The 442,891-nt window shown below is 42.5% G+C and overlaps 3 protein-coding genes and 1 long non-coding RNA gene across 9 annotated transcripts; 1 reads left to right on the top strand and 3 right to left on the bottom strand.

The window, feature by feature from the left end:
- Window positions 1-44,970: 44,970 nt before the first annotated feature.
- On the bottom strand, window positions 44,971-47,362 carry LOC137320537 (uncharacterized). 2 transcript variants are annotated; one of them, XR_010962579.1, is made up of 3 exons: window positions 47,256-47,362; window positions 45,972-46,089; window positions 44,971-45,558 (listed from the first exon to the last, which is right to left on the bottom strand). It is a non-coding gene; the product is annotated as an uncharacterized lncRNA (long non-coding RNA). The 2 variants fall into 2 exon arrangements; XR_010962580.1 differs by lacking the exon at window positions 47,256-47,362 and adding an exon at window positions 46,585-46,740.
- Window positions 47,363-79,229: 31,867 nt separating this feature from the next.
- Window positions 79,230-81,238, bottom strand: LOC137320536 (growth arrest and DNA damage-inducible protein GADD45 gamma-like). The gene is made up of 4 exons (XM_067982221.1): window positions 81,010-81,238; window positions 80,427-80,528; window positions 80,081-80,294; window positions 79,230-79,904 (listed from the first exon to the last, which is right to left on the bottom strand). The coding sequence occupies exons 1-4, from the start codon at window positions 81,063-81,065 to the stop codon at window positions 79,791-79,793; spliced, it is 486 nt and encodes a 161-aa protein (XP_067838322.1). The 5' UTR covers window positions 81,066-81,238; the 3' UTR covers window positions 79,230-79,790.
- A 63,098-nt stretch (window positions 81,239-144,336) lies between these two features.
- On the top strand, window positions 144,337-328,977 carry sema4d (sema domain, immunoglobulin domain (Ig), transmembrane domain (TM) and short cytoplasmic domain, (semaphorin) 4D). Of its 3 annotated transcripts, XM_067983231.1 has the most exons (18): window positions 144,337-144,630; window positions 236,172-236,512; window positions 263,959-264,104; window positions 266,497-266,559; window positions 266,848-266,946; window positions 267,041-267,134; window positions 268,110-268,211; window positions 271,070-271,218; window positions 273,287-273,462; window positions 275,098-275,254; window positions 275,929-276,151; window positions 278,423-278,535; window positions 284,657-284,829; window positions 286,901-286,953; window positions 291,807-292,130; window positions 314,769-314,972; window positions 326,320-326,417; window positions 328,049-328,977. In XM_067983231.1, exons 2-18 carry the CDS (start codon window positions 236,407-236,409, stop codon window positions 328,076-328,078), a joined length of 2,310 nt encoding a protein of 769 aa, XP_067839332.1. In that variant the 5' UTR covers window positions 144,337-144,630; window positions 236,172-236,406; the 3' UTR covers window positions 328,079-328,977. The 3 variants fall into 3 exon arrangements, with proteins under 3 accessions (XP_067839332.1, XP_067839330.1, XP_067839331.1); XM_067983229.1 differs by lacking the exons at window positions 314,769-314,972; window positions 326,320-326,417; window positions 328,049-328,977 and having other exon boundaries at window positions 291,807-294,927; XM_067983230.1 differs by lacking the exons at window positions 144,337-144,630; window positions 314,769-314,972; window positions 326,320-326,417; window positions 328,049-328,977 and adding an exon at window positions 233,259-233,279 and having other exon boundaries at window positions 291,807-294,927.
- An 18,261-nt stretch (window positions 328,978-347,238) lies between these two features.
- LOC137321061 (selenocysteine insertion sequence-binding protein 2-like) lies at window positions 347,239-421,161 on the bottom strand. Of its 3 annotated transcripts, none has more exons than XM_067983226.1 (18): window positions 420,875-421,161; window positions 413,450-413,592; window positions 409,372-409,666; window positions 407,959-408,079; window positions 407,169-407,401; window positions 403,844-403,928; window positions 402,999-403,144; window positions 402,750-402,890; window positions 389,815-389,913; window positions 382,685-382,840; window positions 379,773-379,905; window positions 379,408-379,580; window positions 373,273-373,435; window positions 370,591-370,744; window positions 363,560-363,780; window positions 353,578-353,732; window positions 349,145-349,367; window positions 347,239-347,518 (listed from the first exon to the last, which is right to left on the bottom strand). In XM_067983226.1, the coding sequence occupies exons 1-18, from the start codon at window positions 420,902-420,904 to the stop codon at window positions 347,346-347,348; spliced, it is 2,844 nt and encodes a 947-aa protein (XP_067839327.1). In that variant the 5' UTR covers window positions 420,905-421,161; the 3' UTR covers window positions 347,239-347,345. The 3 variants fall into 3 exon arrangements, with proteins under 3 accessions (XP_067839327.1, XP_067839328.1, XP_067839329.1); XM_067983227.1 differs by having other exon boundaries at window positions 349,169-349,367; window positions 420,875-421,160; XM_067983228.1 differs by lacking the exons at window positions 413,450-413,592; window positions 420,875-421,161 and adding an exon at window positions 411,806-411,902.
- Between the last annotated feature and the right edge of the window lie 21,730 nt (window positions 421,162-442,891).

Genomic DNA, 442,891 nt, shown 5'->3' with positions numbered 1-442,891 from the left:
GAGAGTGTTGTCCTATGGGGAGATTGAGTAGAATACGTTATTACTCTCTGGAGTTTAGAAGAATGAGAGGTGATCTCATTGGAACATACTAGATTCTGAGGGGGCTTGACAGGGTAGATGCTGAGAGGTTGTTTCCCATGGCTGGAGAGTCTAAAACTAGGGGACGTAGTCTCAGGATATGGGGTTGGCCATTTAAGACTGAGATGAGGAGGAATTTCTTCACCTAGAGGGTTGTGAATCTTTGGAATTCTCTACCCCAGAGGGCTGTGGATGCTGAGTCATTGAATATGTTCAAGGCTGAGATTAATAGATTTTTGGACTCTGGGAATCGAGGGATAGGGGGATAGGGCGGAAAGTGGAGTTGAGGTTGAAGATCCGCCATGATCTTATTGAATGGCGGAGGAGGCTCGAGGGGTTGTATGGCCTACACCTGCTCTTATTTCTTATGTTCTTATCTTATGTTCTTATGATGCAGTGTTTGATGACCAATGTTCTGACTTCCGTTGCAGCAGATGTCATCAAAGGTCTGTATGCTTCAGCTAATGCTCAGACGGCTGCTGTGGCAGCTCAGACTGCTGCTTTGGAAGTGCAGACTGCTGATATCATGGCTTTGTGTACCACCGTGGTACGGGGCTTCCAGGGCATCACAGCACTCCAGCAATCCATTTTCCAGCTGATCACCAGGATTTCTGAGGCACTGCCCTGGGAGAGTGGCAGTGACGCCATGGCAGTCGAACCTGCTGTCCTCTCTCTGGATGACAGCATTCCTGTTGCCATTCCGCCAGTGCCCTTGCTGTTGCCTGTCAGCCAGCCAGGCCAGACTGCTGCAGCCCAGCTGAGAAGGTGCAGTCTGAAGCTGGGCCCTCCCAGCCCAGAGCTGCTCGAGGTCGTCCTCCAAGGCATTCTGCACGCTCCTCAATTAAAGGTCAGCAAACTTTCACCATCCATGCTCCAGCCGCTGGGGATGCACCTCATAGGAGCAGTAGGAAAGGCAAAGGCACACGAACAACAGGCATTGAGGGAATGCACAAGGGTGAATAGTCTAATGTTTGATAATACAGTTAATGTGTTATGTTATAAATTTGGATTTGAAGTCGCAGTTGGTGGTGGTTTTTATTTGTGCGATGAGCTGCGGGAGGAGGCAATGTGTAATCAAATGGAGGGCGATAAGATGGTCATGCGGGAGAGGACAGGTGGGGAGTATAGGACTGTTGTTGATATGGGAGGTGTCGTTGAGGTTAGTGATATCGCTCACAAATAAGGCGAGCTCGGAGAGCCCTGGCGGATAGGGTGTGTGCACCTTGTTGCCTCCCTGCATCTTCCTCCACTTCCTCCTCCATCTCCTCCTCCTCAGCCTCTGCCTCCTGCTCCTCCTCTTCCTCCTCTGCCTCTTCCTCCAACTTTTCCTCCTCTGCCTCTAGCTCAGGGACTTGGTGGATAGGCAGTGGCAAGGGCTGTTCCCTCATAAGGGCGAGGTTGTGTAGCATGCAGCATACCACGACAAACCTTGACATCTGCTCAGCGGAGTACTGCAGAGCTCCACCAGAACAGACCAGGCAGCGGAAGTGCTGCTTTAGGAGGCCTACAGTGTGCTTAACAACGTCCCGCATGGCTCGTTGTAGGCCTGCTCTGCACGTGTGCGTGTGTGCCTGACTGGGGTCATGAGTCACCTCATGAGGGGATCACCCTTGTCGCCCAGTAGCCAGCCTTTGACTTGCCGAGCCGGTGCAAAGATAGTTGGGTCATTGGACTGCTGCATAATGAGGGTGTCGTGACTGCTGCCAGGATAACGGGCATTGACCTGCATGATCCACAGTGTGTGGTCACACACCAGCTGCACATTGAGAGAGTGGAACCCCGAGTTGAGATGTAGAGCGCGCAAGGCAATATGCATGCAGTCAATGGCACTCTGCGCCCTGGGGAAGCCTGCAACGCGAGCAAACCCTCGTGCTCGCTCATTCTGCTTCTCTCTGTCAAGTGGGAATGTTATGAATCTGTTGCACATCTTGGACAGTGCCTCAATGTCCTCCCTTATGCAGCAGTGCACTGCAAACTGCCAGATGTTGCACATATCGCCAGAAGAGGCCTGAAAGGATCCAGAGCTGTAAAAGTTCAGCGCCACGGTTACTTTGACAGCCACAGGCAATGCTGTCCTTGCCCCACTCTGAGGCTGCAGTTGTGGCTGCAGCAGTTGACATACCTCTGCCACGACCTCTTTGGTGAACTGCAGCCATCGGATGCACTGGCCTTCACTCAGGTACAAGTATTGTTCCCTGTAGGCCTTCATGGGATATGACCTCCTGCTCACCGCCCTGCGCCTCCTCCTTCTCCTCCTCCTCCCTCTCCTCGCAGTTTGACCTGCTCTGCGTGGCCTCTCTGCATGCTCCCAGTCGTGTTCTATGCCCAGCGGGAGCCCTAGCAGACCACCCATGGTTGCCAGGAATCTTATTCAGCACATTGTTGTAAGTGACACCGAAAGTAATGCATGACCTGCCTAACCACTCCTTATAAAATATAGCAACTCTATCCAATATAGGAAGCTTCGACAAACACGTACAAATGTACCAGCAGCCAGAACCAGTAATCCAGCCACTAACCTGCAACACCTGCATGATCCCTTTAAATAGCGCTGTCCCATGTCCCAACTGTCCCTGAATTTCCTGGATTATGATTGAATTCTCAGAAACGTGTTGCATCCTAAATGAGTTCAGGCTGACTTTAGTGAAAAATGCTCGACAATCCTAGCACATTGAACATGTTTGGATGAAACATTTTGCATAGCAACAGGCGGAAGGATGGCTTTGGCAGCATGCCCCTGAAAATAGGGCTTGAAAGTTGGACTGTGTGCGTATGCAGTTATCTTACAGACTTTAAGCACAGAAGTGTCTTTATTTATGCACTTTTATGCAAAGATATCTGTGTGGCGTCAAAATTGTTTGGCTGCCCTCAGAGTGGATGTTAGCTATCATAAGTGAATTGCCATTGTCCGTACACTTGTGCAACACACAGGAAAAAATTGTGTGGTAATAGTAAAGAATGTCCTTACATCATGTTAGGAGAACTTTCAGTTAAATAAAAGATGCAGTACTTTTTTTTCCTTCCAGTAAATGCAAAACTATGATCGAAACATTTGATTAAAATAATGATACCAGTAAAAAGGGAGATTGTTTGGAGAAATAAAATAAACCAATAGCATTATTGCAACTACCTTGGGTGATACTTGAGATTACATTGATGCTTGGAACACTACTCTAATGAAAACCAGTTCTCCAAACACATGGAACAAAACAATCTGGAGTGACTTATCAATTCTTTTTTATCAACAGTTACTTTTTGTTATTGATACAGCCTGTCGAGCTGGTGCACAGAATGACCCCACTGTTACTTCAAACTATCCTTGATGCCACCAGAGTTTTATAACCAGAAAAGAGATCAAAGCCTCTTTTTGGAAATGAAAGCTCGCAATGGAAGATTCCACTCTCGTAGATTGAATGAGTTGCTGTTTTTCTGAAACGAAACAAAATGCAGTAGACTCTTCCTTTTACAATGCTTGTTTCCTCTTTCATATAATTCGTCTTCCACTAATATCATAGCTGTAATTTCTGCTGGTGAACCACAAGGTTTAAACCACACAGCAGTGATGACTGTGAGAAATTGCAGGTACACTATGGTTAGTCTGCTGACCAAATGAGCTACAAGTAATCGTAGGGCATTTCCCACAGCATCGTGAGCTTTTCTTCGAACAGAGGAGCTTCTGACCATAACATTACCAGTGTTGAGGTTCATTATTTCAATAATGTATTACATATTTGATAGAGTACAAATTAAGTCTAGGAATCTGTATTCATTTTTAAGTAGCCTGTTTAGGCTATAAATCAAAACCATCAAAAAAAAATAATTGAACACAATCCCTTTTGATAAATGAGATGAAAATAGAAAATTATGAAAATATACAATAGGTCGGTCAGCATCTGTAAAAAGAAAAGACAGGTCAACATTTTATGTGTAGATTCTTCATCAGAACTGACCTTTCATAAGTTCTCCGCCAAATATCTACACTTAAAACTTTAGCCTGTCTATTCTCCTCAAAGATGCTGATGGACTGGCTGTGATTTTCCAGCATTTTCTGCTTTTATTTCAGATTCTTATTTTCAGTTTCTTTTGATAAATAATCATCTGTTGCTATTTTTCCTCCTCCTTCATTTTTCTTCCCGCTCCATGTTTTGCTCCAATGTTCTCCCCACCCCTCCTGTTCTGAAGAACTCTTGTTCAGGTACAGCTGCATGGGTGCTAGCAGCCCTCCAATAACTGACACCTAAGTGATCATTCCTTGTCTGGACAGTAATTATTGGTGGAATATTCGACTGTGAGGCCTCACAGTCAACCGTGATCTTACCTGCACCAGAGTTTTAGGAAGGACGAAATAGTAAAATTATTGCATCTTTATCAACTAAAATAAAATTAGAATTAAACTTTTATAAATACTGAAACTCCATAAGCTGCAAGTTTCCTCTCTCAAGTCTTAGTCGGTACCTGGCATTATGTGGCAGCCGGTATGGGTGAGGTGAAGCATACTGGCCTCCATGAGAGCATTTATGAGCACCACCAGTGTAAGCCAGGCCATGCTAGCAATCCGGACACCCCAAGACAATAGAGTTGATGTGATAGGTGAGAAGGAATAGATGTGGCATGAAAGTGGTAACCATTTATGATGCCAACCCAATTGTTGCTTGAAGCTAGGTCTAGTTCAGAGTACAGAGTTTACATTGGCAGGTAGAGGCAAAACTATAGTAGATTTAAAGACTAACCAAACTTCAAAATGCCATAAATAGGATTTTATATCAATTCACTCTTACCATCAGAGGCAATGAAGTCTTGGATTGCAAAGTTTTTGTGGGTGCAGTGCCTTTCCCCTATGGCTGTGAAAGGTGAGTACAAGCCAATGATCCCAGAATCACTTTGCTCAAAGACAAAATGACTGTACCCCAATGGCAAGTTATATATTTTCACCAGAGGTTACACAATCTTCAGCAGTGTTCAGGCAGACCTTTGTGTCCCAGTGTCAGCAGAAACAGCATTTTTTATCTTACAGCATTGCCATTGAAGTCAGGACTGTTGTCAGTGGCAATCCTATAAGGGAAGTGCAGCATTATACTCTGACCTACCTATGCTCCTTTATAGAAACCAAATTAACACTTCATTTGATATCCATTTCCCACTATAAATGGCATTATTTCTAAACCTTATGTTAGTTGGAAGCCCCAGATGTAATGCTTGAAGCTTGCGTCCCCTTTCATAGCAACGCCAGCATTGATCCAAAAATTTTGGAAAGAAGGGCACATGCAAGATTTTGAAAAATTCCCCTTCCCACCTCAACGGACAAATAATTAGGGAAAATACAGGAAATACAAACAATAACATATTACCAGTACAGTGGGTAATTGGGATGGCTTTTGTGAGTCAGGCTTGCAACAACCATCATTTTTGCCATCACTTTGGCCCCTCTAAAGCCACCCCTCAAGTAAGGCAGGATGGTTTAATTAGCAGGTGAGGAAAATCCCAATAATTAGAGCATACACCATCAACAATTCTCCCTGGGTCCTCCTTCCCAAAAGTAACCCAAACACATGAAAAAGGAAAAAAATCCCAGTAGGTAAGTACAGGACAGCTCTAACATGTGTCAAAATATCATTAACTATTTTGGGGCTGAAAATCTGAGGCCCATCTAGTGCACTCCTGCATTAGCTCCTGCTGAAATTCCCATGAAAGTCCAGGGCACAGACATACTTGCACAGGAGTTTCCACAGGGCCTTGTAAGGGGAAGAGCCTCGGCCTGCCCCAAACAAGACCAGCGGAATAGGAGGAGTGTGTCCAGGAAGCGAGGACTCCCAGTCATCAGTTCCTATGTTGCTGGCATGACAGAGAATGGGAAAGTTGGCACACCAAGTGAGACCAAGTGAAAATGGCAGAATTAGGGCCCAACTGGAGGTCCAGGCCTGGATCATGTCTTGGACTCCAGAAGAAAGAAGATATATTTGCTTGACAGTTTGGTCCTTTTACAACCTATCGTCATGTTTATGGGTATTCAAACTAAGCTAATGAGAAATCCAAATAGGTACAGTTTCTGTTTGCCCAATACGGAGTGCACTCTCTCCCTATAGGAACATAATTCACTTTCTTAAGTCCGGAGAGCTTAGGTGCAGGTTGGGAAGGCAAGTGTGCTCAGGATTCCAGCTGGCATTTAACCAACTAACACCAGGCAGCATACCAATGCAGAGCACTGACGAGTTTCATACTCTTGCCCAGCCAGATCTACACTACCCATTAAGACATTTAGTTTTCAGGATTATATGGAACTAAGTGAAAAGAATTCGAGCCTCCAGTGACAGGTTTACTCCTCCAGATCCATTAATGAGTATGGCTGTCTGGTCAATCATGAACGGTGTCCAAGAGTACTGGGAACTTGCCTGGCTCAGGTATCAGATTACTAAATCTGCGACAGGGGGTTGACTTTCATCCCCAGGTATGTCATGTTAGAGTCATCTCAAGCCCAAACATTGCATTCTGGGGCATTATGTTGGCTTCAGCTTTGAACTGAAGCAAACACGATATTATTACAGCACTAGACCACTACCTTGAATGGGCCTTGGTGAAGTAACACAGTCAGATCTACCAGCACTTTTACACTATGTTTATGTCATTACAACCATATATCTGAAACAAATATTTTCATATAACACAGACATAGTTTGTATATAGTGGGCCCCAGCATTAGGGTTGCCTTTTTATAATTCCACTTGGTTAATTTGAATATAGTAGGACAGTTCTACTTTAATTAAATCCTGTTTTTGATTAGTAAATACAAAAATGGCCTAACACAAAGTGTCCTGACCCACAGTACTGTACTCAGAAAATCAAATTTCCACTAGATTTTACAATAATTTAGGCAATCACAGCTTACCAGAACCATATTAACCACCACCTTATTTATTTGAAAACCTAAGCAACTAAAGCAGAGGGAAAGTTACAAATAAATCAGAGGGGAAGAGTTAATGTCAAGTTCGTTGCCACCCCAAGGCTACCAGCATTGCAGCATCTCACTGCTGCAGACAGCGTCTTTGGAGTTTGAATTTAGATAAAAGAGTAGAACTTCAAAAGACTTAGGTATGATAAAGGGAAAGTTGTTAGGATTTGAGTCTTCATCATATTATAGTTTGAACATACAGCCTTTATAAACACTTAAAGGGAGCACCACATGATTAATATCCAAAAGTTACTTTGTTGTTCGCTTTGATAATAATTATGTTTAAATTTTCAAACAAAATGGCAATACCTTAACAACACTTTTAACATTTTATTTGAAATCAAGTTGACAAAATGTCCCCCTCCACCCACCCCACTGTGTAATTGGAAAAACCCAGCCGTTAAGATTAAAGATGCTGACTCAAGTGCTGCGCTCCTCAGAGGAAACCCTCCTCTGGTGAGATTAATGTCATTAAGGGGCAAATCAATCGTGTATGTAAATAAGAGGAGAGTGACAAGACTGAGCTTCAGAAATGTTTCAGATGTTAAGAATTCCAGAAGAAAATAAAAACAAAGTAAAAAACAGATAGATTTAGAAACTGACTGTGGCCTACTCACTTTCTAGAAACTGTAATCACTATCAAAACAGTCCAATGCAGTTTAAAGCAACATATTTTTAGTCCAGTTTAAAATCTATTTTTGCTCTCTTTCTATTTCCGGTTGGTTTACAGCAGTTTCTCTGTATAGACTGAGATCACACTAAAGCCAATTTAAGTTGCAATCCATAATAGTAGCTCAGAGCTTTCCAGATCAGACGTACAGGAAATGGCACTGATCTGCTCTCTGTCAATTATCTAATTGAATGGCAGAACAGGCTCCAGGGGCTGAATGGCCTACTCATGTTCCTACATTCAAAGGTTTGTATATGGAAATCAGCCAGATTGCAATGCTAGAGGTACATGTTTGCGCCTTGCTTAAAGAAGTTATTACACGTTTCGCTGGAAGATATTTTGTTAATGATTTATTATGGAACAACTTGATGCAGTAAATTTATCATGCCTAAAGGAACAATGATGAGAATGCAGGACCAATACATACTGAGAATCCACAAGCTCAGACAAAAGAAGCAACACCCTAAATGGATTAACAAACAAATGAAAAGTGAAATAAAGGGAAGAAATGATCTCTAACAAATCCTGCAGGGAGAAAAGGGATGGAATTCATTGGGATTAATATAGGATCATGCAGAAACACATCAAAAGGATGATTAGAGGGGTAAAGTGGGACCTAGAAAAAAAAGCACAGCAGCAGGGGCCAAACATATTAGTAAAAAAAATCTTTTAGTACAACAAAGTCAGATAAGAGGTGAGAATCATAAAAGATGTAAAGAGACTTGAAACTGAGGATGAGCACAAAATAGTAAATACTCTAAATGATCACTTTCTCCAAATATTGGAAGACATGAGCAGCATGCCCTCTCTAAACAAAGGTATGCCAAGTAAAATGAATGACCATCATAAACTAGGCTAGAAGTCCTAGGCAGGCTAAAAGAACTCAAAACAAGTCCCCAGGAATAGTGTATATTTATCCCAGACGCTGAAAGGGATAAGGGAGACTGACCATTTATTGGGAGTTGCTATTGACTGCTTTTCAGATCCTGCAGGCAACCTGGAGAATGAGCAGGAGCTAAACCCTGGCCGACTTCCCACCCCGTCCAACCACACCAAAGCCAACTGACTGAGATCAGCCAAATAAATAGAGGCCAGATGTGGTACTGCTCCATACCTGATCTATATGGCACAGTACTACACCTAGCAGTGCATTAGCCTACTAGGCCATCAAGGGGGCTTATGATATGCGGATTGAAGTTTTTTTTGACAACATCAACCTACTCAGTGATGAATGGGCAACTCTGAAATAGAGTCCTGATGGAAAGCTAATAAGCAGAGAAGTAGATATTTGTTACTGCTCCTTATGAATGGATATGTCCAGATTGTTCACTGGTGACTGCATCAATTAATGATGTAGTTGCCATACAATACTGCACTCAACAGGAGCCCTGATTTCAACAACAGCTCAATAGAATGGGGATACTGCTTCCAGAGATATCAGAACCTACCTGAAGTGCACCCATAGAGGCAGTGGCACCATGACAGCAATATAAATACTGCCTGCAATATGGCAAGGTGCTGCTGGTTTTAGCTGTGGGTAGGGTGTCTGCGCAACTGCCTAATATACTCCAGGGATTTTCCAATCTCTGATTTGTATGGACCATCTAGCCATCAGGGAATCCTGACTTTCAAATGAGAGGAAGGAAAAAAAGGGGAAAATGATTGGGAAAAAAAGAACTAGAGGTTAAAAAGGTAGCTAAGCATGCCATTTATTTTTCTGTATTACACAAAGAGGTATGTGGTAATATCAAACTGTGTTAAATTAATGGTATCATATATTCAATAACATACAACATTTGAAGAATAAGGAAGATGTTGAGGTTGGCAATCTTTCTTTTTAATGATCGAAATAGCAATATTTTACATCTATTTATTTATGCCGGCCAAGTTTAGAAAAGTTTTAGTGGATTGGAAAGTTATATTTAAAGAAACACACTCTTCATATTGGGGGCAGAACAGACCCAGTAACATATCATTGTGCCCTGCTGATGTCACAAACAAAAAACATGGTGACACCATCATGTCACTTTCAGTGCACACTTCCTATCCACAGATGTTGTTTCCTGGGATGCTTTTCATGGCAACGTTTAAAATAGGAAATTATATTTATGATGAAAAACCACCTGTAAGTATTTTATAATGGGAAAACTGCGTGTAAACAGTTGCCTGTTAGGTTTTTTGATGAACCAATTGAATCACTCAAAAAGCTTTTCGAAAATAATTCTGACTGCCACTTTTTTCCTCAGTGACCAAAATTTATAATGTTCAAAGTAATCTTTTAACAAGATATAAAGGTTACATATCTCACAATAATATAATCAAATGCACCCATTAAATTGTCCTTCGAGTCTTTCAATACCTTCATTAAAATTTTTATTTCAAGGTCTCATCCTGTATCAAAAACCTGAGCTTCACCTGAATATTTTTATTTCATAACACTTGAAGAGAGGGTTTAACCACATCTGTGCTTTCTGAGCATGTAGAGTTTGCAGAATTTCCCAGCATGTGATCTGTGCATCAATTGGAGTTGAAGGGTGTGTCCCCTCATCCTATGAGGATCTGAGACTTACTTTGTTTTTCTCAAAAGACTTTGAAAAAAACTAAAGACTGAATTCTCAAAGTTTGATTTCAGGCAAGTAATTTAACAAATGCTGTTTTTATTTTGAACTGTTCAGACAGACAAACAATCTGTGATTAGCATCACATGTGATTGTGATTTCTCTGTTGACAGTTAGAAAAGAAAACAAAGAATTCTCCGAGATCTGAGACCGCCCTTCACAATTTTTCCAGATCCAAGGGGCCTTCTCCCAGTGTTTCTAGATCCCGGGGACTTGTCCGTTGTTGCCAGAGCCTCCCTCTCCAGTATTCCCAGAACCCCATTCCCAGTGCTCCTCGACCCTAGAACCCCTTCAAAGTATTTCTTGATCCTCAGACCCCATCACAATACTGCCAGACACTAGGCCTATTTCCCATTGATTCCAGACCCCAGTAATATCCCCAATGCCAATAAATTAAAGTGTCTAATAATATGAATTGGGAGGGGGAAGGTGGGGTGGAATTGAGTTGATTGTGCATGTTGGGAAGGGACAACCTTGATAGACCACTGATCATTTCCTGTCCATTTTCATATGTTTCTTATAACATCCCTGTTCCAACTCAGCATGAGCAACATCACCGGAGATCTGCTAGTGCGATATTAAGACTTGTGCATATAATGTCACACTTACTTAATGAAGCACTTTCCCCATTACACTTTGTTGATAACATTCCTATTGTTATAAGACAATGTGTCCTCCAATTCACTGTCTTCTGTGCCACAGGAGATCTGCCCTCGTCACATATTTGCCAAATATCATTCAATAAAGGCAACACCACTTCAAAAAGACACGTGGATCCAATTTTAATAAATAAGAGTTGCATAATGTGCTGAGATTGGGCATGCATTAAAAATTGCTATTTGATTCTTCCAGCACTGCATGTACATACATGCCATATTAATCAGCACACTAGATGTAAATTATAATATAATGCAGCAATCAACACAAACAACAACCGAAACCACCACATCTGTGAACTATGAACAGTTTATGTTAATAATTTGTAAAGAGGAGCTGTAGAAAAATTTTGAGAATTAAAAGTTAATTCTCTCCCCTCCCTCTGCCTTTAATATTTAAGGAGTGTTGAGGAAAGACAGGAAGTTGGAAATGAAATTTGACAATGACTCAAATTCTTTGGGAATGGCGTCACAGTCAGTAATTGCACATAGTGAGCATTCCTGGGTGATTAACACGTTATTTCCAAGGGCACTGCATTTAGTCCAAAATGATGGTATGGCAAGTAAATTTTTCTCATTAATACATTTAACAAGCATAATAGGGAGCCATGACTTGACCTTAGAGTACAATCTGTGGAAATAATCAATCATAGTAGACAGTAATAGAGGTAGCACAATTGAGCTAGGGTGGAGACAATTCAGATAGAGTTTCTACTAATCACTAACCAGTGACTCAAAAGCAAAATACTGCAGATGCTGGAAATCTGAAATAAAAACAGAAAGTACTGGAAATGTTCAGCAAGCCAGGCAGCATCTGTGGAGAAAGAAACAGAGCTAATGGCCCCGATATTACCAGGGAGGCTGGTTGGTAGCGGGGGGTCGACTGGGCACGTGGGTAACCCGCCCAGTAAAATCGGTGGGTTCCCCACGCGATCGCGAGTAAATTGAAGCCACTTACCTTGGCTTCCAGGTTTCCCGTTGGAAACCTGCGCAGTGGGCAGACTGAGCACCCGCATCACAGGCTGTCAGCTGGAGGAGCCCTATTTAGAGGGGCAGTCCTCCAATGCTGCTCCCGCAGCAAACAGCCAAAATTACAGCATGGAGCAGCCCAGGGGAAAGGCTGCTCCCAGGTTTAATGATGCCTCGCTCCAGGTCTTACTGGATGGGGTGAGGAGGAGGAGGGAGATCTTCTACCCGGCGGACAGGAGGAAGTGGCCACCAAGAAGGCCTGGCTCGAGGTGGCAAAGGAGGTCACCAGCAGCAGCAACATATCCCGCACCTGGATCCAGTGCAGGAAGCGCTTCAATGACCTAACTAGGTGAGCCGAAGTGAGCACACTTACTCATTCTCCTACACTCCGTCTGCCACATCACCGCCCCCACCCCACATCTCCTTCTGCACTGCCAACACTACTCTGTCACATCACCCCTCACACCCACTCAAACCTCATCCTCAACTTACCTGCACTTAGTCACCTCCCCAGTACACATCCCACCACTACCACTCAACCCAATCCTCATACAATCTCATGGCTCTGTCTCATACTCACTCTCTGATGCATCTCTTTCACGGTCACCCTCACCCAACCTGCCACTAGCTGTGTTGCAGCCACAGCTGAGTTGTAGAAAGCGTAAGCCAAAGGTTTTGTGAGCACAAATGGGAGGCACAAGGGTGTTTGACGCTTTATCATGTTTTTTATTTATGTTTGTTTTGTTTTCCATTCACAATAAATCTTATTATTATCACCACTACTGCCACATCTTGACCATTCTTGACTGGCTTGTGCAATAACTCCCTTTCATGAGGTTCATCATGAACACCCACATTTGATGCCACCCATTGGGTCACTCTACAGTGGGTGTAGGTGTAGTTGCACGACTATTTTGTGCGGGGTGGGGGCCGTTGGTGTGGCTACTGCTCTGTCCAGGTGGTGAGGACTGGACTCGTCACACAGTCTGATTTTAGGAGAACCGTTCACATATCAGTGACTCCCTGGCCTCACGAGCAGCCAGGTGAGCCACTGTTCTGCCCATGGGTTGCTCCTCCTCCTCGGCCTCCTCTTCATCGGCCTCCTCCTCCTCTGCCTCCTCCTCCTCCTCCGCCTCCTCCTCCTCCTCAATATGGGTGGCAGATGTGGATGGGGCCTCCTCCAGCAGCACCCCTCTCTGTTGTGCCATGTCATGCAGGACACAACAGACGACTATAATGTATCCCACTCTGAGTGGCGCGTATTGAAGCGCTCCCCCAGAATGATCACAGCACCTGAAGCGCATCTTGAGCAGCCCTATAGCCTGCTCAATTGTAGACCTGGTAGCGATGTGGCTGTCATTATATCGACGCTGTTGCTCGGCGATGGGGTTCCTCAGAGGTGTCATGAGCCACGTGTGCAGGGGTATCCCTTGTCCCCGAGGAGCCAGCCTTTGCAGGTGTTGGGTGAGTGGAAGAGGGATGGGATGTTGGATTCCCGGAGGATGAAGGAATCGTGGCAGCTGCCGGGGTATCTGGCACACACGTGAAGGAATCTCTTGCGGTGGTCACAGATGAGCTGAGTGTTGATGTAGTGATACCCCTCCCTGTTGATGAACAGTCCTGGCTCATGTGGAGGTGCTCGTATTGCTATATGGGTGCAATCGATTACGCCCTGCACCCGTGGGAAACCAGCCACAGCGTGGAATCCCACTGCCCTCTCCATCTGGCTGCGGTCATCCATGGGGAAGTTGATATAGTGCGAGGCCCTGCAAAACAAGCCATCGGTGACCTGCCTTATGCACTTGTGTGCAGACGACTGAGAGACCCCGGCGATGTCCCCGGTGGCACCCTGGAAGGATCCGGAGGCGAAGAAGTTGAGGGCAGTGGTGACTTTGATTGCAACAGGTAAGAAGATGCTGCTCGGGCCAGCCTGGAGCAGCTCAGCATGAAGGAGGCTGCAGATGTCTGCGACTACCTGCCGACTGAGTCTGTGCACTGCTCCTCAGAGAGGTCCAGGAAGCTGAGCCTCGGCCTGTAGACCCTGTGGCGAGGGCAGTGCCTCCTGCGACGTCGCTCTCTCTGTTGTTGCCCTCCGTGCTGTTGTGCAGGTGCCTGTGGCGCAGCACGGTGTTGTGGAGCTCGACGTGGCAGAGGTGGATGGCGTGCCTGGCGAGGCTGGTGATGTTGCTCGTCCTCGGATGAAGTGATGAATGCAGCCATGGCACCCCCCCAACCCCCCCATCCTGACAGTGTGAGTTTGATGGGGTCCGCAAGGTAGGTAAATGTGTTTGCACAGCAGAGTTTAGGGTATAAATTAATAATTTTGAGTGTAAAGACAAAGGCGTTGCAGCCAAAACTTTGTCTGAAGTGACAGAGTGCCCTGCTGCAATAAATGAGGTTCTCCCCCCACCTGTCAAATAAACCTTGGCATCTCCCACTGGCTGCTGGCTGAAACATGTCTGCTCCAACAGGGAGTGTTTCCCACAGCACAGGAAACATGCTGAGAATACTTGAAAATTCCACCCCTGCCAAAATCTCCTGTCAATGGGGTCTGTCAAGGACCTCAACTAGGTAAGTAAGTATCTAAATTGTCATCCTGCCGGCTTTAATTGCCGGTGGGAGTCCCGCATGCGGGGGCTGCGCGCGCACCTGAACGTGTAACTGGGAAACCTGGAAGTGGGCGGGTTGGAGCCGGGCTCCAGACCCACTCCGGGATTCCCTGATTTTACGAGCCTCCCCGCCCCCAACGCACCCGCTCGGCCATCCTAAAATCGACCCCAATGTTTCAGGTCGATGACCTTTCATCAGAACTGGAAGAAGTTGAAGATTAAACTGTTTTTAAGTAAGTCCAGAACCAGGGAAAGGGTGGGGGGGAGTGGGGGGAGGAGGAAGGGGACGGGAGGAAAGAACAAAAGGGAAGGTCTGTGATAGGGTGGAGGGCAGGATTGATTAAATGACGAAAGGGACGATGGAGCAAGGCAAGGAGGGTGGTAATGGGACAAGTAAAGAAATAAAAGATGGGTCTAGAGGCGCTGTAAATGACAACATCAGAACCATTACCAGCACCTGCTGTCCAAAAAAATGGGAGCAGTGGTTATGGTCTGAAGTTATTGAAATCAATGTTGAGTTCAGAAGGTTATAAAGTGCCTAATCGAAAGATGAGGTGCTGTTCCTCGAGCTTCCGTTGAGCTTCATTGGAACAGTGTAGGAGGCAGAGGACAGAGAGGTCAGAGTGGGAGTGGGACGGAGAATTTAAATGGCAAGTGCGACCGGAAGATCAGGCTCACGCTTGTGGACTGAGCGGAGGAGTTCAGCAAAGAGATCAACCAATCAGTGACTCCTGCTAAAAAATGCATTGAGGGAAGATTGGGCTAAATTTTAAGTCCTCAAAGTCAAATAATCTGCCAACAATAAAGAATGGCCAATTGGGCACGGTATCAGAGAGCTTCCAGCACCTATGAAGTTGTACCCCAAATGAAGCACTGTCTTTGGGAGAGGAGAGGAGAGGAGAGGAGAAATGGGGACAGGAAAATGTCCCTGGGCTGTTGCATCACCCAGCTGAAGCATTTATAAAACGCTAAGTTAGAAGCCCCTACTGTTCCCAATAGGGATAACGTTCTTCTTACATCACCCACATCTCCCCTTTCCCTCACAACGGACGTTTAGATTTAGAGGCAGATGTCAGTGCTCAGTGATGACATCATCATGGCTTTGCATTTCCACTTTACTGTTTTCTCCTCTGGTGAAGGGAAAGTGTGGAATGAGATCGTGGGGGCAATTTTTAATTTCCAACCAAAGCAGACGCGAAGTTGGCAGAGCGCCACTCGTCCACCATATGGACACGCACTCCGCTGATTTGTACCTGAAAATTGCAGAGTCTTACAATCCAACTTGCATATTGAAGCAGCCTCCCGTCGGAAGCAGGCAGGCATGGTGCTTGCCCATTTACAGGCCCACCTGAAGCTTGCACCAGGCTGCGCCATGGCCTCAATGGGGCAGCTGAGGTGCCTCCCCAATTTTCAACTGGCGGCCGCCCATTTTTCAGGCTAGAAACAGGTGGCCGGAAGTTAAAAATTGCCCCGAGCAACTCCAGTAATGGTTCGATTATGTAAATGTCGAGGACAGTAAAAAAAAACAAAGTGAAGCAAATAATCTTCCGACTCAAAGAATTACACATATACGTCTTGATGTAGGTCTTTAATGGTGTTATTTTATGATTTCCCTCATTTGCACATGAACTCAGTGAGCCTGGCTCACTTCTTTGCAGAAGAAGCATGCAGCAATCTTTTCTTTATGGATCTGTTATGTCTGTGAATAAAGCTGTCTCAAATGTCTTGCACTGAGGCAGCTGTTGCTGGGCCTAGTGAGCCTTTTCAGAGCCACGCTGTTGCCTTTTGAGTTTCATTTCAACTGCTTTTAAGCCTTTTGTGTGGTGTTAAACTTCAGCTCCCCTCCTGACCTCTCTGCTTCAGTGAAGCTCCTTTTGTCAAAGACTGCAGACATGCTCCACCCCGCTCGAGCATTGTCTCGCACGTGCCCATATCTACCTAATCTTTTAATTTCACCCCAGGACAAGGCAGCTGTTTGTGATACACGCGATCCACAGCTGTCAGGAATCGCCTGCTGCCCACCAGCTCCTCCAAGACAATGCTGAAAGGGCTTTGCAGGAGCACTTTTTTTCTGCAACAGTTGACAACACGTGCACTGAAATGCTGCCTTTACAAAAATCCCCCAGAGATCCCACTTCGTGGGATGATTGAAAACAGCAAGCAGAACGAAACTTCAACATCAAAAAGGAGTCATTGAAAGATTCTGTTTTAATTACTTAAACCCCAGATTTCTTTTTATTACAAATGTTTATTGTACGGAAGATTAAAGAAAAGTTTCTTTTTGAGTATTTATATTTACTTAAAAGAAACAGACATTGTTCCTTGCAGGACTTTTAGGAACTTGATTCTTGGGTTTCAATTTTTTGCTGTTACAAAAATAAACCTGAAAAATAACCTTGTGTTTTTGCATGTGTTCAGACAGCGCATTACAGGAGGAAGGTACAAATTTACATTCTAGGTACAAAGGTTTGTCTGCTAGGAGTGCATGTGGAGAATTCAGGAGTAGAAGTCAGTTAGCATCACAGCATTTTCCGTCCATTAAAATTATCTATTTCGCTCCACATCAGTGCAAATTTGTAAAATTTACCTTTATAAGTTTGGAAGCATTCTAGCGCAATTCTATTTTTCAAAGCCAATTATTTTTGAAAAGGTTTCTTTTTATAAAACATAAACATAAACATAGAAAATGCTTCAAATGCACAACATCTGAGAGAGAAAAGATGGGTTAATGTTTAGTTTGGAACTCCGATAAAGGGTCCATAGCCAGATACGAATCCATCTTTTCTCCTTCTGATTCTAACTTAACCTGCTGTGCGTTTTCAGCATTTCCGGGGGGTTTTGTAATCAGACCTCCTTTTTCTCTTTTCAATTTTCAGAATAATAAATTTGCTGCACTCCAGCTCTGTGCTGTATGTTTACATAGGTAACGTTAGCTTTGTGTCGTTAAAGGCTATTTAATGTAAAGGTTTGATTTATTAATCATAGCTGTCTGTCAAAGTCTTTGCAGGCTTGCTGAAGGCAAACACCAGAACTGAGATCGTTTTTTTCTGCTTCTTGTTGTGCTTTTAGCGCATGCCTCCGATTATGTCATGTGGGGTTTTGCTTAGTTTTCCTCACCTGGGCAGTAATTTGTAGAGATCTGAAGGAACATTATCCCCTATGCAGCATATGGTTAGTATACACCTGCCCTGTGCCTTGCACCTGCCATGTGGCGAGTTTCATCCTGTCAGCTCTAGTGTTTCAGGCCAGAGGGCAGAAACATTTCTGATTATTTCTGCATTAGGCTGTGGCCACGTGCCTGGGCTGAGGGGAGAGACGCCGGCATTTGCATGTGAATGTCCTCTTAGTAGGCAAATATGTGGCAGGTAATGTGCTTACATGGCAGAGCACTGTGGGGGGGGAGGGGCCACATCTTGGCCTTTCTTGGCAAGTAAGCAGGACTGGAACATTTCTGAACGAATTGAGCTATCTTTGTTTGCGTGGGGGTGCCTGAGGCTCCTGCTCCACCCGACCTCCTTTCCATCTGTCACTGTATCTGGACATTTTTGCCGCTTGATTTGCAGAGCCTTGAAAAGGCTGCATGAGCTAAGCCATGTGCACACCCTGCAGACTGGAAGCGTGCAGAATAAAATATTGTGCCTCAGCACTTAAAGCCCCTGCTAATCTGAACAGCTGATGGCTGGAAGGCTGCACGTCCCCTTATCAATCAGTGCATTCCTCCTAACCCACTCCATTACTAATTCAGATCCTCTCTAATTTTATACAGAGATTAGGGCTCCCTCCCCATCCTAGCCTATTCTAATTCCGACGGCAACAGGCAGTGCCATTGTAAGGCCATTAGCAGCAGACAATAGGGAGCTGAAAGGGAGCTCTGGAGTGAATGGAAGAATGAAAGTCAGCTTGTGCCAGAGCTACTGGCCCGTCTGATTATACTAGACGGCAGATGGAGTGTGCCCCTGTTGCTGGGTAAACCAGCTTTTTTTTTAAACTGGGTGCAGAAAAGAGACTGCGCTTCTGAAAGTATGGCTGTGACAATGAAAGTACCACACATGTTGCTGTGGAGGTACCATGGAGGCAGCTCTGATATTTCTGCGGCATCCCTCATCTCATTGTTATTATTTTGTCAATTTCAGGTCCGTTTCAGCAATTCGATATATATTTTTTTAAAACAGACAAATCTCTGTGGGGCATAAGAAATATTTGTGAACAGGAAAATTAGATTATTTCACTGAAACACATTATAATAAGAACTTTGGGAAAATAATTTTAAGAATTCTAATTAATTTATAGTCATAGTATTTCAAAAAGATCCACAACATGGGATAATGCCCCTTTAAACAGGTCTGCTAGTAGTAATAACTCAGACCTTTGATATAAATAAAAAATGAACAAAAAAGTATTTATCATAGACATAGATTACATTCTCTGTTAATACTGCGTAAGTATATTGGTATCTTTTTGTGATGGCCATTTTATTTCAATAAATGCCCTTATTTTTAGAATGCCATGTTTTAATGAAGAATAAATCATCAGGCAGCCCTCTTCTAGTAGTAAACTGACAAACTAATCATTGATCTCGTTACAGTCTGTGGGACATTGCTGGTGCAAAATGGTTGCCACGGTTTTTTTAAACAAGTCAATGTACTCCAAAAGTAGTTCATTGTGTGGAGCACCTTGAGACGTTTCAACGATGAGATAAGATGATGGAAGCATTTCTAATTTAAAAAAAATAAATTTTGATGAAGAATTACACCCAAAACATTGACATTTCTATCTCTTATCAGATGCTGCTAAGCAACTGTGCATTTCTGGCATTTTCTGTTTTTACTTTGGATTTCTGGACTTTTACGCTTTTTTTTCAGACCCTCTTCTTCTCTCGGTAAACATGCAGCCAAATGAAGGCGCCAGTTATGTCCTAGTTATAAGAACCCTCACCAGATTAATGGTTACAGCATTTGCTGGAAAAGAAAGTTAAATAATGTTACATTTAAAGACCATAAAATGCAAACTAACATAGTACAAAATGTAAAAGAACAAAATGCAAAAAATGCCATTAATGAGCTGTTAATGGTCTTTTAGTGTGGTACACAGTGTATTGATAGAATTATGAAGTGGAATTGCAATCACATCTTTTGGGTTATGTGGTAAAAGCTAACAGTCTTACTGCTGACAAGACCAATGAACGTTCCTGTTGTGTCCTAAAGTGACCCCTTGAAGCCGTTCTGTTGTAGCTTGGGACCATCTTCAGGCCGGCTTGGCAGACTGACAAGAGTGAAAGCCTCCTTTAATAAAGCTGATATATGACAGATAACATGCTGACAAGGCAGAGCACTTGTGAACCCTGGTCCGCACTGCAGCTGCAACGTGTTCCTGCAGAGGGGGTGGGGAGGGGGGTGGTGGCACCAAGAAGACATGATAAACACAACTGCACGAGATCTCTGAGCTGCACAATCCCAGCTGTTACTGTGGTGTAGAGGTATCACTGCGTTCAACTTGGTCCTGTTGTGTACTTTCAAGCAAAGTCCAGATTAATTACAAAAGGACAGTTTGAATCAGTGATGAAGCTAGGGTAATGCCCTGGGGCAGGGGGGTGAAGGTACCTAAAGACCATTTAACCTCAATGGATTAATGCAGAAGTACTCAATTTTTTAATTTTAATTCATTCTCGGGATATGGGTGTCGCAGGCGAGGCCAGCATTTATTGCCTACCCCTAGTTGCCCTTGAGAAGGTGGTGGTGAGCCGCCTTCTTGAATCGTTGCAGTCCGTGTGGTGCAGGCACTCCCAAAGTGTTGTTTTGACAGGATTAGCTTGACAGGAGAGCCACTTACCAAAAATATTAGTGGCCCTGGGCTCTGCGGTTCCCAAATAAATACAAGTGAGTTGAAATTGTGCTATTTAATATTAGCATTAATGTGTTAAACTATTTGACATCAAAGATCCACAAGTGGGGCATCTTAGCGTAAGTGCTGAGATGTGTCCTCCCCAGACCTCTAGCACTGACCCTGCCAAAGCTTGTAAGGTCGGGGGAGGTCTCTTCATTTGCTTACCGTTAATGGGTGAAATATTTAGGGTGTCCGCCTTTGCAGCAGTGCTGGAAAATCCAGTTTAGAAATTTTTTTAAAAATTTGGGACCCCAATCATCATGGGTCCAGGCTACGGTCCTGGCCTGGGCTCCCCAAGTGGTGCCCATGTTCACCCCTTGGTCGGTACACTCAATACCTGCACCAACCATGTGCCATTCAGAGTCCCCGACTCCTTACAGCAATGACCTTGTAACTAGGACCTCGTTTCCAGCCATCTGGCATCCTCCTGCTGAAATTACAGTGGGAATATGTCGGAATGGCCCAGATTTTTAGCTTCTTTGTTATTAACAGTGCATAGCACAATTTCAAATGTCGAAGCCAAGCAACAGTGATGGTTTACAGGTACCAGGAGACTGAAAGGCACAAATGAAGTAATTTTGTTTTAATTAGTTACCAGTCCATTCGGAACTACAATTTACATGAAAGGGAAAGGTTGTTCACAAAGGAAAGAATGCTCTTTCCCACCATTTCACAACTGCTCGACTCCCCTCATGCCCCCCCCCACCTCCCCCCCAGTCCCCACCCCCACCCCACCTTCCTCAGGCTTCTCCAACCTGCCAGCTTAAAGAGACACTCTTCTTTCTCCAATTAACCACTCATCACCACAACTGACTCTGTCCTGAATTGTTGCTTTGCTCAGAGATCCGTCACTGCTTCAAGATGTGAGCACAAATTCATGATCATGCAAATCTAACACAAAATCAGAAATTCATGTCTGCAGCTTGTAGCAGTGCATGGAAGGGTTGGGAGCAGCAGTGGGTTGCAAATTGGGTAGCAGAGAATGATGTCTTTCACAGGGGAGTCCCAGATTACCGTAGATTCCCTCAATAAGTATGAGCGTGATTTAATGGCAGGCACATGGTTTGATTTAATGGCTGCCCAGCCTAGATGCAGACTGCAATCTGTCACTTGAGTATCCCAGGATTACTGGATACATTTAGGGTACAAAATAGTGTATTCCATACATTATGCTTGTTGTGTAAAACAAGCACATTTTGAGTTCATTCATTCTGACACTATGGGCTTGATTTTCGCAACCCCGAGGGTGTGCGTTCGTGGCGGGGGGGCTGCGAAAATCGGGTATTCCCAGGGCGGGTCTGGAGCCCGGCTCCAACCCGCCCACTTCCGGGTTCCCCAGTGACGTGCTGACATGCAAGCGCAGCCCCCACATGTGGGACTCCCGCCGGCAATTAAAGCCGGCGGGGTGCCACTTAAAGTACTCATTAAGGTATTTCAGATCGTTTACAGACCTGATTAACATAACATTTTAGGAGGGGTGGGATTTTGCAATCAACTGAGACTGTTTCCCATACTGGGGGAAACACTCCCAGTTGAAATGGACGTGTTGCAGCCATCAGCCTGTGGCAGCTGCAAAGGTCCATTTGACAGGTGGTGGGGGAGACCCCCACTCATTGCAGGAGGCCACTCTGTCACTTTGGACAAAGTTTGGCCCCCACCACCCTCCTCCTAACAACAAAATTCACCAACTTGCACACTTACCCCGGTGTCCAGACACATGTAACTACCTTGCAGACCTCCTTAAATGTACATCTTCCAGATGGGGGCCGCCGTAGCTGCAGTCATGACCTCCTCGGAGGGCGAACAGCATCACCAGCCTCGCCGGCCACGCCGTCCACCTCTGACACGTGGAGCCCCACAACACAGTGCTGTGACACATCCACCTGCACAGCAGGAGGGAGGGCAACGGCAGAAAGAGATGCGTCGCAGAAGGCATTACCCTCGCCACAGGGTCCACAGACCGAGGCTCAGCTTCCTGGACCTCTCTGAGCAGCAGTGCACATGGAGGCTCAGAGTCACTCGACATGTAGTCGTGGACATCTGCAGCCTCCTTCGTGCCAAGCTGCTCCCGGCTGGCCCGAGCACCATCTTCTTACCTGTCGCTGTCAAAGTCACCACTGCCCTCAACAACTTCTCCTCCACATCCTTCCAGGGTACCACCGGGGACATCGCCGACGTCTCTCAGTCGTCTGCACAAAAGAGCCCTGTTAAGGACCCCCTTGGAATGAGTGACCATAACATGGTTACATTCCATGTCCAATTAGAGGGTGAGAGAGTTGGTTCTCAAACAAGCGTACTGAGCTTGAATAAAGGAGACTATGATGGTATGAGAGCGGAATTGATCAAAGTGGACAGGGAAAATAGATTAAAGGGTAAGACGGTACATGAGCAGTGGTGTTCATTTAAGGAGTTATTTTACAACTTTCAAAAAAAATTATTCCACTGAAGAAAAAAGGGTGTAAAAGAAATGACAGCCATCCATGGCTAAGTAAAGAAATTAAGGATAGTATCTGACTAAAAACAAGGACATATATGGTAGCCAAACTTAGTGGGAGGATAGAAGATTGGGAAGTCTTCAAAAGACAGCAAAAAGTAACTAAAGGATTGATTAAGAAAGGGAAGATAGATTATGAAAATAAATTAGCAAAAAATATAAAAACAGATAGCAAGAGATTCTATAGTTATATAAAAAGAAAAAGGGTGGCTAAGGCAAACGTAGGTCCCTTAGAGGATGAGACTGGGAAATTAATGGTGGGAAACATGGAGATGGCAAAAATGCTGAACAAATATTTTGTTTCAGTCTTTACGGTAGAGGACACTAAGAACATCCCAACACTGGACAAACAGGGGGCTCTAGGGGGGGGAGGAGCTAAATACGATTAAAATCACTAAGGAATTGGTACTTAGTAAATTAATGGGACTCAAGGCGGATAAATCCCCTGGACCTGATGGCTTACATCCTAGGGTCTTGAGGGAAGTGGCAGTGGGGATTGTGGATGCTTTGGTAATAATTTTCCAAAATTCTCTGGACTCGGCAAAGGTCCCGGCAGATTGGAAAACTGCTAATGTAACACCCTTATTTAAAAAGGGTAGTAGGCAGAAAGCTGGAAATTATAGACCAGTTAGCCTAACATCTGTGGTGGGTAAAATTTTGGAGTCTATTATTAAGGAGACAGTAGCAGAACATTTGGATAAACATAATTTAATAGGACAAAGTCAGCATGGCTTTACGAAGGGGAAGTCATGTCTGACAAATTTGCTTGAGTTCTTTGAGGACATAACGTACAGGGTGGATAAAGGGGAACCAGTGGACGTAGTGTATTTGGACTTCCAGAAGGCATTCGACAAGGTGCCACATAAAAGATTATTGCTCAAGATAAAGAATCACTGGATTGGAGGTAATATTCTGGCATGGTGGAGGATTGGTTATCTAACAGGAAGCAGAGAGTTGGGATAAATTGTTCATTCTCAGACTGTCAACCAGTAGCCAGTAGTGTTCCGCAGGGGTCGGTGCTGGGTCCCCAACTCTTTACAATCTATATTAATGATTTGGAGGAGGGGACCGAGTGTAGCATATCAAAGTTTGCAGATGATACAAAGATGGGAGGGAAAGTAGAGAGTGAGGAGGACATAAAAAACCTACAAGGGGATATAGACAGGCTGGGTGAGTGGGCGGAGATTTGGCAGATGCAATACAATATTGGAAAATGTGAGGTTATGCACTTTGGCAGGAAAAATCAGAGAGCAAGTTATTATCTTGATGGCAAGAGACTGGAAAGTACTGCAGTACAAAGGGATCTGGGGGTCCTAGTGCAAGAAAATCAAAAAGTTAGTATGCAGGTGCAGCAGGTGATCAAGAAGGCCAACGGAATGTTGGTGTTTATTGCTATGGGGATAGAATATAAAAACAGGGAGGTATTGCTGCAGTTATATAAGGTATTGGTGAGACCGCACCTGGAATACTGCATACAGTTTTGGTCTCCATACTTAAGAAAAGACATACTTGCTCTCGAGGCAGTACAAAGAAGGTTCACTCGGTTAATCCCGGGGATGAGGGGGCGGACATATGAGGAGAGGTTGAGTAGATTGGGACTCTACTCATTGGAGTTCAGAAGAATGAGAGGCGATCTTATTGAAACATATAAGATTGTGAAGGGGCTTGATCGGGTGGATGCGGTAAGGATGTTCCCAAGGATGGGTGAAACTAGAACTAGGGGGCATAATCTTAGAATAAGGGGCTGCTCCTTCAAAACTGAGATGAGGGGAAACTTTTTCACTCAGAGGGTAGTAGGTCTGTGGAATTTGCTGCCCCAGGAAGCTGTGGAAGCTACATCATTAAATAAATTTAAAACAGAAATAGACAGTTTCCAAGAAGTAAAGGGAATTAGGGGTTATGGGGAGCGGGCAGGAAATTGGACATGAATTTAGATTTGAGGTTAGGATCAGATCAGCCATGATCTTATTAAATGGCGGAGCAGGCTCGAAGGGCCGATTGGCCTACTCCTGCTCCTATTTCTTATGTTCTTATGTTCTTAAATACACCTACACCCACTCTGCAGTGACACAATGGGTGGCATCAGTGGTGGGTCTTCATTGTGATCCTCAGGAAAGGGCATTATAGCAAAAACCAGACAAGATTCACAAAGACGTGATAGTAGTGGTGCCAATATAATATGTAATGTGAGTTGCTCAGAAATTAAATATAGGTAAACACCATGACAAACCCTCAAACGCCCTTGTGTATCTCCTTCACGCTCACGACATGTTTGCCTTACGCTGTCTACTGCACATATGTGATGCATGCCCTGTGGCTGCAGCACAGGTAGTGGCAGGTTGAGTGAGTCTGACAGTGAAAGAGATGCATGAGAGGGGTAGTATGAGATAGAGCCATGAGATTGTATGAGGATTGGGTTGAGTGGTAGTGGCGGGATGAGTACTGGCGAGGTGAGTAAGTGCAGGTAAGATGAGGATGAGGTTTGAGTGGGTGTGAGGGGTGATGTGACAGAGTAGTGTTGGCAGTGCAGAAGGAGATGTGGGGTGGGGGCGGTGATGTGGCAGACGGAGTGTAGAGGAATGAGGAAGTGTATTCACTTTGGCTGACCTACTTAGGTGATTGAAGCGCCTCCTGCACTGTATGCAGGTGGGCGATACGTTGGTGGTGCTGGTGACCTCCTCTGCCACCTCGAGCCAGGCCTTCTTGGTGGCAGAGGCAGGCCGCATCCTCCCGCCCGCCAGGGGGAAGATCTCTGTTCCCCCCCACCCCCTCACCCCATCCAATAATACCTGGAGTGAGGCATCATTAAACCTGGGAGCAGCCTTTCCCCCTGGGCTGCTCCATGCTGTAATTTTTCCTATTTCCTGCAGCATCAGTCAGTGGAGGACTGCCCCTTTAAATAGGGCTCCTCCAGCTGACAGTCTATGCTGCGCATGCGCAGTCCACCCGCTGTGCAGCTTTACAGTGCGAAACCCGGAAGCACAGGTAAGTGGATCCAATTAGCTTGTGATTCCGTGCGGAGCACCCCCGTGTTACCCACCCGCCCAGTCGACCCCCTGCCGCGAACCTGCCGCCCTCCTAATATCGGGCCCTATATCACAGTTTGTCTTAATTACATTGTAAAATGCTACAAGAATACTGCCATGTTCAAAGAGTCAGCTTCCTTGTACTGGAGAGAGCAGGAAAAATATATAGCATTCTCTTCTTAGAATTCTGTTAACTGTTATTTGTTTTAGTTATTTGTCTCCTCTAGGAGATTAAATAAATTAGTGAGAGTCCATTATAATGAAGGTTGTCCAGGGTCCAGTGGGAGGAATGGCCTTAATAGGCTGAACGGTCTTTTCTTATTCCACACTCATACATGTCTGATAGATACTTCTTTAGCATCTTCTTGCTGATCACCTCCCAAATATCTTTCTATCCCTACCTTCTTGCTCATTTTCAATCAATTACTAAACACTTTAAGAATCATAGAAATTTTTGGCACAGAAGGAGGCCATTCAGCCCACTGTGTCTGTGCCGGCCAAAAAAGAGCTATTCAGACTAATCCCACTTTCCAGCGCTTGGTCCATAGCCTTGTACGTTACAGCACTTCAAGTGCATATCCAAGTACTTTTTAAATGTGTTGAGGGTTTCTGCCTCCGCCACCCTTTCAGGCACTGAAATCCAGACCCCCACCACCCTCTGGGTGAAAAAATTTCTCCTCAACTCCCCTCTAATCCTTCTACCAATTACTTTAAATTTACGCCCCCTGGTTATTGACCTCTCTGCTAAGGGAAATAGGTCCTTCCTATCCACTCTATCTAGACCCCTCATAATTTTATACACCTCAATTAAATCTCCCCTCAAGTCTCCTCTGTCCCAAGGAAAACAACCCCAGCCTATCCAATCTTTCCTCATAGCTAAAATTCTCCAGTCCTGGCAACATCCTCGTAAATCTCCTCTGTACCCTCTCTAGTGCAATCACATCTTTCCTGTAATGTGCGAGCAGAACTGTACACAGTACTCAAGCTGTGGCCTAACAAGTGTTTTATACAGTTCTAACCTCCCTGCTCTTAGATTCTATGCCTCATCTAATAAAGGAAAGTATCCCGTATGCCTTCTTAACCACCTTATCTACCAGTCCTGCTACCTTCAGGATCTGTGGACATGTACTTCAAGGTCCCTCTGTTCCTCTACACCTCTCAGTATCCTACCAATTATTGTGTATTCCCTTGCCTTGTTTGGCCTCCCCAAACGCATTACCTCACACTTCACTGGATTGAATTCCATTTGCCACTTTTCTGCCCACCTGACCAGTTCATTGACATCTTCCTGAATTCCTTCTCACTATCAACCACAGGGCCAATTTTTGTATCATTTGTAAACTTCTTAATCATGCCCCCTATATTTAAGTCTAAGTCATTGACAAATACCACAAAAAGCAAGGGACATAGCACTGAGCCCTGTGGAACTCCACTGGAAACAGCCTGCCAGTCACAAAAACACCCGTCGACTATTACCCTTTTCTTACTGCCACTGAGTCAATTTTGGATCCAACTTGCCACTTTTCCTTATACCCCATGGGCTTTTACTTTCCTGACCAGTCTGCCGTGTGGGACCTTTCAAACGCCTTTCAAAGTCCATGTAGACTACATCGAATATGCTACCCTCATCGACCCTCCTTGATACCGCCTCAAAAAATTCAATCAAGTTAGTCAGACACAACCTTCCCTTAACAAATCCATGCTGACTGTCGTTGATTAATCCATGCCTTTCTAAATGATGATTAATGCTGTCCCCCAAAATTGTTTCCAATAATTTTCCCACCACCGAAGTTAGGCTGACTGGCCTGTAATTACTCGGTCGATTCCTTTCCCTCTTTTTAAACAATGGTACAATGTTTGCTACCCTCCAGTCCTCTGGCTCCATGCCTGTAGCCAGAGAGGATTTGAAAATGATGGTCAGAGCCTCTGCTATTTCCTCACTTGCTTCTCTGAACGGCCTGGGATACATTACATCCAGACCTAGAGATTTATCTACTTTCAAAGATGATAATCTCCTAATACTTCCTCCCTCACTATGTTTATCCCATCCAATATTTCACACTCCTCCTCCTTAACTACAATCTCTACATCATCCCCCTCTTTTGTGAAGACAGACGCAAAGTATTCATTCAGATCCATACCCACATCTTCCGCCTCCACACACAGGTTACCTTTTTGGTCTCTAATAGACCCTACTCTTTCTTAAGTTATTCTCTTGCACTTTACATATTTATAAAACATTGATTTTCCTTTATTTTATTTGCTAGTATTTTTTCATGCCCTCTCGATGCTGTCCTAATTTCCTTTTTAATTTCACCCCTGCACTTTCTATACTCCTCTAGGCTTTCTGCAGTATTGAGCTCTCGGTATCTGACATAAGCTTCCCTTTTTTGCCTTATCCTACCATGTATGCTCCTTGACATGCAGGGAGCTCTAGATTTGGGAGTCCCACCCTTTCTCTTTGTGGGAACATATTTGCTCTGAACCCTCACTATCTCCTCCTTGAATGCCTCCCACTGCTCTGACACTAATTTACCTTCAAGTAGTTGTCTCCAGTCCACTTCTGCCAAATCACATCTCAGCTTAGTAAATTTTGCCTTTCCCCAATTGAAAACTTTTACTCCTGATCAATTTTTGTCCTTTTCCCTAACTATGCTAAATCTAACTGAATTATGATCACTACCACCAAAATGCTCTCCCACTGATACCTGCCCGGCTTCATTCACTAAAACTAAATCCAGAACTGCCTGCCCTCTCGTTGGGCTTGCTACGTATCGGCTAAAAAAGTTCTCCTGAATGTGTTTTAAGAATTCTGTGCCCTCTATACCTTTTACACTAATTCTATCCCATTTAATATTAGGATATTTGAAATCCCCTTCTATTACTGCCCTATTGTTAAATAATACATTATTGTATTTGCATTAAATTTCACTATTTTAATGAAGGGTTGGGTTAATCTTTCCGTTCCTAATATCACAACAGTGTAATTTTAACGTTCTTTCTAAAAAAAAACAAAATAACAATTGTTGCAATTGGCTGGGATTGGGGCTGCCCATCCAAGATGAGCAGAGTAGATTTGCAGCATGAAATGCCCCTTTAATTGCAAATCTGCACTGCTGTGGCTCTGCCTGTTCTGGGGAGGGAACCAAGAGGCACAGTGAGTCACACTGCCATGAGCTTTTCACTGAGGCGTACATCACAGAGGGCTTTAGCAAAATAATATACATAAATGAGGAAGGGAAAGGGAAGGAGATGCAATGAAAGGGAGAAAAAAGGTTTAACTGAAGAACAGAAAAGATGCAGAAACCAGGAGAAATGGAAATTAAAAAAAAGTGAGATCAAATATAAAAAAGAGATCGCGAAATTAAAGAATTCAATTATCATCAGTCCAACATTGTCCTGGGGTGTCAGGCCAAGCAAAGGAAAATGCAAATTTGAAAAAGTTGGCACATCTACTGAATTTGTTGTGTTTAGACACAAGCATTGACTATTGTTACTCTCTTTCCCTTTCAACTCCTTTGTAAATGTAGCAACAGCTAGAGACTTGTGAAAAAAACAACTGGTAGAAAAATAGAATGTTAAGGAACAAAGTGATTCCACCTGTAGCCTTTTCTTCAGTTCATGTAGCAGTAGGGCTGGACCATCTGTTCTAGCCAAACTAAACATGTTATGCTGAAATGTCAGACTTTAATCACAATACTACCATTAGCAAGTAAAGATTAGGGCCTGTTTTTCGGGCGCTATCCGGCCTACTAATCTCCCAATATTGTGGACATAAAGCACACGCACATTTCCAGCTGGAAGTATGCCACCCGCCATATTGGTAAAGGTGCATGTCGGCAACTTTTAAAGCCCAGAATAATTCATTCAAATTAGGGTCCTGCACATCTTGCAAGACATGTTCTCCAATGCCCCAGAGCTTCACTCGTCATATGCTGAACTCACACAGCACAATGCGTGCTAACCAGCAGGAAGGTCCCCTCACTAGCGATATTTAAAGGGATCATGCAATACCTACAGGTTAGTTGCTGGTTTATCATTTCAGGCTGCTGCTTGACTTCTGGATGTTTTTTGGTGTGTTTTATCACTCGAACATTCACTTTGTGTAAATGCTGAAAGATTTTGATGATCTTGCACTGTTGTTGGCTGCTTCAGAAATAGTTTGGCTGCAGACATAGGTAGTCCCATAGGGCTGGTGGACAAGGGGGAGCAGCAAGGAAAACACCACAGAGCAGGAGCAGATGCCAAAAGAGGGAGGAGGAGGGCGCTGCACAGGAAGCCTTATCCACAGGGAGCACTTATTCTACATTAACTTTACTCAGGAACAATGGTTTAGTATTTGCTGGAGCGTGCCCTGTTAGTTAGACTTTTTCCCTCACCCTTCAGCTCGAAAAATTTTGTACCGCAAATTGCTGGAAGTGCAAGCTGATAACGGCATGGCGAAGTCAACAGGGCATCTGGGACCCTTGGTAAATGACGGGACCAACAGTCTATCTCCTTAACCAATGAGATTTAAGGATTGAGGAAAAAACAGAGGAACGATGGAGAAGGAAGTAGAGTGAATTAGAGTCAAATCAGGTACAGAAAGAGAAATAAAGAGTGGGAAAGAAAGATTGGATTAAGAGAGAGAGAAAAAAAGAGACAGAAAAGAAAAGTAAGAAAATTTTTTATTTTAAAACTCTCTTAACAACAATTTACTACCTGTAGGGACGAGACTCCACAGTTTCAATTGTTCCCTTTCTGGGCCAAAGAGTTTGAATGGTATAGCAGGAACATAAATCTCATCATTAAAAAGATCCTTACGCTGTTAAGTACTAGCCCTACCGTTCTGCGGCGAGTTTAATTGGCAACTAATGTGCAAATGCAATAATTTCTTGAAACTCACAGGGAAGTTGAGAGCGAGCTATCATTTTCACGAGGCTAATGGCAGAGCGGTGCAAATCGTCCAGCAACACATGGCGATTCGCAATTCACGGGGTATCTCTTCCTCACTACAAGTTGCTAGATGATTTACACTTTAATAACGGCGAGCGCCATTTTACTCGCTGTTATTTTGGTAGCAAATTCTGGCCCAATATCTCAGGCACTTTCGCTTCACCAAGGAGGCTGTCACCGAGCTATGTCACTTGTTGCAGCCACAACACGAGCTTCAAACCGGGGCATGGACAATGCTGCCTGTGGCTATTGAGGTCACGGTGGCCCTTAATGTTTATACCATGGGCTCCTTTCAGGTTACAACTGGCGACATCAGCAACATTTCACAATTTGCAGTACATTCTGTATCAGGAGGTCACCAAGACTTTCTGCACCACGAGGAACACTTACATCTCCTTCCCTATGGATAGAGCGAAGCAGGATGAGATACCATGAGGTTTTCCCCGCATGATGGGCTTCCCCAGGGAGCAAGGTGCCATAGACTGCACACACATTGCCTTGCATGCTCCCTACCACCAACCTGGCATCTTTATCGATCGAAAGGGATTCCACTCCCTCAACATACAGCTGGTTTGCAACCACAGGCAGTGCATCATGCAGGTCTGTGCCCGCTATCCTGGCAGCAGTCATGACTCTTTCATCCTGCACCAGTCCTCTGTGCTGCCTTTACGCCAACCAGGCTGATAAAGGGATTTGATGGGGTAGATACAGAGAAACTATTTCCTCTGGTGGGGCAGCCCAGAACCAGAGGGCTGAATCTTAAAATTAGAGCTAGTCCATTTAGACGTGAAATAAGGAAGCATTTTTTCACGCAAAGGAGAGTGGAAATCTGGAGATTCCTCTCCCATAAGGCTGTGAATACTGGGTCAATTAAAATTTTCAAGACTGAGATCGATAGAATTTTGTTAGGTAAGAGTATCATAGGATATGGGAAAAGGCAGGTAAATAGTGTTGAAGTACACATCAGCCATGATCTAATTGAATGGTAGAATTCAGCTCGAAGGTCTAAATGATGTACTTCTGTTCCTATGTTCCTGATACTACAGAGATCCTTACAACATGTCCAGATCTTGTAGGATAGGCTGCTCCTCAAGTTAGGTAACAAACTGCATCAATAGTTCAAAAGCTATTGTAACATGAAGTTCAAATCCAGTTCATTAATCTTTATTTTTGAATTCTTAGGTAAGTGTCAAAAGATGGATTGTTTCTCCAACTATGTTTTACCACATACTGATATTACATTTCACACACCACGTGGGCATGTTTCCGCATGTTTCCGCTTGTTTCCGTTAGTTTTGCATCCAGACTCCAGCACGATCCAGGTGGAATCGGCCGAACCTGCGCAAAAGATCGGGGAATTTCAAACATAGGTGAGTTACACCCAAAACCACTCATGTTCGTGTTTTCCGCGATCTTTTACACTGGTTCAAGATTCAATCCGGACGAATCAGGCCCCGCCCACAAAACTGGACACACCCCCAGGTCAAAATTGCGAGATTCCACCAATTGCGCTGGTTCAGGAAAGCTCTTCAAATTGGGCTCATTTTCTGAGGCGCACAGGCACTAGTAGGAATATTTTTAAAGTTATTTCATATCAAAAAATATTTAATTTATTAAGAAACTGACTAGTGTACACCAATGAAACTAGTAAATGGTTCAGTATGGTTTTTTTTAAGTCATTGTCAGTGATTTTAAATCAGGTTACTCACATGGGGAGAACTAGACACCCTTATTAAAAATGCTTTTTTTTGGTGATAAACCCATTTTCAGCTGTATTAGTAAAACTGCACTGGGTTGGCACTCTTAAATACATCAAAGAATACATTTTAATGGAAAGAAAAAAAAATAAACAACTATGTTTTATTGCGCTGGTTCATGGAAAATTTTACATTTGTGATTATGCAAATAAATTGTAGTGGAAACTTGAAGCATATCCTAACCAGTGCAATTTCAAGTGCATTTTGGGTGCAAATTCCCGATTGCACCCAAAGCAGAAACTCTACCTCCACGTTTATTAAAAGTGCAAAATATGTCTGCTCAGTTTTCACTTGCTGAACACAATAATCACATTGCTGTAAGCATCACGTAGCAGCTTTGTGGTTGGACCCATCCAGTCAATAAATACAAATTGTCTAATCTCCATTAAGAGAGCAGACAGCCGAGCTGCTCCCTGGTCTCTGCGAAAGTCAATATTGAACCAGGAAGTGTGTGAGGCCGTCATGCCTTTTATTTTCCCTCCCCCCTCTTTGTGCAGAATTGTTTAACCTGCACTTGCACCCTACTCCTGAACTTACAGTGTGGTGAATCACACCTGTAAACCCGAGTTCTACACCTCTGCTGCAGTATGTTGTACACTCACACTATAGCTCTGCACTGCCCCTACTTCCTATTACATATTTGTAGTTTGTTTTGAACTTTAATATAGAAGACATGCTGAGTGTGTAATGCGCAGCATAATATAGGTTAGGTGAAAAGTAATACAACTTATACACTCCTCATCGCTTATAATGTGATTTGCCCGCTATAAGAAGTGTACAGTAAAACTGCCACGCGATGTATACAAAAAGCAAAATTGTCTCCAGGTCTCTATCTCTGGATCACTGTGACTCTCCCTATTGGTCCGGAGTCCCCTGCGGACTTGATTCGCCGCTGCAACACATTGGACTAATTCAGTAAACGTTGCATGTCTTTGTTATAGAGCCAATCAGTTCAAAAGCATTAAAAAGGGCTAATGACAACTTGTGAACATTAAGATGACAAAGCATCCACCTCCCATTTGCCCAAAATAGCTGGCGCACTTAATGTGTTATCAGCAACGCCTTTGTAATTGACTTCAGTGGAAATGGCAAATGGTTAGCGCCATTTGTCCGATATGGGCGGCTGCCTGTGATAAGCGTGGACGGTAATGACATATGACATTACAGATGACATTACCTGACAGATAAATAAACTAGTCAGAATACTTTACAAAATTCATATGGAATAAATACAGAATTCAACAGGCGACGCTAATTTTTTATTGTTTTGTGACCTGCAATAAATAGCTTGCCTATTCGTCCTTGGTTATGGAATGATGGAGTCTCCTGTCGAATTGGTGGATGAGTCTCAGCTGTTATGGGCACGCTGGGAGATGAGCCTGATCCTGGACGCACATATACAGCCACATATATCGTATTGATGAGGCAGATAGATGAGTTAACTTGTGAACAGGCGCTTGGCAGCTAGATCTCGCAACCTCAAATTCATTCAAACCAACTCGGCAGACATGCTGCCATTGTGGTCCATCAGTGGCTGTGTTTACCCAGGTGTTAGGGTTAGTTTGATGTCCAGGTTGTGCGACAACTAAGAAACCTGCACACAGACTGGATTATAGCGAGAGAGGCTCCGTGCAGTAGCCGGTCCCAATCTCTCATCCGTCCACATCATTGTCCACTGGTCAGGAGCACCTCAACGAGAGAATGAGCAGGCAGGGATACAGCAAGTTGTGAGCAGCCAGGATGCAAGTCTACGGACTGAACCCATTTATAGCCAAAATGACCAATGCCTAAGGCCAGGGCTTCGCTACAGCACTAGGCAGATGACAGGTGATAGTCCTGCAACACCGCTGTAGTCAAGGTCATTGGTCCTCGATTTCCATCACCGCATCATCGATGGCAGTGCCTTCGGTTGTCTAGGCCAGAAGTCTCGAAATTCCCTCCCTAAACCTCTTCACCTCACTACCTCCCTCTCCTGCTTTAAAATCTGCCTATTTGACCAAACTTTTGATCACATGTCCTAATATCTCTTTATGTGGCTCGGTGTCAAAGTTTTGTTTGATAACGCTCCTGTGAAGTACGTTGGCATGTTTTATTACGTTAAAAGCGCTGTATAAATGTAAGTTGTTGCTGTCGTTGGCCCATTTATTGGCTGGAACCCACCTGGATTGATTGCACATGAAGTCAAACTCCCGAGGTCAAGTTTACTCCAGGACCGAGAAGTGGTGGCAGGATCTGATTACTCTTCATGTGATGGGGGCAGGGGCCTCCCTGCCCCGGAGATGCAGGTTTACCCTCCTGCTACTCCAAACTAGGTTTATGGGGGGGGGGGGCTATATTCATGCATAAAAAGTCATGGATGGCCTTGGTTATGCAGTGCTGTTTAAAAGCAAGTATTATGTACAGTTTACAGATCCAAGCTGACTAGCATGTTTGGAAAGCGACCTGATTACATTCCATGCATGATTGACGTTGTTATGATTATGAACTATAAACAGCACTGTGTTTTTATCTCTCTCTAAAACCCTGAAGTATCACAAACATGAAATAATTTGTACACAAACAAGCGTTAGCACCAGCAACAGATCAGATAACCGTGGCACATGTTTCACTTTACCTCATCTAGTTTTACATTAACTACTTTCAGAGAAAGGGGAGGGGGCAGAGGTGGGGAGGGGGCTGTTTTTGCACTTTGAATTGGCTGTTTACCTCAGCAGTGTTGTTATGCTCCATGTACGGATCACCCAGAATATGTCAACACCTTACAGCAAATGTTCCATCACTGGGAGAAAACATGCTTTCTTTAGTGAACGTCCTCGTGAATAATTTTAATCTTGCTCCAGACCTAGTTGGCACTGGCTCAGTTCAAGCCATTGCCAAAGGTTTGGTGCACACAGCTACTGAATCTAATTATGTAATAGTTTGCTGTCAGTAATCACACCACTACTGAATTACAGAAAGCAGATCTCTCTAAGCCTAAAGAAAACAAATCTCCTGGCAGATTACAGACATAAAATGCAATCAAAACAAAAATTAAAAAGCAAAAATCAATATTTTAGTACTTCACTACCAAAAGACATTGACTTTGAGAAAGAAATATCCTCTGGGAATAAAGAAACTAACAGCTTGAGGTCCATGGCTTGAGTTGATCCAATCTGCAGCCAGTTGATTGAGTCAAATCCTGAAGTGAGAAGCTTGTACCCTCCTGCAACTCAGTGCAAGATTAAAAAGATTCAGTGGGAGGTTTTTTCAATATGTTTTAATTGGTATGGGGGAAGGGAGATTAATCCAAATCTAATGTGAACAAGACTAGCTCAGTCTGATCAAACTTTTCCGGTTGGGCAGTTCCAACACAAGACATGCTACTGGATTTTGCAGCCAGTGGAATCGTTGAAGCTGGTGCAGAAGGGGCGAGGGTCAGAGGTGGTTTGCTGCATCTGCCCTTACCCACGCAGACCTGTGTACAGACCTTGGCACTCCTACCTGGGATTGTCCAAAAAAAACCTGGCTTTGCAGATTCTGTTTCACCAGAAAGGCAGTGACTAAGTTGACCTGCAGACAACAGCAAAGGCCTTGTAGGTGACTGCAGCACTGAATCTTTCAAACTACCTCAGCAGGCACATGCAATGTCAGCCAATCCTCAGCACGCATGCATCAAATAGGTCACTGATGCTTTGTTCACCATGGAAAATACTTTCATTACTTTTCCAGGAAAAAGCAGCATCAAAATCAGCTAGATAATTGTTCACTTACATTCCAAATGGACAGCCTACCCACGTTTAAGCACAGCATGCTGTATTGCAGCCATGTCAGTGCGCCCTGTGCTCCATGAAATGTGGTAAGGGAAAAACACCATGCACGTAGCCAACACAAAATTCCGATTCTGCATCACTAGGAAGTGTGACCAGTTATCCTACCCGAAAAATCCAGGCAAGACAGCAAGGCAACCTCAACCTTATTCTCGCCAGGTGTTGACATGAAGTTAACAACATAAAATAGCGGATGTAGGAGGAGCATTTGTGTTTGACATCATCTTCCGAACCTGCAAACTCCACCACCTAGAAGGATAAGGGCAGCAGATGCATGGGAACACCATCACCTCCAAATTGCCCTCCAAGTCAAACCCCATCCTGACTTGGACATATATTGCCGTTGCTTCATCATCGCTGGGTCAAAATCCTGGAATTCCCTACCAAACAGCACTGTGGGAGAACCTTCACCACACGGACTGCAGTGGTTCAAAAAGACGGCTCATCACCACCTTCTCAGGACAACTAGGGATGGGCAATAAATGCTGGCAATGCCAGCAATGCCCACATCCCAACAATGAATTAAAAAAAGCCTGGTCATTGACTATATGTATACAGATTTAGACTTTGCCAACAATATATCAGCCTTGGCTGAAACTGTGAACACCCTCACCAAAGCCCTACAAATCTTTGACCAAGAGGCATCTAGCCTTGGACTTCAGGTCAGCTGGAAGAAGACAAAAGTGCAATCGATAGGACGCGATACCATTCCAGCTACACTCATAATACATGGTGACCCATCCAAGACAGTGGGATCAGTGACACAATTCACTCAGTCAGGTAGCAGATTTCTTCCAATGGGGACTGTTTTCCTGACTGCTGTAGATGCATTGCACTTGTGAGCTCTGCAATGAACTCTCTATCCTATATATGGAGATCAAACGTTAGTTGCAATCTCAAAATACAGCTCTACAATGCAGTAGTAATATCCATATTTAAATATGGATCAGAAGCATGGATTCTCACCAAAGCAAAAAATAAACAAATCAATGGATTTGATTCTAGATCTCTTCGCAAACGACTAAAGGTTAAGCTTCAGAACAAAATCTCAAATGAGACTGCTGCAGCCTGTCGAATCAACCATTGCTGTCCCGGTTGGTTGCTCGTTACCAACGCCTCTGGTATGGACACCTCAAAGGTCACCCTGAGTCTGACCCTGCCAAAGCATTCACCACCACATCAAGTGAGAGTATGGAGTTTGTGGTGGGGAATGTAGACAATGGGCATGATTTTGACCTGGAGCAGGTTGGTAATTTTTTGGGTGGGAAACCTGGAAGTGAAGTGAGTGCGTCAGAATCTGCACTCGCAACTCAATTTGAGGCAATTAGTTTAGCTTCTGGGTTCCCGTACGACAGCCAGCCAGATTGATAGGCTGGCTGCCTGTCGGGTGGCAAGGCTGGGGATTGGAGAGGAGAGAGGGAGGGAGAGATCCTGGGCCATGGAGGACATTGGGAGGGACAGTGGAGAAGAGGCCAGGAGGCGATCAGGTCAGCAGAAGTGTCGGAGGTCGGGAGGATAGCAGAAGAGTCGGAGGTTGGGAGGGCAACAGAAGAGTCAGAGGTCGGGAAGAGTCAGAGGTCGAGAGGACAGCAGAAGAGTCGGAGATCGGGAGGAGTCGGAGATCAGAAGTCAGCAGAAGAGTCGGAGGTCGAGAGGACAGTAGAAGAGTCAGAGGTCAGGAGGGCAACAGAATAGTCGGAGATCAGGAGGAGTCAGAAATCGGAGATCAGCAGAAGAGTCAGAGGTCAGGAGGGGGGTTGGATATTGTGAGGTGGGGGGATCGGCCGATCGCAGGGGTACGATTGCTGAAGGTAAACTTGTTGCACCTTGAGGAAACACTCCTGCTCCTCCTGGCCCACAAGCAACAACAACAACAACTAGCATTTATGTACTTGATCAGGCACTTTCCAACATTCTGGACTGAACTTTGACTTCAATAACTTCAGATCATAACCACTGCTCCCATTTTTCGGACAGCAGGTGCTGGTAATGGTTCTGCTGTTGCCATTTACAGCTCCTCTAATCCCATCTTTTATTTCTTTACTTGTCCCATTACCACCCTCCTTGCCTTGCACCATCATCCCTTTTGTCATTTAATCACTCCTGCCCTCCACCCTATCACAGACCTTCCCTTTTGTTCTTTCCTTCCCCCCCACCTTCCCCTAGCTCTGTAGTTGCTTAAAAACTGTTTAACCTTCAACTTTTTCCAGTTCTGAAGAAGGGTAATTGACCTGAAACATTAACTCTGTTTCTTTCTCCACAGATGTTGCCTGACTTGCTGAGTATTTCCACCATCTTCTGTTTTTATTTCAGATTTCCAGCATCCACAGTATTTTGCTTTTGCATTTATATAGCACCTTTAATGTAGTAAAACGTGCAAGGCCCTCACCGGAGCGATTTTCAATCAAAATTTGACACCGAGCTACATAAGGAGATATTACAACAGGTGACCAAAAGGTTGTTCAAAGAGGTAGATTTTAAAGAGCTTTTTAATAGAGGAGAGAGAGGTAGAGAGGCGGATAGGTTTACGGAAGGAATTCCAGAGCTTAGGGCCTAGGCAGCTGAAGCCGCCAATGGTAGAGCGTTTAAAATTGGGGATGCGCAAGAGACAAGAATTGGAGGAGCGCAGAGATCTCGGAGGGTTGTAGGGCTGGAGGAGGTTACAGACATAGGGAAAGGAGAGGCCATGGAGGGAGTAGAAAACAAGGATGAGAATTTTTAAATCGAGGCGTTCCCGGTCCGGGAGCCAATGAAGGTCAGCGAGCACAGGGGTGATGGGTAAATGGGACTTGGTGCAAGTTAGGATACGGGCAGCAGAGTTTTGGATGAGCTCAAATTTATAGAGGGTGGAGGCCAGCCAGGAGAACATTGGAATAGTCAAATCTAGAGGTAACAAAGGCATGGATGAGGGTTTCAGCAGCAAATGAGCTGAGGCAGGGGCAGAGACGGGCAATGTTACAAAGGTGGAAGTAGGCAGTCTTGATGATGGAGCAGATATGTGGTCAGAAGCTCAGCTCAGGGCCAAATAGGGCGCCAAGTTTGCAAACGGTCTGGTTCAGCCTCAGGCAGTAGCCAGGGAGAGAGATGGAGTTGGTGGCTAGGGAACGCAGTTTGTGGCAGGGACCGAACACAATGGCTTCAGTCTTCCCAATATTTAGTTGGAGGAAATCTCTGCTCATTCAGTACTGGATGTCGGACAAGCAGTGTGACAAACGAGAGACAATGGAATGGTTGAGCGAGGTGGTTGTGAGGTAGAGCTGGGTGTCGTCAGCATACATGAAGAACCTTTTCGGATGTTTTCGGATGATGTCACTGAGGGGCAGCATGCAGATGAGAAATAGGAGGAGGCCAAGGAATGATCCTTGGTGGACTCCAGAGGCAACGGTGTGGGAGTGGGAAAAAAAAGGTGATTGTCTAGTTACGACTGGATAGCTGAGAATGGAACCAGGCGAGCACAGTCCCACCCAGCTGGAAGACAGAGGAGAGGCGTTGGAGGAGGATGGTGTGGTCAACCATGTCAAAGGCTGCAGACTGGTCGAGAAGGATGAGGAGGGATAGTTTACCATCATCACAGTTACAATAGGATGTCATTTGTGACTTTGATAAGGGCTGTTTCAGTACAGTGGCAAGGACAGAAACCTGATTTGAGGGATTCAGACATAGAGTTGCGGGAAAGATGGGTACAGATTTGGGAGGCGACAACATGTTCAAGGACTTGGAGAGTAAAGGGAGGTTGGAGATGGGACGATAGTTTGCAAGGACAGAGGGGTCAAGGGTCGGTTTTTTTTAGGATGTGTTGATGACATCAAATTTGAAGGGGAGGGGGACAGTACCTGAGGAGAGGGAACCGTTAACAATATCAGCTAACATGGGGGCCAGGAAGGGAAGTTGGGTGGTCAGCAGTTTGGAGGGAATAGGGTCGAGGGAGCAGGAGGTGGGTCTCATGGTCAAGATGAGCTCAGAGAGGGCATGAGGGGAGATAGGAGAAAAACTAGAGGAAGATGCAAGTTCAGGGCTGGGGCAGGGGGGAACCATAGGGGAAGTTTCGCTTAGTGGGCTAGGGGAAGAGAAGGAAGCGGCAGAGGCAGTTGAATGTATGGTCTCAATCTTAGTGACAAAGAAGTCCATGAGACCATAAGACCATAAGAGATAGGAGCAGGAGTAGGTCATTTTGCCCTTCGAGCCTGCTCCGCCATTTAACGAGATCATGGCTGATCTGATTTTTTTCCTCAACTCCACTTTCCCGCCTTTTCCCCATATCCTTTGACTCCCTTGCTGATCAAAACTTTGTCTAACTCAGCCTTGAATGTATTCAATGACTCAGCCTCCTAGGCTTTTTGGGGTAAAGAATTCCAAAGATTCACGACCCTCTGGGAGAAGAAATTCCTCCTCATTTCCATCTTAAACAGGCGACCTCTTATTCTGAGACTATGCCCCCTAGTTTTAGATTCCCCCATGAGGGGTAACGTCCTCTCAGCATCTAACCTATCGAGTCCCCTCAGAATCTTATATGTTTCAATAAGATCCCCTCTCATTCTTCTAAACTCCAATGAGTATAGACCCAACCTTTTCAATCTTTCCTCATAAGACAACCCTTCCATACCCAGAATCAACCTAGTGAACCTTCTCTGAACTGCCTCCAATGCAAGTATATCCTTCCTTAAATAAGGGCACCAGAACTGTACGCAGTACTCCAGGTGTGGTTTCACCTGCACCCTGTACAGTTGTAGCATAACTTCCCTGCTTTTATACTCCATTCCCCTAGAAATAAAGGCCAATATTCCGTTTGCCTTCCTGATTACCTGCTGCACCTGTATGTTGACTTTTTGTGTTTCATGTACGAGGACACCCAGATCCCTCTGTACCGCAGCATTTTGTAGTATTTCTCCATTCAAATAATATTTTGCTTTTTTATTTTTCATCCCAAAATGGATGACTTCACATTTTCCCACATTATATTCCATCTGCCAAATATTTGCCCATTCGCTTAACCTGTCAATATCTCTTTCCAGACACTTTGTGTCCTCCTCGCAACTTGGTTTTCCACCTATCTTTGTATCATCAGCAAATTTGGCCACAAGCCACTCTGTTCCTTCATCCAAGTCATTGATATATATTGTAAATAGTTGAGGCCCCAGCACTGATCCCTGTGGCACTTCGCACTTGTTGTTGGAGGTGAGGACGGAGGAGGCAGGGGAGAGGGGTTTAAGAAGATGGTTTGTAGTGGAGAAGAGAAGCCGGGGGTTATCTTTGCATTCCAGGATGATCCTGGAATAGTGAGCAGTTTTAGCAGAAGAAAGCAGGACCCTGCATGCAAGACAAACAGTGCAACAAAGGCACTTACTTCATGGATCCAGCCCTTGTTGCCTCTTTTTCACTGGCGAGATTCAGAAGCCATGGGAAACCCATGCAGGAGAAGATTAATTCATTTCTGTATAAGAATCAATTAAAAAGTACCTACCTGAAGTATCTCAATGATCTTAATTGATGTGTTGAGTACCCTCCTGCCGGTAGTAATTGGGGACACCACTTCGGGGATTTTGCTGCGCATGCACATTCAAATACACCCGCGTTAAATCTGGAAGTGGGCGCGTTGGAGCCGGGTTGCGGTCGCGCAACAAAAAACTATAATTTTCAGTACCCACCCACCCCCAACCCACCCATTCTTGGAGGTTAAAATTACCCCTAATGTCTTTGGCCTTCCAAATGTTTAACTGGAGGAAGTTATGGTTTATCTAAGAATATTGAACAATGGATATTGAACAAGAAGTCTGAAAACAGAGAGGCAGCAGACAGAAGTGGTGGAAAGGTGGAGCAGGGTGTCGTTGGTATGTACGTGGAAGCTGACCCTGTGTCTGCAGATGATGCTGCCAAGGGCCAGCTTGTAAATGAGCCCTTGGCAGGATCCTTAAGCTAGGAAAGCATCTCAGTGGGATGAGCGGGGTCCGCCCTGTAAACTATCTCAGTGAGGGGAGGGGGGACCACCCTGTAAACTGACTCAGTGGGATGAGCGGGGACCACCCTGTAAACTATCTCAGTGGGGGGAGGGGGGACCACCCTGTAAACTGACTCAGTGGGGGGAGGGGCACCACCCTGTAAACTATCTCAGTGGGGGGACCACCCTGTAAACTGACTCAGTGTGGGGAGGGGGACCACCCTGTAAACTATCTCAGTGGGGGGAGGGGGACCACCCTGTAAACTATCTCAGTGGGGGGAGGGGGACCACCCTGTAAACTATCTCAGTGGGGGGAGGGGGACCACCCTGTAAACTATCTCAGTGGGGGGAGGGGGACCACCCTGTAAACTATCTCAGTGGGGGGAGGGGGCACCACCCTGTAAACTGACTGAGTTGGGGGGAGGGGGGACCACCCTGTAAACTATCTCAGTGGGGGGAGGGGGCACCACCCTGTAAACTGACTCAGTGGGGGGGAGGGGGGACCACCCTGTAAACTATCTCAGTGGGGGGGAGGGGGGACCACCCTGTAAACTAACTCAGTGGGGACAGGGCGGACCACCCTGTAAACTGACTCAGTGGGGGGGAGGGCAGACCACCCTGTAAACTGACTCAGTGGGGACAGGGCAGACCACCCTGTAAACTGACTCAGTGGGGTTAGGGCGGACCACCCTGTAAACTGACTCAGTGGGGTTAGGGCGGACCACCCTGTAAACTGACTCAGTGGGGTTAGGGCGGACCACCCTGTAAACTGACTCAGTGGGGTTAGGGCGGACCACCCTGTAAACTGACTCAGTGGGGTTAGGGCGGACCACCCTGTAAACTGACTCAGTGGGGTTAGGGCGGACCACCCTGTAAACTGACTCAGTGGGGACAGGGCGGACCACCCTGTAAACTGACTCAGTGGGGACAGGGCGGACCACCCTGTAAACTGACTCAGTGGGGACAGGGCGGACCACCCTGTAAACTGACTCAGTGGGGACAGGGCGGACCACCTTGTAAACTGACTCAGTGGGGACAGGGCGGACCACCCTGTAAACTGACTCAGTGGGGACAGGGCGGACCACCCTGTAAACTGACTCAGTGGGGACAGGGCGGACCACCCTGTAAACTGACTCAGTGGGGACAGGGCGGACCACCTTGTAAACTGACTCAGTGGGGACAGGGCGGACCACCCTGTAAACTGACTCAGTTAGGGGAGGGCAGACCATCCTGTAAACTATCTCGGTAGGGAAGGAGGAGTGAGCACCCAGAATACTATCTCAGTGGGGGAGGAATGGAGGGAAATGGCTTCAAAAATATTCTCAACGGCAATAGGAAAGCAACTCTTGTATACAGTCTTTTGTGCTGGCACACTGAATTGTCGGGAAAATTCGGGATCTGATTTCTGCATTTGTGCTAGAACTATACTAAATCATACACACGTTGGGGGATATTTAGACTTTGTGCAACAGTGTAAAACTATTGACTTCAATGGAAATAAAAATCGTGAGAGATCTAAAACAGGCTACCAACTCGCTATCACCCATTTTACATTATCGCAAGAAGTCCAAATTACCCCCTCATTGCTAGAAGCTGGAGCCTTAGCTCCTGTAATTGCCTGAATCATTAAAATGCGGAGAGGCAGTCTTGTGGAATCACTAATATTCGCACTATCAGAGCGGACAGAAAACCACATGATCTTCAGGGGAAGAATGCAGCCCTCTATTAACAGCACGAACATCCGGATAGGGAATTTTCCTCTGCCGAGTGTGTCATTGGAATTCAAAACTTTTTTATTTCTGGCACACTTCGGAGCAAGTTCCCTGGAGACAAAGGGAGTGCTGCAACATGTAGGCAAATGGAAGAAACATCCCTGCTTTGCATTTCTGGAAATAATTAAGCTGAGATAGAAAAATATTGCTATTTAATCAGAAACTACCTTTGCCTATATAAAGTAGCCCTAATTTAACTCATTGCTTGGCTGCTGTTGTTCAGTTACTTATTATAGAGTCATTGTGTTCTTTTGTTAGTAATAGGGTTGAAATGGCAGAGAATGTTGTAATAAGGCAGCACATGTTCACATTTGGTTATTGTATTAAAGCCAAAATTATCTGTCATTGGTTCTAGTAACTAATAGGAATGATGTAGAGTGACTTGCTGCTGTTGTTGGCTCTTACTCGGTGTTTTCCATGTGATAGCCCATGTCATGTGCTTCTGCCAGTAAACAAAGGAGGTCAAAATCAGTTCATCATGCTGTTTGCCAGAATAAACAAAATGTAATAAGAAATACCACTTTCAAAAGAAGCCAAATGGAGCCAATTAACTATTTCTGAACCATTCAGCAAGGGGTCATCCAGCATTGTTCTTGTTTCTCACTTAAAAAAACAAAAATTGCTTGGTGCTCCCCTGATGATTCAGTGAGTGTGGTAAAGAATCAAAAGATGAGGAAGGAACCCAGTTTAATCTCTGGTTTCTGCTGAGTTACCTGATCTCAGTTAGGATGAAGTTATAAATGTAAGGACTTGCACAACACCAGGTTATAGTCCAACACTTTTATTTTAAATCACAAGCTTTCGGAGCTTTCCTCCTTCGTCTGGTGAGTGAAGGGTTCTAAAAACGCATAGCATATATAGTCAGAGAACAATGCCTGATGATTACAGATAATCTTTCCAACTGCCCCCTATCACACCTCGGCTGGGAGACGATCACAGCAATCAAAGGTGTCGTTGGTGTTCAGACAGGTTAGCCACGGAAAACATTACATCCCAGTATACTGAATACACAATGGGTCAGATCACAAAGACAGAGAGAGAAAGAAACCTGAAAGGCAGAGAGAGAGAGAGAATGTCCAGTTGTATTAAAAACAGATAATTTTTTTTCGCTGGTGGGGTTACATGTAGCGTGACATGAACCCAAGATCCCGGTTGAGGCCGTCCTCATGGGTGCGGAACTTGGCTATCAATTTCTGCTTGACGATTTTGCGTTGTCGTGTGTCTCGAAGGCCGCCTTGGAGAACGCTTACCCGAAGATCGGAAGCTGAATGTCCTTGACTACTGAAGTGTTCCCCGACTGGGAGGGAACCCTCCTGTCTGGCGATTGTTGCGTGGTGTCCGTTCATCCGTTGTCACAGTGTCTGCATGGTCTCGCCGATATACCATGCTCCGGGGCATCCTTTCCTGCAACGTATGAGGTACACAACGTTGGCCTTGATGTTCTCCAGTAGGGGTGAAAGTATCAGCCATGGTTCCCACTCCTGGTCACTATCCAGTGACCCCTGCTGTGTGTGGATAATGGACAAGACCAGGCTGTGACGCACCCCTCCCCACCCCTCCCCCTCCATAACACGTCTGAATGCCTGCTGATGCTCACTATCCAGGCTGACACATGAAGAATGACAGTTTAGGCCAGGTGTTGAAACTCCTGGTGAATGTAGAACTGTATCCTAGTAAAAGTCACCACTCATGAAGGGCAGAAAATCAGGGAAAATAAATTATCTTAGATAATACATTTCTGTTTACGTTTTACAGAAAGCCTATAATAAAAATATTAAGAATTAATTCTGCTCTTTCTCAGTTACCCTTATACTCACATTGATCCTTATATGTTCTTCGCTTGAAAGCAAGCTGGCCTTCTCCAGCTCCAAGAATGAAATATTATTTGAAACAAGGTGACTTTATGCGAGGGTGGTCTCCACTGGCGATGGGGGTCTGAAAATGAGATAAGTTATTAGGGATATAAATATTGTGGAAAATGATTTTTGTTCATACCTTGTTTGTGGAATTGCCAACAGTGCTTTATAGCTTTCAGTCACCACTGTTCAAACAATTTTCTAGTTTTATTTTATTTTCCAATTTTTTTGCTCCACTTTTCACTTCTCTCCTGAAGATGGTTATTCATAAAAGGAAGGCAGGGGGAAACTTCGCCAAGCCAGATCTAGTCTGTATCAGTGTCCACACACATTGACTTTCCATTCAGGTGTACAGGATATCAATCAGGAACAAAAAAAGGGCTGACTTTTGCTCTCCTTAGCCCCTAAACAGAGAGCTCAGTTGTAACACTCCGCCACTGTCCCAGTTGAAATAAGCTAACTCAGCACCGACCAGCCTTCCTGGTCTGTATGGTTGAGTGACATGCCATTCAATAGATTTACTAAAATTACTCATCAGGGAAACAAGCTGGAACAAAGTTTACTGTGCATTTACCAATCTCCAAGCCACATGTCTGCTGGTAGTTGCTCAACCTCCAATCTGGGGCTTTCTATCTCTGCCTCATCAGAAGACAGTTTACTTCTGTCTTTCTGTTGGCCCTTCCCTCTACCATGCTATCTCTTCCACCTCGCCCCCCACCATCCACCATCACTTTCCATTTCCTAGAGTGAGCTATGTGAACAGCATGTTGTCTGAATGCAAACTGAGGTCTTACTGACCTTTGATAGACCACTGTGTTATTTTAGGAAATCATCACACCGTCACGTAAAAAGCGTCACTAGGAAATATTGCAGTTTTACAAATAAAGGGGAACAGCTTTGACATTTAGAGTAATGGTATAAGCAAATGGTATTAGCAAAAAGCTTGTGAATGATGAATCGCTAAAAACAAAATCTGGTGACACAAGGATTATAATTCACAAGTGCAGGTGCCAATCATAAGTTCTGTGGCCCACACAACTCCTGACACATTTCATCTATGTATAGTCTTTTTAAAAAATTGTTTTACTGACTTCCCAGTTCTGGCCTTGTGTTGACTTACTCCGTTTCTTGGAACTATACGCCCAGTTCATTCAGTACAGAAAGTGCTTTGGCTTTGAGCTATGCCAGAAAAATAATCAGGACATATGAAAGCAAACAGATGTAAAATGGTAAATGGAAGGGTACCTTCTTTGCCATTTCAGCAGAATGAAAGATAATGTTATACGCCACAAACAAATAAAGCCACTCTGAAAGGAAGCTTTCTTAACAAGGAAGTGGAGATTGTTTTCTGTGCACCTGCAGACAAGAAGGCAAGTAGCAGTAATAGTTCCACTGAAAAGCATAGGCTACACATAGACTAATTAATCTAGTGAGATAAAGCATTCCCTATTTGCATCTCTAATAATAGAGGTGCTTTGGGAAAATATTGTGCTTTAAATGCAAAGGCCACTCATACAAACACATGCTAAATTTGCACAAAAATATTGGCAGCACTGTTATTGAGGCAGAAGCTAGGAGTCACATTACAAGTTCGACTGTAATTGGGTCACCCCAGCTGTGATCATGTCAACTACATTTTTAAGCCCGATGCAGCCCCTGATAATTGTTACGCTTGAAAGAGAGACCCCAGAAGGGATGTATTGTGCATGTTATATTAAATCCACATTTTCCTTTAGATATCAGTTGAACTGTTTCTTTATTATTCGCCAGCTAGTTAAACTAGGTTAACTCCATGTGTAAAATTATTGTCACTAACTTAGTGAGGATTTTTCTCATTTTAATGTAGTCTCCAGCAGATTCTGTGCTGGAATAGGGGGCAGCGAATGATAATACGTGACTGCTTTAATCAGTTTGGGGCCCCTACTCCAGAAAAGATGACCAACAGATAAATCAATCTCTATACTTCATTCATTTAACGTTATCTCGTGTCTTGTTTATGTTGCAGCTGGCCATTCGGAATTTCTCCTGCCTGGTGGTGAAACCTCCCTGTTTGTTCTACAGGCAGAAAACGATAATACGAAAATAAAATATCCACCACAGCCAGCTTTCATCTCCGTGAAGCAATTAAAATGGTTTTCACAGGAGATAGCATTCCTCTTGGAAATTCCATTTGAAAATCGGAACTAAAAAAAGAAAGCTAACAGTATGTACATGTAAAAGTTACTTTTTAGTTCCATTTTTGAATTCAAAATAGTTTTTGCCATCGTCTTGTATAATGGGAAGTAACTGCTATTAGCTATGTTATTTCACTACCACAAGTTCATATACAAAGCCCTTCCTGCGATGTTTATGCCACTGGGAATTCCAACCCGTACAAAATTCAGAATGAGTAAAAACCCATGATAAAAGAAAACTGAATCACCCAAATTTTCTCCCCTCCACTTTTAAGAGCACTGATTTATGCTGCTGTATGGTTCCACAAGCACAGTTAGCCCTCCAGTATCTTGCTCAAGTGCCCTTTCTTCAGATGGGAGCTGGGCAGTAAGTGTTGTCAGGCTGTTTGACTGCAGGGGCATCACAACAGACCTCAATCTTGTCCTCAGCCAATATCCACACATCTGCATTTTCCAGGATGAGATCATTTGATAGTGATCAGGAGCAGGAACTCTAATTTTTTTTTGCTCTCTTTAGCCCAAGCAGCTGAGGACAATTGCACTGCTCCACTGCTGAACCAATAGAGATCTGCTATAATAAAAACAGAAAATGCTGGAAATACTAAGCAAGTCAGGCAGCATCTATGGAGAAAGAAACAGAGTTAACATTTCAGGTCGACGACCTTTCGTCAGAGATCTGCTATGTCAGCATCTACCAGTGATCAATTCTGGGATTTTCCTGCTTGATTTGATTCATTTCCACCCTGGGCAAGACATTTACCAACTGAGCCATTGGAGAAGCCTACTCTCATTTTTTTCCATTGATTTGGCTTGCCTTCACCACTATAAACTAGATCTTTGAATATAGAACAATATTAAGGATTGGTCTTTGTTAGTTAACTAACTCAACTGTCTAAAATGCATCCTCTATCTGCTAACAGTTGATAATCTTTTGGTCTGGCAAGCACAGGCTAATCCTCTTAAGAGAATCACCTTGATGTGTGTCAAGTTGACTCCAGTAACCATTACGCAGACAAGTGACCTTTAGTCATATACAATGCAGCCTATTGAGTCTCCTTATCCCTTGTTATATAGCACTCACTGAATTACATGGACGTAAGCTGTATCATGCAAGTTAAACAACAGCTGCACATAGGTTTATTTCTGTTTTTTTCCTTTCCACTCCTCTCCTAGAGAGGGGTTGACTGCTGGATGAGATACAGCTCCACAATGCTGAGTACCCCCCGGTAACAGGAATGAAACTCACTGTCCGCTTTAAATCAGCATACACAGTTCAGATTGTTTGTACTTTACAATAGAGGCTGGATTCTGGCTGATCCAACTTCAAAACATCATTGTAAGTAGAGCTGCAATTAACCAGTGATGGTATGGTAGATTGAGTGGAAACAGTGCTGTGAAACTGGTTTGGATGCTCCCTTAATGGCTCAGTGAGTAACTGCACTACATCACTAAAACAGGTTGTCTGGCCATCATCTCCTTGCTGTTTGTGGGATCTTGCTGTGCGCAAATTGGCTGCCACGTTTCCTACCTTACAACAGTGACTACACTTCAAAAAAGTACTTCATTGGCTGTGAAGCGCTTTGGGACTTCCTGAGGTCATGAAAGGCGCTATATAAATGCAAGTTCTTTCTTTCTTTGATGCACCAGGTCATATAACCCAAGAAGGTCCTAAATTAATTTCCCAGTCTGCGCTAAATTTGCTGGGACGGTAAAAGGGCTCCTACATCTGGCCAACCATCCCTGGGTTGGGGAGAAGGGAGGTAAAACCAGCCAGGGTTACTTCTCCGAATCCCTTTCCGGTGATTCCTGTTGGGAAGTATACCTGCGTGGGTATCTGGTGTGAACTGAATTGCGTTCAGTGAGTAAGTGCAGCTGTGATACTGTTCATAGTTGATTAGCTATTAACTGCTGCTGGAAGACCATCAACTCAGTGAAGGAGGTCCTTTGGTCCGCCTGAAACCTGCTGGTCTTCCAGCTGAAGGAGCTGTCCACAGCCGAGTGTTGCCAACTGGTACACTCCAAAGTACAGGAGTACGTGCTGCGGGATGCACTCAAGCGAGGTGTGGCCTATACAAAGGCTCTATGGGGAAAGGCCACTGCGTAAGGCCATCCTGCCTTTGTATTGTACAGAATGTATTAGAAGATATGTACTGTGTTTTGAATTGTAATGATGGGATCATAGTATGTACGAGCCATATTGTTTTGAACTGTAATTGCTTATTTACATTGAACTGTGTGTATCCTTAAATTTTATAAATGAAGTATATTTTGAAATTAAAAAAACTGCTCATAGTTGATTAGCTGGATAGTATTCACCGACTAGCTCACGGGTATCCAAACATTTGTCTTAGTGGAATGTTTAGATGCAGATAAAGATGTATGCTAAATATAAACTCTAACTAACCACCTCAGCTGAATTAAAAATTTGTTTTGTGTAATTGAATACACATAAAAGCAGCTCCCAAAGTTACAGAATTAAATTAAAAGTCAGTGTTGTGTAATTAAATACACATAACGCCACTCCCCAGATCAAGTTACAAACTATCTGTATGAATATCTCTGCCTCCTTTCACTTATAATTTATATTGTTTAAATTTGGATTTTCTTCTGTATTAGAGCCAGTTTTGGGGTGGAAAGTGGTGTTGGATTCAACATGCTGGATGTCCTCCTCCAGTGGCCTAGCTTTCCTTGGCATTGTGTGATGTCTTCTCCTTCAGAAGAAACGCATTGTGTTAAATGTATGTTGTAGTGTCCAGATCCTGCAGTTGTAATCAGTCAGGATTCATTTGATGGAAGGTAATAAGGGTTAATGTAAGAGATTAAGGACTTAGCTTGTGAGACTTTAGTGTGCTAGGATGCATTGCACGAACTGAGACACTTAACATGAATGCTGCCAAGTTTCTTTGCTCCTGGGACAAAGAACATGGTGCCATGGAATACCTTAAAGGGCAATGCCTGACTATTGTTCTAGTGAATACCTATGTATTTCTCTATGATTCAGTTATGTGTCCTGCTATTCACCTGAAAACACTTTGAAATTAAAAAAAATTCTTACCTTTGCTGACCTAGTGGGGTCATTAAACATCTTCCAACATTGCAAGGGGGTCCTTGGGTGTTCTGGAGGCTCCTCTCACATCCACCCCCTTCCATGTGGCTGTGCTGCTGCATATTTTTTAAAATTCATTCATGGGATGTAGGCATCGCTGGCAAGGCCAGCATTTATTGCCCATCCCTAATTGCCCTTGAGATGGTGGTGGTGAGCCGCCTTCTTGAACCGCTGCAGTCCGTGTGGTGAAGGTTCTCCCACAGTGCTGTTAGGAAGGGATGGTGTGTGACTTGGAGGGGAGCATGCAGGTGGTGTTGTTCCTATGTACCTGCTGCCCTTGTCCTTCTAGGTGGTAGAGGTCACTGGTTTGGGAGGTGCTGTCGAAGAAGCCTTGGCGAGTTGCTGCAGTGCATCCTGTGGATGGTATACACTGCAGCCACAGTGCGCCATTGGTGAAGTGAATGAATGTTTAGGGTGGTGGATGGAGTGCCAATCAAGCGGGCTGCTTTGTCCTGGATGGTGTCGAGTTTCTTGAGTGTTGTTGGAGCTGCACTCATCCAGGCAAGTGGAGAGTATTCCATCATACTCCTGACTTGTGCCTTGTAGATGGTGGAAAGGCTTTGGGGAGTCAGGAGGTGAGTCACTCGCCGCAGAATACCCAGCCTCTGACCTGCCCTTGTAGCTACAGTATTTATGTGGCTGGTCCAGTTAAGTTTCTGGTCAATGGTGACCCCCAGGATGTTGATGGTGGGGGATTCGGCAATGGTAATGCCGTTAAATGTCATGGGGAGGTGGTTAGACTCTCTCTTGTTGGAGATGGTCATTGCCTGGCACTTGTCTGGTGCAAATGTTACTTGCCACTTATCAGCCCAAGCCTGAATGTTGTCCAGGTCTTGCTGCATGTGGGCACGGACTGCTTCATTATCTGAGGGGTTACGAATGGAACTGAACACTATGCAATCATCAGCGAACATCTCCATTTCTGACCTTATGATGGAGGGAAGGTCATTGATGAAGCAGCTGAAGATGGTTGGGCCTAGGACACTGCCCTGAGGAACTCCTGCAGCAATGTCCTGGGGCTGAGATGATTGGCCTCCAACTTCTGGCTTCTTCCCTGGTACTCCAACTATTGTATTCCTCCTGTCTAATTTAGTTCATGAGCACTTCCACAGCAGCCTCTGAAAAGTTTTTCCTTCTTTAGCACCAGCCATTTCAGTCCCTCTTGCTGTTCATTCCTTCAGCTGCATGGAACCCATTAAATACTGAAGTTGCGCCCTTTCTCCGTCTACTTCCTTAACTTTCTGGACTATGAGAGGTAAGGAGGTGAATAAGTACTGTATGAGTGGTAGAGGGTGTGTATTGGCAAGAGTGCCTGGACTTACTTTAGCTTCCCTTGTGAGGTCATTGAACCTCTTCCTGTGCTTTGTGGCAGTTCTTCAGGTGATGCCTCTGCCACCTAACCTCTAGACAGCCTGTACTACTCTATTGTGGGACTTCCTGTTATCAGTGCCCAACAATCTTGCTCTTCTGGTCTTGACTTTTGCCAAAGGACCTTCAGGGATGTATCATAGAATCTGGGACCCCTTCTCGCTATTGATACCCCTGAGTCTACTACAGCTTCAGCCTTTCTTGCAGAAAAGTGATGCAGCCCTTTAACTGGCTGCAGCCTTTTAAATAGTATTTCCCTCCATCCCAGCAGTGATAAACCTATCGGGAGTGGTATTACTGCTCAAAACCCGCCTGCATAGCAAATGAAGAAATTGCAGCAGAACCTCGTGGGTGGATAATTCCACTCTGCTGCTCACCCGCCAATGTGAGGGAAATCCAGACCATTGTCTTTTGAAGAAGGGGTGGTAAGGGACTATTAGGAAAAGAAAACAAGCTTTAAAAAAAACAAAAATAGTTGTCTAAGCTAGACTGATTCTCCTTGACCGCCCTGTCTCCTTTGACACCATTGACCACTCCATTCTTCTCCAACTGAAGTGTATTTCCATGGCATTGCTATCTCCTGATCCCACTCACATCTGATGCAACAAAGACATGACATTACCTCCAATGCTTTCTCCTCCAAACCTGCTCAAGCACCTCCAATGTCCCCCAGGAACAGCCCTCTTCATCATTTATACACTACCCTTCTGCGATATCATCTGGAAGCATAAGGTTAGCTTCCACACATGCGTCAATGACACCCAGCTTTACCTCTCGGTCTGCTCCATGGATCACAAAACTGTTGCTACATTTTCCAACTGTCTGTCCAACATTAAGACCCGAGCTTAATATTGGCAAACAAAAGCAATCCTCTTTAGCTCCTACCTCTGGTGTTGCCTCCATCAAGCCATGCTAAATCATTGACTGGTAGTGTATGTTTCATCTACATGTACTGAGTTCCTAATCTTGGCCAAGTGCCAAGTGAAAGCCAAGCCCTCCTGTACAGGGTTTGAAGGAAAAATTGAAGGATGGATAACTGTGGGCTGCTCATGTGTATCTTCCATTGGATTGTTCCAGAGCAGCTTCAGCTAAAGCCTGAAAATAGTCATCTGACTACCTTCATGGTCAAGGAAGAATTTGTGGTACGAATAGAGCCTAAAAGAGTAGGAAGTAAACAGGAGAAACAGTATTTTTAAAAAGTTACCAAGCTTTGACTTTCCAACTAGCTGCTCCTGATTTCCATGGAGATGACTAATCATTGCTGAGTCTACTGGTAAAATTGTATTTAATCCACCAAGACACAAACTGACAATACATGTGGTAAATCAATCTTTATTAGCATTCCTTGCCCCTATCAAAAAGTGCAGTAATTATTGTAGTAACAAAGAACACTGTTGTGAAATCATTTAAAACTGCATTGTTTATTTATTACCAATATGAATTCTGGATTTTACAATGTATGTGCAAGAATAAAGAAACCTTAGTCTTTCCCTAATGCCCACATTTGGCTGTACCAGGGCCCTGCCACAAGGCTTCTACATCCTGTTTACAAATACTTTATATAGTTTAAGGGTTTTATTTTCCAAAAGTATGACTTGTTTTTAATTTTAGTAGACAAATTGTTTGATAGATTCAAACAAAAAATTGGATGCCATTTAATATTATTGAAGGTTGTATTTTTAGCTATTTTAGGTTCTAAACCTCCTCGTAAAGTTTATTTTCTGGCAACTATTTTTGTGCTTATTATTGGCTCTACATAGCAAAAACAAACTTCAGATTGCCCCTGATGACTCAATGCGACTATAAATATTGCAGATTCAATCCTTGGTCTGTGATTGAGTTAGTTGTTCACAGACAGAGTTAGGAGTACTACAATTGTCCTCAGTGCCCCAATGCGCCTGAATTTCTGCGCCTTGGAATCCACACAAAACCAATTAATTTAATCACCCAAGTGCTTTCTAAAGGAACAGCAGCTAATGCACACAAACTGATCACATCACTCAATTTATTATTTTAAACTAGTGTCATCTGCTATCTTGATTTATATATAGCCTTATACATAACGTTTGTAATGTAATAAATGAATAAAAAATGAAATACTTCTTAAAATAGGACTCCACAAAGTCGGTGATTGTTTGCTAAAAATGCCTCCAAAACTTTTCCCCACACAGGCCTCTGGGACTTAAAATAGGGCTGCAATATTCAGCTTCCCTGGAAAAGGCTCAATCAAGTAGCAGACTCCCAGAAAGCACCACTAACACTAGTTGCATATCACTCTGATGGAATGCAACTCCCAAAATTCAGCTTCAACCTGCTGTCTTTTATGGAAGCTCATAATGGTCAGGGAAGGCAGAGTTTAAAAACAGGGGCTTAGAAATTGGGCCATGTAACTCCATTTTTCAGGCACTGCACAGCCCACTAAGTCCCCAAAATGGCGGACAAGAAGCGTGCGCACAATTCCTGTCAGTGTGCCACCCGTCATATTGGTTAAGGACAAACAAGAGGCGTCCTTTACACACACCTGAAGCAAGTATTAGCACCTTTGCATATGCAAATAAGGAGCCTAAAGCCTGCTTGAGGTCCCCGCTCCAACATTGGTTGGCCCTGAGGCAGCAAGCACCATCAGTGCTGCACTCAGGGAAACCAGCCCTAGGGATCGCCTGCTGCAACAAAGGTAAGTAACTTACCTATATGTGGAGCCAAGTGGAGCAGGTGTGCTCCTCCTGACTCCACATTAAAGGACCCCCCCCCCCCCATCCCCATGATTGCCGACAGTCCCATCCCCACCACACCCCTCCCGGCCCCGAGGCCCCCGATTTCCCACCCCTCCCGGCCCCGAGATCCCCACCCCATGATCTACCATCCCTCCCGGCCCCGAGATCCCCTGATTGCCCACCCCTCCTGGCCCCAAGACCCCCAACCCCCAATCTCCCACCCCTCCCGATCCCGCAATTCCCCATTTCCCACTCCCGACTCCACATTAAATGATTCTCCCAATCACGAACCCCACATACCACCCCCCCCCCATCCCCAAGATCCCTGACCCCCCCTTCTCCCACCCTCCCAGCCCCAAGAGGCCAAACCCCCAATCTCCCACCACCCCACCACCGGCTCTCGTGACTCCCGATCTACTGGCCCTGGCAACATCAGGCCCTGTGATTCCAGGCTCCCGGCCCAATCCCCAGCCCAATATCAGGGGCGCCTCAGACCTCACCATTCTGGGACAGGGTATTTACCCTGCACTCCCCGATCACCCAAGAATGGCCACTCCCGAATTTCCAGCCCAAGAAGTGATAGTATTCACTGTGAATGGCTAGTCTTGCTAACAATTATTAAAAGAAATCTGGTACTTTGAAGACATATCCCTGATTGAACAAACAGAATTTTTTGATTGCAAAATTTGCTCAGAACATCTGCCATCACATTTTTCTGTATCCATGAGCTATTAAACAGATAAGCAGTAAAATAATGTGGAATGGCAGGCAGTGTTTCGCTTCCTAACAAGCATTGGCTAGGCTATTAACATAGGCCCTGCTTGGTAGGTGTTTTGGAACATTTTGGACAGTAGATGTAATGGAGGTTGTGTGACTGCTCTGATTAAACTACAATAATATTTACCTGAGTTTTAAACTTAACACTTATCTGAAGGGAAATTGTGACAATCTCTTCAAGTCTAGTAATTTTAATTTTAAAATTCAGTTCCTTATTTAATGGTCCCTGTTATGCTTGCTCCACAGCTCATAACTGCAGTCTTGACCTTAGAGGAACTTGTGATTAGGGACACTAGATAAACTTCTGTGAGCAATCCTACAGAAGATTAGCTAGTGTCCCTAATCACAAGTTCATATCTTACTGAGCACAAATTCCGTAAGAAGAAAAAAGTAAAATTTTCCACTTAAGGAATGTATTTAAATTTCAGGAACAAAATGTATTTTTTTAAATCTTCAATCACTTCTTGCAATGTTGTACTGGAAAATTATAATCTACATAAAGCTATACTCAATTTCTGTTACCAGGTAACACATGATAAAATAAAATCATTCGGCCAAACTCAGTGCACATGGTTCCTTAATTGCATGCCCAGGAGGTGATGAGCAGTAGAATTGTTCCAATCTGAAATAATCCGGCAGTGCTGCCAGCTGAGGATAGTTATACATCTTCCACCTTCCATAAACTTAAGCTCATTTAAAACTCTGCTGCCCGTATTCTAACTCACACCAAGTCCCGTTCACCAATCAACCCTGTGCTCACTGACCTACATTGGTTCCCGGACTTGCAATAGTTTGAATTTAAAATTCTCATCCTTGTATTCGAATCCCTCCATGGTCTCACCCCTCCCTATCTCTGTAACCTCCTCCAGCCGTACAACACTCCGAGATCTCTGCAGTTCTCCAACTCTGGCCTTTTATGCATCCCCCACTTCCTTTGCCCCAACATTGGCGGCCGTGTCTTCATCTGTCTAGGTCCTAAGAGCTCTGGAAATCCCTTCCTAAACCTCTGCCTCTCCAGCTCTCTCTCCTCCTTTAAGACGCTCCTTTAAACAAAATCTTGGACCAAGCTTTTGATCACTCGTCCTAATATCTCCTTCTTTGGCTCGTGTCAAATTTTGCCTGTGAAGCCCCTTGGGATGTTTTACTATGTTAAAGGCGCTATATAAATGCAAGTTGTTTTTAATTCAGCGTGAAATCAGTTGTTACTCAGTAATGTAGCATCCTGCATCACATGCCATCTTACCCTGTGGCAGTTGATAAAAAATACTCTACAGATTGGACCATTATTGGCCTAACATATTCTGCCATTATACCGATTGTATTATTTAAGGATGGATGTTCCACCCTGCCATTACTTATTGAATTGCAATACCTGTCATACAGTGCTGTCTGTTGGGGACCAGACAAACCGATGAATGGGAGACATGACACACCATGAAGTAAAAGCTTGAGTGGGACTGTGTGATTCATTTAAAATCACTCCAGATATTGAGGTAGTTGCTGTCTGGCCAAGTGGCACCATGGAAACTCTTTGCAAGTAATGTCAGTTGTGAGTAGGTTAATTGAGATGTGGCTACCTTCATTTTAACATTAGTCCTCCGAATCTGAAGACTCTGTTTCCTTGTCCTTTTGCTCTGTTCCTCCTGGGTGCAATCAGGAAATTGCACCCAAAATGCACCCGAAATTGGGCTGGTTAGGTTACAGTTCAAGTTTCAACTAAAATTCATTTGCATAATCACAAACATAAAATCTTCAATGAACCATAACAACATGCTGCTACTGTTATCATTACTACTACAACAATTACATTTATATAGTATCTTAATGTAGATAAGCAAAGTGCTTCAGAGAGGTGTAATCAGATAAAAATGGATGTCATGCCACGGAGGGCTTGGTCAAAGAGATGGGTTTTAAGCAGAGTCTTAAAAGATTTGAGTGATGTGGAGTGGGTTTGGAAAGAGACTTCTCGAGAGTGGACCAAGACGGATAGGATATGGCAGCAGAGTTTTGGATGAGCTGAAGTTTACGGAGGTTAGAGAATGGGAGACCAGCCAGTTGAACATTAGAGTCTTCAGGGGAACATTGGAGTAATCTACTTTGTTGTACACATAATCCTGAACCAGAAGTTTAGCAGACACTTTGCTGTTATTCTATATATATATTGTTGTTATTCTGTATATCAAGGGCTTTCTAAACTCTTGCCTTGTTCCAAATAGTGGGCAGACAATTGGTTTCCACCTCTTGGAACAACATTTGAAAGCTGGAATAATATTTAATTTTCTGCTCACCACTAATCCAAAGCAGAGCAAAACAGATCTTAAATAAAAAAAACTGCGGGGCAAACTGCTGAAAACAAAGGAAGGAACTATTTTTAATTGTAGAAATAATGATCCGTGTTACTGTGCATGGTAAACAAACAATAGAGTCTTTTGGAGTAAAAAGTGCAAGGCAACAATGGAACAAACTATGTAATAGGTAAAGACCACAAATTAAACTAGTTGATCCAAGAAATTAAAAACCCAAGAGAAAACACCTATAAATGTAAATATATGTTGCAAAACCTGATATCACACCCATTGTTTTCATTTTATAAGTGTTCCCATAAACTTCAGGATGATGTCAGGGACATTATGCTAAGCATTTAGGTGCATTTTTGGGGATGGATTAGTCGTCGCCTGATACCTCAGTGGGTAAATGCATCGTTGATGTGCCATTGAGTCATACAGAAGGCCCCAGTTTTAATCCACAGACTGTGCTGAGTTAACTGATCTCAGTCAGGACAGAAGTGAGAGCATAACAATTGGATGCAGCATCATTGGATTATGGAGGGAAAAATTAACCATGATTCCCATTCTTGATCACTGTCCAGTGACGTTGCTGAAAGTGCCCGTTACTGGATGTTCAGTGAGGACAGGTTTAGGTTTGTTTGTTGTCATGTTTCTGGATTTTTTTGACCATTTTTCCAAGAAATGGAGTTGGAAAAAGAGTTCTTTTTAATTCTATTTTCTTTTAAAAACAATGTATACGCTCACAAGTTTAAAAAAACAAAGCACCAAGATAAAAGATGCTAATAATAAAAGTGGCCATGAAACTACCGGATTGTCGTAAAAACCCAATTGGTTCACTAATGTCCTTTAGGGAAGGAAACCTGTCATCCTTACCTGGTCTGGCCTATATGTGACTCCAGACCCACAGCAATATAGGCTCTGCAGTCCTGCCATATCCAGTCATGAATGGTGGTGGACAATTAAACAACTAATGGGAGGAGGAGGCTCTGTAAACATCCCATCCTCAATGATGGCAGAGTCCAGCACGCGAGTGCAAAAGACAAGGCTGAAGCGTTTGCAACCATCTTCAGCCAGAAGTGCCGAGGAGATGATCCATCTCGGCCTCCTCCCGATATCCCCACCATCACAGAAGCCAGTCTTTAGCCAATTCGATTCACTTCACGTGATATCAAGAAACGGCTGAGTGCACTGGATACAGCAAAGGCTATGGGCCCCGACAACATCCCGGTTGTAGTGCTGAAGACTTGTGCTCAAGAACTAGCTGCGCCTCTAGCCAAACTGTTCCAGTACAGCTACAACACTGGCATCTACCCGACAATGTGGAAAATTGCCCAGGTATGTCCTGTCCACAAAAAGCAGGACAAATCCAATCCGGCCAATTACCGCCCCATAAGTCTACTCTCAATCATCAGCAAAGTGATGGAAGGTGTCGCCGACAGTGCTATCAAGCGGCACTTACTCACCAATAACCTGCTCACCGATGCTCAGTTTGGGTTCCGCCAGGACCACTCAGCTCCAGACCTCATTACAGCCTTGGTCCAAACATGGACAAAAGAGTTGAATTTCAGAGGTGAGGTGAGAGTAACTGCCCTTGACATCAAGGCAGCATTTGACCGAGTGTGGCACCAAGGAACCCTAGTAAAATTGAAGTCAATGGGAATCAGGGGGAAATCTCTCCAGTGGCTGGAGTCATACCTAGCACAAAGGAAGATGGTAGTGGTTGTTGGAGGCCAATCATCTCAGCCCCAGGACATTGCTGCAGGAGTTCATCAGGGCAGTGTCTAGGCCCAACCATCTTCAGCTGCTTCATCAATGACCTTCCCTCCATCATAAGGTCAGAAATGGGGTTGTTCGCTAATGATTGCACAGTGTTCAGTTCCATTCGCAACCCCTCAGAAAATGAAGCTGTCCGTGCCCGCATGCAGCAAAACCTGGACAACATCCAGGCTTCGGCTGATAAGTGGCAAGTAACATTTGCGGCAGACGAGTGCCAGGCAATGACCATCTCCAACAAGAGAGAATCTAACCACCTCCCCTTGACATTCAACGGCGTTAACATCGCTGAATCCCCCACCATCAACATCCTGGGGGGGTCACCATTGACCAGAAACTTAACTGGACCAGCCACATAAATACTGTGGCTACAAGAGCAGGTCAGAGGCTGGGTATTCTGCGGCGAGTGACTCACCTCCTGACTCCCCAAAGCCTTTCCACCATCTAAAAGGCACAAGTCAGGAGTGTGATGGAATACTCTCCACTTGCCTGGATGAGTGCAGCTCCAACAACACTCAAGAAACTCGACACCATCCAGGACAAAGCAGCCCGCTTGATTGGCACCCCATCCACCGCCCTAAACTCACTTCACCACCGGCGCACTGTGGCTGCAGTGTGTACCATCCACAGGATACACAGCAGCAACTCGCCAAGGCTTCTTCAACAGCACCTCCCAAACCCACGACCTCTACCACCTAGAAGAACAAGGGCAGCAGGCACATGGGAACAACACCACCTGCACGTTTCCCTCCAAGTCACACACCATCCCGACTTGGAAATATATCGCCATTCCTTCATCGTCGCTGGGTCAAAATCCTGGAACTCCCTACCGTACAGCACTGTGGGAGAACCTTCACCACACGGACTGCAGCGGTTGAAGAAGGCGGCTCACCACCACCTTCTCAAGGGCAATTAGGGTTGGGCAATAAATGCTGGCCTCGCCAGAGATGCCCACATTCCATGAATGAATTTTTTTAAAATTCTCTCCCAGGAACTAAATAATAAGCAATTCATTAGTTTTTCTGGGTATTCAGAAAGATACTTCTCACTGTTGTGTTGGAAGACCCTTTGATCCCTATCAATCTTTGAGAGTGACAGGCTTTTTGACACAGAGTGAGAGGCTTTTAAAAACAGGACATAGACACTAAAGAAGGCAGTCAGGCTTTTGGAAACAGGATGCTGCACAGGTAGGCAGGTTGCAAAAGGCTGCGAAAGACAGGGAACTGCTCTGGGCCGTAGGACAGGATGCAAACTAAGGGGGGATTACACAGGTTTGAGGACTGTGAAACCTCTCTTTGACTCCATGGTGCATTGGTGGGAAGCGATCAAGGCCAACATCAAGAGATTCTTCATCCTCAAAGGTGTTCAGAAGGCGAGAGAGAGACAGAGGGAATTGTCCCAGCTCCAGAAAAGCATGCAGGATCTGCTCCAGCTGTTGTCGATGGGGGTCGATGTCGGGGAGGAACTCAGAGAGGTGAAGGGCCAGCAAGCCTCGATCTTCACTTCAGAGGCCTCAAAGATCATCTTCTAGTCCAGAAACCATTCGGTGGAGCAGGACGAGAAGTGCTCACACTTCTTCTTCCAGAAGCTGCACAGAGACCTCTGTGATGAGCAACCTGAAGGAGGAAGACGGCTCGGTGACATCGTCACAGGCCTACATACTGATGATCAGCAAGTCCTTTTATGCAGGCTGTACAACGTGAAGTCCACAGACAGCACAGTCTCCCAGTCCTTCCTGTCCTCTATCACGGAGGCCTTAGAGGACAGCGAGTGGGAGTGCATGGATCAGCCGCTGACTTTGGACAAGCTGACAAAGGCCATCCGGTCCTTCGAGAAGAGCAGAACTCCCGGAAGCGTTGGCTTACCAGTTGAGTTGTACTCGGCTCTGTAGGACTGGATAGGCTCAGACCTGCTGGAAGTGAACAAGGGTACGCTTTTGGCAGGCAGCATGTCAGAGTCCATGAGGAAAGGTATCATCACCCAAATCTACAAGCAGACAGGGGAGAGGGAAGAAATCAGAAATTGGTGACCCATTTCCTTGCTAAATGTCGACTACAAGATTCTGTCTAAGGTCATCACCAACAGGCTCAAGTCTGCTCTGGAGCTGGTGATCCACCCCGATCAGACCTGTACTGTACCTAGCAGGAAGATCTCTGATAGCCTTGCGCTGCTTAGGGATATGATCACCTTCGTGCAAGACAGAGGGGTGAACACTTGCCCCATCAGCTTGAACCAGGAGAAGGCCTTTGACAGAATATCCCACACATACACGATGGACGTGCTCTCCAAAATGGGGTTTGGGGAGGGAATCTGCGATTGGATTCAACTGCTGTACACGGACATCCGTAGAGCAGGGAGGTGACAATCCTAGGCAGTGAAGGCTGTCAGGTTAAGGCCTCCCTGTACATGAACGACGTCACCGTCTTCTGCTCCGGCCAGCGGTCGGTCCACAGACTAGTGGGAATCTGTGACCAGTTCGAGCTGGCCTCGGGGGCCAGAGTGAACCGTAGTAAGATCGAGGCCATGTTCTTTGGCAGGTGGGACACCCGATCCTTTGTCCCCTTCACTGTCAGGTCCGACTACCTGAAGGTGCTGGGGATCTGGTTCAGGAGGCAGGCCTGCACCAAGAACTGGGAGGAGCGGGTCGCCAAGGCCAAACAGAAGCATGGTATGTGGGGTGGGGGGGTGCGAGGGGGTGCGCTCCCTCTTCACAGCCAGCAGGAACCTGGTGATAAGGAGTGAGGTGTTCGCAGTGTTGCTCTACGTGGCCAACTTCTGGCTCATTCCCTGCCACTCCGCCGTCACGGTCACCCGAGCTATCTTCCACTTTGTCTGGAGGTCCAAGGTAGAACGCATTCACAGGGACACCATGTACAAGCCCCCAGACAAAGGGGGGAAGGGCGTCTCCAATGCCGCCCTGATCCTGAAGGCCACCTTTGTTTGTGGCTGCATTAGGATGTGTGTAGAGCCCCGGTATGCAAACGGCAAGTGTCACCACATGCTGATTTTCTATCTGTCCACCACACTGAGAAGACTGGGTCTGGTCACACTGGCCGAACAAACGCAGGACATCCGGTCCAAGGTGGAGAAGCTGCTGACGAGGAACCCCTTCAACCATTAGGCCATCAGATGGTGGTCGACACGGAACGTTCTGGGGGTCCTGTAGGGAAAGGAGATGGTGGATCTGATCGGCTAGTTCCCCGACCAGACAGTCGATGCCATTTGGCAGAAAGTCTCGTCGCCAGAACTGACCAACAGGCACCAGGATGTAGCCTGGATGGTGTTGCGAGGGGCCCTTCCATTGCAGTCTTTCCAATGCCCACGGAATCTCAGCGCCACCGCGAGCTGCCACCAAGGACGCACACCAAGACAGATATCAACTGCTGCTGGAAGACCATCAACTTGAAGGAGGCTCTTTGGTCTGCCCAAAATCTGCTGGTCTTGCAGCTGAAGCAGTTGTCTACGACCGAGTGCTGCCGACTGGCAGTGTGGGATGCAGTGAAGCAAGGTCCAGTGTACGCAACAGCTCTAAAGGGAAAGGCCACCGTGTAAGGCCATCCCACTTTGGATTGTACAGAATGTATTAGAAGATATGTACTGTGTTTTGAATTGTAATAATGGGATCAGAGTGTGGACAATCATATTGTATTGTTTTGAATTGTGATTGCGTATTTTCATTGAACTGCGTGTACCCTAAATTTTATGAAATAAAGTATATTTTGAAATAAAAAATATTATGCTTAAGTTAAATAAGACAATCTAATGGAGTGCGCATTCTTTATTTTCTATCAATGTGCAAATATAGGTTGTACTAATTTAACTAAGCATCTCAGATCATACCCACTGCTCTGTACATTTAATCTTACTGCGGAACAAAGCAAATGATTCAAACCAAACTTCACCATATCCAGTGTTAATTTGGTTCACCTTCGAAGAGATTGAAAAAACATATGTGCAAAAGATATGAGTATCTGATGCCGATCACAGGTGAATACTATTGTAACGTCCCCTGGTTATGCTATCATACAAGCAGATAAAGGGCAGTGTGGGTCAACTCCCATATAAATAAGACGATCAGACCACTTAAAGGAGTGACTGACATCACTGAACTCAAGAAAGTACCTATGGCAGAGCTGAATTTGTGACAGCTGTGATGACCACATTGAAAAATGTTGCCGGCACTCACTCATTATGCTCACACATGGATGGTAGGTGATACCCTATGAATGCAGTAGCTTAGCTGTGCTTTCTTTCATGCTATGCTGAATTTCCTTGTTATCTCAACTGCCTTTTTATTGTACTACTTGTATCAGCATCGGATCAGAACTCTTAGTAAATCTACACAAATGAACAATATGCCCTTTTTAACTATTAACTGAGTACTGAGTTGTTTTGTTTCTGCCATAGAGTCGAAGGCTTTCCCTGGGATGAGTTTGGTGATGATTTTATACTTTCTTCAAATGTACATATGAGATTGCATTGTAGGATACATGTGACTAGGATTCATGCAGGGTTACTTGGTCCCTATGTAATAACCTCTGATATTTGTCGTGTGATATTCCATGTCTCCCTAATATACCTTTGTTGTCATTGTTGTATTTTTTTATTGGTTTCTCATTTTGAAAATTATAAATAAAAATGACAAAAAAAATCTTCTTAAAGCATTTGACATAACTTTGCTCATGGAATGCTGTATGAATACTACTTTAATTATACTAGCATAATTCTTACCATACCCCACCCCCCATTGTACAGTTGGAATGAAGTATGACTCACACTACTATATTTGGACTTATCTTTTGAGTAAAGAAGCGTTGAAGAAACCACAACTATTTATTTTCATGTCTACACACATTGTTATATCCACGACAGAACTAGAACTGATAGTTCATTCAATTACTTGTGTTCTTAACAGAATGCTAATAGCTCCCCCCCACTCAACAATGAATGGAATGACTTTTGCCAGACATTACTACTATTGACATGCTGTTCATCACAGGTCTCATCAACAATGACCCTCCCTATATAAAGATGAAAGAGATTAACTATTACAATTGAAGTTTCTGTCAAACTAGTCTGCCCTCAATCAGTAGAACAGAAAATGTTGCATTAGGTGTCCCTTGTGTAACTGATTATGCATTCAATCCCACTCAGTGAAAATTCTTCCCAAAACCAATTCATATTGTGTGCTGGATAAAAAAAAATAATTAAATGAGATCAGTCAAATGCATAGCCATATCATAAAGAAAGAAAAGACTTGCCTTTCACAACCTCAGGATGTCCCAAAGCGCTTCACATCTAATAATGTACTTTTGAATTGTAGTCACTGTTGTAGGTAAGGCTAGTCATGGACATGTTTATCTCCATTATGACCTATGAAATATAATAAACAAGATTCTACTCTATTATTTGAAGAAAACTAATTGTTTGAAAGTGTGTAGGGTTGGCAGCAAGTTATAAAATATTTGAATTGCATAGAGATCCAAAGCAAAAAGTAATACAATATCTGTCAGAATTGAAATATTTCCGACATAACTTCCTTTATAATGAAGGACAAGTTTTGCTTAGCCACTTTCCACAGACCTTAGAATGAACTCTAAATGAACTGTCACAGTAATAGAACAAGAGAAGCCTTCTCACTTTCATATTGTTTAATGTCACAAAGCATTTATTATCACACAGAGTAGCTTGCAGCGAAGTGGTGTTCACAGAAAGTTGAATCTTCCACTGAGATAAAGGAAGGTACCAAAGGGGTCAGTATGGGGGTCATCTAAACATTTTTCTGTTCATTTCTATATGATCCAACCCATTTAATTTCTTCCACTACCACACTAGAATCATAGAATCATAGAATCATAGAAGTTACAACATGGAAACAGGCCCTTCGGCCCAACATGTCCATGTCGCCCAGTTTATACCACTAAGCTAGTCCCAATTTCCTGCACTTGGCCCATATCCCTCTATACCCATCTTACCCATGTAACTGTCCAAATGCTTTTTAAAAGACAAAATTGTACCCGCCTCTACTACTGCCTCTGGCAGCTCGTTCCAGACACTCACCACCCTTTGAGTGAAAAAATTGCCCCTCTGGACCCTTTTGTATCTCTCCCCTCTCACCTTAAATCTATGCCCCCTCGTTATAGACTCCCCTACCTTTGGGAAAAGATTTTGACTATCGACCTTATCTATGCCCCTCATTATTTTATAGACTTCTATAAGATCACCCCTTAACCTCCTACTCTCCAGGGAAAAAAGTCCCAGTCTGTCTAACCTCTCCCTGTAAGTCAAACCATCAAGTCCCGGTAGCATCCTAGTAAATCTTTTCTGCACTCTTTCTAGTTTAATAATATCCTTTCTATAATAGGGTGACCAGAACTGTACACAGTACTCCAAGTGTGGCCTCACCAATGCCCTGTACAACTTCAACAAGACATCCCAACTCCTGCATTCAATGTTCTGACCAATGAAACCAAGCATGCCGAATGCCTTCTTCACCACCCTATCCACCTGTGACTCCACTATTAAGCAGTGATCAGTGTTTCTAAGATTTCTTTGCACTGCCTTCAGAAAAATTACACCTGGTCCAAGAAATGGTTTCATACTGACTTTTAGTCAACGTTAGCTGCAGGCGGAACAGCCTTGCACTCACTTACCTGTTGAAAGTTATGCAGGCTCAAGTTCTATTTTCTTCTATAAAACAAAAGCAAAATACTGTGGATGCTGGTAATCTGAAATAAAAACAGAAAATGCTGGAAACACTCAGCAGGTCAGGCAGCATCTGAGCAGATAGAAACAGAGTTAATGACGTATTAACCCTCCCATGATGAGCGAGAGAGGGTCGGGAGGAAGGGGGGTTTAAAAATGAATGTATAGGACACGACGCGTTGGCGTACGCCGCCATTTTTACAGCGGCGGATATCAGGGCGCCTAAGTCTCCCGCCATGGAGAGGCAGGACGCTTATTAACATATTTAAATCATGCTCCTACAGTGCCATTGGGAGCCCAATTTGAAGTTAACTGCTACTGCACGGGTTTCCAGGGGTCGGGAAACTCGGCAGTGAAACGGAGGCAGTAGCTGCAGGCTCCCCAATGTAAGTGGCTCACTTAGTACTCCTTGTTTTTTTTTATTCGTTCATGGGATGTGGGCATCGCTGGCGAGGCCGGCATTTATTGCCCATCCCTAATTGCCCTTGAGAAGGTGGTGGTGAGCTGCCTTCTTGAACCGCTGCAGTCCGTGTGGTGACGGTTCTCCCACAGTGCTGTTCGGAAGGGAGTTCCGGGATTTTGACCCAGCGACGATGAAGGAACAGCGATATATTTCCAAGTCGGGATGGTGTGTGACTTGGAGGGAAACGTGCAGGTGGTGTTGTTCCCATGTGCCTGCTGCTCTTGTCCTTCTAGGTGGTAGAGGTCGTGGGTTTGGGAGGTGCTGTCGAAGAAACCTTGGTGAGTTGCTGCAGTGCATCCTGTGGATGGTACACACTGCAGCCACAGTGCGCCAGTGGTGAAGGGAGTGAATGTTTAGGGTGGTCGATGGGGTGCCAATCAAGCAGGCTGCTTTGTCCTGGATAGTGTCGAGCTTCTTGAGTGTTGTTGGAGCTGCACTCATCCAGGCAAGTGGAGAGTATTCCATCACACTCCTTTGGGGAGTCAGGAGGTGAGTGACTCGCTGCAGAATACCCGGCCTCTGACCTGCTCTTGTAGCCACAGTATTTAAGTGGCTGGTCCAGTTAAGTTTCGGGTCAACTTCCCAACCTCCTTTCTTCTTCCAACCTCCTGTTCTTCATTGCCCCAATTCCCTCACCTTAAAACCTTCTGCTGCAGTTCCCTCGGCTCCCCTGGACCTGCTCCCTACTTCAAACCTTTCTGCAAATGCTCCTCTCCCCCAGGCCTACTGGCCCCTATCAACCTCTCAACCCCCACCCCACTAAAACTTCTGCCAACAATTGTCCTACCCCAGGCCTGCTGTCACCCCTTAACCACCCCCCCCCCAAAAAAAATCATCTGCCTGTGCTTTCCCTCTCACCTTCCTGGACCTGTTGGCTCCATTTTATCTCTCTTTGGGCTTCATCTGGCGATTCTGCCTCCCGCCCACACTTTACTCCGCTGCCTCCTCTTTACCAGTTTCCCAGTACTGAACTGTGGGCCCTCCACTTCCCCTGCCTCAACTGTAAGACTCAGTGAATACATTATACAGTTTTACAATAACTGCTCAATACTGGGAAATCTGCAAAGAGGAGCCAGCAAGCAGAGGAAGGCAGAGGTGTCACAATTTAGTCCCAGGAAACAGGTGAAAAGGAACCAGTAAATCACAGGGTGTGAGTTGGAGGGAAGAGAAGGATCACAGTTCAGTGCCAGGTAAACTAACGAAGATCAGCAAGGGCCTGAGGAAGGCAACAACGGGAGCAGAGGATCTGAGGGTAGCAGGAAGGACAGCAGGAGAGGGTGAGAACCAGGCAAGAGAGGAGTGGCCTATGGAGAGGTCTGGAAACCCAGAGCAACAGGATGGGGAGAAGCAGAGGACAAGCCAAAACAAGGGAAGCAGCAAACAGCGGGATAGCAGGCCCAAGGATGTCGGGAAAAGAGAGGAGCAGAGGCCAGGAGAGAAAAGGTTAAATAGACTTAGAATAAAACTTTAAAATAGCTTAAGCTTACCTACAGGGAATCAGTCAAGAGAAGAAACAAAAAGCAAACAAATTTTAAATAAAAATTATTTGCAGCAGCAACGGACTTGGGAGATGGACCTTGAAAGATAAATATAATGGTAAGTATACCTACCTTACAGTTTATTATAGGTTAAAAATAATAACTAGATGTTACACTCAAATGTGACATCTAAATGTAGCATAAATCACAGGAAATAAGTGTGACAAACAGGAAGTGCATGTTAAACACATGACTGTTTATATGTTAACTAGTCAATATCCCATGACATTGCACACAGGGAATGAAGACCAAGTATAAACTTCAGAGGAGGTGGAATTAGAGGGCGGGGGATAATTGGAGACAATATTCAGTCCCCATTTTAAAGTCATACATTTAGTTCTTATATTGTCATTATAAATTCCTATGTCCACATTTATAATGAAAATTGCCTGCATAAACTTGGCATGCTGTAATCACACCCTCCCACCTGTGGCGGTGCAGAAACACAGGTGACCTCTTCTTTGTGGTCTCATGAAATATTGTGCTACCCAATGGGCCTCCTTGGTGAACTTCCTCATCACAGTCTGTTGGCCTTCCCACACTTTTTTCATCATAGCTGATTAGTGGTTGTGAACATGCAGCAACTATTTATTAAAATCCAACACCTCAATCTCTCCTGTCCAGGGATGATGAGCTGTCTGATTTGAGGTGGGAGGAATGTTTGAGACAAAATGCCAGAAGTTCCAGAGTTGGAGTGATTGATAGGGAACTGCCTGCAGAGCTGCCTTTTCTTTCCTGGTCAGCATATGGGCCTGCCACAGGGCCAAAGAATGATGGACAGTGCTTCGGTAAAGCCCTAGAGATGCCATTCTTCTCGCCTGTAGCCAAAGGAAAATGTATACTAGTATTTATGAATTCATAGATGGAAGTGAAAACAAACTACAGGCAGACAGAAATAAAACAATCACAATTATAAAGAACAATTACCAATTGCAAATCTTTACTATCAATCGATCAATGGCACACCAAGTGCAGATTAAACATTTACATCTTTTATGTATTGTAGCATTTTGGCTAATTTTACATACACAAAAATAATATTTTATATAGAAATTTGTGATGACCTTTTATTTTCTGTTCAATGTTATTTAAGAACATTATTAAGAATTTCAAAAATTGAAGACCAATTGGAAAATGGATGTAACTTCATCAGGCTACCTCCTCTAATGTACAATATTCCCCTCTTCAACATAATGTCTTTTGTATTGTGTGAAACTTAACTCTAGGAAAAGGAGGAATGTGAATGCATATTAACTTGAGTGCTATTAAATATTGTTTAGGTCCTGAACAATTTGGGAATACATTTATATAGAAACATTTTGTTTTTAATTTTGTGTAAAATGCCCACTTTAAACCTTTACAAACTGAATCTCTGTCTTGGACTGGTGCCGCTTATCACCTGCAATTACAGATAATGTAAACTGCTCTGTTTCACTTTCTCACGTGTGTGCATTGACAAGTGATTTGTGCTCAAACTGTTGCCTTCCTTTATTGGAAATGCTTCACTCTACTTCTTGGAACTCTCAAGTCTACCCTCATATATAATAAAAAATATTTGACTGCTACGGCAGCAGAAACAAAAAGGCAGCGTATAAGGTAGCAATATAGCAGAGGTACTCAAACAGTGGAATTAAAAGTGCAGTGAACAAGGAAGAGGTGCATACCACATATACACATATCCATACACACATGCAGGAGAGACAAGGAAGAATTAAGGGTAATTGATAGCTTTTTAAAAGCACAGTTAATGCACAAGAAACTCGACCAGTCTACTGAGATGATAGGATCTAGTGCCATGAGTGTGAGAAGAAAATATGTCATACCTTTGAGATTGCAAGTTAAACACATAAATATATACATGATCATTAAACTATTGTTTAATTGTAGTAGGCTGAAGTTAAAATGTGAATAGGACAATAACTAGTAAAGGCCTAATTATGAACAATCCTATGTTCCCAGCTGTATTTTTAAGTATTTTGCAGTCCATGGCAATTGGTTAAACTGGAGAAAGGCCAACTTGGTCAAATTTGTTTTGCAAGTATAGTTCAGCCCCAGAAGGTTATTGATCTTCAATAAGGCAGGTAACCTATTCGCTGGGTTCTGTCTCCAGGCATTGGGGAATTGTACGCAAATCAGGTACAAGTCGACTCACCTTTTTGCTCTTTCCTCCATTCCTGTAAAGAACTGTCTTGTCCGTACTTGACACTTTTTTTTATCTCCCTTCTGACCCAATTGCCTAGCCAAGATCATGAATGTGTTCAGTGAGGAATCATAGACACAAGCCCAACATCTCACTGCTCTGTAACGTTTGGTACACTAACATGCTATGCTGCCAAGGTGCCCAGAAAGCTGTTTGCTGAAATGAAAATGCTTTACAGATGACAGATATTGTCTGACCAAAGTAAACATTATCAGAATGAGACTTCAGTGGTTCATTGATTGTTTGTGGATATAATACTGCCATTCACTGGTTAATTATTCTTAAAGTCCATAGATTGTAGCAGACTGGATCTACATATTTGACAGTACTAGCTATTGTAACTTATAATGACAAAGCTGTTTGGATCCTTGAACCAATGCATCATTTATAAACTTTGAAGACAAAAAAAAAGGTTAATGTCAATACACATTTAATAAATACATGTGACACTATAAGGAAGACGTATTTGGTTGCCAATTTAGGAAAACACTGTTCTGCTCATTACTGGCGTAATTCCTCCATAATATGCAAAGGCTTGTGTGTGCTCAGAACAATGGAGTCACAGTCTTTTCTTATCCCAACGTGTGGCTGCATTGACTGACACAGAGAAAAGTCTTTTAAATTACTGATTCAAGTATTTTATGTAAGGCTGTTGATAACATTTTAACAATGTTTAATTCATTTTTTATTTCAATAAACAAAGAATGATTTTGTGGACTTAAAACACTGAACAAAACTGGCAATGAATCATATACAAATTAAGCTGAAATATTAAATGTTGTAAAGGCGAACTATCATCATGAAAAAGTGTTTGGCAAACTTTTTTGTTTAAGGAGGGAGAAGAACTCTGTCAATTTCATCTTATTGACATATTGCACACAATTGAATTGTGTTTCAATCCATTTTATGCCACTGTATCATGTGACCTCAAACGAATGAAACTGTGCATTCTACATGAAGACTGTGTCTATTTAAAGCCAACAGCATTTCATAGCAGTGAATTTGCATGCTGCATTCTTTATAACTTATGTAATATTACTATTCCAACAAGATTTTTTGAAAAGCTTGCAGTTATTTGAAATGACTGGACTATGCACATATAATCATACCAAAATACCTTTAATCTCTAACTATATTTATAGTGTGGTTTGCACTTAACATTTCTGTACCAGTAATAAAAGGCTTTGATCATCTCAGTAAGCATGTCCAATGCAACAAAAATCAAAAAAAGGGAAATGACTACATAAAAAGAAAGCACAAGTTCCTCTTTTATTGTGCACAAATTCTGTAGGAAGAAAAATATGAGGTTTTCCATTTATTACCCAAAAGGAACTTAATTAAATCTCAGGAACCATGTGTGTTTCCTTCAGTCACTTCAGTAATACAGTACTAGAAAATCATAACCCACTTGATGTCCTATTCACTCTCTGCTAAAAAGGTGACACATGGCAAAACAAAGTGTACCCTATGCCAGACTTACTATGTACCTCAGTACACATAGTTCCTGATCTATATGCCCTGGAGGTGCTGAGTAGGACATAGTTTTGTTCTGACAGTGCTATCAATTTAGGCATTAAATTTAAGCCAGTTAAAAACTGAATTGCTGTGTCTGAGTTTCCTTGTTTTCTTATAAGTACGGTTTGTTTTAACACATAGAGTGACCTGATGTTCAAAGAACATTCAGTACTTTATGCCATGATCAGCCATGATCTCATTGAATGGTGGAACAGACTCGAAGGGCTAAATGGCCTATTCCTGTTCCTTTGTTCCCATGACCCTATAAAAGCAAACAGAGATGTCAGCTGCAGCATATATAATTTGCTAATTATTGCAGTTCTGTGACGATATGGTGCCAACAAATTTAATTAATTAATCATTTTCTAATTATTACCTGTGTCTTTACAAGAAAAATATGTAAGTCAGACATCTACGTGGTCCAATGCCAAAGCATGGTAGGATGCAGGTTTACATCTGCAACTTTCATCTTAAATTTCCCCATCTCACCAGGGCATTGCTGGCGATGCAAGCATTATTACCTCATGTGGAGAGAAGGATGATCAGAGGACAAGTCAATTTGCAGTTCTCATGGACACTTAAGAGTGACATTGGCAAAGATTTGGCAGGAGGTTACTTGTTACCTTGTCAGTCAAAAAATGAAGTGCAAGGACTTAAGAGAAAAATGTTGGTGGTGACAGAGAGGTTCTAAAGTTAATAAAAATGGAAACTTTTAGTTTTAGACACACTTTTATTGGTTGTGCTCATAGAGTATTTGCGGCTATGTACTTTCTATACCTTAAGTAATGAACCTGTAAAATTGCCAATATAAATATATATAACCTTCAAAAATGGATATGCAACCATTAATAAATCTTATTAGAAAAGACTTGAGTCATGTTATTTTACCGCCAATTTAAGTTACGCCCTTATTGTACTACAAGGCAGGGCACAGTGCTAGTTCGTGGCAAGGGCTTGGTACTCACAGGTTTACAAGATTGTGCTGAATGCATGCATGCATGTACGGGGAGCGGGCAGGAAATTGGACATGAATTTAGATTTGAGGTTAGGATCAGATCAGCCATGATCTTATTGAATGGCGGAGCAGGCTCGAGGGGCCGATTGGCCTACTCCTGCTCCTATTTCTTATGTTCTTATGTAATATGTGAAACAGAAACCTATAGTATGATACTTAAGTATTACAAAATTTAAAATGAGTTGGATATGGGTTGAAAATGGTTAAGTAGATGGTCCTTCCAACTGGAAAAGTGTTCCACCACTACAAGACAATCTCTTGGTGACCATCTATTTGGAAGCGCTCCAGCGAGTTTGAGATAACAGGCTGGATCTTGCTGGAGTGGGGCATCTTGTTTGACCTTTTCCTGCACCCTTCAGCTCAAAATTTTTTTTTGAGCCTTTATTTGCTGGAAGTGCGAGTTTATCACAGCGCGGTGAGGGCAACGGGGCATCTGGGAACTTAGTGAACAGTGAGACCAACTGTATATCTCCTTAACCAATGAGATTTAAGGATTGAGAAAGAACCAGAGAAATGACGGAGAAGAAGGGTGAATTAGAGTCAAATCAGGTACAAAAAGAGAAATAAAGAGAAGGAAAGAAAGATTGGATTAACAGAGAGAGAATAAAGAGACAGAAAGGAAAAGTAAGAAAAAATTTAAATATTTGACATTTTTTAAATTTCTAAGAACAATTTACCACCTGAAAGAATGTGATGCCACAGTTTAAATTGTTCAATTTCTGGGCCAAAGAGGTTGATTGGCATTGTATTAACGATTATCACATCATTAAAAAAGTACTTACATATTAATTACTAGACTTAACTTTCTGTGGCGAGTTTAAGGGTAATTAATGTGCAAATCCAGCAAGTTCTTAAAAATAATGGAGAAGCTAAGGGCGAGATGCCGTTTGTTTGAAGCAAGCGGTGGAGTGGCGTAAATCAACCTGCAAGTTCTGGAAATTCGCAACTCACAGCATATCTCTTAATCCCCTGAGCTTGCTGGCCGATTTGCACATTAATAATGGTGTGCGTTGTTAACAAACCATTATTTTTACAGCAAGATCCGGCCCAATATTAGGAATCCTATCTTATATTGGTGGAAGCAATTGTAACAAAAATGGTGGTGTGAAAGTGCTCCCAAGAGAGCAGATAACAAGTCCATACAACATGGACTAGCATCACCATCCCTTGCTTTTCTTCACATCCGTTCAAAGATGAGTGACCCTGTTGTGAAATGCACTGTAAAATGAACCACAGGCAAATAATGACCCCGATTTTAACCCAACCCATCTGGTAGGAATGGAGTGAGTTGTGTTAAAATCGCAAAAATCAACTTACCGCCCTGTTTCTGCTGGAAACCCGGCGACTGTCATGTTTACTGTGGAGCTGACTCAGGTCCCAAACACACCATGGGTTCCTCATGAATAAATTCAAATAGGGGTTCAAACACATAATTTGCACCCTGCTGCAACTTTAACTGAGCAGGTCAGAAGTCCCGCCCAGCGCAAACCCACTAAGCAAATTGTATTGGCATTGGCTTCACAAACTGATTGAAATGACTGCAAGCTGCATTTAAAGGAGCAATCACCTGCAGGTCATTAGGATCTGTGTGCCATTGTGAGTGGTGCATTTCCAAGCCAGTTCTCAGCTTCCAGTTTTCCTCTTTCTGATTTTTTTTCCCACCTTACCAACCAGCATTAAGCACTCTGCTTATTATACCTCACTCCTTTGGATGGACAAACAGTCGGAGGAAGAGGAGCAGCAGTGGCAGCAGCCTTAAGAACCAGGACAAGAGCAGCAGCCGGGCCTGTTAGAAGACAGCAAGGGTGCTGAGGGGGGCTGCTCGTAGAAGGACTTACCCAGCCCACAGGTCTATAAGTCAAGAGTTACTTTCTTGGATATATTTGAGGAGCAATGCAGGAGGAGGATGCGCTTCACCAACAACAACAACAAAAACTTGCATTTATATAGCGTTTTTAACGTAGTAAAAAGTCCCAAGATGCTTCATGTGAGCGATTATCAAGCAAAATTTGACACTGACCCAAAGAAAGAGATATTAGGTCAGGTGACCAAAAGCTTGGTCAAAGAGGTAGGTTTTAAGGACCATCTTAAAGGAGATAGAGGTAGAGAGGCAGAAGAGTTTAATGAGGGAATTCCAGAGCTTAGGACCTAGGCAGCTGAAGCACGGCCGCCATCAATGGAGTGAAGAAAATCGGGTATGTGGAAGAGGCCAGAATTGGAGGAGCAGACAGATCTTGGAGAGTGTAGGGCTAGAGGTTACAGAGATAGGGAGGAGCAAGGCCATGGAGGGATTTGAAAACAAGGATGAGAATTTTATAATCGAGGCGTTGCCGGTCTGGGAGTCAATGTAGGTCAGTGAGCACAGGGGTGATGGGTGAACGGGACTCGCTTCGAGTTAGGATACGGGCAGCAGAGTTTTGGATGAGCTCAAGTTTACAGAGGGTGCAAAGTGGGGGGCCGGCCAGGAAAGCAATAGAATAATCGAGTCTAGAGATAACAAAGGGATGGATGAGGTTTTCAGCAGCAGATGAGCTGAGGCAGCGGCAGAGACAGTTGATGTTACGGAGGTGGAAGCCAGGCAGGAGTGCAGAAGCTCACCTGTTCAGGGCTAAGGGCAGAGAGGCAAGAAGCTTCTCCTGAAGCTTCATATCTCCAATTGATGGAACCACCATTCAACAGGGCATGGTGTATGTCTGTACTGTAGTCAGGAGGATAGTGGCTATGCACTCACGTTTCCTAGTGAATTGTGCTGCTCACTATGACACTCATGGTGAGCTCCTGGTAACAAAGGCTCAAACCCACGGTGATCAGTTGTACAAAGAAAAAATTGGTGACGATTTTTTTTTGGTGGGGGAATGGAAGATAAGTGGCGTTTATTTGGAATCAAGGTGGCTTGCAAGTTAATATGCCTAGCAATAAATAGGTGAGTATATGTTCTAATATCTCACTTCCAGGTAACACCTTGTTGCAAATCATCTAATAGAAACTAAAAATACAACTAAGTATTTAAAATCATTCATGGGTACAAGGAAAAGAACCACAGTATAGTTCTTACAAAAACAGCCAAATCCAAAGTAGCATTTCTGAGATTATCCCAATCAAGTCAACCCTTTATGGCCGACTCGGTAATCTGATACCTGAGACAGGCAAATTCACAGTACTTCAGGGCACTGTTGATAACTGATCGACTCATCGATCGACAGTTCCGACGGGCCACAGCGAAAAATCGCTTAGACCTCCTCAGAAGACTAACACGGGACGCAACCAACAGAGTACCCTTCGTCGTCCAGTACTTCCCCGGAGCGGAGAAACTACGTCATGTTCTCCGCAGCCTTCAACATGTCATCAATGATGACGAACACCTCGCTATGGCCATCCCCACACCTCCACTACTCGCCTTTAAACAGCCACCCAACCTCAAACAAACCATCGTTCGCAGCAAATTACCCAGCCTTCAGGAGAACAGCGTCCACGACACCACACAACCCTGCCACGGTAACCTCTGCAAGACATGCCAGATCATCGACACAGATACCACCATCACACGAGAGGACACCACCCACCAGGTGCACGGTTCATACTCCTGTGACTCGGCCAACGTTGTCTACCTCATACGTTGCAGGAAAGGATGCCCCAGAGCATGGTACATTGGCGAGACCATGCAGACGCTGCGACAACGGATGAACGGACACCGCGCAACAATCGCCAAACAGGAGGGTTCTCTCCCTGTCGGGGAACACTTCAGCAGTCATGGACATTCAGCCACCGACCTTCGGGTAAACATACTCCAAGGCGGCCTTCGAGACACACAACGCAAAATCGTCGAGCAGAAATTAATAGCCAAGTTCCGCACCCATGAGGACGGCCTCAACCGGGATCTTGGGTTCATGTCACACTACACGTAACCCCACCAGCGAACAAATGTTATCTGTTTTTAATATAACGGGTCATTGACTGTCTTCGTTCTGTCTCTCTCTTTTTTTTTCCTTTTTTTTCCCTTTTTTTTTGGGAGGTTGTATATTCAGTGGCCTTTTAGATGACACCTTTCTGTCTGCTCACTGTGATTGCCTTGGCAACGGGCAGTAATCACCAGGCTTTGTTATGTGATCTTAAAATGCGAAGGATTCGAAATTGTCACTTCCACACCGCCTGAGGAAGGGGAAAGCCCCGGAAAGCTTGTGGGATTAAAAATAAAATCATTGGACTATAACTTGGTGTTGTAAAATTGTTTACAATTGTTAACCCCAGTCCATCACCGGCATCTCCACATCATGATAACTGATCGAACAGCACAGCTCATTAATGGAATTTAGAGGGCTAGAATAGTCATGGTCATGGATTCTTCCTACACAGCTCCAGATAACCCTATAAGCCAATGCCCTGGTATCGTAGCCCTGGCTGGACAAGCAGCAGAAAACTCATTAATGATTTGCTGGTTAAATAACAGAATCCCTGCATCTCTAAGCCTTGGCTCTGACAGCCTGCATTCAAACACTCTAGACGGGGTAAGAAGGTTGTGCTCCTACCAGGAGTGTATTGAGCACACAAAAACTTCTATGTGGATTTCTCAGTAGTTAATAGATTCTTAGAATATGGTAATGATATCCCAAATGTGTTGACACCCAGCAAGTCCGTCCATACAGGACTCCTAACCGACAGCTAAAGATGCAAGAATACAACACCAACTCTTAACAGGACCAATAGACTCTGGGGAATACTTAGTGTACAATCAGGATCTTGGACACTGGTTTTAGAGTTAACGAAATGTAAATGTTAAAGCAGATCAACTTTAAGAGTCTTTGTTCTACATAATCTAATTAGATATACTATATATACACCCTCCCCAGTGGATCAGGATATGCTAGTGACTGATTTTGTATTGCTATTTAGCACATTCCAACCATTAGAATTACTATAATAAAGGTTTACATAATAAAAGGGTTAGCCATGGTTCAGTGGTAGCACATCCACCTCTGAGGCTGTTTGGGGAAGCTTGCTGTGCGCAAATTGGCTGCTGCGTTTCCTACATTACAACAGCGACTGCACTTTAAAAATGTACTTAATTGGCTGTAAAGCCCTTTGGGATGTCATGTGGTCATCAAAAATGCTGTATAAATGAAAGTCTTTCTATCTTTACACATTGAACCAATCCCTGGTTTTAAGCTCACTTGGCTTTTTAAAAAAAATTAGGCTTGATTTAAAAAAAAATTAATGTCTCTTTAGAAGTGTGTAGGATTGTCTTTGGAAATGGTACTTAAATTGCCTCATTCACCACCTCACTAGCATTTCCCAGTAGTTCTTTTCAACTTATTTTAATTATCAATACAAAGTACAGACTAGGGAGATTACTGCTTGAAAGTTTCCCAAGGTAGGATTTCCCCTTGCCCTACTTAGTTATGCAAGCAGTTGCAACCTACTTTTTGAACCAATTCCTGTGACAGCTAGATTAAGCGGGTGAAAGTTTCACTGACTGCTCTGTTGATATTTAACTGACACACACCCAACAAGTACTTGTATCAATGGTTGTAGTCAGGCAGTGGCAGTTGGATTTCTATTGTCAAGCATAAATCACAGACAAATATATACTCATTTATGTGCTTTATTTCAGCATTTTATTCTTCTGCTTTACATGAAATATGAACCAAGTATCCAGTTTCTTAAAAACATATGTCTATTAAAAATCTTTTACAGTTGTGTAGAGCTGTTTGAAGTCCATTGTGGAAGTCAAATACAAAATTAGGCTGTTCCACAACTAAACACAGTTAAGTTCATAGAATCAGATAAGAGTCCCACAGCCTCTATGCAGGTCTTGATCCATCATTTAATCTCCTCCAGTTACAGAAACAGGGCTCTGTGGCATGTGCAGGGTTGCACAGTATACTTCTCTTGCTCACTCTCCTCACTACTCCAGGTCCAAGATGTTGTGCAATGCAGTCCATTTATCCAACCTTTTGCAATCATCGGTCCTGGCTATCGGTCCTCGCTGTGTCCCCGATTCACCATCATACGGTACTGGTCACATGTCCATGTGACTTGACCAATACACCAGTCTAATCCACAGATCCAGGAAGCCAACACTTTTCCTTAGACAAGGTGACTTCAAAATAGAACATTTCCAGCAACCATTAAGTCTATGCAACAACTTCAGCGCTCTGGAAAGGAGATGTTGGGAACCCATTGATTGGTGCAGCGGCTCTCTTCGCAGAAGACACCAAGTTTTTCTAAAGCTGGATCTTTCCAAGAGTCTTGGCTTGGATTCTAGATGTGAAAAAAAAATGCAATAAAAGTCAGGTACATAGTCACATTGCCAAGTCACACGCTGTACTTATAGGTTAAACAAATCTGCTTCAATCATAATCAGTTATAGTTTCCAACATAAAAACCACCTTTAAAGTGGCAGTTACTGCTGCTAATTACCTAAAAGGCACACTCACCGTGACGAGGATGCAATGCATGTCTCTGGGCTCCTCGTTGTCGGCCGCATTGCCGACGATCTCGGCCAGTCTCTGGAAGTCGTTCACTCTCACGATGTTGATGTCATTGTCGCAGCAAAATGCCTGAATTAAAGTGAAGTGGATTTGCAGAGCAATGTCACCTTCATCCTCCTCGTCAGTGGCCAAGAGGCACAGCACCACACTGTCCGGGTCACTGCAAAAAGGTAATAGAAAAACACGGTCATCAAACCAGCTCAATCACAAATCGGATGAATCGGGTTAATAACGGATGGAGAGACGGATCTTCGAGCGGTGCATTTGGAAGAGTGGCTTGTGCGAAACTTACACATTCATGACTTTTGCAGACTCATAGACTCCAACGGTCAGACAGTGCTGCCTTTGCGCGGAGATCAGCAGTTCCTCCAGGGCTTTGCCAGCAGCTTGCATCCTGAAAAAGGAGGAAAAGAAAAAATATATTTAAATTTTTTTTTAAAAAGAGTCGAGTCAATGAACAAATCTTTTTACACCAAGGCACAAGCTTCAGTGACAGACGCGATTTATTCGGTGTAGCACAGCTGCCCCGCGCTCTCCCTCCACCTCCAGCGGGGCTCACCTGTTCCTGAGGTGGAGCAGTGTTTTTTTTATTATATATTTTGCTGCGAACCCAAGGATCGGGTTTTGTTTTGGTCTTTTTTTTAAACGGACCCAGTGTCCGCCACTGCCCGGCTCTCGCGCAGTAACCGACACCATCACTCGAGACGGCAGGTTCCAACCACCAGACCGCTGACAGCGTGCAAACAAATCCCCACCACCGCTCAACGTCCACTCACCGAACCACCGATCCAGCTTCCAAAAAAAAAACCCATTTCGAATATATATATATATATATATTAATATAAATATATATCCTATGTGGATGCAATCCGTACCTTTCGGTGCTTTCCACTTGGTTCTCCTCAATGCCGTTTAATTCCTCAAGGGTCATATTTATCCGCGGCTGTAAGAAATAGTCGTAGTTGAAGGTACAAGCAGCGTCCTGTGGATGCACGCAGGGTTGTTTTTTTTTGTTTGCACTGATTATATCGCCTCGTCCTCATTAAATCCTCGCACCGTTTTGCACCACTCGCCAGCGCGCTCTGCCCCTGCGCTCGGCGCCGCTCCCTTTATAGCGCGCGACTGTTTGGGTTCTATTGTGGAAGGCGGCGGCGCGGCTCGGCCCCGTCTGATTGGTGGACGGGGGAGGCTCATTAATTATGCAGGGACGGTTCCCCACGTGGGGCGGGGCTCCGATCTCCGGCTCTGTCTCCAAAGTCTTTTGTTATTGTTGCAGTGCCTGGTAAAGGGCAGGAAGGCTGCTTGTTGATATTTTTAAAAAAAATAATATATCATTAATTAAGCTAAGAAGATAAACAAGAAAGTGAGGAGAAAAATGGGGTAAAAAGGCTGCATTACAGCAACTTTTTTTTCATATGCAATTGCAGATTCTAAACTTCATACATTGTAAAACCAACGTTTATTCGTTTTAATTTTTAATGAATATATTGTATAATTGGCAGCTAATTATTTCTACTTAATTTGCCGATCTTCATCGATATTACAACATAATGACATTTGTTGTCATTACAGCAGATAGCAAAAAAACCCTCTGCTATTTAATAGTAAACTTTTCTTTTGTCTCAGGCAGACACTCCACGGCACACGCTGCTCATTACCATATCTATAGGGAGCACAATAGGAGTTTGAGCAGTTTTTGGCGTGTGGCAACATTAAGAGCCCGGTCAGATGAACCTTTTCTTCCTTGAAACATTGCTACAGCTGCCACTTTAGTGGGAGTTGTGTGTGGGTGGGGGTTGAGATGATATCTGTGCATTTCAGCTTGCTCTGATGAGGATGCATAGCTCCAATATTTATTATCCAGTGCAAGATTGTCGAACACAAATTAACTGCAAGTTATTCTGAACTGTACAAAAAGCCGAAAGCTTAGTAGCAGTTCTCAAATCCTTAAGTGCTGCGCTTAATCAGCAGTGCTGAACCCGTTTATTAAATTATACCGCATCTTCTATACTTAGCAAATATATGGTTTAAAAAAACAAAAAGAACTCTGGTCAGCCGTTAGCTATATTTTATGCTTAAGTCTTCTTGGATGAAAGGAAAGGAAAGCAATGTACAGTGTTGATATTGCTGCTGTATTTAATGCTGATCCAGAAAAAGTTTTCGTGAAAATCAGGTCCTTTATAAAAGTAAGTACATTATAAATTACCATTTGCAGTAGCCTTTTTATGTGAAATCGCCGTAGAAAGTACTTGCAATACGTTATTTTGAAAAATTCCCTCTGTGTTGGGAGAGGAGGAGTTCAGGTTTGATTGGGTAAAGTTTAGAAAACTCTTCGAGCATAATTTTGTGTGTCAAGGATCCATCTAGTGGCTGCAGATGACACATTACAGGCCATATTTCCCTCTGCTAATTTAATTTTTTCTCGTCAATTTTCTCCCCTTCCTGCAAAATAAATATATGTACACAAACCATAATGCAATACTAATAAAAAGCTTTAATGGACTATTCCTACATGTTTAAGTCTGCTCTGAGGATTACTGATCATTAGACAGCAGAATGAAGTGTAAGATTTTGCAGTAACACCCAACAACAACTTGCATTAATATAGCGCCTTTAAAGTAGTAAAGCTTCCCCAGGCGCTTTACAGGAGCGCTATCAAACAAAATTTGACATTGAGCCACATAAGCAGATATTAGGACAGGTGGCCAAAAGCTTGGCCGAAGAGGCAGGTTTTAAGGAGCACCTTAAAGGAGGATAGAGAGGCAGAGAGGTTTAGGGAGGGAATTCCAGAGATAAGGACCTAGGCAGCTGTAGGCACCGTTGCCAATGGTGGAGCGATTAAAATCGGTGATATGCAAGATGCCAGAATTGGAGGAGCCCAGAGATCTTGGAGGGTTGTGGGGCTGGAGGAGGTCACAGAGATAGGGAGGGGCAAAGCCATGGAGGGATTTGAAAACAAAGATGAGAATTTTAAAATCAAGGCAAGAAATGATTAGAACAATGTTCATTACTGATATAGTATGAGGTGGTACATTTTAGTAGGAAGAATAAATATTTTTTTTTAAAATCAAACCGAAACAAGAGTCAAATAATAATTTTATTATACTGATCGATGATGCACTCCAGTCCCTGCGGTGCCCACTGGCCGCGGAAAGGAGGCCACATACTGCTTGGATAACGAGTCTAAATGGAACAGGGATCTCGGGGTACAAATACACAAATCACTAAAAGTAGCGACGCAGGTTAACAAGGCCATAAAAAAAACAAATCAGCCACTAAGATTCATTTCTAGAATGATAGAATTGAAAAGCAAAGAAGTTATGTTAAATTTGTATCGAAGCTTGGTTAGACCACACTTGGAGTAATGTGCACAGTTCTGGTCTCCATATTATAGAAAGGATATAGAAGCATTGGAGAGGGTGCAAAAAGATTCACCAGAACTGAGAGGATATCCTTATTGGGAAAGGCTGAACAGGCTCGGGCTCTTTTCTCTAGAAAAGAGAAGGCTGAGGGGTGACCTGATAAAGGTCTTTAAGATAATGATAGGGTTTGATAGGGGAGTCCAAAACTAGAGGTCAGAAATACAAAATAGTTGCTAATAAATCCAATAGGGAATTCAGGAGAAACTTCTGAAGAGTGGTTAGAATGCGGAACGCACTACCACAAGGAGTAGTTGTGGAAACTAGCATTGATGCATTTAAGGGGAAGCTAGTTAGCACATGAGGGAGAAAGGAATAGAAGGGTACCCTGATAGGGTTAGATGAAGTAGGAAGGGAGGTGGCTCGTGTGGAGCATAAATGCCAGCATAGACCAGTTGGGCCAAACGGCCTATTTCTGTGCTATAGTCTCGATGTAACTCAATGAATGTCTTCTGGTACACAGCATGGGTGCAGCAGCCAGTAACAAATATTTCTCAGTACAGCAGTAAGCAACAACAACCCAGGAGCACAGACGTCATAGGATGTACAGAACAACCCAAGGCAGCAGATTTATCCAAACAAAGTCTGTTACGTGGGGATGACAGAGGAGCACTCTATGGAGCCAAAGTTCAATAGGGAAGTTGTGTCTAGAATGTGCTATTTGGTTCCCTTGCTGGGACAGTCAATCATCCACACTGCACTACCAGTGGCTGCAAAGGTTACCACTGTCCACAACTTTTAGGGAGTGCACATGATGCTTTAATTTTGAGGTAATCAAGTGTTACACAGCTCTTTGAAGTAGGGGGATGGATGGATGGCTTACTCCTCGGCGATTTGAGTAACAAATAGTGCAACCATGGCTGATGACATCTCTGCACAACCATCATAGCCCAGCAGAGAATGGATACAATGAGGTACATGGGCAAATCCAGGCTCTCCTTGAGCAGATATGTGGGGTACTAAGGTAACATTTAAGCTGCATGCACTGTTCGGGGGTGGGGGGGACCTTAAAATATGCTTCAGTGAAGGTCTATAAAATCATAGCAGTATGTTCCACACTGCACAATATTACTGTGGACAGCGGCCTCACAATGGACTTTAATGCAAGCCATGAAGACCAGTCAGACAATGTGCACAAAGGCCACCAGGAGCAGACCACCCACTGTAGCCAAAGACACAACTATGTTAGGCTCTCATTGCATTGTTCTTCCAGTGAGATCTGCAATTGGCAACTATTGCTTTCTATTGAATATATTTACAATCATGCAACTGTCAGGTGATTTACTTGTTCAGTTTTGCAAAGAATTCCATATGTCCTGTTAGGTTTACCTCTGAACAACTGATGCTTTCTTTTCTGCACAAGAAAAGAATGACAGGCTGCAAAATTTATTAAAAATGAATTAATTTTGTTCAATGTTTGAGTAGATGCAGTATATTCAATGCATTTTTTGGGTGCGTTTTCACCTTGTTACTCATGAAATTCTGTGAGGGCCTCGTGTTTGTGTTTTATTCGTAAATGCTCCTTCTAACAGGGAGGTAGTCGCTGCAGTGGGTGGCTACTTATCCAACTGGCAAGCTGCATGGGATAGAGAAGTCTCATTACCTGCATATGTGACGAAACTGATGCCTGCATGCTGGGACAGCAGTAGGCTCGTTGCCTTCAAAGGCTGAGTCAGCAGTCACTTGTTCAGAGTTATGTGGTGGCACAGAACTGCCACTGACAAGAATGTCAATCAGCTGTTCCACAGATGCCATTCCTAGAGATCATCATCTCATCATGTCCACTGAATTGTCTTAGCATAGACACTGGGATCTACAAGTTCTCTGCTTGTAACCATTTTCAAAACAAGTTGAAGTTGCACATCACTGCTTTTTGGATTTAGATGCAAAACTATCTAAAGCAGCAGCAAGAGCACTCATGAGAAATACAGCTACTGTGTCTATGATATACATTACTGAGGTTTCCCTTGGTCAATGTCAGACTGGAGTGTAGGCATCATTTGTCCAAACTAACTATACCACCTTCCACTGCTGTGTATATGGAGGCAAGTGACTGCCCACTATGGAGTATGTATCACCTATTGGAAAGCATGCCTCTTAAGCTCTGTATCACAGGACAACTCAGGAGCAAGAGGCAGCATGATGATCCTTTACCTTATACTTGTTAGCTTCAGCAACCCCCATCAATGCTACCACTTGACCACCAGTACTCTGTGCTTTCTCAGCCATATAGATATTTAATTGGTGTGAAGTATCTGTATTGGTGCAGCTGCTTAATGGAAATGTAAACAATTTTACAACACCAAGTTATAGTCCAGCAATTATATTTTAAATTCACAAGCTTTCGGAGGCTTCCTCCTTCCTCAGGTAAATGTTTCCTGAGGAAGGAGGAAGCCTCCGAAAGCTTGTGAATTTAAAATAAAATTGCTGGACTATAACTTGGTGTTGTAAAATTGTTTACAATTGTCAACCCCAGTCCATCACCGGCATCTCCACATAATGGAAATGTGACTGTGATCTCTTCAGATGCATCATGTACACCAAATATTTTGGGTACTGCATTGTCATTAGATGCATATATGCAGTTGTGCATACTTAGTGTGTATGACACATTGACATGGGTTAATGCCTCTTTTAAAATAGTAGAGACAGGAATTTGATATGAACATATTGAATATTTGTACAATGACATCACCGATAGTCATTTTCAGGCTCATAGGGTTAAATTGTACAAACTAGTTCATTAACAAATGGCTTTAGCCACTATGGCTTTCTTTCATGTCCGTACATGTCCTGTGCTACTATTTTACAGTAATAATCTTGTCTTTGTGCACTTTTTCAAATTGTACAACTGTTTCTTAGAACCAAGAGGAAACCATAGCCCTGTACTATCCAATGTTTGAAAAATCAACATATACAATATCTATCCCATATAGATGCTGTGCCCCTCAGTGGGCATATTTCAAAACATGCGGTTTTCAACATTGTGCAGCTATTTCCAACACATGACAAAATAACTTGAAAAAATCTTTAGTCTTTTGGTATTTACTTTGAAATTTTCCTCCAAAAGGACTCAAGACAAATTTGAATTAGAACCTGAAGATAATTTACAATCAACATAGTTGGCAATACTGTAAATCTGTTAAAAATACTTTTAAGTTCATTATTATTTAAGTTGTTGCATTGAAAGTGACCAAAGATCACAAATATCAAGATGCATTTCACATTATTTTTGATTTTCTTTTCTAAATAATGACTTTTCCCCCTGTTTTCTCTTCATTTCTACCTTGCCAGAAGCCGTCATCAGTTGAGTACGGCTCCAGGACATTCGTAATCCTCCAGTAATTCTATCAAGTAGCCATTTTAAAAATATATCTCTGTTTAACTTTAGCAAGGCCATATTTATTGCCCATCCTTAGTTGCCTTGAGAAGATGGTGGTGGTGGTGGGCCTTCCCCTGCAACTGATGCAGTCCTTGTGGCAATGGTGCACCAGCAATGGTATTAGGTAGGGAATTGTAGGATATTGACCCGGTGACAATGAAGGAACGGCGATAACATCATATTCAATTCAGGATGGTGTGATGGTTGATGATGTTCCCACAACATTGTTGCTCTTGTCCTTCTTGGTGGTAGAGGTCATAGGGGAGGGAGGTGCTGTCAAAGTAACCTTGGTTATTTGCTGCAGTGCATCCTGTATATCATACACCCTACAGCCACAGTGTGCTGGAGGTGGGGTGAGGGATGGATATTGAGTCCAATGGCAGGTACACTGATCATGCAAACTACTCTATCCTGGTTGGTCTTGTGCTTTGAGTGTTGTTATGGCTTAACCCAGCTAGGTGAGTGGCGAGCATTCCCGCAGACTGCTGACTTCACATGCAAACTTGAACAGTGAGTTTTGGCAGGTATTCAACTATGGCAACCCATCACAGCTGAGTCTGGTCTTGATTTCATTCATTCATTGTTCACACAGGGCACTTTCCACAATCACTGAATAATGATCAGGGATGGGGACTCTGGTTGTTTTTTTCCCCTCCCTAGCCCAGGAACACTGAAGCCAATTGTAGCATTGCAGTGGAGATCAACTAACTCAACACAGGCCAATGATCAAACCCAGCCCCTACCTGATCAATGTATTATGCCATTCAATTGAAAGTTTCATGGAATCATAAATTTTGAAGTTTAACCATCAAAAATGAATGACCCATTCCATTACCCTCATTATAAGGCTGTTTTAGAACAAGAGCAAACTGTTTTTTTTTCTAGTTTTATGGTTCTATGGTATATCGCTGCAATGATGCACATGAATCCATCACATTGGAACATGATACATTCTGAGGCAATTTTTGAAGTTTTACAGCTGGCTAGAATGATCAACTCTAGTTTTGGTGAAAGAGGGACAGAACTGAAATAGTTCCCGGTTCTTGACACCAGCAATCAGTATAACATGCACACATTTGGTCCAACAGGAAACATGATTGCTGTGACAGGGTGATTTTTATCCCTTAATATGGAACACATCAGCACAACAGGCCACCCATCTATAATAGCCTGGATAAGAACTGTTGAAACTCAGTGATAGAAGGTAGCTGAGATGGAATGTGAGCTGAGGCTGGGATTCAGTCTTGAGCCGCCTGAGTGGGAGTCTAACATTCTAGTGTTAGACTGAAAGCATAATGTAATGCTTTATATAGGTAACAACTACTTTATCACTAGATAAGCAGGAGTACACATCTAAAACATCCCAACATTGCTGTACTGTTTTTGAAACCCGGAAATGTTTCTTTACTTTTGAGTTGTTTTGAATATGCACTGGTATGCATCGTTAATAATGTGGCATTTGCTATCCTTGAACACTGTGTGTTTCTTCTCAATTGAACAGAATTAGATAAGAACATCCTTTCCTACAATGTTATCTTCTCCAACAGATTTCATGTAGAAATCACATGATCCTGAAATACAACAAATCTTGCAAGGAGTGCCCAATGGAAAAACCACCAACAGTCAAGGTATTATGTATGAATCAATCAGCCTAACTGTTCATAATAATGTATAGAGAAACCAGATAACCGACCCCACAATTAAGTTGTTGGTCTTGTTGCAGATCCAAACACAAATGCCCTACAGAATGAAAACAGGAACATAGATTAAATGAGCTAAATTATAGCTTATAAGGGCTGATGTTATCATTCTCAAGTTGTCTCATCTGCCCTTGAAAAGGTTCTTTATATATGGAGCACATCAGACTACCTGCAGAGACCCTTGCAATGACAAAAAAATTCCTTTACAAAACTTGCGGTGAAGTGTAGAACTGGAAACAGACTGAAAAAGAATGAAATGATTTATCAGTCAGTAATATACAAGGTAAACAATATTTTGCTCTATTTTGCTAGGTTAGTAGAAATTAGTATTGCCACCTGTCACATGATGCCTTATATAACCTCAGTTCCTGTGTCGCTGTCTTGTTTATTGCATTTAACACTAACAGTATGGAGCCTCTGCCCTGCTTAGTGCCCCTGCCGTGCAACAGTACAATTTTTTTTAAAAGGACGTCACTTAAAAAAAAGTTAGACTATTTAATTGTAAAGAATAACAACAATCTGGCCTTGAGTTTTAATCTTGGGAGTGAGTTTTTACAGATATTCATAGTCTGTGTTTTCTGATGAACCATTTGCTAAATTCCTTCCTCAGCCAATTATCCTATTTATTATAGTTATATTGATTTTTCAGGTTTATATGCAGTTCCCCAAAATAAATTAGTACAGACATCAAAATTAATCATCCACCCAAAAACATACAGAGAGGCTTTATTTGCGACAAAACTACTTACACAGAAGATACTACATGTGGTTCAATTAGCTGACTAATGACTATTCATTATATTTTGTGGAGATCAGACTGTCCCACAAATAAAGAGTACTGCAGCAACCATCTCACCACTGGGACTATAAAACAAAGCTGTCAAACTCCAGAGGGCCTACTTCTAGTGATAGCCACCAGGTTGTGACCTGTCCCACTGCCTGATAAGAGGTATGTAGGTAGAAAGGGAGAGTCATATACTCATCCAGGATAATAGTGTTCAGTTTGTAATGTCACATTGGTAGTGTGGTTGTAAGGATGTAGTAAGAATATTTATGTGTTCCCTCCTATGTTCCTATGTTCCTAATTCAGTATATGTCATATGAATTTGAGTATGCAATTTAGAGACACTTTATCAAAAATTAGTCTGCAAGTGTATAAATTAGGCAAACTGTTTGAGGCAGACTTCCTTAACAGCAGAATGAAGATAGAATTCTGTAAGCAGAGGCTAAACTACCCTACACTGCTGTATATAATCAAAAAGCAAAAAAACTACATGCTGGAAATTTGAAACAAAAAGAGAAATTGCTGAAAATACTCAGCAGGTCAGGCAGCTTCTGAGGAGACAACAGATAAGTTAATGGAGGGTAGGAGTGATTAAATGACAGAAGGGATGATGGTGCAAAGCAAAGAGGATGGTAATGGGACAAATAAAGAAACAAAACCGTGACCCTAAGCTTTTGGTTGCTTGCCATTTTAATTCTCCATCCCACTCTGACCGCTCTGTCCTTGGCCTCCTACACTGTTCCAATGAAGCCCAACAGAAGCTTGAGGAACAGTACTTCATCTTTCAATTCGGCACTTTACAACCTTCTGGACTCAACATTGAGTTTCAATAACGTCAGATCATAACCACTGCTCCCATTTTCCGGACAGCAGGTGCTGGTAATGGTTCTGCTGTTGCTACTTACAGCCCATCTAGATCCCTCTTTTGTTTCTTTACTTATGTAGGAGGGAGGGATTTAGATTCCTGGGACATTGGGACTAGTTCTGGGGAAGGTGGGATCTGTACAAGCGGGATGGGTTACACCCGTACAGGACCGGGACCAATGTCCTCGCTGGGGTGTTTGCTAGTGCTGTTGGGGAAGGTTTAAACTAGAATGGCAGGGGGATGGGAACCTGAGCAGGGAGACAGAGGAAGGGGAAACAAGGATAGAAACAAATGACAGAAAGGGAAGAAGCAATAGTGGAAGGCAGAGAAAACAAGGGCGAGAAACAAATAGGGCCATAGTGCAAAATAATACTAAGATGACTAGCAATCTTAAAAGACAAGTCTAAAGGCATTGTGTCTTAATGCGCGGAGCATTCACAATAAGGTAGATGAATTAACAGCGCAGATAGATATTAACGGGTATGATTTAGTTGCGATTACGGAGACATGGCTGCAGGGTGACCAAGGATGGGAACTGAACATCCAGGGGTATTCAATATTTAGGAAGGACAGGCAAAAAGGGAAAGGAGGTGAGGTAGCATTGTTAGTAAAGGAGGAAATCAATGCAATAGTGAGGAAGGATATTGGCTCGGAAAATCAAAATGTGGAATCTGTATGGGTGGAGCTAAGAAACACCAAGGGGCAGAAAACGTTGGTAGGGGTTGTCTATAGGCCCCCAAACAGTAGTGGAGATGTAGGGGAGGGCATTAAAAAGGAAATTAGAGACGCATGCAAGAAGGGTACAATAATAATCATGGGTGACTTTAATTTACATATAGATTGGTCAAACCAAATTAGCAATAATACTGTGGGAGATGAATTCCTGGAATGTGTACGTGATGGATTTCTAGACCAATATGTTGAGACCAACTAGAGAACAGGCAATCCCAGACTGGGTATTGTGCAATGAGAAAGGATTAATTAACAATCTTGTTGTGCGGGGTCCCTTAGGGAAGAGCGACCATAACATGATAGAATTCCTCATTAAGATGGAGAGTGAAATAGTTGAATCCGAAACTAGGGTCTTGAATCTAAATAAAAGAAATTACGAAAGTATGAGTTGTGAGTTGGCTAGAATAGATTGGGTAACTTTACTAAAAGGGATGACGGTGGATAGGCAATGGCTAATATTTAAAGAACATGTGCAGGAATTACAACAATTATTCATTCCTGTCTGGCGCAAAAATATAACTGGAAAGGTGGCTCAACCGTGGCTTACAAAAGAAATTATGAATAGTATTAGATCCAAAGAGGAGACATATAAAATTGCCAGAAAAGGCGGCTAGCCTGAGCATTGGGAGCAGTTTAGAATTCAGCAAAGGAGAACAAAGAGATTGATTAAGAGGGGAAAAATAGAGTATGAGAGTAAACTAGCAGGGAACATAAAAACTGACTGTAAAAGCTTCTATAAATATGTCAAGAGAAAAAGATTAGTGAAGACAAATGTAGGTCCCTTACAGTCAGAAATGGGGAAAATGATAATGGGGAACAAAGAAATGGCAGAACAAATAAACACATGCTTTGGTTCTGTCTTCACAAAGGAGGACACAAATAACCTCCCAGAAATGTTAGTGAACCAAGGGTCTAGTGAGAGGGAAGAACTGAAGGAAATCAGTATTAGTAAAAAAAATAGTGATAGGGAAATTAATGGGGCTAAAGGCTGACAAATCCCCAGGGCCTGAAAAAAATTGCCCAGGTATGTCCTGTCCACAAAAAGCAGGACAAATCCAAACCGGCCAATTACCGCCCCATCAGTCTACTCTCAATCATCAGCAAAGTGATGAAAGGTGTCATCGATAGTGCTATCAAGTGGCACTTACTCATCAATAACCTGCTCACCGATGTTCAGTTTGGGTTCCGCCAGGACCACTCGGCTCCAGACCTCATTACAGCCTTGGTCCAAACATGGACAAAAGAGCTGAATTCCAGAGGTGAGGTGAGAGTGACTGCCCTTGACATCAAGGCAGCATTTGACCGAGTGTGGCACCAAGGAGCCCTAGAAAAATTGAAGTCAATGGGAATCAGGGGGAAAACTGTCCAGTGGCTGGAGTCAGACCTAGCACAAAGGAAGATGGTAGTGGTTGTTGGAGGCCAATCATCTCAGCCCCAGGACATTGCTGCAGGAGTTCCTCAAGGCAGTGTCCTAGGTCCAACCATCTTCAGCTGCTTCATCAATGACCTTCCCTCCATCATAAGGTCAGAAATGGGGATGTTCGCTGATGATTGCTCAGTGTTCAGTTCCATTCGCAACCCCTCAAATAATGAAGCAGTCCGAGCCCACATGCAGCAAGACCTGGACAACATCCAGGCTTGGGCTGATAAGTGGCAAGTAACATTCGCGGCAGACAAGTGCCAGGCAATGACCATCTCCAAAAAAAGAGAGTCTAACCACCTCCCCTTGACATTCAATGGCATTACCATCGCCGAATCCCCCACCATCAACATCCTGGGGGGGTCACCATTGACCAGAAACTTAACTGGACCAGCCACATAAATACTGTGGCTACAAGAGCAGGTCAGAGGCTGGGTATTCTGCGGCGAGTGACCCACCTCCTGACTCCCCAAAGCCTTTCCACCATCTACAAGGCACAAGTCAGGTGTGTGATGGAATACTCTCCACTTGCCTGGATGAGTGCAGCTCCAACAACACTCAAGAAGCTCGTCAACATCTAGGACAAAGCAGCCCGCTTGATTGGCACCCCATCCACCACTCTAAACATTCACTCCCTTCACCACCGGCGCACCGTGGCTGCAGTGTGTACCATTCACAGGATGCACTGCAGCAACTCACCAAGGCTTCTTCGACAGCACCTCCCAAACCCCGCGACCTCTACCACCTGGAAGGACAAGAGCAGCAGGTACATGGGAACAACACCACCTGCACGTTCCCCTCCAAGTCACACACCATCCCGACTTGGAAATATATCGCCGTTCCTTCATCGTCTTTGGGTCAAAATCCTGGAACTCCCTTCCTAACAGCACTGTGGGAGAACCTTCACCACACAGACTGCAGCGGTTCAAGAAGGCGGCTCACCACCACCTTCTCAAGGGCAATTAGGGATGGGCAATAAATACCGGCCTCGCCAGTGACGCCCACATCCCATGAACGAATTAAAAGAAAATCCAAGAGTACTAAAGGAAGTGGCCCTGGAAATAGTGGGGAAAATGCTAGAGTCTATTATAAAGGATGTGATAACAGAACACTTGGAAGGCATTAACGGGATTGGACAAAGTCAGCATGGGTTTATGAAAGGGACATCATGTTTAACAAATCGACTGGAGTTTTTTGAGGAGGTAACTAGTAGAATAGATAGGGGAGAACCAGTGGATGTGGTGTACTTGGATTTTCAGAAAGCTTTTGATAAGGTCCCACATAAGAGGTTAGTGTGCAAAATTAAAGCACATGGGATTTGTGGGGAATATACTGGCATGGATGAGAATTGGTTGACAGGAAACAGAGAGTAGGAATAAACGAGTCTTTTTCCGGGTGGCAGGCAGTGACTAGTTGGTTACCGCAGGGATCAGTGCTTGGGCCCCAGCTATTCACAATATATATCAATGATTTGGACGAGGGAACTAAATGTAATATTTCCAAGTTTGCAGACGTCACAAAGCTGGGTTGGAATGTAAGATGTGAGGAGGATGCAAAAAGGCTCCAATGTGATTTAGACCAGTTGGGTGAGTGGGCAAGAACATGGTAGATGCAGCATAACATGGATAAATGTGAGGTTATCCACTTTGGTTGTAAAAACAGAAAGACAGATTATTATCTGAATGGTGATAGATTGGGAAAAGGAGAGGTGCAACGTGACTTGGGTGTCCTTGTACACCAGTTGCTGAAAGCGAGCATTCAGGTGCAGCAAGCAGTTAGGAAGGCGAATGGTATGTTGGCGTTCATTGCAAGAGGATTTGAGTACAGGAACAGGGATGTCTTACTGCAGTTGTACAGGGCCTTGGTGAAACCACATCTGGAGTATTGTGTGCAGTTTTGGTCTCCTTATCTGAGGAAGGATGTCCTCGCCATGGAGGGAGTGCAACGAAGATTCACCAGACTGATTCCTGGGATGGCAGGACTGACGTATGAGGAGAGATTGGGTCGACTAGGCCTATATTCACTAGAGTTTAGAAGAATGAGAGGTGATCTCATCGAAGCATATAAAATTCTAACAGGACTAGACAGACTAGATGCAGGGAGGATGTTCCCGATGGATGGGGAATCCAGAACCAGGGGTCACAGTCTCAGGATACGGGGTAGGCCATTTAGAACCGAGGTGAGGAGAAATTTCTTCACTCAGAGGGTGGTGAACCTGTGGAATTCTCTACCACACAAGGCAGTGGAGGCCAAGTCATTAAATATATTCAAGAAGGAGATAGATATATTTCTTAATGCTAAAGGGATCAAGGGATATGGGGAGAAAACGGGAACAGGTTACTGAGTTAGACGATCAGCCATGATCATTTTGAATAGCGGAGCAGGCCCGAAGGGCCGAATGGCCTACCCTTGCTCCTATTTTCCATGATTCTATGATCCCTTTTGTCATTTAATCACTCCTGCCCTCCACCCTCTCTGTCCTCTGCCTCTTACACTGTTCCAATGAAGCTCAACGGAAGCTCGAGGAACAGCACCTCATCTTTTGATTCGGCACTTTACAACTTTCTGGACTCAACATCGAGTTTCAATAACTTCAGATCTTTTGTTCTTTCCTCCTCCCCCTTTCCCTGGCTCTGTACTTGCTTAAAAAATGTTAAATCTTTAACTTGTTCCGGTTCTGACAAAAGGTCATCGACCTGAAACATTGGGCTCGATTTCAGCACCCGCGATCAGGTGCCTTCCTGGCGGGGGGGCTACGAAAATCGGAGATTCCCGGGGTGGGTCGGGAGCCCAGCTCCAACCCGCCCCATTTCCAGGTTCCCCACTGACCTCATTACAGCCTTGGTCCAAACATGGACAAAAGAGCTGAATTCCAGAGGTGAGGTGAGAGTGACTGCCCTTGACATCAAGGCAGCATTTGACAGAGTGTGGCACCAAGGAGCCCCAGTAAAATTGAAATCAATGGGAATCAGGGGGAAAACTCTCCAGTGGCCCCCGCATGTGGGACTCCCGCCGGCAATTAAAGCCAGCAGGGTGCCACTTAAGATATTTATTTAGGTATTTCAGGTCATTTAGAGACCTGATTAAAATGATATTTTAGGAGGGTTGGGATTTTGCAAACAACTGGGACTGTTTCCCGTACTGGGGGAAACACTCCCAGTTCAAATGAACGTGTTGCAGCCATCAGCCTGTGGCAGCTGCAAAGGTCCATTTGACAGATGAGGGGGGTGGGGAGACCCTCACTCATTGCAGGAGGCCACTCTGTCACTTTGGACAAAGTTTGGCCTCCACCACCCTCCTCCTAACAATAAAACTCACCAACTTGCACACTTACCCCGAGGTCCAGATACATGTACCTACCTTGCGGACCCCCTCAGATGTATATCTTCCGGATGGGGGCCGCCGTAGCTGTAGTCATGACCTCCTCGGAGGGAGAACAGCATCACCAGCCTCGCCGGCCACGCCATCCACCTCTGACATGTGGAGCTCCACAACACAGTGCTGTGACACATCCACCTGCACAGCAAGAGGGAGGGCAACCGCAGAGAGAGATGCGTCGCAGAAGGCACTACCCTCGCCACAGGGTCCACAGACCGAGGCTCAGCTTCCTGGACCTCTCTGAGCAGCAGTGCACACGGAGGCTCAGAGTCACTCGACATGTAGTCGTGGACATCTGCAGCCTCCTTCATGCCGAGCTGCTCCCGGCTGGCCCGAGCACCATCTTCTTACCTGTCGCTGTCAAAGTCACCACTGCCCTCAACAACTTCTCCTCCGCATCCTTCCAGGGTGCAACCGGGGACATCGCCGACGTCTCTCAGCCGTCTGCACAAAAGAGCTCTGCAATACACCTACACCCACTCTGCAGTGACACAATGGGTGGCATCAGTTGTGGGTCTTCAGGAAAGGGCATTATTGCACAAACCAGACAAGATTCGCAAAGACGTGGCAGTAGTGGTGACAATTTAATATGTAATGTGAGTTGATCAGAAATTAAATATAAGTAAAAACCATGACAAACCCTCAAACACCCTTGTGCATCACCTTCATGCTCACGACACGTTTGCCTTACGCTTCCTACTGCACATATGTGATGCATGCCCTGTGGCTGCAGCACAGGTAGTGGCAGGTTGAGTGAGGCTGACTGTGAAAGAGATGCACGAGAGGGTGAGTATGAGATAGAGCCATGAGATTGTATGAGGATTGGGTTGAGTGGTAGTGGCGGGATGAGTACTGGCGAGGTGAGTAAGTGCAGGTAAGATGAGGATGAGGTTTGAGTGGGTGTGAGGAGTGACGTGATAGAGTAGTGTTGGCAGTGCAGAAGGAGATGTGGGGTGGGGACGGTGATGTGGCAGATGGAGTGTAGGGGAATGAGTAAGTGTATTCACTTCGGCTGACCTACTTAGGTGATTGAAGCGCCTCCTGCACTGTATGCAGGTGGGCGATATGTTGGTGGTGCTGGTGACCTCCTCTGCCACCTCGAGCCAGGCCTTCTTGGTGGCAGAGGCTGGCCGCTTCCTCCCGCCCACCGAGGGAAAGATCTCTGTCCTCCCCCTCCTCCTCACCCCATCCAATAAGAGCTGGAGTGAGGCATCATTAACATGGGAGCAGCATCATTAACCTGGGCTGCTCCATGTTGTAATTTTTCCTATTTCTTGCAGCATCAGTCAGTGGAGGACTGTCCCTTTAAATAGAGCTCCTCCAGCTGACAGACCTTACTGCGCATGCGCAGTCCACCCGCTGCACAGCTCAGCAGCGGGGAACCCGGAACAAGAGGTAAGTGGATCCAATCAGCCTGCGATTGCGCGCGGGGCAGACTGATTTCACCGGGTGCATTACCCACGCGCCCAATCGACCCGCCGCCGCGAACCCACCGCCCTGGTAATATCGGGCCCATTAACTCTGTTTCTTTCTCCACTGCCTGACCTGCTGAGTATTTCCAACATTTTCTGTTTTTATTTCTGATTTCCAGCATCCGCAGTATTTTGCTTTTGTTTTAATGGTGGTAATTATTTGGGGTGGAAGATGACACCAAATAAAAACATTTCTTTGCCAATTCTTAGCAAGGGTTAATACAGGTTACTCCATCTCAGTGCCTTTAACCTTTGCATCAGCATCCACTAAAGATGTCCTTTGTAGGACTGTGTACTAAATAAAATGCAAACTCAAATAACCTAAACTAGTTTGGCTTGAATTCATTGTCACAATTAGGTAGATTTTCCTCCCCCTCTGGGCCCCCCTGTGCGTGGGAGAGGAAAAAAAAACCCAAAAGAAAATCTATGGCCAATTCAGGAAAAACTCCAACAAATTCCTCTCCGACTCCCTCAGCCAGTCAGGCAAGCTCCAAGAGACCACGGTGCCCACAACTCCATAACTACAACTAACTAGCAACTATACCCTGCAAAATCAGAAATGTCTTCTCTCAGGAACTTGTTACATTCCCATTTAAAGGATAGCAGCAAATGCATATTAATCATATGTTTCAGCAGCTTGTTCTGCAAGCAATAACTCTCTGCAAAATGTAATGTTTCAAAGCATTTTATATGCATGACTTCCAGTCATACCATCCCTATCCATCTCAGATATCCTAACTGGCCAGAGTCCTACCCCTTCATCATTTTAAAAACCTCAATCGTATCCCCTTCCAAGCCATGTTTCTCCAAAGTAAATAACCCTAACTCTTAGAACCTATCCTTATAATTAAGAGCTTTGAGGTTAGCTTCACTCTGCACTTTTTCCAAAGCCTCAATATCCTTCACTCTATGCGGGGACCAAAACTAAGCAGAGTACTCCAGTGTGGATACATAAGAGCTTTTTATAACTTAAATATAGTGCTCTTCATGCTGTTCTCAGTGCTTATAGGAATATAACCTGAAACCTTATTTGCTTTTCTATAGCTATGTCACACTGCTTGTGCAGAAATTATACCAGTGTGACTTGTCCTTTACAAATTCATGCTCACTGTCCCTGATCAGCCTATGCCTTTCTGAGTGTTCATTAAGTTCAACCTGTATTATGAACTCTACACAGGTCATTTTCTGACTGTGCTCCTCGAGGGCAGCCTTGCCTGCCCGGGCACATGTGTCATATATTAGGGCAGGCACTGATCATGACTTTTCAACCATTACTTTAAACTATGGTTGTTTGCAGTGAAGTACAACAACTTGCCAAAATCCTGTTTCCACTCAGGGCGATAATTCAGAAAAAAATGGAATGAGCTAATAGAAAATTAAGTTAATAAATGAATGTGTTACCTCCATCAATAGGCTCCATCTGCTGGATACATATGTAATTACATGTTATAATCTTAAACATATTCACATACATGCCTCGAAACTACCCGGGACCAGTCACTATATTGTCAGTGGTAAAACAATACTTAAAAATACCACTCATTTTTACTGTGGTATCAGCCACAGATAGCATCTGTTTACCTGCTTTTTTTTTATTCGTTCACGGGATGTGGGCGTTGCTGGCGAGGCCAGCATTTATTTCCCATCCCTAATTGCCCTCGAGAAGGTGGTGGTGAGCCGCCTCCTTGAACCGCTGCAGTCCGTGTGGTGACGGTTCTCCCACAGTGCTGTTAGGAAGGGAGTTCCAGGATTTCGACCCAGCGACAATGAAGGAACGGCGATATATTTCCAAGTCGGGATGGTGTGTGACTTGGAGGGGAACGTGCAGGTGCTGTTGTTCCCATGTGCCTGCTGCTCTTGTCCTTCTAGGTGGTAGAGGTTGCGGGTTTGGGAGGTGCTGTTGAAGAAGCCTTGGCGAGTTGCTGCAGTGCATCCTGTGGATGGTACACACTGCAGCCACAGTGCGCCGGTGGTGAAGGGAGTGAATGTTTAGTGTGGTGGATGGGGTGCCAATCAAGCAGGCTGCTTTAACTTGGATGGTGTCGAGCTTCTTGAGTGTTGTTGGAGCTGCACTCATCCAAGCAAGTGGAGAGTATTCCATCACACTCCTGACTTGTGCTTTGTAGATGGTGGAAAGGCTTTGGGGAGTCAGGAGGTGAGTCACTCGCCGCAGAATACCCAGCCTCTGACCTGCTCTCATAGCCACAGTATTTATATGGCTGGTCCAGTTAAGTTTCTGGTCAATGGTGACCCCCCAGGATGTTGATGGTGGGGGATTCGGTGATGGTAATGCCGTTGAATGTCAGGGGGAGGTGATTAGACTCTCTCTTGTTGGAGATGGTCATTGCCTGGCACTTATCTGGCACGAATGTTACTTGCCACTTATGAGCCCAAGCCTGGATGTTGTCCAGGTCTTGCTGCATGCGGGCTCGGACTGCTTCATTATTTGAGGGGTTGCGAATGGAACTGAACACTGTGCAGTCATCAGCGAACATCCCCATTTCTGACCTTATGATGGAGGGAAGGTCATTGATGAAGCAGCTGAAGATGGTTGGGCCTAGGACACTGCCCTGAGGAACTCCTGCAGCAATGTCCTGGGGCTGAGATGATTGGCCTCCAACAACCACTACCATCTTCCTTTGTGCTAGGTATGACTCCAGCCACTGGAGAGTTTTCCCCCTGATTCCCATTGACTTCAATTTTACTAGGGCTCCTTGGTGCCACACTCGGTCAAATGCTGCCTTGATGTCAAGGGCAGTCACTCTCACCTCATCTCTGGAATTCAGCTCTTTTGTCCATGTTTGGACCAAGGCTGTAATGAGGTCTGGAGCCGAGTGGTCCTGGCGGAACCCAAACTGAGCATCGGTGAGCAGGTTATTGGTGAGTAAGTGCCGCTTGATAGCACTGTCGATGACACCTTCCATCACTTTGCTGATGATTGAGAGTAGGCTGATGGGGCGGTAATTGGCCGGATTGGATTTGTCCTGCTTTTTGTGGACAGGACATACCTGGGCAATTTTCCACATTGTCGGGTAGATGCCAGTGTTGTAGCTGTACTGGAACAGCTTGGCTAGAGGCGCAGCTAGTTCTGGAGCACAAGACTTCAGCACTACAGCTGGGATGTTGTCGGGGCCCATAGCCTTTGCTGTATCCAGTGCACTCAGCCGTTTCTTGATATCACGTGGAGTGAATCGAATTGGCCGAAGACTGGCTTCTGTGATGGTGGGGATATCGGGAGGAGGCCAAGATGGATCATCCACTCGGCACTTCTGGCTGAAGGTGGTTGCAAACGCTCCAGCCTTGTCTTTTGCACTCACGTGCTGGACTCCGCCATCATTGAGGATGGGGATGTTTGCAGAGCCTCTTCCTCCCGTTAGTTGTTTAATTGTCCACCACCATTCACGACTGGATGTGGCAGGACTGCAGAGCTTTGATCTGATCCGTTGGTTGTGGAATCGCTTAGCTCTGTCTATAGCATGTTGCTTCCGCTGTTTAGCATGCATGTAGTCCTGAGTTGTAGCTTCACCAGGTTGGCACCTCATTTTTAGGTACACCTGGTGCTGCTCCTGGCATGCTCTTCTACACTCCTCATTGAACTAGGGTTGATCCCCTGGCTTGTTGGTAATGGTAGAGTGAGGAATATGCCGGGCCATGAGGTTACAGATTGTGGTGGAATACAATTCTGCTGCTGCTGATGGCCCACAGCGCCTCATGGATGCCCAGTTTTGAGCTGCTAGATCTGTTCTGAATCTATCCCATTTAGCACGGTGGTAGTGCCACACAACACGTTGGATGGTGTCCTCAGTGCGAAGACGGGACTTCATCTCCACGAGGACTGTGCAGTGGTCACTCCTACCAATACTGTCATGGACAGATGCATTTGCGACAGGTAGATTGGTGAGGACGAGGTCAAGTAAGTTTTTCCCTCATGTTGGTTCGCTCACCACCTGCCGCAGGCCCAGTCTAGCAGCTATGTCCTTCAGGACAGGAAACTAAATGTGGGATGAGAAATTGATGTCAGTCATAGCTCAGTTGGTAGCACTCTTGCACAAAATCTAGGCTGACACTCCAGTGCAGTACTGAGGGAGTACATGCACTGTGGGAGGTGCTGTCTTTCATATGAGAAGTCCTGAGGTCGTGAAAGGTGCTACACAGAAGTAAACATTTTGTTACAAAGCACATGTATGGTGCCATTTTTATGAAGGAAAAGGAGCATCAAAAGCATGGGGGAGAGAATTTCCGCATGGTCCTCCTGATCTCCCATCATAACTTAAGTGGAAGATCAGAGGAAACCCTGTTTCTCCAGAGGTTCTGCCGATCCTACACCAAAGTTACAGCGGTAGATTCTGAGAGCTGCTGTGGAAACTCCAGATGCTGAAGACCAAATTGGGCCAAATTCAGGGTATATTTTTCACTGCTTAGACCCTGGGCTCAATCATAGAATCATAGAAAATAGGAGCAAGAGTAGGCCATTCGGCCCTTCGGGCCTGCTCCGCCATTCAAAATGATCATGGCTGATCGTCTAACTCAGTACCCTGTTCACACTTTTTCCCCAGATTCCTTGATCCCTTTAGCATTAAGAAATATATCTATCTCCTTCTTGAATACATCGAATGACTTGGCCTCCACTGCCTTCTGTGGTAGAGAATTCCACAGGTTCACCACCCTCTGAGTGAAGAAATTTCTCCTCGTCTTGGTTCTAAATGGCATACCCCGTATCCTGAGACTGTGACCCCTCGTTATGGATTCCCCATCCATTGGGAACATCCTCCCTGCCATCCCAGGAATCAGTCTGGTAAACCTTTGTTGCACTCTCTCCATGGCGAGGACATCCTTCCTCAGATAAGGAGACCAAAACTGCATACAATACTCCCCTTTTCCCAATCTATCACCAATCAGATAATAATCTGTCTTTCTGTTTTTACAACCAAAGTGGATAACCTCACATTTATCTACGTTATACTGCATCTGCCATGTTCTTGCCCACTCACCCAACTTGTCTAAATCACATTGGAGCCTCTTTGCATCCCCCTCACAGCTCACATTCCACCCCAGCTTTGTGTCATCTGCAAACTTGGAAATGTTACGTTCAGTTCCCTCATCCAAATCATTGATATATATTGTGAATATTTGGGGCCAAGCACTGATCCCTGCGGTACCCCACTAGTCACTGCCTGCCACCCGGAAAAAGACTCGTTTATTCCTACTCTCTGCTTCCTGTCTGTCAACCAATTCTCAATCCATGCCAGTATATTCCCCCCAAACCCATGTGCTTTAATTTTGCACACTAACCTCTTGTGTGGGACCTTATCAAAAGCCTTCTGAAAATCCAAGTACACCACATCCACTGGTTCTCCCCGAGCTATTCTACTAGTTACCTCCTCAAAAAACTCCAGTCGATTTGTTAAGCATGATTTCCCTTTCATAAACCCATGCTGACTTTGTCCAATCCCGTTAATGCCTTCCAAGTGTTCTTTTATCACATCCTTTATAATAGACTCTAGCATTTTCCCCACTACTGATGTTAGGCTAACTGGTCTGTAATTCCCTGTTTTTTCTCTCCCTCCTTTTTTAAATAGTGGAGTTACATTTGCCACTCTCCAATCTGTAGGAACTGCTCCAGAGTCTATAGAATTTTGGAAGATGACCACCATTGCATCCACTATTTCCAGGGCCACTTCCTTTAGTACTTTGGGATGTAGACTATCAGGCCCTGGGGATTTGTTAGCCTTTAGCCCCATTAATTTCCCTAGCACTAGTTTTTTACTAATACTGATTTCCTTCAGTTCCTCCCTCTCACTAGACCCTTGGTTCCCTAACATTTCCGGGAGGTTATTTGTGTCCTTCTTTGTGAAGATAGAACCAAAGTATGTGTTTAATTGTTCAGCCATTTCTTTGTTCCCCATTATAATTTCCCCCATTTCTGACTGTAAGGGACCTACATTTGTCTTCACTAATCTTTTCCTCTTGACATATTTATAGAAGCCTTTACTGTCAGTTTTTATGTTTCCTGCTAGTTTACTCTCATAGTCTATTTTTCCCCTCTTAATCAATCTCTTTGTTCTCCTTTGCTGAATTCAAAGCAGACATGAAAGGGGTAGGGAATCCTTGATGCCAGGTCTCACCCCTTATGCATTGACTGGAAATTACCTGGGAATCCCAAGGAGGGCAGAAGTGGAGCACTTGCTCTTGCAGCAGGCACAAGCGTGAAAATGGGTATGCAACTGAGACAGGAGGGAGGTAGCGGCGCGTCCCACCTCATTTTCCTGTCTCAATGCCGGGTGATCAGTCATTAGGAACTGTGCCCAGAAGAAATAGGCCTTGTGCCCAGCTCTGCGCAAATGGAAGGAGCTTCGAGAGGCCATAGTGGTTGAATTTCTGCCTGCTACAGGCACAAGCCCCTGCCAAGGGCGAGCCTGCCCTTGGGGTACATTGGGCCAATTCAATACAGGTGGGTTCAGGTCAGATCAGGTGCCCACACATCTATTGTGCTCGCCTGACATTTGCCACACACAGGGGGGCCCATAAAGGGAGGAAAATTCACTTAATTGTGACAATGAATCCAAGCCAAACTAGTTTAGGTTACTTGAGGTTGCATTTTATTTAGTACACAGTCCTACAGTGTGCATCATTACTGGATGCTGATGCAAAGGTTAAAGGCACTGAGATGGAGTAACCTGTAATAACCCTTGCTAAGAATTGGCAAAGAAATGTTTTTATTTGGTGTCAGCTGTGGCTCAGTTGGTAGCACTCTTGGTGCTGAATCAGAAGGTTGTGGGTTTAAGTCCCACTCCAGAGGCTTGAGCACAAAATCTAAGCTGACACTTTGGTGCAGTACTGAGGGAGTGCTGCCCTGGCAGATGGTGCTGACTTTCAGATGAGTCATTAAACCAAGGCCCTGTCTGCCCTCTCACAGTGGATATAAAAGATCCTATGGCACTATTTTGAAGAAGAGCAGGGGAGTTCTCCGTGGTTTCCTGGCCAATATTTATCCCTCAACCAATATCACGAAAAAAAGTGTCACTAAAAATCTGGTCATTATCACATTACTGTTTATGGGACCTTGCTGTGTATAAATTGGCTGTCGTGTTTCCTACATTACAACAGTGACGACACTTTAAACATACATAACTGGCTGTGAAGTAGTTTTGGACATCCTGAAATCATGAAAGGCGCTGTATAAATGCAAGTCTTTCTTTATCATCTTGGAAAAACTGGCACTAAACAGATACTTGTAAAGTCTAAAACAGCAGCAGATGTGTTTATGTATGGTTATTTGCCTCGTTAAATAGGTTGGGGGAATCCTACCTCTGCAGATATTGTACATGGCCTGTTAGAAGGAGCAGTCTCAGTAGGCTGAATGTTTTTATCACATTCACTGGGACTGAATTAGAGAAAAATACCATGAGTACATATTTTAAAAGTTTGTTACTGTTCATCGATCACTGAAGTAAAATCAACAATATGGAATGAATGCTTCAGTGACATTGATTTAAGGCCCCTGTATATATAAATGTTTATTTATGGTTCAATAACCAGTTCTAGATTTTGCCCACGAACCTATCCAGTTCCTGTATCAGTCAGCAGAGGGCATCCTTAGCTTTTAGTTTAGCTGAACAAGTTCTTCATGTTTGACAGTTACTGTGGCTGCCAGAGCCATTTTTCTGGAATACCCAACAACAATAGCAGTCTTTTATCTCTATCCCCATATGTTCTCAGCTCTGTCTGATTTGAGGGATTGTCGGTATTCATTGGCAACAAGACAGAGTAATAAAAGAGTAAAAGAAAGATTGTCACAGTGAGATATTACACTATCCTTTCACAAAATAAAAACATAAAATGTTGGAAGCACTCAGCAGGTCAGGCAGCATTTGTGGAGAGAGAAATGTAGGTTAACGTTTCAGGTTGATGACCTTTCGTCACATTCTGTTGGGGTCAAAATCTTGACATATATGCCAACCTAGAAAATTAACAAAAGCTTCAAGAGCAGACAAGTATAAGCTATAAACACGTGAAATCAAGTAGCCACACTGAAAGTGCAATGAGACACGAGCTTGTTGTAACTTAAGCTTCAAGATATGCCTAATTTATCCTTCACTTATATTGCAGGAGAAAAAAAAAACAAAATGCGTGATAGTGTGGTTTGCAGCACTGGTGGATTCAGACATTTTGCAAGTGCGATGTGAGTGCCGAAGGTGTGAGACCAAGGCCCCACAATTCCTGACAGGCCGCTGTAACTCCAGATGTGCAGCAGGATGGGACTTCCACCTGCCGACTGGCCGCAAAACTGACCCCGTCCAATATCCTGGGGTCAGCAGATTTACATCATTTGAGTGGACACAACTGAGGCATCTATCCCTTGGGGAGGAGGAATCTTGGAGCAGCACCTTGCTGATCTGCTGGGGAGGGCCGGGCTGTTGCTGCCGAAGAGTAAAGAAGGTTTAAAAAAAAGTAATATCCCAGTAGCCACTCTTGGCATTTTCAAAGAACTTTCTGATGGTCATAGAGCTTGCAATAAATTCAAAAATCCCATCAATGTTGGAGAAACCACCATTGTAGGCTCCAGGATTTAGTCCTGGCATGTGCTACATGCTTGCTTCATGCATCAGGGAGAACTGAAGCAGAACTGGTGGGATTTAGGATACCTGACATCATGCCACCAGTCCTTATTTCTTGCAGAATTTTGGAGGCCCAAAATGGGCGGACACTCAGCGAATCTGACCCTGCTCCATAGTTCTCAACCCTGCCCAGATGGGGTGATTTGTGCGCTGGAAACTGATAGGAATTGCAGGGGGGATTTATTTTTTAAGTAGGCCATGAGGAGAGCTTCTCCCTTTCCCCCAGAAAATTTTGATTGTTGACACTTTATTTAGTGCATTTACCAACATTTTTGTTTTCTGTAATTCTGCCTTTCAAGCCAAAAGTAAGTTCTCCTGAAAAGGTTGCAGATATTTTAAATCTGAACATAAAGTAGTTGTAAGGACTTCAATTCCAACTTTACAGAGCCCTGTTCTTTTTGTTGTGAGTTTAATCATAGGTACACCATATTGATTTGTTAACTGAAATCTTTTTACAACACACACCTAAAATAAACCCAAAAGAGTTAAGGTATCAGACAGAAAGGGGGTAATTTTGACTTTGGGTGATAGTGTACAATGGGCAATATCGATTCAGCCGCCCGTTATACATCTCTCTCCATTTTCATTTCCATTGATTTCAATAGAGATCGCCCATTTTACACTATCACTCAAAGTCAAAATTATCTTCAATGAGAGAGAGAATCATCAGCATTCCTTTACCATTTTAGACCATAGTATAGCCTCCAACCTGCTGATTTACTCAGACATATTCTCCAGTGGGAACTCAAACAATTGCCCAGTGATTGGAAGTAATCAGGATAGATGGAGGACCTAGCATTCACTTCATTATATATTTTTTTATTTCAGAAGGTAGATCATCTTACACAGTCAAAATAAACTGAAGATTAGTGATTGCCAACATCACCAGGAGCTTTGCTTAAAATGTTGGCAAAATTAAACGTGTTTTACTAGTGGGATTTTAAAAATCCTAGTCTTTTCTGATTGCTTTTTTTACAATTCCAACTATTGATCGAGATTAACTTTCCAGTATAAGAACATAAGAACATAAGAAATAGGAGCAGGAGTAGGCCAATCGGCCCATCGAGCCTGCTCCGCCATTCAATAAGATCATGGCTGATCTGATCCCAACCACAAATCTAAAGAACACAAGAAGTAGGAGCAGGACCCGGCCACTCAGCCGCTGGGCCTTCTCCGCCACCCACAGGGCATTGACCGATCCGAGCTCAGCTTCATGTCCAATTTCCTGCCCGCTCCCCATAACCCCTAATTCCCTTTACTTCTAGGAAACTGTCTATTTCTGTTTTAAATTTATCTAATGATGTAGCTTCCACAGCTTCCTGGGGCAGCAAATTCCACAGACCTACCACCCTCTGAGTGAAGAAGTTTCTCCTCATCTCAGTTTTGAAGGAGCACCCCCATATTCTAAGATTATGCCCCCTAGTTCTAGTTTCACCCATCTTTGGGAACATCCTTACTGCATCCACCCAATCAAGCCCCTTCACAATCTTATATGTTTCAATAAGATCGCCTCTCATTCTTCTGAACTCCAATGAGTAGAGTCCCAATCTACTCAACCTCTCCTCGTATGTCCACCCCCTCATCCCTGGGATTAACCGAGTGAACCTTCTTTGTACTGCCTCGAGAGCAAGTATGTCTTTTCTTAAGTGTGGACACCAAAACTGTATGCAGTATTCCAGGTGCGGTCTCACCAATACCTTATATAACTGCAGCAATACCTCCCTGTTTTTATATTCTATCCCCCTAGCAATAAAAGCCAACATTCCGTTGGCCTTCTTGATCACCTGCTGCACCTGCAAACTAACTTTTTGATTTTCTTGCACTAGGACCCCCAGATCCCTTTGTACTGCAGTACTTTCCAGTTTCTCGCCATTAAGATAATAATAAGGGGGCCAATTGTGTAAAGGACCTTTAGAATCATAGAATCTTACAGCACAGAAGGAGGCCATTCAGCCCATCGTGCCTGTGCCGGCTCTTTGAAAGAGCTGTCCAATTTAGTCCTACACCCCAGCTTTTTCCGCGTCACCCTGCAAATTAGTCATCCTCAGGTACATGTCCAATTGCCTTTAGGCATGCATTTTTTTAAATGACACATGAGGAGTTGTCTTCTCAGGATCTGAATCAGCATCAAGGCAACAACTTGTATTTATATATACCTTTAGCATATAAACGTCCCAAGACCCTTCAGAGATAGGGGCAAGGAAAATGGACACTAAGCCAGAAAGAGATATTTGGGATTCGGCATCATTGCGCCCATTTTTCAGGCGTGAAACTGGGCACAACAATGACAAATTTAGCTATGCAACGACCCATGCCAGATTTGCATGTGCGCCGGGGCCTTTGTTAAATTTGTCCTGAGATTTTTTTGGACTGCCCTGATGCAGCATTGATTTAAATATTAAAATCAACCGTTTGCTAAATTCATGCGTGAAAGCATCTGATTCGCTGGATCTTAGCCTTGACCAGAAAGTCATTGCTTTAACAGTCGGGAAGCATGCTGCAAAAGCACTATTTAAAGGGAAACTCACCACCATTAAGGTAAGTCTCTGTTTCGATTTGAAAGGTTACTGGAGAGTGTTTTGCTGATTTTTGGCGCTTTTTTTGGCTACTGTTTCACTGAGCTAAACTCAAGAGAGTGATTTTTGGGAGGTCCTGCACTCTGTCAAAGGGTTGCCTTCTCAACATTGTTAGAACATGGGTATTCTGTTTGGCCTGCCTTTGGGGCTGCAACATGAGGGGCAGGGGCTGCAGTGGCAACAGCAACAACAGCAAGGAAGGCAGCAGAGGGCAACACAGGCTGCTAGAAGAGCATGAAAGAGGGAAAGGCGGAGGAGGCCTTACACCTGATTTCCTACCTCTACCTCACAGAGGAGCAGTGCGTCAGACGGCTCCAGTTCTCCAAGAAGGCAGTGACTGAGCTCTAACTTGATTGAGTTTTTTGATGAGGTAATAGAGAGGGTTGATGAGGGCAATATGGTTGATGTGTATATGGACTTTCAAAAGGCATTTGATAAAGTGCCACATAATAGGCTTGTCAGCAAAATTGAAGCCCATGGAATAAAAGGGGCAGTGGCAACATGGATACAGAATTGGCCAAGTGACAGGAAACAGAGAGTGGTAGCAAACAATTGTTTGTCGAACTGGAGGAAGGCATACAGCGGTGTTCCCCACCACTGCTTTTTTTGATATATATTAATGACTGGGACTTGGGTGTACAGGACACAATTTCAAAATTTGCAGATGACACAAAACTTGGAAGTGTAGTAAACTGAAAGGAGAATAGTAATAGACATAGACAGGCTGGTGGAATGGGCGGACACATGGCAGATGAAATTTAATGCACAGAAGTGCGAAGTGATACATTTTGTCAGGAAGAATGAGGAGAGGCAATATAAACTAAATGGTACAATTCTAAAGGGGGTGCAGGAACAGAGAGACCTGGGGGCAAATGTGCACAAATCTTTGAAGGTGGCAGGGAAGGTTGAGAAAGCGGTTAAAAAAGCATTCGGGATCCGGGTTTTATAAATAGAGGCATAGAGTACAAAAGCAAGAAAGCTATGTTGAACCTTTATAAAACTCTGGTTCAGCCACAGCTGGAGTATTGTGTCCAGTTCTGGGCACCGCACTTTAGGAAAGATGTGAAGGCCTTAGAGAGGGTGCAGAAAAGATTTACTAGAATGGTTCCAAGGATGAGGGACTTCAGTTATGTGGATAGACTGGAGAAGCTGGGGTTGTTCTCCTTAGAGCAGAGAAGCTAAGAGGAGATGTGATAAGAAGTGTTCAAATCATGAAGGGTTTAGATAAAGAGAAATTGTTCCTATTGGCAGAAGGGTCGAGAACCAGAGGTCACAGATTTAAGGTGATTGGCAAAAGAACCAAAGGTGACATGAGGAAAAGCTTTTTTACGCAGCGAGTGGTTATAATCTGTAATGCGCTGCTTGAAAGGGTGGTGAAAGCAGATTCAATCGTGACATTCAAAAAGTAATTGGATAAATACTTGAAGGGAAAAAATTTGCAGGGCTATGGGGATAGAGCGGGTGAATGGGACTAACTGGATTGCTCTTACAAAGAGTCGGCACGGGCGTGATGGGCCAAAAGGCCTCCTTCTGTGCTGTAACCATTCTATGATTCTATGCTCAACCAAGAATTGCAGCCCAGCACCAGGGCATCCACTGCACTGCCTGTGGCTTTGAAGGTCACTGTGGCCCTGAACTTTTATGCATCAGGCTCCTTCCAACATCCAACGGGTGATATCAGTAACACTGCATGCTGCAATCAAGGAAGTAACAGATGCACTGTTTGCTAGATGCCAGGAATTCCTCACCTTCCCAATAGATGCTGCTAAGCAGAAGGAGAGAGCTGGATTTCATCAAGTACAGGGGGTCACCAACTGCACCCAGGTGGCCCTGCATGGCCCTGCATGCAAGACCAAGAAACTACGCCATGTTCTCCGCAGCCTTCAACATGTCATCAATGACGACGAACACCTCGCTATGGCCATCCCCACACCTCCACTACTCGCCTTTAAACAGCCACCCAACCTCAAACAGACCATCGTTCGCAGCAAATTACCTAGCTTTCAAGAGAACAGCGTCCACGACACCACACAACCCTGCCGCGGTAACCTCTGCAAGACATGCCAGATCATCGACACAGATACCACCATCACACGAGAGGACACCACCCACCAGGTGCATGGTTCATACTCCTGTGACTCGGCCAACGTTGTCTACCTCATACGTTGCAGGAAAGGATGCCCCAGAGCATGGTACATTGGCGAGACCATGCAGACACTGCGACAACGGATGAACGGACACCGCGCAACAATCGCCAAACAGGAGGGTTCCCTCCCAGTCGGGGAACACTTCAGCAGTCAAGGACATTCAGCCACCGACCTTCGGGTAAGCGTACTCCAAGGCGGCCTTCGAGACACAGGACAACGCAAAATCGTCGAGCAGAAATTGATTGCCAAGTTCCGCACCCATGAGGACAGCCTCAACCAGGATCTTGGGTTCATGTCACGCTACACGTTACCCCACCAGCGAACAAATGTTATCTGTTTTTAATATAACGGGTCAGTTGCTGTCTTTTCTATGTTTCTACCTCTCTATCTCTGTTTTTTTTTGTTTGTTGTTTTTTTTGGTGATTTGTATATTCTGAGACCTGGCAGGTAACACCTGTCTGTCTGCACACTGATTGCCTTGGCAACGGGCAGTTGAAAAAACTGTCTGTACTCACCAAGCATTGTTCTGTGAATTATAAATGCGACTTCATTTCGAGGATTTCATTTCCACATCGTTCACCTGAGGAAGGAGGTAGCCTCCGAAAGCTTGTGAATTTAAAATAAAATTGCTGGACTATAACTTGGTGTTGTAAAATTGTTTACAATCTACTACAATAAGAAGGGATTCCATTCCTTAAACCTGTAACTCATCTGCAACCATAGGCATCAAATTATGCAGGTCTGTGCCCTGTATTCTGGTAATAGTCATGATGCCTTCATCCTGTGCCAGTCCTCATATCCCCTCTCTTCCACCCAGACCATTGGGTTATAGGCTGGCTGCTTGGGGACAAGGGCTATCCCCTGATCACCTGGCTCATGCACAGCATGCATACAATGAGAGTCACGCCAGAGCCAGAGCTCAATGGAAATAAGAAGAGATGTAAAATGGGCTGCCAATAAGCTATTACCCGTTATTACACTATCGTACAAAGTCAAAATTATCCCCAACCTGTGGAAATGAAGCTGAGGATGCCTAACTTAAAGTGGAATTCTTACAGTTAGCAGACAAAGAAAACTTCTACTAACCATGTGCTAAACTGCTATCCCATCCATTCCCAAATTTTCAGCATATTGCCATCTTTTAAATCATATATAATATTAGTAACTTGGAGCTTGAACATAACATTAAGATGATATTAGATTTATGCATTTGCTAGTTTGCTTTACACTCATTAATGAGGTCACCAAGCTGTGATTTGACAGTCTGGTGTTTAGTTATTCCTTGTACTCTGCTCTTTGAAAGAGCCGGCAATCGGGTGTTAATTGATTACAGCACAGTGTGGTGTTAAAGCTTTACTATAATGTGCAATGTTAATTACTAGAAGAGATAGAGAGAGGTGAGAAAGGCTTGAGGAGGGGGAAGGGGAAGCAGATGGGGACAGGGGAGGGGAAGGGGAGTGGGAAAGGAGGGAGAGGAGGAGAAGGGGAGGGGCAGAGACAGAACATAGAGTGAGGGACATGAGAGGAGCGAGGAGAGGAGAGGGATGGAAGGGGTAGGGACAGGAGAGAAGAAGGTGCAAGAAGAGATGGAGTGAGTGGGGAGAGAGGAAGAGGGAGGAGAGAGAAAGAAAGTGGAGGGAGGTGAAGGAGAAGAGAGGGGGAAGGGAGTGGGACAGAGGGAGGGATAAGGGAGGAAAGGAACAGGATAACAGAGGAGGGGGAGGGAGAGAGGAAGGGGGTGAGGGACACAGAAAGGGAAGAGGAGGAGGGTAAAGAGACATGGGGAGTTTGCCTCAGCGGAGGCCCTGAGTGCAAATTTTGGCTCAGGGACATGGGGCCTGGTTTTCCTGCCTCAGTGGGGTGGGGGAGGACCGATTTCTATCTCAGTTGGATTGGGTGCGGACCTGCAGGGGTGGTGAGGTTGGATCTTTGTCTCAGTGGGGGGACAGTATCAGCTTCAGCGGGGGGCTACATTTTTGCTTCAACGGGGGTGGGCTCATCAGATCGCTGGTTCAGTTTCAGACTTCTATTTCAGTCTTGCAATCTTTTTGTTGTTTGAGGGTAGCAATGATGTCTGTGACGCTATACCTCAAGGTTCTCCCAATCTGGTCCACCCAGCATGTTGATATTGAACAAGAAAGCCTCTTGTAGATTGGAGCCCCAAGCTTCTAGAACAGCAATATGAAAGTATATGAGAAATACTCCCACTGTGGGCTCCAGTGCAGTTGCCAATGAAATTACTACATGCTCCATGGTACACTGATATGCAGAGCTGACTGTATAGAGATGGCAGTATAGAGTGGACTTCTGTGGACTCAAACAGACCTTGTAGGATGTTTTGGACAGACTGAAATGACTGGTATGCATTAGCCTGCTGAAAAAAAAGCAACCTGCTTTTATTATCAGGCTCCATGAGGTCCAAATCTTTCCAGTCTACAGTTGTGGAAGGACTAGAGCTGTCCCCCAGCCAACCGTTTCTTGCACTTCTATTGCCACCATCACTTGCTCCTCCTCACTCATGCACAGTGTTTCACCTGATACTACCTCCTCGAATTTACTATCTAAATTTTCCTCGGTGAATGTGCCTGTGACAGTTCAGGAAAATGAAGCGTTGGCTTTTTCTGGGCCAGTTTGATGCCTACCTAAATAGAAAAGGAACATAAGTTTCAATGTTACCTGCAAAATACCTTTTCAAACAGTGCTTGCATGGCAATATACTGATTGTGATGGTGTGTGTGTGTAAGCTGTGAGTGAGCAGGGATAAAGACATAATGAGAAGGATATTACTAGCTCTCAACTTCGCGGAAGCTTCTGGCTTAACCCTATGCCAATAATACGGACACTTGCTATATAGAAAGCTTTAAAAGATATAAATAATAGATAGATAGTTGTTCTGAGTTTCACTTTAAATTTGCCAATGATTACAGCTTTAAAATGCATTTGTCTGTGCAACGAGATGCCTAACATCTGTGGTGGGTAAAATTTTGGAGTCTATTATTAAGGAGACAGTAGCAGAACATTTGGATAAACATAATTTAATAGGACAAAGTCAGCATGGCTTTACGAAGGGGAAGTCATGTCTGACAAATTTGCTTGAGTTCTTTGAGGACATAACGTACAGGGTGGATAAAGGGGAACCAGTGGACATAGTGTATTTAGACTTCCAGAAGGCATTCGACAAGGTGCCACATAAAAGATTATTGCTCAAGATAAAGAATCACTGGATTGGGGGTAATATTCTGGCATGGTGGAGGATTGGTTATCTAACAGGAAGCAGAGAGTTGGGATAAATGGTTCATTCTCGGACTGTCAACCAGTAGCCAGTGGTGTTCCGCAGGGGTCGGTGCTGGGTCCCCAACTCTTTACAATCTATATTAATGACTTGGAGGAGGGGACCGAGTGTAACATATCAAAGTTTGCAGATGATACAAAGATGGGAGGGAAAGTGGAGAGTGAGGAGGACATAAAAAACCTACAGGGGGATATAGACAGGCTGGGTGAGTGGGCGGAGATTTGGCAGATGCAATACAATATTGGAAAATGTGAGGTTATGCACTTTGGCAGGAAAAATCAGAGAGCAAGTTATTATCTTAATGGCGAGAAACTGGAAAGTACTGCAGTACAAAGGGATCTGGGGGTGAAGTGCAAGAAAATCAAAAAGTTAGTATGCAGGTGCAGCAGGTGATCAAGAAGGCCAACGGAATGTTGGCTTTTATTGCTAGGGGGATAGAATATAAAAACAGGGAGGTATTGCTGCAGTTATATAAGGTATTGGTGAGATCGCACCTGGAATACTGCATACAGTTTTGGTCTCCATACTTAAGAAAAGACATACTTGCTCTCGAGGCAGTACAAAGAAGGTTCACTCGGTTAATCCCGGGGATGAGGGGGCGGACATATGAGGAGAGGTTGAGTAGATTGGGACTCTACTCATTGGAGTTCAGAAGAATGAGAGGCGATCTTATTGAAACATATAAGATTGTGAAGGGGCTTGATCGGGTGGATGCGGTAAGGATGTTCCCAAGGATGGGTGAAACTAGAACTAGGGGGCATAATCTTAGAATAAGGGGCTGCTCTTTCAAAACTGAGATGAGGAGAAACTTCTTCACTCAGAGGGTAGTAGGTCTGTGGAATTTGCTGCCCCAGGAAGCTGTGGAAGCTACATCATTAAATAAATTTAAAACAGAAATAGACAGTTTCCTAGAAGTAAAGGGAATTAGGGGTTACGGGGAGCGGGCAGGAAATTGGACATGATTTTAGATTTGAGGTTAGGATCAGATCAGCCATGATCTTATTGAATGGCGGAGCAGGCTCGAGGGGCCGATTGGCCTACTCCTGCTCCTATTTCTTATGTTCTTATGTCTTATGAATACTTTCTGTGCAATACTCTATCAATTAATGTACTAATATTTTGACATTCAGGCAAAATCATTTTTGGATGTCTAGATGAAGATCAGAAATACAGGCATGACAACAAATTAAGTAAAAAGAGTTAAATGCACAGGGTTTAATAAGTTTTTAAAGAGAAACTGACCCCAACTATTACAAGAATCAAGCAGCAGGCGCTGTACGCTTATAGCCTGGTTTCTTTACATCTACATCTTTATATTTAACATCTACGTCTTTATATTTGAACATAACCACTCAAGGTATCAAATTTAGGTCTGATGGAAAACCTGTGAAAGCACACAGATAACAGTATGTACAACAGCACATTCAATGCTGGTGCAGTTATTGTTGATCATATGTAGATAAACGATTTTGTTGTGACAAATATAGAGACTTTCCTGTTAATTGCTCAGTATTTTCCTCTCACAATTTAAAGATCATTGAGAAGCTACAGTACCAGGAGCTGTAAAAATATTCAGTGTACATAAGTTGAATTTCAAATGCAAAAACTACAAGAAGATATTTATCGGAAAATGTTACATATTAATATTTCCTCTGTCAAAGTACATATTAGTGATCATTTAATAATAATTCACAATATTTATCCTTTCATTTCTGGGAGCAGGCTTGTCCCTAGCCCAGACAGATTGGATGCAGGTTTCCTCCCTGTGGATTGTTCTACATGAAAAGTACATGGGCATTCACACCCATTTCTTTATGAGTATATGACCAGGGTACAGAATTACCCATGATTTGGCATTGTATTGGCCATCTCATTCACAGATGTTACATGTCATGAGAAATGGACACATTTGCAGCAAAACACATTGTTAGGGAACAGTAGAGGAAGTTGTACTTTTCATAGGCTTGCGCTGTATGTGAACTTAAAGTGCTTGATGTTGACATTGGGTCCCAAAATGGAAAATATTTTATGCCCCTCACAAAGATGCACACAAAATTTAATCGAAAACTGTTTTAAAAGTTTTCCCTCTCAATTTTCTCCCCCCCACCCCCCCCACCCCACCACTTTCCTTGTAGATTGCGATAACTCATTTTAGGCCATGTTTCCATAGACACCATAGAATCATAGAAATTTACGGCACAGAAGGAGGCCATTCAGCCCATCGTTTCTGTGCCGCCAAAAAAGAGCTATCCCGTCTAATCCCATTTCCAGCGTTTGGTTCGTAGCCTTGTAGATTAAGGCACTTCAAGTGCATATCCAAGTACTTTTTAAATGCGATGAGGGTTTCCGTCTCTACCACCCTTTCAGATAGTGAGTTCCAGACCCCCACCACCCTCTGGGTGAAAACATTTCTCCTCAACTCCCCTCTAATCCTTCTACCAATTACTTTATAAATCTATGCCCCCTGGTTATTGACCTCTCTGCTAAGGGATATGGGTCCTTCCTATCCACTTTATCTAGGCCTCTCATAATTTTATACACCTCAATTAAATCTCCTCTCAGCCTCCTCTATTCCAAAGAAAACAACCACAGCCTATCCAATCTTTTCTCATAGCTAAAATTCTCCCGTCCTGGCAACATCCATGTAAATCTCCCCTGTACCCTCTCTAGTGCAATCACATCTTTCCTGTAATGTGATGACCAGAACTGTACGCAGTACTCCAGCTGTGGCTTAACTATTGTTTTATACAGTTCTAGCATAACCTCCCTGCTCTTATATTCTATGCCTCAGCTAATAATGGAAAGTATCCAGTATACCTTCTTAACTACCTTATCTACCTGTCCTGCTACCTTCAGGGATCTGTGGACATGCACTCCAAAGTTCCTCTGTTCCTCTACATCTCTCATTATCCTACCATTTATTGTGTACTCCCTTGCCTTGTTTGCCCTCCCCAAATGCATTATCTCACACTTCTCCGGATTGAATTCCATTTGCCACTTTTCTGCCCACCTGACCAGTCCATTGATATCTTTCTTCAGGCTACAGCTTTCCTCCTCACTATCAACCACACGGCCAATTTTTGTGTCATCTGCAAACTTCTTAATCATGCCCCCGACATTTAAGTCTAAATCATTGATAGATACCACAAAAAGCAAGGGACCTAGCACTGAGCCCTGTGGAACCCCACTGGAAACGGCCTTCCAGTCATAAAAACACCCGTCGACCATTACCCTTTGCTTCCTGCCACTGAGCCAATTTTGGATCCAACTTGCCACTTTCCCTTGGATCCCATGGGCATTTACATTCCTGACCAGTCTGCCACGTGGAACCTTGTTAAGAGCCTTGCTAAAATCCATGTAGACTACGTCAAATGCGTTACCCTCATCGACCCTCCTTGTTACCGCCTCAAAAAATTCAATCAAGTTAGTCAGACATGACCTTCCCTTAACAAATCCATGCTGACTGTCCTTGATTAATCCGTGCCTTTCTAAATGACGATTAGTACTGTCACTCAGAATTTTTTCCAATAATTTGCCTACCACCGAGGTTAGGCTGACTGGCCTGTAATTACTCAGCCTATCCCTTTCTCTCTTTTTAAACAACGGTACAACGTTAGCAGTCCTCCAGTCCTCCGGCACCATGCCTGTAGCCAGAGAGGATTGGAAAATGATGGTCAGAGCCTCTGCTATTTCCTCCAGTGTTTCTCTTAACAGCCGGGGATACATTTCATCCGGGCCTGACGATTTATCTACTTTCAAAGATGCTAAACCCCTTAATATTTGCTCTCTCATTATGTTTATCCCATCCAATATTTCACACTCCTCATCCTTAACTACAATCTCTGCATCGTCCCCCTCTTTTGTGAAGACAGACGCAAAGTATTCATTAAGAACCATACCCACATCTTCCGCCTCCATACACAGGTTACCTTTTTGGTCTCTAATAGGCCCTACTCTTTCCTTAGTTATCCTCTTGCTCTTTATGTATTTATAAAACATCTTTGGCTTTTCCTTGATTTTATTTGCCAGTATTTTTTCATGCCCTCTCTTTGCTTTCCTAATTTCCTTTTTAATTTCACCCCTGCACTTTCTATACTCCTCTAGGCATTCTGCAGTATTGAGCTCTCGGTATCTGACATAAGCTTCCCTTTTTTCCATATCCTACCATGTATGCTCCTTGACATCCAGGAAGCTCTAGATTTGGGAGTCCCACCCTTTTTCTTTGTGGGAACATATTTGCTCTGAACCCTCACTATCTCCCCTTGAATGCTTCCCACTGCTCTGACACTAATTTACTTTCAAGTAGTTGACTCCAGTCCACTTTTGCTAAATCATATCTCAGCTTAGTAAAATTGGCCTTTCCCTAACTATGCTAAATATAACTGAATTATGATCACTACCATCAAAATGCTCTCCCACTGATACCCCTTCCACCTGCTCAGCTTCATTCCCTAAAACTAAGTCCAGAACTGCCCGCCCTCTTGTTGGGCTTGCTACGTACCGGCTTAAAAAGGTTCTCCTGAATGCATTTTAAGAATTCTGCGCCCTCTATGCCCTTTAACTGATTCTTTCCTAGTTAATATTAGGGTAGTTGAAATCCCCTACTATTGCTCCCCTATTGTTTTTGCACTTCTCAGAAATTTGCCTAAATATTTGCTCTTCTATCTCCCTCTGACTGGGGGTCTATAGTACAATCCCAGCAGTGTGATTGCCCCTTTTTTGTTCTTTAGCTCAACCCACATGCCCTCATTTGATGATCCTTCTAACATATCATCCCTCCTCACAGCTGTAGTTGTTTCTCCAGCCACGCATTCATCTGCACTATCCTTCTATTTCTGTACTAACTAACGCGTGGCACCAGCAATAATCTGGCGGTTACTACCTTTGAGGTCCTGCTTATTAATCTCTTTCCTAGCTCCCTAAAATCTGCCTGCAGGACCTCATCCCTCTTTCTACCTATATCATTGGTACTGATATGGACCACGACCTCTGGCTATTCACCCTCCCCCCTCAGAATGTTCTGCAGCCGCTCAGTGATAACCTTGACCCTGGTATCAGGGAGCCAACATACCATTCTGGAATCACCAGTAGCCTTCCAGTACCACCAGAGGCCATTCCAGATAGTGGCCTAGACTTCCCTCCTCTGTTGTACCCATTTTTTGGCAGTACTGAGGTGGGTGGTGGCTTAAAATCAGGTGGAGATGAATACGTCCGCATCCCCGCCCAACTCTGCCAATTGCTGCTAAAGCTGAGATGGGCAACATGAAGTGCATGCCCAAGTATGGGTAGCTGAAGGCAAATGATAGTCAAAAAGCTCAGTGATATCAGACGTCCTATTTTCCAAATTTTTTGCCTTTGCACTGCCCAACACTAAGAATGCCAGTACAAAACCAGGCTCCAGAGTTGCTAGAAGTAAATTTAAAGGGCTGCAACGGGTGCTGGCAAAAGTGCTGTAAAGACTTCATTTGTGGACTGTTCTTTTTTTTCTCTTTCTCCTAACCACTGCTGCTTGAAGATGGAAATTGCTGCCTAATGGTGCAGGGCTGCCATTCAACACAGAGCACTATGGGATTTCCTTTGGGAATATCCTTTTGTTTGTTACTTGAAGGATTAAGACAAGGATGATGATGAGGAAGAGAAACACGGGTAGGCACTAACAAAGAGTAAAGGTGAATAATTGCAAAATGTCAGATTATCAAATATATTTCTGATGAGGTGATTAGTTTGCTGGCGAGATCACCCACTTCTGCAGCTAGATTGTGCGTGTTTAGTGGGGGAGGAAGTACACCACAGGAGCAAACCACAGGTGCAAAGCTATACTTTTCTCCCAGATTGCTAGCAGCAATGCCCAGGAGATTCATCTTTCCTTCCTGGAGACAACTGGACGATGCGGGAGGGTTAGCAACCCTAATTCTTGAATATAATTGTAATAAACGTATCCTATGTTTTGAGCGGAAAGTGGTTCGATAGTGTTGCTTTGTTGCAGCATTTGATCAGTAGCTGGCACTTGGTGCATTAACATGAATACAGAGGTAGTGAGGTTAATGCTATGTTTCAATTATAATCTACAAAAAGAACAAAATAAATGAAGAATTCATATCACCGTATGTATGAAATTGAAGAGGACCCTATATTCTGGTGATTGGAACATATTTAAATTAACTAAATTATTTCTATTGCTTTTATTTTGTAGCCCAGAATTTGTAATAGTACGCAAGTGAGAATTTCCTCTCTGATTTGACACTGAGGGGGGGATGGAAACTGCACTCACATGAATAAGAGAAACAGAATCTTACCAAAGCACAACTTTAAAACTATGCACTGTCTGCATCCATAGATAGCTTGTTTTTTTCTCAAAGTAAAATTAACATTAAAATTTTAAATTATCATGTGAATTGGGGCTATGCTGGTTTGAAACAGCTGTACAAAGTTTGAATAAAAAATCTCAGTGATGCTTAGTGCTCATCTTAGGACAGCTCACCAGCAGAAACAACCAATTAGTTGGTGGGTGGTGCTCAGCATATCATAATTCATTAATTGCTTGAAGGGACAGTGGTCTCTCATTCTGCAGATTGGTCAAGGGGAGTATACAACACTACATTATTACATCACACTGACAAACAAGATCACATGATAGTTTCACGTGAGGGGGACCATTTGGGTCAACCCTGCTCATCTATCCAGAAAAGAATCAATGGTCCCTTCTGACTAGCCCCCTCCCCCGAACACAGCATCCAAACATTTAACTGATTCCAACTAGTGTCATTTTATCCAATATTGGTCAGGTTCAAAACATTACCACCTGCCAATCATAAACAGTCTGTTATCAATTACCAAATTTAACGGCAAAAGCGAATTTGGATCAGAGGTTATTTACTTGCAGCAAGATTTTGAACTCTTTCAAACAGAATAAAATGTATGCTAATACTTTCTGGATGACGGGTGTTTTTGTGACTGGTGGGTTGTTTCCAGTGGGGTTCCACAGGGCTCAATACCAGGTCCCTTGCTTTTTGTGGTATATATTAATGATTTGGACTTAAATGTAGGGGGCATGATTAAGAAGTTTGCAGATGATACAAAAATTAGCCCTGTGGTTGATAGTGAGGAGGAAAGCTGTAGACTGCAGGAAGATATCAATGGACTGGTCAGGTGGGCAGAAAAGTGGCAAATGGAATTCAATCTGGAGAAGTGTGAGGTAATGCATTTGGGGAGGCCAAACAAGGCAAGGGAATACACAATAAATGGGAGGGTACTGAAAGGTGTAGAGGAAGTGAGGGACCTTGAAGTACATGTCCACAGATCCCTGAAGGTAGCAGGACAGGTAGATAAGGTGGTTAAGAAGGCATATGGATTACTTTCCTTTATTAGCCGAGGCATAGAATGTAAGAGCAGGGAGGTTATGCTGGAACTGTATGAAACACTGGTTAGGCCACAGCTGGAGTACTGCGTACAGTTCTGGTCACATTACAGGGATGATGTAATTACACTAGAGAGGGTACAGAAGAGATTTACAAGGATGTTGCCAGAATGGGAGAATTTTAGCTATAAGAAAAGATTGGTTAGGCTGGGGTTGTTTTCTTTGGAACAGAGGAGGCCGAGAGGAGATTTAATTGAGGTGTACAAAATTATGAGGGGCCTAAATAGAGTGGATAGGAAGGACCTACTTCCCTTAGCAGAGAGATCAATAACCAGGGGGCATAGACTTAAAGTGATTGGTAGAAGGATTAGAGGGGAGCTGAGGAAAATCTTTTTCACCCAGAGGGTGGTAGAGGTCTGGAACTCACTGCCTGAAAGGGTGGTAGAGGCAGAAACCCTCAACTCATTTAAAAAGTACCTGGATGTGCACCTGAAGTGCTGTGACCTACAAGGCTACAGACCAAGTGCTGGAAAGTGGAATTAGGCTGGGTGTCTCATTTTTGACTGGCGCGGACATGATGGGCTGAATGGCCTCCTTTTCAGTGACTTTCCATACATTAAATATATGCACACATCATGCTGAGTGATTTTTTAGTGAAATTGAATTTCTGTGTCATCAATTCATCCTTTTCATTAAACATTTTATTAATCTCTGGTTGTTTTTGCATACTGAATACTATAGCAAGAAGAACCATCATAAACTCCCATGTATAACACAAATTTTGTATGACTCGTGAACCTGGAGTCATTGACTTATAAGTTGATCTCCAGCCAGCCAGTATAAGGTTACAAGAATGTTTTTTTTTATTCATTCATGGGATGTGGGCGTCGCTGGCAAGGCCAGCATTTATTGCCCATCCCTAGTTGCTCTTGAGAAGGTGGTGATGAGCCATTTTCTTGATCCGCTGCAGTCCGTGTGGTGAAGGTTCTCCCACAGTGCTGTTAGGTAGGGAGTTCCAGGATTTTGACCCAGCAACGATGAAGGAATGGTGGTATATTTCCAAGTGGGATGGTATGTGACTTGGAGGTGAACGTGCAGGTGGTGTTGTTCCCATGTGCCTGCTGCCCTTGTCCTTCTAGGTGGTAGAGGTCGCGGGTTTGGGAGGTGCTGTCGAAGAAGCTTTGGCGAGTTGCTGCAGTGCATCCTGTGGATGGTACACACTGCAGCCACAGTGGGCCGGTGGTGAAGGGAGTGAATGTTTATGGTGGTGGATGGGGTGCCATCAAGCAGGCTGCTTTGTCCTGGATGATGTCGAGCTTCTTGAATGTTGTTGGAACTGCACTCATCCAGGCAAGTGGAGAGTATTCCATCACACTCCTGACTTGTGCCTTGTGGATGGTGGAAAGGCTTTGGGGAGTCAGGAGGTGAGTCACTCCCACACAATACCCAGCCTCTGACCTGCTCTTGTAGCCACAGTATTTACGTAGCTAGTCCAGTTAAGTTTCTGGTCAATGGTGACCCCCCCAGATGTTGATGGTGGGGGATTTGGCGATGGTAATGCCGTTGAATGTCAAGGGGAGGTGGTTAGACTCTCTCTTGTTGGAGATGGTAATTGCCTGGCACTTGTCTGGCGCGAATGTTACTTGCCACTTATCAGCCCAAGCCTGGATGTTGTCCAGGTCTTGCTGCGTGCGGGCACGGACTGCTTCATTATCAGAGGGGTTGCGAATGGAACTGAACACTGTGTAATCATCAGCGAACATTCCTATTGCTGACTGGAGCAGCCATTATCGCTAGATCAAAAAAATCCAGATGTAGCCTTCTGTTTGCATCTAACATCAGCAATTGTTTGATTCACATCAGTTTCAGCAACAGGCACCAACGGAGCTTCGTTCAACATTTTTTTGGTCTTATTTGATGGTGCCTACAGTCCTATGCTGGACTGCGTATAAGATTACATATTCCAGTCCTGGCAAAGTGAACTGCTCACTCCAAATATGGCAAGTCGTACCTTGCTTTAGTTTGTTGGGTCATTCAACCTATCAAATATATGTGAACTCCCAACGTCATTTTTGTCTGCAGCAGGAAGTTCACCAAAGGGGTGGAAGGTACAGAAAATTGCACAAAACTGCAACCATTAAAAGACTGCTGGAAAATGTAAAGAGATGCACCCACTTAAGGTGGATATGGGGGCACTATTTTAGTTACCCTTTAAAAAAGGTTGTAAGTGTTTAAAATGTATATTTCAGTCTTTCCTAATGCTGTTTGAGGCATAACAATTGGCGAGCAATATCCAATGGCTAGCAAAAGAATTGTGAATGCATAAATTGGAGTCTGTGGGCAAATGTTGGAGCAGCACCACATTCGACTTCTTATTTAATGGGTGATGAAGTCGAGGTACTGCTGCATGAAATGGATTTGAGGAAGTTACCCTGTTTGGCATTCCAAGGCACCCCACCCTCCCCCACAAGATTTTCCAACAACGTTCACCTGAGGAAGGAGGAAGCCTCTGAAAGCTTGTGAATTTAAAATAAAATTGCTGGACTATAACTTGGTGTTGTAAAATTGTTTACAATTGTCAACCCCAGTCCATCACCGGCATCTCCACATCACAAGATGGCAGTACACCATGCCTGGCAGGAGGTGATGGTCAAGTTTAATACTATGTAAATACCTGCAGGATCTGGGAACAGATGCAAAAGATGGTGTACTTTAAGGAATGCGACAAGGTAAGACTACTGAATAGTATGACGTGACAGGTAGATGATCCAAAATTGTATACTAAAAACTGTTGCCTATCAACCTGTTCCACATTAACTGACTGCCCAATCATAGCATCTCATACATACCCATATTTCAGCAGGGCTCATATTCAAGGTGCAACTTACAATTGAAAGCCCTGGCACACTGAGATCTTCTGAGGTTTTCATTGTTCAAATTATTGTACAGTCACTACTGACATCCAGGATGGGCTGTAGATTGGGCATTGTTATTTGTATGATTTATATCAATTAGTGTTAATTGTATTCAGGTGATAGGTATAAAATGGGCCTTTCTATACTTGTTTATAGGAGAGCTTAGCTAGGGTGTGTGTAAGGGGAATCTCTGTGAATAAAGCTTTGGAAACAACTGTAGACCAGGCTCTAGTATTCTATCTTTCATCACATGGCTATCTAATTTTAACAGGCATATGTTTGTCATTATGTATACATTCTCAATTTATAACATCAAGAGTACCCTTTGCACAAGAAGACAAGGAAACATAGAAAATAGGTGCAGGAGTAGGCCATTTAGCCCTTCGAGCCTGCTCCGCCATTCAATATGATCATGGCTGATCCTCTATCTCAATACCATATTCCTGCTCTCTCCCCATACCCTTTGATGCCTTTTGTGTCTAGAAATCTATCTAGCTCCTTCTTAAATATGTTCAGTTATAGAAACAGACCCAAACTGGAGAAAGGCTCAGAAATCACAAGTGTTTGACTCCCTTGGTGGACCCAATCCTGCACATTCTTGCTTATAAGACCAGGGAAGGTGAAGCCATACGTTTCCCCCAACCTCAGGGCCAGTACCATCCAGCTCTTATGACTTGTCCCCTTTCATATTCACTGTCACACAGGCAAGGCAGAACACAAACATTTCACATAGTATACTGCAAGGCAAGCTCTGTTTGAAGGTATTTCTTGCAAGTAGCATTCTAATATTTGTCCCTTTTCTGTCATTGTGGGCCCGGAAGAACAGCCTGCTAGCACTGCCAGTGGCCCAGAATGAGACAGCACTACACAGTAACCTGCGTCCCTCTCATCAACATTTGCTGGTGAACTCACATGCAGTTGGGAAATTTCAGGAAGTAGCACAGGGTGAGTCACAGTGCCCCGGTGTGGAGAAGCAAAAACCTGCAAATTCCTTTAAGTACCACATTGTTGCCAATGACCTCTTGTATGTTCTCAAATACAGCAGTGCAGTGAAATTGGAGGACCATGTCATGGCCTTCTTACTCGTCACTGGGAAAGGAGACATAGGTGTTGGTGATGCTGACCAAAAGGAACAGGAGAAGGCCATTCAGCCCCTTGAGCCTGTTCTGCCATTCAATTAGATCATGGTTGATCTGTATCTTAACTCCATCTACTCGCTTTGGTGCCATGACCCTTAATTCCCTTGCCTAACAAAAATCTACCAATCTCAGTTTTGAAATTTTCAATTGACCTAGTCTCAACAGCATTTTGGGGGAGAAAGTTCCAGATTTCCACTACCCTTTGTGTGAAGAAGTGCTTCCTGACATCACCCCTGAACAGCCTAGCTCTAATTTTAAGGTTATGGCCCCTTGTTCTGGTTTCCCCCACCAGAGGAAATAGTTTCTTTGTATCTACCCTATCGAATCCTTTCATCATTTTAAATAGCTCGATTAGCTCACCCCTTAATCTTCTATACTCGAGGGAATACAAGCCTAGTCTGTGTAACCTGTCCTCATAATGTAACATTTTTAGCCCCGGTATCATTCTGATGAATCTGCGCTGCCCCCCCTCCTAGTTCAATATATCCTTCCTGAAGTGCGGTGCCCAGAACTAAATGCAGTTCTCTAAATGAGGTCTAACCAGAGCTCTATATAAATGTAACATAACTTCCACCCCTTTGTATTTCAGCCCCCTTGAGATAAAAAGCCAACATTCCATTAGCCTTTTAAATTATTCTTTTGTACCTGTCTGCCAGCTTTTAGTGATTTCTGTACTTGGACCCCTAAATCTCTCTGCTTCTCCTCCACAGTTCCTAGCTTCTCACCATTTAGAAAATACTCTGAGTTTTCTTTCTTAGTTGCAAAGTGGGTGACCTCACATTTCCCCACATTGAGTTCCATCTGCTACAGTTTTGCCCATTCACTTAAGGAGTAGCCCAAAGTAAGAAAGAAAGACTTGCATTTACATAGTGACCTCAGGATGCCCCAAAGCACTTTACAACCAATGAAGTACTTTTGAAGTGCAGTCACTGTTGTACTTTAGGAAACGCGGCAGCCAATTTGCGCACAGGAAGGTCCTACAAACAGCAATGTGATAATGACCAGATCATTCATTTTAGTGATGTTGGTTGAGGGATAAATATTGGAGAACCCCCCTACTCTTCTTTGAAATAGTGCTCCCAACCTTCTGACCCAGAGGCGAGAATGCTATCAATTGAGGCATGAATGGCACCCTAATATTAGAGCTTACAAATCAATGGGGTTGATATTAATGCAGAGGCGGGATCTGAGCGAGGTGGGGAGGGGGGCGATAGCGGACACGAAACATGGAAGATCGTGGAATGCATGGAAATGTCCAATTTCAACATGGATGCTTCATTATAATTTTACTTTCAGGTTTCGTGTCTCCAATGCACATGAGCAGACGTGATGCAGACCCGCATGACACAATTTCACCTCGGCTAATTAAAGGGCTAATGCACAATTGGAATTTGGAGGAGTTGGATGAATTACATGAGAGAAATATAACTTGAAATGGAGTCAGGAAGGACAAAGGCTGTGCCCCGCTTTAATGAGGCATCCCTTGACGTTATGCTGGGTGCAGAAAGGGTGTGAAAGGAGGTTCTATTCGCCAGTAATAGGGGGAAGAAACCTGCTACTGTAATGAAGAAGGCGTGGCTGGAGGTGGTTGAAGAGGTGAGCAGCAGGAGTGCTGTGCTCAGGACGTGGATTCAGTGCAGGAAGCGTTTTAATGACCTAACCAGGTCAGGAAAGGTGAGAACAGTTGCAAATTCACCTGCATCCTGTAGTGCATCCCCCTCTTACTCAAGGGTTCTCTGTCACATCATTCCTTACACCCACTTAAGTTTCAGCAGCCCCTATCATTCCATTTCTATGCACTTCCTCACCTCCTCCTCCCTCCATCCACCACTACCACTCACCCCAATCCTTATGCAATGTGATACCACTTCAGTCAGCTCACCCGATTCTCAGCACACATCCTCAAATGCATGCCAGTGCCACTCATGATGCATGTGCCTGATAGTCACCCTCACCGAATGCACTGCATCCATTGGATGCACACATGCCTTACAGCCACTCATAGGTCTGTGGGCCCCCTTACAGGAGAAAAGAGCACAAAATACAAGGGAGAGGGAGAGGACTGGAAGTGGTCCACCACAGATTGTGGAATTGACAACTGCAAGAGGGCCTGGAAATAAACGAGTTGTCAGTGGCCCTGAGCAGCAGAGATGGCGAGACTTGGACTTCACTGCTTCAGGGTGACAGGATTAAATCTCTCCAACCTTCATCTCATACAAGACTAAGTCATGTTGACTTGATTTCAGCACCGAATAAAATACGATGACCTTAATCACCTAGAAGGACAAGGGCAGCAGGCACATGGGACCAACACCACCAGCACGTTCCCCTCTAAGTCACACACCATCCCAACTTGGAAATATATCACCGTTCCTTCATTGTCGCTGGGTCAAAATCCTGGAACTCCCTACCTAACAGCACTGTGGGAGAACCTTCACCACACGGACTGCAGTGGTTCAAGAAGGCAGCTCACCACCACCTTCTCAAGGGCAATTAGGGATGGGCAATAAAAATGCCGGCCTCGCCAGCGACGCCCACATCCCATGAACGAATAAAAAAAAGTCATGTGAATTTCAACATTTTTACTTTCCTATGACTAAATCATATTCATCTCTTCTCTCCTCTCCTCCTGGTCCATCACACGAAGAACAGCAGCCCCTGCCCTTTGCAGACGATATTTCATCAGAGGAGCTGATTCCTTCTGAGGGTGCACTGTCACAGGAAGATGCAAACCAGGCACCAGCGCAGATACGAGCACTTCGGTGGGTCCTGGTAGACAGTTAGGTGGGATGTCACTTGGTGAATCACAGTTCATAAGTGAGCATGAGCAAAGAGTGATGGCAGGGACAAGTGTAGAGAGTTTGTGTTGGAAGGTGCACTCCTCTCCACTCTCTGCTCAGCTGGACAGAGATGCTGAACCCCGGGGACCATCAATGATAGAGGGTCTGCAGCAAATATGCAAGTACTGGCAGTCCTGCCGGGCACACTTTCCACAATAGCAGAGAGGAGGAGGAGTCCAGCTCAAACATTTGTGAATTGATGTCGCAGGCAATTGTGAGGATGTCTTCCATGAAAAAAGTGCCCTCCTCTGTGGAACTTGAACCGCAGTACTCAAATCAATCCCTGCAGGCCCTGACGACGGCCGTGCAAACTGTGAATGCCAACATTTCTGCCGCCTTAAACAGGATGACAGATACCTTAGCCGTGGCCTTACAAGGCATCACTGATCTGCACCAAACTGTTCTCCCACAGAGAGGTAGGAGTGATGTGCCACTGGCCCATGAGAGGAATGATGACGAAAGGGGACTTGGAAATGGGAACTCCACTCAAAGCACTTCCACATCTCACCTGTTGCCCCCCCTTCATCCAGTACCCGACATGCTGTCACCTCTCCCGCTGGCCCAGTCGGCCCCTGCACAGGTGCAGGTGGAGCAGTCTTTGGTGGAGACCTCATGGGCTCCAACACCCAGAGGTCATCGGCTGCCACCGTCTCAAAAGTCAGAGCAGGGATCTGAGCAACTGGTCACTACCTCTGCTGAAGCCACAGGGGATACACCACATAGGAGCAGTAGTGGAAGAAAAAGCAAAGCTTTGTAGTTCACCGAATGTATGTACATGGGCGTTTATGAAAATGTTGTGATGGTAAGTTTCATTTATTTATTCACTTAAAATTTATTACTTTGCACCACTTTCCTGTGTTCACCATTCTTGCCTGCCAAGTGGCAACTCGAGTTTTCAGTTGCTCGGTGATGAATGTGAGGTTATGAATTGACAGGGGCCAATTGCTGCATGTACAGTGGGTGGATAGTTGGTTACAGGACTGCTTTGTGTCAGTGGTGGGGGGGGGGGGGGGGGAAGGGGCAGTGGATGTAATAGTTACTTTGGTCCAGTCTGAGTGACTAACTGAACCTTCCAGCTATTAGGGCATCCCTGGCATCCCGAGCAGCAACATGAGCAGCTGGTCTGGCATTGGGTGCCCCATCTTCATCTTCCTCCTCTTCCTCCTGCTCATGCTCCTCCTCCTCTGAATTGAAATCATCATCAGATGATGAGTGCTGAGCGACTTGTTTCTCCTCCACCTCTAGTCCTCGCTGTTATGCAATGTTGTGAGGAATGCAGCACACCACAATTAGCCTAGAGACCCTCACTGGCGAGTACTGAAGGACGCATCCAGACCAGTCCAGGCACGTGAAGCGCATCTTGAGCATGCCAATGGTTTGCTCGATGACACACCTGATTGTCATATGGCTGTCATTGTAGCGCTTTTGGTGTTCATTGGTGGGGTACCTTAGAGGTGTCATCAGCCAGGTTATAAGATGGTATCCTTTGTCCCTAGCAGCCACACCTTGAGGCTGGTTCCAGGTATGAACAGGTCAGGGATGTTGGACTGCCGCAGTATAAAAGCATCGTGGCAGCTCCCGGGGAATCTGGCGCAGACTTGCATGAATCTTTTCTTGTAATTACACACCAGCTGAACATTGATGGAATTAAATCCCTTGCTGTTGATGAATGCTCCTGGTTGATCTCGAGGTGCTCGGATTGCTGCGTGTGTGCAATCGACGGCACCCTGTGCCTGTGGGGAGCCAGCCAGAGACGCTAATCCAAGTGCCCGCTCATTCTGGCTATTTACATCACAGGAGAAGTTTACATATCTCCCAGCCCATTGCAAACAATCCATCTGTCACCTGCCATATGCATTTATGTGCAGCCGACTGTGAAACCCTCGATATGTCTTCGGTAGCACTCTGAAAGGAACCAGAGGCAAAAAAATTGCCTGGTAATGCATGGTAATGCATGGTTACCAGGTCCAGTGGGGAGCAGCTCTTCTTCTAGCAGGCCACTGACCACCTGACGTGACAATCTCAGCCTTCAGAAGCACTGCTCTTCCGAGAGGTGAAGGAAACTGAGCCTCTGTCTGTACACCCTGTTAGGTGGGTCGTGCCTCCTGCGAACTCAACCTTCTGTTGCTCCCCTCTCTGGTGTCCAACTGCAGCTCCCCCCACAACATGTCCTTGCTGTTATGGATGCTGATTGTCTTCTTCATCTGAAGTTCAATCAAAGCAGCCATGGCACCACCCATCCTAATGTTCTCTGTGTCAACACCTCCAAACTGCACAAATACGTCTCTCACATCAAGTACTCTCACTAAACCATTTCCCAGGGGGAACTGAAAAAGCAGCTGTGAGCACAAATCCTTTATTCATTTTGGGACTCCTGACCTTTAAACCATCCCCGTGAAACTCAATCTCGCCTTCATTTCACTGACAAGTTTTCCGAACCTAGGGAAACCTGTGCAGGAGGCATTCATTTCAAATCGCTGCCAAAATCTCATGAAAGGAACCTCATGTAAATATTATAATTACAGACCCCCTCTCCAGAGTGGGTTACTTGGATGCCCCGATATCTGCTGTGGTTAAAATGGAAACAGGCACGTGCGCGGTGGATTAAGGTCGGGTTTTGCAAATTTGACGATTTAACCACCCCCCCCCCCCCCCCCCCCACAACCCTCTCCTGCCCGTCGTGGGGGGGGTTAATATCGACCCCATTGTGTTAGTTGTACATAAGCTATAGATGGTACATATGAGCAGTCATTAAAGATGCAGTGCAATCTTTGTGAAGTCTCAGAGAAAATACGTCAAGACTACTCCCTTAAAAATAGGTGCGGTTCACAGTTTGTGAGCTTTTTGGTTATTGACCATCCAGCCAGACATTACCGGTTACCCAACCAGACACTAAAGTCTTGTTCATTTGACTTCACAGCTGATAAATTGCACGTATACTTTAACACCTTGGTCTGTTATGACCTCATTCCTCTGCAAAGAAGGCTGTACTAACATAATTTATTTAGCATATTATATCGTTCTGGAAAAAAAAGTAATGGTTCGATATTTCAGAGTTTCTCACAACATTTTTATCAACTGACGTGCCAGATTATTTGATTCACCAAGGTATCGCTTTGTTTACCAATTGCTTGCATCATTTAATTTTCTCTATATTTTCTAAAACCTTATGCTTCTTGTGGAAACTAATTTGTTATAGCAGCTGAAAGCACAGCGCCCTCTCATGGTAACAATCTGCTTGTGATGATGAAGAGCAATGATCCACTCAGATTGCTCTATTGAAATAAGATGCAGCTTTTACCATTAAACTAGATCCTTGTTAAAGAAACACTCCACCAGAAGTCTCAATAATGACCTTATTTTAGAATTTTGGTAAAAACTATCTGAATAATACCTCTGCTCCTAGAAAGAAAAAACATGCATTTATACAGCACCTTTCACAACCTCAGGACATCCCAAAGTGCTTTACCGAACTCCCCTGCTCTTCTTCAAATAATGCTATGGGATCTTTTACATCCACCTGAGAGGCAGACAGGGCCTCAGTTTAACATTTCATTTGAAAAACAGCACCTCTGACAGTGCAGCACTCCCTCTCTACTGCAGTGGAATGTCAGCCTAGATTTTGTACTCAAGTCTCTGAAGTAGGACTATGAACCCACAACCTTCTGAGTAAGAGGCAAGAGTGCTATCCACTGAGTCATGCAAACGGAGAGCATCTTACAAATATATTTTATACTAGCAGATCTCCTGTGGCATTACTTACAGTAGGTCAGAGGATTAGGGGTGGAATTAGGGCTGGGCAACCTGTGCAACTGCACGTGGTCCTAAAGTCAGTCAGGGACTCCGAGCGGATTGAGTGATAAGTCTGTCCAGTAAAATGTAGGGGCCCCCACATTTGCGCACCACCCCCACAAGACAAACGATGCCCCTGCAGAAGATATGCTCCATTATAAGGACCAGACCATCATATTGTTTTACATACAAAGTAGTATTGTGCTGCTAATGGAGAGCAGTGTTCAACTGGTCTGTTCTTTTAAAGTTGCAAGTTAATATTGTTGTAAATAGTATATCTTGAGGTCAATTGCAGGCTAATTGCTCTCAAGTACCAGAAATTCTATTGCTTGTTTCTCTGTTGGCAATTTTAATCTAACCCGCCCCTCAGGAAATTGACAGGATCGGGTGAAGTCAATGGAGAGTAATATTGGGCAGGGTGTAAAACCGGCATTTCACCTGAACATGTGGGTTAGGTTAAAATTACCCCTTCTCTCTTTTCCTATTTGTTTATGTGTGACACACAGAAGTTGCATGTGTGACAAAATGTTACACCTGAAGAGTGATGGATGTGTTATATATACTAGCTGATCCTCCGTGACATTCTTTTCATTTTGCCATGGGTAATCTGGGGCCCGGAATATGGTTGTGATGTTTAGCTTATAAGATGGAGCAGAACTCAATGCATATTAGTCAAATCTGCTGATGATACCAAACTAGGAGGGCCAGTGTAACAAGAGGAGGCAGCATAGAACTCACTGAATGGGTTAGGCAGAAAATAACAGATGAAATTTAATGCAGACAACTGTAAAGTACTGCACATAGGAAGGTAAAATGGTTGCCATAAGTACTCTATGAATGGTGTTGAAATAGCTACGGAAGAAGTTGAAAGAGACCTAGAAGTTTTAGTTGACTTGATGCTAAACATGTTCATCCAATGTGAAGCAGCAATCAACATAGCTGACAGGATGTTGAACTATATAGCCAAAACAGTAAACTCTACAGTTCTCTGGTCAGACTGCACCTTGAGGACTATGTCCTGTTCTGGTTATCGAGAAACAAGGAAGACATTTAAACGATAGAGGCAGTGCAGAGAAGAGCGACAAGGTTGATCCCCAGTGTTAGGGGTCTGCGTTATGACTGGAGAAACTTGGGGCTGGATTCTCCTCCCTGAAATCAGACATCTCAAACGAATCTAATACACAAGAAACGCAATGTTGTTAATTACTTCATTTGATACTACAGCGAATAAACCTAATCAACATCCTAGATAACTTGGGGGTAATTTTGGTCCAATGCATCAGTCACCTGTTTGATACATGTGTGGACAGCATGTTAGCTGTCACAGCAATGCTAACTCAATGAGCCAGAGGCAGAAAATATGAGGATGGTGGTGACCTTAATTGCTACTGGCAGTGCCATGCCTATGTTGTAAGTTGGCCACAGATGTCCTTGTAGCTTATGGCAAAGCTCCTCAAATGGCTCCCTCCTGACCCAAAGCCCACAGAGGCAGTAGACCTCAGTCATTGGGAACTCAAAAACCAAGATGTCCCCACTGCATTTCAGCGACCAAATTGTACCTGTTACTCCAGGGTGGGCTAAATCAGTACTCTATAAAACTCACTATTAATCGCTGGAACTTATGTTCTTTTCTTATGGCTATATACTTAAATATTATGTTGGCCTTCTTTACTGCTGTTGCCCAATGCATTGGTAGTTTAAACTAGATATTTATCTGTACCTCCCAATTCTGATCCTTTTTCTTTGTTGTGTCCTGAAGTTTACTACTGTTCATCTTATATGACCACTGATTATTCTTCTTCCCTAGTCTCATCACGATGCATTTGTCCACATTAAACATCTGCCAGTTGTCAGCCCAATGCATCTCTGTATTCACAGCCCATTTGACCCATTTGTTTTAGAGCATTAAAGTCACCTTATCTTAATAATCTATTTGTTTGTCTTCTCACTGGCCTTAGAAACAGTTGAATTAGTAGCACAAAAAATCGATCTTGCCACAGCTATGGGGCTGTTCCTTAGTGAGCTCCTGTATGTTTTTAAATTTGCCTAGTTTTGATGGTAAACAATTTGTTCAACAGCACTTTTTTCCATCAGCAGTCCTGAGACAGTTGTGCTGCATTTCTGTGTAAACTACACATACAGTGATGTATCTAAACTCTCATCATCTGTGCAATATCTGATTCTATATTAATCAAAGAAAAATGGCTAGCAGTAGGGGTTGACATTTAACATGGATAGGTACCACAAGTAAAAAATATTCAACAAAAAAGTCTCAGTGGTTCTGTTTTTTTTTAATGGGTACAAGTCCTGATCTCAGCTACATTATCAGGAGAAGTTTCAAATGGAGGGAAGTCAAATCAGTGACCGACTCATCTGATTACTCTTACGTATTCTAGTAGTCTCTTAAGGGAGGTTCAGTAGCAAGATGTTTGCCAGCCCTTTTCAGCTGTGAATGATGCATGGTAATCTAAAAGATGGGGTAGAAAATACATTAAAAAGGGAATAATAAAAAATAAAATTTGTATGAAGAATAGATCTGTGCAATGTGCTACACTTACTATGGATTACCATTCATGCAGCTTGCTTGAATGGTCTTGTGCCTGAAATAAATCTTTTGCGTGCTCCCAGAGACAAATTCCTTTTTGATCGGATATAAAACAGTGCATTTCACATGCATGGAATTAAGTGGAATAAAGTGCACCATAAGATGTCCACAAGAGTAAGGGTTAATTATAGAGGCAATACTTTATTACACATCAGAATAACCATTTACAGCTTATGCAACGTGGATGAAGAACTAAGAGTATGGAAGCATAACTCTTACCTGTTTCAATAGCCCTTGTGATCATAGTGTAATGAAATAACATGAAATCAACATGCAGAGAAATCATATCCTTGAAGTACTTCATAATATGAAAAAAAATAATGAGCATGAGTTGAGTCAGGACCTGTAAAAAAAAACTGTGTATTTCAGTATCCAACTGAGAACATTCCAATGTTATTTAAGAAGTTAATTGCAGGACACAGAACGCCTATTAGGATATGTTTGTAATACAGTTTGTGTTTACATTGGTCTATATCTTATTGTTGCACTCTACTAAGTGCACAAATTAGTGAACTTTATGGCCAAAGACATAACCCCTATATAGCATCATATGCTTCAGCAGGAAAATATCATGTACGTAGGTCAGATAACAATTGGGGTTCGAGAACACACATTCTACTAACCAATACCTTTTTTTGCTCCCCTCCCAAAGGCGCAGACTCATTCCGGGTTACAGTTTTATAGCCACCATCTGGTACTTTGCCCAAGTGAACATTATTCCCACGTGAGTCCACACAGTGAGTGTTGACAAACTATTTGACCATGGAGTATATCACTAATGAGTTTGATCCTATCCCCCACTCAATGTCCAACATTTGCATTTTCCAACAGGAAAACTGATCAGGATACCTTATTTATTTTTTGCCTCAAGCTCAATGATGTTGAAGCCAACTGTGGCATCTGCCATTGCCTTGGCTGAGAACGGCTAACCTAGCTCAAATCAAGGATCAAACCTGTGACCTTTCTCATTGTATGGCTCAGTATCACAGTGAACAGTGCATTTACCCATTGACACATTGCAGGAACAACTCGATCAATTTATCTAGTTTGTAAATAGAAATGCACAACAATGTGATTGACACAATGATGTCATTCCATTACTAACTGTGCCTGCTCTACAATTGTGACATCTGCCAACTTAAACGTAAAAAAACAAACATGAAAATGTGACAGCAAAAACAACTTAAGCTGTACAGCAAACATTCTGTGACAGTCAATATGGTGGCTCTCAGTGCAATTCTTTTCTGAGCAGACTGTTCCAGGAGCTGGGGTTGCCTGAAAATTCCATAAAAAGTCATGACAATGCGTGTTTAAAGTTAAATGTAAGGAATCTTACAACACCAGGTTATAGTCCAACAGTTTTATTTGAAAATCACAAGCTTTCGGAGCTTACCTCCTTCGTCAGGTGAGTGAGTGAAGGGTTCTAAAATCGCATACCATATATTAGGCTGGGAGACGATCACAGCAATCAAAGGTGTCGTTGGTGTTCAGACAGGTTAGCCACGGAAAACATTACATCCCAGTATACTGAATACACAATGGGTCAGATTACAAAGCCAGAGAGAGAAAGAGACCCGAAAGGCAGAGAGAGAGAGAGAGAGAATGTCCAGTTGTATTCAAAACAGATAACTTTTTTTTCCCGCTGGTGGGGTTACGTGTAGCGTGACATGAACCCAAGATCCCGGTTGAGGCCGTCCTCATGGGTGCGGAACTTGGCTATCAATTTCTGCTCGACGTTCTCCAAGGCGGCCTTCGAGACACACGACAACGCAAAATCGTCGAGCAGAAATTGATAGCCAAGTTCCGCACCCATGAGGACGGCCTCAACCGGGATCTTGGGTTCATGTCACGCTACACGTAACCCCACCAGCGGGAAAAAAAAGTTATCTGTTTTGAATACAACTGGACATTCTCTCTCTCTCTCTCTCAATGCCTTTCGGGTCTCTTTCTCTCTCTGGCTTTGAAATCTGACCCGTTGTGTATTCAGTATACTGGGATGTAATGTTTTCCGTGGCTAACCTGTCTGAACACCAACGACATCTTTGATTGCTGTGATCGTCTCCCAGCCTAATATATGCTATGCGATTTTAGAACCCTTCACTCACTCACCTGACGAAGGAGGTAAGCTCCGAAAGCTTGTGATTTTCAAATAAAACTGTTGGACTATAACCTGGTGTTGTAAGATTCCTTACATTTGTCCACCCCAGTCCATCACCGGCATCTCCACATCATGTTTAAAGTTATATAGCACTATTTAATAAATGCTTTTTTTTATTCATTCATGGGATGTGGGCGCCGCTGGCAAGGCCAGCATTTATTGCCCATCCCTAATTGGCCTTGAGAAGGTGGTGGTGAGCTGCCTTCTTGAACCGCTGCAGTCTGTATGGTGAAGGTTCTCCCACGGTGCTGTTAGGTAGGGAGTTCCAGGATTTTGACCCAGCGACAATGAAGGAACGGCGATATATTTCCAAGTCAGGATGGTGTGTGACTTGGAGGGAAACGTGCAGGTGGTGTTGTTCCCATGCGCCTGCTGCCCTTGACCTTCTAGGTGGGAGAGGTCACGGATTTGGGAGGTGCTGTCAAAGAAGCCTTGGCGAGTTGCTGCAGTGCATCCTGTGGATGGTACACACTGCAGCCACGGTGCGTCGGTGGTGAAGGGAGTAAATGTTTAGGCTGGTGAATGGGGTGCCAATCAAGCGGGCTGCTTTGTCCTGGATGGTGTCGAGCTTCTTGAGTGTTGTTGGAGCAGCACTCATCCAGGCAAGTGGAGAGTATTCCATCAGACTCCTGACTTGTGCCTTGTAGATGGTGGAAAGGCTTTGGGGAGTCAGGAGGTGAGTCACTCGCCGCAGAATACCCAGCCTCTGACCTGCTTTCGTAGCCACAGTATTTATGTGGCTGGTCCAGTTAAGTTTCTGGTCAATGGTGACCCCCAGGATGTTGATGGTGGGGGATTCGGCGATGGTAATGCGATTGAATGTCAAGGGGAGGTCGTTGGACTCTCTCTTGTTGGAGATGGTCATTGCCTGGCACTTATCTGGTGCGAATGTTACTTACCACTTATGAGCCCAAGCCTGATGTTGTCCAGGTCTTGCTGCATGCGGGCACGGACTGCTTCATTATCTGAGGGGCTGTGAATGGGACTGAACACTGTGCAATCATCAGCGAACATCCCCATTTCTGACCTTATGATGGAGGGAAGATCATTGATGAAGCAGCTGAAGATGTTTGGGTCTAGGACACTGCCCTGAGGAACTCCTGCAGCAATATCCTGGGGCTGAGGTGATTGGCCTCCAACAACCACTACCATCTTCCTTTGTGCTAGGTATGACTCCAGCCACTGGAGAGTTTTCCCCCTGATTCCCATTGACTTCAATTTTACTTGGGCTCCTTGGTGCCACACTCGGTCAAATGCTGCCTTGATGTCAAGGGCAGTCACTCTCACCTCATCTCTGGGATTCAGCTCTTTTGTCCATGTTTGGACCAAGGCTGTAATGAGGTCTGGAGCTGAGTGGTCCTGGCGGAACCCAAACTGAGCATCGATGAGCAGGTTATTGGTGAGTAAGTGCCACTTGATAGCACTGTCGATGACACCTTCCATCACTTCCATGTATAACAGCAATATCAGTTTAAGAACATAAGAACATAAGAAATATGAGCAGGAGTTGGCCATACGGCCCCTCGAGCCTGCTCCGCCATTCAATCAGATTATGGTTGATCTTCGACCTCAACTCCACTTTCCCGCCTGATCCCCATTTCCCTTTATTCCCCTAGAGTCCAAAAATCTATCCATCTCAGCCTTGAATATATTCAATGACTCAGCATCCATAGCCCTCCGGGGTAGAGAATTCCAAAGATTCACAACCCTCTGCCTGAAGAAATTCCTCCTCATCAGTCTTGAATGGCCGACCCCTTATCCTGAGACTATGCCCCCTAGTTCTAGACTCTCTAGCCAGGGGAAACAATCTCTCAGCATCTACCTGTCAAGCCCCCTCATGATCTTCTATATTTCAATGAGATCATCTCTCATTCTTCTAAACTCCAGAGAGTATAGACCCACTCTACTCAACCTCTCTTCACAGGACAACACTCTCATCCCAGGAATTAATCTAGTGAACCTTCATTGCACTGCCTCCAAGGCAAGTATATCCTTCCTTAGATAAGGAGATCAAAACTGTATGCAGAAATCCAGGTGAGGTCCCACTAAAGCCCTGTACAACTGTAGTAAGACTTCCTTACTCTTGTACTCCAGCCCCCTTGCAATAAAGGCCAACATGCCATTTGCTTTCCTAATTGCCTGCTCTACCTGCATACTAATGTTTTGTGTTTCTTGTTTGAGGACACCTAAGTCTCTCTGAACACCAACATTTAATAACTTCTCACCATTTCAAAATATTCTGTTTTTCTATTCTTCTTATCAAAGTGAATAACCTCACATTTCCCCACATTATACTCCATCTGCCACCTTCTTGCCCACTCACTTAATCCGTCTATATCCCTTTGCAGACTCTTTGTGTCCTCCTCACAGCTTGCTTTTCCACCTAGCTTTGTATTGTCAGCAAACTTGGATACATTACACTCAGTCCATTCATCTAAGTCATTAATATAGATTGTAAATGGCTGAGGCCCAAGCACCGATCCTTGCGGCACCCGACTAGTTACAGCCTGCCAACCTGAGAATGACCCATTTATCCCTACTCTCTGTTTTCTGTCCTTTAACCAATCCTCTATCCATGTTAATATATTACCTCCAATCCCATGAGCCCTTATCTTATGTAACAACCTTTTATGTGGCACCTTATTGAATGCCTTTTGAAAATCCAGATATACTACATCCACTGGTTCCCCTTTATCTACCCTGCTACTTACATCCTCAAAAACTCTAATAAATTTGTCAAACTGTTTAATACAGTACCAATATATTCACTGGCATGAATGTTTTTCTACGTTCAAGGTGTCATCCTCTCACTTCTGTGTCAGAAATTTGTGGGTTCAAGTCCCGCTCCAGAGACTTGAGCACAAAATCTAGGCTGACTCTCCAGTGCAGTACTGAGGGAGTGCTCACTGTCGGAGGTGCTGTCTCTTGAAAGAGGCGTTAAACCGAAGCCCCGTCTGCCTTCTCAAATGAATATAAAAGATCCCAGGGTACTATTTGAAGAAGAGCAGGGGAGTCCTGGCCAAAAATTTTCCCTCAACCAACATCACTAAAAAAAAGAGTATCTAGTCAATATCTCTTTGCTGTTTGTGGGATCTTGCTATGCACAATTTGGTTGCCGAGTTTCCTACATTACAACAGTGACTGCACTTCAAAAGTACTTAATTGACTGCAAAGCACTTTGGGACATCCTGAGTTCATGAAAGACACTATATAAATGCAAGTCCTTTCTTTCTTTACTATTGAGAGGTTAGAAGTTGCATGATGTCTTCATCAACCTCTTGGCTGCTTTCAACAATGTTGATCACTCTATTGTCCCCACCCCCTCCTTCTCATTCCACCTCTGTACTCCTATCTGCCCCCATACAGTCAGTCATGACATTTGTTCCAACAATTTCTCCTCCTATGCCTACATGATCATCTCTAGTTTGCCTCAAATAATTTGGTCCTCATATTCAACATCTACCTGTGACTCCTCTGTAACATTCTCCACAAGCACAGGTTGGGGTCAGTTTTCACATATACGTTGATGACACCACTGCTGATGACTCCAGGGCTATTGCAGTACTATTTGACTGAAGCCATCTTGTTCAGTTCTCAGCAACATCTATATAAATCTAGCTCTATCTCCATCAACCAACCTTAGCTTCCTGCTCAGGTTGAACCAGATGCTGTACAACTTTGGCATTGTATCTGGCCTTCCATTGAGTTTTAAACACATCCAGTCCATCATCAAGGGGATCCTCTTCCACCTTCAGAACATTGCCTGCTTATGCCCCAATCTCACATCCTCTTCCGTTGAAGCCTTCATACACCCCTTCATCACTTTGAGGATGGATTTCTCTAATGCTGTCCTCCCCTTCAACCCAACCTCCAATCTTCACAAACTTCAGATAATCCAGATCGGCCGCCCAAGTCCTCTTTCACATACCCAATGTTCTTATTTTTGCCAACTTCCACTGCCCCATGAAATTAATTTCAAGATCCTTATTCTCATTGTCAAATCCTTCCACCTGAGCTGAGAAATATTTTTCAGTTATATTTCTCAGATTGCATCCTTTGACTTTGGACTTATGCTTGTTTCCACTCTCTCTGTTTCACCATTGGAGTCTAAGCTTCGGCCACAGTGGCCTGCCTTCTGGAGTTCTCTTCTGAAGTAGCTTTGCTTTACCACCTCTCCCTCTCACTCTCTCTCTAAGAAGCCTCCTAAAAACCTAACTTTTTAACTGTGCTTTTGGTTCCCTCCCGCTAACCAAATTCCTTCTCTGTGTCCTTTTCTCCCCTGTTCTGAGACCTTCTTCTAATGCATAGCTTTTCAAGTTGGGTTCCACAGACTCTAGGGAGTTTGCAAGAGTATCCCAGGGGTCCTCAAAATCATCAGATTTCTACCATCTGAGGCCGTGACCACTGTGAGCAATGCCTCAAGAATTCTGTATTGTATATTTTTTCTGTATTTCTTGTCCCACTAGTAGATTGTTTCTTTGCTGCATATTAATGAAAACATTTTCTGCAATAACAGGAGACAGGAGATCTCCAGGAGTGTGTCAATATTTGCAGAGGGACCCAGAGAATGTGTCAATATCTGCAGGGGGCCATCCACACAGAAAAGTTTGAAAATCATTGTTCAAGGTGAAAAACACTATAAAACTATAAGTTGGTTTTATACTGGGAGTCCATAGCATGTGTTGAGGTGCTGAAGTGGTTGGTTATTCACTTGATTTGCAATTCATGCAAACCACTTGAACCTGCCTGAGTTATGTGAATTAGATCAGTGTTGATCAGCTTGCAAGGTGGAACAGTGAAAGGAAAACCTTCTGTTGCTTAAAGTCAGCATTAGGGGCCAGAAGTATGTGTGGAGATCAGCAATGGTGATTCCCAAACAATTTGCTTTCCCCAAAAAATTTCTGGTCAGAAAGGTACACCAGTTCCATGGGAAATACATTAAAATGAGTGTCCAACATTTTGGGAAGTATAAAAATGATGCAAACTTCCTTAAAAGTTGCATTCCCTAGTGTGAATGTTTGAACAGTTTAATTTTGAACGAAAATTTTATTTTTTATTTGTTTGCCCTCCGAAAAACCTTGTTAGAGACTGGTGTCTCTAACTTCTGCTTGTATTTCAGGTTCCTGCTAACCACTATGGTCTAGGTCTTGTTGTGTTTCTGCCTTTTTTATAAGAAAAATATACTATTTCCCTTACTTCGTGTAATAGCCTTAAATACATTCAATTTGTTCATTTTATTTTTGAGTATGGTTTCCCAATTAATTTTCCTCAAGGCTCTCCTCATCAGTTCAAATCGGCTCTTTTCAAAGTCTGGTACCACCAGATCATTGTTTCTGGCTTTAGTTTTGCAAACAGTATCAAATTTAAAAATACAATAGTCTCTAAATCTCATCAAAGTTAATCTTCAATAGGCTCTGGTATGAGCTGCTTTCTTAGATAACTTATAAAACCCTTGAGTTTTTCTTCATTCTTTTGAACCACTAAAAAGTTGTGAGCTCTCAGTAATGGTGTTACACATATTGGCTCCTCGCTTGATTAATGATAATAAGATGGAAGACGGAATTCTGAATGTGGCCTATCTAAATCCAAATCAGCAGTCGCAAAGTTAGCTGCAGGTGCTTCCCCTCTGGTCCACACCCAGATCACATAATTTACATAGAATTTACAGCACAGAAACAGGCCATTTGACCCAACTGGTTTATGCCGGAGTTTATGCACCACTCGAGCCCCCCTCCCACTCTACTTCATCTAACTCTAACATAGCATATCCTTCCATTCCTTTCTCCATCATCTAGCTTCTCCTTAAATGCATCTATGCTATTGACCTCAACTACTCCATGTGGTAGTAAGTTCCACATTCTAACCACTCTTTGGGTGAAGAAGTTTTTCCTAAATTCCTAATTGGATTTATTAGTAACTATCTTATATTTACAATCCCTAATTTTGGACTCCCCCATAAGTGAAAATATCTTCCCTACTTCTATCCTATCAAAGCCCTTCATAATTTTAAAGACCTCTATCAGGTCCCTCTTCAGCCTTCTCTTTTCTAGAGAAAAGAGCCCCAGCATTTTCAGTCTTACATTCAAACTTTAACCAAGTACATTAATAAAGGTCAGATGGAAATATTAGCATAGTCCTAGAAACTTTTAATTTTAGTTTTAACTTTATTTTACTTATAGTCTTGGCAAGAAATTTAGTTGTAGTTTTAGCCTACACTTTTGCTCCCAAATCTCAGTTTTTAAAAAAAGTTTTGCTCTTGGAAAAAATTGTTTCTACATTTTCATTCTATTCTTTTCAGCGAGGTGACAAAAATGTTGAAAAATAATAAAGGATATTTCAATAGCAACTAATATTTTGTTCTGCAGTTTCAATTTCCAACATCTGGTCCAAGAATTGTGAACCACTGTCATTGTTTTAAGACAAAAATTATTTTAACTTTAGTTATAGTCTCATTTCATTATTTGAATTTTATTTTAAAATTTCGTTAGAAATGTAATTCTATTTTTAATTTAGTTGATAAAAGTACTATTTTCCTTGTGTAAGGATGGAGTTATACTGTCACTTGTCTGTTGCTGTGAAGCAGAAGTGAGAGAACGCTGGAGTCAGATCCTGATTTGATTCTGGAGTGCAGTCACCTCACACCGCTTAGTCTTGACACCACGTGGAATATAATAGTGTGGTTTTAGGCTGAGTTTAAAAGGTGTTTGGGGCTGTTTCCTGTGCTTTTAGAATATTTAAAATTTATAAGGGCTGGGAGGAGAGCTCCACGCATGTGTGCAGTAGTGAAGGTGCAGCGCTCTCCCAGGTTACTATAATCCTGCATTTGAGACCATGGGCAGCTTGCAGTATAAATACAGTATTACTAATTTAAAAACTGCTCATTCAAGCTACTGGCCTCAGACTGGCAGTGCACTAATAACAGCAGCCGTAGTCAATTAAAACAATACCACTACTGGCCATCTCAGGTATGCTTGAGGCTTTCTGCGACCGGTGGGCACTGCAGAGACTGGAGTGCATAGTTAATCTGGGCAATAACATTTTGATTTGACTCTATTGATTTGTAAAAAAAAACCCGCATTCACATGGAGATGGGGCCTGGTTTTAATAAACCAATAAAAGTGACACTGGGTAAATAAAAAAACTCACTCACTGGGATTTTGGCCACTCGGATGTTTCGTTTGTTGGGAAAAAAACTGGCCATCTCAGAGCAGTATTGGCAAGGGATTATGAAAAATGCCCATGTTCAGACTATTCTCCTTATTGCAGAAAAAGGAACTGCATGATGTTTAAATGTGTGAAAATAATTTTACTTTTAAAAGACACAAAACTGAAAACAGTTCTGATACTTCCATGGTGATAGTTTACTACTGTTGTATAATTGTGAATGTTCATCTCAAATTAAAAATATTTTTAAAAATCTTTTTTGCATGGAAAAGGAAAATATAGAATAAACTTCACCACTTCCACAATTGCACTTCAACAGCAACATAACCAGAATCAAAAAGGGGTTACGCTTAAGAGGGAGGCCAAAATGATCAGCCATAGTGGTGAATCCAGCTGTGACATGTCTCAAATAACTGAAACTTTATCCCTCATTTTGGCTTCACCAACAGGATCGCACAGATCAAGAAGTAAATCGCCTAAAACAAACATTGTAATAAAATAGTCAGTGGGATTTGCAGTTCGCAGAGGATGCATACGGGAGATTGTGGTGGAATTCATGCCGATGGCTCTCTTTTGCTCGGTTTGACACAGTGTTGCAGACGGGAGGTGGCTGGTTGCTAGTTGCTGCTTCGCCTGTGGCGGCCATACTGCGGGGAGGCGCTTGTGGAGAAGTTGACTTGTTGCAGAGGGAGAGCTGCAGCACGCGCAGGAATAGCTACACATTTCCTCGACACTTTTCCGGTAAGTCCTACATCACCGGCCGGTTTTATTTTCGTAGAAATGTATTTGCGGAGACGGGCGCTGCAAGATGCAACGAAATGTTTCAATCCGCAGCGATTCTGCTGGTCTCTCGCCCCCTTTTTAAAGATGTATTTTTATATTTCCTTTTAAAAATGTGTTCGTTTGTCTGCAGCCGACTTGGAAGTACTTTTCACCGAGTTACGGCGGACCTCTTTTAGGCTATAATTTCACTCGTTTCCCAGTGAAAGCTGCAGGCTGGTTCTCTCTGTGCAATGCAGAGATTACTGAAACCACAGTTGCCTGTTTTTCCTTTCCGTTCGTGAGCTCTTCGCGCGCAAAGGAGCAAACCTTTAAAAAGAAAGTTAAATAGTTGATGGGCTGTGTGGTGGTTCAGACCATATTTTTTGTGTATCGTTGGGAGATCACTTTGAATTGCACGGTCAGTGGATTTTTAGGCAAACAAACAATTGGTCAAACATTTACTTGTCCTACTGTCTGTCGCTCCAGTTTTTAGTTTCTACGCCTGGTCCATGAGATGAAAAATGAGTATAAAAAGCTTTTCTCAACTGAGTTTTTAACGTTACATTCTGGCACTGCTTCTCGTTCACCGTCCTCTCATTGAAACCTCTTCAAAATAGGGGGAGGAAGGGGAAAGAGTTGGAATCTTTGGAGTTGAAGAGTTAATTATATTCATTTGCTTTTAAAGTGTATTAATCTGCATGTGTGGAAATAATTACCCCTAATTGAAACACTTTTTGTACGGAAGAAATTAGGATCTTTGCATAGGAATTTACTGTCCACAAGATCACAACTTTTCACCTTCACAGGCTGGGGAGGGGAACAGATATTTTTGTGATTTTTAGTTTGAGTTTGTGTTGCTGTTACTGTATGAGTAAAGTAAGACAAAGGGCAGTGCAAATCATGAATTTGAAGATTAAAACATAAACAAAATCTGGTAATGTTTTAGTTTGCCCAGTGGTGTAGCATGTCAGCAATGTAAGTCATGGAGTTTTGTGCGCTGAGGCTAGGTGCTTTCCTCAAAATGTAAATCAATCCACATTGTTCTTGCCATGACTGCTAATAGGCAGCTTGAATGCCACACCGACAAAGGCCTAGGAGCAGGTCACTTGCCTGCCTTCTCGGTCAGAGTGTTGTATTGGTTTGGTGTGGGTTGGGGAGGGGGCTTAAAGGAAAGAATGTAAAGGGAGAGAAAAGAGTTAACAGAATGAGGAGGTGACCTACTTTAAAAGCCCTGTTTTGTGTCTACCCATTTGGTACATAAGTAACAAAACTAAAATAAAAACAAAATGCTGGAGAAGCTCAGCAAGTCAGGCAGCATCTGTGGAGAAGAAAACAGAGTTAACGTTTCAAGTCAAAGACCTTTGGTCAGAACTGGAAGATGTTAAAAGAGTTAAAGATTTTGAGCAAGTACAGAGCCAGGGGAAGGGGGGAGGGGAGGGAAGAACAAAATGGAAGGTCTGTGATAGGGTAGAGGGCACTAGTGATTAAATGACAAAAGGGATGATGGTGCAAGGCAAGGAAGGTGGTAATGGGACAGGTTAAGAAATAAAAGGTTGATCAGGAGTAGCTGTAAATGGCAGCAACAGAATCAGCACCAGCACTAGTTGACTGAAAAAATGGGAGCAGTGGTTATGATCTGAAGTTATTGAAATCAGTGTTGAGTCCGGAAGGTTGTAAGTGCCTAAACGAAAGATGAGGTGCTGTTCCTCGAGCTTATGTTGAACTTCATTGGAACATTGTAAGACGCCGAGGTCAGAGTAGGAGTGGGAAGGGGAATTAAAATGGCAAGTGACCAGCAGGTCAGGGTCACGCTTGCGGACAGAGCGGAGGTGTTTAGCAAAGCGATCACCCAGTCTGCGTTTGGTCCCTCCATTGTAGAGGGGATCGAATTGTGTGCAGCGGATACAGTATACTAAATTGAAAGAACCGCTGTTTCACCTGGAAGGAGTGTTTGGGGCCCTGGATGGTGGGAAGGGAGGAGGTGAAGGGCAGGTGTTGCATCTCCTGCGCTTGCACGGGATGGTGCCGTGGGGAGGAGAGCGGTTGTTGGGGGTGATGGAAGAGTGGACCAGGGTGCTGCGGGGGGAGCGGTCCCTTCGGAATGCTGAAAGGGGAGAGGTGGGGAAGATGTGTTTGGTGGTGGGATTGCGACAAAAGTAGGTAGGTATCAGCAGTGTACAAATAGTGGATCAAGGTCCAAGTCCAGAGTGTCACTGTTTTAAATCCACTGCCTTCCAAAGGTATGAACAGGATCTGAAAGATATGAACTTTTGATAAATTTGATTTCTCATTTTGCATTTACTTCACAGATTTAAATGCTAGAAAATGTTATGAATCATTTCTAAATGTATACATCTATTGTTTGGTGGGTATTACATTGACTCTCAGACACTTTAAAGATGTATTTGGAATGTTGTGATTGCCAGAAAGGTTTTTAACCTCTTAAACTCGTGACCCCACCAAAATGTAATAGTGATTTCGATAAGTTTCATCTGATCTCAAATGATGTGATCCTGTCAATTCCCACTATAAAGTGAAAGATTTACTTAAATTTGCTGAATTATGTAAAACATATATTTAAGTATAAGGTCCATAATATTCTGTAACGATAAACTTTAAGATGCAGTGTTTGCCACTATTACCCTGCATAGGCTAGATTTACTTTGAAATCAGCCATGCATATATTTTTTATTACATACATTCATTGAGCTATTTCTTAGCTTGACATCGATAAAATCTTGTGTACCTTGTTTACTAATTTTTAGTGGGAAAGGATAAATAAATGGGAGGCAGAGCAGTGCCATGCCATAGACTGTGCCTTTGGGTGGGACATGTCTTTGCATCCATTCCCTAGACAAATGAGTTTTTGATCTCAGCTATGCCTTGCAGGGGAGATGTTGACTGAATGTTTATTAACAGGCAGTGAAAATAACTGACTGCTCTTGGTCATTCCACTGCTGTAGAGTAAGTGAGTGCTTTGGGCTGGGGGTATGGCAAGGGAAGATGGGCAGTTTTAAATAAAGCAAAAAAAAAATTTGAAAGGAAAAAAATTTGAATCAACTCATAGTCTTTATATTTGCAATATTTACTTGATTTTCACTGCAAACATGAAACAAATGATTATAATGTGATTCACTGCCTGAAAACCCCTTTGGAAATAATCTCATCAGGTTTGCATTGGTGCGGGTATTTGTGCATAATATTTTGCATATTTTATTTCTCTCAGACTATACCACATCTTGAATTGTGCTTTGTTTATTAACTGTGAAGACAGTCATTTTTGAATACATATCAGACTTTCGGGCTAAAATAAAATCTAGACTATCAATATATCAACTGCAACTTATCCAAAACTCCGCCGTCCATAACCGCACCAAATCTTGCTTGCCTATCACCCCATCCTTGCTGACCTACATCCCTGTCCCCCAGAAGCTCAAATTTAAAATTCTTATCCATATATTTAAATCTCCATGGTCCCACCCTCCCTATTTTTGTATTCTCCTCCAGTCCTGCAGTGTTCCCCCCCCCAAACCTCTTCTGGCTCTGGCCTTTTACGTATACTCTGCCTCTTTCTCCTTGATGTGGAGATGCCGGTGATGGACGGGAGTGGACAAATGTAAGGAATCTTACAACACCAGGTTATAGTCCAACAGTTTTATTTGAAAAAAATATTTTTTCAAATAAAACTGTTGGACTATAACCTGGTGTTGTAAGATTCCTTACATCTTTCTCCTTGGGCTGTACTTTCAGCTGCCTGGATCCCACTTTTTGGAATTCCCTCGCTAACCCCCTCTGCCCCTCCACCTCCCTTCCTCCTTTAAGATCCTCCTTAATACTGCCTCTTTGACCAAGCTATTGGTCACCCCATCTAATCTTTCCTTCTTTGGTGTAGTATCTGTTTTCCTTATACCTCTGTGAAGCACCATCGGACATTATTCTGCATTAGCGGTGCTTTATAAATGCAAGTTGTTGTTATGGTGTTAGTATTATTGGTTACACCAGTGTATAGGTTACACCTGTGACTTTTATATTGAGCCATCTGGAAGAATGTCAGTTCACTTAAGTATTTTAATTAAAAGCCGGTATGATGGTATGCCTAACGCACTGGATTTCATCATACTTGACATAGTTTGATCATGTTGCTTTATGTCACTGGCCACTGAATTTTGGAAGTAGCAGCAGTTCACAGCATGACCCTTAGTACAGTTCATGGTTGGTAGTCCAAAAATACGATCCCATGTTTACTGTGCCTATACCCAATGCAGAACTCAAACCTCAGAATCCAGTTTCTTAGGTACAGGTCAACAGTACGTTAATGTTGCATCACCCCACCCCTATGTGTCCTAGTTGCTTAGAAATGAGCACTTGGCCTTGCATTTACAAAGCACGGATATACTGAGCTGTTTGTCAAGTGAAGTGTTGGAGACGAACAGTTGTATTAGTAAATTGGAATGTAGGAGGTTCACGTGGTACTTTTTCAGTCGGGAGCTGAATCCTTACTGGATTGTAGTATAAATAGATGTGTTAATCAATGAAACTTCTCCAGTACACTTTTGTTTACTTGTAAGGTTGAAATTTGACTCAGTGGGCCATCTTAGAACTTTATTTTGAGCAGAATCTGCTATAACACAGTGAGTGGTTAAGCAGCATTTTAAATACTGACATTATAAAGAGAAGAATTCTACTAATTTTGTATTTTATATAATCTCAGCCATGATTGCAATAATTGCACTCAAGTTGGCCTCAACACCCTGGACTAGGGAGAAAAAGATCAGCCAGGTTATCTGATGTTGATTGCTATCCAGTGACCTCAGTTGGAAAGTATGTGTGTGTAGGCAGTAGGTGAAAGGAGAGTTAGGCTTGTTCATGATGCCCACCAAGATCAAATAGCCTACTGATGGTGCCACAGCTTACATATGAAAAATGACCACTTGGGTGAGGTATTGAAGGGTGTCCAACACCAACATATTTAAGTTCCTCCTTTGAAAAAGGGAGACAATTGTATGGACACACTGCAAAAAAAAAGAATTTTAGAAACTTTTTATAAATCACCTTTTTTTGAAAAAACTTTTCAAGGTTAGAGAATTGCTTTTTGTGAGTCAGTGCCTGTAGATACATCAGTAAATGTGTACGTGTGTAACGTGTACAGTAAACCGAGTGCTACTTACCTATTTTCTGCCACCACTGTAGTTTTTAAAATTATAAAACCAAGGCGAGGGGCTATGGCCATAGTGCAGGACACCAACAAATTTGAAAAGAAAAGAGATGATGTAATTCAGGAAATAGTGATTAGGAAATTCCAAACTTGGGTTTTAATGACCTGAAGGGCACTGCCTTCATGGATCAGCTGATTAAAGCATTGAGTAGCTGAAGTGTACAGACCAGGACAGTCCCAGGTCTATTCTATGTCGAGTGAGCTGATATCAGTCAGAATAGTGGCAGGAGCCTTGTAATTGGCGTAGGTTGTAGGCACTGATTGTGTGTGATCTGATGTAAGGTGATGAATGTGAAGGGGCATCATCAACAAAAAACTGGATAAGAACTTGAGAAATAGGAGCAGGAGTAGGCCACACCATTCTATCAGATCATGGCTGATATTTGATCTCAACTCCACTTTATTGCCTGATCCCCATGTCCCTTGATTCCCCTAGAGTCCAGAAATCTGTCCATCTCAGCCTTGAATATATTCAACGACTTGGCATCCACAGCCCTCCGGGGTAGAGAATTCCAAAGATTCACAACCCTCTGAGTGAAGAAATTCCTCCTCATCTCAGTCTTAAATGGCTGACCCCTTATCCTGCGACTGTGCTCCTTAGTTCTAGATTCTCCAGCCATGGGTAACAACAAGAGATTGCTAAGAGGAGGCCACGTACTTCCTTACCTAAGGATAAGCTTGGATGCTGAGTAAAGGAGGTTCTTGATGTGGAGAAGGAAGAGAGTGACAGTGCATTCACACAGTATCTCTAGCACTGGTTCGATACGGAAGATGGTATGTAAACAGGGTCAATGGTAGATTGAATCAATCTAGATTAGATTAAGAGTTTTTTTAATTCAATCTCAGGATATGGGCATCGCTGGCAAGGCTGGCATTTATTGCCCATCCCTAGTTGCCCTTGAGAAGGTGGTGGTGAGCCTTCTTGCACTGCTGCAATTACGTGGTGATGATGCTCCCACAATGCTGTTAGGTAGGGAGTTCCAGGATTTTGACCCAGCGAAGGAACGGCGATATATGTCCAAGTTGGATGGTGAATGACTTGGAAGTGATGCTGTTCCCGTGAACTTGCTGCCCTTGTCCTTCTAGGTGGTGGAGGTCGTGGGTTTGGGAGGTGCTGCCAAAGAAGAGTGTAATTTGTTGCAGGATATTTTGCAAGAGGTAGTTATGAAACAGTGATCAACAGAGCCCAACAGAAAGGAAACAGATACAGTACAAAAGTTGGGATTGGTGGTGAGTAAAATGTCTTGAGATTTGTTGAATTACCAGATTGATCAGGGAGACCAACTGATTAGATTTTTGAAGACATTCAGGATAGCAAAAGATTTTGGATTAATGTCCTGATCAGTAGAATGGTCAAAAGCATAATGCAGCAGCATCACAGTACCAAAAAGACACATGTAAAATGTCATAGAACTTGGAATATTTGTTACCGTTTGGTCCTGGACTTGTATCCTTAGCAAGCAGTTTTCCTATTGTTGTGGACTAGTAGGATTTAGGTTGGATGGCTCCCAATCTGTCAGGATTTTCTCTTTCCCAGGTGAAGTAGTACCTGGCCTTCTCCTAGCAGACTCTTAGCCATCTCTTTATGGCTAGTTCAGAGCAGCATTGGTAGAGCCTTGGGAGCAGACTTTTATTTTATTCGTTCATGGGATGTGGGCTTCGCTGGCGAGGCCAGCATTTATTGCCCATCCCTAATTGCCTTTGAGAAGGTGGTGATGAGCCGCCTTCTCGAACCGCTGCAGTCCGTTTGGTGAAGGAAGGGAGTTCCAGGATTTTGACCCAGCAACGATGAAGGAACGGCGATATATTTCCAAGTCGGGATGGTGTGTGACTTGGAGGGGAACGTGCAGGTGGTGTTGTTCCCATGTACCTGCTGCTCTTGTCCTTCTAGGTGGTAGAGGTCACAGGTTTGGGAGGTGCTGTCGAAGAAGCCTTGGCGAATTGCTGCAGTGCATTGTATGGAAGGTACACACTGCAGCCACTGTGCGCCGGTGGTGGATGGGGTGCCAATCAAGTGGGCTGCGTTGTCCTGGATGGTGTTGAGCTTCTTCAGTGTTGTTAGAGCTGCACTCATCCAGACAAACTGAGATTTTACATGCTGAAATAAAATTAATAATTTTGTGGATGTGTATTTTTCAAAAGGCAATTAAAAAGGACCCCCCCCCCCCCCAATAGCTTAGTGGGTAATTGCATTACCCAGTGTGGTACTGAGCCATTCGGAGGTTCAATTCCCTGTATGTGCTGAGTTAGCTGATCTCAGCCAGAGCAGTAGTAAGGGTGCTACACTTGCCATAGTGTTCAAGTTAGGGAAGAGGGGGGGCGGAATTCATGATTGCTGCTTAGTGACTTCTGGAAAGTGTGCCTATATTGGTGTTGCCTTGGAAAGGAAGATTAGGTAGGTCAGTACTTTGCTCGTGCACCAGCCCTGCAGCTAAGTGTTTACATTCTTGGAGTGAGTCCTGGAATAATGGAGGGATATACCAAAAGGGAACCCTTTAACAACTGAAATCCCAACAGTGTCCTTGTAGAGAGGGTAAATAGAGCAGTAGGGAAGAATTCAAACTACCAAGGCAGGGGGTAGAAGGGAAAGTCTAGGCTTGGGACTAGAGAGGCTGAGCAGGATGAATAAAGTTGTTGGAATAAAAAAAGTGAAAAACATTACCATCGTAGAAAGGGAATAAGAGAATTTGAGGTAGTCAGAGATAAAAATGCTATTGTAGAAAAGGCAAGGGATACCGAAAAGGCAAGGGATACCAAAAAGTTGAATGAGAAAAGTGGGAAAAAGAATAAAGGTCAACATTCCAAAAGAATCTGAGTCAGAGTTGAGAGGCATGTATGTTGGTAGTCCAAAAAGGAAAGAAGCGTTACTTGATATAATTCTTGGACATGAAGTGGGGCAAATAACTCGAAAGTAGGAGAACAATTAGGAAACAGTGACCGCAACTGCACAGTTTGGTTCACTGAATACAGAAGAATAATGAAGAATCGGAGATAAGGGTGCTGGTCTGGAAAAGGGCCAAGTGCAGTGGGTTAAGCAGGGATCTGGCCCAAACTTACAAGAAAAGTTAGTAAACAGGACAACTGACAAGTGAGGAATCTTCAAATAGGAGGTGGATAGATAATATCTATAATAGATATATTCCTATAGATCAGTCGGGCCGAATGACCTGTTTCTGTGCTGTAAATTCTAAGTAAGATGAAATAAGCTAGCAGATAGTATAAAAAAGATTAGTAGGGGCTTTTATAGAGTATTTAAAATAAGAGAATAATTAGATTAAAATATGATCACTCAAAAGTGATGGGGGGAATCTAGTTGTGTAGGATGAAGTTATGATGGAGATATTAAATAAATATCGTGCTAGTTTTTACAAATGATGGTGGAAGTGAGAATGTAGGTACTGAGGATATGGAACAATTGTTAGGGATAACGGTAGAAAATAAATTGGTTCTGAAAAAATTTAGCATAATGCAGGCTGATGTGTCATAAGTCCCTGATGGCATTTACCCTAGACTATTGATGTACGTCATAGAGGAGACAGGAGAGAATCTGGCCACAATTTTTCAACCCTCCTTATATTTGCAAATTGTGCCATCTCCTTAAGAATGGAGAGATATGTAAACCAGATATTTATAGACCAATTTGCGTAAGTTAGTTGTGAGTAAACTCTTAGAATCCATAATTCACAGGGACATGGTAATATATAGGACCAGAAAGACCATCGTGGTCCATCTGGCTGATGCCCACTGTCTAAGAAAAAACATCCCATGAAACATTTCATACCCCTCCTTTCAAATTTCTGTTGAATACTCTGATACATTCGGCCCCCACTGCCTCCCTTGGTAGTCAATTACATACATTCTTCGCCCTCTGTGTAAAGTTGTTGAATCTAACCTGTCTTTTTGTTCTCTCTATCCTAAGTTTGAGGATATAGCCTCATCTTGTGGGATCTGTGACTATATTAAACATATTGACATTTATCCTGTCTTTCTTGTATACTTCAGTAACATCATCCTGAGCTTTCTCTTCAACAACAACAGCATTTATATAGCGCTTTTAAGGTAGTAAAATGTCCCAAGGCGCTTCACAGGAGCGTTTTCAAACAAAATTTGACACTGAGCCACATGTGGAAATATTAGGACAGGTGACCAAAAGCTTGGTCAAAGAGGTAGGTTTTAAAGAGCATCTCAAAGGAGGAGAGAGAGGTAGAGGGGCAGAGAGGTTTAGGGAGGGAATTCCATAGCTTAGGGCCTAGGCAGTTGAAGGCATGGCCGCCAATGGTTGAGCGATTAAAATTAGGGATGTGCAAGAGGCAAGAATTGGAGGAGCGCAGAAATCTCGGAGGGCTGTAGGGCTGGAGGAGGTTACAGAGATGGGGAGGGGTGAGGCCATGGAGGGATTTGAAAACAAGGGTAAGAATTTTAAAAATCGAGGCGTTCATGGACCGGTAGCCAGTGTAAGTCAACGAGCACTGGGGTGGTGAGAGAACAGAACTTGGTGTGAGTTAGGATACGGACAGTAGAGTTTTGGATGAGCTCAAGTTTATGGAGGGTGGAAGATGGGAGGCCAGCCAGGAGAGCATTGGAATAGTCGAGTCCAGAGGTAACATGGGCATGGATGAGGGTTGCAGCAGCAGATGAGCTGAGGCAGGGCCGGAGACGGGTGACATTACGGAGGTGGAAGTAGACGGTCCTGGAGATGGAGCGGATGTGTAGCTGGATGCTCATCTCGGGGTCATATAGGACGCCAAGGTTGCGAACGGTCTGGTTCAGCAGACAGTGGCCTGGGAGAGGGATGGAGTCGGTGGCTAGGAAACGGCGTTTGTGGCGGGGACCAAAGACAATGGCTTCGGTCTTCCCAATATTTAGTTGGAGGAAATTTTTGCTCGGACAAGCAATGTGACAAATGAGAGACAGTGGAGGGGTTGAGAGAGGTGGTGGTGAAGTAGAGCTGGGTGTCGTCAGCGTACATGTTGAATCTGACGTCGTGTTTTCAGATGATGTCGCTGAGTGGCAGCATGTAGATGAGAAATAGGAGGTGCCCAAGGATAGATCCTTGGGGGACTCCAGAGATAACGGAGCGGGAAGAGAAGCCATTGCAGGTGATTCTCTGGCTAAGACTGGATAGATAAGAATGGAACTAGGCGAGTGCAGTCCTGTCCAACTGGACAACGGAGGTGAGGCGTTGGCGGAGAATGGTGTGGTCAACCGTGTCAAAGGTTGCAGACAGGTTGAAAAGGATTAGGAGGGATAGTTTACCATGGTCACAGTCACATAGGATGTCATATGTGACTTTGATACGGGCGATTTCAGTACTGTGAGGGGCGGAAACATGGGATTCAAACGTGGAGTTGCAGGAAAGATGGGCATGGATTTGGGAGACGACAAGACGGTCAAGGACTTAGGAGAGGAAAGGGAGTTTGGAGATGGGGTGGTAGTTTGCAAGGACAGAGGGGTCAAGGGTGGGTTTTTTGTGGGGTGGGGTTATGACAGAAGATTTGAAGGGGAGGGAGACAGTACCCAAGCGGGAACCATTAACAATATCAACTAACGCAGGGGCCAGGAAGGGAAGTTGGATGGTCAGCAGTTTAGTGGGAATAGGCTTGAGGGAGCAGGAGGTGGGTGTCATGGTCAAAGTGAGCTTGAAGAGGGCATGAGGGGAGATAGGAGAGAAACTAGAGAAAGATGCGCGTTCAGGGCTAGGGCAGGGGGGAACCATAGGGGAAGTTTGGCTTGGTGGGCTGGGGAAGGGAGGGAAGCGGCAGAGGGAACTGAACGGATGGTCTCAATCTTAGTGACAAAGAAGTCCATGAGCTCCTCGCACTTTTCGTTGGAGGAGAGGGTGGAGAGGAGAGGGGTTTAAGAAGACGGTTTTTAGTGAAGAGAAGCCGGGAGTTACCTTGTGCTCCAGGATGATCCGGGAACAATGAGCGGTTTTGGCAGAGGAGAGCAGGACCCGATAGTGCTTTATGTGATCCAGTATAGACAATCCCAGCTTATATAGTCTCTCCTCATAACTCAAGTGCCTAATTCTAGCCATCACTTTAGTCGTACTTTGCTGTATTCTCTTCAATGCCTGAATGTCTTTCTAATAATGCGACCAGAATTGTACACGATACGTCAGGTATGGCTGGACCTGTGCTCTGTACAAACTTAGAACCTTATTGAAAATTGTACTGTACAGCCCAAGATCCTGTTTGCTCTCGTAACTGCTGCCGCACAATGTGGCTTCGGCAATTTGTCCACCAGTAACCCCAGATCCCTTTCGTGTATCGTGTCCTCTAGAATAATTCAATTTAGCTTATATTGCCACTGTTTTATTATCCTTTCCTAATCTTATAATGTTGCACTTGTCCGCATTAAATGGCACCTGCCACTCATCAGCCCAGCTGCTCAATCTAGCCAGGTCCTTTTGTATTTGATCAGCCTGTTCTCTGTTGTTTGCAGTCTGTCCCAAATTGTTATCGTCTGCAAATTTGCTAGAGTTTTGCTTCTGTACCCACTTCCAAGTAATTTATATACATTGTAAACAGCAGCATCATTAATTCCTGACACGTCCCATTGGTTACCTCCATGCTGATCCAACTCCACGTATAATCGCCCTTTGCTTCTTCTGCTTCAGCCAATTTTCAGTCCCTTTCAGAAGCACTTCACTTATGCTGCCTTTCATATGGAGCAATCTCCTATGTGGCACTGTATCAAAATTCAAGATCAAATTAGTTATCAATTAGAAATGCATGGGATAATTAAGCAAGGTCAGCATGGATTTGTTCAAGGCAATTTATATCTGACAAATTTAGTGGAGGTGGTGCTTCTCTGGGGTCAATACTCAGTCTGTTTTAATTCGCTATATATATATATATGGAAGATTTGGGCTTGGTCATGGGGAGCATAATATTGAAATTTACTGACAGTACTGCTTGGCAAACAGTGCAGACTGTGAAAGACTTCAGGAAACATAGGTTAGCAAAATGGGTAGACAGGTGGCAGATACAATTTAATGCAGAGAAGTGTGAGGTTATGTATTTTGGGAGGAAAAATGAGGAATGAAAGTCTATACACCATGGAAATACATACTGATGGGTTTGGATGAACAGAGACCTAGGGGCTCAAGTACATAATTCCTTGAACGTGTGAGAGCAGGTAGATAAAGCCATAAAAAGACCAATGGTATTTGGGATTGAATAAATAGGGATGTGGAGTACAGTGGTTAGACTACAGCTAAACTTATTGCATGCAGTTTTAAAAGGACAATAAAGTCATAGCATAGATTTACCAGGATGAAACCAAGATTGAGAAACTGTAGTTATGAAGAGACTTGAAATACTGGGACTATTTCTGCTGGAGTAGAGAGGGCTACGCGGTTTAATAGAAGTTTTAAAAAGTTTTGATAAGGTTAACAGAGAAAGGAAAGTCCTGTGTTTGTGGAGTCAGTGATGAAGGAGCATCAATTTAGAATTGGCACTGTGCAGTATTGGGCTCCACACTACGGGAAGAATATTGATGCTTTAGATAGGCTACATTGCAGATTCACCAGAATGCTGCCTGATATTAGGAAATACAAATATGAAGAAAGCCTTGAAAAATTGAGTCTTTTTTCATTAGAACAATGCAGATTACAGGTGCTATAGTAGAAGTGTTTAAAATTATGAAGGGATGGGACAAGGTGGATAGATGCATACTGTATCCAGTAGTTGAGGGGTCAAGAATGTATGGCCATAGATACAAGATTAAATGTAAGAGATTTAGAATAAAGGGCAGGAGAAACTTCACAGAGTTGTGAGGCTGTGAAATTCACTTCCAGGTCCAGTAGTTGAGGCAGAAACTATGTCAGTGTTCAAGATTAGATTGGATAGGTGGTTGAAGGAAAAGGGGTTGAAGAGATATGGGAACAGGGTGGGTAAATGTGATTTAGAACTATTTGCTTGTGTGGAGGCTAAACGCTGACATGGACTGGCTGGGTCGAATGGCCTGTTTCCATGTTCTAACTTCTAACCTCTCTCATTATAGAAATAGATAGAAGAAATTTCCTTATGCAGGGACTTACAAGAACATGGAATGCTTTACCATAGGGATAATTGAGGTGTAAGTCATTGCATCTTTTGAGGGGAAAATTGGTGTATTTTAAGCAGAGGAAGAGTTATGGGGAGAGAACGAAGCAGTGAGATTAGTTTTGGATTGCTCTAGCAATGAGTGGCTTAGACACAATGGGTTAAATGGCCTCCTTTTATGCGGTAGAATTCTGTGGTTCTATGGGTAAGGCCATGATTGGGCTTAGGTGCGATTCTGCTTCATGTTTGAAAAGCCAACCGACATTGTGTCAAGGCTCACGTGAATGATGGTCACTTGGCTCCGTTATGTGAAGGCCACCAGTGTCTATGGAACTACATTCTAGCATGAATCAGCATATTTAGCGGAGGAAGGAGAAAATGGAGTGAAAATTGGAAAATGCAGAGAATAATCAATTGAGGTATTGGAGATATCTGCTATATTTTACGCATTTGTACACAATGTATTGTGGAATGCGGGACTTCAGTTGCATGGAGAGACCAGAAAAGCTAAGGTTGTTCTCCTTGGAGCAGAGAAGTTTAAGGGGAGATTTAATAGAGGTGTTCAAAATCATGAACGGTTTTGATAGAGTAAATAAGGAGAAACTGTTTCCAGTGGTAGAAGGGTCAGTAACCAGAGGACACAGATTTAAGATAATTGGCAAAAGAACAGAGGCAAGATGAGGAGAAATTCTTTTATGCAGTGAGTTATTGTGATCTGCAATGCACTGCCTGAAAGGGTGGTGGAAGCAGATTCAATAATAACTTTCAAAAGGGAATTGGATAAATACTACAGGGAAAATGTGCAGGGGAATGGGATTAATTGGATGGCTCGTTCAAAGAATCAGCACAGGCACGATGGGCTGAATGGCATCCTTCTGTGCTGTATGATTTTGTTTAGTGTTTATAGCTTGAGTCCAAAATGGGCCAATGATGCAACATGTTTAGAAACAGAATAAATAAGACCAGGACAAAATCAGTGAAAAAGAAAATGATTATTTGGTCAAACTTTGTTGTAACAACCTCTAATTTTATAACAAATGGAATAGATCTCTGCGAAATTTAGAGCCAGAGCTCCAACTTTGATTAAATGAGCTCCTGATAAGAATTACCTTACTGGGCACCAGAAGATTGTAACAACAAGGTACTATATCCTGTGTTTTTTGTTTCACGTCTGTGGCTGAGAGCAGAGTAAACAAAGTACGTACTGTTGCAGTTTGAGAGGAAATTCAGCTGGCAACCTGACCCAGTTGAAGAGTTGAGATGTATTAATGATTGGCAAGAAGCCTCATCTGAAAATGAGATTGGTGCAGTATTTCCTCTCCGCTCACTGGCATGTAGTAATACAGTTTCTTTATAAGTTTCATGTATTCTTTCAGATGTAATAAACAACACATTGCCTTGACAGAATGTCAGTTCACTATGCAAATCTGGTATTGTGGATGAGGGAGGAACTTAAAAGTTTGCTTATGTGCAAGTTACCAAGCATGTGAAGGTTTTGTAGTTGAAAGGTGAGCTAATCATTTACTCAACTTATCTAGCGAACCAATAGGATACTGCAGTGTAATTCCAGGGTTCCTCAAGTAAACATTTGTGAAACTTAGAATTTAATTAATGGAAGGAAAGGCAGATAGGGCCTTTTTTAAAAAAAAACTGGCTATCCACAATTATCTATTTTAGTAAGTAGGGCGTTGTACTACTAGAAAAACTCATTCAAATCCTGCTGTTTGTAGTCATTCAGGACAGACGTGGTTGCTTGTATGGAAAGGCATAAAACTTCAATTTTTAAAATTCATTCATGAGATGTGGGCGTCGCTGGCAAGGCCAGCATTTAATGCCCATCCTCCTAATTGCCCTTGAGAAGTTGGTGGTGAGCCGCCTTCTTGAACCACTGCAGTCCGTGTGGTGACGGTTCTCCAACAGTGCTGTTAGGTGGGAGTTCCAGGAATTTGACCCAGCGACGATGAAGGAACGGTGATATATTTCCAAGTCGGGATGGTGTGTGACTTGGAGGGGAACGTGCAGGTGATGTTGTTCCTATGTGCCTGCTGCCCTTGTCCTTCTAGGTAGTAGAGGTCGCGGGTTTGAGAGGTGCTGTCGAAGAAGTCTTGGCGAGTTGCTGCAGTGCATCCTGTAGATGGTACACACTGCAGCCACAGTGCTTCGGTGGTTGAGGGAGTGAATGTTTAGGGTGGTGGATGGGATGCCAATCAAACGGACTGCTTTGTCCTGGATGGTGTCGAGCTTCTTGAGTGTTGTTGGAGCTGCACTCATCCAGGCAAGTGGAGAGTATTCCATCACACTCCTGACTTGTGCCTTGTAGATGGTGGAAAGGCTTTGGGGAGTCAGGTGAGTCACTCGCCACTGAATACCCAGCCTCTGACCTGCTCTTGTAGTCACAGTATTTATGTGGCTGGTCCAGTTAAGTTTCTGGTCAATGATGACCCCCAGGATGTTGATGGTGGGGGATTCAGCGATGGTAATGCTGTTGAATGTCAAGGGGAGCTGGTTAGACTCTTGTTGGAGATGGTCATTGCCTGGCCTGAATGTTAGTTGCCACTTATCAGCCCAAGCCTGCATGTTGTCCAGGTCTTCCTGCATGCGGGCATGGACTGCTTCATTATCTGAGGGGTTGCGAATGGAACTGAACAAACATCCCTTTATGACCGTATGAAGGAGGGAAGGTCATTGATGAAGCAGCTGAAGGTGGTTGGGTCAAGGACACTGCCCTGAGGAGCTCCTGCAGCATTGTCCTGGGGCTGAGATGATTGGCCTCCAACAACCACTACCACCTTCCTTTGTGCTAGGTATGACACCAGCCACTGAAGAGTTTTCCCCCTGATTCCCACTGACTTCAGTTTTACTAGGGCTTCTTGGTGCCACACTCGATCAAATGCTGCCTTGATATCAAGGGCAATCACTCTCACCTCACCTCTGGAATTCAGCTCTTTTATCCATGTTTGGACCAAGGCTGTAATGAGGTTTGGAGCTGAGTGGTCCTGGCGGAACCCACACTGCATCGGTGAGCAGGTTATTGGTGACGACACCTTCCATCACTTTGATGATTGAAAGGAGACTGATGGAGCGGTAATTGGCTGGATTGGCGTTGTCCTGCTTTTTGTGTACAGGACATACCTGGGCAATTTTACACATTGCCGGGTAGATGCCAGTGTTGTAGCTGTACTGGAACAGCTTGGCTAGAGGCGCAGCTAGTTCTGGGGCACAAGCCTTCAGCACTACAGCTGGGATGTTGTCAGAGCCCATAGCCTTTGTTGTATCCAGTGCACTCAGCTGTTTCTTGATATCACGTGGAGTGAATGGAGTTGGCTGAAGACTGGCTTCTGTGATGGTGGGGATATCGGGAGGAGGCCGAGATGGATCATCCACTCGGCACTTCTGGCTGAAGGTGGTTGCAAACCCTTCAACTTGTCTTTTGCAATCATGTGCTGGATTCTGACATCATTGAGGATGGGGATCTTCACGGCGCCTCCTCCACCCGTTAGTTATTTAATTGTCCACCAACTTTCACGACTGGATGTGGCAGGACTGCAGAGCTTTGATCTGATCCGTTGGTTGTGGAATCGCTTAGCTCTGTCTATAGCATGTTGCTTGCGCTGTTTAGCATGCGTGTAATCCTGTGTTGTAGCTTCACCAGGTTGGCACCTCATTTTTAGGTGCTCCTGGTCATGCTCTTCTGCACTCCTCATTGAACCAGGGTTGGTCCCCTGGCTTGTTGGTAATGGTAGAGTGAGGAATATGTTGGGCCATGAGGTTACAGATTGTGCTGGAATACAATTCTGCTGCTTCTGATGGCCCACAGCGCCTCATGAATGCCCAGTTTTGAGCTGCTAGATCTGTTCTGAATCTATCCCATTTAGCACGGTGGTAGTGCCACACAACACGTTGGATGGTGTTCTCAGTTCGAAGACGGGACTTCGTCTCCACGAGGACTGTGTGGTGGTCACTCCTACCAATGCTGTCATGAACAGATGCATCTGCGACAGATAGATTGGTGAGGATGAGGTCAAGTAGGTATTTCCCTCGTGTTTGTTCGCTCACCATTTGCCGCAGGCCCGATCTGGTAGCTATGTCCTTCAGGACTCGGCCAGCTCGGTCAGTTGTGGTGCCATCGAGCCACTCTTGGTGATGGACATTGAAGTCCCCCATCCAGAGTACATTCTGTGCCCTTGCTACCCTCAGTGCTTCCTCCAAGTGGTGCTCAACATGGAGGATGACTGATTCATCAGCTGAGGGAGTGCAGTAGGTGGTAATCAGCAGGAGGTTTCCTTGCCGATATTTGACCTGATGCCATGAGATTAGCTCTGCAAATACTGAATCTCCCTCTATTCATTCAACTTTTGTGGGTCTTTTAACTTGCTTTTTTTTCTGCAATTTTTCAGTAACTCTTCTAAACAGCACTTTGTTCATATAGTACCATGTAACAACAGTGTTATGCTGCTGCTGACATTTAATTGGGTTCTGATGTGCAGTCAAATGTATCCTTTTTCTTTTTAGTCGTCTTTACTTGAATATGGGCATTCACTTTCAGTCTCAGACAACATTTTATAGCTAGCTATCTTTCCAACAAAGTCTGGGTTGGACATGACCAAAGAGCTGGGCATGCTGGTTGATTTTTATTAATGTAATATTTTGCACCATATAAATTACTATTTTTTCTAACTCTAGTTTTTGTAAGTTGCTAACAGGGCACTTCTTTCTTTATAAATACAAAATACTTAAAATTTCTGTGGGTTATATCAGGTTATACACATATTAAATGAGAAAGTAATTTCACATTACAAAAATTGAGTTTTTATTGAAATCATTAATGTGTCTATATTGTAAAGCAAATTGGGTATGCTTTGTGGCTTGAAATCGCCACTGTAGCCTAGTTTAGTTGTTAACACTCTGTGAATTGGACAAGTTTTCTGTAGAACTTTTAGTGTATTGCCTTCGAGGTATTCAGGAGAATTCCCCACAAAGCAAAGCGCGTCTTGTGGGAACTTTGTGGAGACCCATTAAATGTTTTTGAATAGAGGCCACATTCTACTTAAGAATTTGTGCAGCTATATAGAGTCAGGTGATTTAAATTTTTGTTCCGAATGTTTCTTGTTCAACAGCAAATCTTGCTCCTGGCCAGGACAGTGAAAAATGTCAAGCTTGACTACAGCATAGTGATTAAGAAGAATGTTGTCCTTGTTCTGTGCAAGAAGGGACTGTACTGATGGTGCCTGGAAAATTTGTTTCACACATCAAATCATTGGCACTAATAGTCCCTGGAAAACATTGAAGTACTGAATGGTGTCAAAATACAAATAACATTTTAAAACGATTCATTTGTTTTATTTTATCTTCTTTTCCTTTCCTACAGTCTCCCTGCACCAAGCACTTCCCTCAGCTGTGAAGATGTGGAGCTGAAGACATGCTCCTAGGCCTCTGTCAGTGGTGTGCTCCAGGTGACAGGGCCTGGATTTTCAGCCCTTTCCTCTTTGGGAACATGTGACCTTTGTTTGTGACTCCCACAACAGCATGGTTGAGGTTAAGACTTGCTGTATGAGGAATTGGGATTGTGTTGGTGCTCTACTATATTGTGACATTATCCTTTGAGGATTGTAGAAATCTGATCTCCGTCTCGAATTTTTCCATGTAATGTTGCAAAGCATAAATACTCTGTAATTTGCTTGAGTATCTGATTTATTTTCATGAAATTCTATTGAAGCATTAAAACACATTTTTGCACCCCAAAATTTGGGTGAATGTTATGTTCATCAAAGAAGAGGATATTGAGAAATGAAACATTTGTCTACTTTTGGCATCTAGCATTACCAACGAACACAATCTTGTTTAACACAAAATAAGTGCAGGGTAAAACTCACCCCAGTCTGCCAACAATGTGCTTTATCCCTAACCTCAAAAAGCACATTCCAAGATACTGCTGCAACATTTCCCACACAACTTTGTGGCCTTTAAGAAATACAGCCAATTTGTGCTGAATTTGGGACAATTTTGTGCTGTGGGCTTGCATCCAATAAGAACTGGGCTGAGGCCATCCAAGCTCATTTCACATACAGTTGATAGGGAGTGTAGCTTTGTATCCCACCATTCTTAGCTTAATTCAAGCCTAGATTCAGAAAGCATTTTTAACATTTTCTTTTGTCATGTGGGGGGCAAAAGAAGAAAATGGTGAGAAGTAAAACAAAGGAGAAACCTCATCCTAATATTGAATTGAACATCCTGAGTTGGGTGCGATGGTATCCACACTTTTTTATTAATGCTGTCGCCATTATGTGAAAAATGACTCTACAATACTGCAGCTGCTGGGTTTGGCTGTTGCAACTCCTGTGACAGAATAAAGTTGTCATATTTCACATTGTGTTTAGGGAAAGAAATAAATTTGATTGGATTTTATTGAAAGGAGAACAAATAAATATAAAATTCATAATCTAATGCATCCCATTTCAAAGTAATTCATGGATATGAACTTGTTTTTGCAATGGGGTGATTATTTAGGTCTCTGTTATGATGTGATATGTGTGTAATAACAATATTTGCAGTAATTATATAATGTAGACCATGACAAGCGCTTTCACCTTGTCCAGAACAGTGGAACCAGAGGGGACAGCCTGCGCTCGAAGGGGGTAAATTCAAAACTAATCTGCGGAATCATTATTTCAGTGAGTGGGTTGTCACTTTATGGAACAGGCTCCCTAGGGAGACAGTGGAAGCGGTTAGTCGTGATTCATTCAAATACAAATTAGGTAGATTTAGTTCAGAAAAAAATATTATGGGTTACAGCATATGAGTAATTTGAGAAATGAGAGGAACAGGTGACTTTGGACCTATGGTTCCCAAAGCTTTCCACTATTGGGGTTTTCCTTGCGTCATGTCTGGGTCTGTTGTCGACTAATTTATTGAGATTGATTGCTATGATTAGTCAACAACTCCATTATCATTGTATCTTGCAACTACCAAGATGGTAGAAGGCGAACTGTATGGACTGTGGTCTTTTTTTCGTCTAGCTGTTCCTATGGTGACACCAAGACAAACCTCTAGTGGGAAGAGAGTTTTAACACATGTTAAGGTGTCAGGTGGTGGAATACGCAATGCCTACACCTGTTGCACTATGTTCAAATCTAGTCCAGACAGGTGATAAATGTTTGCATTGTTGGCTGTAAGGGAATTGTGTTTTGGCAGTCTCTATATAGTTCCTAATGGCAAAGGCCCATAGCACCAATGCGGCTTTATTTCAGCACCAATTTGACTATTTTACTTGGGCAGCAGTTTGGCTGGTGTGGTGAATGAAAAATGTCACACTGGTGCAGTAGGGAGATGCTCTTCTGCGGTATAATGTTGGGCCAGAGTAGATAGAGCTTAGAATGTTTGATGCTGAGACTGGGTGACTGAAATAGAAATTACTCCATTCCAAGTACGTACTAACATCCTTTACCTTGAGCACAAAGTATGCCAGAGAAAGGATGTATTAAAAAAAACTCAACATGTTATATAAATAGCAACCATTGATTTGTTTTTTTTCCATTATTAACTAAATAACACAGTATGCTACAACATTATTTCTCAGCATGTTCAGTCCTTTTTTTCTGTATTAACCAGTTAGAAGCTTTAGTTTTCATATTGTTCATTGGGATACAATATTGATTTCTGACTGCCTTCCAGAGATGCAGAAGATCTAGTATCTTGTTAATATATTAATGTCTGTTACCGATAGGCAGCTAAATGTAGTTTAGTGGAGTAGTTCACAAGATAGATACAGATGAGGAAGGCGATTCTGCCCATCATAGCTCATACATCCAGAAAAACCTATAGTTTTTCTCTTCTCCTCACCCTATCAAACTATCCAGCTGTTTCTGCAGCCGCTTGTATAATCTTCAGCTGCTGGCTCTGGTAGGGTGCGTTTACCTTATCTGGTGGCTGCATCTGGTCAAACCTGCTGAATTGTTCAAAACATTACTAAGAAGACTTATTTTGTACTAGGCTAGACCAGTATTAATGGGGCTAGACAATGTGCTGCTGCAGCGGTAGCTTTGTGTTTTTGTTGTGATGTCATGATATGTGTATTGACATGGTGCAACATCATGATGTCAGTATTCTGCATGCGTACATTGGCCAAAGCCTTGTAGCTAGCCTGTGCGTGCACTTCCCTTTGTGCCCGTTCATAAGAGATCGGTAGCATAATTTAAAAGCAAAATTGGGAAAATGGTACTCCTCGAGAACCAGTTTGTAATGTAAAAGGCCCTTTAAATAAGTTCAGGATTTTCATCTCTGCTACCTTAACTTGAAGTCCAGTTCACGTCTTGATCACTGAAGAAAATCTTCCTCACATCAGTCCCAAATCTGCCTTTCAGTAATCTGGATCTGTACCCCTTCCCCTAGTCCTAACATTGTTTAGATTGAAGTAGTGAACCAGATTTACAATTTCTATACCATTTGCTATCTTATTAACCTCTGTAAGGTCATTTCAAGGCTGAAAAGCCCAAGTTTCTTCAGTCCTTACTCATTATTTAGTTCTCTGGTGCCTGAGATCAGTCTTATGGTTCTTCTCTGCATGCCTTTAGGGTTGAATGTCTCTGTGTATCAGTGATAAGATTTGGATACAGTACTCAAGGTGAAGTCCAACCAGAACATGTTACAATTTTAAGCTACTTCCTTTGGCTTTTACTCTGCTATTTTGGGTTGTATAGTTCAGCTTTTTATTTGCTTTGCTGATTGCTGCTTCACAGTGACTCACACTGAGCATCGATTCTATTAAAACCCCATGACCCCTTTCAATTCAACTGTAGAGAATTCAGCGCCATTCATGGAATTCTTATGACCCACATTATTATGTTCATATAGATATTTTATTAAATCACTTTAAGGTTCTCAGGTTACCTTAGATTCCGTTGCCCCATTTAGTTTGGCGTTGTCTGCTAATTTGACCAGTTTCGATTGGGCTCCTTAATCGTATTTGTTGGGATCGCAACACTGATCCCTCAAGAACTCCACACAGTTATTTTTTCCACCTCCCCTCCCACTGATGCAAGTCCTAATTATCATCCATTTCTTCATACCTTTCAGCCAATTCCTAATTCATTCCTTGTTTTACTTGAATTAAGCTTCGGCTTTCACGTGGAACTTCTGGAAGTCAAGGCACACCACCTTATAGGGCTTTTCATACTCACTTCGTCAAAGAAAAAGTGAAGGAGGTTGTTTAAGCAGTACCTTCCCCTTCTGAATCCACATTGACTGTTGTTTACTAGGTTATCAGACAAGTAATCCTCAAATTTACTTTTGATAATTGATTTCTTTACTGTACATGGTATTGATGTGAGACTAATGGTTCTGTCGTTGCCTGAGTCTGTTTTGTGACCTTTTGAAAAAGGGCACTATGTTGGTCTACTTCAAATCTATTGGGACTTCTCCATGGTTTATTGACTTCCTTATGACAGGATATCATATTTTCCACAAAGTGTACAGATCGGACAAGACAATGCTGAAACTGATATCCAGTGCTAATAAGATATATTACAGGTAATTATCAATTTGCATCTAATCTATATGATTATATAGGGATTATAGGTGCAAACTAATCTATAAACATAAAGGCTTGCTAGAGCATGTAAACTTGATGTTTTCTAACCTGTTGATATTTCTGTTTGACCCAATGGATGTTGAAAACAGAGAATTAATTGTCTTGCTTTTGAGCTCTATCTATTGAGTAGAATTTGTAAGAAAATGCTGTTCGTGTATTTGGGAAGCTTGCAAGCGATACTGGAATTTTTTTTCTAGTTGGTCAGTAGTGTGGTTTGTGGGGCCTGATGCACAGGCAATTGGTAAGGAGATGCACATGGAAATAGAAAATGCAATAAAGCGGTGCTGGTCTTCATACTTTGCTGCATTTTATTTGACACACTTCAGCTGGCTTTAATTATGAGATCCCAGAATAGCTTTGTTTTGTTAAGCAGCAATCTTTTGTGTGTGTTCCTTGTAGCTTGCATGCAAATTTAATTTCAGAATATGTAATGTACAGTAATTAAGACCCCTGCAAGTTGTTTTGTATTCCTGTGCGAGCACCAGTTAAGATTAGCTGAATTGAGAATTCAATTTGTTTTGATAACTTGAAAGCCCCATTATGCAATAAATTTAAAAATAGTCAGAAGGGTAGGCAGAGTCGTCTTGTCGTTTCCCATTGGAAACTAAGCTTTTCTATAAATGGACTGGGAGAGAAAGCTGGACAGGATGTTCTGAGTTCAACCATCAGCTTCACCTATCAGACCACAAATTTTAAATAACTTTCACAGAAAATAAAAGTGAGAGCTTATCTATATATCGTTGGGCATGATATGCCGGCGGTGGGTTGGGGGGGGGGGGGCGGTGAAACCCAGAAGGGAAGTAGGCGAGTCGCGAACCAATACCTCTCTTGGGTTTCACGCACGGCAGAGAGGACCTACACATCGGAGACTGGGGGGTGGGGGGAGGAGACGTCATCGGTGACTGGGGGGTGGGGGGAGGAGACGTCATCGGTGACTGGGGGGTGGGGGGAGGAGACGTCATTGGAGACTGGGGTGGGGGGAGGAGACTTCATCGGAGACTCGGGGGTGGAGGGAGGAGACGTCATTGGAGACTGGGGTGGGGGGAGGAGACTTCATCGGAGACTCGGGGGTGGAGGGAGGAGACGTCATTGGAGATTGGGGTGGGGGGAGGAGACGTCATTGGAGATTGGGGTGGGGGGAGGAGACGTCATTGGAGATTGGGGTGGAGGGAGGAGACGTCATTGGAGATTGGGGTGGGGGGAGGAGACGTCCAGGCAGCATCGGTTTTAAGATATGTTAACTTTTTTTTACAATGGAAAATGTCATTTTATTTAATTTATTTAGTGTATTTTTCACTGATCTGGCCCTTCCCACCTGCTTTCATCAGGCGTGAATCGGAAGTGATGGGAAAGCCGCTCAGGAACAGTTAAAATCATTTTAAACGTCCAATATATAAAGTATCTTAAGCACCTCAATGTGGTACATTCCCCCTTTAATTATCGGCCCGCTGGATTTAAGTGGGGGTGGGACTTCCTGGTGACTGCTGTGTGCATGCACGCAGATTTGCCTGAGTCTAATGCAAAAATGGGCGGGTTCTAGCCGGGATGTCTGCCTGCTCCCAAAAGCATTGATTTTTGTCTGCTCCTCTCCGTCCCCAACCCACCCGATCTTGGGGGCTAAATTGAGCCCGTTATCTCTGACATTAACTCTTAAAGCAACTCAACTTATGGCAAAATTCCAAAGAAGACCACCCCTATTTCATAATACTGATGCATTAAGAGGTGTTGTTTCATATTGAGTGTTAATAGTAGGCACTATTGTAAATTTAAAGGGAAACATTCCTTTGGGATGGCAGAATTACTTGTAATACAAAGTGCCTTATTTATGACCAGGAAAAAAATAATTGAAATTGTTTCCCTCTATAGAGGGCAAAGTTCCTGCTACCACTATAAATATAGCCTCTGCATGGAGGGAGTTGAGGGGTGATCATTAACTCTATACACATTTAGGGGGAAGCTTATGCATACATGAGGGATATGGGGGCAGGGCAGGTAGAGGTAATTAGAGTGGGAGGGTGCTTGTGCAGTATAAACACAGACACAGACCAGTTGAGCTGAATGGCCTATTTCTGTGCTAATTCTATATATGTAATTCTCTGATTTCTCTCCCCCACCCCCCCCCCCCCCCCCGGCCTTAGACCGTCTCCATTTTATTATTTTGACTTTTTGTAGGTGTTATTAGTTGTGGAAGAGGCTTGGGAGCTGGTTATTTATCCAGTTGGATGGGGAACGGTGTGGGATAGTAAAAGATGTTGGGGGGAAAAAGGAAGAAGAACAACAACAACAGCTTGCATTTATATAGCGCCTTTAATGTAGTAAAATGTCCCAAGGCGCTTCACAGGAGCATTATCAAACAAAATGTGACATCGAGCCACATAAGGAGATATTAGGACACGTGATGAAAAGCATGGTCAAAGAGATGGGTTTTAAGGATCATCTTAAAGGAGGAGAAAGAGGTAGAGAGGCGGAGAGGTTTAGGGAGGGATTTCCAGAGCTTAGGGCCTAGACAGCTGAAGGTACAGATGCCAATGGTGGAGCAATTAAAATCGGGGATGTGCAAGAGACAAGAATTGGAGGAACGCAGAGATCTCGGAGGGTTGTTGGGTTGGAGGAGGTTACAGAGATAGGGAGCGGCGAGACCATGGAGGGATTTGGAAACAAGGATGAGAATTTTAAAATCGAGGCGTTCCCAGACCGGGAGCCAATGTAGGTCAGCGAGTTGGGATACGAGCAGCTGAGTTTTGGATAAGCTCAAGTTTATGGAGGGTGGAAGATGGGAGGCTAGCCAGGATAGCATTGGAATAGTCATATCTAGAGGTAACAAAAGCAAAGATATGTAAATATAATTCAAGAAAATGTATGGGACTGGCGAATAGTTTAATCTTAACAACACAGTGAATTATAAAGATACGTACCCTCATATTGGTATAAATGCCATCGTAGATCTCAAAATTACAAATAAATGCATTGTTATCCTGCCAGATTCTGGCACAACTACTTAAACATAAATGATTAACAGCACATGTCCTTCAGACAAAAACCTCAACATGAGAAAAGAACAGTGAAGTCCCACATTTTTATTTAAGATTTTAGTAAATAATGTGCAATTGTGCAAAATTACATCCGAAAGAAATAATTTATATAGCGCTTGCTTTATCATCTCAGAAACATCTCGAATTGCTTTGCATACATTGAATTATTTTGAACGGCAAAGACTGTTGTGCAGATAGCCATTTTGCTTGCAGCAAACTCCGACACCAGCAATGAGGTGGTGTTGGTCAGATCACCAGGAAATCTCCTTGCTCTTCAAATTGTGCCATTGGAACAGGTGTCTCTGTTTAATGTCTCATCTGAGGTATGACACCTCTGATAATTCTGTACTGAAGGTTTAACTCCAATTATGAGCTCTAATACTTACGGGTCTTGAGCCTCCTGACCCAGAGGCAAAAGTGCTATCAACTGAATCAAGCTGAGACTGCAGCTGTACATCTGGCGAACTGAAATATGCTAAATGTGATAATCAGTTCACTGAGGAATAACATCAATATTAGCTTTAATCTAATTTGTACTTCTGATATAGACTTTAACCCCCAGTAGCCATGATTACTATCCATTCCACACATGAGGATCGATCTCTTTGTAGTAACTGATAATTTACCTCATTAAAGAGAATATTGAGTTTTTTTTACTGGCTTGCGTGTAGTGGATTATTTATGCTGATGGACGAATGGACTGTGTAAATTTGCCTCTTTGTTTGTGACTTGACCACCTTCTACTTGAATTAGGAAAATAAAAAGTGTTCCTTTCAGCAACTGTGCAGCTGAGTTGATCTTATGCCAAAAGAAGAGATTGTGGAAAGCATATTGTGCGAAATGAGTTTGATGGACAGAAACAGCAAAAAAAAATCTTTTTGGGAATTGTGCCAACCTCAGCAGTTTGAGGTCATACTGAGAATAACGTTGGTCTTGAAAGTATAGGAGTTTTTTTTTCTCTTTTCCCTTTCCTCAGTCAAAAAAGGGGACTGCATTGGCAGACACAAACCCTTATTAATTACGTACAGATGCACAATGATATTGCAGCAAACTATCAGATTTCAGAATCCTTGATTCTTTTCATAAATTTTGGGATTATCCTTTTCATTGTTCTGATGAATTTGATCAAAAGTGAAGCATGTTATTAAGTACAGGCCAAACATCTTTTAGTAGAGACTTCATCCTACAGTAGGTGTAAGGGTATATGATCAGATGTTGGGATTTGACTTTTATCCTAGTTAACCATTAAAATGCTGCATCAGTTTTGATATTTTGCATCCTTAAATTCCATCCTAATGTTTCAGCATTCATGGAATGTTTGTTTTGTCTTCCTGCTGTCTTTAAAGGAAGTCTTTAGGCTCTTAAAAAATACTCTTAAACGTTCCTACAATATCTTAGCTCCTAGCACTAATTCATTTTTGCCACTTTATCGACAGAACAAAAGGTTCAAAGTGTACATTCTACTTGTGGAAATGTAATTTACAATTCTTTTTCCTTTTACCGTTAGTCTGCCGCTGCAACTGAATTAGATAATTCAGCTTATACAAATGGGGCACTTGTTAGAATGGGGCTAGTGGTTATCAATCTTCTTGATTCTGACTGGTGTTATTGGGGGGTGTGGAGGTGGTGGGATGTTTGCTGGTGAGGCTTGCAGCAAGGAATATTTTTGAACAAGCCTTTTGCTTCCATTTTTTTTCAGTTATGCAAATTGAAACATGTAAAATTCTGAGAGGCTGTTTCCCCTGATGGGAGAGTCTAGAACTAGGGGTCATAGGATAAGGGTCAGGACTGAGATGAGGAAAAATTTCTCCACTCAGAGGGTTGCAAATCTTTGGAATTCTCTACCCCAGAGGGCTGTGGATGCTCAGTCGTTGAGTGTATTCAAAACTGAGATCGATAGATTTTTTGGACGCTAAGGGATATGGGGATAGGGTAGGAAAGTCGGGTTGAGGTAGAAGATCAGCCATGATCTTATTGAATGGCGGAGCAGGCTCGAGGGGCTGTATGGCTTACTCCTGCTCCTACTATGTTCTTATGTTCTGAAATATTATTGACAGGAATTATGCTGCAGTTATGACTAATTAGATAATTTAATTGAAGCAAATCGTGCAGTGATTAGAACAGGACTACTGGTTATCAATCTTTAATTCTGACTGGTATTGCTGGGAGAAGGGGAAGGAAAAGAATGTTTGCTAGTGAAATTTATAGTTGAGGTTATTTATTGACATGTGTTTTTGATAAAACATGTACAATCCAAACTTTGCGCCAGTGTGATATGTTAATGAGTTTGGTGTAGAGCTAAATTATTATTTTGTGTTGCTTGTGGTTTGGGTTAAAAGGGGAAGAGAGAGGGTGAAAATTGCAGTTCTGGGAGTTGAGCAGCTAGACACAGTGATAATTTTTACTTTTAACATTCTGCAAACCAAATCCTTGAGAAGCTGCATTGCAAATACAGGATGGGTTATTAAGACTACTGCCAGTTTCAGTATTTTTCAGTAACTGCTTGTGCAGTGCACTTAGGATAAAATTTCTTCCTGTACCACACAGCAGCTGATGCCTGGGACCAGCAAAATGAAAACAGGTGTTCCAGGTAGCCTCCCTTTTGGACTCCATTTTTTGAGATCAGGTGGAACTCTGCAGCAAATATTGAATTACATATTTGCTCTGGTGCAATGCAAAAAACGTTGCGCTATAGGTGGCAAATATGCAGTACATAATAGTGTAAGTTCACCGCTATGTATCTCTGTACTACTATATTGTCTATATTCATTTAGTAATCCTGATTTTATGTTCTCCAGTTAAAATAAGTTTGATGGGAGGAAAGAAAAGTTGTTGGAATTAGTTTTATTGAAAGATTAAAGTTGTCCTTGTAGGAGCACTTGAAGATGCTTGAAAGAAAAACAACCCAGGATGTCTCAAAATGCTTCACATCCACTGAATTGCTTTTTGCCACTTGTTTTTTGGGCACACATAGCAGCCATTTCAGGTCCAGAAAAATGTCCCAAACAGCAATGAGATAAATGACCTGTTAATTTTTTGGTAGTTATTGAAGGAATGAATTTATCCAGGAGGCCTCTGCTCTTTTTCAAATAATTTAATGGGATCTTCTGTCTCCACCTGAAGAAGCAGAGAGGGCCTTAGTTTAACATTTCATCCAAAAAATGGCACCTCTGATAATGCAGCACACCCTCAGTACTGCACTGAAGTGTCAGCCTAGATTATACGCTGAAGTCTTGGAGTGGGGCTTGAACCCACGACTACTTGACTCAGAGACTGACGCTCGGTAAAGTCCAAGGTTTGACCTATTGAAAAGACTTCATTTGTGACAAACGAGATTTCTAAAAAGCACAATTAAAAACAGAAAATGCTGGACGTATTCAGCAAGTCAGGCAGCATCTGTGGAAAAAGAAACAGTTAACGTTTCAGGTCGATTACCCTTCGTCAGAACTGGAAGAAGTTGAACATTAAACAATTTTTAAGCAAATACAGAGCCAGGGGGAGGGGAGGAAAGAACAAAAAGGAAGGTCTCTGATAGGGTGGAGGGCAGGAGTGATTAAATGACGAAAGGGATGATGGTGCAAGGCAAAGTGGGTGGTAATGGGACAAGTAAAGAAACAAAAGATGGGTCCAGAAGAGCTGTAAATGGCAACATCAGAACCATTACCAGCACCTGCTGTCCGAAAAAAATGGGAACAGTGGTTATGATCTGAAGTTACTGAAGTCAAAGTTCAGTCCAGAAGGTTGTAAAGTGCCTAATCAAAAGATGAGGTACTGTTCCTCGAGCTTCCGTTGACCTTCATTGGAACAGTGTAGGAGGCAGAGGACAGAGAGGTCAGAGTGGGACGGGGAATTAAAATGGCAAGTGACCCGGCAGGCCAGGGTCACACTTGCGGACTAAGCAGAGGTGTTCAGCAAAGCCATCACCCAATCTGTGTTTGGTTTCCCCAATGTAGGGGAGACCGCATTGTGAGCAGTGAATACAGCAAACTAAATTGAAAAAAGTACAAATAAATCGCTGTTTCACCTGGAAGGAGTGTTTGGGGCCCTGGACGGTGGGAAGAAAGGAGGTGAAGGGGCAGGTGTTGCATCTCATGCACTCACACGGGAAGGTGACGTGGGGAGGAGAGTGGGTGTTGGGGGTGATGGAAGAGTGGACTAGGGTGTCGCGGAGGGAGCGATCTCTTTGGAATGCTGAAAGGGGAGGGGAAGATGTGATTGGTGGCATCGCGCTGGAAGTGGCGAAGTATGATACATTGAATGTGGAGGCTGGTGGGGTGGAAGGTGAGGACAAGGGGACCCTATCGTGGTTCTGGGAGGGAAAGGGGTGAGGGCAGAAGTGCAGGAAATGGGATGGACATGGTCGAGGGCCCTTTCAGCTACAGTGGAGGGGAATCCTCTGTTGAGGAAAAAGGAAGACATATCGGAAGCACTGGTATGGAAGGTGACGTCGTCAGAATGGATGCGACGGAGAAGGGGATAGAGTCCTTACAGGCAGCAGGGTGGGAGGAAGTGTAATCAGGGTAACTGGGAGTCGGTGGGCTTATAGTAGATATTGGTTGATAGCATATCCCCAGAAATGGAGATAGAGAGATTGAGGAAGGGAAGAGCTTGAGATGGATCATGTTAAGGCAAGGGAAGGGTGGAAATTGGAAGCAAAATTGATGAAATTTTCCAGTTTGGGGCGAGAGCAGGAAATGGCACTGATTAATTGATTGATGTACTAGAAAAAGAGGTGAGGGCGGGGACCTGAGTAGGACTGGAACAAAGAATGTTCCATGTAACCCACAAAAAAGCAGGTATAGCTAGGATCCATAAGGGTTTCCAGAGCGACACCTTTAATTTGGAGGAAGTGAGTGGAGTCAAAGGAGAAGTTGTTCAATGTAAGAACAAGTTCAGCCAGGCGGAGGAGGAGGAGGAGGAGGAGGAGGGTGGTGGTGGATGGGGACTGGTTGGGCCTCCGTTCAAGGAAGCAGCTGAGGGCCCGCAGACCATCCTGGGATGGAGGTGTAGAGGGACTGGATGTCTATGGTGAAAAGGAGATGGTCAGGGCTGGGGAACTGGAAACTGTTAAAGTGGCGGAGGGTGTCGGAAGAGTCACAAATGTAGGTCAGAAGAGACTGGACAAGGGGAGAAAAAATAGTTGAGATAGGAAGAAATAAGTTCTTTGGGGCAAGAACAGGCTGAAACGATGGGTCTACCGGGGCAGTCCTGTTTGTGGATCTTGGGAAGGAGGTGGGGTGGGGGGGGAGAGGAAGATCTCCAGGGGAGATGAGGTCAGTGATTGTCTGGGAAACTATGGCTTTATGTTCGGTGGTGGGGTCATGGTCCAGGGGGAGGTAGGAGAGCACCACTACCTATGTTTGCCGTGAGGTGCAAGGAGACTAGAGTTGGTATTTTGAATTTGAACTGTTGATGGCCTCCCCTTGTCTAGTCTCTTCTGACCTACATCTGCGACTCTTCCGACGCCTCCTCCTATCTCCCCCGGACCATGATCCCACCGCTGAACATCAAGCCATTAAACTAAATTGGATTAAAAGTGGCATAAGGGAACAATCATATACCCGTTTTCAACTTTTCTGTAAGTGCATGCATACCTTGCACCCTTTTGTGAAGAAATGCTTTAGGCTATGATTGTTTCATACTTGTACAAGAGGTCGCAGAAACTATAAGGCAGGATACTTTTAACAAGATATTGAAAGAAGAAAGAGGGATTGCATTTATATGGCGCCTTTCACAACTTCAGGACGGCCCAAAGTGCTTTACAACCAACTAAGTACTTTTGTAGTGTAGTCACTGTTGTAATGTAGGAAACACGGCAGCCAATTTGCACACAGCAAGGTCCCACAAACAGCAATGTGATAATGACCAGATAACCTGTTTCTAGGTTTGGTTGAGGGATAAATATTGGCAAGGATACCAGGGAGCACTCCCCTGCTCTTCTTTGAAGTAGTGCCACAGGATCTTTTACGTCCACCTGAGAGCAGATGGGACCTCCGTCTCGCCTGAAAGATGACAGTGCAGCAGTCCCTTTATTGTTTTGCTTTCTGAAAATGTTTGCATTATGTACATTCCTTTCATCTTTTTCACTTGACACAAAGATAATGTAATTGCTGTACAAAACAATGGTGTAACATCAAGTGGAACTATTAAAGGAGAAAGAAACTGTGGGTAGGTACCAGGAATGTTGAGAAAATGTGATCTGCTTTTTTAGTCTGATTTCAAAATGTTCCTTTTTTTAAGTAACGCTTCAGCTTTTTGCTCAGCTAATTTCTACTTAGCAAGAAAGGTAAATTGGGAAGAACGACATTGCTTTGCAGGAGCTGGCAGTGGGGGTTAAGAAACAGGCAGAGGAGTGACAGCTGTGCTTCATTCAAGCATCCTTCAGACATCACAGGAACGTAGCCAAGCCTGATTAGTTCCGGGAAAATCATGTTGCGAGCATGCCCAAAATGTTTTTCTTTTGCGTCTGGAGTCAAATGTGACCTGCCATTCCTGTGTCAAATAAAGCCCTAGGACCTGTGTGACAGCACAAGTTCATTCCCTTCCCACTTTCAGTGGCCCTATTCACCTACTCTAGAGCCCGGCCCTGCAGCTCTTGCCGTAAGTTTGGAAAGAAAAGTATAGTTTTGTTGTACTTTGTTTTTGCTGTGTCGGGACTCCTCTCATGGATACTGGTGCAGGCTGATTGAATTGGTAATAAATGAGAGGACTCCCAACTATCTTTGTTAAGGGGAAAGCTGATCTTTTCAGGTGCCGAACAGCTGTTGTTTTTCTTAATAAAGTTATCTCTGAGCTCTGGAAAAGGCACGGAGTATCTGAACAACTTGAGCAACACATAGGGGTTGTGCAAAAAAAACCTCTTGATCAACAAAAACACTCAGCTGCCCCGGTTTGTATTTGTGGGAGTGTCCCTCAAAATAAATTATGCTGAGTAACTCAACAAGACCTTGACCCTGACTCAAAATAAAGAGGGGTATGGGACTTTGGCTCAGTTCTTGGACCCTGGGAAACAGAGCAGAAACAGAAGAATTCAAGAAGCAGTTTCCTTCTTGTGGTCTCCAGTATATCCTGCAGACTCAGAGAGAGAGAGAGAGAGAGAGAGAGAGAGAGAAGTAACCCAGACACTCTTTGGCCTTTGATTGCCAAGTGCGGGTGGGTATATACATAATTTAAAAAAAGAAAAGTTGATTGGGATTGAGATTCAATGTACTTTGTGCTGATCCAATTCCAGTCAATGCACAACCTATAATTATAGGACATTTTTGTAAGTGGAGAGGATGGTTACTTCATCCGCTACTAAAGGCTTCAAATGTTGTAAAAAGTGCAACTGTCCATTCTCCATTGCAGAAGAATTTGAAAATTGTCCCCCCATTTTATCTGCCACTACCTCAATTAGAGATGGGCTCCTGGTTCCATTGTGTTGATGCTCACAGAGCTCTGTTTTCATGTTCACCAAACTCAGGTTTTAAACAGTGTTTTGGAACAGAAATGTCCTTGACAAATTGGTGATTAAGCAGATATCAAAATGATGAGTAAATGTATTATTTGCTGTTACCACCTGGTTGTAAGTCCCAGTAAAGGTAATTCCAGTTGTTCCTCAAACATTCCTTTGCCAGCTCTCAATTGGTGTTTATAAAGCAGCTATGAGGAGAACTTTTCACACATTTAGTAAACATTACTGTTTAAATTTGACAACTGCGCAGGTGCCTCCCTCCTACTATAGTTTGTATAGTTTTGGCATGATTCCGATAGTGTGTGAATGATGTCCGAATGAAAAAGATTGTCTAACTTCTTTGTTTGTTGATGAGTATCCTTCAAACATCATGGGCACTTCTAACCATTTCTTTAAAGTCTGCCAGATTTGCTTTTGGTTTGATTTAGAATTTTATTGTGGCCTTAGTTTAGACCAGTTCCAGGTCAAAATGAACTGATCCTATTGTCCAGGTCCTGGGGTTTTATACAATGTGGGATTAGGAGGTTATCTGTGACTGCTCAGCATGAAGTCAGGGCAAAAAGGAATCTGGGGCATGCTTAGCATGTGATTTCCAAAGAATCAATCAAGCTTGGCTTAGTTCAAAGAATGATGACCCTACAAGGTATACCTTTATCTTTCCTGCTTTTTGGTTCAAGTATTTATAATTAATAGTTGGTGTATGTTGGGATCTACCTTTATGACTGCAATTTAGATACTGTAGTTCCTTTTTTATTGCAAAGAAAGAACTTACATTTACATAGCGCCTTTCTTGACCTCACGACCCCCAAAGGGTTTCACAGCCAATGCAGTACCTTTGAAGTGTAGTCACTGTTGTAATATAGGAAAATGTGGTAGCTAATTTTTCCACAGCAAGGTCCCACAAACAGCATTGAGATGAATAACCAAGTGATACTAATTGAGGGATTAATGTTGGCCATAATAGAGGGAGATCTTCCCTGCTCTTCGAATAGTGCCATAGGACTATTGTGCCCACCTGAGAGGGCAGACGGGGCCAGGGGTTTAACAACTCGTCTGAAAGACGGCACCTCTGACACTGCACCACTCCCTTTAAAACAGCACTGAAGTTTCATCTTGGATCAAGTCTCTGGAGTGGGGCTTGAACACACAATCTTCTGACTCAGGTGAGATTGCTACCACTGAGCCAAGGCTGACACCTAATTGTACTAATTCTCATAACTATTAAATTATAGTGCTGTTATAAATGACTCCGAATGTGACCATATCTTTAAATAAGGAACTGCAAGTTGATACTATGTTTGTTCATTCCTGTATATATGTACATTAATTTTTTTAAAAGCAAATTATCAATAGATTCCAAGTACGAGTGGAACAGTGAATCTTGTCGGAAGCTTCAGCACACTATATTAAAGACTTCTACGTGATGAGTTACTGATCTCAAACCATGCCATTGTGGAAACTAGTACCCCTCCATTGGGAGGGAGAAAGTATTGTAGGGAGAATTGCTTTTTGACATGCTTGCTTCTTGAAGACCAGTCAGGTAGCATTGGTGGAGAGGTGGAAGCAGGTTGTCCACCCACCTTTGGAAAACTAAGAAAGGAGATGATGATTAAATACTTAACATTTTACTGTTCTCTGCCTTTCCCCCTTCTCCCGAAATAATATCTCATCATTTCAAGAAAGAGGGTAGGAAATCACCTTTCCCCAGGCCACTGCCAATCCTATTCTTCCATTAGCCACCAGGAGGTGTGCTACAGTGGTAGGTTGATTTTGCACTTGATTTATTTAACTTTATTTTTCCCTTTCTCCCTCACAATAGAGAAGTGCCTCCGTTTGAATTGTTTTCTCTCTTCTATATGCCAACTGAGATCTTACAACTTACAGATAACTGTGGACAAGAAACACCCCAATCTCCTGTTGTACCTCCCTTGCCTTTTATTAGCACTCGTGCAAAATTTATGTGTACTTTTTAATTATCCTTTACAGTATTGCAGCCAGTTTCCTCTAAGTGGACAATTGTGGTCAGTGGCACGGATTACTGCTTGGATATGACCTTTTTATAAGATTCCTTTTGGTGTTGAAAATGATTCACTGAACACAAGTTCTGCAAATATTCACAGTGGTATCCTGTTAACAGTTTCATTTGTCACTTCGCTTTGGATGGAGGAGAGGCTTCAAGCTGTAAATGGCCCAAAAGATTTAACATTCACTTTATCTGGAGCATTAAAAGGGTCCAGCTTTCTACTTAAATTTGTCTTGACACCTTGAACTATTTTCACACTACATAAAGTAACCACAGTGGGAACTTGTGAATAAAAGAAATCCCAGAGTAATTTTGTTCATTTTTCACACAAATCACCCTGGAAGTTAGAATTCCCAGATGACGACAATTCAGAACCATTCAAAATTCAAATTTTTTTTCTCTCAAAAAATAATCTTTTTTTTTCTGTACTCTCTCTCAGAACTTTCTACATGCCAAAGCTGCCAACTTAGGAAACTAGTAAAAGCTGATCAGCAGCTTTGGAAAAAAAAGTTGATAATTCAAAAACCTTTCATCATCGACCTGAAACGTTAACACTGTTTCTCCCTCCACAAATGCTGCCCGAACTGCTGAGTATTTCCAGCATTTTGGGTTTTTATTTTATCCCAGTTTATTATTAATCGGTTCAGCTTATCAGTTGTGCAGTTAATGTTTGTTACCTGCCTCACTGCAAAAACCATTGAATACAACTTTCTCCACATTTTTTTCTTTCTTCTTTACATTTAAAAAATAATGTGTTTAACGTTGCGGTATTTTCCTTTTTATTCAGTCATGCCTCTCTTCCCTTTTCTAGGTTATCCGTTACTTCCTTTCTTCATTCTCACTTTACTTACTTTTCAGTATTTCACAATGAGTTTCTTACTGCAGTTCTTGTTTTTAGTTTATTTCTGTCTCCATGAATTTTTCTTTGATTTTGTTTTTATTTTTTCTCTAACTGACTCCGTTTACATAGATTGATATCTTATAGAGCCCCTGAAATCAGAGATAGAAATTTTCTGTTGGTGCTGCTATTGCTTTGAAAAGGTTTACACCACTATGGAGATCAACATGAGATTGGGATCAGTGTGTGAAGATTACAAGTGGAGACTCCTTCAGTGACCAAAAAAAGGGGGAAGGAAGGAAACGGAACATGCAGAGACAACATAGCATCATTGGAAGCTTGTGTGTGAGTTGGAGATGCTGCATGGAGAAGGAGTTGGGGGGCCTCCAAGGTTAGAAAATAGGAGACCAAAAAAGATTGTGGTTGGCCAGGTATATTGTGTTCCAAAAGGTATTAGTAGAATTTTCTGTGTGTGCATAAAATTATGGAATTAAGGCGACTAGTGCGAAACAATTTTCAAATTCTTTGTCCTCACCTGCCATCTTGACTGCTTAGACTTGTACATGAAGAATTCACACTTGGGCAAGATACTGGAGGGTGATTGGCCCCGGGACTGTGACATAGCATGGGGTTGATGCCTACAGGAGGGGAGGAGAGAAAATTGGCAAAAAAAAATGAAGCAACAATACACATATCATTGCTTTCCCTGGGGTTGCTTTGTTTACACAGGTGCTACAGGTCTGGAGAACAGAAATGTGAACCAGTTGCTTTATTGCTAACACCCTGCTGGAGTATGATGATTCTTTTGGCAGGCACAGTTCAGTAAAAAGAGGTAGGGTTTGAAAAATATTTTACAAATGTTTTTAGTGCTACTAAAACAATTAGTGACCAAAATAGACTTGTTTTTTAATAACTTTTCAAATCACAACAAGGCCTATAAAATGCTGAGAGGCATAGATGATTTAAATTTAGGCAGGCTATTTGACTTGGGATGTGAGCACAGAATATAGGTTTAAAGTTAAAATGCCTCAGGAAAAATTGAAGAAAGTTCCATCCCAACCCTTCATGGAGTTGTGGAATAGATTCTCAGCAAATCAGTTGAGTCTGATTCGATTAACTCTTCAGCAGGTTTGAGATGATCAAATACTTTGATACATAGTATTTCCCATTGTGCGAAGGGGAGAATAGTTGTGAGTTTACAGCTGTGGAGGTTGGCCGACTGGCTAGAATACGATCTAATAATGCAAAGTTGTTTTTTTGGCTTCCCCCCCAGCTCCAAATTTGAATGATCCAGTAATTTGAATTAACCAATGTAATTAAAATAGTAACATTTTTTAAAAAATGATTGATTTATTTAAGAGATGTGAGGTTCTACCATTTGGCGATTAGGAAGTATTTAGGCAGAGATTGTCCTCAAATTTGATTAATATGATAGAGTCCTTTAGAAGTTGATTGTAAATGGCTTGTGAAAGGAGTAATTGGCACAGTTGTATAGACTAATAGATTCATCATTAGAGGTATCAAAATAACTGATGATTTTTACGTTTGTATTCATAGGCTATTACGTGCACCTTAACTTTTAACCAGATAAGACTCTTGATACAGCTTTCTATGATCATGCTGGTGATGCACCAAATCTGATGCACTGATATTTGGAATTGATTAAAATCTGTATAAGCGAAACCAATTGCTCAGCGAGTTCATCCAGTGAGTGGCTGAATCATATCATCCAGAAAGCACCCAGGTGCAATCCTCAGTCTGTGCTGCTCTCTGCCAAGGCCGCAATTGAGGTGTTTCAATGACCTTCAGTATTGCTGGGATAAAGAGGGGAAAAACGTCCGGTGTTTTCACTTCTGGTTACTGATCAACAACCTCTGCTGTGCATGCACATGTAATGCCGCATAAGAACAGGATTGGGCTTGGCTGTGACACCCCCACTGGATAAACAGCCTCCTGAGACTTGCTATCGAAACTCACTGATGAAGAATGGGATAGTATCCTAGTGGTCTATAGTGGATTAACAACCTCAGAGATTGAGTTCAAATCCCACCATGGCAATTTACAAAATTGAATTCAATAAATTTGGTAATTTATGAGCTACTACTAGGAAATGACTACATTAAAAACCCAGCTGGTTCACTAATGTCCTTGAGGGAATTAAATTTGCCACCTTTACCTGACCTGGCTTACTTTTGACTGCAGTCCCATGCTATGTGGTTGACTCTTACTGCCTTTGGGGCAACTAGAGATGGGCAATAAATGCAACTTGCCAGTGTCACCCACATTCCAAGAACAATTTTTTAAAAAATGGCCAATTGGATAGTGACTGATGGCTGTGGAACTGTACATCAGTATGAAATTAATGTCTTCAGCAGAGGAGAGGAGGGAAGAAAATGGCAAAACCAGAAATATTACAGTTTATTTTTAGTAATGGCTCTCATGGAAACCAAAGAATTGTGTTCTTTGTATGGCATGTTGCAGTTACTGCACCGTAGTTTGATACTTTTTTTGGAAGTTGGAAATGAGTTTCATGTGTTTCCTACATGTGACATCGACCTGATAGCAAGAGTGGGGTGGCTTTGGGAATTTACAGCAACTGTTTCCACAGACATTTAATTTAAACAAGCTAAGCCAAAGAATTTGTTCATTTGTTGTGCACCATAAAACATTGGGTATCGGGTGCAGTTTAAAAGGAGACGAGTATAACCAGAAGCTAAGGTGATTTGCAATATTATGGCATGTCTCTGAGCAATGAAGATTTTTTTTAATAAAGCTGCCAAGTTCAGTTCCTAATCTATGATGATGTAGTTGATCTCAGTTGGGGTGATGGCAGGGGCACTACAGTTGGTCTAGGTGCCCCCAGGCTAAGTCCTGTGTATATATCTAAATAACTCAACGTGTTGCAAAGCTAATGGCGCTAAACAAAATCACTTATTTCTATTACACAAATTATGTTATTTTTTAAACCTTTAAGGATTGCATGAATTATGAATGTAATCTAAGATCACAGCTTTCACCAATCCTAACTACTAGGAGTGCACTACACAAGGAGGGTTGGTACTAGTTAGGTCAAGGGCATGTATTTACTCATACAGCAAATTGCTAATTTGTAACTACAGTAGATACAGATTTGTTATTTTTCACTGAAATACAGGTTTATTGCTGGATTTAAATTGCTTGTTCTTTTTGAAGGTTGAATCTTTACAATATTAGAAGTGTTTGAACTATATTTGCAACTTTGGCGTCCTATTTGACCCTAAGGTGAGCTTCCGACCACATATCCGCCACATCACCAAGACTGCCTCCTACCACCTCCGTGACATCACCCGTCTCCGCCCCGGTCTCAGCTCATCTGCTGCTGAATCCCTCATTCATGCCTTTGTTACCTCTAGACTCGACTATTCCAGTGCTCTCCTGGCCGCTTCCCTGGCCGGAAATTGCTGTGAGTGGTGAGGGACCCACACTCGCTGCTCCTAACCTACTAACTTACCCATATGGTATCCGCAGTTTTACTGTGGGAACTTCCTCTAATGGAAATCTGAAAAGAGTCCAGCAATAACTCCCGCGAACCTAGGACCTATGTGGGCGACGAGAGGATCGCTCTCTCCCCTCAACCAATCAGATTGCAGCATCCTTGACCAGCCACGAAGAGTCAAAACCACGTCCAACAACTATTAAAATCACAATGAATGAGATTCCATGTTTTTGAAATTTAGTTTTCAGTGCCAGAGAGGTTGTTTGGCAATCATTAAAACCTACTGTTAAAACTTAGTTTAGACCTTAAAAAAAAAACTCAGCGTACCTGTTTTGTGGCGAGATTAGTTCATTTCTAGCTGGGCAGGAGAGCAAGTTGGCACTGGTCCATTGATTGCAGTTGGCGAGTTCCCTTTAAGACTAAGCTTTCAGATCACTGGTGAACCAGGAGGAGCAAGTTCTGGATTTGATTGTTTGACTGTGCGGTTGCCGGGACTTGCTCTTCGATTTCACCATTAATAACGGTGAGCCTTATTTTAGAAGCAATTTCCGGCTCAATAGTTCTAGGAAATGGAACACTTGAGCAACCAGTATCACATCAAGGACAGGTATAGCACAGCGAGACAATGAAGTAACAGTGCCATTCAGCGTCTTTTGGACCAGTGTGACCGTTCCCCATTTTCCCACACCAGACTGTGACTTCTTTGAATAAGATAGTGAATTTAGGGGCAGTTTTGTGGAGTGGACCCACCACAACTAAAAGCTAAATTGAGATTACCCAAACTTATTTTATGTAGGTCCTTTACAGCCAGTAATCAGACAATCTGAGGATTAGAGTGCTGTTGATTCAATGGCCAGTGAATGTTTGATCCATTGGGTTTTTTACCTTTCTCCTCCTTCAGTAATTTGAATCTTCATTTAACATAGTATGTGGTTATGCACTTTATATAGGGTAGTGTTGACTAGTCTAGAATAATTTCTCTTTACAGTAGCACCTATGGTATACATGTTAACCATTAATCTGGAATGATTTTTGTCTTGGGAGGGAAAAGATTTGACTAAGCTAAATTAGTTTTATTGATAATTGCTGCTTAAATTTTTGACGTGATGGTGTACTTTGATGCTGGCATCTATATGATGCGGGGAAGGGTTTACCTCATTAATGACTGGGTGCAGCAAAAAGTGAAGTAGTGAAATAAGCACTGGTACGGCAAAACTGATATATGCATATTAGTTCATTATTCCATCGCTCTGGGGAAATGCTCTGTCAATTATGGGATTTATGAAATAAGTGTTCAAATTTACTTGTTTAAACTGTGAAAAACATTCTTTAAATCTGCTTTCTAGCTTAAGAGGAAGTTGGTTTTAAAAGAAAAAGCTTTGAAGTGCAACAAAAAGTCGACTTTGCAGTTTGCAGCAACAGTCTCAGAATTGTGCATTTTCTTTAATTGGACTCCTCTTAAATGATTTCCTTTAAACTTTAGATCACTCTGTTCATATGTAGCAGGGGATTTTTGTGAATTGCATCATTCCGCTGATGGAATATTACAGCAGGTTACACAGAAGGTCAATCTCTTGCTCGTGGAGTCAGTACAGTCCAAAGCTATTCATATTTGTGGACTTGATGAAGATGGTCATTTTTTTCCCATTCTTAGGATGTGGACGTCGCTGACACAGCCACTTCAGAAGGCAGTTAAGTGTCAATCACGTTGGTGTGGGACTGGAGTCACATTTTGGCCAGTCTGGGTAAGGATGACAGGATTCATTCCCAAAGGACATTAATAAACCAGTTTGGTTTTTACAACAATCCTTACAACAGCTTTGTTGTCACTTTTACTGATGCCAGCTTTTTATCTCCACATTTTTAAAATTGCATTTATATTTGCACGCTACCATGGTGATAATTCAACTAGTTTTCACTGGATTATTAGTCCCGTCCTCTGGATTACTAGTCCAGTAACATAATCACTACACTACCGTACCCGTGTCAAAACCCATTTTCCATAACATTAGGGAAATGTGGCCTGGGTGTTAATCCTCTGCAAGATTATAAACTGAAAAATGCTAGCAAAAGCTGAGCAATAATTTCAAAAAATCTGGTATAGATCCTAAAATGTTAACAACTTGAGAACGAACCCTGACAAGTGAAAAATGCAGTCACATGAGCTTTGTAATTTAAGCAGTAGGTATACACAACACTCCTTCACTTCAATTAGAAGAAAAAAATAAGTATATTAAAGCCTAAAGGAGAAATCCAGATGTCCAAGGCAGAAAATTGGTGATTGATTTCTAGGGGATTCTACATTATGCTCCTCTGGAAAATGTTGAATTTTTCTACATCAAAAATTATGAATTCTGATTAACTTTAAGCACCTTCATACTTAATATTAATACATTTTTAGTCTTAAAAGGAAAATCAAAGTGGTATTTGGATTTTCAGCAGATCTGGCAAACCTCACTTACCCAAAACTTACCGTGCTAGTTATTTATTCACAATAATTCGCTCAACTCCCCCTCCGTTACCAGTTCCCAAAGGCAGTCGACCCCCTCCAGATCTAGTTCACTGATACACTGCATCCCATCCCGCTGCCTACCCTTTCTCAGAGATACATTCATCAAACCTTCCCAATTCATAATTCCAACTGTCTCCCCCTTCAACCCAGTTCTTCTGCTCATCATTTCAAGATTGTACTCTTCCCTCCTGCCCTTTGACTTTTGTTGGTACTCTTTGCCTGCAGACCCGTTCCCTGTTCATGTTGGCACTCTCCCTCCCCACTCCCTCTCAGCAATATTGGCGCTCTCTTTACCACTGCCCCCCCCCCACCACCAAAGCATTTTATCCAACATTTTCATCCCAGTTAAGCATTCTTCTAGTTTCTGCTCCTCATCTCCCTCTCCCCTTCATTACCATTGATTACCCCCTACCACCATCCATTTAGCTCCCTCTTCATTGCCACCCTCACTGTCATTATTCTCCCCTTCGCCTTCCCATTGCAATCTACTCTGCCCCCTCCACCCCTGCCCTTCATGTAATCTTTCCCCTCCCCTCTGTAATCTGTTTCCTCCTGAGAATTCCCACCTACAGTATATAGAGGCAACTGTCGCAGCCATTAGCACTGGGGTTGTGCTGAGAAAGGAGCAGGAACTATTGGCCACTGGACTCGGGTAGGAGTAGAATTGAGGGGCAGAAGATGGCCTGGCTTCCTTAATTCTCATCAGCAAATGCTAGCAATGACTTGGCCCCCAAATACTGACTGTTGGCATGTATGACCTCAACAAGAAATAGCTCTTCAGATTGATCTTGGTTTGTGCCAGGAACACGAGCTGCTGACTCTAAACCTCATTGGATACCAGCACTGAAAGCTTACTAAACTAGATCTCTTGCCTGTGAGAGTCTCATTAGATGGTACAGTTGCTTGGAATGCTGTCCTGTGTATGCAGAAGTATAAACACAGAGTGAGTCATAGTTTCTAGAGCATGTAATAGGCTTAGAGAAACCTATAAGTTACCTGTTGCCATTCAAGTACAGTCCAGTCTTAATTTGGTTACTTAAGAGGTAATTTTAACCTAATGTTAATTGGGAATGGGGTTGGACCCCATATTTTTTCACCCCATTGGACTCTCCATTGACTTCATCTCAATGGATAGGAAAAGAAATACTAATTTAAAAAAAGAAAAGAACATTATGTGTTGCCTTATACACTTGTGCAAACATTTAGCATCAGAAATTTATACAAAAAGATTTTTTCAAATGCTGCAGAATGTAAAACATCTTTTGAAAGCTGTGAAGTGTGCTTATAAGACTCGTGTTTACCACTAAGAGGGAGCAAAGCCTGCCCATTCACAAACTTCGGTCACCATCATCTTTTTAGCTGATGGGTTGAAGTTGTGCAATGGTTGCCTGTTGTCACCCCATGTTTTTAAAAAAATTCTCAACCTCTCTTCTACAGCACAAGTTGTGAACTAAGCAGAGGTGGGAATCATACAACACAGAAGGCGGCCATTTGGTCCATAGTGTCTGAGCCAGCTCTTTGAAGAGCTATCCAGTTAGTCCCACTCCCTTGCTCTTTCTCCATAGCCCTGCAAATTTCTCCTTTTCAAGTATATATCCAATTCCCTTTTGAAAGTTATGATTGAATCTGCTTCCACCACCCTTTCAGGCAGTGCATTCCAGGGAATGAAGCCTGTGAGTTCTTATTTTTGTGATGGTACAGTTTGTGTATCTAATTTGCAGGGATACTGTGCTTTTTAAAACAAATTGGGTGATGAATCCTCATTCTAACCAGTCCTCTAGCCTCTTTGTTGTTTACAGATCTGATGTAGTTACAGAGATGAGCTTGTTGCGCCTGTCCCTTACTGATAGCTCAGGTAGCATGCAGTCATACTAAAAGTGGGGGAAAATGCATATCTATAGTTGCCTCTACTTTCATACACCAAAAATGGAAGGGTACAAGACTGCTTCTGAGCTTTCAGGAAAGTACAGCCCTTTCGTTAAATCTTTAATTTGGCAGATTGTGAGGAGCACAATTAGAATAATAATTCTGTTGGTCTATTCAGTGCACTGATGTGAGGCCTTGAGTTTTTTTAAGTTCAAATATTTTGGTCAGTAAAAAACTCTAATTCCATTTAATTTTGAAAAAAAAATCTAATCAATGTGGTTAGGAAAGTGTACAACTTGCTAAGTGACCTTAAATCAGCAGGAAGTAAACTGCATCTTGAGAAGCCGTGCTTTACAGTATCATTTTACTGTGGTGTTAACCAAAGTACAAAAACACAATGGAACAAAAGGGGCCTAATTTCCTGGAAACTGGTACAATTGAATCATTGTACTATTAAGCGGTATACCATCTGGGAATGTGAGAAGTGCACTTTGATTGCCCATGAGTATTTCAAATTGCTATTAGCTGGAAGTCCCCAGAGGTTGTGGAAATGGAAAAGTATCATTTGTATTGACTACATCCCTTCTAGAGATGGCTATTGGTGCTTTCCTAGGCGTCATATTACCAATGCAGAATTTTATTGGTTTTATAACACAGGATTGGGCTTTTATCTCTTGTTTTTATTTTCTTTAAGGCTTTGCCTGGTAATTATTGGGTTTTAAATCTAGTCCAACAGGAATATTTTTACATTAGCTGAACATTGTTCCCTTTTTGTTAAATTAAAATGGTTGCAATTTTGTTTTGCTGCTTAAGCTCTGACAATGCTAACAGAAACACTTAGTGTTTCAAGTTAGTACTTTCATGGCAGACGGGATCATTGGAGTCACATCGTGACCCATGTACAAGAATGTGGGAAACCAACAACTTGCAATTATGTTTTTTTTTCTCTCGAGTCATTTTTTAAAGACCAGGGAATCTAGTTTGTCAAAGAATCTTTGTTTCTTATCCTTGTGTTCAAATCCCTCATGGCCTCGCCCCTCCCTTTCTCTGCAACCTCCTCCAGCCCTACAACCCTCTGAGATCTCAGAGCTCCTCTAAATCTGGCCTCTTGTGCTTCTCTGACTTTTCATTGCTCCACCATTGGCGGCCGTGCCTTCAGTTGCCTGGACCCTAAGCTCTGGAATTCCCTCCCCAAAAACCTCTTCGCTTCTCTACCCCTCTCTCCTCCTATTAAGTTGCTCCTTAAAATCTAGCTCTTTGACAAAGCTTTTGGTCACCTGATTTTAATACCTCTCTTTATGTGGCTTGGTGTCAAATTTTGTCTGATAATGTTGCTGGGAACCATCTTGGGACGTTTTACTATGTTAAAGGTGCTATATAAATGAAAGTTGTTGTTGTTGAACTGCCAGTTGTTGAAAATTCCATTTGCCTTGGAGTGAAATGCATAGATTTAAAAACTTTTACTAATTTGACTCATTTTGTAATACTGTTGCATCCTGGTAAACATGTAACATTTATGTGGAGCGATGATGTGAGCACTGTACATACTGGATGGGAATGGTAAATTTGAAGTTTATTCACTGATCAGGTGTGTGTTTATGCAGATGGGGGCGGCGTCCTCTAAAGACTTTACTATTGAGTAGGCAGACAGTTGTAGGCACCAATAGAGTTGGACGTCAGTAAGAGACACCATCGTCAGAAATGGAGGGGGAAAACATTGAAAGAAAAAATACTTTTTACTCTGTGGTGCCAGGGCAGTAGTGGGAAGCAGATTTGATTATATCCTGTGTTCTGAGGCCCTGTCCTCAACCTTCTGTGGAGGCGAGTTATCTTTGGGTTTCTTTCATGCATGTTTTAGTGGCTGGTTTAGAATGGCATTAGTGAAGTCCTGGGAACAAGTTGGCCACTTCCTCTCTTGTGCTGTTTGATATTTCGCCTGTAAAGATTGGGAGGGAAACAATGATTTACCTTATTAAAAGAAACATAATTTGTACTGACAACCTCATATGTCCTTTTCACAAGATTTACTGTTAGATATTTGAGAACTGAGAAGTGACACTTGTAGTTTCATGAACTATTGTAAACTGTGCATGTTCCCTTTATTTCCTCTAGTATGATTGATGGTTAGCGGACAACAAGTTTGTAAGTACTAGTTCAATCGGCTCAGTGTCTATACAAAACATTGAGTTCTCTCTTTCTTGGTGTGGTATCCATTGCTGAATCTGATATAAGTTGGTAGGCTTAAGAATGAGACAATATCTGAACCATCTAGTTCATTGATGGGATGGGAAGCGTAAATGAGGTTCTGTTTGATCTATAAGAACATAAGAAATAGGAGCAGGAGTAGGCCAATCGGCCCCTCGAGCCTGCTCTGCCATTCAATAAGATCATGGCTGATCTGATCCTAACCTCAAATCTAAAGAACACAAGAAATAGGAGCAGGACCCGGCCACTCAGCCCCTGGGCCCGCTCCGCCACCACAAGGGCCTTTTTTCTCTTCGGTCTTTGTCCTCCTTCGATGATGTAATCTGTCGCATTCCCCATCCATAACTTCTTCTGATGAATGTACGAGGTTTCGGTAGGAATTAGTTTCTACCCTTTTATACTAAATGGCAAATTGACATACCCATGTGACTCCAATTCTCCATGTGGTTTGGGATGAAAACATAAGACAAACAAAACCTTGTATACAGTAAAATGGTGAGATGCCAAACCTCTTTTAGAGCACAAAGAATCCTAGCAATAGTAGATATCAACCCTTAGTACTGGACTCTGCAGAAGGGAGTAAAAGTTAAACTTGCATTTATATAGCACCTTTCACAGCCTTTGGATGTTTCAAAGCACTTCATAGCCAATTAAGTACTTAATTAAACATTCTGTGTTTGATGCATGTCCGACGTGTATACAGGATGCAAAGCATAAGAACATAAGAAATAGGAGTCGGAGTAGGCCACATGGCCCCTCAAGCCTGCTCCGCCATTCACTCAGATCATGACTGATCTTTGACCTCAACTCCACTTTCCCGCTGATCCCCATATCCTTTGATTCCCCTAGAGTCCAGAAATCTATCCATCTCAGCCTTGAATATATTCAATGACTCAGCGTCCACAGCCCTCTAGGGTAGAGAATTCCAAAGATTCACAACCCGTGAAGAAATTCCTCCTCATCTCAGTCTTAAATGGTTGACCCCCTTATCCTAATTATCTCAAATTTAATGTACCAAAAAGCAACCAAATGAACCCACTTAAAACTTTCAAAATTGCACACAGGGCACTCTTCTATCTTTTACAAACTAATTTCCTCCCTTCCCCTTCCTCTTCCCTCCCCCCCCCCCCCCCCCCCCCACCCCTTCCCCTGGCACTGTACTTGGTTAAAAACTCTTTAATCTTCAACTTCTTCCAATTCTGACGAAGGGTCATCGACCTGAAACGTGGGGGGTGATTTTAAACCCCAAGAACGGGTGGGAGTTGAAAATAGTTTTTTTGGGGTCGCAACAGCAAAATTTTTGGACTTTGCATTCCCAGTGGGAAGCCTGTACTTTTACACGCTGACGTTAAACCCGGAAATAAAGCCGGGTTGCGGTCGCGACCCAAAAAATAATTATTTTCAACTCCCACCCGCCCCCAACCCACCTGTTCCTGGGGTTTAAAATCACCCCGTTAACTCTGTTTCTTTCTCCACCGATGCTGCCTGACTTGCTGAGTATTTCCAGCGTTTTCTGTTTTTATTTTAGATTTCCAGCATATGCAGTATTTTGCTTTCAGTTGAGAATCTATGACTGTTATTGATTTCCACTCTCATTTCTCTTCTCCCCCTCACCTCCCACCAGTTTAGTGAGTTCTATCCTAAGTAAATTTCACTGAGTTCCTCCTTCATGGTGAATTTCACTCCATGACTTCAGTTTTACTTGTAGGGCAACACTGTCCTGCCTCCCTATCACAGGATTAACCTCTCAGGGCTGTGGACTTGTCCTTTGTTCCATTCCTAGTTTAACAACAACAACTTGCATTAATGTAGTAAAACGTCACAAAGTGTTTCACAGGAGCATTATCAGACAACATTTGACACTGGCACGTTTCACCTGGGAATTCCTCCTGATGCTCCTTGCTGCTCTGTGCATGTGTGACCTCCGTGCCATTTTTTCAGGCTCCCATGTATGTTTGACCAGTGCCCCTCTGTGCCAGTTTTTAAGGCTGTTGTGTGTGTGTGTGTGTGTGTGTGTGTGTGACCTCAGAGCTGGTTAGCGTCAAACATCTCTGGCCCAACTTGAGAGAAATTAAATGCGATGCAATGAGAAAGAGGGAAAAAAAAACTGTTGGATGTGGGAAAAGTGAGAATGAATGCAGAGAAAAGGAGAGAGAAAACATAAAGTAAAGGGTGATATTTTGAGAGAGAGAAATGATAGATGGGGAAATTAATGAATGAGTCAAAGAGAGAAGCAAAGAAAATGAAGATGTGACAATGAGAGGGATGTAGAGAAATACTAAGAAGGAAGGAGAGACATTACAGGCAGAAAGACAATTAAAAAAATTCTTGTGGATTAATAACATCTAGTGAGGTCAACTAGTATTGGTAAGTTCCTTTTAGGAAATGCAGATTTTTAACAAAAATGCTGATATTCAACATTTAGAGTATTTAAAAATCAAAGTTATTTTTATAAAAGCAAAATACTGCCGATGCTGGAAATCTGAAATATAAACAGAAAATGCTGGAAAGACTCAGCAGGTCAAGCAGCTTCTGTGGAAAGAGAAAGAGTTAACGTTTTAGGTCGATGACAGTTGACATTAGTGATCGGAATGGCAGTTGACATTAGTGATCCTTTCTTTGGGGTTTTCCATTTTGGTGTGGGGGTGATTGCTGGTGGAGGTGTCATGCTTGCTTGACAGTAATGGATAATCCTGTGATTGAATCATAATACCATTGTAGGTATACTGCTTGTGTGTCTGTAAGATGTAATTGAACTTGTGACCATTGGATATTTTGCATATGTTTCTTTTTGTCTATACTTATGTTTTAATTAGGACAGACTCAAAAATACTTTGCTTACCCACAAGTAACACAAATGAATTGCTGAATACTTAATTTTGTGCTTTTTTTCACTGACAGCCCTCATTATTAAGATTACAAAAGAACTCGTTTACTGTAACATTTTTGACGTTGAATGGTGCTCGCCTGTTGGGAAATCCCATGTTTGTGCTTTCTTTGGTGATTTCTCTCAAGAATTGTGGAAATCATTAGTAGCCTCTTGATGTCAGATTACACAGATCATACCAGTGATAATACCACATGACTAATTGGAGCTTCTGATCTGAGACTGTAAGTCTAGCTAATAGACATGTTTACACTGGCTGCTTTTTAGATACAATCAGCATTTACATTAGCCTGAGGTTGTTTAGTAGAAATGAGAGCAGATCTGGGTGGAGAAAAGAGAGAAAAAGGATTTGAACAGAATTTTTTTTAGTTGGATTTAGCCGAAACCTAATTTAAATGGAAAAGTTGGGATTTGACTCATTGTGGCATCTCTCTAGGTTTGTTATTTTCCATTGATGAGTTTTTAACTTTTTTCATTGGTTAAAGACATTAGGGGTGTTTTTCACTTTGAATGTACATGAGGTGGAGCGATCGCACGCCAGCCCAGATGCCTGATTGATTTTGGTGATCAGACCAGCCAGCACTAAGCGAGCACTGAAAGGCAACTTGATTGTAGCGGAGGTAGGAAAACCACGGAGCCGAGCTGAAGGGGAGGGCAGGCTATCTCTCCTGGCCCAACAAAAAATCGGTTTTCAAAAAAGTTTCACGGGTGCTGCCGGTCCTCCAGTACTTTCTCCGCCCAGCTGAGTGTGACCCCACCTTACCTCTGTGACTTTCTCAACTCATGTCCTGTTTTTAGCTCTTCATTCCTTTAACTCTGACCTCTTGTGCACCCCTCTCTTGCTGTTCCACCATCAGTGGCAGAGCTTTCAGTTGACTTGGCACTAGTCTCTGGAATCCTCTCTCCACAAAGCCCTCTGCCTCGGTTCCTCTCTCCCCACGTGTATAAATACCTTCTCAAACCTACAGGTCCAACCAATACTTTGGTCACCTTTCCCAACCCCACTATTTATGCTCAATCTCCATCCTTACTTCTCTGTGAAACAACCTTTGGATGTTTTCCTATGTTAAAGGCTCGAAAAAATATACATTTCCTGTTGGCTGAGATCGACTAACTTAGCACAGATCAGGGATCAAACCTGGGACCTTCTGGTTAACATGGCTTAGTACCATAGCATATTTACCCATTAAGCTGCTGTAGGAGCTGAAAATAATGCAGTTTTAATGTTATGTTTTTTGCCCCCCCCTCCCCCATAAAAATTTTCTATTGTGCTGATTTTATGCATTTATTTTGGTTTTGATTCTGTCCTTTTAAATTTTGGGTTACTGTACTAAATTGCAAAAAATGATTACTCCAAAAATCAGTCTCCTTTGTTAGTGGAAAAATGCTGTGGAACTTGCGCTTTTTTTGTATTGAAAAGAAGTGCTGAGTGATAAATTTTGTCCTGTTACTCAGTTTAAAGGAACACTGTTGGAATGAATTGAGTACTCAGCTGTGAGATGTGTGTTAACCATAGACCATTGGAAAGATTTACAAGAGGGAAGACAAGATGATACCTGAAGCCTAGAACCCTATTAATGAGAAAACCCACTTCTACATAACCACCAAGTCATTTAGTATTGTGCCAGGTTGATCAATAAATAGACCACCCAACCATACATCACTATTTATATTGTTTCAGATCAGCTGCCGCATGAAGTGACAGCTCTAGAAAAAGATACAAATTGTGCTGGGATAGTGGCCAAAAAAAGGCATTGGATGATGTATGGAGAGATGTGATTTAAAAAATATAGAAAGAATATAGTGCCTTATCGCATCTCTAAAGACATCTCAAATGCTTCACGTGCAATGAAATGCTTTGAAGTGCAGTTACTATGTTATAGGGTCCAATAGACACTTAAGTGAACATGCAGCCTACATAATCAATCATGTGTAGGGGAGAGTATTTTCAGTATAAAGATCCTCCATCACCTGTTAGGTTATTAAAACTCATTCAGTACTTCTGCCTGGTAGCTTTACGTCTTCACCTGCAGTTCCTGGACAGCTGTCATGACTGTGAAAACCAGAAAAAAAGCCACTCAGCTGCTGTCAGCAGCAGCTCAGTCAGCAAGTGGCTCTGTTTTTATGGATTGTCATTCTTTTTGGCCCGGTATACTGATCTCAAGGCATTGGCAATTTGCAAATTCAGTACCAGTTGAGTACACAGTCACAACCAAATTTTAAAATTGCTGATCAGCTCTTTACTGACCTTCAGAATTAAGTTATGGAAAAAATTAAAAACTGAAGTTTCTCCTAACTAGTAGGAGAATTACTCTCTTTTATATACCATAACTAAAATGGGAAGGGGATGGGATTCATTTAGATTTGAGCGTACTATTCTCCCTCTCATGTATAGTAATATATATGAAATATTATCTGACTATAAGACAGAATGTTAATTCTGCAGAATGGTGAGATTGACATTTCTCTGTGATATTATCTTGTACTGTTGGGAGTGAGGCTTGCAAATGTTGAGGGTAGCTAATCCTGCTACACATGTACCTGACATTGGCAGATCATGCACCAACATTGATGGTAGTCACTGCGTACTCAGTAGTCAGAAAGATTCCTGCCTTTCGCTGAGGGAAACTGCTATTGAGCTGCCCTTATTTGGAAGGAGGGGGATGGAGAGGAAACTTTCCTGTGATTTAAAATATTTTTTAAGTCACCATAACCTTTTTTATAATGGATAAGGTAACCAAAGCAGACAGTAATAGATAAAATATAAATGAAAACACTTCTGAAAAAGGAATTAATTGTGGGGGAAGCTAACTGAAACTTACAAGCTGAACAAGCACAAATCTAACATACATCATGTGCTAGTAGAGCTCATGTGGCATTGCTCATGATGAGTCAGAGGATTTGGTAACAATATGGGTATTTGGTAACAATATGGGCCTTGTAGGGCACAATATCAGGGTCATTGATTCACAATGATCAAATAAATTAAGTTCCTGTTTTTTTAAAAAAAATGTATTCTTGAATTTTTTTGATTGGTGCTTTGGGAATTGAATTTCACAACTCTCTCCATTAATGATTTGACCTTTATATTTTATTTATATATATATATAAAATGGTAAGGGATAAAAATTAAACACACATGTTTATGTTTAATTTTTATCCCTTACCATTTTAAACCTGAGAATACACAACAAGATGGTATGCAGGATGCAAATAACTTGTATTTAGTAGACCTGGGAAAGAGGAATGGGGTTCAGCTGCACTTTGGGCAGCTCTACACTTTGGTAGCACTGGGGAATGATCCTGGGGTTTGTTAGAACTGGAACGTGGGTCCTGTAGTTTGACAGCATTAGAGTGGAGCTTCTGGAGTTTGGAAACATAGATGGGGTCCTCTTTAATCTGGAGGGGGAATCGGGTTCGGCAGAACAATGGAATGTGAACCTGAGATTTGGCACAACTGGGTATTAAATGTGAGGTTTGGCTCGATGGTGGATTCTTGGTGTGTTTTAGCAGGGAGAGGAGGGGCAGGACATGGTCCTGACAGCATTGATTGGGGGGTGGATCCCATGTCTAGATGTATTGGTTTGCGCTTTATGAAGGGATCTCTGCACACATTGAATTTGCTGTTTTGTGATCGGTTGCTGAATGTGTATCTCTCTCCTGTTATTAATTAGAATGTTTATAAATTTAATTATAAATAACAAAATACAGGTGGTAATTAGAGCTTTCAAAATGTTACTTGTTTTTTTATTTGAAAAAAACATTCATTGAGGAAAAACATTGTGTTGCTCCGCCTCTGTTTGACAGCTGTTAGCAATTAGACTATTTATATTTTCTGACTGTCAGCATAACCGTGATAATCAGGTAACAAGCTGTTTGCTTCCAAATTCAATTTGTTTGAAAAGTGGACTCAATTACAATGAGGAAACTCTCTCTAACCTTAATGCACTTTCTGAAGTTTATGAAACACAAAAAAGACTATACCAGGAGTAGGCCAATCGGCCCCTTGAGTCTGCTCCGCCATTCAATAAGATCATGGCTGATCTGATCCTAACCTCAAATCTAAATTCATGTCCAATTGCCTGCCCGCTCCCCGTAACCCCTAATTCCCTTTACCTCTAGGAAACACAACATAAATTTTCCTGTGAAAGTTTTTGAAATTTGCCGTCTAGCTTTTCTTCAAATGATTTTGAAAACCTTTTGATCAGAAACTGCTAGAATATTCCATCAGTACAGCCGATTGAACAGTACTGATGCAGCCTGGGAAAGTGAAATCACAGCTCGGGACAAAAATATCAAGTCCAAGCCCAGACATTTGGGAGAGGCTGAGGCCTTCAAGTAAAAACTTTAATGAAGGTATTAAAAAACAAAAGACAATCCAGTGGACAAATTTAGTCATGTTGGGAAATAAGTTTTTTTTTCAAATTTTTTATTTTGTTTAAAACTTTATTTTGGACACTAGAAATTTGTTCTTGAGCAAAAAAAAAAAATTGGTTTTAAAACATGTTCAGAAAGCATTTTGAACAATTTGTGCACTCTGTCTACCGGGTTCCCACAATCAGAACTGTGTACTTTTACAATAAAATAGTAGCTATCGTGTCACATAGCGTGACATCTTTACTATTTAAAGTGCTTATCACAGTGTTACCTACAGTAGTAACAGGTACTGTAGGTATTTATAGTGAGTTTTCAATGAAACATGCGCTCCACATACTGAATTTAAATGATTAATAATTATTAATACTTGTTTGATAGTACAGGTTATTATCTAATCGTAGCCAGAGAATCCTCTGCAATGGCTTCTCTTCCTACTCCCGCACCGTTATCTCTGGAGTCCCCCAAGAATCTATCCTTGGCCCCTCCTATTTCTCATCTACATGCTGTCCCTCGGTGACATAATCCGAAAACACATAATCAGATTCCACATATACGCTGATGGCACCCAGCTCTACCTCACCACCACCTCTCTTGACTCCTCCACTATCTCTCATTTGTCACACTGCTTGTCCGACATCCAGTACTGGATGAGCAAAAATTTCCTCCAACAAAATATTGGGAAGACCGAAGCCGTTGTCTTTGGTCCCCGAAGCAAACTCCGTTCCCTAGCCACCAACTCCATCCCTCTCCTTGGCCACTGTCTGAGGCTAAACCAGACAGTTAGCAACCGTGGCATCCTATTTGACCATGTGATGAGCTTCCGACCACATATCCGCTCCATCGACAAGACTGCCGATTTCCACCTCCGTAATATCGCCCGTCTCTGTCCCTGCCTCAGCTCCTCTGCTGCTGAAACCCTCATCCATGCCTTTGTTACCTCTAGACTCGACTATTCCAATGCTCTCCTGGCTGGCCTCCCATCTTCCACCCTCCAGCTCATCCAAAACTCTGCTGCCTGTATCCTAACTCACACCAAGTCCTGTTCTCCCTCACCAGAAAATGCTGGAAAACACTCAGCAAGTCAGGCAGCATGTGTGGAGAGAGAAACAGAGTTAATGTTTCAAGTCGATGACCTTTCATCAGAACTGGAAGATGTTGGAGATTAACAGTTTTTAAGCAAGTTCAGAGCCAGGGAAAAAGGTGAGGGTGGGGGAGGAGGATGGAAGAACAAAGAGGAAGAGAGTGGTGGCATCGTGCTGGAGGTGGTGGAAATTGCAGAGGATGATTAGCAGCCTCGACTGTGTCTAGCCTATTTTTAAAAATTTAATATTTCCAGCATCCGCAGTATTTTGCTTTTGACACTTTGATTTACTGTTTTATCTCAAGAATAAAATTCTGCAGGCATGTGCAAACAAAGTTAGTGGATATGGTGGTGTACACTGAGCTATCAAGCTAATCCTTGTACTCTACATTCTAAACAAAATAAGCAAAAGATCCACTGTGTTTTGCAGTGTATTTGTACTTAGCAAATCTGACCATGTAACCAATTAGCAGCAGTGATGAGGTAGCTATAGAGGTCAGGTTTGCAAATGGTACCAGCATGGAAACCTGAATAATTATTTTGGAATGTGAGGTAATGCATTTTGGGAGGGCAAACAAGGCAAGGGAATACACAATAAATGATAGGATACTGTAGAGGAACAGAGGGACCTTGGTGTGCATGTCCACGGATCTTTGAAGGTAGATAAGGTGGTTAAGAAGGCATACGGGATACTTTCCTTTATTTGCCGAAGTACAGAACATGAGAGGTTATGCTAGAATTGTATAAAACACAAGTTAGGCCACAGCTAGAGTACTGCTACAATTCTAGTCACCACATTACAGGAAATAAGTGATTGCACGAGAGAGGTACAAAGGAGATTTACGAGGATGTTGCCAGGACTGAAGAATTTTAGCTATGAGGAAAGATTGGATAGGCTGGAGTTGTTTTCTTTGGAACAGAGGAGGCTGAGGGGAGATTTAATTGAGATGTATAAAATTAAGAGGGGCCTGGATGGAGTGGTTAGGAAGGACCTATTTCCCTTAGCTGAGAGGTTAATAACCAGGGGGCGTAAATTTAAAGTGATTGGTAGAAGGATTAGAGGGGAGCTGAGAATTTTTTTTCACCCAGAGGGTGGTGGGGTTCTGGAACTCACTGCCTGAAAGAGTGGTAGAGGCAGAAACCCTCATCGCATTTAAAAAGTATTTGGATATGCACTTGAAGTGTCATAGCCTACAAGGCTACGGACCAAGTGGGATTAGGCTGGAAAGCTCTTTTTCAGCCGGCACAGACATGATTGGTCGAATGGCCTCCTGTGCTGTAAATTTCTATAATTCTAATTAGTTATTTCCCTTCTGTAAGCTCCTAAACAGAAGTATGGTGAAGAAGTATCCACTTGTTACTATCCAGAAGCTGCAATTCATCTTCAAGACCATTCCGATTTCTTCCAAAACTTGTATCCTGAAGTTCTGATCATTCAGATATTTCAGTGATCAGAAGATGGAAATATTGTTACAAGTTTTTTTTTGTTAAATCAATCTAGTCATTCTGATCATCTATGGAAAGTTCATAATTATTTTCAAAAGCGTGGTGGATGGTTCATGCTCCAATCCCGCCTTTTTGTAACGAGTCTAATTTCTAAACTGTGATGTTTTTGACTTCTTGTTTTAGAGCTAAGGAGTCTTTATTATTGTACCATCCCTTGAACGAAACACTTATATTTATATCGCCCCTTTTCATGACTCTCTGAGACATCTCAAAGCAATTCACACAATTTTTGGAATGCGGTGACTTCTTAAAAAAAAAATTGTGCTCACCAAAGTGACGGATGTTCTGAGAAAAGAAATGCCCAACGCACCAAGTCCCCTTTGAAATTCTGAACTGTTTCCACAGGAAGCTATAAAGGAGACATGGGGTCTTGAAACGAACGGCTGGTGAGATTTGCTCTAAACCTGGTGTACAAATGTTGAGATATGAAATCTACTCCAACAGTCTTGAAAGAAAAGCTCATAATTTGAAATTCAAGCTGAGTTTCTCTTAAGACTGAATTTAATATTGAAATTTAGAATCAAACTAGTGTTATTAACATGCAATGTTACAAAAAAATGAGGGGACCACAATTTTTCCTTTTAGCAGATTCTGAGTAATAACAGACCACGGTAGTATCATGACAGAATTTAGTTTATGTAGATATTTATTTTTAAAAGTGAGGTATCCTGTTCTAACCTTCGAAAAGCTATACAGTGGCTATATGGCCACTTAAGCAAGTTCCAGTGATAATTTGCAATCATAATGAAAATCATGGATTATGCGCACAGTTTTAGAAATCTTGTTATCTGCCATAAATTCAGTTAAACACTTCTAAGTAAGGCAAGTGATTTGTTGCAGCACAACATCCTGCCCCCATTCCTACCTCAGTAATTTGTACAGTGTATTTTATTGTTACAGATTGCCACATGTATTAAAAAGAAAAGATAACCACCAACAATGTGCTTCAGCCCTAATTCAAAAAGAGCACTCCTATGTCCCATACTTGTGTCTCTAATTTGTTTAGGGACAGTATTGTGCTGTGGACCTATGCCTGCTAGGAAGTGTTTGAACCTAAACCAAACTGATAAGTTTCTTCTGTTTACAGCCTATATAGATCCTGTCTGCTGGGTCTAAGAGTCCTATGTGAAATGAGTTCAGACTATTTCAACCTAATTCCTAGTCTGCATGACTCCCTTAGCACAAAATTGCCCTAATTTGGCAATTTCTTTGAGAGAGGCAACAGATATGAGAATTTGGGTCACAGCTCTAGTTGAGGTCTATTTGAAGCAGAGTAGAAAGAGCTTTTACTCTTCATAATGTATTCAGGATGAGAAAAAGTCCTCAGACCCATATGTACTTGCCCTACTTTTCACTAAACTTATTCCTGTGCCTTCACCCTTCCCTTTCCTGCCCCCCCCCCCCACAACCCCACATTTCCTGGGAAAGGCAAAAAACAGAAACCTGTAAACAATTCAGGAAACCTTTGTCAGAAATTCCTCCTGAATGCTGTTCCAGAATTCGATCAACTGGTGAGAAAACTTCTGCACCCCTTTGTACCTTCCCTAGAGCCAAAATACCCTTCTTAAAGTAGGTAGGGGGTGGGGGGAGGTGGGCGATCCAAAAATGTGAACAATATTCCAGATGAGGTATCACCAAAACCTTATTAAATCCTATTGACATGGAATTTAGTTTTATACTAAATCAAGGCATTACAGCCCAGGTCTCTGTTCACTTTGGCTGTAGCATCTGTCACTACTTGAACTGTTAGGGAGCGATCAATGATCACTCGCAAGTCTCACTGCTTTCCAGTCATCTTTAACCTCCATCCACTCACGTTATACTCTATCTCCGAGTTATGTGCACATGTCGAAGGACATTTGCCAACCTTGGGCCCACTGCCCCAAACTATCGAAATCCGGTTGTAATCTCTCCTTCTAAGGTCCTGATTCGACTGCACAATTTAATATCATCTGCAAATTTAATAACTGCGCCACCTATGCCCTGCTCCAGATTGTTAATAAACATAATAAGCCGGCGGGGCAGGGAGTATCGAGCACAGAACCCATGAACACCTCACAAGTGACCTGATTAAATGGACTGCTTCCCAATTGAAACTACCCTTTGCCCAGGGTCATTCAGCCCATTTATGATCCATCTTGCAATATCACCCATGGCACAGAGTCCCTAATGTGGTCCTTTAACAAAAACTCAGGTCAGTTACAGTATAGAATCATAGAATCATAGAAGTTTACAACATGGAAACAGGCCCTTCGGCCCAACATGTCCATGTCGCCCAGTTTATACCACTAAGCTAGTCCCAATTGCCTGCACTTGGCCCATATCCCTCTATACCCATCTTACCCATGTAACTGTCCAAATGCTTTTTAAAAGACAAAATTGTACCCGCCTCTACTACTGCCTCTGGCAGCTCGTTCCAGACACTCACCACCCTTTGAGTGAAAAAATTGCCCCTCTGGACCCTTTTGTATCTCTCCCCTCTCACCTTAAATCTATGTCCCCTCGTTATAGACTCCCCTACCTTTGGGAAAAGATTTTGACTATCTACCTTATCTATGCCCCTCATTATTTTATAGACTTGTATAAGATCACCCCTCAACCTCCTACTCTCCAGGGAAAAAAGTCCCAGTCTATCCAACCTCTCCCTATAAGTCAAACCATCAAGTCCCGGCAGCATCCTAGTAAATCTTTTCTGCACTCTTTCTAGTTTAATAATATCCTTTCTATAATAGGGTGACCAGAACTGTACACAGTATTCCAAGTGTGGCCTAACTAATGTCTTGTACAACTTCAACAAGACATCCCAACTCCTGTATTCAATGTTCTGACCAATGAAACCAAGCATGCTGAATGCCTTCTTCACCACCCTATCCACCTGTGACTCCACTTTCAAGGAGCTATGAACCTGTACTCCCAGATCTCTTTGTTCTATAACTCTCCCCAACGCCCTACCATTAACGGAGTAGGTCCTGGCCCGATTCGATCTCCCAAAATGCATCACCTCACATTTATCTAAATTAAACTCCATCTGCCATTCATCGGCCCACTGGCCCAATTTATCAAGATCCCGTTGCAATCCTAGATAACCTTCTTCACTGTCCACGATGCCACCAATCTTGGTGTCATCTGCAAACTTACTAACCATGCCTCCTAAATTCTCATCCAAATCATTAATATAAATAACAGCGGACCCAGCACCGATCCCTGAGGCACACCGCTGGTCACAGGCCTCCAGTTTGAAAAACAACCCTCTACAACCACCCTCTGTCTTCTGTCGTCAATCCAAATTTGTATCCAATTGGCTACCTCACCTTGGATCCCGTGAGATTTAACCTTATGTAACAACCTACCATGCGGTACCTTGTCAAAGGCTTTGCTAAAGTCCATGTAGACCACGTCTACTGCACAGCCCTCATCTATCTTCTTGGTTACCCCTTCAAAAAACTCAATCAAATTCGTGAGACATGATTTTCCTCTCACAAAACCATGCTGACTGTTCCTAATCAGTCCCTGCCTGTCCAAATGCCTGTAGATCCTGTCTCTCAGAATACCCTCCAACAACTTACCCACTACAGATGTCAGGCTCACCGGTCTGTAGTTCCCAGGCTTTTCCCTGCTGCCCTTCTTAAACAAAGGCACAACATTTGCTACCCTCCAATCTTCAGGCACCTCACCTGCAGCGGTGGATGATTCAAATATCTCTGCTAGGGGACCCGCAATTTCCTCCCTAACCTCAGATATAGTATCGAACCATACTATATCTGATCTGGTAGTGATTGATGCTAAAACTAGAAGACCACAGTGCTCCTGTTTACATTGCTCAGCATTAATAGCCTTAACTTTGAGGACCATTAAATCCTCCTGAAAAGTTTTAATGAAAAAGAAGCAATATTTTATCCATATCATCTGAACTGCCAGTACAAATGATTGGTTCATCAAAATTTTTCATTTGTGATGAAACTTGCAGGTCGTCCATTGCAATTGTTTAAGACCACTTGCATCTACTTCTGCAACAGACCCCACCTCCACCCCGACCTCAGCCCCTCTGGAGCTAAAATCTTTATCCATGCTTTTGTGCCTCCAGACTTGATTGCGCCAGTGCTCTTCTTGCTGGCCTTCCATTGTTCTTCCTCCATAGACTCCAGTGCATCCAAAATGCAGTTGCCTGTCTCCTGTCCTGTGCTATGTCCTAGTCATGCTTCCATCTCACCTGTCCTCTCTCCGCCTCAATGTATCTTATTAAAACTCCTTGTTCTGGTCTTCAAATCCATCCACGGCCTCACTCCCCACTACCTCTGCAATCTCCAGCCTTACTTTCACTTCTGTACCCTTCAGTTTTTCGACTTTGGCCTCTTGTACACACCCCATCTTCAGCTCCACCATTGGTGACAAAGCCTTCAGTCACGTTGGCCCTGTTCTGGATTGGAACTCGTTCACTAATCCCTTCTGCACCTTTACTTCTCTGTCCTTTTGAAAGCCCTCACAAAATCCATCTTTTCAGTCTAATCCTCTTCCATGGTTTGGCATCCATTCCTCTTGATATTTCTCTGTAAACATCCTTGGGACATTTAAGGTGCTATATAAATGCAAATTGTTCATTTCAACTGGTTTGTAAAAATAATGGAACATGTACAGCGAAGAACTGGGAAAATTTTATAATGGAGGAACAGACAACTTTTTTCCCTTTAATGTCATTTCAATTAATTAAAACATATTAAATTGTGTAAAAATACAAGCAAAAAAAAATCTGAAATTCACATTAAAATAATTTGGGATGCCCATCTCTCAAAATTCATCTGTTTTTATTATTGCTGGAATCACTTTATGTAAAAAAAAAAGAGGAAATTCTTTGACGACTTTTTTTTACAATGAGGGAATGCTGGACAAGTACTTTTTGTATTTTAATTGAAGGATGCTCTCACCTATGTCTGCATTTGATTTAAATCCTGCCTTGTGTGTACAGTATTTCACAATTTAAATATTGATTTTTGTCACACTTTGTTGTTTATGTGCCTGATTTCCTTCAATGTGCCCTGAAAAAGATCCCCATGAATATTAATCTTTTTGCTATTATATGATTGAATAAAAATTTACTTTAAGGAGTTTGCCTGCTGTTTTTTCTGTAGAATTATATTAATAAAATTGTAGTTCTTAGCATCCCTTGCAAATTCTCCAACCATATGAAAAATGGCAGTTACAACAACAACTTGCATTTATATAGCACCTTTAACTTAGTAAAACGTCCCAAGGCGCTTCACAGGAGCGTAATCAGACCAAAATTGACACCAACACAAAGAAGGAGATATTATGACAGATGACTAAAAGTTTGGTCAAAGCAGTAGGATTTGAGGAGCGTCTTCAAAAAGGAGGTGGAGGCAGAGAGGTTTAGGGAGTGAATTCCAGAGCCTAGGGCCTAGACAGCTGAAGGCAAAGGAAGTGGGGGATGCACAAGAGGCCAGAGTTGGAGGAACGCAGAATCCTCGGATGGTTGTAAGGCTGGAGGAGGTTACGGAGATAGGGAGGGGCGAGGCCATGAAGGGACTTGAGCACAAGGGTGAGAATTTTAAAATTAAGGCATTGGTGGTCCGGGAGCCATCATAGGTAAGCGAATTTCATAGGAGCTCAGACAATTTTCAAATGATACATCTCGGGTCAGTTGAATTCCAGCAGAATTCCAGAGGTGAGGTGAGAGTGACTGCCCTTGACATCAAGGCAGTATTTGACCGAGTGTGGCACCAAGGAGCCCTAGTAAAATTGACATCAGTGGGAATCGGGGAAAACTCTCGAGTGGCTGGAGTCATACCTAGCACAAAGGAAGATGGTAGTGGTTGTTGGAGGCCAATCATCTCAGCCCCAGGACATTGCTGCAGTAGTTCCTCAGGGCAGTGTCCTAGGCCCAACCATCTTCAGCTGCTTCATCAATGACCTTCCCTCCATCATAAGGTCAGAAATGGGGATGTTCGCTGATGATTACAGAGTGTTCAGTTCCATTCGCAACCCCTCAAATAATGAAGCAGTTCAAGCCCGCATGCAGCAAGACCTGGACAACATCCAGGCTTGGGCTGATAAGTGGCAAGTAACATTCGTGCCAGACAAGTGCCAGGCAATGACCATCTCCAACAAGAGAGAGTCTAACCACCTCCCGTTGACATTCAATGGCATTACCATCGCCGAATCTCCCACCATCAACATCCTGGAGGGTCACCATTGACCAGAAACTTAACTGGACCAGCCATATAAATACTGTGGCTAAAACAGCAGGTCAGAGGCCGGGTATTGTGCGGCGAGTGACTCACCTCCTGAGTCCCCAAAGCTTTTCCACCATCCACAAGGCACAAGTCAGGAGTGTGATGGAATACTCTCCACTTGCCTGGATGAGTGCAGCTCCAACAACACTCAAGAAGCTCGACACTAACCCGGACAAAGCAGCCCGCTTGATTGACACCCCATCCACCACCCTAAACATTCACTCCCTTCACCACCCGCGCACAGTGGCTGCAGTGTGCACCATCCACAGGATGCACTGCAGGAACTCGCCAAGGCTTCTTCGACAGCACCTCCCAAACCTGGGACCTCTACCACCTAGAAGGACAATAGCAGCAGGTACATGGGAACAACACCACCTGCACGTTTCCCTCCAAGTCACACACCATCCCGACTTGGAAATATATCACCGTTCCTTCATCGTCGCTGGGTCAAAATCCTGGAACTCCCTTCCTAACAGCACTGTGGGAGAACCTTCACTTCACAGACTGCAGTGGTTGAAGAAGGCGGCTCACCACCACCTTCTCGAGGGCAATTAGGGATGGGCAATAAATGCCGGCCTTGCCAGCGACGCCCACACCCCATGAATGAATTAAAAAAAAGTTAGAAATATTAAAAGTAGGATAATTAACATTTTCTATCGAGCTGTTTGTATCATGTTAAGTTTCCACTTTGCAAGAAGGTATGAGAGCCAAGGAAATTAAAGGATAGGTGAATCTCATTCGACAACCAAAATGAATGGAGCTCTGGCAGCATCTAAATTTGTGCATAAAAAATTCAGTACTATTTTTAATCACTTTTTAATTTTTTCACTTTTGAATGAACATTCTGGAATGTTGCAAGTGCCACAGGTTATGCTGTCGCTACTGTTTGTGGTTACTCAAAAAGTACTCGATGAAGGGGAATCGATGACAGTCCCCCAGGTAGGTTGTTACAAACTGGATATGTTCAGACAGTTGGCAGAGGACTACATTTGTAAGTCAGATTTGAAATTATCATCTATTTTTCTAACTTTCTCCACCTTTTTTGCAACCTCAGTATTCTTATTGATGTGAATTGAGCTTCGAACCTCATCCTCTCCATCACTAGGACCATTTACTTCCACCTCCATAATGTCATCCACCTCTGCCCATCTGCCACCAAAAGCCTTCCATGCTTTTGTCACCTCCAGAATTAACTGTTCCAATGCTCTCCAGGCTGGCTTCCCATTCCTCTACGGTCCTGAAGGCAGTGACTTGTGCTGGGACATGGTTCCACAAATGACAGCAGCTCCCTTGTGCCTCATCCCAGTGACCGTTTTCATGTGTGATCGTAGAGGGCAATTATTGTCAGGCTATTCAAATGTGGAAGCATTGTAATCATGCCTGATCTTCACCTCACCTAAATATGCGCATTTTCCATCAGTTTACTGGATGGAGGAGCCCAGGCTAATTTCAGTCCCCATTCTCTCTGTCAAACCCAGGGGTGCTAACCATTGCTGTGGATTGTACCTAGGACTTCCTTGGTGTGTATGGATCACATTGGTGGTGCTTTTACTCACTGGGCTATTGTGGTTATTTTAAAACAAAAATAGGATTGAGTGCTTTAACTGGCTTGTTTGCATGGCTTAAACAAAAGACTGCTTAGTGAATCATGTTTGTAGTTCAAGAATAACTTCTAACTTACACTTTCATTTTGAACATGGGGTTTATGTCATGCTTTTACATATGACTGTGACTACATTTGTTGATTGAATGTGGTGCTTGTATTCTTTATTGATGAAAGGGGGGGATGGTGGTCAGGGGGATTAGGGTAAGAGAACATACGACCTTAACTAAATTTGTTAATTAATGTAGTGTTTTGATTTTTTTTGTGTAGGAGGGACATGTAACCAGTTGTCAATGAATGTGGTTGGGTTTTTTTTGTTGATTGTGGAGGTGATTTTTGTGTCTTGTATGTGCATTGGGGATGGATGGAGAGTTTTTTTTGGTACTGTGCAAAAAAGGACATTGTGATGATGGGTAAGGATCGCTAAGTTTATTTTCAAGAATATCTGGGTTTCTTTTATTCAGTCCTAGCTAGTGTTGAGTGGTAAATATGGTGCACAGCTTGAGGTTCATACTTCAGCTGCAATGACGTCAAGGTTTTTAGCATGCATTTTTAATGACATATTGACTCTTCATTCATGTGACTTCCTTGTCTTGGACATCGTGAGTCATTACAAGCTATTGTAATTGGCTAGAATGAACCGTGACCTGGAGTTGAAAGGCACTAACAACAGTTACATTAATTTGATGAAAACAAATGACTATAATAAAAGATGACAACTAGAATGTGAGGCATGAATAGACTGTAGGATAAATGGGGCAGTAATTTTCCCATTGTTGAATTGTGAAGCAGCATAGAGTAAGTGATGCAGTGGATGACAGAGGCATTTTCTAGAGTGTTGGATCAAAGTACAAATAGATTTAATTATATAGTGCAAGCAACTGTCAAATTGTGAAGTACACATTGCCATACAATATGTGGTTCATATTAATGGGTCATGAGTTGACAGCACATATCTATATCAACCAGCCAAGATTGTTAATTGTAATGATTTTCTATGAAAATGCTAATTAAATTCTCAAATCAAATCTTCAATAGAAAGCAAACTTAAAACTACCAAACTGTGAATATTTGGTGGAAAACATAGACTATATTTTAAAGGGCAATCACCATATTAAGCATTCCGTGTCAGCCATCCAAACTGTATTCTATTGACTTGAAATGGTGTAATCTGTTAATATAAACCACAGATTTGAATTTATTTATTTATTTTTGACTGCAATCCTTTATGCTGGTACTTTTGAACATGAATACATCCAAGATGCCTCGTTCTTGTAAGTTTGATGATTATGCTTTTGTCCAAATCTTTGCTGAGCAACAAAGTAAGAACCTTTTCTTCATGGTTGATGCTTCTCATCTCGCCAGTGCTGTTATGACCAATTGCTTCATGCCAGGTGATGTCAGTGCCAGCTTATGTGTGGAAGTCACCCACAATGATAAATTTCTGCATTCCATGAGATTTAGCAATATAGTCCTGCAGATGGGTGTAGAACTGTTCATCTTATCACTGTTCGTATAGTGGAGTCTGATATATGGAATATGTCAATACATCAAAGGTTTGTTCAAGTTCCGTAGTATAAAATTATTTTGATTTTATTATTTTCTTTGATATATCAAAGTAAAACCTTTTTACATTAAAGTAATATTGTGGCACCAGTCAGCTGCATTTGCTGACTCAGTTGTTCAGGCTCTCCACACACTCTCCCAGGCTGCTGTACGTTTACCTGCCATGTGATTAACGTGTGTTAACTCTCCTGGAATCAATGGTATTGTAGCCTCTCGCATTGCTCTCCAGCAGAGCTTTGATCCTCAGCTCCCGGTGAGCGCGTGACCAGGAGTTAGACTGTCAGTCTTGTTCCTCTCTATGGCATGGGGTTGTCTTTGAATTTGGTTGGTCAGCAGTGTCTAAAACATTTGGTCTCAGTGTTTCTTCCTCAGCACCAAATCTTTGTTGGGTATACTGGTTTGGGTGATTTTTTTAAATGGCTGATGTATTTATTTTAATATCACTCTTGATCTTGACTATCTCGTCTTGCTTGTCTTCATTAAACAAAAACGGATAATGCTGAAAGCACTCAGCATGGAAAGAATGACTTGCATTTATATGCAGTTCAATCAACATCTTTAAAGCAATTGTAAACAATTTTACAACACCAAGTTATAGTCCAGCAATTTTATTTTAAATTCACAAGCTTTCGGAGATTTTCTCCTGCCTGAGGAAGGAGAAAATCTCCGAAAGCTTGTGAATTTAAAATAAAATTGCTGGACTATAACTTGGTGTTGTAAAATTGTTTACAATTGTCAACCCCAGTCCATCACCGGCATCTCCACATCTTTAAAGCAAACAGACAAGTTAACATTTCAGGTGTAGACCTTCCGTCAGATGGAGTTTATACCTGAAACATTAACTTGACTGTTCTTTCCACAAAAGCTGATTGACCTGTTGAATGTCTCCAAGATTTTCTGTTTTTGTTCCAGATTTCCAGTATTTGTGCTTTTTGATTAGCTTGTCTTCCTTGCTTGTGCATTTGATGTAAAAAAAATGCTAACTGTGTAAGTTGGTACAGCAGCTTCTACGTATTTAATACAGTCAGTGAAGTGTTAATTTGCGGTGACTTATTTCTGTGCCTGCACTATTGGGACTATTGTTATTGCCCCAGTGTGAGTCTCATTTAAAGTAAATTAATATTCTCATCACTTCACAGACCACCGTAACCTTTATGCATTCCACCTTCCTGTTTGAATGGTCCCCCTCCAGCTCGCTGTGCACTCTTGCTCTATATCCCAGTTCCCATCACTGTTTTTCAACAGTGTTCCTTCTCCGTAGGAATGCTGTGTCCTTGGTCTCAAAAGGTTGCTGCTTTCATCTCCACTCCCCCCACATCCTTCGTCCTGTTCTGTCATTTGCAAAAAGGAAACTCATGATTGCTTTAGAGTGCAAAGTTGTACAAAGGTTCACCAGAAAGCACTCTTACATTAATCTTTGTCTCTGCACCATCAGATTTCAAATTGATGTTTTAAAAAAAATTTCATTTTCATGCTACATGGATAAATAAAAATATTACTTCGTAGCATGGTTTATAGAAAAAAGAGATATGTATTGTTGGACTACATAGGCATCCAGCTCATGGGTTTTCTTCTGGCAGCAGCTGATTTGTTTTTGTTACTCCAATAGCTCTTGTTAATTTAAGTATCCTACATGGAAAGTAAAAACTTCAGGAAATGAAACTGCAACTAATGCAACAAAACTACTGAATTTCTGTTCTCTTGTTAGACAGTTTTCAGTTTCTTCTGACTTGTACAAGCTTCAGTTCTGAATCTCATACTTTGTGCTATGTCTCTGCTTCTGTATATTTAATTTGTAAATAAATCTGGCCAAGTACAGGGTGATCTGAAGGTATATTATTTTCCACCTTTCAGAAGGGATGGCAGAAAATGCTGCATGACTCACATTCTGCAGGTTGTGTTGATTTGGCATTGTGTAATTTCTTGTCGTGGCGTACTTTAGGGGCAATACTGCTATGGGTTTCTAAATGTAGAAGGAAAAATGCATCACTGTTAAATCAGTTAATACGCCAACTCCTATTTATGTAGATCTGTTTTTTCCTTCTAAGATGTTACAGTTCGGGCTCTTTCCCAACACTTTTTCTCAGTTTTATCAGACAATGGTTTCCATAAAGAGACAGAGGAGCCGATTTTCACAGCTTCCGCTGGGCAGGAATGGGGCAGTAGCACTCCGAAAATCACAGGGCTGCATTTTCTGCTCCCTTCTCACTCCTTTTCCCTTCCTTCAATTTCTCATCCAATTTTTTTCCTCCATTACCTTTCCTGATCTGAAGACCTTGACTTCTAGGATATGGTTTCACAAGCACCAGTTGTCCTCTGGTACCTCACCTAACCAGCCATTCTTCATAGTGAACCTGGACTTTATCGGGGCATTACAGCTGATCATATTCTCCCCAACAATATATTTCTGTCATTTTTTCTTTTTCCTTGTACCCATCCACCTTTCCTTCCCTCCCACCCTTCTTCCACCCCTTCCCAGAGAAATTTACCTACACCAGGAGTGAAAACCCTGGCTGCAATTAGAGAAGCAGGCATATAAAGATGCTACTGAGGAATCGAAGTTAATCACTTTGACTCCAGGCAAGGAAACCTTACCTGGAGAAATACTGTTTGGTTAAGCCAAAATAGACAGGGCGATTTTCCCTAGTGGCTAGACCCAAGGAGCTTGGTCTAGAATCTACCATCCTGTAATCAGAATAAATCTTCATGGGAAGACTCCATAAGCTATGCATAGGGTTAGAGGAATTATTCTAGTTCTAGCAATGGTCTTTATGTTGAATAATATGGTAAGTTCATAGATGTAAGAAGTTGGTGACTTCTCTATAGCCCTGTTAAGTTACCTGGGGAACTAATACATTCTAAAAATGCAAACTCTCTGGTGTGTAGTAACTGGGGTGAATAATTTTCTGTTGGTCCTTTTGTGCGATTACTTGAAACAAAATGGAAAGCAGAGTAGACCACCTTCCGCTGTTCAACTGAAATATAAACATTAATGTCATTCCATGTTTTTAAAGGACTTTGAGCTCCCTCACCTCATTGAAACTTAAATAGAATAATACAAGGAGATAAGCATTTCCTTTGTGATTAACCCTAGGTTGCTTTTAGCAGTCGGTTGAGTGCTGTAGTTAAATTAGTCTGCTAAAAGTACTCAATGTAATTTGGCCCAGTTTTATGGGATTCACATTGCCCAAAAAAGTGTATAAATTCATATTGTGGAGTTTTTGTTGACCAAGGATAGAAGAAAACTTAATGACAGTTCTGTGCTTTTTTTTCAGACTGCTTAGACTGGAGCATGTGGGTGCACAATATGGGAAATAACTTTTTTTTTAAATGCCATTTTAGCTAGGTTGTCCTTAAGTAAAAAGCTGTTTAAAACTTTCATCTGGTATAGTTTTATTTTCTTTAATGCTTTAAGTTTACAGGATGTGCTGTGGACAGTTGTTCTGAACACTCGAGCTGAGTAATGATGCCTTTTTCTTTTTAAATTGTCATCAAAATTTCTCTTTCTTTCTCTCTCTCGTTTCCATGGATAGCTCTCCCATGTAGAGAATCGTGACTTCTGCTTAAAGACTTCCCCTTACAATGGTGTGTTTTTTTTGTAAGAGTTATCAGGTGCACCCTGTTGTGCTACATGATATGCAATATGCAACAGAAGTGGGGGGGGGGGGAGGCATCATGGCAGAGCCATTGTGGCACCCTTAGATCCAGACAGTCCTGAGAACGAAAAAAAGATGTGGAGGAATTGTACTGGGGTGCTAAGGAGCAAGACTAAGATTTCCAGTAGCATACTGGCCTTTTCCAGCGAAACTGAAAATAAATATTTGGCACAAGGGCAGGACAGCGTACCTAATAGTTGGCTAGGAAACACATCATCGCAGTTTCTTCAAAGAGGGGTGCCAGATTTCATAACCTAGGACTGAGGCTCATCCATTGATGGATTTCTTTGCCATGATGAAGAACAGGAAACTCTGGAGTTTCTGCTTTCTGTTGCAGGCAGCTGCATTTTAATCTTTGATGACCTGTCTGTTCCCACAGGACCTTGGCATCATGGTTTCCCTCTGCTAGATCCTGCAGTTGTCATTCTTCCATTCAGGTTTTCATGATTTTCACTATCTCGACTTTCGTCTTCCAAATGTATTTTTTTTCCATCTAGTATCCAGTGCATTATCTTCCAAGGATATTGATCTTCAGCCATATAGCACACATTCTCTAGAAAAGAAGGGTCTTTTCCTTTCGATCTCCTGGTACTTTGGAAGGTAACACAAGAAGGTGGTAAAGGTTATGGTCTGTATGTAACTACCGGCTGTGGTCATATATGTAGAACTCACTTTCACCCTCCTAAATAGAGAGACTACTGTGTTAGATGACACAGAAATTATGGCATCGTTCATAGTTGGTAACTGACAGTTTGCCTGTTAGAGAGATAAAGCAGTCTGGGCCTGTACAAGGAAGTGATTGAAACCATCAGGCAGTTGAAAATGTGCCACATGTTGCCAAAGCTTGGAGGAAAATCCAACTTTTTTTGGTATCTCAATATTTTGGTCATGTACTGTCGGGTTCATGCTTTGAAATCCAATTCCTTCAGGAAAAGAAAGTAACATCTAGACCTGGTTTCCATTCATCAACAGGTGGTTCAGTATAGGATCACAATCTTGACTACAAACTTCTAATTCCTGTTTGTGAATTAAATCAAATTTTGTACAAATAATATCTCACCTAATCTCTCCCCTTTGAGTCTGTGACTTTGTGTGATTTGAAATTCCTGACCTGGAAAACTACCACATTTGTGGATTTGTTGGAAGCGTCGAGGAGCTTTATGGTTTAATTATTGGCCTATCCTGTCTTATCTGACATAATGCAGAATGGTACATTGCAGTTAGTCATGATCTTGGCAAAAGTAGAAATGAATTTCTATTTGGCACGAAAAACTGATATTAATCTTTTATACCTGAACTGCAAAACCAAATGAAATGTAACGAACCATTTTTATCTTAAATAAGATGTTGGGCCTGTGGAATGTGTCAATTGCTACTAGCTTGGAATAATTCCAATGCAAAGCAAAAATGCCATTCAAGAGTTGTAGCCATAACCTGGCCTAACTTCAAACCTGTAGCCATAGAACTTTAAACCTGTGTTTCTTCAGTGAACACAAAAAGTAATAGTCACACATTCACCAGTGAGTTCAAACCATACTCAATAAACTTGAACACATAATCTAGGCTGGCACTTCAATGCTGTACTGAGCGAGTGCTGCATTGTCAGAGGATAAGATGTTAAAGCGAGGCCCTGTCTGACCCCTCAGGTGCACGTAAAAGATCCCATGGCACCACCCGAAGAAGAGCAGGGAAGTTTTTCCAGTATCCTGGCCAATATTTATCCCGCAACCAACGTCACCATCACATTGCTGTTTGTGGGACCTTGCCGTACACAAATTGGCTCCCGGGTCTCCTACATTACAACAGTGACTACATTTTATAAGTACTTAATTGGCTGTAAAGTGCTTTGGGACGTCCCGAGGTTATGAAAAGTGCTATATAGGAACATAGGAACAGGAGAAGGCCATTCAGCCCCTCGTGCCTGCTCCGCCATTTGATAAGATCATGGCTGATCTGTGATCTAACTCCATATACCTGCCTTTGGCCCATATCCCTGAATACCTTTGGTTGCCAAAAAGCTATCTATCTCAGATTTAAATTTAGCAATTGAGCTAGTATCAATTGCCGTTTGTGGAAGAGAGTTCCAAACTTCTACAACCCTTTGTGTGTAGAAATGTTTTCTAATGTCGCTCCTGAAAGGTCTGGCTCTAATTTTTAGACTGTGCCCCCTACTCCTAAAATCCCCAACCAGAGGAAATAGTTTCTCTCTATCCACCCTATCTGTTCCCCTTAATATCTTATAAACTTCGATCAGATCACCCCTTAACCTTTGAAACTCCAGAGAATACAACCCCAATTTGTGTAATCTCTCCTCGTAACTTAACCCTTGAAGTCCGGGTATCATTCTAGTAAACCTATGCTGCACTCCCTCCAAGGCCAATATGTCCTTCCGAAGGTGCGGTGCCCAGAACTGCTCTCAGTACTCCAGGTACGGTCTAACCAGGGTTTTGTATAGCTGCAGCATAACTTCTGCCCCCTTGTACTCTAGTCCTCTAGATATAAAGGCCAACATTCCATTTGCCTTCTTGACTATTTTCTGCACCTGTTCATGACACTTCAATGATCTATGTACCTGAACCCCTAAGTCCCTTTGGACATCCACTGTTTTTAACTTTTTATATAAATGCAAGTTCGTTCTTTCTTTCATTGCTGCTTCAATGTAGCAAAATGAAATTCACCTCAGTATAACTCCACATTATTTTCCTATGGATCAGGTAAGGGATTCTTAACCAGACCAAATATTTTCAAAAAGGTGTCATTGCTAAAGAAAAGAAAAATTGCAAACCTGTACCACAAAAAAATGAAGATTGATGGCATATTGGACATGAACAAGGGAAGTCATGATTGGGTAAATTCAGTTTGTTGTTGAAGGGGACTTCTTTGTTTTGAGGGTATTAACAGTGGCGAAGGGGGATTGCAATTCTTTTGCACTATAGTTTCACTCTGAGGGAAGCAAGTAAAAAACATTTAAATCTCTTCACGTTAAAATAAATGTTAAATTCAATTTCAATAAATAGTTATGTTTTGCTTCCATGGCACCTGACTTGCCAAGTACTTTCTCATGTACTGGGGTGGCTGTTCTTGTTGTATTCAAGTGCAACATTCTTGTGCGTAACTGCTGCATACAACAGCATATCTGTTTTATGAAAGAAATTTATTTTCTGTGGTTTTGTTTACTGGTTGGATATTTGGAAGCTTTGAAAGGCCTTTTTTTTCCCACTTTCATTCTGATGGATGGCTGTTCTCCAATTGTCTGGCTTTCAACATTAGTTCCCATTACAAATTGCAATTGTTGATGTTGAAAATGTTATTCTATTAAAAATAGAGGTGCAAAATTTAACATTTTTGTAGTGGTTAATGAGGTATATCAAAAGCAATTTAATTTTACATTTTCAGTGTCTAATCCTGCAGTATCTGATGTACCACAGAAGGGGCTGGTAATTAAGTTTTTCTCTTCTCGTTTTCTTCTGAACCTCTTTCCTCTATGAGGGGAAACAAAGGGTTTGGGTGGGTGGGTGGAGAAGAAGATGATCTTTTTTTAAATGAAAGTCTCAAACTTTTGCACAAAAATAATATGAACTAAACCTTGATGTTCTCTCTTGCTATTTTAAATCTATACCAACGGTTTTAAAAATTTTCAAACCCAATGAAGGTTTAATAATGTTCTTTTGTATTTAAAAAAAAATCATTGTTCAGTGATGCGCCTTGACGAGGTAGAGAGCAGGATCAACGGTTTCCTAGCAACTAATGCCAGGAGCGTTGTAAAGCTAGATTTAGCTTCTCATTGTGTTAGCAATGTTGGTTAGTATCGTAACAGAGCTGTACAGCAGTAAGAATGATAAATGCAGTGCAGGAAAGAAATGGAGGTAAAATGTGGGAATTTAATCTTTCTTTTTGACTACAGATCAAAGATTGCCTCCAAAAGCTAATGTTTAATATTCACGTAGTATGAAAATCAGGTGTTTTGCTTTGAGTTAGATTATGAACTGCAAATATGAACAGCATGGTAGCTTTCTGAATTGTGTGTGAAGTATGTAGATCTTCAATATACAAACTGAACATGGGAAAGCTTGGTTCCAAAAATTTTAACACTGCAGTCCTGGTTACCAAAAAAGGTCAACTTCTGCAGTCTTTAGGATTGACACAATGGTCAGAGTTAGCTTTGGCTGCTTACCCAATGGCCTTTGGAGAACGCTAAATGGAATAGAGCCTCTCAACACTATCTTTGGAAGTTGTAAAACAGTGTGCTGTTGTGATTTCCTTTATTGATGAGTGAGCCATAAATTGTCCTCCTAGCAATGTTGCGATGCTCAGTGGGTACTATCGCATATTGATAGCACTGAGCAATACAGATTGGGAAGATCCATGACATGGTTCCCAGTCTGCTGACCCAAGAGGTGGCAGAAAATATGAGTGCAGGGATAAGCAGCTGAACCTGGGGTTGTGGATGTGATTTTAATTAAACCAAAGATAAAAATTTTCATGTGCAGCTTATTCCATTACCATGTCCATTTTAAATCAGGACCTTTGCAAACAGGTGCTGATTGTTCCCGCAGTCCTGGTCAATTACTAATAACCTGGTTTGCTGCTCTGCATCAGGCATACTGCTTAGTTACTCAGCCTGACGCCTACCATGTTCTCTACCATCTATCCAGCCCGGTACTGGCCACATGTTCTGCCACGCCTTCAGAATCAGGTAGCTCGGGGCACTACAGTTGACCGTAGTATTCTGGCTAAGGAGGTGAAAAATCGGGTGGGATTCCCGCAACTGATTATTGTCCAGTGACCCCTTTTGGAAAGTGTATGTATGTGAACATTGCGCGAGGACAGGATTGAGCTTGGTTGTGATGCCTTCTGTGTTTGAATAGGCTGCTGACATTTATTGCCCGTGTTCATACAAGAAGAATGACTGCTTGGATGAGGTAACCAGTAAAAGTCACCAAGTGAATAAATCTTCAAAAGTGTTGCTTTAAATTCTCCCCTGCAAAAAAAGTAATATTAATTCTCTTTTCCCCCACCTCCCCCCGGCCAAATGTTTCATTGTTTTCAGAAAATAACTAAAGCTCGCAGGAAACTGAAAGCAAAAACAAAGTACTGAATACATTTGACTCCCAAATCCTATGCAATAACCAAGAGGTACACAAAAGGAGTTGAAAGTGAGGACACACTATGTTAAATCAAAGAGGTTTATACTCTTTCAACTTCAGAACCATTTTAGAAAGTATCTGACTTCGAGCCTTTCATAGCAGCCAGGGTAAAGGTGCTGGTGGAAAGCACGTCTGTCACTAGGCTTAGCAGATGAAGCTGTGTAGGTAGTGAAGTGGTTTTGCTGAACGGAGCTTACCCAGCCATTGAGGAAGTTGGCAGTGTAAAAGACCACTGTTCTAACAACTTTATCAGTGAGGCAACGTAAATAATTGTTAAAAAAAAACTTGCATTACACAGTAATTTTGAACTTCAGTTTTCTTCAGCCAGGTCCCTGGAGTAGCCATGGTAGTAAGAACACTGTGGGGTACAAATTATAAACAATTTTACAACACCAAGTTATAGTCCAACAAATTTATTTTAAATTCCACAAGCTTTCGGAGGCTTCTTCCTTCCTCAGGTGAACGGTGTGGAAATTATGTAAGTCAATATCCCATGACATAACATAGGACCCTGATTGCAATTTTGAGGTACAAATGCATGGACTGACAACTGTGCATGCTCTGCCTATTCGTACCGGAGGCTGAATGGCCTAACCAGTGGTCATTAAAAAGACTGCTGGAGGCCACTCACAAAACAGCCCAGGAAATATTTCTTTTTTTGGAGCGCTCTTCCTGGACCTACAAAAAAACAATCCGGGACGCTTCTGGCCAGTCCGAGCACCCCCCCCCCCCCAACCTCCCAGGATCCGACTGTCAGCCGGCTCAGCGTGGGAGGCAAACCAGTGGAATGGAGCTAGGGGTAGGCCTGAGCCATTTAGAGGCCCCGGCCTCCAGCAGTCTTTTTAATGACCACTGGTTAGGCCATTCAGCCTCCGGTACGAATAGGCAGAGCATGCACAGTTGTCAGTCCATGCATTTGTACCTCAAAATTGCAATCAGGGTCTTCTGTTATGTCATGGGATATTGACTTACATAATTTCCACACCGGTTTTTCCACACCGTTCACCTGAGGAAGGAGGAAGCCTCCGAAAGCTTGTGGAATTTAAAATAAATTTGTTGGACTATAACTTGGTGTTGTAAAATTGTTTACAATTGTCAACCCCAGTCCATCACCAGCATCTCCACATCACGTGTACAAATTAGTCATGGGAGGGAGGGAATGAATATCGGGGTTACATTTTTAAGCTTTGGCTTTCCCCAGATATTTCTCTTGTGCTCAGTGTTGAGGCCCTCTCTTGTCTTCAAATTGAAATATGGTCTTACGTGCACAATATCTGGTACTGCAGCATTGAAACAGAAACCCTAGTTACTGTGTTTAGTGACTCAAATCTGTCACGATCTCCTAGATGTGTGATAGTGGAAATAAACAGTATTGTTTAGGTTATAAACTACAGAACAGGTTTATTACGAGTAACATAAGCAGCAGCAAGCGACAGTCTGGCAACTTGCACTACTTTTACAGAACGTTTAATTCTCGCTCTCTCCTCAGGTACAAAAAATGACTTAACCCTTCCCTAACTCTACTTCACTCCTCCTGATGTGTCAGCAGCTTTAAGTTGACTGGCCTGGTTCCTTCCTGGGATCAGTTTAACCTGTTTCTCACACCTGGACAAACTGATACACTGTACCTCCTCTATTGAATAATTGCTATATTTGATTACTTTCAGAACAAAGCAAGCTGTTAAGTGGTATTTAATTTGAGTAATATCCATCCTTAATGAATTTGCCCTCAAAAGAGATTTACATAACAAGAACACCAGTCTTGTACTATAGGCACTTGCCAGGTCACATTGCTTAGAAGTGCCAAGTACCACAGATTTGATTCAAACTTGCTTGTGAGCTTATACAACAATTTCTTAATAATACTTTCTATTTTGCCAGAAGCCATAGCACCCAGTAAGTGGAATGAAACTGCCGCGAATAGAGATTTAATCACATTTAATTCATAACAAAATCAATGGTCATTTTAAAATTTTCTTGCTGCAGCTGCCAGTCTAACTGAATATACAAACATTATCAGGAAAATTCAGATACTGCCGTTCTCATTATGTAAATCCTTTGAGGGCAAGCTCATTAAAAATGGATATAACTCAAATTAAACACCACTTAACACAACTGCACGCTTTGTTCTAAAAGTAATTAAGGAGTTGAGAGGAATTGTTGCAATTGCGATACGAGGGCTGATGTTAACTACTGGCGGAGAATAGACGGGTGAAGTAAGCCTCTGTGTTCTTGTGGCGCTAGGGATAGGCCTGAGCCATTTAGAGGCCCCGGCCTCAGATCCATTCCACTGGTTTGCCTCCCACGCTGAGCCGGCTGACAGTCGGATCCTGGGAGGGGGGTGGGGGGGGGGGTCCTAGGACTGGCCAGAAGCGTCCCGGATTGTTTTTTTGTAGGTCCAGGAAGAGCGCTCCAAAAAAAGATATATTTCCTGGGCTGTTTTGTGTGTACCTCAAAATTGCAATCAGGGTCCTATGTTATGTCATGGGATACTGATTTACATAGTTTAATGAGGCTTCCACCTGATACAAGCGGGTGCCTGAACTACTCTTGTGAAGATCCTGGGCAAGATGGTGGCGGGAAGTATCTGGCCGGTAAGTTTAGCACTCTGAATTTTATGGCCACAACCATCTTGTTCCCGCCCAGCTGGCTGAATTAAAATCATCCCTATAGTGAGAGCTATATTTTCTCCCTTTGCTGGTGAAACTGGCCTATTAAAGGGGTTGCTGTACCAATAGGAGTGCAAAACAACAAATGTGCAAAGCTGCTTTTGCAAACAGATTTGTACTGGAAATACAAAATCCTCCAAAATCGTGTTTCTTTCCACCCCCAATTTTCTCCCTTTCCTCTCTTATGAAGGTCGTGAAACATCATTGTATGTGATCAGGAATGGGGATATGTTCCTAGCCTGATGACAGAGATCAGTTGTAGCAGCCACACTGCATTCCTAGTCCAGGTCAGCACAGAACAGGGAACTTCTTAGTCTGTATAGCTCAGTACAGTACTACACCAAGAATTGCACTTACCCACAGATTCATTGGAGGAAATGCAACATTTTTGTGAATCGAAATGTTATTTTATTCTGACTGACTTGGGCTCTTGAGATTCTCCTGCACCCTTTTCTCAATTGCCACCAGAAACTATTCTTTGCCATTTTAGAAACTGCTTGTTTTTAAAAATGCAGCCCCCCCCCAAAAAAAAAATTGTCATTCTGCCATTAAAATCACGATTTTAATAGTTTATGGTAACTCACAGATTTGGATGAGCTTAGGTGGTGCCCATTACCACATTTGCACTGTTTCAAATTAAAGTGAAATGCTGCTACTGAAGTGAATGTTTGGTGAGTGAGTGAGGACTTTTGTGCTGACTCCCAGAAAACCAGGAGATCTAACAGTTTAGCGATAAAAATCCAAATAACTTAAAAGAATCTAGATGAAACATTCAGATAAATTAAAATAGAGGTGCTTTTATTTTATAAATGTTGGTTTATAAAAGATCTGAGGGCACTATAACTTGAGCAAAACCTTTCATGATCTCAACTGTATATTTCTTGCCGTTTCTATAAACAGCACAGCCTGCCTGTTTGGAGCTCTGATGTACCAAGGACGGTAGGATATTGGTTGACTTCCCAGTATCAGCTTGTCATTATGGAGAGGTGCCAGGTAGGCCCTGTTGCTTTCCCCAGATGGAAGAACGATAAAATTGAAGTGTGATGCTGCTTTTATGCTGCCACTTGTTTAGGTTGGATTCTGGGAAGCCAGCATCCAGGTACAGGCTCCTGGCGTTTACACTGCTAAATCCGGCTCTCTTAGCCTGGCCGCAGAATTCACTTCACATGAAAAGCTGGGTCTACAATCCTTTCTCCAGCTTAAAGGAGCCAAATTTAGCAGGAGCTGGTTCACAGATGCCAGTATCCTGGAGTCAGACTTAAACCAACAGCAGTATGCAAGCAGCAACTTACTTTGATAGTACCACCCCTACCGTGTGACCTCTACCAACAAGAAGGACAAGTTCAGTAAGATCATGGGAAAACCATCACTTCCAGGTTCCTCTCCAAGCCACACACCATCCTGACTTGGACATATATCGCTGTTCCTTCGTTATTATTGGGTCAAAATCTTGAAATTCCCTATCTAACACTATTGCAAGAGCACCATCAGCAGCTTCTCAGGACAACTAAGGATGGGCAGTAAGTGCAGCTTTGCCAGTAACACCTACTTCCCGAGGGCAAATTTTAAGTAAGTATCATAGTGGTTTGAGTTGCTTTCAACGTTGCTGATTTTGTGCACCTCCCAGCAACATTCGCAGAGCCTGGGGTTAAGCAGTTTAATATTTTTTTAACTACCTGGTTAAATGATGCAGAAACCTGCATATATAAAATACAGACACCTCCATTTAAAAAATGTCTTTTTCAAAACAAAAAACACAATTTGGCCTGACATTCCCTACAAATTAAATAATTTTAATTTGGTAATATGCGTTTACACGATTTTAAGTCATTTTTATATGACGACAACTCACTTTGAAGTTTATTTGCAGGACTTGCAAATGTGGAGGATAGCAACAGACTTCAGGAGATCATAGACAGACTGGTGAAATGGGCAGACACATAGCAAATGAAAATTAACACAGAGAAGTGTGAAGTGATGCATTTTGGTGGGAAGAATGGAGAGAGGCAATATAAACTAAATCGTACAATTTTAAAGGGGGTGCAGGAACAGAGAAACCTGGGGGTGCACATACACAAATCTTTGAAGGTGGCAAGACAAGTTGAGAAGGCTGTTTTTTAAAAAAAAAAGCATATGAGATCTTGGGCTTTATTAATAGAGGCATAGAGTACAAAAGTAAGGAAGTTATGTTAAACTTTTATAAAACACTAGGCCTCAGCTGGAGTATTGTGTCCAATTCTGGGCACCACAGTTTAGGAAGGATGTCAAGCCTTACAGAAGGGGCAGAGCAGATTTACTAGAATGGTATGAGGGATTTCAGTTCTGTGGAGAGACTGGAGAAACTGGAGTTGTTCTCCTTAGAACAGAGAAGGTTAAGAGGAGATTTGATAGAAGCAATCAAAATCATGAACGGTCTGTTTTGATAGAGTAAATAAGGAGAAACTGTTTCCAGTGGAAGAAGGGTTGGTAACCAGAGGACACAGATTTAAGGTGATCGGCAAAAGAACCAGAGGTGAGATGAGGAAATATTTTTTTACGCAACGAGTTGTTGTGATCTGGAATGCATTGCCTGAAAGGATGGTGGAAGCAGATTCAATAGTAACTTTGAAAAGGAAATTAGATAAATAGTTGAAGGGAAAAAAATTACAGGGCTATGGGGAATGGGACTAATTGGATAGCTCTTTCAAAGAGCCGGCATAGGCACGATGGGCCGAATGGCCTCCTCCTGTGCTGTGCCCATTATGATACTTGGAAACTCAGCTTTCACATGTTCTTAGCCATTTCTAGAAACTGGTTGATTCTATAGGACTTTTGGCAACTGCACTGAAGGACTAGATATTCGATGTCACCTATTCAGATTAACACATTGAACTGTTTAGTCCCTCTGTAACCTTACAAAAAATGGTTTTGTTTCCATATGCTTTTATTCACTGCCCTGCCAAAATGGTTTCAGTTGTCTTTGCTTTTTCTTCACTCTGGATTTTGTCCTGGCCGTCGCAGCTTGGTGGGTCAACATTAAATATTGTGTGTTAATATTTTTTTTCAGTATACGTGGAATTATCTGGTAGGATTATTGGTGCCCTTTTGGTCTGATTGTATAATTGTCATTTGGTTGGGCAGTCAGTTAGCATTTTGTGATAAAATAATGACTTTAAATTACCTGTTTGCCTATGGGACATGTAAGTTTAACAGATTAATCAATAATTTATAATAGCCAACTCGATCCACACTAATTGACAATTTAGGTGGTATTGATGGGGATGAGATCAGAATGTTAATAAATTTACTCTGTCAAAATGAATATCTCGTGTATAACGCACACCTCTTCTAAATGTTATACTTACTTCCTCTATTACTTTTCTTGTCACTCTTCTGCCATCACACTTTGTTTTATCAGCTCAAAGTAAACACCAGAAAATCAAAACTGAATAAGTATACAATGTTTGAATCAAAAGTGAAGAAAACAGGTAGAAAATTACCAAGGAGAAACTAAGGATTTATGAAAATGACCAATCCTAAATGACCAGTCACAAGAACCTACCAATTTTTTAAAAAGTGAGCCAATCGAATCATTCAAAACTCCCTTTAAAAAATGTATTCATCTACCATTTTTATTCTCAGTAACTGAAATTTCTGATGTCCAAAATAAGGTTTTAAACAAAATAATATAAAAAAAATTGCATAGTTCACAAAAACGTGATTACATTTATCCATAAAACTGTCTTTTAATACTTTCCTTAAGGTTTTTACTTTACGGTCTTAGCTTGTCTCCAGAACTGAAGCTTTGACCAGATATTTTTCACAGAGCAGTTGAAGGGAGTTATCAACCATATCTGTGTGCTCTGATCAAATACAGTATGTTTCTCCTGACCTGAAGCAAATAGGTCTATCCCCTCATCCTGAGAGGATTAATAGCTTTGCTTATTAAAAAAAGATTTCTAAACAAACTGGAGATTGAATTTGCAAAGCTTTATTCCATGTGAATATCACATTTAAAATAATCCAGTCGTGAATGGTGGTGGACAATTAAACAACTAACGGGAGGAGGAGGCTCTGCAAACATGCCCATTCTCAATGATGGCGGAGTCCAGCACGTGAGTGCAAAAGACAAGGCTGAAGCGTTTGCAACCATCTTCAGCCAGAAGTGCCGAGTGGATAATCCATCTCAGCCTCCTCCCGCTATCCCCACCATCACAGAAGCCAGTCTTCGGCCAATTCGATTCACTCCACGTAATATCAAGAAACGGCTGAGTGCACTGGATACAGCAAAGGCTATGGGCCCTGACAACATCCCAGCTGTAGTGCTGAAGACTTGTGCTCCAGAACTAGCTGCGCCTCTAGCCAAGCTGTTCCAGTACAGCTACAACACTGGCATCCACCCGACAATGTGGAAAATTGCCCAGGTATGTCCTGTCCACAAAAAGCAGGACAAATCCAATCCAGCCAATTACCGCCCCATCAGTCTACTCTCAATCATCAGCAAAGTGATGGAAGGTGTCGTCGACAGTGCTATCAAGCGGCACTTACTCACCAATAACCTGCTCACCGATGCTCAGTTTGGGTTCCGCCAGGACCACTCGGCTCCAGACCTCATTACAGCCTTGGTCCAAACATGGACAAAAGAGCTGAATTCCAGAGGTGAGGTGAGAGTGAGTGCCCTTGACATCAAGGCAGCATTTGACCGAGTGTGGCGCCAAGGAGCCCTCGTAAAATTGAAGTCAATGGGAATCAGGGGGAAAACTCTCCAGTGGCTGGAGTCATACCTAGCACAAAGGAAGATGGTAGTGGTTGTTGGAGGCCAATCATCTCAGCCCCAGGGCATTGCTGCAGGAGTTCCTCAGGGCAGTGTCCTAGGCCCAACCATCTTCAGCTGCTTCATCAATGACCTTCCCTCCATCATAAGGTCAGAAATGGGGATGTTCGCTGATGACTGCACAGTGTTCAGTTCCATTCGCAACCCCTCAGATAATGAAGCAGTCCGAGCCTGCATGCAGCAAGACCTGGACAACATCCAGGCTTGGGCTGATAAGTGGCAAGTAACGTTCGCGCCAGATAAGTGCCAGGCAATGACCATCTCCAACAAGAGAGAGTCTAACCACCTCCCCTTGACATTCAACGGCATTACCATCGCCGAATCCCCCACCATCAACATCCTGGTGGTCACCATTGACCAGAAACTTAACTGGACCAGCCATATAAATACTGTGGCTACGAGAGCAGGTCAGAGGTTGGGTATTCTGCGGCGAGTGACTCACCTCCTGACTCCCCAAAGCCTTTCCACCATCTACAAGGCACAAGTCAGGAGTGTGATGGAATACTCTCCACTTGCCTGGATGAGTGCAGCTCCAACAACACTCAAGAAGCTCGACACCATCCAAGATAAAGCAGCCCGCTTGATTGGCACCCCATCCACCACCCTAAACATTCACTCCCTTCACCACCGGCGCACTGTGGCTGCAGTGTGCACCATCCACAGGATGCACTGTAGAAATTCGCCAAGGCTTCTTCGACAGCACCTCCCAAACCCGCGACCTCTACCACCTAGAAGGACAAGGGCAGCAGGCGCATGGGAACAACACCACCTGCACGTTCCCCTCCAAGTCACACACCATCCCGACTTGGAAATATATCGCCGTTCCTTCATTGTCGCTGGGTCAAAATCCTGGAACTCCCTTCCTAACAGCACTGTGGGAGAACCGTCACCACACGGACTGCAGCGGTTCAAGAAGGCGGCTCACCACCACCTTCTCGAGGGCAATTAGGGATGGGCAATAAATGCCGGCCTTGCCAGCGACGCCCACATCCCGCGAACAAATAAAAAAAAACTGCAGCTTGTCTATTATGAAGAGCTTCAGTTAGACTTTTAGAAAGGAAAATGAAGATTGTTTATTAAGAATAATGGGGATGCTGATTTGTTTTTTTTCCCCCCAAAACTCCTAATTGGCTGCTATCCATGTTGATTACAGCAAACCATTTTCTCCTTCCTTTTGGATCAAAGTTCAGTTAGAAAATCTTTCTCTTCTGAAAAAGACAGCAGGTAAATCTTTTTAGAATAAAACCTTAGAAACTCTATAAAATAATGACCTGTTGAATGCTATAAGAGTGCCACTGCGACTCTCTCCTCCATCTGTTGTATTCTGGGACTCTAAGCAGTCCACCTACTTCTTGGGCCTTGATCCCCCCAAGCTATTCTCCCCCACCCCCTCCCCCTCCCCCTCCCCCTCCCCCTCCCCCACCCCCTCCCCCCCCACCCCCTCCCCCTATCGAATCTCTCACCCAGTGCAACTTGTCTATGTACCTTTCCCTAAGAGCAGGGAACTGCCACTGAGGTTTTTTTTCAGGTACTTAAAGCTCCATCGCGATCAATCACAGTGCCACTGTTAGCAAGCATGAGCGCCTCCGGTGGCACTGAATGCTGCATGGCATCATTTTGTCCTGCCGCAGCATTTGCATTGTTAACCGAGACAGATCTTTCGCATCGTGGCCAGAATACTACCTTTTAAATGAATGCTTAAACTTCAAGTAAAACAGTAACTTGTACTTATACAGCACCTTTTAATATAGCAAAATATCGTAAGGCAGTTTGCAGGAAAGGAGTAAAATCAGACACGAAGCAAAAATTGGGAGAAGAGTTGGGGGTAATGATTAAATTTGACTAGGAAAGGTTCCTGTTGGATCTATTCAAACTTTAAAGGTAAAAAAAACAATGAATCCCAAACCATTGTCCTGCACCGCAAAACCATAGTAAGCTAGAAAGTAGAAACCTTTGATCTCTGTTTCCTCAGTTTTCAGAAAACACTAGGTTGGTTCTAGAAAAGACTAATGTGAATCATTGGTATCTTTAGAAGGTTGGGGGATTAAACTCTCCAACTGCATAATTTGTGCAGGGTAAAAGAGGACTATTCAATTGGAACTTAACAGTTTGCTGCGAACGAATGAGAGAGATTCACATTCACCTCTCCCAAGCAGCTGCCATCAGATATCAATGAGCAAGTGTAGACAAGACTTTTTTGCTTGTTCAGGCAGTGGTTTGTAGACTTCTGACAGTGCCAAAAATAGAAGTATAGTCCTGTGTACAGATTACTGCATTTCTAGGTTCCAAGAAACCTTCATAAATAAGCCACATCTAGAAAGACTGTTAAATATGTTTGTGCTTATAGATTATTTAGGCATTTGTGAACCTTGAGCTTAGTTTCCTATCTCAAATACCAATGCACATGGATGTCAGCAACTTAATTCAAATGCTGGTTTCTGACATTCTTTTTCTGTGCTTGTGATTCAGATCGCATACTAGCCAAAAAGAAATTCCAGTGAATCTCTGGGTAATCCAGCCAGCTGTTCTCCAGAATCTTTGTAGTGACCCTCTGGGTTCATATGGTCTGCATTTCTGTACTTCATCCAGAATGGTTTAGAATTTAGTTTATCTAATTAAAACCACCTGACCCCACAATTATTGATGGTTATTGGTGATTCCAGCAGCAGTGTGAAAATGCTGCTTCAATTCAGTTTTTGAAAAATTAAAATATAAAAGATTCCTAGTTGAATTTTAAGTGATATTTTTACTTTTACTTCAATGCTGCTGACACTTAATTGTGTTGCAGTGTTTTTTGTTGGAGGAGGAAGAAAACTCAGAATTAAGATCAGTTTACATTTTTTTAAAACTTAATGTTGCCTCTAGTTCCAAGCCATGGTGGAAAGGATGCAGGCCAGTCAGCAAAGGGGGACAGTTGATTAAATTATGTGCACCATTTGATGTTCTTTGTGCTTTTGGGAGCAGAGATCAGGCAAGCGAGAATCGATTCTTTTCCCTGTCATGGATTTTAAAAGTCTTGTCTGGACTTGCGGCTTCAGTGAGCAAGGGTTCCAGTCATACCTGCCAGAAAATATTAAAATAGAAATAAGCACGATGGAATTATCTCCCCCCTCCTCCCAATAAAAATGCTATTAGCTAGAGGCAATTCAGGTAAATGTCTGCTTGTCAAACATTAGAATATATGCAGATATTATTCTTACTGGCTTTGAAATACAAATTCTAATTTTTGGGCCGTTTTGGATTTACCACTTGATACACTAGCTAGGAAATAGTCTACTGCTCGTGCTGGAGAAAATTCCATACCCGAATAATGAATATAGTTAATCTCTTGATGTCTATTTGGTAAATTTTGCTTAGTACAATATAATTTTCTATCATTTTCTATTTCTTGTAGTGGTTTGTAATGATTTTTCAGCTAAAACAATTTAGAGATGATTCTTCTATTCATTGCAGTGTTGAGACCATTTTGAAGATGTTCTTGATCTTTCTGAGGAACTATGTTACATCAAGTGACATGGAAACTACAGCACAGAAAGAGGCATTTAGCCCAACTGGACTGTGCTCTACACAAGCCTCCTCCCTCCCTACCTACTTCATCTAACCCTATTAGGATACCCTTATATTCCTTTCTCCCTCATGTGCTTATCTAGCTTCCCCATTAAATGTAGTTTCTGCATTTGGAATAATTGGTTCTGAAAGGTAGAAGACACGCCATATGGTGACTATGTGGTGGTGTCAAGACAATTTGAGCATTGCAGTAACATTACTGGAGTACACGTAAGTCAAAGGGATTGGTGTGGAGTGCAGTAATTAGTATACAGATGGTACTGCTGGGTTTAGTGGATGCCTTGTTGAAGAATAGTCTAGAGTAAATTATGCTGCATGCTGGCTTAAGCACTTTGCCACTGCATTGTGCAAATATGTGATGTATCTAGAGTCTGTCTTACTGGTTCACAGTGAAGAATAGCTGGGTGTAGCAGTGATGTACTCGAATAAACTTGTCATGTATTAATCTGTCTTAAATTGGTACTATGTGATATTCAGGTGGAGAAAAATTACACGGCAGAGTTTCTTGAATGCAAATTAGCTAAATATTAGGTGGATTATGAACATTTTGGATAGAAACATTTAACAGTTTTCTGGTTTTCATTTTAGTGCTGGCAAAAAACTGTTGCTATAACTGTTCCAACTTCCAAGTTCTATAAATCCAAAAGCGTTGGATTTATAGACAGATTAATACATAACAAGTTTATTCAAGTACATCGCTGCTACACCCAGCTATGCTTCACTGTGAAACAGTAAGACAAACTCAGAATCTTGACGTACTGCTGGATCCTGGGCTCAGTATCCTTTCCCATAGCAGGTCCTCCTGCATCCCATCTCTCCTCCATTGAAAACAAGGAATGTGAATTTTAGAATCCCCTCATTGGGGCATGGAGAGAGAGCCAGGGGAGCTTTTAGAGGAGTGGCTCATAGCACTTGTGTGAGAATGAGAACCAGGGCTACAGTGATCCACATTGTAACTTGTGTAGGGTTGAAAAACAGAAGTTGGCATTGAGATGATGAAAGAATGTACTTGAATTTGGTGACAATGGAGGAGAGATGGGTGCAGGAGGACCTGCTATGGGAAAGGAAGTTGAGCCCAGGATCCAGCAATATGTCAAGATTCTGAGTCACTTTCTTGATTCAGCTTGAGGTGGCATTGAGGGAGGTTGATGGAATTGAGGTCAGAAGCACGACGCTGGTAGGAGCCCAAGAAGTTGGCTTATGGTTTTACCAATTTGTAAGCTGGAAGAAATTTTGGCTCTTCCAGGTATTGGTGTTGGACAAACAGTTAGAGAATGTAACACAGCCTTCGGATTGATGGAAGAGGAAGAAATGTAAAGTTGGGTGTCATCAGCATACATGTGGAAGCTGACCCTGTGCTTACATTGTTTATGATTTCCATTAAACTACTGTTGCACTTAATCTCAATTTATAAAACCACAGTATGAATTTCCTGTAGCTAAATCACCTGAAACGATAAGCTGCCTTCCCCTCTCCCCCCTTTTTAACAGGTACTGACTGACCTGCTGTGCCCAGGAATTTCTGCTTTTAACATTTCCTGTATTTGAAGTATTTTTTTATTTAGGGGACAAAAGGAACAGTCACAGAGTCTCCTACTTGAACTCATGCTTCACAGGAATGTGCCATTGCTTTGCAACTATGCCCCTATCCCCCCCCCCCCCCCCCACTTGTTTGAGACATTCCAATCTGGCTTCTGCACATTGGCTCCTACTCATCAAGGCGAGGCATTTAAATGAAGAAGAGGAGGGCACCAAGGATAAGGCCATGGGGTACATCAGAGGTGATTCTGTTGTCAGAGGCGGAAACGCCATTCTAGGCAATGTAATGTCTGTGTTTGAAAAGCTATAAACGGAACCAGGAGAGAGAGCAGTGTCACCAAGAGACGTAGTTTCAGGATCGAGCGGTCAGCAGTGTTGAAGGCAACAGAGAGGTTGAGGATGAAATACAGAGCACCAAGCTGTACTGTTTTATAGCACTGAAAGTTGATGCAGTTCCACTCAACACTCTAGCAACCTTGTTACATTCACTTTTGGGGCATTGTGTAGTTACAGGTGGTGGTGTCACTTTACACATTGTTTAATGAAGACAGCATGTTTATTCTATCAAAGAGCAGTGCTGTGGGATAATTACGATGTGTGTAACTGGAGTAGAAATTCAAGCTGGGCCTTTGTATAAATTTGTGAAATGCTGGATTTCAAGAGCTGGAATTTTTTTAATGTCATTTTCCTTTTCTGCTTTTCTGTTACGTCTCTGGTCTTGCACAACCACAATTTCTCTTGTTTCTTGAGTTTCACAACCTGTTTCCTTCAACACCCCCTGCTACACCACTTTTTGGTGGGTGAATGGGAAGAGAGATCATTTGATAACTCAAACTGATTCATGAATGTTTGGCAGTTGCAGTGGAGAGAGGTAGGTTATTTAACCCTTTTCATTTCAATCCAACAGTTTCTGGTAGAACCTGTGTTGTTTTCAATCGAGTACTGGAGGTAAGCAGGGGTTCCCGTACAGATTTCTGTGAAAGTACTGGAGGTTCTGATAGTTAAAGTGCATACTCAAGTGCAGGCTTCTGCAAATATACTGCAGGCTGTGAATATTTCAGTCGTCTGAGTACTGAAAATCTTTTTCAGTTTCAGAATATTTAGGTAATTTCCCTCCTTCCTCCCAAATTTTCTCTTCCCCCCCCCCCCCCCCCTGCAAAGGTCCTGGGGTATGGTTCTGTGGCTGGCAGCTGCCTTCTGCTACCATCACGTCAAAGTGACCATTCTTCAGGTGTGGTGCTGCTGACTGGTTATTTAACTCGTGGGCCCATCACATGCAGTCGTATCCTTAACCAATGTTCGCATATGTGCTTTCCAGCAGGGATATTTGTTGTAGTAATAGTACAATAGTAGTACTCCTGGATGATTTTTTTTTTTCTCTCTCTCTCAATCCAAGTTGTTGAGGCTGGTTGTAGAGTCTGTTAGAAAAAAATTAACTGTGAATTTCTAATAATAATGATAAGAAGAACGGTACAGAACTAAAGAATCTAACTGATATTAAAATAAAATAGAAAAGAAAAATCATTCCGCCTTTACGCCAAAATCAAATGTCTAACAAGCTGCCTACAGTTAGCAGGCTACATTTCTGAATAGGGTTAAAGACATTTCCTGTGCAGTTTTGGAGTAACACGCCAACAGTTAAGCCCACAGTATCAGTTAAAACTAGTTTCAGAAATTACTAACGACGTACATTTCGGAGCTACTGCATACAAGTTAGGTACCATAACTTGTTATTTTGTTCTGAGTCACTGCTGGGTTAATTATTTCATTTCTGCATTTGTTTTGCTGCTACTTTAAACTGTAAAATGTTTATACATGAACGTGAGAAAAGTCAGGGGCAAGAGAAGACCTTTCAGCTCATTCCTCGCACTAATTCTTTAACTCTCCTATTATGCTTAATATTATAATGAGCTAATCATATTTTAATCTAGTTATCAGTAAATTAACTTTTTTAATCTAAACTTTTTCCACTGTCCTTCATGTCTTTTTTTCCTTTTCATGCCTCAAGATTTTAGATTTGTTTACATCTTTGTTGTCTCATTGCTTCATTATGAATTGTTCTGATACTGTACTTTGTTACTGTGGATATAAACCAAAAATAGCAAAATTCTACTAAAATTAAAATAAAAAGCAATTGGATCCTGGCACTATAATATGAAAGCAATTCTTGAATGACTCTAAACTCGTGGCACAGTTTGCAAAGCAGAAAATCTTTTATAATGTTGCAGCAATATCTCATGGCAGTATTCCATTTATATTGCTTAGAAAGCTGCCTTGCATTCATTCTACTGATGCTATCACAGTTTTTTTAAAATAACTAAAATTTAGAACTAGTTTTTCAAGATGAAATTAGTGGATGGCAATAATGGGACAACAAAAACAACTTCCATTCATAAAGCACCGTTAACGTAGAAAAACGTACCAAGGCACTTCACAGAAGTGCAATCAGACAAAAGAGGATATTGCAAACTGTTCTAAAATGAGGCAAGAGACTTATAGTAGTTAGTTTTCCATTGTAGCATATATGTTTTTATAAGTCAATAGTTTAAATAAATAGTGTTATCTGAAATCTTTGTGCTATTTAACATGATATAAATTGGAGGGCACATCAGCAAAATGGGGTTGGTGGGAAAAGTTCAGATATGGCATATTATGCAGTGGTTTTATGAATGATATCTGTAAAACTGGGAATTAATTTCTTGACCAAAGACACACTGTGATTGATCCACTTAGGCTGAGTGTGAGGCGGCAGCAATGGGCTAAGAGTTTCTTTAATGAATCCCTTTCAATTGATCAGAGGGTTAGCTGGAAATGTTCTTCCTGTTCACTTATCAGAAGTTGTTCTTATTAAAAATAGAACAAAATATTTAATTGGATACACAATTAAATATAAACTTTCCCACAGTTTTAAAAAAAATCAGACAGTCATAGAGTTCTGACTCAGTTATATTAAAACATTGAAGTGTACCACTTGCCTCTAATTTCACAACTGCACTGAGTTATATGACTGCTGCTTTGGATTGTGGCAATGTCTGATGTTATCCAGGTTGAAACTCTACTTGAGCCACCATCGGAGCTTTGAGCTTCAGTTTCTGTTCCTGTTCAGTTCTCGTCTTCACGGGAGAAAAAGATGGATAATGTCACAGTTAACAGTAGGTAGAAGGGTTCATTTTTAAAGTGCTGGTTAGTGCCTGAAGACTGTACATGTTTCTGACAAATTTTTCTTTGTATAAAGTAGTAGATTCCTGGAGTGATTAGAAGGCTGTAATCCAGTTTCGGGGATTTCATGACAGTTTAGGACATCTGAATGCTGATTACCTGTCCCATGACGTTTTATGGGGTTTTTTTCTCCTATCATTTTTTTCTCTCTGGGTAGATAGAAAGAAACTATTTCCGCTCGTTGGGGAGTCTAGAACTAGGGGACGTAGCCTAAAAATTAGAGCCAGGACTTTCAGGATGAAGTTAGGAAACACTTCTTCACGCAAAGGGTGGTAGAAGTTTGGAACTCTCTTCCGCAAACAGCAGTTGATGCTAGCTCAACTGTTAAATTTAAATCTGAGATTGATAGATTTTTGTTAACCAAAGGTATTAAGGGACATGGGGCTAAAGTTAGGTCACAGATCAGCCATGATCTCGTTGAATGGCGGAACATGCTCGAGGGGCTAAATGTCCTACTCCTGTTCCTATGTTCCCATGGAACCTAGTTTCTTTCTAGTCTGTGGCTGAGATTGTGCGATTACCTCCAAGCTGTTGAGCCAATTTAGCCAATCTGTATTCAGTTAATATATACCTTCAGTGTGCCGAGGAAAGTGAATGCTCAGTAGAAATCAATATGTAGCAGGCTAAGGGTTAATTTTACAATGTTCACTTAGTTTTTGGCCAGTTTTGTATTGACAATAATGTGCAGATGCCCAGTAGTGTTGTCAAAGAGCTACATGTGCACTGCAGGAGTAATGATTGTGACACAATTACTACTCATTTATCAAATGAGTGAAAATTGACAAAAGATTCTGTGGCCAATCAGAAATTTTTATTGAAGGAAATTCTTCCAGTGATAGCCCAGCAAATTTACTCAGTGAACAACCAGGAGGGGTCCAAGTTCTGAACTTCTGTTGCGCTGAGTTAGCTAATCTCAGAGTGGCAGTAGTGGTGCAACAATCGACCTGAACATTTCTGGTTTAGAGAAGGAAAATGGACCAGGGTTCTGGTGTTTATCGCTATCCAGTGGCCCCTGCTGGAAGTACACATGTGGACATCAGAGGAAGACTGGATTGGGCATGGCTGTGATGTTGTACCCCTGCAGTAAAATAGCCTGCCAACACTCTGAAGTCCAGGCTCACATGAATAATGGCCAGTTGGGCAAGGTACCAGGGGGCAACTGACGGCTGAGGATTGGTATCCCAGCAGGAAGAGTATACATTCAATAGAGGAAGGATGAAGATTGGTGAGAGAAAGAGAGAGTTAATTGAATTGGTTTCATTAAAATACAACACTTTCTAATAACTGTGAAAACAGTTTGATATGTTTTTGTTTCAGCATTTATGAATTATTAGTTTTTTTTAAATCTTGCTAGTGACTTAAGTTCTCTTCTCTTCTCCCTCCACCACAGACCTATATCCTGGAACTAGGGTTCACCAGAGCTTTTGGAAGGTTTGGACTAATTGCAGAACATGCAAACGAGATATCAGTTCTTCAAGTGACCAGCTCAAGTAACCAATTAGGTGTGTCTTCACCCATTTGGTTCATCGTTTTTTTCAATGCTCGTGATGTCTGAGTAATTAAATACAGTTGATTTTGGGTTTCTGGATATTTCCGTCTTTTGACAAGTCTACAACATCCACAAGATGAGAAGACTGAACATGACACCCGTAATATTATACATGATTCTCCATCTACTTCGGGCTTCATGCTCTGACTCTGTTGTTCCAAGGATTGTTTGGAAATATGGAGGTAAGATTCACATTTTTAGATTTACTAAAAATTAACCATGCAATATTGGTTTGATATTGACAACGGTAACGTCAGCTCTATAACTTGCAGTCACTATTTTTAAAGGTAAACTTTTTAAAAGATTTTAGAAATTTGGAATAATTCACCATGTAGTAGAGCCAAAGATATTAACTGAGTACAGAAAGTAGTTTGAGACCGGCTGACTGAAGACTACTAGAGAGGACGCGCTTCAATGGACCAAAATATTTTTTCTCATCCTTGACTTTCCTTACATTCTTATTCAAACTAGAATTAACTTTCTCTCATCATTTTTTTAAAAAATTGTGCTTATCTGGGTGAGGGATATTCGTGCTAGGGAACAATACTTTTCCGATTTCAGGCTCCCAGAGTTGGCATCAAACACTCCTAAGTCAGGTGTAGCACATCCACATGCAGAGTCGTGTTCCCTCTTCTCTGCCCTAGCAATGTGCCTCAGCCACAACCTCTGAAGAGTATCCCTACTGCACCTCTGACATTTTTTCCATTTCTCAAACCAGTCATCCTGAGGCCTCTCTGAATGAGGTTGCTAGTTAGTGCCAAATTTGGGACAGTTTTGTGCTGTAAACCCCTGCCCACTAGGAACTGGATTGAGACATCCCAAACTCATTTCACATAGAATCCTTACAGTCAGATGACGGAGGAGGCTTTCATCCCATCAGTGTGGATTGGAATTGAACCTAGGTAAAAAGCCAGTGACTAACCCCACTGTGCTATCCAGTTCGCCCAGACGCTTTTTTTTGAAACGGACATATTGGGAGCCATCTCTTTATCACACCACACCACCTCCATTTGGCAGAGATAAAAGTGTCAGGTCAGTTTAAACAAAGAACTAATCCTGATCATGCTGGACTATATCTTTTGCTGTATTTTCTCATGCTCAAACATGTTCTTAAGTTGTCACATCCTTTCCAAAGACCACCTCAAAATTCACAAGTTTATCTGTAGATCTCGCTTGAAAATTGCCACAATTTCTCTTGCGACTTCTTCCCTACTTAAACTTGCTGCTACCTCAAGTTCTACCTCTGCGTCTCCCATTTGAAGGGAAAGTGATCGAATAATACACTCACAAGTTTGTTGTAAAGTGCATTATTGGGTCAACTCTGCTCATAGAATAGGTAATATGCCCAATAGGCGCCCAAATAGTTAACTTTGTAGAAACCATTGTTCAGTTTTTTTTAAAAGGTGGTCAACTTTTGTTTGAAAATTAGGAGTTGTGTTCCAGTGGCAAAGGTTGGAAGAACTTCTGTGATGATTAAGTGCTACAGCCTGATCTGTGCTCATGCGAGTGCGGGTATCGTGTTAATGCAGGAAAAATAATTTTGACTTAAATGAGGTTGCTTTAGCTAAGTAGATCCAATCATCATTTGTATCCTTTCAGCATTTCCAAAGAGCAGGATTTTTTTAAAACAATTTTAAAATATTTTTATTAAAGTTACTCATTGTAGTAGCACTTTGCTAATAGTAAACTGGCAGTTTTGTTCCCAATTCCTTGTGTCAGTATTTTAATTTGAAATGTGGCAAAAATGGAAGTGACCTCATCATTGTACATCAGCACAGTCATGTTGGGAAGTGGCCCCCTGATGAGGTGACCTGTATGTCACGCACATTCAATTTGGTGGTACTGACAATTTTGGGATGGAGCTCAGTGCTTCCAAACTTATTTTTAGCACTGAATAAGTTTTAGCCATTTTCTTTTTTTTATATCTGAATTTGTCAGGGTGATTTACCAGATCAGTAGGTTTTTAATCGTGAGATACAGCTCTATAATCTCTCCATTATTCCTGGGCTCATGATCGAGCTTTTCTTATGAGTTTTTTGTAATAACCAAAGTAGAGCTCAGTCAAGAAAAGTTTGGAAATAAATTTAAAATATTTTGATTAATGATATCTATACATAGGGATATGCTGTGCGGTGTACAGGAAAGTAATTTTGTTTATAACTTAATTTTCACTCCATATCACTTAATTTTGATTTCCTCCGCACCTTTGTGATTTTGCGTTTTGTCACTTTTTTGTTAAGGTAACATTTATTTATTAAACTGGCTTAATTTCATGCTGTCAGCATTATCTCGCTCGCTATCAGTGTCTGCCTGTGTTTCCTGTTACTGGCTGTTTGTTTTGTCTCTCCTCCAGTAATTTCTGGTGACATTCATGTTGGTGATCTCACTGGATTGGTGCAGATGTCTCTCTGGCTCATGTGACCTTGTTGAAAGGGCTGCCCGCAGCTACACTTGTTCACTGCAACTTCAGATTCACAGAGGCACCCATATTACTGGTAGAGTAATATTTCTGGCCTGAAACACCAAACATGGAGCTGTCATTCAGATAGCTCCATCTATGTGCCCGACACTTCTTGTGCATTAAATACCACATAGTGGCCTATTGGTTTTCTCGTTATTCTCTGCAAAATCAATCGCATATTATTCTTGTGCCTGTTACAGCAACACATTTTTTGAACTAGAGCTGCCAGTCAACTCTGGCTGTAAATAAATGGCTGATCAAATCATTAAAAAAATTCAGAAGTAGTGTACAGGGGAAGGAAACAGCAATATAAAATCTTGTAGATTACAGGATTTGCTGTCTTCAAGACCATATTTGTACCTGTGCCAGGAACTCAGCTAAATGTGAGAATTCCTACACATATAGAACCATTACCTCCTTTTTAACCAAGACATTACTTATTTTGTATGTATTTCATTTGCAACATTTCCAACATATCAACAAAAGCATTCCATTTGAATTTAGAATTTTTACCCACTAATGTTTTAGTATTTACTTTTCAAATTTATCTTCCTTTAGTTTTTAGTTTTAGTTTTTCTTGTTTACTCCCATCTGACGATATTGATTTGATCTGGTATCTGGTGTTAAGATAGCCCAACCTTCAAATTCTCCATCTTAGGCTCATGATTTAATATCGTACTCAAGTATAACCTCTTTTCGTTTATTGACATTTAAACGTGCTACTTCAAGAATCCTTTTTCCTGTGTTTGTTCAAAATGTCCTTGCGAATGTGTGAACCAGTGACCTGAGGTCTAAATAATGAACTTTAACGAAAGCAGGGGCTGACATATGAATATTGGTTCAGTAAACAAAACCATGTTGAGCCTTATGAGAGAGGTTTGTGCCCCCAGATTATAATTTTTACTTTGCTTCAGGCAGAGGGAATTCTTGGCAAGCGCACTGATATTTTCAGTCGCAGTACGGTAGAGGATCTATTGAGTTCATTTGAACTGAGAATAGAGATATTTGGTTTCATATGGAAAAAAATTGTAAGCCACTGCTTCAGGACATTAAATCATCAAGTGAAGCAGCACTCTACTTTCTTGAAATGTTGCGATAAAATGCCTACTTCTGATAAGATTCTACTTCTCTAAATTCAAGTTATCCATTAATTCATTTTTTTTCAAACGAAAAGCACCTCCTGTGCTGTTTGATTTTAAACTGCTTAATTCAAATTACTGGATAACTTGATTTTTTTTTGAACAAAAATGACTGAATTAAATAGGAGTAGACTAAATACGTGCTTGTAAAAAAAAACTGCATTTAAAAAAAAGTTGAATTGAATGAATTAGAGAACAATTTTGCAAGTCTAGTTTCCAGCAGGTTTGTCAGTCTTTGATTCATTGTTGTTATTTAATAACATAAACTTCAATGAAGCACGTCTTTCTGACTTCATTGAAGGTTTTAAGAAGAAGTACTAAGGAGGTAATGCTAGATGTAAAAGCTGGATGAAAATATCCTAAACAGGGATTTTGTGCATTGGAAGTATACTTAAAGCCTTTACACTCCTTTGGAAGTAATTAGTAGTGTTTTCTTCTGTTAAGCAAGTAGTGTATAATTTGGATAATTACGCCCAATGGACCGAAATTCTCTGTCTGCTTCAATTCAGTGACTCTGATTTATATAACTGTAACGGATGCTTTTAAAGTCTTCCTTTTAATAGCTAGTAATAGGTTTGTAATCTGATTGGTCGTAGCTCTGATTATGTGATTCGTAGATTACTGATGAACTTGTCTCTGAGCTTTACATCTTTCTCTCAGTGAATTCCAGCTTATCTCTTGGATAGCATTCAGGATCAGGGGAATAATCTAACATCACAGTATTTTGGTTGTTAGGCTAAGCATTAATGTTGCACTGAGACAGTTCTCTAGTTTTGGACTGAGTGGCATGGTAAGAGAAGGCTATCTCAGTCTGCTAAGAGACTTAAGAAAGCATTTGGCATTCTAACTTAGAGGCACAGCCAAGTATCATGAGTTGGGGGTGGGGGGGAGGGGGGCGGTGCAGAGAAAGTAGTGAGCAGGTCTAATGTGATGTCAACCATTAAAAATGTGGATTAATACTTTTGAGTTGTGCAGTTTGTTCCTTTTGTATGTAACAAGTAGTTGGCTTTTAGAAAAAAAATTATAAAAATTAAATGCATTTGATAAGAGATGCATCTGTCTGAACAAGCAGAAAATCACCCATGATTTTGGCAGCGATATTTCGTGGTACTGAACTGGGATGTTCTGTCTGATTGTCCTCCACTTTGTTCTGTCATGCTTTGCTTTTCCTCTTTTTTGTTTGTTCCCCCTCTATTTTTCAGTTTGTGTGCGTGCATGCCCACCCCAAATACGCAAAATCCTAGCCATGATATGTTAGCCCCACTATGCCTGTTCATTCAGCCTGAATCCAACAGTGTGCATCCTCCGTGTTCTACTTGAACCCTGAACTAAGCTTCAAACCGTACGATAAGTCCACAACCTACCTGTGCAACCGTCTCCAACTCCATGTTCCAGTTTGCACCCTCCACTCTTCTGAATTTGGAAGCTGTGCATTCTTTCCTTTCCTCTCCCTCCGTTCCATCAGAGCCTTTAGCAATCACAGACCTGCTCTATGGAATTTTCTTTCTAAGACCCTCTGCCTTGCTACATCTCTCCTCAGCTTCAGAAGACCTCTCAAAACATGTCTTTTCAACCAGACCTTTGGTCACCTCCATTAGCCTTTTCTCAGTTCCTGCTCAGTGTCCAAACCAGCCTTGGGATGTTTAGCTACTTTAGATGTGCTGTAAAGATATACTTTGTTGCTGTCCAGTTTTGCGTTAGGTTAAGGCAGTCAGTTTTAGCAGTAAGCGTGGGAAAAGCTACAATCCAAACTACAGAGGAGCCTAATGTAAAAATATCTTGTGTAATGATCTAAAAGAAAGAAAGAATGAATTGTATTTATATAACACCTTTCACAACCTCAGGACGTCCCAAAGCGCTTTACAGCCAATGAAGTACTTTTTTGAAGTGTAGTCACTGTTGTAATGTAGGGAAATGTAGCAGCCAATGTGTGCACAGCAAGCTCCCACAAACAACAATGAGGTAATAACCAGATAACCTGTTTTAGGAGAAATCCCCTGCTCTCCTTGAAGAAGTGCCATGGAATCAGTTACATCCACCTGAAAGGGCAGACGGGGCCTCGGTTTAACGTCTCATCTGAAACATAGTCTCATCTGACAGTACAGCACTCCCTCAGTACTGCATTGAAGTGTCAGCCTAGATAATGTGCTCAAGTCTCTGGAGTGGGCATTGAACCCACAACCTTCTGACTAGAGACGAGAGTACTATCACTGAGCTACGGCTGACATCTATACCCTTTTAGTGTCCCTGTCCCTGTATACCACATTCAGGCTTTCTGATTTTAAGTTATAATCAGTAAAGCCCAATGAAGTGCCATTGGACAATAATACTGGTAAAATCTCAAAGAAGAGAATATTCTCAACTTTTGATATCTGTAATGGTTTGGCAGCAAGACATCACAACTGCTTCCTCTGTCTGATTTTCAAATTTAAGCTAACTCCTGCCTACTGGAACACAGCAGTAAACTTACAAACAAAGATTGATTCTTAAATGTCATTGTTCGGGTTTTCTTGACTTTTATACTGGTTTCACTTTTTTTTAATGAAAGATAGTTGAAAGCACTGAAAGAATTCCAGATTTAGTGAAGATGACACACTGAAAACCAGCCTGTTGTGTTACCACTGATCTCAAAATGATAGTCAGTCATTAGAGTATTGATTACAGCAGTTAACTGGCATGGATCTTTAGTCATAAATACAAGATCCTTTTAGTTTAAAATCAGAGGAGCAATAACATGCTGTTCTGCATTTGGTGTTTTGGGTAAATTGCTTTAAATAATTTTTTTTTTAAGTTCAAAAATACACATAACTTTTAAAAAAAAATCTTGTATCATATTGTGGAGTAATGAATGGGCTAATCCTTGGAGAGTTATATCACACTGGGCTTGGACTATCAATTTCGCTTGAACTTTCTCCTCGCCCTCCCCTTTGACCTGGAGACATTCTGCATAAAGCCAGTTTGTGTTTCTGTGAAAGTGTCTGTATGCGCTGCTAGGCAACAAATTGAAAGCAACCATTTACATTGTTAAAAGAAACACAGCTGTGGCAGAAAGAGCACAAACTAAACTCGGTATTTCAATCAGATGAGAACAAAAAGCAAAAATCTGTGCCTGGTACAGGATTCTTTTAGTTTAGAAGAGAATTTTTTTAAAAAGCCGCAATCAAATCAAACCACTGCTCTCCTGTTGTCTCTTTAGAGGTTGGGCATACTTTATAAAAATCATTAATTAAATTGTTACTTTTGAAAGTAAAGCATCAACAGTTCCTAGTTAGAGACAATTTTGAATAGGTTTTCTTTTCTCCTGTTCGTTTAGACAGAAGTTACTGATGCAGCCAGTTTTTTATTTCAGTATAACTGCCTTTTTCCCCCATAAAGCTGTTCTCTTCTCGAGGTGCACAGTTGTTCAGTGCCATCACTGACTGGTATCCAATTTTGAGACTTGCTTGTTTTTTCTGGGTTAATCCTATTGGTGCACCCTCATAGCCTTGGTGTCGCCCCCCCCCCCCCCAACCAATGACAAATGCAACTTAAATAACCCCTACCCACTCCCCCCAAACTCGCATCCCAGTTTTTATATTTTGGGCTATTTTCTGAGGCAACTTTGTAATATAAATGATTACATCCCTCTTGAGATGGTGTTTTCTGCCTCCAGAGATGATTTTGTTCCCTGCAGGTGCAGAGGTAAATGCTTACTGCTGGTGCCACTTGTTGGGTCTGACATTGTGTTCTGGTCACCAGTAAGGTGGGAGGTCAGCCTACCCATACAGACCAGCAAATGGGTTTCCACATTGCTGGCCTGAATGGGCCTTTCCTCCCAATATCTGGGAAGATCAATGGCCAGAATGGCAGAGTTGTGAATTCTGTGACTGCGTTCTCTGAATCCATCCTTCAGCGTAAAGGGGTGAATTTGGAACGTGGCAAACCGAATCATGCTGCAGTCAGAAGACTTAATGACTACCTGCCTTCCACTAAAGGTAACCTGACCTGGGTCTCTCATCACTCTACGCAACTCAGTACAGCATGTACCTGACTTGTTTTAATTGGCTTCTTGCATTTATGTTCCACACAGGAGAGATGGGCTGTGCAGCTGCTGTACTGTCTATGGCAACATTCTAATCCGTGATACTGTATCTCTGGGTTGCCAGTGTTAAATATCTTTGACCTTCAGTATTTAACGGTTCTTCCAATTGGCTACTACGGTTGCCAGTTGTTTGGACTTATCATGAATATGCATTGACAGCAAGAAATCGAGCATTTTATATATATATATTTATACTGTATGTTCCCACAATACAATCTTTTAAAATCACTGTTAAATATTGTATAAATCTACTTACTGATATTGTTACTTTAGTTTCCAAAATGTTTACAAGATCATTTGCCGTTATTGTGTAGGCAAATACTGTAAGTCTCTACAGTAACATTAGTCACTGCACTTCAAAGATTTGTTTTATTTGAAGTACTTTGGGACTTTACTGGGGGACTTGATAAAATTCAAGTCTGTCGATCAAATTTTTAAAAAGGGGAAATTATTTAACAAAATTAGGGGAAGATTATATGACAGTGTAAGACTGGCAAACAATAGCTAGAACTGAACTCTGTAGAGTCACTTTTATAAAGGGAACTGCTACTGACCATTAGTCTGGCAGTCTGCACTGTGATCTGGAATATATTTAGAATTTTTGTTTGTGAGATGGGTTAGAAATTCCTACAAAACCACAGCAGAAGGAAACTACATGCAAGATCTGTTTTATTAAAAAAAAATTTTTTCAAATCCAAAATCACCATCCTCACTGCAGTTCTAAAAGAGCAAATAGAAAGCCTAGGGAAGTATAGAAAGTGCAGGAGTGAAATTAAAAAGGAGTTTAGGAAAGCAAAGAGAGGGCACAACATCATAGCAAGAATTTTCCAGCAAATGTCTGACGATCTAAATATGTGAACACTAGAAACTGTTTTACTTCATAAAACATTTTTTTATTTCTGTTGCAAACTTACTGACAAGTAAAATCAAGGAAAACCCAAAGAAGTTTTATAAATACATAAAGAACAAGAGGATAACTAAGGAAAGAGTAGGGTCTATTAGAGACCAAAAAGGTAACCTAGGTGTGGAGGCGGAAGATGTGGGTATGGTTCTTAATGAATACTTTGTGTCTGTCTTCACTAAAGTGGGGGACAGTGTAGACGTTGTAGTTAAGGAGGAGGAGTGTGAAATATTGAATGGGATAAACATAATTAAGGGGATTAGCATCTTTGAAAGGAGATAAATCGCCAGGCCCGGATGAAATGTATCCCAGGCTGTTAAGAGAAGCAAGAGAGGAAATAGCGGAGGCTATGACCATCATTTTCAAATCTTCTCTGGCTATGGGTGTGGTGCCAGAGGATTGGAGGACTGCTAATGTTGTATCATTGTTTAAAAAGGGAGAAAAGGATCGACCAAGGAATTACAGGCCAGTCAGCCATACCTTGGTGGTAGGCAAATTATTAGAAACAATTCTGAGGGACGGTATAAATCGTCATTTAGAAAGGCATGGATTAATCAAGGACAGTCAGCATGGATTTGTTAAGGGAAGGCTGTGTCTGGCTTAACTTGATTGAATTTTTTGAGGCGGTAACAAAGAGGATCGATGAGGAATTGCGCGTTTGATGTAGTCCACGTGGATTTTAGCAAGGCTTTTGACAAGGTCCCATATGGTAGACTGGTCAGAAAAGTAAAAGCTCATGGGATCCAAGGGAAAGTGGGAAGTTGGATCCAAAATTGCCTCAGTGGCAGGAAGCAAAAGGTAATGGTCAACAGGTGTTTTTGTGATTGGAAAGCTGTTTCCAGTGGGGGTCCACAAGGCTCAGTACTAGGTCCCTTGCTTTTTTTGGTATGTAGCAATGATTTAGACCAAAATGTAAGGGGCATGATTAAGAAGTTTGCAGATGATACAAAAATGGCCATGTGGTTGATAGTGAGGAGGAAAACTGTAGACTGCAGGAAGATATCAATGGACTGGTCAGGAGGGCAGCAAAGTGGAAAATGGAATTCAATCCAGTGAAGTGCGAGGTAATGAATTTGGGGAGGGCAAACAAGGCAAGGGAATACACAATAAATGGGTGGATACTGAGAGGTGTAGAGGAAGAGAGGGACCTTGGAGTGCATGTCCACAGATCCCTGAAGGTAGCAGGACAGGTAGATAAAGTGGTTAAAAGGGCATATGGGATACTTTCCTTTATTAGCCAAGGCGTAGAATATAAGAGCAGGGAGGTCATGCTAGAACTGTATAAAACACTAGTTAGGCTACACCTCGAGTACTGTGTACAGTTCTAGTCACCATATTACAGGAAAGATGTGATTGCACTAGAGAGGGTACAGAGGATATTTACGAGGATGTTGCCAGGATGGGAGAATTTTAGCTATGAGGAAAGATTGGATAGGCTGGGGTTGTTTTCATTGGAACAGAGGAGGCTGAGGGGTGTATAAAATTATGAGGGGCCGAGATAGTGGATAGGAAGGACCTATTTCCCCTAGCAGAGGGGTCAGTGACCAGGGGGCATAAATTTAAAGTAATTGGTAGAAGAATTAGAGGGGAGCTGAGGAGAATTTTTTTCACCCAGAGGGTGGTGGGGATCTGGAACTCACTGCCTGTAAGGATAGTAGAGGTAGAAACCCTCAACTCACTTAAAAAGTACTTGGATGTGCACTTGAAGAGCCATAACCTACGGGGCTACAGACTAAGTGCTGGAAAGTGGGATTAAGCTGGACAGCTCTTTTTCAGCTGGCACAGACACAATGGGCCGAATGACCACCTTCTCTGCCGTAACTTTCTATGATTCTAACTGGGATAAGTCTGCTCCCCAAAAACTAACTAGTCCAATGAAACGATTCTGAAGATGCATTATTGGTAAAGAATGAGTTCCTAATTATAAATAGTAATGCCACATCTGATTTCCCCTCTCCTCTGGCCTGGTACCACGACACTGCAAGTTGGAGACAGCATTTTCAAAAGGTTGCAATGTACAATTTCTGAACCTGAAGTAATTGAGCAAAATTCATTTATTTATGGTATATGCACATAGCACCTTTAGTATCATGTACGGATGTAGCATTGTATAACGAGGTCGGTGTGCAGGTGCAATGCTGTATAACGAGGTCACTGTAGGTGCAGCGTTTGTATAACGAGGTCAGTGTGCAGGTGCAACGTTTGTATAACGAGGTCATTGTGTAGGTGCAGCGTTTGTATAACGAGGTCATTGTGTCGGTGCAGCGTTTGTATAACGAGGTCACTGTCGGTGCAGCATTTGTATAACGAGGTCATTGTGTCGGTGCAGCGTTTGTATAACGAGGTCAGTGTGTAGGTGCAGCGTTTGTATAACGAGGTCATTGTGTCGGTGCAGCGTTTGTATAACGAGGTCACTGTCGGTGCAGCATTTGTATAACGAGGTCATTGTGTCGGTGCAGCGTTTGTATAACGAGGTCATTGTGTAGGTGCAGCGTTTCTATAACGAGGTCATTGTGTCGGTGCAGCGTTTCTATAACGAGGTCAGTGAGAAGGTGCAGCGTTTGTATAACGAGGTCATTGTGTCGGTGCAGTGTTTGTATAACGAGGTCATTGTGTAGGTGCAGCGTTTGTATAACGAGGTCAGTGTGCAGGCGCAGTGTTTGTATTACGAGGTCATTGTGTAGGTGCAGTGTTTGTATAACGAGGTCATTGTGTCGGTGCAGCGTTTGTATAACGAGGTCATTGTGTAGGTGCAGTGTTTGTATAACGAGGTCAGTGTGTAGGTGCAGTGTTTGTATAACGAGGTCAGTGTGTAGGTGCAGCGTTTGTATAACGAGGTCAGTGTGTAGGTGCAATGCTGTATAACGAGGTCAGTGTGTAGGTGCAGCGTTTGTATAACGAGGTCAGTGTGTAGGTGCAGTGTTTGTATAACGAGGTCAGTGTGTAGGTGCAGCGTTTGTATAACGAGGTCAGTGTGTAGGTGCAATGCTGTATAACGAGGTCAGTGTGTAGGTGCAGCGTTTGTATAACGAGGTCAGTGTGTAGGTGCAGTGTTTGTATAACGAGGTCATGGTGTAGGTGCAGCGTTTGTATAATGAGGTCAGTGTGTAGGTGCAGTGTTTGTATAACGAGGTCATTGTGTAGGTGCAGCGTTTGTATAACGAGGTCAGTGTGTAGGTGCAATGCTGTATAACGAGGTCACTGTAGGTGCAGCGTTTGTATAACGAGGTCAGTGTGTAGGTGCAGCGTTTGTATAACGAGGTCATTGTGTAGGTGCAGCGTTTGTATAACGAGGTCATTGTGTAGGTGCAATGCTGTACAACGAGGTCAGTGTGTAGGTGCAGCGTTTGTATAACGAGGTCAGTGTGTAGGTGCAGCGTTTGTATAACGAGGTCATTGTGTCGGTGCAGCGTTTGTATAACGAGGTCACTGTCGGTGCAGCGTTTCTATAACGAGGTCATTGTGTCGGTGCAGCGTTTCTATAACGAGGTCAGTGTGAAGGTGCAGCGTTTGTATAACGAGGTCATTGTGTCGGTGCAGTGTTTGTATAACGAGGTCATTGTGTAGGTACAGCGTTTGTATAACGAGGTCATTGTGTAGGTGCAGCGTTTGTATAACGAGGTCAGTGTGCAGGCGCAGTGTTTGTATTACGAGGTCATTGTGTAGGTGCAGTGTTTGTATAACGAGGTCATTGTGTTGGTGCAGCGTTTGTATAACGAGGTCATTGTGTCGGTGCAGTGTTTGTATAACGAGGTCAGTGTGTAGGTGCAATGCTGTGTAACGAGGTCATTGTGTAGGTGCAGCGTTTGTATAACGAGGTCAGTGTGCAGGTGCAGTGTTTGTATAACGAGGTCATTGTGTAGGTGCAGTGTTTGTATAACGAGGTCAGTGTGTTGGTGCAATGCTGTATAACGAGGTCACTGTGTAGGTGCAGCGTTTGTATAACGAGGTCAGTGTGTCGGTGCAGTGTTTGTATAACGAGGTCAGTGTGTAGGTGCAGCGTCTGTATAACGAGGTCATTGTGTAGGTGCAGCGTTTGTATAACGCGGTCAATGTGTAGGTGCAGCGTTTGTATAACGAGGTCAGTGTCGGTGCAGCGTTTTTATAAGGAGGTCACTGTCGGTGCAGCGTTTGTATAACGAGGTCAGTGTGTCGGTGCAGCGTTTGTATAACTAGGTCAGTGTGTAGGTGCAGTGCAGTGTAACGAGGTCAGTGTGTGGGTGCAGTGTTTGTATAACGAGGTCAGTGTGTAGGTGCAGCGTTTGTATAACGAGGTCACTGTCGGTGCAGCGTTTGTATAAGGAGGACACTGTCGGTGCAGCGTTTGTATAACGAGGTCATTGTGTAGGTGCAGCGTTTGTATAACGAGGTCATTGTGTCGGTGCAGTGTTTGTATAACGAGGTCAGTGTGTAGGTGCAATGCTGTATAACGAGGTCAGTGTGTAGGTGCAGCGTTTGTATAACGAGGTCATTGTGTAGGTGCAGCGTTTGTATAACGAGGTCATTGTGTAGGTGCAATGCTGTATAACGAGGTCAGTGTGTCGGTGCAGTGTTTGTATAACGAGGTCATTGTGTAGGTACAGCGTTTGTATAACGAGGTCATTGTGTAGGTGCAGCGTTTGTATAACGAGGTCAGTGTGCAGGCGCAGTGTTTGTATTACGAGGTCATTGTGTAGGTGCAGTGTTTGTATAACGAGGTCATTGTGTTGGTGCAGCGTTTGTACAACGAGGTCATTGTGTCGGTGCAGTGTTTGTATAACGAGGTCACTGTGTAGGTGCAGCGTTTGTTTAACGAGGTCAGTGTGTCGGTGCAGTGTTTGTATAACGAGGTCAGTCTGTAGGTGCAGCGTTTGTATAACGAGGTCATTGTGTAGGTGCAGCGTTTCTATAACGAGGTCATTGTGTCGGTGCAGCGTTTCTATAACGAGGTCAGTGTGAAGGTGCAGCGTTTGTATAACGAGGTCATTGTGTCGGTGCAGTGTTTGTATAACGAGGTCATTGTGTAGGTGCAGCGTTTGTATAATGAGGTCATTGTGTAGGTGCAGCGTTTGTATAACGAGGTCAGTGTGCAGGCGCAGTGTTTGTATTACGAGGTCATTGTGTAGGTGCAGTGTTTGTATAACGAGGTCAGTGTGTCGGTGCAGTGTTTGTATAACGAGGTCAGTGTGAAGGTGCAGCGTTTGTATAACGAGGTCATTGTGTCGGTGCATTCTTTGTATAACGAGGTCATTGTGTAGGTGCAGCGTTTGTATAACGAGGTCATTGTGTCGGTGCAGCGTTTGTATAACGAGGTCATTGGGTGCAGCGTTTGTATAGCGAGGTCAGTGTGTCGGTGCAGCGTTTGTATAACGAGGTCTGTGTGTAGGTGCAGTGCAGTATAACGAGGTCACTGTGTAGGTGCAGCGTCTGTATAACGAGGTCATTGTGTAGGTGCAGCGTTTGTATAACGCGGTCAGTGTGTAGGTGCAGCGTTTGTATAAGGAGGTCAGTGTCGGTGCAGCGTTTTTATAAGGAGGTCACTGTCGGTGCAGCGTTTGTATAACGAGGTCAGTGTGTCGGTGCAGCGTTTGTATAACTAGGTCAGTGTGTAGGTGCAGTGCAGTGTAACGAGGTCAGTGTGTGGGTGCAGTGTTTGTATAACGAGGTCAGTGTGTAGGTGCAGCGTTTGTATAACGAGGTCACTATCGGTGCAGCGTTTGTGTAAGGAGGTCACTGTCGGTGCAGCGTTTGTATAACTAGGTCAGTGTGTTGGTGCAGCGTTTGTATAACGAGGTCATTGTGTCGGTGCAGTGTTTGTATAACGAGGTCAGTGTGTCGGCGCAGTGTTTGTATAACAAGGTCAGTGTGCAGGTGCAGCGTCTGTATAACGAGGTCATTGTGCAGGTGCAGCGTTTGTATAACTAGGTCAGTGTGTAGGTGCAGCGTTTGTATAACGAGGTCAGTGTGTAGGTGCAGCGTTTGTATAAGGAGGTCACTGTCGGTGCAGCGTTTGTATAAGGAGGTCACTGTCGGGGCAGCGTTTGTATAACGAGGTCAGTGTGTAGGTGCAGCGTTTGTATAACGAGGTCAGTGTGTTGGTGCAGCGTTTGTATAAGGAGGTCACTGTCGGTGCAGCGTTTGTATAAGGAGGTAACTGTCGGTGCAGCGTTTGTATAACGAGGTCATTGTGTAGGTGCAGCGTTTGTATAACGAGGTCATTGTGTAGGTGCAGCGTTTGTATAACGAGGTCATTGTGTAGGTGCAGCGTTTCTATAACGAGGTCAGTGTGAAGGTGCAGCGTTTGTATAACGAGGTCATTGTGTCGGTGCAGTGTTTGTATAACGAGGTCAGTGTGTCGGTGCAGCGTTTGTATAACGAGGTCATTGTGTAGGTGCAGCGTTTGTATAACGAGGTCAGTGTGCAGGTGCAGTGTTTGTATAACGAGGTCAGTGTGAAGGTGCAGTGTTTGTATAACGAGGTCATTGTGTAGGTGTAGCGTTTATATAACGAGGTCAGTGTGTAGGTGCAGCGTCTGTATAACGAGGTCATTGTGTAGGTGCAGCGTTTGTATAACGCGGTCAATGTGTAGGTGCAGCGTTTGTATAACGAGGTCAGTGTCGGTGCAGCGTTTTTATAAGGAGGTCACTGTCGGTGCAGCGTTTGTATAACGAGGTCAGTGTGTCGGTGCAGCGTTTGTATAACTAGGTCAGTGTGTAGGTGCAGTGCAGTGTAACGAGGTCAGTGTGTGGGTGCAGTGTTTGTATAACGAGGTCAGTGTGTAGGTGCAGCGTTTGTATAACGAGGTCACTGTCGGTGCAGCGTTTGTATAAGGAGGACACTGTCGGTGCAGCGTTTGTATAACGAGGTCATTGTGTAGTTGCAGCGTTTGTATAACGAGGTCATTGTGTTGGTGCAGCGTTTGTATAACGAGGTCATTGTGTCGGTGCAGTGTTTGTATAACGAGGTCAGTGTGTAGGTGCAATGCTGTATAACGAGGTCACTGTAGGTGCAGCGTTTGTATAACGAGGTCAGTGTGTAGGTGCAGCGTTTGTATAACGAGGTCATTGTGTAGGTGCAGCGTTTGTATAACGAGGTCATTGTGTAGGTGCAATGCTGTACAACGAGGTCAGTGTGTAGGTGCAGCGTTTGTATTACGAGGTCAGTGTGTAGGTGCAGCGTTTGTATAACGAGGTCATTGTGTCGGTGCAGCGTTTGTATAACGAGGTCACTGTCGGTGCAGCATTTGTATAACGAGGTCATTGTGTCGGTGCAGCGTTTGTATAACGAGGTCATTGTGTAGGTGCAGCGTTTCTATAACGAGGTCATTGTGTCGGTGCAGCGTTTCTATAACGAGGTCAGTGTGAAGGTGCAGCGTTTGTATAACGAGGTCATTGTGTCGGTGCAGTGTTTGTATAACGAGGTCATTGTGTAGGTACAGCGTTTGTATAACGAGGTCATTGTGTAGGTGCAGCGTTTGTATAACGAGGTCAGTGTGCAGGCGCAGTGTTTGTATTACGAGGTCATTGTGTAGGTGCAGTGTTTGTATAACGAGGTCACTGTAGGTGCAGCGTTTGTATAACGAGGTCATTGTGTCGGTGCAGCGTTTGTATAACGAGGTCACTGTCCGTGCAGCGTTTGTATAACGAGGTCATTGTGTAGGTGCAGCGTTTGTATAACGAGGTCATTGTGTAGGTGCAGCGTTTGTATAACGAGGTCATTGTGTCGGTGCAGCGTTTCTATAACTAGGTCAGTGTGAAGGTGCAGCGTTTGTATAACGAGGTCATTGTGTAGGTGCAGCGTTTGTATAACGAGGTCAGTGTGCAGGTGCAATGTTTGTATAACGAGGTCAGTGTGTAGGTGCAGTGTTTGTATAACGAGGTCATTGTGTAGGTGTAGCGTTTGTATAACGAGGTCAGTGTGTTGGTGCAATGCTGTATAACGAGGTCACTGTGTAGGTGCAGCGTTTGTATAACGAGGTCAGTGTGTCGGTGCAGTGTTTGTATAACGAGGTCAGTGTGTAGGTGCAGCGTCTGTATAACGAGGTCATTGTGTAGGTGCAGCGTTTGTATAACGCGGTCAATGTGTAGGTGCAGCGTTTGTATAACGAGGTCAGTGTCGGTGCAGCGTTTTTATAAGGAGGTCACTGTCGGTGCAGCGTTTGTATAACGAGGTCAGTGTGTCGGTGCAGCGTTTGTATAACTAGGTCAGTGTGTAGGTGCAGTGCAGTGTAACGAGGTCAGTGTGTGGGTGCAGTGTTTGTATAACGAGGTCAGTGTGTAGGTGCAGTGTTTGTATAACGAGGTCAGTGTGTAGGTGCAATGCTGTATAACGAGGTCAGTGTGTCGGTGCAGTGTTTGTATAACGAGGTCATTGTGTAGGTACAGCGTTTGTATAAAGAGGTCATTGTGTAGGTGCAGCGTTTGTATAACGAGGTCATTGTGTTGGTGCAGCGTTTGTACAACGAGGTCATTGTGTCGGTGCAGTGTTTGTATAACGAGGTCAGTGTGTAGGTGCAATGCTGTGTAACGAGGTCACTGTGTAGGTGCAGCGTTTGTTTAACGAGGTCATTGTGTCGGTGCAGTGTTTGTATAACGAGGTCAGTCTGTAGGTGCAGCGTTTGTATAACGAGGTCATTGTGTAGGTGCAGCGTTTCTATAACGAGGTCATTGTGTCGGTGCAGCGTTTCTATAACGAGGTCAGTGTGAAGGTGCAGCGTTTGTATAACGAGGTCATTGTGTCGGTGCAGTGTTTGTATAACGAGGTCATTGTGTAGGTGCAGCGTTTGTATAACGAGGTCATTGTGTGGGTGCAGCGTTTGTATAACGAGGTCAGTGTGTCGGTGCAGCGTTTGTATCACGAGGTCTGTGTGTAGGTGCAGTGCAGTATAACGAGGTCAGTGTGTAGGCGCAGTGTTTGTATAACGAGGTCAGTGTGTAGGTGCAGCGTCTGTATAACGAGGTCATTGTGTAGGTGCAGCGTTTGTATAACGCGGTCAGTGTGTAGGTGCAGCGTTTGTATAAGGAGGTCAGTGTCGGTGCAGCGTTTTTATAAGGAGGTCACTGTCGGTGCAGCGTTTGTATAACGAGGTCAGTGTGTCGGTGCAGCGTTTGTATAACTAGGTCAGTGTGTAGGTGCAGTGCAGTGTAACGAGGTCAGTGTGTGGGTGCAGTGTTTGTATAACGAGGTCAGTGTGTAGGTGCAGCGTTTGTATAACGAGGTCACTATCGGTGCAGCGTTTGTGTAAGGAGGTCACTGTCGGTGCAGCGTTTGTATAACTAGGTCAGTGTGTTGGTGCAGCGTTTGTATAACTAGGTCATTGTGTCGGTGCAGTGTTTGTATAACGAGGTCAGTGTGTCGGCGCAGTGTTTGTATAACAAGGTCAGTGTGCAGGTGCAGCGTCTGTATAACGAGGTCATTGTGCAGGTGCAGCGTTTGTATAACGAGGTCAGTGTGTAGGTGCAGCGTTTGTATAACGAGGTCAGTGTGTTGGTGCAGCGTTTGTATAAGGAGGTCACTGTCGGTGCAGCGTTTGTAGAAGGAGGTCACTGTCGGTGCAGCGTTTGTATAACGAGGTCATTGTGTAGGTGCAGCGTTTGTATAACGAGGTCATTGTGTAGGTGCAGCGTTTGTATAACGAGGTCATTGTGTCGGTGCAGTGTTTGTATAACGAGGTCAGTGTGTCGGTGCAGCGTTTGTATAACGAGGTCATTGTGTCGGTGCAGCGTTTGTATAACGAGGTCAGTGTGCAGGTGCAGTGTTTGTATAACGAGGTCAGTGTGAAGTTGCAGTGTTTGTATAACGAGGTCATTGTGTAGGTGTAGCGTTTATATAACGAGGTCAGTGTGTTGGTGCAATGCTGTATAACGAGGTCACTGTGTAGGTGCAGCGTTTGTATAACGAGGTCAGTGTGTCGGTGCAGTGTTTGTATAACGAGGTCAGTGTGTAGGTGCCGCGTCTGTATAACGAGGTCATTGTGTAGGTGCAGCGTTTGTATAACGCGGTCAATGTGTAGGTGCATCGTTTGTATAACGAGGTCAGTGTCGGTGCAGCGTTTTTATAAGGAGGTCACTGTCGGTGCAGCGTTTGTATAACGAGGTCAGTGTGTCGGTGCAGCGTTTGTACAACTAGGTCAGTGTGTAGGTGCAGTGCAGTGTAACGAGGTCAGTGTGTGGGTGCAGTGTTTGTATAACGAGGTCAGTGTGTCGGTGCCGCGTCTGTATAACGAGGTCATTGTGTAGGTGCAGCGTTTGTATAACGAGGTCATTGTGTAGGTGCAGCGTTTGTATAACGAGGTCATTGTGTTGGTGCAGCGTTTGTATAACGAGGTCATTGTGTCGGTGCAGTGTTTGTATAACGAGGTCAGTGTGTAGGTGCAATGCTGTATAACGAGGTCATTGTGTAGGTGCAGCGTTTGTATAATGAGGTCAATGTGTAGGTGCAGTGTTTGTATTACGAGGTCATTGTGTAGGTGCAGTGTTTGTATAACGAGGTCATTGTGTTGGTGCAGCGTTTGTACAACGAGGTCATTGTGTCGGTGCAGTGTTTGTATAACGAGGTCAGTGTGTAGGTGCAATGCTGTGTAACGAGGTCACTGTGTAGGTGCAGCGTTTGTTTAACGAGGTCAGTGTGTCGGTGCAGTGTTTGTATAACGAGGTCAGTGTGTAGGTGCAGCGTTTGTATAACGAGGTCATTGTGTAGGTGCAGCGTTTCTATAACGAGGTCATTGTGTCGGTGCAGCGTTTCTATAACGAGGTCAGTGTGAAGGTGCAGCGTTTGTATAACGAGGTCATTGTGTGGGTGCAGCGTTTGTATAACGAGGTCAGTGTGTCGGTGCAGCGTTTGTATCACGAGGTCTGTGTGTAGGTGCAGTGCAGTATAACGAGGTCAGTGTGTAGGCGCAGTGTTTGTATAACGAGGTCAGTGTGTAGGTGCAGCGTCTGTATAACGAGGTCATTGTGTAGGTGCAGCGTTTGTATAACGCGGTCAGTGTGTAGGTGCAGCGTTTGTATAAGGAGGTCAGTGTCGGTGCAGCGTTTTTATAAGGAGGTCACTGTCGGTGCAGCGTTTGTATAACGAGGTCAGTGTGTCGGTGCAGCGTTTGTATAACTAGGTCAGTGTGTAGGTGCAGTGCAGTGTAACGAGGTCAGTGTGTGGGTGCAGTGTTTGTATAACGAGGTCAGTGTGTAGGTGCAGCGTTTGTATAACGAGGTCACTATCGGTGCAGCGTTTGTGTAAGGAGGTCACTGTCGGTGCAGCGTTTGTATAACTAGGTCAGTGTGTTGGTGCAGCGTTTGTATAACGAGGTCATTGTGTCGGTGCAGTGTTTGTATAACGAGGTCAGTGTGTCGGCGCAGTGTTTGTATAACGAGGTCATTGTGCAGGTGCAGCGTTTGTATAACGAGGTCAGTGTGTAGGTGCAGCGTTTGTATAACGAGGTCAGTGTGTTGGTGCAGCGTTTGTATAAGGAGGTCACTGTCGGTGCAGCGTTTGTAGAAGGAGGTCACTGTCGGTGCAGCGTTTGTATAACGAGGTCATTGTGTAGGTGCAGCGTTTGTATAACGAGGTCATTGTGTAGGTGCAGCGTTTGTATAACGAGGTCATTGTGTAGGTGCAGCGTTTCTGTAACGAGGTCAGTGTGAAGGTGCAGCGTTTGTATAACGAGGTCATTGTGTCGGTGCAGTGTTTGTATAACGAGGTCAGTGTGTCGGTGCAGCGTTTGTATAACGAGGTCATTGTGTCGATGCAGCGTTTGTATAACGAGGTCAGTGTGCAGGTGCAGTGTTTGTATAACGAGGTCAGTGTGAAGTTGCAGTGTTTGTATAACGAGGTCATTGTGTAGGTGTAGCGTTTATATAACGAGGTCAGTGTGTTGGTGCAATGCTGTATAACGAGGTCACTGTGTAGGTGCAGCGTTTGTATAACGAGGTCAGTGTGTCGGTGCAGTGTTTGTATAACGAGGTCAGTGTGTAGGTGCCGCGTCTGTATAACGAGGTCATTGTGTAGGTGCAGCGTTTGTATAACGCGGTCAATGTGTAGGTGCATCGTTTGTATAACGAGGTCAGTGTCGGTGCAGCGTTTTTATAAGGAGGTCACTGTCGGTGCAGCGTTTGTATAACGAGGTCAGTGTGTCGGTGCAGCGTTTGTATAACTAGGTCAGTGTGTAGGTGCATTGCAGTGTAACGAGGTCAGTGTGTGGGTGCAGTGTTTGTATAACGAGGTCAGTGTGTTGGTGCAGCGTTTGTATAACGAGGTCACTGTCGGTGCAGCGTTTGTATAAGGAGGACACTGTCGGTGCAGCGTTTGTATAACGAGGTCATTGTGTAGGTGCAGCGTTTGTATAACGAGGTCATTGTGTTGGTGCAGCGTTTGTATAACGAGGTCATTGTGTCGGTGCAGTGTTTGTATAACGAGGTCAGTGTGTAGGTGCAATGCTGTATAACGAGGTCAGTGTGTAGGTGCAGCGTTTGTATAACGAGGTCAGTGTGTAGGTGCAGTGTTTGTATAACGAGGTCATTGTGTAGGTGCAGCGTTTGTATAACGAGGTCAATGTGTAGGTGCAATGCTGTATAACGAGGTCAGTGTGTCGGTGCAGTGTTTGTATAACGAGGTCATTGTGTAGGTACAGCGTTTGTATAACGAGGTCATTGTGTAGGTGCAGCGTTTGTATAACGAGGTCAGTGTGCAGGCGCAGTGTTTGTATTACGAGGTCATTGTGTAGGTGCAGTGTTTGTATAACGAGGTCATTGTGTTGGTGCAGCGTTTGTACAACGAGGTCATTGTGTCGGTGCAGTGTTTGTATAACGAGGTCAGTGTGTAGGTGCAATGCTGTGTAACGAGGTCACTGTGTAGGTGCAGCGTTTGTTTAACGAGGTCAGTGTGTCGGTGCAGTGTTTGTATAACGAGGTCAGTGTGTAGGTGCAGCGTTTGTATAACGAGGTCATTGTGTAGGTGCAGCGTTTCTATAACGAGGTCATTGTGTCGGTGCAGCGTTTCTATAACGAGGTCAGTGTGAAGGTGCAGCGTTTGTATAACGAGGTCATTGTGTCGGTGCAGTGTTTGTATAACGAGGTCATTGTGTAGGTGCAGCGTTTGTATAATGAGGTCATTGTGTAGGTGCAGCGTTTGTATAACGAGGTCAGTGTGCAGGCGCATTGTTTGTATTACGAGGTCATTGTGTAGGTGCAGTGTTTGTATAACGAGGTCAGTGTGTCGGTGCAGTGTTTGTATAACGAGGTCAGTGTGTAGGTGCAGTGTTTGTATAACGAGGTCATTGTGTAGGTGCAGCGTTTGTATAACGAGGTCAGTGTGTCGGTGCAGCGTTTGTATAACGAGGTCACTGTCGGTGCAGCGTTTGTATAACGAGGTCATTGTGTAGGTGCAGCGTTTGTATGACGAGGTCATCGTGTCGGTGCAGCGTTTGTATAACGAGGTCAGTGTGAAGGTGCAGCGTTTGTATAACGAGGTCATTGTGTCGGTGCATTCTTTGTATAACGAGGTCATTGTGTAGGTGCAGCGTTTGTATAACGAGGTCATTGTGTCGGTGCAGCGTTTGTATAACGAGGTCAGTGTGAAGGTGCAGCGTTTGTATTACGAGGTCGTTGTGTCGGTGCAGTGTTTGTATAACGAGGTCAGTGTGTCGGTGCAGCGTTTGTATAACGAGGTCAGTGTGTCGGTGCAGCGTTTGTATAACGAGGTCTGTGTGTAGGTGCAGTGCAGTATAACGAGGTCAGTGTGTAGGCGCAGTGTTTGTATAACGAGGTCAGTGTGTAGGTGCAGCGTCTGTATAACGAGGTCATTGTGTAGGTGCAGCGTTTGTATAACGCGGTCAGTGTGTAGGTGCAGCGTTTGTATAAGGAGGTCAGTGTCGGTGCAGCGTTTTTATAAGGAGGTCACTGTCGGTGCAGCGTTTGTATAACGAGGTCAGTGTGTCGGTGCAGCGTTTGTATAACTAGGTCAGTGTGTAGGTGCAGTGCAGTGTAACGAGGTCAGTGTGTGGGTGCAGTGTTTGTATAACGAGGTCAGTGTGTAGGTGCAGCGTTTGTATAACGAGGTCACTGTCGGTGCAGCGTTTGTGTAAGGAGGTCACTGTCGGTGCAGCGTTTGTATAACTAGGTCAGTGTGTTGGTGCAGCGTTTGTATAACGAGGTCATTGTGTCGGTGCAGTGTTTGTATAACGAGGTCAGTGTGTCGGCGCAGTGTTTGTATAACAAGGTCAGTGTGCAGGTGCAGCGTCTGTATAACGAGGTCATTGTGCAGGTGCAGCGTTTGTATAAGGAGGCCACTGTCGGTGCAGCGTTTGTATAACGAGGTCAGTGTGTTGGTGCAGCGTTTGTATAAGGAGGTCACTGTCGGTGCAGCGTTTGTATAAGGAGGTCACTGTCGGTGCAGCGTTTGTATAACGAGGTCATTGTGTCGGTGCAGCGTTTGTATAACGAGGTCATTGTGTCGGTGCAGCGTTTGTATAACGAGGTCAGTTTTTTAGTTGCAGCGTTTGTATAACGAGGGCAGTTTTTTAGGTGCAGCGTTTGTATAACGAGGTCATTGTGTCGGTGCAGCGTTTGTATAACGAGGTCTATGTGTAGGTGCAGTGCAGTATAACGAGGTCAGTGTGTGGGTGCAGTGTTTGTATAACGAGGTCAGTGTGAAGGTGCAGCGTTTGTATAACGAGGTCATTGTGTCGGTGCAGCGTTTGTATAACGAGGTCATTGTGTCGGTGCAGTGTTTGTATAACGAGGTCATTGTGTAGGTGCAGCGTTTGTATAACGAGGTCATTGTGTAGGTGCCGCGTTTGTATAACGAGGTCATTGTGTAGGTGCAGTGTTTGTATAACGAGGTCTGTGTGTAGGTGCAGTGCAGTATAACGAGGTCAGTGTGTAGGCGCAGTGTTTGTATAACGAGGTCAGTGTGTCGGTGCAGCGTCTGTATAACGAGGTCATTGTGTAGGTGCAGCGTTTGTATAACGCGGTCAGTGTGTAGGTGCAGCGTTTGTATAAGGAGGTCACTGTCGGTGCAGCGTTTGTGTAAGGAGGTCACTGTCGGTGCAGCGTTTGTATAACTAGGTTAGTGTGTAGGTGCAGCGTTTGTATAACGAGGTCATTGTGTCGGTGCAGTGTTTGTATAACGAGGTCAGTGTGTTGGTGCAATGCTGTGTAACGAGGTCACTGTGTAGGCGCAGTGTTTGTATAACGAGGTCAGTGTGTCGGTGCAGCGGTTGTATAACTAGGTCAGTGTGTCGGTGCAGCGGTTGTATAACGCGGTCAGTGTGTCGGTGCAATGCTGTGTAACGAGGTCACTGTGTAGGTGCAGCGTTTGTTTAACGAGGTCAGTGTGTCGGTGCAGCGTTTGTATAACGAGGTCAGTGTGTAGGTGCAGTGCATTATAACGAGGTCAGTGTGTAGGCGCAGTGTTTGTATAACGAGGTCAGTGTGTAGGTGCAGCGTCTGTATAACAAGGTCATTGTGTAGGTGCAGCGTTTGTATAACGAGGTCAGTGTGTAGGTGCAGCGTTTGTATAACGAGGTCAGTGTGTAGGTGCAGCGTTTGTATAACGAGGTCAGTGTGTAGGTGCAGTGCAGTATAACGAGGTCAGTGTGTGGGTGCAGTGTTTGTATAACGAGGTCAGTGTGTAGGTGCAGCGTTTGTATAACGAGGTCAGTGTGTCGGTGCAGCGTTTGTATAACGAGGTCAGTGTGTTGGTGCAGCGTTTGTATAAGGAGGTCACTGTCGGTGCAGCGTTTGTATAAGGAGGTCACTGTCGGTGCAGCGTTTGTATAACGAGGTCATTGTGTCGGTGCAGCGTTTGTATAACGAGGTCATTGTGTCGGTGCAGCATTTGTATAACGAGGTCAGTTTTTTAGTTGCAGCGTTTGTATAACGAGGGCAGTTTTTTAGGTGCAGCGTTTGTATAACGAGGTCAGTGTGTCGGCGCAGTGTTTGTATAACGAGGTCTATGTGTAGGTGCAGTGCAGTATAACGAGGTCAGTGTGTTGGTGCAGTGTTTGTATAATGAGGTCAGTGTGTCGGTGCAGCGTTTGTATAACGAGGTCATTGTGTGGGTGCAGCGTTTGTATAACGAGGTCAGTGTGTCGGTGCAGCGTTTGTATAAAGAGGTCGGTGTGTCGGTGCAGCGTTTGTATAACGAGGTCAGTGTGTCGGTGCAGCGTTTGTATAACGAGGTCTATGTGTAGGTGCAGTGCAGTATAACGAGGTCAGTGTGTTGGTGCAGTGTTTGTATAATGAGGTCAGTGTGTCGGTGCAGCGTTTGTATAACGAGGTCATTGTGTGGGTGCAGCGTTTGTATAACGAGGTCAGTGTGTCGGTGCAGCGTTTGTATAAAGAGGTCGGTGTGTCGGTGCAGCGTTTGTATAACGAGGTCAGTGTGTCGGTGCAGCGTTTGTATAACGAGGTCAGTGTGTTGGTGCAGCGTTTGTATAAAGAGGTCGGTGTGTTGGTGCAGCGTTTGTATAAAGAGGACGGTGTGTCGGTGCAGCATTTGTATAACGAGGTCAGTGTGTCGGTGCAGCGTTTGTATAACGAGGTCAGTGTGTCGGTGCAGCGTTTGTATAACGAGGTCAGTGTGTCGGTGCAGCGTTTGTATAACGAGGTCAGTTTTTTAGTTGCAGCGTTTGTATAACGAGGTCAGTGTGTAGATGCAGCGTTTGTATAACGAGGTCAGTGTGTCGGTGCAGTGTTTGTATAACGAGGTCAGTGTGTCGGTGCAGCGTTTGTATAACGAGGTCATTGTGTGGGTGCAGCGTTTGTATAACGAGGTCATTGTGTGGGTGCAGCGTTTGTATAACGAGGTCAGTGTGTCGGTGCAGCGTTTGTATAAAGAGGTCGGTGTGTCGGTGCAGCGTTTGTATAACGAGGTCATTGTGTGGGTGCAGCGTTTGTATAACGAGGTCAGTGTGTTGGTGCAGCGTTTGTATAAAGAGGTCGGTGTGTCGGTGCAGCGTTTGTATAACGAGGTCATTGTGTGGGTGCAGCGTTTGTATAACGAGGTCAGTGTGTCGGTGCAGCGTTTGTATAAATAGGTCGGTGTGTCGGTGCAGCGTTTGTATAACGAGGTCATTGTGTGGCTGCAGCGTTTGTATAACGAGGTCAGTGTGTTGGTGCAGCGTTTGTATAAAGAGGTCGGTGTGTCGGTGCAGCGTTTGTATAACGAGGTCAGTGTGTCGGTGCAGCGTTTGTATAACGAGGTCAGTGTGTCGGTGCAGCGTTAGTATGACGAGGTCAGTTTTTTAGTTGCAGCGTTTGTATAACGAGGTCAGTGTGTCGATGCAGCGTTTGTATAACGAGGTCAGTGTGTAGGTGCAGTGCAGTATAACGAGGTCAGTGTGTGGGTGCAGTGTTTGTATAACGAGGTCAGTGTGTAGGTGCAGCGTTTGTATAATGAGGTCAGTGTGTCGGTGCAGCGTTTGTATAACGAGGTCATTGTGTGGGTGCAGAGTTTGTATAACGAGGTCATTGTGTGGGTGCAGCGTTTGTATAACGAGGTCAGTGTGTAGGTGCAGCGTTTGTATAACGAGGTCATTGTGTGGGTGCAGCGTTTGTATAACGAGGTCAGTGTGTTGGTGCAGCGTTTGTATAACGAGGTCATTGTGTGGGTGCAGCGTTTGTATAACGAGGTCAGTGTGTTGGTGCAGCGTTTGTATAAAGAGGTCGGTGTGTAGGTGCAGCGTTTGTATAACAAGGTCAGTGTGTAGGTGCAGTGCTGTGTAACTAGGTCAGTGTGTAGGCGCAGTGCTGTATAATGAGGATGGTATAAAGATGCAGAGCTGCATAACGAGGTTGATGTAGTTCTCATTTAGACTGCAAACTAAGGAACTGAGGATTACCAAGAAATTGCATTAGAACCAGAGAATGGAATTTTTTTTTCTGCTGGTGTCAAATCATAAATTTGATTGTAAAGTTATTCTTGATGCAATTGATGTGACCGTATCAGAATTTGACTGCATCCACAACATGTCACATCAATTACACCAATATCTTTGCTCATTCAGAAAGGAAGATCATAATAATTGCTGGATTATCCAGGGTGGAGTATAAGTTTTCAAACTGCCTGTCACAAACAATTTCATCACCTTTTAACTGTAATTTAATTTTCCTGAATTCTTTTTTTGAATTGCATGAAAAAGAAGAAGCCAGCTCCTCAAAGATACTGGCCTAGAAATTCATTGGTCTGAAACCATCAGTTCCTGGGAGTTTCACAGTTGGGTCTAGAGATGAGATTGAATCGATCTGTCGTCAACCCCCATCTGCACATCACCTTTTGCATTGTGGCACAGCAGAAATTGGTTCTCAGCGACGCCAAAAAGAGTGTGAGAATGTACCCTGAGAAACTGCTTGATGGTGTGACTAAACGACTACATTACCACCAGAATCAACAAAGGGAATGGGCCAATAACACCACATATGAAACAAATACCACCAGAATCAACAACGGGAAAGGGCCAATACCACTGTTTACTAAATCAACTATTGAGATTATAGATCGAAATATATATTCATTCTAAAACTTTTAATCATTTTTTTAAAAACTTGATTAACTTTGATTTTAATCATGGTTTACTTAAAATATATTCCAGATATGTTTAAGGTTTATCTGTGCCAGGGGATGGAACAATTCCCCAGATCAAGTATAGCATAGCCAATTGCAGAATAAAACTCTGTGTGTTGTGTTCCAAAAATAAACATTAATGCCACATTAAAGGATCATTTTATGCTACAGTCTGAATTTTTCCATTTCCACACCAATCATCCTTGTGTCCTCTTTTTTAAAGTAAGGTCGTTAACTTGTGCTGATCAGTGGGCAGGAACCAGGCTGAGGCTGGTCAAACTCACTTCATTTAGGACCTTTGCAGCTGGGAAAGGAAAGAAACTTTTAGCCGATCATTCTGGACTGGATTGGATTTGAACCCAGGCCCCAGAAGCAAAAGGATAATGTACTAACCCATTGCACCACTCAGTCCTCTAATAGATTCAAACATGTTGCTAGATTTTCATTTTAAAGCCTTCTGTTGTGTTTTTTTAGGATTGACTAACTTTCAATTTGATTATCATTTACAGAAGTATCTTTGACCAACTTTTCTGAAACTGGGGTGTCAAACTATTCAACGCTGTTGCTGAATGAAGTTAGAGGGGTACTGTATGTGGGTGCCCAGGAAGCCATCTTTGCTGTGAACATGTCAGACATTTCACATAAGAAACATGAGGTAACTTCTTAAAACATTTTTGTTAAGTGATAGTCAGCAAACCCATTATATCTGCTGATGCATATACCTGTCGTTAGTTTGTCCTCTCCCCCGACTCCAACCTAATGTTTCTGCTCTCTTCTGAATGTAGTGACACATGGGTACAGTTCCATGCAAGTCAGCAGTACTCAGGTATATCACCAGTGAGTTTTAACAATGATTGTCAGCTTCATAAATGCCTGTTCTCAACTGATGTTCACGTACATTTATACATTGCACCAGAAGTCTCTGAATAGAAATTAGGAGCTATTTTCCTTTCCTCCTTAACCAAGGGTCATTGAGACCATCTAGTTCCACCACTGCCACCTCAGCTGAGTTGGGGATCAAACCTCGGGTCATTCTGGTCTCTCTGGCTCAGTCCCACACCAGGTAGTCCATTTATCTTCTGTGCAATCTGGAAGCTCACCTGACACTTGTGTTTTTTTCTAAATTTGTTTAAATAGTTAGTGCTGATGATATTGTGAGAATTGTTAAGAGGTGTTACAGAACCCAGTGTTAGGAAGGAACTGAACTAATTTTACCCACCTTTAGCTGAAGTGCCGTGAAATATCAGTGTATCAATTGGTATTCAATCGGCTCTCTAACACTTCATAATTGATAAACTTTCCAAGCTAGTACTTCTGAAAATACAACTCACTTGTTTAAAGAGCAATAAAAAAGATGCTTGCCGTTGACTCAGCAGGTTTATCTGGGGATTACTTGTGTGCTTCTTCTATCTGCACTTCCACTTTTAAAGATCTATGTAGCTACACCCCTAGATCTCTTGTTCTTCCACCCTGTTAAGAGAATTACTGTTTGGGTATACTTTCATTGTTCTTTTTCCCAGAATGTACAACTACACATTCCTCTGTATTCACTCCCATCTGTCACCGATCTGCCCACCCTGTTAACCAGTTGATATTCTCCTGCAATCTCCTGCATTCTTCAGTTTGCCAGGCTCCTTAATTTGATATCATCAGTAAACTTGATGTTCCTCTTGTGCCTATGTCCAAATCACTAATATGAATGGAAAACAAAAGAAATTCCAGCACAGAACCCTAGGCACATGATCATCCACATCTTGCCAGACCTAAAATCACACATCTAACCCCATTCTTTGCCTTCTATCCACGTGGCTACGTTTCCTTTAATTCTATATGCCTTGACTTACATAGCAAATATCTTATGTGGCACTGTAGCAAACTTCTTCTAAAAATCTGTATGTATCCTTTATCTATACACTCTGTAATTTACTCAAAAAACCTAATTAAATTAGTCAATCATGACCTTTTACAAATCCATGCTTGCTGTCCCCGATTGGCCCATCCATTTCGAATCATTCACTAATTTAATCTCACATTATGGATTTAGAAGTTTGCCCACAATGGAGGTAAGACTAATTAGCCTTTAATTTCCTTGTTTATATCTTTTTCTCCCCCCTTTTTGAACAAGGGTATAATATTCGCCATTCTCCAGTTGTCTGGCAGTTACTGTTTCCAAAGATTTTGGGAAAATTATGGTTTGCACTCTGCTTTCTCCTGTCCAGCCTCCTTCAGTTCTGCCGTGCATACCATGTGGGCCTGGTGACTTTTCTACCTTTAATCTGATAGTTCTAGTAGCTAATGACCTTCTGGGGAGTTCAATATACTACTGCCTTACAACACAAGTGGAGGTGCCTAATATGCTACTTTTAGCTCATTATCCCAGTTTTAGTCTAGTTTTCTCTGCAAATTGTTTTACATTCCCATATTTGTTATGTTGACTCCCAGCTTTATAGTCAGCATCTGTATCCGTTAGTGCCATATGTATTTTCAACTATCTGGTCTTCCTTCTGCTGACAGTCAATTTATAATATTCTGAATGCCAAAGTCATTGTAAGTAAGGATGCACATTTCATTACCTCTTCGTTTACAAATGGCCAGAAGGTAGTACAGCACTTGACCTGTCCACAAATTGACCAGGAATTAATTCACTGGGGGGGGTGGGTGGGGAAGAAGAATACACATTTTTGCCACAACACTTTTTATGAAGTGTACATGCTTTGTGCACAGCATAACTGTGCCAAGTATTGGTAAGTGTATGCCACAGACATTTCTTTAGATGTTAATTAGTATATATTTCAGTATACTCTCAGTCCCATTCTAATGAGGGAGACCACATGTCCGTAGCTCTAAATTCTTCTTTAACATGAATTGTGCTTAAGATGAATATGTAACTGTGCCCTTGTCCCAGCATCTATATATTTACACGTTGTCCTGTTACCACTTGTACTTCCCACTATAATTGTCTGGAATCATATGCACATCACTGCTGCTGTTCATGTTGTATTCACGGCAAAGCATTTATTTTCAACATCTGTCTGATCATCTTTCAGGTGTACTGGAAAGTCTCAGAAAAAAAACAACGGCAATGTGCAGCTAAAGGAAAATCCCAAGAGGTAAATGTTGATTTTACCAGATTCTAAACCTCATTTATTGTTACAATGAAGTGATTCTGGCAGAACCCGCAGAGAAAGGACATAAATGGCCCGTGTTAGCTGTTCATGCGGTTTTCCTGGGGTTCTGCCTGGTCTCCCGGTAAAGTTCTGGAGACCAGGAGAACCCCTGTTGAACTTCAGGACTAGTAACTATAAACGTGTCGACTGTAAATCATACAAATCTGACCTTGTTATATGAATGGGTTTATAGGTTGCATTTATTTCAATGCGTTTATTATTTTGCTATAGACTGAATGCCTGAACTACATACGCATCTTGCATGAATTTGATGATGAAAATCTCTACGTGTGTGGGACTTTTGCATTTCAACCAACTTGTGATTACCTTGTAAGTATGGATTTTTAACATTGGTAAAATATTTTTCAATCTGCTTTACTGAATTAAACTAAACAACTTATTTGCCCATTTATTTTCCACTCAGTTAATTAAGGATTTTACTCTGCAAGGCAAAAATGAAGACGGTAAAGGGAAGTGTCCATTTGACCCTGCTCAAAGATACACTTCAGTAATGGTTGGTAAGTAAACAGTTGTAGATTCCTTGCTTGTCACTCAATAATGAAGTATTATAGTCTACATTAAATCTTTTGCATTTCCTTTTAAAATAATTTATTTCAATGAGGACTGGGTGCCTCAGTAAGTTAGCACAATGAGCTTTTCCCCATGGAACGTGGTTTGAATCTAGTCAGACTGATGACATCAAAGTCATTTCAACATATGAGAAGAAAGGTGAGGAAAGACCATCACTACCATCCAGGCACATCCTATGCAATCTTATGCTGCGATAGTAATGCTAATTCCTGAGGGGAGGTTAAAAAAAACTCAAGCCTTCCCTCCCTGCTGACTGTAAAGCTTCCAAGTGAAGTGCATTTGGTAATCTCAACCACTTTCCTGCTGAGCTCCAGCTCAAAGCTACCCACAATTCAACCAAATTGTCAGTTGTACACCAAGAGACTATAAGGGAAGGCTGGCCGGTGTGAGACATGGATTCACAGTGCTGCAGTTGGAGATGCTCTTCTGAGGTGCAGAGTAAGACGAATTGCTGAGGCAGGGTGAAGGGAGTTTTACTTTTAATTAGGGAGTCCTTGATGATTGCCAAACATGCAAAAATGGGATCAAAAGCACTGACCTATTTCACCCTCATGAACAGAAATATGTCAATTGAAGAGAAAAGAAAAACTTAAAGAAAATTCAAGTTGACAACCTCCAGTTTTTGTTCATATTCTCCTCCCCATCCATGTGGGGAGGTGGTTCTTCACTACTTGGCATCTCCACATTCCCCATTATAGCTCAGTTGAGAATGAGAGCACAATGAAGGGAATTGCAGGTGTGAATGGGTGCCCTATAGTTTGAAGTGAAACACAGAGCTCTTCAAGTTAATTGATGATAAAAGATGTTAAACATATTTGCATCTATATATGTTGACTGAGCATGTACAATTGAAATGTTTAGCCGTTTTATAGTAAGAGGGCCATTTTATCATACTATTTCAGATGGTGAGCTTTACTCAGGGACAGTATTCAATTTCCTGGGAAGTGAGACAGTCATTCTACGGAGCCATTTAAGGACAGAGTATGCAATACCCTGGTTAAATGGTAAGTGTATTACAATTCTAGATCCCAATCTGTGTTTTGGATCATCTTTTCAGGTGTCGGTCTTGGCTCAGTGGTAGTATTCTTGCCTCTGAGTCAGAAGGTTGTGGATTTAAATCCCACTCCAGAGACTTGAGCACAAATTCTAGGCTGGCAGTTCAATGCAGTTCTGAGGGAGTGCTACACTGTCCTGGCCAACATTTATCCCACAACCAACACAAAAAAATAGTTGATCTGGTTATTTAATTCGTTGTTGTCTGTGGGACTTTGCTGCGTGCAAATTGGCTGTGGCGTTTCCTACATTGCAACAGTGACTACACTTCAAAAGTACTTCATTGGCTTTGAAGCACTTGGAGACATCCTGAGGTTGTGAAAGGCACCATATGAATGCAGTTTGTTTCATTCTTTTTCTTTTGTTAAAACAAATCAGTGCTGTTAAAATCCAAATAAATGCCAACTTAGAAGAATAATGAAACAAAAAATTCTAGTACCTGAAAGTATAGTAACTGTAAAACAAAGATATTTTCATATCGGGATCCAATTTTAGTATGGCCATAGATAGAATTAAATGATCCCTCTTAACAGTCTTATTTTATAATAGAGGTGATGTAAAATTGATATAATTTGCAATATCCATTCCATGGCTGCTAAACTGAATGTACAATAAATAGGGCTATCAGAGGCCTTAAAAAACATTGTTAATTTAATGATGCAGTCCTATTATCTGAGCAAAACATACATATAGCGATGGAAGAACAGGTTATAAACTACTTTTAAATGACACTGAAGACATGATTGATATGAACATATTTTGGTGCTTTCTTTCCAAGAGTTAAAGCACTGGGGTTAATTTCTAGAGGAATAGAATTGAAAATCAGGCAAGGTATGTTAAACTTGTACAGAACTTTGGTTAGACTGCACTTAGAGTACTGTGTACAGTTCTGGTCTCCATATTACAAAAAAAATATCAAGGCACTGGAGAAGATGCAAACAAGATTTACAAGGCACTGGAGAAGATGTGAACAAGATACCAAAACTGAGAGGTTATATCTATCAGGAAAGACTGAATAGGTTGCGGTTCTTTTCTCTAGAAAAGAGAAGGCTGAGGGGTGACCTATTAGAGGTCTTTAAAATTATGAAGGGGTTTGATAGGGATAGAGAAGATGTTTCCACTTGTGGGGGAGTCCAAAATGAGGGGCCATAAATATAAGATAGTCACTAATAAATCCAATAAAGAATTCAGGAGAAACTTCTTTACCCAGAGAGTGGTTAGAATGTGTGGAGAAGTTGAGGTGAATAGCGTAGATGCCTTTAAGGGGAAGCTGGATAAGTACATGAGGGATAAAGGAATATAAGGATATGCAGATAGAGTTAGATGAAGTAGGGTGGGCGGAGGCTTGTGTGGAGCATAAACACCACAGACCATTCGGGCCGCATGGCCTGTTTCTGTGCTGTAAGTTCTATGTAATCTGAGAGTGCATTATTGACATAGTTTAGTCAGTTAAGGTAGCAGTGAATCTGTATAAACTTTGACTACCTTACTGACTACTTTTGTGAAGGTGATATTGCATAACTCAAGTAATACTTGATTCATATGGAGTGTCAAAACATTTCAAACCACTTCTTGGAGTGAGCTACTTTTGAAGTGCAGTGAATGTAGGGAAATGTGACGGCCATTCCACACCAGCAGCATTTCTGAACTAGCAGTCAGGTGATTGAACAGTTCATCTGCTTTTTCCTTTGTGCAGTATTAGCTGAAAGAGGAATGTTGGCCAGAACTGCCTGCTTTTTGAATGTGGTCTTTAATGAACAGGTAACTGGGACCTTGGTTTATTTAATATCTCTTCTCATTCGTAGAATAGCATCTCGGACAATTCAGCAGCCCCTCAGTACAGCAGTAGCTTATTGGCGTAGCTTATTCAATCGAGTCTTGGGAGCGTACGGACCTAACCCATAGTCTACTGACTTGGAGGCAAAGGTGCTATCAACTGAGCCAAGTTGTCACATCTTGAATGTGTGAGCATTTCATAGTCAGTACTGTTGCTCAGCATGCTGCTCATTAGGAGCCTTTGTTACCCACTGTTCACTTAGTGAGAGTTTAAACCTACGCTTGTCAGTTGTCTACCAAACAATTAGTGATTGTCCTCCTGGGGAGGAAGTAAGTGCAGTCTCATTGGGGTTGAGGTAGCTCGAACATTACATGCCTGGTGATGGAAATTCGGAACAAAGTCAACCCTTTGTGGCAGACTTGGTAATCTGATACCTAAACCAGGACACTGATAATCGATCAGCTACTTTAACTCAATAGTAGAACCTGGTGGTAGATCTTTCAACGGGGACTGGGATTCTTCCCACTCAGCTCCAGGTTACTCTATAAGCCTCTGCCCTAACTGGTAGTGTGGTCCTAGCTGGACAAGCAACTAGTAATTTATCAGAGCTTTGTACTGGTAAGCTGCATGGTTTTAACTGGTTAAATTTCAGAAGTACCCCTGGGGACACGTTGGTGTCCTTAAGCCTTGGTTTTGTGATTGTACATCCAGACTCTCTCATCTTGAGTGAGTGGAGTGTGTCCCTATTCGTAGAAAGTGAGCACTCCAACGGGGAAAAAAAGGAATTCTTTGTGTTGATTTCTCAATAACTTGGTTCAGAGATTCTTAAAAATGGTGATGTATTTCAGTGCATGCCAGATACTCAGCTGACCAATTGAATGTATCAACAATGTTTCCTGGAGACGGGTCCATTTTTGTTAGGTGAAGTGTATTGAAGACATGTGTTCCTGTCAGGGATTGTTAGTTGTAGAATATTCAAAGTGTCCATGGTTTTCCAGTTACCAAATTTCTGTTTGTGATTCTTTTCCACAGAGCCAAGTTTTGTCTACTCAGATGTGATAAGAGAAAGTGAAAATAATTTTGATGGTGGTGATAAGGTCTATTTTTTCTTTACTGAAGTGTCTGTCGAATATGAATTCAATAGCAAACTTCTGGTGCCAAGAATAGCTCGAGTATGCAAGGTAAGATCTGGTCAATAGTAGCTAATTAATTCCTCCCCGTCAGTTTTTTTTAATAAATGCTAATGGTTAGACCTCTTCTGTCATCAGGAAAGCCATGCATGCAAGTAATCAATTCTTGTTGCCAAGGATCATTGATGCAATGTAAAGTAGCTTGTTTAGAAGAGAATGACACTGGCAGACTGAGTGCTGTTTTTTCCCCTAATTTTTGGTTTGCATGTAACGAGTTAAAATGCATAGCAGTCCATTTTCATTCATGTTTAAATACATATACCATACAGTCCAGAACGTACTATATTCTATATTAAAAAAATTATCACCATTACATTTGTGAATGAATCTGTTCCTTCTGCTGTCATATTCCTTGATAGTACATCTCGCCCATTGTCCTCCTTTTTTCCTTTCTGGGTACTGGGATGCTTCTCTTTCTGGGTAATCTCAGTTGCTTGAGCCTAATCTGCTGCCCTTGGCTACTGTGGGTGATGCGTTTGAATGCCTCCTGAAATATGGATTGTGGGATAGGTATTGATATCATCTAAAAGAGACATACTCTTCGGAGGATAGTCATAACTCCAAAGAAAGGCAACAGGAAAATGAGTCCAGATTGCCCTTGCAGTCTCTTAATATGCCAGTGTAATTTGCATTAAATAGGCTAGGAAGGTTTGGGATTGTGTTAATGCAGAAGTACTTGGAAGTATTTGGTTGCGGACCTGAATGAGCAAGTGTCCCGGGTAAAGGGAGGGAGATGCCTGTTCAGCAACATAATGTTTGTTTTGGAATCGTTCATGTTGTATTTGGTTATGGAGTTATTGCAAGAGTTAGTTCTTTTAGCCCTACTTCGATTTCTGTAATTCTTAGGGAGGGCTGGGTAGCCATGGCCAGTGGTTTAATGGCTGGAGTGATAGTAATGAGGACAGTGGATGTCTCTTCCCTGTACAACAGCTGAGGCCAGAGTTTGGTGACATCATCTATTAACAATCGTAAACACTGATCTAAATCCCATTGCCTCAGGTATTGCCCATTCACTCTATCAAATGCATTATGTGCCTCGTGAGATTATCATTGAGCTCAGATGCTCACTTTGCTTCATGGACAGTTTTCACAAGGGAATGAACATTCCTATATTGACTTTCACATTCAGTTTGGAGCAAATTGTGTATCAGGGCATTGAACTTCAGTTATAATATTTTGGTTGGTATTTTTTAAGCAACAGTTCCTTCATGAAATTAGTTTATAGGAATTGCGGATTGTTGAATCTTTGCCTTTTTAAAGGATATGGGATTGTTGCTTCTTGCCGGGTTCTTGGGTAGGATCCTATGAAGAGTGAACATCTGAATATGCTGCTGACATATTTATCAATGCATTTGTGTGAAAGTTTTCAGTGGCAAGACTTCAATGTTAAAAATCACATTCTTGAGACTATTCAAAATTAAAATTTGCTTTAAACGAAAAATATAAGTCTGTGGACTGGCTTTAGCTGCTGCAGTTATTGCTGTTTAAAAGCAAATATGGCTCCTCCAATATCTCAGCAACTTCATCCAACTGGTGGCTAAGCTACACAGACCAGTCTTAGTTTCACTCTCCATTCTGTGCTGAATTAGCTGATCTTGACTAATATAGCCATATGACCTTCGGGCCCTGGGTTAAGGAGGGAAAAAATTAGTTCCTGATCACTATTTGATGAGTCTTGCTGGAAGCTGTGATGCCCAATGTGGTAAAATAGCCTGCTGACACTTAATGTGAAGGCTCACACGTGAATAATGGCCACTGGGGTGAGGTACTGAAGGGTGAGTGGTACACATGAAACTGTACCCCAGCAACATATCAATGCTTTGGAGAAGGGAGAAAACTGGTGAGAAAATAAAAAAGAACAGCCTGGACCTTGTGTGCATAGTGTTGGGGAGGGTGAATTTAGAACATTTTTACTTGTCACTGAGATTAATTTAATCCATGTGGCTAAATTGATCAAGGGAGCATCTTTTACAGGTATTAGACATCTGCATGTATTATTAAGTCAGTTGCAAATGTGCAGTAAACTTTAAATACTGATATTTATTTGGCTTATTTTTAGGGTGATCAAGGAGGATCAAGAATTTTGCAGAAGAGGTGGACATCATTTCTTAAAGCTAAGCTGGTTTGCGCTCTGCCTGAATCCAATTTTGTCTTCAATGTCATTCAGGATGTTTTTATTTTGAAAACTCCAAATTGGAAGGAAGCAGTCTTTTATGGTGTATTTACATCACAGTGGTAAGTAACTTTACAATGTCGCCATGGTTTTCAAAATTCAAAGTAAAATACCCTTTTCTTTTAGAGAAATACTATCTTTGGTGTTGTGGTGAAGTTTCTTCTCTGAACATCAGTAATTTCATCCTATATCAGTTAATAGGCCTGCCTGGCCTCTCAACAGTTGTGCTTTGGATAGAGTTTAATGAAGAGACAGGGGACTCTCTGCATATTTCAGCCAGAGCTGCTGAGCTTGAAAAGTAAAGCAATTCATCAATTTGCAGGTTACACCAATGTGTCTCACCCTCATCGTTAGTCCTTCATCAGTTTCTTCACATTCTCGCTCACTCTGAGTTTGTGTGGAAAGTTTTGTTTTCAGCACTCAACACGTTTGCACTAAAGATATAATTTGCCATTTTCCTTACCTTAGTGTAGTTGAAAAATGTCACATTTTTTCTTAAGTTCACATACTGACTATACTAGTGAATCCTGTGTACAGTTAGACTCTTTCTTGTTCATGTACATCAACAGTGGAAAATGAATAAAATTTTGGTAAATAAGCAGAGTAGAGTCATGCTTAGCCCAGGGCAGTGTCGCATTAGGTGAATGTAAATACTCAGATCCCCTTTATTATAACTCCCTTCTCAGCTATCATTATAAATGGACTATGACATTGATCAGGATTAGATAGATGAAGATTCAAAGCTAAAATTAAAGAAAAATAATTGAAAAAAGAGGCTCAGTAGCTAAAGGATTAGATGTTTGATTCCCATAAAGAATGTGGCAACTGGGTCCAAGGGCTGCCAGGCACTCAGATTGGTTTACTTGAGAGCTTTTTCCAGTTTTCCTCCAGCCAGTACGTGCCGAAACAAGTGCTTCGACTGGGTGGGATAGAGAGAACTGGTACAGTTTGATTCACTCCCTGTTAAACTGTGTTATCTCTGTATTCCCAATGGGAAATGTAAAAACAGTAGTCTGGTGCTCACATGCCAATAGTGTTACGGAGTTATCTTAAGGTTAATTATAGATTACTTTGCACATAGGGTAGTTATACGCACATTATCAGGTTAATGGTAACGAATTCAGCTGTTTTTAAATGCTGCCCACCCCCAAAATATATGGTGGGTATTTTTTCAAATTGGTGTATCTAAGAATAAGAAATAACTCCCCCCCCCCCCCCCCCCCCCAATCATTATTAATGTATGTGTATTAATGAGTGACTGAAATGTCTTTCTCATGTAATTTCAATAGTATTTCGGTGTCACTATCTTACTACAAGTACTTTGTACAACTAATGGGTCTCCTGTGTTGTTGCCCACAAGTCGGAGGATATGCCATTTTATAAGGAGCTTGATTCCATGTAACCCACAGTGACCCTTCATAGAATCTTATAGTGGAGAAGGAGGCCATTTGGCCACAAAGTCCAATTGTCAAACCTTTCCAAGGCCAGTTAAAGAAAAATTACCCTTAAATAGATCCTTGTACCAGTTACAGATCGGAAGAAATGAGCAGGAGATTCCTGGTTTTCTAAAAAAAAAGTGTGACCTATAAATTTGCATGAGTGCACCTGAAGTATGATGACTAGATCTCAAAACTATATCTAAAATAGAGTGTATAGGTATAATCTTATAATGAAATGTGTTTTTATGACCTTGTCAGGAGTAATTTGGAAGTATCCGCAGTCTGCGCGTTTAACATGTCCAACGTGGAGGATGTTTTCTCTAAAGGGAAGTACATGCAAAGTGCTACCTTTGATCAGTCTCATGTAAAATGGGTTAGATACAGTGGGCAAGTTCCAACGCCTCGTCCTGGCTCAGTGAGTATTCATAACTGTTCTGTTCTAGTCTTTTGGTTATTTTAAATGAAATACAAGTTCTGCCAGCTTTATGACAGCTGGAGAGTGCCACTTTTGCTACTCTGGCAATGATGAAACAAAGTAATGTGACACAGCTGTGTAATTATGACTTTGCAACTCGTCAGTTTAAACGTTTTTAATAGAGTTTAACAGCGATTTGTACGACGCAGCTTGTGCAGATGTGGAACTTCAGAAAAAATTTCTCCGGATGTCCACTCATATTTGCACTTGGCAAAGGACCAACTAAAAGGTGTACGTGCTTGTGGAGCTCCATTATTCCTGAGCTGCAGGAGTCAGCAGTGTAAATAATTCAAGACTACGTGCAGATAATTTATTGGGTACTCTGATGTCATTCAGTCACTGATACAGGTGTATATTTAAAATGTAGGCTGTACTAAAAATTTTAGAATACAATAATCAAGAAATAAAATGTTGTAATTTTAAAACAAATATATTTTTTACCATTTCATTACCTGGAAGCCCAGAGCAATGATAGGCTATTATGATTCAATGTAACATCAGTTCTGCACTGATTGAAAAGTAACTTGTTCTCATTTGGTCTATTTAGTTATGGGTGTAAGTGGTTGATGTTCAAACATGGTTTTCATCATCTGATTCCTTTTTTCCTTTATCAGTGTATAAACAATGAGGCGAGAGCTATGAATGTGAACAGCTCGCTCATGTTACCTGACAAAACTCTTCAGTTTGTTAAGGATCACCCTCTGATGGCTGACCCAGTGAACTCCATTGGAAATGGACCTAGATTGGTTAAGAAAAATGTGAACTATATACAGATTGTTGTGGACAGAGTTAGAGCACTTGATAACAACCTCTATGATGTCATGTTTGTTGGTACAGGTGAGTTTTTGCGATGTTATGCACGTTGGAAATTTAAGTATTAATTTGATGGTGGGCATGTATAGCCATTGCATGTTGGATTGAGGACAGCGACTTAATAAACAAAAACAGTTTACATTTATATAGCGCCTTTAATGTAGTAAAACTTCCCAAGGCGCTTCATAGAAGTATTATCAGATAGCATTTGACACCGAGCCACATAAAGGGATATTAGGACTGGTCTAAGAGGTAGGTTTTAAGGAGCGTCTTAAAGGAGGAGAGAGAAGCAGGGAGATTTAGGGAGGAAATTCCAGAGCTTGGGGCCTAAGCAGCAAAGACACGGCTGTTAATGGTGGCTTAATAAAATAAAAGGTTAAGGAAATAGCTGAGCACTTACAAGAATAAGGAGATTGCATAAATAAGTATTTGCCCTTGGGCTTCCTCTATCAGTAAAAGAAAAGCTTCACTAACACTAACACTTGGCAAAAATTTGAAAACAAACAGAAAATCTCCAATGGGGCTGAGCTTTGAAACTGTCAGAGAGATCCCTAGCAAAAGAAAACGCTGGAAACAGTCAGCAGGTCAGTTAGCATCTGTGGTGAGAAAGACAAGTTAACATTTCACATATGGACCCAGGAACTCGGAGATCCCTGTTCTGTCGAGTGGATGTAGTGAAAGTGAATCTGGTGGCTGTCTCTGCACCGGCTGCAAGAGACAAGAGGGATACAAGGCTCTGCAGAAGAGCCTTTTACACACGCATTTAATTAAGATTATAACAATTTTTAAAAATCACACAAAGAAACTGCATGTATCTAGCTATTTGTGATAGACCTTCACCATAGACCCTCTCATTTATCTGCCTACAAATCCTATATTCATTTTCTCTCCCTCTCCCATCTCGTTATATTTTGGAATGTATTTGTCCTCTCCTCCTAAGTCCATCTGTGCCACGTATCATTTCCCAGCTGGATGGGGGAACAGGCTACCCACTTTCAAATCAAGTCTATGAAAGGCTTCTGTGGAGAATACTCTAATGTTTTCTGCCTGTCTGTTCAGAAGGCCCTACCTCATAAAATGGACACAATCAGGAATTTGCTATTTGGAAATGACAATGAGATACTTCCCTCCAATTTTCCCATTCTGTCTTGTGACACTGTTACCAAACTTGGGTGAGGTAACTAGGGATTGTAAGCAATGAGGGGTTATATTGTTTTTTTTTATCCTCGCCGTGCTACTGACAGGGTACTGGCACTGTGCAGCTCCCAGGTTCGCCAATAAGATAACTCAATGCCAAACAGCCTAGGTTTGGCTTAGTTGCTCCAATGATGTGACCCCCAGAGAAAGCAGATACTTATTGCTCTCCAGTTACACTTCACACTATGTTTTGTAGACAAGCAGCACAGGAGGATCAGGTCAGACCTGAGTGTTCGTGCACTTAATTGCTGAAACAAGCAGCCTTTGTAGTACAAGCAATAATACAGTTTAAAATATAAAGAAAGGAAAAATGTAAAATTAAAGTTAAAATCTAAAATATTTCTTCAATGTAATGTAAAATTACCACTGAATTAGTAAAAAATGGAAACAAGAATAGATGAAAAAGGGAGAGCAACAGCAACATTTTAAATCTTATAAGATTTTAGCTGAATATTGTGATGTATTATTACAATTTAAAGCTACTCCTGAATTGTGAGGAGGATTGTAATAGGAGATTTTCCATCATCAAAGTGTGCAAACTTTGATTTTTTTTTAAAACATGCTTTCTTAAATCATGGTACATAGAATCAGAATACATGAAGCAAAAGTATATATTAAGGGCTTTATACTGTTTTGTACTTTTGGGTGTGGTCACTAGTTGATTGGATTAGAGCCAGGGTACTTGGGGTTTGTGGAAGGAGCTGGGGAGGGTCCCTTTAAGGAGAAGATGATATCATCTAGGATATGCCCATTCAGCAATTGGCACTGGGATCTCTTTGGCTTGGGGTTGGGTGAATGTTGTGCTTGCTGGAAAAGGCCCTCCACCTTCTGGTGTTTGCCCAACCATAATCTGGACAAAATGCCAACCCAAGGAGAGTAGAATTTCTTGAAACTACCATTAGCTCAAATGTTAATATTGGCCCCCAGTCCTAAACAGACATGGGCTAAACAAACTGCAGATGTTAAACTGATACAAAGCCAGAGGTGCAAAAGTAGAGACAATATACAAGTTCTGATGCCCAAACATTTAAAATACAAGGTTTAGTTTACAGATAGTGAAAGTGGATATATTCTAAAATGTGCATTTTGTTTTTTCAGATAAAGGATTATTGCACAAAGCAATCAACTATGATAATGAGATGCATATAATTGAAGAACTACAGGTTTTCCCTGGCTCTGAGCCTGTGCAGACATTACTCTTATCCAAAAAGGTAAATGTAAACTACCTTAATTTATGGTATGCTTATCTCAAAATGATTGTAATAATGAAGATAATCTAGCACAGGAACCTGAGTTGCCATGTTAACATCTTGGTTCTCTCCCTTTAAGAGCATTATTCCTATACTTTCTACCGATACTATCTTGTAACGTAGCACTAGGGCTACTGAGATGAATTGGATATCTCCTGCAAGTATTTAATATTGCAAGTGATGGACGTAGTATGAATAGTTCCATTGCATTAAGTAAGTGTTTCAGTTTTTCTAGTAGCTAATGGAGGAGCAAAATCATCGGTTGCATTCAACTGGAAAGTCGCTAATAAATTCAGCTGTGCCTGAAATAAATGGGAAAGAAACTTGTCTGTAATTTGGGTGGTGGTGCTCAGAAAAAAAATTATTTACATGTTACTTTTGTGAATAAGACCACTGTGCCTAGGTTACAAGAGCTGTCTGCAAAGTTCTTTTAGACTGCTGGTCAGTCATTTCATATGAAACTCAGCAAAAGTAAAGAACTTAAAGTTTCATTGACTGTCAGATTTAAAGGCAGGGATGATTTTTTTGATTAAACTTTTGTGCAACATATATTTGTCATATAACTCCCTATAACCTCCTCCAGCTCTACAACCCTCCAAAAACTCTGTGCTCCTCCAATTCTGGCCTCTTGTGCATTCCTGGTTTCCTTCACCCCACAGTTGGCGGCCGTGCCTTCATTTGTCTAGGCCCTAAACCTCTCCACCTTGCTACATCTCACTCCTTCTTTAAAACGCTCCTTAAAACCTTTTCACCTATCCGAATATCATCTTCTGTGGCTTGGTGTCAAATTTTGTCTGATAACGCTCCTGTGACACGCCTTGGGACGTTTTACTATGTTAAAGGCACTATATAAATGCAAGTTGTTGTTGTAATATATTAACATTTTTAAGTTGAAATAGATACTAGCAGTAGAATTTTGGAACGGTGATTTTTTTTGTTATTTTTGTTAGGTTATTTAACAAAATAATGCAGAATTAAAGCTGCACAACCATGCAACTTTATACAGATTTGATATGCAGCAAAGGGGAGAGTCTTTAGGAACAGGAGTAGGCCATTCAGCCCCTCGAGCTTGTTCCACCATTCAGTTAGATCATGGCTGATCTGTATCTTAACTCCATTTACCCACTTTGATTCCATATCCCTTAATACCCTTGTCGAGCAAAAATCTACCCATCTCAGTTTTGAAATTTTCAATTGACTTGGCATCAACAGCTTTTTGGGGGAGAGAATTCCAGACTTCCGCTATCCTTTGTGTGAAGAAGTGCTTCCTGACATCACCCCTGAAAGGCCTAGCTCTAATTTTAAGGCTATGCTCCTTTTTCTTCTTGCACTTTTTTTCTCCCAATTCTCTGCCTTTCAAAAGGTGGTGACTCATATTGGGGTGTGATTTTATGAGCACTTTGCTGATACCCGTTCAATACTTTGCCGAAATAGCCTTTCTTCATGCATGTATCTAGACTGTGAGTATTGACAGACTATTTGTTCGTGGAAGTATCACAGCCAAACCCAAATCTATTCTCCACAGCTCCAGTATATTGAGGACATCTGTTGTGTTCTCATCACTGCCTCAGATGAGACCAACTAATTCAGTACAGTCTCATGGTCAAACCTGGGACTTTACAGGTCTGTATTGATCAGTCCAGTACTATGCAATGCATTTACTCACACAGCTATTGGGATGTCCCATCTTTCTATTATAAAAGATAGACGATAAGATTCTGCCATGTTATGACCGCTATCAGGAAAAACTTGAGATTGAAGCTTCACAATAGTGTGAGAAGGCTATTGGTTGTGCTGGAGAAACTGAAGTCTACTTACTTTCAGTGCTGGAAGAAGAGCACATGGGACATATGATGGTCCTGAGGAGACTGCAAGGCTGTTGCGAGCTAGGAATTGCCAATAATTCTGACTAACCTTAGGACCAGCCAGGAAAATGTCACTGGAGTAGAGCTCCTTTTTCAGTTTTAACTTCTCTCCTGGCTCTTTTTTTTCATATTTATTTTTGGGATGTGGGTGACATTGGCAAGGTAGCATTTATTGTACATTCCTAGTTGCCCTGGGGCATTAAGAGTAACCTGCATACTGAGAGACTGAAGTCACATGTAGACCAGAACAGGTAGGGATGGCAGGTTCTCTTCTCTGAAGGACATTAATGAACCAGTTGGGTTTTTGTAACAGTTTGGCTGCTCATTTTATTTCTTGATGCTACAAATGACCAGATGGACTGGGGTGGACAATTGTTTGAAATCACAAGCTTTCGGAGCTTTGCTCCTTCGTCAGGTGAAGTGAAGAGTTGCGTAAAGGCACAGCATATATAGTCAGAGAACAATGCCTGGTGATTACAGATAATCTTTCTAACTGCCCTTTATCACACCTCAGCAGAGAGATAATCACAGCAATCAAAGGAGTGTTCAAACAGGTTAGTCAGGGAAACATTACATCCAAGAATACTGAGGTGGGGTCACCTGGGGTCAAATGTAGCAGATGCTGGGGTTTGTATTAAAAACAGATAACTTTTTTTGCTGGAAATCGCAGCAGGTCTGGCAGCATCTGTGTATGGCGAACAAGCCAACTACGACTTGAGTCTGGTTGACTCTACGTCAGGTGGGGTAACATTTAGCGTGATATGAACCCAAGATCCCGGTTGAGGCCGTCCTCATGGGTGCGGAACTTGGCTATCAATTTCTGCTCGACGATTTTGCATTGTTGTGTGTCTCGAAGGCCGCCTTCGGGTAAGCATTCTCCAAGGGGGCCTTCGAGACACACGGCATGGCAAAATCGTCGAGCAGAAATTGATAGCCAAGTTCCGTACCCATGAGGACGGCCTCAACCGGGATCTTGGGTTCGTGTCACGCTACACGTAACCCCACCTGACGTAGAGTCATCCAGACTCAAGTCGTAGTTGGCTTGTTCTCCATACACAGATGCTGCCGGACCTGCTGCGATTTCCAGCAAAAAAAAGTTAACTGTTTTTAATACAAACCCCAGCATCTGCTACATTTGACCCCTGGTGACCCCACTTCAGTATTCTTGGATGTAATGTTTCCCTGACTAACCTGTTTGAACATTCCTTTGATTGCTATGATTATCTCTCTGCTGAGGTGTGATAAAGGGCAGTTAGAAAGATTATCTGTAATCACCAGGCATTGTTCTCTGACTATATATGCTGTGCCTTTATGCAACTCTTCACTTCACCTGATGAAGGAGCAAATCTCCAATAGCTTGTGATTTCAAATAAAGCTGTTGGACTATAACCTGGTGTTGTGCGACTCCTTACAAGAGTTTTTGAACTCAGTTTCACAACTTGTCATGGTGGGATTTGAACTCGGGACCTCTAGGTTGCTAGTTCAGTACCACAATCACTTGGCTACTGTACCCATGTTGAGATCTCTGAATCACATATTGCACAAAAAACTGGTCCTCAGTTCTTTTTTCTGTATCACTGACAGCAACGTTATAGCTATTGCTGTTCCAGTAGGAAAAATTCTTAACATTTATTTTGGTTATAGAATTGTTCATTACAACTTGTGAAGCTTTTCCATTGTCCTCATCTTGACTCATTCAAAGAAATGTTAGCTTTGATGCATTGGAGCACATTTCCCCCCATATTGAATGTCCTCTGGCCATCACATTTTGCCTGTTCTTTCATGGATTTTTTTCACTCGATGACAATGGCTCCACTCGATGCAACTGTGTTGAACCATGAATCGGTTCTGGAGTGCAAATCTAAACAGAAGCACAGCCAATCCAAGTCAGAGAGAATGTCATCCTCAATCACACTACCAATCCATTTCAAAAGCAATTGTAATTATGATCAAAATTGTTAAGTCTCAAAAGATCCCAAACTAATGGTAGATAGAAAAGTATAAGAACATAAGAACATAAGAAATAGGAGCAGGAGTAGGCCAATCGGCTCCTCGAGCCTGCTCCACCATTCAATAAGATCATGGTTGATCTGGTCCTAACCTCAAATCTAAAATCATGTCCAATTTCCTGCCCGCTCCCCGTAACCCCTAATTCCCTTTACTTCTAGGAAACTGTCTATTTCTGTTTTAAATTTATTTAATGATGTAGCTTCCACAGCTTCCTGGGGCAGCAAATTCCACAGACCTACTACCCTCTGAGTGAAGAAGTTTCTCCTCATCTCAGTTTTGAAAGAGCAGCCCCTTATTCTAAGATTATGCCCCCTAGTTCTAGTTTCACCCATCCTTGGGAACATCCTCACCGCATCTACCCGATCAAGCCCCTTCACAATCTTATATGTTTCAATAAGATCGCCTCTCATTCTTCTGAACTCCAATGAGTAGAGTGCCAATCTACTCAACCTCTCCTCATATGTCCGCCCCCTCATCCCCGGGATTAACCGAGTGAACCTTCTTTGTACTGCCTCGAGAGCAAGTATGTCTTTTCTTAAGTATGGACACCAAAACTGTATGCAGTATTCCAGGTGCGGTCTCACCAATACCTTATATAACTGCAGCAATACCTCCCTGTTTTTATATTCTATCCCCCTAGCAATAAAAGCCAACATTCCGTTGGCCTTCTTGATCACCTGCTGCACCTGCATACTAACCTTTTGATTTTCTTGCACTAGGACCCCCAGATTCCTTTGTACTGCAGTACTTTCCAGTTTCTCGCCATTTAGATAATAACTTGCTCTCTGATTTTTCCTGCCAAAGTGCATAACCTCACATTTTCCAACATTGTATTGCATCTGCCAAATCTCCGCCCACTCACCCAGCCTGTCTATATCCCCTTGTAGGTTTTTTATGTCCTCCTCACTCTCTACTTTCCCTCCCATCTTTGTATCATCTGCAAACTTTGATATGTTACACTCGGTCCCCTCCTCCAAATCGTTAATATAGATTGTAAAGAGTTGGGGACCCAGCACCGACCCCTGCGGAACACCACTGGCTACTGGTTGCCAGTCCGAGAATGAACCATTTATCCCAACTCTCTGCTTCCTGTTAGATAACCAATCCTCCACCCATGCCAGAATATTACCCCCAATCCAGTGATTCTTTATCTTGAGCAATAATCTTTTATGTGGCACCTTGTCGAATGCCTTCTGGAAGTCTAAATACACTACATCCACTGGTTCCCCTTTATCCACTCTGTACGTTATATCCTCAATGAAATCAAGCAAATTTGTCAGACATGACTTCCCCTTCGTAAAGCCATGCTGACTTTGTCCTATTAAATTATGTTTATCCAAATGTTCTGCTACTGTCTCCTTAATAATAGACTCCAAAATTTTACCCACCACAGATGTTAGGCTAACTGGTCTATAATTTCCAGCCTTCTGCCTACTCCCCTTTTTAAATAACGGTGTTACATTAGCAGTTTTCCAATCTGCCGGGACCTTTGCCGAGTCCAGAGAATTTTGGAAAATTATTACCAAAGCATCCACAATCCCTACTGCCACTTCCCTCAAGACCCTGGGATGTAAGCCATCAGGTCCAGGGGATTTATCCGCCTTGAGTCCCATTAATTTACTGAGTACCAATTCCTTAGTGATTTTAATCGTATTTAGCTCCTCCCCCCCTAGAGTCCCCTGTTTGTCCAGTGTTGGGATATTCTTGGTGTCCTCTACTGTAAAGACTGAAACAAAATATTTGTTCAGCATTTTTGCCATCTCCATGTTTCCCACCATTAATTTCCTGGTCTCATCCTCTAAGGGACCTACGTTTGCCTTAGCCACCCTTTTTCTTTTTATATAACTGTAGAAACTCTTGCTATCTGTTTTTATATTTTTTGCTAATTTATTTTCATAATCTATCTTCCCTTTCTTAATCAATCCTTTTGTTACTTTTTGCTGTCTTTTGAAGACTTCCCAATCTTCTATCCTCCCACTATCTCCCCAGCACAGAGATATCTTCAGAACTGGCAACTTTGGTGGGACGAGTGTTTTTGATTTTGAGTAATTTTAACGTTCCATGCGACTTTGATTCTCTGTTAGCATCGTTTAATGTAACTGAATTGTATTTGATGGTATTCAGAATCTTTCTACAGCTCAACGACACAGTGGTTTAAATTAATATGTTTATTCATATCAATTGATCTTTGACCTTTCCACTTGTAGGACAAAAAGTATCTCTATGCAGGGTCTCATTCTGGAGTTGTTCAAGCCCCTGTTGCTTTTTGTGAAAAATACAAAACCTGCACGGATTGCATTTTGGCAAGAGATCCCTATTGTGCCTGGAACCCACTAAACAAAAACTGCGTCTGGATTACGAAAGATGATACCAATAAGAGGTATGTGCATTTAACACAAAATGACTTTAAATTTATATAGCTGTTAGTAGCTATCCTGTGGCAGAGTGTCTATTGATACCACGTCAGCCAATGAGTTGGAGGTGGGGCGGGTCTTATGGCAAGACCCACATACATACAAATTATGTGCATAAAATCAATCCCAGTCATTTAGAACAGTGCGGTTTCCAGGCATGATTGACGGGGAATTACCCAATCATCTCCATTCTGGCCAGGAATAGTGGTGTCACTATATGCAGTCATCCTGTGGGGCTTCTCGTGAGTAGGCTAGGTGTTGGAACGCGGTTTACAATGTTTACTGCAGTCCTGCTGTACATCCTAACTATGACATCACTTTCATGCAGCAAATTTATTGAAGCAATATATTGTGTGACTGACCAAAGTTTTTTTTTGTGTTTAAAAAAAATCAAATATCCAATAATTCGAATTAAGCAATTTAAATAACACAGCAAAGTGAGACTTTAATGCAAAAAAAATCACTTGAATTAAGCGACTTTGAATTAAGAGTAAATTGCACATTATACAATGGTTTTTCTTATACATAGTGGATTTCTGGTATTTGCTTAAGATGGAATTACTTCAATTTTTCTTCTCTCCTCAAAAATATCCTTTTTTCACAGTTTTTTTACACGATTATGAAAGATATATCACCCCCTTACTTCCTACAGTGGATTTGTAGTTCTTGCTGAAGCTGTCGTTGGTGTATCACTGCTGAGGGATGTTTTACCCACTGTTGAATTTCCAGTGGCCAACACCTGAACAAATGGCCATTAGCCATGGTCCAGGCCTGGCTCGCTGATTGGTAGTGGCTGCAGTGTTTGAGGTCAATGTCAAAGTGTTTCGTAGACATCCCCTTTGGCCCTTGTGCGTATATTAGCCCATGTCAGCAAAAAAACAGATGTCCATTACCATTTTATCAAAAAATTTATTTAATGCCGTAACCTGTATAATATGCTGAAAAAAACAAGATAATTTTACTCTCTTCTGCACCATTTGTAGATTTTTCTCCCTGGTTTATCACAGTGTACTTTGGATACTGAAATTCCACAGGAGCAGTGTGATCACCATCAATATCTGTCTGTCTGTGTTATCCCTCTTCTCTTCCCCCCGCCCCCCCAACCCTTAACAGGAGCTGGAGCTCCTCAGTACTTTTCTACCTGGTTGTCTTTGTTGTGCAGTCCAGGTGCTATGGTTCCAGAGGAGCAGGGTGAAAACCCCAAATCTCACGATGCAACTCTCTTGTGCCTAAATTAGTCAAGAACAGCTAGAAATTCCCAGTCCCGGGTGAAATTTCCATATCTAGCTTCCAGCTCCAAGTAGAAGGGCAGGCCTGTGTGGTGAAAACTACTTCATGCACTTGTTACTTTAGCCAATTATGATTTTTTTCATGTTTATGATTATGTGTCAGCCGTGGCTCAGTTGGAAGCACTTTTGCCTCTCAGTCAGACAGTTATGAGTTCAAGTCCCACATCAGAGACTTGAGTGCATAATCTAGACTGACACTTCAGTGCAGTACTGAGGGAGTGCTGCACTGTCTGAGGTGCTGTCTTTCGAAGGAGACGTTAAACCGAGAACCCGTCTACGCTCTCATGTGGACGTAAAAGATCCCATAGCAGTATTTGAAGAAGAGCAGGGGAGTTCTCACGGGGACCGGGCCAACATTTATCCCTCAACTAACATCGCTAAAACAGATTATTTGGTCATTATCACATTGCTGTTTGTGGGAGCTTGCTGTGCACAAATTGGCTTTCGCATTTCCTACATTATAACAGTAGCTACACTTCATTGTAGTTACTTCATTAGCTGTAAAGCGCTTTGGGACGTCCCGAGGTCGTGAAAGATGCTATATAAATGCAAGTCTTTCTTTCTTACTTTTTTTGCTCAATGTACACATGCAACCTGGGGGTGGACAGTTTTGGCACGCGACACACTAGATGCAAGACTTTTAATTGTATAGGTATATTGTACTGTTTTCTTCCCTAAATGTTTTTAACCAAATACAATAGTTGTTTCTAATTGTTAACTGTGTATTTGAATTGTTTTCTTTCCACAGCAATTTGATGCAGAATCTGAGTGGAAATGCAGCTCCCTGCAGAACTGAAGATGGTATGTGGATAAATGCTGATGCTCATCATTAACGGCATGTCTTTTAATTGTCACCAGCTCTACAAATCAGGAAGTAATCCCTCGGTCAAGTTTGCTTTTCACTATGAATTTAACACAGTGTTCTAGAAATCTAGATTTGGTATCTGATGGATTGATCTTAGGTACTACAATTCTGTTTTAAAAAGTTAATATTAATAAAGATATAGTATTGACATCATGGTTATTAATCGTCTTATATCAGTGTTCTTGTGCATTAAGAAACTTGAACTCCCTGATAATCCACATCTGCATTGACTGCCACAAACCTAATCAAATATGGAGGAGCTCTGTAAGTGAAAATTATATTTAAATAATGAACAAAAACTGGGGAAGCTGCAGTGACACAGCACTTTGGGGCATCAGTATGTGGCATGTATGTTTCCATCCAGAATCCCCACACTGAGTTCCAAATCTTGGCCTGAGCTGCATGTGGGCTAATTAGTTTCCTGATAGGAGGAAGGAAAAATTGGAAGTAAACTCATGCCCTGGCTGCTCTCTCCTCCTACTGGTCAGTTTCAGAGTGATAATTGGTGAAGACTCTGGATTAAATTGCCCATCTGGTTACAGTTGGTGTATAGCATAGGAACACCTGGAATTTGGGCTGGGATGGTGTGGGGGGCGGGGGTTAAGATGGAATCTCCCCCTGAAAATTAAAAAAAAAATGAAAAATTATCTCAGACAAAAGAGGAACTTAAAGAGACGTGCTCATAATTTATTTACCCCTAAAATCACCTTTTCCTTTAAAAAATAAATCATGGCAGCACAGCTGGTAAAACAGAAAGTAGATCAAATGGCAAAACTGCTTTGAAGAAGAATTTAAACGTGGGATTTTTTGAACAGAAATATCATACATATGTAGCCTTTAGTAGGCTTAAACTACAGCTGGAATAGTCTAAACAGAGAGCATCTCTTATGACGTGTACAAGTATGGAACCTATAAATCAGAATTGTCACAATTAGATATTTAAAGTTGTCTATTCATGTCACAGTTTGGTCAATAAATCAGTGATACAATAGCAAATGTACACAGATTGGTCCAGTTGCTTTAATCCATGAACATTGAATTGACTGTGAAATCTGAGTGTTTAATACCAGTCTTGACTGACCTTCACGTGCTGAAAAGCCCAGAGGACGATTTTGCCTGGGTTACCACGAGGGGAGGTGGAGAGAAGAGAGGAAACTATTTTTGTGTGTGATGAGTCATTTCACATTATGTTCAAATGCACCTTCTGTTGAATTATATAAAAAGTGACATTGATTAGATTTGTGGGGAAGCCTGAAGACAGGGTCATTCCAAACCTCCTGACTGAGGAGAGTGGCATAGCTGTAGAGTAGGAACTACTTGGTAAATGAAACCTGACAGCTGATTGAAAAAAGTATTGTGTTTGCAATCCTTTTTACCTTCATGTGGTGTTTTACTGGGTTAATATGCAATACTGGGCATTTTATGTGTGATGATGAATAATTACCCTTGGAAAAAGGTAAATATAGTTGACAACTGCAGTTGACTCCAGATAAGGCAAGGCCCCCGAGCAGTGTAGCGATTTGGGTAAAGATAAACAGAGTGTGACAGGTGGGGACGGAGAGTTTAATGGTGATAGTGCATCAGTGAATAAGGTCAAAGCAGGGAAAAATGGTTAAAAAGTTAAAATTATAGGCTCTTTATCTGAATGCACGAAGCATTCGTAACAAGATAAATGAATTAGTGGCACAAATAGAGATAAATGGGTTTGATCTAATAGCCATTACAGAGATGTGGTTGCAAGGTAACCAAGGTTGGGAACTAAATATTCCAGGGTACTTGACGTTTCAAAAAGACAGACAAAATGGAAAAGGAGGACAGGGGGAGGGGGTAGCCCTGGTAATAAAAGATGACATAAGGACAATAGTGAGAAAGGATCTTGGCTCAGAAGATCAGGAGGTAGAATCAGTATGGGTGGAGATAAGAAATAATAATTGGACAGAGTATTAATCAAGAACTAAGAGGAGCTTATAACAAAGTTAATGCAATAATCGTGGGGGACTTTAATCTTCATACAGACTAGACAAATCAAATTGGTAAAGGTAGTCTGGAGGACGAGTTCAAGAAATGCATTTAAGACAGTTTCCTAGAACAATACGTTGTGGAACGAATCAGGGAACAGGCTATTTTAGATCTTGTATTGTATAATGAGACAGGGTTAATTAGTAATCTCATAGTAAAAGTTCCTCTGGGGAAGAGTGATCATGATTTGATAGAATTTCACATTGAGTTTGAGAGTGACATACTTAAGTCCGAAACTAGAGTCTTAAACTTAAACTTAAATAAAGTCAATTACATAGGTATGAGAGGCAAGTTGGCTAAGGTAGATTGGAAAATTAGATTAAAAGGTATGACAGTAGATAAGCAATGGCAAACATTTAAAGAAATATTTCAACATTCTCAACGTATATACATTCCATTGAGAAATTAAAAACTCCACTGGAAAAGTGATTCATCCATGGCTAACTAAAGAAGTTAAAGATAGTATTAGATTAAAAGAAGAATGTTGTGAAGAATAATGGTAAGCCTGAGGATTCAGAGAGTTTTAGAAACCAGCAAAGGATGATGAAAAAATTGATAAAAATTGATAAAAATTGATGAAAATGGAGAAAATAGAATGAGAGTAAAATAGCAAGAAATATAAAAACAGATTGTAAGAGCTTCTACAAGTATGTGAAAAGGAAGAGAGTAGCAAAAGTAAACATTGGTCTCTTAGAGGCTGAGACAGGAGAAATTATAATGGGAAATAAGGAAATGTCAGATATTAAACAAATATTTTGTATCTGTCTTCACAGTAGAAGATACAAAAAGCATATCAGAAATAGTGGGGAACCAAGGAGCTAATGAGAGTGAGGAACATTCGGTAAGGTGCCCCGTAAAAAGTTGTTACGCAAGATGAGGGCTCACGGGATTGGCGGTAATATATCAGCATGGATTGAGGATTGGTTAACTGACAGAAAACAGAGAGTAGGGATAAACGGGTCATTCTCAGGTTGGCAGGCTGTAACAAGTGGGGTGCAGCAAGGATCAGTGCTTGGGCCTCAGCTATTTACAATCTATATTAATGACTAGGATGAAGGGACTGAGTGTAATATATCCAAGTTTGCCAACGATACAAAGCTAGGTGGGAAAGTAAGCTGTGAGGAGGACACGGAGGGATGTAGACAGGTTAAGTGAGTGAGTGGGCAAGAAGATGGCAGATTGTGTGGTTGGTCATTTGTGCAGCAAAAGCCATTGATACACAATGGCCCTTTAGATCCAGACACTCAGCTGACAGCAGGTCAAGTGGGTGCGCAGTCTGTCCGCTGCGCAGCTTTCGGATGCCAAACCCGGAAATAACGTTAAGGGCCATCAATTAAGTCGCAATTGCGTGGGGAACGGTAAAGTTTTGATTCTCGGGTTACCCGCGTGCCCATTGATTTTCCCCCCCCGGCTGCCATCCCACCGGCATTTTAAAATCGTGCCCAAAGAGTGTGCAAAGGGTTATAGACAGGTTAAGTGAGTGGGCAAGAAGGTAGCAGATGGAGTATAATGTAGGGAAATGTGAGGTTATTCACTTTGGTAGGAAGAATGGAAGAATAGAAAAACAGAATATTTTTTAAGTGGTGAGAAACTATTAAATGTTGGTGTTCAGAGGGATTTGGGTGTCCTTGTGCAAGAAACACAGAAAGTTAGCATGCAGGTACAGCAAGCAATTATTGCTTGCTTACCTCAATGTGAAATTCTATCATATTATGAAGGCAAATGGCATGTTGGCCTTGGGGTTGGAGTACAAGAGTAAGCAGGTCTTTGGTGAGCCCACACCCTGGAATACTGTGTACAGTAGTGGTCTCCTTATCTAAAGGATATACTTGCCTTAGAGGCGCTGCAACAAAGGTTCACTAGATTGATTCCTAGGATGAGAGGGTTGTCCTGTGTGGAAAGATTTAGTAGAATGGGCCTGTACTCTCTGGAGTTTAGAAGAATGAGAGGTAATCTATTGAAACACATAAGATTCTGAGAGGGTTTGACAGGGTAGCTGCTGAGAGGTGGTTTCCCCTGGCTGGAGAGTCTAGAACTAGGGGCATAGGCTCAGGATAAGGGGTCGGACATTTAGGTCTGAGATGAGGAGGAATTTCTTCACCCAGAGGGTTATGAATCTTTGGAATTCTCTACCCCAGAGGGCTGTGGATGCTCAGTCGTTGAGTATATTCAAGACTGAGATCAATAGATTTTTGGACTCTAGGGGAATCAATGGATATGGGGATCGGGCGGGAAAGTGGAGTTGAGGTCGAAGGTCAGCCATAATATTGAATGCCGGAACAGGCTCGAGCAGCTGTATGGCCTACTCCTGCTTCTATTTCTTATGTTATAAGTATTTGTCTGACTTAAGTGTGAACTTCTAATGCATCAGACCATATAATTCACTCCTCTTTATATAGAATTTCTATTCCCCAAACATAACACCTAAGTTTCTAAAACCTACTACAAGTATAAAAGGTTTACAACCCTTCATATTTTCATTTTTAAATGTGCTTAAAAATATTAATATTGTATTGTAATTGTATTTTAGTTTGAATTCAGTTGTAACACAGAATTTAGTGGATTGAAGTATAAATAATTCAGAATTGTTCATTTTTATTTATAATGAAGCATCTGGAAATCTTAGAGATGAGCTCTACATAAATATTGAATATTCAGATAGCCCCCGGTGGCCCTACTATGAGCTTGCAATTCAGGCATAGCAGGTTGGCAGAATTGTCGAGGATGAAAAAAAACGTTACCTGATTTATTTTTATATTTTATTTCCTAGTGGAATCTGTGTCATCTGAAGAGCACAAAGTGGAACGTGGAGGATTTAAAGAACTGAAGTGCCTACCTACGTCTAGACTAGCTAAAGTTACGTGGAAGTTAAATAACAAAATTCTAAGTGAGAATTCAAAATATCGAATTGTTCAAGACAATTTGCTGATTTTCCCTCTTACTGAAGAAGATTCCGGTATCTATGATTGCTGGACAGCAGAAACTGTGAAGGGAGACCTATATGAACAGCTGGTGGAAAGGTATTCTCTGATCGTAGAGGGTCCATCTAAAGTTGTAACAACTTCCCCAACCACATCATTTACTAAGATGGAAGGTAATTCTGCAACAGCTCAGACAAGCTCAGATAAAGAAGGAAGGCCTCCTCACACTATCACACCCCAGATTCAAACTGATGTGTCCACTTCAACTGTGTTGCACACTTCAGCTTCCACATTCTCAATCCCTATGTTTTTAACTACAGATAATTATCATTCACTGGTAGATACTAAAACTGTCAGTGAGCCGTCAAGGGCTGAAAGAAATGATAGCATTCTGTTATTTTTCTTTGTGGTGATTACACTTCTTTTCCTGATGCTAGTTGTTTACAATTGTTACATGAAATACTTGCCAGGTCCTTGCCTGAAATTACGCTTGTATATAGTCGGTGATGGGAAGAAGCCAGAATTTGATTATGACAATGTGTCTGAGGAGCTGGTAAAACAACAGGCAGTGAAAATCAATTCAGATAATCAAGGTAGTGAGCAGATTGCTGCTGGTGACAAGGGTTATGAAACTGAATCGGACTGTGGGAATGGCAAAATTCCTAATACAGAGAAACCCCAAGAGCTCAAGCAAATCCAAGAAAACCATTCCATTGATTCTACTGATCCAGAGAAAGATGCAGATATTAAATTCATTGATGAGGAAGCCCAGAGTCTTTGCTAGCATTTTCAGTATTGCTTACAGTTGTATATAGATAAGCTGTTTGCTAGTGTGGGAACAGAGTTAAAAAAACAGTGGAGATCATGAAATGCTATAAAAGGTTTGCAGTAGATATAAGAGATTCTTAGAAAATTTAATTAAAAGCGAATATCAATCTCACATGTTCAACCTGCATTATATTCAGCAATCTCAGAATAGTTTTCATATGCTCAGTATACAGATGATTTGAGTTTCATTCCAAATTGGAAATTATTAATTTATCAAATTGGTAAATCTCAAAGTGCTGTCCAAATTGGAGCATAATTTTTTTTGCATATACTGTATATGTAGTATTTTATATTGCACTGAAAATTTGAGTAATATTCTGTTAGAAATAATTGTAGCTTATTGCTGTATCTAATGTAGGTTGATGCCTTTGTTTATGCTAACATTGTACAGCACCTCAGGGATCAGACAATGAATAGTAGGTTTGTGTGTTTTTTTTAACTTGTCTATGTTATATGGACTTCAGGTAGCTTTAGATTATAATGTGTGTGTTACAGTGAAACATGGGGTCCACAGAACTGTGATTTAAAGAAGTAATGCATATTAAAAGGAAAAATGCATCAAACTGTAAGTTTGAGTGTACATTGCTAAAATGCTGTTACTGAGCCATGGCCACGGCATTGGGCCTAGTTTCAAAGACTTTTCGTACCTGTGGAAGACCTTCGATACTCAGCTGAGCACTGTACCACTTATAGCCACTGAGATGGATTTTTCTAACCGGTGTGGTAACGGGACAAATCGTATACCACGGACACAAATGAAAAAAATCGGTCTGCTGCATCCTTTAAACGAGCAGATTTTTACAGGCTGCAAAGTTGTTGAGGTTTCTCTCCGGATTTTGTAAACGCCTGATCTGATGGACTTTAGAGGACTGAGAAAAGAGCATTGGAGCCTGTGTTTTGCTGCTAAAGATGTTCAATTGTTTTAGTAACCCACTGAACTGCTATTGATAATAAGAGCAAGTGGTGCAATTAACCAGCTTTTTAATCTCTCACTGGTATGGCAGCACTATACATTTTATATTTTAAGTTTATGTGTAACAAGTCATTTAATTTTGGTTTCTGGCATCTTTATTTGCTACTGTGTGTGTATGTATATATATACACAAAAAACAGGTTCCTTTTGAAATTGTTTTATTCAAAAAAAAGTCTCAAAAGGTTTTATGTAGAGCTAACTTCTAGGGAAATTGGTGTTTTATGTGGTATATTTAGTGGTTTAAATGTTCAATTGTATAGAAAATTGCATATTTTTTATTTTTTTAATTGTGTAAATAGAAGTTAAAGGCTGCAAAAGTATCGAAGCAGCATTTTAGACTACTGAAAATTTGATTGAGCCTCGTGTGTTTTTTCAATCTGCCTTGTCACACCAGAATTTATGCAGTCTTTAAATACCACTACTTCTGCAACTTCTGCCTGACTCAGTCCATTTACCTCTTTTGTCCTTTAATGCATGACCAAACTTTCTTAATATTGTATCTTTAGAACTCTATTCTGTTTGTGCCTTTCTGTCTCACAGCTTCTCCTGTTTTACCTTTCACTCCTATCGGTCCCTCCTCTTCACCTTTTGGGCCTGATCCACTTCCTTCCCTTGTTATTACCCCATCTGAAGGGTCTTCTCATGAATGGTCCAGTGCAGACAGTACAGTGGTCCAGCTGTTACCGCCACTGCTGAGCGACCAGACACACAGTGTGTGTAACCCTGGATCTGTTCACCTCTTCTTCTGTCAAGCTATTGGTGAGTGAGCATCTGCTACCAGGAGTAATTAATTTTTTGTGTATTAGGTGGGGGAGGGAAAGAGAAAAAATTGTCCTTTTTAGTATTGTGAAACTACTTTCCTTCTCCTTACCAAGGAAGAGTGTTTTAAATGTAGTACATATGAGCATGTAAGTTTGACATTTTATAAAGTTTTGAAATCCTGAGCCAGTCCCTGAGCTTCTGTTAGAATCTTTTTTCTGTACAATAATGTAAACAGAGTTTATCAAGGACCTAGAAAGATTTTCTTGTTTTTATATCCTTCACCCTGGCTAATGGTTTGTGATATGTGGTACTGCACAATATTTGGTTAACTGTATATGTGCATTGGTTACTTTTGATTATAAGCTGAAATAGTTTCTTTTTAAACAGAATTGCACAATAAAACTCAGAATGCAAAAATCCATTGTACTTTATTAGATTTACACTCGCAAAGTAATGCGTACGTGCAGTGAGCATGGTGCAAAATGATGCAAATTTTATGTGATGGTGTTGAATGTTTTTAGTACACATTCTTGAATGGTACTGTTCATTGTATACCTCAAGTTGCTTGAGTTACAACAAATTTAGTATTACTCAGTCAATATATTATGGGGTGAATTTCCTCGGGGCTTCTCCCACTCTGCCACCATAACCTTGGCTGAACTTCAGCAGAAATCTGTTTACACGTGTCAACAGGGTTTCAGCTGGAATTATGGCGGCAGAGTGGGAGAAGCCCCAAAGAAATTCACCCCTTTTGTATTTTACACCTTTTGATTGGCTGGCTAACACAGGGCACTAATCCCTGATAGCAGGGCTGCATTCCAAGAGCGCAGTTTGTTAAAAGTCAGTAGCCACTACACAAAAGTAATTCTTGGGAAATGCAAATTTGAATCTTGGGCTTGACCAACACTGACATCCAAAATATTTGGTTTTGTTCTAAAGATATAACATTTTTAAATAAACTCCGTTTAGTTTGTTTAATAATGTACAAGCCCTAGCTGAACCCAGGAAACCATTTCACAACTGATATGACTGTATTTGTTGAGTTTTATCATATAAAAATCTTGCTTTTAAAACCACGCTAAATATTTTTCACATTTTTTCAGGAAGGAAATGGTATACTTTATATCCAGATAGATTGTTTTTTGATTGGAAATGAAGAGCAGTTGGCCAATATTAAGGAGCTGTTGATTTTGCTTGCAAAGTGCAAGAAGCTAGTTCTGTCCTTGTTAGACTATAATAACCAGTAGCCCAAATTACCATACTTGGTGCTGAATGTTTGAGACAAGAAAGTAACTAACAACAAATGTTATTGGTTCTGGAAATTGGCCAGTGTAAAGGCAATAGATCAATAACCAGAGTACTGTCAGTTTTTTCCACTGAGACTTGGTTAAAAAGGCTGAGGATGAATTTGGAGCAATTGTGTTATAGAGGGTGCAAAAACACCTGAACTACCACAAATGGATTCAGTGACTCGGAAGCCAAAATTTGTTAATGTTGAGTATAACTGCACCACCGTCCAAATAAATTATATACACAGCTTACATACATAAAAACCCACCACATGGACTTTGGTGCTGTACACCCTGTGTTGTGGTTATTCTCTATTGCAGCTGCACTGCTCTTACCATTACTTCTACTGGCAAAGATACAACACACTCCCTGCTTGCAAAGTTGGTAGCTGCATTTTCAAAGCCTTTGTTAGACTAATGAGATAAAAAAATATTTTTTTAGTTGTTACATTCAGTGGCATTCTGCTCTTAGAAGAATAATACATGTAAGGAAGACTTATAGCTGAGCTGATACTGGATTAGTCACTCAGGCTTCTCAGCTAGTTCGAGTTGGCATATTACAACAGTAGCCTTGCATCCAGATGCTCCGACTGAAGGTAATTTTTCCAGCGCTCTCACTGGGTCTTGATGTTGGCAATTCTGCATTCTTCAAATTGCCAAATTCCACCTTAGGCTGAGCTCCTGCATTCCACTCCGTCCCTTTCCGTGACTTCCCAGTAATCAAGCTGTATTCCACAACACAGCTTCAGATTCCACTTCAGAATGAAGGGCCTCTGTTACTTCTCCAGCCAGGTCAGATCGGTCTGAATATGACAGAATTGATGCATCAACTTGCTTCCCAGAGTACTTAATCCCCACATTCCAACATTGAGGGTACCATATTGAATACCATTACCTACCTGGATCTCCAGAAGCTTTAAACCAAGGAACCGATAATGTGGCAAAAACATGCTTCTGCCTTTATTAATGAAATCAAAATGCTTGTTCAGTTGGTTAGAAATGTGTTCGAGACTTTTTTATGAAATCCATCCATAGGGCAAAGTATGCAGGCACATGGGGATACATTTCTTGAGAGAATTCAGTTTAGCTGCCAGTTGCCTAGCTTAAATGACCTTGGCACATTGACCAGCATCGATATTATGGAGCACTAAACTATCAACTTTTCTTCAGTACCACTTTCATTGGCTATGGCACAGAGGACCAATTTCTGATACCACAGTAACCATATGAGATGTGTTTGATGATATGGTAACAATCTTATATGAAATGTGTTCGAACATGTTATGTCAAAAGTGAAAAGCAAGTAGTTGTTCACTTAGCAGAGAAATGGAAATAGAGGCAGATGTTACAATCAGCAGCAATTATGTTGGCTATGTGTGGCTCCATGGTGTGTTTGCACAATGAAAGAATAAGCATACACACACACATATATGAGAGAGAGAGTCCTCGTGGAGACGAAGTCCCGTCTTCGCACAGAGGACACCATCCAACGTGTTGTGTGGCACTACCACTGTGCTAAATGGGATAGATTCAGAACAGCTCAAAACTGGGCATCCATGAGGCACTGTGGGCCATCAGCAGCAGCAGAATTGTATTCCACCACAATCTGTAACCTCATGGCCCGGCATATCCCTCACTCTACCATTACCAACAAGCCAGGGGATCAACCCTGGTTCAATGAGGAATGTAGAAGAGCATGCCAGGAGCAGCACCAGGCGTACCTAAAAATGAGGTGCCAACCTGGTGAAGCTACAACTTAGGACTACATGCATGCTAAACAGCGGAAGCAACATACTATAGACAGAGCTAAGCGATTCCACAACCAACGGATTAGATCAAAGCTCTGCAGTCCTGCCACATCCAGTCGTGAATGGTGGTGGACAATTAAACAACTAATGGGAGGAGGAGGCTCTGCAAACATCCCCATCCTCAATGATGGCGGAGTCCAGCACGTGAGTGCAAAAGACAAGGCTGAAGCATTTGCAACCATCTTCAGCCAGACGTGCCAAGTAGATGATCCATCTCGGCCTCCTCCCGATATCCCCACCATCACAGAAGCCAGTCTTCAGCCAATTCGATTCACTCCACGTGATATCAAGAAACGGCTGAGTGCACTGGATACAGCAAAGGCTGTGGGCCCCGACAACATCCCAGCTGTAGTGCTGAAGACTTGTGCTCCAGAACTTACTGCACCTCTAGCCAAGCTGTTCCAGTACAGCTGCAACACTGGCATCTACCCGACAATGTGGAAAATTGCCCAGGTATGTCCTGTCCACAAAACGCAGGACAAATCCAATCCGGCCAATTACCACCCCATCCGTCTACTCTCAATCATCAGCAAAGTGATGGAAGGCGTCGTCGACAGTGCTATCAAGCGGCACTTACTCACCAATAACCTGCTCACTGATGCTCAGTTTGGGTTCCACTCGGCTCCAGACCTCATTACAGCCTTGGTCCAAACATGGACAAAAGAGCTGAATTCCAGAGGTGAGGTGAGAGTGAGTGCCCTTGACATCAAGGCAGCATTTGACCGAGTGTGGCACCAAGGAGCCCTAGTAAAATTGAAGTCAATGGGAATCAGGGGGAAAACTGTCCAGAGTCAGACCTAGCACAAAGGAAGATGGTAGTGGTTGTTGGAGGCCAATCATCTCAGCCACAGGGCATTGCTGCAGGAGTTCCTCAGGGCAGTGTCCTAGGCCCAACCATCTGCAGCTGCTTCATCAATGACGTTCCCTCCATCATAAGGTCAGAAATGGGGATGTTCGCTGATGATTGCACAGTGTTCAGTTCCATTCGCAACCCCTCAAATAATGAAGCAGTCCGAGCCCGCATGCAGCAAGACCTGGACAATATCCAGGCTTGGGCTCATAAGTGGCAAGTAACATTCATGCCAGACAAGTGCCAGGCAATGACCATCTCCAACAAGAGAGAGTCTAACCACCTCCCCTTGACATTCAACGGCATTACCATCGCTGAATCCCCCACCATCAACGTCCTGGGGGTCACCATTGACCAGAAACTTAACTGGACCAGCCATATACATACTGTGGCTACAAGAGCAGGTCAGAGGCTGGGTATTCTGCGGCGAGTGACTCACTTCCTGACTCCCCAAAGCCTTTCTACCATCAGGAGTGTGATGGAATACTCTCCACTTGCCTGGATGAGTGCAGCTCCAACAACATTCAAGAAGCTCGACACCATCCAGGACAAAGCAGCCCGCTTGATTGGCACCCCATCCACCACCCTAAACATTCACTCCCTTCACCACCGGCGCATAGTGGCTGCAGTGTGTACCATCCACAGGATGCACTGCAGCAACTCGCCAAGGCTTCTTCGACAGCACCTCCCAAACCCGTGACCTCTACCACCTGGAAGGACAAGAGCAGCAGGCACGTGGGAACAACACCACCTGCACGTTCCCCTCCAAGTCACACACCATCCTGACTTGGAAATATATCGCCATTCCTTCATCATCGCTGGATCACAATTCTGGAACTCCCTTCCTAACAGCACTGTGGGAGAACCTTCGCCACACGGACTGCAGCAGTTCAAGAAGGCGGCTCACCACCACCTTCTCAAGGGCAATTCGGGATGGGCAATAAATGCCGGCCTTGTCAGCGACGCCCACATCCCATTAACGAATAAAAAAAATTGTCAGTAATATCCCAGGAATTGTTCGAAATTGAGTCCGTCACCAAGCATCACCTTTCAATACATTGAAGCGCTGATGTACAGAACTCTCAGTAGTACAGCTGATGGAAGTAAATAGAAAAGACCATTTGACCCAACAAAGCTGCTCCTTTTTCGTTGGTCTCAACTTATTTCTCCTCAAAAACACATCTCGTCATCCGTTGAGCCTATTAATGAGAAACCAAAAATGTCAGGAACAAGTGCAGGAAAAGAATGTACCCAGACTATTGTCAGATATGCAGTGTGTTCTGGTTAGTTTGTATATTGGTTATGGAATGAATGAAAACTTTTCACAATGGAATATGTTCAAGGTTAAGGTGTGGTCATTTCCTTGCATTGGACCTTTTGCAGAAAATCTTTGGCCTCAGAGGACTTGTTGGATGACAATTTATTTGCTTTTTGTACAGGTGAGCAACTTAGGAAGTTGAAACAATGGGATGTTTGTGGGGATAGCATGACGAGATTCTGCTTCAAGTAGATGGACCTTCCCCTCAGTCCCTGGCATGAATGGCTTCCCTGTGACTGCCAATAGGTGTTTGCAATTCTTCAGAAAAATCGCTATCACCAATATTGCAATGGAAATTGTTGAGTGCTCATGTTTAAGGTGAATTAAAGCTCTTGTTCCCAAATGTCTCTTTTGTCTCAAGAATTCCACAGGTACTGTCCCTCCCCCTTTCATATCTGCCATCATCACACCCTCCTCAAAAAAAACTTAACCTTGACCCCTCTGTCCTTGCAAATTACCACCACATCTCCAACCTCCCTTTCCTCTCCCAAGTCCTTGAACGTATTGTCACCTCCCAAATCCATGCCCATCTTTCCCGCAACTCCATGTTTGAAGCTCTCTAATGAGGTTTCCGTCCCATCACAACATTGAAATGGTTCCTAATCAAAGTCACAAATGAAATCCTCTGTGACTGCAACCATGGTGCACGCTCCCTCCTCGTCCCTTTCTGAAGCCTTTGACACAGTTAACCACACCTCAGCGTGGCTCCTCCATTGTCCAGCTGAGTGGAACTGCCCTTGGCTGGTTTCACTCCTAGCTATCCGGTCGTAGTCAGAGAAACTCCTGCAATGGCTTCTCCTCCTGCCCCTGCACCATTACTTCTGGAGACCCCAAGGATCTATCCTTGGCCTCCTCCTATTTCTCATCTACATGCTGCCCCTTGGCGACATTGTCCAAAGACATGACGTGAGATTCCAAATGTACACTGACGACAGTCAGCTCTACCCCACCACCACCTCTCTCCACTCCTCCACTATCTCTATGTTGTCAGACTACTTGCCTGACATCCAGTCCCAGATGAGTTGCTTTTATCCTCCAATGAAACATTTAGAAGACTTGAAACCATTGACTTCGGTCCCCACCACAAACTCCGTTCCCTCACCACCGATTCCATCCCCCTCCCTGGTTACTGTCTCAGGCTGAACCAGACGGTTGGCAACCTCGGTGTCCTATTTGAGCCTGACCTGAGCTTCTAACGACATATCTGTCCATCACTGCCTACTTACTCCTGCATTCCATCACCCGTCTCCTCTCCTGCTTGAGATTATCTGCTGCTGAAAGCCTCATCCATGCTTTTGTTACCTCCAGATTTGACTATTCCAATGCTCTCCTGGCTGGCCTCCCATCTCCCACCCACTATAAATTTGAGCTCATCCTAAACTCTGTTGCCTGTATCTAAGCTGCACCAAGTCCCACTCACCCATCACCCCTGTGGTCACTGACCTACATTTGCTCCCAGTCCATCAATGCCTTGATTTTAAAATTTTCATCCACACGTTCAAATTCCTCCATGGCCTCGCCCCTCTCTTTCTCTGTAACCTCCTCCATCTCCAACTTTGGGCCCTTGCCTCAGCATTGGCACCCGTGCCTTCAGCCGTAAAGGCCTTAAGCTCTGGAATTCCGTCACTAAACCCCTTCACCTCTCTCTTCCTTTAAGATCCACCTTAAAACCTACCTCTTTAACCAAGCTTTTAATCTCTCATCCAAATATCTCCCTTTTTGGCTTGGTGTCACTATTTGTCTGATTACCTTCTGTGATATTTTCTGACCGTACTATTCCTGTGAGAATGCTTAGCACATTCATATGAAATCCTTCTGCACACATTTTTAAAAATGTATAAATGGGTTGCTCATATAAAAATAATGCACAAAGGATTTTGGCACGAGTACAGTAAGTACTTGTTTGAGAACTTACTACTTGAAAAATATAACCGAAGGAGTTTATAATGGTCAGAAAACAATATATGGTTGCTTTCCCATACAGTTTGTTCATGCGTCAGGGAGGGTGCCTCAGATTTGGATCACTTAAAGAAATGTGAGGACTGCATTGCTAATGCTGTGTGAAAGATACTGGGAGAACAGGGGTGCATAATGATTCCACAATCATTATTGTGTTTTGAAGCCGGTTGTTACAAACTATCCAACTAATCTCGAAAGCAATGGCAGAATATGTTGATTTGAATGGTGATCCCCATGATCGTGTGGCAGTGATGGTACCTTATTTCCACAGCTTTATTACTGCTAGACAGTCCAAAAGGACATGAAGATAAGAGCTCTACTTGTATATCTTCAATAAACAGGGAATGGCCAAGGTACTTGTTATTTAAAGCATTTGGATATCAATGGTACTATTATTAGATGTGGTCCAAAACCGTTGTGCTTTGGTGTTGATCTGGTGCTGTTTACAGGATGAGTTTGAATGAACCATGTTCCAGATAGCATGTTAAGGAGCCAGGTTAGGTCTCAAGTGTGCATGATTCCGGTGAATTTTTGATAATTCTTGATTAATAAAAAGGAGATACAGCCATGTAACCAGTCTAGTTTTTGTGCAGTTATTTAAAGAGGAAGGAACATAGCTATTATTCTTGTTTTATGAATAAAATATTGTTACCATAGTCATAGTATCCAACCACTAAAGAATTCTAAATATAACATCTACACACCAGTACCTTATCCAAGTTTTAAAATAATATGTTTCTGATCAGGATGTGGGTGATACACATTTATTGCTCATCCCTATTTGCCCATTGAAGGCGGCTCTGGGCCTTCCAACTCCGCAGGTATTAAGAGTAAACCACATAGTGTGATTAGATTGTTGTCACCTGGCCAACGTATCAGTGAGGAATGATGACTAATATAAAGATACTTTTTGGAGCAAATGAAATTTTTAACGTTAATTTCAATTGTAGGCCACAAGTTTGCAAACTAAAGGAATTTCTCCAAATAATACAATAGGCATTCATAATTTTTCTCTTGTCAAAGATCAAGGACCTGGAGATATATTCTTTTTCAAAGGGAACAAACAGTGGCTTTGTTTTGGGCTGAGCCGATGCACTACTGAAAAACATTTTGTTGCTGCTTTAATGGAGATTTGTCTAACCTTGCCCTGTCCATAGCAACAAACCATGAAAATCTTCTGCTGATGCTAATGAGGATCACAATACAACACTGTGTGCACTGCTACAGAGATTTTGGATGTAGGTCATAGCAATATCACTTATTTACAGCAGAACATCAGACCATAAGGGACTGTACACCTCAAACCTGTCACATAGGACCAACTGACTCCATGTGATTCAATGATCTAATAACAGTTTGCATTGCCCTTTCCAAAGCATTCACATAGGGAAACAAAATCAGCAAAACATGTCATTTTCACAAATCCAAAAAGAATACAAAGTGACCTGGATCTTTCTGAATATGTCCCAATAATATCTGCTTTCTACTCTGGCTTTAGGGTCATCCCAAAATGTCCAATAGCTATATAAATAATTACCTGCAGTGCTGTTACTTGTGATCTTATTGTGATCAGGAGTTTTGTTTAAATTGTAGCGACAGATTAGTTAGATGGTGTTTTATTCAGAATGAAATACTAAGGCTTTCATCAATGCCCTTGAATCAACAAGCTGGAGAATGGGTTAGGCAATCTGTAAATGTTGCTGTCTCCAAGGAACTGATCTGCATCTCCATATGCCAGTGATAAGCATAGTAAAAGACTTCTGATTTGGTTCTCCCAACGTTATGTAGCAAAAAAAATCTGCTCCACCATCTATGGGAAAACATGAACTGTAAAATTACTGAAGAATAAAGACTAATGGAATCATTTTGCACCCAGTCAGTTATCCCCCATATGCTGGAATAATGTAGTTTTAATGTCATAGTATCATAGTAGGTACAGCACAGGAGGGAGCCATTCATCCCATCATGCCTGTGTCGACTCTTTGAAAGAGCCATCTAAATTGTCCCATTCCCTCGCTCTTTCCCCATAGCCCTGTAAATTTTTCCCCTTCAAGTATTTATCTAATTCCCTTTTGAAAGTTACTATTGAATCTGCTTCCACCACCCTTTCAGGTAGTGCATTCCAGATTAGTACAACTCACTGCGTTTAAAAAATGTTTCCTCATCATGCCTCTGGCTCTTTCACCAATCACCTAAAATCTGTGTCCTCTGGTTACCGACTCTTTTGCCACTGGAAACGATTTCTCCTTATTTACTCTATCAAAACAGACCGTTCATGATTTTGAACACCTCTATCAAATCTCCCCTTAACCTTCTCTGTTCTAAGGAGAAAAACTCCAGTTTCTCCAGTCTCTCCATGTAACTGATGTCCCTCATCCTTGGAACCATTCTAGTAAATCTCTTCTGCACCCTCTCTAAGGCCTTGACATCCTTCCTAAAGTGTGGTGCCCAGAATTGGACACAATACTCCAGCTGAGGCCTGTTTTATAAAGGTTTAGCATAACTTCCTTGCTTTTGTACTCTGCCTCTATTAATAAAGCCCAGGATCCCATAGCATTTTTTAAACAGCCTTCGCAACTTGTCCTGCCATCTTCAAAGATTTGTATATGTGCACCCCCAGGTCTCTGTTCCTGCACCCCCTTTAAAATTGTACAATTTCTGTTTGTCCTCCTGAAGTCTGTTACTATCCTCCACATTGTTTACTACATTTCCGAGTTTTGTGTTATCTGCAAGCTTTGAAATTATACCCTGTATACCCAAGTCCAGGTCATTAATATATATCAAAAAGAGCAGTGGTCCTAATACTGACCCCTAGGGAACACCACTGTATACTTCCCTCCAGTCTGATAAACAACCGTTCACCACTACTCTCTGCTTTCTGTCCCCTAGCCAATTTTGTATCTACGCTGCCACTGTCCCTTTAATCCCATGAGCTTTAATTTTGCTAACAAGTCTAATATGTGGTACTTTATCAAATGCCTTTTGAAAATCCATTTACACATCAACCGTATTACCCTCATCAACCCTCTCCATTACTTCATCAAAGAACTCAATCAGGTTAGTCAAACACGATTTTCCTTTAACAAATCTGTGCTGACTTTCATTTATTAGCCCATACTTTTCCAAGTACCAATTTATTTTGTCCCGAATTATTATCTGTAAAAGTTTCCCCACAACCAATGTTGGGCTGACTGGTCTGTAATTGCCGGGTTTATCCCTCGCCCCTTTTTTGAACAGGGGTGTAACATTTGCAATCCTCCAGTACCGTCCCATATCTATGGAGGATTGGAAGATTGTAGCCAGAGCCTCCGCAATTTCCACCCTTACTTCCCTCAGTAACCTAGGATGCATCCCATCCGGACCGGGTGACTTTTTTTACTTTGAGTACTGCCAATCTTTTAAGTACCTCCCCTTTATCTATTTTTATCCTATCCAATATCACTACTACCTCCTCCTTTACTGCGACAATGGCAGCATCCTCTTCTCTAGTGAAGATGGATGCGAAGTATTCATTTAGTGCCACAGCCCTACCCTCTGCCTCCACAAGAGGATTTTTTTTGTCCCTAACCGATCCCACCCTTCCTTTGACTACCTTTTTACTATTTACAAAAGACTTTTGGGTTCCCTTTTATGTTAGCTGCTAATCTATTCTTACACTCTCTCTTTGCCTCTTTTATTCTCTTTTTCAGATCTTCTCTGTACTTTCTGTATTCAGTCTGGTTCTCTACTGTAGTATGAACCTTACATTAGTCATAAGCCTCCTTTTTCTGTTTCATTTTAATCTCTATATCTTTAGTCATCCAGGGAACTCTAGCTTTGGATGCCCTTCATAGGAATGTGTCTACTCTGTACCCGAACCAACTCCTCCTTGAAGGCCTCGTATTGTTCAGTTACTATTTTACCAACCAATTTTTGATTCCAATCCACCTGGGCAAAATCTTTTATTATAAAATACTCAGAGTACGACCCCAACAAGCACAGAAACAGGCCATTCAGCCCAGTTGGTCTGTGCTGGCGTTTATGCTTCACACGAGCCTCCTCCCACCTTCATCTCACCCTATATGCAGTAAAGAAAGAACTATTTAGCACCTTTCACGTCCTCTAAATGTCCCAAAACACTTTACAACCAATTAATTACTTTTTAAGTGCTGTTGATATGATGGCAAATGCAGCAGCGAATTGTTATTCAATAAGACAAATACTAATGAGGTAAATAACCAATTCATCAGTTTTTGGCGATGATTGTTGAGGAAAAAATGTTGCTCAGGACATCAGAAAAACATTCTGCTCCTCACTGTGAATAGTGCCTTTGGGATCTCTTACCTAAATGTCTCATCCAAAAGATGCTGCTCTGAAATGTCAGCCTAGATTATGTATTGGAGTGGAACTTAAACCCAAGATCTTCTCGGAATGCTAGCAACTGAGATAATATAATATAATATAATATAATTGGTTTCAGTATCTGAGGCAACTAATCAAATGTTTGATTTTATGGATGCAAATGTCATTTTCATGGGAACAGTTTTAACTGAATGAAAGGTTTCACTATGTGACTGAACCTGGCCTCATTTCTCTCTTTGATATCGAGACAACGCATAGTCATATTGAACCAGAAAAAGAGACCTTTCAACAATCATAATGAAAGCCGTATGGTTCTTTCTCTTCATGCAAACCAGTTTCTGTTTGATTTACATACAAGAACTTCCTGAAATGTTTTGAAAACTACATAAATGTTTGCGTGGCCATTCTTACTGTTTAGCTATTGCTTCAGTGTATGTTTATTGTTTTATATAGAAAATATACCCAAGAATGAATACCCTTGGCTATAATTCACCCTTTAGGAATGCTCCCGCATTTTATGAATGTCAACATTCAATTACAACTTTTAATGCATGCCAGGTATTTATTTTATTTAATACATGCTGGATATATACATATATATATATATATTTTTAAAATGCTTGCTTTCTGCTTTGTAGCAGGCATGTTGAAAATGTTTGGGTAGAGTCAGTGAGACATGGGTGAAAGGTAATAAATCTTGTGATGTCCAATCTGTATATCAGCTCATGTACTATTTTTTCAATTTTCTTTCCCGCCTCCTCTCCTGAAGGCTGGAACATAAGGAGTAGTTTAGCGACTTTGTGCTTCAGGCAGAGAGCCTTACCCACTGAGAGTGCGCATTGCAAATTTATCCCTACACTTCCACAGATTTCAACAGCCCTTTGCACACCTTAACGATAAGTGCTGGCAGGCTATTCAACTGGAGTGAGGTGGGGGGAAGAAAATTGGAAAAATAGTACATTAGCTGGCTTGTGATTCGCAGATTGGACATCAGTGTCAGACTTATCACCCTTTCACCCATATCTTTCTGACTCCACTCAACTTTATACTCAATGAGTATAACATGTACACTTTTCAGCACAGAACCTAGTCCTGGAACCCTGGCTGATGATATTTTTTCACCCTTTCCTAGCTTGGGGACATTGAGGACAAATTTAGTACCATACCACTATTATGATTGAGATCGACTAACTCAACATAGTTGGAATATTGAACCTGGGACCTCACTGGTCTGTAGAGCTCAGTACACTACCAGGTGCTGCTTTTCCTCACTGATCCATCAGAGACGCACATTTATTTATATTTTTAAACCTCAACTGAACAGAAGGCAAAGGCGCTTAGATTCTGATGCAATCTGTATGTGAACATCAACTTTTCACCTAGATAACTGCAACACATAAATGGAGTCTAGCCAAAAGTCATGTGACTTCCCTACATCAGAGTTAATCTTTTTTATAAACAGACACTTGGAAATGTCTGTACTGAATATACGTCTGTATGACGCAATGTCTCTTCAATGACTAAAATACTTCATTGGTTTGTGCAATTTTATAACTTTGTTCTAAATACCCTTTAATGAGCAAGGAAAATCTTGTTCCTTTCAATTCTTCAAAGACATAGCTTCTTCATAACTCTCAAGTCCAACCAATAGCTACATTTGATTCCTAAATCCTTAGTCCTTTGTCATAGGCATTTTTGGCCTCAATATTTTTTATGACTTCAAATTGAACTTTGCATTTCTCCTCCACTGCTAAAGTTCTTTCCAAGAAGCTTGGTTTCCATTTTGTTCCCTCACCAGTTCTTAACTTTCTATAGAGCCCAAGTCTGTCCAAGACTGGTATAATTCTTCCATTTCTGGGGAGGCTTTCCTGGCTGCACTCTCACACTCCTGGACAGGATGCAGGAAAAGTGTGACAGGCATACTCTTACCTCTAGCCTCCAACCTCCCACCTCTCCCTCACAACCTTTCTTGTCTTTATTTTATCAACACTATTATGGTCAGTGCTCCTATACACTTTCCTCTCTAGTTCCTTTTAAAGTCCAAAAACTCATCCCACATGCATATCCCCCTCCTCACATCCCCACTATTTTGAAATCATGATTCATGGTACAATCTCCTAATTCTTTCCCAAGTCCTCAAAACTGTAGAAATCCTTACCTCAGCCTTTCCTTCCTAATACAATCCAGGCTTTTAAAACCCAAGCTTAGTGTGACATAATCATCACTTCTTGATTTAGGAACATAGGCCACACGAAGTGTGTCTTGAGTACACCATTCAGACCCTTGAGGCTGTTCCACCATTCATGACTGATCTGTACCTCAACTTCATTTACTCACAATGTGGAGATGCCGGTGATGGACTGGGGTGGACAAATGTAAAGACTTGCACAACACCAGGTTATAGTCCAACAGTTTTATTTTAAATCACAAGCTTTCGGAGCTTACCTCCTTAGTCACCTGACGATGGAGGAAAGCTCCGAAAGCTTGTGATTTAAAATAAAACTGTTGGACTATAACCTGGTGTTGTGCAAGTCCTTACATTCATTTACTCACCTTTGTTTTTTGATCTCAGTCTTGAAAATTTCAATTGACCCAGCATCCACAGCCTTTTTCAGGAGCAAGTTCCAGATTTCCACTACCCTTTTTTGTGAAAAAGGGCTTCCTGATTTCGCTCCTGAATGGCCTAGCTCCAATATTAAGATTAAGCTCTCCTGTTCCAGATTTTCCTACTAGAGTTAATAGTTTCTCTGTACCTACTCTACCAAATTCCTTTATCATTTTAAACCTCAATTAGATCACCCCTCAACTTTCTAAGCTTAAGGAAATACAAGCCAAGTTTATGCAACCTATCCTCATAATATAACCCATTAAGCCCTGGTATCATTTTGGTGAATCTATGCTGTACCCCTTCCAAGGCCAATGTATCTTTCCTGAGATTCGGTGCCCAAAACTGAACACAGTACATTAGATGTGGTCTGACCAAGGCTATGTACAACTGAAGCGTTACTTCCTCACTTTTGAATTCCAACCCCCTTGAGATGAAGGTCAATATTCCATTAGCCTTTTGATTACTTTTTGTACCTGGTAATTTGTGTACGTAGACACCTAAATCTCTTTGATCCACCACAGCTCCTAGTCTCTTGCCATTAAGAAGATATTCCAATTTGTCTTTCTTGGATCCAAAGTGGATGACCTCACACTTCCCCACATTGAACTCCATCTGCCACAGTTTTACCCACTCACTTAATCTGTCTATGTCCCTTTGTAACTTCCTGCTCCCATCAACACAATTTACTGTTCCTCCTAACTTAGTGTCATCTGCAAACTTGGATATGCAACTCTCTTCTTTCATCCAAGTCATTTACCTTGTCTTTTGTTTTACTCTGTTCAATCTTGGTGGCCTAAACTTTAGGCCTTAGCCTTTCACTTTGGTTTCTCTATAAATAAGAGCTTATCAACAAAGGTTACTTTATTGTTCTGAACTACTCAAGCATCCCAATTGCATGTATGCAGGAAGTTAAAGCCCTTAAATAACACAAATGTACAATGTTTTTGGACTTTCATGAAACAAGACAAATGGTTTCCCCTCTCAATCACTCAGGTTCCTTTCGAAAGCAGATGTGCATCTACCAACATTCTGTATTTGCGCACTTACTTATCACTTCAGTAGCTTTGACGCTGATATAACGCGGCAAGAAGAATTTTTGTTCAAAGCTAAACATAGTACTGTATGTGTTGGTGAAAGAACTAAATAACATAACTCAGATGCTGTACAGAATGTTGCACAAGCCACTTTTAGTTTTGTTTTCATATTTGGATTGGTTTATTGAGGCTAAAGGCATGAACAACTAACATGACACAGAATAACACAAGGACATCAAAAAATGGAGGTGAAGGCATTGTTGAGGAGGTGGCATGATGTGTGGAGGGCCAGAGGAAAAGGAGTAGGGGGTTTGAGAGTAAATTTGTGAAGGAGCTCAGAGCACAGTTCCTCCACCCCCAGCTTTTGAGGGTGAGGATAATGGAGTTGGATGAAGGTATAGTACAATGGAATGGAGTTCAGTACAGGAGCCAGCAGGGAAGTGGAGTTTGACACTACTGAATAGTTAATTTGTGCATTAAAAATTTATTTGTTAACAGAATACAATCTGGTTGCTAGGCAGAAAAAGCACAGACAGGTGAATAAAAAGAGAAAAAACTGAGTATGCCGGCAATCTAAAATGAAAGCCGAAAATGCTGGAAGTACAGAGTACATCTGAAGTCTGAGACACTGTAAAGGGAAGTCAGTGGAGGAGGTGCTTTGGAAAGTTAAAATTAAATGGGCTTGAAGGGCCGCCTTCATGTAAATGAATCTTGTGAAAATATAAAAAGCTAAGTTACCATTTTGGGTTCTGATGAAGGGTCTCCAGCCAAATCATTAACCTTTCTTTCTATTCAGGTTCAGTTGGACCTGCTATATATTTCCAGCATGTTCCGTATGAATAAAAACAGTCAGGGCACGTCTTCATTTCCACTTCCCAGTATTATAAAATAACTGGGATCATTTTTAAAACTTCTGTTGCCTAGCTTTTTTTTGTCTTCGCAAAAAGCCTTTTTTGGGTAAATTTTTAAAAATAGATAGAGGCACAAGAATTTAAAGGAATAGTCTTCTAAACAAAGTTCACCTAAGTTGTGTGTACAAGTCTGCTCATTAGATCTGACATTTTCTTCAGTTTAGAAAAGAATGAAATGTAATTTTACCTTGGCCAGATATTTTTAATTCTTCAATTGTCACTGCATTTAGCAGATGAATGAAGACATTGCACTGGTCCTGTGCTCATTTTAAGAGTTCTGCAGCATTCGACGTTGATGTTTGATGAAGTAGGAGCGTAACAATGCCTGGTGCCAACCCAAACACTGACTAACAGATGTTTATTATAAGTGTGCATTGGCCTCCCATCGCCAATCCTTTTATACTTTATAAGGAATGAAGATCCTTGTACAGGCAAGCAAATCTGTGATTAGAGTAACAGGTTTAAGATGATGTGGAAGAGGGGGACTAAATTCCATGGACAATGATGATCAAAACAATGATGGAACTTTCAATCTAAGAGGAAGCTTTGGTTTGTGAATGTCATATGTAAAATGTACGTGAGCTGGAGGGGCTGTATTAACTGCACTAACGGCAGATGGAAGTAATATAATGCCCCAGCACAGTGGGGCTTTGACATGTTGCACTGTCTTCCTACTGTGGGGCACTTTTATTGATCAGCCTGAGAGAAGGTTGCCCATTTCATCTTTGGCCAGGGATGGTGCATGGCCCACAAGATGGCAGAAAAAAGATAAAAGAAATAAAATAAATACCTTCAAAATATAAATGAGTATAGGTCATGTGGGAACCTATGGTTAAAATGCAGATATAGTCCACACTCATTGAGGCATAACCCTTGGGAGGTAAACCTTTTGCATGTTATAATCTGTGTTATAGTGAGTATTAAGATCTAATGTATCAGGAGCCAAGATCTTGTGGCTTTATAACAGTATTTTTGTGACTCTTACAATGAGGGTAATAATACTTTGATTTTGATATGGACTGTTGCTAGCTGTAGCTTTTTCAAATATTCTGGAATTAAAGTACAGCAAAGGGAAGAACAGCTAAAAATCTGTGGTAATAATGAAAAAATCTTAATAAAGTTGCCAATTTTGGAGTTATTCAAATTATGTAGCGAGATCAACATTCTAATGTTAAGCATTAACGTTTGATGCAACATACTTGGGAAGAACATCATGGGAAAGGAAAAGCACCTTACTTGAAAGCTGTAGTACTTAATATATACTGTAATTCAATATGTTTACTGGCCATAGATGTCATCACTTAAGGAAGAATCCAGTGAGTTCCATGGTATCTCCAGGTGTTTGATCATAGGTTTGTTTCAAATGCTATCACTTGAGCTCACTTGCCTCAGTTAATTTTCATTTACTTTCAGGATGGAGCATCATATGGGAGTCCGGTACTCTACCCCACTAACACTGTTCAGCTCAATCTGCTTCAATTGTGGACTGTCAGCAAGGATTTATTAAGGGAAGGTCGTGTCTGACTTAACATGATTGACCCTCCTTGTTACCTCCTCAAAAAATTCGATGAGGATAGCGCGTTTGATGTAGTCTACATGGATTTTAGCAAGGCTTTTGACAAGGTCCCACATGGCAGACTGGTCAAAAAAGTAAAAGCCCATGGGATTCAAGGGAAAGTGGCAAGTTGGATCCAAAATTGGGTCAGTGGTAGGAAGCAAAGGGTAATAGTCGGTTGTCCGGATGGGATGCATCCTAGGATGCTGAGGGGGGAAATTGCAAAGGTACTGGCCATAATCTTCCAAATGTTACACCCTTGTTCAAAAAAGGGTGTAAGGATACTATAGGCTAGTCAGTTTAACCTCAGTGGTGGGGAAACTTTTGGAAACGATAATCCAGGTCAGAATTAACAGTCACTTGAACAAGTGTGGATTGATTAGGAAAAGCCAGCGTGGATTTGTTAAAGGCAAATCGTGTTTAACTAACCTGATAGAGTTTTTTGATGAGGTAACAGAAAGGGTAGATGAGGGCAATGCAGTTGATGTGTATATAGAATTCCAAAAAGCGTTTGATAAAGTGCCACATGGTAGGCTTGCTATTAAGATTGCGATCCATGGAATAAAGGGGGCATTAGCAACATGGATACAGAATTGGCTAAATGGCAGGAAACAGAGAATAGTGGTGACCGGTTGTTTTTTGGACTGGAGGGAGTTGTGCAGTGGTGTTCCCCAGGGGTTAGTACTAGGACCACTGCTTTTCTTGATACGTATTAATGACTTGGACTTGAGTGTACAGTGCACAATGTATGTGCACAAATCATTGAAGGTGGCAAGGCAGGTTGAAAAAGTGGTTAAAAAGGCATACGGGGTCCTGAGCTTTATAAATAGAGGCATAGAGTACAAAAGCAAGGAAGTCATGATGAACCTTTATAAAGCACTGGTTCGACCACAACTAGAGTATTGTGTCCAGTTCTGGACACTGCACTTTAGGAAGGATGTGAAGGAGATTTACTAGAATGATTCCAGAGATGAGGGACTTAAATTACATGACTGGAGAAGCTGGGATTGTTTTCCTTGGAACAGAGACGGTTGAGAGGAGATTTGATAGAGGTATTCAAAATCATGAAGGGTCTAGACCGGGTAGATAGAGAGAAACTGTTCCCATTGGCGGAAGGATCAAGATCCAGAGGGCATAGATTTAAGGTGATTGGCAAAAGAACCAAAGGTGACATGAGGAAAAACTTTACAGTGGTTCGGATCTGGAAAGCACTGCCTGAGAGAGTGGTGGAGGCAGATTCAATCATGGCCTTCAAAAGGGAACTGGATAAGTACTTGAAATGAAAAAAATCTGCAGTGCTATGGGATTAGGGCAGGGGGCGGGGGAGAGGGACTAGCTGGATTGCTCGTGCATAGAGTCGGCCTGGACTTGATGGGCTGAATGGCCTCCTTCTGTGCTGTGACCTTTCTATGAAGGCTATTTCCAGTGGGGTTCTGCAAGGCTCAGTACTAGGTCCCTTGCTTTTTATGGTATATATCAATGATTTGGACTTAAATGTAGGGGGCATGATTAAGAAGTTTGCAGATGATACAAAAATTGGCCCTGTGGTTGATAGTGAGGAGGAAAGCTGTAGACGGCAGGAAGATATCAATGACTGGTCAGGTGGGCATAACAGTGGCAAATGGAATTCAATCCAGTGAAGTGTGAGGTAATACATTTGGGGAGGGAAAACCAGGCAAAGGAATACACAATAAATGGGAGGGTACTGAGAATTGTAGAGGAATAGAGGGACCTTAGAGTGCATGTCCACAGATCCCTGAAGGTAGCAGGACAGGTAGATAAGGTGGTTAAGAAGGCATCCGGGATACTTTCCTTTATTAGCCGAGGCATTGAATACAAGAGCAGGGAGGTTACGCTAGAACTGTATAAAACACTAGTTAGGCCACAGCTAGAGCACTGCGTACAGTTCTGGTCACCATATTACAGGAAAGATGTGATTGCACTGGAGAGGGTACAGGGGAGATTTGCGAGGATGTTGCCAGGACTGGAGAATTTTAGCTATCAGGAAAGATTGGATAGGCTGGAGTTGTTCTCTTTGGAACAGAGGAAGCTGAGGGGAGATTTAATTGAGGTGTATAAAATTATGAGGGGCCTAGATAGAGTGGATAGGAAGGACCTATTTCCCTTAGCAGAGAGGTCAATAACCAGGGGGCATAGATTTAAAGTAATTGGTAGAAGGATTAGAGGAGAGTTGAGGAGAATTTTTTTCACCCAGAGGATGGTGGGGTTCTGGAGCTCACTGCCTGAAAGGGTGGTAGAGGCAGAAACCCTCATCGCATTTAAAAAGTACTTGGATATGCACTTGAAGTGATGTAACCTACAAGGCTACTCTCCAAGAGCTGGAAAGAGAGATTATGCTGGATAGCTCATTTTTGGCCTTCACAGACATAATAGGCTGAATGGCCTCCTTTTATGGTGTAAATTTCAATGATTCCTGCCAGCCAGTCTCAAATCTGCACTCATGGTAGTCTCTCCTAATTAGGCGATATGGTAATGAGAATCTAAAAAGGGAGCAACATGGATAGAGAAACAAATAAAAGAACGTGGTAATTTACAAAACTATTACTTTCCACAGGACCCAAAGATTTGCACTTCATTTGGGAGAAGAACGGTCAAAGGGTGACCAATTCCATTAAGCACCAAACTCAGCCATTAAAAGATGGGAGAATCCATGTTATCAGCTGGCTGAAGGACACAGTAACAACTGACACGCAGTATCAGTGTCATGTTACATCCAAAAAAGGAAAAGCAAAGTCAAAAGTATTCCTTGTAGTTGAAGGTAAGCAATGCAACAACAACTTGAATTTATTTAGCACTTTTAGTGCAGAAAATGTCCCAAGGCTCTTTACAGAGTGGGGAAAAAAAAGTAGGGATAAGTAACAGAAGCCCAGCCATGAAGGGAGAGATTAGTGTTAATTGTATGATTTATATCAATGAGTGTTAATTGTATTCAGGTGGTGGGTATCAATTGGAGACTCTCTTGTATCCTTTTTATAGGAGAGCTTATCCAGGCTGTGGTGTGTGTGTAAGGGGAATCTCTGTGAATAAAGGCTTGGAAACAACTGATGTCCAGGTTCTAGTATTCTATCCTTCACCATTTGGCTATCCAATTTTAACATGGTAGCAGAGGATGGTTGCCTAAAAGTGAAGGTTGGAAACTATGATTTTTTTTGGACTTGAAAGCCTAGTGGCCATTGTGGAAAATGGCAGAAAGTAAGTTTAAATTGTCGCGGTATGATTTCCCTCCGATGTTCTCGGACTTTAAACTGTATGGCCAGTGGAAGAATGAGGTTGATATGAGGACACAGGTTACTACTCTACCAAAGAGAAAACAAGGCATGTCCTTGGCGTTGTCACTTTCTGAATGAAGTAAAATCAGAAGTAAGGTATTTTCTGAGATGGATACAGATCTTTTGGATACTGATGGAGGTTTTACCGTTCTAATAGAATTTATGAATCAAATCTACAAGAAAGATGACTTGCTAAGTGCCTATGAGGCCTGGTCAGCATTTGATAGATTTCGGAAATCTAATTGTCATTCAATAAAGGAATATATTGTGGACTTTAACAAATTGTACAAAAGGTTGACAAAGTTCAAAATGGGAATCCCTGGATCAGTACTAGTGTTTAAATTACTAGACTGTGCTAAGGTGGCTCATATGGACAGGCATCTGGTCCTAACTGGCATCCAGTTCTCGGAAAAGGAGGCTTTATTGGATCAAATGTCAGCTTCCTTAAAAAGAAAAATCCTGGGGAAACTATCATTCCTTTCAGCCTTCGTGGAACAAATGAGGCCTTCCGCTGTGACACAATAGAAGATTCGATGGTTACCGGGTTTTGAAATATTTCCGATACTAAACCAGGCATCAGACCAGGTTTCAAAAGACCAGATGTAGGCGTCAATATGACAGAAGGATTAAAAACAGCCAGATTGGTGATGAAAGCAGGTACAGCAAATCCAGTTATATCAACAGAAGACAAAATTGAGACAGTAATAACGGGCGAATGACTCCCAGGAATGCTCAAGGAAAAATCAGCAGATGCTTTAGATGTGACTCTAAGTATCATAATGAGGTGAATTGCCCAGAGCGAAGACACAGGGTCTTTGAAATGACATGAAGAAAGTATTTCTGAGGAAGAGGATGAAGATAATGAACATGAACAGATTGCACTGGTCACAAGGTGTTTTAATCCTGTGCTGAATGTATTAGTCGTGGATTCCTTTAATTGTCCGGTATTAGTGCATGTACTTCAACAGTATGTGGGGTAGATTGGTTAAAATGTTATCTTGATTCACCAAGTAGTGAGGATCGACGCAAGGTTAAGGAAGATAAAAGTTCTATATGTTTTACGTTTGGAGATGACAACACCTTGAGGTTACTCGAGAGCAGTAATTTCATGTAAGATAGCTGGAGTAAGCCATTTTTATACGTACGGATGTAATCTCTAGTGAGATACCTCTGCTTTTGGGTAAACCGTCCATGAAAAAGGCAAAAATGCAACTTGACAGGGAATACGATAAGGCAATCGTTTTTAGGAAATTAGTTGATTGGCAGTTTACCTAGACAGGGCATCATTGTATCTCCTTAATGAAACTTGATGTTTCTCATCAGCATGTTAGGCAAGTAGTAATGGCGTCAGACGATAAAGATGAGAGTAAAAAAACAAATTGTCTTAAAATTACATGGACAATTTGCCCACCCTACTTGTCAATGTTTAAAGATCCTGCTAAAAGATGCAGGGGTAGTTGATGAGGAATATACGAGGCTCATAGAAGAGATTAGTGAGAACTGTGAAATCTGTAAGTAGTTTAGACAGACGCCCCCACGTCCTATTGTAAGTGTTCCATTGGCACGTGACTTTAATGAGGTAGTTGCCATGGATCTAAAGGTATGGGAGAAAGACAAATGTTTTCATCTTACATTTTATTGACCTGGCTACGAGATTTAGTATTTCTGCACTAATATATAGTAAGGAGAAGGTGGTTATTATAGATAAAATTATGGAAAAATGGATAGGGACTGGACTTGCAACACCAGCAATGTTTTTAACTGATAATAAAGGTGAAATCACTAACTATGTAGGGAATTCCTTATTTCCTGTAATTCAGGACACTGGATGAATAGTCAAGCAAAGAAAGTCACCCTAACTCACGGTAACTTCATTAATCAAAAGTAATTATTTAATAATGTCATTCATACGAGCATTCATGAAGCAAAATCAAACCATATGTATGACTTTCCTTTATAAAATCCTGCTATACAGTTAATAATTCGTAATGTTATTATGTAATGACTTAATAATTCATACATACATCAGACAAATCATTAATACATATACAAGCTTTAAACCAAGGAATTTGCTCATCGTGTCTGAGGGTTGATCAGCTCTTCAGTCCTCGAGGTCTTCTTCTTGCACGATGTTCAACTGCAGTGTGCGTTCCTTGTGACTGCCGAGTGTTGAAGAGGCTGTTCTTCTTTCAAAGTCATCTTTTTATATTGTTTTTTACCAATAGGACATAGGATTCTTTTTGTCCAATCGCTCCCTGTTGCTATGCCTCAATCATTAACATACTTCAATGATTGAAAGTTTGGGTATGATCATGTAACTGGAGACCCTTTTTATGTAGAAAAGACCACGTGCTTGGACCATAGAATGTAAAAGGCCCCTTTACTATCTCTGTTTATGGTCTTTCATGTAGAGATAGCCCCTTACATTTCTATGCACAGACATTCTTAATGGTCCTGACGTCTCCAATTTTGATTGCTTCAGTGGCTTCAAATCCATTCCTTACACCATTTGATCATATGTTCGGTGCAATAATATTTGATGTTTTATAAATTCCTGTTCTTTGAACAGATTACCAGTTAGGAATGAGAGGCACATGCCTTTTTTTTTATTCGTTCATGGGATGTGAGCGTCGCTGGTGAGGCCAGCATTTATTGCCCATCCCTAATTAACCTTGAGAAGGTGGTGGTGAGCCGCCGCCTTGAACCGCTGCAGTCCGTGTGGTGAAGGTTCTCCCACAGTGCTGTTAGGTAGGGAGTTCCAGGATTTTGACCCAGCGATGATGAAGGAACGGCGATATATTTCCAAGTCGGGATGGTGTGTGACTTGGAGGGGAACGTGCAGGTGGTGTTGTTCCCATGTGCCTGCTGCTCTTGTCCTTCTAGGTGGTAGAAGTCGCAGGTTTGGGAGGTGCTGTTGAAGAAGCCTTGGCGAGTTGCTGCAGTGCATCCTGTGGATGGTACACACTGCAGACACTTCACGCCTATCATTGCTTTCCCGATCCAAAGCCTTTGATGTATGCCCTTGTTGCCTTTTCTTACATTCTGTCTGTGCCCGCATGCAGCAAGACCTGGACAACATCCAAGTTTGGGCTGATAAGTGGCAAGTAACATTCGCGCCAGACAAGTGCCAGGCAATGACCATCTCCAACAAGAGAGAGTCTAATCACCTCCCCTTGATATTCAATGGCATTACTATCACCGAATCTCCCACCATCAACATCCTGGGGGACACCATTGACCTGAAACTTAACTGGACCAGCCACATAAATACTGCAGCTACAAGAGCAGGTCAGAGGCTGGGTATTCTGCGGCGAGTGACTCATCTCCTGACTCCCTAAAGCCTTTCCACCATCTACAAGGCACAGGTCAGGAGTGTGATGGAATACTCTCCACTTGCCTGGATGAGTGCAGCTCCAACAACACTCAAGAAGCTCAACACAATTCAGGACAAAGCAGCCCGCTTTATTGGCACCCCAACCACCACCCTAAACAGTCACTCTCCTCACCACTGGCGCACCGTGGCTGCAGTGTGTACCATCCACAGGATGCACTGCAGCAACTCGCCAAGGCTTCTTTGACAGAACCTCCCAAACCCGCAACCTCTACCACCTAGAAGGACAAGGGCAGCAGGCACATGGGAACAACACCCACCTGCACGTTCCCCTCCAAGTCACACACCATCCCAACTTGGAAATATATCGCCGTTCCTTCATCATCGCTGGGTCAAAATCCTGGAACTCCCTTCCTAACAGCACTGTGGGAGAACCTTCATCACACAGACAGCAGCGGTTCAAGAAGGCGGCTCACCACCACCTTCTCAAGGGCAATTAGGGATGGGCAATAAATGCTGGCGTTGCCAGTGATGCCCACATCTCACGAACGAATAAAAAAAAATTACCCCCTGCTGTGTTGAAAAGCTTGCGTTTCCAAAAGCCTATGTGTTTTGAAAGCCTGACAACACTTCAAGCTCAATATTATCCACCTAGTTTCTTTATTTAATAATCTAGATATCTATCCGCAGTACAATGTCTTCGATCCCAAAACTCATACTTCTCCAATGCCATCAGCGTCATTGAGGGAGAACAGGATTTGCAAGAACACAGTTCACTACATTACTGTGTTTGGAGGTTTTCAAATGTCTTTGTTTAAAAGGGATACAGTTAACCCTTTCCTTCAAATGTCTTTTGTTAAAGGGGTTTTGAACTCCACGTGGAGTTCAGAAATATGTGTGAGAATATGAATATAATTGTCATAAATACAGCAGCTGAGAGCCCTTTCAGCATAGGTCTTTGTGAAAGGAATCATGCTGTGATCGATAACACGGTGCATAAAATTTTGGCTGATCGGACGAGTGTAAATTGTCGATCACCCTGGCATGGGCAGTTCATGCAAAGAATTCTCTTCAGGTGGTTGGAGGATATAGCCCTTACCAACTAGTCTATGGGTTCAATCCCAAATTACCTTCTGTTCTTTGTGATAATCCTCCTGCTCTAGAAGGTACTACAATTAGCGGCATTTTTTCCTGAGCATTTAAATGCTATGCTCGCAGGGAGACAGGCTTTTATCAAGGCTGAGGTATCAGAGAAAATTCATAGAACACTAAGGCATCGTATTAGACCATCTGAGACAGAGTTCAATTCAGGAGATTTGATATACTGTAAATGAGAGGATCATAGGGAATGGAAAGGCCCTGGTAAGATAATAGGTCGTGATGGTAAGTCCAACATGGCAATCAAACTGTTAAGGTTCAATCCTCACGATTAATTGGAATTTTGGAATTAATTATAAAATCTCGGACTCTGAGCAGTTGATAGAAGTAAACGAGGCACCTAGCGCCTCAGATATTAGTGATTTTTTTGAAGAGGTTCCTGAGGAACAGACTGAGGTAGATCAAGGTGTTGACCGGAGGTCACCAGTTACAGTTACTGGCTTAGTACAAAGAGGGGAAGAGTCAATTCTCTCTTAACTCTCAATTCACTTTATTCACGCCGTTAGATCATATACATATAGCTTATACGTCTGGTTAGATATAGACATGCAGTTTGCACCAGGTTACACAGTTTTATACCCAAACTAAACGCACACCCACTAGGTTTCTCTGACACTCCGAGTGGTCACAGAATATAAAGGATAATACCCTAAAAGGAGAGCTGACGCTGGCCAGGTGTTCCGTTCTCTCTCTCTTTCGACGTCTTCTCTACATCCCTGACGTAGGGTCTTCCACTTCCGCGATGGTTGGTCTCCGGAGTCTTCGCTCTGGCTCCACGCCCCAGATCCTTCATTCTTATTCCGAATCTTATCTCTTCAAGCTGTGTTGTCTCTCTCTTTCGTTGGTTTAGGCTTGCTCGCTTTTGCCTGTGTCTTCTCCTCATTGGCTCTGTCCCAAGGACTTTGGTAGCATTACCTCATTACTCCTTTTCTAAATAAGGACTTGTGTCTTATCACATCGCCTTTGTCTTTCACAAAACTTAGCTAATTCAAACCAGTTCCAGCCAGCTCAGGCCAGCGACTGAACTCAGGTTACTTCAGTTCAAAAGTTGTTCTTGCCTGTGTATCAGCAGCTGGGGAATCTCAGGTTACTTTCTGCAGCCCCTGGCCAACAAAGGGCTGGACAGTGGTAATGTCAGTGATCAAGAAACACATGACAGAGCTATCACATCCACAGAACAATTACCTAAAGTAGGTACATGGGTGACATAAGTTCGAGAAGGAACTAATGAATGGAGGAATGCAACAATTTTGGGACGTGCAGGCAAAGCTACTGGTAGGTTTAAATTTTGGTTGAATGTTCAGGATGATGGCCATGAAGCAAGGTCCATGGACTGGCAGAATGGGATAAAAGAGTGAAGAGTACGAAAGAGTACAGGTGGTGATAGGGAGCCTGGAAATGAATCTCGCATCAGAAAACTATCTTGAACTAGAGATGAAAGAGGGAGATCTCGCAATAGTAGTCCCTACAGACATAGAAGTGAAAGTAGAGGATGTAGCTTGACTAGGTCAGACAATGAAGCAAAGACCACTGAACAGTCACGTAACAGAACTGGAAGCAGAAGTCCTCATGATCGTGAAGTTTTGGTGGCTGCCAATAAACTTGAGGATAAACGAGTAAGAGAGTTAGATAGTTGGAAAGAATTTGGAGTTTATTCTGAGGTAACAGATAAAGGTCAACCAGCTTTGTTGCATTGGTTGGGTTTGTACTGGAAAAAGTCCTTACAGATGGGACTTATAAGGCTAAAGTGAGGTTGGTAGCTAGGGGTTTAGCAGAGAAACTGGGTGAATCAGATGTTCGTGTGGATTCTCCCACTGCTGGAAAGGCAATCTTAAAAATCTTTTTCGCTCTTTGGGAACATTTTCATGGGAATGTAGGTCAATTGACATAAAAGCCGCTTTTCAGCAGGACGATAGTTTTCAGAGAGCAGTGTTTCTGAAACCGCCTAAAGAGGCAGCAGATGCAGAAGGAAAACTATGGAAACTAAACAAATGCATCTATGGCCTGAATCACGCTTCCAGGGTATGGTATTTTTCGGTGAAATCTGTTTTGCTGAAAATAGGTTGTGTTCAACTAAAAGCAGATCCTGCGATGTTTTATTGGTACCATAACGGAAAATTTTCAGGCACCTTCATGATGCATGTTGATGATTTCTTATAAGGTGATACTGCGGAATTTGAGATTCGTCATTAATAAGATTACAGTAGAATTTAAAATTGGGAGTTAGGCCTGAGGGGCTTTTAAATAAATTGGTTTAGATATTAAGCAGAGTGGGTCTGGTATAACTTTAAATCAATAGTTCTATTTAGAGAGTGTTACTCCCATCCCAGTGAACTGTACTAGGTCATCACAGAAACGTGATGTTATATCTAAAGAAGAGGCAGAGCAATTACGAAGCTTAATTGTCAGTTGAACTGATAGTGCACTCAGACTAGACCAGATGCTAGTTTTGATGTGTTGGAGTTAAGTACTTCAATGAAACACCCCACAGTAGAGAATGTTTTAAGGGCAAATAAAACATCACGACAGTTAAATATAGATAAATGAGTACTTAAGCTCCCATTCTGAGGTGACTCAAACAAAATGAAGCTAGTTATCTTTAGTGATGCTTCACATGCTAATCTTCCTGATGGGTATTCTCGTGCAGCTGGTTTCATCATGTTTCTTATGGGTGAGAATGGGAAATGTTGTCCTTTTAGCTTAGGAAGCTAAGAAAATAAAAAGGATTGTTAAAAGTCCTCTGGCTGCTGAAACACCGGCTCTTGTCGACGCAGTGGATATGGGATTCTAATTGGCAAATATTTTGAGTGACATCCTGTACAATGGGAGGACTGAAGATAGTATACCCATCGAATGATATGTAGACAAATGTTCATTGTGGGATAATGTACACTCTGCAAAAAATGTGAGTGAGAAAAATTACGGATTGACCTTGCTGGCTTGAAACAAATGCGGGAGAGAAAGGAAATCTCTAAAATTAAATGGGTGGATTCAAGCCATCGACTGTCGGATTGTTTTACTAAAAGTACATGTACGAAGAAATTATTAGGGGTCCTGGAGAAGGGTCGCCTCACAATGTAATGATTTGTATAGTATAAGTTGTACAGAGTATGGAAGTTTTGATTTTTTTGAAATTTTTATTTATATTGTGTATATGTAAAGTTATTTTTTTAAATTTAAAGAGAGAAGGGAATCTGTTAATTGTATGAGTGTTAATTATATTCAGGTGGTGGATAACAGTTGGAGACTCCCTTATATCCTTTTTATGGGAGAGCTTATCCAGGGTGTGGTGTGTGTAAGGGGAATCCCTGTGAATAAAGGCTTGGAAACAACTAAAGACCAGGCTCTAGTATTCTATCCTCTGGCTATCCAATTTTAACAATCAGGAGGGGTGACCAAAACTTAATTGAAATGATGGATGTTGAGAAGATATTTAATGCTAGAGAGGTTTAGGGAAGGAGCTGCAGAGAGTAGGGCTACAAGGCTGAAGGCTCTGCAACTAATGGGGTGAAGGGAATGCACAAAAGGGAAGACTCGAGAGGACTTAAGCATGTGGGAGGAGATATGCAGCTGGAGGAGGTTACAGAGATAGGGTAGGCGAGGAAATGGAGGGATTTGATGACAAGGATTTTAAATTTAATGTGTTGGGGACTGCGTGCCAATGTCGGTTAGCAAAGGTGGGGTCATGGGCAAGCCAGTCTTAGAGCAAGGGTGCTGTGTTTTGGACCAGTTGGAATTTATGGAGGGTGGAGGATGAGAGACCAGTGAAGAGGGCCTTTGTTTTCTCCACTCCTCTGCTGAAGGCTCTAATCTTTATTGAATGACAGTTCCACAAATCTTCATCCCACCAGATTACGGCCCAGGCAATGAAGATGAAAATTATCCCTAATGCCTGAAGGAGAGGAGGGGAGAAAATTGGTCAGAGAAAAAAAAAACACAAAGTAGCCAGAACTTTGTGTGGATAATGTTCAACAAGAATTTCTTGAATGAAGGAAACGGCCTCAGCAGAAGGGCGTGGTTCTTACTGTCAAAAATATATACAAAAATGACATTTAGGCTTTTTTCTTTGATAAACTTAGAGGGAAATGTTCACTCTTAGACAATGTAGGGAATTAACCTTTCTTGTGTTTACATGACAACTATCGAAGCTGAGGGTTTAAGGACAAAAACAAAAGGTATGAAATGTGAGGGGAAAGAACCAAAGTGAAAGAGCAGATATTATTGCTGGAGTCACATGGATACCCATTCAATCAAAGTACACTATAGTTAAAGCTTCTCTATGAATTAACCTTGAAAAAGCATTCCTCAAAAACTACACTATAGTTAAAGCTTCTCTATGAATTAACCTTGAAAAAGCATTCCTCAAAAACTATTAAAATATTCAAGTTATGAAAAGTTTCCTTGTTCCTCATCACTAATTTTTTTTTACATTGGGTCACTGAAGATATGTTTTCCAGTATAAACCCTGAATCAACTCTGTTCTATAATAGTTTTATATAAGATTATCTGGCATATAATGTGTGTGCACTTTATCTTAATAATCCAATTTATTCCTCCTGTTGAACCATACGTGTGAGTGGAATTGAGCACATTGTTGCTTGGTCAAGAACATTATATCAAAGCTAGTTAAATTTATGGATTACTTGACCAGCTGTGTTCCCCAAGGTGGAACATTCTAGCGTACCAAGACACTGCATCTAGTGCATAGGTTTTCAAAATGGGGATCCCAGATGCTAGGGGGATCACATAGGGATTTTAGGGGATCTACAAGGTAATAAGACATCTATTTGTTGGTTTCTGTATTTTGCCCTTTTTTTGTATTTGTTTTTAAGTTAATGGTGTGTTATTTCTCTTGCTGTAGACTAATAAGGTTTTTCACAGTGACAGCACTATTTCCCTTTGAGTACTTAACACTGATAAATTAAGAAATTAAGATGGGGTCTCTGGGAATGTGTAAATATTTTCAGCACCCACCCCCCTCCCCCCACTTCCCATATAGCATCTGATCAACAAACAATTGGTGGGATAGTTTAAATGATTAGTTTCCTATTGGAACATTGAGTTTAAGCAGATGCACATGGCCTCATTTCAACTCCCTCAACTGGTTTCACACAGTACAGTACACATGCAAAGATGATTTATTTGAATAAGACCATAAGAACATAAGAAATAGGAGCAGGAGTAGGCCAATCGGCCCCTTGAGCCTGCTCCGCCATTCAATAAGATCATGGCTGATCTGATCCTAATCTCAAATCTAAATTCATGTCCAATTTCCTGCCCGCTCCCCGTAACCCCTAATTCCCTTTACTTCTAGGAAACTGTCTATTTCTGTTTTAAATTTATTTAATGATGTAGCTTCCACAGCTTCCTGGGGCAGCAAATTCCACAGACCTACTACCCTCTGAGTGAAGAAGTTTCTCCTCATCTCAGTTTTGAAAGAGTAGCCCCTTATTCTAAGATTATGCCCCCTCGTTCTACTTTCACCCATCCTTGGGAACATCCTTACCGCATCCACCCGATCAAGCCCCTTCACAATCTTATATGTTTCAATAAGATCGCCTCTCATTCTTCTGAACTCCAATGAGTAGAGTCCCAATCTACTCAACCTCTCCTCATATGTCCACCCGCTCATCCCCGGGATTAACCGAGTGAACCTTCTTTGTACTGCCTCGAGAGCAAGTATGTCTTTTCTTAAGTATGGAGACCAAAACTGTATGTAGTATTTCAGGTGCGGTCTCACCAATACCTTATATAACTGCAGCAATACCTCCCTGTTTTTATATTCTATCCCCCTAGCAATAAACGCCAACATTCCGTTGGCCTTCTTGATCACCTGCTGCACCTGCATACTAACTTTTTGATCTTCTTGCACTAGGACCCCCAGATCCCTTTGTACTGCAGTACTTTCCAGTTTCTCGCCATTAAGATAATAACTTGCTCTCTGATTTTTCCTGCCAAAGTGCATAACCTCACATTTTCCAATATTGTATTGCATCTGCCAAATCTCCGCCCACTCACCCAGCCTGTCTATATCCCCCTGTAGGTTTTTTATGTCCTCCTCACTCTCCACTTTCCCTCCCATCTGCAAACTTTGATATGTTACACTCGGTCCCCTCCTCCAAATCGTTAATATAGATTGTAAAGGGTTGGGGACCCAGCACCGACCCCTGCGGAACACCACTGGCTACTGGTTGCCAGTCCGAGAATGAACCATTTATCCCAACTCTCTGCTTCCTGTTAGATAACCAATCCTCCACCCATATTAGTTTTTAATTTCCAAGTATTGTAAGATTAGATAACTCAATGATATGGCTGTAGAATTTACTTTATCTACTTTTTGGATTTAGATGCCCTTGCCCAAAAGAGGTGGTCGAAGGAATTGGCCAAGTGGAGGAAGGCAATAGGTGACCATGAACAAATGATGCAGGCTTGGATGAAGTCATGGGTAGGAAGAAGCAGCACACAAAGTGTGTCAATTATTCTCTTAAGAGTTCCTCGCTACTTACACAAGGTTCCAGCGTTAGAGCCACAATGACGTTAGAATCCCAGTTTTCAGGCGTGCTTTAAATTCCAATGTTTCAGGCTCCATAATCCTATTCTAACACTTCAAAATTAAGAATTAAAATACTTTTATTTATATAAAACTGCATTTGTTAACATGATTCCTTCCTGCATTTTTGCAATTATTTTTCTTCACATTCTTAACTAGCCCAATATCACACGCCCCTCCTTGTCCACGAGCCTAAGCAATCTATTCCTACAGAATATTGATCTTGTGTCAGTCACCAGGAGATGTATCAGAGTGCTGTGGCTTGAAGTCACTTTGAGTTTCACTATCTTGCTAGCTTCCAATGTCTTGCAGTTTCCCCAGAAAACATAACAGAGTAAGAACTCATTGTTGAGAAATTCTGAGCCTCAGCCCACCATTATATTGTGCAGTAGATGAACACAGTATCTATTTTTTAAGGCACTTGGGCTTTCAGTGCAAATTTCCACACATTTAGAAAATATGCTGACATTAATGTGAATTCTCCACTTTGTGCATAAGCCATAATTGTGGTCCACGTAAATGAGATTACTAATGCAATGGCACATAATGCTAATTTACGGGTAGTTTTGTTGAATGGGCTTGTGTCAGGCAATTAAATCAGGCGAGCTGTGGATTGCCAATGAGGAGCCCCGACGCAGCTCACCTCTCGGGGCCTTATGAATTTTGGCCATGCCAGGACAAGGGGTGGCGATCAGGAAGGGGGCAAGGGTGAGTCAGTAGCGGGCCGCAGTTCTTTTGTGGAAAGAGGAGGAGCACTCCTATTTGCGCATTGCAAGCTCCAACTAGGGGAAACAAATTTAGGTGTCTGGGTCTGAAATGAGTGCAGGAACCTCATTTCAATATTCCGTGCTGATCGAGTACGGGCCTCTGCATTACTAAATTGGTTATTGTAGCGCCAGCTTTAGGCCCATGATCTTATAGAGATATATAAGACAGTAAACTCTACGGCAAAGGTAAATCTGGAAAATTACTTTAAACTTAATTGAAAGAGGAGGACAAGGGAATACAGGTTCAAAGCAGTAAAAGGCAAATTTCGGACTGACGGGCAGATCTCCACCACACAAAAGTCTTTGGTCCATTGCACTATTACTCAATTACTCCTCCCCTTCCACATATGCTCATTTTTTCTGCTCTTTTAGCCCGAGCTCTTTTTCCCCCCCACACCCCAGGAATGAAATATTGCCTGTTTCAGAGGGCAGATAAGGAAACTACTCTCAGAGCAGTGCCAGGCTTGAGCTAGGTGCTAGAATGAAAGTAGCCTGGATCGATTTCCTAATTTTCACTGACTTGCTATGATGAAGCAAGTTTCCCTAATATCACAGACAAGATTAGAAAACCACCATGATGGGAATTTCCAGGCACCAGTCTGTGCATTACCACTTTGTGACACAGCATGTTAAACTAATTAGCTATGCCACTGGATCTTTTTAGTACGTGGAATCTGTTGCAGTCTTAACCTCCAACAGCTCAACTATCTTAACTATGAAGTGAACCTTAACCACTTTCTTTTTAAATTCTTATTACAGGACAGCTGTGAGAAGGAGAACCGAGAATAAGATACACAAGAAAGGATTTGTATCTGATTAATGAAGGTCAGCTGTCATTTTGCTACAAGGACCAGCAACCTTGTCAATGTCAGAAGAGCTCATTTTTGATTTTGAACTTTTAAAGGACAACCGCACAGTTTACTGAATTTGTAGTTCATCATAAATATGTATCATAAATTATGGGACTATTTCCAGTCAGTAGCAGTGCAATGAGCTATGTACATGCTCCTTTGATTCAAGTCTACGATACCTTAAATTTGACAGATTTAATGCCAATTTGTAAAGCTTGTTCCTCACCAAAAATTGTATTTGAAACAAGACCCTTTTCACAAAAGTAGCAGAGACTGAGGTCCTCTACTGTTTACAAATCATAATGATGTTGTTTTGCTTGTTCCTGCCTTTGAGATCAGCAAAAAATGAGCACAGCAGAACTGAGGTCCATTGTAAAAAAAATACTCATTACAGGATATTAGTCACAGTTACATTGCAAAATTTACAAAAGAGTTGATGTTATAAGATGGTATTTTTGAGAAATGGAATGCAGTTTCCAAATACATTCATTTCATCACTACTGGAGATTAGAATAATTCTACAGTCCTGGATTATTCATTTTGCTTTGTAGCAGAGATCTTTGTGTAAGTAAAAGCCAACAACCAAGATCCTTTTTTTAACACATAACTATTGTAAGAACTTTAATGATCTAGATTTCCTACCAAGAACAATAACAATACATATTACTGGACAACCTGTCATGGTGCAACATAACAATTAATGAAATAGTGCCTTAGTCTGGAACTTCTGTATTTTCAGTGGACACCAAAAATGTTATGTTGTGTGTGTAAAACATTTATTCTTTTGATGAAAGTTTCAGAATTATGACTTTGATCCTGAGAATTTTAAATAAAGTGTAAGAGATTTTCAGAGTTGTTTGAATGCATAGAGCTGTGCTATTTTGCATCAGTAAAACCCTTCCTCTAAATACCGCTCTTATTATCTGAGAAGTAACACTGAAGATCAACAAAGCCAAAGAGCTTTGAAGCACTGTTGTCATAAGCCAAGTCAAGAACCATAAAGATGCAGAAAACTACGAGGATGGGTGGCATAATTCTTTAGAACATTGTCCCTGACTCCTGAACCAGGGGACCTGACTTCACATCCCAAACTTGACTGATGTTTGTACTTGTTGGCTCTTTTCCAGGTAAGGTTTTTTTTTCCGGTTCTCAACTGGGCTATGAGATGAAGCATTTCAAGGTAATACACTTGGCCATCTCACGGCAGTTTATAGTCAGGACTGCACCACTCTGGTTCCCCATACAGAAATACATCGTCTAGTCATATTTTGGGAATTTTTTTAAGTAAAATTTAGTTATCTGATGAGGGATGTCCAGGACAACAACCACCTTATGTGAGTGTGTGAATCTGCAACTGTAGGGAACCTTGTCCTGGCATAGTCCTTGCTGCTTGATAGTCCACCCAGTTAATATCCAAAATGGACAGCAGTGTGATATGGCAACACGACACAGTGAAACTGAAGAAAATTAACATGTTTGTGAGCCGTCGCTCAGTTGGTAGCACTCTTGCCTCTGAGTCAGAACGGTTCAAGCCCCACTCCAGAGAGTTGAACACAAAATCTAGGCTTACATTTCAGTAGTGAAGGAGCACTGCATTGTCGGAGGAGACGTTAAACCAAGGCCCTGTCTGCCCTCTCAGGTGTATGTAAAAGATCCCATAGCGCTATTCGAAGAGCAGGGGTGATCCCCCTAGTGTCCTGGCCAATATTTATCCCTCAACCAACATCACTAAAACAGATTATCTGGTCATTATCACATTACTGTTCACGGGACCTTGCTGTGTGCAAAATAGCTGCCACGTTTCCTACTATATAACAGTGACTACACTTCAAAAGTACTTAATTGGCTGTAAAGCTCTTTGAGATGTCCCGAGGTCGTGGAAGGTGCTATATAAATGCAAGTTCATTCATGTCTGTGCATTTACAAAGTTCAGCAATTGGAAAAGTTCCCTGCATACTCCCTCATGGGACTGCACGTTTACAGTGAAAAGCATTAAGCATAACAATCTATTAGGATGTTCAATATTTGCACACTTACCTTGGTGGTCATAGTAAGCTGAAACACATTGTCATGTCACTTGCACATCACCATGACAACAAAGATGGGCAACTCTTCTGGCTTTCCTCTCTGAACAGTAAAAAGTTTGTTAAATACTTTTTCACGAAGACACTCTTGGGGTAATTTGGAATTTGTGCGATAGTGTAAAACAGGTGATAGCGAATTGGCAGCCAGTTTTAAATCTCTCCCGATTTTTATTTCCATTGAAGTCGATGGAAATAAAAATCAGAAGAGATGTAAAAAAGGTTGCCAATTTGCTATCACCTGTTTTACACTATCGCACAAAGTCAAAATTACCCCTTCTCTCTTTAAAGCAGGTGACCACTCTAGTCTTTGAACTAGCTTTGTAGGTTCATGTAGCAATATATTTGAACGTAAGAATAGCATTTCTTGTGTAGTTTCTTTTAGCGTCACTGAAAAAATACATGTAAATAACCGTTAGACTTGTCAGTGGAATAATACCTGTAAAATAATCATAAACGCAAAGAAAAAGATATTACAACAGAAATTAATTGTATTTCTACTTGTCAAGTTCTGACGTCATTATGTATTTCTGAGGATGCTCATAGTATAATGGATCACTACTACAGGTTTCTCTGCACCAAAGTGGACACATTTTCTGGTAGCAGCTTTATGCTAAAACCCACTGTTATGAATTGGGTTCAGTATTTGAAGCCCAAATGTTGTATACATATCAGAACTTTTTAACAGTAGCAAATGGTATGAGAGAGGCAGGAGTGGTAACGGGAAGTGGGATGCGGTGCTTATCAACAACTCCTGTTGCTTGATTATCCTAGCAGGAATTTTCTAGTATTTGAATTATCATTGAGGGAGAAGTGTTATTCCTGAGGAACTGGTGCTGAAAGGAACTCAGAATTCAGGAGATTTATAGTAGCAAATCAAGGATGCATTTCAGGCCAAATCTAACCCTCATTTGATGCTTTTCATCTATGTTTGCGGTTCTGGTTGTTTATGTCACCACTAATTGACCACTCAACGATCCTAGCTCCAATGATCACTGACTTCATTCCCTGCTCCCTTTTCTCTGGCACTGCTCCCTCCACCTTCAAAACTGCATTGCCCACAGCCTTCAAAATCAGTCTTTGTCCTCTCCAATTGCTGCCCCATTCCCACCCTTCCTTTCCCCTCTATCGCCCACAATACTGAAACCTTTCTGGTCATAGACACCAGTGGTATCATGTGACTGTGACCATTGCACATTATCCCTCCTTGTTCTCATTATGACTTCTCAATATGGCTAATTACTCCATCTTCCTCGATCACCTGTTCTCTGTGGCACTACCCTTTCGTGGTTCCATTCTTACTAGTCTCTCGCAATAGCTTCTCATCTGGTCATTTAGGTTGAACCCGAAAGTCTGCAACCTCAGTGCCCTACTTCTCCCTCAGCTGATCTTCAAGCTCCGCATCAAGTCCATCAACAAGAATTTTCATTTCCAAAATATTATCTGCCTATTCATCCACTCATTCTCATGGCTACTGAAACCCTTCATACATGATTTTGTCGCTTCCAGGCTCAAGTTTTCCAAAACCTTTGAAGCTGAACTTCCGAGCTCCACCCTACACAAACTACAACTCATCCAGAACGTCACCACCTGCATCCTATCTCATACTAAGTCCTGCTCACCCATCACTCCAGTCCTCACTGACCTCCACTGCCTCTTCACTCTGAGCTCAATGAATTCAAAATGCTCATCCTCATTTACAAATACTTACTCCATTGCCTAGCCCATCCTACCTCTGCGACTTTCACAGTGAATGTTCCAGTTCTTCTGAGACTGGGCTTCTGTATAATTCTCCTCCCTCTGCTCCACTATCAGCAGTACATCAGTCAGCCATCATGACTCTGCCTTGCTACCTCTCTCCTCACCTTTGAAAACTTCCACAAAACTTACCTTTTTGACCACGCCTTCAGTCGCCACCCCAAAACCTCTTCCTTCCTGTCTCACCTCCACCTTTTGTGAGGTGCATTGAGATGTTTCATTACATTAAAGGTGGTACGCAACTGTAAGATGTTTTTTAAACCAATGAATCCAAGCTGGGAATGGCAGGCTCCCTTAGCTTCATAGCTGGGCTCAAAATCATCCCAGTGTACCCTGGTCTAGTAACTCCATTTAAAAAAAACTTATTGATGTTTCTCACGTGTAAAATGTAACTCATTTAAATCACTTAAACATTTGTGATTTGGTGTTTGGACTCTGCCTGTACAATTCATTTTAAAACATGACTTTAAATACCGAACTTTTTTGAAATGATTTTTTAAAAAATGATTGTCTATCCCGACTATTATTAGACCCTATTTTAAATCAGAATTCCATAGAACTAGGTCATCCCAGCTTGCATTTGGTGTAGCACCAAAGTAATATATATTATTTATATATTTTTAAATCATAATTTATGAATTTACTGAAAAATGGTTCCTGCTGCCTGCAAAAACTGTTAGAAATATCGCTCCTTCAGTACCTAGATAAGCAAGTTAGAAAACACTGTCATGGTTTTGATCAGTCTGGTTTCATGTGATTGCTATGGCTGTGGAAAGTGAAGGAAATGAGCAAATATAGGACAATCTTCTGAAACAAGTGGCAGTTTCATGATTCAGCCTGTGCTTCAATTTCATGGTAAATTTGAAGTCACTTTCAACACACTAGTGACCATACTTGGTTGTGATGCATGTCTGCTCCACTTATCATAATTTTCTTCAGATTTCGTTTTCTGTTATTTTACACTCCACCTAAAACCTAGATACATATAGATTTAAACCTGTGCAAAACACCAAAGCAATCACATCAAGTTTGTATTTTCAGAATGCTATAAGTCAAACAACCCATAAAATTTCACATTACAACCTGGTCTTCAAAGATTATAGAAAATGTTTGCATGCCATAATATGGAAAAAGTTGGTATTTTTGAAAACTAAAACGGATTTTTAAAGAGTTCAGGGTAGAAACCAGCTTCAATGAATATAATAGGCTTTTAACTATTTATATATTCATTGCCTTACAGTAGGCAAATAGATCAGACAACTAATGACCCCCTGTTATACTCATCTGGCACCATACAAATTGAAATGTGTACCTATGCTAAATGTATATATATGGATAAGGTATTCAGAAATACAGCCTCAGTAAAATTCAAACACAGTATAAACCTGAATAATGAACAAGGTGCACTTTAAATTACATGAACCAATCATCTGTATCTGAAAATCTGCTAAATCGATGGAAAAAAATATTAAAGGCTGTGGATATGTGTGATAATTTTCAAAAGCTATAAAGGTTTTAACCAAACTCAAAATTTTGGAACTTAAATGCCTGCAAATAGTTTTAATTTTCAGACGTCCCCATTTCACTGCCTGGGCCTTCATTTTTAACCTTTATCAAAGAGACCCAAAGATCCATAATTGATTACAATAAATTCACAAATCTAAATAGTTCTACTATAAATAACAATTAAAATATAAATGAAAGTTCAAGCTGTGCAGAGACATGCAGATTCAAATCAGTTTAGTTTCAGTTTGAATGATTTATTCACATTCCACTGGACATAGATGGGCAGAGGTCATGGTTGGATTCTCTATCACACAAGCAGCTCCCACCATACTTGCCCTTCTTAGCTGAAGTCACTTGAAAACATTAGCAGGGTCAATCTAAGATTGGTCAAGGTGTTGATTCCCTTGGCAACCATAACTGCTTTACAAAATTAGATCCAAGCCTGATCACTGAAGGGAAAATAGTCTGAATTGAAATGAGCTGGAACTTTGGGTTGTGTTGTGAACATACTGAATGGTCAGCCCTCGAGCCACTAGATGCTCAGAACAGCCAGAACTGAAGAGAGGCTAAATATTCTGAAGTAAGTATATTGATTTTGGTGAAGATATTTTGAAGTAATGTCATGGAGAATGGGATATATTAAATTTAACTAATACATCTACAGACAAAAGCCTTAGTTTTGTGACTTTTGATCACCAATGTGCCTAATTTTTATTTATATATTCCTCATTCAAATGTTTACCTTGAATGTCCTTACTGCTGTCCTCCCTCCATTGTCTTTTATTCTAGGTCACAAACTTTTCCATAGTGCTAGTCAACAGGATTCCGCAAAATCAACCAACAAGTGGACTCTTTCTGCAATGCAGGAATTATCATGCCATTTTTTCTCCTGCCCCTCCCCTGCCGAAGACTGCACCATGTATTGGACCAGCTGAGAACTGTGACAGACATTCCTTACTAAGACTGAATGTCAGTTATGGCTGGGATTTCATGCTAGAGATGCCTAGGCTGACTTACCAACCTCCCCTACAATTGTAACTATTACTCTTCACACAATACCCAGCACACAAATTATCAGCACTCTAAATTATTTTCTCTAAAATAATTTAAATTTACTGCCTAAAATGTGATGTTCTCAGAAAAATATAAATGCTAGGAAGCCAATAAATACATGTATGATCAGATCGCTCTTAATTCTCCATTGGTGATGTTTCCACTGGGCACTGTATATAATTAAATTGTTCTTTACTAACTGATTTGCGATTAAAATCTTTCCCCATGACTTTTTTAAAAAAAAACTGTTTTCTCTTTCAATACTTTGCGGTTCCTGTAATTAGACATTGTCCTCTATGTTCCAGAGGCTGTACCTTGTTGGAGATCTGGCCGTGCACAGGTTATATGGCTTGGACTACCAATTACCCCAATTGTTGATATCTGCTTACTGGAATTTATCTTTACTCATATAATTTCAATCATCTTAATATGGGTGATTATCAAAGAACAAGAACTGTTGCAGGCTAAAGTAACTATTTACAAACTAAAGAACAGAATGAAACATTAAAAATCAACAATACTAAAACAGTAGAACTTTAGTATAATCGATTAGTATTGTTAGTAAGGAGTTAATTTCGCTCACCCCTCTTGTCTGGTGGCAGATAAAGCTGCAATCAGATTCCTTCATCTAACTCAATCTTGTCACCAAGCCAATATGTTCATTCTTCTTTATGTAAGGCAAAGACACCCCACTCTCCTGCCAACTGGCATCCATTCAAAGGACGTAGCACAGAATGGTTTCTTAACCATGCTCAGCAGATGACCATTCCAACTCAACCTATTTGCAGATCTAATTTTCTACTGGGATTGTGCCCATTTCCTCAAACAACCTTTCATTTGATATTTTATAAGACTAACAGATCTATGTAATTTTGCTTTGACACCTGTTGTTGAAACCTCTGAGTCTCTGCATATCAGCTGCTGTTAACCTCCAATTCTCAGAATAGAATTCATATTAATCTGAAACATTTTCAATTTAGTCTTCCTACTGTGCATGTTTCAAACAAGCTCAGCCGCTTAATATATCCTCTTCAAATGATTGCTCCTGCAGCATTTGGAACATCCTTTCTTTTTCAAGCGGCACATTTAATCAACCACTCTCTCTCCATCACAGGCTTTTCATTGTAAAAACCTTCCCCCTCTCTCAACCTGCATTTTTGTTTTGATATCAGACTAAAAGTTGTTGCATATCAAGGAGATAATACAACATGAAACAGTGAAGCAAACCCCTATTACAGTTAGAATACGTTATAGCAATATGAACTACATTGGAATACACTTTATGGCAGTCTGTATTACTAGCGGTATAATAGTTAGCAAAAAGCTGTAATGCAGGGGAGGAAGGGTTGCTGGGTCTCCTCTCCCTGGACAATTGGCCCCAGCGAACAAAAATCTTAAATAAGTGCCCAGAGCCAAAAAGGTAGTCCCCCTACATTTGCTGTCCATCAGCCTGGTTTTTGCCTGGTAATTTCACCAGGCATATCGAACATCAAAGATCTCCGAATCCTCTGTGTGGCTGGGAACGTGGGAACACCTGACTTTGGCAGTCACCACTCCTGGACTTGCCCCTCCGACAATACAATATTGGAAAATGTGAGGTTATGCACTTTGGCAGGAAAAATCAGAGAACAAGTTATTATCTTAATGGCGAGAAACTGGAAAGTACTGCAGTACAAAGGGATCTGGGGGTCCTAGTGCAAGAAAATCAAAAAGTTAGTATGCAGGTGCAGCAGGTGATCAAGAAGGCCAACGGAATGTTGGCTTTTATTGCTAGGGGGATAGAATATAAAAACAGGGAGGTATTGCTGCAGTTATATAAGGTATTGGTGAGACCGCACCTGGAATACTGCATACAGTTTTGGTCTCCATACTTAAGAAAAGACATACTTGCTCTCGAGGCAGTACAAAGAAGGTTCACTCGGTTAATCCCGGGGATGAGGGGGTGGACATATGAGGAGAGGTTGAGTTGATTGGGACTCTACTCATTGGAGTTCAGAAGAATGAGAGGCGATCTTATTGAAACATATAAGATTGTGAAGGGGCTTGATTGGGTGGATGCGGTAAGGATGTTCCCAAGGATGGGTGAAACTAGAACTAGGGGGCATAATCTTAGAATAAGGGGTTGCTCTTTCAAAACTGAGATGAGGAGAAACTTCTTCACTCAGAGGGTAGTAGGTCTGTGGAATTTGCTGCCCCCGGAAGCTGTGGAAGCTACATCATTAAATAAATTTAAAACAGAAATAGACAGTTTCCTAGAAGTAAAGGGAATTAGGGGTTACGGGGAGCGGGCAGGAAATTGGACATGAATTTAGATTTGAGGTTAGGATCAGATCAGCCATGATCTTATTGAATGGCGGAGCAGGCTCGAGGGGCCGATTGGCCTACTCCTGCTCCTATTTCTTATGTTCTTACAACACTGACCTTGTTTGGGGCAGGCAGAAGCTCCTTATAAGACCCTGAAGAATCTCTGATGTAAGGCATATCCAGGTCCAAGTCTAATTTGCAGCCCTTCCAATTTACTCCCGTACTGGAAGGGCTAAATATTTTCTGCCCCAGTGTGTTCATTTAAAGTTGACAAAAATCATATTTCCAGCTAAGAGTTTGTTGCTGTTTGGATTCCTTTCTAAGGTGATGCTGCTACAGCAGAAATAGAACAAGTTTAAAAACTAACGAGACTTGCGTGCTCGACAATTAGACCAGTGGAGAGCCATACTTTAGACTGAGACCATAGCCAAGAATTTCCTCGGAGCTGCTCGTGCTCCACCGCTGTAACTTCACCAGAAGTTTGGCAGACACGCTATTTACACGTGGAAATTCCTGACCCAGGTTTGAACTCTAGTCTCCAGTCATGTTCACACCTGTGCTAACACTAGCAAGTTGCAACAGTTTTGGTTTGGTTTCCTTTGGGAAGGGTAAGGTAGAAGATTGGCTGACCAAGGACTGGCACTGATGATACCACTGGAGATGTCTCCTCCTAAATGATAATAGGGGCTGAATTGAAAAGGAAAAGAAAGTGAGATAGGTGAGTGGCATATGACTAAAAACATTAAATCATATTATCCTAGAAATTACTTTTGGCAATATTAGTGGACAAATGTTTAATGTGTTTGTTTGACTTTCCTTTGTCTACTACATAAATGCAAACTTTTATGAATTCATTTTAAATGGGTTTATGCACAAAGAGGGATGTCATAAATGTGTTTGGGTGTCTGTCTTTTATTAAGGTCAATGGTAATTTCTAGACTACTGCAAATCATGTCCTAAAAAGTGGGTACAAGTTGATATGGACACGCAGACGGTGGGCGTATGCTGCACGTGCCTGGTCAGTGGTCACAGGGGCATACACCAGGAAATGTTGGATGCACTGGGCAGCCTGCCAGTGAGCTTTTGCACAATAGCACAGAGCATGAAGGAGTCCAGTTCCAGTTTGTTGGGGCTTCAAGCAAAGCATGGAGACCATTCTGTCAAATATGGAGGGAGTGGTCAGCTCCATGAATGACAGTTGCGCCCACCATGATGGAGCCTCTGCTGACAGCTTCCATGGAAGCTCAGACGGCTGCCATCTTGGCTCTGGGGGCTACTGTTGACAGGGGCTTCCAGAGCTTCACATCACTCCTGCTCTTGCACTGAGTCATAGGAGTGCTGATGTGCAGCTCCAGGAGTGGCCTTGGCTCCATGGGAGAGGCACCCACTGTCCTCTCAAGATGACAAGTCGATGGTCTGCTCAATGATGTTTCTGGTGCCATCGCTCTCGTATGCCAACTCTGCAGTTTTGCCCTGTTTGAAGGGGATAGCCCTTGTCACCTGGTAGCCAGCCTGTGACCATATGGCCTGGTAAGAATAAAGGTGACATAGGACTGGCACAGAATGAATGAATTATGATTGCTGCCAGGAAACCAGAAACCTGCATGATGCGCTGCCTGTGGTCGCAAACAAGCTGGACGTCGAGAGTGTGGAATCCCCATCTATTGAGAAAGATACTAGGCTGGTGATGAGGAGCATATGTGGATGTCGTCTATGGCACCTTGGACCCTGGGGAAGCCTGAAATATGAGTGAAGCCTCGTGCTCACTTATCCTGCTTTGCTCTGATCATTGGGAAAGTGATATAATTGTTCCTCCTAGTGTAGAGTGCCTCAGTGACCTCCTGATACAATGGTGAATTTTGAGATGTCGCTGATGTCACCTGCTGCAGCCTGGAACAACCCCATAGCATAAACGTTAAGGGCCTATAGGAAATATAGGTTTAAATGGTACTTAGGGGAACTAGGCTCAAAAGGGTTAAACAATCAAGGCTTTAGCTGAAACTACTATACCATAACATGAACTGCTTGTAAATTAGTGCCTGCCTTGAGAATCTTATTATTGCAAACTAAGGGAGGAACTTAACAGTACCCCACTCCTTCAAACATACTGGAATACTGAAGCTAGCTAGTACTCCCATTATCTTCGAGGCCTATAGGGTGATTCATCAACTGCAGGGACAGGAAAACATTGTGCTAAGAATCTTGTTATTGAGAATAAGGAGGCCACAAGCCACTGTCTCATCTGGACAAGTATGTGTTATCCATATGATTGATTAAATTAAGGGGAGCATTGGGGAAAATACCTGATTGGATGTATTTTGCCACAGTTCTGTTTTTAGAGTATAACTGGGGGGTCTGAGCCTTTGTGTAGAGGACAGAAAAGTACCACCAGGTGGGTAAACAAGAACAAGAACAAGAGTACGCGAATGAAGGAACGGGGAATGAGTTTGTGGCTTCTACCCAAAGGACAACGGGATAATATAATTTTTGATTGTGCTTTGTAAATTACTGCTTAAATACTGTAATTATATTGATTCTTGCTTGTGATAAATGAAGTCATATGGCTATTAACCAATATGGTGTCAGTCTAGAACAATGGAACAGAGTCAAATTGACTACAGGCCACTGTGACCTTGACAGCCACGGGCAGTGCTGTCCCTGGTTTGAGGCTCGAGTATTGGCTGCAGCGGGTGACATACCTTGGTGATAGCCTTCTTGGTGAAGCAAAGGCACCTGAGACATTGCTCCCTAGTGAAGTTAATGGCCTCCTGCGCAGTACCATCCTTCTCCTCCTCCTCTCAGCTGCTTCTGCTGTCTCCTGTCCTCTTGGCTACTCTCCCCTTGTCCTCCAGCCCCAAAGGCCGCCCATGACAGAAGTAAAACTGATGTAATGGCAGAAAAAAGCAGTCCAGCATGGGCAAAAACTTCTTAGAAGTCAGAAATCAGTTGTAGAAGGCAGAAACAGAGGAACTGGATAGGCTATTTAGCCCCTTGAGCCTGTTCTGCCATTTAGTGAGATCGTGGCTGATCTGTTACCTAACTCCATATAACCACCTTAACCAAAGGTATTAAGGGATGTGGGGCTAAGGTGGTTATATGGAGTTAGGTCACAGATCAGCCATGATCTCACTGAATGGCAGAACAGGCTCGAGGGGCTAAATGGCCTACTCCAGTTCCTATGTTTCTGCCTTCTACAATTGATTTCTGACTTCTAAGAAGTTTTTATTGGTGCTGGACTGCTTTTGTCTGGTGGTAGAAGTTTGGAACTCTCTTGCAAACAGCAGTTGATGCTAGCTCAATTGTTAATTTTAAATCTGAGATTGGTAGATTTTTGTTAACCAAAGGTATTAAGGGATGTGGGGCTAACAAAAATCTACCAATCTCAGATTTAAAATTAACAATTGAGCTAGCATCAACTGCTGTTTGCAAGAGAGTTCCAAACTTCTACCACCAGACAGAAGTTTTTGCCTATGCTGGACTGCTTTTAAGAAGTCAGAAATCAGTTGTAGAAGGCAGAAACATGTAGAAGTGTTTCCTAACTTCATTCCTGAAAATCCTAGTTCTGATTTTCAGGAATGTCCCCTAGTCCTAGATCCCCAATCAGCAGAAATAGTTTCTCTCCATCTACCCTATTAGTTCCCCTTAATATCTTGAACTTTGATCAAATCTGCCCTTAATCTTCTAAATTGCAGGGAATACAACCCTAGTTTGTGTAATCTCTCCTCATAATTTTACCCTTAGAGTCCAGTATCATTCAAGTAAATCTACACTACACTCCTTCCAAGGCCAATATATCCTTCCTAAGGTGCGATGCCCAGAACTGAACACAGTGCTCCAGGTATAGTCTAACCAGGGCTTTGTATAGCTGTAGCATAACTTCTATCCCCTTGTATTCTAGTCCTCTAGATATAAAGGCCAGCCTTCCACTAGCCTTTTTGATTATTTTCTGTATCTGTCCATAACATTTTAATGATCTATGTACATGGACTCCTAGGACTCTTTGGACTTCCATTGTTCCGAGCGTTACCATTTAGAAAGTACGCTGATCCATCCTTTTTAGGTCCAAAGTGGATGACATCACACTTGCCTACACTGAAATCCATTTGCCACAGTTTTGTCCGTTCACTTAATCATAGAAAATCAGCAAAAAAATGCCCGGAAGTTAATCAACCTAAAAGGACAAACCAGCAACTATCCTGCAGGGAGTGGATGAGCCCTTTAAATAGCACTGCTGAAGGGTCCTATTAAACTCACGACACTATCACAAGGCAAGTCAGACACTAAGGCAGCCCAATTTCACAAAAGGGTCCTACAACCCATGTCGGACCTTTATTTAAATATGAGCCTGGATTGGTTTGATCATCAAACATTTCTAGTGTTTCGGAGGTACTATTTAAGAGTAACTGGGAGTCTACCAATCTTCTTCCCATAAGATGGCATGCTCACTCCTGCTTGGCAGAAGGAGAGGAACAGAAAATTGATAAAACACTAAAGAGTCTGACTGGTTGCCAGTACTGGAACTCAAGCTTAGACTCATCTCTAACTACTGCAATATGTAAGCTGTCAGGCCACTTTATTTACATACATTTCAAAAGCCAAAATTAACAAGCAGATATGACTAAACAAAATCAGTCCTGTAATACCTCTACTTTTACAACGTGCATCAGTTTTCTTTTCCCCTTTTTAAATAGACACTATTATCAAAGTGAGCTTCAGCACCCAAAGTTTAATAACCTTTAGAAAAAAAATCCCACTGTAGTTTCCTTTAATCAAAATGTTTTCCATTTATTTTTCAAAAATAATCAATTAAAAGCAGCAATATTTGAGTCATGTTTACTCCGTATAAATCTATAGATTAAGAATTTAACATTCATTTGTATCGAACTAGTCTTCATAAACTATTGTAGCAACTAAATAAGGTTTTCAAAGAAACCCAAAAAATGTTTAGACGGCTGTCCATCTTTTTATGAAAAAGGCAATTCAGAGTATATTCTACAGCATAAAATTCATTTAATTATTTACAGCACAAATCTATCCTTAAAATAATAATCAAGATTTTACAATATTTAAGCAGTGTTTACTGCTTTCACAAATCAAGTGAGTGGAGCTAGAGATCAGCAGGCAGTATCCATTATTACCAATTACCTCATGTTACATCACAGCTTTGTTTTAAGTAATGAAAGCAAGAATAATGGTTCCCTTCTTCACATTGTTAAATGAAAAGTTAATCTTTTAAGGGGCTTCTAAGATTTTTGTTAAAACAGCAAAAATAAAAAAAATTGGTATTAAACTATTTCAGCCATTTGATGCGGCTGGTTCACTTACACCTCATTTTGTTTTCAAAAAGGATGTTATCAGAAGTGAATGTCCATTTCACAAACTTGGAATTGGCCCAAGACCCAACACAGCCCTGGGTCTTGAACCTGGACCAATTAGAGAATGTTTGGACACGAGTGGCATGCAGAAACAACAACTGTCTTGGACTGCTCTTGCTCTTCAATTACTAGCTTGTCCTCTCTGCAGCTGTTCTCCTCTGCACTGTTTATTGCAGGGTTCTAGCTGAAGGAGGAAGGAAAAAGGAACAGTGACGACAAAAATAGACAGTGCACACCATTTTGTTTTGGTCTGATACTTCTGCAGCAAGGTAAATAATCACCTCCTTTCCACACATGGGGCTGAACTGGGTACAGGAGAGCAACAGTATCAAGACAGTACAGGCATTTTTCCTGTATTTGCCAGCTCATGAAACCATCCTCAGCATAACAGGGCTGGCTTTACAACCCCACATAAGCCTATACTGGATTTGTTGGACAATCTATTCCATTTAACACAAAGAATTATTAAACACTATATTATAGTGTGTTAGTGGCAGTTAATCAGTATTTTGATAGCAGGATACTGAGGATAGGCTCAGTACATCATAATTTTTGGAAATAATGCAAAAAGTGATAGGGAACCCATGGTATAAGAATGGCATTTTAGAGGAGTTTAGCAAGAGAACATTTAAAATAAAAAAACATGCTCATCAAAACATGTTAAAGGTTAAAAACAGAAAAGATTGTGTGAAAAGATTGCATTCCCCCACTGAAATGGGGGCAATCTAAAAGGGTTTGTATAGTATTAATGCTTTTCTATTTTTTACCCTCTAATTTTTTTCTCTTCCCCTTCTCTCCTGAATGCTTTGACTCCCTCACTGTGCTATAGGTGATCTCCTTCCAGTATCTCACCTGATTGGCAATTATTCACATGATCCTAGATGGTGAGCTTAGGCAGGCTACACAACAGTGTAGTAAATCTCACCAAGCCTGATCCTGTCTCATCTAATGTCCACACACTTGCACATCCGTAGGGGTCACAAGTAGAAATCTTGATTCCCCTCCCTAGCCAAGGGGCACATGGCCAATTATAGCACCCCTGGTGATATACCGGCTGAGATCAGCTAACTCAGCACAGACTAGGACTGAACCTGAGACTTTACTGGTCTATACTGCTCAGAGACAAAAGATGCCGGGAGTCAAAAATCTGCTTTGATATTTGTCCGTCGGGAGTGGAGAGGAGGGGCCAGAAGTTTGGCTGAATTTTGGTCCAAGATCCATTCAACATTAGAGGGGTCAGGGCTGGCAATACCCTCATCTCTGGACTGGGTTATGTTGAGCAACTGGTACACCAGGCTCAACCAGATCTACTGACCCTCAGCTCAGCGTCAGTGGGACTCACCGGGATGGGGGGGTCGTGCTTTTGGACTCACATCAAAAATGTTAGTTTGGTCTAATAATCCTTGTTAAGAAAGAGGCTAATGGCTGCCCCAGTGCCACATTTTCAACTCCCCTTCTGGTGGGTGCCCAAGATACACCTATAATCGCAGGCACACTCCTGGATTAGGGTTGTGAAATTAGTGCACAGCTATCTGACCCTGGAAACATCAGCAGGCTTAGGAGCGGAAGTTCCCCATTGGGCATTTAAGCCACCAGAGTTGTCCCTTGGACATTTGAGGCCATTACCTCAGAGTGATTGAGACAGTATTACAAATTTTTAAAAATATAAATAACTTGTTTTAGAGTTGATCACTTTTGGGTACTGTGTTATTATCTCCAGGCAAAAGATAAATTATCATTGTAAAATAATTAACTGGCCATTAAAAACAAATCCAGTTTATGTACAGCCCATTCTTCATTTCCTTTTTCTGTTGAATCATTTTGCACAACTTCAGCTGACAAAATACACTGTAAACATGCTAGGGCTGCAACAAGACTTTCATAACTGTGCACATATCCCTCTGATGAACTGAACCTATGATGCCTCCCTTGTTTTTCTCAGTCATCAGAGCCTCAAATTTTAATAAAAACCTCTGCATTTATTCTCTGATTCATAGATGATTTACTGCATTAGATCACAATTAATTGTCCTGCGATAAACTTGCACAACCTATGAGGTCTGCTCAACATAGATCGACATAGGGATTAAAAGGCTACAGTATAAAGTGAAGCAGCTGGTCAGCTGAAGAGATGGTCTGGAGTCTGAGTGAGTCAGCAGTCTCCATACATATAACATCAATAATATCTAATAACATAACAATGTATTGATCACACCAACCTGAAAATAGAATAGATTTCTAATACAAAACCTTTTCCAATAAGTGAGAAGGTTATTAAGTGAGTTGGATTATATTCAATGCATGTTGAAGTTACTATTTTAAATAAGGTTAGCATTAAAGATGGTAGGAATGACTCATTATACATCAACTCTTGCACATAGCTTATTAAGTTTGCATTCCTCATGTTCAATTCCATTCCATAAAACACACTTTTTTAGAACTCACCCAACCCCCATTGGTCCAGTGCTGGATTACCCTGAACGTATCAATATGCCCAACCAATAAGATCACTACAGATGAAGTACTAAACCCTGACTGCATTGGACAGATCCCATGCATAAGAAGTGAATATAAAACTAGTTTATGATTATAGCACTGTGCAGTATGTAGAGAGTACAATTTAATGTCCTAGATCCTGTATAAAGCAAGTCAAATTTAAACCAAAGTTGGGATGAAAAACTTGAGACTTCTCAAATCGAAATGATAATGAATAAATATTATAAATGGGATGTATTGTGCGGCTAGTCAGGTTATAACTTGTGGCACACGTCACTCGCGAGTCACTTGGTCACTCTCACTTGCGGAGACATTTATCACAGCACGAGACTGTTCATGCCATATCCCGAGGTCTTAAACTGTTTGGAATAGTTTGCTCTGATAGGGGTACAAGCTTAAAGTATTATAAACTGCACATGGAGTCTCACTGATAATCTGCCAAATGCATTCTCTGCAGTAGTTATACAGAAAATTTCTATGATTCTATAATCATGGAACTCATATTACACTCTGTACCTTGCTATAAGTCATAATTTGATGACTCCCAAATAGTATTATAGTAATAGTGTACTGAACGACAGATATGAAATTAAAAACATAGAAATTCAATAATAGATTTTGTGCTGTATTGCCAAACTCAGGATAAGCTAAAAGACTGACAGAGTCAGTGCTATCACAATGAATCACTTTTCTGTATTTTACTTAAATGTAGGCCCTCGCGAGATCATGGGGTGGAAAACTGAAAAAACATACAGCTACAGAATGTTTATAGTCCTGTTGACTACTCAATTTGGAAATACTCAAATTTGTTTCCCAATTCCAAAATGGCAGGCAACAGGTTACATATAGCACTCAAGTTATGACATGAGTTGATTATGCAGACAGCACTTGCCTTGCCCCTAAACACTTCTTAGTTTGTTCTGACTGTGCTGCAGCATTACAATTAGAAAGCCTATTTGTGCATGATTGCAATCAATTTTTCAATTCGATCCTTCAGCTTTTAAAGCTGAATTTGTAGTAGTGCTTTTTTCAAAGTAAAAATAAACTAGCAACTTTTTTTAGCTAATTTCATTCTCTATGCGATTCTGTAGTGGCTAACTGAAGCCAAGCTATTTAGGAAAATATCATAGCAAATTCACATTTCTGCGGTTTTCATTTCTTGGTTAGAAAGATGTGCTAGGTTGAGGGTTTAAGCTGGGTTCTGCTTTTATTAGTGGAGTGTTTTATTCGCATTTCGGTTGCCTGAAACCACTGCTGAAGCAAATCCTAACCAGACGAAGCAGTCAAGTTCTTACAAAGTAAACTTGATAGGGTTTGCAACTGGATTGATCAGTGGTTAAATGAAGTTAATTCAGGGCATTAACAACAAATTAGTCAAGTGGACTGAAAACTGTTTTAGAAATAGAAAGTGATGATAAATGGAAACATCTTGATTGAGAAGCAGTGAACAATGAATTTTTGCAAAGTTTGTGCTAGATCCTTTGCTGTTCAAACTATTCAGAGATGAAGAAGGTTTTTTTTGGTATTATACTTCTCATCTGGCCACACAGTTTAATGCCATCAGCAAATTTTATAACTTACACATTCAAAGAAATCAGAACCAATTAACTGATGCGCTAAGGCCTAGCAGATAAATTTAACATAAAAAAGCGATAAATTGAACATTTACAAAATGAAGAGATGTCCATTAGGATTTGGGGGCAATTACTCACCATTCACAATGTGAAGGTGTTATAATATAATGAGATACATTGCAAGGACATTTGACCAGTTATTCTGACTTTGTATAGACTGTTGGTGAGGCCATTTTTGAATATTATTTCCTGAGGGGGGCCACTTGTAGTGATATTTTGCCCTGGAGGCATTAGGTTGCCTCAGTGGCTCTCCACTGGTCCATTTCAAAATGTGAAGTAACTCCAAAATAGCAAAAGATGGATTGTTACTATATAGTTTTACAATGGATGCGATTATTCTATAAGCAACCACAATTTTGTGTGTGGGTCTGAATATATAAGCAGCTCTATGATAAAGTTGTCTAGGACTTGGCAATACTGGCCTTCAAACTTTTCCTCACTTGGAAGTCTCTGGGTGGGCTCTGTCCCAGAATAAACCATCATTTTTGATGGAAGTTATTACAGCAGGCTGCACACAGGAAAAAGTATCAGGAAAGATGGAAAACTGGAGTGTACAAAATATGCCTGATTGATCTCTGGGACTATTTTGAAATGGACCAGTGGAGCGGCACTGGGGCAAAATATCACTACAAGTGTCAACCTCAGGAGGAGATCAATTTCTGGGCAATGAATTAACATTCAGCCATCCATCATTTTCAAATTAATTTTTCCAGACTATTCAAGGTTGCCTAATGTTTATCATTGCTTAATTAACATTATTCTTCAGCCAATTAGATTTCAGGCAAGTCTTCAAAAATGAGATGCAATTAAATTAGGTTTAATCTCAATTAGGGATGATAGGAATCTGAATGTGTTTCTTTTTTTTAAAAAAAGGTGACAGTTAAGGAAGGCCTTTTCACTTGCTGTAAATTTTAATCACTATTTCCTGCACAAAATAGCCACGCTCTCCTTTGGATAGAGAGCCACAGAAACATTTTACAGTGCTACGAAAAACCACATTCATCTTATTGCTGCTTGACATTCAAAACCAAGAATGGATTTTGGAAAATTCTGTATTGAGTCACCAGTTTCTTCTTCTGAGTCACAGTGTAGAGTCTCTGAAGTTCCTGTGTTTTCAGTGTCTGACAGGTTGGGGTTACACTGCCTCTTGAGCAGGTTTCTCCATGTAGTAACTGTAAGAGGGATAGTTAGACCACATCATTAATTTCATTGCACAATTAAAAATATCAAATCTCAAATCACATCTTGAACCTGTTCCATGCCCATTGGGAGTTCCCATTCTCCTTCCAATCTAGGAAAATTGTCAGGTATTCTAACTAAACTCAAATGTAGATTATTGGTCAGTGTGCTTTTAAACAATAAATCTATTTGACTGCATTATATTATGATTCCATTTCATAAAGGTGCAATTAGCATATAGAATAGATTAAAAAAATAAACTCCATTTACTAAACTATAGCTGAAATATTTTTACGTAATGATATCAAAGTATTTTGGCCAGAGGTCTAAAATATACAAAATTCTACTTTCTCCAGAACTGAGAATTTAATTTCAGAGTTAAACCCAATTTAACCCCTTACCACACACCATACGTGTTTATTCCTTCGGGGGTAATCTGGCTTTGTGGGCTGCCACTGAGTTTACTTGTCCCTCACAGCACTTCTTAGTTTTAAAGACATCAATGGTTGCTGTGGATGTCTCTGACATAACCATGTCCATCTTCAGTTTTTGGGTTTTCTGTTAGTAGAACTGATCAACCTTTGAAAATGTTTAGCCAATGAAAACTTGTTTTGGAAGCCAGGAGGAAGAAAATAGGTAAGGGTTTTAAAATTATTAAAAATGTATAAAAAGGTTAGAATATAAAAAAGGCCAGATTAACTGAAGTTGAAATAGTACAAATGAAAAAAAGCAAGAAAGAGTGGGAGGAACAGAAAAGCATGACATGGTGAATAGCTATAATGGTTTTCAGCATTAGTGTGAGTTGCTGAAAAAAAGCCCATGGACTTACCACCAGTTTAAGGGTTTAAATAATATATATATATATAAAAAAAATCAGTCTGAGGGAAAAAAAGTTTAGTTCCCTGGCTAAAATCAGATGAAGTACTTTTAAAGGTTACGAGGCATCAAGTTAATTTACACAGAATTATGTTTCACACACTTAGTTATAATATACACCCTCCTACTTCAAAAAGAGTGCAAGGGAAATTTTTTTTTCTTCTTCCTCCTCTTTACTGCCAAAATGGAAAAAGGCCCTCATAATGAGACTCTGTTGCATCATTCCCTCATTAACAAAGAAACTCTATCTTGTTTCTCACTGTAACAGAGTTCTGCATTGGGCGCAAAGGCGATGCTGCAAAGGCCTAAATCACCAAGAATCACCATTTGTCATTGGCAATCACTAACAATCTAGCTATTAGATGAACTTCTATGACAACTAGGCCTAGAGATCTGATTTAAATATATGGCAGGTGCAGAAATCCCAGGTTACAATAAATATACTAGATTTTACAGTAACTAGGGAACATAAATCCTACAGCCTCAACATCCCTAGCGAGGAAGAACTTTTTAAGAGGCAGTAGTTTAAACATTTATAATACCAGAGTATGTACAAATTTAATCTATCCACTCTGGAGCCACTGTTTTCCCCATGTAGATTAATGATTTAAATTTCTAACTGGAGCTGCTTGCCTTCATGCATGATTGCAATTTAACTAATAGCTCACAGTTCAATAGTACAGGAGAGCCCCTTGAAATACAACTATATATATGCTGGGAAGTAGGTTTGATTGGAGTTATACCACTAAATAGTATTTGATATGCACCATATTCTGGTTCACTGGCTTCTGAAAAAGATTGAGAGGTCACGCTATCCAATGCAATGGTGCTTTCCTCTGATAGATCGCACAATGGTCCCACTGAATTTCCTTCATATGCTGTAAGTTCCTGCTCTAGGGCATTAAGCATTTCCTGATATGCTTTCCTAGCTTCCTCAGTGAGTTCAACCATTTGATGAAACTGGTTCTGTAAGTGAAATATATAAAAAAAAGTATTAATTCACAATATTGATGCTTTTGGAGGACATTTTCTGGTTAATCAGTGGAAGAATAAAATCTCTTTAGCTGTCCAGCAACTCCAAATTCATATTTAAAACCTGGCACATTCAGATTTCATTTTCTGCCAACAGAAAATGTGAAATAATATTTTCAGTATATCTATTTTATGATTAAAGTGAAATATTACAGCCATTTACCAAATGCTTCGAACTGTGCTACTTTAGAATTTTTTTTTATTCATTCATGGGACATGGGCATCGCTAACAAGGCCAGCATTTATTGCCTATCCCCAATTGCCTTCGAGAAGGTGGTGGTGAGCCGCCTTCTTCAACCACTGCAGTCCGTGTATTTTGGGGGAAAGGGGAATACAGGAGAATGAAGTCTTCATCCATTCCTACCCCCCAAAAGTTTTATAGCATTTTGAAAACCAGTTTCCCAGCACTGATTTGGGAACAGGCTCTAAATTGAAACAACTAAGAAAAGATACTCAGCTCAGTGTCAGGGAAACAGTTCACGATCACCCATCCTGGCCCCAAAAAAGGCCAGATTGTTGTGTTTCTGGCTGTTACAATTGAATCGGCTTCAAGTTCTTTAGAGTGCTTACTGCACATTTACTCTACTAGTAAACATGCAGTCAGCACTTTAAGAACTTATATATCTGGTTCCAAGTTCACAGCTGGGAACACAGCAATATGGCCTTTCTCACAGAGGATCAGGAGTGGGGGAGGGGATAGTGAGCACCTGCTCCCAGGGTGGAGATGGGTTTTGGGTCAGGATTGGGCTTTCTGGTCGAAGGCGTGGAGACAGCACTTAGAATGGGGTAAGCTGGATTGGGTCGTCAGGAAGGGAGTGGGTAGTGGCAGCAGGAGCAGACATTCAGCAGGAGTTTGATCTTCATAGGCCTCAGGTGTTGAGAATGCCACCACCTGCAGCTAGGAGATGTAAATCATCAATTTTGGAGGACACAAATGGAGTGAACCAATAGAGGTAACAATAAGAAATCAGGCTATGAATAGGAAATTTAAATGCGACAGAGAAAGCATGACAGAATCTGTTATACTTAGAGGAAATGTACACTATATGCAAGACTTTATTACAGGCATTCATATCCCGTGGATTTGGGTGAGTGGGAGAATTGAAAGCTAAGTATAATGATAAGTATCAATAGTTTAATTTGTTGTAGCATTAGCATTACACAGCACAGGTGTTACTCTTATCACAAGAGTGGGAAAGTGTTAAATAACAACAACTTGCATTTATATAGTGCCTTTATTGTAGTAAAACAACCAAGGAACTTCACAGGAGCATTATCAGACAAAATCTGACACTGAGCCACAAAGAGATATTAGGATAGATGACCAAAAGCTTGGTTAAAGAGGTAGGATTTAAGGAGAGCCTTAAAAGAGGAGAGAGGTGGAGAGGTTTAGGGAAGGAATTTCAGAGCTTAGGCCCATGGCAGCTGAAGGCACGGCTGCAAATGGTGAGGCGATGCAAATCAGGGATGCACAAGAGGCCAGAATTGGAGGAGCACACAAATCTCAGAGGGTTCTAGGGCTGGAGGAGGTTACAGAGATAGGGAGGGGCAAGGCCAAGGAGGGATTTGAACACAAGGATGAGAATTTTAAATTTGAGGTGTCGCTAGATGGGCCGAGGCAGGGGCGGAGACGAGTGATATTACAGAGTTGGAAGTACGCAGTGTTGGTGATGGAGAGGATAGGGGGTCGGAAGCTCAGCTTGGTCAAATAGGATGCCAAGGTTGCGAACAGGCTGGTTCAGCCTCAGACAGTAGCCAGGGAGGGGGATGCAGTCGGTGCCTAGGGAACGGAGTTTGTGGTGGGGACCGAAGACAATAAATTCGGCCTTCCCAATATTTAGTTAGAGGAAATTTCTGCTCATTCAATGCTGGATGTCGGACAAGCAGCGTGACATATTCATGACACAAGAACTAAGTGTGACAAAAAGAAGTGAATGCAATTGAAAGACTTCTGATTTATCTAGAGTAACACAGCCTGAAACATTTGGTAACCATGAGTAAATAGCTACATTACTGCAATATTTTAAATTATTTTAAAAATGAGGAAAGGATATCCTATCCATCAAACCAGGAATGATTTTCCTCCTTCCTACCAATAAAATCTTTATTAGAACCCATAACCCTCAACATCAATTTAGTGACCATGTACGGTCTTAAAACTGTAAACTGTAATGTATAAATCACAAATATTATTGCTTCCATCGCTGGACATTTCTTTGCCTTTTTAAAAAAAAAAACACTTCAGTTCCCAGCTGTCATAATGTTGTTAGGGGTCAAGTAAGGATTACAATTTCATGCCTTTAACCTATTTGCCCACTCTTTAACTCCACTTTCTAACAGTTGCTGTCCCATTTGCTACAGTAAGGAATTTATTTACTGGAATCCTGGTTTACAGATTACAAAGATGTCCATGAAAGTCATCCTTATGGACTCCCAGCTACCAAGGGACTGATCAACAACATTAATCTTGAACAGCAAAGAAATCCTTGCTGACAAAATAGTTACTTTTGTCACCCAATATTGCCTCTGAAGACATCTACCATTTTAGGATGGTTCAGCTTCAGTTTAATTCACCAAAACTATCTAGTCTCATCTCAAATAGCCTTTTCCCAGGAGGCACCAGTAGTTGCAATTCAGCATGTAAGCCTTTGTCCTATGCCAGCAAGATTGCTCACAGTCTGTCTGACAGAGCAAAATGAAGCAAAATGCAGACTGAGTACATTCATGCTGTAGTCATACTGTAGCTGAGAACCTAAATGATAGCAGCCAGCTGCAATGCAAGTTAGACCAGTATCCAGGTACCAGAGCACTCTGGGCATGCAGGCTTCCACACAGGTGCAGAGCTCCACATCCTCAGCAACTAATTACATTAAAAACATTCTGTTCAGAGTTCTAAAAATCCCACAGGCTTCCTGGGCACTTCTAAAACTCACTTTCCCTGGAGTTATACTGCAGCTGGTACTAACGAATGGTATACGATGTCCTATTAACTTTAGTGCACTCACAGTTAAGAAATGGCAGTCAGAAGTAAGACCAGACAGTTCCAGTGGATTAAATTACCTGAAACGCCCTAAAATTCCTGACATATTGAAAGAGAATATTGGTTGGCATAATAGTGAGAATGTGGTGCAATATAGATCGAAGGGTATATGAATTATATTCTTACATTTTGCATCAGCATGCAGTCAAAACCTTCACACTGCGTAAAATTGTCAGTAAACATGCACCCTTAGATTTTATACCCCAGCCAATAAAAAAAAATTCAATTCTTTAGGTATCGCCACATCATCCACACCAATTTCTAAAAGGACTCTCTTTATGTCTGAGTGACAGAAGGGGGAAAACAAAAATGAATTTTGACACAAAAATATTTAAAACTTTCCACAAGTGCAGGTGAATCTCTGGCACAATGACTTCCTTTATAACAAAAGGTTACAAACAACTCAATATATGTGGGTGGTTTATGAACATTTTAAGGCTAATTAGACTCCATTCCAACATGGATGCAAATAAAATAAAGCACTCAGTTACTAAACCAGATATACAAATATAGTTAGTATGTTTCAGTAATAGAGAGAGCACATTTTAACCTTGCACTAGTTTTAAGAATACTGGGGCTGAATTTTCTTAACTTTTTCAGTGCTTTTTACAACATCAGTTTCAGGGTGGGTTTTAAGGTGACAAAGACATTCCCTTTCCATCACTCCATTACCTACCTGCTAACTTCCTCAGTCCCAACCAAGATAGTTTAATACAGATACACACAATTGAACAAAGATAAAATATAAAACTACTTCCCACTATCTTACTAAGGGATTATTAAAGGAGTTTAATAACTTAGTAATTAAATGACAAGTACTCTTATTAATTTAGGATGGTTTTGAATTAACAAATGCATCTATTGTTAAAGATTTCCTACAATTATGAATTGATGTAATTAGAACTGACACCAGCCTTTTCGTACACCACCACAAACAGTAGTGGTAATGGCTATTTGTAGAATTCAACTAACTTTCTCAGACTTAAAAAAAAATTGGTATTAACATAGATATTGTGTGTAGGCCCTTTCAGGACCCCTTCTGAAATTCACTCTTCCAGTGGCAAGAACTGAACCTGTGCATCACTGATCCCGGTTCTGACTAACCTCAGCACCGTCATAACTGAAGATTCCAACCACACTAACAGGAACTGCTTTGTTCACACAGCGACCGAGGGCTTTGCGATTGAGAGCAAAAACAAATGGAATCTCTTGTTCACGGGCAACTTCAATTATAGTATGCAATGCTTCATCCAAGCCACCTGGATAAAACAATACAATCATTTTGAAACAAATAATCAAGCATAAACAAACAATGTAAATGTTAAAGTCAACATTATTAAGATGACTAATTTTTAAAATAAAAAATTCCAATAATGTGCATCTCACAAATGCAGTGGCCAGTTTACTCTGGTCCAACCATTGTAGTTTAACACAACACATAATTTTCACATTAATGCACTTTGTGGTGCAGTATCCCACAGGTCATACACTTTGTTATCTTCACAATGTAAATTACTGCTGCTAAAACCTCCACTTCTCCCTAAACTTTCCATTCTTCTGATTGCAGCCTCTTTTGTGACCATGCCTTCAGTCGCCTAGGCTCTGGAATTTCCTTCAACTCCCTTTCCTCCTTTATGATCCTTCTTAAAACCCAACTCTTTGACCAAGCTTTTGGTCAATTTTTTTTTGGCTTGGCATCTATTTGTCCTCATACCTCTTGTGAAGTTACTTAGGATATTTTTCTATATTCAAGGCGCTATATAAATACAAGTTGATGTTGTTGTAAAGGCGAGCTTTATGAATGGGGTGTGGTAGCAAGTAGTCTGATCAGGAGAAAACATTATTTGGAAGAAGAAAAGCTGCATGACAAACTTCAGTAACAGGAAAAATAAAATAGCATCTTAAAATAGAATCAAGCATTCATCTTGAAATCAAACACTGGTTCAAACCTGAAATTGCCTGCAGGTTCAAAAAAATGATCCGTTCCCTGGCTGGTCTTTAAGTTTTCAGTTTTGTTTCTTTGAGGAACTGACATCTCAAGTGAACTGTGGGAAGCCCTATGTTGCAATGTACCTAGACTTCCAAAAGACATGTGACAAAGCACTACCTGAAAGGCTGTTAGTTAAAACTCAAAACTGTGGGGATTTAGGGTAAACCCTGGGAATGGATATAGAACTGGTTGAAGGGTAGAAAGAGAGTACTTGTTAAAGGAGTTATGTCAGAGTGGGGGGAGGAAGGAAGTACAAAGTAGAGTGCTCCAAGACCTGGTGTTGAGACCAGTAATGTTTCAATTTACATAAATGACCTGGATTCAAAAGCTCAATGCCAAAGTAGTGAACTTTGCAAATGATACCAACTAGGTGGGACAGTGGAATCTGAGGAGGCAGTTCAGAATGAGTTGGACAAAATGAGTTTGTGGGTAGAACAATGGCAGATGAAACTTAATTTGGACAAATGCTAAGTACTGCACATAAGAAGGAAAAATAAGCAATACATGTTCTCTATGAATGGTGTTGAAATAGCTAAGGGTGAAGCTGAATGAGATCCAAGAGTCTTGGTAGACTCGTGCTAAACATGTCCAACCAGTGTAGAGCAGAAATCAACGAATGCTGAAGTACATAGCCAAGCAGAAGAATACAAGTCAGAGGAAGTCATGATCAAACTGCAGAGTGCTTTGGTCAGATTACACTTTGAGTGCTACGTATAGTTCTGGTTACCTTGACAAAAGGGAGACATTCAAGCACAGGAGGCAGTGTAGACAACAGCTACAAGACTGATTCCTGGTATGAAAGGTCTAAATCATGAGGAAAGACTGGAAAAATAAGAATTTGGAATTTTGTTTCTGCAATGTGGATCAGCTACTTCAAAATCTGGCATGTCATCAAACTTAGGTCCACTCATGGGGACGCAAGCAGCATTTCCACAGAAAGCACTGACAACTCGGTCGGTGATAACATTTGACGTTTTAACTGGTTACATGCCTGAAGACATCTTTATTGCTGATGAAACTGGCCATTTCTTTTTATAAGCTACACTAATGTAGAACACTGGCTTTTATCAATGAAAAATGCTGAGGTGGCGAGAAAAAAATTAAGCAGTGAGTTATCATGGTTTTCACTAGCATGACTAGGGAAGGGAAGCAAGCTGCTGATTAGGAATTCCAAAAACCTCTCATATCTTTATGACATTGTTACTCTGCCTGTAACCTACAGAAACAAAAAGGCATGGATTCCTCTTTTTCAGGGGTGGTTGTATAAGAAATAGCAGGAGTAGGCCATACGGCCCCTCAAGCCAGCTCCGCCATTCAACTGGATCATGGCTGATCTTCAACCTCAACTCCACTTTCCTGCCCGATCACAATATTCCTTGATTTCCCTAAAGTCCAAAAATCTATCTATCTCAGCCTTGAATATACTCAAAGATTGAGCATCCACAGCCCTCTGGGGTACAGAATTCCAAAGATTCACCACCCTCAGTGAAGAAATTCCTCCTCATCTCAGTTTTAAATGGCTGACCTGTCATCCTACGACTATGCTCTCTAGTTCTAGACTCCCTAGCCAGGGGAAACAACCTCTCAGCATCTACCTTATCAAGCCCCCTCTGAATCTTATATGTTTCAATGAGATCACCTCTCATTCTTCTAAACTCCAGAGAGTATAGGCACATTCTACTCAACCTCTCATCCCAGGAATTAATTTAGTGAACCTCCGTTGCACCACCTCCAAGGCAAGTATATCCTCCCTTAAATAAGGAGACCAAAACCGTACACAGTACTCCAGGTGAGGTCTCACCAAAGCCCTGTACAATAGTAAGACTTCCTTACTGTTGTACTCCAGCCCCCTTGCAATAAAGGCCAAAATGCTATTTGCTTTCCTAGTTTCCTGCTGTATCTGCATGCTAACTTTTTGTGTTTCTTGTAGCAGGACACCCAAGTCTCTCTGAACACCAACATTTAATAGCTTCTCACCATTTAAAAAATATTCTGTTTTTCTATTCTTCCTACCAAAATGAATAACCTCACATTTCCCCACATTGTACTCCATCTGCCACCTTCTTGCCCACTCACTTAACTATATCTGTTTGCAGACTCTTTGTGTCCTCCTCACCGCTTACTTTCCCACCTAGCTTTGTATCGTCAGCAAACATGGATACATTACATTCGGTCCCTTCATCCTAGTCATTAATATAGATTGTAAATAGCTGAGGCCCAAGCACTGATCCTTGTGGTACCCCACTAGTTACAGCCTGCCAACCTGAAAATGACCCATTTATCCCTACTTCCTGTTTTCTGTCTGTTAACCAAGCTTCTATCCATGCTAATATGTTACCTTCAACCCCATGAGCACTCATCATTCATAACAACCTTTTATGTGGCACCTTATCGAATGCCTTTTGAAAATCCAAATATTCTACATCTACAGGTTCTCCTTTATCTACCCTGCTAGTTACATCCTCAAAAAACTCAAATAAATTTGTCAAACATGATTTCCCTTTCATAATATGATCAGGCAGAGTCAACATGGTTTTATGATTTTCTAAGTGCACTGTTACCACTTCCTCAATAACGGATTCCAACATTTTCCTGATGACTGATGTCAGGCTGACTAGCCTGTAGGTCCCCGTTTTCTCTCTCCCTCCTTTCTTGAATAACGGGTTATATTTGCTACCTTCCAATCTGCTGGGACCAATCTAGAATCTAGGGAATTTGGGAACTAATGCATCCACCTCTTTTAGAACCCTCGGATGTAGGCCATCAGGTCCAGGGGATTTATTGGCTTTTAGTCCCATTAGTTTCTCAAGTACTTTTTCTCTACTGATAATTACTTTAAGTTCCTCACTCTCATTCGCCCTTTGGTTCTGGTATGCTTTTTGTGTCTTCTACTGTGAAGGCAGATACAAAATATTTGTTTAACGCATCTGCCATTTCCTGATACCCCATTATAATTTCTCCTGTCTCAGCCTCTAGGGACCAACGTTTACTTTTACTACTCTTCCTTTTTACATACTTGTAGAAGCTGTTACAGTCCAGTTTTATATTTCTTGCTGGTTTACTTTCATATTCTGTTTTCTCCCTTATCAATTTTTTGGTTGTCCTTTGCTGGTTTCTAAAACTCTCCCAATCCTCAGGCTTACAACTCTTCTTGGCAGCTTTATAGGCCTCTTCTTTTAATGTAATACTATCCTTAACTTCTTTAGTTCGCCACAGGTGGATCACTTTTCCCGTGGAGTTTTTATTTCTGTATGGAATGTATATTTGTTGAAAATATTGAAATATTTCTTTAAATGTTTGCCATTACTTTTCAACCGTCATACCCTTTAATTTAATTTCCCAATCTACTTTAGCCAACTCGCCCCTCATACCTATGTAATTGGCTTTATTTAAGTTTAGGACTCCAGTTTCGGACTTAAATACCTCACTCAAACTCAATGTGAAATTCTATCATCATATGATCTCTCTTCCCGAGAGGGTCCTTTACTGTGAGATTACTAATTAACCCTGTCTCATTACACAAGATCTAAAATAGCCTGTTCCCTGGTTGGTTCCACAACATATTGCTCTAGGAAACAGTCTCAAATGCATTCCATGAACTCATCCTCCAAACTACCTTTGCCAATTTGATTTGCTCAGTCTATATGAAGATGAAAGTCCTCCATCATTACTGCATTACTTTTGTTACAAGCTCCTATTGTTTCATGATTAATACTCTATCCAACGGTATAGCTACTATTAGGGGGCCTATAGACTACTCCCACCAGTGTTTTCTGCCCCTTGTTATTTCTTATTTCCACCCATACTGATCCTACTTCCTGATCTTCCGAGCCAAGATCCTTTCTCACCACTGTCCTTAGGTCATCCTTCATTATTAGGGCTACACCCTATCCTTTTCCAGTCTGCCTGTCTTTTCTAAAGATCATGTACCCTGGAATATTTAGTTCCCAATCTTGGTCATTTTGCAACCATGTCTCTGTAATGGCTATTAGATGCAACCCATTTATCTCTATTTGTGCAATTTATTCATCCATTAAGTTACGAATGCTCTGAGCATTCAGATAAAGAGCCTTTTTTAATTTTGACTTTCTACCATTTTTTCCTTCTTTGACCTTACTTGTTGGTGCTCTATTATTGGTAAACTCTCGTTCCCATCCTGCCACATTCTGCTTATCTTTACCCAAATCACGACACTGCTCTGTTGCCTTTTCTCATTAGATTTCTAAATTTCCCCTCACCTGACCACCCCCCACCCTCCCCTTTTTGGTTTTAAGCCCTATCTACAGCACCAGTTATTAGATTCGCCAGGATGCTGGTCCCAACCCGGTTTAAGTGGAGCCCGTCCCAACGGAACAGCTCCGGTGCATCACTTTCACGGTAGTAAAGTTGCCTTGATGGAGATTCTTTGAACTGCCTGCCTCTAAATGCAACGGAGCTAATATTTTAGCCACCAGTGAATGGTTGAGCGATTTATGTTACGATGCAGCCCGACAAGAAATGTTTGGTGTTTTTTTTTAAATTTGTTCATGGGATGTGGGCATCGCTGGCAAGGCCAGCATTTATTGCCCATCCCTAATTGCCCTTGAGAAGGTAGTGGTGAGCCTCCTTGAACCACAGCAGTCCATGTGGTGAAGGTTCTCCCACAGTACTGTCAGGTAGGGAGATCCAGGATTTTGACCCAGTGACAACGAAGGAATGGCAATATATTTCCAAGTCGGGATGGTGTGTGACTTGCAGGGGAACTTGCAGGTGGTGTTGTTCCCATGTGCCTGCTGCCCTTGTCCTTCTAGGTGGTAGAAGTCGCGGGTTTGGGAGGTGCTGTCGAAGAAGCCTTGGTGAGTTGCTGCAGTGCATCCTGTGGATGGTACACACTGCAGCCACAGACCGAGGCTGTAATGAGATCTGGAGCCGAGTGGTCCTGGCGGAACCCAAACTGAGCATCAGTGAGCAAGTTATTGGTGACTAAGTGCCGCTTGATAGCACTGTCGACGACACCTACCATCACTTTGCTGATGATTGAGACTAGACTGATGGGGCGGTAATTGGCCGGATTGGATTTGTCCTGTTTTTTGTGTACATGACATACCTGGGCAATTTTCCACATTGTCAGGTAGATGCCAGTGTTGTAGCTGTACTGGAACAGTTTGGCTAGAGGCGCAGCTAGTTCTGGAGCTCAATTCTTTAGGACTATAGCCAGGATGTTGTTGGGGCCCATAGCCTTTGTTGCATCTAGTGCACTCAGCCGTTTCTTGATATCACGTGGAGTGAATCGAATTGGCTGAAAACTGGCTTCTGTGATGGTGGGGATATCAGGAGTAGGCCGAGATAGATCGTCCATTCGGCACTTCAGCCTTGTCTTTTGCACTCACGTGCTGGACTCTGCCATCAATGAGGATGGGGATGTTTACAGAGCCTCCTCCTCCAATTAGTTGTTTAATTGTCCACCACCATTCATGACTGGATGTGGCAAGACTGCAGAGCTTTGATCTGATCCGTTGGTTGTGGAATCGCTTAGCTCTGTCTATAGCATGTTGCTTCCGCTGTTTAGCATGCATATAGTCCTGTGTTGTAGCTTCACCAGGTTGGCACCTAATTTTTAGGTACTCCTGATGCTGCTCCTGGCATGCTCTTCTACACTCCTCATTGAACCAGGGTTGATCCCCTGGCTTGTTGGTAATGGTAGAGTGAGGAATATGCCAGGTCATGAGGTTACAGATTGTGCTGAAATACAATTCTGCTGCTGCTGATGGCCCACAGCACCTCATGGATGCCCAGTTTTGAGCTGCTAAATCTGTTCTGAATCTATCCCATTTAGCACGGTGATAGTGCCACACAACACGTTGGATGGTGTTCTCAGTGCAAAGACGGGACTTCGTCTCCACGAGGACAGTTCGGTGGTCACTCCTACCAATATTGTCATGGACAGATGCATCTGCAACAGGTAGATTGGTGAGGACGAGGTCAAGTAGGTTTTTCCCTCGTGTTGGTTTGCTCACCACCTACCGCAGGCCCAGTCTGGCAGCTATGTCCTTCAGGACTCGGCCAGCTCGGTCAGTAGTGGTGCTACCGAGCCACTCTTGGTGATGGACATTGAAGTCCCCCACCCAGAGTACATTCTGTGCCCTTGCTACCCTCAGTGCTTCCTCCAAGTGATGCTCAACATGGAGGAGGACTGATTCATCAGCTGAGGGAGGGCTGTAGGTGGTAATCAGCAGGAGGTTTCCTTGCCCATGTTTGACCTGATGCCATGAGATTTCGTGGGGTCTGGAGTCAATGTGTTGAGGACTCCCAGGGCCATTCCCTCCTGACTGTATATCACTGTACCGCCGGTGGGACAGGACATACCCAGGGATGGTGATGGAAGAGTCTGGGAAGTTGGCTGAAAGGTATGATTCTGTGAGTATGGCTATGTCAGGCTGTTGCTTGACTAGTCTGTGAGACAGCTCTCCCAATTTTGGCACAAGTCCCTGTGTGAAGAACGATTGTCACACATGAAGCTGGCGTGCCATTTTCATTGGATGTTCGACAGGTAATCTATAATCCATTCACCATGGGAGGTGCAGAACGCAGAATCTCTTGCCAACTGCTTTCGACACTGTAAATTCACCTCGCCAGCAGGCGAAACAGCTGTATCTGGCACAGTTGAGGATCCTACACAGGTGCTCTGAAGCAGCAAACTTCTTTAAGCACACAGTTCTCTGTTGCGACTACCAGCAGACGAGTTTTGAATCCAATGTTTGTATGGGTAAGGAAGTCCTGTATCCACATTGCTGTTGATTCTGAGAGAGAAGATGCTGCTACTAGTGGGAGTGACAGTGAGGAAGAGGTCCAAGCGAGTAGATCTCGTGAGCAGACAAAGGTACCCCCCACCATGACCATGGTGTTCAATCGTGTGCCCGACAACTAAGCCAGATGTACCAAAGGAACTTGTCCCTGCACTAAACAGAATTGATAATTTTATGGACAAATGTGCTGGTGAGATGAACTTTGTATTGTTTATCTTATATAGTACTCAAGTTTTTAATCACGTACATTTCAAAAGTTGATTTGATGTTTTATGGTGTGTTTTAATATGATAGTGAAGTTTTGATATGCTGTTGCATTAAATTTGCTTAATTCAAATATTTTTTTGAAGAAAAAATAACTTTGAATTAAGACAAGTACACAAGAAACCAAATGTGGAAAAGGGCGATAAGGAACTATTCGGATAATCTGAAGTGTAAAAACAAAGTCAGATGGTCTTTAATTAAAAAGAAAGTTGGTAATCGTGAGGGATCATATTAGATTACATCAAAGCAGGAACAGTGAAAGTTTGCTCCAGTACAAGCAGACAGAGAGTTAATGACCCAGATAAATAAACTGTGGCACAGCCCACCACAGCAAGATGTGCTTTCTCTCAACGTAACTCTTTCCCCCCTCCCCCCACCTTCACGAAGATAAGTACTCCTTCCCATTGTTATAGTTTTCCTCCCCTTCCCCATCCCACCTTCCAATTAAGCCCCACTTTAATCCTGCTAGACCTGATGAAGGCACTTAGTCTCGATACCCCATGTGCAACGCCACAGGAAAACATTTATCAAATCCACAGCCAAAAACTTCCCAAAATGGTTCATTTACGCATATGCACAGTGGTGCAGAAAATATAGTCCAATGTTTTCACTGAAATGTTGGAACAAAGCAAAAAGGAACAGAATTTAGCCTGGTGTCCTTCCATTTAACACACTATGTACAATGCACAATGGCAACATTTAGCAACTACGACTAACAGAAATATAATAATGGTAATTGTTAAACTTTGCGTCTTAGTATCAATTGCTAACACAACCGAATTGTGTTAACAAGAATCAGATTATATATCATATCAAGGGATATAGACAGGTTAAGTGAGTGGGCAAAAATTTGGCAGATGGAGTATAATGCAGGAAAATGTGAATTTGTCCACTTTGGCAGGAGGAATAGAAAAACAGTATATTATTTAAATGCAGAACTCTGAGGTAGAGGGATCTGGGTGTCCTAGTACACGAATCACAAAAAGTTAGTATACAGGTACAGCAAGTGATTAGGAAGGCAAATGGAATGTTGTCATTTATTGCATGGGGAATGGAATATAAAAGTAGAGGTGTTTTGCTACAGTTGTACAGGGCATTGGTGAGACCACATCTAGAATACTGTGTGCAGTTTTGGTCTCCTTATTTAAGAAAGGACATGATTGCTTTAGAGGCGGTTCAGAGAAGGTTCTCTCGACTGATTCCTGGGATGAGGGGGTTATCTTATGAGAAAAGGTTGGACAAACTGGGCCTGTATACTCTGGAGGTTAGAAGAATGAGAGGTGATCTTATTGAAACACATAAGATCCTGAGGGGACTAGAAGGGGTAGATGCTGAGAGGATGTTTCCCCTTGTGGGAGAGACTAGAACTAGGGGCCACAGTTTAAAAATAAGGGGTCTCCCATTTAAGACGGAGATGAGGGTAAATTTTTTCTCAGGTTCAATTTTTTCTCAGAATCGTGAGTCTGTGGAACTCGCTTCCCCAGAGAGCGGGGTCATTGAATATTTTTAAGGCTGAGTTGGATAGATTCCAGAGTAACAAGGGAGTCAAAGGTTACAGCAGGTAGATGGGAAAGTCATAATCAGATCAGCCATGATCTCATCAAATGGCACAGCAGGCTCGAGGGGTCGAATGGCCTACTCCTGCTCTTAATCCGTATGTTCGCAGTAACGACGAAATTGCTATAGTCAATTCTGTTCTGGATCCAACGTATTCTCTGTGCCACTGTCACGATTATAATTCCCAAGACAGTGAAATAACGTTAACAGTAGTAATGCAATAATGTGGCAGAATCAGTGTACTACAAACAAAATACTACATTGAGTGCTTTGTTGCAATTTCTTGTGTTCCTCAACGCAAATCCCAAATAACACTATTATTCTCCATGCATCCTACTTCAGCTAAAATGGCACAGTACTGCAGGTTGCAGCCTTCTCTGCGGCCATGATCAATGCATGTCTTAAAGGACTAACCAGAGCTGCACGTTGTGTGGTTGGAATATTCTCCCTATATCCTATAAGGAACATTCAGTTACAAATAATAACTTACCTTTGGATTGTATTCTTTCACAGTTAGGAGAGATGATAACACACTTCAGCTTTTTCAGCTTCAGGTGTTTCAAAACTTCTCTCAGCCCCATGACAATCCTGCGTTTTTTCTTAGCTTTAATTGGATCCTTTTGGTACAAGCGATCTTGGAAACGGACAAGTTCCTTCAGCAGGTCAGTCACATAATTATCAACTTCTTTACTGAGCACCTGGCTGCAATATCTGAAGGAAAAAACATGCACATGGTGAGGTAATATACCAAAATTACAACAAAGTACATATAATGTAAGGAACAACATGGTGACATTGTTGGTGCGTAGGGGGGCGGGGGGGGGGGGGGAAAAAGAGAGAGAGAAAGAGTGTGTGTTGGGAAATTTGCACTCACTGTTCTTACCATGTGACAACAAGCAAACCAGAGAGGCAATTTAGAAATTTGCATCACAGAAAACATTAACAGCCTCAATATTCGAAACTGTAACACAATCTTGGAGCTCGGATGACTATGAACTATAAGTACAAAGCTGGAGTGGTTAATAAAGTCATCTGAGCTCAGAAATTGCAGTACAACTAACTTTATATGTATTATAACTTATTATAATCATAGTGCAAAATCAAAAAAGTAAAGCCATTATCACTACCACTTAGTTATAAGTTTCAGTGCAATGCTGCTTTTTAAAAAAAATAAACTTTGCAGTTAACTAAGTGTTCGGTTACCAGCGCTATTGCGACATGTATTAATTGAATTGGAAGCTGTTTGATTAGCTATAGAACATATGTTGACACCAGTCTAAATCATCACTAGGACACACAGTGATCATGTACTAAAGTTCACAAGATTACAAGAGGTCACTGCTGAATAATTCACATTCCTTTTATTACTTTCAAATGAAACCAGACTCATACCTAGATTTGCTATCAAAGAAAACATGCCTTTTTAGGTGACTTTAACATAGAAAAATATATGCTAAACCAGAGGAGATATTACAAGGAGTGACCAAAAGCTTGGTCAGAGTTGAGTTTTAAGGAGGGTCTTAAAGAAGGAGGAGATGGAGGGGTTTAGGCAGGGAATTCCACAGCGTGAGGACTGGGCAGCTGAAGGCACAGCCACCAATGGTGGTGTGAAGGTGCTCAAGAAACCAGAGTTAGAGGATCAGAGAGTTCGGGGCGTTGGGTTGTAGGGCTCTTAAACAGACAGTGAAGGGCAAGGTCACAAAAGATTTAAACACCAGGGTGAAAATTTGAAATCTGCGGCAGTGAAGGACCGGGAGCCAATGCAGGTCAGGGAAGACAGGGGTGATGGGTGAGTGTGACTAGGTACAGGCAGCACAGTTTTTTGGTTTAAAAGGTGGTGAAGGACGGGAGGCCAACCAGGAAAGCATTGGAATGATCGAGACTGGAAATGATCTATAGAGAAATTAGATAGCATTAAAATAATCAAATAGTTTAAAATGTCTTTTATAACTAAGACCCTGAAGTACTTTGTGATAACAAGTGTCTACATGTTCATTTGTTGGGATGTTTCAGATTTAAAGTCTCTGAACACCAGAACCTAAACAGTTTCATAAACAGCGTAGACAGTTAAAAACTGTATTGGGGCGGGGGGGGGAAAAAAGAGAAAAAGTTAAGAAAATCATGAATATTAGACCCTCATTCTCATAATCACATTAGCACGCTCTAAAAGCATTATAAAATTATAACATGTGCACTCTTCAAAGTCTACACTGACAAAAGCTAGTAAATCTAAAAGTAAGAGTTCAACTGTGCAGAGTCACTGTTGAACAAACCTATTGTCTACAATAAATATGGCAGCAGGCTTGTGAAAATATGATCTATCAACTTTGGACTTGCATAATCAATCAAAATGTCCGACCCAAAAGTTCAAATGCTCAATTGGATGTTTTTAGAACCAAAATTAAAGTTTCTCTACACTGGTGCAGAGTGGAGCCTTGACAGAATACGGTCAAAAAGAAACTTTAAAAAAATACCAAAATGGTGAATAGCTAAGTCCTACAGACAAGGAAGGTGCCAGGTTCAATGTTCAGCTTATGTAGAATTAGCTGATTTCAGCCAGGACAGCAGTAGGGACACTAGAATTGAACCACCTCCCCTTGACATTCAATGGCATTACCATCACCGAATCCCCCACCACCAACATCTTGGGGGTCACCATTGACCAGAAACTTAACTGGACCAGCCATATAAATACTGTGGCTACGAGAGCAGGTCAGAGGCTGGGTATTCTGCGGCGAGTGACTCACCTCCTGACTCCCCAAAGCCTTTCCACCATCTACAAGGCACAAGTCAGGAGTGTGATGGAATACTCTCCACTTGCCTGGATGAGTGCAGCTCCAACAACACTCAAGAAGCTCGACACCATCCAGGTCAAAGCAGCCCGCTTGATTGGCACCCCATCCACCACCCTAAACATTCACTCCCTTCACCACCGGCGCACAGTGGCTGCAGTGTGTACCATCCACAGGATGCACTGCAGCAACTCACCAAGGCTTCTTCGACAGCACCTCCCAAACCCACGACCTCTACCACCTAGAAGGACAAGGGCAGCAGGCACATGGGAACAACGCCACCAGCACGTTCTCCTCCAAGTCACACACCATCCCGACTTGGAAATATATCGCCGTTCCTTCATAGTCACTGGGTCAAAATCCTGGAACTCCCTTCCTAACAGCACTGTGGGAGAACCTTCACCACATGGACTGGAGCAGTTCACTACCACCTTCTCAAGGGCAATTAGGGATGGGCAATAAATGCCAGCCTCGCCAGCGACGCCCACATCCCATGAACGAATAAAAAAGAATTGACCCAGCTCCCTTAGTTCGGAGTGGGGGGGGGGGGGGGGGGAGCAAATTTCCCCCACTCCTGATCACTGTCTGGAAGTACACACAAAGCTGGGTGAGAAAGTAAGCTGTAAGGAGGAAGCAAAGAGTCTGCAAAGGGATACAGACAGGTTAAGTGAGTGGGCAAGAAGGTGGCAGATGGAGTATAATGTGGGGAAATGTGAGATTATTCACTTTGGAGGAAGAATAGAAAAATAGAATATTTTTAAAAAATGATGAGAAACTATTAAGTGTTGGTGTTCAGAGGGATTTGGGTGTCCTTGTACACAAAACACAAAGTTAACATGCAGGTACAGCAAGCAATTAGGAAGGCAAATGGTATACTGGCCTTTATTGCAAGGGGGTTGAAGTATAAGAGTAAGGAAGTCTTGCTGCAATTGTACAGGGATTTGGTGAGACCTCACCTGGAGTACTGTGTACAGTTCTGGTCTCTTTACCTAAGGATGGATATACTTGCCTTAGATGGCAGTGCAACAAAGGTTCACTATATTGATTCCTGGGATGAGAGGGTTGTCCTATGGGGAGATCGAGTAGAATGGGTCCATACTCTCTGGAATTTAGAAGAATGAGAGGCTATCTCATTGAAACATAAAAGATTCTAAGAGGGCTTGCTAGGGTAGATGCTGAGAGCATGTTCCCCTGGCTGGAGAGTCTGGAACTAGGGAGCATAGGCTCAGGATAAGGGGTCGGACATCTAGGCCTGAGATGAGGAGGAATTTCTTCACTCAGAGGGTCGTGAATATTTGGAATTCTCTACCCCAGAGTGCTGTGGATGCTCAGTCATTGAGTATATTCAAGACTGAGATCGATAGATTTTTGGACTCTAAGGGAATCAAGGGATATGGGGATCGGGTGGGAAAGTGGAGTTGAGGTCGAAGATCAGCCATGATCTTATTGAATGACAGAGCAGGCTCGAGCGGCCGTATGACCTACTCCTGTTCCTATTTCTTATGGTCAAGTGTGTTGTGTTGGGTGAGGATAGAGTCACGCTCAGTTGTGATGCCTCCTGCTGTGGGGTAGCCTGCACCTCACCAAGAATTATACATGAATAATAGCCACTTGGGTGAGGTAGGGGAAGGTGATTGCGTCAGTGGACCCATACCCTGGCACACAGAGGGAGGTGAGGGAATTCAGAGAGAAAGTTGGCAAGAGAAAGAACAAAGAATAAAACAATATTAATAAGTAAACATTCGACGGGGAGAATGACCTTTGTTGTCACTGAAAACCTCTGAAGTCAAATGGAGCTTTTCACCACTTAAAAGTGCCAGTGCATGATAAAATAAAGGCTACAAAATATCAGAGAGTTCACACAACTGCAGGTGGAAAAGATACCTCATCCTGTTGAAGACTGTGAAAGCATATTTTTATAACATGTAAATCATGAATGTTGCAATAAAATGCTAAAATCTTTGTGGTTAAGAATGTACAAAAATCCCCCAAGCAGCAGGAACTTTATGAAACCAGATGCTAGCCTTATAATCTCAGCACTGTGAGCAACAGACGGTGACAAACAAAAAAATTGAACCATATATTAAAAAAAAGTTCCCTGTTGTCTCACTTGCAGTTCACTTGTCCTAATATTAGAAAAGTAAAAGCATAAATTGTTAAGTTCATATAAATTAAAGTATCTTCACAAGGATTACTGAAGCATAAACCTAAAACAAAACCACGAACACAGCTAATTTCTGGTACTCAAGGTAAGGACAACCATGCTGGGGAAATTGAACATCTGACTTTGGATTCATTGATGGCATCAAGCTCACCCAGATAGGAACATAGGAACAGGTGTAGGCCATTTAGCCCCTCAAGCCTGTTCCACCATTCAATGAGATCATGGCTGATCTGTGACCTAACTTCATATAGCCATCTTAACCAAAGGTATGAAGGGATATGGGGCTAACAAAAATCTATCAATCGAGCTAGCATCAACTGCTGTTTGCAGAAGAGTGTTCCAAACTTCTACCATCCTTTGTGTGAAGAAGTGTTTCCTAACTTCATTCCTGAAAATCCTAGTTCTAATATTTAGGCTGTACCTCCTAGTATTAGACTCCCCAATCAACGGAAATAGTTTCTCTCTATCTACCCCATCAGTTCCCCTTAATATCTTGAAAACTTTGATCGAATCACCCCTTAATCTTCTAAATTCCAGGGAATACAACCCTAGTTTGTGTAATCTCGCCTCATAATTTAACCCTTGGAGTCCAGATATCATTCTGGTAAATCTACGCTGCACTCCCTCCAAGGCCAATATATCCTTCCTAAGGTGCGGTGCCCAGAACTGAACACAGTACTCCAGGTGTGGTCTAACAAGGGGCTTTGTATAGCTGTATTGCAACTTCTAACCCCTTGTATTCTAGTCCTCTATAGATACAAAGGCCAGCATTCCATTAGCCTTTTTGATTATTTTCTGTACCTATCCATGACATTTTAATGATCAATGTACATGGATCCCTAGGTCTCTTTGACCTCCACTGTTTTGAGCTTTTCACCATTTAAAAAGTACTCTGATCTATCCTTTTTAGGTCCAAAGTAGATGACCTCACATTTGCCTACACTGAAATCCATTTGCCATTCACTTAATCTATTAATATCTCCGTAATTTTATGCTTCCATCTACACTGCTTACAATGCTGCCTTTCTGTGTGTCATCTGCAAATTTGTATATGTGGCTCTCTATCCAGTCATCTAATAAACACAGTGAATAGTTGAGGCCCCAACACTGATCCCTGTGGGACACCACTAGTCACATCCTGCCAATTTGAGTCACTGCCCATTATCCCTACTTTCTTTCTCCTGCCACTCAGCCAATTTCCAAACCAGGTCAATAATTTGCCCTCAATTCCATGAGCTTCAACATTAGCTAACGGTCTCTTATGAGGGATTTTATCAAATGCCTTCTGGATGTCCATATAAACAACATCCTTAGACATTCCTCTATCCACTACTTTAGTCACCTCTTGTGGGAATTAGTGCAGGTGAGGACGTTTGCCATCGAGTACTGGACTTGCTAAAGTTTGTGAAGGGTGTAAGCAGGGAGGCTGGTGAAGAAAACTTTTGAGAAACCAATCCTCAAGAGGAACAATGGCAGGAGTGTAAGCAAGCAATGTTTCAGAGGTAGAAGAATGCAGTCTTGGTGATGGATGGGAAGTAAAAAGTTCAGCTCAGGATTGAATAGGACATGGAGGTTACATACCACAGTATTCAGGCTGAAAGAACAGCTGGGGAGGCCAATGATGTCAGAATCAGAGACATGCACAACACATACAGGATTTGAAATCAGATAGGCAGCTGAAGAGCATAGTGATAGCCTTGCAGTTAATGGTAGTGGCAACATTGAGCATTGTTGGTGTAAATGCAGAAGGTGAACATATACTTGTGGATGATGTGACCAAGAGGTAGTGTGTAAATGATGTACAGGAGGGCACTAAGGATAGAATCCGGGGGCTTTCTGGAATTGACTGTGCAGGCATGGGAGAGGAAAACTGTTTGAATAGAGTGGGGTGCTGTGGAGATGGACCACAGAGGAGAAAGTAGTTAACACTGTCGAAGACAGATTAAGGAGGATGAAGAAGGACAGTGAGTTACATTCGTAGTGGTTGCACAGGATTTCACTGATAAGGGTGGCCTGGATGCTGTGAATGGAATTTGGAAAAGGGACTGGCTAGAGAGGCGAGCGCATAGTTGGGTGGCAATGGTGAACCTTGAAGAGAGAAAATTTCTGGTTCTGAAAAGGGATGTCATTGATACTAGAGGGAAGGGAGAAGTTCATGAAGTCAGCAAGAATGGGAAGTTACACAGGCATTCGGAGTTAGGGTAGGAGAGAAGCGGCAGAGTGTTTATGAAAGGAAATGGTTTTGGGATGGGGGAAAAGGGACTGAGATGGAAGGTAGGCTACGAAGACCGAGGAGAGTAGGGAGAGAAGGGGTGGAGGAGCCGAGATGAGTCTCTGATCTCTGCAAGTCTAGTGAAGGGTGCATATGTTTGATCTTTAGTGGTCTAATGTCAGTATGCATCCCAGTCCCCAATAGCCCAGCAATGCTCATTTCATGGACATGCACGGAGCTTCGTGTTCAAACTTTGAATTCAGACGATCAGAATTTTGCAGTATGTACTAGTAAATTAAGGGACACTTAAATATGAAACTCATTCCAACATATAGTATCAGAATTTCACTTACTCTCTAAATCGTCTGCTATGTATCTTTGGACGAATGGGATTCATCAGAATGTTTTCTGTCCAAGTTTCTTCAGAATTTTTTGGTGCTTCAGAAAGGGATTGTAAATTTTGATAAGGTGATGAAGGTGCGGAATTAGCCAAATCTTCTGTTGAATCTAAACCACAAATATTTAAGTTAATGTAACTTAGAGTGTTCTATAATGCAAGCAAACAATGTAAAATATAAAAGAGAAAATTATATAGAGAACTAATGTTTTTAAGGTCACAATGAGTGGTATACACAGCAAAAAAAAACAGCACATACTACTAAGTATTTTCATCAAAGGCATTCTGCTAATTAGAATTAACAGCAACAGGCCCTTTAACCGTGCTCAAAAACTCCCTGTAAACTTGTCTTGCAGTTGCAAATCCTGCTTTCAGAAAACTCCATGCAGGAGTATAGAAATTTGTACACACACCAGCTGATCTGTGGTTCCCTCTCTTCCTCAACCTAGCAGTCATGGGACTTGAGTGCTGATATCACCCTTGTAGGAAACAATAAACTTGGTGCTTCTATGCTCTGGAGCAGTGCGAAAATAAAAACATGGCACCACCAACATGAGAATAAGTGAAACTCTGAATACCTCTGACTGATTTCCTCCATCACTGCCAAAAAAGCATTGAAATATATTTGAGTGCAATTGCATACATCTTCCTTTGCCCATGACACTACAGCCTGGAGTCAACTTCTAAGTGTGCACTTTTATTCCAGTACTTGTGCTTTGCTATAGGAACAAAGCACAAAGATGTTGACTAGGAAGGCTTAACAGATTAAAAGGCTATCCTACTTCAACTAACAATTTTATGCCCATTGTTCAGATTTTCACTGCAGTAAACTATTTCTAGTTCTTGGCCTTGAAAAAGGTTTGGAATTTTACAACACATTCCTGACTTTCATGACTGAAATTCTACTTTTTTGTTTAAAAGCAAACTTGTAATTCAACCCAAGCATTCTACGTGTGGGAACTGGTCTGTATTTCCCAGCCCATGCCAGGCCTACAACACTAGGGATTAATTCAGGAATACTATTTTGGGAACAAATCATTATTAGCAAAATGTGTATGCGAAAAAATTAACACCAAATAAAGAAACAATTATTGTGTTAGGTTTTCCACATATTAAGCATGAATGAGTGACAATCTAGCAAAGTTCCATCTGTGACATGCAATTGCACTCAAATACATTTCATACATACTAAAAAAAAATGTGGTGTCACTGTAAAAAGCTTTTTAATGTTCAGAATATTTAAAAAGTAACCCAGGTGGAACCACAGACTGATTATGATACAAACAGCATGTGCACTACCCGTATGCTGCTTCAAACAGAAAGTCACCTGTTACAAAAATTCAAGTATTTGTGGTGATCCAACTCACTAGATAGTAGCAACCAATTCTGCTATTTCTGGTTTCAAATAGCATGCATTACATCTGTTTGGTGAGAAACATGGAATGGTATTAGCTGGCTGGAGTGTCATGCTGTTTTGATCCTGCACTATTGGGTCTAGTGGCACACTGAAGTTTCCACTGCACAGGTGCCAGGAGTAAACCATAAAGCTGTTGAGTGGGATTTGGTATCAGTGCTGGAGATCAAACATCAGTAACATTTTGCATCGGTGAGAAACCAGCTTTTTCCTCCCAATTTTCTCCCTTCCTTTCCTAAAAGTGTTGGATGCAGTTATACAGACACCAATAGCTCTCTGGTCCCTCATCAAATGGCCGCTCTTCATGCATGTACCTAGACAGCAATTGGCAGCAGGCCATTTGACCATGAGGGTATAGCAGCCAAGCTCATCACATGAACTTTCCAGCAGGAATTCTGGTTGATTTTCCCCTCTGCAGTGTCCCTGATGCCACCCAGCTAAATTTAATTAACTCAGCATCAACCCATAGTAGAAGGCTGTTGGAAGTGATCGAACCATGCAGTTCTGCGAGGCTCACTCCTCAACTCCTCAACTCCACGGTGGTGTAAGATGGTTGTGGAGCCTCCTCAGCTGAACAGATCACAACCCCTCCCCACCACTGAGCATCATTTAACTGATCCGCCTCCTCCTCTTCTCTCTTAATCTCCCCACTCACCTCTCCCTTTTCCCTCCTTCTATTTCACCTCCCTCCCTATGCTTCACTGCCCTTCCTTCATTCATTCCCCTTCTCCCTACCTACCTCATGCTTTCACGTTCCCCTCCTCCCTCACCCCACCTTCCTCCCTTTTCCCATCTTCCCTCCGTCTTTCTTCCCACCTCCCCTTGTCTTTCATCTGCCTCCTCCTTCCTCCCCCTTCTAGGTCCCTTTTTATCCCCCACCCTCTAACCCTGCTTGACATGAATACATAACTAGTGAACAAAAATTTTTTTTTTTTTTTTAAAAGAAGACTTCACTGGTCGGTGCAGAGGTGCTGAAAAGTTGACCACCACAAATGACTGCAGCCTCTGCTGTTGCCGGTCTGACCTGTTTCAACAGGACACCTTTAAATAGACATTGGCTAGTTCACCATTGCTGATCCAGGCATTTCAATCAGATTCCTATGGATATTTTATAAGGCTTAACGACTACAGAAAAAGTGTGTAGCATCAGAATTTCAGGGATAATATTCATTCCTATTCAGGGAGGAGGGGACACAATACAAGAAAGGCCACAAAATGACTTACCATTTAATTCAGCTGTTTCATTTTGTGTGTCCAGAGTCACATTCTGATCCAAAATGAGTGCTCGAGTCTCCTGAGTAGATGTTATGTTGCAACTTGATGGGATCAGCCCCTTTTCCTCTAGCAAGCGCCGCTGTTTCCTTTCTTCTCTTTCCTTCAAAATAATCTAACAGAACAAGATTAAAATCATAATTTTATATGTGAGCAAAGCACAACCAAACTAGAGACAAAATTCCATCCAGTGGAAAGTAAAACAAAATATATATGTGAACGTTTCTGGTACTCAACTGTAGATCATAGAAAGGTATCAGTACAGGAGGCGGCCATTTGGCCCATCGAGCCTATGCCGGCTCTTTGTAAGAGCAATCCAGTTAGTTCAATTCCCCTGCTCTTTCCCCGTAGCCTTGCAAATTTTTTCCCTTCAAGTATTTATCCAATTCCTTTTTGAAAGCCATGATTGAATTTGTTTCCACCACCCTTTCAGGCAGCGCATTCCAGATCATAACTACTTGCTGTGTAAAAAAGTTTTTCCTCATGTCGCCTTTGGTTCTTTTGCCAATCACCTTAAATCTGTGTCCTCTGGTTTTCAATCCTTCCGCTAATGGGAACAGTGTCTCTTTATTTACTTTATCTAAACCCTTCATGATTTTGAACACTTCTATCAAATCTCTTAACCTTCTCTGCTCAAAGAAGAACAACCCCAGCTTCTCCAGTCTATCCACGTAACTGAAGTCCCTCATCCCTGGAACCATTCTAGTAAATCTTTTCTGTACCCTCGTGAAGGCCTTCACATCCTTCCTAAAGTGCAGTGCTCAGAATTGGACACAATACACCATTTGTGGCCGAACCAGTGTTTTATAAAAGGTTCATCATGACTTCCTTGCTTTTGTACTCTATTTATAAAGCTCAGGATCCCGTATGCTTTTTTAACAGCTTACTCAACCTGTCCTGCCACCTTCAAAGATTTGTGCACATATACGTGTCTCTGTTCCTGCACCCCCTTTAGAATTGTACCATTTAGTTTATATTGCTTCTCCTCATTCTTCCTATTATGTGGCACTTTATCAAACGCCTTTTGAAAGTCCATATACACAACATCACCCGCATTGCCCTCTTCAAGTCTATTACTATCCTCCTCACGTTTCACTACACTTCCATGTTTTACGTCACCTGCAAATTTTGAAATTGCGCCCTGTACACCCAAGTCCAGTCATTAATATATAATCAAAAAAAAGCAGTGGTCCCATTACTGACCCTTAGGGAATACCACTGTATACCACCCTCCAATCCGATAAACAACCATTCACCACCACTCTGTTTCCTGTCACTTAGCCACTTTCGTATCCATGCTGCCACAGCCCCTTTTATTCCATGGGCTTCAATTTTGCTGACAAGCCTATTATGTGGCACTTTATCAAACACCTTTTGAAAGTCCATATACACATCACCCGCATTGCCCTCTTCAACCCTTTCTGTTACCACATCAAAAAACTCAATCAAGTTGGTTAAACACAATTTACCTTTAACAAATCTGTGCTGGCTTTCCTTTATTAATCCACACTTGTCTAAGTGACTATCAATTTTGCCTCGGATTATTGTTTCTAAAAGCTTCCCTACCACCGAGGTTAAACTGATTAGCTTGTAGTTGCCGGGTTTATCCTTATACCTTTTTTTGAACAAGGTTTTAACATTTGCAATTCTTCAGTCTTCTGGCACCACCCCATATCTAAGGAGGATTATTTCTCAATAGACTTGACATCACAAATTGTATAGCAAGGGTGTCATCACATTAAGACGGAAGAATGCATTGATAAGTGTTGCCTATACAAAAATAGGGTTGTTTAATAATAAAATCTAGAAATCAAAAAAGTTACAGCACGGAAGGAGACCCATCAGCCCATCAAGTCCGTGCCAGCTCTATGCAAGAGCAATCCAGCTAGTCCCACTCCCTTGCCCTATCCCCGTAGCAGTGCAAATTTTTTCCCTTCAAGTGCTTATCCAATACCCTTTTGAAAGCCATGATTGAATCTGCCTCCACCACACCCTCTAGCAGTGCATTCCAGATCATAACCACCCGCTGTGTAAAAATGTTTTTCCTCACGTCACTTTTGGTTCTTTTGCCAATCAACTTAAATCCATGTCCTCTGGTTCTTGACCCTTCCGCCAATGTGTACAGTATCTCTCTCTCTCTAGACCCTTCATGATTTTGAATACCTCTGTCAAATCTCCTTCTCAACTCTAAGGAAAACAACTCCAGCTTCTCCAGTCTATCCACTTAACTAAAGTCCCTCATCGCTGGAATCATTCTAGTAAATCTCTTTTGCACCCTCTCTAAGTCCTTCACATCTTTCCTAAAGTGCGGTGCCCCGAACTGGACATAACACTCCAGTTGTGGCCGAACCAGTGTTTTATAAAGGTTCATCATGACTTCCTTGCTTTTGTACTCTAGGCCTCTATTTATAAAGCCCAGGATCCTATACGCTTTCTCAACCTACCTTGCCACCTTCAACGATTTGTGCACATATACCCCCAGATCTCTCTGTTCCTGTATGCCTTTTAGAATTGCGCCCTTTAGTTTATATTGCCTCTCCTTGTTCTTCCTACCAAAATGTATCATTTTGCATTTTTCTGCATTAAATTTCATCTGCCACGTGTCTGCTCATTCCACCAGCCTGTCTATATCCTCTTGAAGTCTATCACTATCCTCCTCACTGTTCACTACACCTCCAAGTTTTGTGTCAGCTGCAAATTTGGAAATTGTGCCTTGACCTCCAAATCATTAATATATATGGTCCTAGCAGGGACTCCTGGAGAACACCACTGTATACCTCCCTCCCACATTATCGCTACTCTATGGCTTTTGCACCTTTAATTTCCCTGCAAATTTGCTCTTCTATATCCTTCCCACTAGTTGATGGCCTATAGAATACACCCAATAGTGTAATGGCAGAAATGTCAAAGTTATTGACACACCGGGGTTTATATATGATGTTGCACTAGGTTTTCACCATATTCAGTCTTCAAATTTCTCATCCTTTTGTATAAATCCCTTCGTGGTCTCACTCCTCCCTATCTCCAGCAATGCAGCCCCCTCTCTCCTCCCCAACTCTCCCTTCTTCTGACCCTGGCCTCCCTTTGCTCCACTATTGGACCAACACTCTGGAATTCCCTCCGCCTCTGCAGCTCCCTCACCTCCTTGAAGACCATCCTTAAAATTCACCTCTTTGACCAAGATTTTGGTCCCTCATCCGAATAGCTCCTTTTTTTAAAAAAAAAGCTTCGCACCATTTTTTTCTCCTTATGCATGTGTGAATTGCCTTGGGATGTTTTTCTATATTAAAGGCACTATATAAATGTAAGTTATTGTTCAGTATTGTGGTAAAATGCTTTCAGAACCTCCTTACTTGCATCTTCCAAATGTCAAAGTATAAAAACAGAAAACAATAAGTGTTTTATGAAAAACCCTGGGTGTGACACACACAACTAGCAATCCCCAATTTGTTCCCTACTATGATGCTACATCTATTAGCCATTAGACCATAGTGTAGTTTTCAAACATACATTCTAAAAAATCATATCTTGTCCAATGCTTGGCATTAGCAACATCACTTACTAGACTGTTAACAAGGAAGCAAAACATTTGTCTACCAACGTAAGCAAAAATATTGTGCAGCACAAAAGATTTGTTTATGGAAGATATATTTTCTGTAAGTTAATGTAGGATAATAAATAGTTAAATGAAAGATCAATAACCCCCAAACAAGGGTCTGTTGGTTTTTAAAACCTATCAATCAGTTGCTGGTTAGCTCTCTAGTATGGAGTTTCTAATTTCAACTGTCTCATCAGAAGTTGAATGGCAACGAACTCATCTTCAACTGCACTTAAACCAGACCACAAAAGAATACAATCCACTTTAAACCCTCTTCTTTTTAAAGTCTTGCCTACCAAATTGCATAAACAAAATCCATTATAATGCCCCACTCACAGCCCCAAACATTTCAGACAGCAGTTTGCATGTACTTCCTTCAATCTGGTGTACCATATTTGTTTCTCACACTGTGATTTCATCTACACTAGGGAGACTAAACACAGATTAAATTACCTTTTTGCTGAACACCTTCATTCTGTCCACAAGAGTGGCTTGAACTTTCCTTCAACTCATCACTAATTCCTCCTCCTTTACCCATTCTGACCCCACTGTCTTTGGCCTCCTAGACTGCTCTAGCCAAGCTAAACGCAGGCTTCAGGAAAAGTATCTCATCTTTCCCCTGGGCACACGGCAGCTTTTTCATTTGAATATTGACCATAGTAATGTCAGATCTTAGCTATATTCACCATTTTCTTTCCAGCATGGACTACCATGGCTATATAGTACATCTGGGGAAGGAGAAACGAGTTGACACTTCTGAATATGGACCCTTCATCAGAACAGCTTTGTCGTAGGTGGGCTTCTGTGTCCAGCATTTCCTGTTTTAGTTCTGATCTCATGTCTTTCCCATGCTTTATCATCTTAGCTATTTGCCCATTTTGCTCTTTTTAATGTCTTTTCATTGCCTCACTGAAATGATCTTTTTTACATTAATTAACAAGTTCCTGCTTCTCTATCAAGTAGGTTGCAGGTCATCCAACCTACTAACTTCTTGGTGATGTAGTATCTGTTGTCTTTTTTCCTCCCCTTTCTTTCCCCCCACCCCCCATTACAACTTACAAACAGGCTTGATTATTGTTCAGTTTTCAGTTCTGAAGAAGGACCTACACCTAAAATGTTAACCTGTTTTTTCCCTTTTATAGTTGCTGATGGACCAGCTGAGTACTTTCAGTAGTCTCTGCTATAGCAATAATATTTTGCTGCTAGATATCTTTAGGAAGCTTTCCAAAAGAAGATACAGGATTTATTAAAGGTGCAATGACACCTTGTGGCCAATTCATTACTGCACAATTGATTTTTCTAAAATTATATAATAATTGACAACTACCCATTATTGGACATTTTTGCTCTTTTCTGTGGTGTATAACTGGAATATCAATCAACTGCACACAAACACATATTAAAATTTAATAACATAACTAGGTCTGTAGAAATGGGGTAATTTGATTTGATGTGTAAACTGAACTGTCCAAATCAGTAGCCAGAATTTTAAAAAAGCAATTAACTATTTTGCTACGTTTATTCTGACAAGAAAGGTTCTTTACTGCCAAGAGAAAGCTCACACAAATTGTACTATAACCTTTCCCCTGGTAGGTGGCAGTTCCTAATACAATTTAGAAAAAAGTGACCACTTTTAATAGTTAATATGTTAATCCTCCATATGAAAAATGAGCACTGCCTTAAATGCATCCTCTGCTTATTTTCCACAGTCCTCATAAATGACACAGGATGATGAGAGAATGATGGATATAGAGAGTGTAGCAATACACTCATTTAATGCACCCCTCCCCACCCCAGCAGCCACTTCTTTTGCATATTTCCATTTAAATTTCTCATTTATTACTGGACTTAGGCTAAGGATCAAGAGCAACTACAATTATAATTACTTTTAAAGCTTTAAGAACTGGGGGATACCAAGGAAAGACATACTTCTCAACTTGCAATGTGCTAAAAGAGTGGACAAATGTAAGGAATCTTACAACACCAGGTTATAGTCCAACAAATTTATTTTAAAATCACAAGCTTTCGGAGATTATCTCCTTCGTCAGATGAATGAAGGAGATAATCTCCGAAAGCTTGTGATTTTAAAATAAATTTGTTGGACTATAACCTGGTGTTGTAAGATTCCTTACATTTGTCCACCCCAGTCCATCACCGGCATCTCCACATCATGGCTAAAAGAGTGGAACTCAGGTTGGTGCTTGTGCAAGGCGTTTTTTTTGTAGAACCACTAAATCGGTTAGTTTAGCAGGCTTGGGAGTCTGGTGTGCTGCTGCTGCTTTTCTCAGCAACATTCCTTTATGTCAGGGTGTTCGGATTAAAATGAGACAGTTGAGAAGTATGAATTTTGAGCCTTGCCTGCAGTATTCCTTCAACTTGTAACTGGATAGAATCTAAATAGGATCACATACTTTTCTCCAGCTACAAGTGGCGTGTTTGTTTTTTTTCTATAACAGGAACAGTATTCACACAACATGCATCCAACTAACCTTTTTCAGTGAAGTTGGTTTCTTAGCCTTTGGGACTTCTCGCTGTTTTCCTCGCTTTACTAAAGGAGCACTCGAGTCCAAGGGATTGTGAGGAACCTTTTCCTGACTTGAACTTTGAGGCTGTCTCTTCGATGTTGTGGGTTCTTTAGGAACCAATGGAAATGTCCCTCCAACTATAACACAAGATTATCAACAAAGAGGATAAAGCAAAAATTTTTTTAAAAATCTAGGAGGAATCATAATGAATGCTTAAAAAGTAGAATGATGTAATGCATGAAGTCCTAAATAGAGTAAGGAATCTCTGCTTCAAAATATACAACAGGATCAGAGGAAGAGAGATGGAACAGAGTAATTTCAATACTTACCTGCAAGTACTATTGGCTTAGGGGTGTGTTTGGACTTCTTCTCCTGCTGTTTTTGTTCTAGGACAGCTAGCATGTTACCAAAATCTAGCTGCATGGGTATCTTACTCTTTTTACCAGTTTTCTTTTGACCTTCCTAAACAAAAACAAGTTAATTGTCATTGGTATATTTGCTGTGTAAGTGCATTTGGTATTGTCATTACCCACAGTACCACCATTTCGTGTGTGGAATCAAAGTGATCTATATAAATTTTATACATGTGCATTAACAATCAGTAGTAGTGCTCAGTATTCCTCCTTAAGCAGGTGATAGAAACATAGAAAATTAACAGCACAGAAGGAGGCCATTTGGCCCATCATGTCTGTGCCAGTTGAAACAGAGCTACCCAGCGTAATCCCACTTTCCAGCACTTGGTCCGTAGCCCTCTAGGTTATGACACTTCAAGTGCAAATCCAAGTACTTTTTAAATGCAATGAGGGTTTCTGCCTCTATTACCCTTTCAGGCAGTGAGTTCCAGACCCCCACCACCCTCTGGGTGAAAAATTTTCCTCAGCTCCCCTCTAATCCTTTTACCAATTACTTTAAATCTATGCCCCCTGGTTATTGACCTCTCTGCTAAGGGAAATAGGTCCTCCCTATCCATTTTATCTAGGCCCCTCATAATTTTATACACCTCAATTAAATCTCCCCTCAGCCTCCTCTGTTCCAAAGAAAACAACTCCAGCTTATCTAATCTTTCCTCCTAGCTAAAATTTTCTAGTCCTGGCAACATCCTCGTAAATCTCTTCTCTACTGCAATTACATTCTTCCTATAATGTGGTGACCAGAACTGTATGCAGTACTCAAGCTGTGGCCTAACTAGTGTTTTGTACAGTTCTAGCATAACCTCCCTGCTCTTATATTCTACGCCTTGGCTAATAAAGGAAAGTATCCCGTATGCCTTTTTAACCACTTTATCTATCTGTCCTGCTATCTTCAGGGATCTGTGGACATGCACTCCAAGGTCCCTCTCTTCCTCTACACCTCTCAGTATCCTCCCATTTATTGTGTATTCCCTTGCCTTGTTTGACCTCCCCAAATGCATTACCTCACACTTCACTGGGTTGAGTTCCATTTGCCACTTTTCTGTCCAGCTGACCAGTCCATTGATATCTTCCTGCAGTCTACAGCTTTCCTCCTTATTATCAAACACATCCTTTTTGTATCATCTGCAAACTTCTTAATCATGTCCCCTACATTTAAGTCCAAATCATTAATATATACCACAAGAAGCAAGAGACCTAGTACTGAGCCCTGTGGAGCCCCACTGCAAACAGTCTTCCAGTCACAAAAACACCAGTCGACCATTGCCCTTTGCTTCCTGCCTCTGAGCCAATTTTGGAATCCAAGGGAAAGTGGCAAATTGGATCCATGGGCTTTTACTTTTTTGACCAGTCTGCATGTGGAACCTTGTCAAAAGCCTTGCTAAAATCCATGTAGACTACATCAAATGCACTACCCTCATCAACCCTCCTTGTTACCGCCTCAAAAAATTCAATCAAGTTTGTCAGACTGTTATCTGGGTTTAGACCAAGGCTGACAAATAAATGGTTGGAAAAAAAAAACATAATTCACCCTACATCTTTTGGAAAGATATCCTCTATATAACGTGCTCTTAAAATATGAGATTGTACAGATCGGGAATTAATATTTTGTAAGTAATATCACAGTGAATTCATTGAACTTCGCACAAGTATATAAACTTCAATAACAAGATCCCACATGATTGCATGATTACAGAACGATTTCCTCTGCGTTTTGAAGCATTTTAATACTTTTTAAAGGTTCCTGTATTAGTAAGTTTTGACTTGCATGGAACAATTGCTTTAACCTTAGATTTGCAGATCATATAGGACACTGCCCTTAGCCAATATTTCAAATGAAAATGGTGTGTGAGTCAGAGCAATTCTAGTCATTAAATACCATCACACTGCAATGTATAAGCGCCTTGGAACATTTTAATACCTTAAAGGCGCTATATAAATGCAAGTTGTTGTAGATTATGATAGTATGACTTTTTGTGTTGAAGCGTCCACAGTTTTCAGTTGGTTTACAACATAACCATAATTTAGACCTCAAATCATCCATAGCATGGGAGGTGGGAACCTCTACAAGTACAAACTCATCAGTGCCATAAGGCTTGCTTTAATAAGAATAATGATAATTTGGTCTCCAATGTGTGCTCCCCCATAGAACAATGACTGAGGGACTGCAGTCTTGACATTTTTACTGGTACTTCAACATGTGGCATCAGCATCAAAAGTTTGACTAGTTTAAAAAACATCTCTTTACTGCATTAAGCAAGGGGAACATATTTCAACTCCGTCTTTCTCACTTTAACACACCATCACTATGGCATATTAAAGCACATTAGAGGGCTTAAGAGCAGGTATTAACTTGTGGGAATATTTAGAGTCAACTGTGAGAGCCCCGTTTGAGACTAATCAGAATTTATTCACCAAACAGAGAAGATGTGGGTTTAAGTTCAAAAATTATCCTCAAATTGATTTCTAAAACTTTCAACAAATATATCCAGTTTAGTATTAAGGCTGTTTAGTGGGGATAGGCCAGTTTTGATTTGAACCAACACCATGTTTCTAATTAACGCAGTCTGTAAAATATTACTGCAGTTTGTGATAATTGAGCTCTATTTTTCACTTTAGTACATGAAGTAGAACAACCCTCAAACTGATCAGAAACACACTTAAGTCACAGACCCATATCAAATAAATGATTGCTGAAATTGTGTGGCTCTGAGGATAGATCCTTTCCCGATCAAAACCGTAAGTCATACGCTCAGGGCCATCCTTAGTGTTTTCTCCACATTACACAGGAACATTATTCAAGTGAAAAGGACGAATAGTTCTGTACAAACCATAGCTTTCTTCTGTGGACTGTTGGACACATTTTCTTGAACTGATTCTGTTCTCACAATTTGGACTGGTTTCTGGTCTGGGTCCAGAGAGACCTGTCCGCCAGCAATAGCACGGGAGTCGGTCACACTTAAAACTAGTTCTCCATCCATTGGTGGCTGAAAAGATAAACAAGAACTCTCAATATTTACAAATATGGACTGCAATAAAAAAGTTTAAAATCTTAAGACTGCAATAGATGAAATTGAGCAATAAAAAAAGTTTGTACACCTTTGTCATCTGTAACATATTCTACTTGAATAAAAAAGCCATAATGTGTGAGAAGTAACTATACTATTTACTGTTAGTTGGCATCAATGCACAATAGAGAAAAAACTATTGCTTGCTGATGTTAACTACTCCGGGCTATAGCTTGCATAAAACTGCTTCAGCGAAAGAAATTCCCTAACATATTCTAGTGTGGTTCACTGCAAGCCAGACAGTGAAAATTACTGTATTTTAATTTTATGCTCATCAGATGTGCACAATTTGTGCTCAGTTTTATTTTAGTCCCAACCAGTTCATGGGCATGATTTTAAAATGCCAGCGGGATGGCGGGGAGGGGGGGCAGGCATTGAGCACGCGGATAACCTGAATAAAATCTTACTGTTCCCCATGCGATTGCGACTTAATTGGTGCCTCTTAATGTTGTTTCTGGGTTTGCCGTCCGAAAGCTGCGCAGCGGGCAGACTGCGCACCCGCATGAGCTGCTGTCAGCTGGAGCGTCTGGATATAAAGGGCCATTGCACCAATGGCTTTTGCTGGAGCAAGGAGCAAGCACGCAGACTGGAGCAGCAGAGGGGCAAGCCAGGTCCAAGATTCAGTGATGCCTCACTTGAGGTGGTGCTGGCTGGGGTGAGGAGGAGGAGGAGGAGGAGGGAGCGCCCTGCCTCGAGATGGCAGAGGAGGTCACCAGCAGGAGCAACTAGGGTTCAGTACAGGAAGCGCTTCAATGACCTAACTAGGTCAACAAAAGTGAGTACACTTACTGATTCTCCTGCATTCCGTGGTGCACATCACAACAACTCCCTCCCACCTCATTCTGCACCGCCAAGACTACTCCATCACATTACTCCTCACACCCACTTAAGGCTCATCTTCAACTTACCTTCACTTCCTCACCTCCCCATTTGTGAACCCACCACTACCACACACCCCAATCCTGATCCAATGTGATGTCTCTGTCTGATAAATCTCTTTCACCGTCAGCCTCACCCAAAATAATGCGTTCATTGGCTGACCACTTCACCCTCACTCACTCGTCTGTACTTTCTCCCCTTGTAGAAGACAGTGCAAAATGCACGCGAGAGGGCGAGTACTGGAGGGGGGCCACAGCAAATTATGGTCCTCACAAAGTTGGAGGCGGCGGCCCTGGAGATCAGCCGCACCCTTAAGTGCCTGTCCATTGGGGACGCCGAGACTGGCACCCCACAAATATCTGGTGATACAACTTTAACATTCATCACACACAACATGAATTGATGTTAACAATGATCGGCATGTTGAACACCTCAGTATGCTCATCACAACATTACATCTGTGATGATGCTTAATATTGCCTTCTGTTCTCTTACTGGCCCTTCAACGACCGAAGTGATGGGAGAGGGCGATTCCTCAGAGGAGCTCCGGCCTCTAAGGGTGCACCGTCACATCTTAGTGAGCCATCCACCAGCGCAGATACTCACACCTTGGTGGGTCCTAGTAGTCAGTTAGTTGGGTTGGCACCTGGTGAGTCACCACACACAAGTAAGCATGAGCAGACACCGGTGTCAGGGGCAGCTGTTGTAGAATCCGCGTCAGTGGGCGCACTCCTCTCCAGACTCTGCTCAGCTGAACGCAGATGCTGAACCCCGGGAGCCATCCTTTAAAAAGGAGAATGATCGAGGGACTGCAGCACATTTGTGAGGTACTGGAACAGGTGCCACACACAAACTCTCCACAACAGCGGCGAGGATGGAGGAGTCCAACTGCTGCATTAGTGGAATGGTGGCACAAGTACGTGCAGGAATGTCTGAGACAGTGGCGCAGGTAAGTGCGGGAATGTCTGCGATGGAGAGAAAGCTAGCCTCCACTGAGCTTCAAGTACGGCTCACAAATGAGTTCATTCAGGTCCTGACAATGGCCGTTTGGACTCACAGTAGACAGAAACTTCACAACTGGGCTTCCAAGGCATCACACATGTCCTCCAAACTGTTGTCTAGCAGGGTGGGAGGAGCAATTTGGGCCTGGCCCAGGAGAAGGATGATGGCAAAAGGGGACACAGAGGTGGGGGACACCACTCAAAGCGCTCCCACGTCTCACCCATTGCCCCCCTCTCAACCAGTACCCTGCACAGGTGCAGGTGGAGCAGTCTTTGCCGGGGCCCTCACAGGCTCCAAAACACAGAGGGCGAAGGCCAAAAGCATCTAGGCAGCCAAGGCATGAACATGAGCAACCTGCCACTACCTCTGCTGCAGCCACAGGGGATGCACCACGTAGGAGTAGTAGGAAGAGAAAGGCTAAGGATTTGTGATCACGAAGAGTGCGAGACAGCCTGTCATGTTTCTCATTTATATTTGTTTTTTGTTCAGTGCACATTAAATGTGATCATTCGCACCACTACTGCCACTTCTTGCCCATTCTTGTATGTGTAGTTGTAGGACTGGTTTGTGCTGGGGGGGGTGGTGGGGGTGGCGCACGCTGGTGTTGGCGCTGCTCTTTCCAGGTGGTCTGAGGACTGGACTATTCTCACTTTGTGATCTCATTGAGAATTGTTCAAATATTAGTGACTCCCCGGCCTCACGAGCAACCAGGTGAAGCCGCTGCTCTGCCGATGTGTTCCTCCTCCTCAATGTTGATGGCAGATGTGGATGCTGGATGAGGGCATGGGGCCTCCAACAGGTAACCCTCTCTGTTGTGCAATGTTGTGCAGGACACAACAGACTACTATAATTCGATCCACTCTCGCTGATGTGTATTGAAGCGCTCCCCCAGACTGATCCAGGCACCGAAATCACATCTTCAGCAGTCTTATCGCATGTTCAATGACAGACCTGGTGGTGATGTGACCGTCGTTGTATCGATGCTGTTCCTCGCTGATAGGGTTCCTCTGAGGTGCCATGAGCCATGTGTGCAGGGGGTATCCCATGTCTCCGAGGAGCCAGCCCTTAAGGCTGTTTGGAAGAGGGCTGAGATGTTGGATTCCCTCAGAATGAATGAATCATGGCAGCTGCTACGGAATCTGGCACACACATGAAGAAATCTTTTCCGGTGATCACAAACGAGCTGCGCATTGATGGGGTGATAGCCCTTTCTGTTGATGGATAGTCCTGGCTCATGTGGAGGTGCTCAGATTGCTATATGCATGCAATCAATTGCACCCCGTACCCATGGGAAACCAGCCACAGAATGGAAACCCACTGCCCTTTCTCTCTGGCTGAGGTCATCCATGGGGTAGTTGACGTAGTAGGACACCCTGCAAAACAAATCATCGATGGCCTGTCTTATGCACTTGTGGGCAGATGATGGAGAAACCCCGGCGATGTCACCGTTGGTGCCCTGGAATAATCCGGGAGGCAAAGAATTTGAGGGCAGTGGTCACTTTAACTGCGACATCAGGTCCAGCCGGGAGCAGCTCGGCATGAAGGAGGCTGCAGATGTCTGCGACCACCTGGCGACTCTCAGCCTCCGAAGGCACTGCTCCTCAGAAAGGTTCAGGAAGCTCAGCCTTGGTCTATAGACCCTCCTGCGATGTCAGTCCCTCTGTTGTTCCTCTCTCTGCTCTTGTGCAAGTCCCTGTGGCGCAGCACTGTGTTGTGGAGCTACAAGTGGCAGAAGTGCATGCCGTGCCTGGCAAGGATGGCGATGTTCCTTCTCCTGCTGCAATTACTCACCTTTTAAATCCCTATTTGATAGATGGGGATAAATGTCCAAACGGCCGCCGGCTGCAACCCACCTAGTTTCCCAAGGCATGATTCACACAGCACGGGAAACACGTTGAGGCAGCATTGAAATCGCTTGCCAGCATGATTAATTACATTAAAGCAGATGTTAAGTACTTCAATTGTTGGTTTAAATATCGTCCCACCAGCTTTAATTGCCAGCGGGATTCGGGTTCGGGAACGGCATGCGCACCCAGGTCATGGATGTTTTTAGGTGGGTTTTGGCCGGGATTCCTTCCCGCTCCAGAAATGCCCGATTTTGTAAAGTTATAGCCATATGTTGATAGTTGTTTAAAAAAAGTCAGGGTTTTAGACTACTTTTCAAAACCTTGGGTACTATTTTAACATTGCAATTAGCACTCATTTAAGACTGAATGATAAAACAGCCAGTGGTTCTCTCAGTATCACATTATGTGCACTCAGCAGCTGACAAAGTACATCAATCACTGAAAGGCATTCAAGGTCATCTATAAATAAGTACTCAGGGTTATCTATAATTCTAGCACGTGGAAAGAAGGACAAATGGCTATTTGTAATTTTTTAAAGTCAAGATGGTATCCAGTTATGCTATATTTTCTAATGTTAAAGTTTCAAGAGTAATATTATCTTTGTAGCGACAGAAGCAGGCTACTATTTAATCCAATAAATGGTGCAGGTTTTAGTCTGACTTTAAAAAATAAAAATAAAGATCCTGTTGGGATGCGAAGCCAGACAATCTATTATACACTGCTCAGAACTGCTCTTAAATTGATGGCACAGATTTATTGTGTTTTACACTTAAAATGATATTGGCCCAGATTTTGCCGGAGTGGGGCATGTTGCGGCATGGCCCGTTAATTAGACTTGTTCGTGCATGTTTTAGGTTTTAAAAGTTTTTGCCCACAGAGCATCTGGGACTTTGGTGAACATAAGAACATAAGAACATAAGAAATTGGAGCAGGAGTAGGCCAATCGGCCCCTCGAGCCTGCTCCGCCATTCAATAAGATCATGGCTGATCTGATCCCAACCACAAATCTAAAGAACACAAGAAGTAGGAGCAGGACCCGGCCACACAGCCCCTGGGCCCTCTCCGCCACCCACAGGGCATTGACCGATCCGAACTCAGCTTCATGTCCAATTTCCTGCCCGCTCCCCATAACCTCTAATTCCCTTTACTTCTAGAAAACTGTCTATTTCTGTTTTAAATTTATCTAATGATGTAGCTTCCACAGCTTCCTGGGGCAGCAAATTCCACAGACCTACCACCCTCTGAGTGAAGAAGTTTCTCCTCATCTCAGTTTTGAAAGAGCAGCCCCTTATTCTAAGATTATGCCCCCTAGTTCTAGTTTCACCCATCTTTGGGAACATCCTTACTGCATCCACCCGATCAAGCCCCTTCACAATCTTATATGTTTCAATAAGATCGCCTCTCATTCTTCTGAACTCCAATGAGTAGAGTCCCAATCGACTCAACCTCTCCTCATATGTCCGCCCCCTCATCCCCGGGATTAACCGAGTGAACCTTCTTTGTACTGCCTCGAGAGCAAGTATGTCTTTTCTTAAGTATGGAGACCAAAACTGTATGCAGTATTCCAGGTGCGGTCTCACCAATACCCTATATAACTGCAGCAATACCTCCCTGTTTTTATATTCTATCCCCCTAGCAATAAAAGCCAACATTCCGTTGGCTTTCTTGATCACCTGCTGCACCTGCATACCAACTTTTTGATTTTCTTGCACTAGGACCCCCAGATCCCTTTGTACTGCAGTACTTTCCAGTCTCTCGCCATTAAGAAAATAACTTGCTCTCTGATTTTTCCTGCCAAAGTGCATAACCTCACATTTTCCAATATTATATTGCATCTGCCAAATCTCCGCCCACTCACCCAGCTTGTCTATATCCCCCTGCAGGATTTTTATGTCCTCCTCACTCTCTACTTTCCCTCCCATCTTTGTATCATCTGCAAATTTTGACATGTTGCACTCGGTCCCCTCCTCCAAATCGTTAATATAGATTGTAAAGAGTTGGGGACCCAGCACCGACCCCTGTGGAACACCACTGGTTACTGGTTGCCAGTCCGAAAATGAACCATTTATCCCAACTCTCTGCTTCCTGTTCGATAACCAATCCTCCACCCATGCCAGAATGTTACCCCCAATCCCGTGATTTTTTATCTTAAGTAATAATCTTTTATGTGGCACCTTGTCGAATGCCTTCTGGAAGTCTAAATACACTATGTCCACTGGTTCCCCTTTATCCACCCTGTACGTTATATCCTCAAAGAACTCAAGCAAATTTGTCAGACATGACTTCCCCTTCATAAAGCCATGCTGACTTTGTCCTATTAAATTATGCTTATCTAAATGTTCCGTTACTGTCTCCTTAATAATAGACTCCAAAATTTTACCCACCACAGATGTTAAGCTAACTGGCCTATAATTTCCAGCCTTCTGCCTACTACCCTTTTTAAATAACGGGGACAAACAGTGTATCTCCTTAACCAATGAGATTTAAGGATTGAGAAATAAAGAGGAAGGACTGAGGAGGGTGAATTCAATGTCAAATCAGGTACAGAAAGAAGGGGAAAGAAAGATTGGATTAAGAGAGAAAAAAAGACAAAGAAAAAGTAAGAAAAAAAATGACAGTTAAAATCTCCAACAATTCACTACCTGAAGGAATGAGAATCCATACATTTAATTGTTCACTTTCTGGGCGAGAGGTTGATTGGCAGTCATTAACAATTATCACATCTTTGAAAGGACACTTATGCTTTTAATTACTCGACTTAACTTTCTGTGACAAGTTTAATGGGCAATTAATGTGCAAATGCAGCAACTTCATGAAACTCACGGAGAGGTTAAGGGCGAGATACCGTTTTCACAAAGCCAACTGACCAGCAACTTGTGGCGATTCGCAATTCACTTGGTATCTCTTCCTCGCCACAAGTTGCTGGTAGATTTGCGCATTAATAACGGTGTGCGTTATTTTATCAGCAAAATCTGGGCAATAATCTTGTTAGCAACCTAATTGGGCAATAATCACATTAGTTGAGAACTTAGTGGTTTTCTCCACCAATTCAAATAACACTAGTTTTTCCATTGATAAAATAAAGTCTTAAAATAAACTGAGCTATAATCTTACTTCGTTATCTTAATGCAGAAACATTACTTCAGTCCTCAAAGTTTCTCTTACCTCCAACTGTCTTTTGGTAACCTGCTTGTAGGAAAAGAACTTGTTTTGCCCAGCACTATTGCTTATTGCTGATGTCAAATCTGGAAATTCTTCATCATCCTACAAAGGCAAAGTGAAATAATTATGATCTTACATTAAAGTTTCATGTAAATATTCTGTGACACAATGTCAAATTTTGATTGGATAATGAATATTATTTCAAAGCTGTAAAACCATGTTAAAGCTTGGCTTCAAAACACAGATGTCAATTACAGGCTTGTTATAGATGTGCATCAAATGAAAAGTATCGCTGACCTATTGCCTAAATCATAAACAGAAAGCACAAGATTATCCCACTTCTCTATCTTTGTGCTATTTCAACATTTCAAGATCTCTTTTCAATTATGCTGCTAAGTTCTAGTATATAACTGAAAATTAGCACTACTTCCCTTTTCCCCCACACCATGCTCATCATTAAGAAAGCAGAGGAACAATGACCTACTGCTTTGAAAATTATGCAAATTGCTGCTGTTCCCATTTCCAGGAAAGATACAGAATTATGCCTCCTGTCAACCAATAATGGTACAGCCCAGACCATTCTGTCTTCCAAGCTCAATAGATGGCAATGCTGGCAAGCTAAAATGAGGAAAACTAATTTAGGTCCACGGCAAACATCAATGAATACTGCTCTTTTTGTTTAAAATAATTACCAACATCTACCGCAATCTGCATAAGTTAATCATTATTCTGACATGCTCCTTGCACATGATTGCATATTACCAACTTTTGATGGCCAGTAAGGTAATTAAGTCCTAAAAGAGACACAAAAGATCAAAAAGTTACAACTTCCAGGCCTTATATAAGCAATTCTGTATGAATGAATGAATGACATTTTTTTCCCTCAATTTTTTTCTACTGCTTTCCACTTTGGAAAACATTGCTTCCTCTCTGAGTTATGCTTCCAAGTTTACTAGCTGCTTTCCAGTACCTCATCCAAGAGACCATTATTCAAGTGTTAGCCTAGAAAATGAGCATGGACAGGCTATTCAACAGCAGTGGGCATCACATCTAGGTCCAATAAATTCCTCACCCAACGTTCACACACATATGGAAACACACGTTTCCGGCGAGCAACCAGGTACAGGAACCCTGAGTAATTTTCCATTTCCTTACCGAAAAGTGCTGAGGCCGATTATAGCACCTCCCATCAGCAGTCTCGCTGAGAGCAACCGAATCAGTACAGATCAGGGATCAAGTGTGGGGTGCTTCTGGACTGCATAGCTCAGCTACTCATCATGAGACCATGCTTTTGCTTCTATAATGGTGAAAGTATTAAGGTGACTGAAGTGTAGTAAACATTCCTTATTTTTATTACCTCGACAGCCATTTACTACTACAGTCAAATCTAGGGTTGGTTGCCACGGACAGTAATTGACAAGTCTTTTCTATAGTTGTATGCAAGACAACAGGCAGCTCACATCAAACTCATGTGACTGCAGACAATTTTACAAGCACAAATGAGCAATAGGTTTGGTGGATGGACACAAAAAGGCTTCCAGATTCTTTAGCAAGAGAAAAACTTCTGGCTGCTGCAAGGCTTTTACCTTCCAAATGACCATAGAAGGAGCACAACTCCGATCCAAAACACAAGCTAGGGGTCTGAGCAGGAAGTAACATGCAGGAATTTGAGAATGGAAATGAAAAAATGGTATTGTATTACATACTATCAGTTTGGAAGCGTTGAACATGATGGATAGTGAAAAAATGGCGGTAATTTTAGCCCACCCCCCCCCCCCCGCCAAGGACAGGTGGGTTGGGGGCGGGTAGGAAGATAAAAATTGTAAAAAATGTAAAACTTCTGGTTTTAACGGAGGTGGGTGGGGGGTACAGGCGGCCAATCCACTCTCAGGAGGTGGGTCGGTCAGTAAACTCTTCTAAGGAGACTGCGGGACTCCATTTTAATTGCTTTTTTATTTTTAGCTCCTGGGGACCGGGATTCCCGGACCTTCTGATTCTCGCCACGCAAGAGGAGGCGAGAAGGCCCGGATCAACAGGTATGTGCCTTTGTTGCACTGCTTGTGGGCCAGGAGGAGCAGGAGTGTTTCCTCCAGGCCCAACAAGCTTACCTGGTGCAATCAGACACGTGATCGGCCAACCCTCCCCCACCCCCACCACAAAATGTCTCTGACCCCCCTTCCAAAAATGTTTCCGATCCCCCCCACACCAAAAATGTCTCCGACTCCCCCCCCCCCCCCACATACCAGAATGTCTCCGACCCCTCCGACCTCTTTCCCCCCCCCCCCCACCCCAAGCCCCCCATGACTGACCCCCAAGCCTCCCGATGTCAGACTTACCTTGCATCTGCTCCCCGACTGCTTTCCCATCCAATGGGCAGCAGCCAGTCAAAATGATCAGGACATCCGGGAAACCCATACTTACGGGTTCGCTGTCCGGAAATGCCTGCCACCCCCTCACCCCACTCTCCATGGCTCAGAGTAAAATTCAGGCCAATGGATCTGATGAACTGAAGCAATTTAATTTCGACTAGCAGATCTTTCATGGTTTTGTCACAGTGAGTTGGAAGAGATGCTATTTTTATAAGAGGGTGTTATCAACAAATTGTGCTGGGGAAAGTGTTACAGTAAATAAGTGTGACAATACAGGAAGTGTGCACTATCCACAAGACTTTTTATATATTATAGATTTTATTGCAATTCTATTTGTTGAGTTACTAAAGTATTTTACCATATTCAATGGAAAAAAAATCAAAGGAACATCTGAAATCCAACCACCAGTACAATTATAATGGACAGAGTGCTAGAAAGATTTTTTTTTGCAGAGGAAGTGGGAAAAGTAACCTTGTAATTCTCTTAAGTATTGATGGCAAACATCACTAAAATAAAAAGTTGTCATCCATTGCTTTAAATTATAATTTTGAAGACAACTTAAAACAAAAAATAATTTACTTAGTTCAAAAATTCATTCATGCATTAAATCTCAAAAAGGATGGAACTGACAAACCAAGGTGAAGAACCAAGGCCCTGAATGCAGGACAAAACCAAGTTGAAAACACTAAAGTAGGTGAAGTAAATCGAGAAGTGGCGATTAGATGATGCCAAGCTCGTATTTTAAAAGCCTTAAGATTGTAGAAGAAAAGACTTGGGGCCCGATTTTATCAGGCCTGCGGGTTTCCGGCGGATTGGGTTTCGGGAGCGTGGTCAACACGCCCGGTGAAATTAGTGGGTTGCCCGCGCGATCGTAGCAGGCAACACACTAATTGGATCCACTTACCTGCTCCTCCGGGCTCCGCGCTGCTGGTCTGCGCGTCGGGCGGGCTGCGCATGCGCAGTACGATCGGTCAGCTGGAGGCTCTCTAGTTAAAGGGGCAGTCCTCCACTGACAGATGCTGCAACCAATAGAACAAATTACAGCATGGAGCAGCCCAGGGGGAAGGCTGCTCCCAGTTTAATGATGCCTCACCCCAGGTATCATCAGATGGGGTGAGGAGGAGGGGGAGGACAGAGCTCTTCCACCCGGCGGGCGGGAGGAAGCGGCCTGCCTCTGCCACCAAGAAGGCCTGGCCCGAGGTGGCAGAGGAGGTCACCTGCACCACCAACATATCGCCCACCTGCATACAGTGCAGGAGGCGCTCCAATGACCGCAGTAGGTCAGCCACAGTGAGAACACGTAGTCTTTCCCCTACACTCCGTCTGCCACAACACTGCCCCCACCCCACATCTCCTTCGGCACCGCCAACACTACTCTGTCACATCACCCCTCATACCCACTCAAACCCCATCCTCATCTTACCTGCACCTACTCACCTCGCGAGTACTCACCCCGCCACTAACACGCAACCCAATCCTCATATAATCTCATGGCTCTATCCCATACTCACCCTCTCGTGCATCTCCCTCACGGCCAGCCTCAGTCAACCTGCCACCATCTGTGCTGCAGCCACAGGGCATATGTGCAGTAGGCAGCGTAAGGCAAACGTGTCGTGAGCATGAAGGGGATGCACAAGGGTGTTTGAGGGTTTGTCATGGGTGTTACCTATATTGAATTTCAGAACAATTCACATCACACATTATATTGGCACCACCACTGCCATGTCTCCGCGAATCCTGTCTGTTTTGTGCAATAATGCCCGCTCCTGGGTATCACTATGAGGACCCACCACTGATGCCACCCATTGTGTTACTGCAGAGTAGGTGCAGGTGTATTTGCAGGGCTCCTCCGCGCAGACGACTGAGAGACATCGGCGGTGTACCCGGCTGCACCCTGGAAGGATGCGGAGGAGGAGTTGTGGAGGGCAGTGGTGACTTTGGCAGCGACAGGTAAGCAGATGGTGCTGGGGCCAGCCAGGATCGACTCGGCATGAAAGAGGCTGCAGATGTCCACGACTACATGTCGAGTGAATCTGCGCCTCCGTGTGCACTGCTGCTCAGAGAGGTCCGGGGAGCTGCGCCTCGGTCTGTGGACCCTGTGGCGAGGGTAGTGCCCTCCCTCCTGCTGTACAGGTGGATGTGTCACAGCACTCTGTTGTGGAGCTCCACGTGTCAGAGGTGGACGGCGTGGATGGCGAGGCTGGTGATGCTGTTCACCCTCCGAGGAGGTCATGACTGCAGCTACGGCGGCCCCCATCCGCAATATGTACATCTGAGGGGGTCCGCAAGGTAGGCACATGTCTCCGGACCCCGGGGTGAGTGTGCAGGTTGGTGACTTTGACTGTCAGGAGGGGGGTGGTGGAGGCCACACTTTGTCCCAAGTGACAGAGCGGCCTCCTGCAATGGGTGAGGGTCTCCCCCCCCCCCCCCACCTGTCAAATGGACCTTTGCAGCTGCCACAGGCTGACGGCTGCAACACGTCCAGTTCAACTAGGACTGTTTCCCCCAGTGTGTGAAACAGTCCCATGTTTCTCCAAAATCACACACAGTCCCTTAATCAGGTCAGTTAATGACCTGAACAAGCAAAATAAATACACTCAAGTGGCATCCCGCTGGCTTTAATTGCCTGCGGGATTCCCACCAGCGGGGGCTGCGCACGCACCCCCGCACGTCATCGGGGAACCCGGAAGTGGGCGGGATCGTGGCGCGATCAGGTCACGTGCCTGGATATCGGGATTTTCGGGGTCCCCCCGCTGGAAACGCACACGAAACCCGTTGGTAAAATCGAGCCCTTGGGGAGGTGACGAATTCCACAGTTATAAGTTCTTTTATTTTAAAAAAATCTTTTATAATTTTTTAAAAAATAGTAATGGAAGGTGGTGGGTACAGAAAGTCTATACTTACAAGAACTTGACATGCATTGAGTTGGGGGAAAGAGAGAAATGGAGGAAAAAAGGAGAGAAAATGAAACAAAAAAAACCATGAGAAAGAGAATCATCTCGCTTCACAAATATTCTCAAGATTCTTCACCAGGAACAATTTATAACCAAAACACCTAGGCTGTGATGCCCTCTAGTGTTAAACAAAATCCTAATCCATTGACTTGCTTGATACAGTTGCAACACAACATTGGATTTTTCCAAGCAAATAATTTTAAACCTTTTCTCTCTTGATTTAATTATACTTTTGGGCTGTGCTGAATTAGCAGGATCAAGAGAGCCCGTCGTAAACAGCCAAGTAAGAGAGATTCTAAGATCGTTAACTCAGAAATTTATAACTGTAAACAATTTTACAATACCAAGTTATAGTCCAACAAATTTATTTTAAATTCCACAAGCTTTCGGAGGCTTCCTCCTTCGTCAGGTGAACGGTGTGGAAACAGATTTCCACACCGTTCACCTGAGGAAGGAGGAAGCCTCCGAAAGCTTGTGGAATTTAAAATAAATTTGTTGGACTATAACTTGGTATTGTAAAATTGTTTACAATTGTCAACCCCAGTCCATCACCGGCATCTCCACATCAGAAATTTATAGGATGATCAATTTTAAAATTTAAAGACGATCACCTTTTGTTTGCTTTTTCATTCTCTTATTTCTTCTGACCCATCTCCATTAACTGTCAAAGTGGTCCAGATAATGTGGCAACATTGCTGTAAAGCAGCAACTGGACCTCTTTTTAAAAAAAAAGTTTAATACTCTTTAGGATATGGAAAGCTATGAACATAGTAGATATCTACTATAATAGACATTTTTTAAAGGTCATATTTCAAAATCCCAAACCACTGGATATTCACACAGATTCCAGTCTTCTTTCTATCACGATAAAGTATAGTATCCTTTATAGCTTGCTAACACGCTATTTATAAAAGTTAGCAACTGGGATAACAGTTAGTGAAATTCTAAGTTGTGTGATGGGAGTTTCACTCAATTAAACCTTCTTTTGACAAAATAAGCAAATTGGCATTGGTGCTTTATCCTATGGACAGTTCATGCAAGTTATTTAGTGGGGAGCGGAATTAATAGTAGTAATCCCTAGAAGCGCTATAGTATCAAGGGTACCTGAGAAATGTTTTGGCGCAGCAAAAGGAGGAAGGAAGCTAAACATGTGGAGAGATTCACCAGATTTCTTGACACCATTGATAAGTCTTATTTAGTTAAGTTTGAACTTCCAGCATTCTTTTTAAAATAACCTGTCATCTGATTATTTTGAGAGCAAGTCTAATTGTTAACTGTGCAGAGTTATGAATCAGCAGTCACAATAATGTATTCAGAATTTGGCTTACAATTTGATGAGAGAACTGCCTGCTGTCTTTATTCTTAGAAACTGGCAGTCTACTCTAGCATCAGTTTCTTTGAAATTTTTTTGGCTTTTAAGCGACATGAAGCAAGACCAACTCATGTCACAGTAAAGGAGGAGGTAGTAGAGAAATTGGATAGGATAAAAATAAAGAGGAGGTACTAAAAGTAGAAAAGTCACCCAGTACGGATGGGATGCATCCTGGGTTGCTGAAGGAACTAACAGTGGACATTGCGGAGGCTTTGGCCACAATCTTCCAATCCATCTTAGATATGGGAGTGGTGCCAGGGGATTGGAGGACTGCAAATGTTACATCCCTGTTCAAAAAAAGGGGAGAGTGATAAACCCGGCAACTACAAGCCAATCAGCCTAATGTCGGTGGTGGGGAAACTTTTAGAGACAATAATCCGGGACAAAATTAATTGGCACTTGGAAAAATATGGGTTACTAAATGAAAACTAGCATGGGTTTGTTAAAGGAAAATTGTGTTTGACTATGGTGATTGAGTTCTTTGATGAAGTAACAGAGAGGGTGGATGAGGGTAGTGTGGTTGATGTGTATATGGACTTTCAAAAGGCATTTGATAAAGTACCACATAATAGGCTTATTAGCAAAACTGAAGGATTACAGGGGCAGCTGCTGTGTGGAGACAAAATTGGCTAAGGGACAGAAAGCAGAGAGTAGTGGTGAACAGCTGTTTTTCAGACTTGAGGGAAGTTTGCAGTGGTGTCCCCCAGATGTCGGTGTTGGGACCACTGCTCTTTTTGATTATTAATAACCTGGACTTGAGTATACAAGGCATAATTTCAAAGTTTGCAGATGACACATAACTCGGAAATATTGTAAACAGTGAGTAACAGAGTTCAGGAGGACATAGACAGACTGGTGAAATGGACAGACACATGGCAGATGAAATTTAATGCAGAGAAGTGTGAAGTGATTCATTCTGGTAGGAAGAATGAGGAGAGGCAATATAAACTAAATGATAATTTTGAAGCGGGTACAGGAGCAGAGAGATGTGGGGGTGTACATACACAAGTTTTTGAGGGTGGAAGGACAAGTTGAGAAGGCTGTTAAAAAGGAATACGGGATCCTTGGCTTTATAAATAGAGGCATAGAGTACAAATGCAAACAAGTTATGCTAAACCTTTATGAAACACGGGTTGTGTCCAATTCTGGACACCACACTTTAGGAACGATGTCAAGGCCTTAGAGAGGGTGCAGAAGAGATTTACTAGAATGGTGCCAAGGATGAAAGACATCAGTTTCGTGGAGAGGCGGGAGAATCTCGGGTTGTTCTCCTTAGAGCAGAGAAGGTTAAGGGGAGATTTGACAGAGGTGCTCAAAATCAAGAAGGGTTTTGATAGAGTAAATAAGGAGAAACAGTCGTTAACCAGAGGACGCAGATTTAAGGAATTTGGCAAAAGAACCAGAGGCGACACAAGGAAAAAAATTTTTACGCAGTGAGTTGATTTGATCTGATCTGGAATGCACTGGTGGTGGTGGAAGCAGATTCAACAATAACTTTCAAAAGGGAATTAGATAAATACTTGAAGGGGAAAAATTTGCAGGACTATGGGGAAAGAGCAGGGGAGTGGGACTAATTGGATAACCGAATGGCCTCCTTCTGTGCTGTATCATTCTATGATTCTGTGGCAGTGATCCTGTTTGTTCCCAAGTCAGGCTGTACCAGCAGTGTTGTACTGACCCCTTTTGGACTGCATCAAAAGTTTTGCTGTGGCACAAGCATCAAACATACAGTATAGCTCCAGCAAAGCCTTCCAAAACATTTTCAAAATCCAGTTACAGTAATTGGTCATTCTACTTTTGCTGATTTTTATAATATGTGTTTTAATTATGCCTGCTTTTAACTTTGGAATCAAAGGGAAATATAGACGTGAATAATTAATTTATTTCAGCCATGTGTGCGTGTTTTGTTTTTAAAAGTGATTGACGGCAATCTTCCCTTATATGGCCATCATCTGTAAACTCAAACTTCCTTTCAAGCAGCAGAGAATGCTTGACTTAATGGATTTTAGATCAATTTGTAGCTCATCCATATCTATGAATAATGTAAATAGAGTAGATGATACATTGACCAGCATTCCAATCAGCATCACAAGCTCATCCACCCAAACCGGCATTATACCATATCATTCTCTATTTCATGCACTATTTTTTTTCTAATGAGAAATAGCACTTAAACTACCCAGAGTATTTTGTGCTGTATTTATCTGCAACTTCATTTTCATAGAGCTTGTCTTTAGCCACTACAACGATTTCTTCAGTCTTCTCGGAGGCCTCACTCATTTTGTGAGAAGATGTTTTCTCTTAAAAGCTCATTATTCTTTCAAAATTTCTGTTACTCACTAAACTTCTGTCAAATACCATGATTTCAGTCAATGTTGCAAAAATGCTGCATCACAGAGTGATAAGGGACTGATCCGTGTCTGCAATTCTCCACACAGTCAGCTCCAGATTTCAATTTTACTGCTGCTGGTGGAGGTCAAACATTTCCTCCAGAAAAAGGAAAATACTCTCCAGCACAGAATAACAATTAAAAAAAAACCCTTCACTGTACGGAAGTTTGGATAACTCTGCTCATAAATTCCTGCTTACATTTTACTTCAGAGCAAGAAAAACAGTACTGAATGCTAGCTCACAAATGCAGCCCTAGGGAGGTATGAGAACAGCAAATCTGCCAAGTGACATTAAATGAAAGTGGGCTATAAATAGCTTCTAGACATTATTAGTACCACTGTTCTTAATGGCAGTGCTGTGCATCCCTTGAGATACCCATGATACTTTATCAGTACTGGTATTGATAATCTGTATCAGGCTTTGCTCCTAACTGGTCTGCTAGACTAGAGCAATCTGGTGCCAGAACCTTCTAATTCTCTCTTCATGACATTTTTTTTAAAAAGAGAACAGGTGATATGGGTCAGAAGTACAGAGAAATGTGGGACAGGGGAGGAGAGGAACTGGGGAGGGAGGAGAGGAACTGGGGGGGGGGGGGCGGGGAGGGAGGGAGGAGAGGAACTGGGGGGGGGGGGGGAAGGGAGGAGAGGAACGGGGGGGGGGGGGGAAGGGAGGAGAGGAACTGGGGGGGGGGGGGGAAGGGAAGGGAGGAGAGGAACTGGGGGGGGGGGGGGGGGAAGGGAGGAGAGGAACTGGGGGGGGGGGGGGGGAAGGGAGGAGAGGAACTGGGGGGGGGGGGGGGAAGGGAGGAGAGGAACTTGGGGGGGGGGGGGAAGGGAGGAGAGGAACTTGGGGGGGGGGGGGGAAGGGAGGAGAGGAACTTGGGGGGGGGGGAGGGAGGAGAGGAACTGGGGAGGGGGAGGGGGGGGGGGGGGGAGGAGAGGAACTGGGGAGGGGGGGGGGGGGAGAGGGAGGAGAGGAACTGGGGAGGGGGGGGGGGGGAGAGGGAGGAGAGGAACTGGGGAGGGGGGGGGGGGGGAGAGGGAGGAGAGGAACTGGGGAGGGGGGGGGGGGAGAGGGAGGAGAGGAACTGGGGAGGGGGGGGGGGGAGAGGGAGGAGAGGAACTGGGGAGGGGGGGGAGGGAGAGGGAGGAGAGGAACTGGGGAGGGGGGGGAGGGAGGAGAGGAACTGGGGGGGGGGGGGGCGGGAGGAGAGGAACTGGGGGGGGGGGGCGGGAGGAGAGGAACTGGGGGGGGGGGGCGGGAGGAGAGGAACTGGGGGGGGGGGGCGGGAGGAGAGGAACTGGGGGGGGGGGGCGGGAGGAGAGGAACTGGGGGGGGGGGGCGGGAGGAGAGGAACTGGGGGGGGGGGGGGCGGGAGGAGAGGAACTGGGGGGGGGGGGGGCGGGAGGAGAGGAACTGGGGGGGGGGGGGGCGGGAGGAGAGGAACTGGGGGGGGGGGGGCGGGAGGAGAGGAACTGGGGGGGGGGGGGCGGGGAGGAGAGGAACTGGGGGGGGGGGGGCGGGAGGAGAGGAACTGGGGGGGGGGGCGGGAGGAGAGGAACTGGGGGGGGGGGGGGCGGGAGGAGAGGAACTGGGGGGGGGGGCGGGAGGAGAGGAACTGGGGGGGGGGGGGCGGGAGGAGAGGAACTGGGGGGGGGGGGGCGGGAGGAGAGGAACTGGGGGGGGGGGGCGGGAGGAGAGGAACTGGGGGGGGGGGGGGCGGGAGGAGAGGAACTGGGGGGGGGGGCGGGAGGAGAGGAACTGGGGGGGGGGGGCGGGAGGAGAGGAACTGGGGGGGGGGGCGGGAGGAGAGGAACTGGGGGGGGGGGGCGGGAGGAGAGGAACTGGGGGGGGGGGGGGGCGGGAGGAGAGGAACTGGGGGGGGGGGGGGCGGGAGGAGAGGAACTGGGGGGGGGGGGGGGGGGAGGAGAGGAACTGGGGGGGGGGGGGGGGGGAGGAGAGGAACTGGGGGGGGGGGGGGGAGGAGAGGAACTGGGGGGGGGGGGGCGGGAGGAGAGGAACTGGGGGGGGGGGGGCGGGAGGAGAGGAACTGGGGGGGGGGGGGCGGGAGGAGAGGAACTGGGGGGGGGGGGGGTGGGAGGAGAGGAACTGGGGGGGGGGGGGCGGGAGGAGAGGAACTGGGGGGGGGGGGGGCGGGAGGAGAGGAACTGGGGGGGGGGGGGCGGGAGGAGAGGAACTGGGGGGGGGGGGCGGCGGGAGGAGAGGAACTGGGGGGGGGGGGGCGGCGGGAGGAGAGGGACTGGGGGGGGGGGGGCGGGAGGAGAGGAACTGTGGGGGGGGGGGGCGGGAGGAGAGGAACTGTGGGGGGGGGGGGGGGGGAGGAGAGGAACTGGGGGGGGGGGGGGGGAGGAGAGGAACTGGGGGGGGGGGGGCGGGAGGAGAGGAACTGGGGGGGGGGGGCGGGAGGAGAGGAACTGGGGGGGGGGGGTGGGAGGAGAGGAACTGGGGGGGGGGGGGCGGGAGGAGAGGAACTGGGGGGGGGGGGGGGGCGGGGGAAGAGAAAAAAAGGCAGATAAAAATACACATTAGTAGGCACCTGAATTGTTCCTGCCATGAAAATCAGAACTGATTGGAAGGTGGAAGTTATTTAATGAATAGTCCAAAGAAAATCATGATATGATTATTATAAAAGGAGATCCCTCAAACACTTGAGTGGGAGATAAGTAATGCAGAATATTTCCTTTCAGAGAGACACTCAGTTTTGGCATTGCAACATCAGACTCTAGAGATCTACTCGGCATACAAGACCAAAATGACATGTTCAATGAGTTAGTTTTCAGCTGGCTGCCACTGAGCTGAGCAGGATCGATTTCTTACCCAATATTGGAATTCAATTCAACAGCTGAGGGCCAGCTAGAACTTGTTTGCACTGATTAGTACATTTAGTGAAAGCCAGTAAAGACTTGCACACTATGGCTGGATGTGTTATTTGTCTTAATTTTAGTTCTTCAGCAAGGATATTACTGCACATTTACCTAAACTTAATCTGGTTTGTCAATAACACATATATAAGCCATAAATTGAAATTCTTCAGTTTGTACATCTTCCTATTGTAAGGAAAGGGTTAATAATCCTGAGGTCTGCTAATGTTATACTACTATTGATTTTTCTTTATGTTGTAGTAATAGTAATCTTTAGCTTTTGCTTAAGTGAGGAAGTATAAGTCAATTTAAATGCAAAGGCCACTGAACTGTTGAATTCAGACTGCCTTAAAACATTGGTCAGTTTAGATAATAAACCTAATTAAAAGACATTCCAGTGCATACTGCAGAGAACTTTAAATTAGTTGATAAGTTCTGCAGAAGGGAACGTCTGTGACTACATCATCCTTTTTAGAAGCAGGAGATTGGTATGAATGGTATAGATTTATAATTAGAAGTTTCACTTGGTTGAATAGTTTCACTCTTGTTGCTATCAATAAGATAAAGTAGGGGAGTTGTACTGGTCTATGGAAAAATAACTTGTTAAAACGCAAGTTATTGATAAGGGACAAGAGAAGAAGCTCATTAAAATTCACCTTAAATGGAGTTGTATTAGGTAATGCAGAATGTGTGGATTGTTACATAGAAGGGGTGACAAAAGGTTAAAAAAAAAGTGAGCGTTGGAACATACACCACACATGGTCCTCCGGTTAAACTCGCAAGGTTTAGTCGTAAGCACTGCTGTTGAGTGTATGTTTAATTATTGTATATTTAATAAATCTGTGACATCTGACATTCAATGTTGCAAACCCTATTGATTTGAGGAGTAAATTATAAGTAAGAAAACACACATTTACCCTATCTTTACTCTAACACTACCAATAAAATATGCAAACACAAAATCATGTACCTCAAATCGAGGTAGCTCTTGTACAGTTATCTTGGACTCATCAGGTTTTGGAGCTGTATTAAATTCCTTTGACTTCTTTTTCTTTTTCTTCTTTTTCACTTTCCCAGCTGCTTCTTTCAGCTTTGTTTCACCATCATCGCTCTGCAGAATAATTTGATATTTACATTTTGATCACATTAACACTTAAAAGTATGAATAATTTCAAAGTTAAAAATATAAAAGAACCCGCATTTCTGGTTTCACCCTGACCTGAGAAACATTATGCGTAGGTATCTTTGGCGGAGCTGAACTGAGAACTGGTTTCTTAGGTGCTTGTGAAACAATTCTGGCCCACGACAACACAGATGGAGTGGCAGTAGATGACAAAGATGGTGCAGACAGTGCTACTGAACTTGCTGGTATAATAACAAAATGAATAACTTAATATATTTTATAGCATTAACATACAGAACAAAGCTACAGACACATATTGGTTAGCATTCAAAGGTTAGATTACATCACATGTGACACCACCTCCATGAGATTTTTTCATATTTCATGGAGATGATATATAATTAAAAATATACATCACTTTGATGGGGGGGAAAAACAGTGGTGTGACAGGAAGAAATTCTTAATCTGCATGTTAATTTAAAAATCCAAACCATTTATTATTTAAATTGATGGAATAGAACAAAAGGAAGATCTGTGGGATACAATCCTTTGTTGTTTGAGAGTTAGCAGGTTGTCACAATATTGGGATATGAAGCATATCCCATGCCTTTTTATATACTCTTTAAATAAAAGGCAATAATATGTATAAAGCATCAGTAAATGCTTTCTGCAATTTTACATTTTATCATTGAGAAATAAAGAACTGTAAATTTTAAAAAGTAATTTAAGTAAAAAAATACAATTTTTGATTGAACAGTCATAAAATTGTCCATCTAGATAATTGTCAATCTGGAAAATATATCTACTGTTCAACATATGATGGTTTTATCAGAAACCAAGGTTATTTATTTTGAAAAATATTTTACTGAACAGCCACTTCTAGAAATAACACAACATAATCTAAAGTATAATCAACAAGAAAGTATGGCCAATCTGTCTACCTGTGACAGTAGTGGAATCAGAGACAGTGCATTTTTCTGCAGTAGTAGGAAATCCAGGTAGCTGGGGTGTCCCCAATCCCTCATCCTAGGCAAGGAGCAAGACATTAGATTGATTTTTTTCACTTTGGGAAAGTAGCAAAAAATGAATTGCAGCTACAAATGATGACTAGAAAAATAATCAGTTAATATAATCAGTATTTATTATTTTGTCTAATAAAAATGAATGTTGCATCTTTCAATGATATTCTAATACACTCCAAAATAACATTTACATTCAACAAGTTGGATTCAGAAACTCAGTAAAACCAGAAACTTCAATATTTTCATGGGGAATCTTTGTCAGGTATTCATGGAGTGCCAAGGAACTCTTTCAGAAAAACAAAGATATGCTGACAAATTAACAACAAGTTTAAAGTTTTTAAACCATTTTAGGATGAGATGTTAAACTAAGGCCCCATCTGCCTTCACAGGTGGACATAAAAATAATCCCATGGCACTTTTCAAAGAGCAGAGGAGTTCTCCCATGTTTATCCCTCAACCAACATCACAAACAGATTGTCTGGTCATTTATCTCACTGCTGTTTGTGGGACCTTACTGCTTGCATATTGGTTGCTGCATTTTCCTACATTACAACAGTGAGTACACTTCAAAAGTACTTAATTGGCTGTGAAGCACTTTGGAATGTCCTGAGGTCATGAAGGGCATTACATAAATGCAAGTTATTTATTTTCTTTCTTTGCCTTTTTAAATGCCCTTGTCATATTTTGATGAGCATCACATCCCCACCATGCTTTTCAAAAAAATAAAATTAGTGCCTGATGAAAGGAAATCACATATAAATTTGGTTAATTGCAAGTCTGTGGTAATGGAGATAGTTACATGTTCACCAGTTTCTAATTTGCCTAATCCTGAATAGTGGAGAAATAGTGCCTTACCAAATTTAAATTAGGTGTCAAGATTGTGTTCAAATAATGACAACGGTCTAATGCAGTTTCTAGCATTATTTTAAAAAAGAATTTACAAGATAAATATTTAGCCTACTTTAACTCATCCATTCAGAAAGATCCTACAGTTCCCCCATCATGGTATCCAAAATTTTTTTTAAATATGATTCCGGGGTTATGTCATCCACTACCCTAGGCAGAGGTGAATTCTGTGTGTTGATGAATTTCCTGACATAAGTATTAAATTTGCCTTTTGCTTATTCAACTTGTGCTCCTTGCAGTCATGATTTAGTCTGTAGTACTATTCTGGATCTACCTTTTTATACTATTTACTATTTTATGTACCTCTACAAGACCACCACTCATTTGCCTTCTTTCAAAGCTGAGCTCAAGTTTCTTCACAAACTCAGTCCTCTGATGATAGGAATTGGTCTTGTGGCTCTTTTCATTACCTCCACAACTTGAAATTACCCCTTATATCTTGGTGACCAGAAATGGACACAATACTCAAGGTGTTATCGGAACATTATATTGAGTGTCGAGCCTACTAAATCCCCTAGATTGCTTTCAAACTTCATCCTTAGCTATTCTGACACCATTCATGGAGTACTTATGTTACCCATTTTATCATCCTATGTGCAGTATTTTATATAGTAATATCCATCTGTCACTGTTCCGCTCAATTTCATAACTTGCCTGACTCATTTCGTATTTTCCAAGCTGCCTCTTCAGGTTCATCTGTCCTACCTAGTTTGACATCAGCTGCGAATTTGACTAGTTTGTATTGAGCTTCTAAATTCAAGTTGTTAATGGTAATTCGGAACAATAAGGGTCACAACACCAACCCCTGGGACACCCAATCAGCACTTTCCACCACCCAAAAATACAAGTGCCTGCTGTTTCCTACCCATCAGCCAATTTCTCATCCATTTCCAGATTTTACCCTTAACCCCCACCATTTTAAGTTTAAATAGGAGCTTTTTATGCAGAACCTCCAATGCTTTTGAGTCAAGGTACAGCATATCTCTACTGAATAACGAGAGGATACTTTTGACAATTCATCAAAATCCAGTGAAATTTTAAAATTTATTTAGGTGACAAGATCAGGGACCAAGAGAGACAGACAGCAGTCACAATGAGTAATGTTTTTCCAATTTAAAACATTTAAATAATTTGTTACGATACTGGATACAAATGATATTTTACATAATGCTGATGGGACGTACAAACTGATCATTGTGGGATGTAATTCGATTTGAATGGGTAAGATTTCTAGAATGGATTAGAATGACTGGACGAGGAATCCTGTAACAAAAGTGATTTGTTGCATTGTAATTCAGTCATGGAATGAGGTATTCAGTTTATCCAAAAGCCTGTTCCCTGGCACAGATTTTCCATTTCTTAGCCAATCAAGTGGCAAATGTTAACAATGCCCTATGTGTAAAATCACTGAGCTAGTTAAGGTCTAGCAAAGATTTCATTAATTTGGTACCATCTTTATAGTGGCAAATGGAAGTTAAAAATCAGACCTCTCGCTTCTCCATTGTAAATCTCCTATATTCTAAACTGCAGTGCCAGTAACAAGTTTCACACTGGGGCTAGGTTTCACTCTTGTGGTGATTTGGAATCATGCAGTCTCCTGCTAATCTGAATTGGCAACAAGATTCATGATCAAGACCCTAATACATTCCTATTACTAGCTGGCAGTTTACCCCATACAACTGTTTCCTCCTTTGGATTCAAAAAGTTATTTACAAATGAATGCCAAATTTGTATATACTGTTTTCATTTCTTTCTTTATCAGGAAGTGTCTTTAGATTCCTATTAATATAAAGTTAGTGAAGCTGCACTGTTTTATATGTGTGATTCAAGTTCTAAACAAGATTACAGAACACTATGCATTGCACTCTTTGAGCTAACAGAAACTGTACTGAAGTAATTTGTTAACTACTAAGATTTTTTTTTATTCGTTCATGGGATGCGGGCGTCGCTGGCAAGGCCAGCATTTATTGCCCATCCCTAATTTTAATCCCTAAAAGAATGGCTTACTGTAACAAATTGAAAGTTTTCATTTGGCTAATACAGCAAAAATATTGTCCCACGGTGTTACTGTATTTCAGATTAATTTCAAATCTGGGCATTTTTGGACTGACTAACTTTGGCACTAGTCACAAAGTTTGAAATCCAAACCTATTAAAGTTATTTTAAACTACTCTAAGCTTAAAACAGTCAAATTCTGAAATCTGTTTCACATGACAACAACAGCTTTTTGGATGCAATGAGAGATACCTCAAAGTTGAACCAAGAATACCTATGCTAAATAAGTTTTAATTAAGTTAATTTCCAGTGCAACCTGATTTTACAATATAGTTCCCCGTACCAAATCTGTTCTTTCATTTGACGGCCATACTTTGGCAGACTGCTCGGAGCCTTTACTGGACACTTGAGAGTTTTTGAGGTCACGACTAGATTGCTGTGTTACTGAGCTCTGTAGTAAAGGGAAATCACTTGATGCAACTTCAGATGCGACAGCGGTCTTGGGCTCAGGTTCATTTTGAATTTTCTGAAATGGCTTTGATTTGCTGTGGTGGTGTCTGTTAGACTGCTTGTCCTCTATATGAAATTAAAAACAGACTAGTTAATCTCAGTGCCTGGAACGCAGGCACTGGTCAATGATATAGGAGCTCAAGGACAGGGTCACAGTGACAGAGTGTGCAACAAATGGAGAAGAATTGCCTGTTTCTCTTAATTGTTTGAAGTTTCTCAGGAAGGTCAGAGGTTAACACACAAGTGCTGCCACTCTGTTCCAAGGTCAGGCAAGGATGCTTACCAAGAAACGTTGAGTTTCATTGGCAGTATCTCAAGTGATTGCTAAAAACAAACTAAATAGGAACTTTACATCTATACACAGAAATATTTATTTTTAATTATATAGATATTTAGTAGTCTTCTAAACAATTGCACATCGGTCACATGAAATAATTATTCAAATAGTTTATGAAAAGAACTGTTAGTTAGTAAGTTTAGGTTCTGGTTAACATAATTTGTTAAACCAAAACAGTACTTAATTTTCTATATATTCTTTTTAATATGAAATATTTGAAAAAAATCACAAGCTACTTTGACAGTTCTCTGTATAATTTTTTAAACAAAAATTTAAATATACTTACCACTTTTGGTTGTATTATTCCTAAATAGATCAGGCTGTTGTAATTGTTCACTTGTTGTTGCTTCTGGTAATTCATTTACATTTTGCCCCTGGTTTCTTAACTCTTTTCTGGACCTTGTTTCCTAGAAATTACAGACACTGCAAACATCAGTGAGTTGATTTACCAATCTACAGAAGATACATGTTTCGACTTTTACATGTTCTGTGGCCTGTGATGTTACATGTGTTCACTACTGGCCAAACATAAATTAGCTGTTTTACTACATTTCCAGTTATTTTTCTCTTATCAGTTTTCTCTATTCCCTTTCCAAAGGACTCATTGCTGAAGTATAGTTCTATGATCACCACTGCAAAATAACTAACAGGGCTGGATTTAAAACTTTATATTTTACATGACTAGAGCCACAATCTAATCAGCTACTCTCCAGTACCTCACCCAAATGTCCATTACTGATTTGTAAGCTTGTGATGAATGTTGATAGGCTTTTCAGCTGGGAGACAGGGTCATCACATTAAGCACGGCCCTGTCCCCTCTCAATGTCCACACATGCACATTTCCAGCAGAGGTCACTGAATAGTGATCAGGAGCAAAAATCCTGGACTATTTTCTCCTCCCTAACCCAGGGAGCTGAGGCCAATTGTAGCACCCCAACTGAGATCAGCTAGCTCAGCACAGCCTGAGGATCTTCCTGGTCTGTATGGCTCATTAACTGGATAAATTTGTTAAGCCATCAGGGAAACACAAACCATTGAGTGCTTTCTAACTCAGAAATCTGCCTTATGCTCGGTAAGAATTAGCCAGCTCTTATCAAAAGCACCAGATGGATAAGAAAGATTCTTGATGCATTGTGGACTAGAACAATAATGTCTAGTCACATAGCAACATCAACTGAAAAAGAGCAAATTCAATGATTCAGCAAATTTCAATATGCTTACTTAATTTTTCATCTATTGACTTAAACAGACAAACAATAATAATCTCATTTTAAAATCTGGAAACACAATAAAAATTATCACATCTGTTAACATTTAACTGGCATTTAGACTCCAGTGACCAGAGCTCTACATATGTGTGATTGTATATATTGGTAGAGCTCCATTCTCATTGGCTAGAGACCAAAACAGAGCCAGTAATGTACTTCAGGCCTGCTGGCCCCAGATGGCTCTAGTCTCAAAATGGTACTAGTGGTATAGCTGTCTATATAAATTTTTAAATAATGAAAACTTCAATTTTGAGAACTATTAATGTGAGCATCTCTGTACCAGACAAAAAGATGATAAACTGACAATAAAGTTTTAAAAAAATATATATACGCATCATAAATTAGCACATTTTACCATACATCACAATATAGTCTTTCACACAGAAGCATGGTCTTGCTATCCTAATATACCACAGCACCATATCACATACCTTAGATGACTGGCCCAAAAATGTTCTCTCCTTCACAGAGTCCTGTTGGCCAAGCTGTTTTTTCTTGTTACCTCGATTACTGCCACTGTACTTGTGCTTTGAAGAGCAAATGTCATCACAGTGTAAAGATGTTTGTGCATATGGATTATATGAGGAATCCGATGATTGTTTATACGAATAATACAAAGAATAATCCACAGGTAAGTGAGACGACATAACTGGATAGGATGTGTGCAACTCTGAAAAATTCTGGGACAGTTTACTGCAGCCATTCTCTGGTGTATGTAAATGCTGCCTAAAGAGTATAGCAAAAACAATCACAGATTATTAATTGATACGGGTGTGAACCAATTGCAAGAAAAGTCACTATCTTTTCTTAGTATAAATACCCATCAAGGTGTACATTTCCTCCATCAGAGAACCAGTGTACTAAACACATCCCTGCAAAATTATATTCTGAAAAGTGTGAGCCAACACATCATTCAAAGATAAAATCCTTACTTGCAGGCTTTCACTTCTACATCTTATGTACAGGAGTATTGATAATTGTTTTAATTTCCAATTTTATGCACCCCTTTGCTGAGGCACTGAATTATACTGGTACCTTGGTCACATGGCCTTTCTTCATGTGTATGCCTAAACAGTGAGTGAGAGCACACCATTGGCTACGTGAAGGGGAGGGGGGCAGACATCACTGCCAAGACCAATACTGTCATCACATAACAGATGCACTTTCACTGGGGTCATTGGAGAGCAATCAGCAGGAACCTTGCTAACTTTTCCCCTATCTAGTCAAGGCCAATTGTAGCATCAGCCAGAGACCAGCTAGCTTAGCAGACTGGGAAATGAGCCTGATACCTTCCTGATCTGTATGGGACAATACCACACGAAGCAATACATTTATCCAGAAGCAAAATAATTAGTACAGTACGCACTAAAAATACAGCTCCCACTAGTCGATATGTTCACTGAAGGTCAAATAACAAATCAGACTGCAGCATTCTGGAAACACAATTGTAGCTTCTTTAACAAATGTACAATAAAGATGCTAGGCAAGCAGTGAGAAAAGCAGCATTATTTATTTTGCTGCAGTTTCTTTTTAATAGTAGGTTTTACATGTTGTTCCTGACAGAATTACAACACAGAAACAGGTCATTGGGCCAAATCAGTCAGTGTTAGTGTTTATTCTCTACATGAGTAGTAGATCCTAATCCTAATCCTGTCCCCATATCCCTTTATTCCCCCATTCCTTCAACTACCTAACTAGCCTATTCTTAAGAGTTGAAATGGTCTCTGCTTCAATCAGTAACTCCAATAGTGCACTCCACAGCTTGGCAACTCTGCATTCAAAGACTTCTTGTATCTATGCCCGTTCAACACTGGAAAAAGTCTGTCTATTTATTCTGTCCAATCACTGCAAATTTTTAAACATCGGATGACCATTCGTCAAATCGTTAACGTCTTCCTGTTCTAACAGGTTTTAAGCCAGTACAGAGGCAGGCAAAGGGGAGGAGAGGAGAGGAAAGAACAAAGGGGACCTACATCCGCAATTCTTCCGACGCCCTGTCACTTGAACGGTTTCCTACCACCACCACCACCACCTCCTCCTCCTCCTCCTCCACCTGGCTGAACTTGTTCTTACAATGAACAACTTCTCCTTTGACTGCATTCACGCCCTCCAAATAAAAGGCATCGCTGTGGGAACCAGTATGGGTCCTAGCTATGCCTGCCTTTTTATGGGATATGTGGAACATTCTTTGTTCCAGTCCTACTCAGGTCCCCTTCCTCACGTACATCAAAGACTGTATCAGTGCTGTTTAATGCTCTCACCCCGAACTGGAAAATTTCATCAACTTTGCTTCCAACTTTCACCCTTCCCTCGCCTTCACATGGTCCATCTCTGACTCTTCCCTTCCTCAACTTCTCTATCTCCATTTCTGGAGGTAGGCGGTCAACCAATATCTACTCTAAGCCCACCGACTCCCACAGCTAACTTGATTACACTTCCTCCCACCCTGCTTTCTGTAAGGACTCTATTCCATTCTCCCAGTTTCTCTGTCTGTGTCACATCTGTTCTGACGATGCCAACTTCCACACCAGTGCTTCCGAGATGTCTTCCGTTTTCCTCAACCGAGGATTCCCCTCCACTGTAGTTGACAGGGCCCTCGATCATATCCGTCCTATTTCCCGCACAGAACCACGATAGGGTCCCCCTTGTCCTCACCTTCCACCCCACCTGCCTCCATATTCAACATATCACCCTCCGCCATTTCCTCCACCTCCAGCGCGATGCCATTACCAAATACATATTCCCCTCCCCTATCAACATTCCGAAGGGACCCCTTCTCCTTTGGTCTATTCTTCCATCACCCCCAACACCCGCTCTCCTCCCCATGGCACCTTCCCGTGCAAGCGCAGGAGATGCAACACTTACCAATTCACCTCCTCCCTTCCCACTGTCCAGGACCCCAACGCTCCTTCCAGGTGAAACAGCGATTTACTTGTACGTCTTTCAATTTAGTATACTGTATCCACTACTCACGATGCGATCTCCTCTACATTGGGGAGACCAAACGCAGGTTGGGTGATTGCTTTGCTGAACACCTCCGCTCAATCCGCAAGCGTGACTCTGACCTGCCGGTCGCACTTGCCATTTTAATTCTCTGTCCCACTCCCACTCTGACTTCTCTATCCTCGGCCTCTTACACTGTTCCAATGAAGCTCAACAGAAGCGCGAGGAACAGCACCTCATTTTCCGATTAGGCACTTTACAACCTTCGGGACTCAACATTAATTTCAGTACCTTCAGATCATAACCACTGCTCCTATTTTTTCGGACAGCAGGTGGTGTTGGTAATGGTTCTGATGTTATCATTTAATCACTCATGCCTCCACCCTATTGCAGACCTTCCCTTTTGGTCTTTCCTCCCCCTCTTTACCTGGCTGTATACTTGCTTAAAAACTTAAATCTTTTAACTTCTTCTAGTTCTGGCAAAGGGTTATCGACCTGAAACATTAACTCTGTTTCTTTCCGCACAGATGCTGCCTGACTTGCTGAGTATTTCCAGCATTCCCTGTCTTTATTTCAGATTTCCAGCATCTGCAGTATTTCATTTTTGATTTAGCATTCCAGTGAATTCCAGGGGGGAGAAAAGAGCAGGCCAGGGGTGGGGGGAGAGGGGAGAGGGGGCTTGGGGGCCGGGGAGAGGAAGTTAGGTACCCTTATGTTAACCATCAATCTAGAAATAAATGTCCTCGACAGCAACATGGATGGACAGCTGTAACTACACAATGTATGCAGACATCAGAAATAGATATTTAACACATAGCTCAAAACAATTTACATTTTCTGTACAAAGTCAGGTTCAACCGAAACAAAATGTAATAGCGAATTTAACTTGTTTTATAAGAATTATTAACACCACCGGTTTTCAAACTGGGGTTCACAAAATTCATCAGATGTCCATATTAATGTCAACAGATCTCTGTATTTGTTGACTTACTAGCATGTTGTTTCTATGTCTGACTCTGGCATTTAGAAGCTAGGACAGGGGGACCCTGAAAATGTGTCAACATTTACAGGGAGCCCCCGCCACACAGACAAGTTTTAAAACCACTGATTAATATAATCAGCAATGTTCTGTTTTTACAGTCAGTCTTAGTCCAATTTGTAGGAAACAGGGTTAAACGAGGTTATAGTTTTAATAAGCACATCTGGTAAAAGCAGTGTTCTAATAACCCTCCGTGAAAAAAATTCTTCTCCCTTCCCCCTTCGTTCTTCTAGTGATAATCTTTAGTTTGTGTCTCAATGATATGAATTTGTCGATCAGCAGAAACAATCTTTCATTGTTTATCCTCCCAAAAAAAAAATGAAAATATCTATTAGATGCCCTTTATTCCGGAGAAAATTGGGGCTTTTCTCCAAACTTTTTATCCCCCCATTAACTTTATCCACTGCTTCTTGGTATCACACTTCAATCAGGATCCTAAAAGATAACCTGGAGAGTCATTTCTAGTGTTGATATAATTTTTCTTAACTGTTGTAATACAAACAAAATACAGAATAATAAATACTCACCTATTCACATAAGGATCTTGAACGAAAGGATAGCAGGTCATTAAATATCTAGGCAATGGGGCAGAAGATGATTCAGACCATCCCACTCCTACTGCTTGCTGTTTTGGCACAAATGGTTCAACATCAGCTGATAATCTGGTCCCCTGTGAAAGGTTGGATTATATTTTGTACTTTATTTCATTGGCAAAAAATGAAAAAGAAAGGTGCATACAGTACAACAACAACAACTTGCATCTATACAGCACCTTTAACATAGTAAAATGTCCCAAGGCACTTCACTGGAGAAACTTTTTCACCCAGAGGATGGTAGGGATCTGGAAGTCACTGCCTGAAAGGGTGACAGAGGCAGAAACCCTGATCTGATTGTGACCTCAACCCTACTTTCTCGTCTACCTACTATAACCTTTGACTCCCTTGTTAATCAAGAATCTATCTAACTCAGCCTTAAAAATATTCAATGACCCTGCCTCCACCGCTCTCTGGGGAAGGGAGTTCCACAGACTCACGACCCTCTGAGTCACAGTCCAGAGACTTGAGCATATAATCTAGACAGACACTTCAGAGTAGTACTGAGGGAGTGCTACACTGTTGGAGGTGGAGTATTTCAGATGAGACGTTAAACCGAGGCCCCGTCTGCCCTCTCAGGACGTAAAAGATGCCACAGCACAATTTCGAAGAAGAGCAGAAGAGTTCTCCCTGGTGTCCTGGCCAATATTTATCCCTCAACATCACAAACAGATTATCTGGTCATTACGCTAAACCTTTATAAAACACTAGTTAGGCTCCAGTTGGAGTACTGTGGCCAATTCTGGGCACCACACTTTAGGAAGGATGTCAAGGCCTTAGGGAGGGTGCAGAGGAGATTTACTACAATGGTACCAGGGAAGAAAGACTTCAGTTAGGTGGAGAGACTGGAGAAACTGACAATAGGTCATCGACCTGAAACGTTAACTCTGTTTCTCTCTCCACAGATGCTGCCTGACCTGCTGAGTATTTCCAGCATTTTCTGTTTATATTAGAGAAACTAGGATTGTTCTCCTTAAAGCAGAGAAGGTTAAGGGGAGATTTGATAGAGGTGCTCAAAATCATGAAGGGTTTTGGAACAGAAAATAAGGAGAAACTGCTTCCAGTGGCAGAAGGGTCAGTAACCAGAGGACACAGATTTAAAGTAATTGGCAAAAGAACCAGAGGCAACATGAGGAAAAAAATGTTTACACAGCAAGTTGTTACGATTTGGAATGCACTGCCTGCAAGGATGGTGAAAGCAGATTCAATAACTTTCAAAAGGGAATTGGATAAATACTTGAAGGGGAAAATTTTGCAGGGCTATAGGGAAAGCGCACGGGAGTGGGACTAATTGAATAGTTCTTCCAAAAAGCTGGCACAGGCACGATGGGCCGAATGGCCTCCTTCTGTGCTGTATCATTCTATGATTATGACATTGCTGTTTGTGGGAGTTTGCTGTGCGCAAATTGGCTGCCGCGTTTCCTACATTACAATAGTGATTACACTTCAAAAGTATTTAATTGGCTGTAAAGCACTTTAGGACATCCTGAGGTCATGAAAGGCACTATATAAATGCAAGTCTTTCTTTCTATCTCCCTTTTCCCTGTTATACACCAATTTCTTGACCAACAGTGTTTGCAGGTGACCTATTGCCCGGTCTTTGCCAGTGGTGACTGAATCTGAATGTAATTATGTGGCCTTTTCAGTGGCCAGAATATCACTTCTTTTTTAAAAAAAGAGGAAATATAAAGGAATCATAATCCTGGGGATTATGTAGAACAGACACCCTAAACTAAATTTCCAAATAACAAACCACTTTTTAAAAAAAATCCACTTGCACAACTTGTTCTACGAGCTGAAAGACGTGCATTCCCCAACTGTGAAAGTGTGGCACGCCCCCACAACAAATATGTGGCTGAAACATTTAAAGGATGTTTCCTGATCCAAAGAAGTCATGTTTGGTCTCTGACTGGCCTTGGGAAATATCAAGTATTCTGGTGCCAGTTTGGAAAGGGAGAACAATGCAACAGTTGTGCATCAGTTTTTGTAACAAGGACAATATTTGCATCATCTCAATACTGTTTGGTAAACACAGACAAAAGATTTGCCAAACACCTTTTCATAAAGACAGTGAGTGCCCTTTAAGCTAACAATCTGCCAGCCAGCTTTAAAGTTGGCTGGCTGATGTGAAGCACTGGTTAGGGTCTGGCATAGCAGTTGAGCAAACAAGATGATGCCAAGTCCAAGGCAAACAGAAAAGCAACCTAACAGACTGATAAGTAAACTGCATGGTTTTGCCCATGTTTAACTTTGAATCTAAATAACCTATGCCATTTTCATTGTATCCCAGATCTACCCAAAGTATATTCCACAAACACCAATGATTGCATGTCTAGAAGAACCTGCAGAATTATACTGTCAATTAAGCACACCAAAAATGGAAAAAGTGCTTTGGTTTACAATTGACAATATAAACGGAGAATTAAATGAGTCACAACTTCCACCAACTTAATGTTAGTTAAAACCAAAAGCTATACATCTACCAGCACCTCCAAGCCACTGCCCACGATACCATCAACTTCCCTTGCTCCGAGCTCGAGCTAAGCCTGGAGGTGCAAAGTTTCAGCATCCTCTGTGACACTGAGCTGACCATCTTTTCCATGTCCACTCAATCACCAAGACCACTTTCAAATTATTGCTTGCTTCAACCATTCATCCTCCTCTTCTACTGTTAAGTTCCAAGTTCATGCCTCCATAATCAAGATTATGATTGACTTTTTGGTCTCCTTCCTCCACAAACAACTTATCTAAAATACTGTAGCCTGTGTCCTCTCCTGTACACGGTCCTACACCCCCAATACCCATCCTCACAAAGCTTCACTGCTTTCTGTAGATCAATGGATCAATTATAAGATCCTCATCCTTGTTTCTAATGTCTCCATGGTCTTGTCCCACCCTACCTCTGCAATCTCCTCCAGCCATATGTCCTTGCCCTTATCATTTGCTCTTCTGACACTGTCTCTTTCTTGTTCCTAGCTCCCTCCACTCTACTATAGGCAGCCATTCCTTCAGTTACGATGCTTCTGACCTTAAGAACTCCCTCCCAAAATCCCTCTACTGTGTCACCTCCCTTCATGCTTTCAAAAGCCTCCATAAATACCTTCTGTTTGACTGTGCTTCCAGACCCCCTCCTAAACTATATTTCTTTATCACTTTTCTCTCCTCCACAGTATCCACCTTTTCTGTAAGATGCTGCCCTTTACATGAGACGTGCTATATAAATGCAAGTACTCAGAATTCACAAAATATATATAGTCTAAAGCCAGAACAGACGCAACAAATCCTCTGAAGTTCTACAAACTGGTCTTACTACCCTTTCCCCTGACCCAAAGCTTGGGAACCACTGTACCCATAGAATATTTAATTATGTTGGTCATTACAAACTTCAATATCATTCATAACTAGACATTTATCAAACTTTACTTTTGAAGGAGTTGAAGCCAAACTATATTAATTCCTCTTTTAAGATTCTGTTCCACATGCCTATTACTCTGTGATGGGGGTGCGACCACAAGCTCCCTGTTGCTTGCCATTTCAATTCTCTGTCCCACTCCCACTCTGATCTCTCTGTCTTTGGCCTACTTTGTCTGTTCCAATGAAGTACAACACCTCATCTTTTTAGTAGACACTTTGCAGCTCTCTAGCCTTAACACGAACTTGAGAACTTCAGTTCCCATTTTCTCTCCCGAAGTAGGGGCTGGCAGCATGGGACAGGTGTGCCAGCATTTCCAGGGTTGGTAGGGGGAGGAAGTGGGTTGGTACTTAGGGTGCTGAACCCCCACCCCGTCAGAACACTACTGGTGGGATGCTGTGCTTTCTTTCCTACACCAGACCACTACTCCGCCTAACTACTGCTCAACTATGTCTTTTATTTCTTTTATTATGCCTCCTGTTTTCCATCCAACAACAACTTGCATTTATATAGCACCTTTAACGTGGTAAAACTTCCCAAGGCACTTCACAGGAGCGTTATCAAACAAAATTTGTCACTGAGCCACATAAGAAGGCATTAGGACAGGCGACCAAAAGCTTGGTCAAAGAGGTAGGTTTTAAGGAGCGTCTCAAAAGGAGAGAGAAGTAGAGATGCAGAGGGGTTAGGGAGGGAATTCCAGAGCTTAACGCCTAGGCAGCTGAAGTCACTGCTGCCAATGGTGGAGCGATTAAAATCGGGGATGTGCAAGAGGCGAGAATTGGAAGAGCGCAGAGATCTCGGAGGGTTGTAGGGCTGGAGGTTAGAGAGATAGGAGGGGTGAGGCCATGGATGGATTTGAAAAGAAGGATGAGAATTTTAAAATCGAGGCGTTGCCAGATCGGGAGCCAACATAGGTCAGTGAGCACATGGGTGATGGATCAATGGAACTTGATGCAAGTTAGAATACAGGCAGCAGTTTTGGATGAGCTCAAGAATACAAAGAGTGCAAGGTGGAAGGCTGGCCAGGCGACCATTGGAATAGTTGAGTCTAAAGGTAACAAAGGCACGGATGAGGGTTCAGCAGCAGATGAGCTGAGGCAGGGGCGGAGACGGGCAATATTACGGAGATGATAGATGAGCTTCCGATCACACATCTGCTCTAAGGGTCAAATAGGTCGCCAAGGTTGTGAACGGTCTGATTCAGCCTCATGTAGTAGCCAGGGAGAGGGATGGAGTCGATGGCTAGGGAACGGAGTTTGCGGCGGGGACCAAAGAAATGGCTTCCCAATATTTCATTGATGTGGAGATGCCGGTGATGGACTGGGGTGGACAAATGTAAGGAGTCTTACAACACCAGGTTATAGTCCAACAGCTTTATTTGAAATCACAAGCTTTCGAAGGCTGACGAAGGAGGAAGCCTCCGAAAGCTTGTGATTTCAAATAAAGCTGTTGGACAATAACCTGGTGTTGTAAGACTCCTTACAATATTTCATTGGAAGCACTTCAGTGAGTGTGCGTGCATGTTTGTCTCTGTGTGTTCCCTTCCCCTCTTCCTTTTTAAATGGTTTTCATCTGTAGTATCTTCCAGTCCTGAAGAAGATGCTGAGAGAGGGGTGTCAAACTCATCTTATATGGTGGGCCTGATCAGCTATCCTGGCACTTGGCATGGGCCACATTCAGCAAAAGATACCAAATAGAAATAGATAAAGATAAACCATATTAGGTCCTATATGATAATCATTAGTTCATTTTTTTGTCCATCTTCAATTATTCCAGTCTTTTTATATTTTGGAGATGTAACCCTATTGAACATTTTTAATATATTTTTTCCGACTTCTTCCCCTTCCTTGCTCTGTTGGTTTTGTACAGTATATTTTCTTCCTTACCTCCAGTTTAATTTATCTCTACTGCCATTTTGGAAACTGCTTGTATCCCTTACATTTATTTCTGTTCAGTATATATATATATATATATATATATATGTCTCTCACATTTAATATTAAATTAGCCAACTATATCAATAATAATGAAACTGTTTGTGGAATTTAATAACTAACAAAATTAATTGCTAACTGGGTTTATTAAATGATTAATGTGCCAATTTTATGTTGATAGCTATTTACAGCACTGACTGATTTTTTAAAAAATGCTGAGATGACCATGAATTTAAGGAATGCTTTTTTGAAGGTGAGTCACATGGGAATGAGCTCTTGACAGCAATTAGTAAAGTTATTAATTAGTTTTGTTTCTATCAACCCATGTACCGTCGCCATTCTGTTTTGGCTTTCTGATCTCCATCCATTGGTTCAACCTGCTGCCGTTAATCCAGGTTAACTACTACTGGCTAACTACTGCTCAACTCTGAAAACACTTTCTGCTTTTTGCATCGACCAGTCTCTATGACTGGTACCGTCTCCAATTCTTGCCTGCAATTCAGTACGCCGGTTCAAAAATCGGCCTGGTTATTCCAGGAGATTTTCCCTGGGCACTCCTCACTTGAACATTCCTGGGAAGTCTGCGGACCAGATGAAACTTTTCTGCGGACCGTACGTTTGACACTCCTGGTCTCAGATCTTAAACGTCAAATTCTGTTTCTCCACAGATACTGCTTAGCCTACTGCGTATTTTCATCTTTTTTCTGTTTTTGTTTTCAGATTTCAAACATTTGCAGTATTTTGATTTGTTAAAATCAATGACTTTTGTTTTTGTTTAGTTTCTGTAACAGATTTGAGTTCAGTCCAATTCTTCCTTAGAGATATCATGCATATGTTGTAGGAAAGGGAGTTCTCTCCAGGACTGATATGCTTAATTCAGTTTGAGACTCACTGCATTTCTCTTAATCTAGTCCTCCTTCCTCAACACACTTCCTGCTTTCTTGAGTTTATAGTTTAGGGATCTTTTATACACCAGTTAATAAAATGCTGAACTTTCTCCAAATTTACAATCTCAAACCACTATCAGAACATTTAATCACCACTGTTTCAGCCTTACAGTATACAATTAATACTAGCTGATAAACAACACCAACTTAGATCTGACTTGAAGTGAAGATAAAGCAGCATTTTCATCTTTACCATAATCACAGTTTATTGAACAAAACATGGTGCAACCAGTATTGACCTGGAACACATGATGCAGAGTAAAGATGCAAAACTAGCTCTGTTGCACTGATAGGAACATAGGGATTACAAAACAAAAAAAAACCAATGTCCAGCTAGTTCACCTTCTACTATCACATGGTACAATAATAATGATCAAACAAACCCATGATTGGTTTATAGAAATGCTAGTTACCAGTCAATATGATGGGATTGTGGCATGGAATCGGAGAGGAAATGTACATATTTTAAGGATACATTATTTTCAATCATGTTATGCAAAACATACAAACAGTGACTATACTTCAAAAGTACTTCACCGGCTGTAAAGAGCTTTGTTTGGGACGTCCTAAGGTTGTGAAGGGCGCTATATAAATACAAGTTCTTTCATTTCATTCTCACTAAAAAATAAACTGGATTGCCAAGACTGCAGTCGTACCAATCTAAGAAATGTATGGCTATTTTTCTTTGGCTGAAGGGATTTTAAACGGGAGATTAACAAACCGAGAAGCCAGCCCAGCAGGCAAAGCCATTTTGGTCCCCGGCTTCTCCTGTGCTGAGCCGCACACACCCGTTTAGTTTCACCTGGGGACACTTTGCGCCGCCTGTCAGAGGCGCCTGAACTTGTGCTGCCTGTCACTCGCCCACTTTCAAACACTCAAAACATCGACTCTCCTCCGCACAACAGGCCACCCAAAGGCCGCGTCGCTCTGCCCAGGGCCCGGTCACCGACCCGGCTTCTCTCACCCACCACCGACCGGTCTCGGCAACTGGCACCAACTCGAGCGGGTAATCAGTCCTGAGGCCCAGGCCCCAGGCCCCCGGCCCCGGCCCGGCCGCTCGGGTTACCTTCGGTTCGCTCGCACTCCGCTCGGCCATGGCGAGAGGCGCTGCTTTCAAACGGCCGTTCCACAGGCGCCGCTGTCACAACAGCATCGACACCCGCCGCACCGCCTCACGACGGCAGCCCGGAAGGCTCATAGGCCGAAGAGACAAACAACGTGCGTGAAAATAATATATTAATTATTCCTCCTCCCCCCAGATACAGACAAGTTACTTTATAATTGAAAAAAACCCATAAATGCTGAGAGTTATGTTGTTTGTGCCACTCTGACAACTGTTTACACATAATTACAGATGAGGAAGGCCATTGGGTCCGCCTTAATCGATCCATCCAGAGATCCTCCCACCCATTGTAGCATTCAGTTGTTTAATAAATAATTGCAGCATTTTAGTCTCCACTACTCCACCCGGATACCTATTGTCGATCACTCTTTGTGTGAAAAATAATATCCTGGTTTCAGTACTAAAATGACCAGTTACTTGTTTGACGCTGTGTCCCCATGTTGTGCTCCCAGTTTAATATTCCAGGTTTAGTTTGTCTATACCCTCAACAATGTTATATAACTCTATAAGATCACCTCTCAAACACAGGAAGGATGCATGTATCGGGGGGGGGGGGGGGCGGGTTACGACCGCAGGCAACGGAGGCTCTCAGGTTAAGGCTTCTCTGTACATGGACGATGTCACCGTCTTTTGCTCTGATCAGCAGTCGGCCCACTGACTGATGGGCATCTGCAACCAGTTTGAGCTGGCCTCAGGGGCCAGAGTGAACTGAAGTAAGAGTGTGGCCATGTTCTTTGGCAGGTGGGAGACCTGATCCTTTGTCCCCTTCACCGTCAGGTCCGACTACCTGAAGGTGCTGGGGATCTGGTTCGGGGGGGCCCCAGGCGTGCATCAAGAACTGGGAGGAACGGGTCACCAAGGCCAAACAGAAGCTTGGTATGTAGGGGGAGGGGCGCTCCCTTTCCATAATCACCCTTGTGTGTGGCTGCCTCAGGATGTGTGTAGAGCCCCAAAACGCAAACACCAATTGTCACTATGTGCTGAATTTCTACCTGTCCACCACACTGAGAAGACTGAGTCTGGCCACGCTGGACAAGCAGATGCAGGACGTCCCGTCCAGCTGGACTGTACCCCACCACCTGTCCCAGGTGGAGAAGTTCCTGAGGCGGAACCCCTTTGACCACAAGGCCGTCAGACAGTGGTTAGCACGGAACATAAGAAATAGGAGCTGGAGTAGACCATATGGCCCCTCGAGCATGCTCCGCCTTTCAATTAGATCATAGCTAATCTTTGACCTCAACTTCACATTTCTGCCCGATCCCCATATCCCGTTCTGGAAGTCCTGCGGAGAAAGGAGAGGGTGGATCCAATCGGCTAGTTCCCCGACCAGATGGTCGATGCCATTTGGCAGAATGCGTTGTCGCCGGAACTGACCAACAGGCACCAGGATGTAGCTTGGATGGTGGAGAGAAGGGCGGTTCTGCCAACACGCACGGAATCTCAGTGCCACCGTGAGCTGCCCTCAAAGCTGCCCTCGGGACGAGACCGTCATCCACCTCCTGGTGGACTGCCTCTTCACGCAGAAGGTGTGAAGAGAGATGCGTTGGTATCTGTCCCGGTTCACCCCCAACAGTTCGGTAACACAGGACGCTGTGCTCTATGGGTTGTTCCCCGGGATGCACACCGAGACAGATATCAACTGCTGCTGGAAGACCATCAAATCGACGAAGGAGGCCCTTTGGGCCACCTGAAACCTGCTGGTCTTACAGCTGAAGAAGCTATCCATGACCGAGTATTGCCGACTGGCACACTCCAAGATCCAGGAGTACATGCTGCGGGATGCACTCAAGCGAGGTGCAGTCTATGCAAAAGCTCTATGGGGAAAGGCCACTGTGTTAGGCCATCTCACCTTGTATTGTACAGAATGTATTAGGAGATATGTACTGTGTTTTGAATTGTAATAATGGGATCGTAGTGTGTACGATCTGCATTCTATTATTTTGAACTGCTTTGCTTGGAATTATTTTTACATTGAACTGTGTGTATCCTTAAATTTTATGAAAATGTATATTTTGAAATTAAAAAATCATCTTTCAGACACCTGGGGAGGGGGATTTTAACTGTCAGCTGGTAGGGCAGGTAAGTTTAATATTGACTCCCTCCTTTCTCGGCTGAAAAGCCAAAGTTTCTCCAGTTATTCCTTATAATGTGGACCCTGACACTAGGGATTAGCCTCCTGGCTCTTCTCTGCACTGCCTCCAGTGCTTGACCAAAACTGGACACAGTATTTAAATTGCAGTTTGACCAGAGCATTATAAAGTTTGATCACTACCTCCTCTGACTTGTACTCTACTGTTTTGGTTATGTAATTCAACATCCTAATGGCTATGTTAACTGCTGTTCTGCAATAAGTGGTCATGTTTATCATTGAGTTTCCGTCTCTTTCAGCTTCATCTTTACTATTTCAACACCATTCATGGAATATGCATGTCATTATTTTTTCCTTCATCTGTTCAATACTTTACATTTATCTGCATTGAATTTCATCTTCCATTGTTCTGGCCACTTGCATATTTTGTCCAATTGACATTTTAATAATTAAAAAATGTTTTCTAATGTTTTCCTTCTTTCTGGGGTTTGAAATTCAATTGCCGATACCTGTCTATAGTATAAAAGCAGTCCAGCCTGTATATACATGCTGTCTGTTAATTGGCTCAAATAAACCAATGACAAGTTACTGGACTAGTAATCCTAGAGGCCTGGACTAATAAATCAGAGAATGTGAGTTCAAATCCCACTATTGTAGTTTGTGAATTTGAATTCAATTTTAAAAATCTGGAAATAAAGCTGTTGGAATGTCATAAAAACCCAACTGGTTCACCAATCACCTTTGGGAAGGAAACCTGTTGTCCTTACCCTATTTGACCTATATGTGACTCTAGTCCCACACAAATGTGGTTGCCTCTTAACTGCCCTCTGATATGGCCTTGCAGACCACTCAGTTGTATTAATATTCAACTGGAGGACGGCTAATTTCAGTGAGTTGAAAAGGGATCCATATGGATTGGAATCAAAGATTGGCATGTGATGCAGTAAATGAGCAATGGGATGCTTTCAAAAAGTAGAAAGTTCCGAAACAGACTAGACACATTCCCATGAGGGGTAAAGGAAGGGCATCCAAAGCCAGAGTTCCCTGGATGACTAAAGATATAGAGATTAAAATGAAACAGAAAAAGAAGGCTTATGATAAATGTCGGGTTCATAATTCAGTAGAGAACAAGAAGAATAGGAGAGAACTGAAAAGGGAAATAAGAGGGGCAAAGAGTGTATGAGAATAGATTAGTGGGGAACAAGGGAACCCAAAAGCCTATTATAAATATATAAATAGCAAAACGGTAGTCAAAAGAAGGGTGGGGCAAATTAGGGACCAAAAAGGAGATGATCTTATGGAGGCAGAGGGCATGGCTGAAGTACTGAATGAGTACTTTGCATCTGTCTTTACTAAAGGAGAGGTGCTGCCAATGTCACAGTAGAGGAGGAAGTAGTAGAGAAATTGGATAGGATAAAAATAAAGAAGAGGTACTAAAAAGGTTGGTAGTGCTCAAAGTAGAAAAGTTACCTGGTCTGAATGGTATGCATCCTAGGTTGCTGAGGGAAGTAGGGTGGAAATTGGGAAGGCTCTGGCCACAATCTTCCAATCTTCCTTAGATAGAGGAGTGGTGCCAGAGGACTGGAAGATTTCAAATGTTACATCCTTGTTCAAAAAAGGGGAGAGGGATAAACTCAGCAACTACAGGCCAGTCAGCATAACGTCAGTGGTGGGGAAATTTTGAGACACAATAATCGGGGACAAAATTAATTGGTTAATAAATTAAAGCCAGCACGGATTTGTTAAAGCCAATGGTTAACTTGATTGAGTTCTTTGATGAAGTAATGGAGAGGGTTGCTGAGGGTAGTGCAGTTGATGTGTATATGGACTTTCAAAGGTGTTTGATAAAGTACCACATAATAGACTTGTTAGCAAAATTGAAGCTCATGGGATTAAAGAAGCAGTTGCTGCATGGATACAAAATTGGCTAAGGGACAGAAAGCAGAGAGTAGTAGTGAACGGTTGTTTTTCAGATTGGAGGGAAATGTGCAGTGGTGACCTCCAGGGGTCGGTGTTGGGACCTCTGCTCTTTTTGATGTATATTAATGACCTGAACCTGGGTAAAAAGGCATAATTTCAAAGTTTGCAGATGACACAAAATTTGGAAATATAGTAAACACTGAGGAGGATAGTAATAGTCTTCAGGAAGACATAGACAGATTGGTGTAATGGGCAGACACATGGCAGATGAAATTTAATGCAGAGAAGTGTGAAGTGGTTCATTTTGGTAAGAAGAATGAGGAGAGGCAATTTAAATGAAATGATACAATTTTAAAGGGGGTGCAGGAACACAGAAATCTGGGGTTGTAAATATACAAATCTTTGAAGGTGGTTGGACAAGTTGGAAAGTTGTTAAAAAGGCATACGAGATCCTTGGCTTTATAATGGAGGCATGGAGTACAAAAGCAAGGAAGTTATGCTAAACCTTTATAAAACACTGGTTAGGCCCCAGCTGGAGTATTGTGTCCAATTCTGGGCACCACACTTTAGGAAGGATGTCAAGGCTTTAAAGAGGGTGCAGAAGAGATTTACTGGAATGATACCAGAGCTGAAAGACTTCAATTTTGTGGATAGACTGGAGAAGCTGGGGTTGTTCTCCTTAGAGCAGAGAAGGTTAAGTGGAGATTTGATAGAGGTGTTCAAAATCATGAATGGTTTTGATAGAGTAAATAAAGAGAAACAGTTTCCAGTGGCAGAAGGGTCGGTAACCAGAGGACACAGATTTAAGGTAATTGGCAAAAGAACCAGAGGCGACATGAAGAAAAGATTTTTACGCAGCGAGTTGTTATGATCTGGAATACACTGCCTGAAAGGGTGGTGGAAGCAGATTCAAAAGTAATTGTCAAAAGAGAATTGGATAAATACTTGAAGTGGAAAAAACTGCAGGGCTATGGGGAAAGAGCAGGGGAGTGGGACTAATTGAAAAGCTCTTTCAAAGAGGCATGATGGTCCGAATGGCCTCCTGTGCTGTATTACTCAATGATTCTAATCTGCTAAGAAGGTCCACCATCACCTTCTCAGAGCAACTAGGGATGGGCAATAAATACTGGCCTTGCTAGCAACACCCACATCCTAAGAATGAATGATACAGAAGTTATTTCCTCTGGTGCAGGAATCCAGAACAAGGGGGCACAATCTTAAAATTAGAGCTAGGCCATTAAGAGTGAAATCAGCAAGCACTTTTTCACACAAAGGGTAGTGGAAATCTGGAATTCTTTCCCCCAAAAGGCCAACTGAAATTTTCAAGACTGAAATTGACAGATTTTTATTAGATAAGGTTATCGAGAGATAGGGATCAAAGGCATGTAAATAGAGTTGAGGTACACATCAGCCATGATATAATTAAATGGCGGAACAGGTTCAAAAGGCTGAATGGCCTACTCCTGCTCCTATGTAGAACTGAGCAGGAAGGAGACATATGAATCAATAGCAAGGAAAGCAGTTAGAAATTTACGAATGTGAAACCACTAAGGGCTTATGAAAACAACCAATTCTGAATGACCAGTCAGGAGAACCTACCAATAAAAGCAAGGAAAACCAATCAAATTGCTGAAAATACTTCTTCACAATGTTTATTTCCCCACCCCAAGTGCTAACAGATCCCATGCCCTTCCTGTTTCCCAGTGCTGCCAAATGCCACGCATCCCTCATCCAAAACTCACATTCTAACCCTTGGTTCTGCCAAACCTAAGGTTCCCTCTCCACTGAGCTGTCAAATGCCAGGTCCACCCCAGGGCCTTCTCCCAAGTGTTGCCAAACCCCAGGTTCTGCTTGTGCTGCTAAAGCCCAGGGATTCCACGACAGTGGTGCCAAACTCAAGGACCCCCCACTGCGGTTCTACCAAACCACCAGTGCTACCAAAACCCAAAACCTCTCCTACCCTGAAGTTGTGTTAAATCATGTGACCCTCCCCCCTGCTTTCACTATGTTGCTAAATGCTACCTACCTACCTCCAAACCGATACATCTTGCTTCCCATATTGCTATGTATTCTGGGCTTTTTAAAAAAACTGAATACATAGGTAAACAAACATAATAATCAAGGCCACAGATTCGCAAATTTTATGGAAAAGTGGAAGAGGCACAAAATTCTAATATTGGTAAAAAAAAACCCAGAGTGCTTTATAGTAAACATGCAATTTTAATTATTCTATCACCATAAACCAGCGTTCCTGATAATACATTGTGTGTTACATAACTTTAAGCCAGTTATAAATAGCCTTTATTCTGACTCACTTTGAGCAATGCCATGCAAGTTCCACAGTAATACTATAAAACAATACATTGGTATGCATTTCCTGTCTACACTTCAGGCTTCTCACTTGGCATAGTATAATTATATGCACATTTCTTGCAGCAGTTGGCTACATTTCATATTCATAAATCAGTAACTAAGAGAAGGTACAAAAATTGTCAATCAAAAAAACAAATTGAACCAATCAAATGACTCAAAATATTTTTTTCAAAATCCTTTCAGCCACAATGAATCAGAATTTAGTAACTACGGAGACTGAGGATAATTCACTAGTAAATAAAGAACCAAAACTGAACCTTTGTCTATTAGTTTTCCTTCTTAAAGAGTGAAAAGGCCAGAGTTCACGATAAGTCTTCAAACATAATAAGCACTACAAAAATACATACTTTACAACAACATGATTAAACTTACTTATAGATTTCTCTTTTGTTCAGAGGCTCTCACCTTTTTCTAAAGTCTGGGATTTAGGTTGATATGCTTTCCATAGCTATCACTCGATCAGCTGAAAAAAGTTACCAACCAAACCTGTGTCGGTCATTCTCAGATTGCCACAATCTGACTGCACAGTGTGGGGAATATCCCAGGATGCATCAATTTGATTCAATCAAATTTCAATAATGTCCTTTCTCACCTGTAGCAATATTTAATCCTTCGTTTGTTTCCCAAGTGATTTCAAAACAATCTGGATAAAGTGTTTTAAAAGCTTTTCGATGAAAGTTAAAATGAAGTGTGCATTTTTATTTCAGAGTCGGAGAGAATAGACAAAGGCAATGATTAACAACATTGGGAAAAGGAAATTGTGTTTGACAAATCTATTAGTGCTTTTTGAGGGTGTACAGTAGCATAGTGGTTATGTTTCTGAACTAGTAATCCAGAGGCCGAGACTAATAATCCAGAGTCATGAATTCAAATCCCACCACGGCAGCTAGGGAATTTAAATTCAATTAATTAATTAAATAAAATCTGGAATTAAAAAAAACTAGTATCAGTAATGGTGGTCATGAAACTACCGGATTGTCGTAAAAACCCATCTGGTTCACTAATTCCTTTAGGGAAAGAAACCTGCCATCCTTACCCGGTCTGGCCTATATATGACTCCAGACCCACAGCAATGTGGTTGATTCTTAATTGCCCTCTGAAATGGCCTAGCAAGCCACTCAGTTGTAAAATCTCGCTAAAGAAAGTCATAATAACAATAAAACTGGATGGACCACCAGACATGACAAAGGCAAACCAAGCCCAGTCAACCCTGACAAGTCCTCCTCACTAACATCTGGGGGCTTGTGCCAAAATTGGGAGAGCTGTCCCACAGGCTAGTCAAGCAACAGCCTGACATAGCCATACTCACACACCTTTCAGTGAATGTCTCAGACTCTTCCATCACCATCCCTGGGTATGTCCTGTCCCACCGGCAGGACAGACCCACCAGAGGTGGCGGTACAGTGATATACAGTCAGGAGGGAGTGGCCCTGGGAGAGCTCAACATTGACTCCGGACCCCATGAAATCTCATGGCATCAGGTCAAACATGGGCAAGGAAACCTCCTGCTGATTACCACCTACCGCCCTCCCTCAGCTGATGAATCAGTCCTCCTCCATGTTGAACACCAATCGGAGGAAGCACTGAGGGTAGCAAGGGCATAGAATGTACTCTGGGTGAGGGACCTCAATGTCCAGCACCAAGAGTGGCTCGGTAGCACTACTACTGACCGAGCTGGCCGAGTCCTGAAGGACATAGCTGCCAGACTGGGCCTGTGGCAGGTAGTGAGCGAACCAACACGAGGGAAAAACCTACTTGACCTCGTCCTCATCAATCTACCTGTCGCAGATGCATCTGTCCATGACAGTATTGGTAGGAGTGACCACCGCACAGTCCTCATGGAGATGAAGTCCCGTCTTCGCTCTGAGGATACCATCCAATGTGTTGTGTGGCACTATCACCATGCTAAATGGGATAGATTCAGAACAGATCTAGTAGCTCAAAACTGGGCATCCATGTAGGCGCTGTGGGCCATCAGCAGCAGCAGAATTGTATTCCAGCACAATCTGTAACCTCATGGCCCGGGCATATTCCTCACCCTACCATTACCAACAAGCCAGGGAATCAACCCTGGTTCAATGAGAAGTGCAGAAGAGCATGCCAGGAGCAGCACCAGGCGTACCGAAAAATTAGGTGCCAATCTGGTGAAGCTACAACTCAGGACTACATGCATGCTAAACAGCGCAAGCAACATGCTATAGACAGAGCTAAGCGATTCCACAACCAACGGATCAGATCAAAGCTCTGCAGTCCTGCCACATCCAGTCGTGAATGGTGGTGGACAATTAAACAACTAATTGGAGGAGGAGGCTCTGTAAACATCCCCATCTTCAATGATGGCGGAGTCCAGCACGTGAGTGCAAAAGACAAGGCTGAAGCATTTGCAAGCATCTTCAGCCAGAAGTGCCGAGTGGATGATCCATCTCGGCCTTCTCCCGATATCCCCACCATCACAGAAGCCAGTCTTCAGCCAATTCGATTCATTCCAAGTGATATCAAGAAATGGCTGAGTGCACTGGATACAGCAAAGGCTATGGGCCCCGACAACATCCCGGCTGTAGCACTGAAGACTTGTGCTCCAGAACTAGCCGCGCCTCTAGCCAAACTGTTCCAGTACAGCTACAACACTGGCATCTACCTGACAATGTGGAAAATTGCCCAGGTATGTCCTGTCCACAAAAAGCAGGACAAATCCAATCCGGCCAATTACCGCCCCATCAGCCTACTCTCAATCATCAGCAAAGTGATGGAAGGTGTCGTCGACAGTGCTATCAAGCGGCACTTACTCACCAATAATCTGCGCACCGATGCTCAGTTTGGATTCCGCCAGGACCACTTGGCTCCAGACCTCATTACAGCCTTGGTCCAAACATGGACAAAAGAGCTGAATTCCACAGGTGAAGTGAGAGTGACTGCCCTTGACGTCGAGGCAGCATTTGACTGAGTGTGGCACCAAGGAGCCCTATTAAAATTGAAGTCAATGGGAATCGGGGGAAAACTCTCCAGTGGCTGGAGTCATACCTAGCACAAAGGAAGATGGTAGTGGTTGTTGGAGGCCAATCATCTCATCCCCAGGACATTGCTGCAGGAGTTCCTCAGGGCAGTGTCCTAAGCCCAACCATCTTCAGCTGCTTCATCAATGACGTTCCCTCCATCATAAGGTCAGAAATGGGGATGTTCGCTGATGATTGCACAGTGCTCAGTTCCATTTGCAACCCCTCAGATAATGAAGCAGTCTGTGCCCGCATGCAGCAAGTCCTGGACAACATCCAGGCTTGCGCTGATAAGTGGCAAGTAATATTTGCGCCAGACAAGTGCCAGGCAATGACCATCTCCAACAACAGAGAGTCTAACCACCTCCGCTTGACATTCAACGGCATTACCATCGCCGAATCCCCCACCATCAATATCCTGGGGATCACCATTGACCAGAAACTTAACTGGACCAGCCATATAAATATAGTGGCTACAAGAGTAGGTCAGAGGCTGGGTATTCTGTGGCAAGTGACTCACCTCCTGACTCCCCAAAGCCTTTCCACCATCTACAAGGCACAGGTCAGGAGTGTGATGGAATACTCTCCACTTGCCTGGATGAGTACAGCTCCAACAACACTCAAGAAGCTCGACACCATCCAGGACAAAGCAGCCATTTGATTGGCACCCCATCCACCACCCTAAACATTCACTCCCTTCACCACCGGTGCACAGTGGCTGCAGTGTGTACCATCCACAGGATGCACTGCAGCAACTCGCCGAGGCTTCTTCGACAGCACCTCCCAAACCCGCGACCTCTACCACCTAGAAGGACAAGGGCAGCAGGCACATGGGAACAACAGCACCTGCACGTTCCCCTCCAAGTCACACACCATCCCGACTTGGAAATATATCGCCGTTCCTTCATCGTCGCTGGCTCAAAATCCTGGAACTCCCTTCCTAACAGCACTGTGAGAGAACCTTCACCACATGGACTGCAGTGGTTCAAGAAGGCGGCTCACCACCACCTTCTCAAGGGCAATTAGGGATGGGCAATAAGCGCTGGCCTTGCCAGTGACGCCCACATCCCATGAACGAATAAAAAAAAACTAGCAGGGTGGTTAAGAGGGAACCAGTGGCTTTCAATAAAGTGCCACGTAAGAGGTTGTTACACAAGATTAGGGCTCATGGGTTGGGGGTAATATATTAGCATGGATTGAGGATTGGTTAACGGACAGAAAACAGAGAGTAGGAATAAACGGCTCATTTTTAGGTTGGCAGTTTGTAACTAGTGGGGTGCCGCAAGGATCGGTGCTTGGGCCTCAGCTATTTATAATCTATATTAATGACTAGGATGAAGGGACCAAGTGTAATGTATCCAAGTTTGCTGACGATACAAAGCTAGGTGGGAAAGTAAGCTGTGAGGACACAGAGTCTGCAAGGGGATATAGACAGGTTAAGCGAGTGGGCAAGATGGTGGGAGATAGAGTATAATGTGGGGAATAGTGAGGTTATTTACTTTGGTAGGTAAAATAGAAAAACGCTATATTTTTTAAACGGTGAGAAACTATTACATGTTGGTGTTCAGAGGGTTTCGGGTGTCCTTGTACAAAATAAAAACAGAAAGTTAACATGCAGGGACAGCAAGCAATTAGGAAGGCAAATGGAACATTGGCCTTTATTGCAAGGGGGTTGGAGTACAATAGTAAGGAAGTCTTGCTACAATTATATAGGGCTTTGGTGAGACCACACCTGGAGTACTGTGTGCAATTTTGGTCTCCTTACCAAAGGAAGGATATACTTGCGATAGAGGCGGTGCAACAAAGGTTCACTAGATTGATTCCTGGGATGAGAGGGTTGTCCTATAAGGAAAGATTGAGTAGAATGAGCTTATACTCTCTGTTGTTTAGAAAAATGAGAGACTGTCTCATTGAAACATGTAAGATTCTAAGATGGCTTGACAGGGTAGATGCTGAGAGGATGTTTGGAGACATAGGGGACATAGTCTCAGGATAAGAGGTCGAACATTTAGGCTGAGATGAGGAGGAATTCCTTCACTCAGAGGGTCGTGAATATTTGGAATTCTCTACCCTAGAGGGCTGTGGATACTCAGTCGTTGAGTATATTCAAGGCTGGAAACATTTCTCCTTATTTACGCTATCAAAACCCTTCATGATTTTGAGCATTTCTATGAAATCTCCCCTTAATCTTCCTTGCTCTCAGGAGAACAATCCCATTTCTCTAATATAAATAGAAAGTGCTGGAAATACTCACTGGTCAGGTAGCATCTGTGGAGAGAGAAACAGAGTTAATGTTTCAGGTCAATGACCTTTCGTCAGTTTCTCTAGTCTCTCCACTTTACTGAACACCTCTATCAAATCTTCCCTCAACCTTCTCTGTTCTAAGGAGAACAACCCCAGCTTCCCAGTCTCTCCACATAACTGAAGTCTTTCATCCCTGGTACCATTCTAGTAAATCTATTCTGCACTCTCTCTAAGGCCTTTACATCCTTCCTAAAGTGTGGTGCCCAGAATTGAACACAATACTCCAGCTGAGGCCTAACCAGTGTTTTATAAAGTTTTAGCATAACTTTCTTGCTTTTGTACTCTAAGTCTCCATTAATAAAGCCCAGGATCCCATAGCTTTTTTAACAGCCTTCAAAGGTACATACACCCCCAGGTCTCTCTGTTCCTGCACTCCCTTTAAATTTGTACCAATTAGTATATATTGCATCTCCTCATTCTTCCTACCAAAATACATCACTTCACACTTCTATGTGTTAAATTTTATCCGCCATGTGTCTACCCATTTCACCAGTCTGTCTGTCCTCCTGAAGTCTGTTACTATCCTCCACATTGTTTATTACATTTCCGAGTTTCGTGTCATCTGCAAACTTTGAAATTATACCCTCTATATCCAAGTCCTGGTCATTAATATATATCAAAAAGAGCAGTGGTCCTAATAATGAGCCCTGGGGAACACCACTGTATACTTACCTCCGGTCTGAAAAACAACCGTCACCACTTCTCTCTGCTTTCTGTCCCCAAGCCAATTTTGCCATTGTCCCTTTAATCCCATTGGCTTTAATTTTGCTAACAAGTCTATTATGTGGTACTTTATCATATGTCTTTTGAAAGTTCATGCACACAACTTCAACCACGCTACCCTCATCAACCCTCTCCATCAAAGAACACATTCAGGTTAGTCAAACACGATTTTCCTTTAACAAATTTGTGCTGACTTTCATTTATTCTTTTCCAAGTGCCAATTTATATTGTCCTGGATTATTGTCTCTAAAAATGTCCCCACACCGACATTAGGCTGACTGGCTGGTAATTGCCGGATTTATCCTTCTCCCCTTATTTGAACAGGGGTGTAACATTTACCACCCTCCAGTCCTCGGGCACTGTCCCCATATCTAAGGAGGATTGGAAGATTGTGGCCAGAGCCCCCGCAGTTTCCACCCTTCCCTCAGTAACCTAGGATAAGAAACATAAGAAATAGAAGCAGAAATAAGCGATACAGCCGCTCGAGCCTGTTCCACCCTTCAATAAGAACATGGGTGATTTTCAACTTCAACTCCACTTTCCTGCCCAATCCCCATGTCCATTGATTCCCTTAGAGTCCAAAAATCTATCGATCTCAGCCTTGAGTATACTCAACGACTGAGCATCCACAGCCCCTCTGGGGTAGAGAATTCCAAAGATTCACAACCCTCTGAGTGAAGAAGATTTTCCTCAGCTCAGTCCTAAATGGCCAACCCCTTATCCTGAGACTATGCCCCTAGTTCTAGACTCTCCAACCAGGGGAAACAGCCTCTCAGCATCTACCCTGTAAAGCCATAGAGTCATAGAGTCATTGAGTTATACAGCACGGATAGAGGCCCTTCGGCCCATCGTGTCCGCGCCGGCCATCAAGCCCAGTCTAATCTAATCCCATATTCCAGCATTTGGTCCGTAGTCTTGTATGCTATGGCATTTCAAGTGCTCATCCAAATGCTTCTTGAATGTTGTGAGGGTTCCTGCCTCTTAGAATCTTATATGTTTCAATGAGATTACCTCTCGTTCTTCTAAACTCCAGAGAGTATAGGCCCATTCTATCACAATCTCTCCTCATAGGACAACCCTTTCATCCCAGGAATCAATCTAGTGAATCTTTGTTGCACTGCCTATAAGGCAAGTATATCCTTCCTTAGGTAAGGAGACCAAAACTGTACACAGTACTCCAGGTGTGGTCTCACCAAATCCCTGTACAATTGCAGCAAGACTTCCTTACTCTAAGATGCATCCCATCTGGACCGAGTAACTTTTCTACTTTGAGTACCGCCAATCTTTTAAGTACCGCCACTTTATCTTGGGTTTTAAACTTCTTGTGCGACAATGCTATATGAGCCAGTTCTGTAAAGATGGATAGAAATGCAGAAGCTGTACATAGGGATATGCTGCGACAGTGTCGAAGAGATTTTGTGAATGCCCTGAAGCTAAGGAAGGGCTAAAAGGAGCATTATGTATTGGTACTTCCAACAGTAAGAATGGATCTGAAATATTCACAATAACACTACTACATAGCAATGTGAAAGTAAGCATCCTTGAGGTTCATGTTGGCCAGCCATTGTCCTGGACACTGTGCCTGACTACTGGTGTTGTCATTTTGAACTGTTCATTGCAAAGAACTCTGTTCAGTGCTCCCAAAAATCAAACCACTCTACAAAAACATAGAAGTTTGGCTCAAAGTGCAGAGATCCAAGCATTGGTAATGATCCTTTCCCATATTGCTGCAAAATATCTTAAGTGACCATCCACATATGTTCCTTATGGATTGGACAAAATGGAGACACTCCTCAGGGAGTGATGCTAGACCTGGCCCAAAGGATATCCGTGGGCAAGAACTATGCAATTTGGCTCCCGGTCTAGGATAACAGGCTTCGTGGTACCTTTCTCTGGCCAAAGTCATGAAGAGGCTCCTGTTATGGTCCCTGCCTTTGGTGGGTGGCCAGTCCCATGATGGGAGGCTCTACCCCTTGTGCCAATCTAGTAATTACACAAAGGTTCTGTTGCTTATAGCCTCCAACACCTTATCGACTTGCTCTCCAAAGAACCTCTTTCCACTGAAAATTCAGCCAAGCAAACTAGTGTCAACTAAATTACTAGATCTCAAGTGTGACGAGGGCGTTCACTGCAGCCCGCTACTCTGTAATGCAATTTTAAGTAGGTCCTCAATGCCAAGGCTGGTCTCTTAAAGACCCACAGTTAATCTTAACGACAGCATAAAGCAGGAATACTGCTCATGAAAAAACCCAGCCCAGGATTTGTGCTGTCCTGTGAAAAAATGCATGTATCTAAGTCCAATTATTTGGAGTGTCAGGCATTATAGAGAATGTCTCCTGGGACAATTGCTTTGGCATGGGATTTCAGCGTCTAGAATATGACCCCCAAATCACATCCAATGAGATATGTAACAAGACAGCAGTGACACGGTGGACCTACTAAGTCAATTCTACTTTGACCATAATTGGGGCTGCTCATGCTGCCGGGTCACACTCCCTTAAGAGGGTAGGATGAATCCTGAACACCTTGTGGTACAAGGATATTCGGAGCCAAGTGTTGAGACCCTGGTACTGAATGCATCAAAGAAAGCATTCCTATGTTTCTAGAACCTTATCAATCGATACTAACTGGTCAGTGAAAGCCTGTAAGTCAGTCATCTGCCTCTTGGTCAGACTCCTCTTTTCTGGATATGGAGTAGTCTACGTAGCAGCTCACTCAGCATGAGCTGGCAGACAAAGTTGCGCATGGGGTGCCCAAAGTCAGGTATGAGGGTGATTATATCAGTTTTTGAGTCCACAAATCAAATAGAGAATTTGGTAGTTAAAACCATTGGGCAAGAGTTCTTCCAACTCAGAGGGAGGGACAGTCTAGGGGGGTTAAATTGGGCTGTGTAGCGCCCGTTTTTTTAGGTGTTACGTGACCAACTAAGGTTTCAAAATGGTGTCCAAGATGCGCGTGCACACTTCTGGCGGGAAGTGCGTAGGACGCTACCTTGGTAAAGGGGTTTGCGCGCGCGTGCCTAACGACCGCCGGCGGCATGCAGAGTGAGATCATGGGGCGAATCAGTGTGCAACGCTGATTTGAAGCCACCGGTGTCATTTTGCAATTTCACACTCCAGCCAACCTCACACAGCTGAACACGATGTTAAACGGCATGAAGGACCCCCACCCCGCCCGCCAACAGCGCTATTTAAAGGGATCATGAAGTATACAGGTTAGTTGCGGGATTATTTCTTCTAGCTGCTGGTGCAATTGTACGTGTTGTTGGAGGTTTCCTATACTTGGCTAAAGTTTATGTATTCTACAGGGAGTGGTTTGGCTGGTTTTGCAGTACTTTTTGTGTCATTTAAACTAATCTGCTAAAAAAAGTTGCTTCCAGACATTGGTGGCCTGGTAGGGCTTCCTCTGGGTTTTGAACATGGCTGGCAGAATGAAGAGAGACCACGAATAGCAGGACAAGCTGCTAGAAGAGGGAGGAGGAGGAGGGGGAGCAGGGCACTCAGCAGGAGGCCATATCTGAGGAGGATCTTCAGCGAGCAATTCTCTTACCTCAACTTCAGCGATGACCAGTGCATGAAACGTTTTCGGCTCATGAAAGAGGTTGTGACTGAAATCTGTCAACTGCTGCATCCACAACTGCAGCCTCAAAGCAGGGCAAGGACAGCATTGCCTATGGCTGACAAGGTGACTGTGGCTCTTAATATTTATGCCTCTGGCATATAAGCAAAATCTTGCAGTTTGCAATGCATTGCAGTATAAGGGAGGTCATTGAGGTTCTCTATACAATGAGAAACACATTCATCTCATTCCCTCTTGCCAGAGACAAATAGGAGGAACGAGCACAAGGTTTTGCACGGATTGCAGGCTTCCCCATGGTGCAGGGTGCCATTGACATTGCCTTGCGTGCTCTTCATCTGAACTTGGCCATATTCATCAACAGAAAGGATTCCACTCCCTCAATGGGCAGCTGGTGTGTGACCACAGGCAGCGCATCATGCAGGTGAATGCCAGATATCCTGGCAGCAATTATGACTCTTTCATTCTGCGGCAGTCCTTTGTTCCACCTGTATTTCAACCACCATGGCAAGTCAAAGGCTGGCTACTGGGCGACAAGGGTTATTCCCTCATGACATGGCCCATGAATCCAGTCAGGAACCCACGCACATGTGTACAGCAGGCCTACAATGAGAGCCATGCTGGCACAAGGAACATTATAGAGCACACCATAGGCATCCTCAAGCAACTTCTGCTGCCTGGACCACTCTGGAGGAGCCCTGCAGTACTCAGGTACTAGTAGTACACCACATGCAGCACAACCTGCCCATTCAGAGGGAACAGGCCTTGCCACCACCTATCAGGCAAAAAGCTGAAGAGGAGGAGAAGGAAGTGGAGGAGGAGGAAGTGGAGGAAAAGGAAGGGAGGCTACAACATAGACAGTCCTTTTCTGCCAAGGCGCTACGTGATCAGATTATTCATGATCGAAACCAGTAACCTCAACTACACCTCTCCATTCACCAACAGTCCCACACTCCTTACCTTTCCTCTATCACTGATTATCACATCGTCATCTTTCTGACAACACATACTGGTTCTTCCCTCAATTCACCACAGAAATAAAAACCACCACCAAATGCAGATTCAAATTTATCAATTCACTTATTAAATAATGCATACAAAATGAAACTTATCACCCTTGTGCATTCCCTTAGTGCCTGTCTTCTTTGTGCCTTTACCTTTCCTAGTGCTCTTACGAGGTGCTTCCCCAGTAGCTGCAGCATGGAGGTGGAAGGCTGCTGACCTACAATTGAGAAGATTTCAGATGGCCTTGGAAGACGACTTCGAGTAGCTCTGGGCCGAGAGGGCCCAGCTTAGACAGCACCATCTTGGCCTGGGCTGTAGCGGCCTGGGCTGCAGCAGTCTGGGCTGGTGGAAGACAGGCAATAGAAAGAGCACTGGTGGAGTGGCAGGAGTGAGAGCAGGAATGCTGTCATCCTGAGAGAGGACGGTAGGTTCCTGTTACATGGCGCCAGTGCCACTCTCCCGGGGCGGTGCCTCAGCAATCCTGGTGATCTGCTGGAGAACAGATTGCTGGACTGCTGTGATGCCCTAGAAGCCCCTTTCAACAGTGGTATCCAGAACCACGATGGCAGCAGCCTGAGCTTCCAAGGCAGCAGTCAGGCCTTTGATGGAGCTGTTTGTGCTGCAATGGAAGCTGTGACATCGATCATCAGCGCTGCATCATGATGGAGGTGACCACCGTTCCACGTTGGCTCGGCACAAAGCCCTGTGCCAAGTTTTTTTTTTATTCGTTCATGGGATGTGGGCGTCGCTGGCGAGGCCAGCATTTATTGCCCATCCCTAATTGCCCTTGTGAAGGTGGTGGTGAGCCGCCTTCTTGAACCACTGCAGTCCGTGTGGTGACGGTTCTCCCACAGTGCTGTTAGGAAGGGAATTCCAGGATTTTGACCCAGCGACGATGAAGGAACGGTGCTATATTACCAAGTCGGGATGGTGTATGACTTGGAGGGGAACGTGCAGGTGGTGTTGTTCCCATGTGCCTGCTGCTCTTGTCCTTCTAGGTGGTAGAGGTCGCGGGTTTGGGAGGTGCTGTCGAAGAAGCCTTGGCGAGTTGCTGCAGTGCATCCTGTGGATGGTACACACTGCAGCCACTATGCGCCGGTGTTGAAGGGAGTGAATGTTTAGGGTGGTGGACGGGGTGCCAATCAAGCGGGCTGCTTTATCTTGGATGGTGTCGAGCTTCTTGAGTGTTGTTGGAGCTGCACTCATCCAAGCAAGTGGAGAGTATTCCATCTCTCTCCTGACTTGTGCCTGGTAGATGGTGGAAAGGCTTTGGGGAGTCAGGAGGTGAGTCACTTGCCGCAGAATTCCCAGCCTCTGACCTGCTCTCGCAGCCACAGTATTTATATGGCTGGTCCAGTTAAGTTTCTGGTCAATGGTGACCCCCAGGATGCTGATGGTAGGAGATTCGGCGATGGTAGTGCCGTTGAATGTCAAGGGGAGGTGGTTAGACTCTCTCTTGTTGGAGATGGTCATTGCCTGGCACTTATCTGGTGCGAATGTTACTTGCCACTTATGAGCCCAAGCCTGGATGTTGTCCAGGTCTTGCTGCATGCGGGCTCGGATGCTTCATTATTTGAGGGGTTGAGAATGGAACTGAACACTGTGCAATCATCAGCGAGCATCCCCATTTCTGACCTTATGATGGAGGGAAGGTCATTGATGAAGCAGCTGAAGATGGTTGGGCCTAGGACACTGCCCTGAGGAGTTGGAGCTGGACTCCTTCATGCTCTTTGACATTGTGTGCAGGCTTTCCAGTGCACTAAGCATTTGGTTGTGTATACCCATCAGCCTTCTTCTGTAGCCTGGACCATCAAAGTCATCATCTGAATCCTCTGCAGCAGAACTAGTTGCGACCTTGTCCTCTGGCGAGCTGGCACCTGCTGTATCCTTTCTCCCCACCCTGGCTCTTGTGCACTCGTGCCCGGTATCTCACCACGTGCAGATCCCTCCTCTATCCTAGCCTCTAACGCGGAGTGTAAGTCTCTGAGATGGTGGCTGCGAATGTAAGGTTGAATGACAGTGGCTCTTCATCATCACTGTCATTTTCCTCTTTCTCCTCTGACTGAGAATGTTCCAGTACTTGGGTATCTGAAATGAAAAAGGGACAAGGGTTGGGTTGTGGTGAGGGGAGAGGAGGTAGTATGAAGTGTGTGCTTACACCAACTGCAACTTGTGAGTCAGAAGATGTGTGGGATGAGGGAGAAGTGGGAAGAGTGGATGTTTGGGTATGCAGAGACCCTCATTGTCGAACACTCCAGTGCCACTTGTGGCCACGGCCTCAGCAACGCCCCTTCCCATGATGGCCAACACTTCTCCTCCAAGGGGGTTAAAATGTGCAGGCGCGCTTGTCCTCCTCTAATTCTTTGTTGCTGCCTCCTGTTATGTACCACATTCTCCTGTAAGAAAGAAGGAAGTGTGTCAGTGAGTGTCCTGCAATGTTTGAGTGATGTGGTTGTCACGATTGAATAAGTGCCAGTGTGTGTGAGCTGTGAGTGTGAGGCTTGCAACAGTGCTAAGTGTGTGAGGGTGAGGTAAACAATATGAATTGAATGGTTGAGTACTGATTGATAGAGATTGTTGGTAGGTGGGTGATGGGGTGTAGTGAATTGAACAGTGGATGAGGCTAGTTGGTAGGATTTGAAGATTGAACTCACTCACTGTGACAACTCGTGTCAGATCATCAAACTTCTTCCTGCACTGCATCCTTGTTCTTGGAGCCATACTCCTGGCATTAACCTCTGCCACTACTTCCTCCCACTGCCTACTGAGCATATGTCTCGAAGGGCCTCCTGCCCCCCTACGGATACTGGATGTCTAATTTTTTCTTCACCTCTTGTACCAAAGTCTTCAGTGCATTATCAGAGAACCTTGGTGCACGGTCTCGCAAGTTGAACCATCTTGACAAAATTCTTCTAAATTAATTGCCCATGGGATCCAAGGGAGAGTGGCAAGTTGGATCCAAAATTGACTCAGTGGCAGGAAACAAAGAGTAATGGGTGACGGGTGTTTTTGTGACTGGAAGGCTGTTTCCAGTGGGGTTCCGCAGGGCTCAGTACTAGGTCCCTTGCTTTTTGTGATATATATTAATGATTTGGACTTAAATGTAGGGGGCATGACTAAAAAGTTTGCAGATGGTACAAAAATTGGCCGTATGGTTGATAGTGAGGAGGAAAGCTGTAGATTGCGGAAAAATATCAATGGACTGCTCAGGTGGGCAGAAAAGTGGCAAATAGAATTCAATCCGGAGAAGTGTATGGTAATGCATTTGGCGAGAGCAAATAAGGCAAGGGAGTACACAATAAATGGGAGGGTACTGAAAGGTGTAGAGGAAGTGAGGGACCTTGGAGTGCATGTCCAGATCCCTGAAGGTAGCAGGACAGGCAGATAAGGTGGTTAAAAAGGTATATGGAATACTTTTCTTTATTAGCCGAGGCATAGAATATAAGTGCTGGGAATTTATGCTGGAACTGTATAAAACACTGGTTAGGCCACAGCTTGAGTACTGTGTACAGTTCTGGTCACATTACAGGATAGATGTAATTCCACTAGAGGGTACAGAGGAGATTTACGAGTATGTTGCCAGGCCTCGAGCATTTTAGCTATGAGGAAAGATTGGATAGGCTGGGGTTGTTCTCTTTGGAACAGAGGAGGCTGAGGGCTGATTTAATTGAGGTGTACAAAATTATGAGGGGCCTAGATAGAGTGGATAGGAAGGCCCTACTTCCCTTAGCAGAAAGGTCAATAACCTGGTGGCATAGATTTAAAGTGATTGGTAGAAGGATTAGAGGGGAGCTGAGGGTGGTGGGGGTCTGGAACTCACTATCTGAAAGGGTGCTAAGAGGCAGAAACCCTCAACTCATTTAAAAAGTACCTGGATGTGCACCTGAAGTGCCGTGACCTTCAAGGCTACGGACCAAATGCTGGAAAGTGGGATTATGCTGGGTGGCTCATTTTTGGCCGGTGTGGACACGATGGACCAAATGGCCTCCTTCTGTGCCGTAAATTTTCTGATTCTATTTCACTTCCTGACACTACTTCCAGCAGCCACAATGCAGCTCCCCTTTAAGAGGTGCAGGCTATCTTTAAGTAGCGAAAGCCACTCGCAATATCGGGCCCCCTGCGGATACGTGTAGCCAATGAATAGTGCACGCAGCAATCATGGAAATCAGCAGGCAGCATGAATTTAACATGCTGCCTGCAGCACAATAAACGGGCGTGGGTTAATCACAGACTGCAATCTCCGTGTCCATTTACAGGGCTTTTCTAATTTAACCCTCTAGGTTTCTTTACCTTCCCTCAGAATATGTTATCCAGATGCCGAAGAGTTGGAGTACAGCACGAGTGCCATTATATAGTGAGTGGTAATATGCAGGTGAGGATCTACTTGCTCTACTGCTATACAAATGACCCTCGGAAAAAGTAGTGAATAAGTGCCAAAGGTCTATGAGGCTTGTGCCTCAACTATAGAAGATTGTCAGAGGGCTCATCAATACTAGTTTGAGATTTGGGGAACACACCCATTTTGACAATTAGCACTAAATCTTCAGTATAAGCTGCTACCAGAGAAAGTCTCCTTTTTCTGTATTATAGCAATTCCAACAAAAACAGGCCATTCGGCACAAGCAGTCTGCATTAGTGATATCCTCCACACTAGCAGTAGTCCTAATCCCATGTATCTGCTCCCCTCAATTCCCCCTACCTTCCACTACCTAATCTATTCTTAAATGTCGACATGGTCTCTGCTTCAATCACAACCCTCTTGCTCTCGATCTGATGCCAAAGTAGAGGGCATGAGCGGATAGTGTACGAGAAACATAGGTTGTGGAAAAGATGTTAGCCAGCTCATCTTGATCTGGGGCCATAACCAGAGTTGAAAGACTGTGCAGCTTGAGCCCTTATTACACTTGTTATAGTTGACCTCAAATGACGCCACTGACAGGAATGACTGATGTGGTGTCTTTATGTTTTGCTTTGGTG

The sequence above is a fragment of the Heptranchias perlo genome, chromosome 4, assembly GCF_035084215.1.
Source record: "Heptranchias perlo isolate sHepPer1 chromosome 4, sHepPer1.hap1, whole genome shotgun sequence".
Classification (NCBI taxonomy): domain Eukaryota; kingdom Metazoa; phylum Chordata; class Chondrichthyes; order Hexanchiformes; family Hexanchidae; genus Heptranchias; species Heptranchias perlo.
This window is presented reverse-complemented; position numbering and strand designations above follow the sequence as displayed.

Bases quoted from the DNA above. Each gene is read 5' to 3' on its own strand.
- LOC137321061 (XM_067983226.1), bottom strand. From the start codon at position 420,904: ATGGCCGAGCGGAGTGCGAGCGAACCGAAG. The intron at 403,145-403,843 runs GTAGACAGATTG...TTATTATACCAG, and splicing joins TGATTCCACTACTGTCACAG to CAAGTTCAGTAGCACTGTCT. The intron at 379,581-379,772 runs GTAAGTATTGAA...CTTGTGTTATAG, and splicing joins TAAGCCAATAGTACTTGCAG to TTGGAGGGACATTTCCATTG.
- sema4d (XM_067983229.1), top strand. From the start codon at position 236,407: ATGAGAAGACTGAACATGACACCCGTAATATTATACATGATTCTCCAT. The intron at 236,513-263,958 runs GTAAGATTCACA...TATCATTTACAG, and splicing joins GATTGTTTGGAAATATGGAG to AAGTATCTTTGACCAACTTT. The intron at 273,463-275,097 runs GTAAGTAACTTT...TGACCTTGTCAG, and splicing joins GGTGTATTTACATCACAGTG to GAGTAATTTGGAAGTATCCG.
- LOC137320536 (XM_067982221.1), bottom strand. From the start codon at position 81,065: ATGACCCTTGAGGAATTAAACGGCATTGAGGAGAACCAAGTGGAAAGC. The intron at 80,295-80,426 runs GTAAGTTTCGCA...ACCTTTTTGCAG, and splicing joins TCTGCAAAAGTCATGAATGT to TGACCCGGACAGTGTGGTGC. The intron at 79,905-80,080 runs GTGAGTGTGCCT...TTTCACATCTAG, and splicing joins TGCATTGCATCCTCGTCACG to AATCCAAGCCAAGACTCTTG.